The following is a 543,610-nucleotide window of genomic DNA, read 5'->3' on the forward strand; positions in this document are numbered from 1 at the left end:
TTGAAACTGAGCACAGTTTGACAGCAAGGGCAGGAATGAGGGGAAGGTAAAGTGAGCCTTCTTGCATAAAAGCACTAATATGCTTCAGAAGTCACGGTGGAGACTTAAATTTCCAGTTCAATCCCAAATGACTTGGCTTTAATAGTCTGTCCAAACCCATTTGACATTCCTTTCATGTCTTTCAGAGCATTCAGATTCCTCAAGCATTTGTTGTGCTACCTAATTAATTTGAAAGACTGTGCTTAATCCCAAAAATAAGTTGATGAAGTTTTACAAAGTTTGATCTTTGATAACAAAGCTGAAGGTGCTTCAAAAACAGCAAATTTAGAAAGTCACAAATACATTACTTCGCTCTTGTTCATAATAGAAGTTGTTTTAGTTTATTAATTCTGAGTATAGTGCAGCCACTGGCCTCCTATTTTACTTTCTCAGGCAAATGTTCCAGAGGAGCAAGAGAGCTGTATTCCCTTTCCCATTTACTACTACCCCATGTAGCATGGGAAAGCTGCTTTGTCTCATCCAGCACATATGCAGTGAATACATTAGTGGACAAGGGAAGACCTATGGATGTCATCTATGTGGACTTCTGTAAGGCTTTGACACTGTCCCCCACAACATCTTTTTTTCTAAATTAGAAAGAGATGGATTTGATGGGTGGATTTGATAAGGAATTGGCTGGATGGTCACATCCAGGGGGTAATGGTCAACAGCTCAATGTCCAGATGGAGATCAATGATGAGTGGTGTCCCTCAGGGGTCTGTATTGGGACCAGTACTGTTTAGTGTCTTCATCAGTGACATAGTGGGATCAAGTGCAGCTTCAGCAAGTTTGCAGATGACACCAAGCTGAGTGGTGCAGCTGGCACATCTGAGGGAAGGGATGCCATCTAGAGGGACCTGGACAAGCTCAAGAAGTGGGCCCATGTGAAGTTCATGAGGCTCAACAAGGGCAAGTGCAATGTCCTGCATAAGGGTCGGGGCAGTCCCCAGTATCAATACAGGCTGGGGGATGAAGGGACTGAGAGCAACCCTCTGGAGAAGGACTTGGGGATTCTGGTGGATGAAGAACTGAGCTGGACATGAGCTGGTAATGTGCACTTGCAGCCCAGAAAGCCAACTGTATCCTGGGATGCGTAAAGAACAGCGTGACTAGTAGGTTAAGGGAGGTGATTCTGCCCCCTCTACTCTGGTGAGACTCTGCCTGGAGTACTGTGTCCATCTCTGGACTCCTCAGCACAGGAAAGACATGGACTTGTTGGAGTGGGTTGAGAGGAGGGCCACAGAGATGATCAGAGGGATGGAACATCTCTCCTATGAAGACAGGCTGGCAGAGTTGGGGTTGTTCAGCCTGGAGAAGAGATGGCTCCAGGGAGACCTTTTTGGAGCCTTTCAGCACTTGAAGGGGGCTTTTTAAAAAAATGGGGACAAACTTTTTAGTAGGGCCTGTAGGATTAGGACAAGGAGTAATGGTTTTAAACTAAAAGAAAATAGATTCAGACTTGATATTAGGAAGAAATTTTTGACAGGTTGGTGAAACACTGGAACAGGCTGCCTGGGGAGGTGGTAGATGCCCCATCCCAGGAAACATTCCAGGTCAGGTTGGACGGGGCTCTGAGCAGCCTGGTCTGGCTGAAGATGTCCCTACTCATTACAGGGAGGGTGGCCTAGATGACTGTAGAGGAATGAAGGCAGTGGGTTGATTAGCATTGATAATATGCAGCTGTGGCCTTGCTGCAACATCAGTGGGTTGATTGACATGGATGATGTGCAGCTGTTGCTCGTTCTTGCTAAGTGGTTCAATAGCCCTAAGGACTGTGGGAGAGGTGGCTGGGTGGAGGAGGGGTAGTGTGGTCTAACCTCTGGAGGAAGGAGAAGCAGCATGGACAGTAGAGTCTGACTGACAGGAAAAGCCTTGTTGCAGCTTGATAGTTTGTTTGTGCTGCAACAGGTGACCTCTAAAGGTCACTTCTAGACCAAACTGTTCTATGATTGCTATGATTCTATTCCATATTTTAACTTCAACTACATCTGGAGCCTTTCCTCTAGGTAGCTCTTTGGCCATTTTAATAACTGAATTAGCTTTGAGCATTCACAGTGAGTTGTCTCAGTGGTCATACATCAGCTGTGGAGCACTGTATTTGCTGAGGTGCTGTTCTGCTTGCCACATGGATGAGACACATGGTGGAGTGCATCACACAGCTCCTTTTACCCATCTGCCTCTATAAAATCATGAATGCAGAAAGGGAAAGGGGTTATGGTGCCCACTTGGGTCTCATCCCACATAGGGCCAAGGCCTACTTGAATCCTGAAGATGAGAAGCATGGCCATGCTCTGAAATTTAGCCATAATCTGTGAGAGTGATGTATTTTCTAGTGCAACACTCACCAGGTCCCGCAGCACAATGCCTATGGCACTTATTGGGAAACTTAGTGCAACAGCCAAGAATTGAGCTGCTCCCAGGATATGGTCCTGATAGACTGAGGTTCCTGCTCGTGAGCAGGAATGAGTCCCTGGGACAGCAGGGGATAATCCTTTTTCCATAAGGGAGAAAGAGATGGGAGTGAGCACAACGGCAAGGCAGGTGGGGGCAGGAGCCCTGAGGTGGGGGCGGGCAGAGCCTGTGCTGAAAGTCCTTGCAGCTGTACTCCGAGGCTCACCAAGGCTTCTCAAACAGTGCTCTCAGAAAGCAGGCATTAAGTGTAGGAACCTCAACTCCCAGAATGAGCAAGATGTGTGCTCTGGATACAACGCTGCGCAAGCAGATGTTCACAACCTCAGACTGAACTAGTATTGCCACCCTGAGGGACTACTAACTGTAACTGCTCTGAACAGATTTGCTGAAGGTACACCTTGTTTGATTATTTAAGTTGTTGAGAAAGATAGAGTACTAGCAACAGGAATAACCTGATACTGAACCTTTGACTATGGCTGGGATGTGAGGGCACTAATAGTCTTTAATGTCCCTGATCAGCCTCACCTGGGGCCTCCACCCACGCCTTCTGCCCGTGATCCCAGGAGGTCCATTTAAACTCAGGCTGGGGCTTTCAGTCCTGGCCTGAGCTATGTAACAGGTATACCTGTCTCTGGTCTTCCTTCCTTGCGGGATCCTGGGCCTGTATTTTAGGTAGCTTGTTCCTAGTCCTTTCTCTTGGACAGATATTGGACCCATGTTGCAGCATTATCTCCAGCTCTGTCTCTGCCCTCGTCTCCTGTGGGGGTCCCCAGATTGGACCCTGGATCTGGTTCATTACCTTGCCTTGTTTGGGACTGTCAGTGGACCCTGTTACTACCACCAGGCTGCCTGCCACCTTCAAACCCCCTGGGAGTCTGCTCTGGTGAGCAAGGGCGCTTCTAGTGTTGTCGTCACCTTTGGTTCCTGGCTTGTTATACCTTGTGGAGCTGCTCTGCTTTTGCTGCTCTCCTACAGGTAAAGTGAAACTGGAGGGCTCTCAGTCTTATTCTCTCTTCTTTTCATGAGTACAAAGATCACACAAATTAGGATGTCCTTGTGTGTAAAAAGGACAAGAAAAGCTACAGTGAATCTAAATGAAGAATAAAGGATAGTATTAAAGGAGAGGAATAAACAATTCTAGTTGTTTGGCACTTCCCACTCTGAATCTGATCTAGCTTTTACATGTCAGTGCAAATTCTTTGGCAGTAAGTTTGTGACAGCACTGTGTACTCCAGCAATCCCTTTCAAATGCTGCATTCTGTTGTTTTCCTCAGCTGTGAAGATTCCCACAAGGAGCATTTCTGAAAAAGTCTGTAGCTGTGGTGAGGACTTCAGAAGGAAAGAGCCCTGCAAGAGTAAAACAAGTGGTGAAATACCTCAGTCTACTTCCGTGAAAGGTAATGACATTTATGCTAAAAAGAAATTGTACTGTACTGGAGGAGGTTTTTATTTTTAATTATCATTAAAAAAAAAAGAAGACTAAAGCTGGTGATTCCTGCAAGGTAAAGAGGATGATTCTGCGGCATATGGTCGCAAGGAAGGCTTAGCTCACAGTAGATCATACTGTCAACACACAATACGTTCCTTATGTTTTTTGGTTGTATGGTTGGATTGTTTTTTCATGTCCCAGTGATGGCAAATTTGTTGTGATTTTTCAAATGGTTTCCTACAGTGCAAAACTTGCCTGTTTCTCAAGTGTTTCAAACCCACAGCCTGCTCGGCTGCATGCCCCGTTTGTGCCTTCAGTTTTGCTTTACTGACCATAACTTGTGATGGACAGAATAATGGTAGTAGCAAAAGCATATTTCTGAAGTAACCTCTAGCCTTCAAGTGTTGAAAGGGAAGGATGGTTATAGCAAAGAATCTTGGCTGCTGTTTTTGATACTAAACTTGAGCACAGTTAACTGAAGAAGGAAAACGGTCACACTCTACACAAGAATATGCCCAGAAGGGCAGGTGTTTTGTACCAAAAACTGAACTGAGAGGTTTGCAAAGATAATTGGCATTAACCTAATTGCCCCCATTGAAGTCAAGGGAGAAGGCAGAGTTTGGCTACGTACAGTGCATGGCATTTATAGTGATAAATACTGTTATTTCCTACTAGCAAAAGGCTTTTACTGGATTCTGAGCTTCTGACAATGACTGTATTATGTATCAATATAGCAAAAGCTCTACAACCCAATCACTGTGATTTTTGCTGGTAAAACTGACATTGTGTGAGGAAATTCTGTAGCTCGTCATGTCTCTAGACTGATGTCTATGTTGGCTTCTCTACTGCAAATTTTCAGGGAGTTTTGGTGAGCAACAGATTAGCTTGATGGAAAAGGGGGAAGTTTAAGAGACAGTGAAGAACCCAGGTGTCTTCTATGCATTTGCTTTAGCAACCTCGGAGATGCTTTAACTCTCCAAATAGAGAAGCAAGAGCTGGGGGAGCTACAGAAAGCATATACTTTAAGTCGTCGTTCTGATAGGAAATTCTTGGTGAGGCTGAGTATGAAGTCTCCTAATGGGCAGAAGAAGGTAACACCTTGTATGGAGTGCAAGGGAAAAGGACAGCCGTGGAACGGATATAAAGAATAGCAGAGCAAAGCTGGGTTTGGGGAATACTGGGTGGCATTGATGTGAGAAGCTCATAAAGTTATGGGAGTGTCAGCTGTATGTGGGAAGGATTTAGAGGGTTGCTGAGAAAGACTTAGGGGCATCACTAGGCGAAGGGGAGAGGCTGGTCTACAGCAAACAGGATCCCACGTGGGCATCCCTCCACAAGAGGCAGGAACTGGAAGGGAAGGGGACCTTAATGGGGAGAGATATAAAAAAAGCTTGTTATAGGAGAGGACTGGGGCGCGAATAGTGCTCTTTCTGGGAAGGTTAGTGGGAACAAGTTCCCTCTGTAGCATGAGGGACAAAACCCCAAATGGTGATGTGGAGTACATAAGCACAGGGACTCTTGATTTGGGAAACTGGATTTTGAAACTGGAGTGTGGGTAAATGAGAATGATAGAGCACTGGTGTAAGGGTAAACATTGCAGTGAGTCTGAGACATGAGATAGTTAAAAGGAAGGTGTGGTAGATGAGGTGTGGAAAAAGTGGGAAGCAGCCCCTGTATGCATGTACAAGCACAAGGCAGGGTGTGAACCCTGGTTAGGTAAACGTGTTGAGGGGTATATGAATGTTTTGACAGTGATGGACTGCAGTTCTGCTTCTGGTAACACTGTGTGATTGGGAGGTTGTCAGTTCTGGTCACTTGCATAAATGCTCCAGTGTCAGATTCTCTCCACTGTTCTATGTTGAAGTTCTTAGTGGATGTGATTTCCCAAAGTCCCTGACAATTGTGGAAATCAGTTGTAAATAATGTCCTCCTGGATCTATTGAGACAGAAAAGATTGTTGGTAGTGTACTTAATAGTAAAAAGAAGACTTTGGGAAGAAAAAAAGTATTTAACTTTGTTTTAAACTGTCATCATTTGTCTTCACACTGTTTTCTGTCTTACAGGTTAATAATTACCTTAAATACTATTTCAGACATGCCTAGGTGGCAGTTTCAGAACTATGAATGCAACAATCCAGATCTGTCTTATTTTTTGAGCAATTAGAAACACATTTATTCACTGTGAAGCTAGCAAAGAAACATGTGTGAGTTGACTTTTCCAGAGCACTTAGGAACCAAAGTCCTGTGGTTTTGAAATATTCTGTAAGACTGAAACTGTTCTATGAAATAAATGTTTTGGGATTACTGTAGTATTTGGGGGAAGGGGTCATGGGAAAAAGTGAGCTGCTAGTAATGGTTTTGGCTGGAGAGCTCACAAGACTATTTCTAGGGCTCTGAATTCATAGCTAAAGTTGCTCCAAGATTCAGTTATGGGATCTGTGGCTGGATAGAGCAATATTAACTTTCTGTAGGGAGTGGCCAAAAATAGAGGAACGCAAGCATCTGGCACAGTATATTCTGTAAATTAAATATCCTCATTGTTAGACATCTGTATTTTCTATTCTGTTCTCCATTTAAACATCTGTTGGAGAAAATTTCATGCTGCTGTATTTCTGTTTGCATTGGTTCCTAGTTCCAGATGTTCCCAATGGAATGGGAATAAGTCTGGATAACCAAACAGCTCTGCTGGTGGTATTGTGACAGTTCTTTCACATCTATGGTGATTTGAGTATTAAAATACACTGCAGTGGATCATCCACATAGTACACTGAAGCATCTAGGAAACATTGGTTTCCTAAAACTGAAGCAAATAAGGATGAATGTTCATTTTCCCCTGACCTTGCTATTGTATTCTCTGTACGTTTCCCTTGTTGCTTTCTGGATAAGGACTCTTATCTGTGAAACTAATTTGGGGGCAAGGAGGGGAGTAAGTCCTAGGAATTATTGTTCCAGGAAAATATGTTCATCTATCAATGGATCTTTAGCTGATAGAACTAGATATGCCTGTTTTATTAGCACCAGCTACTCAGCCTAGTGCATGAACTTGCCATGTAAACATTACCATGCAGATACACTTATAACCATATAGAGGGCCTTACTGCTTCACGTGACAATTAACTGTATAATAAAAATTACTCTTGTATTGTTTTGTTCTTGTAACTGTAGCTATACTAGACTTTTTAAAAGCATCTTCACTGACTTAGTTCACATTCAAGTTTTTAGCCACTTTGAGGTTAAAGAGTGCTACAGGTAACGCAGGTCATGAACAGATAAGACGTTTATTGGTGCTTGCATTTTAAGACAGAAATTTGGAATATGAAATCAGAAGAAAATGTGATGGTGAAAAGGACTGAGGTGGGCCTCCTGGTGGGCAACAAGCCAGAAATGCACCCTTACAGCTAGAATGCCAACAACATCCTGGGCTGCATTAGAAATGGAGTTGCAAGGCTGAGAGAGATGATCCTTATTTAGTCAGCGCTGGTGAGGCCACATCTGGAGCGCTATGCCCCAGTCCTGGGTTCTGTGTTCCAAGAGAAAAATGGCCATATTGGAGCAAATCCAGTGAAGGACCATGAAGATGAGTAAGGGCTTGGAGCATCTGTTATACAAGGAAAGGCTGAGAGCTGGGACCATTTAGCCTGGAAAAGAGAAGGCTCAAGGGTAACTTATCAAGGTGTATAAATATCTGATGGGAGAAAAAAAAAGATAGAGCCAGATTCTCCCCAGTAGTTCCCAGGACAAGAGAACAAGACAAGAGGAAATGGCTGCAAACTGAAGTACAGGAAATTACAGAAAATTCCATTTAAACATAAGAACAGTCTGCTTTGCTTTTGAATTGTGGTCAAACACTGGACTAGGTTGCTCAAAGGTTGTGGAGTCTCCATTCTTAGAGATCCTCAAAACCTGAGCAACTTGCTGTAGTCCACCCTGCTCTGAGTAGGGTGGTGGGACCTGGTGGTCTTCCAGCCTCAATCATGCTCTGACTCTGCAGGTCTGTTCTCTAAATTTGAAAATTGTAAGCCTTTTGGTAAGTACATAGTTAACATACAATGAACAGGAACACAAACTCAAAGCTTATAAAAATGAATGGGAGCTTTCCTGCTGAATGAGTAGACTGATTTCCTACATTAATAAAATCATACTTAAATTATAGATAAAAAAAAAGATTACATTCAGCCCTGATAGGGAATCAAAAATTATTCAGGTAATTGAGACTACCCTGTTATTGTGAATCCTTTATTCACCTAAGTGACTTCTTGAACCTTAGTCCCAGTTAACTGCTTATGAGTAAATTTGATACAGTTAAGTCAGTGCCTGCAGAATATGGATCTTAGTAGACACATTCCTGTCTTTGATTTGTTCATCAGCCTGCCTTGGGCTTTAGAAAAGGTGTCATTTCAGTCATGATTTTCTGACCAGTAGTACAGTTTAAGGGATACACTGAACAAATTGATGATATCAAACAGAAGTAATCCAAAGGAGGATGGATACTCAGTTCTTTGTTGGGTGGTAGGACTGACTGCACAAAAAATACAGCTTCTGACTTGAAATTCAAGCTTGGCTATTAGTGATTTCAGGAAACCAAGAAACATTTATTTTTTTTCTTTCCAAAAAATAAGTGCCTAAATTAATATAAGGGGGGATGTTGCTACGTTCCTTAAATTTTCAGGCTAAGGACTAGAAATGGGCTTATAAGAAAGATGGGGACAAACTTTTTTAGTAGGGCCTGTAGCGATAGGACAAGGAGTAATGGTTTTAAACTAAAGGAAAGCAGATTCAGACTAGATATTAGGAAGAAATTTTTGACAGTGTAGTTGGTGAAACACTGGAACAGGCTGCCCAGGGAGGTGGTAGATGCCCCATCCCAGGAAACATTCCAGGTCAGGTTGGACGGGGCTCTGAGCAGCCTGGTCTGGCTGAAGATGTCCCTACTCATTGCATGATGATGGGCTAGATGACTTTTAAAGGTTCCTTCCAACACAGATTATTCTATGATTCTATACACAGCAAAGTCCACTCACACTATTCTTCATGCTTAGAATTCCTGATGACTATTAGCACTTTCATTTCATCCACCTCTTACTGCTCCAGTCTTGCATCTCACTTGGGACAGGATACCTATGGGTGGGGTGCCCATGGCAAAAAAGTCATCTTTCCTGTTAAAGGCATCACATGATACTCAAATATAGCCCAATTATTGCAGCAGCAGTGGTGCTGAGGACTGTCTAGTAGCTTGGTACCTTGCTGTATGGCCAGGTTGCTCTGCTTCTGGTACCCCACCCAGGCAGCCTCTCTCTCAGGCCTCTTGTGTTTTCACCAATATGTTATTAAGTGTAAGGAGACCACCTCTTGTGGTACAGCCTCACGAACAGTCTCCTTCTCTGTGTAGGTGGCACTTGACTCTGTCATAGAAACATTCTGCTGTTTTTGTGGAACATAAACCTGATGTTCCTCTTGATCGGTTTCATGTGTAACTATCTGCTCCCCTGCACTCTCCCCTGCCCCAAAACAACAACAACGGCCACTACTTCCCAAAATGGGAAGATCACAGGGAAGGATGAAAACTCCAAGTTGATTCTGATTTCTTTCTTGCCTCGTCTATAAAGAGGTTCATACTGCTAAATGCTGAACACTTTGAGGTATACTAGAGCTAGTCTCTAAAATGCTACACTGTCTTCTGGCTCCATATGGCATTTAAGGCCTTTGTCAGCCTGGCTGTGACACAGTGAACTCCAAAGACTGACTTTATGGTGCTTTTGCTCACTCTTGCTTTGGTGGAACGGTTGATTCAGGGTGTGAAAGAATGAGCAGGAGAAATTTAACATGGTGCCAATTTCCGTTGCCTTCTTTGGGAGGCTCCCTATGTGGAGGGCAGGATGCTACAGAATTTGACCACTTTTGGCCAAACTTTTCCACCTCCACTGGCAAATTTCCAGTGGCAGCAGTAGATTTGTTCAGTTGAATATTTATGTTCACTAAGGAATCAATGCTGGACTCTGATAAATAAGGAGGATTCAATTTTTTTGTGTGGAAGAAGGATGAAAATTTCCTGTTAAGGAACTGATCTGTACCACATCTATGAACATCAAGGAATTGCTGAAAATACAGGTGCCATGGTGGATTAGACTATAGGTGAGGCCTTTCAGTGGGACGGCTTAGATGAGAGTATCACTGACAAAAGGGAAAACTTATGCAAATTATATATAAGTCCATTATACTCTGGGCCCTAAAGTTTGTGTAATTGATTTGAGCAGAGTCTACTTGCTTGAGGTTTTTGTAGTTTCTTCTTTAACTGTTCACCGATCTATGGGTCCTACTTTAATATTTTACAACTAAAGTGCACACAGCATGAATAAAATGAGTTCTGATTTACAAAGTTTGTATGTCTGTTGTTTCTTATGAATCCTGATGAGCTGTAGCAAGCCAGCTTTAGATGGATGTAAAAAAAGTGTTGTGAAAAAGAACTGAATAGCAAGATAGAGAAATTCTTTATCAACATTAGTGGCAGTTAAAATTTACCTCCAGCAGGGATCTTTAGGTTTGTTTCTTTATATGAACACATAAAAAAGTAAGTTTCTTTGGCAAATATTACAGTGGAGTTATTTCTGATTAACTCCAGGGACTTCTTTTCTTGATATAATTTGCAAGCTTTCTATAATGATTATCAAAACTCCTGAAAAATCCAACAGAATTTTTTTAAAATGCCAATTTTCTCAGTTCTGACATTTTTCTATCCAGTAACAAAAAGGGACTTGTGGTTTAAAAATATGTATTTTTAGATTAAATAGAGCTGCAAGAAATGCTGAAGCTGTTTTTTTTCCCAGAAGGTACAAAGCACATCGACTTTGACTATGGGTACAGCTATGCTGAGAATGCAAATGCTTGTAAAATATTGCTTAGTGATATTTTTAAAAAAATCAAGTGCCAATAGATAGAGTACAAAATTGTCGGAGAGCTGTGCACCCCAGATGGTAAATATGGCAGTTTAGAATTGACAACTAAGACTTACCCTTTGAATGTGAACAACTTTTAATGAGGTTCACTGTAAGTAACGTTCCTGTGGAATTATGGTCTCCTGGACAAGCTCTGTACCAAGTTTCTTACCAGTGTCTCATTCAGTGTGAATGTGCTAGCAAGCTCTTCTTCAGTACTGTCAATTACATGGGTTGCTCCTATTTTAAAGTTGATTATGAGAATTCAAACCCTGTAATATTTTTATGCCTGTGCACAAAGTGGTTGCATGAGTAAGTTGGACGTATTAAAAAGTATTTATTGGTTCCTGTAATTCTGCAAGTTAATGCTGAGTTTGAAACAATGAATTCTGCACATTTTTAGATCCCTCAGAACTGATCTACCCTGCATAAAAGCAAAAAATCATATTCATGTGCACAAAGTAGTTTCTTCTAAACAAAAATTATCTATCATCTATCTGTCTCTCTCCCCTTGGCATCCCCCTGCCCCTGGTTAAGCTGTGCACAGCTAACTGCGCAGTGCAGCAAAACCAGACAGCTCTGCATTCAGGAGTACTGGTTCTGCTCTCATCTGCCAGCTACGTGTGTCTCTTCTTTGTGCCATAAACTGGTTATGGCGACCCACAGTGTATGAAGTGCTTCTGGATCTAGAATAATGAATCTATTGATATCATCACAATTACTACTACATCAGGTTGGAAGTAAAGATTACTAGAAGCTAAAAACATGTGAGAGAGAAATGCTTGGCATATCTTTATGCTTTTCCCTAAGCATCCTGTTGTAGCTACTGACAATGACAAGTTGTTGGATTATACTACTCCAGTATATGACTCCAGTACAGCTGTTCTTCAGAAAGACTGGGTTCAGGAAACAATCTGGAAAAGCTGCATGCCAAGTTCCTCAACCAGGATGTCAAATGAGCAGACTTAGATCATGATGTGTGTTTGGTTCCTGGCCCTTTTGCTGTTGTGAGTAGTGATTTTGATTTCCATAGCAAGTATCGTGGAGAGGCTGAAGAGGGATCGCTTATTCACTACCACCTCCAGTAAAAGAACTAGAGAAGCATCACTTGAAACTAGCAGTTGCTAGGTTCAAAGTGAAAGGAGATTCTTTATCCAATGTGAAGCTAAGCTGTGAAACTGGGAGACTGGAGAAGTCCCTTGAGCAAGAAAACGGATAGCAGCTCAATATTTGAAAAACATCTCTGGCTCAGGAAGCATTCAAGCTACAGACTGTGAGACCTGGGGAAATCATTCTGAAGAGAAGTACAGTGGTGTACTTGCCCTGTTCTTACATTCTTTAGGCATCAAATTTTGTCCACTGTCAGGACACTAACAAGATACTGAACTAGTTTTGGCTGGAGCAGTTCTTATGACTGTGAGTAAAATCTCTGGCAATATATATGAGAGTCTCTCAATGGTAAATGTGTCCATAATACCAAGCTCACTTAAAAAAACCCCACAAACAAAAACCCAAATAAAAATAAACATAGGGAAATGAATGTGTGTTTATATACGTTTATATCATACATGGTTTATATCATACGTTATTGCTACATATAAACCTTTAAAAATGTGCATTGCCAGTAACATATCCAGTATATAACACTTTCCCATAAGATTCCCAAATACTCAGTTTACATGAACATCACCCAAACATAAGAATGGCAGATACGAAGTCCTGCCAGTATTTCCAGAGATGGGCATCTGTTAAAGCTCCAATGTTTTTCCATTAACACCTACCTAACTTTGATGTACCAACTTATGAATCAATGATTCCATGCTTCACAGATGTGCATTCATAAAATCTCTGTTTAGCCTCTGTATCAGTGACAACTTGTGGCGTGATGTCAGAGTTGCTGAATTTTCAGGACTCTCTAATTCCCAACATATGGCAGACAGATTTGACAGAGGTGATTGTGAACACTGAGCACACAGTGCAAAGGTCTAGAGCAAGGGGAATTTATGTCTTTCCAAACATCCATCTGGGTGAAGACACTTCAATAATTACCTTCTGCTTTCATACCGCTCTTGGGCTATTTCACTAAAGAAACTTTTAGGGAGAGAAGTCTGATACTTCTGACCTTGAGAGGTAATGTCTTCACACACAGTTACAAGTGTGACAAAATCTCTGTAGGGTGTTCAAATTGTTCAAATCTTACACAATCTTTAGTCACAGTGTCTGTCCTAATGTTAAGCTATGAGTTTTGAAAGAGTGAATCTGTTATCTCCCATAGGACCTCAATCTTCAAGCATTTTAATGTTACTCTAATATTGATCTAATTTTGCTGCTGTGTGAATGAGATGCAAAAATGTGCTACAAGAAGGTAGAAGTGACTTTTTAAAAATAAGGCTTCATTACTATATTAGTGTTTTCTGTGGTTGACTTGCTGTCCCAATTACTTTTGTTCTGCCTAAAGATTGATATGAGCATGGAGCCGGTATCTTACCTGCATTCTAACCTGCAAATACTCAGCATCTCACAAAGATCAAGAAACTTTCAAAGCCATGCATTAAGGAATTACAGTGAAGGCTGAAAATCAACAGTTGTTTAATCAGACTTGTGGAGGAGCTCTGTAAGAATAACCAGAGACAATAATCCCCAGATATTTAAAGTGACTGAACAAGAACATGAATATATTTTTCATTTGATTTCCAATAGAATTCTTTCATTTTGATATTTTGGGGTATTTCTGTTTCCTCTGTGCCATCTCTCAATATTATTTTTTTTAACATCAGAGAAAGGGATACAAATTATTATTAAAATAATTTAAGAAATAAATTTGTGCCTTTTTCCTCCACACTTTTTTTACCTAGGAGGTGGGAAACTGAGGGATATTAAAGCAGAAAAGGAAAAAAATGAACTTTGAATCTCAAAAGTATCTCAAGAACAAATTTTGGTTTTGACATTCTTGTATGTGACACTATGCTATAGTTAAATGGCAAGTCTGATAGCCCCAGTCATGTTTAGTCATGGATGTTTTGAACCATCTGTGAACAGTTAGATGTGGTAGATGGGCTCTATTTTGCTGTTCTGTGCTCCTTCAGGCAGTGTGTATGTGATGTGTGTTTTACTTGTGTGTGTATATATGCACAGCCGTATGAAGCAATGCCTTCTTTGTACTACTTTTGTATATTTCTTTATAATACTTTTAACTGAGTAGCTTGCCTTACAGGTAGTATTCTAGCAATGGGAAAAGGGAACTCAAACGAGCCCGAAGTTATTTTTTTATTTAATGTAAGTTTGAGGCTTAAAATTGCTTTTATAAGGAAAGCGATTATACTTGTGGCAAGAAAGAAAAAGATCAATGTTCTAAACACCTCACGGAAGATGGTCAGTGGGCAATTACAGGCTTACTGAACCATCAGTGCCTCTGATTTGTCTGAGCAGCCTTAAAGATCATTCTAAGGAAAACCTGGCACCTTTGCAAGTTAAACTGTGGCTCAGTAGGCGATCCCAAGGCTAAGTGCTTGTCAGCCATTGTATTAGTGTAAAAAGAAATATCTTTGATATACTGGCTTGTTTAATCGACAATAGGGAGTGATTATTTGTCTGTTTTCTGTATGTATAACTGCCAGGAAAACATTCTCTTAATCTAATGTGTGTTTTCAGTTGTTACTGTGCTCTAAATGGTAGGAAATCTTCTGTTTACCCATAAAAGGCTTTAATAGGGTCCGTGACTGTATATTCAACTCTGTTTCAAGGACTTCAGAAATGTGGCTTTTGGAAAATTTGCACAGCACCGTCACTGAAATTTGGCTACCCAGACTGAGTCCTTAGGTTTCAGTGCTGCACACTGTGCATCTTTCAGAGTTGTGAGGGGCGTTTAGCACCTCACAGCATGGAACTCTAGGAGCGTGGAGACACAGTGTGTGACTATACAGAGCTCCTGAAGCGGGAGATGCTGTGTTTGGTTTGTAAAAGCACAACCCTCAGAAGGCAAAATGCAGCAGTGTCACAGTTTGCTGCAGACTTTTTCATGACTTTTGAAGGGTGTTTTCCTGCCTTGAGCCCAAATGTCCTCTTCCATTAGTGAGAAGCTCACGGGTCCTTGTGACTGTCCTCATCTAGTCTTGCATGAGAGAGGAAGAAGGTTGGAACATTTTTCTCCCTTTTTGTCCTTTTGCTTATTGCAAGAGACAGGCAGCTTCTTCCTTTACCAGATTAAGATTTACCACAGCAATGAGGAGTTAGAGATGGGGCTATATATATCCCTGTATAAGCAAATAAGGGTGTGACAATCTTATCCATTGGTATTTTAATCTTTGTAACATTCTTCTTGCTGTAAAGAAGAATGTGAAGAATTCAAGGTGAGATGGGACCATTAGATTATTTATTCTAATCTCTTGAGTATATTAGTCCATAAATCATCATCATTTGAATTGTTGAAGAATTTAGCAATAGTGTATTCTCCAAACAGTATCTAGTTTTTGTCAAAATGACTTCTGAAATATAGAGTCCAACTTCATTATTTTATTCCAGGTGTTAATACTCTTCACAGATGTAAATTTGGGCCTTAGGCTTCATTTTGTACTCACTAGTTTCTGTCAGAGCCAACCACAGTATAGTAAACAAAATGCATACCATAGGTATTTCACTACAAGGCATTTCCCTCAATTTATGAATTAATTTTTGAGATTATTCTATGATTTTATTATCCCATGTCCTAAAAAACATATGAGAATAATGCAATACTTCAGGGCTAATCACCTAGTCGATACTGTACACAAAAATAAAACAGTTGCTTGGACCCCAGAGTGACCCTCAATGGTCACATAAGCCCTCTTTGCCCCAGCCATGATAAGAGCTCTGCTCAGCTGCTTGTCTGAGTCTCTTCACAATACAGTCCCCACCGCTTTACAGAACTCTGTTAGTCTTTGTCATCTACACAATTTTAGCAGATGTGTTTTTTAGATCTGAAGTAAAGACTCAGTCTGATCCTCACAAAATCCTGTCAGACAGTACCACCGTTGGGGGCTGGCTTCCCACTCATTTCTACTTTTTATGTTTCTCCATTAACCTGTTCACTCCTCATACAACATGGGCTTTGTATTGCTGTTTTTTGTAAAAACTAAGCAGTTGTACAATACTACAAATGCTTCACAGTGGCTATTATTAGTTGTGTAGCAGCTTTTATAATCTAGTCTTGTGATTTATGAGTGTGTTTAACTAATAGAGGTGAAACTTGACCAAAATCCCAGATCAAAGTGTCAGTATTACCTTCTTTCTGCGACGAGGAAGTTAACGGGACTAAACTTATGGCTATCATAAAAAATTCAGAATTGCCAACTGTTTTAGCTTGTGCATGAACATTAGTTTCCTGGTGGGAACGGTGTCTGCACATGCACTGTCAGAATTAATCTCCTGTTTAAGGGTAGCATTGTATGGCAACAGATGATGGTGCTCTAAGGACAGGGCTTTTACTTTGTTACGGGTTTCTACATGCGTAAAAGTGATAAGGAACAGTCTGAGCAGGAAACAATACAAGTCTCTCTCTGAATGGTCTTTAAGATTTTTCAGGAAAGAAAATGAGTAAATTCTTGCTGAAAACCAAAATGCTGCACTGACAAACACTCTTCCCTAAGTAGGGCGTGAGAGAGAGTGTGTGAAGGCAGTAAGAGGCATGAAATGGTAGGACTTTGATACCAGTATAATAAAGATGTGGTGAAGGAACATCTATAGAGTAGAACTGGTTCTAGGTTTTAATATTATATTCATGTTTGATTTCTAAATGCTTTACCAATGACAAATAAACAAATAATAGATGTTACAAACCTGAGCAGTGTACATTGTATTTGTTGTAGGTATAGCATAACAAATCTAAAACAAACCTATAGAATTTCTGGACTTCAAAAAATCTAAAAACTGATTAATCCTTAAATTGTGTATTAAACGTTTATTAATACTTTTAAAGTATTTATAATTAGGACATTATATGTGAGGAGTTTCCTCTCTGCTGTACTGCAGCACCGCATGGCTGTGGTAGAAGGCATATTGATTTAATGAATTATTTTTTCAATACATTCAGTGAACCTGATACAATGGACTTTCTGAAATGGCAGCATACTAGTATATGATGTTGAATCACCGATCTAAAGTTCCTTTAAATCTGGGCATGTGCAAGTCTAGAGTCAGATACAGATAAGCCTTTGGCAAGCACAGGTGGAACAAAAATGAGTTTTGACATGGCATCAATGCTGGCAGTTAAGCCAATTCTTTCCCACGGTGAATCTGAGAGGTTGGAAAATTGTTCTGTATACATGTTCCTGGTGCTATATATGACTTTTCAGACTCTTTAACCAGGAATGAAATTATGTGGTCCACAGGCAGACACTAACTTCAGCATAGATGGAAAAGGAGACATATACGCAGCAGCAGTAGTATTTGGTGATGGCAAGGCTCCAGTGTACCCCATTACTGTAAATTTCTGTTGAATGAACATAATCACTACCATTAAAATACAAATAACACCTGTCATCAAGTCTGAAACACCTCATTAGAAATTTCAAGCATAAATGCTGCTTACTGACAAGAGTTCAAATGCAGAGACAAATCCTAAAAAGCAGAGGACCTGCCATATTTTGAAGTGCAGGGATCTTGTTTGCATAGCTTTACCAAAGTAAAAAGAAAGTTAAAACCAAAAGGTTTAGACTGTAGCTAATTTAATGGTGGGGCAGATGCTTTGTACTTTAGCAATTGCTCTGTAATGCAGAGGAGACAGGCATTATCATTAGACTATGGTAGTTTTCTAAAATAGAAAATAGCACCAGTAATGACCCTCAGCACCAACCCAACTAATGTGGCACACTGGAATCACATGCCTGTTTGCTCTATCATCTTTATTATCCTCTTTATCTGAAATATCTGTGGGTATTCTGGAGAATATCGCAGTCTGTCCTTCCCTGCTGTTTTGACTGGTTTCCTGTCCCGTTTAGCCAATTTGATAATGGAAAGAGGATGCTGCTATGTTCCAAGACCAGTGGTCCCTAATAAACAGAGTGGGAGAAGCAGCTGCAGCAGGCAGGCTTCTTGACCACAAAAAAAAAAAGGAGATGTCTAAGAGATGTTTTTATAATTTTTGGTCCCTGTAGAGGCTAATGAAGTCCTGATGCCCTGACCTTTTGTAGAGCAGACTGTCCTATGAAACAACTGGTCAAAATGAAACTTGCCAGAAGAATGCAACTAAGGGATTTTTGTGCTGTGGATATCATAACGTGCTCCCTCCTGGTCCTAGAAATGCAAGAGTTGAGAGACTGAAACATCTCGCCTTGCAACTGAAAGGAGCAGCAGGAGGGCAGGAGGCACCTTTGCCCTGCCAGGTTGCCAGGGCCAACCTTCTTTTGTAGGTCTGACTGTGTGCAAAGTAGGTTGACAGTGATATTACCTAAAGGGAAACACAGTACATGCTGCAGAACCTTTTCTTAATCAAAAGGGACGATTTCCCAGGGTGATATTTTGTAGAATCTCTTTATAAAGTTGCACATGAATGAACACTATTGAATGTCTTTAACACTCCTGGTTTTTCTGTTTGAATTTGCACAAGAAGAGACTAAAATCTCTCCTATTGAAAGATAAGAAAAAACCTGCAGGAAGACATTTGCTGCTGCTGTAATAAACATTCATTATTAACACTACTTTGTGAACTAAGAAGGAAGCTATTTTGCTGGTAGGACAGACCTGCTGTGTGTAGCTCTGGAACACATTAGTGACATGCTGCAGCAAGTATTGATAGGCAAGAAAGCCTTTGCTGCTCCTTCAAATTTACCCTTGTTGGGAACAGAAATAATAACTTTTTATATTATTTGTTTGAAGATGCTGAGTGAGTTATTTGGCCTAGTATGAGGACTACAAACAATATTTTATTGCCTGTCCAGTTCAGATCACCTTATGGCCCCAAGGTTTCTTTAGTGTCTTTGTAGCAGCCCAGTAAGAATACTCATATACTTAATGGAACTGCTCAATAGCTAACATATTTGCGGCAAGGGCATCATGAACAATCAAGCCTATTTATAAAGGACTTCATCTATGTATGTGGATCCTTTTACTGCTATGTGAGTTCACATGAGCTTGCGTTAGTCCCCACTGAGCTCTTCCTGTAGGTCTGTAAAGTGTGTTTGATGCTGGAAACTCAGGAGGTGACAGTATGCTCTCTGAGTCTCTGTTGGCAGTTAACACCAGGTTCTTCTGTAATTTACCTGGAAAATGTCAACAAAATAGCCCTCTTACTGGAACTTACATTGCAGCAATATTGACTATGTAATGGATAAATCAAGTACTGGGTTGTATTTAATCACCAAATCAGACAAGCGATTTTGTGAGCAGGGGAATAAAGGAAACCAGGTTTCTTGTGGATGTGTTATCTGTGCAGGGGTGCAGGCTATGTATCTGAGGTTAGATACGAAAAAGGGAACCCATACTAGCTGCTTTCTCACGGTGGGGACTCTAATGATTTTTTTCCTTTGGCTGCCCCTCCTCATGAGGTGATGAACATAGAAGTTTGCAGTACCCTGTCAATTTTGGCCAGAACTGGTCTACAAAATGAGGGCAGGGAGGGAAAGGGGCACACACATTAGGCTTATGGAAATAAGCAATGTGAATATTGGTTACCTGTAAATTAATTTAGCTCTTAGAGAATCTCTGTATCATTCAGCTAAAAAAGTAATGCCATGAGAGAATGCAGGTTACTGGCTGTGTTCCAGTCTTTCAGAAATAAAGCCTATTGGATACTATCTGTTCAATTAAACCACTGAGTTCTTTAATGAAGCTGGAATTCTTATCTGAGAAGGGACCTCTCCTGTTTCTGTTGCTTGAGATGTCTAATGTACCTTTCTCGGTCTCCTTCCGAGAAACAGAGAAGCATAGGTTTCTATGTGCTTTTTAATCTACACTGACAAGAGCCACTCTTGTTTTATATGGGATGTGCTTGTTCATGTGGGATTTCACTTTCTTGGTCCCAGTTCCTAGGTATAAAACATCACAAGATCTGGTTAGGAATTAGGTGATTTTTCTTCTCTCCATGCCTAACATTTTTTGATGTAAATGTCCATCACATTTCTTATTCAGCCAGTCGTGGATTGGGTCTGGCTTCATAGTCACTGTACGACATTGGCAGTAAGCTTTATCAATTACACATCTGAAAAATAAGACACACGATCTCATTTTCATTTCTCTGGGTGACACATACTGACTCTATCACATGTGTGGGCCTAGCAAAATACGGATTTTTGTTTGGGATGCCTGGAATCTACCTCACAACTTCTTATATCTAGAGGAATGCCTTTTGTGACCTTATCTTGCTGTTTCACTGACCTGAAATGCAGTTTCCTCCTCAGTGTTTTTATCAACACTACCTATCTTTTTCTCAGACTTCTGTTGCCAACAGAAATTGGTGTGACAGAACAGTAAGAATGTTGATAGAGTTCAGCTTTTTTTGAAATAATTCTAGCGAATTGCTGTAGGAAGAGTAATCAATAAGTTCACTTTACTTTCATGAACCAGCCCTTGACAGAGAAGATGAAAACTTATCTTGAAAATCACGTTACATTTCAAGTCTGATTATGTGAAAGAGTCATTTTATTAAAGTCTTTCATTAAAAAGACCCTCAGTTTAATGGTACACAATGATAATCATTTGACTGTAAAAATACTTACGGTACATCGTTTATATTGTTCGAAGTTAATAAGATAATATGTCAGTTTAGTGCAAAATGAAGTAATTTATCTTAACTCTTAAATAATGAGTGGAAAAAAAGCATATAGTCTCTTCTATGGGGTATATGATGAATTATTAAGACAAAAAGATGAAGCTGTATCATACGTGCATACATAAGGACATCAGGAAACTTGCCTGGAGGATCAGCTTGCATATATACAAAAGGTGCTGAGGCAGAGGCCTATGCAACGTGTTGCCTTCTCCCTGCCCAGGCTGGCTACATGCCTTTAGGAAGCCTGTGAGGAGAGGAGGTAAGAATGAGCTACTGCCCAAATCTTGTGACTGTTTGCAAGTGGTGTTTATAGACAAGCATTGTCATCCCATCAGAGATAACAAAAACATTTCCACTGATTGGGAAGCCAGGTCCTATTTGTTTTCACAGTTCTGTATAAAATACAGCTTTGATCTGGGTTCTGAAGTTGAATTTTTTCCTTGGCTTCACTGTCAGCAGGTTCTAAAAAGGTGTTGGTGTGGGAAGTTTTGCTGCATTTGCATATTTTCTTTCTAGAAGATATAAGATGACGCTACATTCTTTGCAATGTGTTTGATTTCTACTTTTTACATCTACCTCAAGATTTTAAGTCAGGAGCTGCATAACCTTGGTGCTCTGGAGTTGGTTTTAGTAGTTTCTAGCTGACAACTCAAGAAAAAAGGGCTGTGATATTCCATTGCCACTCAGCAGAAATGTATTCATGCTATCACATAACTTGTGTTCTGAATAGATTAAAATCTCATTATTTGACTTCAGTGTGAGCTTGTTTCTATACTGGTAACACTGGGTTTGTTTTGTCATGATACAGGGCTACTGACTTCTCTAAAGTTACTCCTGATCTTAGTCTTCCAGCAGTACGCTGTTCTGGCCTTCACCTTGAACAGCCTTCCAGCAGGGCTTTTAAGTTCCATATGAGGTGTAACAGTCTTCTTGGATCTTGGTGAAAGTGAATCAGAATGCAATCTCAGGAAAAATATGCCCAGATTACCAGTAGCATAGCACACACAGATATATAAGCTTTTCTGTACTGTCCTGCTTGTCTCTGCCAGCTGTGGGCAGTCCTGTTCAGCCTCATCCCTTTCAGAAAAGCATATATGTATATTGCAGGCATAAGTAGATGGATGGCAGTTAGAATGAGCAGTTCTGCTTCCTGGATATCCAATCATACCACCTAGCAACACTGAAATGAATGCATCTCACATGGTGCTCTCTAAACTATATTTAAACTTAACTGTGTTAACAAGAATAATCTGAAATTTAATATGTATGCAGAACTGCCAGAACTGTACTGAAACTTGTTTCTATGGTGTACTCCTTTGTGGTTTCATGTATGACTTGGCTAAAAGGCATGTCAACATGGCACAAACCATGCAAGAAGCTGGTCTTGCAGAGCTTGCTTCTGTTGTGACTAAAATTTCATTAACTTCTGAGATAGCTAATTTTAAAGCTAGATGCATATTTAAACTTAAAGCAGCTACTCACCAATAGCCATTGCAATATAGACAACTCACTCAGATATGAGGGATGCTGTGACTGTTAAACACAGAAGTACTTGTTGATGAGTGACAGCAAGTAATAGTGAAATAAAATTGAAATCCTAAAATCTCAGACCTTTTTCTGTCCAACATCTGTTGAGTTTGTTTATGGTTGCCTTTTGCACTCATTTGTAGTTCAATGAGTGCTGTTTTATGGAAAAAATCAAAGAAGTTGCTATTTCTAGTTCTGTTTATTTTCAGTTCTCTCTTCTGATCTGCAGTTATTAGTAGGGGAGTATTCTACAGGAATTGTAATGGAGAGAACATTCTTCTTCTCATCAACAAACATTTCCTCTGACCCATATCCTTAAATGTATCTGTCTATTAGAACAGAAGGAAGAGTCTGGGGATTATATTTACTAGAAATGCCTTTGTGTCATTCTGGCTTATGAGGTTTTCACTCTATCTTTCTATACCTCTGCATGGACAATGTCACAAACCAGCCCTGTACAAAGCCTAAACATTGTGGGAGAGTTGCTGTGAGGTTTGGCTTTAAAAAAATGTTCTTGTGAATATATATTTCTGGTTTTGCACCTTTCCAAGTAACTAAAATATGCTGCAGATAATGAAAACGAGGAGTTCTTATGGCAAAAATGAAATGTTGCTGTTAAAACAAAAAAATCCTGTGGCACTGTTAGATATCAGGACCAATCTGGTAACTTTCTATGATGAGATGGGTAATTAGATTGGTGGATGAGGGGAGAGCAATGGATGTTCTTTGTCTCAATTTTAGTAATGTTTTCAACATTGTCTCCCATAACATCCTCACACACAAGTTGATGAAATATGGACTAGGTAAGTGGACGGCAAGATGGATTGGAAAAAGGGTGAACTGCCTGGCAGAGAAGGTTGTGATCCGAGGCACAAAGTCTAATGAGAGGCTGGTTACTAGTGGAGTACCCCAAGGGTCAGTACTGGGTCCAGTAGTGTTTAACCTCTTCATTGATGACCTGGGCAGACTGCACCCTCATCAGGTTTGCTCATGATACAGAACTGGGAGAAGTGGCCAGTATAGCAAATGGTCACATTGCCATTCAGAGGGAGCTTGACAGGCTGGAGCAGTGGGCTGACATAGGCTTTGTGAAGTTCAACAAAGGGATTGCAAAGTCCTGCATCTGGAGAGGAATCATCCCATGCACCACTACAGGCTGGGGGCCAACTGGCTGGAAATCGGCGTTACAAAGAAGGACCTACAGGTCTCAAATTGAACATAAGCCAGCAATGTGCACTTGTAGCAAAGAAAGCCAACAGTGTCTTGGGATGCGTTAGGAATGGAGTTGCCAGCAGGCTGAGGGAGGTGATCCTTCCCCTCTACTCGGCACTGCTGAGGTCACATTTGGAGTACTGCATCCAGTTCTGTGCTCCCCAGTGTAAGAAGGACATGGAGTTATTGGAGTGAGTCCAGTGTAGGGCCACAAGGATGATCAAAGGACTGGCTTGTTTCATATGGTAAGAGACTGATAGAGCTGGGATTATTTAGCTCGGAGAAGACAAGACTTGGGGCAGGGAAATTTTATCACTACTTACAAATGTCTGATGGAAAGTTGTAATGAAGACAGGGCATGACTCTTCTCAGTGGTGCCCAGAAACAGGACAAGATGCAGCAAACCCAGGCTGAAACACAGGACATTCTTTCAGAATGTAAGAAAAAACTGCTGTGAGGGTGGTTGAACACTGGCCCAAGTTGCATGGAAAGGTTGTGAAGTCTCCATCCTTTGATGTATTCAGGACCTAGCTGGACACAGTTCCAGGGATACCTGCTGTAGGTGGTCTTGCTTTGAACAGGGGGTTGGACTAGGTGATTTCCAGAGGTGCCTTCCAACCTGAACCATTCTGCAACTCTGTGTGCACCAAGTCCCTGAAGTAAGGTGATATTGGCCACTCACCTTGTAAGGCAATGTTTTCCTTCCAGCTAGTTGCAGCTTGCACGCATCAGTTTTATAAATGGAGGTGTTAGCACCCATTATTTGTAGAGGTTTTGAACATTTTCCATTATCAGATCCTGCCTTCAGCTTCTCGTGGTTTGCTAAACTTTACCTCACACCTGCTGCCCTACTGCATAAAAAGAGTAGTTAATGTTCTATGAATACAAGTTCAGTATTGCTTGTTGATCTTATGGGGCTCTCCAGACTCTCAACTGAGGTCTTGAGAATGAGACTGCCTCTTTCATCTCATCTAGCAGGACTGAATAATGATGGGGTTTCAAAAGGTAGAGGGAGAAATTTTAGGAAGACATTTGCCTTCTAAGGTGACATGGTCCTGTCGGTCTTTCCCTTCTTTCCCTTACCTCAGCTCTGGACTCTCATCCTTCTACTTTCCTCTTTTATTTTCTACCAGACATACAACATTCCTGACTGATGAATAACAGAAAACAGCCTACAATGCTTGTGAATAGCTCGTAAGTGAGAAGATTTAATTATGACTGAAACAGTAAAATTGCATGCAAGGAAATCAATATATTCTGTTAATTTATATTTTTATTCCAGACATTATGAATCAGGATATCTACTTGAGAAACCTTAATTTAGTACCTTATTACATACCTTAAGGTCAGGCTGGTAATGGTTCCAGTGCTCAGTACGTTGTCTGAAAAAACAGGCTACAGGAAAGAAACCGGACTGACAGTTCCTTGTAATTGTCTTATATTTTACAGTGGTGTTCTGAAGAATCACGGACTTTTATCTGGCTTTATTCTGCAGCAAAAGAGAGACGATACCTGAAATAGTTTTAATGAAATCAAACAAGCTTGGATTTCACTTAGTATCTGCCTAAACTGATAGGCAATGTAAAGCACCTTATATATGAATGTACTACAGATTATTCAGGATGAAATGTGATTTACTCTTATTAGGCTCCAATAAGTAGTTCTTTAGTACAAAGACAACATTGTTGGTGCTCATAAAAGAGTAAGTATCTGTCTCATAATTAGCACTGTAACTGGCTTCTACAACTTAACTACAAAATGCAACAAAGGTGTCTTTTCCCTTTAATTAAAGTTTGAACAGAAGGATAGGCTGGCTGGCAGGGCCTGTTCTTGTCCCAGTTTAACTGAAGTATCCTATTAGGTGCTGTTGAAGAGTTCAGCAACTAAAAAGGACACTGAGATATTTTTCTAACTTTCTGAAGGAATGTTCTAAAAATAAGAATGTATTCAGTGTCTTTCTGCCTATTTCATTTCAAATGCATCAAAGAGTTGGGAGTTCATATCTGCATCTGTTGGCTTCAAAGGCAAAGTTTTGGTACCGGACACAGATGATGAACAGAATAGAGAACTGGTTTCTCCTTGAAAGACTCTGTAGTCCACCAGTCCACCTTCCCACCAGGCTTAATTCTCCCCGTACTTTTTAACACATTGCTTGTTGTGGGAATATTTGTTCCAAGAGAGGATAGAACAGGATAACCTCAGTAGCTGACCACCATGCATGAGACATCACATAAATCTTTTCTACCTTTGTCTGTGCTGATCAATACGGCAAGAGTTCCTCTGGTTAGAGTTTGGTCATGAAAGAGTCTTTGTTTTGAGTACCTGAGAGCTGAGCAAATCTGTAACTGTGTACGTGTTTCAGGAAACCACATTTGAGTATCTGACAGACTGTCTTGCTTCAGTGCATTGAGTTGCAGTTGGCTTTGCTTTTTATTGATCAAGGCCAGCATCTTGCTCAAAATGCCAAGGGCCAATTTTCCCCTGGGATTTATCATTGCCATTCACACTCCCTTCTACAGAGACTCCCATTTGCACTGTCTTCTAATCAGAGTCCTCTATCCCTGTGGTCCCTGAACAGCTAACATTAAAGTCTGTGTTAGAAACAACGGAAGAGCACCCATTGAAGGTACAATCATGCCCTGTTCTGAACAGAGAGACAACTTACCGAGGCATAGACATACATTCACACAGCAGATGCTTCTGGTGGTAAAGATGTAATCCTCATCAAAATTTGCAGTTGTCCCTTTATTGGAATTTATCACCTCTTTTGTCCTGTCAGCAGAAGGGAATATCCAAGTCCTCCTTGTGTGATTCAGTGCAAATTTCACCAGCTTAATTTAAACTGTTGGGAGAGATGATTTGAGTTAGGCTGTGATACTTGTGTGGCTTAAGTTGCTGCAACCATTTGCTGATCAAATGCCTGCCTGCATCTAAACTGAGTGATGCTTAAGAAGAAGAGTTGCACCAATCACAACCCCTTCTAAGGTACTCTGCGTTTAAATAACAAAGTCAGCCCTCAAACCATCCTGAAAATGTATTTACCCTGCAAGAAACTTCAGCTCGAACTCTTTGTTCATTTTTAATCTTAAATGTAGCGGTCCCTTCCAGAATGCTGAAAAATTGCTTTCTTAGATGTAGTTTGGATGAGAGCAAAATGTAATGTAGGAAACAGACTGAGAGGAGAAAGGGAGGTTTTATTCCACATGGTCTCTTTAAAATGAAAAAGAATTTTTTAAGAAGCTGTTTGAGGAAGTTTGGAGACATTTGGTGCTTCAAGCACTGTAAGTAGAGAAAGGATAATTATCTGTAATTGAAGGTATTTTTTCCTGCATCCAAACAAATTTCTGCACAGTATTATTATTATCATGATACTGAAATTGAAACCTCTCTAAATTAAGAGCTTATAGAACAGTGTTTGGCTAGCCGAATTTCTGTTATAATAGTTAAGCCAATAATTGTCAAAAATAGGAGCATGTAGTTGGATAAATTCTTTCAGTGTTGAACATTCAGTAGCTTCCGTGGAAGAAAATGGAAGCAGGCACATGCTCATACTTTTGAAAATCACATATGTATATGTCTCTGAGCTGGGAGCAAGCATTGCATAAAGATGTCATGCTTTAGAAAATATTGACCTAAATGTTGAAGTTCTGTTCTTGCCCCTTATTTTGTGGATGTCTCCACAAACTGCCTCTAGCTTTTCCCAGCAAATATATCTCCTCAAAGATATAATCTGTATTGGTCTTACCTAATCACTAGTAACCCATGTAAATATGTGCATAAAGTCCAACTGAAGCATAATAAAACCTATCTGTATTCAAAATGTAAGCATACATGACAGAAGGAAACCAACACAATAACATATTGTTGGCTGTTGATTCTAACACTCTTCCCACACAATGATTTAGTGAGAAGAGCTGCCTTGTAAGACTGTCACTATCAATCTTGCTATGCTGTGGAAAAGCAAGTAGCCAGTCCTAAAGGGTCTAAAGCAAGTAGCCAGTCCTAAATGGTCTAAGGCAGAGTAATTTATCATCTCTAAAGCAAATAAATCTCATGACAAGAGGTGTAGGACTTCCTAGTAAATTAAAAAGAACAAACATGCATCTTGGTATACAATATAGGGCAAACCCCAACAGAGGGAGGAATCATTCTCACCAGTGCTGACAGGGCTTGGAAAGATAAACAAGGAAGATTTTGAAACTTTGATTGTAGCCATTCTTGTGGATGGGCATCACAGCTACTAACTTCCCATCAGCTGGGACCTTCCTGGATAGCCAGGACTGCTGATAGATGATTGGAAGTGGCTCAGTGAGCACTTTGGCAGCTCCCTCAGTACCTTTTGGTGGATCCCATCCCACACAGTTGTATGACTTGCAGTCTTTGGAAAATAGGGATAGCTAGAAAAAGCAGTTCAGTTCCATGGAAATGGAGAAATCCACACTTTTTTTTCCCATCCTACTATAGAATGAAATTAAAACTTGTCAAAACATTTCTCTCTCCTGTGTTTTTCTGATACTCCACATACGCAGTAGTCCTAGTGATTTGGGCAGATGTCTGTGTGTGGACGATCCATGTTCTCCCAGGTTCTGCAAGGGCTCTGCGAACAAGACTACCTTGGCTGTCCTCCTTTCTTAGCAAAGTGGAGGGAAAGTTGAGGCTGCTTAGAAGTTATTCAACCAAATTCCTCAAGCCTGCTGTATGCCATATGTGGTACAGTGGTCAGAGGTCCTGTGTTGTGGGAGGAGGGATGCTGTTGAACAGAAATTCTACCATGGACCAGAGATACCATCTTAACACCACTGTCAGTGGCGCTAGCACACCTCTCTAAAGCATTTTATTTCAAAAGGTTAATTTGTCAGGGGCATTTTTGGGTTTTGACTTGATGGAGAATTATGTTGTAGCTTAGATTTTTTTCTCACTTACATGTCTTGGTGGTCCTGAATGATAAAAAATGGAAATTAGATATAGCACCTTGTCCTTGCTTGTGCCTTCCATATGCGGAAGAAGTTACAATTGCTTCTGATACTGTGTTTACAAAGAAAAGGTTTAGAGGATGATTTTTGCAGCTCCAGAATGCAAATTTCTAAGTGTAGATGCATCACCAAAGTGTCTTTGCAAGGATGAGGTCAATGCTGGTTAGGACACTGATAAAACACCTCTGTTAAGGACTTCATTTATTCTAGTGCTATAACATATTCCTGTCGCTTTTTTTGTCACAGTCACCTTCAAAAGCAAAGTGTAATGCAACTGTTTATGTTATTGGATGCAACTTTCTTTCACAAAGGAGCATCTTGAATAAGACAGACAAAACTACTGAAGGCAAAATGTAAGCCTATGGAATAACAATCACTGTGTCTTCAGTGAAACCAGCATTAGACACAGGTTTCAACAGGTGACGGCTCTGCCAGCTCTTTAGGTATGGGTCAATCTGGCTTTCCCTGTGTAAGACAATATCTGCAACTTGTCATAGTGATAGCATCATGCTCTCTTCTGTATGAAATACCTATGTTTTCAGTAATAGAACTATACAAATTGGGTCAAACTGCTTTTATTTTCTTTACCCTGCCTGCCTCGTGCTCCCTTGACAAACAGTGTAAACCACCTGCTTTTAGTGGTGTGGATATAGTGACATGAAAAGAGTTGTTTAGAGTTGGCAGTGGAAACAGATGTAAAATTGAGTTGTCAGTGGTTAATCCATTTCTTACGATGATTAAACTGCTGGTGACACTGAAACCAAGACTGAAGGGTGTGATACTGAGAAGTGGCATATCCTTCACTATCTCTGTTAGTGATCTAAATCCCGATCTGATATCACACTTGATTTAGGAAATGCTTAGCAGAAATCTCACACTACGTATAACTGAATCACAGGATGGCTGAGAACAAAAGGGGCTTCTAGAGGTCATCTGGTCCAGCCCCACTGCTCGAGTAGGGCCACTGAGAGCCAGTTGCTGAGGACCATGTCCAGACTGGCTTATAAATGCCTCTAAGGAGGAAGATTCTACCATCTTTCTGGGCAACCTGTGCTAGTGCTCAGTCACCCTCACAGTGAAAAAGCGTTTCCTGGCATTCAGAGGGAATGTCCTGTGTTTCAGTTTGCGCTCATTGCCTCTTGTATTGTCACTGTGCCTCACTGAGCACCCCACTGACAAAGCCTGGTTCTGTCTTCTTTGCACCCTCCCTTCATGTATTTATACACACTGATAAGATCCTCTTGATCCTTCTCTTCTCCAGCCTGAACAGTCTCAGCGCTCTCAGCCTTTCTTCATAGGAGAGATGCTCCATTTCCCCTTAGTCTTTAATCTCCCTTAATAACAGTGGCCTTTTGCTGGACTCCCTCCAGTATGTCCATCTCTGTTTTGTACTGAGGAACCCATAACTGGACCCAGCACTCCCAGGTGTGGTCTAACCAGTGCTGAGTAGAGAGGAAGGATCACCTCTTTAGACCTGCTGACAATACTTTGCCTAATGCAGCCCAGAATGCTATTTGCCACCTTTGCAGCAAGGACATATTGCTGGGGGTCCACCAGGACCCCCAAATCCTTTTCTGCAAAGCTGCATCTGAAAGAAGAAAAAGGCCATCTCTGTGAATTGTGTTTTGCTAATTTTCTGTTTTGTTGCTTTGATGTGAGGCTTTCAGGTATAATTTCTGGGGCCTCGTTTTGATTAGTAAAGAAGAGAGTTTCTTTTTTACTTCTTAGTTATTACGTGAGCTACCCCAAAAGATTAAGCCTTTTTGTAGCCATTGGCCTGCATGCTCACAGTCCTGCTGGAATAAATGTTTTTCTTTAGTAACTGGCATGGCATGAGGTTAATAGCAGCACTTTATGTCATGGTAACGTATTAAAGACACAGCAATTAAAAAAAAAAAAATCATAATTGGTTTCAGAAATGGTTCGGGTTGTCTTATAAATAAAAGCCTGCCTTAAAATTAAAAATGAAAACTCTGTGAGAGCAATTGTACATTGTGATTTTTCTGTGTTGCAGTGTGTGGTTCTTTAGCATTTCTATTGAGTCAGGATAGTGAAAGACCTATAAAGCACTATAAAACAAACAGTTAATATGCCCTTCTTCAGAGTAGCTACCTTATATTTTGAAATGCTTCAACAGGGGCAAGGTCTTACCAGGGCAAGAACACTATGTGAATAAATGTTGAGAAACCCTCATGTCATTTGCTAGCCCCAGGAAGTCTTTAAGAAGAACAAAACCAAAATGCTGAGCAGAAGCATACCAACCCCACTTTTTGGGATCATCAGCCCTCACCTGATTTCTCTTAGTAATGCTTTTGCTATTAATGAAAAAAATGTTGTCTCTGTGTCTTATTAGTCTACTGGCTCTGGGAAAAAAAGCTCATGGAATCGTCTCAGTTCAAAGATGGAGTCCAATCTCAGACAGGAAGGAAAGAATTAAGATGTGGGGAAATTAAATTTTTATGTTTCAACTTTGGGAAATAAGTTGTAAATAATGCTTATGGAGTGCTGAGGAAATGTCTGAATCTGGTTTATTTTTAGTGTGAGTGCTGCAGGACTATGCAGTGGCTAGGTAGAAATAGGGAAATTAGTAGAAACTGGTTGAACAATTAAAAAGGTAGCTGTCATGGGCATCTGATGAGCTGATGACAGGGAAATGCCTATAGGATGGATCTGGGAGACAGAGCATGCAGAGAAAATGGAAAAAAAAGCCCACTGGATTTATTGTCATAGATAAGGCACTAATTTGAGGCTACAGGGATTTCTGTGCATGTTCAGCTATAACATGTACAGGAGTTCAGAAGAGCTTGACACGCAGAAAGTTGATGTATTCCTAGTGAGGGTTGAGAGGTCAATTACACACAGAAAAAGTGCTTAATTCTGAGTGAAAATAAACTGGTGAAGTGCTACTCATAACTTGACATAGTCCTGTGTGGTGTTGCATGTGAAAGGGTCTATTTTAATCCAATTTGCTGAGGTTATTTGTGTCGAAGGTAATTGCTTTATTTACGCTACTGAAGCGTTTATAGAACCAGCTGCTTGGATGTTTAATGCTAAGTGGGAAGTATGAAGACTACTATTTACAAGGTTTATAGTCTATTAAGGCCAACATAATTGCAGTGACCTTAGGTGTTCTCAGGTTTGGGTGTTTATCCATTAGAATCAAACAGTCAGCATATTTGCTTAAATTCTGCCTCAATGCAGGTGCTTGTACTAGATCATACTTAAACGTTGTTCCAGTGCAACATTTCTGTGAAAACTTATAATTCCTAAAGGACTGAATTGGATAAAAGGGACAGGCTGAGTCACATCCTTCCATAGAATGTCCTTCCCTAAAATCTGCAGAAAGAGAAAGAAAAAAAGAGGAGAGTAGAAATAAAATAATTGTCCTAGGGGACATACTAAAAATGTTACAGTCACTTCTGGTGTAAGCACAGTAAAAGAATCATGGCTTGTTGCCAATACTGATTCACTCTAGGATTAAATCAGAGCAAGTGTGAAGTTATTCTAATATAAGCATGCGGTCAGAATCCATTCCTTTATTTTTTGTTTTTAAATTTCAGTATACAATAAAATATAGCTCAAACTAAACACTTCTAGTTCCCTATCCTTTGCAAGACAACAGACATGTCAGGCAGGGTTCTAAGTGTCTTATTTATTTTCTGTATCGTTAGTAGAGAGATTGACAAAGTAGATGCCCTCAACTGGCTATGAAGTGTCAGCCAAGTTTCTACAGCTACCCTGCGTTACCTGACCTCCATATTGCTGTCATTCTGGGCCACACAAGTTGTGCAACTTCCCTGTTTTATCTGTGTTGATACTATTTTCTTTAGAGTCCAAGTAATCTCAAAGTTATGTCACTCTTTTGCATGGCAGTGATATAGCTTGTAAATGAGTTGGGTTTCTTTAAGTGCTGAAAAGCTGTATTACTAAGTGTTGTGATTGTTAAAATATTAGAAATTAATACTTATGCCCCAGAGGACTATCAGAGCATCACATCAGCCAGTCGAAAGTTTCCGCTCATCAGAGCCAATTGTTTGACTGTAAGTGTGAGAAGAGTAGTTAGACCTCTGATGTCTCTTAGTTGTAATTTTCAGTTAAGGATTTTATATAGTTTCATATATACTGAAAAGCTTGTATCCTAAATAGTTAAAGTATTCTTTATGTTTGCTCTTGCAATGTATTTCCTTGTACTTTAAGACTGAATCAAAATGAAAAGAACTTGGCCTAAAAATGCTGCACTGTGATTCTGCAGGTTCCACTGTGTTAAGACCCAGCAACAGCAAAATTAAAATCAAAGACTGTCTTGTGCTGCGGCAGCCATGGCATACACTTGTAAAGAAAACTTAACACTGAAAAGATTTGCATCAGTTACTTTATGTCAAATCTATTTATTTATCATGTCATTTAGCATCGGAAATCTCTTGATTTACATGCCTGTCTGCTGTTCAGTGCAAGATACTACGTCCTTTGAATGGTGAGCAGAGAGAAGATCCATGGGGGCCTTAGAGATGACACTACTTGTTTCACAGACGGTGTCTGAGCAGAGGATAACCTACAAATCACATGTGCATGTCCACTTTGGAACAGTGGACATCCACACCTTGCAATCCATGCCATTTTATGCCAGTATCCAAAACTGAGGTGAGATCTGCTTTTCAGTGTTTGGTTTTATTTTTAAACAGTATTTGCCTAAAGACCTTTGAACTCATGACAAAAAAACAGTAATGCACAGCCCTGAAGTAAGTCAAGTAATCTTTAGCTTATTCCTGGAGTTTCTTTTTCAGCAAGCTTTCTGGGAAGTATTTACCTTTTAAATTCTATGTGATTTCATTTATTGGTAAAAAATTTCAAACCTTGTAGGAAGTTTGTAGGATCAAACTCCAGGCTCTATGTGTGTAGAGAGAAAAGATAATATTGGATAGAATTGGCCCAATTCTCGTTATTGCAAAGAAAGAAGCCTCAGGGTAGAAATAAGGCCAATTTACATTGCTTTAAGCCTTCAGAGTGGAGTGAAATGATAATGGTGAGCAGTGTGAAGCTGACTGATAGAGTAAATGATTACTTTTTTTTTTTTTTAACTCCTGGCCATGGCACCAGGAGGTTTGACCTTATAAAAGGACACTCTTTTAGCTAACAGAAGTGACATGCATGGCTGTCCAGGTAAATGTATGAGTAGATTAAGCTTTGGTAAATCAGTTTTGGAATGGGTTGAAATTAATTTATTTTTAGAAACAGGAGAGAAGCCGTATAACATACATATATAGACCTTGAAGAAATGTGAAATAGTGTTGTGCTATCCCAGTGTTTAACTAGAAAGACATTACTGACTGCATATGAAATAGCGTGAGAGTCACAATAGGACAGCTTTGAAGAAGGTTAAAACTTTTTGGGAGGGGTTGTGGGTCAGTCTGCACAAACTTCATGCTCCTAGCATTATGCATCACTTTATGAGAATCCTTGCTAAAGTCCTCATGGACTGAGGTACTGCCTATAGCAGTAGGCAACTGTATCGGTGTAGTTATTTGTCTATAGCAATAGAAACAGCACACATAACAAGAGAAAACATATTGTGTGTAGCAAAGAAAAATTCAGCTCAGCTTGTAGCCCCAGGAGTCAGAATTTGGAAATGTCATGCACAGAACCTTCATCTTATGTACCATCTTGTGATTATTGCACAGGGGTGAATGTTGTTTGATGGATTACTGATGCTTATGCCAGCCAAATAATCATCAGGGAGGTATTGAAATTTACTCTGGGTAAGAGCTTTTGGCTGATTTTCATTAGATTCCATACTTTCCTGTTTTGTTAAACATAAATACTAGAGCAGTCAAATTCCTAATATTTCTCTTGAAAAAACTATAATACACTGCACATAAGTGAAAAATCTACTTTTATATTTGCTTTTTATAAGGTTGCTATCCTGTATTCATATGTATTCATACTACTGTTGAGAAACATTCAGCACAGAAATTATGCACTACCTCAGAGAGAATGTTGTGCTATAGCCGTATCGTATATTTGTGTATACTGCTTAGGCTTCCTGTAAAGTAATGTTGCTTCCTGTGAATGAGCAGTACAAATGCTAATCTGATGTAATGACAAAAGAGGTACCTGCAATGTTATGATATGACCTGTAATGCACGTGAAGGGTTCCTAGCACTGGCAGTGTCGGTGGACTTCAAAGTCAGCTTAAACTATTTGAGAACAGACATTAATCTAAAGTTTTAGTCATTTATATCTCAAAGCCAGGCTATTATCTTCTGTGGTTTGCTCTACTGGTGCCATCAGAAAACCCAATCCTATTGAAATCAGCAGGAGTTTGCAATTAACTTGGTCAGAGTCAGAGGACAGGCAGCACACTGAATCTTTTCAGTTCTTATTTTCCCTGAATTTCAAACTGTGATCAAGACACATTTTGGTATGTCCTGTTGTATTTCATCTGCTTTCCTTATCTCTTTAGCTATAAAATCTAAAACTCCTTTGAATACTGTGCATGATATGGATAACAATGGAGCAAGCAAATGGTTCATCCCCCACGTAGCCTACTTGTTTCTGGACAGTCCCAGCTTGCAGGGCTTTTACTGGCTTAATATGATGTTTTTCTAGTAATAGCCCATACACATAATAAGGAAACATTGAGGGTTTCTTAAACCTGTATGAGGTGGATGTACTGTGATTCACTCATCTAGGTCCTCACTGACTGTAACATGGGTTTATCCGAGCACAGTACAAACTATAATTGGCTGGCTTGTTTTAATGTGACATAATTCATTGTTCATTTGCTTGGAATATGTATTTGAAATGCACATACACACACAGAGAGACATGAAATTGCTCGTTGGCCAAAGTGATCTTTGTCTCAAGCAGTTTGAAGACTAAGACAGAGGCAAAGTTCTGTAAAGTATCAGTAAAGACCTGCCTCAGTTCTCCTGGTAAAAGTGAGCTGTCAGAGCAAAAAAACAGTGAAGAAAAACAGCTGACTGCTTTCACCTTCTCATTCACTGTCAATGGGCTTTGTGTCACAAAAGGATTAAAGGCTTTTTGGTAATGATGTACTGATAAGCTTAAGAAGGAAGCAGAGCAAATAGTTTTGACAGCTGATCAATAGTGCTGACTGGAAGCTACTGAGCAAATGCATGGAGCAGGCACGTCATGGATAATTGGCACATCATCATATACAAATTTGTCTTTGCAATTTAAAAAACATGAGTAACTTAAGATGTCTTTGTTTTGACATGAAGTGAGATTACTTTTGACCTGATTGTCTATTTTGACCTAATTTGTCTGTTCATTGTGCAGGAAAGCTGGCAATTTTTCATCTCAGTCTGAAAAAGGTTTTGGTAGAAACACATTCAAAAGCTAAAACTTGCCAATGGTATGTTGCCAGAGGCAAAGAAAGTGTCACATTTCCTTTCCAACCCTTCTCCTAAAGACCAAAGCTGGCCAGAAGTTTTGATAATGTTTAACTGGAATCTGAACAGTGAAGTAACCAAGAAAAGCTGCATAAGACAGTCCCTATAGAATACTCCTTAGATGTTGCACACATCCAGCCAGGTCCCCAGGAACCAGCTGTGTGAAAGCCACTTGTCAGATTTAAGGTGAATACACCCACTTACTAAAAACTGAGATCACCTCTACTTGAATAGCTTATATGGTAATATCAAATATAAAGAAAACACATAAAGACTCTTGCTGTTTGCACAGCAAAATGTGTGTTTATGTCTTTGCTTGTTAATGGAAAGCTATAATTAGAGCCGTTTTCTCGTAAGTGTTTTACATAAAGCCCTCATGCTGGCTCTGTAAGGCTTGCGCAACATGTTTGCCAATAAACAGCATGAGCAAATGTAACTGTAATATGTTTTTTTTTCCAGCGGACAGTATTTAAATTATTGATTAGAGAGCAAGTGATAAGTTAAAAGGCAAAGGCACTTTATAGCAGATGAAATTTAAACGTAAGACTAACCGTATCTAGGAAATTACTTTCATGTCCCCTTTAGATGGCAGGGATACCACTAGTGTGTTTGTGCACTTCAAAATCTTTTAATATTGAAAGAAGAGCTAGTTGATATTTGGTAGTAGTAAGAAATCTGAATTTCCATATGTTTATCTCATTTGTCAGAGTTTTGTTGTTTTCAGATTCAAGACACTGATAACTTCGGCAACATTTGCCCTGTGTTTATGTTCATGTGTCTAATGTCTGTGAAGAAATTTAATCTTCACCTTGCCTACTGCTGGCGATCGTGATGCAACAGAATTCATTTAATGTATCATGACCTTGTAAGCATAATTGTCTAGATTATACCCTTGCCTCAAACCAAATAAGAAATTTATTGTGTTTTATCAGAAGTACCCACACAACCATTTGCTAGGAGTCTCTATGTTTACCTCTACTCCTGGAGTTACCCAGTAACAGTAGAAGTTTGTCATCTCCGGCAAGGGATGAAGTATACATTTCCTTTATGCAGGAGAGGATTACTGAAACTGAGGGATCTTGTATCCTTTTCTGCCTGAGAAGTGTGTGCCCTGATGGCCTCAAACCTTGTTGTTAATTGGCCATTCCTTGATCTGCTTCTCCCTTGTCCTCTCCTAGTGTGGTCTGTCCCCTACGCCTGTCTCCTAGTTCCATCCTCTTTGCTTAGGTAGTTCAGACTGTTCACTGAACTTTCTATACTAGATTGACTCTCATAGTCCGATCACTTAACTTTTTCCTCTCAGAGGACTTCAGAGATCAGTTCCCACCACCCTGTTTTCAACTAACTTGTTCAGATCGTTGTGGTCTGCTTCTTCACTTTTGTTCCTCATCCCATTTTTTTACTTTCTTTGATCTCATAGTTTCTTGCAAGGACTTGTAGTGCTATTGTCTCCAACCGGCCTCTCATTTGTTCTCAATCTCCCCTCCTCTGAAGCCCGATGCAGGGCCTTTTGACCATATAGTCCAGGATCAACATTCCTTCTGCTTCTGTTTCTCATGCCTTCTCTCTCCCTGTTATTTCTGCTCTCTTTTTCTACAGGTCTGTTTTCAGGCATTCCTCCTCACCTGTTCCTTCCCCATTTCCCTCCTTCCTTGTTCTCTTAGATCACTGAAAAGGGAGAGGAGTTTGCTAGAACAAAAAGACCTCAGGGTCTTGAAGATAGAGGGAGAGGAAGAGAGAGAAGAAGGGTTCAAGAAGAGGGACCAACAGTGGACTCACTTGTTTGACTTCAGATACCATCTGTATATGTCCTAAGCACGTTTACTGCACTGTTACTATTTACTAAACAGTCTGAACTAAAACTCTTTTACTTCTGGAATTTGGAGGTTCTTATAGGGTGCATCACTGATGAAACTTGAGATCAGCCAGGCAGAGATTGTGGCAGCATGTGTTGATTGAGGTGGGAGATCTGTTTTGCAGTTCCTCAGGGAAAAAAGGAGGTGACTGCTGTGATTCTTCGCAAAGACATGATTTGCATTTGTATCCATGCTGTAGATTCTGTTTTCTTTAAGGAACTGTAGCTATAATGCTTGGGGGATGGAGGGCTGAACAGCAAGGGCATAGCAATGAAAAATGGGACAGAAGTGTCCATAGCTGCTGGGAACATACTAGGAGTACATGCAGATTGTGACAAATGTTAAAGGAAAAATGAGAGACAGAGGCCTGGAAATTTACCTCCCTTTTTGGTTTTCACAGTGGAAATCCAGTCTCAGTCAGAAGCTCATGGCTGCAGGCTAATCATTACTAATGCTTATGGCTTTCCAGAACAGTACTGCCCATTGGCAACTGCTGCTTCTCTTCAGTTGGGGCTGCTCCCTCTGTGCCATTTCCTCTGCTCCTTGCAGTTCCAGCTTACTCCAGCCTTTCCTTTGTCCTTGAAATCTGTGGGAGTGTCAAATGGTTTGGGATGAAATCCAGGATGGAAAGAATAAAGGAGATAGTAGTGACAGTAGGATCTTTGATGTTATGGAACTGTTTGCCCATAAAAGAAGGGAATTCTGTTCACGAGAGCATGAGAAAACATTGTAAAAGAAAATACTACAGAGAATAGTACTGAACCACCATCAGAATAGGTTAGATCAGGGTCAGCAGTGACAGTGATTTCAGATATTAGCTTTCTTTCCCATACTAGAAGTGTGGACACCAGTATAGTATCATCAAGAGATGTTGCTTAGCAGAGGCGCAAGATGCAGCTTGCTAGCTGGGAACTTCTGTTTCTCCCAAGTGCCTCTTAAAGGTTGATGTGGCACTCAGCACAGAGGTTTGTTGCTTAGGTTGACACAAAGGAACACTCAACTCACACAGGTGCTGAGAGTTTACTTCTCCCATATACTCACTATTTATGAGGCCCACAAAATTCCAAGGAACTATCAGGAATTTGGTTGATTGCTGGGTGCCATTACACCCAACGCTTTCCCCCTAATTAGCTCAGCCATTACTACACAATTGCTTTTTATCCGCTCTTAGGAGGATAGCATTCCTAAGAGCCCTAACGTGAGGTGATGTACCTGCAGCAGCAGCTCTAGCTCAAGTTTATTGTTTCCTTTATGATATGGTGCTGCACTTGTTGGCTTGTTCTTAAGGGACTTCCAGAAGTAGTAAAAGAGAATTCTTTACATCTCCATTACTAAAGGGGTTATTCACTGAATAGTCTCTCCGGGTTTTCCTTCAGCTTATTTGACCGTTCAACAGCCAGTGATGTTTCTCTTTTGGATGATAATCTTTGAATGAGCCTGGTGGGAAAGAGAAAAGTGTTCTCCAAAACAAACAGTTCAATGGCCCAAAGGACTGCAAACAACTATATTTAAATCTATATACATTGATTACAGACAGTTCCAAAACTCTTTAAAAAGAAAAAAAGTGATGTCTAGCATGATGGGCTCCAATTGATGCTCATACTTGGGATTGAATCAAGGGACTTCAAAAGTTGAAAAGGACTTGTTGCTGCCATTTGAGCTAAAAGGCTGTTGTTTCATAGTGGGAATGTATTATTTCACATTCTCTGTGGCCCTTGATAAGGGAAAATTATAAAAAAGCAGACTGTGCTTTGTAAAAGAAAGTATTGGTATCTAATGTATAATACATAGCGTGTGGGGAAAAGTATTCACTTGTATTATTTCAATGTTGCTGTCATTGTTTCATATTTCATTCAAAGACTGCCAAAACCTCTTCATAGGAGAGAATAGCGCAATATTACCTGATTTTAAAGTAGGGATAAGAAGTGTCTTTGGAGAATCTAAGGAGAATCTCCATCCTTTATTGGATGCAGGGGAAACATAGTGGCAAAGCATGAGGAAAAGGCTGAGGTATTTAATACCTTCTTTACTTCGGTTTTTAATAGTAAGACTGGTTGTTCTCTGGGTACCCAGACCCTTGAGCTGGAAGACAGGGATGGGGAACAGAATGAGGCCCCCATAATCCAAGAGAAAATGGTCAGTGGCCTGCTACACTACGTAGACACACACAAGTGTATGGGGCTGTATGGGATCCACCCAAGGGTACTGAGGGAGCCGATAAAGTACTCGGTGAGCCACTTTGTCATCTGTCAGCAGTCCTGGCTGTCCTTAACCGAGGATGTCCCAGTTGACTGGAAGTTAGCAAATATGATGTCCATCTACAAGAAGGGTTGGAAGGAGGATCTGGGGAACTACAGGTCTGTCAGCCTGACCTCGGTACCAGGGAAGATTATGGAGCAGATGATCTTGAGTGCCATCACGTGGCATGTATAGGGCACTAGGCAATCAGACCCAGTCAACATGGGTTTATGAAGGGTTTATGACAAGGTGACCTGCTTAGTGGATGAGGGAAAGGCTGTGGATGTTGTCTGTGTAGACGCCATTTCCTATAGCATTCTCCTTGAGAAACTGGCTGCTCTTTGGCTTGGACGGGCTGGACAGTCGAGGCCAAAGCGTGGTGGTGAACAGAGTTAAATGCAGTTGGCGACTAGTCACAAGTGGTATTCCCCAGGGCTCAGCACTGGGGCCAGTCCTGTTTAATATCTTTATTGATGATCTGGATGAGGGGATTGAGTGCACCCTCAGTAAGTTTACAGATAACACCAAGGGATGATCTACCTGAGGGTAGGAATGCTCTAGAGAGGGATCTGGACAGGCTGGCTTGATGGGCCGAGGCCAATTACATGAGGTTCCACAAGGCTCAGTGCCGGGTCCTGCACTTGGGGCACAACAACCCCACACAACACTACAGGCTGGGGGCAGAGTGGCTGGAAAGTTGCTCAGCAGAAAAGGGCCTGGGGGTGCTGGCTGAACATGAGCCAGCAGTGTGCCCAGGTGGCCAAGAAGGCCGATAGCATCCTGGCTTGTATCTGAAACAGTGTGGCCAGCAGGACTTGGGAAGTGAGTGTCCCCCTGTACTCGGCACTGGTGAGGCTGCAGCTTGAATATTGTGTTCAGTCTTGGGCTCCTCACTATAAGAAACACTTTGAGGTGCTGGAGCGTGTCCAGAGACGGGCAACAGAGCTGGTGAAGGGTCTGGAGCACGAGTCTTATGAGAAGCAGCTGAGGGAACTGGGGTTGTTTAGCCTGGAGAGGCTCAGGGGACCTTATTGCTCTCTACAACTACCTGGAAGGAGCCTATAGGCAGCTGGGGTTGGTCTCTTCTCCCAGATAACTAGGAACAGGATGAGAGGAAATGGCCTGAAGTTACACCAGGTGAGGTTTAGGTTGGATATTAGGAAAAACTTCTTCACCAAAAGCTTTGTCAAGTGTTGGAACAGGCTGCCCAGGGAAGTGGTTGAGTCACCATCCCCGGAGGTAATTTAAAAGATCTGTAGATCTAACAGTTAGGGACATAGTTTGGTGGTGGACTTGGCAGTCTTCAGTTAGTGGTTGGACTTGATGATCTTAAAGGTATTTTCCAACCTAAACAATTCTATGATTTGCCCAGTTTTGTCTGCTTTTTTTTTTTTTTTTTTATGAAGTGAAGGGAAGTTCTGGCTTGCTTCAAGCAAAGGAGGTAATTCTTCAGCAAGAGCTCTGTTCACTAGAGTATAAAGCATCTATCCCATTCTCGGATGCAGTCTGGGCATGATTTGCATAAGGAACTTGGGCACCTGATAATTACTTCTTGAAAATACATAACTAAAAGCCTGGCTAAGTGCTGAATGTTGCCATCTGTGGAAGTGAGCCATAGTTTATATTTTCTTAAATAAAAGATAGTTTTAATATTAAAAACTGACTGTAGGGAGTTATGGTTGCCTCCTTCTGCTCACACCCTTCCACCTCCACGAACAAACACTTATTCTTTTCCTGTCAGCTCTATTAGTGATGTGTATGTCTTCTCCTTGCAGCTACCCAGTGGGTGCCTGGCTTGAATCCTGACTTCTACCCAAAATTTTCTTGAGGATATTTGTTTGATCCGTAGGCAAATGTTAGAGAGCAACATGAAGAATTTTATTCTCCGCTGCACAGAACAGAAAGATTCAAGTTTTCGCTCCTCTTTGATATTCTCCACTGGTCTGCAGATGAGTGATTAAATGAGAAAATTGGAAGATTTCTTCTTTGAAAACTCAGTGGCCCAAATTAATGTAGGATCTATGGAAGCTCTACAGGTGTCCTCTGCATTCCTTATATTATCTGTGTGTCCTGTTGTATGAGACCATACTATAATATAGGATTGATCTTTGAAGAATTGCCACCTCTTATGAAAAACAAGGTCTTTCATGGTTACCAGATCGTACATTTTGATTATATGGGGAGTAATAGTCTTTGAGGCTGAGTCTACTGCAAAGACAGTATTTCTTGAATTATATTTAATTAGTGTTTCTGATTTAAATTAACTTGCTTTTCTGATTTAAATGCTATGTTTTAAATCAGATTCTGGGGCTGGTATACTCACTGGAGATTGAATTCTCTGTTAACTCAATCACTCTTATGGCCAGAGGATAAGTTTGAAAGAAGAAGTAGCAAATGACAATGTTATGAAGTACTTGCCCTGTGAGAGCACCTAGAAAAGATGTTCTCAAATTCAAGGTCACAAAACCAGAATTGTAAGTGATGTCATGACACCATGCATTAGGGGAAGATAGCCCTTCCCTCAACTTTGCAAGATTTTCAAACTAGTCAAAAAAGACAGCGGCAGACTAATGCAGAAACTGCTGGGAATGATCTCACATATTTGTCTGGTTCTTTTGTTTCTCACTGGATGTTCAAAGTTGGCCATTGTTGGAGACAGCATGTTAGGCTCAGGCTTTCAACAAATCCAAAGTGGCTGTTCTTGCATGCTTTTCTTCTGGGCAATTATTTTGCTGTGTGGTCAATCAGTTAGGTTACTTATAAAGTTCCCTTTGGCCTTTAAGTCTCTGAGTCCTACAGTGCTGACGCACATGTCATCCCTGGTGAAGAGAGCAATTCTATCAACTGTCATGTTACTGTTTGGACGTTTATGACTAAGAGCTTGTATATAGAAGGTGAAGAAGTGCTGAAGCTAGCCGAGTAAGATGTCAGAGAGACAGTCAGCAAGAAATGACAATTTGCAATGTGAGACAGATAAAAATGTCAATAATCCAAATGTAAATGAGGTTTTTTACATTATGACACATTCATGAAGGAGGCTGAAGGCAGATGCCCACAACTTGGAGTTTGCAAATATGGCAGCAAAGGTGGTAACCCACTATAGAATATCAGGCACAGAGGAGTGGTGATGTTCAAGAGGTACGAACACATGAAGACTCAACTGCTTTCAGTAGAAATTATTCCATGAATTGCAAAAGATGGAAAAGACAAAATGATATCTTCCGCAGATCTATTTAACGTCTCTTTTAAAATATAAAATAGTTAGTGTTCTGCAACTGTGAAAAAACTTAGGTAGGAGGATTTTTTTAAGGAGAGATACAGAAATGATCCAAGAGGTTGTACAGTGAGGAAGTTAGCTGTATGGTTGGCAAAATAGTAATGACTGAAATGAGGCATAGATTTTGGAGATTTAAAAATGGTGATTCTTTTAAACTTCCGGACTCAGGCATGAATATCTGACAACTTAAAGGCTTCACTCTCTCTACTTTCAAACCAGCAGGATTATCTAAGCTCTTGTCTTCCATCAATCACCCATCGGGGCAACATGAAACAGTGGCAGAGTCCAGGCCTGTGGTGGCCATCTGATGCTGTGAATCAACCCTGTGGTTGTATTATTAATGGAAGAGTGAAAGTATCTCGTAAGTTTTCTGCAATCCTGGGTCTCAGGCTAGCTCCTTGTAAGGCTTGCTTCCCTCATCCGTATGTCTGGCAGTTTGGACATCACCTGTAGCGTGGGAAACTGACCTTTTCTTTCTCATTCTTCCCTCTTCTTCCTGATCTATAAAACCACTGTACCCAGTAGCTAAATACATTCTTTGCTTGGCCTGCCTGGAGGCAAATCTTATGATGACAGTGGTAAACACACATACTTCTTAACAGATGCATAACTCCATAACTTTTATTGTTTTGTGAGAGCCACTTAGATTTTAAGTATGGCAAGCACAAGCAAGAAGAGACCTGAGGCTTGGAGGATGCCTTAACTGTGTAATAGTACGTTATACTTCAGTTTAGGGGAGTCCTTCAGGAGATACTATTGCAACCATAAAACAAATTTCCTTCGTGATCTCCCTTGCTGCTTTTTCTTTGATCAGAATGTCAGCTTCCCCATGAGATTACAGTAGTCTCCTAGAGCAATAGTGCTTTGAGTTATTTTCTATTTAAAATTACTTGCTTCTTCATTTATCTAATTCTTTTCAGAGTGACCCTGATTGGTTTTATTTGTTTAAAATTCATGTTTTTGAATGGGAAATATTAATTTTGGCTTCTGTGATGCTCAGGTCATTCATTTAGGAAAACCATTTGTTCCCCTCCTTCGTTGACTTGTTTCATTAACACAAATAGTTCACTTAATCTCATGACCTGCTGATCTGGAGGATACCATCAAACTGAAAGGTTACTCTCTTAGTAATGATCTAGCTGACCCTTTTAATACTGCATTATGGATAGTGTAAGTGATTATTCCATTTGATTAGCAGTGCAGGGATCTGCTTCATCGCCACAGGAATCACCTTTATTTTTCCTAAGGGCATCGAGGCAAAGCAGGCAGAAGAAAGTGACAAGAAAAACTTAAAAGAAATATACAACATTTAGATGGAATTCTCCTGCCTGAATTAAGTTAATTTCTGAATAAGAATTTTTGTAATCAGTGGCAATTAAAACCAATGACTCAGTACTTGCCTTGATGTTTAGTAGAGTATGGTAATTCAGCTGCAACCCACTTGGATGGTAACAGGAAGGGAGGAGAGAAGGAGTTGAGAAAACACAGCAGTATTTTGCTGCTACTGGCACAGAAAGGCTAAAAAGCAGAGTTGCGATTGCTTTGGAAATAGAAGTTAGAAGAATTCCTGAAAAACTTTCCTAAGTGAAATGTCATTAAATGATACCACATATGGCAAGTGAAAGAAAAAGCCCAGCAGGAAAATTATATAAAGGAGGAGTGAAAAGAACCTGATTTCTAAGGTAGCTTCTCAGCTTATAAAACAAGAATGCATTACAGATTACATTCTTTCTTCTTGCTTTGTGCAATACCTAATACCAACAAGTGTTTTACAGCTCAGTCAAGAGGAAAGAATCCTAAAATGAGCTTATTTTGTGGGATTGCAGGCTCTGAGCATTTTGAGTGCAGGTGACTCAGAGCTATCGAATTGGAAGAATACTTTTTGTTAAATTACAGGGAAGTGATAAAATAAAGGGGCTATATTTTTAAAACTTAAAAAATATTGAACATACTTTATAGGAAAAAGTCAAATAGTTATGTTTACTCATCTTGTTTATTTCTGAATTTCTCTTGTACACATTTCACACAAGTATCCATTACAACAAGATAGTTGTATCAACATTACTGGGAACTCTGTGGAAGTTTTTGGACATGAACTTAAAACCTGTCTTCTGCAGGGTTTTATGCTGTGCATATTCCACTGGGGCTATGCAATTCCACTTCATGTATCACATCAGGACAGTGAAAAGTAGAGTAGCTCTGTGGCTGTTTGGAGAAGTTTGAGCTGATAAGTCTTACTACCACTTAGTTGAAATCCAGTGTGATTCAAATAAATTCAATATTCTTTAAGCTGGTGTTTCTTGGTGAGGCGGAAGTAAATACACATCTTCACCACCTTTAAATGTGACTCTAGCTTGTCTCTGTAGAAAGGGGAGCATGTCTGTTGATTTTACTAAGAGCTAAATCAGGCCTTGCAGCAAGACTGCTGAACTTGGCAAAACCTGAGAGTAAAGAATCATTTGCAAAATGGCTTCTCCTTCCCCCTGCTTCTGGAAGAGAAGAAACTTACTTGTAACCAGGCAAAATCATAATAAAAATAGCAGCAAACTGAACTGTGATTTTTGCAGACACTTTTAGAAAGACAAGATGGTAAGCTCTCTGTCATGATGCTGTCAATGTGGAATGCAAATCAAAATTCAGTGCCCCTTATGGCAGGGCAGTGTGACCTGACAAACCATTAGGCTGGTATTCAATTTGCAGTAAGATACAGATGAGGAAAAAAAGAAAGGAAGCACTATTTCAGGTAGGCATCTAGCCAGTATGTTTCAGTTAGCATCTTCAAGGCCTACAAAACTACTTCCAAGTTGGTGAAAACCAGGCAATTTATTGATGCTGTTAATCATAGTTGTGTTAAATATAACATGACCCAAAAAGAAAATTTTCAACTGCCAGTGTCATTAAGTGGTGTAACTTCCTCTGGATACACTTTTTAAAGTGTAATGAAAAGAAACTGGACTTCTGCCACAATTGCAGCTCCTTCTTATGGACCTATGTGCTCATGCACATCGCTTCTTGATAGGACTGCTGGTGGGGGAAAGGCAGCCTGTGTTTCTAATTTTGCAACAGGGGAACTGTGCTCAGCTGTGGAGTCTCCATGCTGTCTTTCTACTCGCTCTCTAACAAGCTGCTACTTAGTGCATCACTGGAACAGTAGCATAATGTGGGTACGAGATAGACACTGTAGGCAAAGAATACCCAAAGGGAGACACAGGTAAGGATATATGTGTCTCTTTTCGTAAGGCCATCTGCATGTTCTGCCTGGTTTGTTCATTCTTCAGATTGACCAAGGTAACTTCACAAATTGGTTTGGGATGGAGGGTAAGTTGCTAACAACAACAAATGAAACAGTAAAGGCAAACATCATTAAAGTGTCCTGAGGATTGTTGGATGTGAGTAAGAAAATGTTTTTGTCTCCTTCCTTTAGAAATATTAGAAAATACCTCTACAGATTTGTTCAGTCAGGTAAGCAACAGGTTATATAATCTAGTAAAATTAGTTCTGGTACTTCCAGGGTTCTCTGGTGTATCTACCAACAGTGATGTAGCTGCTAGGATGAAATGCAAGTTGAAATGGAAACCGTTGTTTTGTGTTTTGTTTTGGTTTTCTACTTCAAGCTTTACTTTATGGCTATTTCAAATGTTTCTGTTCCTTCATAGAAGTGACTCAAAAGGTAATTGTTAGTGGTCAAGTGATTTAGAGAGAGCACGAATATGTGCTTTCAAATGGTTGAAATAGTCTTGGTTCTCCACCAGAGTAGTTGTACAGGCTGGGAGGGAGTCAGCACACTACAGTATGGTGTGATACCAAACATAACAAAGAGCTTTGTAAGGTGTAGCACTGATTGAGACTTAATATATTAAAAGAGCTGTCCATTGCTTATCTTCAAGCCTTTTCCTTCACCCTTATGTCTTCTGTAATTAAATCTTCTTATTCTATTGACAGAGAAAAACAGAGAGGGCTACAGGTGGAGGGAACAGCAAGCAATTTTTATGCTGTTTGCCTTCTCATAGAGATTCTGCTTGGAGAAGGTGGCTTCATGTTCTGCTGGAGACTGTCTTAGTATGAACATTGCTGAGCATAGCTAGTAAGAGTGCCTATGGTGAAGCTGCAAAAGGGCCTGGACTTCAGTTTTCAGATTTAGTACGGAGCCAAGAATGAAGCCTGTGAATGAAAAATTACTGCATCCCCAGTCACTCTCCCGGTGATTGTGTCCTTGGCTTGGGCAGCAATACCCACTGTGCCAGTGCTCTGTATGGCCTGCTACACAGGGAATATTGTGAGTTGATAATGCTGCGTTTGTGTCCGGAGTTTCCAACATTTGAACACTTTTGAATTTTCTGCAGTGTTTTATAAGTAGCCATCTACCAAAATAAATTCAGCTTTTGCTGACTTAGCTGAAAGAAATTGCAGATATTTTGGCCTTTTCCTTCTCAGACTCGTCACCATGACAGATCTTCATTACCAGAGGGATCAGAGTTGTATTATTGTCTGCAGTAGATGCCTGGATGGTTAGTGAGATTTCTGTTATATTTTTTAGAATTTTACAGTTTCTGCTGGTGTCAACAGGTGAAGGACCATCCCCTTATAGCAGCCATGTTTGGAGTAAGTATTTTACAGGCAAGGCAGTGCTTAGTAGTTCTGTTCACAAAGGTTTATATGCTAGTGAGCTCTGAAAGTGGGTTGTTTAGAAAACTGCATCAAAATTGTGTCTCTCCCTCTGAAAGACAACTGAGAAAATTCTGTTAAATCTATTTATGCAGTCGCTGTGCTTTATCAAAACTAATTTTTAATTAATTTCATTGGGAATTGTATATCTATAGGCTAGAACCCATGGGGAAAGGCTCGTAAGAGGCACTTACTTGGAGTAATAAAATCATACATATGATGATGATTCTGAGACTTTACCTATGAATTAATGACCAAAGAGGAAAAGACTCCTCTGTTTTTCATAATCAAGGAGGAGAGATGAACAGCCCAGTTGCCTGCACTATCGAATATGTTGATTCTTATACCCACTTCTCTTTGACACCTAATATTCCAGGTTCAGTTGGGAGGCATGCCTTTGTGTACCATACAGGCAAGTGAGGGGTGCAAGGTCCCTTTTCTGACTCTCCCTCCACTGTTCAATTGCAGGGCAATAAGGCAGGGGATACTTTTTTCCAGATGGGTGACTGTAGTAGTCTGTCTATCCCTCTGCTCGCCAGTAGTGAACTGAAGGGCCTCTTAGGAAAGTACACTTAAATACGTGAATAAACATTTGCAGAACTGAGACTTTCCTGACTTCTCCCTCCCCGAAGAGGATCTTTCCTTAAGCTGGAGTCACCCTTTAACAACTTTTTTGATCTAGCTGTTCAGCTGGCTGCTCTGTGCCTCCTCTAGCTGTGCTTCAGGTCAAGTGATGATGTGAGAGAACAGCCTGTTAGCATCTCAGTGAACACTGCTCTTTCTCCTGCCTCTGAACCCTGCCTGCTTCTATTGTGCTTCTGCCAGAGGAATTTGTCTTTGCCTTTCAGTGGTAGGAAGAAATAGATGTTTTTACAGTGGGAATGGGATTTGGAAACTCAGGCACAGACTTTGGAAAGCTGCCTGCTAGCAGCTCCTGGGGTTTTTAGACCTGAAACTGGGCAGATCTTTCCTTTCCAGTGCCCTTAAGTAAGCTGTGGAGAAGATGCCTTGGAGGTTAGACATTAGTAGAGCTATCTGACAATGCAAGATGAGGTGCAGAGGTGCTAAATGATCAGTTTTGTGTGTTTAGTGATGATATGATGGTACTTCTCCCTTGGCTTGTGCAGTGATTAGGCTTTTATTAGCAAGCTGTGGAAGAATTTTCTATTTCAATTTTCTAGCAGCCAGACCTCTCTCCCCCCACTTTTGGTGCAGTGTGGATGCTGTGGTGCCTAGCTGCCTACTCGCAACACTTCTGCAACAAGATCTGACTGGTGTCAGGCCTGAGGCATCCTCAGAAGAGGGTTGGTGGGATTGAGTCCCTTTGCCAAGGTGGGCATTGTCCTCTCCCACCCTTGACTACTTCAGAATCTTGATTTGAGGGCTCTGAAGGTTCACTTTGCCTCAGGGTTTCTAGGACTTCAGCCAGAGCTGCTGGCTTTGGAGCAATTAATTAGTTATAGAGTGGCAACATTTATTAGGCTTGTAATATCAGTGGTGTCTGTGTTTGTGAACTTGGCCACCTAGCTGTGCTTAGATAGCTTTGAAAGCTAAACTTTCACCCCCCCTTTTTTTTTTTTTTTCTTTAAACAGGATTGGAATTCCAAATTCATTTACTTTTTTTTTTGTGAAAAAATCAGTGATAGTTTTACAGATGATTTACCAAAATCCATCTGTCCGTCTGCTTATTAGGCCACCCATCACACCTGTTAAATGTAATTCCCAGATGACCTGCAAGCGGGGGACTTCTGCTCCAGACAACTGTTTTTTGTACAAAATTGCTGGGAAATTAATGATCCATGTTCCTGTATCAGTATTAAAAATAGCATGTAGGTGAGTGATCTAAAATTTTAATAGACCCCAAGATTTTTCTCTGTCAGTAATTTGAGGAATGAGTAGAGGCTGGGCCGATGTAAAAGTCTTGATTAGACAATGTTAGCAGCCTTCTAGAACTATAGAAATAATATATATAAAATAATAATGTAAATGCATGTAAATAAATTTATAATATAAATAAAATAATTATGTAAATAGCTATAATGTAAATAAAAAGCAATAAAATAAATGAGAAGTAAGCCTTTATATTACTACTACTACTACTACCGCTGCTTCTTACCTAAGTAAACATGAGGAAAAAGCTGTAAATTGTTCCAAATGGAGCCCCAACTGCTTCATTAACACTTCTGGGATACATGAAAGCACAGTGCTTCAGGAGAATGTGCTAGGAGGGAATCTAATCTTCATAATAGAAAATGCAAGGAGTGAACGGAAAATAGAGAACAGCCATCAGATTTCTACGTTTGGCAGGCTCCTCAGAGGAAAGTGACGCGTTTACTGTGTAGGCCATATCTTTGTTGGCTCCCAAGGCAATTAAAAGAATCTCAAAGTCCAAAATATTAGCCTGCCTGATTAAGGCAGCATCATTAAATCAGTGTGTGTATTCTGATTTGCTGTAGCTGGGAGTCTGGGCCTGTGTGTTGTTTTGCATGCCGTAACCAGGCCTTGGTTTCCTTTATGGAAGCAGGGAGATGGTGACTCGGGAGCAACGCTCAGCCAGGGTGCAGCTGTGCTGTTCCTGTTGTGGCCTCAGGGAGCCTTTCATATGAAATGACAGGTCATTTTCCCTTGGGAATTGCATTGGTTTTAACTGATTTCTTATAAAAAATCAGATTCCTAGATATGAATACTCCTCAATTTTAAATTGCAGTATCACCTAATATGTGTTTATTTTTAAATAATCTTTCTTTTGCACTCATTTCACAGATCTCCCAGACCCAACTTTCCAGCCAAAGAATGTATATTTAATATTAAAAAAAAGTTTCACAGGAAAAAAAACCAACCCATATATTGAAGCTTGACTCAAGTCTCTCTTGTGGTAGTTAATACAGAGGTGGTAAGGGGGCCTTCAGCACTGCTCGTTCTGCACTTCCTCATGCACAGTTCCAATGTCAGGATTTTCCTATATAGCAGACGTGAAAAAAAAAAAAAAACCACCAGGGAGGCGGGAAGGGGAGTAAGCTCACCTTGAGCAAAAGTATTATTAAATCAATTCAATCTGTATTCTTGTTCTTAATTTCTTATTTCGTGTTTCATCATTTTTTATTCACAAATACTGAAGTGGAAAAATAATTCTAGCAGCACCTTTCTGATCTGTTGTTCATCTGTCGAGCTAAAAATTAAATGTGACAGTATTTTCACTTTATAATTACCCAAAAGACAGCTATGAGGCAACATCTCTGGGCACATAGAGTGAGTCAGTGGCAGAGAAAGAAAAAAAAATAAATCCCACAGCATCTAATTCTGAGGTGGCTGGCCTAGATTGAATCATGTCATTTCACAGCCTGGTTTGTCATGGGTATGAGGCATCATGAGCTCATTGGAATGTAAATTAAAAGGTTTCATTATTTTCATTTTTCTTTTCTCTTACTGCAGCACCCAAACCCACCATCCTGAGTAAGCACCTATTATACAAGAGACTGCCTAAGTCATTAATAGAAAGGCAGTTTTTACTTAGAACTTGCAAGTCAGCAGTTTCTTACCCTGCATCAGGTGATATGGTCTTTCAGAAATAATATGGAGTAAAAAAGGTCTGTGGAATTTTTGTCACATTTTGCACATGAGGCCAAAACTCAGCTTCACAGAACAGCTGTTCTCAATTTTTTTTATTCTCATTTTGTACGGTAGTTTTGGATTTGTTTGCCTGGGTGTAAAAGAAAAAATTGTCTGCTTTTAACATTCTTTGGCCTCAGGTTCATCATTTAGCAGAAAGACTGTATGAAAACACTGAATTGCTCTCCTCAATGAGCTGTTGCCTCAGAGAGCAAGACAGGTCAGCTGCCCAGGGTGATGTTATGACTGAAAGGATTGCTGTAGAGCTAACTGTTAGCAGCCCTTCTACTTTCCTTCATAACCCTTGTTTCTGTAGTATTTTTAGCTCATCTAATTTGTGTATTTAGATGTGCTTGTGAAAATGGAGATTTAATGTGATAAACCTTAAAAACTCAGTCTCTACTGTCATCTGGCTGGTATACATCGATCGCTAGGGAATATCAAATATGTTACTGACCTTCAGTCTAATTGCAGCTGTCAGGCTTCCAATCCAACCATGCTTGGAGGAGGATTTTAACTGTTTTTTCCTTACCTGTGCTCAGTTTTGTCTTTTCTTGGAGCTCTCCAAAATGCTATGAAAGTGGAGATGGGGACCTGATTGCAATGGTTTTGGATATCATGAGAGCCAATAGTGTTGAAGAAACCCAGTATCTTTTCTCTGTGATTTCTTGAATCTCCGGTGACTAGGCTTTTTGAGCAAGCAAAAACCTTACCTACTCTTAAAGAGGCACCTGAAAACTAGACAGTGCAGCTTTGGGAATTGAGCAGTGTGACCTGCTAGTTAGACTGGAAAGCTTTGTTCGTCAACGCTTACACAGAGAGAGCAGGTGACCCCCTCCCACCCTTTCCTAGCTTTAAGGATTGCATGAAGCGTTAGGACCAATGACCTCTAAGTCTGAAACTTGTGCAAGGTCAAGAATGTCAACAATACTTTCTGAACTCAGTCACCAGCTCCTCTTCAGTCTGTAGTACATCTGTTAGACATCTGGACACAGCTTAAGGAAATCCCTAGATCCCAAAATAAATTGATCCAATGGATAATTACCATCACAGCTTGTAATTACTAATTCGCTTATACTCTGATGTGTCATTGATTTGCAACCAGTAGATCTTGTTATATGTTTTTTATTCTGACACTGTTCTACATTCAAAAATATCTTCTACGTGTAGGTAGCTTACTGTGGTAGCATCATCTTTTTATGTTCCATTTGAGATTCTAAAACTTTATCTATTTTTCTGTACTTTTTAATTGCCAATCCCTTAATTTTCCACCACCTGCACAGCTACTGTTGAACCTTTGGAAATATTAATACTAATGATATTTCACACTTATTAATTAAAGAAGTGCATAAAACCCACTTAAGACTATACTTAGCTGACTGCTTTTCAACTGTCTCTAAGCCAGCAACTTGCAAAAAGATTGAGAAAGAAAAATGTCTACTACATCTTGGTTCTGTTCCCAGATCTTTCAAGTAAAAGTAAGATTCCTAGGAAGGTGCCTTACTAAAAATTATACAAGATATCCTTCATGCTGCACTGTCTACTTCTAATTCTGCTGCTTGCCTCCTGAGTTTTCTTTGCCTGACTCCATACTTGTATGGTGCCACTATGAAACAGAAATTCAGTTACTTGCCTTAGACTTTCACAGATCACCGTGAATTCTTCACAAGCTAGGGAAATTACAAGAAGCATAAATTTGACCCAGGAATAAAAATTGTAATCTGATTCCTCTTTTTTCCCCCTCTTGATTTTAGGTATGGTTCAAAGTCTTTCACTTTACAGATGCAAAAAATCCTGTTCCTTATTTATACCACAGTAAAAGATAATTCAGTTAATGCACTGAGTTAGCAAACCTTTATTTCTTTTGGTTTTAAGTGTACGGTATGCAGGACCCTTGAGAACGGTACATGCATACTCTGCAGTGATGGCAGAACGAGGCAGCAATGGGAGACTCGGAGATGAAGAAGCTTAAAGTTTTCCCAGGCTAATCACATGCCTGTCGCAAACACAGCAAGACAGGAGACAGTTGGGCTCGTGGGTGCAGGTGGTCAGTGGTGACTCTGTCGCAGATGAGGGAGACGTGGAGTGCACTGCATGAATGGGTTGTGCAGAATACTTAGGGACACGCACTTAAAAAGAAGTAACAGTACAGAACTAGGCAAAGGTGGTGCTCTGAAATGGCAGGAAATGGTAGCTGGAAGATCAGCTGTGTGGCTATGATTCACATTACTGTTTTCACTTACCTCAGCTCTAGCTGTTTTCAAGGATGAAGGACATGATTTCTGTCTTTTTTTCAGATAGATCCCAGCTTAACAATAAAAGATGATTGATTTCTCTATGCAGTCTGGGGTTAAAATGTGTCAGAATAACAGGAATTGATCATAACTAGAAAATATAAGTTCAAAGATTAGCATTAGCTGCTAATAGATGTAAGCAATTTAGGAATGTATTATACTGTGACAGTGAGGGAGGCTGGCTGGTCAGCTGGCATAGTTTCATTCAGGGACTCTGCATTTATACCACCATGAAGACTTCACTCAAGATGCTGAAATTGTCAGTAAAAGCACCCAGCTTGCTAACATGTCTGATTTATCAGTGTAAGAGCTGTAGCAAATTAGTTTTTTTAAAAATGCTTTTGAAGCTATCTGCTCATAGTCAAACGAGAAGGCTGCTTCTCTTGACCAGAACTTTACAGAAATGCCCATCATCTGGTCTTAGAAATCAAGAGGCATAGTAACTGAGAGGAAAATAGTAAAAGTATATAATAATGTGTATGAGGGAAAGGTAGAATCCACATAAGACTGAGTCTTGCTAATAGCCTAACATCCACAGAGACACACAGGTGAGGTCACGCTGGATGTGGTTGTTTTACAGCAAGCTTCAGGCACAGTGTGTGGAGGGTGCTCTTCTATTATAGCTTACCAGAAGGGTTCTGGCTACAGCAGTGTCAAACATGACTATCTGGAAAAGGCAATGTTGTATTCCTGTTCAGTGAAGACATACTCTCTTCAATTATGTGCATTAAAGGAAGGGCAAAACCGAGTGACACATCTAATGCACAGCCTTTTGCACCCATATTGTTTATGGTTTTGTTGTCCTGCAGCTGACATTGTTGATGGTAGATGGTGTTAGAGATTTAAATGTTGTCCTCTGGACCATGTTAAAAAGGATCCAACAGTCCTTTCCACCACAGATTGTATAGCCACAAGAGTATATGGTGATGGTGAATGTTTCCCAGGGCCTTAGATGAGTAACCTGAAAGCAAGCATTGAAGCTTTCTCTGCCTCTTCTCACACTCCCTGCCCCCAAGCACTTTTAAGAACGACCAGACAACCAGAAGGGTAAAAAAATGGCTAGATAATTGAGCTGAAACAGTAGTAGTTAATGAGTCATGTGCTACCTGGTGGCTGGGAGCAAGTGAAGTATCAGAGATGTCAGTATTGGGATGTTTCCCCTTTAACGTTAGTGACCCAAAGAAGGCAAGCCAAGTTTTGTGTATGACACCAAACTAGGGGGACCAATCATACTGTTGCCAACCAGGCTGCCATCTGTAGGGTCCTAAACAGGCTTGGGAAACTTTATGAAATTCACCAAGTTAAAACACAAAATCTGGCATCTGGGTAGGAATAATCCCTTGCAGCAATACAAGCAAGGAACTGACTGGCTGGGGAGCAGCTCTGCTGAAAAGGCTGTGGGGTCTGGTTAGGCAGTGAGCTGAGCATGAGCCCACCACGTGTCCTGGCAGGAAAGGGGGCCAGCAGCACCCTGGGCTTATGAATAGCAACACAGTCAGTAGGTCATCAGAAGGGATTATCCTGTTCTACATGTAACTTGTAGCCCACATCTAGAATATTGTTTTGGACCCCCCAGTGCAATGATAAACTGGAGCAAGTTCAGTGAAGGGCCACCAAAGTGGCTGGGGGTGAGAGCACAGGCCGTGTGAGAACAGGCTGAGGCAACCACATTTTTTCAGCCTGTATAAGAGATGGCTTTGGGGGAACCTGACAGCAGCTTGCTGCTACTGATGAGTTTATCCAGAAGATGGAGTTAGGCCCTTCTTAGTGGGTGCGTGGTGGGAGATAAAGGACATAAAATGAGAGGTTAGGGCCATATATGAGGCAAAACTTTCAGTGTAAGGACAGAGGCTGTGCACTCTCTCAATCTCTGGCAATTTTCAAGATCCACTGGACAAAGCAGTAAGTAACCTGGCCTGACCTAATGGCTGACCCTACTTTGAGCAGGAGGTTGAACTAGATGACCTGCTGAGGTCCTTTCTTGTCCCTTCAGCATCTCAAAGGACTTTGGATAATCAGACAGTTGGAATATCATTTCCATCCTTGTCTGTTCCTTTGCTATTTGACCAGTGCCGTATGGTCTAGAAATAGACAAACCTACTGACCTTACAAGCTATGTACCAAAAACCTTCATGAATCTGACAACCCCAGAGACATTCCATAAGAATTGGACAAGACTACCTGGAATAGTTCACAGGTAAAGGAACACAGTGATCCCTGAGGATTATCCAGGAGCCTCTGTGTCAACATATAGCATAAGTCTGCTCCAAATCCTTTGCATGTGATTCAGAATGGCAGATGATGGACAAAGTGACCACACACAAACTAAATAATTATTGAAACTACTGAGAGCTCCATGTGGTGTGGTCACAGGAAGAAGCTGTATGTGAAAGAGGCAAATGGATAAATTCCCTATGTTGGGTACAAGCAGTGAAGAAACGAAGTCCTGGACTTTCAAATGCTTTGAAGAGGGTCAAGAACTGCATTATGCTTGTACAACATAGTGCAGAGCCATCTTAAATGCTTCCAAATGACCAAATGAAGGCACTGTAGCTGTACCGATACAGCTTTGCAGTTTCCAGTGCCCAAACGGTCATCTCTGCATAACAAGGTATTTTGCAGTGTTCACACCCCAGTTTCTTTGGAGCTGGTTTAGAGCTCTCTCACATAATGCTCTGTTGTTCTGTAAGGACATGCTTTTGGGGAAAAGACTGGGACTTTGAAAAACATGTTTATTCAATGTATGGTGACAACATGTCTTTTAAAATAAAGAGTCTCAAAAGGACCAGCTGCCATATAACGTGTAATAGGCCTTTGGACACTGTTCAGACTATTGCCAATTTATCCTTATATTTGGTCTACTCAGATTCTGAGTACTTAGAAAATATAGTTTATGTAGATGGCGGTCCTTCAGAAAAAGGACTATTTTCTTCAGGTGACCAGTGTAATGGACCCTCCATCACAGATGGCCATAGTAAATAACAATAGTAGTAGTACTACTACTAATACCACTTCCTAGTGCCATTAGGATATTTACCTAATCTAATTTCCATCATGTTTTTTGTTTTTAGCCTAACTCACCATGATGTTTGTAGATTTAAGGATTAATTGGCAGAGCTGAAGATTCCTAATAACAAAAATTAGGTGCAGAGGTCTCACTTGAGTTCACTGGGAGCTAGGTTCCTAATCGTCTGCATGTTCTTCAACATTTGTGATCCTTCTTGACAGCTCTGTGCAAGTAATGAGCGTACCATGCGAACATGTATTCCATAACACTCTTTCACATTCTCCTTGGAATTGAAATGGTAGAAATTAAGGTGCAGGATATATACTTTGAGCAACTGGAATGCTCCTAGGGGACTGCATCCTTGTGTCACAAGGAGTGTTCTCAGCATGTGGCACAGTCAGCAAGGGAAAGACAGAAGGATTAAACTCTTAGCCTCTCTCCCACTAACACAATAACCACTCTTTTTGTCCCTGGTGTAACCGATGCATAAATACTCTAATATATTCTTTAGTTGCCAGGGGTGCCCTGAAAATTGTACCGTACCTGGGGATTGCTGAAATAGAAACCCTGGGGCTCAGCATATTCCCATCAGGATTTTGCTCACAAGTGGGTAACAAAAGGAAGATCTTCATCCCTTTTTTACTCTCGTAGTATCTCAGAGAGAAAAAAAGGCTGACCATTTATTCAGAGTGCTAGAAAAAGAGTTATGATTGCTGATGGGGAGGATAAGCTCTTCTCTGTCTCAATAACTTCCAAATCTAATTGGTGGGAATTTAGTAGTATGGCTTATGGCACACAGGAAAAAATATAATCATAACAATTGTGATAGTAATAAAACTGATCCTAAGATGTAGACAGTGGGAACAAGCAGTTATTAAACCATTCTCAAGGACTGTTGATTTATGTGCTGCAATGCTGTTTATAAAGAATGCAGAGCAGATGAGCCAGTTGCCCGAAACACGTGTGCATTTGCTCAACAGCTTCATGAAAAATAGCACTCACTTGAGCCTCCTTGTAACCTGTTTGAATGAATGCAAGTAGCAAAAGCAGGACTGTGGCATCTAAGTGAACTTGCGAAGGAACATTGGGAACACTGTTTTGATTTTCTCCTCAGGCAGAGAATGCGTGGGTTTGAACATTTTCTGTTGTGTGATCTCACATTAAAAATAGTAAGAGGTGGGGTGATTCTTACTGTATTGGTGGGCACTGCACACAGTACACAGGCTTAGGGTAGAAAGTTGATCAAAAATGTGGTATCTAATTGCCTGGAGATCTCTGTCCCAGTTATCAGGGAAAGTTACTTACTATCTGAGTCCTCCTAGCATATTCCTGCTGTCGCTGCCTTCCTGGAGGTGAGTGACAGCATGAGGTACCAGCATTTTAGCTATAAACACATATCTGGTGAGGATTTTTGTGATGGGAAAATCCTTCCCTGGCAGAAGTTCCTTCCTATGACATTTCCAACAGAAAAGGACCACCAACCAGCCTTTAACGTACTTCCCAGTTGCATTGCTTTGTTTTGAAGAGACCATCCACTGGCATACCTGAACTGCATGAGTCTAAGATGGTAAAGATGAAAAATCAAAGAACAGCAGCTGTAGAAAAGCTCTGAATAAGCAGTTGTGAAAAAAAAACAACAAACAAACAACAACCCATGCCCCAACCAAGAAACACCAAACCCCTTGTAATCTCAGAGTGTTTGAAGGCTGTGGTGGGCTGGTCCTGGCTGACAGCCAAACTCCCACCCAGCCACTCACTCACCCCTCGTCACTCCCAGCAGGACAAGGGAGAAGACAAGAGAATAAAGTTCCGCTGGAAGGGACCTACAAGGACCATCTAGTACAACTGTCTGAGCAATTAAGCGCTGACCAAAAGTTAAAGCATATTATAAGGGCATTGTCCAAATGCCTCTTAAACACTGACAGGGTTGGGGCATTGACGACCTCTCTAGGAAGCCTGTTACAGTGTTTGACCATCCTCTCTGTAAATAAATGTTTCCTAATGTCAAGCCTGAACCTTCCCTGACGCAGCTTTGAGCCATTCCCATGCATGCTGTCACTGGATACAAGGAAGAAGAGGCCAGCAGCTCCCTCTCCACCTCCCCTCTTCAGGCAGCTGTAGAGAGCAATGCGGTTGCCTCTCAGCCTCCTTCTCTCTAAACTAGACAAACCCGGAGTCCTCTGCTGCTCTTCATAGGGGATGCCTTCCAGCCTTTAGCTACCAAGATGCACTCAAGATAAAGACGGGGGACCACTTAGCCGTTACTGTTGTGGGCAAAACAGACTCAGCTGGGGAAATCAAAATTTATTTATGATTAAAAGAAATATTTAATTACTGAGTTAGGTAGTGGGAAACAAAAAGACAAACATTTTAACACATTGGGAAAACACCTTACCTCTGCCCTCTCGCAGGCTCAGCTTCATTCCAGGCTCCTTTCTTCTCTCTTCATTGCTGCTGCAGATTATGCTCAGTTCCTTCAGCCAGGCCATGGGCCAGGAAAGTTGGACTGTTGGTTACAGTCAGTACATAGCAGTTCCCCTCTGCGTTTGTTTCTTCTCAGACTTTTCCTCTCCTCTAGCATGGGCTCTCCACAGGACAAAGTTCCTTCAGGAAGATCTACCTACTCTGGTACAAGGGTGCTATGGCCTGCATGGCAAAACCTGCTCCACCATAGAACTCCTTCTCCTCTGATCTTGGTGTTCTCTCTGCTGTTACTCACTTTTCTCCCTCCTCTTCTGCCTGTCCTTAAATATGTTTTCATGGAGATGCTGGTAGTTTCAGTGACAGGCTCAGCTGTGTCCTGTAATGTGTCTGTTTGAGCTGGCTGGAAATGGCATGGCTGTGTCTGGCATATAGCAGACCCTGATCTCTTCTCAAAGAAGCCACCCTTACAGTCCCTTGCTGCCAGCACCTGGCCATCTACACCCAACGCATAGGCAAAAAAAAAAGAAAAAAAAGTCAACAGGACCTCAAAGTCCAGTGCCTGAATAGATAATTGTCAAGCCTCATTGTGATAGCAGGTTCACGGTGCAAAAGTCACCTTGATGTCACTTGATCTTCTCATGGTAGTAAACAGCACATAGTTCTGTTTGTAGCTTTGGGCCCTGGGTTATTCTAATTTGTGCACCCTCTCAGCCAAGACAGCAGAGTGCTAAAACAAAAAGATCTCTAAACGTAAAGCATACTGTTAATCATTGTCTTGTATTCTCCAGTTGCAGTATAAACTTCTAATTGTGCATCTGTTCTGTTGCCCCAAGACAGAATTTATTTGTGATACAAAAAACATGCATGCAAGTATAGGTAATGTAGGAAGCTCCATCCTCAAGCTGGCTGTTGGCTAGAGAGGCTACTTTTGGCATTTTGTTCTGCAGGATCTGGTGGAAGAGTGCATGGGGAGAAAGGAAAGATCAGTTGTGATGTATCAGGCTACTTTGCCAGAGTGTTTGGCAGTGTATTTAGCAAAGAAGCATTTACCATCTGTTTAGCTTTGGAAGGTGGAGAAAAATAATCTCCTGAAGGTTTTGCCCTTGTAAATATTTTAAAGAGCCCTTCAAAAACTCTTCACACCCAGCCGTATTCTAAGTATCTAGCTGATACCAGCTACCCAACATTATCAGGGATAGATTGTAAGCACTTTGTGTCCTCTCAGGTCTTGTCGCAGTTTGGATGCTTTATTAAGCTTGCCATACATACCCTTCTGAAGTGTCATTCTGGAACAGGGTTGATGTCGGTTTTGTCAATGAGAACTGCTTTGCCAAATGGTCGTCTTTTAGGGTCCAGTCGTCTACAAGAGAACGCTTCATTGGAGCTAAGAGCAGTGCAGCCTCTTCTAAGGGATTCAGTGTCTCGTGAGTTTTGATTCTTCTTCTTTTTCCAAATTTTCTCCAATTTCAGTTCTGTATAAAGGATTAAAATGCAGAAGCTTTCTTGTATCTTCCATAGTTATTACTATCTGGGTGAGTTAACTGAATATCCCAAATATAGCTGTTGCTAAAAATGTGCCTAAATTCCAGTTTTTGTCAGTTTAGGTGTTTTCTCCTTGATTACAGATAGAAATGAAATGCAGTTTACACCTTTTGCAGTTGTATTTATTTTGGGGAATTTTAAACTGACCCATCTGTCATCTTCCATTTTACTGCTATTACTGTGTAATGCTCGGCAATCAATCAGCTGTCAGCAAAAGAACTGCTTCAGTCTCTTTTTTTCCTTAGAGCTATGCAAAGCAACAAGAGCTTCTCAGTGTCAAACTTGGGCAGCTTGAGAATTCATCTCGGCTATATTTACTCACAGATTAGACAGTAGTAGTAGCATTGTGCAGAAGGCAATTCATTAGATGTCTTTTTCGTGATGGGAGAAATCACTCATTAGAGGTGCTCATTTCTCTTCTATGGATGAGAAATGGATTTCTAAAAGTATTATCAGCTACAGGTTCAGCTCTTCAGTACCTGAGGTTGGGTGAAATGAATCCCATGCTTGGAAACTTCTCTCTTCTCACCTTTGAGAAGCTGAATCCAAAACGGCACAAGCTACAATTGCACAGCAGGTTGTATAGCAGAATCTGAAGAGAGAAACAGTGAAGGCAGGAATGATGAAAGAGAAGCAGAATGGGGGAAAAGAAATGAAAAGACATAATGGGAGCATGGGGAGAAAGAAAACAAATGGAAATGGAAGGTGATTTTGTGCTATATTTAGGAAAATAGAAAAAAGGGAAAGATTTTTAAGAACAGAAGTGAATAGTTCATTTGTTCTAGAAACTTCTGAGATGCAGTAATTATTTCCAAAATAAAATGCTTAGAGGGAAAAAGTTTAAAACCATAAAGCCTTTAGAATCTTGGGTCTTAATTCTTAGCTTGCAGAGTGGCTGCTTTACAGGAACTTGTTCTTTAATATAATTCAAGCTAATGAGATTGCACCAAGTGTAACTTGAAGTAGGATTTAGTTTATTACTTCCCTAGTTATTGGCTAAGAAAATTGAATGTGGGGAAAGAATCACATCTATAATTATTCTTGTGACTTATATCACAAATTGCCAATTAAAAGCGTGGCAGGGGAACAAAACACGTTTCCTTTCATTCCCAAACATGCCCATTCTACTTATGTTCAGAGACTCAAACAATACAAAGCAATTTCTTCCTGTTGGTGGCACTGCATAGGATGTAAATCAAGATGGAATTTGGCGTTTACTGATCTTCAGCTTCTGTCACAGGCTATAGTTAGTGTGGATACGCACAGCATGGCTTATAAATAGCTGTCTGGGTGCAGACAGCTGTGGAGTTGTGACAGTATGAAGTTCTGCACAGTCTAACCATGAGTATTTACTCATCTTCTCTCATGACTTTAGCAGTCTGTGAGCTCTGTGCTGCTGCTATTGCAGTGCTAACGATACTCCAATAAAAAACTAATTCATGTGTAAGATGAAGCCACAGCAATGACAAATCACTGCTGACATCCACCAGGGCAAGGCAGAAAAAGGCTATTGTTTAAAAAAGCAGTGGAGAAACAAATGGTAATTTCACTTTAAAGCCTCACTTATAAAGTTCAGTAACACTACTACTTCTAAGACCAAGTGTACTGTTTAATCAGCTAAAATCCAGACTGGTTGTATATTTACCTCCTTAGTATAGCATCTGCCCCCTCACAGTCATGAATAATTATTTTTTTCCTATATTTCTCTGTAAAGTTAGCTTAGTACTAGTATTCCTGTAGTAAGTATGGGAAAAAGGGGCAGAGAAAAGACTGCTTCCAAGGCCATATGAAGAAAGATAATACATGATTTAATTCAACTATCCCCAGCGAGTAACCAAGGTCAGAAATCTGCATTCTTGTGGTGGTTGATAGAAATGTGAAAGTCAGCATAGAGTTTCTCAACAAGAGTGTAAGTCAGAAAACTTTTTTTTTTTGATCACCTGGGCTCAATGTAGAGCTAATCTGAGTAACTTAATTGTGAACAGTATAAATAACCTTAGTGACTCCAATCACCAGACAGTTTTTCTGCATTAGAGTAGCCTGAGTTGAGTCCTTTAATCTGGTTGTCATGTTGCCTTTATACTGAGAAGCCATTTTCCATTTTCTTTTTTATGCAAACCACTATTTTATTTTGAAAGAGACAATAGCTGTTTAACTAGGATTCTCCCACTCTTACAGACAGATGGTGGGACCCAGTTCCCACAGGTCCAAGGGCATCCCCTGTTCCAGCAGACCTTTTCTGTGCAATAATGATATATATATCTTAGTTTACCATAGGGCTCCCCTCTTCTCAAGACCTCTTGATAAGGCATCTTCAGCCCTGCAGAGATAGGGGAAGTAGTAGATAAAGGTGGTTGTTATCCTTGTTTTCTCTCAGGACTATCCTGTTTGCCAAATAGTCGGTTTACAGGTTGCAACATTAACACTGAAGATATGAAAGTCCCTCTTTTGTACATACCGGAAGACATACAGCTTGGAGTCTATCAGGTTCAGCCTTAGTTTACAACAGGAACATTTACTCCTCTACCCCACAACAAAAATCTTTTCTTCCTCAAATGCCTGCAGAAACCAGCAAAATGGGATCTGTACCTGTCAGTTCTTTCTTTCTACCCAGACTTGAGTGACATCAAAACTTGACCAATATTCTCTGTGTTATAATGTGTCTGCACTGGTAGTATTTAAAAGCTGTAGTTTGGATTTTGCTCTACTACCTGTCCATCTGCTCTGGAATCAGTGCTATGTTCTCTACTATATTCAGTTAATATCTAATAGTTGTTTACAGATATTGTATTGCTAGCTTTGTGAGTTGTGCAATGGTTTCCGTGCATAAGCATGGGCATAGTTTATTTATGGGCAGTGGCTGATTTCTAAATCAGTACATTATCAATGGTGGGGAATTTATGGTTTTCTGCAGGTGAAGGTTGTTATTAACTAGGTATACAGTGTAAGACATTTTACACCTGCTGTACGTCTGGGGACATACTTTGGACAGTCTGAATTCACTCTGAACAAGCCTCACCACTATTGACTGCACTGATTTTTTTCTTCTGTAAACTGAATAACTTATGTAGGGTTATGAAATCTGCTAATGCCATTTTTCAATATATGCTACCTGAACCATGGCTGCTATCTGTGATCTATAGCCTCTAGAGGCTTCTGGACAACTTCTAAATTATGACTATTACTCCTTTAGATTGTGGACTAATCCACACCAATTTCAAGGCCTTTTTCTGAGACCGTATAGCCAGTTTAGTGTCCATCATTGCATACTTGCCACTGAGGTTTCTTTTAAAATGGTTTTAATTTGCCAAGGGGTCACCAGCCACTCAGCATCATGAGCTACCTTTCTGCAGTCAGTTTCACTGGATAATTTTGTCTCGGTACTAAATGATCCTGTCTCACTTTTACTCCAGGACGGCTTGATAGTATGTTGAACATCACAGATTAAAGCATGGGTGCCATTGATGACCTCCTGCATTTTTAAAACTAACCATGTATTTCTATCCTTTCTCAAAGATTAGGATTATCATTTAATAAACTCTTAATCTAGGAAGGACTGTTATCCCATAAAAACATAGTGTCTTTAAGAGCACTCAGTGAGGGACCTTCTCAAGGCATTGTAGGGAGTGCTTATAAACCATGCTAATCAAACCATCTTTATTTAGATGCGTGCTGACTCCTTCATAGAACTCTAGTTTTTTCTTATATAATGCTACCTTCTGTAAAGGATTTTGCTTTTCCCCAGTGCATTGTCTTTGGGTCTACTGAACTGATTCTTCATTATAATTTCCATCAACTTGCCTAATGTTCAAGTCAGACTTCCTGGATGAACTGGTTTTCCAGATTACACACCAAGCTCTTTTTCAAGATGGGTGTCCATCTGTGAATGGCTCCTTCCCTTTCGGTTAATTAAACTGGTTCATGGTTAACAAAGTGTGGTTAATCTTATCCACACATCAGTTTATCTTGTTTACTATTGAGCAGTGTACAGGGAAATGAGCTCAGAAGGCTCATTAGCATTAAAGGAGGAACTTAAAATTATAATATATTCTGGTTCAGTTCTGTAGTCTTGTCATATTTCCCCTTGGAATAAATCAGAAGTGTATGCAGCCACTTTTGCCCAGATGCTGCCCTTTGTTATTAATTTATTTTGCAATCTGTTTTTCATTATTTTGGCAGAGATAACATGCTATTCTCAGCTGCCTGTTTAGGAATTCTTTGTGCAAACTCTAACAAGTCTTTGGTGCGTTTTTCTCTACCTCCTTATTGATCCCTTAGCTTTTCCACTGTTTCAGTGGATCATGCTTTTTTGTGTCTGTATTCCCAGAGATGGGAAAGTGCAGGTAATGCCTGAGAATATAAGTAATCCCCTTTATTGTCTTCTCTGTTCTTGTTTGTTTAGACTGAGGAACAGCTTGAAAATGAATACATTTGAGAGTCACTACCAGTTTCTAAGATTCAAACCTGACTACTAAAATGGACCCAAAGCAAAAATTCAGGCTAGAACTTCCAAGTTGTTTGTCGTTGGGCCAAAATACAGCTGCAACCTAAATCTAAAACAGATATGACGAAGTTAAGCTAGAGATTTTCATGTTTAGGATTTATACCCGCAAGTTGAAAGCAAGGTGCAGTGTGTTACTGTGCTTTTTCATATGGCTAGCATCTCAGTCATTGCTTTCCTCCCAGATTCTCCTGTACCTGAGGAAGGAAGCTTTGCGTGTTCCATCCCACCAGCTGAACTATGGGAGTGAAAACACTCAGCTGGGAATGCTGAGTGGGGCTAAGCACCTGCAAAATGGCATCGGCTGGATCAAGGGGATGTCTAGCTCTATCCCAAAATACACTCTGTTCAAAGCTGAAGGCTTGTCTTTGCTCTCACTTGCACCAGTCTGTACTGGCAGAGCTTTCACTGAAGCTATATGGGGAGCTATATGACAGCCAGGACCTGAGAAATTATGTGCTGTACACAGCAGCTGCCAAAGACAGCTAAGCCTCTCTAGTCTGTTTCAGTCCAACAACAGCAAACTCAATAAGCAGAAAAAAAAAATCCGTATTAAATGTTAACAAGAAAAATAACTGTTATTGTAAAGCCTAAAGTTTTGCATTGCTTTAAAAACAGGATGCACAGGTGTAAAAACCTGTTTTCCTCTATGCATTAGCGCCATTTTATGTATGTAAAAATACAGCTTTCATGACAGCAGTTCATTTATTTCATGCAATAAACTATCCTCCTGATATGATGCAACCAGAAGTAATTACTTTTCCATGGGATACAATCAATATTTGCAAGTCAGTACTGCTAAATCTTTCCTCCCAGAAATGGTAATGTGGAAGCAGATCATAAAACACACAGAGAATCTTTCCTCAAGAGAAAATAAAGCTTTGTGAAAAACAGAACATTTTTTTCTGGTCTGTGGTGAATGATAGTCTTTAGGTGAAAATAAATTGCAGGCTGGGCCACTTCAGGCTTCAGATACTACATTCCTGGAGAACTGATGCATTTCAAGTACATCTTGTTTCCAGAAGGCAAAACATGGTAAACTATTTGAAACAGGCCAGCACCTTTGAAAATCATGTATCACTTCTGAAAACATATTAGCCTTGGTTTTAAACTTTGGAAAAAAAACCAACAACAGGAGAATCTGCCGAGTTGTCTCACAGAAAGATTGTTCAGAGTCTAATGCACACAGAACATCATTAGTCACTGGACAGCCTTTTGCCAGAAAAAGGCAAAAAAGCTTCTAGACCTCTAAGAAGTGATGATTCTGCCTACTGTGTTGTAGCGAGCCTCTCCTGCACCCCTGCAGGTGCATCTATGCACAGAACATCAGACACAATGAAAATCTTTCCTGACATTTATCTTCCCAGGAAACAACTAGAGGCGCGCTGTGAAGAGAAGGCCATAGGAGCACTGATTTTTAGTAATGTCTGCAAGTAAAATGGAAGCATGTAATACAGCTTATGATTGGTGTAGTGGAGATATTGTTGCCCATCATTTGAAAGACTGAAACCTGCTTCTGTATGGGCAGCACATTACACTCTGTACCTTCTGTCTCACAGAGAATGAGGCCTTACTTTGTAACAGCTAAGACAGTCTCTCGTCTAGGTTCAGGGAACAGATGCCGTAGTCACTTGACTCTAATACGAAGAGCTCTGTTGCCAGTGAAAAAAATAAATGGAATCAATAAAGGATCCTTAGTTCTTTCTAATGTTATGAAGGGCTATAGGAAGATTATAAGGCATTGCTACATACAGCACAGTTGCATCATCTCTTCATTTCCCTTTTGAAAAAGAGATGCTTTTCTCTAGCAACCTTTCAATTCAATCAATGAATTGTTTCAAATAGTGTATCTTAATCCTGCAGTGGATATAATCAATCAGAAAGTATAGAGAAAGCAAAGTCGTGCCAGCCTATTTAAAAAAATGTACCAGCAACAATATTGAAAAAAGTATTTAATTGAATCCTGAATTTCCTGTATCAATAGAGACAGCTACAATGCAGTACCATTGATCAACCTGTAATCCAGAATGAGGAAGAAATTTACTACATGGCCTTCTCTTCCCGGCCCATTAATTTCACAAACTATCATCAACTGTTTATGGCAGCCTAATGTCAACAGGCATCTTGTACAAGACAACAAAGCAAATGGTCAAATATCAATGAAGATTAGGGCAAGGACATGCATGGCTTAGTGTTTACAAACATCTCATCAAGGTATATTTAAAAAAAAAAAAAGCTAACCTCCACATTTTCAAAGAATACACCAATAAAGACGTACACAACATCGTGGCTCTTGATGTCAGTGATCCCTTCCCAAGATAAAACCTCAGCTTTAAACACCTCATTAAAAACAGTGTCATTTAGAGGAGTTGGAAAAGGTTGAGCCAAATGGACCAAAGCCATTAAGCAGTAAATGCTGGCCTATATTGTCTTTCCTTTTCAGATGCTGAGATCTGCATGCCAAATCATATTATTTTGGCATTAGATTTTAGCTTTTGTATCTTCAAATCTACCTGTGTAAAAAGGGACTGGATTTTCTAGTCTTCTACGTGGTCCTGACTATCTTAGATCAAGATGTTTAGAAATAAGCCAGAAAAATCCCAACAGACTTCTCTGCAGAACAGATCTTTATGTGTATTATAATGACAAAGAGGTTTGCTGTAAGTCTGGGCACTCACCTTGCTACGGTGTGTCTGAGTGTGAGTTGGTGTGCAAGTGTGCACAAAATGGCATTGTTATACAGAGCTTACTGTAAAACTGAGGCCTAAGGTCCAAGTTCTCCTGTCTGATAAGTCATACATTAGTACTCAATTAATGAGCACGCGTAGGCATAAATAAGAAGTCAGGGTACTATTATTGTATTTAAAATTAAAAACGTTAAAAAGAGGGACAGTACTTATTTCAGTAGAGAAAAATATTGGAGAATTCTAAAACATTCACAGTAGCAAGCTATCCCCAAGGAACAAAGTTGCTTAACAAATTCTGTAGCAGTTCTTTTTCACCTTTCTACCTTGTGGTCCTCTAAACACTTTACAGAAGTGATGTGGAATTGTTTACGTTTCCTATGTGTAGTTTACTTCAGAAAACCTAGGGGTTTGCTTTCCTTTTCTCTTTGTGACTTAACCTTTGGTCATCATTGTCTGCCATACCTGTAATTCTCTATTTTTCTACTGAATCTTTTTGGGGAGTGAAGTAATCAAAACTAAATACTGCATTAAAATATGGGGACAACACAGATTTATACTGTGGTATGTAACGCTGTTTTCTATTTTCTTCGTTCCTTTCTAAATAATTCCTCATATGCTGCTTGCTTTTTAAACACCAAAGAGAGTTTTTAAGAAGTTTAGTGTTTTCCACCACTTCTTCAAAATATCTAGAGTTCATCCGGTGGAATTATAAAAGTAACAAATGTAAACCAGCTTAGAGCAAGAAGTTTTTAATATATCAAGTAGTTAGCACTGTTTGACTCGATGTTCCGAGATATAGAGAAGCTATAAATATGAACAGATTCTCATAGAGCACAGAACTTTGGTGACTATTGAAGAATATAGGATGCAAATTTGTCTCAGAACATTCCTGAACTTCTGCTTGTTGGAATTTGGGAGGGTGTTACGGTGAAAGATTTGTACTTATTCCCAAGCAGCTGCTACCAGCCACAATCAGAGAAAGAATATGAAACTCACCAGATCTGTGGAGCAATCTAGTGTACCTGTTCTTATAGACAGCACATTGGACAATTTTCAAGAGCTGGGATTTTTTTTGGTGGTTGTTTATTTTATGGGGTTTTTTTTGTCATTCAGAATTTGAGAGAACTAAAGGAGGCAATGGAAATGGAGGAGACAATGCCCTTAACTGTGCAGCATGGTATAAAACTTCTAGGGGCGTGTACAAAGGTAATTGAAAACTCAATTGGTTTGGATAGAGTTTCCAGCAACTAGAGAATGGAACCTGCATTTGCTTACAGGTAAAAGGCCATATGATATTCCCAAGGGAGGACGTGCTGGCACTGTGACCTTTTTTTCTATTCATGAGGGAGGGGAAGCTGCAGTCCTGACTGAAAAATTGATGGTGTTGTCCACAACGTGCTTAAAGTAACTGAGGACACAGTCAATACATCACTTTCCTTCAGCAGCCCCCACCACCTGTAGGGTCACCAGAATTCACCTGTAAGTTGTAACAGTTGTCTCTGGTAGGATTCCAAATGGAAACATGGCAGTTGTGACATAAAATATCCTCAAGGAGAGAAGGGTTCAAACCAGGACAAAGCACTTCTTTCTTCAAAGTTTAAGCTAGGATAATTTTTACCTTTTTGATTGGGTCATTATTCAAAGAGCAGAAAGATAATATCTAAGTAAGAAATAATTTTAATGAAAAAAAAAAAAAATAAGGAGGGGGGAATGCCAAGCATGAATGTTACAATGAAATTTCCCCCAGAAGGGGAATTCCCCCAAAGTCTCAGTACCCTATGAGTTCTTATGTTCCACTGAATAAGATCACTTCTATTTCTGCCAGCCAGATTCCAGATTTTCTGAAATTAAGGGTTATTTTTGTGTCAGCTGGGGTGTCACTGGAGGAGTGATGTAGAAAAGCAAAGTGTGAATGTTGATAAGCTTTTTGCATTTCATTCCCTTTCAGTAGAAAACTCCTGTGAAATCTGGAGGTCAAGTCAAAATAACAAGTTTCTGAAAGAAGCACGAGGGGTTATGTGCAGCAAACCCTGACAATCTGTGCTATAATCCAACGTATCATGAGCAAGTAGTGCAAATAGAGAAAATACATTACAGATGATACAATAGAGTTCATACAGCAACTCCACAGCCATTATACAGCTCTGTATTTTAAAGTCTGCATAACTTACAAAAAGATCTTTCTCAAGGACAAGACTTTCTGTGGTCTGGGGGCTTAATTTTGTGTGGAATGTGTGAACTAGAACCTACACCCATAAGGAAGCTGTGTTTTCTCCCATGAGAGCCCTTGGATAGTTCTCAGCAGAGTCACTGAGAACTGAATTGAGCCATAAGCCTCTAAACAGGCACTGGAGATTTACTTGTGTTAAGGCACTAAGTAAAAGACATTGTTTTCTTCCAGCTGACAAAATGTCCCTGCGGCAGGGAATGAGGAGAGGGTGCTGGCAGGGGATCAGCAGGGAAACTGTAAGCAGTGCAGGATCATCTCATCCCTGCAGTTTTACCCACTGTTGCAGTGGGTTTTTCTGTCAACAGCATGAGTTCCTGCCTAGAAAAACCCAGGACACTAACACCTACACAGGTTTTTGGTGGGCTTGTTGATTTCCTGAGGTGACCATCTTGCTCACTGAGTATGGAGTGTCTATCAAGTTACTCATCCATTCTCTCAGCTGCCTCAGTCACCTGCTCCTCTGGAGACGAGATGAATCTAGCTGTACAGAGCCATGCTTTCAGAATGCTTACAGATCAGAATGAATGATCAAAACCAGCAGCAAAATAAATGGATTGTAGTAAAAGTACATAGGCCTTGCAGGTTGTTTGCAGCTTGGAAATTGCTTCTATTTCAAAGCATATTCTCAACCCATTCATTTTTATTATATGTTCCCACCTGCTTGGTTTGTTCAGCTTAAAATAAAATAAAAAAGGAGTAGAAATAAATAATGTTAGCAACATGTAGATATTTCTGCTGGGTAAGTCTAATAGGAATCACGTTTGCAGCTTTCCCCAAAACCAAAGCAATCTATTTGACAGTGGTGTTAGCAGCAGTTAGGGGGAGTGATACCTCTGCCAAATGCCTGTGGGTTTTTTTAAATATTTAAACAGACTGTGGATTCCAAAGAAATGAAAATGAACTGTATCTGGACCCAGGGTACATACACAGGTACTGGGACTGGCACTTAACCTGTGTGGAGTGTCTGCATTTCCGTAAGGATTTGGACTTGGCCATGAGAGTTGCTTGCCAAGCACATGAGTGTAAGTGAAAAGAAAGCAGTTCTTTGATCTGTTTCAAGGGCCAGCACAGGATCTGCTGCCTGAAAGTGCTTTTTTTATTTCTCAGGCTGGTTATTTTTGTGGAAGTTTGGAAACTTGTAGTGTTTCAGGAGTGTCTGTTTCCTGCTGAGAGACCGCTAACAAACTACCCAAAGTAGAAATGATTGGAATTCCTGAGGTGTTTCTGTTTTTCTGGACGAATACTGAAGTGGGCCTAATCCTGCATGCATTGTTGGTACAAGCAGACCCGTTGATGCAAACAGAGTAAGTGCAGGAGCAGGGGTGAGCAGAGGTTGGAGCCTGTGGTACATGTCTGAGACTTCAAGTCAGAGAAGGAAAGCAGAAATTTCAGGGGTATGAGAATATATAAAAGCATGTGGGAATGGCAAGAACACAGTCATGTGTCAAAGACTCTGGCTTAGAATATCCTCCCTCTTCCCTGTCCCTGGACTTGGCATCATGCCTTTAAGGAATCTGGTTTAGTAAAGATTTAAACAAAGTTGTTGCATGTTTGATGATAATCCCTGGAATTAACACCAACAGAATTTGCTGGAGTCAGACTATCTTTATAAATATTTCTATGCTTTCTTAAAGAATTCTGGAGGGGAGCTGTCACAACCCTACTGAGTCCCAGCATCACCTAAAATTCCAGAGTGAAAGTATTCTTGTGACATAGAGTTTTCCTCAATGGATTATTTGCCTCCCTTTTTTTATTCTTGCTTTGCTATTTTTCCAGACTGTCAGATTCAGATTTGAGGACATTCTCTTTTCCCATCATGTCCTACTTCCCTTGAAGAGTGCTTTTTGTCACTATTTATTCCAACCAGCAACAAAACCAAAAATCTGCATGGGTTACATCACCTGAGTGGGAACTTCTAAATCTTTCCTGTGATCTCCATTGTGTAGACCAAGCAACACACTCTGCTAGGGCCTCTGAAATTCCCTCATATTGAAGCAGAAGCTCTGTCCTGAGAAATTCGGGCTTACAGAAGAATGCTAGCGTCTATCCTGCCAGATAAAAAGCTAGTGATTGAAACTGTGGAGTTTTGGGGTTGTAAGCTCTTTTCTTGCCAACTTTGTTTTCTTTATTCAGCTTGTTTGACAGAAGAACAAACACACCGACTGTTTCTGGTGACAGTCCAAAACCACAAGACAGGTCGCAGAGGGAGTTTTTGTTCTTCCAAAATGTCTACTGAAGGTATGGGCAATCCTTCAGCAAGGTGATTTCATCAGTAATTAGTTACTGTTATTAATCTCCGTTAAGATCATAATTTCCAAAGAGATCCATTGGTGATAAATCTCCACTGACTGCAAAGAGAGTAGAGTGCTAGTTCTCTTGAAAAGCTTGACCTAATCTAGGAGATTAAAAATGGTCAAATTAGCAATTTGATGCTGTCTTCTGAAAAGCTAATTTCAATAAGATTAAAATATTGCTGCAGAAGAGACCTCCGTTATGACAGGACATATGTTCACATACAGATACACGTGTGCTCTGCATTCCCAAGCTGCAGTTGCCTACAAAACAGGAATGGCTCTAGTGCGAGTGCAGTCCAGGCAGTGACTTAGGGAGGAATGGGACTATGTTCTCATATGGAAAAGGCAACCAGAGATGTAGGATAAGAGTAGCTATGGGATGAGAAACACGGAGAAAAAATGTGGTAGTAAGCATCTCGGAGAAACTGCAAAGGCAGTAGGGAACAGATGGTTAATACAAGGTCTCAAAGCTGGAAGTCAAGGCAGAAATTGTCCTAGATATTCCCCCCTTTGAGTCTCTTTTTCTGGAGAAAAAAAGGACTGAAATCTTGTAAGTTTTAGATTAAAGAACATCCCAAGACTCAACTTGTAGGTTCTGAGAAGGACCTAGAGAAGGAGGTTTCCTTCACTGTATAATTATAGCTGGTAGGTGGCCTGCTGTACTGTCTGGCCGTGCAGGCACCACAGGCATTGCATACTGCTGAATGTTCTGATCAGGGTCTCTTGTGCACTGTGTTGAGTACATGTGTACTCAGGGGGAAAGGGCCTTCTCCACATCGTGCCAGACGTGAGCTAGAAATTGGTCACAGACTCACAGAATGTCTGAGGTTGGCAAGAGACCTCTGGAAGTCATCTAGTCCAACACTGCTGCTCAAACCAGGGTCAGCTAGAGCCATAGCCAGTCAGGTTTTGAATATCCCAAAGGATGGAGACTCCACAACCTCTATGGGCAACCTGTGACATGGTTTGATGATTCACAGCAAAAAAGTTTTTTCTTATGTTTAAGTTGAATTTCCTGTCTGTGTCAATGAGATAGGAGGCTCACTGGACTGATTTGTTTCTAAGTTAAACAGGTCCCTGCCCAGTGTAAAAGGCCAAGGTAATAATACCTGCCTATCAAATGACAAATTCTGTCTGAGATGGTGTAGCAAAGGGAAAAGCCATTTTTCCTCAAGGGTGCATGCTGTCATGATGGGCTTGACAAATATAAATCTTTTATAATAAATGAGATGTCCATACCCATTCCATTGAATGCTATGTGGCACTTGTGAATTTAATCATTTTCACCTGCTATTTAGTGATTTTCACCTTGTGGAAGATCTAATTTTGCTGTGCTGTTGTTGAAATCATGATGTAAACAAAGCCAATTAGTCACTATACAATAACTGTTCTGCTCTACGATGGACATAGATCTCTAAATGGCATGTGAATTGAAAGATTTACAGTCAGATTATTTTTCAGTGGTTTGAAAACAACTAAGGTAGGATTAAGTCAGTTCTCTGAGTATATGGATACTGTTTTTGTGAATTAATTGTCATATCCTTAATACAAACTGATCAACATTTGACTTCTCGGTGATCAGTTTCACTTAACATCTTCCTAAATAGTACTGTTTTACACAGAAGGAGATGAAAGTCTAGCTGTCATTTCTGGTAACAGCTGTAAAGAAAGATTTAAAACATCATTAGTAACTGGATTTTTTTCCTTAGTCATTTTTTTTTTTTTTGAGCTGCCAGCTTTATAGCTTATGATTTGGGGTTTGGAGTTTTTTTCTGTTTGCTTCTCTGCCTTGTTAAATCTAATTTCTTAAACTACAGCATCTGTGTTTTCTGTGGTCTAGAGCTGAGTTAATCAAATTGCAATATTTTGACCTTTTTTTAATTTTTATTTCTTTTCAGACTGGAAAGGGAAAAAAATGGTTATAAAACTACTAGTAAACACTAGTTTAAGATGGCCCAGCTGATCAAATATGTTGTTAAACCACTGAGACTGAATTAACTGGATGAGCAGCTGCTTTCTCTTAACAGGTGGAAAATGTCAGTTTCTATTAGGGAAAAGAGCAGGTATTTGCTTTCCATGGTGTGATGAATCTGGGAATCTCCAGGGTATAGAAATTGATGTAAATATTGTCCAAACTTCCTGTAGTCTTAGAAGTAGGATCTGAGATGTGACTGGGGACCATGTTCCAGTGCTGGCACTTCTTATGGCACCTTACCACAAACCTTACAAGAGTTCATCTTTTGTCTTAACTGAGAATTAAATCAGCATTCATTTAAAATGCTTTAAAGGTCTGGGACAGTGGATGAGAACTAAAGAAATGTGGTGGCTTAAGGACCTCTTGAAAGCTTAGGAGCACAATGCAAAAAAACTTCATAACAGCATAAATGTGTATGTGCTGGTTTGGGTTTCAGTTATGTCATTATTTTGTCTCAGGGCTGATACGCATTTTTTTTAATGACTGCATTGTCAATAGCACTCTCTCTTGCAATGTTTCTAGCATTTTTTCATACCACATGGGTCCAGCTTTGGGCTTGCTTTCTGTTACCATTTTAGACTTCCCGCAGACCTCAGTGGGCACTGAATTAAATCCTTTCCTTCCAAATCCAGAAAGGGGGAGGAGGGAAGAGTCCAGGCCTGTAAGCACATAATAGATAACCTCCAACTGATGTCAATGGGAACTGCATGTAGACATATCACAATTTGTATCAACAGACACATCATTGAAGGAAGAAAGATAATTCTGTCTCAGTTTCATTTTCTCTCATGGAGCAATTCAGGGTGCACATTAATTTACTCAACTATTTTTCTGGTTCTTACAGTTCAGAGTTTAGAATTGGCCTTGCCATGAAAAATGTTGGAGTTGCATTGTCCCACGGAAGCAGGAGTAATTGTGCTGCCTCTGGTCTCCTGTGTGTGCAGAGAAGGCAGACAGTATTCCCTCATTGTCCGAGCCTATGGCCGCAAGGCTGCAAGTACTCTTCTTTCTTAAGATTTTAAGGCACTCTTAAGAAAGCCTTTCTTAAATTCTCATACAGAACTGGTGCACATTGCTTAAAGGAAGACTGCATGTGGCTATCTAGTGTGTACACGTAAGACCTTACTGCAATTTTTAATCCTAAATATCTTTGAACAACCCAGCTGTTACAAGTAAAATATGCTAATTACATTTTACATATCTACCTCAATGTTTTTTGCTAGGTTATTAAGCTAAATAACTCTGAGCTAGAGTAAAATCTACTCAGTTCTGTTTGGTAATAGTAAAAAGGGATTGTGTTCAATTAAAAATATCAGCAATTCCAGCTAGGAACAGGTCTTGTGAATTTATATAGCTTATGCTGCCATCCATAAATGATTCCAGATCAGTCCTGGAAATGTGGTAGCTCTTAGTTTTAAATGTAACTGTTTGCTATGACAGAGTCTATTTGCTTTATTGTGTCTGTGGTACATCAGCTCCGGAATTCCACTCACAGACATCTGTGAGACTGCTCACATTGCCAATTCCCATTTAAAGGTGAGTGCGTGCAGCAGACATTGGGCATCAAGGACCAAACGGGAAACCAGGACGACTCGTTTGCAATCTCTGACTGCTGTCAGTCATAGCGTGTGGAAGGCCACAAGACTGATTGCATGGGGCAAAAGCACTATATCCACACAGCCACTTCGCTGGTGAGAATAGTGTAAGACAGAATGAAGGAAGGAAAACAAAGCAAGCTGTTGTAAAGCTGCACCCTTTGGTCATTTATAGAGTGACTGTATGCCCTGAGCACTATCTTGCTGCACAGCACTGAGCAATCGTTTGCCCTTTGAATGTATTGAGTAACTGTCCATGTTTTGTAATGCTGTTAGGGTAATTGCCTGCCTGTGTAACAGTTTATTGAACATCTGCCTAGTGATATTTTATTGAATAATTGCTTGACGGATGTATTGTTTCACTCAATAGTTTGTTATTTTGCTTGTATTTTCTGGAACTATTTGTAGGTCTGAATAGGGCGAGCTTTCTCAGGAGTGGGCAGTCTCCTGAGCCAGATTTCTTTAAGTTTGCTTATTTGTTCTTCCAGAGACTTCTTTATCCCAAAGCAACCTTCACAACCTTCATGGCCCTGCTTCTGACTCCACTGCTGTGTTGTATTTTTCTTCTTTTGAAAACATTTGGTTTGAATATTTTTCATGATTCTTCCCCCATTCACTCAAACATGCTGCACCTTCTTTTTCAATGAAGTCTGTGGTTGCAAAGAAATTGCACTCATCAGGACACAGTTCGTTATTCTTCTTCTCTACTGTCTTAGCACCTGGACTCCTGTCTTTTCGGTCCAGTGCTTTATGGTGTAGAGCACTGACCACATGTACAGCTGATGTATTTCGTCACTGGTACTGAGGGAAATTCAGAGCTTTTTCCATCATGTTTCAGGTGTGTGGCAGGTAGCATAACATGAAGCTTAGCAAGTGTTGCTGTTTCTGCTCCTGGGGTAGGGGCATCAGTCATCACTTCCCATTGATTTAAAGCAGGGAGCATTTCAAAAGGTGAATTGTGTTATAGAAAATATGCTTTTCAACATTACCTTTTGACAAAGCATAGTGTTTTCTGAAATATGCCAACTTTCACCTATGCAGCCCTGCATTGCTTCTTACTGTTCTTTTCTTTTCTTAGCATATCAGACAGAGAACCTGATTCATCAGCATGCCAGGACTTACTCTGCAAGACCAGAATGCAAAGGAACAATATAAGGCTATTTATTGAGAGTTGTTAAAACCAGCTAGATACGATACAAGGCGACAGTGAACTGGGCCGACAATTTTGTGTTTGGGATCAGCAGTTCAGAGAGAGGTTTTGCTTGTTCTTTGAGCACTGAACAAGAGACATGGAGTAAAGGCAAGAGCTGTCATCCAGTGAAGTCATGTGCTGGGTGTTTAAGAAGTCTGTTATACTCACTGCTCTAAGTAAAGCAGTTTATGTGTTTGTGTTATTTGCCTAGAAAAATGCCCTTTTCAGTTTCAGTTGTATATGTTCCTCTTTGTGGCTCCCTCTCCTTTCTGTTCCCTTTTAGCTGGTTGTGATGATTCAGTTCAGGGATAGTTCTGTTCAAGTGGCAAGAAATATACAGAGATGTTTACATACTTCTGGCAAAATAAGATCTGTAATAAACAGTACCATACTAAAGAGAAAATGGCCAATAATACATGGAGTATTGATGACGATAGGCAGGCTGTCTGCTGTCTGAAAGGTTATGTGCAGAAGTGTCCTGTGTTAAACTTCTTCTAAAGTGGGAGCACATTCTGTTCCAAACCTGAATGGATATATGGAGCAGAAAGAACAGAATCCCTGCCTTCCTTGGGATTTTTGTTTATTTTCCACTCTTCATCTGATGCTGTCTCTTGTGCAGATGGTCTAAACAGGACCAGTTTCACCTCCGTGAATCTTGTTAAGAGCTATAGGTCCACTGTTGCTATGGTAACACAGCAAATATTTCACTTGGCCCAAGTCTTAGTGGCCCTGGGTATGATGATAAAAAAGAGCTGAGGCAAGCACTCCAAGGCTGTCTGGACAGGGCTGTCTGTACCTCTTGCCTTGCTTAAGTGCAGTCGTAGTATGCACTGCTTTGTCTGTGTCCTGCTCTAATGAGAATGGATGTAACCATCAAAAATGAAACAAGCTCCCTTTGTGGCAGAAAGTAGCAGAACACCTATAAAAAAATTTATAGATACATACACCTATAGCAGCCAGGTAACATAAAGGAACCTGATATACTGTGAGACAGATACATTGATTTATCCCAAGAATAGCATAGCTAAAGGCAGGGGTCAGTTCTTTTGTGAATGGAAGTGGTTTATCTCTAGTGGAATCAAGAAATCTAACAGGCTTGGCATGGGCAGACCAGTCCAAAGGTTGCTGAAGGCCAGAAGGCAGAAAAAGAGATGAAGCACAAGTTGTGTACATTTCCTGGGAGACACTCCCAAACTATTCTCTTTCATTCTCACCTGGAAAAACCTTTCCAATTAATGTTTTAAAAGTCCCACTGAAATGCTACTGAATATTTTAGCAGGTGAGGTGATTCTCTTTTATGTTTTCCTGATAAATAATTTATTTTGCTCACATGGATTCATCAAGTGAGAGAGAATCCTGTATTTCTTGCACCTGTCTTAGTGCTTATGTAAGCTGCCCCAGCTTTAGCTGTTTTGTCAGCAGTGTGAAGGAGTAAATTCCCCAGAGCTCCTCTTCAGTACCATTGAAGTAAGAGCTGGGAAACTCCAATAGACCACTAAGTCTTGTTCTTCCAGATAGCAGCTTTAGAAACATCTGTGTTCATGGGACTTCAGCGACTGCCCATGGAATATGCCAGCATAGCCTAGTCTTATTCTGACCTTATCAGGAAGTAAAGGAATCAACAGAGTACCAGAAAGTCCCTCTGACAAAATCCCACCATGTTTTTTCAGGTGAAATCCAACTTGTTTCTCCCGGAAAGTTTCAATTAACTTATATAGGTTCTATTTAAGATATTTAAACTGGATCTCCAATGAGAAGCTCTGGACACAAGCTGAAGAGACTAATGCTGGTGATGTCTTCTGGTCATGTTTTCCTGTGCTGCCTGCCAGTTCTCACTTTGGGAGAGCTTTGATGCAGTTACTAGTTGCCACGTGGAGGCTGCTCTGATCTTGACCATGCATGTCCATACAGTGCTTTGCTTCTGCATCCTTCCTTTTTTGTGTTGATAGATTTTCCCCAGTAACAGCTAGCCCTATGAAATGGTGGAAGTATTGCAATGCTTAATGTTTAAATATTAGGTGACTGCTGCCTACAGGAATCCACAGACTCAAGTCAGTCCTTTGAGTGCTTCTATTTTACGCAGGGAAGAGTAGACACAAAAAAGGGTACTGTGCTTGAGCTACTAAATGTGCAGTCTGACCTGCCCAGTGGTGAGAGGAGTATGACTTAAGGCTCACCTTTTTGAGCAAAATAATCACCATTCCAGGGACCTGGTGGAAACAAGAAACCAAGAGAGGTGCCAGAGGACTTCAGGCAGTTATCAGATTTCAGAATGGGATTCTAAACAGGCAGCTGGGGAGCAAAAGAGGAGCAAAACCAAGCATAAACATCCTATTTATCTCCTCTAAACCTCTGTTCTAGCCTTTAGGGGAACCTGTTCAGCCACTCTGGATACCTGTCTCTAAACCCTCTGCTGTAGCTGGGACGATACAGTACTCATGCAGGAGAGGACCCAGCTGAGTTTCTTAGGACTCAAGCCCATATTTCTCATAATCAGGGGTCTGCCTTCCCCAAGTGACCCTTGGCACATATTCAGGTCTTTCTGCATAGTCTGTGCCATCCCAGCAAAAAATGCCTCAAAACTCAAGAAAACAAAAGCAAAAAAAGAACTAGAAATTTGCTAGAACACAAAACAAGATTCTTTTGACCTAAGACCTGCTATTATCTAGCAACTGCTTCATGTTAAAAAACTGGTCTTGTTATAAAAGGAGGCAGGGACTTCTTTTACTTCATTTGAGTATAGATTGACGCTTCCTCTTGTGCTGTCTGGCCAACTCATTGTCTTGAAATGTGGCCTTGAATCCCCTCAGGCAGGAGAAGGAATTAAATCTGTGTTTCCCAGGCTAGGGGAGAGTATAAGCTCTTCCAAAAAAGAATTCTTCTTCATGTCCTCCCCACTCCCAGTATCTTAATAGGAAGTGGTGAGGTATGTCTTGTAGAAAGGGGCTGCCTAACTGTGCGTTGGACATGCTCCAAAGCTTTCTGCCCCTTCTGCCCCACCAGGGTATTTAGGCAGGAACATATCCAGTTTTTTCCTGAGTGACTTAGGTATGGGACTGTTCAGGCCTGGTAGAACCAAGGTTTCCCCACACATGGGCAGGAGCAGGTCACGTTGCTGCCCGTTCTAGGAAATCCCAGTGGAGCATATGGACTTGTGTAGCTTGGCTAGCAACAAGATGGGAGAGGGGATCTCTGCTACGCTGCAGGAATTAAGTTAAACGTGATGTTCAGGCAGGATTTGGGGCTGTATTTTACAAGGGACAGGACAGTAGACTTGCAGGTTTTAGTTACCTGTATGTTTGTGTGTGTGTGTGTGTAAATGTTAAAGTCAAGAAAAAAAAGGGGAAATTAATATTTTGACACATTCCTCTGCCTAATACTCCAGCATCATCAGACACAGAGCACACAGTACACAGAGCACTGTTGGGGAGGCAGCTGCAAGGAAGCCTGATAAATGCTGTGATATATACAGTTTGTCGAAGTCTGATGCCCAGTTCTCTTTTAATGACATGAGCTAAGTTTCTCTCTCAGGCCGAGAAATCCCAAATGAAGAAAAAATTGGTTTAGAGTTTATGGATTTTAAAAATGGTTTGGTTTTGAAAATATTTTCATTTTCACAACAAATGCAATTTTGGACGATTTTTTAATACTTATTTTTTAGTCAGAACTACAGAAAAAAATGAAATCCTGATGTTGTTTCCCCCTGCCCAGGTCCCTGGAGGAAAATAATCTTATATCAAGAATGTCAAGTTTAGTCTAATGATTATGTTACATTGTAGTGTTAAATTTCATCTAGCGGAAGGTGAAAAAAACCCCTTCTGCTATTTGCTACTTATCTCTATTAAAAGTTTCACTACATTCATTTTTTACTTCATTTATTCAGAAAATGCAAATCTAGTTAAATAAAATTTAAAAATAGTTATGTACAGAATATATGAAAAATGAGCCCAAGTGTATTGTACTAGAGACGTTTCCCATTTTCACAGCAGAATCAATCAATAGAAATTATTCCAATTTCTGCTTCATTGGCCGAGCTCTGCACAGTAAATGCTACAGTGCAAAAAGCCAGCTAATTCCTCCAAGTTCTGGTAAGAACAACGCTAGCAGATTCGTTTTCTTCTATTTTTAAAACAAGGATTAAAGTAAACAATCGGTGCGTCATCTTAGACCCTCTTATGCATTTTCTGCTTTTCTTTCCTTACCTCATACTTTCTGACGGTCTCTGATTGATAAATGTGCAGCGTTTCAGATCCGTTTGTTCACAGCTTTCCTAGCAGTGCGTTTCAAGTCTTACCTTAATTTTTAGAAGCCACATGCCATGTAATGTCCTAAACGGAGCTTGTGAGAAAGAAACTGTCCAATCCAACAACATATGGTTTTTATGGTGGTGTTGGGCTAAGGGATCATTTTTGTGTCACTTGTAAAGGTACCTTCCTCTAGGTTCCCATCTTCATATATCCTGATTGTGAAAGTTATGGTGCCGGTGAAGGTTTAGTGAAGAATGATTCAGAAGCAGAGCATGGTGAGAAATAGCTCAGCAACATTTACATCCTTCATTTAGGAAATAAAAGTATTGGAAGCATTAAGTAAAAATTAAAGCTTTAGTGTAAAAAGGTGTTAGAAAACAACAAAAAGAAATTTTCTGGTGCTCCTGAAGCCAATATGAAGTGCTGAAATATTTCATCCCTTTGATATCTCAGGTCTGTTGCACAAAACTGTACAGAGAGGAGCTAGCAGAGCCATAGTGTTGCATATAAAGTTACTGTTTAAAAAACTAATCTAAAAATGTGCGTGAATGCAAGTCCCTTTATCTATATGAAAATAGATGGAAATATATTCAGTGCATTTATGGCATATGAAAGGCTATATTTAATGTTATCTGGTCTTGACCTTTAGACTGAAATTTGCATTTGATTTTCAATGCCTCTGTGAATGTTTTATTTCCTGCGCAAAACCCTTTCTAAACTGTGAAGACTGCACACCCTATTGCAATATCGATCATTTTACACTGATGCTGGTAACTTCTCATGGCTTTATAAAGTTAACTATTGTTTTGAAGTAAAATTCTGAATTTTCGTTCCAATGGCGTTACATTAGGAATAGACTTGTTCAAAGCTGTGACAACCCTTTTGCTCTAATCTGCCTGCAGAGAGTGTGAATGCTCTTTGAGAAGGTTTATCGTTATGTCCTGGCTTTGCTTGAGTTCATACCAAGACATAGCCTAAAAAATGAAGGCTTACACTAAGACATAGCCTTAGACTATGATAGGATGCTTGAAGTTTCATTTTATAATACCTTTTATTAACTCAGTCACTTAGTACTGTTATTCATTTTATGTAACACTGCATTCCCCTATGCCATGAATGCCTGAGTACAATTTCATATTTCACAGGTAATCATTCATTCATTAATTTTCTCTCTTTTTCCTTTTTTTTTTAATTGTCTCTGTCCTCTCTCTCTTTCTTCTGTAGAGCATAATAAACTTATTACAACCTTCATCTTAACACCACCACCACCTCACTCAACTGGTCTAACATATTCAGATTCAGAACAATCATTCTCCACAATTATTTAGCATTAAACCCTGGAAACTCTGCTTCAGATCTGAAGAAAGGCTTGCACTTCTTAAAGCTTGTCTGCTTTTTTTCCCTAGTCATATCAGTAGCAGTATCTTTTATAAAAGATATTGTTTCAGTTATTAATTGTTGGCATTAAAAAGTGGCACTTCAGGATCAGGACCTCACGACGAGACAAGGTGGTGCATTTGCTCACACACAAAATTACTATTCTGTATAACTTGATATTCTCAGGTCTTTTCCTACATTTTTGACCGATTTGTATATTTGTGTAGGATAGTGTCCTCAAGGCACACAGACATGTACTTGTGAACACACTGCACAGTAGTCCCAGCACATCTCTCCCAGGACTGATCCACTTCCTCATCATTATTCCATATTTTATGCCTTCTTCATGTTTGTGTCAGAGCAAATCAAAAGATCCAACCCTTAAAAACCAAGGGCTGAATTATCTCCCAAAGGAAGGAGTGATGCGTCATTCTGCAGCAGTAGTTTCAAGAATTATGAGATGCACATTTTTTAAAGCATTTTGAGGTATCTTTTTCTATTCAGCTGTGAGCAGGTACACCACTCCAATAACAATCCTCTGTCCACTTGAGAATCAGCAATTTGATGACCAGCATCATTAGCACAATGAGGTTAGCAGTCTGCTGCATTAGACAATAGACTGTATCACCTACATTACACTAGGATTCACTTGCAGCTCATGAAAGGAAGAGGGATGTTCTCAGAGGCTTCTGTGGAAGTGTTAGTTCAGATCAGGTCTTGGTTCACTACGCATAGAAATTTAAAAAATAATGCTATATCAAAACATTAGAAATGAAATATTGTGCTGATAAGCTCAACAAAGTAGTGTCCAGAAAATTGCATTATGACTAATGCAGGTCAAGCCACAAGGGGAAATGACCTGTATTTAATAAATGTAATTTATGATTACACAATATCGATAACCCTCATCTAATAATGTATTCAATATGTATTCCTGGTACTCATCAGTTTTATTCTTTCAGGAATGCTAGCAGTATAAAGCTTATATATTAAATCCAGAAAAGCGATTTACAATATGTATTACTTGTCAGGGCACTCATATTTTCTGGGTAATGTAACTATGATATAACATAATAATATCACTATCCCAAGCAGGAAAAAGCAATCTGGCTGAAAAAATTACACCACCTTTATGCAGAGACATAGTAACATGCAGACTTGCCGTTAATGTCATCAACAGAAACTTGGCTGAGAAGTCAGTCAGATTTAAATTGAGATGTTTAAGGCTTCCCCATTGCCACTGCGCCGTTCCAAGACTGCCCCATGGAAGGGTGATATAATGCAGTGCTAGTTACAAAACAAGACCCATATTTTTTCTCTCCTACCCTGTCTTTAACTTAGAATAACTTTATAGGACATGACCGTGAAAGATGTTACAGTGATCAGCACTGCAGTGACCAGGAGACAGTTGTCAGTGTTAGGGGTAGCATGTACAAAGCTGAGCTAGATGTTGAAGTTCTCTGCCTGGGGAAGATGCTGGTGTTGGGATGTTCTTTATAAGACATGATGCACAAATATGCTGGGGTGGCCACACAAATTGGAAAATAACAAGGAGAAGGTGTGTCGTATGGTGGGACACCTGCTTTATTCATTCTCCCCCTCCAGGTTAGAGCACTTTCCCAGGAGGCAAGGAGGATGCGTTCCCATCCTGCTTTGGCCAGAGAGGTTTTGGCTGCACAGTCTCTTACCCAAGGAAGTGTCCAGCCTACCTGGCTATAGGTACTGAGCTGGAACTGGGCTAACAGGGTCAAAGGAGGAGGGGTGGCAGTGTCATGGCAGTGTCCCTCAAATGGATGGGAGGAGATGGTGGGAGTGCTGTCCCTGCATGGTTTTTGGATCGTATCCTATGTCTGTCTCATGCAGAAACAGCTTGGGGAACTGGAACAGACCCCAGAGCATCTCCCTTCTAGTAGGTATTTCATTGTTCCGCCCATGCTTACTGGTTTGCTCCTGTCTAACATATGAGAATATGGGGTGGCTCCTCACATTGTGTGTCGCATTTATGTTTTACTTCCAGTTGAGCCAGCCTCCTTTGAGGCTTTCCTTTCCCTGGGCAGTCCTTTTTATAGTAAGTGCAGCCATAATGAACTCCCCAAAAGTCTTCAGCACTGCACCAGTTTGAAAGGAACTTGTACTTTCCTTATCTCAAGATTTTTGTTGTCCTCTGAAAAAACTCCACAACCCAACACAATCACAAGTCCTTGCCAAATCCCCAAACATTGCTGCTTTTTCTCTGAGCCCTTCAGCACCCCACTTCGCTTTTGATTGTTCCAGTGCAGCATCTTCTGCACTCAGATGTGGGATTATCAGCTGTTATCTTCCCTCCTCCCTCATGCTTTGGTGTTTTCCATCCCTCCTCCTGGCAGGCAGTGCTATATTCTGGGCCCCACATTCTCTGCGACAATTGACCTGGGCACAGTTATTTCTTTTTTTGTTTAGTTTTATTTTTGCTTATTCTCTTCTTGGTACTATCAAGCTACTTTCAGCTGTGTTGCTTTCAAATCTCCTCCACAGTCTCTGCAATCTCTGTTATCACTTCTCTTCTTTGGATCTCTGCTGCTTAGCTGCAACATCTTTTTCTTTGTTGCTTTTGTGCTACAGAGAAACAAACCAAACCAAAACAACTAAAAAAATCCAAATGAATAGAAAAAACCCAAGCAACCCCCCATGAAAATTCCTACTTGCAGCCATCTATTCACTGCCTTCCTTTCACTGAACTTCAGCTTATAGACTTGACCGACATGACTTTTTACTGCAGATAACTGAACGCTTGCCTGACTGTGTGTCTTGTCTCTGACATGCTCCTCCTTGCCCACATGTGCTACAGGCTCTGTAACATCAAACATAAATTAGCAGAGGGAAAGTGTTATTGCTTCAATATCTACTGTTCCTTTTTATACTGTTCAGTATATGGCAAAGTAGCACCACCTGAAGAATAGCCTGCTGCTGGTGTTGGTTACCAACCTGGAAAATAGCTCATTTTAATTATCTTCTGCTGTTTGACAAGCAGCAATGTTACTGTTGGATGTGACTGTGCAATGCTTTGTCGAGGTTTGGCTAGATTAGAACCAGACCCACTGTAGCTTGGAGCTGTGAGGAAAAATTGCATTATATGAATTAAACACTCCAAACAATCCCTGCTCCACAAACTAGCACGTTTTTTTCCTGTTAAAGCTCAGAAAAGCTCTTCTAGTCATGACACTATTTCACAAAATAAGGTGGCCTTCTTAATGAATAACCTGACTGTTTAACGGGGATAAGCAGATGATTGCAACCCAGTACTAATGTTTAGTTCCCGTGTGTTGGGTTGACCCCGGCTGGACACCAGGTGCCCATCAAAGCTGCTCTATCGCTCCCCTCCTCAACTGGACAGGGGAGAGGAAACATAATGAAAGGCTTGTGGGTTGAGATAAGGACAGGGAGATCACTCACCAATTACTGTCATGGACAAAACAGACTTGACTTGGAGAAATTAATTTATTACCAATCAAATCAGAGTAGGATAATAAGAAATAAAACCAAATCTTAAAAACACCTTCTCCCCTCACATAGTCTCACTTCTCTCTCTGGCTGCAATTGTGCTGGGTTTTTTTTCCTCCTTCTTAAATATGTTGTCACAGAGATGCTACCACTGTCACCGATGGGCTTGGCCTTGGGCAGTGGTGGGTCTATCTTGAAGCCAGCTGGCGTTGGCTCTATCAGGCATAGGGGAAGCTTCTAGCAGCTTCTCACAGAAGCCACCTGTGCAGCCTCCCCCACTACCAAAACCTTGCCATGCAAACCAAATACATCCCCAAAGGGAATGGCAGCTATTTTGTAAGTACCAAGCATATGCATCCTTCCAAAAATCAGTGAATTGTAGTACCCATCTTGGACAGTAGGAGACATTTTCACAAGCTGAAAGTTCTTACAAGAAAAAGAGCTGGAGACATTCCATACATGTGACAATAAGAGACAGGATACTATTAAAAACGTGTGCCTCATTCACTCTGCATTCAGTTGTCCCTCATTTAGAGTCACTGCAGAATAGTCAACTGGCTAGTGATTCATTTGCAGGGGCAAGTGTGGTAGTTCGCCTAACATTTTGTTCAGGAAAGGATGATTGAATCAGTCATGTAAATTATTTTCACTTGCTCATTTGATCTCTTCTCAACTTTTCTCTCCCTCAGGAATCTGACTGCTACAAATACTTGAAAATCATATGGATGTTTTTCTAATTTCAACATAGTGTAGGCTTTGCCATAGCTGATCCACACATTGTAGCAGAGCATGACTTACAGACAGGAAAACCACAGCAGTAATAAAAGACCAATTTAATTGTCATCAAACTTTATTAGTTTATTTTTCTCTTTTCTCTGTTTCATTTGTTCCTCATTTCTTTTTGTGTTGGTATAGCATGTTGATAAAGAAGTACTTCACAGCCAAAATGAATCCAAAGATGAATGGATCTTAGTCACCAAAGATGGGCTTTTCTACAGCCCTTCAGTTTTTTATCCTAAAGAGGTCATTGTTAGGACTGCCTGGCTCTTTTCCCCTGTTATATCAGCAAAAGCACACAACCTCTTGAAACTTCTTTTTGCAGGCTGTTTGTCTCTTTACCTTTCCTTTGTGCTACTTCTTTCTCCCTCTATCCCACTTCAGTTATCTTTCTTGCTCCCTACACTCTTGGTAGGCTTTTTTCCTGACAGCACATTCTGGAACCTTTATCTGCCAGAAGGTTCATGAGGTGGATGTGACTGTGTACCATAAAAAGCAATGTAAGACGCTGGGCCTGCAGTCAGTATTTCAGATTGGCCAGGAGGTGACCAAGAAAGAGTTGCAGAAGGAGATGGTCATTATCTGCTATACTGACTACTAGAGAGAAAGCAGGAAACGTGTTTTCTGGATCCTGCTGAATGGAGTGAAGCCCATTGTCTAGGATAAGAAAAAGCAGAGCCACCCAGGGTGGTGTGTGGAGCAGAGTGGTGAATGTCCTCCAGGGGACCTGGGCTTTCCATAATAATCTCTACTATGAAGGGGGTGGTCTGTGTCTTACTTGTTTTGCCAATCAGCATGGCTGTTAATCAAGAAATCCACCATCCTTTCACTGGCAATGGCGCTGAGGTAAATTCCTGCTTCCTCACATGTTCTGCCGCTTTCACAAGTTTTCAGTCAGGATGTGGTAAAAATATATTCACCCTTGTACAGGAAAACTCACCGTGAAAAATGTACTTATGGCATTGCCTGCACGGCATGGGATAGTGTTTGTGGGATCAGTGTTCCTCATTTTGCTGTTGCATGGGAGTCTGAATGCTGCCATCCCACTTTCAAAAGTGTCTGCATTAGTCAGGACTGTAACACCTAAAAAGAATCACGAGTCTTTATCACAAGGTCCATTTTTGCTGCAACCTGTTAACGTCTGCGGTACCGCACCGTTGCTGCTTTGTCAAGGGGTGAGTTTATGCAGGCACTTTATTGTGTGAGAATGGTGGTCCTTTTTTCTAAGCTCTGAAAAGCAGAGCCAGGGTTGCCTATGAGCAAATTCACCTTCCTTCATCTCACTGCCTCTCTGAACTAATATCCCTGCTTCTGGGAAAAACACTTGCTGGAGAGCCTCCTTCTTTCCAACCGTAGCAAAGTGGGTGGCAACATCTGGGTCTTGCTCAGAGGCAGATGGAAGCTAATGCCTGGCTGGAGGGGGCCCAGGGAGCGGAGGCTGCTGGCGGCATGACCAGAACCGTGTTTGTGCTGGCGGCAGTTGTGGTGCCATTTGCTGGTGCCTGGTGTCTCTGGCTGATTCCCAACACAAATGTAACAACAGTTCATCCTCATATGCGAGCCAAGCCCGTTTGAACAGGGCTTCCCTGCTTTTCGCCTTCACCTGCTGTGGATTCACTTTGAAGAACCTGTGTGATTGTGGCAGTTTTAAAAGTTTTGAAAGGCCTCCTTAAAAGCATGTGGCCTGTAGGAGCCATAATTATTGCCCTGAATGAGGACATATTAGAAATGGGGATATATCAATGGGCAACTGCTCGAGTCAGCTGAAGTAGGTGCAACCATTCCTTTCTGTCTTTACCCTGCATCTGGCATTACTGTTTGATTCTGCCCTGAAGTGTTGCTGAAGTCCCTCTGTGTCATATATACTTACAAACTCTCCCTTCATGGTGGCTTGTAAACATACAGAATAGTGAGGGATTCTGGCTGTGTAGTTTGAATGTTGCATCTTGCATTACTGTGATTTTGCCAGTTGGCTTATATAGCTGCAATGGCTAGCAGCTGCACCTGAACTCCCAGATTCCCCAGGGCTCTTGCCGTTGCTGGTTCTTGTTGCAGAATTTGGAAGATTTCCTTCTTTCCGGCCCTGGTGGGGATTGAGACCTACAATACTTGGAGTATGTTGTCAAGGGTTTCCTCTTACTAAACAGACCACAAACCCATCTGTCAAGGCCTTTTCAATTGCTAATTTAAAGAACAGACGGATGACCACTAAAATAGCTCCAGCTAATTGAACTTGTCAAACAAAACTGCCCAAACCCTACCAGGCCTTGCTTGAAAATATGCTTTAAACAAGTCCTGAAAAAAATAGTCTTTGAAATAGCTAGGGTGGTTAAAAACAAATAAAAGCTATCTCATGTGAAAACAGAGAATGCAAGACCTCTCTTCACAAAACTCAGGTAAAACTACTGTGTTGGTCTAGGAGCCTTCACAAACTTCACAAAGGAACTCTTGTGAATCTTAACTGATGATGCTTTGCTCATATCCTGGCACTCGGGAAGGGATTGGTTTTTTATATCCAAATGAGATGTTTCTTGCAGAGTCAAAGCACTCTGTGATGGAAATGGGAAATAGGTATTGAAGCCCACAAGAGCAATAGCTGTATGTGAAAGTTAGTCATGCAGTTGCTGTGAGAATTGTTTACTTATTAGTTTTTAAAATATGACCTTAGCATTACTGTTACCATCATCTTGCAAATATTTAACAAAACTTCATTTGTTGTCAATTGCGTTAATTCAGTTAGTTGGTGTGGAACAAAAGTGATTTATACATGCATAAGTATGCATATACCTTTATCACTATCTGTGTGTCACTTCATGGTCAGGTGTACCTAGGGATGTATCAGAGGTTCTTTTTTGTCAGTCTGCCTGGTTTACAAATAATATAATGGATACTGAATCAAAAGAATTATGGGAATCAATTACTCATGAGAGTAGAAGTACTTCAAGTACTGCTCTTTTAAATAGATCACTTCCTACTTTGTCATCTTTGACCACTAATTGCACAGGGCAGTTCTGAGTTAAATAACCTGCAGGGCAAGAATTATTTATAAAAGATTACACACATAGGACTTTGATACATTTTTTAATGCTGCATAGACAAAAGCAGTAAGCCCTGGAGGAGACTGCTGCATTTGTAATCACAGCTTGAAATGCATTTACTGTAACAGGTGATACTGTGTATCACAAATATCAAATGTGTGCTATTCTTTTGGTACTTGGCTGAAACTAATGAAATCTTTGAAAATGCTACAAGGCATATCCATGCAGAAATACATTTGCCCTGAAACTGCAAATCTGTAGAGCTTTCATACGCATGTATCATGTGAAGTACTTCTGTTATGAAAAGCAGGTACCAGTGTCTGTGCGTAAGCATAAGCGTCTGTCTGTGTGCTTATGCTGGAGGGAAACGTCAGTTCAGACTTTTTCTTAGTTCTTGTATGACTGAGATAAACTCTCGTGATCTCCTGCTGTTTCCTGTGAGTAGACTGTCAGAGGAAAGGTATTTATTCAATGCCAAATATAATTTCATTTTTTATGTCTTAAGGATGTATTTGTTGTTAAATTTAAGGAATTCTATCATCCAATAGAGCTAGAATTTTAGCTAGTATGAATTAGTTTAGAGCTTCTGAGATCTGTGGAGATGCAGTGCAACAGATCCTCAGCTCTTTTTTGTGTGGATGCCATGATGCAAGACTTAACACTACATGGTAAAAAAAGAGAAAGAGCAAGAGAGAGGGAGAGAGAAGAGTTTTTTTTCCTAAGAGGCAAAAATTAATTTCTCCAGTGTTCAAGATTTTGGGGAATAAGGAAATATTTGCATAATACTTCCTACCTGATTAAAAAAAAAATAGTTGAGGGAGCCCATCCTCATTCAGTAACTGGCTGAGAAGAGCAGAGGTGCAGCATCTGGAGCTGATAACTGAGAGGGCTGTTCTGGGAAGCTTCCCTTCAGATTAGCTAGAGTGAAAACATAGCCCAGTCTCCAGCCATACCACCAGCTGTGCAGCTTGCTAGGAACGTTCTTACATTGAAAAACCTGTTCAAAACTCAGAAACCAGAAAAAGTCAAGTTTTGTTACAGAGAGCAGAGGCAGGCCCCACGTGTCTGCTTCACTGAAGTTCAGTATTCTCGTTTACCTGAAATCCAATTTTTAGGTGAATCTAAACAAGTTTAGATTTTTTAGAAGAGTTATCCAAAACTCAGAGTTTACTGTTGATTCCTCTTAAAAGTAGGCACTTGTGATGAATTCTGTTTTGAGATTATAAGTAGAGCTGAGAAAGGTTTTATGATACTCTATTTGGAAGGGCCAGTCTGTGGTAACCAAAACCTACTATAAGGAGGCATCAACTGAAACAAATTTCCCGTTGAAGTTTCAAAAATGAATGAGATTCAACACCCTTTAATATTTCATTGTATCATTGCTAAAATGTAAAAATTGGTGGGCTTCCAATTTTCATCTTGAAAGGTAGGGTACTTCAAAAAGTTACTAGAAATTGAAACTTGCAAAATTAATATTTTTTCAGTTGCCCTATACTGTCGTTTTATTTGGGTTTTAAGTTCAGTAAAAACTTCTAAGAGTTTGTTTCACCTGATTTTTGTCAGAAGTATTTTTGTTCACCTAGAAGCTCGTGTAGAATGGGCTTACTTCTTCCTCTGTTGCTGTGAGGATTAGCTCATCTGTTCAAGTGAAACTCGAGGCTTGCCTCATCAATTGGAAATTTATGACTTGACAAAGCTCTCCTAATACTTCTTAGGCATCTATCTTCCAGTGAATTAGAGAAAAGGGAGGGAGAAGGCTCCATTAAAAACACAACCAACATGTCTCCTAAAGCATTAAAGGCAGGCAGCAAAATTCAGAATTGTTGGGCTGGTTTCAGTCCTAGCTTACCGCCTGAGCTGTGTCTATTGGCAGGTCCTCTGAGCAGCAGGTGGCACTGGTGAAATGTTCTCCCCATGTATTTTCCTGTAAACTGGACCCAGCAGAGTGACAGCTACATTTCTGAGCATTTAGCCTCGACCTGTCCCACATCCATTCCCAGTTATATAATTTCATAAGTAATTGCAAGGGGGTGGTATTTAGCCTTGAGTTCATTTTTGATGGAGCAGCCTTCCTGTTCCTGTGATGATGTTTCCACATTTATGTGGCCAGTATTCGTACCATTGGTTTGAAGCAATTGCCTTGTTACCATGCCCTGATGAGCCTTTCCTGTTGCCATTGTAGCCTTGAAAGCTGGAAATTGCAAGTGCTGCAGGTGGTGAGCTGCAGGGTTTGATTAATCCAAATTCCATTTTCGCATTATTGAAAAAGGATGGGGCAAAAGGGATGCTCTGCAGCTGAGTGTCAACATAGCTAGAAATAATGCAGCTATAGGGATGACGATTTGGGTCATGCAGTAATTATTTTGAGCCAGGAGGACATAGTGAGACAATATCAGAAATTTGTCAGAGGGCATTGCTTTAACATGTGGTTATGTAAGAGCTCAGTAAGAAGGCCAGTCTGCAAGACAAGTGGCTTTTTGTCCATTGTTATATTAAAAATGTGATTTTCACCAAAACTATGCTGAGCTACAGGATGTTAACACAATACATAGGACTGACATGAATTTGGTGCACAGTCCTGTATCGGATCATGCAGTCTTCACAGAAACAGAAAAACACTCAGCTGCTGGCCATGAAGTACAGCCTTGGAATTAAAGTAAGTAAAATACCCAGAAATAATGATGAACTTCAGAAATAACTGTGGCAGCTTCATAGAATCGTAGAATGATTTAGGTTGGAAAAGACCTTTGAGATCATCAAGTCCAACTGGTAGCCTAGGACTGCCAAGTCCACCACTAAACCATGCTTCTAAGCACCAGGTTTATGGGTTTCTTAAACACTTTCAGGGATAGTGATTCCACCACCACCCTGAGCCTTCTCCTCTCCAGGCTAAACAACCCCAGTTCCCTCAGCTCCTTCTCCTAAGGCTTGTGCTCCAGACCCTTCACCAGCTTCATTGCCCGTCTCTGGACACGCTCCAGCACCTCAATGTCTTTCTTGCAGTGAGGGGCTCAAAACTGAACACAATATTCCAGGTGCGGCCTCACCAGTGCCGAGTACAGGGGGACAATCACTGCCCTAGTCCTGCTGGCCACACTGTTTCAGATACAAGCCAGGATGCTATCGGCCTTCTTGGCCACCTGGGCACACTGCTGGCTCATGTTCAGCCAGCACCCCCAGGCCCTTTTCTGCTGAGCGACTTTCCAGCCACCCTGCCCCCAGCCTGTAGTGTTGTGTGGGGTTGTTGTGCCCCAAGTGCAGGACCCAGCACTGAGCCTTGTGGAACCTCATGTAATTGGCCTCGGCCCATCAAGCCAGCCTGTCCAGATCCCTCTAAAAAGCATTACTAACCTCAAGGAGATCAACACTCCCGCCCAACTTGGTGTCGTCTGCAAACTTAGTGAGAGTGCACTCAATCCCCTCATCCAGATCATTGATAATGATACTAAACAGGACTGGCCCCAGGGCTGAGCCCTGGGGAACACTACTTGTGACTGGCCACCAGCTGGATCTGTCTCCATTCACCACCATGCTTTGGGCCCAGCCATCCAGCCAGCTTTTTATGCAGCAAAGAGTACACCCATCCAAGTCATGAGCAGCCAGTTTCTCCAGGAGAATGCTGTGGGAGATGGTGTCAAAGGCTTTAGTAAGATCCAGGCAGAAAATATCCACACACCTTTCCCTCATCCACTAGCCAGGTCATCCTGTCGTAGAAGATCAGGTTCGTCAGGCAGGACTTGCCTCTCATAACCCCATGCTGGCTGGGCCTGATCCCCCGGTTGTCCTTCACATGCTGTGTGACGGTGCTCAGGATGATCTGCTCCATAACCTTCCCCAACACTGAGGTCAGGCTTCATCCTTTTCTTTATTTCCATTTACCACAGGTTCACTGGTGTGTGGTTTTTTTTGGTTTGTGTTTCTTTGCTACATCAGTTTAATCATGGATTTCATCTTTTTCTAGGTCTTTCTGTGTTGCCAGTATGTAGCCTCAAGCTTCCTTGCTGTGCTTATAAGAAGCCATTTCGCAGGTGTCGGTGAGGCGTGTGTGCTGCTATTTCAAGAGGAAGCAAGATATTAAATGCATATGTGAAACAGAGAACAAGATTTTATTTCTCTGATGTATAAATTCCATGAATCTCCTCATTTCCATAGGTAGGAAGAAAATGGTAGAAATAAACGCCAAATGACAAAGTTCATTTCTGCGCTGTTCTGTCCAGAAATTAATGGGACTGAAATCCTGTTACCAAAACACTTCGGTTTAAAAACTCACATATTTGCTGTGAACAGCTGTATATTTGGGACCTGTAGCATGGGCCAGAACTTTGTCTAATTGTTGGAACCTGAAAATGGTTTTAAAATATAAAAAAAAACATTTTATAACCCTTTTTCCATTTACCATCCACAGCTGTGTTGGTTTTGGCTGAGATAGAGTTAATTTTCTTCATAGTAGCTGGTATGGGGCTGTTTTGGATCTGTGCTGGAAACAGTGTTGGTAACACAGGGATGTTTTGGTTACTGCTGAGCAGTGCTCACACGGAGTCAAGGCCTTTCCTGCTCCTCACACCGCTCCACCAGCAATTAGGCTGGGGGTGCACAAGAAGTTGGGAGGGGACACAGCCAGGGCAGCTGGGGTTACAACCAAACAACTGACCAAACCATACCATGTAACACCATGCTCAGCAGTATAAAGCTGGGGGAAGAAGGAAGCAGAAGACCTTCGGGGTGATGGTGTTTGTCTTCCAAGTAACCATTATGCATGATGGAGCCCCGCTTTCCTGGAGACGGCTGAACACCTGCCTGCTGATGGGAAGTGGTGAGTAAACTCCTTCTTTTGATTTTGCTTGCGTGTGCGAGTTTTGCTTTACCTATTAAACTGACTTTATCCCAAGCCACACAAGTTTTCCCACTTTTACCCTTCTGATTCTCTCCCCCATCTCACACGGTGGGAGTGAGCAAGCATCTGGGGGAGGGCTAGTTGTCAGCTGGCGTTTAACGACGATAGTCCTTTTTGGCACCCAACATGGAGCTCAAAGGGTTAATGATAGCAACAGATTTGATTGGAAAGTGCTAGATGGAATTTATAGCTGTTATTTCTGTTAAGCTATTAATCGGCAGGCTCCTGTGCTTGCCCTAGGGCTTGCTTGCCTTACTGTATATTAGAGTCTAGTGCTCGTTAGTGGCTGCTTTTTGCTTTTGCTGCTTGCTGTGCTGCTGCACTGCTTATCATCTTACTCTGCTGTGCCTGGGAACATTTTGGTAACAGCAATGGGGATGCGCCGGGGCTGGCAGATGGCCAGGGCATGGCTGCTGTTTCTGTGCTGCTGTACTAGACAGGCTGGAGCTCCCGTGTGAACTGGAGTCAAAGCGACTGACTTGTGGATGAGTCCACATGGGAGCAAGACACCCCAAAGTGCCTGTGGCCATGGATAAGCCCATGCCAGAGCAGGTGTACCTCGAAGCATCTGTGGCCGTGGTTGTCTGTGCTGCAGTAGGTATACCTCTGAGGAGATTGTGGCCTAAGGATAAGTCTGTGCTGGAGAAGGTATACCTTAAAGCGTCTTTGGTGGTGGGTAAGTCCATGCTGCAGCAAGTACAGCTTGAAGCATCAGTGGCTGTCCATGAGGCCACGCTGGAGCACCTCAGAGCATGTGGCCATGGATACACCCACAACAGCAGGGTAATTCTCTGAGCATAAACAGACCAAGATGTAATTCTTCTTGCAAACAAGGCATGCAAACAAGCATCCCGCAAAGCGTCCTACACTGGCAGAGATTTGGAGATTTGGAGAGATTCCCATTTGATATAGTACTTACAAGTGCTGCTGAAGGTAAGCACAAGCCAGGTTAGTGTAACCTGTTGCCAAGGCTGCGTGCCCTGGACGTGAGTTTTGGCCTCTACCACACAGGATGTCATAGAAAACGGGACTGTGAGGGACAGGGCATGATGTGTTTGAGGGGCTGTTCCCAGAGATCTGCCTGGAGCAGGGCACCTTATTTCGGGGTGAGGACAGGGCTGGTGTCACAGATGTGAGCCCTGCTGTGCCTCAGGGCCAGAAGACAGGCCAGGTCTTGTTTTGCACACTGGGTGGGACCCAGACGATGCCATCTTACCCTCATGGTCAGTGCTGTGTTTCTTCATGTGGCATTTTTCTTATGATGAAGAAGTAGATCAAACAAGTAAATTGTGTACGTGAATGTGAAGAGGCTTGGGAATGCTGGGCAGCTTTGGGCTTCATCACAGCAGTGGAGAGAGTGGAAGAAGCTGTTTTTCAGGGATGTTTTCTCTGGGCTGGCCTGGGTCTCCTTGTATGCCCTGGCATTATGCTTGGCAAAGGCACCACATACTACTAATCAGCTCCTCTTCTCGCAGCTGCCCAGCTTCCAATAACAGATTCCCCTTGGGCCCATGCATCATTATGCTACCATCTGCATTGGCCAGGGCATGGAATGGTGTTGGTTGAGTACAGTTATATCCTTTAGGGTTTATGTTCAGTTGCAGCTGCCCATCACCTAAGTCAGACATCAGCTCGTGTACTTATGAGTAATCACAGCACAGAGCAGCAGCCAGCTTGTGTCTCTTTTACAGTATGATTTTTAAGCAGCTTATTTTCGTGTTGTTGGTAGCTTCTTTTACCATTAATTGATCTTACAGACACAGGCTTTGCTTGGATCTGTACTGCAAGAAGAATGAAGAAGCTTTTAATAGGCAGTGCTGTGCTTACTGTGTAAGGTATTTTATGGACTTGCAGTCCCTTCCTCTTAGTCTTCAGCCTAGATTCAGTATTAAAGCAGTGGCTTATGTAGGGCAGGAATCCTGCAGAGTGATTGCCAGCAATATGAACATTCCAACTCACATTGTCGCGCATGTCACACTTCTGCAGACTAACATAATGCCAGTATTTCTAGTAGTTTATATATACATTTCATCAGCCTTAATGTTCCTCTGACACAGGATTAATTTGCTGCCTTTTCTCTCCTTAGCTGTGGAACTTTCTGGAATCCTTGAAACAAAAATGAAAGCAGTCAGCTATGTGGGGACAGCAAGCACACACCTGCATCTGTGAGTGTTCAAGAGCGCTCAACTTCTCTGTGGCTGGGCCAGTAGGACAAGATGCCTGCCCCTCCTGGCTGCTAGCTGCTCCGCATCACCATCACTGCCACAGTACATCAGGCATTTGCTGAGTCTGAGCTGCTCCCTTTCCAGCCAAACAGCTCATTTTTGTCTGTCAGTGTTTGGTCGCTTACAGTGACCCCATGAGTCAGGGTGTGATTATATGAATTGTTACTGGCAGGGAGGATGGGATAAGCACGCTAAGGAGGGTTGGGGGTGATCTTTTACTGATTACAGTTGTAACTAACTGACAGAGTAAGTTAAATCAGACCTTGGACAGTAGGTGTCAAGGAATAAACCAGGCTTCTTAATTCATAAAGATGGACATATATCAAATAGGAGTCCTGCCTGCCTTCACACGCAGCTTTCCCACAGAATATGGAAGGAGGGCAGGAATCGGTGAATGATGAGTGCGCTCCACAAGCTACACACCTGCTGCATTAAAAGTGAGTATCTTTACTCCCCTGTCTTGTAGAAGCTGATATAAGCCTGGAAGAGTACTGAGAGAGCTCTCATTCAGTGGAATTTTCCACTCGGTTTATATACATATGCATGCTGTGTGCTGCTGGGGTGCTGGCAGAATGGATGCAGGTACTACAGAAAAAGTGGCTTCCTTGATGCTTTAAAATACAGGGGAAAAAATAAGAGGACAATGAGAAGAAATTGCTTATAAAACCTGGCTATTGAAAATGCTGTAAAATAATATTTAGTCTGAGAGTGAATGGCAGGGTTTCACAAAAGACTATTTATCTGAGACCCTATATGTCAAGTTGAAATGGTGATTTTTGTATTTCTATTTATTTCAAATTTTGCAGTCACTAGAATTGATATAACAACATTTAAAAACCCCAACATTTCTGGCACTGTCAGCAAAGAATGGCACTTGAATCTTTCATTTTTCTCTATGTCAAACCTCTGCAGATCTTTAACCTTGGGAAAACAAGGCACCTGTAGCTATCTGAATATATTGGGGCATGATGTGCACTGGAGGGGGAACTGATCCCAGGTTCCCCACTGACCTAGCTGAACAGTGTCTCTTGAAACTCAGAGCTGCTAAAGAAAAAATGGTCACTGCAGCTACTCCTTACTGTTTTGGTTGCATTTTATGAATGAGAACTGGGTTTAAGTTCCTGTCACGATGGAGGTGTTAAGAGCTGTGAAACCCAGGTAGTCAAGTGTCTTCTTGCAGATTAACGCACATGTACACCAGACAGGGGAAGACAAACAGGACAATCCCTATCCTTGCTTCTTGCCTGAAAAAATTGCTCCCTGATTAACATGCAGGCTCTGATAATCTCAATTTATCTTTTTTTAGGCATTGTACGGCCTGCAACCTGGAACATAAATTTCATTGGACAGGCACTGCAGCAGATGTATCATTTCTCCAGGCCCAGCACCTACAGGATAAGAAGGTAAGCTGGAATGAATGGAAGAAACTATTTTTATGAACATACGGTGCGTGTACCTCTTTGCATATTTTTTTCCAGGGCCATGCAAGGGTACTCACACATTTGCTGTACCATTAGGGCCTCACACACAGAGCTGCATCATTACACAGCTGGATATCTATTTAGTAGGAGCATTCAGGCTCCTCTAGGACTCTGCTTACATCCTGCTCTGTGAAAGGGTCCAGTTTGACTCCAGTCATATCCTAGCTTGCTAATATGAGAAGCAGTATAACAAAAAAAGTGATACTTATGAAATGGTGCATCTGCTTTCTTGTGTCCAAACTTTGGCACAGGAAGGCAATTTAAAACTTGAGTTTCTTAAGAGAAGCCTCAAAAGCTACCTTGCACACAGGAAAGAAAGCTGACAGAAAGGAGCTCAGCTGACTTGATGTCAACTTCATGTCTGAAGAAAGCTTTACCTTCTTTCCAAAGGTCAAATTAACTAGGAAAAGTCAAGTTTTAGTTTCTTAAATGATGTTTCCTCACAGGGTGCTTCAGACAGTATATTTTTCTGTTCTAGTCTGTGTCTCTGAGCCCCAGCTCCCCCTTGCACTTTGTTATAGATAAAAAAACCTGTTGTGTTTTTTCCTTACTGTTACCCTTATAAGCATTATAATGCTTACTTTGAGTTCATTTTTCTTGAATTCCTTGCTAAAAGCTGAAAAGATGATGCATTGTAAACAAATCTCTGCTGCTGAGAGCCAGTTTTGCATGTGCAAAGACTTAAAAAAATGTGAGATTGTTCTACAGATTATGAGATACAAAAAGGAAAAGAAGAAAAATTTATTCTTTTATTTGAATTCTGTTTCCCCTATTTTATTTTTTGGTGAACAGGGCAAGAGTATCTGTGTTCTTTTACGGACCTCAGGGGTCAGGAATATTTTTAATAAGGAAAATGAAATGTTCATGCAATTCTTGGACACTTAAGTAGGGCTTTAATATCTGTATCTACACATTTTTGTGGAATTTTTATATAACATATGATATAGAGATAGATATTTTGTTATGCATCTGTCTGTATATGCATGTCATAAGACAGGCTGTGAAAATGTTATGAATTGGCAATGCTTGATATTTATGCTGTGCTTAGAAATGTTAAAAAAAAACACCAACAGATATTGTTCTGGTCTACCAGAATTAGTCTGTTATTGTTAATGCGGGACTCTCTAAACTCAATCATTTTGAAGAGGCTTTTAAAAACCATTTCATTCAGCAGTTAGTTCTTTAATTAATCCCTTTTTATAATGAATGGTAATAGAGCCTTCACCCCCTTTACAAAGGGCCTATAATTCTAGTTCCACTTTCAAGGTCTACAGCATGCACAGCTAGTATATTAGACAAGTATAATATATAATAGTACAGATATGCAAGTAATGCTGCAGGTATTTTAGAAGCACAGATGAGCCAAAGGAAGATTAATGAAATTTGACAACATGACAGAAATGCTGCTGCACAAGGACATCCATCTCTAGGCTTTTTGTTATTTTTTGCTGTAACAGAACAATCAGTGGAGTAAAATACCCTTTTGATGAGTGTAATTTGGTAACAATTTGCAAACATGATAATGTGCCTTCTTAATTCAAAGACATTTCACAGAGATATCTTGACATTTTCATTACAGGAGCTGTCAGGAATAATCTGGAAGAGCAAAAGAACCTTATTGAAAAGTGCCTACTTCTATTTGGTAATCTAATAATCTGTAGTAGTAGGGTCAAGTCATTTTTTATGATACAGCCTTTAATCATCTATCAATTACGACTTTTAATTACAGCTGAGCTGCTGAGATGTACAGAGATCTTCCTGGTGACAAAACGAACAGCTGTAGCTCCGAATAGTGCACTACTGCTAAAGAGAGCAGTTCCCTTTCTCCACCACCACCTTCCTATCAATGAACTGGCTACAAAAAAAGAACGTGCTGAGCGCATTACACATAATGCCAAAAATCTGGGTATGTCATAACACATATCCATGACAAACTGAATGAAGATTACAAGAGAAGTTTTTGTGGCTTTTTCTAATTTACAGCTACTTGACTTTGCCCTTCAAAGTTTCTAACTAGCAAGCTACACTAACAGCTGCAGATATACTTTCTAGGTAATTGTGAACATCTTTATGAGCCAGGACTTTTTTTAATAGCAATCACTCTGACACTGTTTGAGTCTCTGCCCCAGGGAGAAGGGAAACACTTTGCCTGGGAGCCACAAAGGCCGGCTCAGAGCAGGGTGATCTCAGTGCTGAGCATTACCTCCCTCAGCAGCACAGTCCAGGCTGTCATATGCATATTGATCACTTGAACTGTTTTGGGTAGAAAAATAAAAATACATAATGTTAATAGCCCCAAAGTAAAAATTTCAGGTCTCCTGCAGATCTCTGCTGATATCATAGAACAAATTTTTCTGTGTTCCCTGAAGGCCACTGTGTCTTGCTGCTCCTTGGTGGCTCTGCTTTTCTGTGGGTGGGGTAGCTTCAGAGGGCTTGTCTGTTAATAGCACAGTGATAGCTTTCCTGATTCTGCAGGCTAGTACTGTAAGAGTCCAGCTGTTTATAAAAAGCAAGTAAATCAAAACTCAGTCTACTTCACACCAAATGAAAATTCCTTTTTTTTTTTTTTTTTTACTCCTTTCTCTGTGTGCAGGACTCTTCAGTCTAAAACAAAGCGGCATCAAATGACCCTGCAAATAAGATCAGTGTAATTCAGAGAATGAAATTAATCCGTCAAGCCCTGGCTTTGTTTGTCAGTTACCATCACTGTAGTTTCTTTTCATCTTCAATTTTTGCTCCCCTTCATTATTTTCTATAAAGAATTTTATTTGGAGGAAGAAATAGAAAGAGGATTTTATGCATCCATTATTTAATGATGGACCTTTATCCTGGGGGAAAATGAGCAAGAAGGATTCTGATGATAGAATGAAGTGAATTAAAGATCAAAAAATTTCCTAAATTTGGCTGAGAGTTTATGACTAAATTTGCATATCTCTGGTTTTAATGTCAGTGACTTCTTTCTTGCTCCATTGTTGGGTTTGTTTTTATTTTTCTAATTTAATTGCTTGTGTATTAATTTTCACAGTTCTGGAGCCAGCATCCCTGAGAGATCTAATTTAGGGACTGTATTTCCTCTTTGGAAAATAAGAGACTATTTCACAAAGAAGGAAAAATCAAGAACAATGGGATCTTTGAAATAACTTACCTTATTTATTTTCAGAACAGCATTTCTTTTCTATAGCTTCTTAGGAGGGAGTGTTGTCTTCACAGGAGATTTGCCTGAATGCAGTTTTCAGACTCTCACCAGGCAGCACAAAAAACTGGAAGAGGCACCATAGCATTGCTCAAACTTGCATCAGCGGACCTGATGCACGAGGGGTACGTACCACTGTGCTTAGGCTGGGCAGAGGGAATTTTATGTTGTACCTCCTCAGTGGCTGATGTTTCATGGAAAGAGTGGGACAGCCTGCACATAGCTCTACTGTAGTACCAGCTACATTATACCTAAAGAGAGAGGTCTTAATATGTCACATATACAATGTATATATAGAACTTTACGTTCCAAACAAAAATCACTTTAGGCATGAGTCGGGTGCCAGGAGTTTTCTAACCTGCTTTGGCAGCGTACTCTGTGTGCTCTGCATTGCTGTGCTGATGCACAAGAGCTGTATGGCTGGCATATCCGGCTACCTGCGCTGGTGGCAAAGCTGCTGAGCGCCACGTGAATGTGAGCCTTGGGGACACAGGATTATAGCCACATGAGGGAGCTGCTTTAATTCTCCTCTCAAGCAACACAGGCATCAACTACCAGTGAGCAGCAGGGTTTGGGGCAAACCACAGGGCTGCTGTACTTGCTGCCAAGCCTTTGCCTCCCCACTGCAGGATGGCAAGTAGGGAGATTTGACATCACTTCCAAGATATGTCTCAACAATGCCCTTTCTATCATCCTCCTTAGTTCTCCCCATTTTTACTAATAACATCATGCCAAACTTCCCTCCTAAATTACTCCTATGTATCTCTATCTTCATTTTCTTGCCTTCTTTCCAATCGTTACTGCTTCCAGCTTTCCTTCTCTCATCTGGGGGGGGGGGGGGGAAGGCAGCAAAAATCTTCCAAACCGGAGTATTTAAAAAACCTTATTACTATTAAATGAAGCACAGATTAGGATAAAGTATTGTACGAAGTGCACAATGCTGCCTAAAGACACCTTTAATGAAAAGATGGGGAAGCTTATGGATGCTGGAGTACTGGACCCTTGTGATTGCCTAGGACATGCCAGAAAGCACACACAGGTGCTTGAAAACACAGCAGGACTTTTGTGTGATGAAGAGCCTCCAAGGAGTTGCAACCACAGCAGAGCTGTTAAAACAATCTGGTCTCTTATGGTTTCCAGCTAAGCTGGTTAAGAGCACAGTGTCTGCATGTAAACAGAGCTCTTAACCCTACTGGATTACAGGCACAACAGGAGTGATTATCTCCCCCACCTCTTTTCCTAAGGCTGCTTTGTTCTTGGTTCCTTATTTCTTTAGTGGTGCAGAATAACCTGGCTCCATCACAGTATTTTTTGGAAGGGGACACTTGCCTCCTTCCCCAGCACTACAGGTAGCCATGAAGTGCTGCACATCCTAAGTACAAGGTGTCTGCACCACAGGAAAGCCTGCAGTACATGAAGAGAAGAACAGGCCCCAAGACCTGAAGGCATAAAATACGTTGCACCGGAGTCAAAGCAGCAAAAAACCGCTCATGACTCACAGTCCTAATCCCGACTAGTGAGGCGTCTTCTGCTCTGCTGAGAAGCCTCTGGAAAGCTCTCCTCTGTACCATCTGAAATTAAATTAATGAACAAATGTATGTTTCTGCTATGTGAAAATACTACATCTCTGGAAAGAGAATGAAAGCAAATGACCTTTCAATCATTCAGCCTCTGTGGGACTTGGAGGCGCTCCTGTTCTACCCTGTAAAAATGTCTCTGGGTAATTCTGGATTAAGGCTACTACTTAATCCAGAAAAGAAAATACTTTTTCAGAATACTAGAGAAACTCTTTCCAGAGTCAGATATAAGGTCCTTTCTGGCAAGCAACAAAGCCACTAACGAAAGCTCTTCTGAGCTTCACGGACACATTAGACTTCAGATGCTGATGCTTCCATTTTCAACTCTATTTAGTCCTGCTGGCTGGCCTAAGAGCCCCAGCTCTGCTGTGTCACAGCTCTCCTTGCAGTATCATAAACCCCAGCAAGATGTAGGAGACTGCAAAACCATATGTGTGCATGGGGATAGGTTGAGCAATTACTTATTTTAAGGCCGATGCATTATTTTCCAACAGTGACAGAGGAGATTCACACTCAAAAGTTATTCTCGAAAGGATGTTTTCTGCAAAGCTGAGAACACTGACTCACTGCTGCCATCCTCCCAGTCTCCAGAGCGTGATGCAGAGGTGAGGTAGGAGAAGGAAGCAAGTGATGTCTTGCTTTTGCCGTGAGAAATAAGGGCTGGTTTGTAACTTGGCTCTTTTCCTGAAGATTTCCAGCATGAGATGGGAGACTACAAATAGCAAATCACAGATAGCTGGCTTCTGGTGTATAGAACAGATAGGCAAAGTTTTCAACCCTCTGCTGCAGACAATTGCCTAAAATACATTGAGACCATACAGCTCAAGGAAGAGAAAGAAAGACCAGATTAGTTGACTTACCTGTGGTCTTCTCATACTGAATCTAGCATAGGTAGAGTTACAAACATTGCCATGAGGTGAGTTGACACATATATAAAGATACACCTACTCCAAAGGAGAGTGCTTTTTCTCTCTTTAACTTTCCTGTAAATACCACATTTCAGCTCTGCTGCCAAATGAATGCATTTTCTAGTGGAAACGCACTGTGGAACATGAGGAAAAAATTGGGAGCAAGTGCTGTCCCATCATTGGTTTGCACCACATCAAAGTAGGGCAGCTGAAATGAATGCAGTTACACTGGGGTGCAGCTGTGTTTACAGCAATGAAACTGTGAAGAACTGCATTATTCAGGCACTGGAGGAGTGAAAAGTGATTTAAAAGAGCTGTTTGAAACAGTTGATGCTTTTCTTTTACTTAGGTAAATTATTATTGTTACATCTACATAGCAAAAAGGCAATTTTAATCTGTCTATGACTACAGAAATACAATTTTCAGGTGATATTTGGAAAAGCTTTAGATAATGCTGGACACAGAGAAAGAGACTCTTAACGCAAATGGAAAAGGTGTCAAACCCGTAATGGTAATGAATTTCTCATAAATACCCTCACCGATCCCTTGCAAATGAAAACTGGGTCATTGGAAAAGTTCAGTTTAAAGTACAACCCAGTTATTCACAAAGGTTATTATGTTGTGCAAAGTTTTCATAAAAACTTTGTGTCTTCTGCCAAAATTTACAATTCCTCATTGAAAATCAAAATTCAGCTGAAATACAGTTTTGCGTGTTTTTCTGAATAAGATGATGTTGCATTTGGAAACATGATGCCTGGTAGCTGTACATTTATGGCCACAAATTCCATTTTTGTGTTCTGAGTCGGGTTAGATCACCAGACTAAACCTTATGTTTAGACTCGTCCAAGAGAGAAGCTGGGAATGCTGGAAGCTTAAAAAACCTGCCCCAGATAAAAACAAGAACGATGTTTCAAGGTTGTCTGTCTTTTTGTTAGAAATTAAATGAGTCACAAGCATGTAAACAGTAAGTAAATGAAGAACAGAGCAACACAAGAGATGATCCACAAAGACAAGTAATTGTGTCTTCCAGTACTTCACATTATAAACTCAACACAAGGCTAACTCAGCCTTTACAACAGAGTCACTAGCCTAGCTAGACTTCTAAATTTCAAAAGGCAAGCTTCAAAGAAGATTTGGGTGCACCTCTGGATGGGAACCTCAGCGTAAACAAGCAGTTGTTTCTCCAATGCTTGGAGCGAAGGCAACACAGAGGGGCCTGTTACAGCAGTGTTGCATCTAGGCACTAAAACATGCTCTAACAGGCCCCTTCGTGTTGCCTTCGCTCCAAGCAAAATACAAGTCAGTATATTACAGGGGGGGAAATGCCAGCTATATTCCAATGGGAGGGAAGAACACTAACAGCAAGTGATACTATAAATAAATCAGGTGTAAACTGTGTGGTTGTAGACTTCAGGAGAGGAAAATAACACACATGAGGAATTCAGTTTTTCTGCTGCTGTAAGGAGACAACTCCTAGGTTTTTAGGACATTTCACTAGTTTCAGCTGTTAAACCCTAGCTTGGAGTGGCTGACAAAGATTACAAAGGACTGACAATGATGATTAGAAAGAAGAAGTCAGAAGAAATGAGGGCTGAACTCTTATTGGAGAAATTGTAAAAAGCTAACAAAAAAACCCTCAGAACAAAACAATCAATGGCAGACCTGTGACAAAAACAATTATATCCTCAGGATTTCTCCTTCACCAGCAAATACCTCCAAGCAGGCAATGGTCTCCAACTTCTTTACAGTGCTAGTAAATTATCTCAGCCCCACAAGCCGCAGGCGTCCTGGGCAGCTGGTGCAAGGGCTGCTCTGGCCTTAGCAGCTGGACTCTAGAACGGACCTTTGTTGCCTCCTGAAAAAAAAAAAAAAAAAAAAAAAGAATTGTTTTTTTAATGGCAATACAACACCTTTGCCTTCACATCACACATTCTTGTGCTCAGCTCAACCATAACCTGACTATGTCTCATTTGTCCAAGGAGTATTTAAAGAGACGTTTCAAAATGCCAACAGAATTTAATAAATTCTAATATCACAGTAGTGAAAGGAAGCTCTTGAAAGGCATTTCAATGGTGTTGAAAAGAGGTTGAATGAGGGGCAAACCCCAGTCAGTGAGGAAATACTGGGAAAATACAATCTCCATTATGTATTTAATATTAGATGTTGATAATGTACTGTATGAAACAGTCCTGCGTGAGAAAAGAAATGAGAGCCTTCACTCTCTTACAGTGCCAAGCTGTCCACTGACATAGTAGAATAAAAGTAAGAAAAAGATACAAACATGGAGAAAAAGCATTCAGGCAGCTTTCCTGTCGATGCTGTACAGTCTTTCCAAAAATCTGAGCAAGTGGCCTGAATGAAATTAATAATCAGCTTTGATTAGAGGACCTTGCTGTATTAGCTATTTATTTATTTATTTATGTACCCGCACACACCCACGGGCAGCAATGAGGTAATAGTCAATGTCTTTATTTCTAATGATGTGGCATATTTTTCCCAGGTTATGAAAGGCAGGTTAATATTTTATCTTACATCAATAAGTCTCTCTGTACTAAATACATAAAGGTTATTGAAAACATACTCTGGCATGGCCCTGAACTTACTGTAATAGTTTGTAGGAGGAAGAGTTCACTAGGTGTCTGAAGAATTTCACTGCAACTACGTGAATATACTGATCTCGATCCCCGTTACACATATTATTGCACGTGATGTTACGGGCCGGTATTTGAAATACATGACTTACGAATTTAATATCATCTCTTATAGACTCTGTTTCACCAGCATAGTCACTGGATGACATTGATTTCTTTTCTTTCGCCCTGCTTATCTCAAGCTCTTCCATTTTGCTTGTCGTACTGATTTTTCATGTTCACTTCACACGTTATCTCACCGGAAGCTGGTAATGAATCAATGTGGCCTCCTAAATATATGTTCTGTTACAACCCTTCGGAAAGAGCCACTTGCAGCTATCTATATCAAAATGCACTCAGTAGCTATTGCACACGTCTAAACAAGAGAAGACATAGTTGTCTCAACCTGACTCACAGAAGGCCTGTACAGTCTTTCTGGGTGCATGTATTTTTAAACACCTGCCATGATAATACGAATTTGAAAGGAAAACACCGGAACAAGCTAGACTGAAGTCCTTAATTTCAGTTAGTTAAATTTTTAGTGGCTCACCTCACAACCTTCTGCCGGGAAGCTGTGTGCCTTCCTCTCAACCCCTTCTTGTCCTATATCCAATATTACTGGAAGGCCTTCAGGGCAGGGACTAGCTCTTATTCTCTGCTTACGGTGCCATAACACACCGTTGTTCTCAGAAAGAGACCCGTTGGCACAAAAGGGACACCTGAAGCGTAGATAACAGTAATACTAATTACGCGAAATAATGCCAGGACAGCTATGATGACAAATTGTTGCTATTTTTACTCCCTGCTGGTCTTACATCTTTAGGTAACATTAAAATGTAATGGTTAGTTCATTCCCATAGAAGTACTCTATTTATTCTAGCTGGCCTGCTGCAGTACATAAAGATCCTGATACAGCTTTCTGCTATACAGAGACAGGTCTAGCTGAGAAAGGAACACTTGTACTCCAAACTGCTGCTTGAAACTAGTCAAGAGTAATAACACAGGAAACTAATTTACACTTGAAGATGTTATAAATGGGTACTTGAGGGAAACACAGTAACATCACAAACACCCTAAATTAACCAGCACCTCACTGAGAGAAAACAGGATGTTAAATTCAGGGATTTCTCCTAAGAGATTTCACGTGAGTTAAAAATCTGCTCAGCTGAACAAAAGTAGAAGATGCATATGTTCATTTTGGAGCTCTCCAACACAAAAAAAGCCAACACTGAATTTTTAACATCCGTCTATGCAATGCAGTGATGACTGACAATATTTGTGTGCCTTATTTATTTGCAGGCTCACACAAACCTCATCCTATCCCGCACTAAAATGGGGTTTGAACAGAGACTTGTCACAGAGGCCACCAGGGCCCTACAGTAAAGGTCAGTGGAGCCTGCATGTCCCTGGCTTGCATCAAACACCTGTGCTTCCCAAGTGACACTGCGCTGGCTGTGTCACAGCTGGTTCCAGTCACCCACTACAGGACTTCCCGGCAGGATTAAAAGTGGGTTTCCATGACTGCATTGTCTGAGCAGCCTCCTGTGAAAATCCAGGCTCAGCGTATTTGGAAAGACTTCATGGCTTGATTTGCAATGGATGAGAGCTCTCTCATTCCCATCTAACTCACTAAAGTCCAGACAGCTAAAGACTTTTCTCAACCCTGAACAAATCGTGAATGCGTTGGTAACAAACTTGAAGGGCTTGCTTTGCTAGAAAACAGCATCTTGGTGTTCCACTTGTTTCTGCTTGTGCTCTTTACCAGCAAATGCTGTCCTAAACATGGACAGACAAATCAAAATTCATGCTGAAGTATACAGAAAACAAATCGCCAGAGCTGAGTGAACACCAAAACCAGTGTGCAAACCCTCTGGGAAAAAGGAACTGTGTAACTCTTCTGCCAGGGGGTGGTTTTGGCAGTGAAAAGGGTTCAGTCGTATGAGGTGTCTCTAAACTTCCCAATCCCGACAACAAACCTTAAATTAGGCTGCCTTTTGCCATCAGGCATGTGGGAGACTAGATTACATTGTCTGGGCTGAGCAACACCTCCCCATTCACAACCATCATCTGGAAGCCCTTGCCCAACTGGGTCTTTTACATGGGCTCTGCTGCACTCCTGGGCAAGGAATTTAAATTCATTCATTCAAGCAGAAGGACTAAAACACTTATTTCAAAGCAACAACAAGTAAACAAAAGAATCAAAATCTCCTACACTCATTTACTTTTACAAGCTGTTTCGACTTTAAAACCAAACCAAAAACCCCAAGAGGCACCACAAAGGCTTACCAGCATTGCAATTAAACTGTGAGATGACATTTGTGTTTGTTAGCTCTGCTGTGGCTAAATGAACAAACGGCTTATATGATATTAAAAGATTATTTTCTTATCTTCTCAGAAGCCCTTCCCCATTTACAAGGCAGAGCATGTGATGCATTTGCCCTCCTCTTCTTTGTTGCTGTTTTTCAAAGTCTCAGTAAAGCTTCAACCAGCGGGCCCTACGTGATGTCTCAGGACCAGCTGTCATCATGCTTCACAGCTATGAGAGTAATTCAGTTAGCATCTCTTTTATACAGTGCTTGCTACAGGGAGATTTCAAAGCCCCCGCAGCTCCAGAGGTGCCTACATCAGGAACACTGCCGCGTGAAGTCTGAGGACATTTCATGAGCTACACCTTGCTTCTGCAGCAAATTGCCAGTGGTAGTCAGCAACTGCTTTACAATATCCTCGCAGTTCTACCAGATCTATTTATGAGAGGCCTTGTTAAAATGAACGTGGTTGAGCCAATTAGACTGTAAAGGTCTTTTAGGTAATTGCTTTGGTGTGCTTAAAATTTCCAGTTGTACAGGGTGCTTCACAGTGACCTCTGAGCTCTGGCAGGTCCGGGAGATCCTACCTAAAGAGATCCCCCTGCCACGTCCTGGCTTAATCCCATTTCTACCTATATGGGCTCCTGAAAAGCACAGGTTTTACTGCCATCTAATGTCAACCCAGACTGCATAATCTCCTGCTGCTATAGTATTAGACTAATGCCATTAGATCGTTGATTCTCCTGAACCTACTTACCTGCAGCAGGATGCAGGGGTCATCACAAGTTGACTCCCCCGTTGCAGGAACTTCCCAGCTAAATCCTGCTCAGCGCTTTGCAGCGTCACCCTGCAGCCTGTGAGTCCTGTGAGTCATTTTTAGTACTGTCTGGAACCAGCAGCTGGCATCCGTCATGGTACTGAGAAGCATCCAGGAGAGGGGCTGGGAGAGGCTCGGTTCTCAGGTGGGTGGCTGTTGCGGGGAGTCCAGCCGGTGGTAGCACGTCACTCGCCCTGCTGCCCTGTCCCAGCCCGTGGTGGAGGTCTCGTGCCTGAAGATCCCATGGGAGAAGGCTGAGGAGTACCACCATGGCCGTGTGGCACCCACCCCTTGCTGACCTGGGCTGTCCAGTGGGCTGCGGGTTGCTCCACAGGGTGACTCCAGCGAGAGAGCCCGGCCTCCTCTCACCAGCCAGATTTGGAGGAGCAGAAGAAAATGTCACCCGGTACAGCCACGAAAGACAGCGTACTGCAAAAAAAGGAGAAATGGGCTCAGGTGCCGCGCACACCCTGGCAAAAGGCAGGAAGGCACATGCCTGTTTCTCGCACATGCTGAATTTGAACTGCCTGGATGGGACTGCAGAGGCACAGCAGTGTCCTTTAACTAGAGACTCCAAGTGCTTATTTCAGCATCGCTTCCTACCATAACAGATTTACACAGCACTTAATCTCATTCTAATTGGCCAGAACTGCTGATTGTGTTACAATTAAATTGCAGTCTAATTTTACTTAGCTATAACTGATAGGACACACAGCTATAGAAATTAAACCACATTGAAAGGAATCTGCACTGAACACTGGTGTGAATATTAGGCTGGAATTAAGCTGAAGAAATGTGGCAACAGGCTACCATCACGGCCACCACTATTCAAAGAAATTAATATTTAGGGACCAAGGGAATCTAAAATAGTTTTCCAATGTGTTTTTTCTACATCCAGCACTCTAAAATAGAATTCAGATTTCCGTTAAAAGGACAAAAGCTGAGACTGTCAGATGACAGTCATTGCAGGTTCAGCTTTTTCAGGGGTGTTGACTGGATACTTACTGTTGGGCTGAAGCCCGTGCTTCTAATGCCTGTTTTTCTACTGTCCTATTTCTTCCCTCTTGCCAGACCAACTATTTTATTTAGTGCCTTGTAGAAAAGTCAGCTCATCCTACAGATAAAAGATCAAAGATATTCATTGTGCAAGCCCTAGAACTAGGTCATTCAGCTCCCCTTCCCGATTTTATCTTCTCTCTTTTGTATTAACGAACCTGCAATGGAGGTGGCTTTTTACATGCCTTGGGCATTGAAATGAAAGCTGCCAGCACTTCAGCCCCTGCAAAAACATGAGAAAGCCCTCTGTAATGCTGGAGAGCAAGTACCTGGAGGTCCCAGCTGCCATGCCATGCTCTCTGTAGACCATAAGCTTTACTAAAACAATTGTACATACACATTTCCAAAAGCTTTTTTTTTTTTCTTTTTTTTTTTTTGGGGGGGGGGGGAGGGGGGAGGGGAGGGGAGACAACGACAACAGGCAGTGCTGAAAAATTTATCAACCTCTCTCCATACATAACAGGGACCACAGACTGCACCAGCAGTGTTAACATCAGGGAATACTCCCTCCCAACAGGCCAGTAAACCCAAATCTATGTAAGGGTATATACTTTTATACATACCAGTGTTTGATACTGCTTTCCTTTTGGCACTGCAGTGGTGACAGGGCACCCACAGATTTTACCAGGAAATAACCCCATAATGGCAAATTCATCAGCTTCAGCCACTGCCGGGTTTACCTGGCAGCAAAATGTACACCTCTGGTCTCCTCCAGGATTTCATTTTTAAGGGCAGGATAGCTCACAGGCATTTGTTTTTCCATTGATAAAACATACTATTTTCAACAATGGAGTTAAAATCCCAGGTATGCAGTGGCTCATGTGGCTAGGCCTTCTCAAGAGAGCTAAACAATACAGTGAGGCTTTGTTGCTCAGGCAGAAAAACCACCTAGAAGAAACGTGCTTTGGTCACTAGCCTGCCAGACCTAGGTGACGTTCCTCTGAAAGCTAGGCCACGGCAGGACTTTCAGCCCGAGAGCTGCAGACTGAAAGCTGCAGAGCCATACCATAAGATATTTTCTGGTTTCACTAACCACATGAGGTTAATGTGCAGAGAGCTATTAATCCTCCTACAAACAGATCATTTTTCAGTTCATTAAACATTATTGCTAAAGCACCAGTAGCTCTTCCTCAATTACTCACCTCTGAGAAAAGTGGCTCACAACTAAGTAAAAGGAGAAATAGATATTAAACTGTTTATTCCCGTGAAATCTCACGCCATGCAGGATAATTTCTGTCATTTCATTAGGGCAGGTGGACAGAGAGACTGGGTTTGTCTGCACTTAATTATTTTGTTAACGCTGAAGAGATACGTATTTATTCGGCCAAGCAAGCATTCATTTTATGCTTCCAGAATTTGTACGATGGGCAGAGCTGACCAACCTTTTCCCTCCAATCCCTTCCGTCACACTGCTTGACTCTGTCCCTCCAGCAATATAGAAAGCCAGCCCTGTGCCTTTTCACCCGGCTCCATGGTTCCTTAGCAGAGGGCTCCTACAGACATGTGGGGCCATCCCTTTGCTGAGTGTACATCTGGATTCCAGACCCTGGCACAGCACCGGGCACTAGCAGGAGGTCACTGCTTTTGTTGCTGGAGACAGGCTGAGGGGACAGAATCAAGGTTTGAAGGAGGCAGCAAGGAAGAATGTGACCAGGAGAATACTGTATTTAAGCAGATCCTTTCTAAGCTTGCCTCTAAAGGAAGGAGAAAAAATACCCAGTAAGTGTGTGGTAGGAGGACAGGACACTGGGAACAGACTGGGGAGGATGCCTGGTGCTGAGTGAGAAGGGAATCTTAGAAATCTTAAAAAATGCAAAGCTACCTTTGAAATCATTGTAGGCTGCGCCAATCTGGGTTATTAAAAGCATCCAGTTTTACTTGTAAACGGAATTTGCTCAAAAAATCTGATCAATTTATGACTTTCAGATCCAGCCCATGGATACAACCCCCAGCAGAACTCCATTTCATGCCTCCAGAACAGCTGTCAGCATCGTGAAACCTCAGTTTTTCATCCAAACCAACAACCAGCAGACCTAACTGCTTTACTTACAAAAGAACTGATCAAGGTATTAATTTCCATCCAGGTCTTAATCATCCACTCTTATTTAAAAGCAGTGTCATGGTCCTCAGAATAATCCTATTACGCAATACAAATTGGTCCACTTCTTCAGCTGGGAGCAAAGTGCTTTAGTGCTACTTTTTCCCCAGCTGTCAAAGTTGTTGTGCGACTGCCAATTTGGGGAAAGAAGTAACATTTAGATTTGTGTTCCCAACCCTGGACTCAATTTTGAAACCTTTACCCTGTACTCTGCATTCAAAAGCAGTGACGTATAGATGGCAACTTCCTGAATTCAATGGATAGACTCCAAAAAAACAATTGATCCCAGATTCTATGCTTTCCAGTATTATAGCTTGTCCTAAAGGACAGACTCCTTTTCAGAGTACCTGTTCAGCAGGTCTGTTGGTCTCAAAGTCAGCCACAGACTGGGGCTCCGTCATGCAACAGTAAACTCTTGACCTCAGGAGAGCTGCAGAGCCCAAATTGCAGCTGGTCTGTTCGGTGGGAATTTCTGTTAACCAAGTTGAAAAGAGTGAGATCTTCCCAGATCATCAACAGGTAGGAGATCCACACTTAAAGTGAGGACCAAGCTTGCTCGTTACAGGAAGCATTAATGTATCTACCTGTCTTCAGCAATGAGCGAGAGAGCTCACACAAAATGTTCAGACTGCTAAATTAGCTGAAATTGAGCCCACTGAACATGTGAAATGGGAGTACTTCCATTAAACTGGCCCAAGCTAACCTAAATAAATGTAATTCCGAATGGTTTTCTTACGGATATCTAGACTTACGGGCTCGGTCCCTAAGTCTCATGAGATGTCTGCTTGCAGGAGTGTGCAATGCTTGAGTTATATTTACGGTTTTAATCTAGACCAGGAATGACATTGGTAAGGATTACACCCTAATCAATCTGACCTACAAACTATTTATCTTGGGATTCTGTATCTCATGATCAATAAATTCCAGAATTAAGTGACATGTCTGCATGCCCTTGCTTCCTAGGGAACCTTTATGCTTCCCAAACAAACAAGCCAGTGCCACTCGTTTGATTTCATGAAAGGGAAGGCAAGGAGAGGCTTAGGAGAGCTTTGGGTCAAATAGACAAGTGTATTTAGGTGCCTACAGCCCCCCAGCAATCAATAGGCACTCGGGCACCTAAGAGACTCACTGGTGCCTGTCCTTAGGTAGTATTGGCAGTTTCCAAAAGGTAGTCTAGCAGCAGCTGGCTGGCCATATGGGCTGCATCCATTTCTGGGTGTGCTCAGCCGCCAGTGAGGTCAGTGGGAGTAGGCTGACTCCTGAATCAGAGTTTTGCCTGCGCTCACTTTGCCACCTCCTAATTCACATTTGGAGGCAGCCAGGGACCATTCAAGGCCAATGCCATGAAGCATTCTGAAATTCTGTTCCTAAACCCACATCCGATGCCTACTTGCAAGCTATTTGGACAGGCGCAGGCACTATCCTGTGATGTTGCACAGCGTCTGGTACCACGTGCTCCTGCTCTGGGAGGCAACTCCTAGTATTGTAACTAGTGTGTTCACCCTCAGTAAAATTGACCCAGTTTTATTTCAGTGGCACTGTATCATTAATAGATCTGTCACAAACCCATAGCTTCAGTTTCCTGGCTTTATCAATAGGCTATCTTTTTTCTCTCTGAGGTAGTGCAACCGCACACTAAGTCTTTGTGGGGAACAGCTGCATCTCAAGCTTTTGCTTCATGTGTTTTCTGACATGACATTAACCCTTTAGGTTAACCTTTAGGTAAACCCTTTAGGCTTCCTCCAGGCTCTGCACAAGCAAGAGTAGCCTCAGCAGTGGATCACTTTGTAGCACTTAGATACATTTACATGACCCGAGTTAGCCTGCCATGCCTATACAGGAAGGTATGTGGACAATCGAAGATCACATAAGACCATCTGACTCTTCAATCTCTATTAAGCATGACACACTTCAAATAATGTATATGAATGTTAAATCTTACCATAAAGCCACTCACCTGAAGTTACTGCTGTTTCTCAAGACCACCTTGAATGCAGCCAGGATCAGTGCTGGAGTTACCGATGTGAGCTCAGTGCCAGTTTTCTGCTGTTGGTTGCTTTTCTCGCCTTTTTCTCTTTTCAAGTTTCCATTTTTAGCACCTTGTGCCAAATAAATCAGTGTTCCGGCCCCAGGAACAATTAGCTGCTGCCTGCTGGCCATGTCGAGGCAGCTCTCATTGTTCAGCAGAACTAAGTGTCCATAGCATCTCAGCGTGCAGTAGGCTACGCCTGCCACATCAGACTGATGCTACCCAGAATGACCTGAACCACGGTATGAGCTCAGCAGCCCCAACAGGAAGAGGCAGTAAAACATCCCAGCCAGAAGAGTAAGTTCCCTTTCTTCAGGGCTAACATCTTTCTTCAGGGCTATCATTTCCAGCAGCAGCCAAAACTTTGTACACAGTTAACCTTAATGGAATTAATACACTCACAATACCAGGGGAAAAAAAAAAAATGCCTTCAGTACCTTTCTTACATTGCGGGAAATGCTGTTGATTTTTTTATTTGAAATACATCTTTTTTTATTTATTAGGAAAATACCTACAGGGTATCAGAAGTCCCTCCATGTACATGTTGAGGATGTTAGGCTTTAGGCTACGTTTTGGATTAGAGCTTGTTCTGCAATACAGCTGGATGGATCGCACCAGGGAGGCAGTCGGACACAAGCTGTTACGCCTGCTGGCTGTGGTTTGAGATCTTGCCAATGGTGAGATCAGCCAGGGCCTTCGGCAGGAAAGAGCCCTTACGGCTGTAAGGTAGGACATGATTCTCATGGAGCGCACTCTCAGGTCTATGGGCGCTGAACCAACCTGGCAGGTGCTGGCAAAGGGCTAATTAATTTTCTCTCCTCGCTGAGCCTGGCTTACACTTCTGTATACCAGCCTCAGCAAGGAGACGCAACACAACTGTGCCTCCTCAGGATCTCGCTTGGAGTGCCTCGGCCCAAAGCAGGTGCCAAGTCAGAGAAGGTGATCAGGAAAAGAGGTGCAATGAACTTCACATTGAGCTGGTTTGAGATGGCTGGCAGCGCCAGCCGTGGCTGCTCACCCAAGTGAGGAACAGGCAGTGAACAACCTAGTCCCTTCCTGCATGTCATGGACCCCACAATACAGGCAGGGTCTCTGTACCAGCCCAGAGGGGCTAACCTCTCCTCACGGTCCCAAACCTGGTCTCCCACTGTTGTTATTTTAGCTGTATCTGGTTTTGTTAAACAGTGAGGCTGGTTGAAAGAAGCTACAAAACCACGGTGCACCACACCACCAGCCCTAAAAGCATCAAACACTGACACCAACTGTGTCTGCTGAGAGAGTCCACAAACACCAAAACTCCCAAGTGGAGAGGTCAGCATCCCTGCTTTGACCAGAAACACATACATACATTATTTTAGGAAAGTATGTTTTAAATTACCGACAGATTTCTCTGGAGCCATGTCTTGGCACCACACAACACTGACTGCAAATACATGCCCGCGACCTAGGGTCTCACTTGATGCACATCATCTATCCATTGGATATAACTGGCTCCATAGTTTCAGAAACTGATCTCACGCACACTGTGTACTTTCTAATCATGTAATCTTGTCAGTCATTGTACTGCAGCTCTTGCGGGGCGGGCGGGGGGGGGGAAGAAAAAAGGGAAGGTTAACATACAAAAGGAAGGTTTCTGTTTTACAAAGCTCCCTTTATTCACCTGAATCCTGCTAAGGTCAAGAGAGAGTCTGCTACTGACTCATAACAGCATTTGGATTGAGTGCTGAATTAGAAATCACGCTTTGTACAGTTTCAGTTCAGGAAAGAACTAGCTTCCGAAAAGATCACATGGTGCCAACTTTTGTCTTTTCTTAGCTAAAGTCCTAGGAGTACTTTCCAACACTTACTCACCAAATGAGAGCATTTTTCACTTCTATAACAGTTTTAATAGAAGTGTGGTGTTTAAAGAGCCCATTTCTAATGGGCTGCTTCCAACTCTTACAGCCTTGGGAGAGGAACAGGTCCCCAGGCACCATCCATAGCCAGATCCACCCAAATACCCTTATGAGCCCAACCACCCTGGGGTGGCACTGCAGAGGACTGTCATCTGTACAAACTTTTGATCCCTAAAGGTGCCTGCTCTGACTTTTGCAGTGTTTCTGAATGGCATTTTCATTGCTGGTTCCTTACAACCCCTTCCTATAGGCAGCTGGGTCTGGTGTGCAGTCACTCCCATTGCCACCACACACACACACCGAGCTCCTCTCCTCTACCTCGTTCCAGCAGACCCACCACCTCTCCTCTGAGCCTGCAGAGAACTAAGTGGACAAGAAGTGACTCCTTAACCCCCAAAAGTAAATAATTTCCTGCCGAGTCACCTCTCAGAACTGGCTTGCTGTCACAGGAGTTGCAGCACTAGCTGGTGGAAACTGTGGAGGTGTACAAAGGCAGGTCTGCCTCTTTCCGTGGTATCTTGCCATGAGCTGACTTTTGCCTGTTAGAAGCCATAGCTGTCATCTCCTGCGTCTCCCAGTAATTTTCTTTCTTCTCTCTGAAGTGATGCCCTGGGACTCTTTCCTCACACCTCTTGCACCAGGGCTCAGTGGTAAGCATGAACGGAGCTATGAGTTGTCGACGTGTGGCTGGCTGTAGGGAAAGGGTACATCTAAGGACAGATTTTAGATCCTCTCCCTCTCAGGCAGAGGCAATTTGGGGTACAGTTTCACATGGGTTGTGCTTGCAGCCACCCAGGAATGTTACCAAATTTTTCCCTCTGAATTTCCCCCATCTAAGCTTTACAGTCATTTTTCCTGGCTCAGTGGCGCTATTTTCAGCGTGTGCTGTCTTCCAGTGACATCTAGGGATACCGACTGGAAACAGCAAGCTGGCTATTAAGATAAGCATTGTTTAAAACCTATTTCAAGCTGAAAACCCCCATTCATTTGATAGAGACCAATTAGTTAATTGCTTTAAAAAAAAAAGGTCAGGAGACCCCTATCTCTCCCCAGAAACGTAAAAAAAACCCCAATTTGTCATGGCAGAATTTGTATTTTTAAAAATCTTTTGTTGTAATCTCCTGATAACTGTTTGTAAAACTTCAATTGCACAATAGACACAAACCTGTAGATCTTAAATAAGCCAATGGCTGAAGAAACAACTGCAATTAAGATCAGGGGAAAAGCATCCTGCCATGTTTTGCAGGATTGACGCATCATACTCCCCAAGGCCCACTCCTCATCTCATGTTTCATTAGCATTAATTTCATAAAGTGGCAACACAAGACATGGCACCGACTGGCATAACATTTCACTCTGGTACAAAGAATACCAGATAATAGCATTTCATTACTACAAAGCACATGGAAACGGAAAAAGTCAACAGGAAGACAGAAACACTTTGAGGTCAAAAAAGCAAGTTGCTTCCTGTAGCTGGATCTACTATTTACTCGTTACATTTATGGCAGTCCTCCAGTCACAAATCAGAGAGTCACCATATTTGGTGTTTCACCTACACAGGACAATGATATAGGCCATATAGGCCAGGTCCCATAGCTCTTACCTGCAGGGTGAGGCACAACCGACGGGATGGAAGCAGTAGAGCAGAGGGAATGGTGCCGCCATCTAGACTGCTCTGTAGCCTAGCTTGATGTCAGACTTGAGTCTGCGGTGTTGAAGAGTTTATTCCTGTAGGAACAAAGCAGCAGCAGCAGCAAGGCTTCCCACCGTGCCTTCATTTCGTTACTGAAGGAGCAGGCAGGCTTCCTCCAGCGCACAGCCAGGGACAGCCAAGCAGGATTACTACCTGCCTGTGCAATATATCACATCAAGGGTGCGGAACCGCCTACGCTAGCTCTTTCAAAATCGACTTTGCCTGACTGTACAATCCACATCTGCTCTGGATTTCCTCCTGTAAATTCCTAATTCTTCACAACGCAGGAGAGCAAAAGAATCCTGCACTAATTCATGCTTGGACCTTTGGAGAACCCAAGAAAATAAGTCTCTTTGATGGCAGGAGGAAACATGGAGCATATTCTCAAAAGGAGAAGACATCAAGAGAAGTGCTCATACATGTAACAGGGGCTTTTATGTCCAAACCTGACGTATTTAAATCTGCTTGCACGTAACAACAGTGTGGAGAGGGTGGGGACAGAGGCAAGCCGGTGATTTCTCAGGACCTTTTTGTCCAATGAGATAGAGCCGTGCCAGCCGAGGCCCAAATTCCAGCAAACAGGAAAAACTCTATCCAAAAGTAAAGGTCAAGTAAACTTTTGAAAAATAAGTCAGTGGATACTTCACCAGTATCAGCCCTGCAAGATGTGATCCTGCAAATATGGTCTGTCCAATTCTATTAACTGGAGGGCAATTTCTCTTGATACATATCTGCGAAGGAACTAGAAAAAAAACCTGACCCCTTTGCTCTCAGCAGCCACTTTGCTAGATCACTTAACTACTACAGAAAGTGGCAATCGCAAGCCACACCTTTTGCTTGTTTCTGCCACCTCTGCTGTTCCCATCACACAGCAGCCTACCTGAGGGCAGCGACATGCAACTTGCGCATTCCGGATGCTCACAAGAGCAGCACCCGTTGCAGCAGGCTCTCCAAAGGCTGTGCCTTCCACACGTAGACCTGAGAGAAAGCACTGCTTCAGGACTGATTTAAGGCACTGAAATAAGTACAGCAAGAACTCTTCGGGCAGCAGATGCCTCTCAAGGTAATGTAAGACGGGCTTCAATTTTAATAGCTTCTTTGCAGAAATAGAACACCTAAATATGCACTTGGAAGATTCTCACATTGTCTCCTTATATTTAATTGGTTCAGCTAATCTTTCCTTTTTTAAGCAATCCCTAATGCCTTCCTCCTGAAAACATACCTTAACAATGTGAGTATAAGTAGCCTGAAATCAAATTGAGACAGGTAGTAAGATACTAGAAAGTAACAGAAGATTAGAGATGATCTCCGGAGGGGGCACAGGCAGGTGGTGTACACTGCGTAAACAGAGCAAAGATTACAGCCTAGACAAGAATCTGGCAAGCAACACATCACCACCTTTGCGTAACAGCCTGTAGAGCCTCCAGACAGCTATAGAAGGGGTATTACCATTTTAAGCACGTTTCCTTTGCATTCCTCCTGCCTGTAGCCTCATCCAGCAATATGCAGCTGCTAGCAACAGGGTGTTCTTTCTTTCATACACAGAATTATGTTCTCAGATGCTCATTTTTTGTCTTCCAAATGTTGGGCTTGATGATTTCTAGAACATTACAGGCTTGTTTGGTCCCACCCCGCAGTACAATTCCACAGCAGACAACTGTCAATCCTCCCTACTCAGAGGGTACTGCCCTGGAGTTGTTAGGATACTACTTTTATCACACAGACAAAAAGTAATTAAAGGACTGTAGAGACAGACCAACAGTAGATGCCCATTTCTGTGTGGCCAAATCACTTCTCGTGACCCGAGTGCTCTGGTACTTTGCATTTATTGCCAGAGACCAGCTGTGTATCAGCCTGCACTGCTGTGAGAACCAGCCCACACCTTGAAATCGTGCAGCTGCTTCTGTGCAGTGCAAACTGCCAAGGCAGCAGAAGCTACCGTGTTCAGACTGGCTTCAGGGGCAGGCAACCTGAAGGGCTCTGCATTGCTGTACTTGGAAGCAAGATGCAGACACCCCCTTCCCTCTCACCCTCTGTAAAACCCTTTCTATCTTCCACAGCATTACTGAACGATGATTTGTTATCACCGTGACTTACGCCAGTACTGGAATTCACTTCTACCACCAGGAGAAATGAAACAATTTCATGACCCCAAGAGATGTCCCTCCCCTCAGTGCCCTTTAAAAACAGCTTAGCAAGCAAGGCAAGTGAGACAGGGATGGATGAGGACTCCAGGCCCAGCTACGTTCAAAACATAGCACCATTCACAGTATTTTTAATGAAGTAAAGATACTACTAGACAATCAGAAAGTTTCTCCATGCAACTGCAAAGTCTTTCCTAAAGGAAAGGTAAGGTAAGGTAGTAAAACACTCTTCTTGCAATATACTCTATAAGGACCTTTTTCATATAAATTCTCACTCTTATAAATTATCTTGAATTATGTATGGATCAATTTACAGGTTATTATTCACTAAAGGAACCTGGACAGTGTTTTTGTTCTGTATCGTCAAGTCCTAATCTAGATCTGGGCTTTGAGTTACAGGTGTAACTCAAAGATACTGACAGTATCAGATACTGACAAGTATCGGTTTGCAGGGCCATCCTTCTCACCAGTGTTACCAAGCACAGATGTGCTGATACTACCAATATCTGTTCAGTCTGTTTATTGAGGTGTAACGCATTGCTCACCAGGAGGTACCACTGTCACGTTAAGTATCTAACGTCTTCTGTTGGAGAGTAGCTAAAGGCCGTTTCCTCCACACCAGGGGCTGCCCTTTGGTAGATTTTGCCAGCAGGACTCTTGGGAATATCTAACTTTTAACCTTTCTTAGCCCAGAAACATCCTCTGATTACACATTAATGCATTGTGTCATTTTCTGGGTCTACCTAAAAGAGCAACCTTCTAATTCATCTGTGGGACAGCTACTGAAACACCTGCAGTGCCACCTCTCCCATGGGGTTAACAGTCCCATCATGATGCCCAAGGATTGTCTACCTGTACTGCAGGAACAGCAGTTTCCCTGTCCAATTGTGAGAGGAACTAGGAAGACAGCTGACAGCTAAATCCTGTCTTCGAGGAACATGACCATTCTACTTGCAACCACATCTGAATTCATCTACTTGTAACTTGGAGAACTGAGCCTGGATCATGGGGTTTTTTTGCTGCACATTCATAGCAAAGAAGGCTTAAAATGGAAAAAAGCATTTATTATATACACAAGTGCTTTTAATCAGACCCCAAACGAATTTCAGAAATGTGCTGCCACACTTCACAGATGCAAGACATTCTAAAATGGCCGAGACCAGACTTGAGCATGTTACTGGCTTCATCTTAAAACACTGTGAATTTTGCTTATTCAAGCAGTTAAAAGATCCTCTTCTACCCAAAATTTTTGATCTCATGCCAATACAATCATCTTCTTTTAGAGCTGTGATATCCCAGTACAAGTCACAATATTTTTTAAGTTGGTCAGTACAGATTATGGTAGAAATTTAGAAGAGGAAATGCAACATTTCTTGAAGAAATCAAACTGATTACAAGATCACATACATCGCTTAAATTACACTACTTCTACCTTCCACCAAAAAAAAAAAAAAAAGAAAAAGAAAAAGAAAAAATAATCCTCCTTAAAAAGAGCACAGAATTCCATTTCTTAGAAAAGCATACATAAAACAACACTGGTACATTTTATTTCAAAAGACTTTGTCGTCTCAACTCTCCAGCAATACTCCAATACAGGTTAAGCCTTGTTCATAGAGATCAATCACAGGCATGTAGCAAACATTAAAAAGGCATGCCGAGTACAAATCCTCTTTTGAGATTTATTTTTTTTAAATGTAAACTGGAAACAGTAGGCATGAAGCATCTGTACAGCAAACATAAAACAACTATTTTTTTTCCCTTATTCATCTCAAGATTTTTTGATCTGGCAACTAGAAAATAAACCTCATGTTGCTATCCACGGGGGACACATTCCCAACTAAACTGAATATAAATGTACGAAGAGTCTTAGGAGGAAGGCAGATTCTTAGTACCTAAATACACATGACCCTTTAAGACCACTTCTATTTCCCTAGTGGCAGTAGCACACTAATTAGAGGGACACTCAGTGACACTAATCAACACTGAACACACCAAAAGTGACAGCAGCCCCTACTGCATCCCAAAGTAATTATAAAAATGCTGGCCTCCCCCGTTCTTTAACTGGCTAAATACCAGTCCTGTACGTACTTCCACACAGTAAGAGGAACTACTGAGCCACTTCAAAGAAGGGTGTAACATATGGATCCTGTACACTACAGCCTTCCAGGAAGATTAAGGAAAAGATAACTGCTGACCACAACTCAAGGTACACCTTGCCTATACTGTAAAATCAAGAGTAGTACAGCCTGTAACAGTGCAGCACAGCGGATAAGATCTTACAAAAACTACAAACAGGCTACTGCACTACAGCAGGGTATCTGCTTACCGACAGGTCTGTAAATACCTGTATATGCATCTTCAGGACAACTACAAACTGATTATAAGCAGGACAGCAGTATAGGGCAAAATGCAGAGCTCCACTTAATTTTTTTCTTCCAAATATTTAAAACTTAACACTTCAATAACTCCTCAAAAAAAGTTTTATAATGGCTTCAGATATGTTTATAACCTTAAATGCCAAACCCTCAAGGAAGTTTAATTAGGATTTTTAAAGATACAAACCCAGAAATTACAATATTACACAGATCTTGCAGTCCAGGAGAATCTAAGTTAATGAAAACAGGCAAGATACAAACTTATTTCCTAAGGTGGTTTTTTGTGGGATTCCCTCCTCCCTCTCCAGAACAACATGCTTTTCATTTAGGCTGTGCGAGAACGTAGCGCAGGACGTAAGTTTTAAACAAAGCCACTGAACCAATGAACAGCACACACACACAATCTAGGCACTATTCTTTTCAAAGGTTCTTTCACTTGAGAGGATTATTGCTCATCTGCCCATAGTTGTGCTCTTCACACTCATCTCTGAAACACACGGTCAGATTTAGTACACCACAGGTGAAGTAAAGGGCCTGATAATTCACCCAAAAGGAGGAAGTAGGCAGTCTACACGCTTAAATTACTAAATCTCATCTTCTACAAATAAGGACTGCTACCACCATTTGGGAAGTGATGGTTTCATTGTTCGCAATTTCATTATGTAGATGGAGGCTCTGAACACACAATTCAATGAATTTATTTATCCAACACCTTATTCCTGTGTATCAGCTAAAAGAGCCACCTACAACAGCCCAATGTAACCATGCACAGCAAGGCTGTGAATTTCAAACAGTTCCTACATCCAACTGCAGCTTGTGGTTAAGCCTAGATATCACCAAGGCGGCAAACAATTTGGAGATCTCAAGGACACAGATTTCACAATATTCCAACAAAAACAAGCACCACTCTTTGCAGTCTGAGCTTGCCCTGTCTCAAGTCCTACTAGCGGGTTTTAAAAGTGTTTCCTATTATTAGTTCCCTTTTACTGCCTTGACAATTACGCACCACATCCTTTACATTTTTTACCCTGTTTTGGAATAGATGGAAAGAGTGAAACCTGCTTTCCCTGTGAAAACAGGTTCTCACGGCAGTAATTTAAGCAGTTCTTTCCCACGGTCTTCCATATTTCTCATCATTCTTGAACATGGATATATATTCCACATAGGCAGAGCTTTGACAAAGAAGTTTTAGCGTAAGATGATAAAACATGAAATTGCTGAAGCCTTTCCTCCAGAACATGAAGAGGCTTGGGCATGTTAACAAGAGACACTCTTCTAGTTTAAAGCACTTCAAGGATGAAAATTTCTGCTTTTCTTCTAGGAAGATTAAATTGTTTGTTGCTACAACAAATCTCATCTATTTAAACTTCAAATGTGTTACTTCTTATTCCCTCCCCTTTTAATTTTGACCTTCAAAGGGCAAAACACAAGTAGCTCCACTAGAGCATAAGAACCAAGCCACTTACCACCTGCAAGGTTCCTCCTACCAGCAAGGACTTTTAAATGAGGAAGAAATCAAAGTTTTTTCTCATTTATTCCAAACAGAATAACTATGGAGAAATGACTCAAGCTTAGGCAGTAAAAGTTAATGGAATGCCATCTGAAATGAAGACTGACTCAGTAACACATGAGACTTGCTAATCCTTTGTTAATCTCCAATTCAAAACCTACTAGAAGTACACACATAATACCAGTAAAATAGGAGAAGATACTGCTTGCTCTTCCGCTTGGGCAGCAGAAATAGCTTTAAATGAGAATGTCATTTTTTCCCTGGCATTTGATAAAATGAAAATCACTAAGTGCTATGTAACCCCAAAGGATTAATTACTTTAGCATCTATGAATAAGGACCAGGTAAAAATTTACGGTACAATGATTTTATTCTGCTAAAGTGTAAGACTTGCATAAGACTTACGCTTTAGATTTTCATTCCATGTGCTGGTATTTCGAGTTTTGCAACAGGCATTGCCTCCGCCTCCTCTTGAACACACTACACCTTAACAGTATACAATCTTCTGGAACATCTTTTTCTCTGGAACTGTTAAAATCTGCAACACCAGGCAAAATTTGTGGAGACTGAGAGACTGGACACTGGATACTTACAGGTGCAATTGCCTAGACCAGACAGAGAAAGAAGGTGCCATATGTATGCTTTAAAATGTTCCTCTAATTCTTGCTAGTGCCATAAAGGTTCATATCTGAATTCAGAAATCTAAAACCAAGTTCAAGCGAGTTGAAATTGAGCATTTCTGTTTAGAAAGGCAACTCTGAACAGGAAACAAAGCACAGGCACAGGTGATATTAAATAATACAGTTTTGCCTATTCTTGATGTTTACTTAGGTAGTCATCAATTTTTTTTTCTGAATAAGTTTTATTGATAAATCTTAGCAGTAAAGAAATGTCTCTTTCTTCCTTTCCAGAGAACACATGATATTACAGGAAGCGTTAACATTTCCCACTACTGTTACGGTTTCCCAGCTCAGCATGTTTTGAATTGTTTCAGAGACAATTTCCATGTCTATCTCACAACGAAGGTAAGACCTGCTCACAAAATAATTTCATTCTGTAAAGAGACATGTCTTAAAAGCAGAATAACAAATGCCTAAAGCTAACCAAAACTAGATGAAAAGCATGGTTGAACCTATCATAACTTTAGATAACACAGAATGAACTGCCTGCTAGAAAAGGAGACTAAATCAGCTTTCTGTAGCAACACCCCAACCCCACTACAAACCCCTCCATATTAACTGTTAATCACAGCAAAACTTCTCACACTAAGACAAAAAAAGGTTAGTGCAGAGCCTGTTCCCTTCGTTACTTCTGCAAGTAATACTAGCTGCTAATTAAAGCACTCTGCTTGCCCACATTAAACGTACAGTCATGGCAGAAGCCAACTCAATGTCTTTCCCCTTTACTCAGTAACAGAAGAGATACAAAATCCCATGCACCTCCTTCAAATGTTTTGGGAGTCCTACGTAAGACCTAGATGTTTAGCATGTTCTCAGGAATAGCAGCCTTAAGGAGTTCAGCTTATTTTAGCCTACTATAGTTAACACCAGTACATCATAATCACTGCAGTAGATTTTAGAGAAGATCCAGTTGCTTACTCAGCAAACAATTTATGTCTTATCGTGCTGCTACTAAGATACACCTACACAAAAGACTTTAAAGCTCTAGTCTTACAGCTACAGGACCACATCATGCTAAAATACTGATTTAACTAGCTAATACTTCATCACACGGATTTTCCAATTTATTCAACCATCAGTGAGCTACACTTGCCACAAAACAGTTTAGCCATTCTTTAGTAAGGCTGCTGTGCTAGTTTAAAACTTAAGCTAAAGCATTTCAGATATCCCAGAAAATATATGAATAAACTTTTATTTTTAAGCAACACCACACACTATTTTAATACAACCCACACATTTAAGTCAGGTGGAGAGTACTAAACTGAACAATCATCGCTAAAACATTTCCATTGGAAATGTGGTAAAGTTCACAAGTGTCTTCATTACCACCTTACTGAAGTTTTCTTATGTGTTTCTAGTCTACACAGCCCATGTTTCACACAGTCATGCAAATCTGAAACAAATTTGAAGTGTTTAGGTAACAGGGAAGTCCATTCACTGCAAAGGTTCATTTTTCACAGAAGAGCCAGGCTCAGGCTAGGTAAGGCCAAATACTTCAGGGTTCTTCATTGGAGTACAGGTATTTTAGAAACCATGTACTTTCAGTTGTTCTTCCTTGACAATGCCAATCTAAGGGAGAAAAGCAACATATTTCAGTAAAGCTTACATGCTAAGGATATTACAGTGATATCAAGTTACCACAATCTTACATACTTTGATTAAAAGAAACTGAAGTATATACTCAGTAAAGCAGTTTTCTGGGAATGTTTCTGAGCCAGGCAGAACAACTGACTACACAAAAAAGAAAATCTTATCAAACATCTGACTTATTCTGTAGTCCTAGTGTAACATCTCTGCATCATGATTTGCATCGGTAAGCCTCTTTCCTCTATAGTGTTTTCAGTCTCAACATTATGGTTTGCATCAAAGACTTGATTTCACAAATGAAGAACTCAAGCTGTACTGCCAGAGAACAAGTGGTATGTTGAAGCAGGGTAAATGCATTCTACAGTGCTTTCATTCTTACTGGAGGGTTTGCTCTCATTCTGCAAGTGTCATTTTACTTTTTGGCTGAAAATACAAAGGAACTATAGTGGACATCTTTAGCTTGTTAATTAACATCAGTGCCACCTGTCACTCTAATGCTTCCAGAGAGGTTTAGATATTTATCTGCAGTCCCTCACCTCCAAGAGGAATTGGCAAATGTTCTTCCTCTGGTCACCCTGAAGCTGGATAACTTCACCGTATTCAGGATGTTCAATCACAGTACCATTACAAGCAAATTTCTAGAGAGAAACATTCATATTGTTAGGACATCTGATGTACATTATGATTTCGCTTAGTAAGTCTTTTCAGCAGAATTTTGTCACAGAAGCTGCTTACTAAATTCTGATGACAAGCAAGGCAAAGGCTAGATCTATTTTACACTGGTTTTGAGAGCAAATAGAATCTATCTGCTGATACACATAGACACAAACTAGGCTGCTGATAGTAAATTCAGGCAAGGACAGGATTAAGGGTTGTGCAGAAGGAACTGGCCAACATGCATTACAAGAACGGGGAAAAAAAGTCATGACACAGCCTTTCAACTCCATGCTATTTTAAAATAAGTACTTTCATCCTGGAGAAACAAGACCTATTTTCAACAGCAACCCAGCTATGACAGAAGCAGGAATGCAAAAGAAGTTCTACTTTAAACTGATTTTATTCTTCATATCAACAAAGCCAGGTATCTTTGAAATTTTCTTGAAACATTAAGAACATATTTTACTTCTTTATAGGAAAGAAACATTTAACTTTTAAACAAAAATCAAGTGCCACTAGACACTGATAGAAGTTTTGAGAAAAACAGGGAAAGGGATCAATCTGAATATTAAAGTGATGCACACTGGAAAGAATGAAATAAAACAAATATTCTGTTACTTAGTATTAAAAGCTATCATAGTCCTTTATTATTGTCAAATCAGCAACTTCACCTTTTTGAAAGCTTTCACAAGTTTCTTCTTGTCATAATCATCTGCAATTCCCTGGACAGTTGTTAGTGTCTTTCTTCCGTTTCGTTGCTGGATCCTTATGTGAATATAATCCTCAGTCCCCGCCGGGAGTAAATCGTCACCCTTGGTTGCATCAGCAAAGGGGTCTGCAGGAGGAAAAAGATTCGTGTAATTCCCACAAGGAAAACACTCAACCTCAAAAACTAACAGTGAAGTTTCTCACTTCACAAAGAGATTCAGGGGACAATCTTGCTGTTTTCTCCCTGTTTAAAAGCATGCTGTTAAAATCACGAGTACTTTTTTCAACAGTTGTATTAAGGCTCACCAACCTAACTCAGCATAGCACCCTCAACTGTCATGCATCCATCTTCAAGGCCTTTCTGGATATAAACAATTTTCAGCTACAGTATCAATTTAGCTCACTGCTCCTTGCAAACTGCAAATCCTGAAGCTCTGCACCTGAAAACAGGATGTTGCAAGAGAACATCAAGTGCACCTAAGTTTTAGACAGACACGTGCATAATAAGTGAAATATGGAAGTTGTACCTGTTATCAGATCAACTGCTAAGTACATGCAAATAAAAAAAGCTCTTGTGCACACACTCCTTTACAGGTCCAAAAGAGAAGTCATGTACTCTGTGACAACTACCACACTTCCAGCATATTAAGGCATGGATGTAATTTTTGGCTACGAATGTAAACAAAACATGGCAACAGACACCAACAGATGTCAGAGGGTCTTGTAAACCAGCACCCTTCTGCCAGTCAGTAGTTTTAGGCAAGAACTGTGACAACATTCATTTAGGCTTTGACTACAAAAAGGTCAGTTTTCAAATCCTTCCAAGTTTAAAATGAGACTAGCACAGGTGAAACAAGAATGCATTTAGGAAGAAAGGTTTCAGGGTTATACTTCTTATTCTCAGTTGCCCACAAAAAGATATTTAACACTCACTCTATCATGAAATTTCATAGCCCTGCAAGTTTCCTAATCAGTAGCTCCAAATAAATCTTGAAGCATGAACTACTTCAAGTATTTTTTTAAGACAAATCACAAGTAATTTTTTGATACTGGTCAGAATCATATTGAAGAGTCTGATCTTTAGAAATTGTAGGTTCAACAGCCACGCAAGCTACAATTTCCCAAACTTCCATCCAAAACTTAAACCTAAAAACACTGATCAAGTTTTGTCATTCACTCAAAAAAAAATATGTCCCGAAAGAGTAAAACTTCAGCAGAAATAGGAACAGAAGTAGTCTAGCTGCAGACAGACTGACCCTTGCAGAAACAAGAATGACAAGAGCATTAAAGCCATTGAAAGCAGGATGACAATGCAAGCACCACAGGAAAAAAAGTAACAGCACTGCGAAGCTTGACTGGCTTAATTTCTAAGACATTTGTTAAGGTATGCTGAATTTCACTGTGCACCACAGTTTGTGGGGCAAACAAAAAAAAAAAAAGGGAAAAAAAGAAAATTCCAGTCAAAGAAAAAGTCAAACAAAAAGGGGTCTCGGGCATGAAGATCACTTGGCAGAGTTTAGGATTCTAGGTGGGAGATAAGACAGCGCTGTAGCTGTTAACATCGAAGCACTTAAAAAAAGAAAATCCTTTCGGCAGCACCTTCCTAAGCACAGGGTCAACTCCAGAACCGTGATGAACGCAACCTTCTCGTATTGCTTGTATATGCAAGAGATCAATGACAAAACTGAGACCAAAAGCCTGGCAACATTATTACATAGTGTGAACTTGCTCACTTCTGTTGCCTATAGATAAGGAAGGTGGAGGAGAACCACGGCCCAGCACAGTAAACTTCCTTGCCACTACAAGAAAAACGCCCTACCATCTGTATAGCTCAAGCTACACAAACACCACTCTTTGCAGGGCATGGATCGGGTTTTGGGACATTGGTACGTGTACGATGAGGCAGCAAATCAACAAGCAGTTGGAAGCATGGAAATTATTCCCTTCCTTAGCAGAGAATATGCTCCGGCCTCCCTATAGAGGCCATATAACATAAAGATTGGAACTTTGGGACTGCGGAGCTGACAGAAAAGCCCCATTTGGGGTGCTACCAGACATGCGGGCAAACAGCGCAGTCCGGGCCGCCCGAGCACGGTACACGGCAGCACCTCCTAGGGCCGCGGAGGGAGCGCTGAGCCTCCCGCCCGGTGCCCGCCCGGCGCCCGCCCTGAGGCCGGCGCCCCGGCAGGACAAGGACGAGCAGCCGGAGCTGCCGCTGCGGAGTAACGGGGCAGCGCCGGGGACGGCAACCCCCGCCCAGCGGCGGCTCCAGTGTCACGGCGGGGGCCGGGGGCACCGGCGCGCACGAGCCCCGGGCTCTCGGGAGAGCGGGGGCAGGGCAACACCGGGGGCCGGGGCGGCAGCACAGGCGGCGGGCCGGGGCCGGGGCCTGGCCGGCGGAGGCAGCCGCAGCCCCGGGCTGGGTGTGCCGAGGGGGTGACCGCGGGGCTCCCCTGCGGTACGGTGGGGTGGCGGCGGCTCTTACCGAAGGATTGGAGGTTCTGGATAGATGACATGCGATTCTGCGGCGAGAGGCTGGAGCAGCGGGGAAAAGGCCGCGGCTGGCTCCGCTCGGGTCACGTCTCCGGCTCCGCAGTGCCGGCGGGGAGGGAGCGGGGCGGGAGGGGAGGGAGCGAGGGGAGGGATGACAACAGCCGAGGGAGGGGCGGCGAGAGAGAGAGAAAGGAGTAAAAGGAGAAGAGAGCGCAAAGGCGAACAGACCGGGGTGCGAGCCCGCCGCCCCTCCCCGCGGCACACCGCCCCACACACCGCTAACGGGCAGCGGCCGCCGCTTCCCCTCAGAAAATGGCGGCTGGCCCGCGCGCGCCAGGCACGTGACGGCCGCCCCGCCCCGCCCCACGGAAAGGGGTGCGCCCCCGCCCCCGCCCGGCCCGCAGCGCGGGGAGCCCGGCCAGGGCGGCGGGTCAGGGCTGCCCTCAGCCCCGCCGCCCCCGGGGGGTCACCTGCTCGCCCCCTGCGCGGAGCGCCGGCGCGGGGTTGAAGCCCCTGGTTCCCCACGCTGCCTGCCCGCAGGGACAGCGCGGGCCCTGGCGGGGTGACCCCCAGTGAGGGTCCCCTCCGTGCTGGCGGTGCCGTTCATCACCTCTCCGTGTCTCCGAGCTAGCTCCTGCCGGCCGCTGGGCTGACTTTCCAAGCTGGTAGGGAATGGGGGGAGTGCTTTCCCTGTCCCCTTACCCACCCAAACGTATGGGGACCTTCCCCCCGGCCTGCCTCGCTGGGTGACGCGCTGCTCGACGGGCGCCGATGTGCTGAGGGAGCCGCTTTGCGCCTCCAGGCCGCCCGTGCCCCTTCGGCTGGGTGCGCGGGTGCTGCCATGGCCGCTGGCCCCGCGGGGCTCCCCTGCCCTGCCGCTGCCCGCCTGGCACCGCTGGCCTCCGGGTGTGGGGGGACGGGGGGCTCCCCTGCCCCGCCGCTGCCCGCCTGGCACCGCTGGCCTCCCGCTGTGGGGGGACGGGGGTGCGGGGGCTGCAGGGGGAAGGCGTGCCTTTGGCAGGGCCTGCTGGCATTGCGGAGCCTGCCAGGCCTCAGGAGGTGACAAATGGCTTTGCAGATGTACAATAACTTGGTTGCATTGGCACGACTGCCAGAACCTGTTTCTCCTTTTTTTTTTTTCTTCTTCCCTTTTTGGTTTTTTTTTTTTTTTTTTTTTTTTTGGCTTTTGTGCTAACCTTCAGTCCTCTTAAATCACAGGGATATTTCTTTCCTGTTATCCAAGGCCTGGATCAGCACTGCAGTATTATGAATATCAGCATACATTACGAAAGTTTCTGGTCCTGGCACTTTGCAAGGAAGCTTCTCTTTTTTACCTTGGGGCAAGCAAGGCCACTTGCCATGGTACAAAACTTCTGCTCACCCTTTGCTACCATCCCTGATAAAGCCTTACGGTGCAATATGGGCCGTGGAGAGGGTTGTCTTAACTCCTTCCCAAGCAGCTGCAAAGTGCACTGCTGGACAGGAATGGGGAGATGCTCATTACAGAGCCCAAAGGGCCTGTCTCAGTCACAGGCTTGCCAGGATTTGAACAATGTCCATGGATTAAGGATGCTGAGCTAGATGCTCAGAGACCTTCTGGGCAGGTTGTACAAGCTCAGGACACCCACCCTCAGGGACATGTTCCTGGTATGTCTCCAGCAGTTCTCTCAGAGAACTTACATTACTACTAATGTGGGGAATTTTTGGCCCTGATGCATTTTTGAAAATTCTACATCTCTGTACAAAATTTTATCGTCTCTTTTGCTCTCCCATCATCATCCCATGAAACTTCCCCAGCAGCCATGCAGGTCTGTCATCCCGTTTTTCCCCCAGCCACTGGTTCTTGTTACGTTGGCTGGGCCAGTACCACTGTGGGGCACTGTGGTGAGCCAGATGAGCAAACTGATTTGAGTTAAAAAGTAAAGGTTAAAACTTCGTATCTACTCCACTTGCACAATCCTGCAACAGTTGTGCTGGGACAACCAAAGAGAACAGAAGCTGGGGACAGCCCTGGCCGTGATGAGAGGACAGTGGGCCTTCAGATGCAAAACCCAAGTCCAAGCCTGCAGGTTTAGGCTGCTCACTGTGGTTGTTCTTTTGCTTACTTTGAATCCTCATGCCTTTAAAATAGTTTCGTACTTCTCACTGCAGGATTAACCCAGGCCTATGGGCTCATTGGATATTTGTGGGATTTGTTGTACAGTTTATAGACAAATGAGAAAGAACAAGGCTTCTTTATAAGCCAAGAAGATGTGACTTTGTCATCCTTAAAAAAACCCACAGTGAGCAGTTCTTAAGTGCAAACTTTGACAACTGCAGAGGGAATGGAAACAAACCCTAATTGCACAGCTTGGCATGCGCTGGGCACCAATTAAAATAAAGGCAGCAGACAGCACACTTACTGTTCCTTTGGCAGCCTGCTGCAATGGCCACATGCATTGGCATGGGGTCTCTGTGACGCTGCGTCAATGCAAAAATCTCTCCCTCTTCTGTCATCCTCAGAGGGAGCTGCAGGTCTCCGTGTCATGTCTGTCACTTAGTTCTGACACAAACATGGTCTGTGCCAGAGCCTTGCACCAAACTTTGGTCACAGTGGGCAGAGACAGGGAGCATCCTGCTGGAGATGTGCTGCTTCTGCTTTTGCCCCTTGACAGCTGTCCTGAGGTGCTTTGTCCTGACTGAGTCCTTCCCATGTCTCCTGAGCGGCCACTCATGACAATAGATCTGTGGAAGTCCTGGTTATGGGGGCTTCCAGCCACACCAGACTGCAGAAAGGTGGGCCAAGCAGACATGGCACCGCAGCAAACAAAAAAGGTAGAAACAATTAAAATAGTTTTAAAACCTAAGTGGAAACAAGAGGTGTTGTCACTTAGGCTGTTAAATTTCAGATTACGGCTAATCATCCTAGAGCTCAGGCTGGAGTTAATCTCACCTGCTAGTATCTGTCAGACATCAGAGTTTAAGCAATGGATGGGAATGAGACTCTTGCCTTTCCATGACTAGTGTATAACCTGGCAACTATTGCGGCAGAAAAGAAGAGCATCATCTCTAATTATCTTGATCATGGCTTCACGATATGTAATAGCTGCAAGACCTGGTTATGAATAGCAATCCCCTTGCTTGACTTTTACTGTATTCCTGTTCATCTGCCAAGCTGAATCATTAGAGGTTATTTATGACTGGATAAACTGCAGGCACTAAAACCAGGGACTCACTGGCATGCAGATGAAAAATATGATATACTAAAGCCATAAAGTACACTTTTGTAAAAGTTGTCGCCCTAGTGCAGAACTGCACCTTCACTGGATATTCTCAGAAGTACTTCGGCTGCCCTTTAGGATCAACAAGTAACCCAGACCAGTGGGAGAAACTTTGTTCTTCCAGAGAATTGCTGTGTTGGAAATACAGGCTGGGAATGCCATGAGAAAGCATCACATCAGGAAAAAAACAAGTCACCCACATGGTAGGGACTAGCTCTGCTTTAATTTAGGACTCTGTACAATGTCTGTCTTTGCATGTGTGTACATGTGAGGCTGCCATTACCTTCAGCTGTTTTCAATGTCCTCTGTTATAACTGGATCATTTTTTTTCATTTCCTACAGACATAGTTCTAATATATACTACTATTATTTTCATGTGCAGCACCCTAATATTGAAAGTTTTATTCCTTAGGAGCTTTTACAAAGTCAAAATTTAATTTAATTAAGGATTGCTCCTGTAGGCAGATCCCCCATACCTGTCCCTGCAGTTTGCCTTACCAGAAAAGAGCAAACTGGAATGCTGACCTGTCCTCTGCAACAGCCTGGAGACCCGGACAATTACTGCTTGAAGCACACAGTGTTCAAAGAGCAGTTTAAGATGCCTGACAAAATGATTGTACATGAAATGTGGAAATGGCATGTAGTGGCACTAACTTCTGTCCTGTATTCCACCAATGCAACTACTTTATATACAAATTCTGCTCCACTCCAGTGCCAGAAGCGTGACTCTGCTGGCCTAACGGTGGCCTCCTGAAAATAGCGTCAAAGCACTGGATGCTTGAGATAGGCAAAAGTACTTCCATCCTTGATTTTTTTTTCTTGAACTTTAATCTTCCCTGCTCCTCCTACACTACCCAGCTCCGTTTGCAAGCTGCACCTCCCAAACCTGTGTGCAGAAGGCTGTACGGTGGCTTTCTAGCAGGGAGGAAGAATAGCAAAAGTGTCAGAAGAAAACATCCTCTATCTTTACTGTCAGCAGAATAGTTTTGAAGGTGGCTGTAACCATGCCAAGCCTGACTTGTGTTTTTCCATCTGAGCTCTAACGCTGGTGCAAAGCCTCCACAGTGTGCAGAGGAGGGCTTGGGGAGACTGGCTTATGTCCAGAGCTGTAGCCTATGCTTGAGCTGCCCAGCTGCTAACAAGTTGTTCCGGTAAACACATGCTAACTGGGAGAACTGGGCAAATTGGGAATTGTGCTCATGGTATATACCTGTATATCCAGTCTAACTTATCAGAATCTGGGTTATATGCAGTTTGGTTCAGTCTCATTACATGGACAGATACCAAAATACACGTTTTCATTTGAAACGTGTGGGGGTTAATTCCTTGTTCAATGATTGAAAGCAAGACGATAATTTCTGTTTTAACCACTAGATGGTCCTCTTTCTCAAACAAAAATATAGCTTCAAAATAAAGCCAGTCCTGGCTTTTCTCTGAACCTGAATGTTAGTAGAGAATGGCTTCAGTGTAAAGCTATACATGATTAACAGTCTCATCTAGTTGCTTGAATTGACATGGTTTTCTGAATAGATTTGAATATAACTTTTCATGAATCCTCCAAACTCAATTAGTGCAACCAGGCCTCTTATCAATCATCAAGTTCTTCCAAGTTAATGTCAGATAAGAATTTTCAGCTCCAGCCAGCGCAAGTGTCATTGTTCTCCCTCCTTCTCATTCAAGACTAAGCAAAATCAGACCAGCAACGTTTTAATATTTCACACTCAGAAGTCATGCTCTACGCCGGCATAGAAGGCTGGGCAGATTCATAGATTCATGGATCAGGCAGTAGTTCATGGCATTTGCAAAGTATTTGCCTACTGATACGTGAAACAATGAAAGTGGTGATCTGGGGGAAAAAAAAGTGTATCTTTCTCCACCCAGCTGCATCAAATGTCTTTGCTTTGGTGGTTTTCACCTTCTGTTTGTGGAAGGCTCCTACCAGCAAAAGAAGTACAGAAAAAAAGAAATTCTGGATTAGCTCTTTGGGCAGACTAGGTGGTAGAGTTTGGCACCAAACCTGTAGTTCACTGTTGGCCTCTGGAGCTGTCTTCCCAAGGAATATTCCTCTGTGGCAGGCACCCTGGACCTCATCCTCTTGGGTCACTCCAGCCTTCAGGTGATACATTCCACCATTGCTGACATTTATGCTCCTCATCATTTCCTGTCCAGGAGCCCAACCTCTCCTTAGCCTTGGGAAGTCGCTGTCCTTACCACAGCCCGTCACAGCTGTGTTTCTGCTGCCTTTCTAAGAGGTTGCACCCCACAGTGTCTCCGCAGCCAGCTAGCCCACTGAGACACTGCAACACTCCAGCTAACAGTGGGCACAGTCATGCTTCTGGGTCCCATAACCTACACAAGAATTTTACATGCAGGAGTCCTGGGTCTTGTGTGGGGCAGGGAAATGATGGAGGCCTGAGCCCTTCTGGGGGATCATCTTACAAAGAAGAGAGCACGTGCCCAGCCTCACTCAAAAACAGAAAAAGGATGAAGGTTTTAACACTCAAACCTCTGTGCCTTCACTGCAGACCAAGCTGTCCTCTAGATGATCTTGGTTCAGTCTTTCACGACCCTCTTTCCCCAACAGCTCTTTTTCAGTTCCTTCCAGATCTGAGTGGCTTTCATGTTTCTGTGCTGCCTGAGCTGACTTGCTTTCCTTGGCCAAACCATATGCCCTGCTCTGAATGGGGTAACAAAATGAAATAAAATAACAACTGCCTGAAAAGACCCTGAGAAGTCAGGACAATTTCTCTGAAGCTTCTGGGTACTATATATAGCACTCTGGTAGTTCAGTCGTGGTCTGGTGGAGAGAATTGATAACTTACAGTCAATGAGGATGGAGTAAAGTAGCACTGTGGTAAGAGAAATGCCTGATGAGGCTCATCTAAACAGACTGTCACAGTTTATTAGTCTTCATGAAGGCAGAATGAAAGCAAAAATGAAAAAATAAGTACTTGAAACTCACAAGTGGCATGCCCAGAACAGGTGCACGGTCGTGATCCTTCTTGTAGCGGGGAGAATGCTGTGAAGTTCTTGGCTCATGATTTTGTGGGTGCTGAGAATTTACATGGGTTCAAGAAGCAGCTGTGAAAGAAAAGAAGTCCATTAAGGGCTACCTGCCACAAACATTTGGCTTGGGAAGCCTCTAGACCGCAAGGCTCAGGGGCCTGGGAGAATAGTCTGGTGGGGAATGTCAAAATGTGCTGCCCTGTATTTAGACTCTTCCCAAAGATGTTCTCTGCTGGGCACCGTCAAAACCAGAATACTGCAGTAGATGGACCTTGGGCCAGAACAAACGCAGCTGATCATGTTAGAGCATTTTAAATGCTGGCTCTCCTAATATTTTTTTTTTTTTTGTATGGCATATTATTTTGCAGGCAACATTTACCAATAAGCAAACCATGTTACCATGAACACATTGCACAGTTTTACCTTACCTGGTAATTTCCATGTAGGTGCCAATCGGTGAAAATGATCTGTGCTATTGAAGGGCTCACATTGCAGTGCCAGCAAGTCTAGGAAGAGTGAATGGGATGAAAAAGGCTTTTACTTTTGTGTTAAGATGATAGGATCACTTAGCAAAACAGGAAAACAAGACAGAGTCCTACATAATCCTGGAGAGAAAAAGCCCTCACTCCACCAATTGCCCACTAGAGATCAAGAAAGGATACCCACATTTTCTGGTCAAAACCAATGTGAAGACCAGTAAGGGAAAAGATCTATGATGCAAAACCATGAAGGGTTTTACTTACTAAGCAGATACCCTTGCCACGCACGCACGCAAAATTAGCACAGCAGAAGCAGAGCCACCACCTGGTTCTTGGACACAGATTGATTTTTAGGTAGGGAGCGTTTGCAAGGTTCAAAGGGAACATGCTAAAAGGAGGTTGCTGAAGAAAGCGTGTATATATATTATTGATTGTGTTAGCTGTAGAAAGACCTTTTGTGCTATCATGGACTTGAAGTGCTCTTCATATTTTGTAGTTTAATCCTGAGTAGTCTGAGTAAACTCTTGAAAACTTGGATGAGGAAGGCACTTCTTTTAGCTGTTGCTAGGTGGAAATTGGGGAATGGAAGAGTATTTCTCAGGTTTCTTTACCATTTGTGTTCATGCACATGCCCAGAGAGCAAACTATTACACATAAATGAGAAATTTATTTTAATCCCTACAACTAGTGACCATACCCTCATTGGTGGTGGTGGGGCCATCTATTTGATACCTGGACACTGAGTAGGGACAGGGCCAGGCAAAATTTCAGTCAGGCTTCCTTCTAGAAGTACCCCACAAATTGCCCCTAGGAAAAAGAATGGTCTAATTTATTTTGGAAGGTGGCTGCAGTGGAAGAGTGTCATTTGTACTTTGAAGTTTTCCCAGCTGGAAACATCTCTGTAGAAAAACTAGATTTGCTACTGAACTTCCTTGCACTTTATATTAATGGAATTCCAGCATTTCTTATCCAGTCTCAGCTTATGGACTGGGTCATGCCTCAGAGCCCCCTCTTCTAAGCACAGCTTTAAAAATTGTTTTTCAGGGAGTCAGTCTCACCAGGAGCAGAGCACAACCCTGTGTCTGTGAAAATCTCTGCGGGAGAGCCTCGGTCCCCAGGCAGCCCAGTAACGCTACACATCTCAGCCTCTTTGCAGTATGGTGCCGAAGGAGTGAAACGCCTGGCAGTTCGGCTGCTGCTCTGCTACAAACCTTCGTGGTAAACACAGTCTGAGCTATTAAAGCAGCGAGATCTGTAACAGCAAGATTGCAATGACACATTAGTCAAGAGACAGAGTTAAAAATAGCTGTCCATAAGAGATGCCTATTGCAGAAATACAATATTGCTCCAGATATTAGCCTCATGCAGATGAAATTTCCTGTGCCACAAAACTGGTAAGCCCCTGCTTAAGCACTGAACCACAACTGATTTCCTCAGCTACTTGGGTGCTGTGTTGCAGTATGGCCTAAACCTGAGGAATGGGTCAGTTGACGCCAGCCGTGGGTTAGGGGATTAATGGGACAAGAGATGCCATCAAGTAAGATCCCAAGCAAAAAAGCAGAGGCGGGACAACAGCAAGGGGAACAAGGGCTGGGAAGGGGTGTGTGGACTGACTGCTCCAGTTTGCTGGCCCTGAGAGCTTCCCACTGTCCGTCTCCTCTTTCTCAGCACCTCATCCCCAGCCACGAGTGGCTTTCCCCTGCAGATGCACGCTTCAGACAGAGCATCTCAGCCAGGCAGCACAGAGACCGTGGCTCTTCAGTGCACAGAGGTGCTACTCTGTTCTGCCCGTGTCCCCTCACCCACAGGGACATGGCAGCAGCCCCCTCCCCTCCACTTTCCTCTTGGTGGGCTCGGGGGGCCTCAGCCTGGTGTCCTGCCAGCCCCCGGCCCCGCTATCCCTTGACGCCGCCCTCAGCTCCTGCTTCCTGCCCTGATCAATGGCTTTCTAATAGAGCCAGTTCTCTACCCCTCCTTCTTTAAATTTAAATTTTGCTCACTAGTACTGCTGACGTCCTCCTGGCCCACCTCTTGACTCCCCCCACCCCGCCTCCCCTCCCTTCAAGCCCATTTCCCTCCAGTATAAAAGGCACAAGCCCCCAGCAGCTGCCTTGCTTCTGCTTGGAGCAGCGGCTACCTGAGGAGCAGCTTGGGTGCAAACAGGTGAGTGCCTCCCTCTATCTGCTTCAGCACTCGTCCTGGCTCTTGTTTTCTTGCTGGATTTCCTTGTGGGGTTTTTTGGGGTTTTGTGTGTGTGTGTGTGTGTTAGCTTTTCTGCACTAATGTGCTCAGCTGTGCTCTGGCCTCAGTAACTTCTGTCCAGTTTTTGCAGTGAAGGAGACCATGCTGAGGCACCACGGCTGACCCCCCAGGCAGTGGTGTGCCCCTGCAGAGAGAGCACAGGCAGGAGCCTGCAGCGCAGCAGCACACCTTCCGTGCCGCTCAGCCCTGAAATGAGCCATGGTCCCAGGCCTGGATCCACCCAGCATTTCGTCTCTTGCGGGGATTTCCAATACTGCTTTCAAGCATGAAAGCTATTTGTGTTTGTGTTGGAGGGGGTGTAACAGCCACTGATCTTGAGTAAGATGCTATTTTAGGGTTTAAAGAGTTAGTAGCACCTTGTCTTCTGAGGATCTCCACTGTAGGTTTATGATGAATCTGCAGCAGAACTTGAGTTTGATGTGTGGAAGCCTGTCACTGCTCATGTGTGGCAGACCCATGGCAAGCTGTGATACTGCAACTTTACTAGTGGCTTTAACTTCCCCCTTTCATGTCAACAGAAATTGTCAGACCGCTGTCACAGATGTTGCTCAGCCAAAATTTAAAGGCTCTTTCTGCTTAGGGACCACGCAGAAGTGGCAAGTTGACCAGATAGCGGTGGTGCTGACTTCTGCTGAGCTCCAGGAGAAAAATTATTCCTGAAACTTCTAATTGCATCAAGTTTTATTGAAACTAGTAAGCTTTAAAAGTTTTTTGTGATCATGTAATGGTTGGAAATGGAAGGCATACACAGACTGACTGTACAAATTCTTGTTCTTCAATTTCTCCTTTGGAAGAAAGCTGCAGGTCTGTGAGGTAAGCATTTTGTGCTTATCCTTAAAGCCTAGTGACAAGGTAGAGATGGGGGTAGAAATGCTCAGCATCATGCAAGGTCAAGTTTGTGGCATTATCTCTGCCTTGGTTTCTCCCCGTACAAACAGGGGTGTGACAATTAGGAGGAGGAAAAATCGGGGAGTATTGGAGTTGCTGAGCCCCCTGATTATTTAGGTGTGGCATGTTACTGAGGAGCAGTGGGAGCCATGCTTCACAAAAGTTCTAGCCAGGTCAAGGGTATGAGCAAAAAGTTCAATAAATAACAGCACTTTAGAAAGTGGCCAGAATGGTTGATTCTGGCACAGGACCAGCTGCTGGAGACTGAAGACACAGCATTGCTTAGGAAAAAGCTTGGGCTAAAAGCTTTTCCCTGCATTTTTGTCTTTCATCAACAATGAGCTCAAGACAAGCTCTTCCTTCCTGTCACTCACTTCCCAGAAAAACAAGACACAAAACCAGACAGCAAGTAACCTGGAAAACCTGTCAGCAGCCCTGTAAGCACACCAGTGAGATTCCTCAAAACATCTTTCTGTCTCACAGAACTTAAAGCTTTTCTAAATATAGAGCAACAAGAGATGTACACCAGCTGAAAGTGAAAGCAGAATTTATCCCATGTGGTGTTACATGCCAAGATCATTTAGTCCTGATTGTCATGAGGTTGTCATGACGTAAGTTAGAAAAAGTTAATTCACAGTTCTGTGGAACTGTGGGTTGAAATCACTTTCCTCTAAGCTGCCTGCTAAGTAACTGTCAGTGTGGGAAAAATCCCCAACAGACCTTCACTGAATTCTAGGGGTTAAGGAGCTTTTGCCTTTGCATTTTAGTGAAAGACACAACCAGATTCTCCAGGTGCTTTTGTTGTGTTGCTGTGCAGTGTGCTTGGGAGCATCTTGCATCAAAATATTTTAATTCCTGCTCTGCCTGTACTGACAGCAGGCTAAGATTTTGGCAGCAACAGGGGAAAAATCCTACCCGTACACAAGGAGAACTCTGTGTTGGCGTAGCCGAGAGGATTTCCTATAGCTCTGTACCTGTACACCTACTGTAAATGACGCTTAAGCAGACAGGGCTCCTGCTGACTTCTGTAGGCAGAGGCTCCAGGCTGTCAAATATATCGGCAGACCTTGCATGTTACAAGGCAGACTGTCCTAGCATGACAGCTCGGGGAGCTGCTGCGAGGAAGCTTGTACAAAATGCCGCAGACAGTGGCAACCTGAGCCTGGGATCCTTCACCCCCTGGATGCCATTTTCCCAGCTCAGCACCTTCTGTCCTGCACAACTCTTCTCGGGGAGGGGCGTGGGTGGGATTTCCCATCCATTTGCATCTGGATGCATTTACAGGATTGGGACGTCTACCAGTGGAAACCATAACTGGAAATAGTACTTTAGCATGCTGGCTGTGAAAGGGAGCGATGACACAGGAGGAGCGTTCCCTTTCATACTGAAATGCATGTCACTGTACAAAGAGCATGTACAATGCAAATGTTAGACATATTTTACAAGTGAGGAAAGGATGGTGGAGGTAGTGGCCAATGCCCATGGTCACAGAGGGCCACACACTAAGTCAGCAGCGAGCTCAGGGCCAGGACTCAAGCGTCCTGTGAAGCCGTGACAGGGGCTTTCACTGATGGCGAGAAAAAACCTCCAGCTGCAGACTTACCTTGGTAGATGGCTCACTGCAGAGCCTGTGCCTTCGAATTGGAATACCCAGGACATCCTCAGCATCAGCATTTCACAGAACTTGGTTGTGAAATGGCTGTGATGGATGAGAACACACAGTTAATGGTTGACACTTTCCCTCACCTTCAGAGCTTTAACTTTTTAGCTTTCACTTTTCTCCTCACAGCCTTCCAACCGCTGCTCCATCATGTGGCATCTGATCTCATGGTCACCATGTGCCCAGTGGTCACCAAAGCACTTAAAGCTGGTCACTGTCTACATGCTGGTGCTCTTGGTATTGCTCAGCTTTGCTTCAGGACAGAGCAGGCCATTTAAACATCAGATAGACAACAGAAGTAAGTATGAGTCTCACCTGGTGCAATGTGATGGACTTCCGTGTGGTGACCCTGTGGTCTCTGGTGCATCGAGGGATCAGGGCCGGGCTGTCAGGCAAAGTTCAGCAGCAAATCCATGTGGGTGTTTCTATGGTGAAATGGTGGTGTGGGGTCCCGTACTTCCATTTACACTTGTAAGTGCATATACAGAACCTAGTTCTCGCAGTCCTTCATTATCCTAGAGAAATAGTGTAATTTTTTATAAATACCAGAGGAGACACTAATGTACAGAAGATGACAAAGAAAATGTAAGACAGTATACATCCAATATTTAAGCATCAAATTTTCAGCTGTGTTCTGTAGTCCTGGGGTAGTTCACAACTGCTTCTGTACAATAGCAAGAAAGCAAGAGCCAGAAGCTTAGGTTCGCTTAATGGACATCTTCATTTCTGTCTGGAACCATGAGTTGTCTGAAAGTCAAAATACAAGTGGTTGAAGTGTCTTCATTCAGAGATGCTGTGAGGAACTCAGCTGGCCAGGTGACAGGCAATATCATCTACCCCAAGCAAAAGCTAGCACACAGTCCAAAAGATTTTTGAGAAAATCTTTATCAGGAATTCTCATGTTCCCCCAAAGAGTCAAGGCTGATACCTGTATGTAGAGGGGGAGAGAGGGGGTGTGGGGAGTAAGGCACATGGGGTGTCAGTGGCACACCTTTCCCCATGAAAGAGGACTAGAGGTGTTGGGAGCCTCATTTTTTAGCTACCCAGGTGAAAAAAATGAAGTTACTTAGGTTTGGTGGGCAGGTGGGGTGTTGAACACCATGTGGAAAGACTTCAAAGATGTCTTTATGAAGAAATTTACAGCCAAACTGGATTTTTTATTTTCTGTTCAAGCATCAAAATGCACAGGGGAGAATCCTGCTGCCTTGCCTGAGACTTTCGTATGACTTGGATGATATATAATGCACTTAAATTGAAATTTATTCTTGTTCCTGACAGTCCTCCAGCTTTGAAATGATTTGGCATTTCCTTGGGGTGGCATCATCTCCAGCACTTTGTAGATCTTCCCTGTTGCTGTATCTTAGTCTTTTAATACAAATTACCCCTTTCCACACCTGCTCTAAAACTAGAGTATAAAAATAAAGTCAAATATAAGCATGCTTCAGATGCTTTAAAAGAAGAAAAGTCATCCATGAAAACAACTTCCTAAGCGAACAAGAATTAGCTTTTTATGTTTACCTCTCACATAGGAATCCCCTCTGCAATCCAGTGGAATTGTCAGACTATAGAGATAGCACAGCTGGTGCGCACAGCAGAAACGGAGGCTGGACAGCAGGATCTTCAGAACTTTAGCTAAGAGAGGAGAGTTTGAAAGTGGTGGTACAAGGAGCTACTATGGTCTTTCTGGATATAGACCGCACTGTAACCTCTTCCAGGGTTCAGATGTTTTAAACCACGCTGTGACCTACCTCCTGAATTTGATGGGTACTTTGGCTTATGTTAGAATTGCTGGTGGCAACCCAGGTAGACGAAAATTCACATCTGAATCCTCTTCCTTTGAGTTCTACACATGGAAAACAACCCTCAAAGGCACCAGAAAGTGTGTGTCTGGCTGCAGCCCTTCCCCTTTTTCTCCCTGCGCTACAAATAAGCCACCTAGCACCCTCGAGATGTTTAGGAAATGCTGCCTTTGAGTAAAGTGGTAGGTGCTTCACTGACTGCTTTCAATTCCAGGTCCCGAGATCGATCCTTTTTGGTATGTGGGCCGTGGTGTTCGCCCCATCGGTCGGTTTGGGAAGAGGCAGCTGAGAAGCAGCCACAGCAGCCCAGGGCCTGTGAGCAGGCACCTAGATTTCATCTTGAACGCTTTGTGGGAACAAAAGGTGTCGGACACAGAAGACAATGACTGGTGATCTCTGTTCCCTGCAGTTGTGACCCAACCTCTCTTCTTTCAATTGTGCCCTCCCCTGCACCTCAGACCTCCAGTCCTGCTTTTGCCACGCAATCTCACGCTGCTCTTCTTTCTACTCCTTGTGCCAGTTCCTTTGAAAAGAAACACATTCAGGGTGCAGGTACAAGACAATGCATGGACACCAGTACCGAGTGCCACCATAGCTTATAAAAATGGTTCTTCATCTTACATCCCCACCAGTCTCCTGATGCTGTTCCTTGTAACATTAGGTTTATCCACATCCCACACAGATTTTGTGCTGGGATTTAAACTCTGTGGTGTTAAGTATATAATGAAACCTTCCTGTCACATTTTGAAGTCAATGGCTGTTGATATGTAAAAATAAAAAGCAATGGTTCGAAGAAAGAAAAAAGGCTCTCCCTAATTTTTAATGTACCTGCATTAATGGCATGGAAGCTGGTGCTCTGTGCGTAGTCTTTATGTAGATTGTTAACATCGACTTGTAGGAATGTAGCCCTGAACTACTCACTGACCCTTCACGATCCTTCCTGTACTGCTGGAGAGATATATTAATGAACAAAAAGGAGCTCCTATCAGAGATAAGCATTTTCTTCTTGCTGAAGAAAATAAATAAATAGGCTAACTAAACTCTTCAGAGCAGTTTTGTGCCTACTGCATGTAACCATGCACCATTATCCAAAAGGCGTAAGGGGCCTAAACTAGCTCGTTCCCTTTAAAACAGTGTGGGTGTTTGTAAGCGCAGTATCTGATCAAGCTAAAGTCACTCTTTGAGGATCACAAGCCAGGTACCATCTCCTACATTAGTCCACATCAATAAGCCTGGGGTTGTGGCTCAATACTCATGCTTCCCCTATTAGTTAGCTTTGTTGTAGTAATTTTATAACTGTTACTTACAATATGTTTAATCTCTATTAATAACTATTACCAGCAATAATATTCAAATGCAGTTTAATCTATGGTTTATATCCAAAAGAGAGAGTTTACAATTTAGCTAATGACTGACAGTTAAATCCAGGCCATGACTTATTCTGCTAAAGACAAATTAAAAATTGCGTTTCTAGTTATGCTTTCTTAGAATTACTACTAAAAATTGATAGGAGCTGAATTAATCATTGCAGATAATCTATCCCTTTTTTTCCTCTTTTTGCAAATGGTCTGTCAGCAAGGAGTGGAGTTTTACTACAATAAGGAAGTTACTACTATTTATAATACAACAATGTGTCTGCTGACCCAAAGTGTTACTTAAAACATGCCAGTTTAAATGAACGCTGTCATGGTGGAGAAAATACACCGATAAAGAAAAGTTTTGATCAGTATTCATTGCATGGGACTTTGGAAATGCTAGACTAAGATTATTGGCAGGGTTCTTGCTCAGTTTGTCATTTTGCACCAATCCAAGCGAAAATTACAGAAATCCTGCCTGAGAAATTCTGTCTGAGATGGTATTTTGCCCAACAGACTTGACAGTTTGGGGAAGACTAACCGTCAAATGTTCATAACAGGGTTCCCCCCATCCCAGCCCCAGTGAAAAAAATCTGAGCCAAGCGTGCGAACGTGCATTCCTCCCCTCGGCTCACAGGAATTCTGCAGCGCTGCCCATCTCCTGGGTTTAATGGGGTTGCGTGGGGACAGGCAGCACCCGAGCGCTGCCCGCAGCAGTGTGTTCTGCGTGCTTCCTGGCCCAAGTGCACATAAATCCACACAACAGAGAAGAACTTTCGGTTTTTCTTTATGAATCAAGTCCTTGAAAAGGCATTCTTTTCATAAATTGGTTTTACTCTTTTGTAATTTCTCTTGACAATAATTCTTGGTGAGTATGCAGATAACAACAACAAGGCAAGCTTAATATTCACTCAGACTTAATCAAATAGATCATATAGTCTTCATTTTACCCATTAAAATATTTTCATTTATAAAAATTAATCTAAATATAAATATTAACACTAAAGATTGAAATCACTTGATGACAAAATAATTCTTTGTGTGCTATAACATACGCTTTTATGATTTTTTAAAACAGTAAATTATATTTTTGCACATATTTGGCACAATAAACATTTGTAAAAATCCAAATGCCTTAGCAGGTGGGAATTTTTTTTTCTTTTTTTTTTGTTTTTTTTTGCAATGCCTACACAGTACACATTTTTCTGTCAAAGAAGACTGAATATTTTAACATTGTAACACGATAACAGTTGCTTTTCATGCCTCTTAAGGAAAACAACCTATTCCAAACCTTGTTGGCTTGTTTAAATCACACTAATAGAACAAAAGCTGAAGAGTTATTCTATTAAAATTAGTCATTTCTGTACTGATATTACATACACAATATTAGTTATTATTTATTAGACGAATATGTAGACCAACCACCATTAATGACATTTCATAACACGCATACCTGCATAAACCAGAACCTGGGAATGTATTGTATACATACATGAGAACAGTCAAGGAAGTAGGAGGAGACTGGATAACAAAAAAATTACTAGGCGTCCTACTCTGTTTAATCTCCTTTACCGGATTGCATATATAGATAAAATCTGTTTGTTTTATATATATATATATATTAAACAGAGTGGGCCAAATTCTGCCCTCATATCTGTGCAAACCAATTTCAGAGAACTAGTATTGTGTGAGAGTAAAAGAAGGCATAATTTTACCCAGAAAAAAACACGTTGGGTCAGATCTCGAGCAAATGGAAATTCCTTGAAGGGATGGAGTGACACTTACGTACTGTAGGTGGGACGATGGTTGTATTTATTCCGAGGGTTCCTTACATGCAGCTCGGCATCAGAGTACTGACAAGCTAGATGTCAAATGTGGGTGGCAGATCTGCAGCTGGCGCTGTTTTTCCAGCCGTCCCATCCAGCCTCACCTTCCTCACCCGCCCCTCTAAATCCAGCCTAGCCAGGCAATTTGCCCAGTTCTGCTCACACTTGCCCAACAATAGCCATTTCATGGCCCGGTGTCCTGGGGGACTGTGTTCCCGCTGCACAGCAGGTAACGTGGCACTCTGCTAGTGGGTGTTTGCTGGGAGCCCAGGGAAGGGAGCAGGTCCCTTTGCTGCACCCCCTGCTCTCAGGAGAGCTCACCATTCCTGGGTACTGCGGGGAGCTTGCCAGCCCGTACCCTCCTTCACAGCACGTTTCACTTCAACCCAGTCTGCATTTGGGTACCAGCTTTGCACTTTGTGTGGAAGATAAGGGATTCACTGGCTTATCACCTCCTCTAACTACCTCCTTTGTTTTGTTCGGAACAAGAAGTACCACAAATTGGCAAGGTCCTCCCCAAAAAGGGTGAGGGGGACACCATGTAAGAAGCATCTTCCCTCCTAAGGCATCTGCTCAAGGCCTTTCCAGTTTGGCTCACCTTTCGAAGGTGTCAAGAAAGAAGAAATTTTCCTATTCACAGTCCAATTCAGAGTGGTCCAACGTTGGTGGGGTGCACATGGCCCCAGTGAGAGGCCCCAAATACTCTGCAGTGGCTACAGGCTAGTCAAGGCAGAGACGTCTGGGCTACATTTGCCACCTCCTCAGAAAAGCCGGGAGGCCGCAGCCAGCCTACAACCACCAGAGCCAGTCAGCAGATATCTCATCCACAATGCTTTGACTTTCTTTTTCCAGTCTTGAAGATTTGGTCATAATTTATTCTGAACTACAGTGTGGCTGGACACCACCAAGCGGACTACGCTACCAAGAAGAGCGAGACATACAAAGGTGTTGGTTTCACAACAGTGTTCAGATGTTTCCAGACGCCAGGACTGTAACTCAACAGACGCCTGGTCCACATGTGCTGCCGCCAATTCACGGCTCAACGTGACATCCATGTTCCCCCTGCTGCCAAGAGCAAAATACCTGGCTCTGGAGCTAGAACACCAAGTCTGCCAAACATACCCTCAGTGAACAGAGAAGTCCTTGCATATTGCATCTCCTCCTACAAACCCTGTCAAAACTTCCACTGACTCCCTGGGAGCAGAGCTAGGTACACTGATTCTCCACTCCTACCACGCAGCTGAAAAGCAGCGTACACTGCACAGAGTTGTTCTTATTGCTCAACAAGACACGTGGCCTATGTGAATAGTAAGAGGCCAGCAAATATGGATCACAGGTCTGCTCTGGCAGATTAATTGGCCTATCATTATGATTGACTAAGCGTACAAAAACATACTGCGGTTTAAAGACAACATACTTTAGTACAATCAATAGGGAGAAAAAGTGCATCTTAAAATGTGGAGCCTTGCTTTTGAAACTCAGCATCCTGTCTAGAGTCTCGTGAGAACTTTAAGGCAGAGTTTCCTTTAGCAGACCATAATGCTGAAGACTTGGACAGCTTTCTCAGTGAGGTATCCAAACGAAGCCCTATAACCGAGGCTTTGTGGGTTCTTGAGGGTCCATTTTCAGCTGGACATACACAATGGCTGTTAAGTAAAGGCACTGTAGTGTACAGCCTTAGGCAGTGTGTTATTGGCAGTAGGGAAGTCTAAGTTTAGTACATCACAGCAGATCCTATCGCAGGTTCCTAGAACAGAGAGAGACAGGAAAGAAAAACAACCCATGAGTGACACACAACACTACCTTACTGAAGCTTCTACAGACCCAGGTCCTTTTCCTTCTCACCTCCCTGCCTATTTTCCACATTATCTAGTGGCAGACTGCTTCGGGACAGTCAGCTTTTTTCCTTATCCTCTGTGGCTACTGTAGGAGAAATGGCTGACAGCTGTCCAGCAAAGCCTATTTGTTCAAACCCTGCAGAGCCAATGCGTGGCCTATCCACCCCTTAAATTCCACTTCGGTAACCTTTGAACACTTCTCAAAAATTAGTGAGGTTCAGCATGACTCTCACCTGCTGAGTTAAAGCATGCAGCTGGTTCTCTGAGGGTTTGGTTCAGAAGCCCGAATTGCAGGGGACCACTAGTTTACTTATTTTTTAAAAAAGTAAGTGTAGCACATTCCTGGACACCTGGCAGCCATGGTACATTCACTCAGGCTGATACTCAGGAGCTGTTATACTATGACATATAGTCAGACACCTTCCAGGACACTGGTCATACTTTTTCAGAGCTGCCTCAGTGGTCTCTATTCTTTCCTCAAACTATTAAGAGAAGTTTTATGAAGATACTGAACTATAGCTGCCTACACAGATACCACTATCTTCTATTTACTGCTTTTAACAGTATTTTTAAAAACATTTGAGTTTACCATTAAGTCCTTGGCAGTGCTTTTCCTCTCTTTAGCTCTTTGTGTTAGAGATCCTTGAAGCATGAAGTTTCTGTTAAATGTTCGGACAGTGGTAACTGGAGGACCATCTACTTTTTCACCTGGGAAAAATACAAAAAGGGAGATTTTATTCACATAACAGATCGAAGCAGATGTAGCAATACTCCTGAAGAGTCACAGCTTCTAGAGATAAAGCTTCTCCTAAGATGCATAAAGAAACCTGGATTTAATTTAAAAGAAAAAGAGCAGGCTGTGATACCCCAAATTTACTGAAGTTTGAGGCCATGTCAACCAGTGGAATTACACAAGAATAAAACAAGAATAATGCAAGGTGAAGCAGGCCCTAGAATTATCAGAGATAACACACTGTGGGGTTTGAAAAAAAAAAAGGAGAAAATATGAAAGAAGAAAGCACTTTATTTTATAAAGCCAATTCACCTACTCAACCATACCCTAACATACCAGGAACATTGCTGAGCCACATCATATGGACTGAAATCAGCGTACACAGGCTTTAAGTAACGGTGGTTGTGGAGGGTGGCAACTGGCTTTTGGTAATTAAACACTGCAACTGCACAAACTAACCCCAGGCACGCTGGAGCATCATCATCTGTGCTGCAGGGCAAGTACTCAGCATTGCTTATTGGCTTTTCCCAGCCTTCTGCTTCTGCTGCTGTTAATTTGCCACTGTCACAACTTCCACTGAAGAGGAAGTGGTGATGCTTTTTAACATGACTAATGGGTATTTTATGTAACACAAGTAAAATGGGAAATGAGGAGGGCGGACATATTTAGGCTTTCTTTGTTGATTTTGTCACTTAATCTTTCCCCTACTTTGCTGAACTGTACATTATATTGAACCCTACAAAGAGAGACTCTCTATATAACATATGTAACAACTTAAGTGCACCTTTTACTGGTGGAGCTGGAAGTTTTCTCCTCTGCTGTCTTGACGTGTCTATTGTATGCATCTGTAAACAACAAATACACATTAATCAACTCCATTGCAGAAAGAGAGGCAAAATTTCCCCAATGTATTTTTGAATACTACATAATGTTCTGGCACCTGGTTTGTTTGCCTTTGATCCCGTTTTCTTGTCAGGCGAACACATGGAGCCACGTTCAAGCCTGCAACAGTGAGAGCTGATATTCTGCTCTCAATATCTGAAATCTTCAAAGAAAATAAAAGAGACAGACAGACAGATGGGGAGGGGGAAAAAGAAGTTTTAACATTACTGTGGATGCCACTACCAAAATATATCCCTCCCCCAGTCAAATCCTCTTTAATCAAAAAATATAATCAGATGGCTAACTTCTTCAGCAATTCTGACACCTTCCTGTATTCTTTAGTCCTGATGTTAAAAAGGGGCTTAGTTTGTGAGTAAAGATGGAGTGACAGAACAATCCAACCTACCTTGTGACTCCAAGGAGGAGGCATTTTACTCCTTTTGAGGGAAAAAAAGAAAGGAGGAGAGAAAACCTGCATCTGTTATCTACCAGTTACCTTTAGTTGCATAATCCTGAGTTCACTCAAGCTGTATTTTTCAAAGGTTACATTCAAAGAATAACTTTGCGCGACACATTTCCTAACCCAGAATTAATTTCATGAACATGCAAAGTACATCCTCTGTCACAAAATCTACACATCTGATCTGAAATATTTATAATTTAAGTGTATATGTATGTTAAACACAGGCACGCATAAATGCAGGTACACACTATATAACAATGCTCAAGGGAAAACAAATTGCTAGGAAAGCCAAAAGTCCCAGGAAGTAAACATCGGGGGGAAAGCAGGCTGGTGTTGAGACGAGTGGAAACAAACGCTGCCAAAAAGGGAAAGAAGCGTCAGAGAAGTCAGACGTGTAACTCAACTCCTGATTCACGAGGACACCTGAAGCTGTTCACCCTGCAGAAGACCTTCTGTTGGCCTCTTTGTGATCCTCCTCACATAGCTCAGGCCTCTCTCCTCCTCTCACCCCCATTAACATATTTACCATAAAATCATGATCAAAACCAAAAAACCGTCACCGTTTGCTGCCTAGTGTAGGAATGCACTTCTGACATCTGGGACACGCCAGACTCTCAGATCTTTGCTCAGTCCTGCACCGAGCGTGCTCCTGCTGAGTGCAGTGAGCAGGTAGTTCCCACGCAGCCCGGCACAGGCAGGTCACAGCACCTCACCTAGCACAGGCTGCAGGGAGCTGCCAGCTGTGTGAGTCCCTTGATGTCTGGCAGCGTCACCTCATTCCATTCCGCTTTCAGCACCAGATCATCTGGAGCTCACTAGAGAGCTGCTAGATCACAGCCCACAAGAGCAATTGCCTTTTGGCTGGGGTATGTGCTGCTTAGCGGCTAAATCCCAAGGCAGGCTGGCACGTGCTAGGCTCTGCACTTAGCGGCTGTCGGCCTTTCTGGTCAAATGGTACCAATACTGGCTTCTCTCGGGAAGTGCTTTACAATCTGCCCATCAGATAAACTGCCTCAGACTGTCTCTGCCGTCTGACCACAGCCACGTGTGTGACAGAGCGCAACAAGTGAGCTGCCTGGCAGCAAGGAGCAGGGTCAGCATTAGTGTTGCAGCATCAGGCTGTTGCACTCCTGTGTCTGAAAACAAGCTGAGGGGGAGAGAAACAAGCAAACACAGTACTCTTGGCTGGGCTGAGCTACACATCCCAGTTACACTTTGCTCAGCTCCTGTGATGCAGTCAGCATCCTTGGATCACCAGCCCACTGCAGTACAAAAGAACATTGAAAGTAAGCGTGCGCAGACAGCAGGTGAGTGCTAGGCAAGGCGGTGTGAAACCTGCAGATAGGGAGGAGCGGGCGTCCTCACCTGAAGCTCCGCGTGATGAACCTGAGCAGCCGCTGTGGCCACCTGATCCTCCAGATCGGCCAGCTCAGACTCTGCAGTAACGCTGTTGATCTTGCGTGCGGCATCTTCCAGGTTGGTCAGCTGCTCCTCCAGCCCGTACACGGTGCTGGCTGTCAGGTACACCTGCAGGGCCAAGGCAGGGAGAGGTGTCAGTGTTTTCTGTTTTGTGGGCATCGAGGTCTGAGCAGGCTGCATCTTCCGTTGTAACTTTGAGCTTTGCTCCTTGCTAACCCTCTACAGGGAGACTTACCTGGCAGAGGAAAGGCATAGGGGAATAATCTCAAAACACATCCACAAAAAGAAGGGAGGCATGAGGTGGCTGCACTCCAGATTTCATAGTATTCTACAATGGTATTCTAAAAGATTTGCTCCAGATTCACCATCAAACAAACAAACAAAAATAGCTCAAATGCTTGCTTAGTATTGTCAATACTCAATTGCATAACAAAACTCCTAAGTCTGCAAGGGGAAGCCAACAGGCCACACCTCGTATAAAGCTCTTATTAAACACACCTAATGCCTTCTAGCAGTCAAAACTCTTTAAGAGTTTTCAGCAGTAGTTATTCAGCAGCATATGATTATTAACGTCTTAAAGAGCAACAAAGTTGCTTACATGCACAACACAGTTTCCCATTCCATCCTGCTCTCACACAAATATACAGCAGTCAAAACCTTCTAGCCTCCTAGCCCTTTGGAGTGAATCGGTGGAGGTTCAACAGACTTATCTGGGCCACGTAAGAGAGAATAACAGACTTTATTATTAGGACATCCTCCCTAAAACCAAAAAACTTTTAATATTTAGACCCATCTACGACACCTCTGATAACTGCAGGTAAAGGGTTCATTTCCATTCATCTCCTTGGAGTAATAATTGATGATACACTCTGTTTTACGTGTTTCTTTTATTTCACACAGAAATCAAAGGTATACAGCCAGATGGAGGTCTCCGTATTATAGAAAAGGGTCGTTTTCAAGCATTAGTATTTGACATGCGTGCTTAAAATTGTTCAGACCCGTGTGAAAATACTGCACCTTCTGCCTCTTTACTAGATAGCTGAGACTGTTTCCATGAAGCTGGTAACAGCACAGTGGAAATGAAATGCATACTCTCATTTTCCCTATTGGCAGCCTCACTCACTAATAGCAGTAAACACCGTGTTGCTACAGAACTAGCACAAATTGAACATGTTCTGTGGCTGACTTCATGGTCCAAGGGGCAAGCAAACAGGATCTGCACTAGGTCCTTGAGCAGATACCTTCATTTCATACATGTTTTCCACTCAAGTCATTAGATCTGCATACAACTTTTAGATCATGCAGTCCTTTGACATAACAGGTATCCAAATAATTTCTGGCCATGCTGTGACTTTATGGATCAAAAGTGGTGCACAATAACTAGATTAGGATTTAAGTAAGTGTTTACTTTTTATTACTTTTTATTTTATTATTGTTTCTTAATTGCTTGCAATAGTGGTTTTTTTCCGTTGTATCAGCTGTTTCAAGGCATAAACACAGATATATTTTTTTCATGTATGTGACACTGCTAAGAAGCAAATTCACTGCATCTTGTAAGACCACAGTCTAACTGCAGGCATGAAATCTTTGAAAAATGTACCTAGAACAAATAAGTGATCTGTTTTAACATCTTTGCTGAAGTACTTGGAGACACAGGTGGGCCATAAAGTTAACAGGCTGATTTAAATAGAAATGCTCCTGCTTTTGTGGGTTTTAATTATCCTTTCCATTAATTTAAATTATACATCTTTGTGATGCAACATACCACAGTTGCTTCAGATTAAAAGGTGATTTTTTACATATCCCTGTCATGTCTTTCAGACGTGAGATTGAGAAAGAAGAAAAAGGAACGTTATGAACAGAAACATCTTTAGAAAGTTAAAGAAAAGATGTATTTAAATGCTGTGCCAAAATTCTCTGCACAGTAAGTTGTACTTGCAAAGAAGTATGGTGGTGGTGAATTTAAAGAAAATAGAACTCACAGAAAAATGTGGGAAGGGAAGGTCATCAATGTTTTTGTAACTCAATCATCCCCTAAACTGGTCAATTTTTAATTTTACTGAACATTTTTCCAGCTAGATATAAATATTTTTTTCCCTAAAGAATATTTTCTTTACCTGGAAAATCATTGCACTTCCAAACAGCAATTCTGTACTTGTAGGTCTCCACTAAATTATGCCCTCATGCATACATTCCCATTCAGATTGTGGAGACTTATTTTACTGTCATTTAGGTATGTACAGCTTCCACTAAAACCCACCTGACCTTGTGCTGGTACAGGTGGCCCTACGTTCTCCACACTGATGTGTGTATAGTCCCCAAAATGCTAGAGAGAGAAAAATGAACAAATTGTCTATATACACCCAGATCCTCTGCAAAGAGGATATGCTGCACTCAGATATGCCCCCAGCTGTGCTGGGAAAAGTTATGGATTCCTCGATTTCTAAAGGCTCCTCAGAAATCTTTCATGGAGTGTGGTGGTGAAATCTTGAAACAAAGTTTTGCCATCTACTGCATATCCCGTGTAGGGCAGAGACATGTAGTGTGGGTTCGCAGCAAGGCCGAGCGGGATGCCTTATGCGTTGTGCAAGGCACTGGGAGAAGGTAAACCAGAGATAAGCTGCAGAGGGCAATGCCAAGGCAAGAAATGCTCTGCCTCAGTGCCCAGTCTCTGCTCAGCGAGAAATCTCGGCCCAAATGAATGACTAGGGGCCACAGCACCACAGATGCCAAAGCTCCACAAGGGTGGGAGGGATTGTTGGAGTGCGATTTAGGAAAAAAAATGCACCTCCGATAGTTTACAACACAGTTCTCCCCAGGAAAAATGTGGGAACAACTCTCCCCAAATTGCTTTCTGTCCTCCTGCGGAATTTCTTAGTTTTTCTAAAGATGTGATCCAGCCTGGACATGGATTTTCATTATGTATTCACTCTCCTGCCAGATGCATTCTGTGCGTTTGGAGCTAGGATGTGTTAGCATTTCATGGGGAGAGGAACATCTCCATCTACTTACCTACTTCTATTATTCTGAAAAAAGATTAACCAAACCCAACTAGAAGTTGTGGGGCTGCATCTGTTGTGTAACAATGAAATGAGTATCATGGTAGGTAGCATGAGGAAGCCACTTTGCTCACCACAAGCCCAAGGTATACCCTTCTCCAGGCATTAGAGCAGCAACTGCTATGGGAAGCCTTTACCATTCTGCAGAGGGCCAGATCTGATGCGCCACACATCCAGCATCTCCTGGACACATCCTCCTCTCCTGCCCTTCCAGCCCCACTGTGTTTGACTCCCAAGCTTATTTTCCTTGTTCATTTTGAATTCCCCTCCCAGAGAGGAGCCAGGAGCATGGCCACCGTGTGGAAAACCCTGTGGTGGGGCAGGTTCAAGTGGCTGTGGTGCCCCATGGGGGAGGGCAGGAGAGGCCAGCAATCAGGACAGTGTGTGGGAGCAGGGAAGAGCAGGAGTACCTCAGCTGGCACAGCAGGATGCCTTGGAAGGATGAGCAGAGGTGGGAAGGGGAAATTTGGAGGTCAGGTTAGGATCAGGAGCTTGCTGGGGAGGAGTGAAGGTGCTCAGGGGTAGGCTGGAGGGCATCCTGTTGGTGTGGACAGGGGGAAAGGTCTGACGTGGAAATGGTTTTGGAGCGGCTGAGGTTAGGAGGGGTAGGATCAAGTATGGGAACCTCTGAACTGAAGCAGGGCTGGGAGATTTGAGCTCAGAAAAGGTGTGGTGAGAGGACTGGGGAGTTGTGGGACTGCTGAGAGGGCTGTGGAGTAGGACAAGCCCAGTGCCAGGACTGGCTGCTATTGCCATGGATTATCTCCTACTCAGCCCTTAGCCTGGGGCTGTTGTGGAAGTGTGCTTCTGTGGAGGAAACTGATTTTATGCCCCAAGAGATTCTGTCTGAAAATTTTCTGGGGCTAAAGAAAACCAGGATCTATTTTCTTGAATTAATCAGAATCTTATAATGGGACAACACAGATTTTTACAAGGTCTTTAAGAGCTCCTAATGAAGGGGGGGGAAAAATCACTGAAATGTAACCAGTTAAATGTGGGAAGAAGAGAAAATCGAAAGTTACATGTGTACCAACTCCATTAAGCGGATGCATAACATTTTCCAGCGAGTAGTGACTCCCCTCTCTGACTCAGCGTTTCACTTTTTCCTGCAGATGACAAGTACTCATGAAAAAGGACAGACGACTCAGATGTGGCCAAATGAATGTTTGTTTAATTCAGCTTTTCCAGCCTGCTCTTTTTAACAGTGCAGCAGGCAGCTCTGGCTCCTTGGGTGCTCAGTGCAGTATGCTGGGGGTGCCTGGGGGGAGGAAGACTCCTCCATTTCTTCTCTGTGTGACTGGGGACATGCTTTCCCTACCTGTCCTTACAGTAATGAGGCTATGCTGGGGCTGGGAGACATGTGGCTTCAGCCAGGCATGGTGCAGCTGCACAGCCACAGAGGTTCAGAAGGCTTACGTTAACTTTTGAGATAGGGATTCTAAAATTAGTTGCAAACCCCAAACCATCCAACTCTCCTCTTCCCCCATATATTTTGAAGTACCCCCCCAAAACCAAAACAAAACAGCAGCACAGCTGAGCACCCCTTTGAAATGTAATATTTTTGTTCTGTTTGTCTATTTGTTTAACAACCTCAGATTAATTCTGCACATCCACTGATGCTGTCTACGTGCTTTCCCTTTGCAGCTGGCACACACACACAGGTACACTCAGTCACGCACATGACACTTTCACAAACTGATTCATGTTCTTACATTTTCTTCCAGTGTGGTGAGCTGCTCATCAAGTCTGATGGGGTCTGTTCCCAGCGGGAAGGTCCCTCTTCCTCTGTCCTGAATGTCAGCTGGGAAATCACAGGGACCAGTGGATTCTGCTATCAGTTCTTCAGTAGCATTGATGACTTTCAGGACTTCTGTAGATATGTTGCAGAGAGAGACAGCAGAGTACTTCTGTTTTGTTACAAGAGAAAACAACAGCATTATATTAGCATAGAGATGTAACAGGTAAAATCACCTTGCTAATAGCTGCAGCTTTAACCAAGCTAAACCAAGACAATATACCTGGCTAACTGCCGTGAACACACACAAGAGCTAGCTGTGTGGTGAAATTGGAATCAACTTCTCTTCCCCCCCCCGCCCTCTTTCACATAGGCACACTGCTACAGCATGCAACATAACGTACACATGCATCTCTTCTGCAACACAATTTCTACTGGAGGGATGGTCCAAATCTTATCCTAAAGGAGCACACAAATAGCCAGCTTTGCAATCCAAGTGAGATAGATGAGGCTGTTTTTGCAATAGTGTTTTAAACTGTTTTAAAACACAGTCTTCCTTTCTGAGTACTGGCAAACAGATGTGAAATCATCTGTCTCCATATCCGCAGCAGCTATTGCATAGCAGCCCAAACAGGGGAGAACAATCTTAAGCAGCCCTATGAGGACAGTATTTTACAAAGATGTTTGTTATGAATTATATGATAGGAACATATATATACCAAGGATACACCAAGGAAAAGCATGTAGTTTTATTCGTTCTTCTTTTTTAAACAACCATAAGCCTTTTTATGAGTGTTCCTCATTTGTAATTTTTAATTAACTGTTCTGATTCTGATGATTCTCACAGACCTTTAGGTTTCAGGACAACTCCTCCGATTGCAATTAAATTTCACCTGATGTACCTTTGAGCACCAAGCTCCACATCCGGACTAGACAGCTTGGAGACTCAGCCAAAGCTTGTTGAAGCCAATACAAATGCTGTCACTGAATTTATGTGCAACACCTTTAGTGTTGCTTTGCCTAAAAGAAAGCGTGGGAAATCTAGACCTACATTTAATTCCTCCTCAAAGCTGCGAATACTAAATGCATGTGGACTAGGGGCCTACTCATCTGTACATTTTCCCACAAACAAAATATCTGAGGATCAAACCCAAGGAAACAGACAGTCTTTGTATCCTATATAGTAAATTCTATAGTAAAGGAAAACATAACTGAATAAAAATGTTTTTGTGTTATGTAAACATTGTGTTAATGTCAGCTGGCCTCCTAGGCAGGATGCAAGAGAAATAGCGTGCCTTTGCTTTGCACAAACTCTGGTGGGTTTAACTGGAAAACTTCTTTTATTGTCTCTTTCCTTTAATCAGCTGTTCATTTTTACATTAGATAAAACTTTTACTGAAAAATTGAGCAGTGTGTGCTCTGTTGCTGTGTATCAATACATTAAGGCATCTTTAGCACTGTTACTTCTCTGAATTACAAGAAATAATTAGATACATGAGATTAAAGAGAAGGAGAACAAAGCAAATACAGTATGCTACAGCACTCAGATCTTTAGCTTGTTAGGACAGCCAACACAGCCCTGAACAAGCAGGCCTAGGACTCTCGTACTGAGAACAAATACTTGAACCCCATAAATAGCCTACTGCTTTTTCCATTTATTTTCACAAGTGCCAATTAGGTTAGAAACAGATCAATAATTTTATAGGACAGAAGAGGAAATCAATGTTACTTTGTTTTAGTATTGGCTTTTACAAGTACCTAATTCTTATTCTATTCTATGAGTAGTGAGCAAAAAAGGATAAAGGCCAGACGCTACACTTTCTTCATTGTCTTCACTGATGTATGTTCTCCATTTCAAGAACCGTAGCCCCACTTTAATGTTCATTATGTCTTAATTTTTTTATTATCCTTTGTAGTTAATGATGGATTTCCAAAAAGGATTAAATTAAATGCAGAAAAGGTGTTCTTATGGCAGAATATGAAAATCCATATTGGCATTTATTACAGATCAATTACTACAAAACAGGTTTTTTGGTTTTTGTTTTCCTGGTGAGGTGTTCTGTAATAGGAAGCTTCATGAAATCAAGATTTTGAGTAAAAGACCCTACCTTCTCAACAGGTCATGGATAGGGGAAGACAAGTTAAGTGAGAAATATCGGATAGGATAGGATTGGACAGGACAGGACAGTTTTTCAGTTGGAAGGGAACAGTGATCATCTCGTCCACCTGCCTGACCATTTCAGGGCTGACCAAAAGTTAAAGCATGCTGTTAAGGGCATTGTCCAAATGCCTCTTAAACACTGACCAGTTCAGGGCATCTATCACCTCTCTAGGAAGCCTGTTCCAGTGTTTGACTACTCTCCCAGTGAAGAAATTTTTCCTAATGCCCAGTCTAAACTTCCCCTAGTGCAGAAATGTGATTTTTAGCTTTTTTAGAATTTTTACGTAAGTTCTTAGTGGCAGATCCTGTTTGACCTCTAAAACCAAAGATTTGCTTCCCATTAAATGTTGCACAAGGCAGCTAGATGAACGTTCTTGAAGTGTGTATCGCTGAATGTATCTTGATCCTAGCCTGCAGGTATCTAGACACAGCAGTCACAACATTAAAGATTTTATTTAAGCTTGTGAAACATCTGCTTTTATAGTATAACACGGATATAGCACTAAAATTTAAACATCGTAAAGAAATACATGGCAAGCAAAAGTAATATTCCTTAGAGTATGCATGAAGAACTCCCAAAACTTAAAAGCACAAGCAATATTTCAGTGTATTTAAATCTAAACTTTGTGAAAGTTTTCTGCCAAAGGATATTTAAAGCTCAGCTTTACCCTGTTGTTTTTTTTGAGCACTGTCAAAAGCTGCTAACTCATGTTCCAAAATGGTCAGTCTGCAAAGCTAGTGGGGTACTCTACACAGAATTATTGAACATGTATAAGGAGGAAAAAACCAAACCAAAACCTAACAAGTATCCTGGACTTTTAATGCTTCACAACCCTCTCCCCTCCCCAACCACCCACATCAAACTTAAGATTTACAAGGTTCTGTAAAAATCACCTAAAATTCACAGACACATGCACACCAGATCACCCCGGTAGGTGGACATTTCAAATTGCTATAAAGACCTTTTGGCTGTCTCATTTATCTTGCCCTTGCAGGAAAGGTCATTATTACCACCTACAAGTGATTCAAAGAGACAGCTATCACGCCATGATGAAGTCTCTCCCATCTGTCTTGTCAAGCAAGTCAAAGAACTAAAATGTACGTGATAGACACAGAAAGCAATCTCTGTTACAAATACCTAGCACAGAAAAGCTAAGCGCAACGATTCTTGTTGAAACACCCAGATGCATTCTGATTTTAGCTGTGCTACCCTACTTCTAGAGTAACACCACCCCACTACAGATCAAACTGATGCAGCTGATCCAAATTTTAATGTTTCTAACTGGTTATGAGAATCTCATTTTTTACTGAATTTGAGATTAAGAATTTAATGGAATGAGGAAAACATGCATTTATCCTTTTTATGATGATTAATGCTCACACTCATAAATACATTAAAGACACAGTCAAAAGGAATTGCTCATTTTTCCCGAGTTCTTCATTGGAGACACTTAAAGTCGATGAAATACTCAAAAACTGTGTGGATGCAAGCACATATATGTACATGCGTGCATTGAATATTACAAACAGCATCTTGTAAAATTTCTTTACTGTTATTTCTATGTGTGCTTGGACAGATGGAAAGGATTCCTGTTTTGCTGAAGATTATGTCCCAGTGGTCTTAGCTAGCTCTTGCTGACTGTTAGCCATTTCTCTACCCTTCTGCTGTCTCTCCTTCCTTTCCCTGCTGACATTGCCAGTATTTCCCTTGTTGTTTTACCTTAAGGATGCTACACTGGAAGGTGCTTCATAAAACAGTATTTGCATCCTTGCACAAAGGATGATGAGTAACAGAAGGGAAGCAGGATGATAAATCTGAAGCAATGTAAGTGCCGAAACTGCTGAGAGTAGGTGGGCATTAAGCCCTCAGCACCTATGTGCACCTCAGCAGCCTATGACACCTCCACATCCAAGCTTCCTTTGCGTGAACAATATTGCTTTTATTTTTAATGCTCTTAAAGTAGTTGAGCTCTCTGTCACTTGCACTAATTTCTTCTGCTTGTTGTACTCTGCCATTAGCATTTTCTTTCTTGCTACTATAATGTCATGCCATCATTAGGTTCTATTAAACTGGCATGGGAGGCAGTGACTTGCAGTTCAATAGAGAACAGTTGACACCAACAGTTAGATCAAGCAGCCGAACAAGAAAAACTTTCCATCGCTAGTGGCCCTGTCAGTATTGACCACGTCCTTGATGACTTGTAGTGCAATCATTTTTAGCTCCAGTCTCAAGCCGTTCTATCACACTCTAGTCGCGTACCTGTTTAGCAGTCAATATCCCTCATTTTTTTTGTACGGAGTTGAGGGGAGCTGGGGAAAAGATGAGTTTTGCTTTGCCACTAGTTGATAATCTTTTCAGAGTAACCTGACCGAATCTAAACTTGATGAAAACAAAACCTAAACCCAGATGTGCCCTTCTCATCTCCCCATCCTGTAGGAGTTCACTGTACAGCTTTGAGAAGGCCCTGAAAAGGCCACCAGAAGTCCATCTCTTTCACAGGCAAGCAAGATCTGGGACACTGGCTGAGTGACAGCGTGGGAGAAACAAGAGCCATCAGTGCCCAGCTATCAATGGCACCACTCAACCCTGACATTCCAAAGACCTTTGGCCTAAAAGTGAGCCCAGACCACTCATTACCACAAAGACTGGGGAAAAAAAGCTATAACTTGTCTTGGTATTTGATGAAAGACAAGTAAACCACAATAAACTGTGTTGTTAAGGAATTACTATTCCGTGCCTTAACATCAATAGCTTAATTTATGGGTGCTTGTTTAGAAAAAAAAAAAAAAAAAAAAGAAAAGAAAAAGCTAAATTTCCTTAGAGTGAGCTTTTATTCTACTGACATTCTCCAATTTACCACACAGAGAAATACAGCCTCTCTTTTCAATTGTGCTAGGTAATTCAGAATATCAGATTTTTACTAACAAATTCAATCCACTGTCCTAATGTAGTTACAGATGTTATTCCTAATAATTTGTAATGCCTCATTTCTAGAGACAACTTGCCTGTAATCATGAGAAAGGAAGTTATTTTTCAAGGGTGAAATATTGTGGTCCAAATTGGAAATGGAAATACTTAAACCTTAAAATCCACACAAGATTCTGTAACAGTATCTATAACGGACGCAAACTGATGACACTGCACAAATGGAAAAGTATTTTTTCTTTAAAATCATCCTTGATATTTTTACTACAGAAAACCAAGATGATTAAAAGCTGATTAAAATTCATAGTACAAAATTTAACTCTGAAAGTAAGGAGAAAAAAAAGTTGAGGGGCGGAGTGTTTTGCTTAATTAAGCATCAAACTTGACACAAAAACAGTGATTCTTGTGTTATGACTGACAGAATGCTACAGATTTAATTTGCTTACCATATATTTGACATACTAAAAATAGCACATATTTTAAAATATAAGATAAGCACATATTTGCTCAAGGAATAAAATGAAAATCTGTTTTAATATCTGATTCTCATAAGGTGAGACTCAAATAGCACAGAATATGAAACCTCTTCCCACCTACACGAATGATAAGCAACAGACACTAGCAGCAAAGTGAGAAAGTGCCTACTCTCTATGTACAATCTCTACAATGAATTAAGGGTTTTTTTATTTTTAAAATTCAGAGCTTAGAAAGATTTTTGAAGACCACTGTAGTAAAAAAATGCTAAAAATCTTATTGCTGAAATAACATTTTGATTTTTTTCCTTCCAAATTTTTTAACATAGATGAGTACACGAGAATAGGAAGATCATATACTTTATCTTTGTCTTCTGTTCTTCTTTACTGATAAAACCAAATTCTCATTACAAAGCCAAATAAGAGAGCCAGTCTGCTCCGCATGTCTACTTCATGCTCGTCACTCCCATCATGACACAAGGCTAACTGTGATTATAAAATAATTTTCTGCAATGACTATTGATTGTGGCCAAAAGGTATGATTTTTCAGGCCTGAAATTTGCAGAAAAACATTTTGAGACTGATAATTTTGCTTGGGAAATGTGGAAACCCTCAATATCACTTTATAGCATCTCTTACTATGTAAGAGATGTAAGACGACACAGACAAAACAAAGCAGTCTCACCTGCTGCAATACAGTGGATAAAAACTGCAGCTTTAAATGAAGATCAAAAGCCTTTTGTTTTTCCTAGATAGTGGGAAAGCAGTTAAATAAAAAGGCAGAAAAGTTATATTAACAGCTACAGAGGTTAACATTTCTATAGGTTCAGACTTACAGAGAACTTCAGGATGAACAGCAAGGATAAAGAAACTAGCAAATATAAAATATAATAAAAATTAATTTAACATCTATTGCTAGAATATTTTAAAGAAAGCAATGCCTGATTTATTTCATTTGTGGGATTTAGAATAACAGATCTTATTAGGACAGATACTGCAAATGACACACCATTCTTAATAAAATGGAATAGGTGGGAAATACTGATTTCCACCATCACAAACCAAGCGGCACTAGCAATAGAAAAATATTTTTGCAGCAGTGTTAAGAAAAAGAAAAGCCAGCTATCTTCATTTTTTGGGTCTACACTTCCAGTTTGGACACTGTGCATGTTTCTCGTTACAAAAGGGTCTGTACCTCACTTACGCCCCAGTCAGATGCTCATGTCCAAAACACCTGGGCTGAGTTCAGTAAGATGTCTTGTGCCAAATCACTTCCTACTGTTGCTGCTGTCTCTCTCCTGGACTTCACTGTCCCAAAACGAACAAGTAAATCCCCTCAAGTTCTCATCAAGTTCTCCAGTGAGAAGTCAGTAGGCTTACCTTAATCCCCCTAATTTACTTAGGTCTATTTAAACAAAACCTTTTGCCTTGAAGTTATGACACAACCAGTTACCCTGTTGGCTGTGCTGTGACAGAAGTATCCACCCGCTGAGGAGCAGTGTTTTCTTGAAACTGTTACAGATAGATCTGAAAGAGCCCATCTGCCAACTCTGCGCTGCTTACAGAAGAGGACAAGAAAATAGTAATTTTCTTGTTGCAGTCTAACCTGTAACACACACCCACACACCCTTTCTGTTACAGCAGCTTACACTAATCTTCACTCATTTTCTGTATCTGTATCTGTAAAATGGCTTTTACGTTTTCTTCCTAAGTAAATAAATCTTTGGTGATCAGACAACTGAAAGATTCCCATTGCACGCATGCTGGACAGAGCGGCTTGGGCATGCATGCACATCAAATCTGAGACTATGAGAATCTTGTTTACAAAGATGCTGCATTCCCCACGTGAAGCCAGCCGTAATCTCACCTATTCTGCACTTCTCCAGGTAGATTCAACAGGGCTTTGATTCTGTTGCTTAAACACAGGCAGAAAAGGTGCAACCAGAAACAGCTTGAAGTATCTGAGGATTTTCAAAGCTGTCAGGTATCCCATGGACCCGAGAGATGCATGTTTCCTCTGGACTAGCATACTAAGGACCTGTGGAATACCCTAGGGCATCTCAGATGGACTGTCTACATCCATACTAAGGCAACTGTATCGAGCCCAGAAAGTATCAGAACTGGAGGAACATAAACACCACTGCCTACACTTCTTAAAACTTGTTAAAAATAAATATTTATGGTCTTGAAGCAGCTATTTTTCTTGAAACTGAAGACTCAGATTTTCACAAAATAAACTTAGGATCAACTTAATTTTCCATACTAAAGACCAATAAATAATAGTAAAAACATGTGAGAAATCTCCTGAATGGGACTTTTGTCCAGTGAACTACTTAATCCTCAGTTTAAAACTGAACATATGCTTGACTGCTTTCTTGAATCGAGAACTTCAAACTTTGGATCCATTAGCCCAATGTGAAGATTAAAGTCTCCTACCTCTTTTGGAAGAAAAAGCCTCTATTTCACCTTCTTACCCATAATCTTTTTTCTCTGCTGTCATTCAAAATTCTGTGCCTAGATTATCTGCAGTTCATGCTGCCCACATTCAGTTTTCAATCCCGGACTTTGGAAGACTGCCCAGATAATTAACATCGTAATAAAAATCATGATCCACCAAACCACAGGAATTATTCTGAGCATCTTGAATACAAAAATGTGAAACAACAGACACAAATATCTTGTGAGTTGTTAACCCAGGAAGATGTAATTGTATTACACTGTTCAGCTTTATTAGCATAGTAGCTTTACTACATTGCTAATACTATACTTACACTATTACGTTTTCTTTTTTAAGTCAGCCATAGGGTTCTGACTCCTTTAGGAACTTTTTCACTCAGTTGTTTCTAAAACTTTCAGACGTATGAGGCTGGATGGCCATTTCCTATTAACCCCTGCCTGGACCAACACACCACAAAATTTTCCAGGAGTTCAGGGAGTTGCAAGATAATTATCACAAAAACTACTACATCATGTTCTGTGAGGATGGTGCACGCACCAGCACAAATGATTCCTGAAAGCCCAGCCACCAGGAGACACGGGCTCTCTCGTTATTGTAGCACTGCTGTTACAACATTGCAGCCATCCCTACCATGATGCTTTAATGGGTCCATGATACACGGGACAGATTCACTGCCATGTGCACATCTAATGCCATTCTTCACCTCCATCAAGGCTGTGAGCATATTTCTCTCCAGTGACCATGTCCTGTGAGTCCTTGCTCACTGGACCTCCTTTACTGAGCCCTGGCCACCCAATCCAAGGCCAGCCCCAGGCACAACCACCAGCAGATGCCACAGCAGGGAGCTGGCTGTCTCTGCTGCTGCAGTAATGTGCACACACATGCACAGCTGCTGGCGATTCCTCTTGATGAAGAGAGCTGCCAGGTAGATTTCTTAACAAGCGTCAATCTATCTCATTATACTGGTAGTTGAAAAGTGCTAATTTACTTGCTGAAAAATGTAAGATGTACTCTCAAAACAAAGATTATAGGCCTCTGGCACAAGTACACATGAAGATGATGCTTGTAGTACAGACTTTCCCCAAAATAAAGCTTTACAAACCCCAAGATGAATGTTTCCAGAGAATGAAGGCATAAATATTTTATGGAAAGAATATTTATGCTGTTATTCATAGTGTCAAGGGACTTGGGAGGTTTCACTTAGGGAACAGGATCCCACTGTGCTACTTACCAAACTTACTCACAGGTTGCCATTCAGAAAGGAGCTGTTGTGTGCCTAGTCATGTAACAACGTCAACAGAAAACAGCAGGATTTAAACAAATTACTAAGCTTTGGTTGTAAGAGTCTCTGAGCAGAAGTAAATGCACAAAGGGATTAAAAGAAGTTCCTCAAGTACACAGCACCTTGCATCAAGCTAACGCAAAGAGCAGAAAAACTCAATGTTACTACTGAAGTTTAACTCACTTATTTGCATATCTTAAGCAAGGAAGAGTACAAAGTAAAAGGCGAGAAGAATAAAAACACATGTAAGGTTTTAACAACTGTTTCAGTTTTTATGCTATGTGGGGCAATTTGCAAAAATGGCAGAGGCTATTCTGTTTTTTAAACAGTATCTCGCTGGTTTCTGATAAAGCCGTCACAGTGACAGACTGCACTCAAAACACAGTCTGCATTAGACAGTGCTGAAACTGCCTTCCAGGATGTAATTCTGGGGTATACCGTGAAACATATACCCAGCCCATTCAACTTCATGAAAGCACTAAAAGAGAAAGAGAGAGGACAGAGGAAAGCAATAACTAAATACATCCCATTTATTATGCTTGCCACTCTCAGGATCATTGTCATTAAGATACTCAAAGAGGATTTACTTTTTTCTTTAGGTTATTTAGTTAGGGCTAGGGTCTTGGGGGGTGAAGCACTCCCCTCCCTCCAAAAATAACCACAACCACAAACACCAAGGCAGAAAGAACTGTACAAATCACTGTGCTAGTACGAGATGCTTCACTAACCCAACATTTGCACAATGCAATTTTTGGTCTGTTTACATCTGAAGTTTAAAGGGGCCAAAGGCTAAATCTACCCTGAGCACAGTGGACTCCATGGCCTTTCATTGCACAGCTGAGACAAGCAGGCTTTTCAGGGGTCTGCATACTGCTGAAAAACCTGAACTACTTCTGTAGCTTAATAAGCACAAAATGTTATCTATAAAAACAAGTCAGCTGTGGGATTATATTTTAGAGAGCTGTGAATCATTAGGCAATCACAAACTTAGATATGTTAAAAGTTATTGTGCTGCAGCAGATTCAAGTCTAAGGTATAAAATTAACTTGCGTTGAGTAATACCTGCCTAAATCCTCAGGTATCTCACACGAACAAAATAATTAACTCAAAGATCAGCATTTTCAACCTTGTATCTTAAAGGCTCAAAAGCTCAGTTTGAAGTGAGAACAGAGAACACATAAAAGCCCAGCTTCAGCCAACTCCCCAGTCAAGATGTGCCAATACCTGCCATTGCTTCAGATCTTAATATACTAAATACCCTTTTTAAAGCATCAGCTCAACATGTGATTATGTCATGTTCCCAGATTCCATTAAACACAGAAGTCCAGATTTGTAAAGGTGCAGGCACGTGAAAGTCAGATTTTCATGAGCACTAGGTACATAATTTTCACTGATTCAATAAAAAATATATGCTTTTTAAAGTCTTATTCTATGGTCAGTGGTACTATAACTAGAAATTCCCTGTGACTTAAGGTTGCTAATGCGTTCCAAAATGAGCTTGTGAGAATAGAAGACTAAGAGCTAATAAAGACAAGCAGCATGACTAGAATATAAGCAAGATGGCTAAAGTACAGAATTTAATTTGTGTTCAGGAGCTCAAAGCAGATTGTAGGCACTTGAGCTCTCATTTTAATGGCCGAGAATTGTGCTTCTGTATACCTAATATGAAACTTGATGCCCAGGTCAGAAGTCTAGGTGGTCTGGCTGAGAATGTTAAGTGCCAGTCTGAAAGATCTGTAATTCCCTACATATGCATTCTCCAAAATTCAGGCTTCTTAAAGAGACAGCATATTGGGACATCTGGCTTTTAAGGCATCTAAAATTACTGGTTCCTTGAAAATTTTTTTATATGCTTGTCTGCATTGAGACATGCCATCTGTTCATCTTAATTTTATTCCATATTTTGAGTTCAGCTATGTCTTTATATTTTAAGTCACCATAGCCACAACTGGTATTATATACACTGTCATCTTCAGTATTTCACTGTAAGGTGTTGGTCAGCCACCTTTCCAAAGAGAAAGAACACATCGGATTTTAAATCACCTTTAAGGACAACTGTCAAGAATAAGAATGAAAGCAGCCTGCTTGTTTCTCTACAGCTGAAGCAAGTTCCACTATCAATTCTAGTGAAGTCATGACCATGAATAGTATTGGGATATTTTGGTTTCTTTATTATAGACAGAAAGATTATATACTGCGACTGTGAATGACTAAGACTTTTTTTTTCATCCAAAACCAATAGCAAATTAGGGAATCCAAGCATTCCCTTTTTGCTGAACAAATATATGTCTTTTATTTTTTTACACTTAAGGAAATTTTACTGAGAAAAAAATTAATCTTTATTTTAAATAAGTGACATGCAAATGTTAAAGAAATAATAAAATTAGAGGAGGAAAACCCAAGTAATATACTTTGTAGATGCATGCAGATGAGTAAGTACACCACAGAACACACATCTGCCATTTTCTGTGCTCAGTTCACCATACAGGAGCGTGTCAGAAAGGCCTATTCACAGCCTTTAATTCTAATTTAATTGCATCATGTTAGACCCAAGCTAGCCTATATATCCTGTTGAATAATTTGATATTGCTGGTTTGCCTTTATAAACCAAAGGCAAGCTGAACTGAATGCTGCTAGCAAGCACTGCCAATAAAGCTTTTATTTGATTTCCTCACAAAGGTGTGTACATCACAGGGGTATCTGCATACGTGATGACAAAGGTACTTACACGGCTGTGTAGTCCATGGCTAAATAACTCAGAATCAGAGAGTCAGAGGATACTTAAGTTTGGAAAGGACCTCTGGAGATCATCTAGTCCAAGCCTTCTGCTCAAAGCAGGGTCAACTAGATCAGGTTGCCCAGTGTCCTGTGTCCAGTGAAAGTTAGATTATCTCCCAAGGATACAGACTCTACAATCTCTCTGGGAAACCTATTCCAGCGTTTGACCACCCTAACAACGTAAAGGCTTTTTATGTTTAGATAGAATTTCTTTTATTTCAGTTTGTGCCCACTGCTTGGAGTCCTGTCACTAGGCATGGGTGAGAAGAGTCTGATTCCCACTTCTTTATTTCCCACCTCAGACACCTTCCCCCTCCATCAGGTATTTACAAACACCGAAGAGATCCTCCCTGAGCCTTCTCTGCCCTAGGCTAGACAACTCCAGCTCTCAGCCTCTCCTTATACAACAGATGCCCCAATCTTTCAGTCATCTCTGTGGCCCCTTCATTGAACTCACTTCAGTATATTCATGTGTCCCTTGTACCGGGAAGCCCTGAACAGGACACAGCACTCCAGAAGTGGCCTCACCACTGTTGAACAGAGGGGAATAATCACCTCCCTCAGTCTGCTGGATGCTGGTGACCTTCTTTTCTGCAAGTGCACATTGCTGGCTTATGTTTAACCTGGTGCCTACCAGGACCCCTATGTCCTTTTCTGCCAAGCTGTGTCCCAGCCAGGTGGCCTCCAGCCAAGTATGGGTGATTGGGGCAATTGCTTCCCAGGTGCAGGATTTTGCATTTCCCTTTGTTGAACTTCATGAGGTTCTGTTGGCCCGTCTCTCCAGCCTGTCAAGATCCTCTGAATAACAACAGAACATGTATCAACCGCTCCTCCAGATTTAGGGTACACTCTGTCTTATTGTCTCTGTCAATAGTGAAGCCATTAGCAGTACCGGGCGCAGTATTGACCACTGGGGTACACCACTAGTGAATGGCCTCCAGCTGGATTTCAAGCCTCTGATCACAACCCTTTTGGCCCAGCAATTCAGGCAATTTTCAGTCCACCTCACTGACTACTTATCCAGCCCTTACTTGCTCAGTTTGTCTCTGAGGATGTTATGCGAGACAGTGTTGAAAGCCTTGTTAAAGTCAAAATAAACAATATTCAGTGCTTTGAATGCCTTAGATTACCACGAACGTTCAAAGGTGAACAGTGGCCTCAATGACATGGGCCGGTTCCCTCAGCTCTTCTGAGCATATCCCCACTGGGTGCCATGTACACGTGTACGTCCCATTTGTTGAAATATTGGCTAACCTGATCCTCCTCTACCAAGGGTAAGTCTTCACTGCTCCAGACTTTCCAATAGGTCTCAGGGCCTGGGATGCTTGAGGGCAAATCTTAACTGTAAACTGAGGTGAAAACAATGTCGTCTAACAGCCTTTTCCATGTCCTGTGTCACCAGGTCACTGCAGTAGTGAGCCCCGCTTTCCCTCACCCGCCTTTTGCTGCTGATACAGCTGTAGAAGCCTGTCTTACCTCTCTTCATGTCCCTCACCAGATTCAATTCCAGGCGGGCACGGGTTTTCCCCCACACTTGGACAGCACCTCTATTGTCCACCTGAGTCACCTGATACTGCTTCCACCTCCTGGTGCATCAGTTCTTTACGTAATTTGAGCAAAAAGAACAGATTTCCTTTAGAGAGTTGTCCACACCTCGTGTGAAAGCTCAGCTGCTGTGCAGACAAGACACCAAGAGGCCAGTCAAGACACACAGCAGACAAGAACGAGCCTAAGTGGATCGAAGGGTGTGTTTGACTGGCAAGGGCAGTGCTGGGCTTCTACAGCACCAAATTCAAGCATACCACATGATCTGAAGAGAAATTCAGAGGTAGAAAGGGAAGAGAGCAGGTGCTAAGTCCTGTGGAGTCACACTGAAATCAGGTATTTTATTGTAAGGGTGAAACGGCACAAACGGAGGTTCTCATGCATCATCAGAACTGGCACTGGATTTCAGTTTCATTGGAATATGTTACTTCTCACAGAGGCCTATCAGCTGACAGAGTAACCGGGTTGGAGAGCTTTAAAGAAGCACAAAATACTCAAATAGAGGAGCAAAAGAAGAATCTATGACACCAGAACGAACTACATGATACTAAGAAGAGAGATGTAAGTAGAAGGACTGAAAAACCACTTAAACCAGCTGGTTAGCAAGGACAAAAAAGGGAACTGGAACTTTTAAAATAAAAATGTACAAGTTGATTCTCCGTCAGCATAAAATGACATAATTCCATTATTATCAGTCACTTAACAGGTTTGTTACGCAGGCCGAGTTCACTGTTTTGAATTGATGCCGTAAGCTCAGAATACACACCTTAATTGAAGTTCTACCTGCACAAGGGTTGCAGGCTCAGACCCAGTGTAAAGGACCTTGGATTCTTTTAAGCAAATATGTTTAATTTTCTAACCACATGTTTCTCTTTCTAGATTCTAACTTCTACAAGACTGTCCCCACTTCTCTACAATGACCACTTACCTTCTTTAATTCTTCCTGAATGCTTCTGCCATTCTCCTCTGAGGACACACTCTCCTTCTGGTTTTCAGGGTCTGTTCTAGGTTCTGATTCTTGTTCTTCACCAGAAGATGTTTCCTTGTCACTCATTTTAGCAGCAAGCTGAAATAACCTGGATTTAACGTCCTCCTCCCGAAGATCAGGCTTGATGTTATGACACTGATCCTCGCAGCTTATATCAGTTTCTGATAAATCATCAAAATCCTACAAAGAAATTAGAAGAATGGTATAATTACTGTATAGGCACAGAAAGAAAAACAAACAGCCTCCTAGAAAAGTATAGGTATGATCACTCTGCATGGAAGCTAGAAAGAAAGCATGCTAAGCGTGCCAATAAAAAAACCCACCATATCTTTTATAGAGGAAAGCCAACCAACCCACACTTGCTGGATTATATTTATCATTCCTGCTTACTTTTATATTACATAAAAAGGAACTATCAAAATCATTATGTATCTGTGTGCAACCAATAAAATATGCCTACGTGGCACTTCCCATTCTCAGCACTGCACTACCATCATTCTCAGGCATGGTACAGATAAAGAAAGTGAAGTGTGGGAATGAAAAGTTGTGACCTAGCAGTTGTGTCCAGTTTTCAGTCAGAAGCCGTGCTCCAGTTCCCTGACTGCTTGGTCTTGAGCATTATCTGTGTTCTTCTTAAAGACTACTGGAAACAAGTTTTGAAAAATCTGCACATGATGGTGCTCAAGATTTTCAGCTTTCCCAGCGATTGTTTACATAGGTGGATCCTCTACAGTGATGACTGTTTTCCAAAGGTCAATCTCCTTGGAACAAGTTCCATCTCTAGGAGCACCTTCTTTTCTTACTCTTGGATCACTGAAGGTGGGAAGTACTCAGAGGCTCAGTTAAGTGCAGTGGGTGCTCCAGGCTCTACCACAAGTCCCTTACTTTGGAGGCTGAACAGAAGAAAAGCAAAATCTGTTTGCAAGTCTGTTTAGCAGGATGCCTGCCCAACATTTAATGATGTGAAAGGGGGGATATTTTTGTCAGACGTTGCTGGAAACACGAAAATACCTCACGGTTGTTCCAAAAACTAATGTCCAGATACATACCAACTCATTTTCTGGATCTGTGCTATCTGATTAGGACCTAATTTCCCCTGATTTCCACTACAGTCCACTGGGACAGACAGACATCTCCCAGAACAACCTGCTCCAGCTAGAGCATTAACTGCATTCTGGAAACATTCTTCTCTCCCTGCTGACTGCTAAGAGAAAGAATCATTAGATGGTTTGTTTAGTGCTTCAATCAAGCCCGTAAAGCAGGGTAGGAATTAGGTGGTTTTAGAAGTGATGAATTCTTTGAAGTGGAGCATAATTGTTACAAAACCACCCAGAAGGATGCTATGAAGAAGGCAGCCTGGGACCAGAAGCGGTAGGCACATCTCAGCAGGTCTAAGAGGATGATTTGGAGCAATTCTCAGATAGGACATTATTCCTATTACACCCTCCTACCGTGACAGGACCAGACACTGCTGGAGAGACTAAAAGCTGTGCTCTCTCTGCCATTCATTTGAAAGTACACAAACAGGAGATTTGCTCTGCACAGCTCTCTGCAGCTGCAGCAGCAGTATACATGTACAGACCAATCATCTCCAGTTCTCAGAGGAAATGTTAACTCTGACAACTCCCTCACAAATCCCACCCACCAAACCACTCTTAATGGACTGACACATCGTGTTTGTAATGCCAGTACTGCATCTCTCATACGGAAAACTGTACTGTAGTATCTAGCACTTTCACAGCTTTCTGGACAATTTTTGTCTGCAGTTACCTGTGAATCGACTACACAACTGAATTACTGCTTTTTAGCTCACCTTAAGAATGCAGAAGGCCCTTTTAGAAAAACAGGATCTGAAAGTACATGACTAGCTATAATAGAAGGGAAAACATGGGCTTATGCTGAAATGTATTCTTTTCCCAAACAATCAGCTTCTGCAGAATAAAAAGCCTTTTCTGCCAAATGAAATTCAAGGCTGTTCTGAATAAGATCAAGTTTTCAAGTTAGTGTGGTTCCACTTTAGTTTTGTAATAGGTTATGATATGCTTTTATATACATGTGGAAGACTGCTGTCATTTCCCTGTGATGATGGTGCTTCCTCAAATTGTAAGAAGATATTTTTTTTCCAGACATATCTTACATGTCATTCAACAGCTCATTACAACGTCTGCCCAACAATCTGCTAATGAAAACTACTCACATTCTCCTAAACTACTATAAAAAAAATCTGAAAGTTGTACTGAGTCAATATGTTCATCAATTTGTACCCAGAAGAGAAAGAATCATAATGTATGGGATAAACATATCATATTTATAGGATAGAAAGCACACCAAAACCATGCGCTTGTAATTTAGGAGAATACAGTTTAGTGGAGATAATGTCTCATTAAACCAGCTATTTACAGTTAGGTATCTAGTCTAAGCTAATTACTAGATTCCTTCTTTACTTGAGTTACCTCCATTTATTTTAATAGGTACCTCCAAAAACCTAATCTCATCTATCAAAAAATGTGGTTTAGGATTACAAGACTTGCTAGTGAGCTCTGACAGCTCTGCACCTGGGGCGTGGGCTTCCTTGAGCAGTGTCTAGGCAGGAAGAGTACGGCTTACCTTGGGGTCAGGTCTGCAAGGAAGAGAAGAAAACCCCATTCTATGCAGACATTTGAGCAGATCAAGCTTGTAAAGACAAGTTTGCTATTGTTTCAATAAGCTGACGAGTAGGGGTACAAAATCTAGTGGAGCAGTGAGTGGGGCTGGCAGTCCGGAGGGGCAGGTTTTCTCATGTTTCCATCTCACTGCCGTGCCACGGAATACCGACAGACTTTACTGTGCAGCAAGACATGCGTGATGCCTCTGAGGGCTTCTTACAAGTACCTGCTCAGCTTTCAACTGCTTAGCAGCGATATTGGAGTTGCAATACACACATACCCCCACAGAAAGGACCGCAGGCTAATTTAATGAATCTATACTGACAACAGCAGAGTCACGATTCCTCTTAATCCTGAAAAAAATACCAGTCTACCTAGGATCACACATGGCAGCACCTTTTAGGCTGATCTCTACTGCCTCTACCCAAAGCTCAGTGAAATCCTGTAAAGCCCTGCAGCTGACTTCCCATGTATTCTGGAAGAAGACATGGCAGGGCAATATTGCTAAGTTGCCCAGATTCAGCAGGACAAGAAATCTAGAGTGTAGTTTTATGAAACAAGGTGAGCTAATGTAACAGCCTAGTGCTGCTGAAAGAGGTCACCCTCCACCTTCCTCTCTTTACTCGGTTGTAACGAGTTGTGTAGGCTTGGCAAAGGGGTCCAAATGGGGCTAGCGCTGACAAAGGAGAGATACTGGACCATGCTGGAAGCAGGTGGAGGGAAGGCACAAAGGCAGAGAGGAAGGAGGTATCCCTCCCTCAGCAGCAGCAAGTGCTGTGTTACCTTAGCCACACGTCACACCATTGCTGAAACACTCCCAATTCAAGCCTATGCTTTACACATACAAAAGACTTTTCCTAGCTGGGAAACTTAAACAGCTTTTTGCTACATTTGTCAGCACAGGTGAAAGTCAAGAGCTGCCTTGGCATCCCTAGGGTTTCATACCACATTAGCTACATTTGTGTTACGAATACACATAATTTCTTGGGGGAGGACTCACCTTGAGGGTATTGATTTTATTACAGCTGGATTCAGGTATGTTTATTATCCACCTTTCTGCTTTCCAATCTCCTTACAATAAGCAGGTGGAGTATTTACTTTGGCAAGAATTATTAGTTCCTGCTCACACACAGAGATAATGATACCCTATAATACTACACTTTGTGGTTTCCGTTCCTAGTAGCTTGGCTTGTGTGTTGAGCTTTTCCGATGGTGGTAGTGAACTGTTTGTGAGGAGATCGTGCCTCTTCCATGGATTAACAAATTAAAAAAAAAAAGTATCAGATGCCATGACAACAATAAAAAATAATAAATACATTGAAAGGTCCTATTATTATTTATTTAATAGATACTATCTTAAATGTCATTATTCTTTACTGTTCACACTTTGGCTCCATCTAGTAAGTTTAATGACATCTTTGTGTTCGTATAAAACACTGTATAAATTCCCATTTGCATCTGCCAGCAACACATAATACTAACATCTGCAATCAAGAATATAGGGCTACCACTTTATCTGAAAAGAGCTTCAGTGAGGGCCTGGCAGACTAACACAACCACAAACCCAGTCCCACTAAAAGAAAGCCAAATGTTTCTATGCAAGCAAAAGTCCTTTAGCAGACAGTGAACTAGGAAATACACCTTTCCTCATACACACTGTTCAACTCCTTGCAGGCAAATGGCCGATAACTCAATGTAAGCCTAGCAAACAAAACAAACAAACAAACAAACAAAACAACAACAACAAAGCCCCAAAATACAGCAAGGAAGCAAAGTACTGGCTTGGAGGCTCCAGAACCAAACCCATGTTATACTATAAACTCTTGAGAGGAAGCTCCATTCATACAGAAAACCAAAAATCAGAAACTACATTTTTTAGAAGACACAAATGGTGAGGTTTGCAGGCAGTTTCGCAGGCAGTTTCTCAGCCAGAGCGGGTGCAATTTCAGAGCAGCTATTTTCAGTAAATACATCCCAAGCGCCATCCCGTGGGGACCGGCAGTCTGACAGCACTCCCCCCTTACCTGGCCGCCGGGCAGGGGGCTCTCATTAACAGGTGGGGTCTCCTGATCAAAAAAGCAAACCCACAATGAGGGCACTTCCTTCACTTGAAGCAATTAAGCCACTCCGCTTTCCATCAGAAATGTAAGAACTGCAGCTACACTAAGCAACATCTCCTCCTCTCAAAGAGATAATGAAAGCCAATATATTGGTATTATTATTAGTCGTAAGATAAATTATTAAAATATTATTAATAATGAAAGCAGAGAGAGATTGGTGGTTTGAGCACCAATTTCTTGTAAAAAGTTACAATTTAAAAAATAATCATCATCAAGAGTAAGGTTGCACTTCCCAGTTAATTTTCCAAAGGAATATACATGTGGTACATAAGTAATCAGGTTATCAGAAATTCATTACAGTAGAACGATGGTTTTATCAGGCAGTTTTCATGTCTTGCTTCATGTACTTCCTTTATGACTGTGTTTACAGCATGTCTACAGGCAACCCAGTAAAGCAGGTTGGTTTTTTACCTATGATTAAGTGGCAAAAAACTCTCCCCAAATACAGTACATCTGGATATCTGTTCTGAGGTTTCCCTTTTTAAATCACTCCAGACTTTGAGTTCTCTCTCAGCCACAAAGTCAGCATTCCAGGGTTGACTTTAAAATACATTTAAAAAAGAATGCCACAGCATTATCCTAATCTAGGTACATGATCTAGATTAAAAAAATACCTAATTTTAAATAGAAATTCAGTTGTGAGTTATGAAATGACCACAGTTGTTCCACAATGTAATTGCTTATAATTCTCTAGACTTGGAGCAGGGAGAGAGGAAAGGGCCTATTTTCATTTCACTGTGAGTCTTGGAGAGCAGAAAACAAAAAACCCAGCCTTCACTATTAGAAAATTTAAAAAGAACCCCCAACTTTTAGACTGCTAAACTGAAATCCTGTTCTACAATGTTGATGAAAACATCATGGTTAACAAATTATCATCTTATCATTACAATGCAGTAAAATAAGGTCATTGCAATGCAGTAAAGTACAGAAAAAGTATGTTTCTTCACCACAATTTACATACAATCAGTTGTTCAGTGTCTAATGTCTAGATGCAACATGGTTGCATCTTCTAAAGAGCATTTGGTATGGTTTCTGCAAATTCTCTATAATCTTAGCACATGAAAATCTATACCTGGTTTAAGACCCCACAATGAAGCTTTGTTAAGTTTATGCAGTTCTTCACACACCTACACTATTGGTTTTGTACAAACTGTTTACACGTAGGGCTCTCTGTCGCAGCCTCAATCATTTTACCAAGATTAGTATGTTACTCTGGGGATCATACAAAACACTGACATCCTTTTCATCTTATTTTCCTAAGCAATATAAATTATGTCTGGCTAATTTATTTTCATACCTCAAATCACATTCCTTATGCTCACGATCATTTTAATTGCTTCCTAGAATTATTCACCCGTGCAACATCCTTGCTATAAACTGTAGTAGCCAGTCCATTCCTGCTCCCCAGCAGTGCTTCTGTACCGGAGGCTGGAGGAACAATTCTCCAAATGTGGGCACCAGCTGTCAAACCAGCCACTGGGGCGCACGTGTGTGTGTTCAAACAAAAACCAAATGTATACAAACCCACCCATACATAAACTTCCTAGCGAGAATTTAATTGCTTTGAAAACAGTAGTGGGATCTGGAGGCAGCATGCCCCTGCCTGCCCCACCGTGACTGTGAGAGTAGAGAGCAGGAACAGTCTCTTTTAGCCTAAAGGGTGAAAAGAAGGGGAGAGTAGGTGAGAATCCCAAACATTGCATTTTGTGCACAACAGAGAGGTACAAACAACACTTAAGAGACAAAGCAACTCACAAGAAAGTTGGAAAGAGCAATCATTCTCCACAACAGCTTGCAGTTTGAAGCACACACGAAGCTGCTGAAGGAGGATGCAGTTATGTATATCTGGAAGCACCCTGCCTTTCTGACCTCCGCTGGATGAAAGTGGGGGAGGTTTAGAATGGGTATTAGGGAAAATTTCTTCACTGAAAGGTTTATCAAGCACTGGAACAGGCTGCCAGGGAAGTAGTTGAGTCACCATCCCTGGAGGTATTTGAAAGACCTGCAGATGTGGTGCTTAGGGACATGGCTTAGTGGTGGACTTGGCAGAGTTAGGCTTATGGTTGGGCTTGATGATCTTAAAGATCTTTTCCAACCTAAATGATTCTATGATTCTATAACGTATCCAGGACCTTCCCCGTAAAGTCTGATCTTCTATACTCTGCAGAGCAGTAGTAACTTGAAAGGTACAATATGAACACAGACACACACTTAGAACAAACACACAAAGCCAGACAGGGAAATGCAGAAGTCTACAGTAAAAAATATGGTCTTCGTACAGTCCCTAGAAAGTCCTGTAATTCTGCCTGATGTTCTAAGAAGTCATTAGTTGTCACTGATGTATTGTTAGAGCACATTATCACATATAACTCCCCTTCAACAACTGTAGATTATAAATATATGAAGATAAGAGTATAAATGAGTCAGTACAAAACACCCGAAACACCTGTCTCCTGAAAGAGACGGAATAGATACAGATAAGCAATAGTTTACCCAGCATTAAAAACCTGCTGAAATCCTAGAGTCCTAATCTTGATTTATGATCAGTTGTACCGATTTCTGAAGGAAATACAGGCTAGCAGCATAAGTGAAGAAAAACAATTCCAAGCATCCTACAATTGCTCAGATGGCTTTGAAGACCGGGTCAGGTTGCTTGTAGTCAGAGGCATGGCGAGAAGACAGCACTTAGCTCCTTGCTTCAGGCTTACTGCTACTCTGCTGCAGCAATGATGCAGCTCCAGGATTAACAGGGATAGGGCGTGGGAAATGGAACTGGGCAAGGGGTCAGTATTCTCATCCAGCTGGGTAATTAGAGTTAGCAGAAGTGTTCTTTTACTGCAAAAAATATCTGGGGGGACAACTGGATCCCTTACATAACACAGTTCCAGACAGAGAAGACTTGGCTTTCTGGTTATTCCACACTTTTTGTTTTAAAGAAAAGTTTGAGGAGTACATAGCTGGTTTGGTTTTTTTTTTTCCTTTTTAGTCAATTGACAAATTATTTAAATGGAAGTAGTTTGCAAACACTTACCCTAACACATCAGAACTCATAATTAAGTGACCAATTAAGAGCAATATCACTTGGACTGTATTTAAAAAAAAAACCCTTTCTGAATTTCTGCTGCTCTGTTGTAGTCGGAGTCCAACTCAGTCAGCCTCACACGGGGCACCAATTGTTGCAGCACAATCAAACTAGTAGGCTGCAACAAGGCTTTACCGTTGGTCAGATTGAACTCTCTGCGCTGTATCTCCTTCCTCCAGGGGTCAGACCACACTGTTCCTCCTACGGCTGACCCCTGGAGGAAGGAGATACAGCACAGACAGTAGAACCTGACCAACGGTAAAGCCTTGTTGCAGCCTACTAGTTTGATTGCGCTGCAACACTGCTCATTATCTTTACCCCTTAGCAGGACATTTGCAAACAGCACACAGAAGATTCCCAGGCATATGAGCTATTTCTTATTCCAAGAATTCCGAGAGTTAAACACCCTCCCAATGCAACAAACAGGTGATTAGTGAATAATCGTTAGTGTTGGCAAATCCTGACTTTTTTTTTTTTTTTTTTTTTAAAGCACTATATTTTACAGTATTAACAATGTCGTTGACGAGATGGAAGTGGCATATTTGAGAAAGAGGCAAAGCCTTTTCGTGGTATATGTAACACTTTACCTCTGCTTCTTCTCAGTTGGGAGGCATGAGGAAGATAAAGCTTGCAAGAACACTCCACCTCCCACTCATGATTCACACGTTATTGCCACCATAGCTTAATTAGTTTTGCCCAGCTCTTTTTGAAAATGCATTTAGTAAGCTCAAGCACAATTACCTGACTTAAATTCATCTTGTTGACTTTTGTGCGATTTTTTTCTTCATGTAATTCTTCAGAGATTGCTTTGCTCTTCCTCCACCTTCTTGATCTTTTTTCTAAATCATAATGGACTTCTTCAGTCTCACTGCTGTCTGAATACTCCAAGCTGGTTGCCTGTGGATTGAAATTTACATCCAGTTCCCCATGAAAATGTTTTTCTTCCATTCTGGGCACATCACTTTGAGTTCTGCTTTGTAACCAGAGAAGTTTGGTAGGTCCTTTAGCTTCCTGGGAAGAATTTACCGAAGATGTCTCTGAATCAGAGAACAGTGTCTCAGTATTGGTGTATAAGCCAGAGGAAGGGGAAGTCACTGCCTGGTAGTGATCATTGCCATAAACCCATTCAGTACCACATTGGGAATTGGTATAATAGAAATCATCTGGTAATTGCCGAGGTCTCCGACGCAGCTTGTTCAAGGCCACATTCCAGTCATAGTCATCCTCGCTGTCTGAGCCCATCTCGTCATAGGCAGACACAATGCTGGATTCATTCTCCAAAGCTCTGAATACTTGACTCTTTGGTTTGGCGAGCATTCGGGGACGAGGCAAAGTGACATTCTGCAAAGCTACCCAGTTTCCATCAGTGCTTTGAAAAACAGAAGGCGGATCTATGAAAACAAATCAAGAACAATTGTTTTTACAGTGTGAAAGGCTCATTTCACTTCCCAGTTTGTGATCAACTGGCCACAAATTGGAGGATTCCACAAAAATAACAAATGCAAGTGTTCCTTCCACTAATTAAAATGCGAGAGTATTTGGACCAAAGCTTTTTTCTAAAAGAATTATTTGGAAAAGCTGAGGAACAACAGTACACAGACATGTATAAATCCTGTGGGTTTGCATACGTCTCTAATTCTGTGTGCAGTTCTGGTCCCCCATCGTGAAAAGGAAAGACGGAAAAAGGATCAGAGAAGAGCAACAAAGGTTGCACCAGCATCTGAAACAGCTTTCATTCAAGGAATGATTAAATAAGCCAGAGCTCTGCCGTCTGGAAGAGAGAAGACTGAGAGGATACACGCTAAAAGAGATGGGAGGGGACCCCCTTCAACCTAACTACTAGAGGACACCAAGTGAAACTAGGGAAATCAAGGTTCAAAACAAACAAAAGAAGTGGGATGCAATGGGTACCAGACCTATGGAGCTTCTTCCCTCCTTAGACATGGTGTTATGGATGTAGAAATTAATCTGGGATAAAAAAGATGTGGCTATGGAGATGGAAGAGAAATACACTGACATTTACCAAACACAAAAAGACACTTCTAGGTGAGACATTCATTAAGCTGAAAGTTCTGGAGGTTCAGAGGCAGCATGAGAAACACTTGCTTTCTCCTGATTTTTCCTAGGCTCTTGCTTATGGTTACTGTTGCTGCTGTTATTGCATCCTAGACTAAATGAGCTTTTTGTCTGACCCAAGCACTGATGCTCTCACATTCTTACACTTTTTCAGAGTATGTTTCACAATTCCAACAGGGAAAAAAAGACAAAGCCACAAATATGGTCAAGTGCTGTGTAACTCAGAGAACAGCATTTTGTCTAAATTTAAATTCCATTTTCAATCAAACTCAAAAAGTCCCTTCATGGGAAATGTGAACGTGTGATGACTCTACCTTCCACAGCAGTTGAATAAACAAATAATGCCATGGATTTAACACAGTAATCTCAGCCTAATGAACAAACTTTCCAGCCTTACAGATTCCTTCCACAGGTTCAAATTTGCCATTTACAGAAAACTGTAGAAATACTTATCATAAATTTTAGTTTTCTAAAACTGTAAACAGAACATCACTATCTAAAAATGGATGAAGTAAAATCTGGATTGTGTTGTAGACGATACTGAAGCATCTTGCACTACATGACTATAAATACTTGGAGCTCAAGATTACTTTTTCCCTGGAATTGAACATAAGCATGCGGTAAGAAGGCATGCTTAGTTAAAAAAAATAAATAAAAAAGCCTGTGGTGCACTACTACCAAAAACACTCCCACCCAGAATGAAACTAATTAAATGGCAATGAAACTTACGAGCTATGCAAGATTTTGAACATTTTTTGTTATCTTTCACTTGTTTTAGTCCTTTTGGCTTGTTTACACTTCCTAAATTTCCTGCCAATTCAGGTAACTTCAGAAAAATACAGCAGTGAAGTCACTCTTACTCCTGCTTCAAAAGAAATCAAAATAGTGCTATTTTTCTTGTAGCAGTGACCAGCTGAGGATATAACTGATGTCAGGGTTATAGGGAGAACTAATAACTCTATTATAACATTTGATTTTGGAGAAAAAAAAAGTATACAATTATCAAGCAAAAGGAACTCCTGCTTGTTCACTTTTTTCAACTATGCTCACTAATCTAAGTATAGGATTCTCCTGAAAGAAAGATGACCTTTCCTTAAAAACACTGTTCCTTCAAAAAAAGCAAACAGCTCTGCAAGATACAAATCTCCAACAGGAACTGAATTCAGCTGCAACACATTACACAAACAGAATGCAGTCCAGTGACACATACTTTTTCTCTCCCAAACGACATCCCCTTTTTTTGTTTAGCAACAACATGTGAGGATTGGTCAAACATCCTTGGTTAACTGAAGAAAGGACAGCATAGCAGTTGATTACATCTTCAAGGGTAAGTGGGCTGGAAAGGAAATACACTGAGAAGCTTGCATTCAGAAAGCTGACTCAGTTTTATCCCAGTTTCAAGTAATGTCAATTTTTTCCCCTTTCTGATTTTGCAAAACAAAGTCACTTGGAAGAATGGATGAAGCACGCAATTCTTTAGGTATACACTATAATTCACCCATATGAAAATGAAAATAGATTTAAGAAGTCTCATTGTGAAACTATTGGTAAAGGGGAAAAAAGCAAAAATTCATTGTTGGGCTCTTCACTCATAATTCGAAACAGTGCAAAGCGTAATCAAAAAGATTTACGAACTGCTTTTTGGCTACATGTCTATAAAACCCACTGACGTTACCACTCCAGACTCTTGGTCGAGACATCTTTCATTTTCTGTATCCTAACACAGAGCTGCTGACCAGTGCATAGGTGAGAGAGCTGGGCAGAGAGGAACCTGATGGAGCCCAACAGAGGCCAGTGCGGCGTCCTGCACCAGGGAGGCACAGCCCCACGCACCACTGGGGCTGGCCTGCTGGGGGGCAACCCCGCGGAGAAGGACCTGCGAGTGCTGGGGGGCAGCAAGTTGCCCATGGGCCAGCAGTGTGCCCTGTGGCCAAGAAGTCCAATGGGGTCCTGGGGTGCATCAGGAGCACGGCCAGCAGGTCGAGGGAGGGGATCCTCCCCCTCTGCTCTGCCCTGGTGAGGCACATCTGGGGTGCTGGGCTCCCCAGTTTGAGAAGAAGGGAACTACTGAGTAGGGTCCAGTGGAGGGCTACGAAGATGATGAGGGGACTGGAGCATCTCCCTGATGAAGGAAGGCTGAGAGCACTGGGGCTGTTCAGTCTGGAGAAGAGAAGGGTGAGAGGGGATCTTATCAGTGTCTGCAAATATCTGAAGGGCGAGTGTCAAGAGGACGGGGCCGGGCTCTTTTCAGTGCTGCCCAGCGACAGGACAAGGGGCAACGGGCGCAAACTGCAGCACAGGCAGTTCCACCTGAATATGAGGGAAAACTTCTTTACCTTGAGGGTGATGGAGCACTGGAACAGGCTGCTCAAAGAGGTTGTGGAGTCTCCTTTGCTGGAGACATTCAGAACCCGCCTGGACGTGACTCTGTGCAGCCTGCTCTAGGAGAACCTGCTTTAGCTTGGTTCTGGCTTGGACTAGATGGTCTCCAGAGATCCCTTCCAGCCCTGACCACTCTGTGAGTCTGTGATCACATTTATACATATTAGCACAACCAGCTATTTACTGTAAGCTCAACAGGCACCACAGTTTCATCACAAATGTTGTTCTTAGATGAAAGGAGCAGAACAAATCCTCTGAGTAGAGCACTTGAAAGGAAACCGGGTCAATACGTCATTCTGTTGTGGTTAAGCAATTGTTAAGTACTAAATTGCTCAATAGTTGAATTCAATGGGATTGAAGTGGGTTCTTAAATTTAAGTATCCAATTAACTGCTTTACTGAAAATAGGCTTTCCACAAAAATGCCCAGGAGAACACCACTTCTGACAGGGGGTTCACAAAGTAATGCAGACTTAGTTAAGTCAGATTTTAACACTACTTTACTATCACTTTCTTTTTTGGGGGAGGAGGGGTACTGACACCGTCTAATTTTCAGTCTCCCAGGTTACCAACTGGCATTATAGATAAACAAATAGAACCGACAGGCATCGCCCATGCCTGGTCCCCACTACACCCAAACACTGTTTTGGCTGCTTCTGCCTGCCAGTGCCTAGCGAGCCAGCTGTGGCAATTACAGCACTAGTAAACTCACCCTACAGAAGAGAAGTTTTCTGCTTGTTTAGCTTCATAAACCAATTTGCTATGGTGGTCATATGGGCTCTACAGCTGTTCCAAGGGAAGGAGAAGGAAGCAGCAGACTGTCATGGGAGGACAACAGTAGCAGATACGTTAGCTTTGCTGTTCCCTGTCTCCTGGAGCCAGGGGGAGTGAGCAGTTCATCCCTTCCCCTTGTGCAGCTGTGGGGGTGAAAACTAATCAGCTCTTCTGTGCAGCAGTTGCCTGGTGCTACGCTCTTGTGGCCTCATGAACACTACAGCCAGAAGAAGACAGGCAGTGGAAATGGGACCCCTCAAGAGAAGGAACCTCCTTCTTCAATGACAGCCTGTATTTATGCCATCCTGAAGTAAGCAGGGAACTGCACTCTATTCCAGGGTGCTGATTCAGGAATGGGGCTGACTTAGGAAGCTGTCACCTTCCATCATCTGTATTCACATCCATAACTCATGCATGGAAAGACAAGACAGGTCTGGGGAAACTGCTGGTCAGTGAAGTTCCTACTCATACAGCTTTCTCAAACTTGTGTGGAAGCAGCAGTTAGTGGGGCTGCACAGGACACTGCATTGGTGTTTCATTGGGGTTGAAAATTAAGGTGCAAGGGGGAATCCCAAATGTGAATTATTTCACTGTTTGGTTCACCACGTAACCTCAATGAACAGTCAACTTGTGCAACAGAAGGGATACTAGGGGCAGCTGCAAACTCTTTCAACTGGAGGACAGATAATCAGGTGACAAACCAAGGCCCTTGGGCTCTTGTGTCTTAGAAGGTCTGAAATGTATCTAAATCAGATGCCTAAAGTTTCCTAACAGTCTATAAATCAACCCTCCAAAGGCCCAAATTTTGAACCTTTCCTTGGGACAAAAAAAAAAAAAAAAAAAAAAAAGGTAAGATAAGCAATGACACAGCCAACGAAATCATGGCATCACCAAACAGACCCCTACAAGCACAGAGGTCAGCAGAAATTTCCTGGAGAAGGTCCTTGCTTTAAGTCATATTTATTCCACATGTGAGTGAGAACCAAAAAAAGAATCATATTCGTACTAGAAATATTTACTTGTTTCATTTAGCCTGTCCACACTCTTCCAGCTGGGTAATGCAGAGAGCTTCCGTTCCTTCTGTGTCCTGAATTGTCCTTTTTGCTGCCTCCAAAAAGCTTCAGTCATAGATGATGCAAGGTCTAGTCCTTTACTGGGCATATCTTCACTAGCCAGGGAGAATGCAGACTGAGACCTCTGTGGGAATAAAAATCAAAAAGCATAATTTAAAAATAGAAATACTTAATTATCAACCTCTGTACTGTAATTAGAATGAATATTCAGTTACCCATGGAAGCGTGAGATCTGCTAGCATCCAGAAATGGAATTTAATGTGTTCAAAAGAATTGTTTCAGCACCAGGTTGCTTATTTATGTGCATTTCTGATGCTATGCAAAGAGGCAGGAAGTTGTTTATACTACCATGGACCAGATGGAAAGAAATAATTAATGTGAAGTTGTTAGGCATATGCTTGGTGAGGACTGACATCTAACTGCTTTGACTCAAGCTAGCCAGAAAGAGATCCCATTGTGGTGAGACACGATGATCTATTGTTGGCTCAACAGGCCATCTGGTGTAACAATCTGCAGAAGTTAAAAATTAGAAAAAACAAACAAACAGCCTGTTCCCCAGAAATAGATGTGTAACTCAACTGGTTTTAATGCAGAATTCTCTTGTCTGCTAGGACATACATATCACACAATATGGTGGGCAGTTTTATGCAGTCTTGCTAAGGAAGTCAACATAACCTACAGTTGCACATCTATTGAGGGTCACATTTCAAGTAAAAATGACCTAAAATACTGTTGTGCTTGTTAATGAGCCCTGACTACTACTGAGGGGAAGGTGCTTTCCTTTGGATCTACATAAATAGATCAGACAGTTTTGACTTAGGCACTGGGGTCAGTTACAGAAGTCACATCTAAATTTGGCCAGTTTTAAAAAACTGTGAAAGCTGGCAGTGTTTGATTTCAGGAGAACTCACTCTTACATATGAAAGCACGTATGTAATTCTAGAAACAAGGCTACAGCAGCTCAAGTCAAGTTTTAATCTCTGGCTGACAATATTTTGCTGCAGTCCATTTTTTTTTTTTTAATTAATAACTTTGCTTTTGATGACAATATGTGCTTAGGCAGCTTGAATGGCAAGAGAGATCACTTTTTCAAATGACAATTAGCTTTTTCCCAGTAACTTTTTACCACTGAAAACCTCTGTCTTGGCCTTCATAACAGAGTCAGTAAAAGACTGCCTGTGTATGCCAGGGCTTCATTAAGAAGCACGCTTTCAGGTGGCTCAGCTTCTTTATGCAAGCCAAGTTGGCACTCAAATCTTTGTACATTTTTACTGATGTTCAGATTACAAATAATTAACTAAAACTCTTAATCTCAAAAGGGCCAGTCTTTGCCTGCATCAGAGCTCTGCTTTGCCCTGGTGCAGAAGAGGAAAATGATAATGTGACTTTCAGCTGTTTTCAAGTCCCTTCAGTTCCCAGGACAGCACAAGCATTGCTGGGAGTCCTCCTGGCTTGAAAGCAATACTTACACCACTTTTCTGGCTGCACCTCCTCCCACCTGAAATGCTCCTGTGTGGGACCTGCGTACCATGCCAGAAGATTTAATTAACTGCAAATCCTCCTGTATCCTTGGCTCAGCAGTATGATTTCATAACAGATTCAGTAAAAAGAAACACAGCTAAGCAGCAGGGTTTAATTTGGCTTCTGAACTCTGGAGGAAAAGCCAGAATTATTGCCCTAGAATCAAATATTTTCTGTAACTGCAATGACTGTGTAACTTGGTTAGTCTTGTCCATGCAAAGACACAGGTCCTAACGTGATATATCGGGAGTGTTTCCTTCCAAATTCAGTGACATGAACTACTGACAGTAAGCTCATAGTATTGTATAATTTTATTATAAGGAACATTTCAGATGAGTCACTTTCACAGACCAGCTATATTCAAGTGTATATTTAGGCTTTCTCAGACCTCAGACTAGATACTCAACTGATCAAGATCATCTAAATCCTCCTTAACCCTGTAAAAGGGTTAATAATCTAACACAATACAGACAAGGACACAAATTGTTTTGCCATAGGAATTTGCTCATTTACTTTGATTTCATCCTGCCAGGATATATGGACAATATAAACAATTCTGCCACAAATTTGCAGCCTAACTATGACAAGTTTTAATCGTGCTGTGTCTCACCTCACTGTAAAGCAAGAACCACTGAACTTCCCATTCTTAAAATAAATTAGGTCCAGTTCATGTCTGCTATGTCCTCTTGATATCTTTGTGCTAAAGGTGTTACATATTGAAACCAGCAAGTTGTTGTGGCTGTCACTATTTTCACAGTACCAAGAATATTCTCTCAGGGCACATTCCTTTTCCACATATATGGCAAAGAGATAAGAGATGCTGAAAAACCCAGAAGAATGAATATCCTACAGTTTAATCACTAGCATCTGTTTTCCCTTATTACTTAAAGAACGAAATTGTAAGGAGAAGAAAAAAAATCAAGAAAAACTTGAGTAGTCTGTATAATGATAACTCTGGGCTCAGATAATTAATGTAACATGTTTGTTCTTATGTAAAATCTGTAGGCTTGACAACTTTTCTGGGTTTTGTTTAAATAGCAGCTTCTTGCCTGCCTATTCACTGTTTTATAAACATCACAGTGAAGGCTGCATTGCAGCGATGGCCATGTCCATACATAGCTCTCAGCTAACCCGAGACCCACCAGAACTTGGCATGGGCTGCAAAATCCAGTGAAGGAGCTCAGCCATCACACCCTTAGACCCTTGCTTCTGCAGCAGTGCTGCTACCAGTACTGCCTGAGCAATTCAAAGCTAGCTCAAGTGGGTCTACACTATAGGGCAGATACATCTTTCTGAAGGACTAGAAGACGCACAACAGCTTGAAAGATTTAGAAAGGAGATGAGTGTGAAGGGCCTGATGGACAAAAGGCACTGAAAAATAAGGAAGCACAGAAAAGAAAGCAGATATAGTCCCATGTGGTATAGCAGTCTAGGATCTCAAATAAGCTTATTCAAACAAGCTTACCTAAACCAAGCTGATTCTTTTAAATTGTGTGCTGAAACTTTTGGGTCAGGTCAGAGGGAAACTCCTCTCCACAGTGTCTGCCAGCTCTCTGTGGGAAATAGGTATTATGCAGGAACTACTGCTAATTCCCAGGAAAACCCCTCCAAATGCAGCAAGGGGAAAAAGCTTTTGGTACCTCCAAAGCTCGGCTTGAAGCCATACTCACAAATTTTCTACACTTTATGTGAATTCTGGATGAAATCTGTCTTGGACTGCTCTGCTAGAAGTACCACCTCTTCTTACTGAAGGTGGTTCTGACATAAGAATTATTTACTTTAAAAAAGAAAAAGGGAAAACCAAAAAAGTAAATATCTATAGTGAAAAACAAGAAATAATTTGAAAAATAGAGGATGTTAGTTAAATCCTTACAGTTAACAAAACATGGCCTTGGGAAAAGGAACAGACACCATAAATATGTCAAGTTGGAGCACAACAAGATAAGCTCCAGAACCAAACAGTTAATGAGACTAAACAGAAAATTATTGGAACTGTGTGTGAACTATCCTAATTACCATACTAAAAGATCCACCCTCAAGCAAAGAGAGCCCTCTACTAACAAAGCCCCCTCCCCGGTGAAAAAAAACCCACTGCCTTTAAATGGAGATGAGATTTGTAAGAACCAATGAAAATTAAGTGTGACAACATAATTGTAAACAATTTCTCAAAGCATATAAAAATTTTTACTATGTGTGAAAAGGTGTGCTAGCTTTGTGGATTACCACCTAGCACCCATCGATGTGCAGACATGCAATAAACAAGTATCTCCACTCTGCGTGTGGATCAGCTCTTGCATGCTGGGTAAAGAACCCAGATCTGCAATAATACTTTGATGTCACAGAAGACTCAAGGAGGTAAAAGCACTGCATTCATATCCTGACAAAGGATGAAATGATGCTACTGGAAGAGGCTCTTGAACTAGCACTCTTCACTACTATTATTGTAGTTCTCTGTATTTCTTGTATCTGGAGAGATGTAAATGATCAAGAAGTGACAGTGTTCTAATAAGCTTCGACTCAGAAGAATAAATAGTAGAGGGTTCGGTTATTTCTTGTTCTGAAAATCAGTTTTAGACAGGGATGGAAGTAGAACTGTGTTTTACTCAGACAAGTATGGGTGGAAAAAACCTGTAATTATTCATTCCCAATAGCAGCTCAAATCACTGGTAACATCAATAATGACACAAAAAAGAAGTGTCAATAGCCAAATCTGTTGTAGGAATAGGACAGAAGCATATCCTGGCATGAGAACAAATCCAGCTACATTGGCATAAACTGGCCGTTTTTTTTCAGAGCACAAAAGCAAATGTTTGTCCACAAGTTTATCTCCAATCAATTACCTGCCGGCCTGATGACTCTATCTGAAAAGCAAATGATCCAAGACCTCTTTTTGTTGCTTTTGCAACTAAAACCAAACGAGAAAGTTAGTTATTTGGTGTGAGGTTACACAGAAAAAGCTCTAATCTTGGTTGGCACATTTGCATCAACTTAAGTCAGCTGGCATCAGTACCTTAACAGCCTTACAGCTGGAGCATGGGCTCCAAACCTATGTACGTGCCGCCCCTGCTATTGACATCACTGCCACACTTACCTGTGCGGGCAGCATAACACCTGGGCCTCCCTTTCTCACAGATGACAGCCCATCTGCAGATACAGGGGATGTTTTTCCCTTGTGGACTTCTACATAGGAAGATATATGCTGAACAAAAGGGAACAGGATTGAGAAACCTATTTGGAGGCTGGTGCTCTACGTAGCTTCCCTGCGCATGGATGCAGGGAAGTCCTGGAGGTCAGGCCAGCTACCCCAATAGGCTCTTGGATTGGTTCACATTCCAGCAAGGGATATTTTACTGACCAAATGGAAGAGCCATGGCCCTGAATCTTTACCAATTAATTGCCTACAAACTTGGACAGCAACAAGACCTCAGCGCAGAACCACCAATCTGGTCCATTTTCCAGAAGTATCTAAATAATACAGCAGCCTAAATACAATTTTCAAAAGGAGGCAGGAGTGTAGGAGCCTTGGTCCTGATTTATAAAGACATGAGGTGTCAAGAAGATCCTTCCCTCCCAGCTAAAGCTACAGGCACCTTTCCTAACCAGAAGTTCTGCTTCCTCAGCAAAACACACCTGTCAGCCAAGTGTTATTTTAGATGTATTTATTTGTGATGAATTACAAGGCTGCCCTGTATGTCTGCAGTCAGACACTACGGTTCTGCTACTGTTGGTTTCTGCAATAAATTAGGACATCAGCAGATGGCATTGCAACCCAGCAGGTGATTCGCTATGTTCACTGCACACACTCCTCAGAGGCATGTGCTGCATACGGGATTGCTGTGCTGTACAGTACAGCTTGCAAAATATAGTTACAGTATTGACAGGCATTTCCAAACACTTTAGTTAGAAGAGTTCCCAACCAAATCCTGCCTACTGGCATCTGCTATGTTTGTTTCAAAAAGAAATTCCAGACACATTATTATTATTATTTTATTTTAATCCCTCTTCAGGGGATTTCTGCTGCATAGTTATAATGTCTGGACGGAGAGAACTCAGCCTTCATTTTGTACTGGGCTAGCACTAAAAGGAATCTATTTTTGCATGTACAGTCCTGTTTCATTGCTGGCCTTCAAAAAACGAGAAGAAAAAAGACAATGTGGTTTCTGAAGATTAAAGAAGGAAGGAGTGAGTAAAAATAACCACATACGTCTCCTATTACTTAATACATATTCCATCTTCTGTCTATATAATTTACAAGCTTATGCTTCTGAACACTGAACAGAAACAAAACAAGTAACCAAAAGCAAGAACCACTTTTTTATAAAACATGCCTGTGAATACTAAGTCTAATGTTGATAATATATGGATTCTTTACCTTGAATACCTCTCTTAGATGTATGCATATTGTTTAGAAGACAATAGAAAGATCTTGCTCTACATTCTTCCTCAAAAGATGAAAGAGTATGGGTAAATCCTCTTTCTTCTGAAGAGAAACCAAAGTGGTAATTCAAAGAAGATTCCGAAAGCAACTGACCAAACTCTACAAGGGATATTCTGGATCACGCCTGTTTTTCTCCTCACTTCCCTCCTATTTCACCCTATTTCTGTGGTCTGGCTTAACTAGTAAAACTGTAATTTATTCTGCACATATTTAGAGCAGATCAAGGACTCTCCCAGTTTCAGGAGGGACCGAGAACCTGTCCTGGTTTTGGCTGGGACAGAGTTAATTTTCTTCTCAGTAGCTGGTGCAGTGCTGTGTTTTGGATTTGGTATGAGAATGATGTTGGTAACATACTGATGTTTTCAGTTGTTGCTAAGTAATTTTTATATTAAGTCAGGGTCCTTTAACTTAAACCACAACATAGCCCCAGGTGTGACAAGGGTAAGGAAGCTGCAGGGTCACCACGGTAGGAGCCCTCACAGGCACTGGGAGCTCAGCACCGGGGCTGAGGGCAGGGAGGGTGGCTCTCGATCTGGGCAGCAGAGTTCTGTGCTGTGCAAGCACTGACCTGTGGGGCAGCTGCTATTCTGGTTTTTGAGGACAACCTTATTCATGGAAGCAGCCTAAAATTGACAGCACAAACACAGATGACTTACATTCAACCTCATCCATTCCCTCTCCTCACCCGCAAATTCTATGGCTATGCCTGCTAGAGGTGCAGCAAGAACAGCCTCTTGTGCTCTATGAATACCATCAGAGCACAGACAGAACTAGCAGGTCCCACGCACCTGAGCCAAGACAGCATCAACCCCTGAGCATCAGCAGCTAATGCATCCTTTGGTAAGTAAACGCCCACACCAGGAAGGAGACAGCATGAGCTTGCGAATGATGCCACCCTGCAACAGCCTATTTATCCCTGGAAGTGATTTTCACCCTGCTCAAATGTATACCAGTCCAGACATTTCGCAGTGCGAGCGGAATACCAAGGGTATCAAGCATCTGTTCCTTAGTTAATCTTGTATGTGGCAAAGATTCTGGTATCAACCCTATGGCTTCTGAAAAAGGGCAAGAACAGGCAGATGAATGGGAAATTTTCACACTCTGTTGAAAGGAAACTCCCTTCTTCACGCCCTGACCTAAACCCTGGTTAGGATATCCCAGCCGTCAGGACAAAAACTTGACGGGTTGGGAGAAAGCAAAGATGACTGCTCCCTCGCCTGCAAAATCCTTAGAGCATCTGTCTTTCCAGGGTCTGCCCAAGCTGGCTTGTTGTTCATTAGTGACACAGACACAGCCTGGCTGCACTGGATGGTTTGCCATCCTTCTACTGGCCTCTCAGGCAGCTGATCCCCTTAGAAGCATTGTTTCTTTAAAAGGAGTACAAAAATAATGCTCAGTGATCAGGAATGGGTCCGTCAGCAGTATGAATTGCACAGTTGTGTAATAATATGTAGAGCCACATTGGGGTGTGCATTTATCTTGGTTGAGTTTGGATTAGCTGACCTTGAGGATCCAGCCAAGGGTTGCAAGGGGGAGAGGCAGGAGGTTATTCCCCAACAAACCCATTGCTGCTGAGTGTGCAAGTGGCATTACACATCACCACATAGAAGTATAATTCATAGTTTGAGGGGCTTTGCCCCCTAATAACAAGTAGGGCCCACATGTGAAAACACTATTGCTTTGGTTGCAAGGGATTTGTAAGCTAGTAATAAGGGACATTTAAATAGGTGTTCCAGAATATGAGTATAAACATCCCTTCATTGTAATTATGGGGCTAGCAATTTAGGAAAGTGCTAGGAGCATAAAATATCACAGTTCAAGCAATGTAATGGATTTACGCAAACAAGTCTATAGAAGTTTGCGGTAAACCAGTTGTTGGGTGCTTTGACAGGAATAGAGGGTAGACGTAACAATGCAACTGTAACCTAAGCGGTGCCTCTACAGGTACCCTTGTTCGTTTAGCTGTTACTGTTCCTGACATATTCCCCTGTGGCCCATCCTTCTTCCCTCCTCCCAAGCGCAGAACACCGTATTACAGCTCTTCAAAAAACCCAACAAAAACAATCAGGGCAGATGTTTCCCAGTTGCGCAATACCTTTCATTTGAAGATACCGAGAGCTCAGTTAGTATCCTGTGATGGCAGTATTACCACACTACTTACAAACGAGAAAGCTGAGCAACTGCAAAGGCCAGATCCCTGGTTCTGGTGTAGGACAGTGTAATTCTAAGTTGCTACTAGTGTACCCCACTAGGAGAATGCATGTGTATAAATGGGTCAGGGCAGGAGGTAAGCTGGCATTTTCATCTCAAGTCTAATTGCAGCCTCACATAAACTTACCTTTTTTTTTTTTTTTCCAAGGGAATATTCTTTACTGAACATGATTATTCTTTTTTTCTTTAATTTCTAGGTTGCTCGGTGCCCTGCACAACCTTTCACATCCTGTTCTGACCCTCATCTACAAAGTTGTTCTCAGCAGAGCACTCACCCATCGGAGAGAATCACTGTATCTCCTACTCAAACACCCACTTGACAGAGGAAGCCTTAAGTGTTCTGTGTTTATTTGCTTCTTGCTGTGACAATATACACCCTGATTTCATCTAAAAATAAAGCAAGATTTGTCAGGCAGCCTAGCTCTGAGCATCACAGGTTTTAAGTTAGACATTAAAGCTTCGCGATACCCAGCAGTGTATTAGGATAGCATCTTTAAAATAAAGCTGAAAGAACAACATATGACCTAAATTATTTGGAAAATGACATTATAGAACAACCACCCTTCTCTGTCCTCTCTCCTACTCCCTTCTCATGCCTTGAAACCTAGCTTTGTTTGCTGGCAGTAAGTGCAATTCAGCTGAATTTAGGCCTGCATGGGCTTGATGATACACCTAGCATCCCAAACTGTCTTCTTAGATGTTTGTCAAGTGCATGAATAGTACTATAAACCCCAAAATTAGTAAACTTCTGCTAGAGATACATCTCAAACAAACTCAAAACCATGCAAACAACTTTAAAAGGAAAATGCTGTCACATTTAGCCTTGCACCAATTATTTAGCGAGCTGGAGCCTTAAATAGTGGTACTACGCTAAGTTAGAATTGCAAAAGCAGTTGTATCCTGTCCTGCTGCTGCAGTGGAAGGAGGAATATCAGCCAGATTACTGTGGACAGGGCTGCCTGGATCTGAAATCCACATCACTTTTGCAGTGAGACTACAAAGTTACACCTGCAGAATCAGCAGATGACAGTAAAATCTGTAACCTGGGAAGTACTTAGAGAAAGTTGGATCTTCTCATAATAAATATTAATAAAGAAAGACTCGTTTTCTAAAGTACCAAGCACTTTTCCATCTCAAAGTGTACTGTTCTTTCACACTCTGTACAGAGAAGATGGTGCTGCAGCTGGCTTTTCTGCAAGGAAACAAGACAGTAAATAACCCATCTGGTCCAGCTGATGGGCTTCTGGATAAATGCACACCTGCCTCATTGGAAGTAGGTCCCAGCAATACACTCTACGCAACCTCCTGATCCCAGGTCATGTATGAAAGCTAAAAGCTCCATCTTCCCTGTGACATGACACATTTTTAATTAGACATAAATACCATGTTTCTGATACTGAGTTGTTCACAGGTAAGGCCTGATGTCAGCTGTCATCATCTTCCTACAGTGTTATGCCTCCCTCATCTGAAACAGCTCTCCCGCTGCGTCCTTACAACTGCTAAAGAGGATTCCTCCTTATGAAGATTTTCTTCAAATATTTGTTTCAGACAAACCTACAAAGGCATAGGGCACCTGCAAAACCTCCAGGGACTTCCAAAGCAGTATTGGACCTCAGGCTTGTGGAACCTTTCTTCTTCTCTTTATGAGAAATCAAAAGGAAAAAAAGAAAAATAAACAGCTGTCAGTACACTGTGGACCTTATAATTAGCGTAACCAGTAAATTTCTGCTTCCCTTGAGGTGCATCATAATGTGTATTTAATGTAATTTTCCCTATATCCTTTTCCCTACATCCCTAGCTGTTTTATATACTATAAATTATGGATGAGCTTCTGTTTATATATGCAATCTTTTAGCTGTAAAATAAAGATCACTAATACAGCACTTAGAACACACCAGGATGCCTGCACTCCATCAATGTTTAAATGGGATACAATATGCCAACTGGTCGTTTGCTCTCACTGGCAGTGATATACCGGGGGGAAATGGACTAAGACAGTGGAGGAGCACCCACCCATTGCTCTAAGCTCCTCCTATCCCAACATTTTACAGACTTCGCTTACTGGTAATGAGAAACAGATGGTGCCATCCATCTCTTTTTATGAGATGGGGAAATAAAATACTCAGCCTTGTATCACTATTTTTAGCAAAAAAATCTAAGGAAAAAACCTGGAAAAGACAGTATCTATAGCTATTACCACACTACAGCACTGCCCTTAACAATCAATAATAATATTTTTCAGGGAGATACTCTGTGTGTGTGTATTGCTCCTCAATATGAAGATCAATAGATTTTTCTCCAGTCAAGCAGGTCTCATACAGTTGGTCTCTTGGCATTGTGCTGTCTCCAGCTTACACAGCTCGTGATCCCTGCATACAGCATTTACTTCATACGACAAAGAGGCAGTTTAATTTATTCAATTATGATTTCAAAGCAAGTGATTTTGAATGAGCAGGGAGGTAATGCAGGGCTTCCAGAGCCCACTGGAAGTTTCTGGCTGATATGGATGAACTGCACACAAACAGCTGTGATTAAAAGAAAAATTGCTTGGCAGGTACAACCACACAGTTATATCTGGGTTTAGTACTGCTCTCCTCGCTTTCCCCTCCTCCACTGTAAAGCAAGTGACTTTGGTAATAAAATGCAATGCAATAATAAACATAGGTATCTAAAGGCCAGTGTTATAGCATACAACTGCCCTAAGTAACTGTATGTTACTAGATTTATTGTGCTGGCAAAACTGCATGGATTGTCTTCTATACAGAAGACAAACAAAAATATTTGCTGTAAGATAAATTTCCAGTTTTAAACTTTGAAATTCTAACTTCCTTAAGATTTGCTACCCCTACCTCCCTTTCCTCTGCATGTCTGTCTTTCTGTTGATCAGTTTCCTCCCTTTTATTTCATCTATCCTGCTTCTGTTTGCTTCAAGTACTAATTTGTTTGCCAGCTAACAAAGAAAGTCTTAAACAGAGGAAGTCCTACTTCAATCGTCTCTATGGGGAAACATGTTCACATACATAACTCTAACCCAGTAACAGGCAACTTGGGTAGCAGACAAAAAAGCACTCTTTTTGTTTGCTTCCCTTAGGGTTGCTGTGGCCACATTGTCTGCAAAAACCTTGGTTATACTAGGAACACCTGTCCTAATAAATCTGTTGCAAAACCCCCCTTGTTAGCTGTGGCATGTACTAATACAAAAGGTTTTTTATTGTTACAGGTAGATCTCTGCTCAAACTCAGCCAACACAGAGGTCAATGGTAGGATGTGTACACAAACCAAGAGTCTGGGGTTCTTTGGTCAATATAATGTCATCAGTTAGGAAATAATAGAACTTCATGTACTGCAGTGGAGCCCATGAAGATTTGCTGTTACAGGCTTAGACTCAAGAGTTCCAAAATCCACCTGGGAGGGAAGAAGAAGCTTTGCCTGCAAAGAGCATGTGGCCATAGGGCCTCTCTACCAGCTTCCATAAAAGCTAGGTTTTGTTTTGGAAAGAAAAAAAAATGCAATTCTTTTGGCAGAAAAAGTAACTTTCTCAAGTGATATACAGAGGCGAAACTGATGCAGTGTAGTCCTGCAAGTCTGCCAACAGATGCATACTTACCGTTCCTAGCTGAACAAAAGCAAAGTTGACTGGAAAGAAAGCTCAGGAAAAGGTATTTAAGTTGTTTCACTGCTGTTGATAAGAATCAGGCTGGCTGTAACTGCCCTATGTTTGCTCTGCACAAATTGCCTTTCAGTACGCTTTCCAGTAGACCCTTTGTTACGGCTTCAATGACTTGACTTCTGCTAGCCTAACAGGCTAACGTAACTGCAATGATGTTAGCTACGGGAGCAAATGGAGCTACAGTACCTTTCCAAGGGTGTCTGATTATACTAAGAAAATTCTCCTCTATTCAAAGCAAAGCAAAAATAAACACATGCACACTTCAAAGGCAAAAGAAAACAATAAAACAATGCTAGCAAAGAAAAAGGCAGAAACTGGATTTATGGGAGGGACGAGAGAATCCAGAGCAAATGGCCAAATTCATTCATGTTCCTCCACACACTGTGGGAAGACAACTGGACCAAATGGTGACAAACACGGTGAAAGACCCTGTAAAAAGGCAGAAAGTCCTTATAAAGCACTGTACACATCTGGACGTCTAGTACTGACTGATGGCTGCAGAAATTTTGAAGCTGTTCATTGTGGCTTTTCTCACCTTAGCGTGATTATTTCTGCTACTCCAGTATTTTCCACAAAGTACTATTTCTCAAACCAATGAGCCACCCTCTGGCAAAAATTTGAGCTCATACTTGTCACTTCAGAACAGAATTTCAACATGTGCTGAGTTCCAGCTTAACTCTCCAGATGCAGACAAACAACAAGCTACTGTTGTAGTAACTGAGGATTTGAGCAGCATTCTCCTAGGTCCTGTCCTTAAACTCCAGAAAGAAAACTCAGTTGAGTCAGACACCAAATTAACTCTCCATCTCCTGGCTCTTACATCCCATAAACAAGTTGGCTAGGAGCTACAGAACAAAGTGCTTAAACATGCTCACCCTGACTTGTGGTCACTTGGTTAACAGCAGCAGCTTGAAGGCATTGCTCCTTCAATTTGGAAATAGATGGAGGGTGAGAATGTGAGTCTGTATCTCTGCAATTTTCACTGGCAGTGTAAGCCGGCAAACTTAGCTGGGAACTAAGGCATGACACATCCAATTTCCGTGGCTCTGCTCAGTGACAGAGAGGTGGTTACTGGTGAAGTAGCAGGACACTTGGGAGCAGCAGCTTAAAAAATACTGTATCAAAATGCACTGGAACTCATCTCTCACTGTCCTCCCTCTCCAATTGTGGAACAGCCTATCCAAGCCTATAGCTTATTTTCACTTCTTTTCTCTTGCTGCTCTTCTTAAAATGTTACTATTACAGCTTGTCAGATTTCCTTCAGCTTTACAGCAGGAGCTAAAGGCATTGTGCTGAGAAATATGTGAAAGGAGGAAATATTCTTTAATGTGAGACATAAATGGTACTCTGCAGTTGGGTTTACTTTGTTGTTGGCTGTTTTCTTTAAGATGGGCAAGGAGAAAAGAGAAATATTACAGAAATCTAACACTGTACAAGAGAAAATATAACACTCAGTAAAAATCCAAATAAAAGCTAAGTGAGCATAAAAACTGTTTTAAGGAATAAACATCGAGGCATTGAGTTCTATTAAAATCAAGCAGCGAGGTTGCTCATATCACAAACTGAACCCTCCCCAACACACTCACCAATACAACATCTGTGATGCACTTCCATGACCCATGATGGGATAGGAAAGCATGCAACTGAGCGACAGTTTGTCCAGACACAGGCTTAATGCTCATCCTCTACAAGTCTCTACTTACCGTTCCAGGCAGTTAAGTGTACTTATCCATGATGTCAATCTTCCAGTTTTGTGCACCAGAAAACATCAATAGTTGTGCTAAGTCACTCACCCATAACGTGTAAGACCCCCTACGGCTCCCTGGAAAAGTCAGCATACTCTGATCTGAGACAGCAACCGATGCCAGGCCACTGCTCCTGGATGGTGGCCATTCAAAGTCAGCCTCGGCCTGCTCAGTTTTGCTTTTCTGCTTCTTTATAATCTGTAAGGTAGGGGGACAAGGGGTGGGAGGGGAAGGAAAAAAAAAGAAGGATCTTTGAAAATAGTGTCTGAGCTGTATGGAGAAAAACTACATTAACCCTGTCTTAAGGTAAACTGCCTAGGAAGAACGTGTGAGAGTCTCCCTCTGCTTTTGCTCCAGTTCATGTCAGGATGATTCTGACAACTTGCATGCATTTCTCCTCATCTGAAGTCATACTGCCTGCAAATGCATAAGCATCGACACAGTAAATCATAATCAATGGCTGTAGGAACATCAGAGATGAATTAAATAAACATGGAAACCTGTTCCTACAGTAACACTTTAAACATTAGCAGCATCTAAGTGTCAAATACTTTCTCAAAAAGAATTTTTGCAAAGAAACACAAAATACTAGGTGTGAGGGGAATTTCAAAGGCCCTCGTGGCATCTATACACATTTCTACTGAAAACAAAGAGGCACTGTTTTTGTTTTTGAAAATCTACACATCTTAAGAGTGAGAGAAGATCATATAGACTACCTGTCTCTCTACACTGACAGACTATATCCTGCCACACTTCATTTCCACAACTTTTCTGACTCCAGTTTAAAATAGCTACAGAATATTAGTCTATGGCATAAAAGACTTGGCAGCTTTTGACAAGAGTGGTAGTAATTCAAGCCTGGCTGAGGTAGGCTCCAGACTATCAAAGATCTGATAAGCAGAACTCATCTCCTAACATTCCTAGCAAAGAAGGTGGCAGATTATTTTTCATTGAGTTGCTGCTTTTCTGGCTTTTCTTGATAGCTTTATGGACAACATGTTCCTCCTCTGGTGTGTGATCCATACATTGTTAAATGCCACATCCCATACACAGATGTGGCAATCGGATTAGTTCACATGGAGGGAGACTAAGCGGAGTGGTTATTTTACTGATCATGGGAGCTCAGCAGCACTCTTCACGCTCACATTGCCTTGCTCCCAACTGTCCAGGCAAACCCACGGGGTATTTGTTCCCACAAGCCCTCCATTCCTGTGCTGCGTCAGAGCTTTGCAGGGAAAACGAGCTTTCTGGAAAAATCCACACAGAGGGTTCTGTGATGTTTTGGGTGTCCACCTTACAGCATCATTAACAGAATTCTATTTTAATGACAGATATTTTCTTTGTATGTGTTGCAGATGCAGGACTCAGTAGAAGGTATGGTCAAGAACCACACTTGTTTACATTTGAAAACTTTGTGCCTTTTGGGAAGTGCAGAACAGATGTAAAACTCAACTGAGCAGCTGCCTCCTTTTCCAAGAAAGGGTAATGCAGACCTGAGGGAGTGGTACTTCTCAGCTCTGAGGGTGTAGGCCATCAGTTTAGGCATCGGATAAAGCTTATTTATAAATTGATTTTTATGTCAAATGTATCTGATTAAGCCTATACCGTGACAGTTGAAGTTGAAACTTGTCATTTACTCTACTTTCTACGTGGGTGTCATCCTTTTTGCTGTTAGCAGGGTTGAAGCTCACCAGGCTAAAGGATTGTGTTTTGGCTATTAAACAAACTAGGGAAAAAAACACATGCAATACCTTCTGCACGATGGTTGTGGCCAGCTCTTCTATGAGGTCCTCCTTGTGTTCCTGCAAGTAACAAGCCTCATTCTGCTTGTCCTGCATGAAAATGGATATCTGTAGTTGCTAAAATCACATAAACCCAGCCTTTCCACAGAAACGGTACAGATCAGGAAATGGGTGATATGCCCTATTGGCACTGTGGGAAGAAATTACAGGTACTTATATTGCATGTCACCTTCTGAAATGCAACATGCACCTTGGATACAAGTTCACAAAACCCACACCCAGCTCCTCAGGTATGGCATGAGACAGTCACTACTTCTTCATGTTTTCTTTTTTGTCTGCTTGGTTTTGTACCAGTACCCAAATTAAAAGAAACATAACTGTTCTATTAAAATTACTGGTGGTTTGGTTTTTTTTTTTGAAAATGTTACCAGGCTGTCACTGTAGGTCTCTGCCTTAGAAATAGCTTCTTCCACTGCTTCCTCTGCAACACGTAAGGCCACAGCAAGGGTATCCATCATGCTGTGTCCTAGGTGAAGAATAAGATAAAACCACCATGTTCTTTATATATGTACATTTTGCATAATGAGTTCCAAAATTCACTCATATTCCAGACATATATTCAAATCTTAAATTGTTCATTACAAAGTTCATTTTCTCAATCCATAATTACACGCAGTAAAATAAACACCTTAAAGACAGAGAAATTTGTCTCAACCTCTATGTTACTTCTTAAACATAAATATTAAATACAATAAACCATAGTATTTTTATGTTGTTTATTTTAGAATCCAGCAATATAGTTAGCAGGAAATCATAGGAAGAAAATTTGTAAACCTCCTACAAACACCAATAAAATATAAGAAAGAATGAAAAAACATACAAACATAGGAAATGGAAGAGAAGTAACAAAAACTGAACATGAAGAAATTCGCACTAGAATAATACTGAAGCAAGATATTCCAGCATGGTACACAAAGGATTTTTATTATCTGGCTAAATGTTTCAGCTAAAAGATCGCTGGAGCTGTGAACAAGACTTATCAGCACTCTAGGCTATTTGTCCAGTAATTCAAAATGTAAGGACTGTGTTTTAATCAAACTGGGTTTTAGCAGCATACCTTCTGTCTGTTGGTAGAATGTAGAATCACTCCCACAAATGCTTCCTTCATTTTCAAAGCTTCCTTCAAAAAATCCTCCTTCTGCTTAAAAGAGACAGTACTGTGCATTAGTATAAGAAGTACCCATCAACAGCAGAGGCATGATTAGATTAGAATATTCACTCCAGATACGGTGACACTGCACACAGAGAGTGATAACCAGAAAATTCCTCCTACCTTTTGTATAAACCATGACTGCAGCAGCTTTTGTATAAAACTTGACTGCTTTTACACAAAACAACTCTCATTCATTTTCGATGGAGAAAACTATTTGCACGGTAAAAGAGAGAGAGAGAGAGAGAGAGAGAGAGAGAGAAGGAAGCTACTAGGTATAAAGCTTACATGGCAGAAGTGCAGGGAAGTTGCCTTTAATATGACATTTGAGGTTGAAATAGATTTTACATTTTAAAGGGCAATGCTGTATAAATAAGCTCAAACCCAGACACGTATACTAGTATTTATCTTCAAAGGGAACAAAAGGTTTACCTAATAGTCACATACATGGAGAGCAGAAGAAAGTTAGCAATGACATTTAGACTCAAAGGCCTTCCTTAGAAAGGTCTCACAGAGAGTGCACATGCCACTGCCACTCATCATTGCATTCTTCACACTTCCATTCAAGGACAAATTCAGTTAGACTACAGCTTAAAGGTAACACGTATTCAAGTTTGGAAGGATCCCTCCCCAGTTTTTAATTCCATTGTCCCACTGCTGTCCTCACTGATACGGATTTTCTTCATACATACTTGTTCTCAACTGTTAAGGAATCTTCTTGAGAAAATGAATTTGATAGAGAGAAAGCAAAAAGACTAATAAATCAGAATTTAATTTACAGATTGTTTCTCCCTAGAAGCTTTATGCCAATTTTTGTAAGAAACACCTGAAATTTTCACTCAGGATCAGAGAGTCCACTTACCTTCCTACATAATTTCAGAAAAAAGACAAAGTAAAGCGTATAGAAAAACTATAATCTCTGTACAAATTTTAAAAGAAGTTCTTTAGGAGATCATCTGGTCCAATAAATCCAATGGAATCTCAAACATTCAGCTAGCTGTGTTTTGAGTGTTTGCTAAAGTTACCAGTGTGACACCAAACATTGTTCTAATCCATTTTATACGTCCAATTACTCTTCTCATGGGGTGAGGCATTGTAACACCATAGGTAAGGGAGAACTATCTCTCTTCATTTAAAAGGGTGAAACCAACATTTAATCAGCACTGTTTAACCATTTACAAACATCCATACAAAAGTAAGGTGTGGCCAGTTTCAGATGCTTAAGCATGCAAAACTCTTAAGAGAGGACAATCTAAGTTTTGGTAAACTTGCATAGCGAATGTATCCCATGTTAACCAAATTTTGCTTCAAACACCATGGAAATGTGCTTTAAGGCCAAATGTTGAATGCAAAACTGTTTTCTCATTCATTGACTACGCAGAAGCATGATAAATTTTGGAACACAGGCTAGAATACAAGCTGCAATTTACTTTACAGACTGAAGATAACAGTTCCTCTGTATCAGTGGCATAATTAAGATTAAACCTTCTTTGGATTCTTAAACAGCTGTCTAGACACTCACTCCACTCTTTTTTCTCTCCACTAAGCTATTTATTTTAAAAAATAGCCTTAAAAAAAAATCTCTTTTGAAATAAGCTCAGAATTTCCATTGTCAGCTCTTGTGTTAAAGTAGATGAGCTAGTACAGAATCAACACAGTCATTCTTACCTATTACATCAGGACAAACTCCGCTCTCCAGTCTATGCTTCTTGTATAAGTTCTTCAGGACTTTGGCACTTCCAAAACACTTAAAGCGGGTTTTGACATTATTATAGTACCAATCCAGAGACTGGGTCCTCAAAAGCCTAAAACAGAAAAATAAACTACATATTTGGAACGATTCTACAACAAATAAACAGTCTACTATCCTTTTATGTAAAAAAAGGATCATTTAGAGCTCAGAGCACAAACATACTACTTTCTGAATACTTCTTTACTGTTTTTACTTCGTAAGTGTCTGGTATACTGAGGCAACAGCCCCACTCCCCCCACCCTAACTGTAACTCACGAGCAAGTACCTGCTTCACATGACTCAAGCTTTTACTTGGTTTTGCTACTATCAGAAGAGATGCTCTCCCCTTTTACATTATAATGCCGACACTACAGCCTTTTGAAAAATGTGAACAAGCCTTGGAACAGCACAGGAGGGTTTTGAAAAATAGCCTTTATTTACAGAGATTTACAGGTAATGTAAAAAATTAGCTCATTAATGTACTGCAAAAAATAACATTTTCATAAAAATATATAACTGCTTTTATTTGCGGAAACCAATAGAGTAGACAAAGCCTTGTGTGAGGACCTCAAAGCAGAGTAAGCACAGAATTGTAGACAGACAACCTTTCTGGGGGGAAAGGACTCACAACTGTAGTTTGGTTTCTTACTTTCAATAGTAAGCATCACTGACATCAGTGATTCATCCTAATAAATTTTTCCCCAGAGCTCCTATACTTCTATAAAGCTGTGAGATACTGTCAAGTTCTGTATTCTTTTCCACGTGCCAATGGGCTCTTGCTTCACCTGCTACTTCAGCAGCGGGTGGAGAACCTGCACCACAGACCCAGGCAACACAGCCAAAGGTGACTGCAGGGCGACCCAGGGCAGACCCACACGTTTCCTACCAAGAGCACCTATCGCTGGAGAGAGGGATCCTAGGGTTCTACCTATAAATTAAAGCTTATTTACCCAAAAGCCTCTAGAAAGGAGAATTAAGCCTGAGCCAGTGAACATGAGCTAATTCTGAGTGCTTCCTTCTCTGTTTGAGCCCATTTGTTCCTCTGCATATTGCCACAGTAGTTTATTTACTGCACTTACATTGCAGGAGCCAAGGTATTTTTATAGGACATGATACAAAACAGTATTTAGTACAGGCTGCAAAGGTAATTTCCCTTTTGCAATAATTACAAAAATCAAGGTCTTGGAACTGTAAGCCCTGTGGAGCTTGTTACATAGCTAAGCAAAGAGAAGATTCTTAACACCAAGAGTTTAGAGAACGAAAGGTTACAGTTAGTGTCCAGTATCAATATATGAATCCCTAAAGAAATGATATTGCTATCAGGAGTGCTCAGCACTTCCAAACTTGAACACATTCAGATGATTTAATTCCATTTTTTAAACCTGGGGTTGTATGTGAAAAACACTAACCTTTACAGTTTCCTTCAGGGACTCTGAACTTTTCTTTATGAAGTGCAAAGCAAGTGACAATCCACAATTTTTGTTTAACATACACCATTTCATAAGCAAATAAAATCTTGCTAGCAAGATAAAGTTCTTACTTGCCACTGAACCTCAGGAGATACTCGCTAACAAACAAATATGCTGAGCCTGGGGTTTTTCCACTAAATGCATTCAGTCCGACTCTGGATTTTTTGTTTCACTATACTGCTTGAAAGGAACATCCACTTCACGTAAAGTAGAACACCATGATATAGTCCACTTCTCTGTTACCACTAGAAAGTATTTAGTAGCAGACATCAGCAGCGGGAAATTAAAAATAAAAATCAATGAAGCCTATCATATTCAAACTGTGAACTCTTCTTAAAGTTACATTAGTTGCTCTATTGAAGACAACTGAAGAAAAAGCACATAATGGAAGAGGCATATTTTTCCTGTATGCTGTGTCAGCAAGTAGATGCAGGAGAGATGTTCATAGATAATGTAAGAATATTAGCCCTTTACTATCTATTTGCACAGTAATATCCCAAAGGTAGCTATGGTTCCCAGGAGGCTCATTAGTTCCAATATTCACCATTTTACAAGTATCACTAACATGTGACAGGGACAAAAATCCTTTTTTTCTGGAAAATGTCCTTACACACAGCGCAGGGATGACAAACACCTGATGAAGCGCAAGTGGCTGCAGGAGCACAGGGAAGCATGCCTAGGTCTGTCTGTGAAGCACAGGATTTCTGAATCCCTGTAGTGCTGCCACCGAGAAATCTGTTACGATGCCTGTCCAAGTCCTGACCCACTGAACAGGGTTGGCTGCTGGCACAGTGATGAATCTGTGAATGGAGGCAAATTTCTCTCCTAAACCTGCAATTCTCTGGAATTTTGAGAACCTGCATTCTTTGCGGGGACCACTTGCTCTCAGAGAAGCTGCATCAGAGAGGTACAAATGCTATGTTGTCTGCTTGCTGAATTCGATTCACTTTTGCCACTGAGTTTGTACAGGTGCTGGGAGTGTAAGATTGCAGTCAACAGCACAAAGTCACAACCATTAAGATGGTTTAAACTCAGTCTGCATGACTGGGTGGGAAGTGGCTTAGGAGGAGGAATTGGCCAGGAAGGACACTGGGTATCTGCCCAGTGAACACAGGGCTCTCCATGCTGTCCACAAAATAGTATCACAGTACTATCACCGCTGGTGGACTCACAGCACTGTGAGTCCTCAAATACATTTGCTTTAGATCTTTCAAGACCCCTACCAAATACCTTAAGCATGTTTACCAAGCAAACTCAGCTCCACTAGCTCAAAATGCTGATCTTGTTATCTTCTTGGAAGCCAAGTAGACCCAACTGCTAATATCCAGACGTAGTGGCAAGGTAGAAGAGTTTACAAAATGACCAACAACCAAAATCAGAAAATCACTCACCTCCTTGTACACACTGTATGAATTAAGATAGTTATGGACGTTGACCTGGCAACTTGGGGAAAAAGGAGAGATGGGACCCACTGCAAGCCTGCTTCAACATCTTCTCCCCCATGCTACCATGTTTTTCTGGGTCTGATCAATAATGTTTCTGTAAAAACAGAAAGCTAACAGCACTGATTTCTTAATGAAGTGAGAGTGTTTTGCAACTACCACAATTTTAGAGACAGGTTTTGTATTTGTAATAACATTTCCTGCATGTGAACTTTGGGAGAGTCAAAAGGATAAGAGATTAGACATATCAAAGCAACAATGAAAGAAGAGATGTTTTCTTCTTTGTACTGGTTAATCTGGTGTAAACACAAGGAGTGGGATTTTTTTAAAAAAAATCCATCGTTGCTGCAGGATTAACACTTTGTGAGTGATCTAATCATCTCATGCTTTTCTCCTGTGTGTTGGAGAGCTACCAACTCCAAATCCATGCCTTTGTCCTGCACACATTTTACAGCAGATTACAATGCCTCCTCTAAAGCTTTTTAGCCTCTTAACTTTCAAGTAAGTCACAGTGTCCCTGCCGATTTGTCCTGGGGAGAAAAGATTTGGAGAAGACAGCAGGTTTTTTTAGAAACACTAAAATAAAGGACCCACTCAAAAGAGAAATAAGAGCATTTTCGCCTTATTTTAAAATACTTTAATGTATTGACCTGCATTTGAAAGCTGTATTCTGCAAAAGCAGTCCATGAGCCCAGACTAATGAAAGACTATGACAGCACTAGCATTAAATTGTTAAAATGAAACACTTCCCTTATTACCTCTAAAAGAAAGCCTGCCTGAAATGAAACTTCACACTTAAAGGATATTAGTTGTATACATTTTAAAGAAGCAGGAATGGCTGAGGCCATTCCTCTCTTTCTGTGCCATAAAGACCGCTGTGTCCTTATTGCTAAATAGCCTTAAATGCTAAGGACATTATTTATGTTCTATAACATTGCCATGGAGTTGAGTTGCATTTTGATGTGCTTTTGGCAGAGGGGAATACTGTGATTTTAAAATTCTGCCTTACTAGAAAGTGTGAAAGCTAGACAGACACTCTTGGTTTAATAGCGTTAAAATTTGAATGAGTACGATAAAGCCCCCGTCTTTTTTTTAGCGCAGCAGTGTGTTTGCCTTAATCAAGTAGCACCATAAGAGCAACAGATAGACCCATTAAAATGTTTACAAGTGGTTTTCAGTACACTACTTCTCACCTGCAGCCCCAAATAATCATTTTTTAGCCTTGTCCTGAGAAAAAAAAGTACACCAGCTGTGCTGGGGAGTGGGGACATGAACCACCTCTCATTTTTCGTGATGATCGAAAAAGATCACGTGAAAGATGCCACTCACGCATGATGACTAGTATTCACTACTCAGTACAGAGGAGGCTGTTTAGTGACTGATTTACCACTTTATAATTTTTTTTTTCTCCTAAAAAGTTGTGAGGTTTTACTTGGTCTAAAAGGCAATATAAAGCTTCTGCAATAAATTTCCTCTAAAAGGTAGTATCAACTTCATGTTCATGAGCTTAACCTCTACTCATAATGCAAGAACTTCAAGGAAGCATTTTATAGTGTTTTTTCATTTTTCCATGAACTTCCTGAGTTTTCTCCCACAAGAAGAACTTGTAACTTACTGAGTTACAGACTAGTTTCTGTAAGTCAGGAGGTGCTTCTGGAAATCTGAAGTTACATTTTTTTAAATGTCAGAGTGAATACACAGTCACTTAAGGTTTCCTTGCTGTTGTCTTGCATAGAAAGCTGAAGACTCCTTTTCAGCTTTCCACTCCTATTTTACCACATCTTCCATAGCTTTGTGCCGATAGCCAGGACAGTAAATTCTTCGAGGCCCTCAATATGACTCCAAAATCAGAGCCACAAACCTCCATGTACATATCGCAAAATGTTAGACAAGTTTCATGCCACCCTGCTAAAGCCTCTTACATTCACTCAAGGTGGAGGTGTTCCCTGGAGCTCTGGCTGGCAGCTAAGCCTCGAGGCCAATTCCGCACCCCTTGTGCATAACCTTTTCCATCTTTCTACCAGAACAATGGGAATCATGCTGTAGGTTAAATGACACTATCTATCAGCTCCTGCAACACCACTGATTCTGTCGATGCTCCATAACATGTTAAGATACAGGAAATCTGACTTTATGACCCTTAGGTACACAATGACAGCAAAATAATCGCAGAGCAATATCTTTAAATATAAATTCTATACTTCCTTTTGACAGGAAAAGGTGCTCCTTCAAAAACTCATTTATAACTCATTACCATATCCCCAGCTTTACCACTGTATTTACTAGTAGCAGATTCATGGATGGCTGCAATTTTCATTACAAACTCCAGGGTTTCCAGACTTAGTTGAGATGTTCCCCATGGTTCTTACTTTGTAAAACATGGAATAATAAAAAGGATCTAGTAGCAGACCACTGAAGTAATGTCCATCGTAAAAAAGGTCTCATTAAACAGCTGCTTAATATTCTTGAATGGGCATCAGCACTACTCAGCCCTTTAGTGCAGACATTCAACAGCAATTTCTCAGACAACTGATCATCAGCTAACAACCGATCAAACTCAGTAGAAACCAAATAAAAGAGTTGCTGAAAATAACTTCTACTGGGGGGCGGGGGGGGGGGGGGAAGGCTTCGAAATTTTTTGCCCGCTGCTGTGTGAATGCCCTAGTGTGTGACATCCAACCTCAGGCCACCTGAAATCTGCACTCAGCAATTGGCTAGATTCACTCAGGAAGGGAGCTGCTTTACAATTCCTGGACCTTTTTACTTTTGTGGATGTGACAATTTCTTTAAATTAAGTAATGAAAATTTAAAAAGCCAAAGAAATCCATCTCTGAAATACAGGACTATCCACAGATCAGAACTGCTGCTCTGTGGGAGACTCTAAAATGCAATGTAACCACATCAAACTGAAGAAATATTAGAAGTGTAAATTTTCAGTGGAAAAGCAACATCAATGCTAAGTTTTCATAGTTTCGAAGCACTCTCAAGGCTCCTTGAACTGCTTGGAGGCTCAGCAATGAGTGAAGAGATGGAGAGACTGGGAGCCAGAAGAGTGCCTGCTGAGCTACGGCAGAGCTAAGACACTAGTAGACAGGTCCTCTCCAAAGCAGACGTGCTTAGCCACGCTGCTGGGCTGGAGGCAAAGACATGCTGCAGTTAAATATTCTTGTCCTTAACCGTGATGTTCCCTGGCAGGCAGGTGACCGGTGCTGCAGGACCAACATCCTTGGAGCCCTGCTCCTCCTGGGGAGCTGCACGTCCATCACCCTCCAGCTGCACTGGCACCCTGTTACGCATCAGTGGCTGGGAAACGCCAGCTAATCCAGATTATGCTGTCTCAGGCACACCGGCTGTCATAGCCCCCCTGACAAGGGCTCTCTCCCTGTCCCAGCCTCACACAAATACAAAGCTCAGGGCCCTTCCTCCTTTTCCCAGGCACTGAGTGGCCTCAGCCAGGCGCCCAGAGAAACTAGGACGATTTAGCCTGCCACTTCTTATTTACTTATTTTGGAGTAAAACTGCTTCAAACTCAGCATCCTGAAATACTCTTTCTCTGCCAACAGCAATATGTGCTTTTTCCTCTGGGCTGATGTTTTAGAGCTTGTAATGTACTGCTTGTTATAAATTGCTGAATTAAAGTATTTCAGTTCCTTTCAGTTTCAGTGAAATCAAACATACTACCAGGTTCAAGAACGCAACTTCACCTTCATTCCCTTCAGGATGAATATTTACTATAGCACATGAGCACCGCTCACATGAATGTTGTGCCAATGCTCAGTTCCCTAAAAATCAGATTTAAAGAAAAATATATATCCTGAGATAGTTCGGCCCCCTGAAGCCCTGAACAGGAACTTAGGCCAAGCCCATGTCATCCTAAGAGGGGACTTATATTTCCCTGATTGTTTTGCATATATCCCCTGCCTGGGAAAGGCAGTTGTTCACACCCCAAGAACAGCTCCTAATCATTTAGCCTAGCAGGCCACTGTTAACTCTTTGTGACACTTCCTTCCCAAGCTTCAAGTTGAATTCCTATTTATTTTTTTCTTAATGCCATTCTGCAGATCACCCATCACTTAAGAAGCGCTGCTCCAGAAAATTTCTTCCTCCAATTAGAGCAGAGGGCTGCACCCGTATTACACCGTGACACGTGAAAGCACGGCTCATTACGGGAAAGGCTGCAGCAGTGCGCGATGCATGCTATGCTCGGTGGGCAGCAAAATCCAAGGAACAGCAGGGGAGAGGCCCTCTCAAGCTAAAGCACCTACCCTAAAATGAAAACTGTCCAACCCAGTGAAAACACCATCTGTCTTTCCCGCAAGTGCAACAAAACAACTGTCCATGTCCCTCAGAGCGAAATTGTGACTTTCCTGCGCCAGCAGAAATGAACCCAGCTCGGTAATTGCATTGCAGTCTACAGTATGTTAATTATTCAGAGAGCTCAACCACCAGTATCGTACTATATAAGGCATTTCCTAAAAATACACATCCTCCCGACCATTCACTGAGAAATTCACTGCCCCAGTTTGGGCTTTTAAATTCCAACACAGAACATAACAAGAAATAACAACTTAAGGTTAGCACAGAGAAAAAGAAGATTTTTGATTTGTTTACAGAAGACAGCTGTATGTGCAAACCCTCAAATTTGCTTACTCTGTCTCCTTTACCTTTGAAATCAGCAGTCAGGAAGTTAGATGTGGGAGGGAGAGAGAACAGGTTTTATACAGAGAACCTAGATATACTTTCTGAATGGAAGAAAGATCAAAACTTGTAACAAGTTCCCCTAATCCTGATGATTAAGGGAAGTACTAACGGGTCTGCCATCTGGGCCCTTTAAACCAAGCCTCAGTGACTTTCCAAAGGGAGATGACAAGGATTGCTCACTGCATCGTGCGCCAACGTGCAAGAATCACTCACTGCATTATGCAGCAGGCCACGGTAAGTGATTGCTGGCTCACAAAAATAAGATCATGAGCCATACTAGTTCAAATAAAACATTCACCTAGCCTCTTACTCTGTCTCCGTCTATCAGCAGATGCGAAGGAAGAGATGACAGGAAAGATGCAAGTGTGGAGGGACCCTGCCTTTGGCACTCTCTGCACCTGCCAGCTCAGGACACCATGTTTGACATTACAACTGACCACCCTCAAAAGACACTCATTGATGGACTAATCTTCCACAAATTTGGCTATACCTTACCTAAATAGAGGCATACTTTTGGCCTCCTCCAAGCTCTCTGATGATAGTCTGCAGCTACATGCCACACAGAGATGCATCACCTTTCTTCATTTTGATGTCTAACTCCTATTCCTCTGGATGCCTTACGCATGCCCTGACATGGGATGCTGCAGTAGAGGAATGTATCACTGCCATGCAAAACTGGAAAAAAAGCTTTAGTGAAAATACAGGCATCATAGAATGGCTGAGGAAAACAAGTAGGTTTCAAAATGAAGTCAAAGTCCACACAGAATCACATTTCCCTCTACTGGGCAACTTTTCAAAGCCTGCTAACAAACAAAAAATGTCTTAGATATATAATATGCAGAATCCACTAAAACCCCTCTCTCCAATTCACACACATTTCTCTGTGCCATGGGTTTGTGACCCTTACTTGCAGTGGTAGCTTGATCATCAAATCTACACTAAAATAAAACATGACATGGCTCATCTTTAAACATGTAATTGAATTATTGGTCAGTAATCAGCATGTAAAAATCAGGAGTAAAACATCTGCCTTTAACAGTCTTTTTGAAAACAAGAATGGAAAAGATACAGGTACCCCTGTCAAGAAAACACCAGATCTAACCCATGCTTTATTAAAAAAAAAAGTCGTAATTTGTAATCCTTATACTAGTAAAGCAACACTCCTTGGAGATCACATCTAGCCTGCAGACAGTAGTTTGCGTATATTTGCTGACAGACATTACATGCAAAGATTAAATGCTGGCCACATGCCGTGACAAAAACTTGTTGGGTATGGATTGTGTTTGCTCAATGGTATATTGTGATTTTCCAGAACTGATGAGTTCAGCTGAAGTCAAGTCCATGAGATACAGGAGGTCTAGACCTGAGGTGAACACACCTGTAAACTCCACTACGTACCTTTGATGGTTCCCGAAACCCAGTCAGAGCATTTATGTCCTCAAACTCTCCCTGAGAAATGCCAGACCTGACATATCACCTTCAGCTCTGATTTACAGCCTTTTGGCATTTATACCTACCCATGCTACCACCTAAGAACAGATTTTCACCCACCCAGCACCATGTGTGCACTCCTCCACCACTACACCCTCCTCCCTCCTCTTCGGCAGTCATCTGCATAACTAACACCCTTTTCCTATGAAGCTATTTGAGTCTTCCAATTACGTTTCCCCAGAATGAAAGAGGTTCCTTCCACAGAGGCTTACTGCAACAAGACACCTGCTTTTAATTTAAGATTTCTGCAAAGAATAAGACTTGAACAAATGGTGGCTGAACGTAGGTCAGGTTCAGTGGTTTTTGCACATCGTCCCAAGTTAATCTTCTCACATGAAAATGGTCAGGCTAAAAACATCTTCTGGCTTAACCTGGGCACAAGAGTCATCACTCTGGTTTGTGAATGAAGGCTGTGAGTGCGACTTTGGTGAGGGTCATTTTCAGGTCTGTTCCCCACAGTGGATAAGTGTTCTGCAGCAGGTGAGGAAAACACTGAAACAGTACCAGGTATACCTGGAGATACGGTTTGATTCTCCAGTAGGAATATGGTTTGATTCTCCAGTAGAAAAACACATCTAAAAGTAGAACATGTCAGCATTTAACTGAGCTATACTGCCTTGTATTTCTACCGTGAGACCGTATGTCAGGAACCCCTGGCTCACAAATGAATGCGTATTTGGCATATTAACCTGACCTGCTTCCCCCAGGATGCATGTTGTGTTTTGGGATAACTCAAGTGAAAACAGGGGTTTTGCAGCAGTTATGAAAGTTAATTTTTAAAAAGAAAAGGGTTTTCAAACCCAGTGCTCCACTGTAATTTAGCTGACTATAAACACCAGACATGAAATCATGATCGTGGAGAGTTAATGGCAGTTAAAGCCACGACATAAGAGGGGCAAGACCTCTCTTCAGGCATGTACCAGCAGTAAAAAATGTGAGAAGCTGTATCCAACACAGCTCCTGATGTCTCTCAGCAAGAGCTAATAAGCTTTTGCCAGAACAACATGTTTATAGGGATGTTTGCATGTCTTACAGCCGTTAGTGAATATTCTTTATCTTCTCTTTTTAAAGTAAGCATCAGTTGACTGATGCTTATTTATTCAGAGCTGACTTCTGAACCTAAAAGTTCAAAAGGCTGCATTGCAGGGGAGCTTGCAGAGAGCTTGCAGTACAAGTTACTGCTGCTTTCAAGCCACTTTGGCAGAGCCTTAGTCCACGAAAGAAAAGGGATCACACAGGTGTTCCCCTTGCCACCACACATGATGAGCAATACCTAGATCACTCCCAGCAGATACACAGCTAGCCTGTTCTTACTGACTGCTGATGCTGCAGAGCTCTCCCAGCCACCCCCTTTCCACTTCAGTATTTTCTTATCCTAATGCTGAAAGTTTTTAACATTTAAGCCATATCTTCCTTGTTTCTATTTAAACTAGATAGTTTAAGATGTTTGCTTTTTTTTTCTTTTTTTTTTTTTTAAAGGCTGAAGAATCCTGTTTCATCCCAGATCATCTTTTTTAGCCATCTGATCATTCCCACTGTTTTTTTGCTGGGACAAGGTGCAAAAGACCCAAATGGTCTGTAGCATTGCTTAAATACAGATCCCAGAACTGGTAATTTGAGGCTTTCCCAGTACTCTTTCAAGAAAAGTCAAATGTAACTGTCGGGATACGACTTAGCACAGTGCAGACCCTATGGATGAGATCCCAATGACAGCACCAGATACGCCATACCGATACTGAATCTGGGCTACGCAATGCTGTGAGCCACCCATCTGTCAAAGTCGTGGTTAGACTCGCAGTGTAGAAACTGCCAACTCTTTAAAAAGAAAGATCCTGTTGAACAAAGTGAAGGGTATTTTTACTCCACCTTTTCTTTTAAACTGACAATTTCATGGATGCCACTTTCAGAAATGAGTTTTAAAGTGTATCTCCTCACTAGCCGGCAGATACACTAATGGGTTAAAACGCCACTTTTGTGGGAGAAATCCAGGCACTCAGCTGTTACACCTTCTTATCAATCAGCAAATAATGCTCCCAGATAAGAAACCCAGGAAACCTATCATTCACAAGATGCCTTAGGTCCTATCTGTACCACTGCCACTCCACTTGCACAAAAACCCGACCTCTCTTCATTTTACTCCCGCTTTCATTTCTAGGTCGGTGTGTAACAAGCCCCAGATGCTACTGCAGCCACTGTGGATTATTAAGTGCATAAAACCAGTCTGTAGTCATCACCAGTAGTGTAAATGGAGGCCAAGAACTTGTGCCCTTCTTTTCTCAGCCCTGCTAGGTGTTTCATTCAGTGCCTGGAAATCACTTCCCCACCACACTGTCATGTATTTTCCTCTTAAATATTTCATGAAAATACATATCTTTACGCAGCTGATTAATACTACCTGTTAAGACAGACAAAAATTAAATGAGCAGCCACTGGATATTTGAAACCAAAAGGAAAAGAGTCCAAATGCCTCTGTAAAAGCTGCAACACTCAGGTATTGCTGAAATAGAACATTCTACATGTTCACTTCAAAGTGCTTTTTATGAGGATATTTTAAATTACAGGACACATTCATGACATTTGTATATGATCTATAGGATTTACTTTGTGACATGAAAATCATAAATATACAAATAAAAATATTACCACTGAAACAAACTGTTTGCTCTTAAGAAAAAGGAAATACTTCATCTAAATCTCTTCTTCCCCAGAAATGTAATTTCATGTAAAATTTTGCATTTTTTTTCTTCTGTCTTAATTTGCAGTAAAATACATTTTCAGTATCTCAGTATTTTTCAAAGGAAAGACATTCCATATCCTGGTCATCTGGTACTAGACAGTTTTTCAGGCAAATCATAAGAATTAATCGATACTGCATCATTAGTAAATTTATGACACTCATATGCACACAACATGCTGAAGCAAAATACAAATAAACATGAATCAAAGCAAGTTATTATAGCTACACTGAACACGAATACATTGTCTTTTACTGTCATATTTGTTTTGCTTGCTACAATACATCAATGCAATTTTTATTTCAGATTTCTGAAGGAAGACAGGCAAAAAGAACAAAAATCCACACTGACAGTGCCTCAAAATGAATACATCCTGCTGCTTTTCTTAAGAAACAACAGAAAGAGATATTCATAAATTCTCAATTGGAGAGGCATTTATTTCCTGCTGTGCTGTTACTACGAATTTATCCTTTGCAGCTACCCACCAAAGTGAAGGAAAATTCATACAGAAACCTCATGTAAATAAACTTCAGAAGGCAGAAAGCAACACCAAAACACTCTCACGAACGTTTGGTCATTGACCTTTGTGTTCATGTTAATGAAAAGAAAGTATTTACAGTCAAAATACAACAGAACATAAAGGGCTACAAATAAATGCATCGTTCACCCACGAAACATGTTTTCCGTTACTGCAGCAGGTATCAAATGAAACAACAGAACATAAGCCACTTTGATTAGTTATTCAAATTACCTAAGTGAAGGCTTTTCTTTCTGCAAACTTCATTTTTAATCCACAGATTCTTGAAAAACAGCTGAACAACAAAAAAAAGTAAGGTCGATGAAGCATAAAAATTTTCACAAAAGAGATAAAAACGCCGCTCCATCAGAAAAAAATACCAGAGGATAAACCATGCAAATTAATTCTGTAATCCTGATTAGAAAAATACGCAGAGCTTTTAATATAGAGTTCAAGAACACCAAAAAGACAACAATCCTTTGCTTTAAGATCTGTTTCTGTTCTTATATTGCGAGAAAAATGTGAGCAAACAGCTGTGAAATGCCAGAAAAGATGAGAAGATTCATCACCACGTACAATCAGAGAGAAAACTGGGCTCATTTCAAGATTATTTAAAAAAGAAAGGAGGAAAAAATTTTCAAAAAAGCCAAAAACCTTAGAACCTTGCTGGGGAGCAAAGATACATGATTTCAGTTCCTGTCTTTTGTACTAATTATCTCCCTCTGCAAACCCAACTTCTGCTGAAGTAGGCTGCGCAGTTTTCTTCTGGGAGCTGTGCACACAGTGACCCCACCACCCCTTTCTGAGATGACACGTATTTGTAGCTTTGCAACTCCACCAGCCACAGAACAGCTTAAGAAACACATTGTTCAGCTGGAGGCATGACAACTCCAAAACCAAGTCCCATGCAAGTCCCTAGCTGGGAGGTGTAAGGAACGGATTTCCTTGCCACCCACCCACCCGCCGCGGTAGAAGGAGGAGCGAGGCAGGGTGATGATGTGCTCCCCAGATAGCAAACCACCCGGACACAGTTCAGATGTTGATCCAGCAGTTTATGCAAGATTTCCTTGAATTACAGTGGAAAATGGGCTAGATGGGGACAGTTCGCCAGACCCAGAAGGTGGGCTCAGTCAACCACTGCACCTCAGCAGCTCTTCCCAGCACAGACCAAGGGCACATAAGGACTGCGTGAGGGTATCTGATGCTGTGCAACAGTACTCTGTTGCTGCTGTGTGCAAGTGAGCATCCCAAGCATACCACGCCTGTCTCCTAAAGTTCCTTACCATTCTATTTCTGCTTTTGCAGAAAATGCGCCTTCTGTATGTTGTGCTACTTATGAACGGAGCTCTCTTTGATTAAGGGCACATTTTCCTTTGTTTTCTTCTTTTTTTAATAATTTATAATAATAAGCAACTTCATAGCTGCTGCATTTAAAATGGTGGGGTTTTCCCTGTTGCACAGGAAATATTTTTAGCTGGAAGCTTTATTGTGCAAGCTGTCCAGCAGTCTGACAAAAGCTAAATTCCAGCTTATGGCTGAAAACCGTAGGAAAAATTCCAAAGCCTTTACAAATTATACAAATGAGACTTTAATCCCAGCTGGCCTCACTAACAGGGGCTCTACATCTGGGCACACATACAAATGTACTTTTCATATGGATTTTCAGCTATTTGAATAATGAAAAATGGAAAAAAAGCACCCTCTATTTTTGTAAATACTTGTATCACAATAATAAAGCCAAACAGTCCTGCAAGCACAGATTAGCCAGACTGTCAAGAGAAATACAGCTGTTCCTCAAAACCGGTCCTGCTCAGAGCTTTTGGGTAAAACTGATCTGATGTCCAGAGAAGGATTCAGTTCTTTAACAAGCAGAAAGCTTCAAAGCCATGCAATCCTTCTGCCTTGTCCAGGGCAAGCTTATTCTCATCTGCACAAGGCAGGGGGTATCCTCACAGGGCTACCCAGTTGTGATAAGATGCGTGTTTGCGTGATACCATTAAGTTTGAACAAGAGCAATCAAAGAAAATATGGAAGGAACTAGAGGAAACAGTCTATGAATGTGAGGGGTGACAACAGGAAGAACTGCAAAGCTACCTGGTCATGCACATGGAGATGATAGTGTGCAATGGGTCTTCGAGTCCCTTAGTGCTGGCTGGCAACTGCTGGCAGTGAGCAGAGTGCAAACATCACAGCTCTTCTCAGATACATCCACAACGCTCATTTGAGAAGAGCTCCTACCTCTCTCAGAAAAGAAATGCATGCCAAGGATTTTTGAATTCCTGTTAAACTGGGAGGAAAATATGGTAGCCAAATGATGGATGTTACTTGCCTGAGATGTCTCCTCCTGCCCTGCTTTAATTACACGAGGTATCACTACCACAGCTTTTTATGTTTAGTTAAGCAAACCCACAGAGGCAATTGTCTAAGAATAAGGAAATCAAGTTCTATCTAAAGTTTTTCCAACTGTGCTCCTTAGGCCCTCGGTCAATAAAGGGATTTAATGCAGATCCACTGCATACAAACACTCTTGTAATTTCACTTGACAGTGGCAGAGAAGGTCCCATTGCAAGAACAGGAGGCATCTTTACTCAGGTACTCAGGCATCCCTCCCGTGTGTCGAGACCACAGTGAGACAGGGCCAACAGAAGCTATTTGTCATTTCTGAGACATTGCTTACTCTCACCTCTCATCAAAGGGCAGGGAATTAAGGTCTCCTCTCAAGCATAACTCCTCCCATAAAGAGAAACTGGATGGCATTTTGGGGAAGCAATCCTAGCTGCTAGGATTTCCAGCTGAGCAGGCTGGTTGTACCATGAACTGCTGGCTGCTAATATGGCTCATGGTGCAGGCTGCCAAACGGCTGCTGAGTCCCAGTGGATTGGAGACAGAGTGGGGGATGTGTATCTGCCGGCCCTTCTGTGCATCTGATGTGGATGCCTTAAAGAACAAATTAAAATTTCTTTCTCTCTGCACATACACAGTACTTTTGTCAGAGGGGTGTAACTAACTCTCATGCTGCTCCTGCCCCTTTTTCTTGCTGTTTTTTTCTCTCTATTCTTAATTTTCCTTTGGCAAACATGGAGATGGGGTAAATGATTCTCTTGCATTGTTGAAGACAAATTTGGGGAGTACTGGGACAGGCAGGCAGAAGGCAGTGCATCAAGAACATCTTCACTGTTTGTGCTGCTCCATCAATATACTGACCTCCTTTCAGGTGGTCAAACTACAACGAATCACCAGTCCTTGTCCAGCAGATACAGGGATATGAAAAAGCCTATTATATATAATGGTAAAATGATGAAATTTCATTTAAAAATGCTCTCATTTTCTTCAGAAGTTCGTTTTTGAAAAGGAGTAGAGACCCCAGGGGTAGAAACAGCAGGGAAGGAGAGAAACCAGAAAAAAAGTATCAGACACCCCCTCCCCGACTTGAGTTTCAACATGGAAAAAAAATAATAAAATAATTCTTCACTCCCAGTCCCCAAAAGCAAGAGGTTGTACCAATATAAATCATTAAGAGTATCTACTTACTTTCAGCATAGTAAGGAAAACAATAAAAGGATCTATGTTCATGGACATGACTCCTAGGATGAATCATACCCTGAATAATGACAGGTTAGTACTGCTGCTTTGAAGTATTTGGGTTTTATACATGTAATCCATCTACAATATTAGTTAAATAAGACAACCTGAGATGATAGTATTAAAGACTCCACAACTGCAACAATGGGATTACTTACTGAGAGTACCTAAAATAAAATCACAGGTAGTGAAAAGAGATTTTCCAGAAAAAGTCCAGAAACAGAGTTAAAAGTAAGAATTTCTTTAATGAATAGTAACAGAAGTAATTTTCAGATCAGAGTCAACTTCCAAATCCTGTGATACAACCTATGATCCAACCCCTAATTTTTTGAGAGATTAACTCTTCAAGGGGCAAAGTGCCATAACTCTTTAGTAAGTGAAGCAGCTAATAAAACTATTTTACATATATCCTATTTCATGCTTCATTATTATACAGACTTTTAATACTCTTTACAGTCAGTAAGTATACGACATATATCACAGTTATTTAAAACTTTCTAGGTCATTGACAATAATGCCATTATCTTAAAGCATTTAAGGTCTTTGAAAGGAAGCTGACTAAAATCTCAGCAAGTAAATAAAAGAAATGGCCAAATAGCCTTTAAATCCATTTTATGAGGGAAAAACTGAGGCACCAAAATACTTGCTTCCATGTGCTTTGGAAATCTAGCATGTTGAGAAAGGAATTCCGTTATTTGACTCTAAAGCCTTTGTTTTCAACTCAAGTTGACCCCTCTCCCCTTCTGAGGCATTAAACATTTGTCTTAAAGCTCTGTTTTTATATCTGCAATTTTTTCAAATTAAATATTTTACATTAAATACTTGTGTTGAAAAGAAAAGGAAGCCAACACACTCAAAATCTTCATGCATGAAGAACTGTGAGCAAGATCAAAGGGTTGAATAAGGCGGTGTGACAATGCATGCAATCCTCTTCCAAATCCACTAAACAAGCAGCATATCTGAACTTGGAAACAGCCTACAAGCCAAGGATTTTGCAGATTGTTTTGGTAAGATATACAGGAAGAATCATAAATGGCTGAATACATGACGACAGATGCAAATCTTGAAAAGTGATCATCTGCATTAAGCCTATTGAGCACCGCTTCCACTACAACAGCTAAGGTGCTTTGCTCAGAAATGCGCCACAGAAATAAGACATTCACATTTCACAACCAACGAGCCACAAACACACACCATGTATCTCAGCCAGCTTCTGCCATACAAATCCCTTTGTGCAAGCCTCCACTCTCTATGGCCCAAACACTGCCTTTATTCTCAGAGGATCTGGGATGACACAGGAACCTACATGCCCATACCTACAGGCTTCTTCAGTTTCTCATGCTGCCTCATTGAGAAAGACCATCATTGCTCAAGAGTGCAATTATCAACAGGGCAACATCTGTTAGAAATATTTTTGGCCAGTTTGATAAAAAATGCTCCATATTTACTGAGACATCACAGTAGCAGGAGTCAGGTTAGCCTAGCTGAATGCTTTTAGTTATATTGCCCGTGTTTTAGAAACAAGATCGTCACTCCAAGTTTGGGTTTACTGAAAGTGACTGAAACCTAGGCTAATTGACAGGTCCATACAGTAGGAGACTGCAGAAGAAAAGGGAATTGCTTCCTCCCCTGATATCACCCCTCAGATCCACTGTCACCTCCGAATCCATCTGTAGCATGTTATTTTGGGTAAAAGCTTTCATAACAGTCTTCAATCTTGTTAGAGAACAAAACATGCAAAATTGCTGTATATCCTTGTCAGCCAGATACATCTGCCACTGTGCCAGTAAAAACTCACTTAGAAAATTGACATCAGGGCTCTGATTTAACTTTCACATTAACACACAAGTTCAGGACAAATCAGCCACTGTATGCCATTCATCAATACACAGGGCTATGAGAATAGCAAGACCACCAAGAAAAAGCAGGTGATGGCGCAAGCACTATTATATCGAGCCGTACAGCACAGAAAGGGACTGGAATATCCACCTGCACTCCAGTCAAACTCCTTCAGATGCCCGTATGTATGCCACAAGGCACAGGGAGGGAGCACACAGCCACACATCACAACACACGTGCATTTGTTGTGCAGTACCATAGGATTGCAGTAGGTCTACATATGCTGCTTTGGAGCTATAGAAGTCTCGCATTCAAGACTCCTCTGCTTGCCAAGTCAAACTACTACAATCATGACCATTCAGTTGGGTTATGTCCAAATTACCCATCACTCAGGGTCTGCACTTACTGGTTACTTTGCACAATGATGAAGCTTAATTGGTAGAGGACCATGTTTCTTCATGGGGACCATCATTTCTGTTCACCAAACCTCTGACAGCAAGGGAGCAATATGTTGCTGCCTTTGGAATTGAGTCACTTCAGTAGGAGGACAGAGAGGATGAAGAGAATATTGAAAGCTTTTTTCAAAATTAAGTCTTCAAACACATCATAGCCCAATTTGTAAGGATGCCAGCCACTCCTTTTGGCAGACTGCATGATGTCTTGTATTCTGCAGCCAATTTGTTGACTCTAATTAGTAATTTGGGAAGAGAGTAAGAAGAAAAGAGGAATAAAAAAATAAAGAGTGCACCATGCCAGTTACTACAGTGGGACACACACTCTTTCATTATTATTACTATGTTTTTTTAATGTAGCTGAACACAGGTTGCATCCAGCTGTTTCTTCAAACCAGCCATAGGTGTGAGTAGCTCCATATGACATTCGACTCTGGCTGGGTAAATACCTGGTCTCTTTTCTGTGTAAATGTCACTCGTGACTTCCTGGGTGGGCTCCAATGGGCAACCTAGTACGTGAAACCAGGTGTCAAGGACCACCTTCCCCCCCCTCCCTTCTTTTTTATTTACTATCTCTGACACTTCATGTTTCAACTTAATAGCAAAAACCTGGGCCTCTCAAAATTATTCAGTTGCAAAAAGCACTAGGAGAGCGCTACCATGCATAAGCCAGCTATTCATTGTGGCTTAAAACACATATCAAATCCAAGTTTAGCAAGTTTCGCGGTATTTGGTTTGCTCCTCTAAAAAATCCTTATACTGTAGGACTTTCCAGCTTTTTTCTAGCAACAAATGAAACAAACTGTTGATGTTAACACACTACATAACCATGAAAGATACTCACACAGCCATGATATTTTCTCACATGAACCACCAGATTCATGTCACTATGTCCTCTGACATGAACCACCAAAGTATTTACACCAAATAGCTCCAGGATCCCATGGATTTTGCCAAAACGATCTTTTAAAGTAAAAAATTAAAAGGCAAAAGAGAAAAGACTGTGATGATCAAGCAAAGAAAACACAAGAAGTGCATCTATATATTTTTTTCCATTGTACCCAGGCCTCCTTCAGGTATCTTCAGGCAAAAAGTCCCAGCAGTAGGTGTAATCTTTCCTGGGGTTTGCTACACACTAGCCATAAGCCCTTCCTTTGCAAACAGATCTTTTGGGCTTTTTTGACAAATTTCTCCTACTTGGAGAAATTATTTTTTCTCACAGCTGGAAAACTGATAGTTCATCACCTCTCTTCAGCTAGATGCATGGACTTGCACTGCCTGCAGACGCCCTGTTTTGGCTGAAAGGGAAGAAGCCAAAGTCATGTAAGGTCCTCAGATGGCTTTTACTTCAATGAAACGAACTTTCAGTTTGCGGCTATGACTCTCCCCTGATGCTTTCCCCAAGCCCTGTTCACTTGGGCTCAGGCATTTCACTGCAGGAGCGGCAGCCAGCTCCCTGCTCTCTCACAGTTCCATGGATGCTCCTGCCTCTCTTTGAGTCTTCAGATGCAAGCTCTGGGTACCACTTCCCATCATTGGCTATGGCTACGAGCCATGGTATCAAGGAAAAGCAGCCTCTCTTCTCCTGTATGGATCACAGGTAGCACGTGCCTCATGAGATAATGCAAAAGGAAGTCTTCTTTCTGATGTTTTTTCAAAGACATTTTCCAACCTCTGTTCCCTTTACAGATGATGGGGGTGTGGGGTGACAATCACAAAAGTATGAATCAGTGCACCTAAGACACTTTGGTACGAATATTGCTTCCAAAAGAGTTTCTGATCCACTTTACCATGGTCAATACTGACATCTACACTTTCCCCAATGTCCTTCAAACCCTTCTTCTTTGCTCTCTTCACTTTCTAATGCCACACTACCCTGACACATGCAAAAATACAAATGGAATAACTCTCCCTTCTTCCACCACTGCCTTTCCTCTTTTGTCAAAACTCACGGGTTTTATTTTTGGGAAAGACCACTGCTATCACAGCTTTTGTTGGTGGGTGAGTACAGAGCACTTCAGTGGCACAAGTGGCTATAAGACGCACACCCGTGCTGAAGCAATTTTACAGAATTTCTTTCTCAACAAAATCAAGTATATCTTAAATAGCTGCCTTTAACAGAAAAGGAGAACAAGCTGAAAAATTGCAATGGCTTTGGTGAAAATTGCCATTATAATGTCACAAAGAGCCATAAGAGTGCTCACACGGCACTGATGAGCATGTTAAAAACCACAGAGAATGGAAAAGTAATAAGAAGTTTAATTACACTCTTTATAGTAACATTTCAAATTAGTATTTTGAAAATATTGTACATTCCTAGTGAGAGATAACATTTGATTTTGAAACACTAACTCAGGACAGTTAGCCATGAATATCTGGCTGCTAAGTCATTTGTATCTCTTCCAAGAAGAAAGAGTTCCCAAGGGGCACAATATTTATATCAAAACATTCAAATTTACATGAACACAGTAGGATTAGATACAGAACACTCACAAATCTCGAGCAATTAAAAAGACTATAAAATCAGTGTGCAGAGTTTCTCTCTTTTCTCCTAAACTTTACCTTCACTCTTTCCTCATAATTCTGTTAGGGCAACAGCTCACTGGCATGTGGTGGCACTTCTGCTAGGCACAGGCTAGCACATCCACTGGCCACGGCAGCTGCACCCCTTGGGCCAGCTCACAGATTTTTGGCATGCCCAGCAGGTGTTTGGCAGTGGCTGACTGGCGTACAGCAACTAGGCAGCGATCAGACGGTCTCTCTAAACAGGCAGACTCCTCATTTTGGCCATCAAGTCTAGAGTCGAGTCCAATATGTGCAACAGCTCTCACTAAGCCTGCCAGCCAAACAGGTTACGAACACTGCAAGAGCTGTGGTCTGGTGGCGGGTAGAAGATAGGGAGCACAAGGCAGTATTGGAGGTATAAACATAGGGAAGAGTGATAGATGCAACCCAAACTGGCTTGGTTTTCCTTGTTGTGCATTCCTGCTCTAAAAGATTTATGGCAAACCAAGCTGTACGTTTTTACTATTTGTCAGTGTCACCACAAGCTACTGCAATGTATCAGAGCTATTGCAATAGACAGGTATATAGCAAGAATCCCTTCCCCTAGGGAGAAAGCACAGCGAGTGCCACTAATAATCACCTAGGTCTTGGAAATTTTGCATGCCTCTATGTGCGTGTTCTAAAAGCTCTGGTGCTATGTAAAAAACCTTAGCTTTACTTTGGAGACAACAAAGAAAATGGGTTCACTGTGGAAACAAATCTAAAAGTTTTCACTTGATGGGTAAAGAAATCCACTTTGAGAGATCTGCATTATTTTCTGCACATTCTGGGATTTCCTTAAAGGCCTGACTCATGTTAATGCTTCCACGTGGACCTAGTTCCAGTCCTGACAGCAAGACTAACATGCTGTCACTGATGGGCAGGTGTTATGGTAAAACTGTAATACAGCTTCTGGAGATGAAGTGTCAGAGGAGTGAGAAAAGTGGTTTGGATTCACCTGTGCTCCATTTCCTCCATCCCCTCACCATCCTTGTTCTAGTTATTTTGCAGTCCAGCTCAGAAAGGGGTGCCAAAACCCCCCAAATCCTCCCTCAAAACAAAATGCCCATTGGAAGTCTTATTTCTGTGCATTACACCCACTATGCCAAATTCACATCAACACTTTAGCCCACCAACACCCCAAGCCTACCAAACCCTAGTATAATTAAATGCCGCCTCCCACCTTGGCTTCAACAGCTGATCCTTCTGTGTCTGCCTGGCTCTTACTTTGCATTTACTGATACTCTCCTTACCTATCAAATTTCAAAGAAAATTAAAAAATGCAAAGATTACCTGATTACACAAAGTCTTCTCCACTTAAGGACCCACTTACATATTTCCAACTAAGACTTAAGGTCTCGGACACTCGTCAGCAGCTTGCTGTTGACACTTGGTATGCTGGCATGAGAGTTAACTGAGGGCAGCCAAGAAAACCAGCCACCTACTGCCCACATCAGACTGCCTAAAGCGCCTGCTGGAACAGAATGCCCCCCCACTGTCAGTATGTTGGTAGCGATCTTGAGAAATGCAGGGAAAAAAAATATCATCTAGTCCATGTAGCAAAGAACAAAATAAATTTTATTTAAGTGTAGTTCAGCAGTGTTCCAAGTGGTCAGGAAAGCTGAAAGGGTAAAAAGCCACTGAAACTTCTTCCTCATTCTTTTGAGAGAAAAGGGGATTGACTGCACTTGGTATAGCACTGAATTGGCCAACTGTTAACATATCTGAGACATTATGCAATTTGCACATTTATGTGGATTAAGGTATTTCAGTAGAATCAGTGTCTTTGCAAAGCTCTTTACATATATGAAAGTTACATATAGGTTTGTCCTCTTCATTCTATATTAACATCTTTGTTAGCGCTGACACTTTCAAATTTGTCTTGGTGTTATTATGATCAGAACTGGATTCCTGGAACTGCACAATATTCGCTGCAAGAAGATGCTGCCGTAGGTGTAAAATTTGCTTAGACTTTTATTGGAGTCTTTGATGAGTAATAATGCACAGAAAGCTGTTGCGTAGGAAGGGGAAAATGACCACCAAATCACAAATTCCAAAGGCTGCCAGTAATGCAAGTCCCAGAGAGGGGCTTTCTCCAGAAAACATGTTGAAATCTATGTTGGGTGGCAGCAACTACTCAGAAAGGCAATGGAGGTACATGGCTATTATTACTTGTTATAGTAGTATCAGTAACTCAGAAAAAAGGTTGATGGCTATCCTTAGCTTTCAGTACAAGATCTAATGAATTCTTTATCATTTAGCACATCACTTTATTTTTACTATGAGAAACATCCATTTACAAAGTCTCCACTAACAGTAACGCTATTCTTAACCTTGGAAGATAGGTGACATGAACACTGGTGTTTGATGATGACTTCTCTATTTCAAATGAAGTTGCCTTTGTACCAAAGTGATGATGCTTACTTATATTCTTTCTTAGTCTCAGGTGCACCAATTCTCCTCCCTTTTAGCCTCAGGTTTGCCCATTCTTCTCTTTTGCTCCCCCTTTCTTTTTTACAACCACTAGACCTGAGTTCCTCTGAGGACTGTAGTTACCTGCCATCCCAATATGGAACGAGCTGCCACCTGAGTACCTGGACTCCTCACTGCATGAAACAAATCAGCCCAGGGCCTGCAGAAGCCGTGACATCTCTGACTTCAGGAAAACACACCCACTAGGCACGGTTGATGCAAAGCCCCTGGAAGCTCAGGATCACTGATGCTCAGGCACCCTCAGTGCTGCTGATGGACCAGCCATCCCAAACCAAGGCAAAACACCATCAGGTTTGCAAATTCCACCAGGAAAAAAACAGAAGTGCCCCAGTGGATATTTTCTGCCCCTTAACAAACACTCCCCAGACCTGGAGCACCACACAGAGACAACACAAACAACAGGTTCTTCCTTTTTACTTTGCTCATGCTGTCCATTGAGCAGGCATAACTTAAGTGAGTGTTATTTCAGATATAAAATCTGGTGGCTCAGCATGGCCAGCAGGCTTTCAGCTATAGTACTTAAACATTGATACTGTTGTTTGTGCAGGACTTCCTGCAGAAACAAAAAATATGAACATATTCATGCACAGAGCATAGAGGTAAATTTTGCAATACAGGACAGCAGGCAGAAGCTGAATTCTCCAAGAGCCAGAGTTCCTATAAAGTAATGAGAGGAGGAATTCTAAGCTACAAATGCTGCTGCACTGAGCACGGTGTAGTACAGCACGGGTACAGTGCCTAATTTCTAGGCAAAGCATCAGATAAATCAACTGCATGCTTTCTTGAGCCTCCAGGACATACAGAGTCCTTCAGTAGCATCAACAGAACCAGTCCCAAATGGCCTGGTTGTTTAGGACCCACACTTAAATCCTACAGAAATACTTAAAGGACAGAGATCTTAATAGGTAAAAAAATATTTGGGTTTAAATTCACCAGTGTCCTCAAGCCATGACGCACAAAAAGGGCCAAATTTTGGGGAAATGGACCCCAACTCTTCTGTAACTCTACTGACCAGAACCAGGGGGAAAAGGGTTTTCCCTGAGATTAGAAACATCAGCAAATGTGGGAAACCCACCCTGACAGGGCCACTCTCATCTCAGTTTCTTAACTTGTGCATTGACATGCACAAGTACATTTGTTCTAATGTTGCTGATGTAATAGATTTGTAAGTGTGCGGTCATGAAGCTGAAAGGGGAATGGAGATATTGCTCACATACACACACCTGTGCCAAACAGGACAACACATCATTAACTACAGCAGAATCGCAGGTTGTTATTACACAGGGAGAAGGAAATCCACGTTCCTTCCATCTATTACTCCTTCCTCCATCTATTACAGGGTAGTCCAGCACTTGCCAAAGAAAGTGTCCCAGCAGGTGCTAACAGAGGGAAGCAGCAGAGAAGCTTGTACCCATGTGTGACCCTCTGGCTTGCAAACATTGTGTCACCTCCATGGGAACCTGGCCAAGTCATTCACCAGCTCTGTATTACTGCTGGCGTGGCAGGGGAAGGAAGGGGTAGACAAGCAAATCCACTAAAAATGAGTCAAACAGAGTCTTTATCAAATGACTCAGAATAACAAGGTGAGTAACAGGGATTATGCAAGTACAGACACTGTTGCATGAGGCCATTCGTATGACTTGTGTTCCCCAGTGACGCAAGAAGCAAATGAACTGAGGACTATTGACAATGTATGATACTTATCTTGCTGCCTGCAATACAATTTAGAGGATGCTTCCAGAGGTAAGCTGAACCAGAGATAAAAAGTGACATGAGACAGCTGGGAAAGAAAGAGAAACAGACCAAGTTGATTATTTTTTTTTTGCACTTTCCCCCCCCAGAGAAATGGAAACAAACTGATTGCTAAAGGCTTATCAAATGGGGCTCATCCTTCTAGTGCCAGTGCTTATTCCCCTGGAGAAGCAGAGACGTTTTCTGCATGACTAAGGCTGTCTGGAAGCATAGCTCCTCAAAGCCACACATGCATCATCCAACACTATGGAGCATTTTTCTCCACTGGCCACACATGGGCTGCCATCAGCATCAACTGAAACCCAGGCCAGTACTTTGCACAGACCCCAAGGTAACTACAGAAGCCTGAACTGCTATTATTCTCCTCACAGTCCAGCAGCTAAATGGGATGAAGTCCTAGGCTCTGTCACCAGGATTTAGGGGCTGTTTGACATCCCAGAACATCACTCAGTCTCTATGCCAGGAGAACACTAACACTGACAATGCCCAAGGCTTTTGCAGCGCTTTTTGATTTGCTGATCCAGCAGCTTGCTGTGCAAGTGTCCAAATCTTACCTCCATTTTACAGATGGGATAAAAGTGTGTTAAGCACAGAGAGGAGTGCTTCAGTGGTACTTAAAAATCTCTTGTGCATGGGGCACACAAGTGAAACAGTCATTCACTGGTCACGTTAAAAGAGTGAAGTCACCACAAACCCTCAGGATTTCAGTATGTCAGCTGTCTGTCCACTTGCCTTGCCTTTCTCATGTCTGACAAAACCAGGTTCCTTCAAATTCAAAATCATTTATAGTCAAGTGACATGCACACTGAGTGACAAGAGATAAGGAACAAATGATAAACAGTTCAGATTAAAAGATGACCCACGTGACAGAGAGGCAATGTTGTCATCTTCCAACATGGAAAAGAACAAGCCCTATGAAGAAGCATCCATCAGCATGCATCACTGGCATACCTAAAACCTGTGGTACCTGCTTGACCTCTAGATAGAAACCTCTTCAGGAATGCATGGTGCTACTGTCACTGACCTCAATTCTCCACCAGATGCCAGAAAGGAAGTGAGGGTTTTAAGTGCACACATTCTCCCAGCTTTGCACAAACTCCTCTGTGGGACAATCCCAGGAAAAACTATGCTTTGACTGTAAGAATTCCAATGAACTCCATGTTACACTGGTAAAATACTGGTAGATTTAGTATTTTATAGTACAAGACAATATTAAAGGAATGCCTTAACCTTCCCCCCAAAGGTAACTTTTTTGATAAAGTTCATGAACACTTCTAGCCATTAGGGATCTCCTGGTCATTGTTAAAAGCCTACTTAAATAACTGCATTTTGTCTAGCTAAGCACCTCCTGTAACTTAAGCATTCTCAATCTCTTCATTGTACTCCAGGTAGCAGAAAGGAAACCTAAGATCCAATACACTATTTACTAAAACATTCTTCTCACCTGGCTTCATATATTTTGATTTAAATCCTTTTTCATAAAATGTTTGTGATTAATTTATTATTTCATGAGTCTAAACAGAGGACATATTGATTCCCTAAGCCACTCTTCCCCCAAAGAGATGTTACTTTTCATTAAGAAATTATGACAGCCAAAGTAGAGCAAAAGCTATAGCAGCAGCTTGACTGATACTGAAAAGGCAACAAGTACACCAAGCTCATTAGAAGCATTATTGTAAGAAAGTAAAAAATAACTCTTTCTCTGGCCTAATGACAGAATCACATTTGCTTATAAGCTGCAAATCTTAGCGGCCATCCCTGACATGATCTTAAAAACAGCAACACTTCTCCCTCTCAAAAAACACCCACAGACTTACCAGACTGACTCAGCAGATGGAGTCTCTAGACTTTACCTTCTCTTTTAACTGGGGCTAATTAACACATCATCATCACTGCTTCTTTCTTCTTACATTAATTACATAAAAGGTTATGAAATACTGTGATACAAAGGCCACACAAATATCTGAAATGGAATCTGTATTCAATCCCACTTCTCTTTAAAAATCTTCTTACTGTGATTTGCTTTTGTAGCTAGTATGATTAGTAGCATGAAAATCTCAGCCTCAGCTTTCTCCCTAAAACTGCTTGTTTGCTACAGAATTTGCCTGAGATCTGTTCTACTGCTACCATAATGCTTCCAGTCTGGTTGATTTACTAAGCTACCATAACTCTGTGGATCAAGTAGGATCATTAGCTGTGCAATTTCCGAAGAATGCTAAATCTTGGAAACCAGGCAGGAGAACAGCAGAAATACCTCACCAGTTCCCGTGCATGTCTTAAAGTCAATCAACATGTTACAGGTTTCCCACACTGGATCTATTTAGGAGTTACCAATGGGTCTCCTGAACTCACAAGCCCTACATCGCAGGTCAGGGTTTCTTATGAATTACTGCACACCTAACAGCACTGTGAAACACCACAAGGATCTGTTCAAAAGCTCTTCCAAACTTCATGCAACTTCAGTGCATTTGAAGCAAGGTTCCAGATACAAAAGTACAGGACTAGCTTTAAGCTCATTTGCTTCGCTTCATGTTTCCTTCATTCCTCACATTTAATCACTTCTGTGTCTCTTTAGAAAGATTTATTCTTAGGCATATTTAAAGGGTATTAACCTATGCTTCCAGAAAGCAAATGTGCTCATAAATTGTTTCACAGAACAAACGTCAGCTACCGAGTTTTCCTTCTCTGAATTACACTGTAGAGTTCAGTGACCCCTGCAAGCATCCAGCAAAATTGGAAGCTGTTACTAGAGCAATTTTTGCAATCACTTCCTCTACCAAAGTGTTACCGAAAAAACCCCAACTACCAACCACCAAAAGCCCCAAGTTTCTCCTGAGCTATCACCAAGTAAAAGCACTGAAATCACACCACATTGACACAATACTACACAAAATCACAGAATACAAACATGTGTAGTAGACCCTTTCTCTTACCAACACTGGTGTATTGGTTCTTCTCCAACTCAAGAAAAAAGATTGCGATTCCACAAACCATATCCCAGAGCCTTTCAGAGTAAGGCATCAGATCACACTCACTCATCTTTGTCAGTATGATGAGCTCATATTCTGAGCTGAAATACCTATAGGCATTAATAATGAGAAAATCTATAGAAAAGCATATACTGGCATAGGAAATGTAGAAACAACCTTTACATAAGCTTTCCTTTGGACAAATTCTACTTTGTATTTGAAAGTATTGTTATATCATTCCCAGACTTCTGAAATGGTCACTTTACTTTTCAATTCAATTAGGATGAGTTTTTTAGGTAATACTTTTCAAAATGCAAAAAACCCAAAATATTCAGGTATTGAAAAAGAGTAATTTATCAGTACTGTCAAGTGCTTTGGGGTTTCTGTTTGTTCAGTTTTTTTCTTACTGAACCTTTCCTCTTCTACCAATTCTTCTGATGCCCTATTTTTACCATGTTACTTCTATGCTATCAGAAAAGTGAGGAAGAGAAGATTTAAAATAAAATTGTTCACGAAAGGGCAAATGCCTTTCCAAATTTCCTTACCCTCAGAAATCTTTGTTGCACAGTTTTCTGCAGTTAGGTTCTTGCTTTAAAAGCACAACTGCGATACCTTCTTCATAAAAGGTGTATACTGTTCAGTTGTTTTCACAACCATGTTTTGGAGGTAGGTGAAATAACATCACCATTTCCTACTATAGCTTCTCAGGTGTAACTTTGCTGTTGAAGATCTGCATTTAACCTTTCCAAACTTTTGTTTTCTCTCTCTCCTTTTTTGTTTTTAAAAACCTTTGAGCAGAAGGTAAGTAAACTATAAGCCCTGATCAAATACTGTCACGAAAAATTCCTTGTGTTTTTTTTTCAGGGAAACAAAGGCCTTTCCAGTAGCCAACGACTGTTCAGAGACCTGTAACATTCGGCTGTCAGACACACTTCCCATCATGTGCTCCAGACTGGCTTCCTAGGAGACTAATGGACTTTAGCTGCTGTAGCCTTCCCTTTGAAACTCAAGCCCTACTCACAAGCCCTAGCTATTTCAGACATACTGTTTTCAAACTCTTCTCAGGACCCACCAGAATCACACATTTTTCTAGTCTCTGGATGAAGAGTTTGGTAAATTTGCTAAAAATACAACTTTAGGAGGACTCAAACTCAACTGTTTCACACAGTCAGTTGCCCTTCTAGTGCATTTTGCTCCCATTGAGACTCCACTATTTTTCAAATACCTCAGTAGCTTGCATCAACATGATCGGGATCACCTTAACTATGTGCCCTTAGCAGGAACTAGATGGGACCCCAATGATAGACAGCAGCAGCAAATGGTGCATTAACCATTCAGGAGGCAACTGGAGACTTTGTCAGGTGCAGTGTAACTCAGTGACAGGCAGCACTGAGAAACATGAGTCTCTTGTCTTCCTGTACAATGTCATTTCTGAGCAGCTCCATTCAAGTATTGGCCAGACCAGACTGTATTTTGCAGGGTGACCGATCAGAACCAATGGGGCAGTGTGATGGGACCTGGGGTTTATGGCTGCAAAGGGAAAGATGAGATACTGAAAGGAATAATCTTAAATGCTCAGACAGATCACCAAGCTCTGAATTAATTCTGTCCAAATAATAATAATAATAAAAAAACCAAAACACCCCCACCTTCCTCCTCCAAAAACAAACAAACAAAAAAACCCCAAAAACCCAAACAAAACCAACCCCCCAGAAAGCATTATAATCAATATTCTATGGAAAAACTCTGGCAATGGGTAATAGAATCACAAAAAAGTTAAAGAAAACAAATGGGAATATAAAATTAATCCCACATAGAGTCGGTATGCCTTCATTTAGAACACACAGTTCTGTTTTCATAGCTCCGGAGAAAGGAATCAGAATAGATAAATATGCATTGCCAATGTTATGAAAAGATCAAGATACATTTATGTGAATGTAATAAAATGTGCATATACACGTGCACAAAGAATACCTTCATACATACACTTGATACAGATCAGAAACATTTAGAAACTGAAGAGATCTTAACTGGGTGTCTACAGCGATCCAAGTCACAGCAGGCCTATATAAAAGGGACAGTAAGAAGTGGACTAGCTCTTACTTTGCACTGAGGGATAATGAGAATTACTAAAGAGGAGAGTTATAGTATAGAGACAGTAGAATGAGCAAACTTTATCCTCTGAAAAAGCTAGGTAAATCCACTGAGATTATCTGTGAAACAGAATGGTAAACAAACATGTGTCAGACTGAAGAATTTTTTTGATGAAAAACACGATTAACACATGGAAGGATTTTTTTTTTTTTCTGCAAAGCATAAGCTGCAGCCAGAAGCTCATAAAAAGAGCTTCAGAGGTAACAAGAAGAACCATGCTTACATGAGATACTTGGACTCCAACAAGCCCACAGTCTAGAAACTATAGTGTTTCACAACCTGAAGACCATTAGCTGGCAACAGTACCGTAGGTTGAGTTTATTGATGTGGTGGTGCTTGGTCCTGGTCTCCTGGAGAGGAGGGGATCCCAGGAAGCCTGGCTGGGGGCAGCAAGCTCCGCAGGGCAGTGCTGAACACCAGCAAGAGGGAGCAAGATGCCCTGTCAGAAGGCAGCAACCACTTGCCAGGATGTGGCTGGCTGCCTTTTACATCTCAAGCAAAGCAAGGGAATAGGAGATTTTTAGATAAGGCTAAAAAGCATTAAAAAAATGGATCCATTGCAGAGGTTAGTTTGTTCCTGACAGTGTGCACTGGCCCGAGGGCAGGGTAAGAACTGAGCACCACAGCTAAGAAGCAGCAGCAGGATTTAGTTTGCTTAAAAAAAAAAAAGCATTTTTAAATTGGTTCTTTTTAGTTTTCTGCAGAGCTGGCACATTGACCAAATCCAAGCACTATAATAATATCAACTATCAGGTCTCAAGGGGAAACTTTTCATTTAGTTAAGTTGTAGACGATTAACAAATGACAGACTTCAAGGACATTTATTCTTTTCTGAGAGAATAATAATTTGTCATTAGAGTATTTAATACTTTGTAGGTCAAAGTGGAGGTTGGAAAATTCAATAATTGTAGTTAGACACATGTAGCTTCTTTCATTAAAAGGATAAATCTAATAAACCACAGTAAACATTTTTTTTTTCCTCATTAAAACAATTCATACAAATGCAAAGGCAAAATTGCTGTGTTGATAAACCTGAGGTTGGGGAGGGGGCAGAAAAACACAGGCTGCATTTAAAGTAGGATGAAGCAGTATTATTTGACACTTTAGATGTTACCAACCAGAACCTCAGCAGGAATAAGCTAGGGTCAATTCAGCAAGTTTGATGAAACTTGCATCAGGAAAGTAGCCTGAATTACAGGCAGGCGGCATCAGGCATGAAAAGGCAGCATCACCTCTAATTCTGAATACGATTTCTTCCAGAGAAGCCCAACTTACACTGCAATGGTGGGAAATACTATTACCCACTTTTACCAAAGGGAAAACATGACACACGCATGCAAGATTTTCAAGTCACAACATTAACAATCCCTCTCTAGCAGCCTGCTATCAGCTCAATCAAGTTGCTTCCTAATAATTTTCATGTTTTATTTTAACTGTGATTTTAATCTAGCTGGGTTCTTTTAATTAAAAAACTAAACCTGAATATCCACAAATCTTTATAATTGGAAAGAGAGAATTTTTCCTTGAACAGAACATCTACTGCTTTACGCACATTTCGTGGTCAAAGGATAACGGAAAAATTCAAGACTGATGACAATTATTACCATATTTTGTCCAGATTTTTTTTATTCTGCCTTGGTGGCTGGATTAATTTTACATTTTCGTTGTATGGGAACCTTATTTTTCTTAATACTTGGGACACTGGACATGCAATTTTATGGTACTTGTTTCCTGTTCAGGAGCCTTGTATGGCAACAAAGACTTCTGAGCTATGCTTGTGATAAAAATAATTAATTCTCGCAGAATTCATTTTTCCTGCGTCCAAAGGAAATTAGCAGCTCATTGTTATTTCCTGCTCATCCCAAAACTGCCTGGAAAAAACAAACAAACAAAATCAAACCCCCTCAGTTTACCAAAGGAAAGCTCTTTAGAGGGATCGGAGTGACTGAAAACATAGTGCCTAAAAATATTCAGCCCAGTTATTCTGCCAAAGCGAAGGAAATGTCAGAAGGGTCACTGAGACTGCAAAATGAAAATCCATTTTCATGTCATTCTTTTATGTATTTCTTACCTTTGCATCTACGTAGCCACATGTTGCAGCTGGAATACAGCTGTCAACATGCACTTTATGGTGCAAACGGTAATCACTTGCACTTCTGAATGCAGTGGGAGTTTTGCTGTGGATGGTAACACTGTAAAATGAGGTCATTAATAGCAATGTCAGATACAATGGCACATTTCTGGCTGTCATCAACCTCATCCTAACAGTAACGAACAAAATGACTGAAATGCTTTTGACTGTTAGTTTTATGATTAACTTTTCTTGCATTGTGAAACAGTCTACTGCAAATACATCAAGGCACTATCAAAATGCGTTTGTGACTAATCAGTAAGTTATATTGCACCTGAGCTCTGTGCAGGAGGGACCTTTGTGCTCTGTATCATTCCTAAACTTAACTGGAACAATGTACCAAAGCTAATTGTATTCTTGGCATCATTATTCAGTGAGTGCTAGGAAAGTGCTTATTCTCCATTTCTTTAAATTTATTATCCAGCTCTTATAAATGAAATTAACTAACGGGATTTCATCTTGTCAACTATCGGGAAATGGCTATAATGCTTGAAATGAGATTTCATATCTAGCCAGCTGGATGGGTTGCTCTCCTACATTTTACACGGTCAGAATGACTGCTCTTCCATGTCTTTTTCTCATTCATATTTTTTATATATCAGAGGTAAAAGTAGGCATTAATTGTATTTTACTGTATGAACACACACAAAATAGTCTGCTGTATGAATGGACAATGAGCAGCTTCTACTATACATAAAAAATTATTCTTGTATTTTTTTACTTGTTTGTATATAGTGAAAAGACTGTTTTATCTGTTGGAGACATACTGCAGAACCGCACTGAAAGTAGAACAGAAAATGTGCTCTAAGTCTGCCATCCTATAAACATTTTGTCCTCGACAAGAATTCGCCACTTTACAAAGGTACACAATGGGATATGGCCCTCTATGATTTTATCTATCAGGGCTTGTTGTTTTTCAGTTCTTCTGTGAATGGGTATTCCCTGATAATATGATGATATTAACTGAATAAAAGAGGCTGTTAGTGGGGAACTAATCACAACAAGTAACTTTTGAGAGCAACAGGTCATGCAATCACAGGCTTCACTTTCCTAATATTGAAACAAGGGCAGGATCAGGGCCAGAGGTCCTGCTCCCCTCCGTGGGGAAATGTCAGTACTTGGCACTGAAGACCCTGTAGTCTCTCCCCCTCCTCACTAAGCCTGCCATGATCTTTAAGGTTCCCCAAGAGTGAAGGCTCAGCAAGGAAAGCTTTATATAGGAAACAGAGGCTAGCTCCAACCACTGCTTAGAAGATGGTGGGGAATGGGACAGCAACAGACATCTGACGAACCGGGCTACAGAGCATGGGGCTGTTACGCTTTCCACCCAGCCAAATGCAAAGGGCAAGCTCCTAAAAGTCACTCGGTGAGAAAGAAAGAAAGGAGTGCGTGGGAAGAAATGCTCATCATGTGTCAGAGCTGAGCCCCAAAGACACCTGCGCATACCCTGCACCACCGGGAACTTCCAAGGCATTGCCAGGGTAAATTCATGCTCATAACCTCCCAGAAACTGATTATGTCCCATTTGTTTTCCGTATTACACTGCTTTTTCTTTGTCTCCTCCCCATAGCACCGTGCAACCCATTTTGTTCTTTACTGCATCACACATTCCCCTGACAACTCGGACATTCAGAAAGTGTGCCAATGCATGCAATTAGAATATCTGAAATCTGGCACATGTGTTACCTTGCATCTGCAGAGCTGCTTGTAAAAGCGCAACAAAGACAACATTTTCAGTTGTACCTGCTGCAACATCCTTGTACTTAAGACTCTTCCTTGAGAGAGAGACTGAATGCCTAACCACACATATACTGTGTGGAGCTACAAAAAACAGAGAAATACTCTGGTGGGCATACTAAGTATTATTTTACTAAAAACTTGGGGAGGAGTGTGAGGCAGGAGTCCCTGGCCAGCAGGTTGTTCCAAACTCCCATACCTTGCCTGTGGCTCCCACCCAGTACACCCAAAAATTCATATGGATGAACAAGCAGTCCTTGTGTTCCTTTAGGAAGTCCCTCTGCTGCTAACCCCAGTCCTTGTGTTCCTTTAGGAAGTCCCTCTGCTGCTAACCCAGGGAACACAAAGATACGGTGGGCTCCTTGGTCTCTCCCTTTTCCCCTCTTGCTGTGCATTCTCCAGCAGTTCACGTATATCTTTTCATTACAGAGGCCTTGCCTTCTAACTGCAGAAGCATTAGCAAGGGTTGGAGAAATTTCTCATTAGCATCCTTGCCAAGAAGGGAGTCTGGTCAGAACTGTTTTCCCAAACTGGGTATCAAGGGAGGAAACTCCTGTGAAAATTTTATTGTTGTAAAAGCTGGGATCCCAGGGCTAGGGTCTCTTTAATACCAAGAAATCTTTGCTGCTACTCTTTCTACTGACAGGGAGAGCTATGCTGTCTGTTGCCTCCAGAATTACAAATAACTAGCAGTTATTCACAGCCTTATTTTCTATGAGCAGTACAGAGAGAGACTGATGGGCACAGAGAGTAGATAATCTCCGTAAGCACAGGCAGCAGAGATGGGAACAGCTCAGCAGCAACAATGAACTCAAGGTACAGTCTCTAATGGCATGCCCTGTACCAGTTTTAATGGATTATACATGCGAGGCAGACATAATATCCTTTAAAGCTGTGTTTACAGAAGACCAGGAATATGTTTCACAGTGACCCAAAACAGTTTGTTACTTGAATATGCCTAACTTCTTTTCTTGCTGTCCACCCTACAACAAAAATAAATATCGAATATTTTGAAACTGCTGTGGCTGGCAAGACAGAACATAGAAGAGAGAACTATCCTCCTGTTACCCATGCTTAAGTATATGCAGCGTAATAATGTTTCAGCTTCTGCTCACTTCAGAAGTTGTGATTCCCCCCCACCCAGGTTAGTGGGTAACATAACACTGCTCTATCACCACAACACAGATGCTGTGATGCATCTGGTAAGACTTCATGTTGATGCTTGTAAACCCCATGTTATGACTGCAGCAGTAGAAAACAGTGTTTAATGTTAATGCTGCTTTCCCGGAATACAGTTAAAAGGCATTAAGAGAGAACATCTCTAGGAGCACTACAGAATATTTGTCAAAACACTGTCAAGACAAAAAAATGTATGTAATGCTGAAGGAAATGTGTCCTACCTCGGTTACAGAGTACACTATGGATCATCAAAGCAGATCGATAAATTAACCTTGCATCAGTGAGCTCTCAGCATATCTATCTGTCCAAGGAAACTACTGCTATCATTGTGTCCACTTCCTTACGTGGCTCCACAGCACTGCATCGTTTAGTCAATGTTTACTGGCACTGCTGAAATCCCAAACATTTGTATTCACTCACAAATTTAAGAAGTAATACTATTTTATTCATGTAAGCTTCTCCATTGCCAAACTTGTTTTTTTTAAGTCTGCATTTTGGGACTAAGCTGTTTGAAAGCATCTTTTAAAGTAATTATAAATGTAAAGATAAATCAAAACATATTTAGGAAAAACAAAACTCCCCCTAGCTAATCCAGCTAACTACTGTGCAGAGATACATTTGTCACAAGTTCAAAAACCTGAAACTTAAAATTTTTGTCATGTTCACTACATCTCAGCATCCAATATTGAAAGGCACTCCCAATCCTATGGTTAAATCACACACTAATGTTATGAACTGAAAGAACTGCATCGCAAGAACAGCGATGCACAACACAAGGAATGAAGTCATCTTATTGTATTATCATGCATGACAAAGATATGGGTATCATCATTACAAATGATAAGAAATAAAGCAATAAGCAGATTTACCTGGAGTAGTTACTGTGTTCTATTCCTGATCTGTATCATACTCCTTTCAGGATAAACACCCCTAAAGTATAACTCCCACTTTGCACTAATATTTTATTCACGACATACATGTTCTTCATTATTAAGTGGAGAACTGTAAGGTTTTCAGATGGAAGGCAGAGAATGGGGGGAACAGAAATCCCCCCATTCCCAGCTCTCACAACTGAACTCTTATGATGCAGGTGGACAGAAGGATTCTGCTGAAGGGAAGGCGCAGTGTATGCAGCTCCTCTCAGCAGTGCTTCTCTCCCCAGAAAATGCAGCTCGCTCACGGTGGAACAGCCTGCAGTAGAATAACAAGAGAATTTCTCAAGTGCTAGTGTAAGCGAAGGAGGGGGTGTGAAGGAAAGCAAGGAAAGAAAATGCTCAGGAAGCTGCTTCTCGCTTCAGCTAAGGCACACTGTATGTCCATTTTCCACTGGGGTCTTGTGAGGATAGGCACACCACAGATTTCAAGACTCAGAGATACTATGTGAGAGCTAACACAGACAGTTGGCTAAAATAAACAAGGTTAGCGCATGCAAAATATTAAGTTTCCAATAGCAACATCAACACCTCCCTGTTGTAGCTCCCATAATGTGATGTACATTTTGAGACAAACAGCAATATTGTGTGAGATAACATCTTTGACCTGAAGTGCGGCTGCAAAACCAGTCTTGCTTTACTACCCCTCCTCAAGACTCATTTGCCACTTTTTAAATGTTGTTTGAATTTACAGATACCATTTTCCCCACTGTATTCTTTAATATTTTCTCTCCTTTGATGGTGAACAACCAACCAAGACATTAACACTTCCAGGTGCTCAGATATCTCAGTTACAGCCCATTCCTTGATGCCAACTTAAGTGACCATACAGATCAGCAAATCTACACAGCAGATGTACTAGAAATAAAAAGAAAATCAGACTTTTTTTCAGATGTGTACAAGGCTTATCCAGCCATCATGTAACCAGAGTGACCTGCTGAGCCTCACATTGTGCACGAAGGCTACTGATCTGGCATCCCCTCCTGTAGCCCCCTGGCAGCTCCCGTGGCTGAGCTGATGAGCAGTGCACACCGCTTCCCTGGGGCTGGATCCTAGGCACCCCCGGCATGTAATCTCACAGTTAGCCCCAGCATGTGACTTGGAACGGCACCTTTTGCATTAAACAACAGGAGCCGAAATGTTTGCTCTCATACAGGTATTGCTAACAGATGGCAGATTTTTTAAGGAACTCTAACTCTTGAATTACTACAGCCTCTCGTCCTTGCTGACTTACCAGCTCTAAGCAATATGAACCCGGTTCTCTCTTACCCACCATTTTAAAACATTATTTACAATTAGGTGTTTTAAAAAAGCATTGTTCTGTTAATAGTATTCATGACGATATTGTAATGACTACACTTTGTAATCTAGTAATAATAGCTCAGAGAAGTTTCTCTTGGGGAGAATTTTCATTCCCATATGGTTTATATATGCTAATTCCTATGCAAATTAAGAACCCACTGACATATCCTATTATAATACGTGTCCATTTTGTACATGTATTTGGTGAAATCATTGCACTCATATTATGCTTTAGAAGAAGAACACATCCCAGTCTGTACTGTTACTACAATAAGAGATGAGATACGGATCCGTCAGGGGAGTGTATCCTCCACTCTGGGAGGCAAGTCTTCACCTATCACTAAAATGGCATGGACAGTGGGTGGCAGCAGGTTATATTTTCTTTCCTGTCTTATGTAATTAGCACTGTCAATCCCAGCCTCTCAAAATCTCAGTTTAAGAAATAGAACAAACTGATGAATTTTTATTTATTGTTTCAATATTCTAGCCCTTAAGATTTGTATTTTCTGTTCTAAAGAGCCAAGCATCACAACTATATTTAAAAGGGAAGCCTGAGCTTTCCCATCACTGTGGAAACTGAAGCTTTAAGGGAAATCACAAGACCCATAATAAAATCATGACTGCCAGCAGCCTCACACAGCATGTAAAGAAGAAACCCCTTAACAACATGATGTTGTCAACTAAACATAAACTGCTGGCAAATGAGGAGAAAGAACCATTAAGTAATGCAAGGTAGATCTTGAGTGATATGTTAGTGTACAACCGAGTGCAGCTAGCACACTTCTGGATGGGAAGGGGATTGTGCTTGCGAGGCGAGGGAGACACAAATGTCAGCCCAGTAGGCAGTGCCATCCATATTGCACCGACAGTGCCTGCTCAGGTGAGAGCTGTGTCAAAAAGGCAACTGCAATTGCTGAAAAGCTTTCAAAAGAAGCGTACTCCCTGGAGGCTGAACGCAGAGGCATCTAGCAAGTCAGGACTGGGAAAGCCAGGAGCTCATGGAATTTACATGCCGCTTACCTTTAACAGCTAGTTTACAGTGGGTATCCTGCTTTGCTTTTACATGCAAACCCAGTACCTGGCTCCAACCAGCCCTGCATGAGGACAATGCTGACTATTCTCTTACCTCATGTAGATTGGGATCCCCAACAAAGCGCAAGATCTTTGGCTATTCCAGACTCCAAACAGCAATGCAAACAGACCAGCCAGGGACACAGCGACTCAACCACCCCAAAACCTGCTATGAGGCTGCAGGCCGGAGCACGAGCTTACCTTACAGATATGCAGGGCTGGCTGGTAGACAGACCATGTGCTGGCTGAGCACATCGCACTCCTGGGCCACCCACACAAGAACAGGTTGTGCCATACTCCTGTGTGTGTGACACCAGTGTCACAGAGCAGAAACAACACTTGTATGAGACCTGATCTAAGCCCTGGAGATGCAATGGGTCTGACATTAAAAAAGCCTTGTTATTATAGCTCCCTGTTGTACATTATTAACACAAGGGCCAGGATCTGCCTGTCCTTTTGTGCAGATTAGGCTCCTCAGATCTGTGTATCTGAGATAAGTGGTAAAACTGATGTGAATCACTATTGTTACAGGCTGGAGACCCCAAGGCCTCCAACAAAACCCAGGGAACTGTACAAACAAGAGGCATTCCTTGCCTAGGGGAGCTAATAATCTAAACAAGAAAGACAGGCAGGGAGTTGGAGGGGAAGCAGAAGCGGGGAGAGGTGAAAGCAATTTGCCCAAGGCCACACAGCCAGTCGGCAAGCAAACCAAAAATAGAGGCTGACCGCCTTGATTGTCAGCCCATTGTTCTCTCCACTAGACTGAATCTCCCATGGTGGATGTGACATTAAATTGGTATTTCTGTTTTGCTGCTGTCATTTTTAAAAATAAAGCATGACGGCAATGTCTCTGTACTGAGCTGCTGTAATCGAGGCCACACAAGCACTTTCAGAAATGATTCCGTGGAGAACTTTTGCTAAGAAAAGCAAGCAATGCCCCTGGGCACAGGGTCTGGAGAGCACACCCTGCTTACCAGCTACTCCTCTGCCACTGAAGACAAGGGCTACTGCAGTTTTGAAGGCTCTCAGCATTAATGGCTTTACCAGAGCAAACCCTGGACAAGAAGCGCAACCAAAGAATGCAGCTAAGGGCAGATGCCAACAGGAATCAAGAAAGGATCTGGCCCTCCAGAAGGGTTAATAGCACACGAGGATTTAGGATCATAAGCGTCTCTGCAGTAGCTTTCAACCTGGCAGAGTAAATTCTCCTGTGCAGAACTTGGCACTGCCAAACACGGACTGATGAGGGATCAAGATCCTGGCTCCTCTGTACAGCACTCCAAGCTGCAGAGCACTTGTCCTTTTAAAGCACAGGCTTTCATATCCCTTAAATGTCACTTTAAAATGCAGTAACGATTTCCAAAAGACCTGTATCTATGTCTATAAAGCCTGCACCAGTGTTACTTCAGGCATCAGAAATGCAAAACAAGACTTCCACCAGTGTGTACCCAAAGCAGTTTTTCAGAAAACCCTAATGAGCATACGACATAGTGCTTGGAGGCTTCTACCGGAGGAACAGCCACACACATGCTGTCCTCATGGAACAGGAGGAGGAATTCAATTACCTGCATTCCAATACAAGGACAACTTATTCTGAGTGCATCGATATTTTATTCCATTCATTCCAGAACAAAACCATGCAGAATTATTCCAGTTATGTTTTTAAAGACAGGTCCTTGGTAGTATATACACAGCCTTGGTCCCCCAAACTGGAAGACAGCAAATGTCGCTCTGATCATCAAGAAGGGCAAGAAGGCAGATCCAGGGAACTACAGGCTGGTCAGCCTCACCTCAATCTCTGGGAGCATGGCGGAGAAAATCTTCCTGGAAAGCACTTCCAAACACATGAAAGACAAAAAGGTACTGGGAACAGTTAGCATGGAGTTACAAAGGGGTAATCATGCTTGACCAACCTCATTGCCTTCTGCAATGAGATGACTGGCTTGGTGGACAAGCAGAGACCAGCAGATGTTGTTTTCCTTAACTTCAGTGAAGTTTTGATGCTGTCTCCCATAACGCCATTGTAATGAAGCTGACAAAGCATGGGTCAGTTAAGCGGACAGTGAGGTAGATTAAAAACTGGCTGAATGGCTGGGCACAAAGTCCAGCTGGAGGTAAGTCACTAGTGGTGTACCCCAGGGTTCAATACTGGGGCCATTACTGTTCAATATTTCACTGATAACCTGAACAACGGGATGGACTGCACCCCTCAGTAAATTCGCAGATGACGCAAAACTGGGAGGAGTGGCTGATATACCGGATTGATGTGTTGCCATTCAGAGGGTCTTCGACAGGCTGGAGAACTGTGCAGAGAGGAACCTCATGAAATTCAGCAAGGTAAAATGCAAAGTCCCACACCTGGGGAGGAGTAACTGCTATCACCAGTAAAGACTGAGAGCTAACTGGCTGGAAAGCAGCTTTGCCAAGAAGGACCTTGGGGATTCTGGAGGAAAAGAAGCTGGCCATGAGCCTGCAACATACTCTTGCAGCAAAAATGTCAAATAGCATCCTGGGCTGCATTAGGAAAAGCATCACCAGCAGGTCAAAGAAGGTGATCCATCCTCTCTACTCAACACTGATGCAGATGTATCTGGACTGCTGTATCCAGTCCTGAGTTCCCCAGTACAAGAAACATATGAACTTACTGGAGCAAGTACAGGACAAGGCCACGAAGATGATTAAAGGACTGGTACATCCATGCAAGATGAGATGTGGAGAGGCTAGGAGAGCTGGGACTCTTTATACTGGAGAAAAACGATTTGTGGGGGGATCTTATCAACATATATAAACATTTTATAGGAGGGAATGAAACAGAGGGAACCAGACTCCTCTCAGTAATGCCCAGTGGTAAGACAAGAGACAATGGACACAAATGAAAACACACAAAATTCTATCTCATCGCAGGATAACACTTTTTTTCCCCCCACTTTGAGGGTGGTGAAACAGTAGAACACGTTGCTTAGAGAGATTATGGAGTCTCCATCCTTGAAGATATTAAAAATTTGACTGGGTAAGTTCCTGGAAAACCTGCTCTAGCTGACCCTGCTTGAGCACTGGGGCTGGACAAGATGATCCCAGCAGGTTCCTTCCAATCTCAATGATTCTGTGATTTGCTGGTGCTTCAGTACATAAACAGCACAGTTTGCTTGCAATGACCAAGCTACAATCAGTGCAGGCGTATGCAACTACCTCACCACTGTTTCATGGTGTGCTTTCTCTCTTTCTGCCCCCAGCAGATCTCATCAAATTAAAGAATTTAATGCTAGTCTTAAGACTTAAGAGTGACAAGTTATTAATTCCTTAATAAACAGTGCTAATTCACCTTTGTATCTTGTGTCCTTTTGACAGCTGCTGTGCATATTCCACTACTTCCAACCTTTTGGCATGTGAACTGGACCTCATTCCCACTAAAAGTCAAAATGCAGAAATTATATTGAAGGAATGTATGTAACTGTTACTTCATTATAGAAAGCAGAGGATTCCACTTTAACAGATGTAATCATATCTGGCACAAAAGCCAGTGAAATTTGTGAAACGAGAGTGAAAAAATGCAATTGATAAATATATTTCAATCTACTATTAATACAGATACAGGCTCACATTCAGACACCAAAATGTGTCAGAATACTATAAGTGAAAGAAGGAAAATACCTTAAATACTTCATTTATCAACATTAAGGCACTGTAACTTTCTTAAGCAATAAGTTGACAGATTTCAACACATTCTTATATAAAGATATTTAGTACTTGCTCATCTCTCAGGGAAAAAAAAGGGGAAGAAAACTATTTTTCTGAAGTAGTATTCCTAGATTGACTTGGTTGAGAAGCTGTAAATTCTACATGTCTGTAATATGGATTTCTCTCCATCTCCCTCTAGGACATCCAAATACAAAACATTTGAAAGAGACAGCAGAAGCAGTTTCATAATACCTCATATCCACATTTCCAATACTAATTCCTCTTCAATAATAAAGAATAATGTCAGAAGTTCAATTATACAAAACAATTACGCATACAACTGACTATAATATTTTAAATGAAATGAGCTACAGATAAAGTTTTTACAGAATTGTATGCATAGGCTGTTCTTTATTTTGAGGAAGAACAGCATCCTTTTGTACCTTTGGGTAATATATGAGTTCATGGGTGCTATTAGAAAATAGTAAGAGCATAAGCATTGCCAGTTGCAACTTCTTCCGTGAATATCCTCTTCTCAATTAAATCAGGAAGAGGATTAAAATATTCACTTTATTGGAAAGAATAAATTTCCTCTACGTGTAGCTACTCACTGCATACACAGTATTTTTGAACACAAGTTCTGCAGCTGTGCTTGACTGTACTTCTTAAATTTCTTATAACATATACAAAGGACTTGATAAGGTTTTAGAGAAATTAGTTGTACTAACTTAAAAGCAGTACTTACAAAATTACTTAGGACCTCTGTACTTCTGAAACAGTTCTGCAAATCCAAAAGATTCATACCTGAACTTTGACAGCAGAAAGAACTTCCCTCACTTGAAGGTTTGACTCCCCCTCCGCCAAAGAATCTGCCTATATTTTAAAATAATGCATCTTACAAGCTAAAATAGTGACTTCTGTATTGTGATGACAGTGTTGGTATAGGACCTGGTCTTAAGGTCCAACAGTCAACACACTAAAACCTGTGCTTATGGCAACCCAGGCTTCCTTTTGTAATCCTCACAGCACAGGGATACTTCAGAACACAACACTGTCAAAGCAGAGTTAAAAAAATCAAGCTCAGTAAATTTATGTATTGTAATTCCCTGGGACAAAAAAATTAAAATGCCCTAGTAAGGACACAAAGTTTAAAAAAATGAGGTTTTTCTGAAAAAGCTTAAGTTCATACCACAGATCAGTAGTAAAGTATGAAAACTGAAGTTGTTTCCCTTCTGTATGCTCTGAAGCTCACCACATTCTTAAGTTGTACATAGATTTTAGTTTAGTTCAAATCCCGAAAATTTCCCACTTTCAAGTCAATACTGTTGTGTAACCAAAGAAAGCAGCAAGAGACTTACCACAAAAACACCCCCAAACCGTACATTTTATTCTCTTACGTTACAAAGCAGACTACTGGGGCTAGTCTATTGCAAGAGCTAGCATAGAACAGGCATACTTGTTTACATGAAAATATATTTCTTCAGTATCTCTGGATATGTAGCACTGTTTATGTAGTAGTTTCAGGCAAAACAAAAATGCAGTTACTCTATGCACAAACCCAATTTGCCACCAAGATACGAGAAATTTAAATTAAGATTTATAGTACTATTTCCAACAGGTTTTTAACAGCACTAAGTATACTCTTTTCTACCTGTAGGTGAACTGTTTTACCCAGTATCATAGGAAATGATAAAAAATATTGTCAGTACTGTATATTTTTCTACTAGAAGAAGAGAGCACATGCATGAAGCTGTAAATTTTCACACTTCCCTCTACAAAGTCTTGTGCAAGAACTACCCATAGCCATTCTGTGGTATGCTTCCAATAAAACTAAGTGCAACAGCCTTGAGGACAGCAGACTGTAAAGCCTTTCATAGGAAATAAGAACCACAGATAGGAAACTTGCTCATGCAAACAAAAGGCTCTTACATAAGACAACTTGTCCTAAGCAGGATAAAGAACCATCTAATTTGTAAACTCAGCACAGGAAGGCAATTTTCTAACTTGCTGTTAGAATCAGAGCAACCAAAGCGGAAGACAGTGAAGGACATGTATATGGTAAATAAATGCACATGGTTTACAGGTCATTGAAATGAAGTTTTTCTTTCCCCCAATAACCTGCAGATTTTACAAACTGGTATTTAAAAAAAAAACAAAAATCAACGGTTTACTGCAGTTTCTTCTCCTAAGTATCAGATGTAAAGGAATGGTGAAACTCAAACCAGATTTTAAGTGTTGCGGTTCCCAACTGTGTGTGTTCTGATAGAACAATGCAAGGCACACAAGCACAATCACTTGTTCTTCTAGATGCAATATTTAAAAAGGCCTTTGAGAAACTGAATTAAAAGCTTTTCTTTATACATCTCTAAAACTGCAGCCCTCCTTTGAAATTAAATTATTAAATCTAATGACTCCAAAATAATCAACAAATGTGCCTGCAAGATGAAGTAGCACATCTCAGACATCATGTCTGATCATTATTTAAAATGCTCATATGCTGTACATATATTGCATCAAAATCACTCCCTTGGGCGTGGAAACAGTATAAATATGCATTTATGCAGGACATGTTTCACGAGGTAATGCTGACATGAAGCTTCCATGTTAGCTCCCATAATTTATGAAAAGGATTTTGGAATGTGTATGCAACGAATTTTGTAAAGAAACTACATTTCATATATATAAAATATATGTACAAAAATATTTATTATTTTAAATTATTACACAATGGTATTATAAACATGAAAAAATAAAAAATATATACTGTTAATATTATATGTTAGCATGTTTTCACATTACGGTATTATCAATCTGGTGGTCTTTGATTAAACTTCCTTAGAAAAAGATGATTACAACTGATAACCTAGACAGTAAAATTTAAAGAGAAGTTGGCCATACTTTTAATTAGAACTTCAATATGGTCCACTATTTGCAATGTCACCTTTAAAGTCAGAAAAGGCAATTTCTCCCACTACTAAATTTTCCCTTTCATGGTTAACACTTCATTGATCATCAGGAGCAGTAAAAGGATCCTGAATTCAGCCTGGCTTGCAATGACAAGAAAAGCCACGCTCACATTGTCAAATAATCCATGCTGGAATGACTCCCAGCTCTGTGTTAATTAAGGTTGTAACTTGATTTTCAGGCTCTAAAGGAAACTTCCACAGAGAGCTAGGAGGAAGGACGCAAGCCGCCCTCCAGACCTGAAGGAAACCAGCTCTAGAATTTGCTATTACATATCACACACTATTTCTGCCGCAAGTCCACCCCAATATGAAAGCCCTACCATGCCTGACAACAGAAAAAAAAAACCCAAGTACAAGGAGATACCCCCTGCACAGAAAACTGCAGTCTGGCAACATGGGGAACAATCTGTGAGACAGAAATTAAACTTAATGATCTACAAAGTCTTGATGGATGTTCCTGACCAGAGTATGTGGGTGGCTCCACTGCAGCAACACACTCCAAGCTTTAGAGCAGGCTGTGGCCAAACAAGCAGCACCAAGTCTTCTGGCCTCACAGACCAGTACTGCAGATAGGGAATTGTATTTTACACCTGGATATAAATTCACCTCTAACAGGAATGAAAACCTTCACACCAGCATAAAAAAAACCCCAAAAACGCAAACTTATTTTGACCCATTCCTTTACAAATGAGAAACAGATGCTTTCACAGAGCACATCTTAACAACACCGAATAAATCCCTGATTGCCACTATGTGAATGGAAACGAGGAAAAAAGTGCTCGTAACTGAAACAAAGTTCTTGCTTCCCGGTGATTCCCAGCAACTGCTGGTGTCTTAATACTTTTTTCAGAAAATCAAACTGTATCACAAAAACTGGCAGACTTAAAATAGCAAATAATATGGCTCTGAGGCAGTATGACACCCTTCTACAGTGGCTCCCTTGCTGAAATGAGCCACTCAAGCATAGGAAAAGATAAACATACCCTGTAATGCAACTAGCTTCTAGGTACAAAAGCGGTACAATGATCTGAAAAAGATTTATTAGCATCAGCTATGAAAATACACAGTAAGAAATGAAAATACTAATTAGTGGTAGGAAGTGTGTTCCTATTAAGTTCGCTAATTACGTGGTTGTTGGGAGGTAGTCAGATAAGGTCTGAAGCATACTGTAAACTGGCTTATAAGTACTGTAAACTGATTTATAATTTAATGTTACTCTTAAGATTACCTGACACATCTCCACCTGTTGTTCATTACTTTGGTAAAACTTGAACTCCCTTGTGTTAAGTGTGTTGTGCTAGGGATTTGCCTTACATTAAGTATTTTGAAGAAAACGTCAAAGTTGTTCCACAGTTTCTAAGGATGAGGCTAAAGAACAACATGCTTTTCACATATTTGGCAACATTTATCTTGTAATCTTTTCTTCGAGATGCGTTGCTCTTGAATGCAGCGGAGGACAACTTCTGAAACAGACAATAGGAAGTCTGTGCATCTCCATGAAAAAACACAAAATCTGGCAAAAATGTGTTTTTGAGAAACCACAGTGAAGGTTACAGAGACTGAGCAGAGTAGTATAATTTTGCTAACACACTCTATATCAAAAAAAATCTGCTCATTAAGGCGCACGCTCTTACAAAGGCAGGAGCAGAGCCTGAGTCACCTGCTACTGCCAGATCTCTGAGAAACAAACTGACAAAGCATCCCATTTTCCTTTCACGTTGCCTCCCAAGAAGTAATAACCTGCTACCCTTGCCACAAGTGCCAAAGACCTGCAAGGTCTGCTGAAACATGCTGACCTTGCTAAAGATGCACGTAGGTCTCAGTCTAGTAGCAGACAGGGAAAACTGGTTTTGGTTTGTATTTTTCTTTGGAGAAGGAATACAGGAGCTGTGACTTTTGTGCAGAAATGTAAGCTGTGCCTCCAGGGCAATTTTTGCCTTATTGGCCACATCACTCCCAGCTTCCGAAACAAATGAAGCAAGCGCTTCAGCCTCTAGATGGTCCTTTTTAACTTCTGCAGCAGGACAACAATAAGGCAGATGTGCTGTGGACAGACCAGTAAGAAATCACAGACTGAAAAAAATTTGTAATGCACGCCTGAATTATCCCTTCACAGTCTTCTTAATCATCGCAATACATACCTTTCATGTGCTCACTATTGCAGCTTAAATGCTCTTTAAATATCTTTGTGTGTCACTGACTTACTTAAAGCATTAGGCCGTCTATAACCAATCTCAGTGATTTTCTTTTTGCAGCCCTCAAGCTTCTACAGCATGTTAAAAATATTTCTAGAAAGCTGAGAAGCAAAAGAGTCTAGATCACTGTTGATGCAAAGAATAAATTACTACAGTAGCTGATAAAACAATGTCAGTAAATATATTAAAGTCCATTACGATGGACTTTAACTGTATCTTTTCTCAGTAATAGTCAACTCTTATATTTCAAGATAAAACTACCAAAAGGGAAAACAGAAAAGTGAAATGTTACCATGGAACTGTTTGACACCAAAGACAAATGGAAGGACTCTAGGAAAACAGCTCAAGTTTTAAATAGCAGGTATCCACTGCAAGCACAAAAGCATAAAGAAAGCAATCACTCAAGAGAGTACATGTTACGTTTTTCTTTGCATACAGTTACTTGCCTGTTCATTTGCCTTGAGTTTTCTCAGTACCTGGGCTACTATTTGCAAGCTGAATTTCCTAGTATTTTTACTGGGAAACGAGCTGCCAAAATTGTCTCAAAAATTGTAGGATTTTTTTATCCCCGTTATAATTTCAACAGTTGGTTTTAGATTTTAAGTCTATTTCAATCTAGCATTGAAGCTGACAGTCTGTAGCAGTAAACTTATGTTACAAAACAAAACCCAAACCTAAGAATTTGTACCAGCTGTCCCAAACCAAGAAAACTAAAAAGTCAACTTCCATCTCAAACAGATTAAGGCATGTAACTGTACAGCAGAATTACTCAAACAACTAAAAGCAGTAACAATTACAGCCAGTAATTCTACCCGGTTCACAATCCCAGGTTAGATTTTAAAGATTTTTAATGAACATTTTTTATTCCCACTCACACCGTACTGTGACACAGCAAAAGTTGTGGTTCATTTAGGAATGCAACATAAATAAGCCGATACCGAACACAGCAGGGATAGTTTAAAGTGACTGTCTTCTCCACAAGGGGCTTAGATTTAGCCCCTTTAAGAGATCAGGGAGTAACGTGTCATTTTGAGACAGCAAAGGGAATTTAAGAGTTTGTGACAGTGAAACTACGTTTTAGCTCCTTGCTGAGAAAGAAACTTTCAATTATAGAGAACTGCAGAAAAGTCATGACCTAGGAGTGCCCAAATATACCAAACATATACCATATGCCAAATATACCAAGGGTTTCAGTGTTCTAACAAAATGGGAAGCCTGAACAGCCTGGGCGTTCTGTCATATGCTGTATTATGGCCAGAAATTATTTTGAAATTAGATTCAAATCAATCAAGGTAGTGATAAAATGTTCTGACTATTTACTTCAGCCTCCTAAATATATTTGTTACTCCTAGCAGTAATATGAAGTATATCTCTTGTGAAGCTCTGCTTCAAATATTAAACTCATTTTAACATCAGTTATGGAAGCGCAAACAGTACTGGCCTAACAACATCAAGCAACATTTCACAGATGATGTTAGTAAATATTTCTTTATATAGGCTAAACCAGGACCATGTGACCCCATTAGACATATACATGCTGACTCTGAAAGGCAGATCTTTCAGATCTGGTTTCAGGGTAGTTTCTCCTCTGTGGATTTTTAAATATTGCACGTTACATTTCTCATGTCCTTCTTTTAATGATGCCAAACAAGTTGTAAATACACAGAAAAGCCATTTAGACATGGTGCTTTTACACACAACTAAATTTTTGGCATCAAATGAAAGAAAGAACCTGAAATGACCTCTTGCTGGCTTTGTCTAAATCTGTTAAAAGGCTGTAAGTATTTTGTGATCCTTCCATGTAACTTATGAGAACAGAAGTAAGTAGAGGGAAATAACCCAGAACTGTGATAATGTTATAATAGTAGAAAGTTAGGCAACTCTACCTCATGGGAAGTGCTGATTATCTCTCAGAAAAAAATATTTTTCTATCGCAAAACCACACAGACTAACTTAAAAAAAAAAAAAGGCAAAAAACCCCCAACTCCTGCAGGACAGTACAGCTCCCTGTCAAAGAAGGTTAAAAAAAGCTCATTTAAATCTTGATGTCAGCTTGAATTAATTTAATTTAGACCCATGACAATATCTCATGACATCGCAGGTTTTTAAATTATTAGGCATAAAAGCAACGGTCTTAATAAATCCCAATAGTAAGGATAACGGCAGAACATTGTTACTTTCTGCAGACTCTCAGAGGCTGTAACTGCTACATTTATTCTGAGGGCAGTGTTCAGATTGGAGATGAATCTGTAGAAGCATCTGGAGACAATTATTCAGCAAGAATTAAAAGCAGAACAGACCTCTGAGATTTGTGTCTGAAAGGAGGAAGCCCTTCTGCACCAGAAACGGCACTCTGCCAGTGCAGAGGCTTTGAAGATTCGCTATATGGGTTTTGGTACCACAGAGCACTGTACTCCATCTAGGAAGATGGCATGCTAGCAAAAGCTAGTAATTTTATATGAGGGAAAGAGAGGCTTTTTCTGCTCTTCATGTATATGTCAAATAGGGAAAAAAGCCAAGCAACCAATATGTTGCAGTTCTAATGGGCTTAGGAAAAGTCACATTACAGAGAAGCAATAAAGCTATTTAGCACCTGGTTCCCCATCCCAAGTCTCTTTGGATTTGCCAGAATCTTTGCTACCACAGGGAAAAGACATTTTTAGCTAGAGGAAACCTTCACAAAAGCATGGTAGGGCAGTTATGCTTTCTGGCTTGGCTTAACAGAACCTTCCAACTACTAACTAATGCAGACTCCTAGTTAAAAGCATTCTTGTAAGAATTCTTAATTCTTTCCCATCAGATTTTTTTTTTTCCTTGCAAAACATAAATAACAGAATTTGGGAGGTTTCATCTATACTGCTTAAATTACAATTCCCTCAGCACTCAGAGCACCTCTGCAGAATGATCCAGATAAATGAAAAGCATCATGCAGTTCGTTACATGCTGATTTTATCTTCTGTAGGTTATAACAATGGAAGTTGTAACACACAGGACAAAACACTTAGGATATATGTTTGCTCACTATATTTCTATGACCCTTACTAAAAGGAAGGGACTCACAGAATCCCAATTCTCACTTATATTAAGCTCTTATTCCTGCTCCTGCTCCTCCAGATGCATCTTCTCTGTAAACTTCATCTGCTAGTCCACAGACAAGGGACAGGAGGTGCTGCTGTTTATATTAGTACACCATAGCTAATTGGATGTACAGGATGATGGACAGGATTTGCTGATTTAAGAAATCCCATCGCAATGGACCAAGTTACCTGTGAAAAATCTCATTAGAAGAAAACTTTTATCAGCTGTCTGACTTCACCCAAATCAGCTAGCCTCAGACACAGATCTTAACCAGTCTGTTAATTAGGACACGATAATCCCGATCTATGAGGTAACTAGGAGAAGCACCATTTTTAGATTTTTGTCTCATTAAAAAAAATTATTAAACCCATGAAATCTAGTATCTAAAAGCAGCTACTATGGAGGAGGTGTTTCCCTTCACTAAATGCAAGGTTTTATTCTTGTTTTGGTTCTTTTTCTGATGAAGATTTCCCATCTGCTATGTTATCAACTAAAAAAGTTTCCAGAGGAGACTCTTCAGACTTCACTTGACAATCATGTGGACAGGAAAGGCCACTTTTCCCACAGGTGTGTCTCAGGTTCAGTTGTACTGCCCTGACCACAGAAAACCCACCCCGCTGCAGGAACAGTGGTAATTACAGACTTTTAAAAGCCTACATGGTTTTTTTTTTTTGATCTTACAGCAGAAACCTCAGCTCTGTGTCCTCACCATCCTGCTGTTACTCCATGTTATTGCAAACAGGGAAGGAAATTCTGAGCCATTTGGATGCTTTTCTGACTGTGGACCTACCTGTGGAGTTACCCCATCCTCCAGCAAAACAGAGTAAGTTATGCTCTCCTGACTTGGAAAGTCCTTTAAACTCATATTGTGGTCAAGGCAGGCTGCAGAGCACATGTGGACACACAGTAAGGCTAACAGAGAAAAGTAGACTGGTGATATCGTGCTTCTGACAGATGAGATGAGACTCTCGACTGATCCTTACAGAGGATTCAGAAGGAGAGAAGCTTTGAAATGTCTCACCTACTTAACTGGATGGCATATTGCTCCTTATTAAGACACAGTAAGTTTATCAGAGCCTGCAGCCCTCCAAAACCCTGACTTCCCATATGGAGCCTGTCACATCCATATTTTTTATTCAGACATTCCGGGTCTGTATGACCTCAAGTGAAAAAAACACAACAAAACAAAACAACCAAAAACGCAGAAAGCTCAAATGAACACACTTTATCAAGGTAGAGATTATGTCTCTATCATAATAGAGCAAAAAAGGGAAAGGCAGGGTGACCTCAACACCAGATGGTAAGCAAGTTATGAGCAGGAAGCAGAATCCAAGCCCACCTCCTACTTCTTCACCTGATGAATTCTGTCACCCACAGAGTAATAAAAAATTTTACTCCATTCATGTACTGTAAAAAAAGAAACTATTTACAAGGCCTGACACATATGTCTGTTACATAAGATACAGAGACACGAAGAAAACACTTTTCCTCTGTAGCAGGATCCATGTATTAATTTCCTACCTTTAAATATACACTAAACCTATGTTTTGATTTGAAGTTATTCTGCCCTTCATAAACCATCCAAAGACATTTGGAATGCACAGAATCAGCAACAGCAATCATCCAGGAAAATGGAAGTGTCCAAATAATTTTGGAAACCATGATGACGCCTTCATAATCTAAATGAAAAGTGTTCAAATATTAGACAGCTCATGAGATTCAGCACAATTCATCAGCCATTGTCTGGCCATGAGATTGCATAGATCCACTTTCTATTTTAAAAAGTACTTCTGACAACTAACACTTTTCAGCTTTAGTAGTGCCGGGACAGCAACTTTTTAATGTGCCTTTTAAAAACTGGAGCAGTACATTCGAACTGAGAGAAGGAGAATCTTTGTGTGACAAGAGTTAACAAAGCCCACACAAAAGCTAAACCGCATACTGCAAGGCACCTAGTTATACAAAATGAGAGAGTTCAGAAGCAGTGGTGATCTGTATTTGCATTCTGGTAGCACCCACCAGCTGCACTATACCTGAGATACAAGCAGAATTGGGAGGTGGTCCTTCCCTGAGAGGCTCTACGACTAAATTAGAACATAAAGGAATTGCCAACACCATTGTCTGTTCTGTTCCACCAAGAAGGAACGGCAGCATGCCAAGTTTAACTCAGCTGCTAAATCCTGACTTTTGGAATTCTGAGGCAGTAATTTCCTCACATGACTCTTTGATATCAGTAACTGGTGCATCTGAGTAACTGCAGCTGTGGGATGGACACTGCCAAACTTGGCACAAGCCTTGAAGAGTTGGCATATACGCTCATTTGTCATGATGCTCAGTATCCATTTGAAAGTCAGCAGGTTTAAATAAAGCACTCAAAAGAGTCTGCAGGGCTTGAGTCCTGGCTATCTCATATCAAAGAGGATTTCTGTCCTGGAACTCCTTCCTTACCTTTTTTCACATCCATGTTACTCTAGATGCTATTACTGTAGCTAGTCCATGCTGATCACCCGAGAAGTTTATTTGGCATCCATTAATTCTACTATTGTATATGTCTACTAAAGTCTGCTGTTGCTAAAAAGAAGCATCACAAAAGTGATACCACTACAGTGAGCTCAAAGTGCATGGGTTTGAGTTTACTTCTGTGTTTTTCTCAGGCTATTTTTCTATTTATTTCCTATTCTCTGTATTTCATATTTGCAAAGGAAAAACGTGAAAAAAATGGAGTAGTCAACTTTTAGGTATCTACAATCACCTAAATTACACAGTGTATGGCAATGACCTCATGAGAGGATTTAGGCAAGGAAGCACCAGGCTCTCCTCAGAGATGCCCAGGGAGTGACAAGTGGCTGTGGATGCAAGCGAGGACACAGGAAATCCGGATTAGATATATGGAAACACCTTTTCACCATGAAGGTGGTCAGACACGGGGACAGGGGCCCTGAAAGGCTGCAGGATTTGCATTCTCGAAGACCTTCAAAACCTGACTTGAAAAGACCCTGAAAACCCTTGTTCCTCCTGGTCCTGCTTGGAGAAGGGGACTGGGCTGGAGATCTCCAGAGGTCATTTCCAGCCTGAAATATTCTGTGATCTCACTGCCAGGGACCATCCTAAGGAGCAGGCTGACATGCAAGCGTAGCGGTGTCCCACAACTGCTAACAACCTGCAAGCTGGTTCGGCTTCCAGCAGTGCTGCCTTTGTAAGCCCTGCACAACCTGCCGCAAATCACTTGCAAAATCACTGCAAAACAATCGGACCTCTTGTACCACCAGAGATGTGCCCGCTGCCCTGGGGGAGACCCAGCCAATAATATTTGGTTTTCATAGAATTATTTAGGTTGGAAAAGACCTTTGAGCTCATTATATTAAGTATTGGAGTATGTTACTATATGGTGCATGTGAGGCGGGTATCTGTCAAACAATTTGCAAATTATATACTGGAAGTGTTGTTCAAGATCCTGAACATTACCCTCCAGTGCTACTAATCCTTTATGCAGATATGTGTTGCTTAATTGCCAGTTGAGAATTATGATGACACGTTACATGACTAATTTTTCAAACCATAATCATGCTATTCCCCCCCTCCTTCTACTTTTCCTGTCAATCTCCTGTCACTCTATTTTGTTGCTGTTTTTCTTGCCAGAACCACCTTCTTTGGTAGCAACTGGAAAACTCTGGAAGTGGAAAATAAGGTACAGAACGGACTCTGAGAACTATGCTTTCGCAGGTCTCAAAACCCATCCTCTCTACCCAAATTCTATGTAAGACTGCTTTGAAAGCTGGTGTTTCCCAAGAATATTAAATCTCTATAATCTCCCTGGCAAGAAAAATAACCACTACTGCCACACAATGTTCAGGAGTAACAGAGACACTTAAGTATGTTTCCTGTGTGAGTCTAGTTTCTGTACTCGGGGAAACAGTTTCAGGGAGCAATGTTGATGCAGACATGTTCTAAAATAATAACCTCACATTCCCATACATCCAATACCCCTTTGAACCTAGAAGCAAAACACAAGAAAGCATTTTGACATAGGCCATGGAGCCTAAGGATAAGGCACCAGTTGCAACGTTGTTTGGTTTGATGGGGTTTTTGTTTGTTTTGGTTTTGTTTTGTGGGTTCTTTTTTCTAAACATATAACAGAATTACTTCCCCAAGAAAATGAATGGCTCAGGATTTCCAAAGCATGGGAGATAAAGGAATTCAAAACGTACTTCATAGTGGGCACTTCTTTGTAGTACAACACTCTACGCCCCATCCTATCCTGCTCCCCCCACCCCCTCCCAGGACAGTTTCCAAAAAAGCATTTTTGATCAGAAGTATGCACTGCCATGAGACAGAGGCCTGGCTACTGGTGAGTTTGCAGGATTGGGACAAGTCATCACAAATTTCTTCCTTGCCTCTAACAGATATTAATTCACTTCTTATCTTGCCAGAGACTGAAAGTGCTTTTGACAATCGCAGCTACCTGAGATACAGAGAACCCAAGAAGTCCCCTAGGTTACAAAGCCCTGCAAACACATCAGTGAGACAAAATCACAACTGTACTACTGATGCGATTTCTACTATCCTTTACATAGATCTCCTCTATCGCACAAGCACTCATTCAAGTTTCCACACTCCAGGCACCAATCTACAAGCCACTACGTTGACCAGACAGCAAAAACACGAATACAAAGCAAATCTGTCATCAGCAAATTGAAGGCAATGCAAACCACAACGTCTTCATCACCTTATTAACCTCACATTCAACCTCAGACTGTGACAGATAGTGGAAAATAATATAAACTCTTCCATTCACCACTAATTATCTCTTGGAAGCTTCATGAGAAAAGAAGGCGGCACTCTCAAGCTGGGGCCTGGAGAAGCACCCAGCAGTCTTCACATCAACATACCAAAACACAGATGAAACCTAAAAGAACCCGTATGGATATCTGACTCCCACATATTGCCAAGAGGTATCACTCACTGAATTAGAAGTTATACAGCATATTAAATTTCAAATCAAAACCATCAGGGCAGGAAGTATTAAAGATCCAGCAGCAAAGTCCAACAAAGATTGCTTCTCCAAAGTGAAAGCATTCAGCCAAGGAAGCAAGACCACTTGGTCACAGAACAGCCCCTGAACAACAGGACTAACAAAACCACTTCAGAAAAGCATTAGCAACTCCCTGCTGGCATCCAACAATCGAGAGACAAAAGCCATATTGTAAGACCATACCGTACTTGATCCCAGAAACATATAGGAGTTTTAGGTTTCTGGGGTTTTGTGGGTTTGTTTGTTAGTTTGTTTTGGGGTTTTGTTGTTGGTTTGGGGTTTTTTTTTGGTTTTTTTGTTTTGGTTTTGGTTTTTGGTTTTTTTTTGGGGGGGTGGGGGTGGGGTGGGTGGGGTGGGGGAGAGCAAAAGACATATTTGGTATGATTCCAAGGAAAGATTTCACCTTCAGCTCCCATGTTTCAGGCAACTGAACTGTGATCTCTCACAGGCTCCTTTTCAGAATTTCCATGTTGGGCCTTATCATTTTCCAGTCAAAGCAAGTATGTGTTTGTAAAGAATTTCCATTTTGACTACAGCAGCTTTCTGATTAAAACATTTTATCAAAATAACTCCCAAGCACACTATAAATCCAATACTAATCTGAAAATGAACAGGAAACTTTCTTTTTCTATGATCATACAGCATTTTCGAGAAGTTCACAACTTCTGCAACCAGAAGTGTTCTGGTTTTAGGCAGCTTTTATTTAGGCACTATGTCAAAATTTGATCTTCATTTCTGAAGCTGTTTCTGCAAAAAAAGATACAACAACCTGAAATGAATGGAGATGCAAACTGAACGACAACTTCAGGTCACAGATGGTTTCCCCCCCTATGTTAACATGATTTTATTTGTGGATACAAAATAAATACAAGAATGCCTATTAACTCCTAAGCTAAAATGAACAATATGTTTGCCTGCATAGCTACAGCTATGTATGCAGGTGTGATGTAGGACAGGAAAGTACATGAAAAGTACTTCCAGTACAGGTAACTCTGTCAGCGATTACCACTTATTTCATGATGCACAAGTGTAGATAAGAGTCTTATTTTGAAAGCTGAGGGGCTGAAAGACATATGAAGAGTAGCTAACTCTCTAGCCAGACTCCAGCAGTGCTTATCTGGAGTAAGACCACAAAAATCTAGGTGCAGAAAAGACATGCTACTACAAAAAAGTACAAAGAAAACATACACTTAATTCTGCACAAAAATTTAGAAAACTTTGTCTTTAGCAGAAGGACAGGACAATTGCTTTTTCCTCCTTCCTTTTCCCCAAGGTCACAGAAGCAGGATGAGTTACTGCCTGATGGAATATCTAAATGTATGATCTCATAGATTCTTATTGAAGATACTAAGCAGTAAGAGCTTTACTAGCTATTTCATGTGAGAGATGGGTCTGAAGAACAAGAGTATAGAGTCTTATTGATGTGGTTAAGCTTTTTAAAAATGACAAATTAAATTCTCAATTTAACTTCTTTGGTAACACAAGCACCTTTTAAGAGAGTACTATTCCTGATTGCAAAGTGCATTACCTAAAGGAAAGATACATTTGTTATTGCCATTCACAGCTAGTGGCTGCAAGTCTGGAGGATTTCCAATTTTATCACCAAGAAAAAAACCCTGTGCTAACCATAGCATTTATAATGCTTCTAAGGGTACCCACACATAATTGGGCAGCTGTTCACAGTTAGCAGCATAAATCTTTTGGAGAAAAAATGCACTGAGTATGCACAGATGGTTTTTGACCCATAGGGAGTGGGATAAAAATAATACAACTTGGCAAAAAAATCTCAATTGTTTGTGAACTGTGGGAATAGTCTTCATATATAGCTTAGAATGACTGAGACAGAGGGACACACAATACAGGTATAAATAGTTTTCCCTCCTTGTGAGGAGTGTATGGGAGCTAAACCCATGCAGTTCTGAGGTGGCAGAAGACTCTTCCTCCACTGCACAGACCTCCCCTCTTGATGCCCAGTTCCTCAAATTCACAGTGGGCCCCCACCAAACATTATGAACCCAGCACCTTTCAGGTCAGACTTCCCAACTAGAAAAAACAAAGAGCATGCACATGGGGTGTGTGAGACTGGCAGAGTACAGGCCAGAAGGTGACTTCACTCTCGGAGGTCGCAATGTCAGCATTGGCTGGAGCAAGTGACTGATTTCTGTACTTTGTCAAAGCTTGATGGTTGCACAAATACAGCAGGATAAAACCTGAAGGCTCAGCAAACGCAGAAACAAATATGTATCAAGCCAAGCAGCAATCTTTCATTATTGATAATTAAAAAAAGTTCAAAGGTCCGCCTTTGTGAAAGTGCACTGTGCTCTGTTTAAAGGCTATCTTAAAGCAAAAAGTCACACTGTGGTTAAGACTTATGTGCATTTTATGATGGGGGGAAAAAAGTAATAGGGCACAATAAGACTTACCAAGTGAAATGTGATTTCCCCTGTAATTCAGTATTGTTACCATTTAATAGAGACCAGAAAAAGAAATTCTAATGTAATGCTGAACAAAGATAGTCTGACTTAATCCAAAAATTTAACACTTAACCAAGATGAGAAGTTGTGAAAAAACTTTTGCTTACACAAGTTTTTTCCATTAAAAATAAAAATCAGTACATTTAGTTTTAAAATTTCACTTTTTTCCAAAGGGACTTTCACAGGTACTAATTCAATGTTGTTTATACTGAAGTTTAACAACCTTTTCAGATGAACATGTTTTCAAAAACATTTCCCAAACAACATTATGCTAAAAGGATTTTAGAAACCCAACCCAGAGGGGGAAAAAATGAATCAGAAATCAGTCTCTGCTGTGTAAGTAAACATACAGTGGTCCTGAAGAGGATGGAGAAGGAAAGGCTGATGCTTGGAGGAGCTAAGGGATGTCCCAGCACGTTCCAAGGTCAGTAGAGAGTTCAATGCTGTGACATGAGCTTGGGAGGGAGATGGCAGGGGCTGAAATGCCTGAGCAGCAGACATCTCCTGAATGTTACAGTTCAGCCGGATCAGAAAGCTCCTGCTCTGAAGCACAGTGTTTTGCATTTCAGCTAATGTTAACATAGAACAAAGCCAAAATCCTCTCCCTTCTCAGAAAACCAAGAAGGGCTAGTTTGTGATCTTCTGCAGGGGATCAGAGAAACACTCTAAGGGTCACCCAAAAGCAAGCAGCAGCACCAGCTGGAAAGAAAAAAAGAGGCCCAAGCATGGGATAATCAGAGAGGCTTATTAGATTCCAGAACTGCCCAGACACATTGGGTTTATTATAATCATCATTCCTAATGGTTGCCTCAGTTTACTCCTAAGCCTGCTGCAGAAGTGTTGCGGGAAAGGCAAACCTCATTCCATCTGTCAACCAAGAAAACTCTATCACAACACACAGGAATGATCACCCTACTTAGACTATACAGGTCCAGGAACAACTTTCTCAATTTGCAAGTATGTGAAAATGTCAAAACGTTGGCAAGGCAGTATGAAAGGAAAAAATCACTTTCTTCTCCAGGAAAAAAAGACAGCAGATTAAACATCTGAGACATTTTAAAAATAAAAATAGTATACTACTGAGACCAAGAATTAGTTGGAGTGGACTTGCTTTAGGCAGAATCGCTATATTAATAAAAGGGTTGCATAAATTTGAAATTATACTGAAAAATGAAGAGTAGTACATGCATTATTGAGTCAACCATCCAGGAGTCATAATGACAGGCTGGTTTTTGACATGATGTGACCTTTTCCTTCCTCAGTCATGGAGGAAAATCTTGGCTTGCAATCCTTTACTACCTCACATATTCATAAATTTGAGCCCTCTAATTACATATTGCCATCTTGCTCTCCCTTGTTTGACCACCACAAACCCTACATCTTTGCTGACTGCCACCAACCCAACGCAGGGGCTGTGATGGCCCACAGCCCTCCAAAGTCTGCTCCTGCAACAGTAGTCAGTAACAGGGTACAGAGCACGTGAAGTTCCAGTTACAGATTTGATGCAAGGGAAATTCTTCCCTAAACTCTGCTCAATGCCTAAGATTTCCTATCTCAGCTACAAGGGATGATGTTCTCACCTGCCACTTAAGTGCCCACACTTGAATAATCTTGTATATTTTTTATTAGCTTTCAATTCGTCACCTTCACTGAAAGTTCCTTGGCTTTTGCAAAACTGAAAGGCTAAGTAAGTACAATCTACAATTTGTATGCTGCTTATTATGTGGAAAAAATGTTACATCCTTTCATATCCCCCTCCTTCCAGTTCAGGAGTCCCAGTATTTTTGCACACTATTTACATAATATTTATTCCTACTAGGGGACAACATTTGATAACTTCTCTTACTATGACTTGCCAAAGGTAGGTGGGGCCAAACACTGGCAAGCATTTACACATTAACATTGAAAATAAAGCTGTGATATTCGGTCCTCATTCATTCCCTACAAGAATCCAAGCACTTTTCTGTGCTACTGCAACACACAAAGCAAAGGTTTTAACCATGCTGACTGCAGCAAAATTTCTATAATAACAGTACATTAATACTACTTAGCACTTTACAGCCATAGCATTTAACTTTTCAACCACTGACCTCCAAGAGCTCAGCATCATTAAATCCATTCTGCACATGGGGAAACCTGAGACTTGGAAACTTCCCCAAGGTCACTTGACAATTGGGTGAACAGCTAAAACTGGAATCCAGAGCTCCTAAAACACAGATTAGTCCTTCAGGTACTCATCCATACACTCACTTCCGAGGCTACTAGATCTAGAAAAGATCACCTAATTAGCATTTATATTTAGCTGTTTTAATAGACCTCTTTCCTACTCTCCTGTTCAACTCCATTTTTAGATACTTAAAGTTGAGTGCAGCATTGCAGTCTGCTGTATGTTATGCAAGTACAGCTTTATTCTGCCTAGCAGAATTGAAATTCTTCACAGTGCATACTTCAGAAATAATTAAGACAGATCAGGATAGCAAAAAACCCAACAGAGATCAACCTGCCAAAGCAACCAGTTTGCATATTTCTCTCTCTCCTTCTCCAGCCAGGGAACAACTGAATAAACCAAAGACTGTTCCTGGCTCTTGTACAAAATTCAAGCCATTGCCCTTGCTTTTCATGGGTACTGTAAGCAAAAGGATATGGTGTCTGTGATCCACTGTGATTCTAAAGCATGGTAAGGAGAGGCAGATCAAGAAACAGGATACAAAACGGAGACAGTGGTGGGAGGAGGGGGAAGGACTGGAATAGAGCAGTAGCCATTTTTGGAAGGAATTGCATCAATTTCTAAAAGTACATACAGCCGAGAAAGACATTTTTCACTGTTATTTACTTAAAATTAATAAATCCCTTAAGTGCAGTATGAATGAGATCGTCCAGGGTTTTTTTTTAAAGCAGAACAAGACCCATGTGGGTCTAGTACAACAACATGCACATGGGCAGAGCTAAAACATCATCCTTTCTGCTACGCCACACAGCAAGTGAACATTCCTATACAATTCTGTCTCAGAAGGAAAAAACACATTTCCTGGCATTTCCATGACAAAATCACAGCTTCCAAGCTCTGTAGTTCTCTCAAATGTGAGACAAGGACCTCTGGCAGCAGAAATACACAACTCTCACGAAAGTATTCACAAAAGTCCAAGCTATGGCTGAGACAGACTACCTAAAAGATATTTCAGCTTCGTTTTACCAGACGCTTTACCTGCTTGAAAGCAAAACAAGATTGCTAAGCAGCACTGTGTCTTCATTAGCTTTCCACAACCAAGTCCTTAAACCAACTCTTTTGCTATGGCTGAATGCATCAACAAATGCTAGGTTCAATTAATTAGCAGTACTTCTTTTTCACAAGTACCATCCCAAGGTTTTGCTAGATTTTGGTGTTGGGGTTTTTTCCCCCATGAAGATTGTAAAGAGTTTTACACTAAAACTTGCATCAGCTAAGCAGAAGTGATGTAACCTTGGGCAGGCTAAAATCACACCTATCATCAACTTCACCATTGTTTCCACAAAAATATGCTTTGTTCTGCTAATGTTAAAGCACATTACAAGGAATGGGCCCTCCAAACAAAACCATCTGAAATATAAAGATTTTATTTAGGGCTGTTCCTGGGGCTTGCAAAGCTCCAGTCTGAAGGGTGTTCTGCCTGCCCACTGAGCCTAGATTTTTATTTTCTGTTGCAATTTTCATGTTGTCAGAGCACTACTCCATTTTTACGTTAGCACTAACCCAAATACATGTTAGCCAGAGACAAATGTATTTGGCTCTGCAGGTAGAGTAGACCTTAATAAACCTTCTCCAAGTCTCACTGTAATGTACATTTAAAAAAAAACCCTAATGCATATCTAATTAATCTAATTCTAATTAATTTTCAAGTTCCAGTAAGACAATTACATTTGCTACTGATGCAAATTGTTAGTCTAATTAGAAGCCCACCTTTCAACTGGGCACCACAATAAACTCAAAAGAAAATGTAAAAACATTCACAAATAACTCTGGATTAAGAGTCTATAAAGATAAATTATATGCTCTTTCTTTCTGTTTTTTAAAGCAGCAGTCAAACTAGGAGTATGGAAACAAACAAACAAAAAGAGCAGCTCTCAAACATTCAAATAAATCTGTGCTGCAAACAACCAGTGGGAGAATTTTTGGGAGCCATTTCGAGTGACTCAGAACACTACTCTGACCACACGAAGTCACAGTGTATGCAGCCTGGCTGTGTTTTTTATTAGTTAACATTGTTAAGGAGAAAAGGAGAAGTGCCTGGGTGTCTGTCTCTTAATAACTATCATTAGCAATGAACCATCAACAACCAAGCAGCTCTTACCAAACAGAACAAGGTCTTCCTGCAGACCAGGCAGTGCCCCCATACTCACAGCCTGGCTCAAGGGGAGCTCTGCAAGAGGCCACTGGTGATGAACCGTCGTCATCTGAGCAAGGGTTTTGAGAACATTGAGAGAATCACATAGCAGATGGATGTGAAGGCAAGAAAGAATTAGGTCTCCATGCTCCCACTCAGAGACAGAAATCTTTTGATCTGCAGACAGCGAGACCATTCCCAAGAAGAGAACCAGGCATGCAGGGGTATTCACAACCCACAGTCATGAAAAGCTGAGGTGGACAAACAGATACTTGTGTGCCTTATCTTGGATGGGACTCTACATACTCCTCCTAAATAGTAGTAAAATGTGATTGGTTTCGAAAACCTGCAAAAATACACATTTTTAATGGCTGACACTAGGTGGATTTTTTAGTACAAGTGTTGAACTGGAAAGCAGCGTATCACTAGCCTGGTGTCCTGGGATATGGCTTCTTTGGGACTGGAAAAAGAAAGCGGTCTCAGCCAAATGGAAAGCATGTCCTTTTTCTAATAAATGAGCAAAACTACCCCAATCTCACACCCACCCCCATCTGGCATCAAAAGCGTTAATCCAGAGGGCAAAGAACTGTGCCTGGAATCTACTTAGTCAAGAGGACTTCAGAGTTACAGACCTCAGCAAGCTGCCTAAACACATTGTCTGATGGATGTCTAACAAGGAGACACTGCACAAAGCTTTGGAAGAGCCAATGCACTATACAGAAATTAAAAACTTGGAATTAATAATATACAATTTTTAAGCGTGTTATGATAAAACTAAGAAGATTCATATATGAGAGGAAACCCCCCCTAGAACATTAATCACAGCATCCAGAGAGAAATCTAAACTAAAATGCATTAGGAGAATGTGTGCTAAATCTGGAAAATTGGGAAACTGCAGGAAGGTTCTCCAGTTCCTCACAAGATCTATACAGACATTACTGTAAATACATTTCTCAGTACTGAGATTCTATACTGAGATGACTCTTCTAACTTTTAAAAGATGCATTGTAACAGGAGATGTGCTTTAAAGGAGTTCAAACACCAAAATGTTCACTAGCTTATTGGTGAGTTTTCTGCTTTTGGAAGAAGCAAAGACTAACTTTTTGGCCCAATTTTCTATAAATGTTCTATATTTCAAACGCTGACCTGCATATTTGCTCCCTGCTAAACGTTAATGTAATTCTCTGCCTTGAAAGATGAAAACCGACTTCCACAGAACAGGTATCTCCACTAGGGTCATGGCCTTGATAGACTTAAACAGTCTAATTTTCTTCAGTGTTGAGAGCACCTCTGTGCAGGAATCTAACAGGAGACTATTTACAACCTGCCAAAGCTGGCATCACTCTTTTGGAGGAAGATAATTGGAAATAGTATAGTCTAATGAAAAGGGTACAGCTCCCAGAAGGATTTTACATCCAAACCCAAAGGATGTTTTATACAATGTATTGCTTAAAAAAAAATATAAATATTTAACTATCCCCAAGTCATTGGTTCTGATTCCCACATCATACATAAACTTTTCAGAATTTTCACATGTGCAGATAAATAAAATGTGTCTTCCAAGTAATTCACCTAACTAGAGTCTCAAGCACCAATATCTAAGGTGAGCCATCTTTACAAAAACAATTTGTGCTCAGAATGCTTTATAGCCTTTTGTACAGAAAGAAACTACTTCTCACATCAGAGGACTGGTTGACATATTCTAAACACATACTAGAAATAAAACTCGGGTTTATTCAAGCACTGCTCTAGAGCAGAGCTGAACAGCACAAACAAATCATTATAGGAAGCCTGAACTATATATACTCGTACTTTTCCAGTTTGTCCAAGCTTTTTCAGTGCAGCAGAGAACTACAACATTAACTCTTGTAGAATTAAGCAAAAACAGAGAGAGAGGGAGAAAAAACCCAGGATAACCTGAAAATGCAGTCCTCAGATATTTCTAGCTCACTATCTATTGTGCAGTAAGATGTGCAGACAAGCAGCAGTTAAACTGAGAACCACCTCCACTACTTGTGCTATTTTATTAAAGGAAAAAAAAAAAAAAGAAGAGGATCTGGGGAGGGACAGGAGAGCACAGTCCATGCTCCATCTGAGGGATAAACCACTGACAAAGCGACAGGAACTCATAACACACTGTAGTATTTCCCCCTGGAAGAAATACTGATGGGTAGTTAAAAAAAAAAAAAAAAAAAAAAAAAAAACAAACCAAAAACTCAGCACCCCACAAAATGCAAAAAAGCTCCCCCCAAACCAGAACACCTCAGCAGTCCCTGGGGAACGCCAGCCCCTGCTTCCCCTACAGGTATCTGTAAGTTGCACAGTCCAATCAATAAACCAGATCATAAAAAGATTAGCAGCAGTGATAATTCATTTATTCACTGAAAAATAACTCAAGCTGTCTGTCAGGTCTCATAAATAAAGAAAATGTTTATAACTGCGTTACAGGTGGGTGACTGTGGGGGCTGTGCAGGCTTATGGGAAAACCACTGACTTCAAAGGTCAAAAATAGCATTTTTATAATAGAGCTGCAGATTTTTCTTCTGAAATTAAACTCTTCCGAGACATTTTTTGTGGAGTCAGCAAAAACTATTTTAAGTGCAGTTCATCAGCATCCACAAACCTAGCTGCCTGTTCTGCTACCCGTACGGGTGAGCTCAGGAGAAGTGGAAGAAAGAGGTGTAATATGAAACGGTTGAATGACTAAAGCAGAAACAAGCACTGGCTCCACAGTGTTCTGTTGCTGGAGAAGGTTCCTCTGCCTCCTCGCTAGGGGAAAGGGGATGTGCATAGCTTTTCCAAGATAAAAGGCAGAGCAGGAGCCGTGGAGAATACAACCTCCTTCGGGTTCCAAGGCTGGCATGTGGAAACACAGTGTCATCTGTCTGGGATCCCTACGGCTTTAAAGCCCTGTGTCAAAGGGTGCACACTTCATTCACAGATACTACGTGAAAGCTTAAACTTCAAGTGGGTGTTGATGGGAAACAAGTGGGAGCAATGAGTCTTTGGTGAGCACAGGAGTATCATGCAGCACTGGAAAGGGCCTCAGCTCACCTTCATCCTGTGCTCTCCACTAATGGGAAAGATGAAGAATAAACTGCCATCCTTGTCACATTTGCTCAGCTACTACTTCAGTCACCAATGTTCAAAACTAAACTATGAGGAATCAAATTACTTCATTCACCCTTCTTGTCTGAGTAAAAGGGCCTTGGTCAGTGCTATGCCACCACAGCCAAGGCTACTTTTGGAACCTGGCCTGCATTGCAGACAAAAGAAGGACTACGACAGCCACCATCCAAGAAATGGCCCTTTTGCTGCTGTTACATGTTTGCTCGAATTTGCTTTTTTTTCTCTGGTGCTGTCTTTAAATGTTATGGCTCTGTTAGCCTCAAAAGGGTGAGACAGTAAATCCCTGATACTCTCTGAAAACAGAAGCCTGGCAGCATATTCTTAACAGATGTTAAGAATTATAACAGGTTGCACTGCTATCTTCTCTGGTTATTTGCCAAAGTAAGCACAAAGCATCGCCACCAATAAGCTGGCAATTAGAAAAGCACTCCAAAACACAGTCACAGCTGGATGATCTATTCACCAATATTCTTTCTTCCACTCCCCACCCATCAGTGGGATTTGCTGCAAAATGATTAACTGCCTTACCACCATCTGCACTCAGGTTCCATTAGCAACCCAGGCATTTCAGGAGATCCCAGCCCTGCTCAGGCTAAGTACAATTAATGCTTGCTGGTTCATCAGTCCAGCTAAGCAAGCCTGGAAAATGGAACAGATAATCAAACACTCTCGGAACAAATTAACCTCTACAAAACCCAGGCACGTCACACCTCAGGAACAAATCAACCCTTACATAAACAGGTGCTATCCCACCAGTGTTACCTACTGACAAACACAAGGAAAAGGTCAAGTCAGGCCACAGCTGCTTTACACAGGTTGCTGAACAATAGGCCTTTACCTTGTTTGCTGGCAGACACTGCAGATCCAAGCCTTCTCCTTTTTCTGGTAAGAACTGCAGCTCTTGCAGATGTTGTACTTGCAGTCTTGGCACTGTCGCTTGCTGTTGATAAGAAATGTGAAAGGGGAACAGCAGCGAATACAGCAGTGCTCGTTGAACTTCTGCTGCTTGGAAAGGATGCTGCACTTGTTACCCTCTTCATCCAACCTCTGCTTCATTTCACTGGAACAAAAAGCAAAAGAGCAAAAATGTAACCACAATTTCAATGGGAAATACCCCCTTTGCCTTCCTCCTCTTTCCACATCTTCATGTTATACTCTTTACACAACTTTTGCAGGTGTGAAGTGGGTGTCAGAAGTGCATATTCCAAATCCAGAACTGGGAAGGAAAAATTCCTGTATTCCTGGAGTCACTCATGGCTGATCCACTTAAACTCTTTAAGTCACAAGCCAGGGCAAACAGTCTCTCCTTCACTCAGCTCCACTGAGACAACCCTCAGGAGAGCCAGGCTGCTGCTCCAGGTACTCCAGCTGTGCAAAGCCATAGCATCATTTGAGAATTCTGGGCTACTTTCAGAACACTTTATGAATAAAAAAGTCAAGTCTATGAAAGTCAAAAGGTTTGGTGCACAGTAATAAAAATTCTACTGATCAACAGTTTTGAAAACAAAAGTGTTAAGTTTGCTTTGCTCTGACCATTGGGATCATAGTATGCATAATAGCTCCGATTTGTCAAGTAAGGTTAATCACATACTTCATTTCAGAGAGATCTGGGTGTTTTACCAGTTAGGGCCAATACCAAGCCACCTGTCAGCTGTTCATGAAAGTGTTTGCAACCCCCCTACGGTTTTCTGTGTTCCAGCAGAAGAGGCTCACGTATTAAAAATAAGTTAAAATAAAATAAAACAAAACATAAAATAAAATAAATCATGTGTGCAGTATTCAGTAATGTGCTATCTCCTATTTTACAGTGCTTTTGATATTTTAAAGATTAGGTAATATATTCCATGATAGGTGTAATAAAAAACATCCAGAAGGAACAGTTGTGTAAGTAGACGAGCCTGCAAACTCATCACACAGTTTCTGGCATGTACAACTAGCATCTATGTTAAGAGAAAAAAAAATTAGGATTCATGAAAAACATGTTAAATGAAAGCTTACAGAACAGTGTGCATGTACAGATATTAATTCTTTCTATTTCTCATAATTAGTGGTGGCCACCTTACTATTTCCAATTGCTGATAAGAACCACTTAAAACACTAGAGTAACACAAAAGTCTAAACAAAATTTAAAGGTACCAGAAGAGATAGACTAAGCTGCAGGAAGACAGAGTCATGACACACCTAAATTCATGCATTAGTATCTTGCTACCTGAAAAAAAGAATACATTTATTGCATGTTCAGGAATTCAAATAAGATCATCTATAAGCATCATTATGAGCCAAGCCTGGAATGTTATAAAGACTCATATTACTAGCCTATAGAACTCCTTTGCCATTTCTGCCTCAGATTTATAAGTCAAAATAAAACCAGTCTGTTTCATGGAAGTCCGACAGATCAATTCTAAACCTCAAGTCAAAAAGGCAATTAAGGCAGTGATCTAAAGCACATAATTTCTGAACTTGCACATACATCATATTTAGCCATATTCTGATATATACCTTTTATAAAGGTAAGACTTCAAAACAATGTTATGTTTCTGCTGTTTTCCCCTGTACAAAGGTTTGGCTGTCTTAGACCAGCTGCTTAAACCCAAGTAAACACTTTTTGGAGTTTCATGTAAATAATCTTTATGATTTTTGTTCAGATGGTAAAATTTACTGGGTTTTCCACATTTTTACAGAATGTTGATGGTGAAAAAGGTAAGAGATTATAATGTAAGAGAGGAAATGTCTGAATTACGCAAGTCAAACTGCCTTCTTCATGTAAACCAACAGAACTATCCCACAGATTAAACAGGATGGTTAGACCAGTTTGTCTTATCTTCACTACTCCCGCCTACTACAATACCACATGAACAACCTTTCTAGGGGAATGGGAAAGGAAACAAGCTGTTCCCCATGTCACTCCCCCATCCACAGCACATAGCCTGTGCAGCAACGGAGCGAAACAGAGCAATGCTGCTGCACAGGAGGTCAGGCAGGATCCCCAGGTCCCAGAAGAGAGGCTGCCGAAGGTAAGAGCTATGTGATCCAAGGAGGGTTTCTGGCACAGAGAAGTGTCAGCAGCCCAAGATGTGGCAATCTTTGCTTCAGGCTGGAGACCCCAAGCAGCAGATGCTGGCCTCCCTGTAAGATGAGAACTGCTAAGGAGCCAAGGTCAGGAGGAGCAGTAAAAGAAGAGGTTTTTGTCCTCGTGCAGCTGTATTATCCCCCAGAATTAGTAACACCAATATTTGGTAGTATCAGCCTGCACACTCAACATTGGCATGCTCAATGGCATTTTGAACCCTCATTAGGGCTCTTATGCATGATCGCAAGATAAACCACAGAAGCAAAGCCACCTATTCAAGCCCTACAATAAAGCTCACACAATACGAAAACAGGCAGTTTCATTCACAACAGAGCTAATAAAGCCTGATACCTAGGAAAAGCTGAGCACACACTGAAGCCTTTTCATCAGTACAGGCATTAATTACATCTCTCTCCTGTATCTGGCTGCCAACATTCATTACAGTGGTAGAACCTTAATATCATTAAGGCATCTGTCTCACTGTTAAATAGGATTAAAATTGGCTAACGGATTCAGGAGGTCAATGGGATAGGGTTGGACTGGCTGGCAGAGAGTGCGAGCACGAAGTCTCATTTCCACAGGAAACCAGGCAGAACAGAAGCGAAAGCAATGCACATCCTTCCCTAACAAATTAATGCCCTCGTGCACTACCTGCCAAAGGCTATTCTAGCTTCCATCAGAAGTCAAATGGCAAAAAGGACTGTCAACAGTACCTGACAGCTGAAGCCAAAAGGCTACTCTGCACACCCCTTCCTTGCAAGTATAAAAAAGAGTTTCATATGAAGGCAAAGTAGTGCACAACACTAGTAAGCAACTCTATCTGCATGGTTTGAGGAAAACTACATAGTCAAAGGGAAAAGCTGGCTCTGGTTTACTCCTGCCATCACTGAGAAAACTTCACTTGCACATGATTTCAGCGAGATGATTACCAGCAGCAAGATGATTAATCTGAGCTCCAATCTCAATACACTGGGAAAGTTCGTTGCACTGCAGTTTAAGAGGTACAAGTCCCAGTTCAAGGCCTCCTTAGTTTGCAAGCTTCAGACTTTACCTTCAAAATGTTGCAACAGCTTGGTGCGAAAACATTGCAGCAATGGTCTAAGGAAAAGGGAGCAGGCAACACCACTGATCCTCTCACGGGGTGAAACTTGCTTCCAAAAGGATGACACCCACCTGTGCAGGAGCAGACGTTTTCTAAGAGGCAGGTCGAACCACACAACCATAGCAAACCCCCTCCTCCCCATGCAACACTGTTTACCTCAACAAAACACATACGAGAGGGATAGGACAAAGAAAAGAGGGAGAACGCGTGTGCACTCATGGATGCTTTCTTTCCCCAGCATTACCTCCCCAAGGAGGGAATGCAATGCATTTATAGGTGGATATATATATAATCAGTATACAAATAAAGCAAGCAACAAAAAAAGCCTGCACAAAAAATTTCCCTTTTGGGGAAAGGACAGAAGAGCAGGGACCACAAATGACAGAATTTATTTACATCACTTAAGTCACAACTGACTGTGCTCAGCTATTATGGTTATGTGTAACATAGTAATGAGGATCTCTGGCAAAGAGAACCCCTGCTGTTTGAATGAATCTCAGATTGGATTTAATTTTCTTTTTCAAGTGGCTGCATTTCACTGATTGCCTATAAATACAAAAGCAGCAAAGAATACTCCACAGATATCCAGCATGTCTGTCACCAAAACTAATCCTGTCAAAGAACGTTTTATTGGACTGTAAGTTCCAAAATATATAGATGCATATTTAGATTTTTCCAGAGGCTTGTATTAATTAACCTACAACAGTTTGCATAATAAATATATAATTAATTTAAGTCAATGTTTTGGGTGATAGACTCCTGGCACATAATCCTACAGAAAGTCAGGTTAGGAATACTTTCCAGCACACTGTTTTGAATGCAGGTTTTGCTATTATATTCTGAGGGTAAACAGTCATCTGCCCCTCTTCACCGACTATGTTTTTACTGTCTTTTTTTTTTTAAAAAAAAAAAATTAAGTAGCTTTAAATAGCTTTCATTGTCATGGTTTGGATTTTTGGTTTTTTTAGTGTCTTAGAGGACTTTAACCAAAGTACAACATTCTGCTTTGCTAGTTTGTACAGTGGTTTACAAACAATACGGTAGGTCAGGCATCATGTTATGCTGAAGACAGGTACTGCACAGCACACTGCAAGGGAAGACACCACTGAAACGTGGCTGGTGGGTTGTGCAGGCATGCAGCATGCCTTGCTGCATGACTGCTCTGCAACAGCTGGGCAACAGCCTCTCTGAAATACTCTGACAAGTCATCTTTGGACTCTGTGAATTGGCAGCCCCTTTTGTTTCTCCACATAACACTGCTTCGGACTTGTAAGTGCAGGATGAAAACTGGCAAACTGAAGCAACAGGATTGTTTTCCTTGCTCTTCACTGCCAATGATTTACAGTCCAAAGTCACCAGTTTTTCACATGCTTCAGTTTATCTGCCATACAATAGCAATAACAGTAAAAGTTATAATGGCAATAGTAAACTTGTCTGATCTAAATATATAAATATAAATGCATACAGAACACCTCTACAGCATCTTTCATTTAGTGACCATATAGTCCTCTCCACTGCTGTTATTGCAAGCAACATATTTACAACTCATGCTCACAGCAAATGACCCTCAAACTTTTTTTTACCACAAGTCCTGATTGCCTTATCTAGATCAAATTCTGTTTCAAGCCACTTGTACAGTATAGAGCTAAGTGAGTTCCTACTTATTAGCAAGCAGGATAAGATGTATTTGGTGCAGGACTGTAATACTGACTGCTCTATGCTTTGGATAGGCCTATTCTGGTGGGATACAAGAGGACTGAGGCATTTTCCCTGTATCATTGCAATGGCCTCAGCTTCAAAAACAGGCTAGCAGGTTCAAACACAGTTCTTCAACATTTGCCTGCACAATGCCTTCTCCCCTAATACATTTCTTCAAAACTGGTTATCATATATAATTGCACCTCCTGAATACAGAAATACAAGCTTTTTTTGAGAAAAGCCTTTCTGCTTTTTTTCCAAACTGTTTTGTTAAAGTTAGCTTTTTTTTTTTAAACTGGCAGTGCAATAAAGATGGTCGTTTATCTGAGCTACACTTTGATATTCACAAAGCTCAATGGCTGTAATTATCCTATATCTTAATAACCGAAACAAATCCTAGATGGCCCTGCACACTTCCCTGCAAAAGGCCTTACTGTGATTACATACTCAAGGGCTGGGAGCAGGTGGAGCTATAACCTTCAAACTGTGAAGTCAACAGCAAAACACGCTGGCAACTTGCCATAGTACGATAATACCGTGAGGTTTAAAATAAAGCTGGAAAGAAGTCTATGATGTGTGTTTGACAAACTGGTTAAAAAAAGTCATTGCTACATGTGTAAGGCTAGGATGGTCAAACTCCAAACCTCTCCATCGGGGGCAGCAGTGGAAGGGAATTCAGAGAAACAACAGGACTGAGGACCATGGTTCATATTACAATATAAAGCTAACAAAACCCACCTGTTTTCCATACAGAAAGGAACACGGCTCCTGGTGGAAACCTGAAAGTTGGCTTGATTCACCCAGTTACTTGTGTAGCAGAGCTACCATGACTTTTTTTTTTTGCCAACAGATCAGCAGTTGAAACATTTTCCTGGGATGTGGAAGCTTTATTGAGGTCTCCGCTCTTGTCAAAAGAGACTTAACATCCTGACCACCAATTTAGTCATCAGGTTGAATGGCCGCCTCAGGCATTGTTCCTCAACCTTGATAAGATTACCATAAGGTTATTTACAAATATTCACTGGAGCAAGCGATACTCAGAGCAAGATGGAAGCATAACCAAGCAGTCAAGGCACTCACAAGGCCAGGACACCTTTCTTTAGTCTTGCCTTAGGAAACATTTAGGTATTCCACAGACAGCAGTACCTCACTAAAAATCTGCCACCCCTCTGGGAGGTGGCAGATGAGGTGAGGATGTGCCCAGGTGGTTCAAGAGTCCAGGTTGGGGAAGATTCCCCAGCTGACCTGTGAAAGTAGCCTTACACAGAGGCATTTGTGAGATAACAACGGGACCACTACCTCTGGCAGCAGCAGAGACAGTCCTTTGGAAAGGATGCAACATGTATCAGTCAGCTCCAATGCAGCACACCATGCTCCAAGACAGAGTCTGTATAAGCAAGTCTGTCTGCCAGGCTCCCCAAAACTCAGCACTGCTCTCCTCTGAGGAAACATGTCGAACTATCAGGCTGTAGCCATCTTACTCTCGCCTCACACCAGTCTCCATTTCAGGCTGGCACCTGCCAGTTTAAAGCCAGAGTTCACTGGTGAAGTTCCCATTTGCTCTGTTGCTTTCTTGGGTGATGGACAAATACATTTTTTCCTACTGTATTTTGGTTTTACTGTTTCCACCTTTTATCTTCTCCAACAGAGAGTAGAGGTTAAAACTATTTTAGTGCCTGCACAGGAAAGGAAGAAAACGAAGAAGAAAACGGAGGGACAATGTTCCTAGGAGTTAAAAAAAAATAAATCTCATTTCATTCACATCACTCCTTCCTGCAGAAAAGTTATCAAAGACAGGTAGAACTTTCTCCTTCTACTACAGATGAGAGCTTCTGCTTCCCGCCCTCTTAAATCAAACTATTTTCATAAAATAAGCTACCTTTTGTCCACCTGGCATTAGAGCCTTTTGTCCTTCAAATACTAGTGACCAGGCAGCATACACATACAAAGTGCTTTTCTTAGGGGACCAGTGTTCTGCTCAGCTGTGTAACTGGTTGTCTCTTCTCCACATTTGTTCGCACTATCTCACCTCTCAGACTAGATTCAGATCAATTCATGAAGATCACCAATTTGTCTTAAAACTGGTTTTAATCTTAGTCTGACCACTGTTAATAGCCTTAAAACATTTTTTCCCTCCACAGAAGAGAATGCCTTCAGTCGCTCTTCTGGACAGGCACTCTTCATACTCACTGACACAAACAAGCTACTGAGACATTTTGCTTAGCTCAAGATCTGGTTTTCTACACAGTCTGGGGAGCGGGTGAACAAGTTCTGCTGTGCCTGTTCCCAGCCTTTCAGAGCAGTCATTTTCATCAGCTGCACCTCATGTTTTTCCACTCCCACAGTCAGTCCAAGCCTAGTCTGTTAGGGTGGGAGTTTCCTTAGGATACAGAGATCAGCTGAAAACACAAGTTCCACCAATACCCTCTAAGCCATCATGTTGGAGGAAAAAGGGCTTTTCCTATTCAGAGGCTGCAGTGTACACAGTATTCCTGTCTCTGCTCTCCTTAGACCTCCCAGATGTGCACCAGACACTGGAGTGCGGGTAAAGCTCCTTCAATGTGTGCAGAACTTGTCAATCTTACTCCTTGGCTACTAACACAATGAAGAGTCACAGGCTGAGCGTGACTGAAACTTCCCTCCCATTCACTTGTTTTGAATTTGAAGTTCAAGGCCCCAAACTGTGATTACTAGAAGTGGTTCCCACCTCCCGATCCTCCTGACTCCCAGAAGCAGACCAACCAGGTTAGTACAATGCTGCTAAATTTAGGGAAAAACCCTCAGTGGAAGGTTTATAGCCCCTCTCCAATCCATGTGCAGGAGTCAACTACCCAGAACTGTAAAGGAGAGCTGCTCACCATCTTATCCCTTCCATGGCCTCTATGCCTCAAAGTGTAGGACGGTGCAAACAGTGACAAAGCTACAGGCCAACAAGGTCATATATCGTTTACCCCTGTTATGCACAGTATGAACCAAATCCTCCCAGCAGGCATATGCCTCCATTGTTACTTACTCTCTAGGGGTTCAGTGCTCATTTCTTTTTAAGCTGCCTCTTCTTCTCAGGCAGTTTATTCTTCTCCATTGGGATGGGCACCTAACACAACTCTAGTCCCAGGCCGTGCTTCACCATCAGCACACATACCTTTTGTTTCTCTTATGTCTTTGCTAAATTGTCCCTGGTGAAACTCTAATTGTTCCCTTTTAAAAAAGTAGAGCACAGTATAGTACTATGTTCTTTTACAGCAAATGCCAAATTAACTCATTATCTTCAAATGATGGCCTTTTCTCTAGGCTCCTATCAACAGTCACAACTGTGCCTCATGCCAGATTTAACACTCGGTACATCTATTAGTATTCTACACGTTGCTGGTGCTGTCAAAAAGCCATGGTAGCACACATGCAAACACACTGCTTGCAGTTGGGGAGCCTTCGAGGAACACACATCACTTTAATCTCTGCAGAGGGATATCGATACAGCAGCCATAGCGGACTTTCAGGGAGGATTAGACAGCAGGGAGTGCACCATAAGTGAGCAGGGGGAAAGTAACATAAAAAACAACCCAAAGCAAAACACAAAGTCTTCTGGGGGATACAGAGGGATGGGACACCTCAGCATTCAAGCATTAAGAGGCTCATAAATAGTCATGAGTAAGTCGCTTGTGTCAAAAATCAGGAAGATTAATATTTCACAGTACAATTACTCCAACAGCAATTGCATTCTTTTAAGATCTTACTAGCATCTCTTAAGGGTTTTTTCTCCTCAGCTTTTTATTTCTACAAAATTAGATTTCTATAAAATTAGCAGCTAATCCTATCAAATCTCATTTTTAAATTTTTCTTTCCTTCTCTTTTCAAAACTAGGAGCAAATACTGATGGTACTGCATATATGCTGACTAACGATCTGGTCCCATTAAATTCTTTACAACAGTTGTCATAGTCTTGCCCTTTTGTTGCTTAACTCAGAAGGCCTACAATGTCATCCTGTTGACCTTAAAAATCAATGCTAAGAATTCAGCGACTGCTGTGCATTCACCCAAACACTACGTCCAACAGCACATACCATGTGGGTACCAACGGTAAGAACCCTGGCAGGGAAACAGAAATGGACATACGAACGGTGAACTGAGTGGCATGCAGCTTCAATGCCATCAGAGGTCTCACAGGACAGCAAAGCATTTAGGAGCTCAGGATAACTTACTTTTATGTTTAGTTAAGGTTAAGTGAGGTAAAACAATAAAACCCTATTTCAATACATTTTTAAATAAGCCTTTGCAACAACAATGTGGCAATTAAACGGACTCAGTATTACCCTACTGACATATGCCATCTACCTCAAATGATGTTTCTTGGGGCTAAATAAATGAACACTAGAAGACAGATGTATACCTTCCCTTTAAAAATTATAATCGTCCTTCTAAAATATCAGACAGCACTATAAAAAAAATTTACCAGTTACCTGCACAAAAAAGTATCACAGATTCTGGGGACAATCACTTTCTAAAAATAAAGAAATCCAGCACAGTAGAAACACTGTTGCTGGTCTGGGTTTGTTATTTTGGATTTTTTTCTTAGTTAGTTAGTTAGTTTTACATTTGCAAGCACTTCTGATACCGGGGAAAAAATTGCATTGACATCTTCATATTTTTTATTAAATACCATAAAATACATGTTGTGAAGACCAGTTGTGGAAGCTTTGCGCTAACCACAGTTGAGCCAGTTAAACTGCTGACAGAACCAGAAAAAAGCCAACATACTCAACACTTACCTCTGTCTAAAATATGCGTATGAGGCACTGCATTCGCTAGAGAGAGGAGAGATTCAGCCAGCATCAAGATAGTTGTGGTTCACTTGCCCCAGACCAATGCTTGATGTACCAGGCTCTATCCTAATCTGTTAACAATTTCATGCTCAGGTGAAGCAGTTCCCCAAAATGAATGACTGCTGCTGTATTACTCCATAGACACCGTGCTAGTGGCTCTTAAGGGAAGTTTCCTTTTCTGTTGCTGGCACAAGTACTGTCAATCAGCGTCCATCTTCAGTTGGAACTGACTGGCATGTCAGAGTGTAGATAAATGAAATAAATAATATGCTGGTATTATTTTAAATTCCTCCTTCTCACTTTGTAAACCTGCAAATTTTCAAGAGACTTATATTCAACCCCATTTTGTTTTGTCATGTTGGGTATCACAGGAGCAGACTGTGCACCACATTTAACTGATCAGCTTTGAAATCTCCTGCATGCAAGTGGAGCAGCGAGGGAGAAGCAGGCCTTGAACTATAGAGCAGATATTCTGGGGACATCAGAAATCTCCACATGAAAGCTGAAGTGATCTCTTCCAAGAAGCAGTGCTGTATGGACTCCTTTGCCCTCCCATTCTAACACTGCCACATGGTACATGTGAAAATAAGTCTGGGTTTTAACACACTTTGTTTCCTCACTCGTTTATCTTGTCTGCCCTCCTATCTCAGGTTAGAGACTGCTCTACAGCCAGGCATGGTGTTCTGAGGTGAAATACTTCATCGGTATTGAGAACAAGCACTTCTGCTGCAGGTGCAGAACCTTCTGGTTAAATCCCGGGTTTAACTGATCCATTGAGAAGGGCCAAAAGGTGTTCTTCCATGTTGGACATCAACTGCAAGTAATGAGAAGCTATAAGGTTTTCTCCCTTTCTATTACATCCATACTGAACCACTGACCATTACTATCACTATCTGAGCCTACGCGTCCAACCAGTTTTCACTCATTTTATAATTTCACCTGTACGTGTCACAGCCCCACAAAGTGGCTACAAAATGGTTAACTTCAATTATTATTTACATTAGCATTTTGTGACACCTTCTTCTTAGATTACAAACATGTAATACTTTAACAGATGGTTTGAGAGCATCAAAGGAACCTGAAGGTGCACAAGTCCATGGGACCTGATGAGATGCATCCACGGGTCCTGAGGGAACTGGCAGATGAAGTGGCTAAGTCACTGTCCATCGTACCTGAGTAGTTGTGGCAGTCCACTGAAGTTCCCACTGACTGGACAAGGGGACATGTAACCTCATTTTTAAAAAAGAGAAATAAGGAAGACCTGGGAAACTACAGGCAGGTCAGTCTCACCTTGGTGCCCGCCAAGATCGTGGAGTAGGTCCTCCTGGAAACTATGCTAAGGCACATGGAAAATAAGTAGATGATGGATGACAACCAACATAGCTTCACTAAGGGCAAGTCATACCAGAAAAATCTGGTGTCCTTCTATGACAGGGTTACAGTTTTGACAGATCAGGGAAGAGCAAGTGACGTCATCTACTGGACTTGTGCAAAGCTTTTGACACTGTCCCACATAACATCGTTGTCTCTAAACTAGAGAGACATGGATTTGATGGGTGGACCACTCAGGGGATTAAGGAACTGGTGAAATGCTCAAAGACTTGTTTGTGGTCAACAGCTCCATATCCAAGTAGAGACCCGTGACAAGTGGTGTTCCTCAGGGGTCCGTACTGGATCCGGTGCTATTCAACATCTTTGTTGGCAACATGGAAAGTGGGATCAAGTGCACCCTCAGCAAGTTTGACAATGACACCAAAGCTGTGTGGTGCAGTTGACATGTCAGAGGGATGGAATGCTGTCCAGAGGGACTGTGACAAGCGTGGGAGGCGGGACCAAGTGAACTTCAACAAGGCCAAGTACAAGGTCCTACACCTGGCTTGGGGCAATCCCCAGTATCAATACAGGCTGGGCAGAGAGTGGATTGACAGAAGTCCTGATGAGAAAGACCTGTGGGTGCTGGTGGACAAAAACCCCAATATGGCCCACCAATGTGTGCTTGCAGCCCAGAAAGCCCGTATTCTGGGCTGCATCTAAAGAAGCGTGGCCAGCAGTGTGGGGAAGGTGATTCCCCTCCAATGCTCTGCTCTCGTGGGACCCCACCTGGAGTACTGCATTCAGCTTTGGAGGCCCCAACTTAAAAAGGACATGGACTGGTTGGAGCCAACCCAGAGGAGGGCCACAAAGATGATCAGAGGGCTGGAGCACCTCTCCTGTGAAGATGGGCCGAGAGAGTTGGGGATGTTCAGCCTGGAGGAGAGAAGGCTCTGGGGAGACCTTCTAGCAGCCTTCCGGCACCTAAAGCGGGCCTACAAGAACACTGGAGAGGGACTTGTTACAGAGGCATGTAGGGACAGGAGAAGGGGTAATGGTTTTAAGCTGAAAGAGGATAGGTTTAGGTTAGGTATGAGGAAGAAACTCTTCTCTGTGAGGGTGGCCTGGAAACGGAACAGGTTGCCCAGAGCAGCTGTGGATGCCCCACCCCTGGAAGCATTTCAAGGCCAGGCTGGATGGGGCTTTGAGCAACCTGGGCTAGTGGAAGGTGTCCCTGCCCACGGCAGGGAGGCTGGAACTAGATGGTCTTGAAGGCCACTTCCAACCAAACCATTCTATGATTCTGTGTTGTACTGCCCTACTAAACATCCTAACAATCTATCAAACCATCATTACAGTTTTCTTATATGCCTTCCCTGACTTTTTCCCTCCTGCATTTGATAGCGATTTATAGTTATATAAACATTTGCTACATTCCCCTCTATCTCATTTCCTCTCAATAAATGTCACTTTGGTCTCTGCAAAGTGTATTTCTCACTGCCTGTCTGGTATCTTTCTATAACTAATACGTAAATGTTTCTTGCCTCTTTTTTTAGCTAATTACAGTATAATTTTATCTTTCAATGTTCTTTCCAAATAATTTCCAGAAATATCAAGAAGTCTGTAGAATTGCACTAAATTAACAGCATCGATAACTACTTACCACAGTTTACTTGACCTAAAAAATACCACAGCCTGACAGATTTCTCTTCCCTACCATCTAAAGTTACCTACCTACTAAGCAGCCAAAGCATAGTTCTGTAAGTCTAATGCCTTATTTCTGTATCAGTCAGTCTCTATTTACCACTCTGCAGCTCAGAATAGTGCATTTTGTCACATATTTAATCCTGTCTTTTTTCTCCTCATTGTACCAAGTGGAAAAAAAACCCAACAGTTTAACAGAACTATCAGATGCATCTAATTTTAAAGTGTTGAAAACTGAACTGGCCATATTGACCAACTTCCTCTGATATTTCATTGTGTATTCAGGATCAGTAAAGAAAAGTATTCATCAAATGATGGTACTCCTGTGGCATTTATCTCCACTCGCCCCCTCCCATTTGTCACACACAGTTCCTCTCCTCATGCATCTCTCTCTGAAGAATTTCACATTTCCCTTACCAGGTCCTGATTTTCAGTGCAAGGCCATCCAAAGCTAATGACCTTTTTTATCCCTTTTGGTCATACCTGACGAATGATAAACACAGAGAAGCATTTTTAAGAATAAAGTATTGTTCAATTCAGACCAAAAGTACTTAGTGAAAATATTTTTTTAATGTACATGCTCTTCCATCATACTTATTTGCAATACATTCTTTGCATCATTGGTAGCATCTGTGCATCTACCTTTCTTAGGAATGCAATCTTATGCCTGTATCAACTTGAAGAAATTTCTTTTAAGAACAGAAGCACTCCTACTACGTTAAACAGTTCTTCTCTCAGTGCCCCTTTCACAGTGCCATATGCCTTGACCTTATAAAACACAATTCATAGGCTGACTAGCGCACAGCAGGAGAGTAACTCAGGCACTGGCTCTGAAAATCTCTGAAGTACTCACTATGAGTCATTCTTCCCTCTTGCTGGCTGGACTTCCAGCAGACCTACAAAGATTCACACTAGAATCAGTGTTGTTACTTGACCCTTCCCCACAGAATACGCAGCAGAATAAACAAGAGTAGGCAGCAGAATAAACAGTAGAGCTCGCTAAGGAAGCAGGTTTCACAGCCTGACAAGTCACAGCATCAGAGGATGGTGTGTGTGAACAGCACAAAGACATTCATCCCACTTTGCACCCAGACAAGATGAGTAATGCTTCACACACGAGGGCCTTCTGTCTGATGAGGATGGCTTTGAAATTTGCCTATCCTGACCACTGCCTTCCCAGGAGAACAGCTGCCACTCCAGAACCTAGGAGGGACAGGAACATTGGGAAAGCCATGCCCTCCACTAGCATAGGGAATGCAACACAAATTTGCACTGTGTCCTCCCACATGAACATCCACCGAGTATTTTGCCACTTCCTGCAACAACCATGGGAACCCTAATGTGCTGCAAGAAGAAAGCAGAAGGCACTACCAAATGCTCTAGTAGGCAATGCTGGTAAGGGGGTTGTTTCAGGTGAAACTCCTATGCAATGCTAGGAAGCACACCATGCTTATATTGTCCAAGGTGACAAAAGAAAGAGAAAAGAAAAGCTTCAAAGCAAGAGGTTCCCCCTAACTTGATCTCAGAGTGAATTACATGTAACTGCAGCACTTAAGTCTCTATTTTCAACAAGTCTGCATATGCATAGCTCCTAAAGCCCACTTCCCTAGTCCAGCTCCTCTTCATGTTGCCCATGCTCCTAACACATAGTAGATTGTTCTTAGAGATTCCACATAGACTCTGTAATTCAACTAGCTTAAAAACTGCAAGCCCTGCAATTCCAAACAACCAACGTGTCAAGAAATAGCAGCTTGGTATTTTTAGCAAATTTAAGCCTATAAATAATTTTAAGTACAGAAGTTATTTGCAATACCCATGCAAGTTTTGTTTATTTTAAAGACAAAGACTTACAGGCTTAAAATTACTACATACTTCTACTGTAGACAAGAAAGTATTCTGGCAGACAAAAGAATCTGTTCTCACAGAATGCGCTTTATATTTAACATGTTATGTTACCCTGGTGTGTTTCGTATCAACAGTATTAACACCTTCTGGAAGCAGCATCATATCCCTTCTTGCAAACCAAAAAATCTCTGCAGAGGGGCAGGAAAATAATACCACCACCTCCACCTGCCCATTCAAACACACATACTTAAAAGTAGTCCTTTATAAGGTGTTGGCAACGCTAGTGCTATAGTAACACCAGTATTTAATACAGACACAATTTTCATTTAACACTGTTACAATACTTCTGTTATATCACAGTTAACGTTCTTAACTTAATCCAGAAGCTTTTTATTATGGGAATGTTTCAGCAAATTTAACAACATACTGATTTTTTAACATATAAAGGAATATACAGTAATGGAGTGAAAGGAAATCACAGTAAGCAACCACAAAAAAATATAAAAAGTGTAGAGAGCTTTATGGCAGGTACTGGAGACCGCGATGCCTGTGAAGGACCCTGAAGGCTAAAGAAGAAACAAAGTAAGATAAGGTTGGCTGAATGCCTGGAAGAAAAACAGGATATGAAGTGAGGCTGGAGTGGATGTGTGATGCCACGTCGGCAGCTGGCTGAGAACATGAAACTCACAGAGGTAAGAAAAAACAGAGAAAAAAAAAATGCAAGAAGTTCAATGTGTTTGTAGCTTTGTAATTAACCAATTATATGTAGCCAAGAAGTGTCTGAACTGTATTGATTAACCAATGATATTTTAGTATGTTATGTGTGAACAGCAAACGAGGATATATAAGCGTGGGGTTTGGACTAATAAAGGGTCTTCTGGTCAAATTCAGGAGTCCGTACCTCAGTCTCCTCAAAAAAGCTAATAATTTGTTTTTAATTTTGTAGCTGTGACTACAACTGTAGCTATTCAGCTTTACTCTGCATATGTGTGTGAGCATGCATGCATACACATATAGATAAACCTCATTACTCAATATCCCTTCCAAGTGAAAGCTGGGAATCTCACCCACATAGTACTCTCCATAGCCCATCCCCATGGAAACATTGTACTAAGTAAAGACTGTCCTTGAAAAGGCAGTTCAGCTATAGAAGAGAAAACACAGCCAGGTTACCAGACTGGTGGGATATTATGGAACTAGTGATAAATTAACAGGCAGATATTCTTGCAGCTCTGTGTATCCCAGTAATTCTTCCTCAGCCCTTAACAGAATGCCTCACCCAGGGCACAGAAGGCTATATACAGTCAGCTTTCCCAGAGGGGAGAAAGGATGCAGGGGAACATCAGAAACCTGCCTTTTTCATTCCTCCTCTTAGTCCATGTGCACTCTGTCTGCTTCTTCCTAATTAAGTACCTAGCAATCTGAAGTACAGTGAATGTACAGGATGTTTTTGGTGAATGGTAAAACAATTGCAATAACGCAGAAGCTTTTGAAAAGTGGAAATTCACCTGACTGAACAACTAGATTTCAGAAAGATGGTTAGGTGGTGAATACTGGGAAAAGACAATGGTTCTTCAATGTTCTTTACCATTCTTAGAATGATGCATTTTGAATTTGTAAAATGTCAAGGTTTTTTTCCTGACTTCTTCCTAATAAAAGGGTTGCAGATACTATTATTTGGTTCTTCTGTGCATAGTGCCATTCATATATCCGATTCTTTTCTTCTCTCCCGCATGCATTTTCTCTCTTTAAAAGCAGCAGACCGAAAAGATCTCCCTTGCAGGGAGCTCATGGTACAGTCAGACCCCAGACTTGGTTCATGTACTTTGTGCAGACCCTCTGGCTACGTCTGAATTTGCAGATAATTCATCACACCAAGAGCAGATCAGTAGACTGAACTAGATAGCGCTGAAGGCCTACACTCACACAGTATGCGGTTCAACAGCTTTGCTTCTGAGAAGACAGTTTGATTCCCTGGATCAAATATTCCCGCACTGCACACAGTTTGAATCTGTCTCAATGTGCGATTCATCAGTTCAGAGACACTGGTTTAGTTTCTTCTAGAAGGAATCTAGCTTGTGCACAGCAAAACCAACCTGTGACATAAACCACAGAGTAATAAATGAGGATGAGTAGCTTTGATCTAAAACTGTACCACCACCCTGAACTGGAACGCTAACAAAAATGCAGTGATAGACAACTAGAGGTGCCTCTCTCGGCACAGGTACCTGGAGCAGGTCATTTTTCCATTAACAGGTCCATAACAGCTTTGTCTACTGAGTTTAGAAAACCATTCTAATACCTGAACATACGTAGCCATGGCTTGCATCCAGCTAAGTTTTATACATTTCTACATGTACCTTGCTGGCAGTTAACAGAGATGTACAATGCTGATTTATAAAGATATGTAAGAAGCAAGAAGTAGTTTCTGATTAGTAATTCTTTTTCTTTTAAAAGAATTCACTGGGGCATAAGACTTGTACATGGGCTTTTGAAAATTTTCCTTGGAAAAGCACTAGAAGTTCAATGTATCATACACCTACTTCACTTCAAGACATAATTCTGGATTGGTATACCTAAAATATAGTTTTATAAAGCACTGCCAATAGGATCCAAATTTGCACCACTTAGTTTGGAATACCTTTGAACATAACTAAGCTAATTTTCCACAGCACTGCATTGCTTCAACCTGTTGTCACTCCGCGAATTCCATCAATGCTGCAGTACAGTGAAATGGATAGGGTAATAGAATCAGGAGCCAAAAGCTCCACCTTTTGTAGCTACAGACTGAAATGCTACCAAAACATGGTCAGCCTGTCAGCTTTTATTCAGTAGCAGAAAATGTTTACAGAGTAATCTAGGGATTCTCTCACAAAACCACACAGTTATTTTCTCAGACTTTACTGCTGCCTTACAGATGTCTGCTTCAGTCAAATCCTTCTTCCCTCACCATGCTTCCAAATGAAGCCAAAGCAATCTGCCTTCCTCATAGATAAAGGTAGCTTGGTTTTACCTTTCAGGCTCAGCTGCTGGGCTGCCAGTCTGAGCAGAGGACTGCCGGCAGATAGTCCACTCCTAAACCCCTCTCTGTAGAGTTGCACTGATGTACTGTCACCTGAATTACAGCTCAACTGCTTCTGATGCGTGACTGTCAGCGATTTAAATACATCAAAAGGAAAATTGTTGTTTTAAAAGCAACAATTTGTTCTCAAAACCAAACATCTATTCTCAAGAAAAAAAAGAAAGAAAAGGAATATGAAACACTAATCTTTCAATATAATCAGAATATAAAAGCATTGGCATGTCCATAAAAGCAGGACTACAAAACCCAAATAAGTGGTCACAAGGGAATATCTCTGAAATATCTGTTGATTTATAACAAATAATGAAATCCATTTAATTAAACTTCAAGTGGAGGAAGCTCCTCCAATAGGAACCAAAAATTAATAGGAAGGATATTAAAAATTCTAGTGCTGATAAATATTTTTTTAAAAATAAATTAATTGCTCCATTTGGTTTTATATATTTAGTTGCAAGTATGTGAGAAGACTAAGGAGTGACCAACTTGATGCTTAAAGGGTAGGAGAAATGCAAGTATAGATCTCCTTCGAAACAGTCCTAAAAATGCATATTTAACCAAGATTTTACTACTTAGAAAAGGGAAAAAAGCGTAACTACGTTTTCTATAAATATTCCCTAACTGTAGCGATGCATTCTGCCTGAAATGTATCTATTATCTCTCACAACAGTACACTTCGGGTGCAGGAGGGTCAAAGCACAAATACATTTTCCTGCACAATCTTCTGTTAAATAAAGGGAGAGAAAGGAAGCCTCTTACTAAAAAGTTATGCTTATGGCAGGTAGTGCAACACCCAATGACACAATATAGATTCCTTTAGTGATGCAGATGCCACAAACAAGCAAGAGGGTTGCTGAAGGACAGGCACTTGCACTTTGGTTCCAAGTTGGATGCATACAAGGATGTTGTCTTGATGCTCCCTTACATTAGAACAGAGTAAGTACTCTTGCCTCCAGCCCTGTAAACACTGTTTTCTTCCCTTCTTTCCTTTCCACAGAAAGCAAAGCCATCACAACTCACTTCTTGTTCATTCACTTCTGTAGCATGCCACACTTCTCACAGCTTTTACAGTTTTATGTATTTTCTGGCTATAGCACAACCATCCTGGAACTGGTGCAAGTAAAGTCAGTTTACAAAATACGACATAGAGGGTCAAAGGTAGGCCACAAGAACCAAAAGTTAAGTAGTTATCCCCACAAGCAGGGGTGAAAGAAGCATGTAATCAAGAGTTAGCTGTTGGCAAATCAACTGCCACTTATATTCAGTCAAGAATAAGAAAAATACTGGCAAAGACTGAAATAGCAAGATGATTGTTTTCTTCGCATATGGGGCTATATAATTTTTTGCCCAATTCTGTACTATTCTCCTAGACACCTTTCAAACCATGTCCTAGGCCAAGGGTGAAAATATCAGTTACTATGGCAGTACGTGTAAGTCGGACCAAAAAAAAGTAGTATTTTAGCATTTACAGCAAAAACCCAAAAATCCCCTAAAAATCTTGACTGACAGCCAATTGTTTTTACTGAGAAAAAAAGACCACACAAATTCTTGCCTAAAGCAAAAGACTAATTATATGTTAACATTTTTGAGAGCTTTAACACACAAACTGGAATGCACCAATACTTACAGTCAAGGACTCTCCCTTTGAGCAAAAAAACCAAAAAAGCTTTGGAGGAACTCAGTACGCTGCTTATACCTATGTAACTGCAAAAGCAAAGAAAAAACTTTACATCAAAAACAGAAGCAGAAACTTGAAGAGCTGCTGATTTATAAAAACCATTATTTGAAATCAGCAAGCAATTAAAGCAAAGCATTTCTCATTCTGCTATACAGGCATAGCATACACAACCTGTAACACACAATCACTGATGGAGAAAGCTATTTTATCTGAAACATTTGCCCCTTGCAGGAAATACTGAAGATTCCCTTGGTTGCAGTTCAGTTCATTTTCTGAACAGGGCAACCACAGAGTTTGTATCCAAGCAGCACTTAAACCTCCCTACTCATATGGTTCTTTTCAGCTCACTTAAAAAGCTGAATCTACCTCTAACTTTGCAGAAACACCAGCTCAGACCTCAAGGTTTATATTCTGACATGGGAAGTTACAAAGACCAGACATGTTCATAGAACTATATGGTTTGGGTTGGAAGTGGCCTTCAAGACCATCTAGTTCCAGCCTCCCTGCCGTGGGCAGGGACACCTTCCACTAGCCCAGGTTGCTCAAAGCCCCATCCAGCCTGGCCTTGAAATGCTTCCAGGGGTGGGGCATCCACAGCTGCTCTGGGCAACCTGTTCCGTTTCCAGGCCACCCTCACAGAGAAGAGTTTCTTCCTCATACCTAACCTAAACCTATCCTCTTTCAGCTTAAAACCATTACCCCTTCTCCTGTCCCTACATGCCTCTGTAACAAGTCCCTCTCCAGTGTTCTTGTAGGCCCGCTTTAGGTGCCGGAAGGCTGCTAGAAGGTCTCCCCAGAGCCTTCTCTCCTCCAGGCTGAACATCCCCAACTCTCTCGGCCCATCTTCACAGGAGAGGTGCTCCAGCCCTCTGATCATCTTTGTGGCCCTCCTCTGGGTTGGCTCCAACCAGTCCATGTCCTTTTTAAGTTGGGGCCTCCAAAGCTGAATGCAGTACTCCAGGTGGGATCCCACGAGAGCAGAGCATTGGAGGGGAATCACCTCCCCCACACTGCTGGCCACGCTTCTTTAGATGCGGCCCAGAATACGGTTGGCTTTCTGGGCTGCACATGTTGCCAGGCCATGTCATGTCATCAACTCCAGCACCTAAACTTATGTGAAGAAGTTACACACCAAAGAAGCTACTCCACCAAGCTTTCTGCTCTTCTACCTCCCACCCTTGTGCAGAATTATTTTCAGAGCCCTCCTAATTTCTCTTCATGTACCATTTCATTGGTGCTGGAGAAACTATCTTCTGCCAACTGAAAACCTCCATGAGGACCACAGAAGGCCTTAAAAAAACAGAGATCATTATTCATGCTCCTCAGTCCTGTTTATCTGCTGAGAGATACCAAGGAAGACTGATATCTGCTAGAAAGGCTTTACAGAAATTCATAGGCCTAGTCTTTATCAGTGACTCCCGATCTTACTAGTTCTGGAGTAGCATTTGGATGGCAAACTCCGAGATACACTGCTGAGCTTACTGGAGTTGAAAGAAGGGACCAATGCCTGATTTCTAACAGAGGTATGAAGTCAAGATGAATTAAGAAACTGAAAAAAGGTTAACTATGGCCATATTCAGAGCTCTTCTTCCTCAAATATAAGTAAAATCATCTATCCAGAAATTTTCATACCCAGAATCACCAGAAATTCTGACCCAAATCAGTAACAGCTGCTTAAAATGAGAAAAGTGCCTAACTTTCCATTGAAACATGAATCTGAGTAAAGAATATGGTATCTCTACTACAATGGTACACACCAAAGGCCAGAGAGACCAAAAAACCTGGGGCTTCACGGAGCTCTATTTTACACGATGCTGTATAACAGGGAAGCAGCTCAATGAAGCTTGGTTTTGTCAGTCCCTAGTTAGGACACAATTAGATTCCAGCCACTGCTGCACTTGTCTCGCCTGTAGACATAAACCACGTTGACTTGGGGCAACATGACCTGACATACAAGCAATTGGGCATTGCAGGTGAAACTGGCCCTGAGGACCCAGAAACACAGTTGGCCGACTTGCTCAAGTTGAGCACTGTGACACTGCATTACCTTACTATCAGCACCCAAGTCAGCCAGCCAAAACTAAGCCAGATCCCTGAGCTAAACAGATTCTTGAACACTGCAAGCAGTGAGACATTCAACAGAAAAAAAGCATGCACAGGTGGAGGGAAGTTTTTAAACTTGTAAGAGATGTCAAGGAAACAAATTACAGAGTCTAAAGGTGTGAGGTAAACTGTGGAGATGCAAGTCGAGATGGACTAAAAAACACTGTATCAGCATGGCTGGATTCAGACAAAATGGCCAAGATGGCGCTTTGTTGTTTTTACATATTGCTTATATATATTAGATAGTACATGCCAGATGCTGATAGGCTTTCTGTCTTCTTCTTGCTTGCTATTTGCTGTTGCTGTATCTGCCTGTATGCTGTGGTTTTAAGTTCCAGGTTTTCACATCCTGTTTACATGCTTGACATTTTTGTGGCTGTCTTTAAGGTACACGACTAAGTCTTCAAGGTCAACTAACCCGCCTGCAGACCCCTACAATAAACCATGGTCCTTCACCTAGACAAGCTTGGCTAGAAAGTACAACAGACTGGTGTTTTGCATCATGCATGTGCCACAAGCTAACTAACGGAAAAATCTCCAACACCAGCAGGCTTACTGACTGACTTTGGCTTTGCTTCTGCAACCAGTCACCAGACTATTGCGATTGTCAAAAGGTATCTTGCAGGTCCTATCCTGAGAAAACCAATGTTCTTGATGACAAACAAATGCTTTGCAAGCTGAATTCATACTCCAGGATGGATGTATACTAGGCTGGCTGAGTGCCTTGGAGCAGCCTTGTAAACAAACTCAGATTAAGCAGAGACACTTCAAAAGAAAAGGATGATGACTCATTGATCTCACCATTACCATTCCTACATGAATCTGAAGGCTCATATGGGACAGGTCACCATCAGTTACAACCAGTAGCTAGAAAATAAACAGACCAAGCTCCAGTAACAATAATAATTATAGTGATGCTGTAAAAGCAAGCAGCAGTTTCAGAGATTTGTTAGCTGTACAGTGTCCAGCTAAACCACAGAGCACAAACCAATCTCAGCATTAGATTTAGTGATCTGCACCCTCTGTTCAGGACAAGTTTTTCAAAATTACATTCTGAATGTTTTCAGTCTGGGTAGAGACTAAAAGAAAAAGCTCACTAAATAAAACACAAATGCTCAACTCTCACTGGAGTGTTATTTTCTTCATTAATATTAAAATAACTGATTCTTATTCAAATCCTTGTTATTTACTCTTTACCATATCTACGTGTCAAGATGAACACAGGTGTACAAATATGCATGAATATTAAATCATACCTTCTATGCACTGCATATACCTTGAGCTGGATGATTAAGATCAGATTTTTGGCTCTGCAGTTATAGAATGTAGAATGACAGGTGCTTTAAAGAAGCTTGGTTTTTAGTGGTATTTTAGCCCTTCTTGAAAATAAAATTCCTTTAATTTCTTTCTCTCTCTCTTCTCTCTTTTCATACCTCAAATCTGAGAGATCCAAAAGCAGAGATCAAGTAGAAAGTTCTACTTTCTATCCTCTATTACTAATCAGTAAAATATCAGCTTTTGTCACACCCCATTAAAATGGATTATATTCACCACACTACACTTTACCCAGAATATTTGCACTATTTTTCTATCTTAGAAGTACACTCAAATATCCAAGTAAAAGAAAATGCTGTACTAAAGTAAACAATTTTCTTTAAACTGCCTTTATTCTGCAGAGCTGAGAAATTTCTTCAGAATATTTTCAAAAGTCTTCTATGACTTCAACTTCTTCAAAATCCTTAATGATAAAATATTTATTTACAACAGGGTAGAAATCCCCAGTTTTATTATTTAATCAGAAGAACATAAAGGGAAGTTTGCAAAAGATCAAAGAAACAGAGATGCAGTAAGAAAAACAGTAAACTACATAAATGGGATAAACATTTTAAAATATACATTATATGCCTGCTACATTCGTGTGTATCCAATTACAACAACCAAAATCCCAACCAAACCCCTGAGAACATGCAAGTATTTTATTTAAGGAGGTCTTATGATCTGTTCAATAGAGCACAGATGACTCAATATTTTTGACTTGCTGTTTTACCCTACTTAAGAAACAAACAAATCAATAAAACCAAACCCAAGCAATCTAAATTTAATTAGGGCCCTGCTTCTCATGTCCAAGATTGATGGGGGCTTTGCCCTTCCCTGAAATAAGAGCACAATTCAAGCCATTTAACATAACCCACAAGTCTTCGGTGTGAAACCAGGTGACCTAATATGAACAGTGTCAGGCCAAGATTCACCTATTACACCTATAGTACACAGCATGATAGAGCAAGCATAACAGAATCTGCTACTTGGAAGGAACAAAAGAAGGTAAGAGTAATGGTGTTTATTTTAATTAGCTGACTGGGTATTTCTAAGATGTCTCTGGCATCTCAGTGTCAATTATCCAGGTACGTACTATTTTATCAAGTCATTGAAAGTGTATCTTTAAGGGTAATCACATAATTCAGAAGCTCCAGTTATGTAAGTTCCCTTCAAGTCACTGAAAAAAATTACCCTCTAGCACAGGGAAGTATCTTTCTCTAGCTTGGACACGTGTTCATTTTAAAACACACTATTTAGGATTCAACATCTTACTCGGGATACTCTTCCCAGAGTGCCAACAATTTATACTTAATCAATTAACAACTGCTCTGCAGCTTCTTCTACTTTCTTTCATCGCTCTGTGTGTTTGCAGGCCATCAGCTAACAGTATATATGCCGTAACACTGCTCAAAGTAGCAACTTCACACCCTACACACACTCTGATCCCATTGTCCAAACTCTCAAATCGCCAAACTCTGATTTAGCTTTTAACAATACGTTAAACAAATCTGTGCACAAAGTTTAGGCCAAGCTGACTCTCTAAAGTTATTAAAAGTGACAAATGAAGGGACTCATAATCAAGGGAGTCAGCCTTGGGAAGGATGGGAAACAAAGAACGGATGGTGAAAAGAACATCGTTATCTTATGCTATGCAGAAAGAAGCCTTCAAGCCAAGAAGTTCTGGCTGCAAGAGGAGAAAAGTTGATAGTGTTGCAGAAAAATGGTTAAAAGTAGGACAGAGGCAATTGTGCAGTGGGAGATCGCAACCTCAGACTCAAATAGGCCCCTCCAAGAGGGGCAAACCCCCGCTTGGGAGGCACGCATAGCTGGTAAAAGCTTTGGCAGCGCTACCTGAGGATGTGTACCAGTTTGCATTAGAAGCGAGATACTTGTAACCAATTCTGTGCATAAATGAAAACGAATATGTAATAGACTGTGAATGCGCAAGTACTCTACTGTATATAATGCGTACCCTTGAGTAACTTGCTGTGCACATTGGGCAGAGCAATCCCCAGTGCACCCTGCGCTGTAAATAAAGAGTGACTGCTTCTCAACGCTGCGCTGGTGTTAACAGGTTTACTCCCAAGTTTGGTGACATCTCCCCCCCAGCCCACCCCCCCAAACAATGAAACCAAAACACCAACCCTACTACTAATTGTAACAGTACAAAAGCAAGTGTCCAAACCAAGCTTCATTCTTTGTTTCAGCAACAGGGACAAATCATAACAAAGGTTCAAATCTGCCTTTAAAATTAAGTATTTGACTAAACTGACTTAATCCCCTATTACTTTGCATTACAGAACTTTGTTTTAACAAGGAGAGGCAGGAGCAAGGCATTGGTTCTCACTCAAAAGAATGATCCTTCCACCACATTTGATGTGAGAAATATTCCTTGTCTCAAAAATATTCTTCTGAGAGATCAAGGGGATGCTGTGCCTTCCCAATGGCCGAGGCATGCAGCCTTCCTCCTGGCCCTCCACTCACGTGAGCAAGCAGAAGCTGAAGGGAGAAGCTGCTTTAGCTGTTTATTTCTCTGTATTATGGCTACTTGCTATTACTCCTCTTCCTTCCGTTTCCCCCTTCTGTTTTTCTTTCGGCTAATGCAGCAATCCATCCCATAATGGATGCAAGCAATGACTACACACACAACTGTTCTCATGTGGACCTTTGTGCCGGTGCATCCAGAAAGGAAGTCATGGCAACTGATGCATTTCTGAGAGCATCAATATCGCTTCAAAGACATGTGCCCCGTAACATTTACCTCATCTTAAACTAGGCCAGATTATGTAGCAACAATTCCCATTCCATTTTGCATTTCCAGGTGTTTCCAACAGAAAAGGAACCATGAAGGTGTCATTACAATATTGCCCTCTGGAAATAAATTTCACCATTGAAAAATGCTTATTTATTCAAATACTGCTCAACACACACTGTCTGTTACATTTTTCACCCACAGGAGTTTTAAACCTGATTTCTAACAATTATTCCACATTTCACTTTATTAAGTAGCAGCAAAATTCTAGCTTGCCTTTTTTTTTAGGACAAATTAATTTTGGATTCCCCAGAATTGTTATTTAATCTTTATTTAGATTTCCAATGATCTTTTCCAGCAAAATTCACAACCTGAGTTAATTAAAAATCACCTGCCTCCCTTAAGGCTTTCCATCAGTCTTCTGAGTATCAGAGCACTGAATACATTGGTTTTTAATGACTCTAGAGCACCTGGTATTGTTACTTGCCTGCTAGAGACCAAAGAATTCATCATGTTGCAAAGATGTCAGATCCCCTAGCATAGCAATTTATTGTGTATATTAAAAAACCCAAACCCAACAATATGCTTCTGCGATAAACCGTACCTCTTCTATGCCAGCCCAAACCCATTCATCTAAAGCAGGTGACATACTGTACGTTGTCCTCTTGCTGCTGCGCTGTATTCACTAATGTTATTTTCTCCCTTCCTCTGGTTGTCTAAATGGCTCTCAGAATTAGGATTTTCACAAGTATCAAGCTTGGAAGACTTAAACTTCTTAAAACTGAATTCTTCTTATTTTTAGCAAACTGTTTAAACAACAGCTAGCAATTTATCTCAGCAGCTTCTTCATCCAGCCTTCACTTAAAACCCCGATGTCAAAATTAAATTTCATCCATCTTTTCCTTTTGAAGCACACATAATCAAAACCGATCATCAGCATTACAATAGTTTGTCAAGGCTGCATCCCAGGCTGTCTGTAGCAGACTTTGAAGCATACACATACCTTCATTCTCCTTTACTCTGATCAGAGTACCTCCCCGCCTATTCTTTGCATTGCTGTTTTGTTTTTTTTCCTAATTATTCCAAGATGCACTATGGTGCAGGTAACAGCTGGGTTAGATGTCTGACTAGATGGGCAGGCGTTACTGGAACAAAGACAGTTTATTTGTAACTCCCTTCCCTGCTCCTGTCTATAGAAATAGTCTTAATCTTCAAAGACTGAAAGATGCTATTGTACTGAGTAACTGTAATGTGTGATTTTGTTGCTTGTCTGTTTGTTCAAAAATCCTGTTAAATCTGAACTTTGGTATATGGAACATGAATTCCCTAGCCTAATCATGGAAAAAAAATTATTGGATTTATTTAGTGTAAATTTGATGACGGCACATTTGTTATCAAAAGGAACTGCAAGAGCACTTAATTCTATACCACATAATACCTTCTGTATTTATGTTGTGTTCTCTCTTGTCTGTTTGGTAAGGCAAACTCTTTCACTCTTACATTTCTTTTAACAAGAAAGCTGTTAATGAAGGCTCTCATAATGATTTATTAGCTCCTTTCCTGACCAGAGGAAATGACTGTTTTAGGCAAGGAGGCACCTTCAATTTGCACAGTGGAATTATGAGACCATCAGCATTCCATCATAATTCTTGCATCCTCCAGTATTTTCTTCACACAGGCAGTTTTTTCTGAGGTATCTTCCTACCCAACTGTGTACCACAAGTTCTCAAACTCAGTATCACACACCCATCTAGGTTCCTCTATCCAGGTGGCATTGCCCAGCATTTGTCAAAAAGGCAAAAAGAATTTAAGAAAAAAAGGAAAACAATCCCAATCCAGTCAGAGCTTGAAACAAAACCTTTACCTGCATCCTTGCAGACATCTTTGACTTCGCTTAATCTAAATCCTTCTGTTGCTTCTGAGCATCTTGCTGTTCATTTCGTTTAATAAGCTAAAGACATCCTTTAACATGAAGCCCCGCATGTCTCTAGCCAAAGCCGAAAATTCACCATTTGTTCCTGCTCAATTTCAGCTGCAGTTTCTAATCTGTAACAACTCTTTATTTCTAACCTCCTGATAACATCATGACCTTTTCTTCATATTTTTTAATGGGATTTTTTTCAAAAGCTTTTGGAAATCTAAAGAAAGTAATCCTATGGAGTTAGGCAGAGCAAACAGAAAAATGGGTCAAAACTAGAAACTTTCTCTAGTACCTGGAATTTGATACAAACTATATAAGTTAAAATACTTAAAAAACAGTATGAATAACAAACATTGATATATTAATGGAACCAGAACACAATTTGCTTTTCCTTAATAGTACATTCTTCCAGAGCACTGGTTTTGTTCTTTCTTCATTTCTAAATGTAGATGACAACATTTACCCAACTCCTTTGTAGAACATCATCACACCTACAAGTGAAAAGTGCTATATGAGATATACGTAATGGAGGAATGAATGCCTTTTAATTTATTATTTGCTGCTAGAGATAATGCTAGGCATTACAAATTTGAAAACATACTGTAATTTAAATGTAAGGCCAGATGACTCCAAATCTACTATAATTTCTCATTTTGTTAATTAATTACTAATATAACAAATAGCTAAAACCATTTTTTTCTTACATTAACAAAACAGCAGCATTCAAATACTCTTCAAAACAAAAAATATACATTAAATACTGCAGCCTGTAGAAAATCAGCTAAATTCCAAAACACATCAAAATGTTTTGCTGGAAACGATGGCAAGATTATCTTCTGAACCATGAACAACCTCATCATATGTTCTTTTATTCAAATTACTCAGACATGCCCGAGAAAATTCTATCTCCCTCAAAAAAATCAAAGATAAACTTTTCCCACGCACATTTAAGCTTCCCAAGGAGAAAATGTTGCCGTCAAAACTACTTTTAAAACTTAAACTACTGAAGCTTCATTTTGTGGCTCAGTGTAGCCCTAAATATATAATTTTGACTTATATAAACTCATATTTGTGAGTCACAAACCCTTTCAATCTTTAGTAAGCAAGAATACCTATCAACATTTGAATAAAGCACCAGGATAAAAAAGCTTTAATAGCCTTCAGGAACAGTTGAGATTACCTTCCCAAATGTAAGAATGACATGAATCGCAAACTGGGCCCCAAATTTTTCAAGTAGGTGCACCGTAAGATGAATTTTATGCCTTTGCAAAACCTTGAAGTCAGTGAAAGGTTCCAGCAGAATCCAAAAATCTTTTAGGTGAGGCTGAGTCTGACACACAAAGGCTCCTACTAAAATGTAACTGCTTAAGGTACACTGGTTTTATTAACACGTTTCCTATGATGGATTGGATTCTCCCCACCAAAACCTTTACAAGGGCTTTCAGGCTGGTAGGTATGTTTGTTGCTTTTCTTAAAATTAAGAAAACAAATTTCTTCTTAGAAAAAAGGTCTCTCAGATTATTTGATCAAAATGTGGTTTTAACACCCAGCGCAGCAACCTCTCTCTAAATGTTGAGAAGAGGACAATCACCTCTTAGACTACAGCAATACAGACATTAGGCACGTAGCTTTGGAAGCAAAATGGTTTAAGCACAACTTTGTTTTTCTACTAGTAATAAAGACCATTCAAAAATAGAAGTCACTAACTCTGGGCAACACCTAAATTTGAATCATCTCAAACTGATGATGATCACCTCAACCTTGATAAAAATTAAAATAGTAATAGCCTTGATGGAAACATTACTTCCCCAAACTGGAAATGCTTCTTTTTGTCCCTTAAATGGGCATCCATCTGCAGTGTACACTACTGAAGACTACAACTGAAACAAAAGAAAAAAGCACAAGCAAAACTCACTACTGTGCTGAAGAAAACAAGTATCTCCTAATTGTACAGCATACCAGAGATGCTTTTTGTGCTATTTCACTAATATCAATTAAATCACTTACCACATACATGTGTGCAGCACAGGGGACAAGAGTTGCCCGCAACTTCAGACAACTTACAAGCCATCTGGCAAACGTGGAATGAAATTCCAGACTTAACAAGACAAATATACCTATTGCATGTGGCAGAACGTTTCACACTACACTTCAGAAAGACTTAGTTGCATTTTCATTGGCATAGCAAAGCAGCTTCACCTCACACATTTAGCACCAATTCCTGCCACAGTTCGAAGTTGCTTAGCAGTGCCAGCAAAGCTGAATTACACCCCAGCAGCAAGCATAAACACTAGAGGATGTTCTGGAGCACTGAAGGCAGTCAAGAAAGGTCTTGCTTGTATCAGCTAGCCACTGCTGCACCAGCCTGCCCTGTCTGCACTGAAATACACGTAGGCTACCAAAAAAACTGGTTTATTTAATAAAACCACTCAAATGTGTGCAATCAGAAATATCTTGCTAATAGTGTAGTAAAAGACCAGGGTGGAATTCAGAGTCCAACCCAGTAGTCAGGAACAACAAGAAAGCTTGATAGCAGTATGTGACCCTTGCTTCATAGGCAGAAAGAAAAAGATTAAGCAGTAAGAGATACTAGTTGCTGTCTAACTTGCAATTGAGTGGGGTTACCATTTATATTGGAGCTAAAGCCCAGAGAGAGGAGTAGAAAGATGGATGGGGGAAGGAAGTATTTCATAAGAGCAGGAGTTTAGAAAGTTACTTGCTTTGGTAACGCTGACTACATGCCCTAAAAGCATTGGCATTAACAACCAAGCCTGTGGTGTTCTGGTGAAGAGGTGTAGCAATGGCATAGCAACTGAATCACGAGTTAATTATCAAGGTAAGACATGATGGAAAGAGGTTTTCCAAGCAGCATAAACCAGAACAGTTTCATTAGCTTCACATTTAATTAGATGTCCAAATGATGAAGACTGAGAAGTCTTTTTCATGCTTAAATGGAGGTTAAAATAATCAACCAACCCTTACCTAACCATGAGCTGATGGGACATTAGCACCATTACACATGAGTTACCAGTTATGAATTCAGCATAGAAACAACAGAGCAACATTAAGGCAGGGCTTATTGGCACACATTGCTTAGTGTGCTGCGTTGCCAAATTACAATGAAAAATCCCGAAATTCCTCTGCGAGGCATAATTCACATGACTATACCAAGTAAGTTAAATGAAAAGACAATTCAAACCAAACACAAAGATCGGGATACTTCCATCCATTCTCCTTGTACCACAAACAATTTAGGACATAGTTTACATATGAGTCTCCAACAATTTTGAGTTCCTGTGGGATCTGTGAGCAATTGCCACCTGGCCCCAGAGACTATATTCTCTTCTTTTTACTGATTTAGTGTAAAACTCACTCTTGACACTTGCAATTAGGGCAGGCCCTCACACAGTGAGGCACCGATGGGAAAAATCCCCTAAATTGTTCAAAAAAAAAAAAAAAGCCAAAGCAAAAAAAATATCTTGTAGTCATTACATGACATTAACTTCCAACAAAGCTGGTGAAGGGTCTGGATCACAAACCTTATGAGGAGCAGCTAAGGGAGCTGGGGGTGGTTTAGCCTGGAGAGGAGGCGGCTCAGGTGACCTTATTGCTCTCTACAGCTACCTGGAAGGCGCCTGTAGGCAGCTGGGGTCGGTCTCTTCTCCCAGATAACTAGGAACAGGATGAGAGGAAATGGCCTGAAGTTGTGCCAGGGGAGGTTTAGGTTGGATATTTGGAACAATTTCTTCACTGAAAGAGTGGTGAAACATTGAAGAAGGCTGCCCAGGGAGGTGGTGGAATCACCGTTGCTGGAAGTGTTTAAAAAAATGTGTAGATAGGATGCTTAAGGACATGATTTAATGGTGGACTTGGCAGTCCTGGTTTATCAGCTGGACTTGATGATGTCAAAGGTCTTTTCCAGCTTAAATAATTCTATGACTTTATATTCCTGGAGTGCTCCTTTTCCATCCTCCTCCTTTAGATAGCACATTCACTCAAAGACACTCCAGAAAACTTCTTCCTCCTGCTACCTCTGCACAAAATTTTGTTTTTATTAATTACTCTCCCCTCATCTTTAATGGGCACTTTAGCTGTCCTAATTCACTGGCAATTCAGTCACCCATGTCACAGAAAACCAAAGGAAGTGATCAAAACTGAATTGCTAGGCATTGCATAAGGAAACTTAATGTTCGTTTCAAATCCTAGTAAAAAGCTACTTCCTCCACTTCCCTTCACATCTTGATGACCAAACAACCAGTTAAAATGAACAACATCCTTACTGCCATCTGAATTGATACAAATAGGATAGTTTATACCTTACAAATAGGATAGTTTATACCTTCAAAGGATCATTTCAGCTTTTCTGCAAATTCAGCAAACATGACTGAATTTGTTTGGTTCTAATGACATTTTCCAAAGCTTTTTCCATAAAGCAGCTTGATTTGTTTCCCTCATAAAAGTATGAGCTACTGAATCTGTGGCCAAATGTTTTGCTAAGATTTTCAAAATCAAAGGGGATATGCCTGCTGGAAATTATTCTTATACGAAAATACTCACATTCCAATAAAATGCCAAAAGCATTTCAGAAATAAGCAATCTGCTATCACTGACTTACAGAGGGCACCATCCCCTCCCTACACAGGAGCTTTCAAATGACTGGAATAAAATTCGACTCTGTATTCACGGATGTCCTGGTTTCAGCTGGGATAGAGTTAGTTTTCTTCTTAGTAGCTAGTACAGTGCTGCGTTTTGGATTTGGTGTGAGAACAAGTTTGATAATGCACTGATGTTTTCAGTTGTTGCTAGGTAATGCTTAATACTAAAGTCAAGGACTGTTCAGTTCCTTGGGCCCTGCCAGTGAGAAGGCTGGAGGGGCACGGGAAACTGGGAGGGGACACAGCCAGCACCCAAACTGGTCAAAGGGGTATTCCAGACCATCTGAACATCATGCTGAGTATATAAACTGAGGGAAGGAGAAGGAAGGGGGTACATCCAGCATTATGGTGTTTGTCTTCCTGAGTAACCGTTACACATGATGGAGCCCTCTGGAGATGGCTGAACACCTGCCTAGTGAAACAGTGAGTGAATTCCTTGTTTTGCTTTGCTTGCATGTGCGGCTTTTGCTTTACCTGTTAAATTGTTCTTATCTTAACCCTCTAGTTTCACATTCCTTCCTGATCCTCCTCCCCATCCCTTTGGGTGAGGGGGAGTGAGCAAGTAGCTGCGTGATGCTTGGTTGCTGGCCAGGGTTAAACCATGACAATGGAACATCCTGAAGTCTTCCAGAGCTGATGATAAGATAAATAATAGCAATAATGAATGATGTACTGCTATTTTTTCATTACTGAGTAATTCACTTTAGAAGTCATTAGGCAATTTCAAATTCTTTAAAATGAGATGCTGGGCTGCTGCTGCTGGTTTTGTTTTTTTTTTTTTTTTTTTTTTTTTTAAGCCTCAGATTCCTGACTTCAGCCTGTAGTTATGCAAGACTGTAAAAGCAGATCCCTCTGGTTTCCAAGAACAGTTTTACTGAGTATACAATTAACTATGCAAAGACCAAGGGGTTCTGCAAATGACACACTGCTGTTTATTATTTCTCCTGTAAACCTGATTATTTCTCCAATAAACCTTATTAACTGAAATCCTGTACAAAATGAATAAAAACTGCAAGTAATGCTTTGCTTGTGCTCTTGATTGTGTACCATAATGTTTTGCTACATTACCTGCTGCAGAAAATTAAATTATATGCTTACTTTATGAATTTTTTCACCTGCCAATGCTGGAAAGAAGGTTGTTATATGAAAGAAGTTCACTTATATCAAAGGTTATCATTAAGCAGATTGGCGAAAGATACTGCAATCATCCTTTTACTGGCTTCCACTAGCAAAAGAAAACAGCGAAAATATATATATATATATATATATATAACTAAGTATTCTATGACTTAATTCAGTAATGTTTAGTCTGCTTTTTGAGCTTGTAAACAGGCAAAAAAAGTGTTTAATTTAACTGTCAAGCTATTCAATGTAAATTCAGTTACAATATCAGCTTCTATTAAACCAATCCATTACATCTTGGACAGAGTTACTGTAACGCTATAGGAGATGTCGCCACAAGAAGAGATTAAGAAAGCTCTCCTAGAAAACCTCCATCAGGCCTACAGTGCACACAGTAGCACATCAAACAGAGAAAGAGACAGAGGCTTTGCAAATGACTCGAGTTCTCAAAGAAAACTCTCAGACCATGATCCATAACAGTATTATCTCCTTGGACCTACCTGATCTTTGTTCTGACAAAGAAATGAAAAGCAAGATTAAAACACAAACAGGTCTATCCTTACTGAACCTAAGCTCCTCCATCTCATGTCAATCGAACTCAGCCCCTATATGCCAAGGAACACTTGGCAAGACAGCCTAAAGGTATTTTTGTTGTCACTTGGATCTCTGTTCTGTGCAGGAAATACCACTTTCCGATGCTTTTGCAAAATGGAGGTAATGAGAAGAATGTTGATTTCTGTATCTTCCTCAAAAGGACTCTGTTTAAAAATTCATTTATAATGCAAACAAAACAGGTAAATTAACAACCTTACCACTGTGTCATAACCAATATTAATTTTGTTATCAAAGAAGAATTTTATCATATTAGAAATATAAATACTTTAATTGCAAACATTTGTGTAATCTTAGAAAAAGGTGGCAGAAAACCAGAGAGTCACATGCAGCACAGAACTGCTCCATCTACTCATTACGGAAAATTACATGAATGCCAGAATGAAGACTGGACAGATGAAGCAGCATCCAAGAATTTGTAGCATTTTTACAAACCCAGTTTACTCACATCTTTCTAAACCGATAGATCTTTAAGGAATTAACATCTCCGGGATTCTGGAACATGGCATTCCATTAGTGCAAATGAACTGTTTCTCAACCACATTTCTGAACTTTTCCTTTTTAAAGCAGGTTTCAAGTGTCTAATAAACAGCTCCACCTACTGTCCCAGAATCAAGGAAAGCATTTCCCCAAAAATTTCCAGGCTGCAGAATGTACAACAGATCTCTTATAACCCCCTTCCATCCCAACCCATTTGTAACGAAGAGCTACGTCTGAAAAACCTTAATATCAAAGCAAAAAAGAAGAAAAGAACCAGTCATGTAATATCCCACTCTGAAGTTCTTCAGATGTCCTTTAGGCAGCTGAAGGTCCCCATCCTAGCCAGAAAAAGCGTAAGAAACCCACTGATACACAGACCCTCCTGCTCAACTACTGATACGGAGCCCTAGAAAACAAGGGATAGATGCTCTCCAGCAGGTCCTAATTTCCTGATGTCTTACAAGAATAGCTGCCTCTCACTGCCAGTGTCTGTGTCTCAAGGAGAAAAACACATCTGACTGAAAAAAACCCTGGAGTGCTACATAGGCCAAATCAAAGCTTGCTATAGTCTCTTGTGGATTTCTTCCAAATTTTGAGCGTGCAGGCCTCTTCAGTACAAGAGGGAGTGTGTCCAGAAACAGGAAGAAACAGTCAGCTTGAGCTTGGATTTTCTGCCTGACATGAGGAGCAGCACTACCAACACTTACCAAATCATGGCGCAAAATTCACTTGGTCAGTTCCTACAGTCTCACAGCAGCTCAGCTGTTTTGATGCATTGGTCAGACTTTTACTCAGCTTTTTTGAGTGGAACTCTCCTCAAACAAATCAGTTATAGATGGAGAACGAGGGAAGACTGTACAGACCCTTTCCTTTCAAGCATGAGAAAAATCTTCAAATGCTATAGCGATGTGATACTCAAAACCACAACTTGCAATCTTTGAGACCATGCCCCAAACCATGGTTTGTAACTCACAAGATTCTTCAAAGGATCACTAAGTGGGGAAAAATAAGTTTAACTTAATTGTTTTAAAACCTGAGATACTACTTATATACTCTATATGACAGTCAGATTTCTTATGGTCCAAATTAAAAAATCATAGGCCACTCATAACTCCTACTCTAGTCAGCAGTCTTCAAAGCACCTTTGAAAAAACAGAGCTAATAACCAGCTTGTGAAAAAAGCAGAGCACAACTTGTCTGGCCAGCTATTTGGGAAACATCATGAGACTGCTCTGCTTCAGTATCCCTGCAGCACTCATCACAAACTATCACCCAAGGGTGGGATGATACCACTAGATTTGTAATGACAACCAGCTGTTTGAAATTATTATTACTTAAAAAAAATACCCTTCACACAGAAAAGAAAAATATTCGGGAAGTTTCTGTGGATTTTTTGTTTGGGTTTTTTTTTGAGTTTGGGTGTTGTTGTTTGTTTTTGTTAATAATGCAAGACTAAGATGATTCAAATAAATTACACTGAAGTTAACTTTGCTGAGAGTAACTTTTGCTCACATGACAGCCAACTGGCATGAGGAGTCGTATTAACTCATCATAATAAACCTACTAAAGGGAAGAGTTGTGCTGGACAATTGAGAATAACTCAGCTTAATTTGCTTTCTTCAGGCAACACTGAAGTAATGATGTTACAGAAGAGAGCTGTGCAGAGCGGCAGCCACAGTACCAGCACACGGCTTCGCTTTCAATCAGTCCTAACAGTCCTGCCACCTTCCACCATGCCTCAGGTTGGATCATGAGTCACACTGCTTCGCCTGATGTTCACCACTTCTATAAATGTCATCTGCCAAATCTGAAGCCATCGAATGCAAGGCTTACAGCCCACAACACAAACCTGCAACGAATATGCCAAGATCCCTATCCCAGCAATCTTTCTGTCTCTCTCTGACTAGAGCCTGCTTTAGCTCCTAAATTTAGGCTCTGTCACTGTATCAAGTAGATGGCACTATGAGCTTTGGCTGAGTAACAGTGGGGTGCACACTCTGTAAGAGCATACTCCCAAATAGCAGCACAGCTCAGAAGGATGCATAAACTAAAAGAACACAACCTAACTTACAAAAAAAGCAGCAACACCTTCTTACCCTTTGCAAGGGAAACCAGCCAGATGGTTAAGTGCAGTTACTGGCAGTACACTTGCTGCCAAAACTTTCAGAACCAGAAGCTCCAAGTTTAAGACTTTCATTTTTCGTAATTACAGATCTATTCAATAAATATGAAAACTTGTTCTATGGGGAGGCATTTATAATAAGTACCTGGTGTTAGACCTTTGCCCTTAATAATTAGTATAGCATGTGGGAATGTGTCCATTCCAAGGAAGTTATGACTTTTCCCATTTCCCAGGAGTGAAAATATGGCTGGCTGAAGCCTGGCTTCACCTCAGGTGCCCACAAGGACTGCTCTGCCTTAAGCTATACTTTCTCATGGCAGCACTCCCCTTGCCTGCTATTATCTAGCCTCTCTCAAGCACACTATGACACACAAGAACTGAGCATGTTGATCCGTGGAGCCCGCACACCTTGCTTTGTATTCATCAACACTACACTGAGGAGTTCAAGCTGACTTTAACAGGGTAGACAGTACCCATCAGTGCAAGCAGGGCAGGAGAGACTCCTGCCCCACACCCACAAAGTAATACCAATAAATGCTTTGTGTGTTGACACTAAATTCCATGCAATTTCTGCTGCTTTGCCAACAAGGATACCTGAATTAGCTGTAACATCCCGCACTACCTGAGCGGATGTAACTGCAGTGAAAATGCAGTTTTCCTGCTCCATCTTGTTTTGATTTCCACATCCAATAAGACCACAAAAATTAAATCTACAGCTATTCATTCACACATGCCACTAAGTATTGGTGTTACTGACCACTGCAACACAAAAGCTCAGCAAACTCAGCAGCAAAACCCAATCAATTTAACAACTCAGCTCTAGGGAAGCTGAGCAGGATTCGGACATTTGCTATTTGGACTGAGACTTTTACAGAGATCTCCAAGTCACTGCACGTATGACCAAGTTTCCCTAAAGTGGGCCAGGAATCTATAAAGCACCATCTCTGCTGCAGCAGAATAAACAAATGGACTGTCCTCTTTTAGAAAAGCACAGCCAGAAAACACACAAGACCCATAAAGCATGCTGTATCTCTGTCCAGCAAGAAAGTTCACACAACCTGTCTCTTACAGTCCTTTGAACCTTGTGATAAATACATCCCCAGGCAAAGCTTTAGCATTGCTGTAGTAAAAGTATCCACTGCAATTAAACCCAGCGTTAGTAATCTTATGCTCTGCATGTATCTCAGTTTGAATATATTGGGTTAATCCTCATTTTGTTCTTTCTTATAAACTAGGTAAATCTTGTCATTTCTTTAGATGGATAAAGTGTGAAATACTGTGAAATCCTGGCAAACTCTGTGTCTAAAAGTTAGTGAAACATACAGCCTGACTCACACAATATACTAAAACAAAATTTAATGTATCATTTCCTCTATTTTCTGTAATGTTCTCTTTTATATATATACAGACTTTTATTCTCATATATTGTAAGGATTCACTGTAATTTTAACATTCTTATAAAAAATGTACAAATATATCATAAGGAAAAAAACACAGGAGAAGAAAAAATACATACACAGCACCAAGAACAATGTGCGTAAAATAATTGGGTTTGCTATTGGCATCTTTATTTATGAAAAGAAACAATGAAAGCTCTGTTGTACTGAAAAAAGTAGCAGTAGCTGTTCAGATGACAAGTCTTAAGGGCTCCACATCTTAGCACCTAAACCCCCTGAGTTTATTAAATTCCAGAGGCGAAAAAAAAGTTTATAGCAGAAATCAGGCATGCCTTTGTAGTCTTTTCAAAACAAAAACAAACAACAAAAAAAACCCACCCCAAGAACAAAAACACCTGCACATGGGAAGACCAGTATGGGTGCATCTAAGATGGATCCTAAGAAGGGCTAGAGTACAGGCTAACCACATGTCCAGATTAGGTCCATTAGAGTATGAAAGTGAGTTTCTCTACGTTTTCTCAATACAAGAATCACTCCTGATTCAGAGAACACACAACTCCTCTCTCCCTCAGTTCCTTACATACGCAATGGGGATATTTTAGAACATGTTAAGGAAATTAAATGCACTTAAACCAATATACACGCACAATGGGGATTTGGGCCATTAGAAATTTATTTATTTTTTTTTTTTTACAAAAAATTGCAAATACTTTAAATAACAGAACAATTCTGAACTTCCAAAAAAGTCTGTATTGCGATACAGTGGATATACTTGGCCGGTATGCACTGCTGTAAGCTTATGTAAAGTGCCAGTTGGCAACAAACCATCATTAGTTCTTGGCCTGGACTAGCTAGATAGACTAACTGCCTAGAAAGGTCACTCCGCAGATAACTAAAAGTCTTCATGCCTAATGATCACTGGTATTTTGAAGTTATATCATGATACAACCATGATTTACAACTTACCAATGTGTTTCAGAATACAGTGAAATACTGCTTGTATTTCACAGGTTAAAGAAAAGTCCATGCACGATTCTGTTTCTCGCAGTGGGTGGATGAGAAAACATTATCATTCCTTTGGATACCTTAAAACATCATCTGGCTAATTTTCAGTACCAAGAAAGTGTTGTGGTTTAACCCCACGCAGAAATGCAAGTACCACACAGCCACGCTTGCTCACTCTGTAGGGAGGGGGAAGAGAATCAGAAAGGAATGTAAAACTCAAAGGCTGATAAAAGAACAATTTAATAATTAAAATAAAATGGGAGGGAAAAAAAACCAAACCAGACAATAACAGTAATAACAATTATAGTGAGAAGGAGGGAGAAGGGAAGAGGAATAAAATCCAAATGGGAGGAAAAAACGAAGCGATGCACAGTACAGTAACTCACCCCCCACCGACTGATGCTCAGCCAGTCCCAGAGCAAGACTGGCAGCTCCCAGTTGACCCTCCCGGTTTATATACTAATGATGTTCTGTGGTCTGGAATACCCCTTTGGCTAGTTCAGGTCACCTGTCCTGGCGGTGTCCCCTCCCAATTTCCCGTGCCCCTCCAGCCTTCTTGCTGGCGGAGCCTGAGAAGCTGAAAAGTCCTTGACTTAGCATAAACATTACCTAGCAACAACTGAAAAACAGCAGCATGTTATCAACATTATTCTCACACCAAATCCAAACCCCAGCACTGTGCTAGCTACTAAGAAGAAAACTAACTTTATCCCAGCAGAAACCAGGACGCAAGACATTTTACTACCTGGGGCCTCGGCTGCAATTACTTGCAACCTTGGTTGCTGCAGATGCATTAAGAACAAAAAGATGAAGTGAAACAAAAGAGGCTAAATGAAATGCTTCCTTAAGTGTTCTTATCTCTTTGTATTTCATTAAACTAAACTCTAAGCTTTTGTGGCTGACAGACAGGAAGATACTTAGTATAAAACGTATGTAGTTACAGTCAAAATTCGGTACTTTTTTCCCCCCCAAGTAATATATATGGCCATACAGTATCTGGGCCCCTTGTATTCACTCATATTTTTCTTATTTTTTTAATTAAAAGATTTTATTAAAGATTTAATTAAAAGATTTTACTCAAAATTCCAAACACTGAATTTCAAACAACTTTTTAATACTGATTCTCTCTGTTATCTTCAGTGTCCTACCTCCTGTCTTTTGTCCTACTAAAAACAGATGACTAAGAAGTCCTTTGAGCAACAAAGATCAAGGCAGCTGAAATAACTGTCTCTGTGCTTCACGTTACACACTGGAACAGAGAAATTTCTACTTTTTGAGGATGTGTGTGTCAGGTGGCCAGTCACCCTAGGTTGTACATAAATAGTTATGGCAAATTGGGCAGGGAAGGGTCTACATGAGTTCATTTAGTTCATAGCTCCACCTAAAGCAGAATCACTTACATCTATACAGCTCTTAGTGAGTATTTCCTTATTCTTCAACACTTTTAGAAGCAGAGGATCCTGCAGACTTTGTGGATAAGCATGACAAGGTCTCATTACCTTTAGTGTTTAAGGGTGGTTCCCAGTGTGTACTCTCAATTTAAACCAACTAATTCATATTGTATCACCAACCATTTAGCACCTCTCTTATTGAAGAATCCTTTTATTTATTAGGTCTATGCAGTATGTGTCAGCGTGTAGGACCTTGAAAGTATAATATCTACAAAATATTTCAGGCTCATTCTTTGGTGCATAGTATATTTATTTCACCTAAGTAAGGTTTGTCTGTGTCACAGAGCTGCTGTTCAGCTGCAGGAGTTGTAAACCTACTGAAGGACAGCTGCCACATCTTTCACAAACAGGGAGGATGCAAGAGGATACTGGAAGATGACATGTGCTCATGCTTGCTAATTCAATACTTTGCCTTCCTTCTTTTGATGTGACAGGAATCATTCACCCTTTTCTGAGGAGCTCATGCAACTGCCTTTCACACCTTATTGTTAGCCAAGACTTGCTTTGTATTTAAGAAACTGTAAAACAGTAGCTTGCATGACACATCTTAAGAGATTCAGTGAATTAAGTTTGACTGGGGAACCATCTGCTCTCTCCAAGTGCTACAATCAGGTCCACAACATGCAAACTTTACCCCATGCAACCCTCTTTCTCTCCAACCCCACGTGAAGTCCACAATGGAAAGGGAAATGCACAATAGTTTGAGTCTACTTATTGTCCATCCAAAGGCTAGTAGTACATGACAAACATTTTAATGAGGTTGAAATTAGGACAGTTTAACCTCTTTGAGTCAAGTATACATTATATGCACATCCACCAGCTTAACAACTAGGCTAATCCTCACCAAGGAAGACAGGCACAAACAAGAGAAGGCCTACAAAAAATTTACATCATACTTTTTTTCAAAATGAAGAACTACATAAAATATTTTGAAATCCAACAAATCTTTCTAACTAAAATTCATTACTTCAGCTATTCTACTACACCAACCATGAAATTAGCCTTCATCCTGTTTTTAGGTACTCTAAGGATATTGCTTTCTATTTTGTACTATGAACCTCACTGACTGACTCATTTGATCTTTTGAGCACAGAACAGAAACATTCCCTGAGCAGATCATACAAACAGGGTTATTCTGAAGCAATTTCATCCAAGCTGAAAGCACAAGACACAGATGTGTAAGAGAAGAGGTCACAGAATGCTCTTCTGAAGGCACATGCAAAAGCCTTCCTCTAAATAGAAAGCAGTTAGGGTTAATGAAATGGGTAAGACCACCCACAAGGCACTGACGTATGCTGCAGAAAAAATTGCCATGTGAAAATGGGTAACAATGAAACACTACAATGTAAATTCAGTGATGTGGTATCCACCTTGCAGTGATGGAGTCCTCACAGATTGAACTACCTTCAGTCTTGAATAGTCAGAAATAATAGCTCAAGATCTCTCTAAAGCCTTGAGTTCCTACTCGTTCAAGTTGATAAGATACTACAGTCTTTCCTGAAAGATCTGAACTAATTAAAACCAGCAATGAAGATGCATCCACATCATGTTACTATATTCATGCAAGACCTCAAAATTTCTTTAGGGGAGGGATCATCTTCTGGTCTCTCCTGACCAGGGATTTATGAGTAAATGAATAAACAAAGGCATAATTTTCACCTAAGGTGTTTAGAACATAGCCTATTCTGAAAGTAGCGGCACAATTACAGTACCTCACAAATTATAATTTAAAACAAAAACAAAGAGCCTTGCAATATTAGGATGTACATGGACTGAAGCGACATGTTTCTACTCCCACAGTTCTGGCAAAAAATGAATTGAAATTTCTTATTAAAAAAATTAAAATACAGAATGGTATAATATCAGAAATAGAGGAGATCTACGAATAGGAAGTTGCAATCTATTTACACTTTGTTTTGTAAGACATTACCTCAGCTGACTGACTTCAGGCTACTCTTATTTCATGTGCACCAAAATTTCCCAAGAGAGATTCTTATTTTCATCCTAGTCTGACATTGCAACAAAAAGCACAGCTTTGGCAGGATTTCTTGTATCACACCAGCATGAAATCAGACTTTTAACGTTTGGGTGGATGAAGAAAGCCTGTCTGATTCTCTGGAATTCAGGCTTCAACATCTTCTCTCTTGCCTCCAGAGCTTGAGTAAAACTTGCTTGAATAGTCTTAATGCTGCCTTAATTTTTATTATACAGCAAATTACATAACCTAAATAAATAAAAAAAGTATCTTTTTGCTTTTGATAGAGGTAAAACATCCAAAAATAAAGTGGCAAGATAAAATGCTTCTCCTTCAGGTCTTAGGTACCTACATCTGTAATTACTTATGACAGCTTCAGTTAACTCAATTTCAATGAAGAAGGTCAAATCATAAAGGCCTAATTAATTTTACAAATACTCAGCAGGATAAACTAAAATTTCTCTAAGGGGTTCAAGAACCTGAAAGGATTAATTAAGAACAAGACTAAGACGTGGTAGCTTAAATTTATGTAAATTTTGCACGCAATTCCAATCTAATCCAGACTGGCTGGAACCCACTTCAGGTATTTCATTGAGTTCTAGTTACAAAGTAAACCAAGGGTGCTGAAAGATTACAAAGCAATTATTATTTTCCCCACCTAATTTATCTGCTTCTCCGTGCCTCCTTCCGAGTCAACGGAAACTAAATGTTTCAGGGTTATACTAGAAAGCCACAGATTCATTTAACTTTTATTCTGAAAAATAATCTGGCTGATTTAAAGACCCTTTTTTTCTGCTTTCACCCAAAACTGATTAAAGAAAAAAAACGTATCTGTAGCATACATTGGCATTGTATGTTCTAAAGCACACACCAGTACATATAAAATTCTAGCTATACTGAACAGAGAAAAGCTTTGGGGAAACACAAATCTTATCAGAAATCTAAAGTGATAAAAACCTCAAGGCAAGTTACAGAAGTGCTCAGATTTATATTTTACTTCAGAATAGCATGGTTCATGATGTTCAACATTTCAGGCCAGCTACATCCAAGTGTGTCTTTTGATATCATCTGCCAGTGAATAAAGTGGCATAAAACCACAAGATCCAGTCATCAGTCACCTGTTACACAGTGAGAGTGAATAGGATTACACAATATATGTAGTTTTACTTTGTATGTAGAGCACGCGATACTCTGTGGACCCCAACTCTTCTGCCAGAGGCAGACAGAACAATAATTATAGTTAACTGCATTTTTTGTCCACTGGATGCATTTCTACATACATCATGTTCCATCCCAACAAAAGAAAACCTGATTTTACCATCTCTTAGACACTGGGTAAAATATTACTTTAATAACAGAAATTAGAACCTATTGTGGAGATTTTGTTGGGGGTTTTTTGTTTGTTTGTTTGTTTTGGTGGTGGTTTTTGTTTTGTTTTTTTGCTTTAGAACAACCCTATATTACTTTTCATATCCAAAAACTATGTAACTCAGCTCAAAGATATATATGTCTACACTCCACACCACCACAGATAATAAGTGTATGTATGTTAAATAATCATAGTGTCAGTAAAAAAAAAAACCAGCATGCCATCATTTGATAAACATGCACAGTTTTCATCGTTTTTAAAGCAGTGTAAGCTCTAGCAAATCACTCGCAAGTGCAGATTACTCATAAAATCCACATATACCAGTACACAAATTTACTTTTGAAATTATACATTGCTTTTGCAACTCAAACTTGCAGTTGTTTGCTGAATGACCTCACACCACTTAAGGTGACAAATGTGGTCACACCATTATGAAACAAACATACTCAAATACTCTATGAACTCTGGACATGAACATACTCCATGAATTCTGAACACACGGATGTTGTTGTCATACAAGACTAAACAAATTCTCTCAAATTCTATGACATAAAACGCTCTGGTGAGCTTCAAACTTCTTTAGTTTCAAATTGCTCCAACAAAAAGCAAGCTTCATTTTATTGCCAACAACCACTTTGTTGATAGTCTCCCCACCACCACCACCATGACAGAATAATACATTTTCAAGAAATTCTGGTTTACTTTTAACATATAGAAATAAGCTTTAGGGCTTTCATTAATCATCTCCCAGACACAGCTCCACAGCGTTCTTTCATTAAATATCTCACAAGTATACATCAAGCATCATTTTTTTCTGAAAAAAATGTATTTTGTTAAAGGTATTCTCTTTTAATAAAAATATGTTCTAACCCTTGTTCTCTGGCTATTTGGGGCTGAAACACAAACAGAGCTTGTCACTTCCATGCAAATCAGTAAAGAATCAACAGCATCTGGGCAAAGAATATAAATCTCTTGCAGAAAGAAACCCCTAGCTATTGCTTATTTGAAGGACCATTAAAATGATTATATTTATATAATCAGTCAGTGAATCAAAAAAATATCTTATGCTACATTTATGAAGACATGGAGTGTCTTTCCATACTGTATTTCCACATAGAAGCGTGGAAATGTATCTGACTTAACAGCAAAATGTAAGGCTTTCCTGACAACCCCCTTAAATTCACATACTAGAATGCTGCTTAGAGAAGTAGAAGTGCATTTAATCATCTTTAATGATGGCATGCATTTTTTTCTCCAGTATCAAGTAGGACAGCAATCAGTTTAGAGACCCAAAACAGACAAAAGTTAGAGAAGGGGCCCAACCGGAGTAGTGCTCAAAGTGGTACCTACAACAGTGTCAAGCCTGAGATGCCTCAGTGCAGGATATTTAACCCTCCTCCCACAGGGTGTCTAGGCTAGCTTTTCTAATGGCTGTTACTTCCAGATGTGCAACCTCAGAGACCTCTTGCACAACAGCTTATCTTTTTTCACTGTTAAACAGGTCACCCAGTCATCTTCAGAAAGTCCTTCCTGAATATATTTGGGCTTCATTCACATCACCTTTCTTATCCTTAGTCTCCATGAAATAGGGATGGAAGTACTTTCCTACCTCACCTTAGCCATTAAGGGAATAAACATTAAAAGGTTGCTTGGGTCCTCCCAAGGCTACAGTGACACAGACTGTGTTTTTCATAAGCGAGGCAGGAGACACTCCACTCACATACATCTCACTGAGATTAAGAACTACATCAGAGGCAAGACAGAACCTAAAATGACTTTAAAGGCAAACACAAACTGATAGAATCAATCATAAAATAGAAAACCTAATTAAGCTATTCTGGGACAAAAGTAAGGTTGCAAAATTCCCTAATATCTAAATAGTAAAGACAGTGAAATTTTGAATTTCCTGAGGTTTTTTTTGTGTGTGTGTTTAGTGGTAGTTCATATGCTTTTTGCTCCACCACATTCTATTAACACGGAAAAGGTGATTCTGCATTGACATGTTTAGTAGTAGAGCTCTGGGCAGTCAAAATAAAGTACTGTTGCTGTGTTTTGCTTTATCACTGACCACTTCAGGGTTTTGATTCCTTTGAACACATTATGTATGTGCACATAAACTGGAAGCAATGCTTAACAGTTTGACACAGAACACCATTCACTGGCAACCACATTATCAAGCAGCTTTGATTTTTCATCAAAATCTTTCATCCCTTGCATCATGAATAACTGAACTTTTCAACATGCAGTATTAACCTGCTTACCTTTACTAACCAATGTAGTAGAAAAAAAGATCAGAGTCATCATATTGATTACTACTTTATATACTTGGTACCCTTATACTCCACAGGAACTATGAAGCATTATCATTGTCATTAGTCCATTTAAATATTACTGAAAGTGTGCTGAACTTCATGCAAGTGTTATCTTAGTAAGGCAAACAAGATAACTTGAGTTTGGGATGTCGCATGTCGAGTCCTCCTTTGTAGGGCAGGAATGGGAGTCTCCATTACGTTCAATAATATATGCGCACATATTTTAGGTTATGATTAGACCTCAGCCTTTTTGTTGTGTTTAGACAGCATAGTCTGCAATGAAAACTTAGTCCTATGTTGCCATTCTTTTAATAACTGTGGAAACAGAGCTGTCTGGGAAGATGTAACACTTACATACAGGTAATGTAAGTATCAAAGATACATGAGTGACGTCATATGGACTCTTCCATATGACTAGGTCCAAATTTCTATGTGTGATTAATCTTAGATTGTTTTCCTATGTTTATGTAACATCTGCTCAGCCTGGGAGAGCTCCCTTTGAATAGTCCCAAAATATCTACCAACAGTGCCGACCACTCTGGAAAGGGGAAAACAACAGACAAGATAATGTACAGGTCCTAGATAATATAAGAATTAATTCTGCTGTAAAAAAAGCAGCCAGAACACTTCTAGGACTCCAGTTTAATTTCTCCCTTTGCCACTAACAAATCTTTCGCTTCCTTCAACAGAAAATATCCAAAATAATTATTGAGAAGTTATTAACATCCTGAACTCACCGAAAAAAGCTATGGAAATATAATTATGTATATTCAACAGTGCTGGCCTGTTAAGCAAAATTAAAAAAATACATATTATGTACTTAACTATAACTCCATTCTTCCAGGTAATCAAAAAAACCCATGAAAAACACACATCTAAAATATTTACCTGAGAGAATTAGAATCTTTAACCACAGAAAATGTTGCACATTCTTTACATTTGTTTAGTTATCCCATTGCTCCTCTCCACTACAGTTAAGCATCATAACCTTTGTCATTTGGAGAGCAAGTCAAAACATCACAGTTTTAAAACTGACATTTAATCCGGTTTTTTTAATACATTAATTATTGATTTTCTGATACACAAAGCTGTGCTACACTCCAATCTGTCCAGAAAGGCCTGTTTGAAACTGCCTACTAGCCCATACAATATTCATACTTGTTATTAAATAATGTACATTCTGTTGGCTTTTAAAACTTGCTCAATATGGGGAGTCTAGTATATATATTTTTTTTTTATTAGACTGTGATACATCCTCAACTACTGTTTCTGCCTTGTTTTCTCAGCCCTAAGCATACAACTACAGGCTGTAGTTCAACCTTCAAACCAAAGCTGAACTCCATTCTTGCCTTCAAGTACTTATCAGGAATACTCATAAGAAAAGGAAGAGCAATTGTCATAGTGATAGATGAGAACTCCCCAAACTGGTCCCAGGCAGGGAAGGCAAGGAAGCAGGCGCAGAGCAGCTGGGCAATGCCCAAGGCTGAGCAGGTTCTGGGACAGACAGAAAAAGGAGAAAGTGGTGCAACTACTGGCCAAGAGTTTCTGCTTATGGCATGCAGAGATACTCTGTGCTCCCCAGCACATCAGCCACTGCTCAGCAACTGTCCTGAAGCCTTGGCCTGTCGGAGTGATGGATCACTAGGCTGTAAAAGCAGCTTAAGTAGTCTTTGTGTTTTGGCTGTTTCAGCTGACTAGATCTAAGGGGGTGGGGATGGTGGTTGTGTGTTAGACACGAGCTGGTTTGCCTCAGCAAGTGCCATGCCCACAGTCTCTCCTGTAAAAAAAGGGGAGTACACAAACTGGGTTGGGGGCTGACAGCTTAAATTCTGCCTAAATCCCAAACAAGAGGCTCAGCGAGCAATGAGGCAGTCTAAGCAAGCAGCCCCACCAGAGTTACTGCTGTGGCAGCCCAAGCAAAAGCCCTGTACTCAGAGCCAAGCTCCTTGGCCAATGCTGCAGCAGCTGCTGGGCTCGGACCCCTTTCTCAGGTCGGAGGTGACACTCTGCTGGACTCTGGACCAAACACACAGCGCTCTGCTCCTTACCAAGGTCTGCCAGCAAACCATCCCCACGGCATGTTGGGCATTACTGCTACCCAGATAGCCAAGACTGTAACAAGAAGCAGAACCAAGACCTGACCAAGCATCCATAGCCTCATACCCAGAAACAGAAAAGATAGAGTAAGCCCTCATCCCCATTCTGATGCAGACTTTTACTAAGGCAGCATAGCAAGTATTACCTACTAACTAGCCAACAGCAATGAGATCTCACCAAATGAGACACGGCCTTCAAATGTAGACCACTCAATACTGTTGCTTGACGAAGATATCTGGTGGGCTAACACAGTCTGATACTGGTTTTCCTTAGAATTTTCAGCACCCAGCATGTTTTCCACAGCTTACAACATGCGTTATCTCTGGCCCTTTTACAACTAGGGATATGTATGTACCAGGCACTACACAAATACACAGTAAGAAATGTTAACTGTGCCAGTAACTGGTCCTGCCTGCTCTGCCTAGTTAGGCAGAGCACTCAAAAACAAGGAGGAGAATTAACTTGCCAAGAATTACACAACTACTTGGTCACGATGTTCTCCCAGCTCTCCCAAGACCAGAGCTGCCTTGTTTCTGGGTCACACTGTCCCCTTCTCACAGAGATTATCTTCCCCAAGAAAGGCACATTGTGAATTAACTCGGTGCACAGAACACAAGCCCTACGAACACTTTAAAGTCTAGCAGTACTAGGTGAGCAGTTGGGATCCTCTGGCCCCGAAAAATTTTATCCCTAGTAAAAAAAGTTTATTTCAACTTCTGCCTGTGCCCTTATCTCTAAATTTAATGAGGAAGCAGCTCCTTCTCTGCTGTTTTCCAAGTCTCTTTGATCTCATGATTATGTATGTGCCAGTTGCTAGCCATTATATAGTCTGAATAATGTATATTGATACTAGATAGCTCCAAGTACAGTATGTACTCAGAAATAAAGAACTGCTACTCTTTCTGTAACAGGAATCTTAGAAGCAGTTCAAAAAGCTTGGGAAGGAGAAGGGCACATAAAGCCTGGCCCATGGTGATTCCATGCTTGCTCCATGCCTGCACAGCCCTAAACCACATGGGGATGCAGCACAGGCAACAAGCAAACAAGAAATAAGACAAAAAAGTGAACACTGCTGCCCTGGAGCCCATCTCCTTTTGCATCATTTGCAGTTTGGAGGTACCCCCCAAACATGAGATATATTCTTATCATTGTGATACCTCTCTGAAATATTATGATAGCTGGAAAATAAACCAGAAAAGTAGAAAGGATGGTGGCATTTGGTTGTTTGGTTTAAGCTTTCCGCATTATCTGTTTTGGACTCTATTCTGCAAATAGTCCAGGACCCAGCTTAAGTACTTGCACTAACTGTAGGAAAAGGCAGGAAGCCACAAGAAATCAGTAAGGTCATGTCACTCTCACAGCAGTTTATACTTTTCTAAGCCTAAGAATGAAATACCTACAGCTTCACAAGCTACATACACAGCCTTACAGAAATCACTCCAGGGAAAAAAAAAATAAAATTGCATTTGTATTTAAAATACTGAAGTGGCTGGGTATCAACTATGCCTTGATCAATCATGGTGCTTAATTCTTCAACGCCAGTGACCACAAGCACCTTGTAGATATCTACACTTGGGCTACCACATTGTCATTGCTATAGCAAAACAAGCCTTACGTGGCCACCAGCTGCAGTGTCCTAACTAGCACCACGCCTGCAACAAGTCCAAACTGGAATAATTATTTACATAATATATGCATATATATACAAATCCATGCATGCAAGCAACCTAAAGATCACCAAATTAGAAGTACACTGCTCTCAATTTTAAGGAGCTGCTGTGGACGGTTCAGACTAAGGCAAAGTTAATGGGGCTTACCAAACACAGACCTCATTCTCTTGGTCTTCTTCTCTGCAGCTCACAGGGAAGGATGCTGAGGGAGGATGGAGGGCCCGGCCATTCACAGGCCTGAACTACCCTCCCACCCACCCACGCAGATTACCACTGCACTTCAGTGCAAGACATTTTCAACCTTAACGAACAAAACCATATCCTCTCTGTCTGTCTTTACCTCTGCACCCATAACAAAAGCAAAATGTCCTGATGTCTCTTCTAGGAAATTCTGCCCATTTTGGCTTTACCATATTCATTTACTAGCTCACCTTCTCCTTTGTATCACATGCTTTTGAAGAGATGACTTGCCAAATATACTGGTTTGAATAAAAGCTAGTCAATATTTCTTACTACTTTTCCGTATGTCCTGGTATATAGATATATTCAGTGAGAGTTATCTACCCTACATTTACTTCAGAATTTAATGTCATTAGTTTTTCTTTATATAGAGCTGATTGTACTCCCACCCTCACTGATTTAGTCCTATGCGCTTTAAGGGAAAGCTACTATACAGCAGAGTGATAAATTCCCCTTTATTAGCATTGCAACTATTGATCTCAGAATTAAGTTAAATCCCCAATAAAACTACACTTTCTAGTAACATCAAAAATCAGATTCTTCTTACTATCAACATCAATACAAATACTTTGTACAGTTCCATGTGGCTTTGACCCAGACAATGCTTAATTACCCAGACTTATAAAAAATCTGAAAAGGAAAATGTCTACTTATTTTAAGAGAAAGAAAAAAGTGTAAAAAAAAGAAAAAAAAGATTTGCAACTAAACCAGGCTCTAAAAGGAAGCAATTTTGGAATTCTTTCAGCTTTAATAATCTTTACACCACTATGTTCCTTTTTATGTTTCATAGCTCACAAATAAGTTCATAACACAGAACAAATTGAAATTTTAGATATTAATTTTCAAAATACCCATTATCCTACTAATACTGTACAGTTAGATTAAAATACTGTACAGGATTAAAATACCGTATATGATAATATAAAGGCAAAAATGCTTTGAGACAAAAATCCAAAGGAAAATTAGCTTTTATTTCTTGGTATATAAGCACCAAGCATTACATCACAAACTCTTACATTCTAAGCTTGGCTGTATCACTTGCTTTTAGATCCATAATGTGTCAGGTCTCTAAAGGACGCTTATTTGTGCTGCTTTCATCAGGAATGCTACAAATTCAGATAAACTAGAAATCTAAGATTCAGGATATGCACAATTCCATAAACAAGTAGAGCTATTCAGGACCTTGAAAAGAAAGCAGTACATAAAAATAGATCTCAAACACAGACAGGCAAAACAGGCTGCTTTGAACATGTGCTGTAACTTCTCTGTACACACCATACAAGTTTAAAGCGCTTGAAAAATATTTTGGCCTGTTTCAACCAGTTACTGAAAGAATTTATTATTAATACTCCTGAAGACCAAAGGACGGCATCATTATTGTAACAACACATCCCTCAGCTGCATATTTTGTACTCGATTCCACACCGTGGAAAACACAATAACTTGAAAATGGATGTTTCAGAATGATTATGCAGAGAAAGGACAACCTGCCAGCATGGGCAGTTCACACATGCTCAGACACCAGAGGTAGTGACCCACACTGTGGAAAACTCCCGTGTGACAGCTGACAAGTCACTTCTTGGCTTCTGGCTTCTAGGCCCCACCTGTACCCCCAATTTTACCTGGCTGCTATCTCATAATCTCAGGGATGCATAAAAAGTTACACAGACTAAAGATCTGAGTACCTATATGCCACTGTAATTATGGATTAAGTAAATGCTAAAGTGAAAAAGATACATAAAAAAATCCTACTGTTTATCAGAGACTATAAAGCCTTAACAGAAAACCAGAAAATGGCAGACAGGGGCACAGCTGCTAAAACAGAGAGGAGCTAAATTCTGCACAAACAGCATGCAGCCAGCTCTTGGCACTCAAAAAAAAGCATCCCGGCATTACCAGACTGGGGTTATATATATTGATTCAAACTGTTTTGCTTACACCCATAGCAGTCTCCAGCAAAACACCTATCATCTTCAGCAAGAGGAGGAAAATGTTTCTGACCTTCGCAAAAAGCAAGCCTGCTGAAAACACAGAAAAAACACTCTTATCTCCTGAGGCTATCAAGTGTTAAAATGTCAGTTGTAAGAAGTCATTTAAGACAAAAGTGGTTGCATAATGGCATTATGTAGGGATCCTGATATGATTAACTATTAATTAAACCATACAGATGAGTAGCATTGTGCTTGCAAGCAAGCTAGCTTTTCCCAAATTATAATTAACTAAAATATTGAATAAACACTGCAGAAACAAAATTATCTATGTTTGCTGCTGCTGCGTTTTCTTAGTCATAAAGGTGATACTTCAAAATTGCATCATATTAATTAGGAGTATGAAGGAGTACTAATTAGAAGAAATCACCTCTTGCAAAGGCAACCTTATTGGCTTGCAGTAAAGTTACAAACTATACTGGATCCAGTTAAGACACAAACATCTGAAAACTTGGTAGACACAGAACTTTGTTTTCTAAACCCGAGTTAAAGGACTACACAGACATCATCCAGGTCTTCAACCTTTTTCATAGTGGAATACACAGAGCTCTAATTCACAGCAGGAAGCAAATGCAGCTTCAGAAGAAAGCTGCCTCTATAGGACCTCCCAAGAGATTTGAAATAGTTTGAAACAAATGCAAACTTCATAAATTATGCAAGGACACAACTCAAGCACACTCATTCTTTACATGATGAAGGTACCAATCAACACAACTCAGTGGGAAAAGGATGGAAGGATTTTGTGCTTTTTTGCTACCAACATCGTGAAGGAAGGCAATGTGGAGGAACACTGTTCAAGCTAGTATTACAAGGCATCTACTATTACACAAACTTGCCTATCACCCCCAGAAAAAACATTTTGAAGGCTAGTGGTAGACTGAGGCAAGGTAACTCCTTCTCTATCCAAAAATCCCTTAAGAGTTTTTTTTTGAAAGAAAAAAAAGGCACAAATAATTCTGTGGGAAGGATTAACTTCACCCTTTGTGAGCAAATCTTATCTTTAACAATGTAAAGAGAATAGACAGGTATACTGGATATCCCTGAGGAGGTATTAAAAAAAAAAAAGTTAAAAAAAAAACCAAAACAAAACAGTGGCTGGAATTTGATGAAACCATTTAAGAAACAAAGTCTATAGTACCTTTAAAAACAGCATGTCTTTTAACGTTCTATATATTAAAAAACCTTGCTCCCTGCCTTTTGTATCTTTCTTCTTAATAATTTTGGTGTTTGAGGATTAGATAGCCTATAAGATCTGGGCTTCCATCTTCTTTAATGTATTCAGAGGTCCTGTGAAGATGAGGAGACCTTTGAATGCTAATTCTGTTTTGGAACATCAGATTTGAGATAGATAAACATGGTGACATGATCACTATTAATCATTGTCAGCAATGGCTGGGACTCCCACATCAGCAGAGCACAGCCTTACATCAACTTCAACTAGCCAAACTGTTCTGTCAGGCTTGGCCCTTTCAAGGTGCCTAAAAATTTAATTCAAGGAAATCAATGGAAGTAAGGAATTAAAATACTTCTAAAGGGTGTGGGACCAATGGATTTCCCCAAGGTCACTCAGTGAAGCTTACACAGAAAAATCCCAATTCAACTCAGTCACAGCATTTTCCACCTTTTCTGAGACCATTGGTGCAAACTAGAATGGATAAAGCCGCCACAGGGACTGATGAGTTTTTGTCAGTGAGGAATATGGGGGCAAAATTACTTTAGTGCATAGGGCCTCTGATACTACCTCACTAAATTCAGCCTCTCACCCACTTGAGTCATTTGGGTGATGTAGTCACTTTAAAGAATAAACTTAAGTAGCAGGCAATGCCACTTTAACATAAAAAAAGAAGTTGTGGCAACAGTTTCATTCTTTTACTATGTCCCATTTAAGTTCAATCAACCTACAGCAAAATCTAACCTAATCAGCTTCCCTTGTGTAATTTAAAGTAACTGCATCCACCAGAAAAAGCAGGTTTTAGATTTTATTACAGCAAGAAACAACTCTAAGCTTTCCAGTGATCTACAAAAAAAGCTGCTCATTTACGTTTTAATGAAAACCCTTCAAGCTAGGTATTTAAATGTCCTTTATAAAAACCTTAAAAATAAAGATGAATTAATCTTTTCTGCATGGTCACATAGCAAATATAGATGTAGAACTGACTGGCTAGCTATAGATGAAGAGGAGCCATCAATGGACCACTCAAAATGCAGACATATCAAGTGGCACTGCAAGCTGTTCCACTCAGTCTTAATTAATGAGTCAAAGAAAGAGTATGTTTATTTGCAGATGACAAAGGCAGCCAGAAGAAACTCAAAATGATCAAGATTATTGGTAAGTTGCCTGCAAGGAAACCTCTGTGAAATTCAGTAAGAGACAAATCCAAGGTTGAAGACTTAGAATTATCTGTACAAACACAGGACGAAGACAGTGGTGAGACAGTAGTTCTTTAAGGATGAATTCTCCCAGGCAAGTATCAAAAGCTGACTATGAGGCAACAGTGTTTTCCATACTATTGCAAAAACAAAGCACTGACCACGTAACAGTCTGAAAAACACCTGAAACCATCCCTCCAACTTGCTTTATGTGGGTAAGGTCTTAGCTGGGTTCATTAGAGCAAGGTTAGGTACTGTTTATAGGCTAAAGTCAGCAGCAGCAATGAGAATGATCTGAGATCTAGAAACAAAGATTGTAAGAAAGAAAATCTACTGAATAAAAATTAAGTCTACAAAAACAAAGGCTGACTTCCTAAGATCCCTTCTGTGTCTTTTCATCTTTTTTTAAAATGAAAGGCTCACAACATGTATTTGGGATGGTATTAAAAGGCTGAAAATGATAGGCAGAGGAGAGAACAAAGAAGAAATAAGCAGGGGGGTGGGGGGTGGGGGGTGGAGGAATGTCAGTGCAGAACACGAAAACCAAACCAGACTGAGGAAATTAAGGAGCATCTCGAGTCAAGGAGACTATCACGTCAATAACCTTTTCCTATTAAAAAATGGGAATGTTTTCACATTAGCTCCTTTCATAACAGCTGTGGTAGCCGCAGCATATAGACAAAGATGAGGTCTTCTAGCCCCCAACTCTCAAAAGGTATTGCAAGATAAGCATGGTTATTCCTTAATAACAGGTCCATTGCTTTAGAATGCATTACTCTTTTGAATTAAAACGGCACATCCAAACACAACAATTTCTTTTTTCTCAGGTACATCCTGAAAGTTTATCATTTTTCAAGGTGAAGAAAATGGAATTGTGGAACAAATGTAACTACTCCCTCTCCTCCTGTTGTATTGGGCCTAGCTCAGCCCCACAGCAGCCCTCCCAGTGCTGTGCTTGTACCAGTACCTACAAAGGTGTTTTGGCCACTGCTGAGCAGTGCTCGCACAGCATCAAGCCTGTCCCTCCAACCCCAACCCCCTCCCCAGCAGGCAGGGGGTCAGCAGGGAGTGGGAGGGGACACAGCCAGGACAGCTGACCCAAATCAACAAGTGGGATATTCCATACCATATGACATCTGCTCAGATATAAAAGCTATGAGAAAGAAGGAGAAGGGGGGGGGGGAGAGAGAGGGAGCATTTTTCATTTATGATGTTTGTCTTCTAGAGCAACTGCTACGAAGCCCTGCTTCCAAAGAAGTGACTGAACATCGCCTGCTGATGGGAAGTAGTAGAGAGTAACATCTTTTGGTTTCCTTTGCTTCCACACGTGACTTTTGCTATTGCTTTCATTAAAACTCTCTTTATCTTGACCCACAAGTTTTATTTTCTTATTTTCATCCCACACCACCACCACAGTTCTGCTGAACTGGGCAGTGATAAGAGCAGTTTGGCAGGCCCCTGGCATCCAGCCAAGGTCAGCCCACTGCACCCGTCTTTCCAAGGCAAGGAAGAAATCAAGCAGCACTCATAAGGCATCTGAAGCATTTTCCCCCTAACAACACATCAGCCATATGCCAATGCCTACACCTGGATGGTTTTCTATCTTGTAAACCTAGCCACCCAAGTAAAGCCTTCAGCTCTCTTCGTGGTATTAGGACTCTGTGTGTCTTGTGAGGAAAAAGACTGAGCAGATATGAAAAATAAATTGTCTTGCTACTACAGGCAGTATTTCACACTGAGGTAAACTGAGAAATGTTTGGTAAATTTTGTCCAATTTGCTCTCTGTGAATGGCAATGTCAACCCTTCAGAGCCCTTCACACAACACAGTAAAAATGGAATTTGCATTTACATTTGAAAAGTAACTGCTATTTTTTAAAAGGTGACATAAAACTTACATTTCGCGATACTTTAAATGCATAGACATTGCAAACTAAGAAGAATACAGTCTTCCTTACACCGGCCACAAGATTTTCCCCTGTTTTTCAGATGTCACACTGTATAACTTCAACGAATGCAAAAGCTCTGAAATGAAAGAAAAATTCAATAGTCTCAAATGGCACAAGGTACAGCTGACCAGCTTCAGATAACACTCCTGGTCAGTCTAATTCAGAGTATTTTAATGGCTGTATTCTGAACCCCTTAGAATACAACCAGACTCCAATACACATGACTTCTAGTATGACTGGACTCATCGGTAAGGATTCTTTCATGGTAGTTAGTAAATGCTTATAATATCTTCTTCAGTTCACTTAATAATCATGTGTTTGCAGATGGATGAAAAATCAGATTTGTTCACATGTACTTTTTCCAACTTGTTCACTGTTCTCTTTGTAGTAATAAAAGCTACTCCTTTTAATCCAGACAAATGAAGCATAATTTACTACTAGAGTATATTAAAGGCATGAGAAAACAAATAGAAAACATCTCATTACATAATAAAAAGCCAAATAAAAGGTGAATTCAAATTGTCAGACTAGTCTTTAAACAGAATAGCTGTATTTGGAAATTTGTATTTTGGTGCATTTAGTCTTTGTTGTCTGCAAAGATCAAATACCTTCATATAAATAACCTAGTTAATGTAATGAAACTATTGTATTTAAGTAGAAGGATTCAGCTGAGCCACAGCAACTTAGACTTACCTTGGGAGGCACATTTTGGAAACTGTCTATGCTCAGCTCTGATGAACCAAATCATGAAAACTCAGCACACTATAGTAAGTCTCTGCTATTTAATCTATCTCTCTCACACTATTCTCTAACGTGCAACACAAAGTCCCCTTGAAAATATCAGACATTAAAGCATATCCATTTGGAAGCTACTGCTTTTGGGCACAGTAAGGAGTTTCTTCATGGAATAAACTATTTCACTTGAACTTCTTTATTCCAACATGCCTTTTCCTTAACATATTGATCCCCTACTCACACATAATTTCTAGTCATAGCTTTCAGTGTTTTGAAACCATGATGGCACAAGCAAAACCAACCTCCATGCTCTTAACTTCTACCTAATTTTGTCCCCTTATCTCTTTTTCTCCAGCTCCAACACAACTGCCAAGCACTTCATCAACACAAAAGCATGTACATCTCTTTCTGCACGGATAAAGCCCAAAACCCAATGAAGACTGCAGTCTGCTGGAGCCTCTAGAATCAGCAACAATAATAAAGATACTGATGTCTATATTATTTTCAGAGTGTTAGAAAGACACACTTCTCTCCAGGATCTGTGCATTCACATTTGTAATATAAGAGTATACTGCCAATGGCTGCTTAAAGGAGAGGGGAAAAAAAGGGAAAAAAAGGAAAAAACAGGGTAGGCGATTGTCCTCAAACCCAGCACTTTTACATTTGTTTATGCAAAAGGAACATTAATTTTACAGTTTATAAGATCTAATCAATGAAAAAATTAACTTTTTCAGTAAATTAATAGCAAGATTTTAAAGAAGTAGAAATACTACTGTGTTGACAGATATTGCAAGGGGATAATGGTGTTTTATGGGCACATAAGTGCCATAATCACCAAATTATAAGCAGACATGAAACAGATTTAGCTCAAGCCAAAAATATACCCACAGCACGGATGAAAAGCTACACATAACAAAAGCACCAACCCTCCAGACCTTCATCAGTAAGCACAGAAAATGGGACAGGGAGGCCGCACAAAGAATACAGAAGCAACCAGCATATTAGACAAATATTTATCACAGGAAACTTGTCATAGAAAATTCCTATCCAATACTGGGAGTCAGACACCCAGTGGGCAGTCAGCAAAGTGATAAATTCATAATAGGCCAGTGAAGCCAAATGAAAACACACTCCTGACAAGTCTGGCACATCCTGACAAGTCAGCACAACCCTGAACTGGACAAATGGTAGCCATGCCTGTCAGCCCTGAGAGAAAGGATGACCCTCAAGCTGCTTCCCATGTGCTCCTCAAACACCCATCTGAGCATCGGAAAGAAAAAACAAGTAAGACAAGGCAAGGGAAGCAAGACTTGATCTGGAGATGACCAAAATAAGGAGATTAGTACAACAGATATGAAATGCAGTAAATGAATGTTTTGCAAATTTCAAGCCCTTTTAGGAACACAAACAAATCAAAATACCCAGCGCTCCTGATTCAGTGTAGTAGGCCAGGCTGCATTGGAAGGAAAGGAGAAGTACATTCCTACAGAATAGCAAAGGTTTAAGAAATTAAGTCTGGCATAACTGGCAGAGTTACAACAGGAATTAAGTTAATCATAAGGGGCACTATTGCAGGGGACTTTGAAAATGAAGGACAGGGAACAACTCTGGGCAACTCTGAAAAAAGCAAGCTGATGAAGGAAGTGACAAGCCAAGTGAGCAGCTGAAAGCTTGAAGCATGTGAGGCAACCACCATGGAGACCAGAAATAAGATCATAATATACGCAGTCATTGTGGCAGGGTCTACAGTTCTGAAAGCAGACAGAAAAGAAAGACTACGTGTGGCAACTCAACCAGCTGATACCACAATGTCTGTATCTTTTGATGCAGCCCAGAGACCAGGACCTACAAGTACCAGTCAAGGATGACACTCAGGTTACAGGTTCAAAGTGATGGGCTGGATGATGAGTTAATCCTCTGCAATGAAAAAAAGGTAGTAGAAGAGGCAGGGCAAGCAGAGTTTAGAAGGACTATTTTAGCTGTAAATAGAGCTCCACCATTTTTTTGGTTGTTTTTTAGATAGAGATAAGCTGGAGGTTGAGTTTGATCCAAAAAGGAGAGGGGTACAGGCAGATCAACCCATTGCCAGTAAAAAGACAGCAGTCCTACAGTAAAACACAGCATGAAAAAGAGTAATAATTTAAAAGAATCAAGAAACAGATCTTGCACAATGTGCAAGAAAAGATGGAACCAGCACTGGAAAAAGAGAAATCCTCCAAAGCAAGTGCTAGAACAATAAATACGGAAAGAAAGTTAAAGGCAGTTCCTCTCAACTTTGCTAAGATTTCAAGAAAAGAAGAAATTTATCTGGTTCTGAAGACTACTGTGATGGCAAAGAAGTAGTTTAATTAGGTTGGGGGCAGGGGGGGTGGGGGGGGTGGCTAATAGTTCAGAATGGTAGCCCTGTAGTTCTGCTATTTAAATTCTGTTTTCCACATTTTACTGCATTTTTAATATATAGTAGACTTCTAGAGTCAACATTCGCCACTGTAACTGAATGCTATTAGGGTGGAAGAACAGGGTAAAAGGACACTTTTTTGGTAACTAGACAAAGCTGAGGGATAGCTGGAGCTTTTTACAGTAGTGAGATGTAGGAAGCACTATGAAGCCAAAGAATGAATACAATTAATAAACCCAAATCTATCAAATGATGAAAAAGCTAAAAGACTCGACAATAATCCATCAACTTCTCAAGTGAAGACTTGCATAGGTAATGTAGGTAACAACCATACAACAATACTTTTAACTTATAATAATAAAAAGAAGAAAAGCACATGAGGGTTCTCAATGTACTAGAAGCTCCGCATTTTAACCTTTCTACTTTTTAAAACAACAAAACCAAAACTCAAAAAAGTTTTAAATACAAGCAAGAGGCACAAAAAGGATCACATTAAAAAGCTTTCTATTTTTTCGAGATTTTAGTGGTAGCACTAAGAGCCAATTTTAACCCCAAATTTTTCCTGTGTGCCTCAATCATGTCAATTAATATTTTTATCATATTAAAAGGTGCGTAAGAGGCATTTACAGCAATAAATTTTGGTCACAATGTATTAGTTACCAGAAAAGGTTGGCAAAAGCAAAAGACTTCATTAATAGTTAAAAGGAAAAAAAGGCCATCTCCCATCCAAACAACTCATCTTTTTTGAGGTTATGAATAATAACAAACAGGACATTATTTATGAATAGTAGGAGGCAAGATAGCTTTACAATTGACATTACTGGAGAAACTCTGTTCAAGTAAACCACGTGAAAAATTAATCCTCCCTAAACATATCTCTTTTAATACATCCATTTATACATTACATTAAAGAAGCATACACAGATGTCTGAGCTTGTGCTCATATTGTATCTCAGCTTCAGAAAGACACAGGACAAAGAAAATGCTCAGAGGCAATCCGATTGGGTTTGACTGCTGTCTGACCACATATTTGCAAAATAAACATACTTTGTAGGAGTCAGAGAATAATTAAGTGTCCAGATGCCCATTCAATTCTTACCCCTTGGCAAGCTTGATCACCCCCCATGCCATGTGCTACACGGACACATTTCCGCAGAGCTTGAGGCTAGGACCAACAACTCACTGGCAAGACAGGCTGCTGAGCACAGGGCAACTACTTGGTCATTGCCAATTACATTTAAATTTCAACTTGTGATCTCCAGGTGAAAAGCTTCATATCCTGTCATCAGTGTATTAAAATTATTTAGTTTTTAAACCTAAGAATGCTAATGTAAATGGCAAAGACTGGTGAAAAAAAAACTGGAAGGAGGCGGCTGTAAAGTCATTGTCACAAAATATGATGCACTGTAATGTACCTTTAGTTATCCTGTTCCACGGCTGCAAGATATTCTTGTGATATCTGCTGCTCTCACCGCAGGTAATGCGGATGATGTACACATCCTGTCATTTTCAGTTCAAAAGATTAAAAAGCAAATATGCCTTGTATTTTAGTAATTATCACAAAGTACAATCTTGCCCAATTAAAATGAGGGGGTTTTTAACCACTGTACAGCTCTATTACTAGCAATTTAATTATTTGTCACTAATTTCATTCTTAAAGAGTGACAAATTTATATGATATTCTGAACTTCTATCTTTTGCAATTAAATTTAATCAGTGTTTCTATGAAATGTTTTATGTAATTAAATCCCCAAAATGAGCAAACATCACACACACATACACACACACCCGTGTGTTACTGTCCTCTATAGTACCACACTACATGTAACAGTATCACAATAGGGTGTTAACTTCTAATTTCATGCTTTTATGTTATACTCATCTGCAGTATAACACCATGTAGCTAACTTACCATTGCTGCTTGGCTTTTACTACAGTGGCTCTCAAATACAAAACACAGTTTTTTTTCACACTGGGTTGCAAATTCCTCCTGTACTCTATTTATTGCTTGCTTACTGCTTTAGCAATACAGCAGCAATAAGTGCTACTGCCTTTAGACACTACCACAGGCACAAGCATTACAGGAACATCTACATATCACAGAATCACAGCACGGTTGAGATTCAGTAGGACCTCTGGAGTTCACCTGGTCGAACCCCCCTTGCTCAAGCAGGGCCACCTACAATCCATTGCCCAGGATCATATCCAGACAGCTTTTGAATAACTTCGAGGCTGGAGACTCCACAAACCTCTCTGGGCAACATATGCCAGTGCTCAGCCACCCCCATAGTGAAAAAGTGTATATTGATGTTCAGGGGGAGCCTCCTCTTTTCAGTTTGTGCTCGTCACCTCTGGGCCTGTCACCGGGCACCACTGGAAAGCGCCTGATTCTATCTCCTGTGTGCCCTCCCTGCAGGTATTTACATAAAATTAAGATTCTCCCTGAGCCTGCTCTTCTCCAGGCTGAACAGTCCCAGCTCTCTCAGTTTTTCTCATGGGAGAGGTGCTTATAACAGTCTTAGTGGCCCCTCACCGGACTCCTCCAGTACGTCCATCTCTCTCATACTGGGAAGCCCTGAACTGGACCCAGCACTCCACCTGTGGCCTCACATGTGGCTGAGTAGAGGGGAAGGATCACCTCCCTCAAACTGCTGGCAATATTTTGCCTAACACAGCCCAGGATACCATTAGCTTTCTTCATGGCAAGGGCACATTGTTGGCTCACATTCAACTTTGTGTCCACCAGGTCCTTTTCTGCCAGGCTACTTTCCAGCTGGGCAGCCCCCAACATATATTGTGCATGGGGTTGTTCCTCCCCAGGTGCAGCACTTCACACTTTCCTACTACAAGAAAGTATGAACTAAGAACATGGAGTCTATTATTTTGTTTTGAAGTCCTACAAAGCCATCTTGATCATGCACAGAAATTTAATAAGCGACTTTCAACATGAAAATTTAACAGTAGCCTCTTAGTTAAGTAAAACTGCAGAATAAACAGAATGATTTAATACCATACTTAATTAACTTTCTTTTATCTCATTAAAACCTCAGAATGCTTTATGGAACAGTCATACATAAACTATTACTTTGTAATACAAGATTGTGCATTTCTCTAGATAGATAAACACAAAAAATACACTGTTTGTCTGGTATGTCTAAAAAGTAAATAAGAAAAAAGAATGTCACTGCTTCTACTTCAAAAAACAACATGACATAGTGTAACTATAAATTATGCCTATACATATAAATTTTGTTCTGTATATACACAAAAAACTTCATTCATTCTGAATGAAACACCAAAATTAGCCTCTTCATTCCTAATGAATTTTAAAATATATAAAGTTTCTTTGTCTAAGCAAAATCAGGAGAACACTCAGAAACCAGCAAATTTCTGCCAACAGAATCGATGAGGAACCACAGGATGTGAAGGATAAGTTCATTCCCATTTGCACAAGTTTAACAGCATCACTGTGTGCTGAAGAGGCACTTCTCAGGCAGCATAATCCCAAGACTGGCTGTGTCTAAGAGCATCTGAATTCTCTTATCTATGCGAAACAGTCTGGATCTTCTTGCATTTACTAGATTATTACAAGACTGTTTTCTCAGATTGCAGTACTTTTAACGTGGCTTGAGCCTGTCAGAAAGTTTCAAGCAAATGTAAGAAAGAAGTAAAGTCTCACGATTGTAGAGTCCTGCAATTAGGTGACCAGAAGGGTTAGACTCCAACAGGAGGGCATTAGTTTTGTTCAGCCAAAAGAGAAAGCTCAGCTATTCTGCAGCTGGTTCAGTGATGGCTGGCAGGCCCAGCAGCAGCAACACCCAAACACCCAGACCAGCTCCTCCAGCACTGTTTGTGCCCAGGAGCCACAGGGAGATAGGTGGGGACCTAGAGTTACTGGGGTGGAGAGGGTACAAAGCAGGCTGTCACTGTTCACAGCGCAGTCTTGGTACCCACTGGTGTGATTTTAGGAGAGATTGTTTTGATGCTATTTCAACTGTGCATTCAAAATAGCTCTGAATGAACTGGGGTCAACGGAAGCAAAAACCAGGGCAGTCAGCCTCAGGAGACATTCACCTTGGCCTTCTATTACAGTAGGCAGTACTGTGCTTCTGCTCTCCCAACCACATGTTGGTCCCAACCACAAGGCAAAGAAGGGTTATTGCTGCTCATAGCAACACAAAATTTGTTGTATCACAAGTCATACTACCTATATACGCACACACTCCCTTCCCAAGCACAACAGTCAAAGACTTGAGTAATCAGCCAGGCACTGAACAGCTCAGATAAGCTCATTTTCCCCATGCATGAGCCCACATGCAGAAAAATGCATGTTCTCTTTGAAGAAGTATTCATCCCAAGGAAAACAGCAAGCTTGCAAATCTCCAAAAAGGACTAATAAAAGACTAGTTACTGTTAGCAACCTCCCACAAACTCTGTAGGCTGCAAAGTCACATCTCACAAACACACACAGCCCTGGCTCCAGCACAGGAAGTACCATGGTGGCTTTTTGAGGTGAATGAGACATAGCTGCATGAACATCACGTCCTCACACAGTCTCATTTGACACTAAATGCAGTAAAAATTGCAGCCTTTGGGGAAAAAAAGGGAAAAAAAAGAAAAAAACCCCTGTTCATTACAGTCCACACTGCATAGTAAAGCAAACAAGCAAAAAAAAAACACCCTGAAAAATAAGAAAAACCCCCAAAACAAACCCAAACCACATATTTTGAGTCAGCAGCAGTCCAGAGTCACTGACTCAAGGAAGTAATAAGAAACAAACCAGAAGCTTTGATTTTCATAAGGACCACAGAAGATAGCAGAACATTCCAGAAAACAAGTAATTTATGTTCATTAAGTATCAAAATATTAATGAATTAGCTACTGTAAATCTGGGATATATGTTTCCTGTTAACTTTCAAAACAAATAGAACCCAGTGGAGAATTTGCCAAGCAAAAAATACCCACTCTTCAGAATTTACACTAATGAATTTCCACAGTTACTGTGGAAATAGCTTTCTTTTTTTATAAACATCATTTTGCATGCTGCAGTTGTTAAACCATTTTACAAGAATAGTCTTATTTAAAGGGGCTTTTCATTATATGCTCTATTATTCACATCTGTATTTTGTCATCGCAAAACTCCTAGGTATTTCACAACCTTGCAGGACATATTCTTAAAACACATCCTAAAAATACACCCCTCTTTGTGCTTTTTCCCTTTTTGCAATTTTCTTCAATTTCCATAATTTAGGCTGCTCTAATTTATGTCATCTGCTAAGAGTCAAAGACTACTTCCTATCCCAGCTGCAAGAGCACCACCTAATTGTCTGAATACTGTCACCATAGGAAGACCATGCATTAACTGCTGGGCCAACTAAACTGGGCCAGCAGGGTACTGGAAGGCCCGTTTAGCACAGGCCACTACATAACCCAACACATCAAGAGTTAAACCAGCCGACTCGTTTGTTTTATGTGTATTTCCAGTAAATTTGTGCAATAGAAGCCACAAGTATTTGCCTGGAGAATGCTGGTTACCAGAGGTAAACTCATTGCTTACATTTCAGTGACCTTGGGGAAAATCTCAACCTTATCAGAGAGCATCTATTTGTGACACCTCAAAGTCAAGTCACAAGATCTTTATTTATTTATTTTCCTTTCCTTCAAGGGTGAGGGCATCTATAGCTACCAGAATCAGCTAAATCCTGAAAGAGGAGATTTCTCATTTTGGAATGGAGACTTATTTTGGAGTGGGGCCCACTCCTACCCTCTTTATGACTTCCGTTTAAAGAAACATAAGCTAGCTAACCAAGAGTTTCTTTTGCACAAGACTGCTGCAAGTCAGCAACTCAAGGCACTACTGAAATCAGTTTCTTAAGCAGCCCACTGGTGAAAAATCTTGGCAAGCAGAAGTTAAGGAGGGAACATGCTGCCCACTTGCCTTTAACACTGAGCATTGGCTGCAGAAATAGATGCTCTTTCTCCTCTTTGTCCTTCCTTTCCTTATGTTCCTTTTGTGGATTGTCCAAGAGCTGGACTGTGCTCCAACAGCAGCATGAGCCACCCCCCCCAGGCCACTAATTTATCCTCCTTTCCTCTAAAAGCATTAGTTACTATGCCTCCAATATATTAACAGAAAAAAATTAATGATATGACATAGAAATAACTAGATGTCATTATAACAACAAGAAACAACTTCTGTGATCAACTGTATTAAAGCCTCAGTACCACATCTTGCAGCACTATGAAATAGTGTTAAATACCTTTCCTTTTTGTATCCAGTTTGTTCCACTTAAACTCAGCACAACATAATGCCACCTAGTCCCAAAGGTGAAGTCTTTGAAGTCTTGTAGAATGGGCATTGAGTGAACTTACTGGAAAATCGTTAAAAATCTTGGCCTCGCAGTGCGCAAAAACAATGCTTTCTAACATCCAAAACTAGATCACTACAACCAGTACAACAGTAAACCCAACTCAGGAGAACCTAAAATTCATATTTCAGCTCAGGCAAGCAAATACCTAAATGCAATTATTTTACTCATGTGTAAACATGTATTAAAGCTGGGCAAGGAAAGGCATTTCCACATTGGAGAAAATTCCCAAATCTGTTCTGGCGCTAGTATGAAACCAAAATCAAAAATTGCAGCTTATCCACTGAAGAGAGGGAGACAGTATGTCTAAGGGACAGTTCTACTGTTGGTGGCCCTAGGAGAAAAAAAAAAAAAAAAAAAAAGAAAAAAAATCACACTTGGCAGTACTCTGATGGTTAAATCGCTGAGAAGAGACAGAAAGGTTCTCTCTCTGGAGACAGGGAGATAGAAAGGAACACTGCCCCATATCATCAGACCTGTCAATACATAACAATTTTGAAGCTTTATGGAATTCCAGCTAAAGACCACCAGAATTTACCTACCAGGTCTAGCCAAGTCATATTGATTCTGAAATAAAGGATGATAAAGAGTAAAAAAATATGTTGTCCTAGTAGTGACAGTGTCTTTTCAAACTAAAATGAGTCAAGCATTATTACATTGTTTTTTCTCCTTTAGAAAAAGGAGACAAAGTTGCTCCACTATTTTTATTTAATCACTTAAAGACACTCATTGTGTCTATTTATAATTTCAGTGCTTAAATATAGTGCACTGATTGCTTCTTGTTTTTTTCAAGTACCACAGAGTAACATCTGAGAGTTCATTTCTGAAAAAAATATTAAAAATTAATAGAATCTATAAACTCAGAACTCAAGTGGCTCTTAATTGAGGATGGTGACCCTGCCTGGTAGTTAACAGGACTTCTAGTTTTTGTTTGTGTCCCCTGGGGTCTGACCCCTCCAGTGGTCTCCAAGTACAGCACAGTGCATGAGAGCACAGGGGAAGCCCCCATGGAACATGGAAAGATGGGGAGGAAAACAAAGAATAACCAGGGATAGATTGTAATATTGTGTTTGTAGCCAGCTGATGCCAGCTGTTTCCTTCTCTTGCCATTCCCTCAGTTTTAACAGTACTTCTACCTTCCGCCTGTTTGGGGAAGGGTATTTCCTCTCAGCTATACTATCAGAAAAGGGATGCCTACCATCCCACCTCTGTAAGAAAGGCAGCAGAAACTGTTCCAAATTTCCAGGAAGATTTTTGAAGAAAATGCTGCCTCTAGATCTCCTACTTATAACTAGGATACTACTGCCACAAAAGGGAACAGCTAATAACAAATTATGCAGAAGCAAGTTTTCTGCTGAATAAAACTGCTGCAAGGCTGTCTCTAGCTGCTGATAGGTCAGCACGCCGCTCCTCAGCCCACCAGAGCCTCCTCTTCATGGTCTCTGCCCCTGAGCCTTCCACACAGCTCTAGAGGAGCCTGCGAAGGTACTGGGAACTCACTTCTCCGGGGGCAGGAGAAAGCAGGTTCACCTTTCTGACAACACTGCGCACAGCTCTGGCACAGCTGCCATGCCCCCTCCAAACACATAGGCACCCAGTCATTCCATCAGTACCAGTTCTAGCTGCTACCTGTTCCTTTCCATACCTTCGTAAGAACAACTCCCACACTAATTAAAAGGCATGGAGTGATTTATTATTCCCACACTTCACATATAAGCTCAGCAACTTCCTCATGGGTTCATCAGAGTAAAAAGTGAACACCGCCCAGTCCGTGCAGTTTGACATGTAACACGCACACACACACATAACCCTGGCAACCTGAATGCATTAACTACTGAAAGAAACAAACATACCAATGGTGGGGGCAAGGGGAGAACATCCCAGTTAAGATAACTTTTGCAAACTCCTCAAGACCTGACCCCACTCTAAAAATCTGTTAAAGCTACAGCAGTGACCAGGAACTTTTAAACAGCCCCACCGTTCACTTGCTCTACTCTCCAAATAAGAACCAGATATAGCGAAGTGAAAACACCACATAGCTCCATGTCTCAGTTGAAAGTATCAGCTTAAATAAGCCCACCTTTTGTAATTGAGCCATTACTTTAAGGGGACGGCTAGATTCCATTTTGGCCTTAGTCAAAGCATCCCCATATCCAGGGAATGATCTCCACAGAGCATCTCTGGCCATCTGCACCCTGAGATCATGAAATAGGAGCTCAACTGGATGTTGGGCACATAAAAGCATAACTGATCTCCTGACATCTTAATAGGATATAAAGGCTTCTGTTAGATTAAAGCAGGTTTAGTAACTAGATACCGAGTTGATGCTGTACATGACACGCACAAGGAAAATGAAGATGCTGGGTACACTGTATGACTGCTTGGCAGTTCTGCACATCCAGCATGACAGTACCCATCTCACAGAGGAATCTACCCTTCTTCCTGACAGGTGATAGAAGACAAAACTCCTTTATAATGGGAAAATGCCCATCCAATTTATTTGGGAGGATGGATTTCAAACCACAAGGTCACCAAACAGTTGCTCTCAACACAGTGGCTGTGTACCAAAACACTGCTTCAGCATCCCCTATTCTCATCCTTGTCTTTCAGACCTGCTGAAGCAGTCTATGTTATTTGTTGTATCCTCCTGAGTTGCCCTCCCAAATGACAAGAACCCCATCAGTATCTGCAGCAATAACTGCCACCCTAGCAGCTCCTACCACAAGGCACAGTCCATGCAGTGCTCAAGGTGGGAGTAGAGCACAACAGAGAACATCTAGCACTACAAGAAATGGACACTAAAACAGTGGTCACACTTGAGGGAGGATGGGGGGGGGGGGGGGGGGGGCGTGTCAAGGATAGAACACCTTAAATCCATAAATTTCTTCTCTCAAACTATGAGTTTGCTTATTTGACTTAATATCTGATGTATTTTTCTAAACAGAACAGTACTATTGTTAACTGCTTATAACTTCATAAGGTTTTTGTAAACTAAGAATTACTGCTGGTACAATTTTTCAACTTGAGAAATACAGATAACTATGATGATTTGTGACCAAGTGAAAAGGTCAAGTAATTTACTAGTTGAGGTTTTCTTTATTTCTCAGTGAGGTAAGCAACAATTGGAGGAAGGAAATGCTTAGGCACAACAATTTCAGAAGTCAGAAGCTGTTCTTGTAAGGCAGACTAACAGTACAATTCAAACCCAGGAAAACCACATATAATTACAGGTCAAAAAGCTGAAAACATTAATGGGAGGGGAGGAACCAAAACATTAACAGCCTAAAAGACCAACAAAATACCAGAAACAATTAGAACATACTTACATATATAAGCAGAAAACATAGAAAAATTAACTAATTGAAATCTGACAGGGCATCAAAACACAAGGATAAAGGGTGAATTGAGTATTGAATGGTCTGGGTTTTATTTCTTTTAGGAAATAAGTCTGTCAGATTTTAACTTAAAAAGGAGAAACAAAAGACAGTTGCAGGTTTGGGTTTGTTTTTTTTTTTAAATAGCATTCATGTTTAATGAATATACTTTGGCAATCCAGTGGGCCATGAAAATTTAAGTCAGTGGTTCATTAAACAAGACTACTTTAATTGTTCTTAAAATACCACTGCTGCATTTACATATTAAAAATATTTATCAGTGGAGAGGGTTATTATTTCCAGACTATTTGAAAGATTACGGGTTTACAGGAGTACAGATATACTGAAGGTTTCAGGAACAGCAGAATGAAAATAAATATGAACTAGTTCAGTCTTATTTACAAGAAAAAAGGTTTAACTGCAAGATGTTCACATATATTAAGGAGAATGCAAATCCTTCTACTGTTTGAAATGGAAAGGGGTTTTATCTCTGGTACAAAGGCTAGATGATTTACACACACACACACTGCCTACTACAAGGTCTCCTTTAATTCTCTTTCAAAATAGACCCTTCATATTCTCTAATGGGCATGTCAACTAGGCTGTCCTTCAGTTTTCTTCTCTTCTTTAGCTCTCCAGCAACTAATTAATATAACAATGTTGTAGGAAGTATCAACCACGACACTTAAAACTGAAGTGACCACTTAGAACTATACTGAAGTCATGCTATGCAAAAACCAAAACAATATCAAATGGAGACAGTCTAGACTTCAGACTAGACTGTGGCTTTTCTCAAGGAAAAGGTGCAAACAAAGCAAAAGGTGTCTGAGCTTTTACCAACACTACAGCTAGCCATAAATATGGATCTGGTAATTTGGTAATGCTGTACAAAGCTGTACAACATTTACAATTATGTATATTAAGAACACACGGACTTCATCAATAGCTAGGCCACATACTTGGAAATAGGGTTAATCAGTTTAAATCTTTATAAAACTGAAGAGGTGAAGTCTACCGAAAGTGAGATTATAGTAAAATACATTACTGATACAAGGGCTGCCACAAAGATTAAACAATGGGGAAACAACTGGGCCTCTGATACACACACACCAATCTGTAATGCCTAGACTACCCTGGAGAGCAAGGAATGAATTAAAAGAACTAGGTACAGATGCATGAAAACCTGCATTCACAAGAAATGCTTTTCTTTTGTTTAAACTACACGGTTATACACAATTTATTTGATTATTTAACCCACGGTCATTTCCACAACGTGGTTATTTGAGCAGCCAATGCAGCAGAGAAGGTGAAGAGGGAAGACATGTTTTTGGACACACAAGGCTTTTTCTTCAGACTACCCTGCTTTTATTAACTGTGTCATTTGGTGTAATAAAGAATATTCCCTCCTGCTACAAACCTGATCTTTTTTCTGTAGACAATCTTGACTACAGTGCCAGTACAAACAGGTTAAGAACTTTGAAGGAAGAGAATCATTGGTTTGTGGTCCTAGTTTCCAGCCCGCTCCTGCAGGTTTGTTCATTCATTTGCTCTTTCTAAACAGCCTGTTTCCTCCCTATTCAACTGTCTACTCTAACATCGCTAATGTGAAACTGTGAGAACAAGAGTCTGTATTTGCATTCTTTGCTCCACTCAGGGTTTTAAAAACCTATTTGATCTACCCCCATACAGCTGGGTTTTCTTCTAAGCTGAAAAGTTTTAGTCCTCAGACAGAAAACATCCCATACCTTTGATCAAACACAACAACTTCTGCTGTACATTTACTATTGCCATAATACTTTACAAATAACTATAACATTAGGGAAGTATCTATAGTATTGACAAATAGATATGGTACAGATTCATACATTCGCACAACTCATGTTTTCCAATTTGTTCTCTGTTCCTTTACTAGTATATTGCAACATTCTGTCAAATACTTCAATGAAGGAAACAATCTTGATTCCTTCAGACATGAACACCAATGAAAAAAATACTTAACTTTGCTGTGCTTCCATCACATTATCCACCGGTAATGCCTCCTTTTCATCCTAATAATTATCAGCTTTGCTGCCTCCCTGGCAAACTTCTTCCTTCCTTATTATGTATTTATTATTATTAGCTGTTATGCACTTAAAAAAAATATCAAAGCCAGGTTTGGCTTTCATGGGTTTACCTTTAAAATGTTAGGAGTTTACATTTTTTTCTATTTTCTTCAGTGGACACCAGTCTCAGTTTTTGAAGGACGTCTTTTTATTTCAAACTTCTTGGATTCTGCTTTTTGATTACTTTTTTTTTTTTGGTCTTCTCAGATTTTTTCATTTAACTGGTGGAACACATTTACTTGAGCCTCTACCTTTCAACATTATTAATCCTGACTCCAAGCACCCTCTCTTTTAGCTCTTCGTTTTATTTTTCATTGAATTAAAATCCTTTTCATAACTCAAAATGCTAGACAAGTATTCTTTAGCTAGAAATGCTAGAAAAGTATAACCAGGGAGGTACAGTAGTGTGCCACCACCACCACCTCTGTTGAAATTACTATGCAAATAAGAAAAGGCCTTTAGCCATTCAGCAGCCATCATTATTCAAGTCTCAGGCAAAAGATGCCTAAGGCGTAGTCCAAAAAATTACAAGTTTTAAAAACTCAGAGACATTGTTCAGCTAGTGACATAACCATGATGATAAGACTTGTTAGTCTTAACACTGAATGCAAGTTAAACATAATCATGTGCTTGTAACACAGCAGTTACAGCATTACATAATGGAGTTGACAACTTGCAAAGCATTTCTCTGCTTAATTAAGAAAGACTACTGGACATTTCCAGCATTCTTAAAACTTTTTTTCCCAAAAAACTTACTTTGTTGTGTTCCTTTACAGTTAAATTTGCTAAATCATGCCCTCTGAAGACCAGAATAAACAAATTACTACAAAATGGGATTCATTAGGTGAAAAAAACAAATGAGCCAGCCAAACATATGTAGACTTCGTATTGTTTTGCTAAATTAGGTAAAACATATAAGACCATTTTCTATGTCCCAATAGTTCACTTATTTATTAAATAAACCATATACATTTTGCTATTACTTAATTCTCCATTTTAAAACAACTATGGAATTTGCATTTGGAAACTGGAATTTGAAACAGAATTTGAAAAGTTTCTAGCTTTGAAATTGAAAATGGAATTTGACCATTTCTAGCTTATTCACCCTTCTTACTACTACTTCTTCAGTGACCTCTAGGGCTCAGCCTTGCCACAAACTCTATCCTGATATTTGCCTGGCACAGATAGTTGTGCTAAATCATAAAAGACTGAGCTCACGAAAGACAGTTCCTCTAACACTCAGTGGAACACAACTGCTTTTCTGTCACAAAACGATAAATCACATAAGTTAAAAAAATAATCAGTAGCTTCACTATATAAACACAGCTGGTTAGCATGAAATAATCAAACCAACATAAACAACTCTATCCAATCCAAACTCAGGGAATGCATTTTCATTTTCTTCCAATAATGGCTTTTGCGGTAGGTCTTTCAGACACTATGCATTAGTATTTCAGGATGACTTACTGCAAGTCAGCCTTCTGTAAATGATCATTTACATTTTGTGAAAATTGATTATGTGCAGTTGAAGCAAGCTGCTTGAGCTAAAAATCTGGGATTCAATAAATGAAAAAAGCCAGTATAAATTGACTTGCCAATGTTTGAGTAACATATGCCTACACCTTTACAACAGCTCTTAAACTTCTGTTCTCTATAAATAAAAATGTAATAACTAACAACAATTAATTAGGCCTAGACCCAACTCACATCAATGTTCTGAATCATGTTAATATTTTTCACCATTGGTTGCTGTGAAGAGAACTGTGTAGTCATATGCAGAGGATCAGTATGTCATGTTGGAAGTGATCAGGAGTGGATGAATTTATAAGATATTGCTTTTACGGGAAGGACATGAGCATATTTTTCCATACACTTTCCAGAATGAAGTAGCAGGAATCTTTTATAGTAAATACTTAATTGTTGATTCCTTTTAAATAAAAACTTTTAAACGTAAAGCACACAACCCAAATAGATGGTACCAAGGATATACCATTACTGAAAAGCTCAGAGTAGCTCAGAAAGCCAGACTTACTGAAGCCTGCTTCCGCCATCAGCTGACCACAAGCCCACACGAGGCTATGCTGTGCCTACAAAGATAAGCCTTGATTTAACCCTCATGTCACAGTATGCAGTATACCAGAGCAATCTGAAGCAGTGCAAGAAATCTTCCACACCTATTCTTACCTATGCAAGTCAAAAGAAACATGCATTCACCTGAATCAAAAGCACACTCGTACCTCTCTGCCTAAACCAAAACTAGTCTCTAAGAAACTGCAAACTTCAAGTTTCCAGTTTAGAGGGCCAAGTAGCTTAGATCAATCAGCTTTGCTTCATCTTGCCCTCTCAAAGCTACTGCTGAGCTTGTCACTAGGGGCACTCTCAGAAATGGACTGCCCTTTTCTCTGTCTTTACAATATGAAAACTTAAATATAAAAACCTTTGGAGACTAGCGATATGCTGGAAAATACTGAGGCCTGCTTGCCCTGTCCCACACTCTTCTCTTACCCGCTCCCTTACTTAGTACATTTTTCGTTGAAATCAAGTCCTCAGTAAAAGGAAAAGGTGGCAGCTTTCCTTCTCCCTTGTTTTCCTTTATAATGTCATTACTCACTACATAAAGTAGAATCTTTCCTCAAGGACCACTTCCCCGTATCACCCATCATTCCTCAACAGTCAGGAGCTGCATCATGTCAGTGCGACTGGCTTTCCAGAGGTGCACAACACAGGTCACTCCTCTGAACCTAGACGGGGCAGCAGCTCTCTCTTCTGAAGGGAAGAAAACAAAGCCCTACAGGAGACTGAGGCATTGCTATAGGTAAATTATGTCACCCATTAGCTATCATGTACAAAAAGTGGACATTGGACCTTAAAACAAGTGGGGTGCTCACAACACCTATAAGAAATCGCCAGAGAGATGGACATACTGAAAAGAGGTCCTCTGAAGGGCCAATAAGACTATATGGACCAGAGCACCTCTCCTATGAGGGAAGCTGAGAGAGCTGGGACTGTGCAGCCTGAAGAAAAGGCTCAGGGGAGATCTTGGGAATTTTATATAAATACCTGCAGGGAGGGCACACAGGGGATAGAACCAGGCTCTTTCCAGTGGTGTCCAGTGATGGGCCCAGAGGTGATGAGCACAAACTGAAACACAGGAGGCTCCCCCTGAACATCAGGGAACATCTCTTTGCCATGGGGATGACTGAGCACTGGCATGGGTTGCCCAGGGAGGTTGCAGAGTTTCCTTCCTTGGAGATACTCAAAAGCTGTCTGGGTATGTTCCTGGGCAATGGATTGTAGGTGGCCCTGCTTGAGCAGGTGGGGGTTAGACAAGATGAATTCTGCAGCTCCCTTCCAACCCTTCAACCATGCTATGATTCTGTGAACATCAACTGAGTAAGAAAGTGCCACTGCAAATTATCTTTTCCAGAATAAACTGCACTCTAAATTGCACATGCTATTCAAACTTCAGCAATCTTATTAAATGCTGAGCTGTAGTTCTCATCAATACAGCACTCTTTAGAACCTGGCTCAGATGGGAAAATTCTGAAGTAGTATCACTATTGGATCAATACTTTAATTAAAATGGATGAACTTACATTTCAGAATTACCTCTAGCAGCAATAAGGCCACAAATCTCCACTTTCTTACTATGCTTTGGTATTAAATATAAATCACAGCAGTTCATAAGCCTCTAGCAAGGTTAATTAATAAGGTAATATCAATGTAATATGAAATTCTCATGGGACAATTGTTACCCATAGCAAAAATAAAGAACAAGAAGATATGTCCATAAAAAAAAACAAAGGGCAGGGAAAGACCGGGTTGTTTTCAAAATGAGACCCTGGATTTGACAAGCACAGCACAAAGGCAAAGCTTTAATACAGTACTCTAATGCATCACCTAACACAGTAACTCTAACACATTGATTTTCGCGTTAAGCTGTATCCAAATGGAATTATCCATCTGAAGTGTGCAGTTTTGGGTTTTCCCCATTGTAAATTTAAAGTCACCAATTATTAACCTTTTAAGGAATAAAAATCTGGAAACAAACATATGAAAGAATATTCCCTGATACGCCTAGGCATTCAATCAACATTTTTGGGACAGCCCCACAGCAGTTCTAGTGGACGGCTTCACATGAAATAAATTGCTAATTCATTTTGACTACCCAAAACATGTAGCTTGGGCTCAAACCCACCAGCTCTGTTAAACAGCTCAATCTGTACAGGATACACTATTCTACAAGTGCTCTCTGATTATAATACACAAAAAAAACCCAAAAACAACCAACAAAAAACCTACAAACCCTAAACGTTTCTGAAACATCAGATTATATGCAACTCTTCCAGTTTTGCACCCCTCCTAAACAAGACAGCATGACAGTCTCTTCACTGAGCTGGTGTCATACATCTCATCTGCTGCACAGACACTGTGTCCTTTCAACTCTGAGTGACAGAATTAAGAGCTAGGAGTACTGAGTACTTCTCTGAATCAGTCTGTTAATGAGACAGAACTAGGTTGCATCCCTGGCTTCATTTACTGAGCATAGAGTATAAAAAGGATGATGATGAGAAAATTCTTCCCAACTATGAGATTTATTTTTACTTCCAATTAAAAACAAATGAGAACTTCATTGAAATGAGTAGCACCACAGGATGGCATGCTCACACAGTTAAACAAATGTCAGAAAATACATGAGTTCATACAGAATGTGTCATAAATTAATTCTACATCAGGAGTCAGCTTTTAATTACATTATCTTATGCTACAACTTCAAGATGCTCTTGAGAACTCCTACTGATCTACAGAGTCTTGAGGACCTTTAGGGTTTTTTTGACTCCTGAATCAGATACTTCCCATTTGAAGCTTTCCTTACTTTCCATGCTGTTGTCATACGCCGTTGCTATCAGAAGCCTGATGGAACTCTACTATAGAGCAGAGCAATACATGTATTTCATCATAAAGATTGCTCTACTATAGAGCAGAACAATATACATATTTCATGCACCAAGATATCAGCTTTGCTTACAAGAGACGTGTTCCCAACGCTCGTTAGTTTAAAAAGGTAGTCTGAGCCAGAACTAGAGGTCTCCTGAAAAGACCTTAGAAAGAAACTCAGACATCTCAAGCTGGCTAGCCACCTCATGCTACCTTCATTTAACTTTCTGGATGTTTGCTAATATAAGTAAGGAATAAGGACAAAAGCCATTTATTTTTTTTATTTATTATGGAAGGGCTCTAGTTAAAAAAATATATCCAAACCATTTAACCTAACACAAAGAGAAAACATACAATATCAGAGTTGTTATTGTGCAAGACCGGTGCCCCAGGGAGGCAAACAACCTGAACCTAATAAACGAGTGTTTTTTCCATGTTATCTGAAGAGAATTATCTTTATATAAAACCAATCTAGACTTTATGAATAATACATACCAGCTTCAGACAGACCAAAAGAACAGTTACTGCAAAATTACTTCTAGGAGGGGGAAAAAAGGCACGTTCTTACTCAACAGATCTGCTTCCTGATACTTTCAGTCAGAAAGATATCCATTCACCCTCACACGTTAAAAAAAACCCACCCAACAAGAAAAAAAATCACTTATTCTTTTATAGCCAGCCTTGCTAAGGAGTATAAGCCACCATGATGTGCTTCTGCTGCCAGAGCTACTCTTCACACACTGGGAATGGTACGGTTATCATCACCCCAGCTAGCCCAGCACACAAGGAAAGAGTTTTGCAGGACATCAAATGGACCACATAAGGTACCACATAAGCAAGAGACCAAGGATACTGTGAAACTAGACACAGAGATCACAGGCAACACACAGTTATACTTGACTTCAAATCTAGAAACAGATTTATCCACAGCCAAGCAGGTAAGAGGTTCAATACCTGAAAACAATAGGAAATGAAACGCACTCAGTGCACAGGTGGTGGGCAGCTGTACCCAAAGCAACTGCCTTGGAAACTATACCACCAATTTTGCTGTTGTTGCATCTTCACAAAGGGCTTCACAACCTGACAAAAAAAAAAAGTTGAGGAAACTCAGATAAGCAAAATGTTCGTAATTCCTGTGGCCTTCATGTAACCAGGCTGAAGTTTTAAGAAAGGTCAGATAACAGCGATACTGTATGTGTACAAGGTTAAATGCCCATCAGACAAATTGCTTCACCTCTGCCTGCTGTGAATTACTTGCAGCACTCACTTCAGTTTACTAGAAAGATCGCAAATTCTTTTGACAGTCTTTGCTATGCTTTAAAGCATTTCCCAAACGTTAAAAAACTTAAAGGTTCAAAATTTAGTGGAAGTCTACAAACAAAATCCTAGTTTCATGTCTTCCATCTACTGTTCTGCAATAGCAACTATTCCAGCTCTGGATTCTAACTATGTTTTATAGAGATACTCATTGGATTCTAACTATGTGTTATGGAAGTACTCATATCAAGGCCAGCAGCTTTGCAGAGAATCTGTCCCAAGCAGATCATAAAGGAACAACATATATACTTATGGACAACCTGTCACTTCTAATATATCTGTTCTGAAAGCAGGATCTGGATGCTTCAGGTTCACAGACATCAGTCAAGCGCTACACGTCAAACACAGAGCACATTGTACTCGAAAGCTATTTGCTGAAGGTGGAAGCTGTCAAACACAGAAGATAAGGCCCCTCTGGACCTGTTAAGATTTTATTAATATTTTTGAGCAAACAATGCTGGGAACCAGTTAGAAGTGAACCTTTGGGTATGTGCCAGCAATTAACTTCAACTCTTAGTAACAAGATGAGACACGTAATAACAACATACTAAACAGAAGCACAAATACCATGTAGTTTGAATATATTTCCTTTACATGCACATACCGCTTCCTTTTGGAATGAACACCACAATTGACAGTAAAGAGCAAGTTCAATGCGATGACCAAATCCAGCTGGGAAAAGTCTGATAAAAATCTCATTCAGATTAGAAATATCTGGCATAAAAATGCTCCTCAGAAGATACAGCATCTTAGAAATTTAGACTTCTCTGTAACACACTGTAAAGGACATGATTTTAAGACTGCCTTTTAGCATTTTCACATCATTTAGAAAATAAAACAGCATGTTGATGGAAGAAAAGTTAAAAGCAAACAACGTATTATCAAATACGCAAATTCTTAAATGATATGATTTAAGAAGTCATCATGATAGCAAAATAAAACCAGAGGGTAGCAAAATAGACACCACAAAATTATATTCAGTTTGGTCTTACTACCCCTCCCACATCCCTCGCCAAATCCCCTCAGAAGACCTTCACACCTTTGTATGATTATTACCCTAATTTTTTATCTCCAGCTTTTCTAGCTGTTAGCACCAATATTAAGTGTGTCAAAGTTAGACACACAGGATGTTCCAGAGGGATAATTCTGTATACAACACTAATCTGACTTGCCCTGTTTTCTCAAGTGCAGCCTAACACAGGAAAACTTACTTGTCTTGCTTTGCCCATTATCTCAACAAATCCGTTCTTGCTTGACAAGCTCTCTCCTTCCGCCACGAGCCTCCATTCCAGTATTTATTTTCTTAACTGAGTATTATTAATTTGGAGGGTAGCAATGCAAACAAAATACTCGCTTACATATTATGTCATTAAAATAAAAACAGAGCTGATAGCTTACGGACATAATTCTTTAAAAAAAAACAAAAAAACCACACCTCAAGTTTAAGTCACTGGACCCATTGTTATAATGTGTAAACAGCACCAGCCAAGGCAGCAACAATAGTCCTCATGCTCTGCTGAGAAGGTCGCACACAGGATTAAAGCTGACAAATCACCATGGGTGCATGGTTCCAGAGAGCCTTTTGCATCTTCAAGATTAAACTTCTGGCTTTTATTAATACTACAACGAGTAAGAACAAACCAGACACACAAACTCATTTCAAGAAATGCCAAAGTTCTAACTCAAATTCATAAAGCTGAAAAAAAAAACCCAAAACCAAAACAACAAACCCCAACACACTCAGGAAGGCTGAGGCTGGAACCCAGGTCACTGTACCCAGTTAATCGCTTGCTAAGTAAAGGTCTCTGCCCAGCTAGTCTTTGTACCCATAGAACCATGCTGGTTTCCTCAGGTCGAGTATGTGCTCAGCTAAGCTTGCAAGTCTATTAGAAAAGGATCAGCTTTATTTCCCAGGGTGGTTAAACTGGCTCCCAGCTTCTCCTCTATCTATGGCAATCTGTCCAGTTTCCAATTCCTGTACGAAGGGTCAGTAACCAGACCGGAGACCTCCAAGAAGCAGCACTGTTCAGAACCAGACAGGGCTGCCAGTTTCAGAGTAGAATACAAGAACACAACAGCAGGCTGTTTCCTCTGCCCCACACTCCCCCTGAGGCGGAACAAGGTTAAAACCAGTTCTACACTGGTGCAAGAAATATGGAAGCTAATAGCACAGCCAACCTCAAATGAAATGCAATGCTACTTATGCTGTGCTAGAGCTGCCCTTCAGCTAGTGAGGAAAGTACACCTAGCTCCTGGGCAGGCTTGACCCTCTCCTGCTTCTTGACTCATGCCAAAAGGCACAGGAAAGAAAAGCTGCAAGCCTGCAAGTGGTACAGAGGCAGGCCTACAGTACATGCAGATTAATCAGAACCAGGTAAGAATTAGACATATAGTGTGAACATGACTTTCCAGAACTTTGCAGTGAGATTAGCTGACAGAGATGAAGACAAAGCAGCCCTGCTGCAACAGAAATCACATTCCATGGAACTAAGAGCAATTACACCAACATTTCAGAAGTGTGAAGTTTGCATTTATCCTGTGAAACTACAATACTACAACTACTACAGTAGTTCCAGTAACTACAAAACTCTCCCAAAATGCTTTTTACAGGAAAAGGCACTATCGGAAATCTGGTTTAAAAGTCCATTGCAGGGGATAGGGAAAACAAACAGCACACTCAACTTATTCTAAGCCTATTTCCCCAAAACAAAGAAACCTTGCTGAACTCCCTCTGACCAATGCCTCTGTTACCTATGGTCCCTTGAGTACTATTAAATCCATTGCAGGGGATTTTATAGAACTTAAATAACTCCTGTATTTATCCCTGCCAGGTATGCGTGACTCACATTTCCAAAAAAGGCCATTGTAACACATTTGGCAGCTCAGTATGTTGGAACCAATCACTGCACTGCTTCAGTTCTGATAAGTTCACCAAATTCAAAGACTTTCCTGTAAAGGTCTGTCCTTCCAGCTGAATAAGTAACTTACAGCTGTCAAAGTTAATTACATTAGAGCAATCAAGAATATTTCTTACAACAATAAACATTTTTTTAAAACATCAAACATGCTTTGGTGTTTATATTCAGAAGAGCCAAGTTCACTTTTAGTAGATCAGGAATAGATTGTTTAAAAATGGGACACATTTCAAGTTCTACGAGAACAAGAGAAGACAAACACAAGATGGAAACTTACCTTAATTTTCTTATTTTCCCCAAGTTTTTCTGAAAGATGACAGAAAGATTCCTAAAAAGCAAAGTCCTACTTGTCTAAAGACAAGTCCAGTAATGTATGGCTCCAAATACTCCAAAGGACAGAAAACAGGTTGAGGTTGTCTTGTTTTCATTTTTGTAGTTTTTTTTTTTTTCCCCCTACACACACGGTAGAAAACGCTATTCTAGGACTTAAAAAGGAAAATCAGTAACTCTTGCCTTTGAGAAAACAAATAAAAGGAATTTTGCATCATTATTTTAACCAGAGGTCTTTAGAGAAATTATTTACTGGAAGGTGGGTTGTATTCTTAATACCTCAGTTGGCAGTACTGAATGATTTAATTTCTCCCTTACATACAATTGCAGTGAAACACCATTTACAAAAAAGTGGTTGGTTCCCTGTTGCAAGGCCCTTTCTTGTAGGCACTTTGCACACATTTTTGTTAGAACTGCATCTATGCTGGAGCACAGTAAGACACACAACAGACCTGTTTGATACCAGGAACAATCTAGTCCTGTTTGTACTGCCTGGATGCTAACAAGCCCTGCAAGAACGTATATGCCCCTTTCAGCCATGAGACCATAGGCAGGCTTCGTAGGTAGGTAGTACTTGGTAGGTACTGCTGCATGGCCTTACTGATGGCAATTTCTGCTAGCTTTACTGCCCAGAGCAGGTATTCCCTAAACAAGAGCTACAAAGAAAAGCATGCCGCCACATCTTCTAGTGAATGCAACTAATGCATTGGTCTGTAGGGAAAAAGAAAAGCTTTGGAAAGAGATCACAGCATCTGGCAGTCAGTGCAAGAAAGACCTCTCTTCTACAAGTGTTCTCAGCCTCCCACCAGTAGAGGCAGAGACAGGTGGGAGACAAGCAGACTCTCCCACCTCTTCATTATTGGGAATCATTTACCCAAATCATCTACGATCTTCCACTCTCTTCAGTTGAGAGTTAATGAAACAATAACAGACCAGCTGGCAAGAAGTACAGGGAGATGCAATTGAATGAATGGAGCTGTGATTTGTCCCTGGAAGAGTGTCTTGGCCCAGGAGGTTGGTCCCTCTCCTCTTTCTGCCAAGCTAGAAAACTGGCCATGGCAATGCTTCAAGAACATTCAAGTGGATGCCTGCCCCCTGTCAAAGCAGCAAGGGAATTTTAGCTACTACCTACTCAGTTTTAAACAGTTTCTTTTATATAAGCAGACAAACGTATTCAAACATTCATTTGCTAGCAAGGATAAAGAATTCAGCCATCTAAAGCCCCCTTCAGAAGAGCAATAAAGCTCTTACAGTATTATGCCTAGATAGGTGAGTACCCTTACAGATGTATTTAGCAGGGGACAACAGCTTCACAGAATGCTGAACTACCAAAGTGTCAGATACTAATACAATGACTATACCGCATTGCTATGTTCAGTAAATAACTAACAAACAACTTTGTTATCAACTTTGTGAGAAAAGAGGTATAGTGGACTGGAGATACAAACATTACGTTTGCCCAAAGCATGAAAGAGGAGAATGCAGCAGCAGCATCCTTACACACACCAGGGAAAGAGGGAGGAGAAAAAGGAAGGGAGGAGCACATTCTCCTTTGGTCTACAAAAATAGGAAAAAGGGGGAGAGGGGGAGAATTGTGCTTCCCCCGCCTACTGCTGTTACTTCACAAACCCAAATATAGGATAATTAATTTTTATCGCCTATATTTAATCAAACTAAAAATTATTGTATGATCAAATGAGAAATTGCTACAGAATATAAATCTGAGACTTTCAACTGTAAGTCACCACTTGTGACTTTCTCTACAGCAATTTACTGCACAATGTACAGAAATATTTTATTATGAATTGAAATTAATAGCAATCACAGTATAAATCAGTGTTCAAAAAAACCCATGAAAAACAAAACCTAAATTTTACATATTTGCTTACCAAATCCTTGTGATGAGTCCAGAAATAAATAATAAAAAAAACATCACAAGTATTTACAGTACAATCTGCAATGCCACAACAGTCTTGTCTATTTTGTTTGTTTCTTGCACAAGACAAACATTAGCAGGCAAAGTCCTTCAAGACCTCCTTCACTGTTACCATTTTAATAACAAATTCACCTTTTGAACAAAAGCTAATGGCAGATTATCTATCCAGATAGTGGAAATCAGCTGAAATAGCAGAAATCTGAGTACTGTCCACTATATGCATGTCTGCGATCAACTAAAATCTGCCTTTCAAGGGACAATTTAGTTCTTTAATATTTAAGTGACAATTGTAAATGGATGGTCAAAAGACAAAAGAGCCATAATCCCAATTCCCTATTAAAGATGTAGGTCTGTAATGAAAGCTAGAGACTTTCATATGAAAGGTTCCTTTTAGCTAATGCACGCAAAAATGGTATTTTATTTGCCTCTAACCTATGGAAACTAAAAACACAAAGACAACTGTAATTAACAGGGCTTAAATGAAAGGCTCTGCATGCCTAAAATTTTAATTTTTGAAGTGTTAGTACCTCAGGGGTGGGTTTGCGGGATAATGATTCCAGAAACATTAACTTGAATTGAAAACCAACTGGTTTTTTTAAGCTGCAGACACTCTCCCAGCAAGTACTCAGTCATACTTGTTTGATGAAAATCAGTATATGACTTCTTATTCCTCAGCAGCTCTGAAGACACAACACTGCTACATTGAAACACAGATGATTTTATTACTTCTTGTGCAGTATTTTACAAAAAATCTAATTACTCACTCATGCAACCCTGCCAGTGCTGAAAAGGCTGCACAAGAAATACTTTCCATCTTACCAATGCTGCAGGGACTTTAAAAGGACAGCAACACATGAAATGGAAAGAACTCAGCTCAACTTTTGCAGCAGTGGTCAAGTTTGCAGAGTTAGTATACTAAGTGGATAGAGAATGAAAATGCATTAATGCAGATAAGAGAATACCAAGAAACAGCAAATATGGGACTTCAAATAAGCATTTTTACATTCAAGGCTTTTGAACTAGGTGTATGTTAAAGGGTCTCATTCAGCCAAATATGGTAACACCCCACCGCACCTTGCTAAACTGCAGTCAAAGGCCATAAAGCTACCACTCTCTCATTAGAAACACAGTGTGAATAACATGGACCCTTCATAAACAGCTTTCCAGATTACTAAACAGTTTCTGATCTATGCCTAAGGAGCTCTACTGGCCAACTATTAAAAGATGCAAATAGACAAAATGCTGTTTACTCAGCCTCTTCATCAAATTCCATGTGTTTTCAGGGAAGACTAGACTCTTCACCAGCAATCAAGAACCTGAATTTATCTGTCCAAAAATTGTGCAATTTGAAAGAGAGATAGATCTGGGAAGCTATTTATATCCTCGAACTTTCCTTCTGCATTCCCAAATACAAAAGTCCTAAGTTGGTTTCACACATTCAAACGTAAGGTATCTGTTGATGTTTTACTCACAACATGACAACATTCAAATGTAACTGCTCCTAACCCATGATATATTTCCTAACCACAAAATATCTGTGGAGGATGTTTGTTTTTCCAAGACTGGCAACATATAAAAAGATACAGTGTTTGTGACTTCTGTCACCTAATTTCTGAGTGCTTCATGAAAGCTAATATCCATTAGCATCTCTATGGCAAGCTGTTTCAGTCTCAAGTTTTGCACCTACAACTTTAGGTCGGAGATAGGACCAGATTCCCAAAACGCAAAGACTTAGATACTTACGTATCTTGGAGTTGTAGTGCCTCACTGTTTGGTTTTAACTATTCAGAAAGACACAGAGTATGTCTTGACTTTACATCCTCCATTCTAACTACTGTTACCTAAAACAAAAGCTTTTTTTGTGAGTGAAGAAATCCATAATACTAAAGAGGAGTTTTATCTATGCAAAGCCAACTGAGCCAGATTTATAAGCCATATTACAGGCAGCCAAATCATGAGAACATAAGCAGGATAAAGGGAATATCAGCCTTTGATTTCACAAGATAAGTTACTTCTGCAATCATCTTTCTTCTTCCCCCTCTTTCCCCAGCGTCCCTTGTCTGAAATAACCCCAATCACCATTACAAAGTGGTGTAAAACACTGAAGCAAACTAATCAAAGGAAAATACTACCATGCTAAGCAAGTTAAATGTAGAGACATGAAAGATATGCCTGAAATGCTCTGCCAAATTTCTGAGATTACTCTTCTGCAGCAAACATCGGTATTAGAAGAGTTTTCACTGACTGAAAAAAGCATCATAGCTCTTTCCAAAATACCTGCCTGTTCGCATACACTACAATTATGGACCGCTGCTTTACTCATCACATTAATGGTAATTAATGCTAACGTTAATATTTGATGCTAAAGCAACAATGCCTGCAATACCCAGATCACATATACATTTAAGATAATTATTTCTGCTCAAAGGGGTGACAGCAGACAGTCACGTTCTCTTTTGCAACATTATCCTCTCCACTATCCAAGTAGGTGTTGTCAGGCTGGGACTGTGTGTATAGAAGAACATTTCTGTGTAGACACCTGTTGTTCAGAATGCCCTGCTCAACAGTCTCCAAGACTGCTTAACTGCTGACTCTCTCAACAGTTCCAACTGCCATTCCCAGCAGGAGTCACTACTGTGTCTGAGGCATACCTTAACACAGCTATTACAAACCTGGGACTGGGGGGAATTTTAAAAACAACCCACATTACCATAAAAAGTGCCAATGCTATCAACTTAACCAGGGAAATGTAGGTCAAAACTGAGTACTCCTGAAAAGTGCACAAAAGTGAGTTTCTGTTTTCAGGTGATGATGGATTTGCTCTCCTTTCTTTTATGAAACTGAGTCCTAAGTTGATTAAATCAGATGCTGCATCTTTTTACATTACCCAAGGGCAGAAAGGGCTTTGCTCTAGAGTGCCTGGAACTGTTTCCTTAACTGATTAAAGACAAATTAAATTTGAGAGAACTGCTGGCCAGGAGAACACTTTTGGTCATCACAGACTGTGCTAAGGACTACAATAATATTTGGTTTGATTATTCCCTTTTGTGCTACTAATACTTATTTTCTGTTCTCATTTTCATTCAGAATGCAACAAGATAAGAATACCAGCCTAGAACTAAATTACAAGTTTGACAAATATAAAGAATGTAAAGGCTATTCCTCCTTAGACCCACTACAAAACATTAAAAACACCTTCCAGCAGGTACTTATCGGCACCTGATGTAATCTACACCTGGAAAACCTGTTACAGCTAGCTGACAACTGCCATCCAAAAGGCTCTGTATGTTACGCTATTCCAAACACATGGATGTTAATCCAATCTAAGTGTCCAGCCTCTCTAAAACTGGGCCACTTGAAGGTTCTAAGCTAATTTTTTCAAATCTCAAGTTTGCGTCTTTGGAGAGCTGCAAGTCTAGTCCATATTAATGGCAAACACGAAGGTACATGTTTGACTTTCTATAAACCTCTTATTCTTATTCCTCTAATTTCTCACGTGTCCCGGCACTCTGAAAGCACACTTTGCCCGTGTGGTTGTGCTGATTAGTATTCTATCATATAACATACTATTAGTATATTACAATCTACTGCAATATGCTAGTATACTATTAGTATTACATATAACTTCAGCTAATGCTAATAAATAAAAATTTACACAGAAAAAAAAATGAAAATCCAGATGGAAAAAAGAAAAAACAATGATCAGGCTATGGTACTTTGCCTGCCTAAGACACAGACAATTCACCAGTACTGGACTGATACATAAAATGCTTAAGAGCTCCTTTTTGAACTTCAAGCCACTTATACAGATTCACGACCTACCACAGAACAAAACTGTCAGTTCACAGATTGTACTGGCTAACTAGGTTTTATGCCAGCATGAAAGAACTGTTCTCCAGAACCAAAGTGTGTAAAATACGAAAGGGAAAAATTAATAAAAATTACTGTGAATTTGTAATTTACAGTAAAATTATTTTTTTCTTTCTAGATGACCAGTTAGCTACACATGAAACACAAATCCACATTCCATTCTTCCACACTACATGCCACTACCTGTAACAGTTATAAATCAACAGGCAATATATCTAAGGCACACAGAAACTTCAAAGGGTATATTATGGCATGGAAGAGATTTCTTTACTATTGATACTATTTTGATTACTGTCTCCTATCTAACAGGAGATATTCCATAGCTGTCATACAAGTATTTGACTGTTTTTGATTTGTTTAATCCATTCAAATAAAGCTTTCAAAAGACAGAAACATAGGTGACATTTTGCCATCAACTGAAGCAACATCAATTGAAAAGACTGGAAGATGGCCACAGGATTACTTCCAGGATGACTGACAGCCTAGATGCAGTTACAACAAAGCGTCTAAATTTAATCATATTTTCAACATTCCTACTAGAAGCACACAAGTATATTTTATTTTCTTAAACAGGGAAGTAAAAAAAAAAAACAACAAAAACACAACAAAACAACCAAAGTCAAAACAGAAGCAAGAAACTCATCACTTCCTGAAGGTTCAAGAATTATATAAAAAGCATAGGACCACAGCGGCAAAACTAATGAACCTCCCTCCTCTTAATGACAGGTCTTCTATCACAATACACTGGTCTCCTCCCTCCTAGTGTTATGCTGGGAACAAAACTGGGAAGTCCATCATGCATTGATGAAAACTGAGGGGGGGAAAAAGGAGGAGATACCACCAGTACATAATTAGCCACCCTCACTGACAAATGCTACAGTGGCCAAGAGAGATATTGGAGACTCTCTTGTTAAGTCTCAAAGTGTTCCTGAAATACAGAAAAATTTTATTCAATCCCTGCCACCTCAAACAGGCTCAAATTTTAATTGCTTCTTTGTTAAAAGTTCTTTTGATTGAGATGCAAGCATTTGAGTTCTGCGCTGTTTCCAAATTATTCCATTTACAATGTGCTTGACAAATCCAAGATTATTTCAGGATATCCTTTCAAGCTGAAAGTGCTGCAGAAACACTACAGCATTTGCAGCCTATATACTCCAATATTTACTAGCCAAATTATAATCCAAAGTGTATCTAGAACCACACCCAATTTGCCATAGGCTGCATTAGTTTTGCCTCTTTGTAATATACTGAAGAGCTGTATTAATGAAGACTTACTATGGAACTCCAAGATATTAATCCTATTGTAAACCAGCTTTATAGAGGGATTTGTGTTTTCCTTCATGGAGTTTGGATAGCAGTCAACAATACTAGTTACCATTTCTCCTGCTTTCAGTTTGGATAGAGCTAATTTTTTTCTTAATAGCTGGTACAGTGCTGCGTTTTGGATTTAGAGTGAGAATAATGTTGATAACACACTGATGGTTTAGTTGTTGCTAAGTAGTGCTGACTCTAAATTAGGGAGTTTTCAAGTTTCCCACGCTCTGCCAGCGAGCAGGTGTGCAAGAAGCTGGAAGGCAGCATAACTAGGACAGCTGACCTGAACAGGCCGAAGGCGTATCCCATACCACAGAATGTCATGCTCTGTATATCAAGCTGAGGAAAGAAAGAGGAAGGGGGGGGATGTTCGGAGTGATGGCATTTGCCTTCCCGAGTAACCATTACATGTGATGGTTCCCTGCTTTCCTGGAGATGGCGGAACACCTGCCTGCCAGTGGGAAGTGGTGAATAAATTCCTTGTTTTGCTTTGCTGGCATGCACGGGTTTTGCTTTACCCATTAAACTGTCTTTATCACAACCCACAAGTTTTCTCACTTCTACTCTTCTGATTCTCTCCCCCATCGCACTGGGGCAGAGTGAGTGAGCAGCTGTGTAGTGCTTTGTTTCCATCTGGGATTAAACCATGACACCATTCCAATTTTTAGTAAGTACCATAGAGTAAAAAGTATGTTTGAGTTCAACTGCTTTCAGGAGAACTTTAAGTCATAACTAGAAGGAGAATCAAAGGATTAAAGCAATAAAGGAAGAGAGGCATAAGTAAATATATTGACCAATTATAATTCATTCCAATAAAAAAAATGATAAAGGAACATGCTGTTATACAGTCTCCTCTGGTGTAAAGTTCAAAGACTTGTTTCAACCTCAGGCACAGAGCCAAGTATACTGCAAATAAAGACAACAGTAGATTAATAATTTACTCCAAGTTCAATTACAGTGCAAATTATGACACTGTAGTAACTGCCCATATGTTAGTTCCTTCCCCTAAGCAAACATGAAGCTCCTTACCATACCCCCCAAGGGTAAATTATAATTAGCTTGTATTTATCATAGGGTAGAGTCATGTACTTAGATAGCACCCATTACAACAATACTTTGTGGTATATTAACTTGTATACTACCCTCAGCTGAGATACAGCTGACAGTTTTTGCATGCAACAACTACTACAAATGCAAAATTTAACATGTTAAAATGGATTTGCTTTTGTTACCTTTGTGAAAATATTTTTTTTTAAAAAGAATAGTAGTGTAAATTATTTCACATATGCAACCAACAAATGTTAGAAAGTGTTACAGTCAGAAAGTATACTGAAACAACACTTTGGAAGTGTTGACAAAGCATTTTGACATTTTCAGATTTCTCCTATACATGCATACCCCTTTTTTCTTTAGCTGAAAATGTTCACCAATTTCATTTAGAAAGAAAAATGCTGAGAATTTTGCCATTTGTGAAACAAAGATCAGCTATCTCTAACATATACCTCTTAACTCAGTCAGCTCCTTCCAAAAGTTGTCTGGCAGTCCTTTGAACTCACCATAAACACAGAACATGCCTATATACACTAAAAATCCAACTCCCCTCTAATTACACATTGTGACATTTCTGGAAAGCAAGGCGATCATAGTTTGCAATGGTTCATTTTGGAATGAGGTAGAACAGTGAAGAGACTGGCAAAAGTTTTATTAAACCTTAACTTGGAAAGCAGCTATCTTTCCATGAACTGCTCATGACACAGGTTCATAGACTTGAAGGATTTCTAAGAACTGTTATCCCATTTAGCACAGCTCATTCCTCCCACACAGCATTGAGTGGGAAGCTGTGTATGACAATTAATAGTTCTAGAGAACCGGAACGACGAGGTGTTATGTGAATACAAACCACAGCTATTTGTTAAGATGCACTTTTACCTCTGCTGATTCAATAGTTTGATGAGATCCTGTGATACACTCCCTAAGCTTCACCACAGCTAACAAAACACTCATTTTGCCCCAGTACAGTGGCCTTAACTTCTCTAAGTGCTCCTTCCACATGATGAAATTTACTTGCCCTGTGGATTCTGACAAGCTTTCAGTTCTTCATAGGCTTCAGATAGGAAATATTAGCAAGTATTCAAAACGCACCTTTTCATAATAAAAAACATGGACAGCAGGAGACGGCTCCACACTCATTTCAGTGCACAAAGGCAACTAAACTTCACAGCAGCCCTCTTCCACCTTCCTGTGCTGCTACTTAACAGCAGTTCTTGGTTCTACTCTCTCCTGTGCCTGAGGGTACAGGAACTGGCCACAGATAAGACCAGAGAGACTTTGTTGTCCATGAAGAACACAGAGAATGGAAATTCTTTAAGTAAGCAAAGGCAAAAACTACCCCTTGATTGACCAACAATACTTGAAATAAAAATATAAGCAAATCCAGTTTCCAGTCAATACTATTTTCCTTAAATCAAGTATCTCTGAAATATTACAATACCTTTTAAGAATGGTAAAGCAGTAATGCTTTATAGGTAGAAGAAGCCGCCTCTTCCTTTCACAGACATTCATGTTTCTTAAATGTCTACTCTTAAACTTCCATACATGTATGTTTTTGAAAAAAAGTATTAACAAGTCAATTTTCAAATCTAAATCATAAGTCATATTTCAGATTGACAAACTTCATAATGTTGAGCAGTATCTCTTATTTTCTTGAAAACCAAAACCAAGTTTAACATTTAAGATGGGAAGCTGTATAGCTTCAGACAGATCCATCCAGATTGATGTAGCCAAGGAAAGGTCTACAGTATGTTTCTATGAAACTCACAGTAAAACCATTCCTTTCTGGCATAAACACATAAACAGACTTTAAATACAACACTTTTCCAAAACTGTAAGACTTGGCCCATACTGCTTACAACTTAGTGAAGTAAGTAAGAAGAGCTTAGTGAATGTTGTATGGCAACACATTTAGAGTATCCCTGTACTCTAACACTAAGAGTAAACCCTGAATAAATTACATTATGCAGCCATTCCTTTCATGTGTATTTACATGTTTTACCATAACTTGAGAAAGTACTACTAATTGTACTACTACATTAACACCTGAACTACTACTACAGCAAAATCAACACTTAAGGCAGACTTAAGCTTGCACAGATAACAACTGTAAGTTGGTACAAGATCTTGACCTCTAAAATTAGCTAAGCTGGATAAAAACACACTCTTCCAATAAAGCCATACATTTCATCCACAGATCTTTTCAATCAGTTCTGTAATTACAGCAATCACTAACCAACTTGAAGCACTAAAGCAACAAGCAATAGTTATTGTAAAAACAAGCCCACAAACTTAAAGAGTATCCACGAGGTAGGTGTCCCACCATAGTGTACATTTTCCATTCTGAGCTTTGGATTTAAACCCTATTTCCAGTGTGCAGATAACTTGTCCAGACCTTTCTCCTCTGAAGCAAGATGCTGAAATTCAGCTGTTCTGGACCTGACACTTGTGCTCTTTTACATTCTTCCCAGCAACTGAAACTGGTTCCTGGGAAGCAGTAGTGCCTACAGAGGTGACTTTCATTTTCATCTTTAGAAGCATCAGATTCTGAATCACTTATAATTCCCCTTTCAAAAAAGCTTAATTTTTACTTTAGATAGCACAATACATGCACTGACCTATCCATTTCACACATCTCTCAAATGCCTTGGTTGCTCAAAAAAAAAGTCTAAGCAACTCATAAGAAAATTTCTTCTCCTGCTCTCCAGCACCCCATTTCATTTAATGGGCATGAGGGTGTCCAAACTCTCCATCTTCCTACTAATAAAACAAGTTTTCTTTACCAATAGGCTGAACATTTCAGTGATGACCTGCTAAATGATGGGGTTTTTCTCTCTTAGGCTAATTTTCACCCAGTAGTGCTTACATGAGACTACAAAATGATCATTTTTTGTTCATATATTTGCATTTTGGTCCAGTACAGCAATAAAAAGATGACAGACACGCAGTAGATGAGCCCAACTTTCAATGTGGTGTTTGCCCAGATCCAGATAACCTCTACAGAATCAATAGTTCTGAATTCACAGGGCAGTGGGGACAGAACTCAAGAGGTCCACATGGTACATCTTCATACCCAAGGCAAGATCCAGAAACTGATGGCATTCAGATAAAACCTTGAATACCCTGTTCTTGAAACCTGTAACTATTTCTCTGGTAACCTCTTCCCTCAGTAGATTCCCTCTATCAACCCATGAACATCTATCTGCTTTTGCCATGAACACTGAGCTTTGAGGCATAAGATTTCTGATAAACTGAGTGACATATTTAACAAGATTAGGTTTGAGGGGTTTTTTTCCAGAAAAAACTTTCTCTGAAAAACACACTTAAGATTTAACATTTTCAGCAACTATTTTCAGTGTGACTAAATTGTACAGACAGGAGTCCATGCTCAAGACAACATCCCTTCTCCACACTGCAGGGCTAGTCAGGTGAGAGATTACTCCTCCAAATCATGTTTAACAGCTTAGACCCTTCATACACAAGATATCAGAGATTAAATATTGATTTTACATTACAGATATTCATTATCACTAGACATACTCACTCCTTGTAGCTCAACTATGGCTGTTAATTTGATTAGTCATAACCCATGACAAAAGACCAAATTACTACAAAAAAGCCTGGGGTTTTGTATAACATTTTTTTTTTATAACATCTCCTCAACATACTGCTTCTGTTAAATACTTACCCACAGGTCATGCAAGTTTGGCACAGTGTATATGGGCTGTACTTCAGCTAAATCTTCCATGGCCTGTCCAGTTTTGAAAACGTTAACTGTAGACATTTCTTTCTACGCAAATTTCTCTGATACTCCCTATAGTTAGGTGCCTTTTTTTTTTTTTTTTTTTTTTTTTTGCACTTTTTCATAAGCCTCATCTCTCATGTTTCTTCATGCTTGGTTCACCAGCATTTCCTCTGAGTTGAAACTGCATTTGGAAATACATTTTTAAAAAGCCAAAACTCACATCTGGAATTGCCTGTATTAAAATTAGAGAATGACAGTTTGAGGAATGAGGTCCTGCTTTTGCCAAAGAACTTACTGAAAAGTTCCATCTAGGTTTCCCTTAAAGCATCTATATGGCATTCAAATGACAGGGACAGTCAGAGTGGGTTCCCATTATAGTCAATAGTCAAAAGTATGCACAACCAAGATGCACAGAACTGTTTTTAGAGGCACCTAAGCATAAGCTACTCTTCAGAAGTAGCCTAGCATTTTTCCCTCTATTAGGCAGAAAAAATTTGGACCCAAACCTTTAACTTAAACAGCTGAAAGTTCTTTGCTTCTAATGCCAGACTTTTTCCAGTGCCCCAATTTCTTTCTTGTAAGACATCAACTAAATCCCACCTTCTTGTCCACTGTTCTCGCCTTCTCTGCTTATAGGTGGAACAGCGACCAACACAGACAGCAGAACCTACACACTAATTTTGCACCAGGACCCTGTGGCGTTAGAGCAGAGAGTTTTGTGCAAATCACAGAACGACAGACTAAATGCTGTTGCACTGCACATGATGTGGCATGTTGTATCACTGCTAAGATACTACTTCCTTGTCCAACCCCAACACAGCATTATTGGATAGCACACAGCATACCTAGATCAATGATTCTTGAAATTAGTGATGAGTAACAGTTTCTAATTGGTTTTAAAGGGCATCCTTACTGACTCTGCAGCAAACCCAACCATTAGCTGTCTGGCTTTCACGCAGAATTCATCCAGGTCACTACTTTTTGATAAGCAATTTATCCTGACCTGAGAATACAGCTAAGGTCTATCTGTTAAAATATTAAACACTGCTGTTGAGAGAGGACTACACAGTAACAGTGTAAAGCACCTAGTACAGAAATGAAGTTACTGACAACTCTTTATCCTGACAGCCTGCACGAGCCAGGAAACAAGTTCTTTGCATCTTGAAACAGTATATAACAAAATTGGTGATAATCTATAAATAAAGATGTCTTGGCCTTAATTATGTTAATGAACCCTTAATTCCAGGAGACAGCTGTACTGCCCTAGATATATTTTAATCTTGTTTTATAAGCCAAAGCAGCAGAAAAATAACATAGTAAGTTGCAATTATGATTCTGATGAATCATTCATTGCACTCAAAAATAAGTTTAGACACAAGTGCTAAATTTATGATGGCTCAGCAGAGCTTTACACTGGAAAAGTACGTTGCTGTGTTAACGTGGGAATCACAAAGAGCACTTTTCTCAGAGAAGGAATAAACCGTTCTAAGACCTTTTATCACAGGGAGAGAATACATGTGCCAGGACAGCCCATAAAGAAATGCTACCTATTCTCCTTAGCACAGCATGGCCTTACTCTCAAGCCTCACGGGTAAAAGCAGGGATATGTAGTGGTATGTTACAGCCTCCTCCAGATCCCTTGAGGAGTTAACGAGCAGACACAGGAACTAGAATGCTGGCTACTTGCTGCAAAAAAAAAATAATCAGAGTAATGGACAGGAATGCTCCTTGTGCTCTCCCCACACTGTCCATCAGTGAAGAGCAAGCAGGATGACCTTATGAAATCACTTGGAGCAACAAGGTATTCATCAGAGAAGTTCATCTGCTGGAACTCTGCAGCCTGTGGAGATGAGAACAATCTCCCATTCCTTCCCTACCAGGAAAACAGCTTTAAAATAGTTCCGTTTGGAAGCAAGGAAAAGAGGGAAGACAATTGGTTTGGGTTGGTTTTTTGCATCAAATACCTTAAAACAAACAAGCCTGCCACAGGAAGGAAGAACAAGATATGCAGAATCAACAGATAGCTATCCAAATGTCGGACTTGGCGTCTGCCAGTTTGATATGACTCACACAGACAATATTTCAATTAACAGAGGTTGGAAGGAGTTTAATATTTTAGCCACTACAAGACCCATGCCACATACTGTAAATACACTTAAGTCTACTACAGTCTGACGTGCAAAAGCATCAAACTGAATTCTGGGTTATGTCAGGTATGAGAATTTGTTTCTTAAGAAGCCTCTTCAGGAGTCTACTCATGCCACAATGGGCTACAACTCAAAATGAGCAGAAAGGAAAAAAAAAAACAACACAGGGAAAAGCAACTCTCAATTTAAAACATCTAATCACCTTCTACACAAGGCCCTATCCTAGTCCCTTACCAATTCTTTGGCTAAAAGAAAATCAGACCAACCAGAGTGAAGAGGGCCCTCCACAGTGAGGATACATATCTCATTTTTTTCTGCAAATAAAGCACTTCTGAAGATTTGCTCAATCACTGCAGTTTGTCTTTATCACAACTCAAAACACGACTGCATAAAGACAACAAAGTTGATATTCAGCAACCCAGCTATGAAAGACACATCAGGCAAGACGTGGTGATGTTTTTGCCTGTGGGTGGCAGTCAACTCTCAACACTTCCCTGGTGCTGTTTCAGTGACCCCATGTAACCATATTAATCAATTAACACGTTGTGATCACACGTCCACGTGGCAGCAGAAGGTCAGTAATTTTCCCTTGTAAATAGATTTTTTCCCCGGTGATTACAGCAGTTCTATTAAACAAAAGAGAATCATGTCCCCTGCAAAGAAACATATTTCATCCCTGCCCGATACAAGTTTCTCAGGTTTATCACTAGAATACCACCACACAAATGGCTAATTCAGCATTCAATATGGTGATGGAAACATTGGTTTGCCAGTGGTTATAGGAAGATGGCTTAAATTGCTTAGGCCATGGCGTCCTAAAGTAAAGTAGCTGCTGACAGGTAAAGCATCTGTTCTCTTGGCAGCTGATCAGCACTGAGGTCCCTTCTGTCAAACCCCTTTCCCAGCCTTCTAACTTTTCTTCCTTTGCAGTCCTTCTGAATGTTAAAGTAAGTGTCAGGACAGCCATCTTTTAACCTGTCTACATGGCTAAAACTTAACAGGTTGGGAACATCTACCACAGTAACATGATCCATCAGGGCTTTTTTCTATAAAATGGTGATTTCATTTATTTAAAACACCCTGACTTCTCAGCATTCCTGACCCAAAACAAACGGACAAGCATGTTTATAGATACAGGGGTATCTGTAAAAACACAACCAAAGGGGGAACTGATTTTGCCAACAGCAGAGGAGAATAAATAATGACACATTTAGACAGCCAGGAAAATGGAATGCACAGGTAGTAAACGGAAAAAATATAAAAGGCAGCAGTCTCATTACATAAACAGATGTGTAAATGAGACTTATCTCAAACGCACATTTGGCCTTGTAAGCTCTCCTGCCATTTCTTTCTAAAAAAAAATAAAAACCCCCAAAACTCACAAACTGCAGATAAAAGGTGTTATACATAGCAAAATGTTAGAAGTTCAATCCTCAAAGCAGTCCAGTCTTCCCCATTGCTGACATTCTGCAGCTAAGTCTGAAATTCAAGATTAAGAAAATAAATTTGTCCATGAGAACACAAACCATTAGTGTGTCCAGTCAACTTGCTCAAGAAGCCAGCTACGATTGCTAGTGTCCCAGTAGCCCAGAGACAGCCTGCAGAGCTTCTGTGGTGACTTACACAAGGCTGTACTACCACAGCCTAGTCCTGAGCACCCATGCCACTCAATCACCTTCCTAATTATGCCAGACCTGCCTGGTTTGCCTGCTTCAACTGCTTCACAGAAAACCAAGCCCATCTATTTACAAGTCTGTGTTAAAATTTTAGCATCAAAGACTCTGGATGATTACACTAACATTGGACTAAATAATAACATAATACTACTGCCAAAGAACAAAACCAACACATAATTAAAATATAAAGATTATGGGTGAATAAGCAACAAAGAACAGTAAATATTATTAATCTGATAACAGGCTAAGAGCCATAGCAAAAAAGAAACTGAACCAATATGAAGCAGTAAGACATAATAAATCAACCACACTAATTGCTAACTATTTACATACAGTTATCTTATTGTTATCTTACCATTTTTAGTCAACTAATTTTTTCACAAGACATACAAGAGCAGCCTGTCTGATAACACTAGCATAAAGTTGGGAGAAAGATTTTAATTAGAGAACCACTGCTAAAAATTCTCACTGCAGAGAGATTCAAAACAGCTTTGCAGCAGAAAATGCAGATGATCAGTATGGCTTTTCTCCACACATTATGTCATTTTGTGTACAGAATATGGAAAAACCAATTAACAAGGCATTGGTGTATTAGCTCTAAAACAGTTGCCATTTTAATTTACTACCTTAAAAACATTTATTAGGAGTGAAGATAAACTTAATTTCTTTAGTGTGTTCATTAAGTCTTCAGCTTCTGCTAGCAAAGCAAAATTGAAGCCATCAGCCACTTACAGTTTTCTTAGCTTTCACTGTTCTCCTGATATAGTGGAAATCTGTCATATGTTCCCTTAAGTAGTTCTTGATCTTTAGAAATAATTGCTATCAATGGGAATAATCCCAGAGAGAGATCTGGGAAACAGCTTCTTACAGCTTTGTGGGGAGTAACACCCAAAAATAAAACTATTTATGGTATGAAGAATTATACAGAAACCCTATTTTAAGAAGGTATCACACACAGAAGTTCCAACAGTTCCATCCAAAGACTAATGTTACTACCTGGAATTAATTACAAGGAGGAAGGAATTACCCTCAGATATAACCTGGTTCTGAATTCATTAGCAGCAGTCTAATATATAAACAATATATGCCAGTTTCTTGTATTAAACAAGACTGCTTGACAATATGTCTGAAGTGAAACTATATTGTAGACTTTGCCAGTTGGTAACTTTCTAAATACAAATGCAATAGGCCATCAAAGCAGACACAGGAACTAATCTACTTTCTTACAGGCTGCAAATCTAATCTATAGCAAGGTCTACGTTTCTTATATAATTACATTTTCTATTACATCGTAAGACAAAAAGATATGCTGCTACATCCTTCCTTGTAACTCTGCCATTTGAAAAAAAAAAAAAAGGTCATAGCTTTTAAGCTTTGAACTTCACTAGCAATATTTAAGGCCATTAAAATTACTTACATTCCTATCATAAATATCAGCCTAAATTTCAGAACTTTGACTTTGTCAGTACAGATCATTATTTGCAGCAGTTCAACATACTTTGATACTTGCAGAAGGCATGAACTACAAGAGAAAAAAATGTACCTACTCATATATAAGCTGAGTTTAGCACATGTGTTTTTCCTATCTTTCCAGTGTTTTATCCCCCTCCTCACAACAGTTTTCCAGTTACCAAGTCTCATGGACAACTTCAGCAGCAAAACAGTAAAACACAAACACCAGAAAAAAAATCTATCTATCCAGGCTTTCCAATCAATTTTCTGCAGGCATGCTTTACATCCTTCCCCCTCCTTCTCTCATTAGATGCCCTAGCACTTCCCAACTGTGACATGCTTGCTCCAGTAAGATATAACCCGTCACGTAAAAAAGTAAGAGAAAGCACCCACACTCACTCTCCTTAAATTGTTTCTAGAATCAATTGGTTGTGAATCTCTTGGTTCTAGAATCTCTTTTGTTGTGAAAGATTACCAACAGCAACCAGTACAACCCATGGCAAAACACACACAGACACAAAAATAATCTACATGCCATCCTCATCCAGTCTTTTCTCCCTGCAGCAAGCTTGCGCTACCAAGCCATGCAAGAGCTTGTACAGCATGCTGAAACTGAATTAAGCCAATGCCACAAGCCTTCTTTCTTGTTCCTAATGTTCCAAGTAGTTTCAGAAAATAGTAACAGAAAATTGACAGAGACAGGATGCTTCTCAGTTCCAACTGCACATAAAATATATGCCTAGTTTTGTGTTTATTTCAGTCATCTTCCTGCCCTGTTGACTTCAGCTTGATATTAAATGATAAAAAAAACAGATGATGCTTGTGATACTAGTAGTACGGTAAGAGAAAGTGTGTTTGTCAGTTATAGATAGAGACTTCACACTATTCTGGAGAATAAAGATGTGTCCAAAGAAGGTAATAAAAAAATCAGACATAATAATTCAAGAAAATATTGTTGAAACTACAAGAAACACATTGCATCTACCAATTCAGGTGTCTGTCAGTAGTTCCCTTGTCACATAGCAAAGTTCCTGGGCTGAGAAAGTTACCTTGCAACAAATTCCATTTGTTTTCTTCCAGGTTGTTTCTGCTTGCAATCATTTTGTACAACAGAATACTGAAAGCAAAGATAACTTCTCAATACAAAGGATAATATGTCCCATTGATTATTTCAGGGGAGGGAGATGGGCTTAATTTCTTCACCTTCACATGTCTGCATATAGACAAGGTTTCTGAATAAAAGAAAAGGAACAGACTACAGAAAGCAAAAAATTCTCCCAGGATAATCTTAGTCTCTACCCAGGTGATATACACAGATTATTTAGAGGCCACTGTTGTGGTTTAGGCCAGGATAGACTAAACACAGAAGTGAATTACTATGCAATAACTGAATTCATGTGGAAGAGTCTGGATCTTTATTGCCTCTGGGATAGGAATGATTATTAATGCATAGAACACCACAACAAGAGCTGTGTTCTCCAGCTTACCCCACAGACAGTTTATAACAATCCAAAGAGACCAACATTTTTAATCATTATTTTAGACTTACCTCAGCCTTTCTTCTTCTTTCTTACGAAGGCTGAAATCTCGTTGAACCACCTGGAGCACATGCTCTGCTTCTTCATCAGTCAAGCCAGAAAGATCCAGTTTTCTCCCCATTGTATACTCTGTCCTGGATATAACTAACTATGAGGAATATCTGAAAGCAGAAACAATAAAAAAAAAGTAACATAAATTTAAAGCACTGACACTTCTCCCAAGTGTGTTGAAATGACAGGCACATCTGCCCAACAATTAGAAAGTTGCTGCCATAAACATCAGAGAAGAAAATCACAGAATCATTTAGGTTGGAAAAAACCCCTTAAGATCATTGAATCCAATGATTAACCTAGCACTGCTGAGTCTACCACTAAACCATGTCCCTAATCACCACCATCTACAGGTTTTTTTAATAACTCCAGGGACTGTGACTCAACCATTGCCCTGGGCAGCCTGTTCCAATGCTTGTCAACCCTTTCAGTGAAGAAATTTTTTCTAATATCCAATCTAAATCGCCCCTGGCACAACTTGAATGATTCATTTTAGGATTATTTTTCAAGTTCCATGCACTGAAAGCAAACACGCCCAATTTAAAAATAAATGCAAAAGATAAATTATCTAGGATATTAAATAATATTGCGGGAAGATCTCAGTGTTGTCCTCCACAAGAAAAAACACACTAACTCAGGTGAAATCGGGTTTAGGCATTTCTTATGATTTTATGCCATGAGTTTACAAAACTTTGCAAAACACAATCCCTGCGACTGTGTATGAACCAAAAACATACTCTCCTGTAACACTCAAAAATATTTTGTACTACCAACTAAGAAACCTGGAACTATTTTAAGGGACCATAAAAAAAAAAAAAAAAGTAAGCATATACCTTTCAAACATTTCCCAGACTGACTGGAAAAAGATTTAGATGTCACCACAATATCATTATTCCCCCTTTCTGTGAAGAACAACGGAGGCGAAAAAGTAGTAGTCAGCCTTATGAAGAAGGTTATAAAGTTTGAACTAGAGCTTGGTCCACTTATTAATGAATTATCATAAATTTGTTCCAGTTTATTTTCATGTGACTTATTAATTTTGTTGAATTCCACTAAATTTAGCTCTTAATTTCTGTAATTTGATTTATGTAATTATTTGGGCAATCATAAAGATGTCCATCTCCACATTGAGTTACAGTTCCCAAAATATCACACAGTTTTTTCAGCTCTCTTATGAGCTCCTAGAAATGTACATAATAATTACGAACACACAGAAGTTATCACATTATACCAAAGAGGCATCTATTACTGCCTCTTCATCCATGTTAAGTGTCAACTGAATGATACTATGTGAAATACAAACTGGTTCTGTCTCAGAAAAACACCTCTAAGCAATACTGCTATGGCATACAATTAAGTGCTCCAAATAGAAGGGGGGGGGGGGGGGAGGGGGCAGGAAACTAACACTATTTTCTAAACTTAACAATTAATTTGCTACTTAGATGATGATGGGGGATGTGGTTGGTTATTTTTTGTTGCATTTGTTTGGGGGTTTGGGTGAGGTTTATTATACAATATTTACCTTCCTCCAACCATCTGGTTACAGGTCCTCAAACAAACAAAAAAAAAAAGCAACACCACATGGAACTAGGGTGTTGCTCTTTTTTTTTTTTTCTTTTGGTTAGACTATCAAAGTTTAGAACATACTCTTCATTCAAAGAAACAACACTTCAACAAAAACAAGCCAACAAAACCAAGCAGATGGGATAGAAGCTTAGGTGAAATAAAGATGGCAAGATTCCCCCAGTGAGACACCTGCTTATCACACAGCTAACAAAGGACACAATGGAACAGCATGTTCTGGTTTGACTCTACAGGTCTGCTAAGGAAGTTGAAAAGGAGTATCAACAATGAGTTAATAAAGGCTATAAAAATGTACTTCTAAATAAAATTACCCCCATTTTTGTAGAAAGATGTGTCACAAAACCAAAACTATACATAGTCTTCACTAATCCCACTTGCAAGGCCCAGAACATACGTTAAAATTGAAGGCTGGCTAAAATATAGTGAGGAACGACTGGCAAGACTTTCTTCCATCCCACATGCACATGTAAGTCTTTCTGACATTTTCACCAGAATGTTAAGAATTTCCCCTGTACTTTCATCTACAGTCCTTGTACCAAAGCCTTGCTGGGCACAAGCAAGCACAAGAAATGGCGAGGCAGGGCTTACTGAGGGTATGCTTATACATTGCAGCTCAGAGACAGAGTAAGCAGTGCCCTGGGACATGTTCTTCTGTTCAGGCTTTGGGATACCTGTCCAGCTCTTCCCTCCCAAAGCACTTCAAGTGCAAAGGCCTCTCTGACTTTCTAAAAGCACAGAAGGGCTTCACTTCAGGAAAGGCACACCCACAGGGAAATAAGTAGAACTTTTCCAATTAACTTTTTTCACACCCATACACTTCACGGGAGAACACACAGGATATAAACTAAAAGGAAATAAAACTATTTTAAGCAATTGCTGGAGCCAGTAGACATGCCTCCATGGTAGGGCCACAGTGGTTCAAGACACAAAATGATGAAGATACTAGGAGATCAGAGATGCCATTCCAGTTGTTCTCAAGCATCAAATTAACAACTGTAATTAACAATGTCATAATAAGTTCTCTCTTCAAGTCTTCATCAAAATGCTTTTGGAAACGTTGTCAACATTAGCACTGTTTTTCATACATACAATCTGTGGTTCCCTGGTAAAGAACACTATCCCTTTGATTCAGCCACCACTGCTGACTGTGAGCATATATTCAAAGGGGGAAATTTACCCCTAAATCTGGGGTTAACTGGACCCCCATCCAGTTACCAGAGGTAATGTCACTACCTCTGATTTTTTGGGCGTTGGCAAAGGCTTAATTTCAAATATACATATATTTTAAAATCAGCATTGACTTTAATTTTTGTTTTTCATGTGGTTTATTTACCTATAAGACTCTCAGTCTGCATTCTAATATTACATTAACCTCTAAGGAACTTGTGTGGTTTTTCCCAGGAAATAATTTTTCATCACATTACTAAATCACCTCTGATCTGGGAGTATCACAGCAGTTTATAAATATTTATAAACAATGCTCAAATGTCCTTTTTTCAGTAGATCTCGATTACACATTTTGGAAAGACACAAAGGCAAATCCTCTAGAGGAAGTGTAACAAGCTACATTTGGGGGGGCAAGGGGAGACAACAAAATAGTTTTGCAGCCTAAAATAACTTCTGGCCTCAACTGAAATAACTTAAATGAGGATGTTCAGGTGTTTGCCTTAATGAGTAAACACTTCTTTGCTAAATCTCAAACCCAATACAAAATCTAAGCTTTCAGAGATGTTACAAGGAATAATATGGTTCCCTAAACTCCTGCTCAACAAATTAACACACTTAACAGGAAAGCCTAGGCTTACAATACATGATTAAGCATTGTTTGAGTAATACTCTAATCTTAATACTTCTTACAGTCTGTTTTAAATCCAATTAAAACTTCGACATTTAATTTTTTTTTTACTTTAACCTTTACAAAACAAAACTCCAAAAAAACAACCACAAACACCCCCCACAGAAGAACAAGCAAATAAAATGTTTTTCAAGAAACGTAAGCAATGCTTCTGAATTTTAAAATGAACAAGAGCACCAACACCAGAAATGAGGGCAAGTAGTGTATTTCCTAGTCACTCACATGATAGCTAAGCTCCTTGTACCTGCAGTCTCAGCAGAAGATTAGCATTACAGACAGGAAGGTGGGGAGAAAACTCACAAACTTTTTAATTTTTTAAATTACCAACTAACATTTAAAACAGATTCTCTCCTTGACAAAGAGCCACATTATAAAGCTAATTATGCAAGTGCTCATACCAAGTATAGTACAACACAGACATCTTAGCTTTATGCTGTAGCAAAGAAAACACAAGCAAGGCTGCATCTGGAGTGCTGCATCCAATTTGCACTCCCCAGTGCAAGAAAGATACAGACTTATGGGAGTAAGTCCAGCTCAAGGCCATGAAAATGATTAAGGGACTGGAGCATCTTTCACAAGAGGAGATGCTGGGAACACTAGGACAGCTCAGCCTGGAGAAGAGAAGGCTCAGGGGTGATGAGCTTTACAGTGTGTATCTGGAAGAGATCCCTCCAATAACCTGGCACTATAAACAAGAATATCCTAAAATTCTTTCAATTTCTGAGTGAAATTTTTGATCAAGATTTCACCTGTTTGCACAACACAGAATTATTTTTGCTTTAAAATGCTACTCCTGTGCACTGATGAAACCAATATCAAAGACTCCAACCCCGCTATTTGCAACTGAAATATTTCTATAGAATACCTTTTCCTCAAATGCTCTCAGCTTTAGAGTCACCAAACTAAACACCAAAGCTTTTATACTCTGTTCTGCTAGTCTACCACTTCTAGTATTTTCCAAGTAGGAAATCAAGAAAAAAAATCCTAGTAATTGTATCCTTGCTCTGTCACCAACAAACTCATCTTTACTTCTTTCAGTAGTCTGTCAAGACCTAAATAATACTGTTCAATCCATCTTGTCATTATACTTCGGCATTTGACCAACTTTTGCAGAAGTCTTTAGTACCTTAAGAAATCCTTTCTATAATCTTATTGGTGAATATTTTGCCCTTTTAAATCATACAAGATAGTCACCTTTCTATGCCAAAAAGGAAGACAAGCACTTAGTCCACAACAGAGCTCCTCCACCACAGTTCATAATTTAATAAGTTTTGTTCATTGAACCTCCAAAAGAAGGGATTGCACTGTCAGCACAAGTTAATTATGCTGAGTTTTTTAATGTAAATGTCACAATACCTATCATATATTCATTATATAATGTCACATTAGTGACAAAAATGAGGTCTGAGTGTTGAAAGCGTAAAGGGGATTCCTGTGTTTTGAATTGTCAACACACTTGAACAGAACAGACTTTAGCCAAAAGACAACATTTAGAGAACACTACTGTCTAAAGTAATTTCTACTACAGCTAGCACATCACTAAGTCTAAAATCAGGCAAAATTAACATTGTTTACAAATTCCTTAATGTTTTTTAACCTCCAAGAAAGTCTAGAAGCTGCATTAAACAACACTGTGGATATTCTTCCCTTTTCACTGGAAATAAACTTAAGTCCCAAAATAACAAGAGGGAAAATACAGTCATCAGAAACACAAAGCCACCTATTTGGGTGAAAAATTAAGCATGGCTCAACTGACTTCAACACAAGGACTTGTATTTGGTGTGCCACATTTTAAATGAGATGCAAAACAAGATCTCAAAGAGGATGCTATTCTTTGCACCCACACCAATTTCAGCTGAGATTTACTACACGTATTTCCTGGTCTATAGCCAAAGCAGAAAATTATCTTTCTTTCAGCCTAGTACTGATTTTATGTGAGATTTGTTTAGAAAACCAAACAGATTGCAAGTTTCTGAGCAAAGTTAAGTTGATTTCACTGGAAGGGTGCATGGGAGGGGGGTGAAGCAGCAGGTTTTTAGAAGAGCCATGAAGTTTACTTGGTTCTTTCTAGGAGAAATCTTCCCTATTAATGCAAATTACTGCAATAACTGTGTGCACTTCTTGTCTAGAAGACTGCCAGATATACTATAATGGGGGACACTGTAGATCTTAAAGGTCAAAGGTTAATACTGTATGGTTTTAAATGTAAATCTATTTAGGAAATAAATAATTTTGCAGACTTCTTGCTTCTATATTTTACATCATTTTAAGTACTGAATATGAAATAGCAGAAGTAGAAAAGCCCCACTAAAGTCACATTTTATTTCAAAATGGCACATCTCACCTAAAAATGGCTCTCCCCCAGAAGCAGAACACAGCATATTAAATTGTTTCTAAAAAGCAGAAGCAATTTTATTTAAATAGCAAAAAAGCTCTTTTTACAGAAAAGACTAAAGAATATACCAAAGGACTTTATTTCTGTCATCTACCTTTCACAGATTAAAGTAAAAAGTCAATCCTAACAATAAGTCATGACCACTTTATACCTATGTATCAAGCCTACAACAGATACACAAGTATAAATCCCATTGGGAATTAAAACTGAGATAAAACCCCCAAATTCGTTGACTAGAATAATCTTTTCACTGGTTACAGCGAACTCTTACAGAAAGGCTTACCCAGAATTTGGCCCTTACAGCTGCTAAAGATCGTAGGTCACCTGGCACACACTATTAGCATGCATTTCACTCCGCTGGCTTTCTAGTTACCGTACACTCTCATTTTACTTCAGTCTCATTTTCCATTGTTTATGCTGAACTTAGGCAAATCATGTTCAGCTCTATTTTCTCTATTTAGTAGCAACTGCCTTTTGGAAGAATGCGTAGTCAAGATGATGGGTCTGACAGTATTCTGATTGTGTGAGACTGACTGTTTTCCTTCCTGAAACGAGAAAGACAGCTTGGAGAAAAAGACAAAACAGGAGCAGTAACACACTGACACGCAATCGTACCTTGGATGAACGAAGGCACATGGAAAAGCAGCTACTCTAAAGCATGAAACACAGCTCATGACTGTAATGGACTGTCAACCAACCCCAAGGTGAACCATCACAGGTCAGAAAGAAAGCGAGCACATGCACATAGAGCTTGCAACTGATGCAATCTGAAATCTTGCACATCTTGTGTGTACAGACCGCAAGGGCTTCCCTTTGGATGCCCAACTTAGCAAAGCAGGGCTCAGAGATTACCGCTGTGTACTCAGGCTCCCTGCACAGAGAAAACAGCAGCCGCTGAACAGTTATGCCCCTTCTTCCACCTTTCCATCAAAAGCCAAACCAGAACGCAGCTGGCAAATCAGACTTCACACTGTATAAGCATGAGCCTGTATGAAGAAAATACTAAACAAAAAGCTCATTTGTATTCCTACCTCTCTCCTCAGCCTTAGCTCAAGAGTGAAGACTGCAAAAAGACATTCACCCACCTGTCTTGCACTACACAGGCCACTTCTTTCTCCCAAGACATCTGTCAGTCTCACCATTTCACAATCAGTGGCCCTCAAATGAGCTACACACATTGAAAGGAGATGAAAGAAATAGCAAATCCTTCTCTGTTCCTTGAAAGAATTGATGGCAGTTTCTGTCTCATTTTAAGAGGCAGGCAGAGAAGGGAGTACTCACTTTACCTGTGTAACAGCAATATGTGCACCCAGGAAAAGGCTCGGGTTCAATGCTATGTTAAGCCTAGGAAGCTCCAGCATTTATCTCCCTCCTTGTGGAAGAGCATGTGAGAGAAAACAACTCAGGATATTCCTGTGCTCAGATGTCAACGTCCTGTTTTCCCACACAGATCAAAGAAACTGAAGGATACAGAAGGTCCACTACCATATGAAAGCTGCAGAGCAGCATGTGACAAGTAAGCTTTCTAAAGCTAAACATCTTCTCGAGTACCACAGCAGTCACTATTTAGAAGACTAGCTAGAGAGGCATATCCTACAGCTAAAATCAACAAACTAACCCAGAAAACATCAGTTCACCAAGATAACTCTTGCAAGTTCAAGATGCCAAAGCATCACTACTATGTAAAGTGGTGGCAATGTTTCTCATGAGTTATTCATACCTTTAATGTGGGGAAGAACACACCGAGAGAAAAAGTGAAGTTTTTATAGAACCTCAAACAGCTCCAAAAGCACTACACATTTTAATCTGCATATAAATTTTATTTTCAATCTCAATAATACAGGCAAAAGTGTTATGATAAATTAAGAATCTTATCATAACTTGAATGCCATATTGGATCAACCCATGCAAACTACAGCGGTAAACAGTTAAGTGGACTGCTTGACTGCTACCAAAATATCCATAATATAGAATCCAATATGCAAACATACTACAAGCATACTTAAAATATACTACACAATAAAAAGATTTTTTCCCCCACAACATGTTGCACTAATTGATACCCTGTATCCTTCTTACTAAATATCACTCATCACCATATCCTTATGTTTGATCCAAGAACTAACCTTTGATTGAGAGACTATTTCTGCAAGACTGGGACAGAGACAGAAATTATATTTTGAGAGATAAGAAAATGCTTCCAACAGCAGTTGCCACAAAGAGGCAGTATTCTGCAGTGCTGCCAGATGTGAAAAAAATTAATACAGTAAAACACTGTTAATTCAAACCGCTGACAGGAACCCTCACTGCAAATTACTGGATTTTACAGATTACCAAGTAAATGAAAAAAAAAAATCAAAACAAAAAAAAAATAATTTCATAAGACTGTGCCTTCCACATTCACTCTGACATCTGCAAAGCGCTTCTAACCCTGATTTATGCTGGAACAAGCAAGAATCGTAAGAGATACAATAATGGCATCTGTAAATCCACATGTCCCATTTTACTGAGACTTTGTGATGAGCTGTAGTTGGCTGACACACAACTTACACCCCATGCACGGAAAAAAGGGTTTCAGAAGCAAGTTGCCTTTGAATTGTTTAGATAAGCATTTGTTAAGAGACATAAAACAAGACTAAAATAGAGCCAGAGCTGTAGAAAGCCTCTGAAAACCCTAGTAGTTGGGTTAATCTGTCAGGTGGGGGAGTTAATGGATTAGTTTGTTGACACTGGGACCTACTCTATGCTTAAAAGAGGCTCTGTTTTGGACCTGAGCTTGACTACTTTTTCTGTGTTGACACTGCACAACATGGATATGATCTGAGCTCTGGCCAACTAACACAAACCTGAAGTTCTGGATCCCAAGTTTATACAAACAAGGAACATTTACATTCAAGCACAAGACACAGTCAGGCACTTTCTGGAGTTCAAAGGCCAGCCTCACTGTCAGGTTTTGTCTGCTGGTTCACTTATAGCTGGTTCCAAACTGGTGCAGCCTCAGAGCTCCTTTAGTTTAAACTAGGGAAGCAAAGCAGTTCATCCTCTTACAGGTTTAGAGGATCATCCAACCAGCAGAGATACTTTTTTGAGTCCCACAGAACCTACTATTTGATCAACTTAAGGTAAGCTACATCTTTAGGAACTAGCTAGGACTCCTCTGTACCTTAAAAACTTTTTTTTAAATAAAAAAAAAAAGCATTTCCCTTTATCAGGGCTCACTCTTGAAGACTGAAGTAGCATTAGCAGTACACTGAAATAACATGCTCCTTTGATAAGTCTACATGAAGAACATCAGCTTCACCAAGAAAAATTCCTATTTCTAGTCCTCTACATTAGCTTCTCCCAATTTTTAGATTCCCAGTATCCTTTATAATAGGCCTCTGGACCTTGATACAACATTGACACCATCTTCCCCTCCAGCTGAAAGCACAATCTCAGGTATTCTTCACCTACCACAACTACACAGCTGACATATTTCCACGGCGAAGGTGCAGTTCACTTAATCATGTGTGGAACCTGAGTCCACAGTATCTCATCCATTGATTCCCCTCTTTTTGACCTGCAACATTACCTTGGAGCACAAATCTGAAGCCTGCTTATTAAACATTAGAAGTGTGGGGAGTGTGTGTGTGTGTGGAATAATCTATCTGATCTTGCTCTAGATGTGAACGGCTTTCCTCTCACTTGGGATTCAACCCACAGGTTTTGTGCTTGAGGTGATTAACATACATGCAATTTTTGGCACTGCCTTTTGGCACAAGCCCCACTGAGATTGTAAAAACCAAATCACCAGATTATACTTTTTAGAATCCTCTCCGAAGCTCTTTCAAAAAACCTGCTGTTACTCCAATTCATGCACTATGGTTTAACTTAAATCCAATTCATGGTCTGTCAAACAAATGTCAAAGCACTTATGACAGCTGGATGCAAGCACTGAGATAACTTCCAGAAAGGGACATTCAAGCACTCTGGGGATGGCCACTGAGGGGCAGAGGAATCAGTTTTCTCAATAGGAAAAGCAGGAGTCACCCCCTTGCAAGATTAACAATGGTTAAAAAATAGCTACACTCAGCAGCTTGAGGTATTTGAGGACAGTTAGCTGCATCTCTGTCAGCAGCACTTAAATCATGCGCTGAACATCCATGCTGTAGCAATTCACAGTAATGGTACAAATCAGCACTTTTCTATTTGGATTGCCCTGTGACACAACATCCTGTTCATACAGCCCAAAAGGGACAGAAGAAACCCACATTAAATGACCTTCTGTATCAGAAGTAATACCTAATAAGCAAAGAAGCTCTTCTTGTATTAGTTTCAGAAGAGACAAAAACTCCTCACCACAACAGCAGAACAGAAAATTTACTCTTCAAGTTGTAAACACGCTTTGCTTGCTTTCCTTTCCAGAAGGAAAACAACAGATTATGCACTGCCTTCCTCCAAGAACAGAAAGTTGGTTTACAACGGCAGAGCCACGTATTATTCTGCATGGAGCCACATGGAAGGTGTGGGGGAAGGAATTGTTTAGTTATTAAAAAAACCCAAAGATTTCAGGCTGTTTCCTGGCTTCAAGACTCATTAAAGCCAGTGGGAATGCCATGGATTTTAATAGCATTTGAATGAGGCTCTATACTTCAGACTGCTATCACAAGACAAGACTACATCTCATTTCCTACTGTAAATAATCTTAGCACCCTTCAAACAGATTTGATCCAAAAAATATGGCTGCATTAATCCGTTTTATTCTTCTCCATCAGTAAGCAGCATATGTTGCAAGGAAGAATCCAGAAAAAAAGGTTTTTGCAACTGCTGCACAGCAGAATTTGAGCTTAGGTCTTCAGCAGTAGGACAGGCTAGTTTCCTTCCCGCCTGCCAGCCAGTGCCAGAAAAACTCCGGAAGTCTACTTAATTGATTACCGTGAGTCAACTTGAGAGAATGCCATAGAAAGTGTCTCATCTTCAAGATTAATCTCCAGAGTAGTTAGCTCCTCCACTTCAATAGGTAGTATTTCATTTAGAGATGTACTTTGCCTTGAAGAATGCAAAATTAATTTCCTATGGTAATGCTTTATATCTTAAAACAATCAGTAGATAGTAATGACTGCAGTAATCTAAATACCAAACACCATATTCATTTTTCTTTTATGATCATCAATTGATCAATAGGTAATAGGAAGTAACAAGAGGTCTTGTTTCCTCTACTCAGCTCAGGAACTAATGGGTCAGTAAAAATTTGCAAGATAAAGGTTCTAACCCTTTAGATAAAGGATAAAGATTTAGATAAAGATAAAGGATAACGTTCTCAAAAAAAGAAAAAAGTGCTCTGCTGTTGAAGTTCAACACTTATTGGACTGGAAGTCTAATGTGTTCCTATTCCCAGAATATTCTTCATAAGATCTAAAAACTTGCCATTATTGCAATAATGCCAATATTAGCTTTTGACCAGTCAAACCACTGCGTCCTTATACTCTGTTCATATACGCTAAAGCTGCGAGGCAATTCATTAAACTGCTTTCCACTACAGCGTGCTTTATTTATTTATTTTCAGGACATAAAACGTCAAATGTGATGTTTACTTTCTGAAAATGCATTTTTTTAAAAACGTAGCACAGCATTTTTCTATAAGATTGTTAAAATAATAATAATAAAAGAGGATAACACATTTCAACTTGAAAGTTAAATAGCAAACAGGTCACAATCACTAGTCTTTACCATATGAATGACAGAACCTACTAGTGTGCCAGCCACATGCAAGAGGTCTTCCTCTTGGGTTTCTGTAAATTCACGTAAAGTTTGGAGACAGGCATCTTTGCCCAGTCTCACAAAGAGATACACAAAACTAGACCATGGCTTGAAAACTTACCAAATTACACTGTATTTAGCCCTTCTACAAAGTTCCCTGTTAATGCTATAAATAAAGGCCAAGTTTCTTTGGTAACTTGAGCAACAGTATGGCGTGCTTTGCTCCACGCTGAAATACAGTGGCTATCTTCCTCCTCCCTTAAATCCAATAACCTTCTTTTGAAACTAAGCTGCTATAAATCTCTGAATAAAAGAAATATGGACCTGGTTTATTTTCTGTCTGTCAGTGGTTCACAGGTAAGCCAGAAGCCTTTACTATCTCTAAGAATTTATCTAGTAAATTACCTACCTGGTTCCAAAAGGAAGGTGAATAAAGCATTCCACAGAAAGGCTGAATTAGTCCACTCAAACAAATGAAAGGGTTTTCTCAAAGAGAAAAATTGTCCCGATGGCTTTCATGGAACTATATGCAACTAGTTTCCTTCAGCTTGTCCAACTCTGCAAGGGCAAGTTAAGATGGTTTACATTGCCAAACAGCAGTTTCCAGTCTGATAACAGTAGGGCATACTAATGTTGGCAGCAATAGAAAGGAGTCACATTTTCATACAGGGGTACTGTTTATGAACAATAATGCATTTTGTATATATATCTCCTCTTCAGCATCACTCATGCACAGGGATTTTTTTCCTTTGTTTAAGTACGAGCTGATCAAGTGTTCTGTTAACTGCAACTTTAAGCAGGAAAGGTGAATTCCTACTGTGCTCGTGCACTTGGGTATACCCCATATAATCCAAAAACCTGGTTTAGTAGTCAGGCGTAGCACACTCAGCTGTATTCATCAAGTTGGGGTGAAAGCAGGAAACAAACCCAGGAAAAAAACTTAAAAGTTTTAGCTTAGCTTTCTTGATCTTGTATGACTCCTAGACAGTGCTGGTTCAGATGAAGACAGTCTGTTAGAAAGCATTAACCTGTATCAAAGGGCAATATTGCATCTTCAGCCTGCTGCTGATTCAAGTGATGCAAGTCCTGGCACTGGGGCAGTGCTCTGTAAGTATCCCTCACCCTGTTAGAGGCTACTGGCATGGAATTCTCACTAGCAATTAATGTATCACAGCTGCTGAAAATTATACTCTCCTGTTTGTAATTGCTATACACGTTTTACTAAGTTACCTGACAAATTCCACAGGAAGGCTACAGAATTGCTGAGTACATTTTTGGATGCTTGGGCATAATGCATCAGTAAATATGGTCCGATACAATCTGGTACCTGAGTAACGACGGGTAAGGCAATAGCCTGAGGGACTGCATACAAGGTACAGCACCTTCTGCTTTTGACACAGCTCTGTTCATTTTTTTAAGCTAGAAATAAACAGCAAACATCACCATTTGACACTTAACTGCAGGGACAGAGTCAGTGATCCCAGTATAGTTCACAGGGAACCGCTATCACCATTAATAAGCAACTATAAAAACCTGTCTGTCCAGCTTGATGACAGGTCCCTCAAAGTTAGAAAAATGTCTGGTGAAGTGAGAACTAAACCAACTTTTCCTCCTTTCTCTCTCGCCTTCCAGAAAAGGGTTATCAGAAGAATGCATAAAAGCTTTTATTGCCAAAATCCATGCTGTGCCTATTCTAACAAACTCCAGGCTCCATAGCAAGACAGCTACCAGCATTTTCAGAAATGGTAGGGAAGGTAAAAATTTTAGTAAAATGGTAGGTATAAGGCCAAAAGAATAAGCACCATTTGTCAAAAATAGATCACTAGATACAGTTAACAGCACTGCAAACATGCTTGAGGGGGGACGCACACGTGCCCTATGGCATTTTGCGATCTAATTTGGTTACATTCGCATAAAACACAACACAAACCCCAGCACAACACACGCTCCTACTTAATTAGATTCTCTAAGAAAAGTCAGCCCGAGCCATATGGTATTTTCCTCAGCAGTTACGATAAACTGACCTTGATACTAGGAAAACGCACGCTGCTTCTGTCTGAAGCACAAATTACAGGCACGGAGCGGCGGGATGCTCCCGCGGAACGGGGGCAGCGGCAGTGCCACGCCGAAACCCTCCGTGCTCCCGGGGAAGTTGCTCTGGAGTAACACGCTCCAGTCATAACCGTAATAATGGGAATAATTAATAATGCACAGCAGTGACAGTGCTCGAATAACCACGCTGTCAGCAGAACACTGCGAAGCTAACCAGGCATCGGTCCGGTAACTAAAAGAAGCCTCGTATCGCGCCGTCGCCCCCGCCCCCCATCTCAGCACACGAGGTCGCCGGGGGGGGCGGCCCGCCTCGGCCCCTAAGGGCCCTGAGGCGGCCCCTCAGCCACCACCGGCCGCAGGACCCGGCGCCCGGCCCCGCCCGCAGCCCCTCACGGGGGGCAGGGGGCAGCCCGCGGCGGCCCGAGCGCCGGCCGCCCCCCGACGGGGCGCTGCGGCGGGCGGCCCCGCAACCACAGCCCTGCCGCAGGCCCCCTCACGGCGCCGGGCCCCGCGGCGGCGCTGCGGAAGCCCCCCCCGCCCCAGCCCCAGCCCCTGCCCGCGGGGGACGGCGGCCGCACCCCCGGCCGTACTCACCCTCGCCCAAACGCGAGGGCTGCACCAAAATGGAGGCGGACAGGACCTTCCCCGCGCGAGGGCACGGCCAGAACCACCGCCGGCGGCTGCGCCCCGTCACTCATGCAGGGAAGGGGCTGCGGCCGCCCCGCGCCGGCTCCCGGCCAGCCACCTGCGCCGAGCCGCCGGGCACAGGTGCCCCGCTCCCGCTCGCCGCTCCGCACCGGCCAGCGCAAGACGAGAGCCTGCAGTCGCCGTCTCCTCCTACCGCCGCCTCCTCCTCCCCTACCGCCGGACGCGCCACCGGGTGCTGCTGCGGTGCCGACGGCGGCAGCTCCCGCCGCGCCCCCGCCGCGCACCGGCACCTGCCCGGGCGCCGCCGGCCAATCGGCGCGGAGGGGCCGGGCGAGGGGCGGGGGGGGGGGTGCCGGTGCGCGGGCCGGCGGCGGCACGGAGGCGGGGGCGCGCTCCCTCGTTCCCGCGCACCCGCGGCTTGCTGCTCGCCCCTGAGGCGGCGCGCGGTGCTGCGGGGACGGGGCTCTGGCGGGTGCCTCAGGGGCGGCCCTCAGCGCCCGGCCCTCAGCGCACAGCCGAGGAGCGGCGCGGGGGCTGCCGGGCGGCTCTTGCCGCGGCGGCCGTGGGCGCGGGCCGGGGGCGGGAGGTCCTCTTGAGGGGGGTGGCGGGAATGAGACCGGCTGGTGCCAACTGTAGTCGCGTCCGTGGGGCCGCAGCGCGCCGGGCGGTCACTCGGGAGGCGCGGCCTGTTCAGGCAGGCACATCGCCGGGGAGGCACCGCTGTCTTTGCCCGTGCTTTCTGATGTCCTGTGTCGCTGCGGATCGCACTGTGGCAGGCTAATTACTTTTCCCGTGGTGGTTGTTTTTATCCCCGGTTTTTCATGCTTGTTTAACTTCTTTTTAAAATAGCTGCTGCTGTCCGCTGCAAGGTACGGTTTCATTTGATCTCAGTTGAAGGGCTTTGTCAAGACAGATGTACTCGGTAAATCTTGGCGGGTTTTCAAGGAAAATATTTTCAAGGAGCATATATTTGTTTACATCAATTTCACAGTATCACAAATAAACTGATTTATCAAACTTTTACCTCTATGCTAACCTACGCTTGCCTGTATTGGCAAAGCGGGTGCCACTCTGGGAGGCAGCCACGGCCTTCATTTCAGAAGTGTGCGTGGAAACAAAAACCAAAACAACTTTAGGAAGTATTCTGGGTGAAATATTATTTTGTATTTCCCAAATACACCTCCAGGTAAATACATGCCCAAGTAATTCCCAAACAGAAGAAACTTGTTACTTCTTTAAATAAGAACAAGAGACTGAACCAGCTGCTTTCAGCAGTATCGTGTTTCAAGAGCAATATGACATGGCAACAGATCAGGGACTGACTTGAACAAAAGGTTCATTGCCTGTACAAGGAGAGTAATTGATGGCACACACCAAGCATTTTTATTAATTTTAAAAATATCTGGGTAGAAATCCCTCTCCAATCTTAAACTTCTAGCTGAAACCCTGAAAGAATATGTTTTAAAATCAGCCATCAATAACAATTAGCTGTAATGCTTATGATTACACAACCACAAGATCAAACAGGTAAAACAGCAGGCTCCTCACACTCTAGCTAATAAGCTGATGTTGAGTTCAAGAGTAATGTTGTGCCCTTGCCTCAACGTTGTACAGTTTGGTTCACAGAGAGTTTGTACCATTCTCTGTAATATTCCACATTCCTCTCCACTGGAGACATAGCACTGGACTCAAAGCTCTTTTGTTCCATACCCATGCGGTAATCAGTACATTTTTACTCTCCAACAGTACTCTGCAGGGAAGGCATTAACATGGCACACTTAAGCCAGCCATTAACAACTTGACAGAGTGCAACTAAGAGAGGGGAAAGAGAAGAACAATGCATAAGTGAAGAAATACTGTAATAGCCTTATGGATAGTATGCTGGACTTCTCTATTTGTCTGCATCCCCTCTCTAATCGTTGGATGCCCAGTTTGTCTATCTACAGCTTTTGGTGTCTCCCTTGGAAGGAAATCAATTTATCTTTGTATTCGTAGCAAGTGTTTACTGATGGGTGCCATTCACAGTAAAAAACAACTGCTGACTAAAATCTCTTTTTCACCGCCATAGGCAAAATCATAAAGTATAGATGGGTGAAACAGATATGCCAGGCTTTCTCCGGAATCACATATGATACAGCTATTGAATGAATAAAATAAGTGTCTAAACAAGGATGCAGAATAAACAGAAGTCTAAAGAAGAGAAACTCTGCAGCCAAAGATGAGACCCAAGTGGTAGCATGGGAATTTCTGCCCCATGAACAAAAAGTATCCAAACACCTTCCCAACGCAGTGCCTGGGGATTGCGGAGAGGTGGAAGGCAGCAAGGGGTGTGAGGGATACTGGCAACAGTGGGATGGTCATCAGGGAAAGGGGCATGCCCCATATGTTCATCTCACTTCCCAAAGCTCTGAAATTCCTAGTCCTTATGTTTACAACAGAGTTAGGTTAAACTGCAGGCCAAGCAATCTTTCAGCGAGAATAGCCTCAGAACGGAAAGAATGAAAAAAGAAGTCAGACCCCTAGTACGCATCTGTAGTACAACAACCATTTGCCGTGTGGGCCTTATTTAGCTGTAGCAGGGGAAAAATCTTGCAAAAAAATAGATAGCAGATCTAGTAATAATGGGGTACAGGACAAGAAAATATGTGTTTTCTCGGTGCTGATTTTCTCATGTCACAATACAGCCTTTTTTTCATAAAGAAAAAAGTCATCCAACTGTAGACTGAAATAAGCAGGTGGGTTTTGCTTGGAAAGCTTGGCGCTGAATCCAGCAGTGTCATAGGCTACACGGGGCTATGGGGCTGCGGTGGCCAACGAGTGACTCCTCAGCCTGTCCCCAGGCTGCAACCAGCTGGCTATACTTGAGCAAGGAGGCTGAGCATCAGCACCCATGGGACCCTGCCTTAACCTGGCAGCAGGTGATATGGGTAGGAGGTCCCACTCTGCAGAGAACTTCCCTCTGCCCTCAGCATTCATGGAATGGGGCTCATGGCCATAGGGAAGATTTTAGGAGTGTAGTTCACATGATCAGGAGTTTTGGCCATCTTTTGTGTGCTATATGGTTGTTGTAAAACCTGCAAATAAATTGGTTTGGGGGAAAACAAAATTTGCACTGGTTTGGTATCCCTCCAAGCATATACAGGGGGATGCAGAAAGAGGGTGTTAGCCAATGCACTCCGTCATGCTGGATTATTTGTTGACAATTACAGACCACTCCAGGAGGACTTCATGAAGTTTACTTTCCAAGTGTCCCAACCTTCTCGATAAAGGTAGGGCATTTTAGTAAGGAAATTGGAAATGTAAATATGGACAGTACCTGCTAGAAAGCCACAAGCCACTCTGTTAGCCACAGGGACCAATTATGAATTTATTCCAGCCTATTCTTATCTCAGGGCAGAAAATAAAGACAGTAGTAAGTAATTAAGTCTCTCTTGCTTTCAACTGATCTGTTAAGACCTCAGAGCATTTTCACAAAATGTAGTGAACAATAATTTGATGGTGATAACTTGGAAGTCATTGTAACCTTTTACCCTAGGGTCTCAAAGAACTTCATGAATACATATTATTTTATAAAATGTGTATGCAAAACATGGAGTATTATGATAATTCAGGTAAACCAGTGAAGTAATTCATAGCCCATAAGCAAATGAGAAAGAAGCTGAGAAGAATGGACAAATTTTTAGCAGCATTTAATATGTACGGCACACAATGTGTTATGGCACTTTCTTCTGTTCTTTCTGACTGTTCTTCAGAGATTTCAACAGTCAGGTTCCCTGCCCCGCAAGCCTCACAATGTAAGGAGAAACTCTGGCAAACATTAAGTGTGAAGAGAAAAAGGAAAACGGAGAAGACAGAACTGGGATTATATACATATGTTAGTAAAGGAGACAGCTTGAAGAAGTTTTGCTGTTTAACTAGCAGCAGAACTTAGGCAAGCTAACACTTTGAAAAGAAACAAAAATAGCAAACTCAAAACTGGGATGGAAACACCAGCAGATAAACTGTAACCGACGCAGTGAAAAGATTTGTTCTGACCAGTGGCGGGGTGGGGAGGGGGGTGGGCAGTGCGGGGGGAAGGCAAAAAACCCAGCGTGGTGGTAAGTAGTAAGAGCTACACATGTTTACTGGGAAGAATAATCAGAATGGGAATACATTTCAGAAGAGAATGTGCTGCTGACCGTACCGCTGCTCCTGCAGGTTTCCTCATTCATACAAGGTGCGTAAATGCAAGCCTGAAGGTGCCTGCAGCAGATGCTGCACTCAGAGAAATAAAGGCACTTTCAGTGCTCTTCCCTTATGCCTGCAACCAAATGTGTATGGGTGAGGACAAGATTCAACTCTTACGTTTCTGTGAGTAAAAAGAAAATAGTTTAAAAGGTGCGGTAAGGTCTTCAATTTCTTTGAAGAATGAACTTAATTTTGTGACAGTGGCTGAAACACGCAAGGCAAGTGTCCTCCATTCCCTGGGGTTGGTTTTTTTGTATCAGTCTTTTTCTCCACTTAGCCCCAGCTTTCATGCAGTAACTCCCTCTTGCTCATCAGTCTGAGGACAAGCAGCAGCAGGAGGGACGTGGTCCACTGAAGCTTTTCTTTAGAGCTTCATTTGTGTCCTGTGCAAAGCAGGGTGAGGGTGAGGTAGCATCTTTTGCACAGTTCAGCACTGCTCTCTTCTTTACAAATCTAAAAAAAATGGGGGGAAAAGCTGCATGGTGCCCAGGGAACGAGTAAGAAAAATGGTGTGCGTCCCCAGCTAAACAGGAAAATGTTCATGTTAAGTCAAATTTGACTTCACAAATTGAAGCGCTGAAAAAACATGAGCGAGTGTTTGTTTAGCTCTTGTTCTCTTGTGTTCAGTGGGAATTTCTTTCAGCCTCATTTGGTTTCTTTGCATCAGAATCAACAGGCGGCTGTGAAATTTTGGGATTGAAACAACCCCATCTAAAACCACTTCACCTGCAGTTGCTTCTAGAGCTACTCTCCTTTGCTTTTACTGGTTCAGTTCTCCAGCACTGTCAGAAATTCTTCATTTGCTTTTAAACATAACTTTTACTTAACGCCTTTAATACCTAGAGACAGACTGCAGTCAACTGGGTTGTTTTTCATAGGAAGACCTATTAAATGCTTTTCTTACTCAGATCAATTGAGCTTTTTCATTATTTGAAATTATTAAAAATTAAATTTTAGAAGCTGTCATTGACCCAATGCCTTGGGCTAAAGCTGACAAATGAAGGTGATGGTGTTAAGAGCTTTTCCCTCCGTTATTATAATTCCATACAGACAAAAACTCCTCAGATGCAGAGAGTATATGTTCTATAATTCTCTGATTATATTTTACAAACAAAATCACAGCAATAATGTAACAAATCCTCATGAACAGTCTTAAAAATCCTAGGCAGTATGAAACCAGTGAATTCCTTTAAGCAAGTTTCGTGAAAATTCAAATACTTTATATTAACTTTTTATATTTTAGTACATGCTGAATAAAGTAGTTTTCAGAAATTCTTTCTTTCTTTCTTTTTTTTAAAGAAACCCTAATCCTGGCAGTAATTTCTGCATGGAAATGAGGTCGACAAAACCCCATTTTGTTAAGGCTGTGCAGAGTTTTCCAACCTTTTATTTAGGAGATATAGGATTTAGCCACTTCTGAGGCACAGAGAAAAGATGAGCTTGCTCACTTCTTTTCCCTTCCCATTAGAACATTGGATGGAAATAGGTACAATTTCATCCACACAAGTGTTTACATCTTTACAAAGCTCTTATGCAGCCATCTTAGATATAAGTCCCTGCTTCTGTGGTATTCATCTTTTCAGAATCAGTACCACATGGCTGGGGGAAAAAAAGGATGTCGTGAGCAGCAAAAACACCTGGTGACAGTGAGGGTAAGCTCTTTGCGAAGGACACAGGCTACTTCATGAATGTTTCTGAGCCAGGGAAGCAGACTATATTAATTAGATGCAGTGACTGGTAAGATTTACCCAGGCGTAGCAGTAACAGATATTCTGAGAAACTTGTCTCCACAGTGCTTCTAGCAGAGATGGGCATTAAAATAAAAATTATCAAGCAAAAATTATTTCCATGATGACTCTTTTCATCAAGGTAGTTTCTCTGTTTCCAAACCCAAAGCTCAGAGACAAACACATAGCAACAAAAGTTATTGCAATTAAAAGAGGGTTGCCTGCCAGCACCTCTTTCCAGAAAAGAACTGAGCCAAAGTATTATGAAAGTAGATGTGTCAGATGCTGGCACATCTAATCACGTTGTTTGACATATTCTTGCACAACCTCTCACATGCCTTGATTATGCTCAGTACCCTTTGAGCTGTGCTCTGCACAAGCCCATAGAAAATACATTGTGCTTGTTTCAAAGAGCTTAAAGCCCATGAATGCTCTAATTCCCCTCTCTGGATTTTCTATAATTAGTTTGTTCCTTGGTGCTTTCTTACACACAAAGTAAAATTCTTCTTACTTAACTTACCCCCAAAAGAGCATGGGACGTACTGGAGCAGGATTATTCGTGTCACAAGCTGCCAAAATGACTGTGTGGTTTTATGCAAATCAAATCCTCCAGGGATTGTCCCAAATCCACACAAGTTTCTTTTTGGCATATCCGCCTTGGGACCTCGCATCAGCCATTTTACTTTTCCGTCTTGTTTTAAAGGTATTGTGTCTGACAGAACCGTGACACTTACTTCACCTTGGCTTATCCTGGCTGAGGGCTGCTGGCACTGCAGGGATGCACTCTTCTGCAGGACCAGGATCAGCCCTGCAATGCCTATTCCTCACCTCCTTATGCTCTGCCAAAATTAACAGCATCTTATTGCAAACCAGACTTCAAGAATTTCTCATTTTTATAACACCTAGGAAAACCACCTTTCTGGTCTGGAAGCTGGAGTATACCAGACCTCCATCTGACCCAGGACCAGGTGACATTCATCCTCTTTCTCTGCTCAGCTCTGAAACTCTCACCTCTCAGACCAACAGGGTGTGCCACTCCAGACAAATATTTATATACCGAACTTCATTTCCTTATGCAAGTTCCTGGTGAATGTATAAAGATACAGTCACAGCGATTTAAAAATCTAAAATACCCACATTTATTAATTAAGAATTTAAGGGGAGAGAATGGTCTTTAATTGCACAGCTCAAACTTCTCATTTTCCTATGGGTGCCAATTATTATTGTTCTCCTCAGCGGCATCTCCGCTGTAGGCCGTGAGGTAATGAAGAAAGCTGAGTAAATAACACATATAAGATATATGTGAATCATTAACAAAGTCATTAAAATAATTGTAGTTGATTTGTACTGAAACAGGGTCTAGCACAGAGAACGTTAGTCTTCTTGTGCTCAAGCAGCTTGTGGTACCAGGAAGAGAAAGCTCTGCAGCCAAGTCTTAATCCAATGGTCTTGCTGATAAAATGACCATTTGACATCCACTGTGGAAGCCCTCAGCTGTTTGCTTGTGGTCATTCTTATGCGGCATTATTCTGATACACTGGCTGTTTGCTAGCAAGCAGCTCTGTGACAGGAAAGATGCCCATGACCCCAGCAGCAGGGCTCGGCAGGGCTGGCAGCCTGATTGCCCAGGAGGGCAAGCATTGGACCTAATTGCAAAACAAATATAAAGGTGCAGACCAATGTTTATTTACTTTAAATAAACTTAGGTATGATTGTGGCCATCAATGGCCTTCCTGGGCAGGTGAGTTTTCCACGTGTTGGTACCAGTGTGCTGCACATGTGCTATCATGTCCTCTGTACAAGCTGCTGTTGTCTGGATCCTCACTGTATGCAAACCCATCTAGATCAGACCTCCATCAACGTACATTTAAAGATGTTACAGCCTTTACTGCTCAATGGCTTGATTTCTGGGACAGCAGGTGGCCCACAGGTCTTACTAGAAACTTCAGCTCTTTTTTCTCTAAGCGCTCCTGGTTCTGTAACTTCATGTCCTCATGCCTGAAGAGAAAAGCTGGAGTGGTCCTGTGGTGACATCTGAAATGCAGCCCCACTCCTATTCCCACGCAGAAAAGTGAGGAATTTACTCTCCTTTAATTAAACTGCCTTCAGTGACAGTCATTAATTTTTCTTTTTCTTTGAAAGTACTATGGACCATAATCCTTGAAAAAACAAACCCACTATGATTATGTACTGCTGTGGTAGAAAAGAAAAGACAATAAGGTTTCCACAGCAATCACCAGTGGTGACACAGTGTACACCATAAGTATTATGTGACTTAGTTACTTCTAAACAATTTAGTGGTCTATATTAAACAACATTAACAGGAACAGACTCAGTTACAGTTTTAATACCAAATCCCAGTTGATGTACTTGATGTAAATAGCTTTACTGCAAGATACAATTATTACCAAACCTGCCCCTCACAAACAGAATGGCAAATAAATCCTCAGGCCAATGTTGCTGTAAGGCTTTAGCTTTTATATCTGAAGTTTATTCGTTTCACTTGTAGCTGTATTGCCCTTTCTTGCAATTTAATCTTACCTCTGCTGGATGCATAAATACATATAAAACCCCTCCATATTAAGTACAAAACAAGTAAAAAATGTTCAATCCTTGAAGGCATTATTAAAGCTCTTCACTTCATGGAAGGGGATATTTTGCCAATGGAGAAGTGAAAGGGGAAGTAAGGGGATAAGCTGAGAAGATTCAGGATTCTTGTGGCCCCCAGACACAGCTTTATCTGTGAAGTGAGATTCTCTGGATGAAAGGTGGTGAGGATAAGGATGAATTCTCAATGAAGAGCGAGACAGAAATACATAGGGTTTTGCCAGCTGCATGAATAATAGAATTCCTTCAGTGTGTTGAGCAAGTCTAGATGAGGAGCAGGACATTTGCACCAGCTTCTGTGGTCAGCTCTAGGACCTGAACATCCTTTCCTACTTACAGAGAAAATTATAGAGGACCAGGTACACACACTCGCTGAAGCTGGTAACTCAAATCTCAGGGGCTCAGGGAAAGGCAAAAGAGAAATGTCAGATTGAGTATATTGGTGAACTGTGTTCAATTGTTAATGGAGGGATCCATTCTCCTAATCTTCCCTGGAGCATTCAGCACTCTAATCCATAAAATCCTTCTGCCCAGATGAAGAAAGGTCTGTGTATTTCAGGGGAATCTCCTAAAACTTTAAAAATCTTTTTCCAGATAGGTTGTGGCTAATACAGCACCTTAACCAAGATATCCCTCATGTGTGGAGACACACACCAGTAAGTTGTCTTTCCAGACCCATTCAGTATCTCTTTAAAGTCACTACATGAACAACCACATAATCTCCAATTTAATTTTCCCATCTCTGTTTATACTGTACCAATACATTACGAGAGATGGTACTGTAATAATAAGTGAAGGCAGAGAATACAGTCAGCGATTCCCATAGGCAGAAAATAAACTCATGCCTTTCCAACTCCCTTTTGGGTGACTATGTGTGTTACTTTGCAGGGCTACTACTCACATATAGGATTGCTTAAATTTATTATTTAAAGTAAAAGTTATGTGAATGGTTGATTTCAGCAATACAAGAACAAAGGAAGCAACAGTGAAATGGATCAGGTACTGGCTGAGATCAGCTCATCTAGCAGAAGCTAAATCCAGGAAACAAAAAATGGTAAAGATGTATGGGGGAAAAAAAACCACAACAACTTCCAAGAGCTTTCAGCAACAGTAAACTCATTTCACAGGAGTCACACATCATTTTTTGAGAGATCATACCATTGTTTAGGAGCAATCTCTGAATTCCTCCCTGCTATTCAACTCCAGCATCCCAGGATCTCCTTTTGGCTAAGAGACTCCATCCCAACACAGCGAACAATATTCTGGTCTTGTTACAGAAACTGCAACAGCAGCAGGCACTGCAGTGCAGCTCTGCAGCCCAACATAGCCCTGGTACGACTGCGTTGCGTAGGCTGGAGTGAGAAGTTCAGTGTCTCAGTCTCTTCTTCCAGGCTGGTAATGACCCAGGCTCAGCATATAAAAGGGCCTCTGAGAGGCTGTGGGGTAGATGGCAAGGCTGACTATTGCTCTGAAGCTCCCTGTCATGGCAGAGAGCTTCCTAAAAGTATTGCTTATGTGTGGAGCCAATGCTGAGAGGAGCCACACAGTAAAAAAATACCTGCATTCTGCTATAAAAGCACGCTGCTGTGCTTCAACTTTTTCTTAGTTGGGTATGATTTGCGTCTTGAAGTAAATGGAATCAGACTCAGGCATTTTGCAGTGCATCCTACAGATACCATGGGAAGGAGAGAATAAATTCTAAGTTGGAAATGGCAGTCACATCCTTTTCTGCAAGAAAATGCAAAGAGACTGCTCAATGAGAATGCTCTCTGAATCTGTATCAGGGAGACTGCATTTGAAACAGTGGCACCAACAAGTCTGAGTCCCAGACAACCTTACTACTCTCTGGGTGTAATTACTTCAGTACTTCTTCTCCTAAATGCCCATTCCTTGCTTTACAGGGTCTGAATGTGCAAATAATAATTTCAAGGCAGAAATAATTTCTTCAGGAAATACAGGCCAACCACTTTCCAAATTTTTTATGTGACTGTTTATTATTTTGCTTATTATTGTGTTTTATTACTTTGAAGGTTTTTGAATGGTCACTTTACACACTCATTCAGAAGATTAACTTGATCGAGTTGCAGCAAGCATTTCATATGCCCATGTTGTTTCTTCAAACTATTGTTTCTTTTTATTTTTCCAAATATTCAAGTGTATTTTTCAGCTACTGATTACTAAAACTTTGCTTCTCAAATTAAATTGTCTTTTTTTTTCCTGTCAGGACAAGAAAATACAATATATACCTACTATTCATTAGCTTTTTAATAAATGGAATAATAAGGGGCATCAGCAAAGAACCCAGCAGCAAACCAAACAACTGTTCTTGTATTCTGACTATGGAGATAAATCGGACTTTTTTTCCCCAATAAATCTTCATGAAAACCACTAATTTATGTCTTTGGCCTGCTTTCTCCCTCTGCTGGTCTGGAAGAGAATTTCCTATAGGAAATTTCAAGACCTTCCATATTAAAATCTGAATTTTGTGTTTGTAATATAGCGAAGAAAACATGATGGCCCTGGAGCTCATTCTTTGCAGTACTAATGAATCACATGCCACTGTAGATCATGGACAAGGACAATAGATTTATGCAATGATCTGGGCATATTTATGCTGTTTCTTCGTAAAACACCTCTTCTCTTTAGGGATTTGAGCTTGAATAGTCATGGGATAGCATTAGAGTTGATCACAAATCCATGATTAATACATCATGCTGAACCTCATTCAAGCAATAAGCATGAGTTACTGACTGTTGGAAGTTTGCTCCCTGCTAAGCAAAAAGGAACACGAGTAGGAAGAAGGTGGGGGACAATTACCATTTTAAAAACATCACAATGGCAAGAACATCACAAAGTCTCTGAGGCTGGGAGTTTCTCACTCATGAGAAGCCAGCCTGGATGGAGGCTGCATTCAAATGACATTGCCACCATGTTCCTCCTTAGTCATGCTTCTGTCTCCTTGGGCAGCCACACAGTGAGCTAGCTCAAGGAACTGCTATGGACAAAAAAATGCCTTTTGATATACCTTTGAAAAAGTTAATTTTTTAGTCAACAACTTGCACTTCAGTCAGCTTAAAATGAGAATGAATCGCAGCCTGATCACAGTTCTGACTTCTCCAGGTTCTCCATTTTTCCTTAATACAGCCTTAATTTGACTTACCACATTTCCCATGCTCTCCTTCCAGAAGGAGCTGATCACTCCGTCCCTGGTTGACCTTTGCTTTGTGCCAAAGAGGTTTCCTTGAGCCTACAGCACCAACACACTGATAAGCATGCCAACACTGAAGCCCACCTGCATGCTTTGCTGGATCAGGCAAACATGTATTCCCATGGGACACAAGGGAACGGGCCAGTACAGATCATGCTCAGATCAACATAACTTCGACATCCATCTTCCCTGTGATCCCTTCCTCTAACCTACAGAGGAAATATCGATTTTCAGCATGACTCATTGACAAATTTTACCTCACTGTTTGCCATTGATGAAGGTTTGAGTTACCGTCTTCCTCTGTCCGCAACAAGAAAACGAGATGATCTTCTTCAGGGCTGAACTCCCCAGAGACAGGAGTAGGTGTCTGCTGCACCCCAGCGAGTAGCCGCTCCATGGCACCTGGATGCTAAGGTTTGTATTCCTGGAGCAGGAGTCGATTGCATTTGCACAAGCAGCTGATCAGGGAGAACAGAGCCACAGGGGAAGTTTCCCAAGTCCAGGCACATCATCAAGCTGTTTGCATGGAGAGCCCAGGCTTATTTCTGCACTGCAAGTTACTTTGCTTTTACTGGTGCAAGCCCAGTTATTCAGGGCCTATAAAACTGATGGCTTTTTTTCCACCCCTCCCACCACAGCTTGGCAGCCTGCAGCTTTGAGTGTAGAAGAAGGTGGGAAAAAAAAGAAAAAAGAAAAAAAGAAAGAAAAGAGAGAGGAGATTACCAAAAGTAAATGTAAAAAAACCCAGCTTGTAAGCACCATTAGGCTTGATGGCAATGTGAAATGTTTGCTGAGGAGCTCAGAGAAGAGGAGCAGGTACTTGACAGTGTGAGGAAGTATATAACCTTCCTGTCAAAAGAGGAAAGACTGTTAAGAAAGAAAAAAAAAGCTCAGAGACAAGGATGGCTGAGCAAGTGCTTAAAGCTAATCTCAATTTGGAAAGGTAGCCAGAAGTTGTAAGGAAGGGTGGTGGGGGTGGTGGGAGATGGAGCGAAACACCACAAAAAAACAGGTAAGGCCAAACCTATGTGAGTAAGGAAAGGAGAGAAGTACTCTGGAAGCAACCTACAAGCAGCAGAATTAGGCAGTAAAAGAGCACGTTTTAATGGCAGTAGTGCACTCACTCTCATTTGTGGGGCTTTCTGGCTTCTAAATAGACATGAGCAAGCAGAGGGTGCCATATGCCACTGGTGCTGAGGCATGCGTGAGAGGGGCCAGCCCATGACACCACACTCCAGAGCACTGCAGCCACCCAGCCTTGTCTCCCCTCCCCAACCAGCTCAGGCTGCTCCCACCCCAGGGAAAGCTGCCCAGGACCATCACAACCTGCAGACACTGCTATTTTTCCCTTTAGCTGAGATACCTGAAGCGCAGCAGGGGCACGGAACGCCCCTCCAGGAGAGCAGAGGAGGCAGGCACAGGCTAAGACTACACAAAGGAGCTGGAGGATTTTATAGTCCAGGTCTTGCACTCCTAAACGTAAATTTCTATTGCTGCATTAAAGATAATTAATTAAACCTGAAGGGCAGTCACCACACCCTCCTGGCCTCAGCTGGGTCAGAATCTCACCTCCTAGCTATAAAATGGAATGTAACCAGGCTGCTTGGGTTGAGTTAAAAATCAGTGTACAAGAGTTTCTTTGAAAACTATTACAAGCTTCTGCATTCTTTCTCACTGCTTGGTTTGATGAAGGCGGTGATACATCCTAACAAAGTTCCTGTGCTGTATGAGGAGGCATTCCTGTTCTCTCTAGTGCATTTGATCTCACATTGTCCATCCCGGCATGCTGGGATGAAATGTGTGGGCAAGATGAGTGGGCTCTGCCTCCTCCCAGCGTCCCCCCAGATGGGGCAGTTTCTCAGAAAGGGAAACGGTCTCCTGCAGGGAATGGACGTGGCTTTGCCATGACACAGGGTAAGAGAGAAGAGAACCGCAGTGGGTGCCAAATCCTTCTCTATCCACCCAGACAGCCAGGACAAGGCTTTGATTTCTCAGTCAAGCGCCGGCTGTGTGAAAGCCACCGGTTGCTCATTAAAAAAACTTCTAAGCTCCCTGCAGTGCTTAAACAGAGCAACTAGTGTCTGGCTGCACAGAGAGTATGAGCAGAAACCACCCCCTGCCCCAGGTGGGTGTGCACACAGTGGGTCTGGTTGGCGGCCAGCGGGGAGAGGAGAATGGAAATGCCACCAGAGCTGGCTGTGCCCAGGGAAGGGACGTGCTATGACCAGGAAGGGACATGCTCAGGGTCTGTGGGACAGAGCAGCCACGTGTTGCTAAGCCAGGGGAGTGGGAACTGTGAGCATAGCTCAGACGGGTCCCAAAAACCAGCTCTGGCACGCAATGAAATTTACCCAGAGCTTCCTGCCTGGCTGCCGTTTACTCGTGTCTCTTCATCAAATTAGAGATTTTTAATCTCGCCAGTTTAATACCCTTTTTGATTTCCAATGGCTGGAAGGACCCACGTTCTCTCACCAACTTAACTTGTAATCATTCTTTGGTAGCTCACCCCGGACAAACTCCTGTTTGTGCTGCACACCTTAGACCAGGGGCAGCTCCCTCAGGTGATACTCCCGCTCAGCTGTGGGTTTCAATGGCATTTGCACAGATGTCAAATGAGTAACAGAGCAGTGGATCAACTCCGTCATTCCCCCCTGTGTGATCATGCTGCCTTTCTCCAGCCCATCTTGCTTTTGGAATTTTCCCTAACACAATGCTAAGCAGAATTTTAAAGTCTGAAAAAAGAAAATATATAAAAAGGCAAGCTGGGGGAGGAGGAAACAAAAGCAATCCTGTTTCTGAGCATGGCTTAAAGCTGCTTGCCATCAGACCCTGACAGTGCTCATGTCATGTCTGCTGTCTGCTTACTTCTTGAATTCCCTCTACAAGGTACTCTAGTCAGAAGAAAATAAAAGTGACAAGCAGCACTGATGTGTACGTGCTCTGAAGAGGACAGGGGCAAAGTCCTCCGTGAGGTTTTAAAAATACTTATGCTGCAAAAGGTAGAGAAAGTTAAACTAAGAGTTTTCTTTCCCCCACATGCAGCTTCTGTGGGCACTTTGAATGCTGGTAGCGTCACCACACTATTCACTGTATGTATTTAACTAGGATGGCAAAGTGCACTGCTAGGCGACTGTCAGAATGCAAGGATTTCATGGTTTGGGATCATTATCTAATCGGCTCCTTTGACGTAGCAAAAAAAAAAAAAAAAAAAAAAAAAATCATACAGCTTTTCCCTTAATCGCTTACACAGTTTCCTGACATATTTGCAGTAAAAAAATTAACACATCATCAGTTACTGCAGATCAATTTGATGCATGACAGATTAAGAACTGGAAACACAGCATGGATGTGTCAGTGTTTGGCTGGGCATTTTCCCCTTTCAAAACATTCTTCTAAGCTTCCTGGAAACCACCATAAGGTACACAAGTCTCCTGTTTTTTTGTCTCCCTCCTTAAAATAAGAGGAACAGGGCACAGTATCACAAACCCTTCAACCAATCAAGCACACAATTAATGAACAATTTATGTGTTTTGTCTGCAATTTTCCACAGCAGCAGCTTTAGTGGAGACTATTGCACAGTCTTGGCTTGGTTAGAAAGATCAGATTTGCCAAGACAGTCACAATTAATTGAAAGTTGTTCCTGTTACCTTTAAAGGTTGCTGAAAAGAAATTATATACTCAACTGCCTACCAAGAAAAAGGCATTCACAATTATAAGCAGATGATATCCAATCCATTTAAATAAGTTTTTATCATGGGTTAGTAGAAGGCTGTACAAGGCCAATTAAATTTCTTATTGGCATTAAGACAGAGACAACTGTTGTAATAGGAATTCAATGGCATTATATTTAGATGCTTATTTTGCAATGTAAATACATCAGTGGGGAATGGAAAATACTCCTGTTACCAAATACTCAACTAATGCATACTAAAATTGAGAAATAAACCCAGGAAATTTACTTTAAAAATACACCCTGGACTCAGTCATTCTTCACAGTCACCAGTGGATTTTACTGTAAAGGGAATTTTGATTTCAGTGCCTTAATCCTAGGCTACAGAATAAGAGCTAGCTTACTGAGAAACTCCAACCAGCATGGGCACTGCCGAGACCAGCAGCACTATTCCTCCTGGGACTTTGGCAGTCCTGCAGCAATTTACCCAGCACTGATGCTGGCTTACCTGCACAGCACAGCCAGCCCTGGATCTGGGTTTGTTTTAACAGATTTCTGATGTTTATGTAACTTTTGTAAAGTAGCAGACATAGCAGGCCTGATTCCTCTCCTTGGATAGGTCCAAGGTATCAGTGGAGTTGACCTGGCTTAAATAGGAAGAGATGTCTTCTACTTTGATGCACCACACAGTCTCAGAAGCAGCAAAGGAAGTTCCCTTATCTGCCTCAAGTTACAAAGGAATGATTCTTGGGGTGCTGGAGAGAAGCAGATGACATCTAGTATTCCTCTACTAATTATTCCTGTTATTGCTGTGCAGAAAAGTTAGTATTTCTGTAGATCTTTGCAGGACATGAACAAAGACACTTAAGATGTGTTTGCACTAACAGAAAAAACGTCCCCTCACCCCCAACTACCAAAAATTAAATGACAATTCCAACAAAATATTCAGAGGAATGCAATTATCACCTGGAGGGGGTGGGGATGGTCGTAGAAAATTATTAGTCTCCAAATTCTGTTGTAAAAGTACAGAGATTCCTTTCAACTCTGGAAATTTTAAACATCAGGTGGGAGCAAAGCAAATGAATGCAGTGACCGCAACCCAGTCATCTTCTATTTACAGGATGAAACACTTGACATTATTTTTTGCTCAGAGCCATTTACTATCCACGAGAAACAGCAGCATTATACACCACAAGCCAGTACCATAATGAATCTGGAAAAGGAAAATAAAATTACCCTGGCTGAAGCCACTGCTATTTATCTATTTTACATAAGTACTAAGAACAGAAGCCCTTTCTAGCAACAATTCCTAGCTGAACTGCCTTCAACGTCATGCTTTTTCCTAGCTACATATGACTTCTCCTTGACAAACTTCTTATTACTCACAGGCATTTTAATAACCAAATATTACTGAACATACTTTCCCTAAAACTGTGACAATCTATTCCCAGTTTAGTCTATTATGCAGTTTATTTTTGCTGCAGGAACATACATCCCTTTTATCCCTCTCCCAAGTCACACCTTCATAAATCTCCCTTTCTCTCCTTCACTCCTTCAGAGGAGCTTAACCACCCACAGGTTATATTTTTCCTGCAGGAACACCAGTCTGCTGCTTGTTCAGTTGTGATTGATTCAATCCAAGCAGAGACCTTTTTCTTGTAAGGAGATTTTCAGTCCCTACAAAACTAACAAGGTGCAGGATCTCTCTCTCTCACCGCGCTGCCACCTGCACCCTTCCCCTCCACTCCTCTTAAGAGAGGATGGCCTTTGTGTTGAGGTATTGTGTGGGTGGGTTTGCATAGTTTTTCCCCCACAAATGTCACCTTCTGGGCCCTCCATCAGAGACCTCGTTGGCCCCAAAGCAGGACTTGCTTCTCACCTACTTTTTCTGTCCCTGTAGAGCAACCAGTCATTTCCCAGCACTTAAATTTTTCAGCTAAAATGTCCCAAGGAATGATAACCTCAGAGTCAGGCAAACAGCCCCTCCTCTGGGACCTTCACCTCTGCATTTCTCCTGGAGCAACATTTATAATGATGTACTGGCAAAGTTCGTCGAAGAGATGTTACTTTGCTGCTAGGGTACATGAGGCTACGCATGTTCTTGGTAATGCAACCTGTCAGTCTTAAATCATCCAGATTAAATAGATGTGTTTGCCCTCTCTGAAACACACATGCAAAAAAAGCTCCAGGGGGAAAAAAACCCAGCAGCAGCCTTGTGCCAATGCTTGAGGGGGCAGGGAGCATCTTTCTCACCTGGGATCGCTCCAGGCACACAGAAGCTCAAAGGAAGCCCCTTTGAAAACCATCCTGTTGCTGCGGCCCTAAGTGACTAGCAAGTCAGGGTGAGAACGGAGGAGGGTGCTTCATCTTGGGGATCAGGAGGCATTTTCTCAGCCTCTTGCTCTCTGCTTTCCCTGTTTCTCCAGAAGTGATGAATGGGGAGAGCAGAGGCCCAGGGCACAGGTGGTGCTCCCTGCTCAGGTGATGTTCCCAAACCCACGTATCTTTTCCCTGGCATTGGGAAAACCACTACTACTGCTAGATGGGTCTATGCATTAAGTTTTACTTCAGTTATTGATGGGCATTTAACTTTGTGTATCCCCAAATTATAGGTTCTTTTATTGGAAGGATGCTACAATGCAATAAACCTTTTTCTGTGTGTCTAGTGGTCATAAAAAGTACTTTGCTACCAATCCTGGCTGCCCTATGTGGAGCAGACACATGGCACAGGTGGCAGCGGTGAAAGCTTGCTCGTCCTGCCTGGCCACGTGCCGACCTCCATGGGGACACCTCTGGCTTCAGCAGGGGTATTTCAGCTCCAGTGTCCATTTCGAAGTGGCAGACGCCAAACTGAAAGGTAAAGCTGAGGGTTTGCTCTTACCTGTAAAATCTGTGTATATGAGAGACAGATTTCCAGTTTGCGTGACACAAGGTTGTTCTTCAGAGCTCCTGGGGGCTTCAGGGCTCTGCAGGACCTGCAGACCTCTGATTTTGTTTGCACATGCCTTTTGCCAAGGTGATGTGCTTGCTGACCACACAGCCTATCTATAGATGCCTGTGTTAAATGCTCCTTTATGCCATGTTTCATGTCTATATCCTTGTAGACAGAGGAAACATCACAGGAAAAAGCTAGGGGTGAGGGTAAGCAAGGTTGTATTATTTAGCTTTGAAGCAGACATCAGAAACCCATCAGACCCTGTCTGGCACATATGGAGATGCGGTTTTTCTTGTAACAGCAATTACCTAATGGCCAGATAAGTAACTGTTACTTATCTACTTAGCATTGTAAGATTGTGTGATCTAACACCTATTCTATTGATTTTGCAACTGATAGTGATAATATATAGTTATTGCTTATATAATGAACAGTCCATGAATTTAGAATAAAACACAACATTGGGAAGTACAGGCACAGGATGGTATCAGAGGTCCCAAGGCTATAAATAACTCATTATTGGTCCTTCACTGGACATCAGAGAAATGCAGCCCTGGGAGTTGGGTATAACCAGCTCAGAGGATAACAAAGAGAGTAAAGACCATGTATCCAGCATACATGAAAAACACCACAGACAGTAAATCTGAGACCAGCAAAGAAAGGGAAAGGGAGAGGTGCATTAGCAAATGTATAAAATCACCCCAACACAACAATCCTAAAGGGAGAAGGAAGAAACCATCATCAAGAAGATACTCCTCCATAGGACCTAGGATGCTGAGATCTCACCATACATCTCTCCAGATAGAAACTGTTGATGCTGACATCCACACGGGCAGTGGGAAGATGCACATAACACCAGAGAGAAGAGCAGAAAGCTGGCGTGCATACAATTTTGACAAATCTTTCCATAACTGAGTGCGGCAAATTGGGAACTATTACCTGGTTTTATGGGTGGGGAAAACAGATGCATGAAGCATTTTGAAATACTTGCTTGAAGTTGCAGGGAAAAGCCAGCTGTAGTAGAGTCAGGAAACATTTTCTTTTGAATGTCAATCTGGTTCTTCAACACACATCTTTTTTCAGCCAAAGTTTTGTCCCTCTGTTTCTAATAGCTTGAATTTTTCAACCTTTCTTCCTCCAAACATATCCTGTCAACCTAAATTCCATGGAAGACCAGATATAGACTGAGATTTGGATCTGAGACGCTCTTTCTGCACTGGCTCATGTGGAAACCCTGAATCCAAATAGCCCATCTGTAAGTGAATTCAGATTTAGGTCAGACGACTGGAACAAGTAGTCTTCTGTTACGATGTACTTGAGAACATTTCCGTCACCTTGCTTCAAGAGCAACCAGCATGCAAAGCAATGCCTAGGAGTCAAGTAAACAGACTGTGAAGAAGCAGGGACAGCAAATGATGTTCAGTATAAAAGCATTCCAACATGAAATTAGTGCTCCATATTCAAATGTTGCAGCAGATGCATATGGCCCTCTATATTTTAACTGACTGCTCACATGTGATAGCTCTAACCACAGCTTCTGTCTTGGAGGACTTGTAGTTCCTCGTATCCCCTGAATGGTCAGGTGCCCACATAAGCCACTACACTGAAGTCGTTAGAAGTAATGCCAGGGGCTGCTGCCAACGTGCTCCAAAACTGTATCCATACTTTGGGCTGATGGAGCGGCACAGCTGTGCACAGTCGGGTGGGAGGTGTCAGGGGGAAGCCTTCCTGTGTACCTTCTCAAGGACTGCACACAGAAACCATCGAAAGCACAAGCTATTTGCTCTTCTTCCACTGACAGAAAAAGGTGGCTCTGAAAGGTCAGAGAAAATCCCAAACCATGTCCTAGTTTGCCCATGCATCAACCTCACAGCTGGAGGAGGTGTGGGCAGTGCTCGTCACCTGCCTGGCAGGAGTTGCTGCACCCAGCAGAGCACCTTCCTTCATCCCTCCCTGCCCCAGGCTGTTTAGGGACGGGGGGGTATCTGGAGATGGAGAGATGTTTGGCCCCCATATCTGGAGTTTTTTACCTAGATTGAGATTTGCTGGATCACAAAGCATCCTCAAATGCATCACACTATTACGTGTGTGCATGAAACACATTATTGTCATTGTCTCAGCTTTTGCACTGGGTCTGCCTGGAACAGCCACCCTGTTCCTTCTGGAGGAGGAATTTAGTAACTTGTGGTCAGGACTGGCCTTTTGGGGATCAAGGCGTATTCTCATTTGCATTCTGTTGCACAAGCATGAAGTATTTTTACAAAAGAAGTGTGTGCTTAACAGCTCTGTTGCACTGGGAATGGAGGGTCACTACAAGTGTCACAATGCAAAGGCAGCCGGTTGTAATTATCTGCCTCTCACGCTCCAAGCTCACTGTCCAGAAGGGCCATTCATGTCCTTACTTAATGGGGAACTAGAAAGAAGAGCTCAGTGGAAACAAATTGTTTATGTAGCCCCAGTGGAACCAAGTCTGTTCTAGACCCTAGAACCTAAAAGTATCAGGGCAACCACCATTTTTCCTTTGATTTAATGGACACAACATTCTCCACCTGTGCCAGAGCCTTAGATCTTAGCCTTAGCAACATAATTTCTCATATTATTTTTCTCAAATGAAAGACATGATTTGTGCTCTCTCATGCAGAGAAAGAGGAGCTGATCCTAAAGACATCTGTACACTTCTGTAAAGTTACCCTCCATCATCACCTGAAGGGATTTATTTGGATGTTGTGCAGTGACGAGCACAAAATACAGTGGGAGTGGCTGGCATCTCTCCCCAGACTGTGTAAAATTATTCTTTCACTCTTCGATCCTTTCCCCTACCTCCTCTTCAAAATACTCCCCATTCCTGCAGATGGATCTGTCCATGGAAAAAAAATACCTCCTCACCCTTTTTTTTCCCCCTTTATTCACATTCACAACAGTATAGAGAGCTCAATTAATAATGCCACGCTGCTTTGCCCACCCTGGCTTCTCACACCTTTAAGGTGATATGAGACACCCTTGGTGAAGCTAAAAATTCGTAATGGACAAACTTCTATCCAAGTGTGGCAGTCTCAGTGTGAATAAACATCCAGAAGCTTGAATGCTAATCCAGGCTCTGGTAGTCAATACAGTTAAACTGCAGATGTAGCATAGTGCATATGCAACATTTCTCATACAATGCTGCCTTCTAGTAAACACTTCTCATAATATCTGGATGTCGCGCTGCCATTTCTGCTTGGAAGAAAACTGCATATCAAAATTAAGTAGCAGACTGGGTTGGGGAAAGCTAACCAAAGGGCTTGGGTAAAAAATGGCTCGTTTTACAGTAGATTTTTCCTAGGTTATATTTCAAATCAGTTTTTACTTTAAGATAAATGGAAGACTTAATTTCCCATTTTACCAGTATAGGTTTTCAAGAATGAGCTTCACTATTTTCAAGTGATAAATGAAGCTGTTTCACTTTAAAAAAATTTAGCAAAATTTGCAAAACCTAAATACCCATGCTGCTTTGAACTTCAAATATCATATTTGCTTTACAAAAAAAGCAGAACAGGTGATCCTGGACCAGCCAGAGCTCTGACAAGCGCAGGGTCCTGTCTGACAGTGGCTGCAAACATCTGGTGAGCCAAAAGAGCTCAAGTCATCTGTTTAAAAGAACCAGTCATTAGTTTTAAATATTTAAGTTTCTAAAGGGTAATAAAGAAAGGGAGGATATCAAACACGGTATTGTAATACAACAGAGGGTGCAGATTCGTCATTCTGGGGGATATATAGAGAGTTATATATAGATGTATAACAATAATAGTGTTACTTGGAAAAATCTGCTCCTTGTAGAACTAGCAGATGCTCTAAAATTAAGCCTAGACTTAGGTTCAGCTGGAGTTATGACACATTTACAGACTGCTTGCCAAATAAATATAAAGTTACGTAGATGTTTCAGGTCAATCTTAAATGCCCTTCTTCATTGTCCTTCAGGACCATTTTAGGATTAAAGAATGCACCTGTCTGTTCCTCTAAACAGGTATCCCCCTGCCATGCTACAGACTCCGACTCAATGGGCCTGCTCACAGGCTTGAAATGACAAGTGTCGCTAAGTGACAGAGATGCTCAGCATGGGTTGACTTGGATTTCATGTCATTTTTTCCCTCCTGCTGTCTCTCAGGTCACTAATGCTCTCATGTTCAATGGTTATGGATGCACAGCATGTTACAGTTGATTAGAGAAACTAGTCCCATTTATAGAAAGCTTTCTTTCCATAGCAGCTCCAAAAGCACCGCGTGGTACCAGCAGTACAAGGCCCCAGTGTCTCAGGCTGGTCCTCATGAAGAGATCATGGTGTCCAAAAGTTCCCTCCATCTCCCCCAAGTTATTTCAATGGGAGTGACAGGAAAGCAGAAAGGAGCCCTCTCTGGTCAGTGCAAATATCCCCCATTCCCCGCAACGGGCCTCTACACATTGAGGGTCTCCTGGTATTTGTACAGGAGGAATGGATTTTGGTCACTTAACAACATTTGCTGCAGAAAGTTGCACTTTCGGTTTGCAATGGCAGAAAGAAGAATTAAACATTGTTTTGCATTTCTAATTTCTATGATTTAGTAGAAATGTTGTATGACTTCAAATTCTAAAACTAGTTGTGGAAAGCCTGAAATTATATTCCAGTTAAGCAAAATGGTCCGACTTGTTTTCTACCCAGAAGCTTTAATGAAGGAATAATAAAATCGCTGTTCGCAGACCCTCAAGTCTCACATTAATATAAGCTTACACATAGTGGCTGATGATATTAAAACACTCAAGAGGAGACAGAAAAAAGAAAGCCTTACAGTTTGGGAAAGAGCAGCACAGTAAAGACTGACCCATTCATGTCATTCTTTTTTCTAGTTTATTCTAACAATTCATAGAATTTAAAAAGATGTGAAAAGTCTTTATTCAAAGCTGAGATAAAAAGCCAAAAGCTTTTCTGAAGCTGACTTTCCTCAGATGGGCAAATTAGAAGTTTTGAGATGTTCAGTCTTTAAAGAAGGATGTTCCCACTTCTTTTTGTATCATGGACCTAACTTACACCTCCCTACAGATTTGATACAGTTCTTCAGTAATGACTGCCTGTATAGTTCTAAAAAAATCCTTGGACGAAGCCTTTAAAATAAAAACTGTCCCTAGACAATTGCTATAATACTCTTCACAAACAGGCAATTATTTTTTAGAAAATTAAATTTCAGCTCATGGATTTATATAAAATACCACCATTTGTTCCAACCTGAATTTCCACACTGCATAACAAAATGTGTTCCTGGGTTAGGCTGATAAATATATGTCAGCCTAGAGAAAATTTTAATGTGGCAAAAAGTAAACACTACAGATTCGCTTAATTATCTAGACAATATTCAGAACATATATTTTACCTATGTAAGGACTTTTTAGGTCTTTCTGACCCCACTGATATCTGACAACCTTTAATAATATAATACTTTAAGAAAAAAATATTCTCAGTTCCTTTTAGGTAGCAGTGAAGGCAGAGTGGGTGGCTGACCCTATAAACTTTGGATTGTTTTTCACACAGCAGCAGAAGTGGAAAGTTGTGAGGCTTTTCCGGGTCCTGAAAAGGCTGTTTACTCCCCAGATACTTCCCTAATGATCTGTGAACATAAATCAACTGGGACTCACAGCAATACTGCTGAAGAGCAGATCTTTTTCTAATGACTTGGCAAGGCTGGTTTAAACACCAGATGGATCAAAAATAATAATTGGAAGAAAAGCAGTATCTTCTTCCACTGGTCCCCCACAATCTTTTTTCTGTCTCACACACACCTACGCTTTTTCAGTCACATGCTGAATGCTGTTCTCAGGAGGGCTCTGGAGCACCAAGTGCTTCCCATGAAACGTACTCAGTAATCTGCTCTGTTGTGATCCTTCCGTCACCAGCTGTAGTTAAGAGAGGGTGGTTTTATTTAACCAGGTTACAGGGAGCCACCTGACCTCTCCAGTGAGTCTCTAAGTGTTACTGGCACAACATGGGATGGGATGGGATGGAATGCAAACCAGCGGTAGAAACCCTTATGACACTGGGAATGTGGACTGGCTCTGCTGTGCCCAGGCTCACTGTCCCCACATCCGCTTTCCTAGCTCCCCCAGCAAAGTCATGCTTGCTTGAGCCTGGAGGGGCAAGGCTACTTTAATTGTGTGTATTAAATAGCAAATCCTCTTCCAACCTGTCTATTTTTATAAATGTTACATTTTCTGTATGGCTGACCTTTTCCTTTCCAGAGTTTTCTGTCTGACTTGGCATGGGGAGAAATGAAGTCCAGGACTTGCGGGACAGCGATGCAGTAGCTCTGGGATGACATATGCTGTGGCAATGCAGCACTGCCACTCATTTCAGGCTCCTGATTATAGGGCTGGATCGTGAGCACGTCTGGCAGAACAATATGAGTGGATGGCACAATCAAAGGCTGAGAGAAACTGGTTCAAACTGGCACATTAAATTAAGTAACCTTTACAAAAGCTCACAGATCAGCTTATTGCAGGACTAGCCTGCTGACTAACAGAAATTTATCAAAACAGTGATTAAACACCCACAAATAAAACAAGCTATGTGACTTTTTTTTTTTTTTCTTAATGGAAAAATCTCTAAGCATCTACAGGCTTCAGTGTCACTTGAATGTTTCCTACAAGGATTTAAACTGACAGAGCTGCTCGAAGCCTGTGGATCACTGTATAGAGAACTCATTGCACCTACATCTCCTGCGAGTCCTCCAGCATGTCCATGACCAAAAAGAGAGCATCCTTGCATGGCACTAGTGTAAAGAGAGTGCATCCAGTTTCAGAAAGTATCTGCAGTGAAGAGAGCTAGATTACAGACACCCCAAGGTCCCAACAGGGCAGGCTCTGTAGGGCAGTAATTCAGCATGTGGGTACATGGCTGGTGTTCATTTTGTCAACTAACCATGTTGCTACCTGGCTGGTCCGTGTGCTGGCTGCCCCTGCGAGGCTATAGAGGAGGTGATTACAGGAAAACAGCAGCGTTAGTGCCCTTTTGGTTCACTGAAGGCCATTTCCCCTCCAGTCAGAGAGCAGAAGTAGAGCAGAGGTTTTTATTACTTGAGCCCAGAGATGATAAACATACTGGCTAGCCTTCAAAACTTTTAAGTGCTTTGTGTTTTTTTTAATTTAACGGAAATGACTCTTAAGTTCCTCTCTGTCCCCGCTAGAGCAGCAATCTTCTCCCAGCATTGCATGAAATATGCCATTTCTCAAGCTGTGCTAAAACAGTTAAAATATCATCACTGCTTAGGTAGTGATTTTGGACAATACCATTCTGGTATTTCCCTTGAGGATCAAGATAAACACGTTTTCTAACGATTCCCCTAAGAAACTTCAAGTAGTGAAGCTGTTCCTTAGTGAGTATGTCTGCTTATCAAGTAGCCCTGCGGCTTTTGCGCAGGAAATTAAGACACATGAAAACTCTGTTTTTAATTGGGTCTTTGCAACAGAAGTCGTGGTGCTGGGATCTTGGACCATTCTTTCTATGCTTTCAGGTTCCACCATCACTGAAAGGTGATCCCTGTTTCCACCTTCCCATTGTCATTTTCAAAGATATCATTTTAATTTGGTTTTCCAAACCAGAGGGTACCAGGAGAATAACAGCTTGTTTAACTTTCATAGTGGCCCACAGTGCAAGTGACAGATTAGAGAGGAACAAATATATCCAAAGGCATTTTTTCTGAAAAGTCGGTGCTGTAAGTTTAACAGATTCTGAGGTCTTTTTTCTGTAAGGCACCAATGGGAGTTAAATGTTGATTTCCAACGCCCTTGGATGCATGCCCAAAGCCCTGGGCTGTTCGTATACCAGCAGTTCTGCAAATCAAGTATTTTACTTCCTTTGCCTTGATGTCAAGTGCCTGAAAACAAACAGCTTCTTTCTGGGAAGAACAGCGTGTTTTGCTGGACACAGAGCCATGCATTTTTTTTCCACTTCCATTTCAGTGAAACCCTCTCAGTTGCATCCAAGTTTCAGAGTTGGGTTTGATCCAGGTGGAATTTCCTATTGGTTTTGTTTCATCTTTAACAAGGTAACACTCCCCTCCCCGCCATCCCTGCCCTTGGTATTTAGGTACCTTGTTGTCCCTCCTATCACTTTTTCCTTTCCTTGGACCTGCTCAGCACTGCAACCAGCCACAAAGCTGCCAGAACAAGGCTTGGAGGAGGCTAAAGGAGATAGAGAAAAGTGTCTTTTTCTTACATTGAAAGGCTGTGCCATCAGAAAAGGGCTTTTCTAAACTAGCCGCTTTTCTAAACAGTCACTCTGAACTAAAGGGAAAACCCCTGCGTCTGAGTTTTCTTTGCGTGCGCTGCAGCCAAGAGAGGCGAGGGCAGCCCCTGGCAGCCTTGGCAGCCAGAGCAGCCGGCTCCGAGCCAGCGTGGCGTGGCTGGGGACAGCCCGGTTGCCCTGACAGTCCCAGGGCTCCTGTCCAGCAGGTTGCTGCAACTGCCCCTGCTGCACGAACGCAGGAGGCTCAGCTCTCCCACAGCCTGCAAAAAAACTAGAGAGGTATCCGAGAGACCTCCAAGACCAGCCTTCTTACCCACAGCAATACAGGAGGGACAAATCCTTCTTGCTGGAATATTTGCAAACACTCTCCTTCAGGCTACACTAGACATAAACAAGCATGGGAATAACCTCCTGGTTCTGCATAAGGCTGAAACCAGGCAGACATCAAAATGGCAACACACATTTCTATAAAGAGGTTTAAGAATACCCCATATTTAGGTTTCCAAAATCCCAATTACGTTTTTCTTGCTTGAAAATAGCCACACATAAATAATTTGTAACTTGTCTAAAGAAGATGTGAAAGGTAAAACATAATTACCATCAGGAAGATGCCATCAGTATGCCACCATTTCCTATTACACCCCAAGCATCAATCTGCCTGTCATCTGAACTCAGCCTGCATCAACCAGTCCTGAAGTCTGGCAGACAGAGATTGAGCCTAATGTTTAGTACAGGTAGGTAAGGGATTCAGTCTGTAACGCCTGTTCAAACATCTTGACAATTTCCTTTAAAATACTTTTTAAAAAAAAAAAAAAAAGTGAAAATTTCAACCATTCTGGCTAGAATTTTGAAGATAGCTCACCTGCAGGAAAGCAGAGAAGGTTCTAGCTGAAATTTCTCATCCGTTCCCCTGAGTGATGCTAGGAGGAAATATTTTTGTTCGCCTGTTACACTAAAAGATTTAGTATTTCTTGCTTTGGAGTAATGAAATTGTGAGAGGGGAGGTGCCCTCCTCTGTAAATAGTTTGTACTGTCATTTTCCAGTGAAAATGGATAGATAATTAATTTTGCCATGATAAGTATTTCTGGTTGCTTATCTTTTCTGTATATCAGAACTTATACACATTTATATTAAAAAGACATACCAGAGAAAATGAGGGCCTCACAGAGGCGCTCAGGGGTAAGACAGTAAAAACAGTCCTTGCAGAGGGTGCATTGGCAGGCTGATGGGTGTCTTTTGCGATGCTCCCTGATTGTGCAATCCCATTTTATAATAAAATACAATGTCATGCAGTTTATTAACAAATCTGAGCAGAAAAGTATATCCTGTAATTACATTTCAGACTCTGTGCATATATTACTTTCCTCTCCTGACAGCCCAGAGCTGTTCTCATTTTTTAATGCAAATGCTTTACGCTGCTGGCCAGTGACACATTCTCTTACCCTGTTTTTCCTAAGGAAAGGAGATATGAAATGGTCTTATCTGTCTGTGACTGCCCACACAATTACTTTTAATCCAAAGGACAAATTCAGCCACATCTAAGGGAGGAAGAGATGCCTCAAAGCCAGCAAAAACCTGTGTGGATGGGTGGAAGGCAGAAAGGCAGCAGAGCATGTCCAAGCAAAGGGTAGAGGGGAGCCATCCCTCTCTCAGCCAGCGCAGCCCACTGCCCCACCGACGCTTGCACAACCCTGCCGAGACAAGCAGGGGAAAGCTCAGGAGTCAACAGATCCAAATCTATAGGAAAGCAGTCTTCCTTGGATCTGTTACCAACAGAACAGCTTAAATTGCTGCAGGGTAATCATCATGCTGCTGTAAAAAAAATGAATCAAAAGGGCATGCAAAGCTTTTTGAAGCCTTTGGTTCTTACAGCTGTTTAAATCTAAGTGAATCACTCCTGTTTTCCATAAGTTATGTATTTCAATACATATGGTCTCTTCCCTGGGCTTCAGTGAGATCTGGCTACTCCTCAGCTAGCAGTCACCGATTATATATTTCTTTTTAACTTTCTCTCTAGAGGTAGATGTCGTCGCAGGAAAAATATACGTGGACCTTAGAATATTGAAAAATGTCCAGCAGAAATACAGCATTTGAAAAACTTGCTAGATGAAGGAGAAAAAAAAAATCCCGAACCCATAATAAGCTTATTTTCAAGTCCTTGCTTTCTTTTTCCTTTCAGATGCCAGTAGTGAAAAAATCCTTTCTAGGAGAGGTAAGAGCTTGAGAAAATTAACAAGGAGTGAGAGGATAAGAGGTAGTGAAAATATTTCTTGTTTTCTCAAGAATGAATAAAAAGCAAGGCAGGGGTGAAGTTAAGAGATCTAGAATGAAAAACCCCTGCTTACAGCCACCCACCAAAGACAGAACTGCTCAGTGTTAGCCCAGTGTGTACCCTCCTGCGCCTGCTCCAACCTCGTTTGGCTCCAGGGATGGACGTGTACAGAAAAATATTAAGTCAGGACCCACATTACGCCTGCTGGTAGGAACCAGAGGGTCACAAGACTGGAGGGTCACTGGCTCCAGCCCTCTGCAAGTACTGGCAATCCTGTACAGGGTGCTGGGCGCAGCCAGTCCCACAGCACTCCCAGCTACCACCTGCACATCTCTGAAGCACATCCTCACAGCCGATAAGTAATTTAATTATAAAAGCTTAAAAATGACACAAGGCTGGGTGGGTGTGTGAGGCTGTTCTCAGCTTCATCTAGCTGTTGGCTGTGTCAAAGCATGGAGGGAGCAGCTAACTGGGACTTCTGAAACTCCAGTGCACTGTGTCCTGTAACTCGCCTTTACCTCCAAGACTGGTGACAAAGGACGTTTCCTGCTTGCCCTGCATGGGCAACTCATACCACAGGTCTGGATTAGGTGCAAATCAACATCTCAGAGTAGATAAAATACGAACACATTTCCATTTTTGTTATGCTATATAATCCTTGAGCTCCTAAACCAAAAAATCATAATAAGTGTGCCTAAGATGTCCCCTCCCTCGCCATGCTGGTACTTGGTTGTCACAGAACTTTCCTAAGCAAGAAAAACATTCAAATGATTGAAGAAATAACTCAAAAAGATTGTTTCAGGGTTGGGATATGGGTTATGTTGCAAATTATTCCATATCAGGTGCAGATTAATAATCTGTGCCATCCCAAACTGCAGCATTACTGTGGAGAGAGATGGTTAATTTTTTAATTCCTGTTTCAATTAAATTGATACAAGGAATGGCTTTCGCTCAAGTACTGGAACATTATTTTTTGAGGCATTTCTGGAGAGTATCAAGTGAATTTTCTGTTGCTAAACACTGACAACAATAAAGAAGTTGAAAATACTGAATTGACAAAATGTCTTTATGTTTTTTTGTTTAGTCATTTCCCCCCTCCCCCCCCCCCAGTGTTGCCCCTCCTGTTTCTACTGTCAATCTGCTCCTTTGAAAATTTAAGATATGACACCTGCATCTGTGTTGAAAATATGTATTTTGTTTCTTTTTTCTTTCTTTCTGTACCTGCAGTGGAAATAGCTTTAGGAAAATGTGAGGAAAATCAGGAGTAATCACAGAAAATTGGCAAGTATTTCATCCCATATATGTAAGACTGGCAAAGTAGATGAAGTACAATTACACCACACCTTTGCTGGCTGAGCTGGGGAAGGACATGTTGTCTGTAGCTCAGACAGCACAACAAGTGTTGCCTGTTCAGCTCACAGCATCGTGGGATCCTGAGAGCCTGGAAGGGACCACAGGAGGTCACCCAGTCCAGCCTCCTGCCCAACCATGGGATCACGCCAGGTGGCTCAGGGCTTTAGCTGGTCAGGTCCTGAAAGCCCAAGGATGGAGATGGCATAGCCTCTCTGGATAACCTGCTCCAGTGTTCGGGTGGCAATTTCTGCCACTGCAGGATTTGTGTCAGTGGCCTGCAGCTCCCCCTCAGCTGTTCCCCACTTCATCACCCATGAAGCAGGGAGGGTTCCTGCATCTGACTCACAATTTCTTGGCAGCCCACCTTCAGCCTAGCTGCCAACAACTTCTGGGGCCTGTGCTGGGTATCTGCTGAGAGGAGGCAGGAGCCAGTAACCTGACCAGCACCCTACCACCCTCAGCCACTCTTTCCTAGCGAGGTCCAAAAATAGGTCTGCCATCACAGAGAGATATGTACCCTGTCTCCCCCAGATAACTCAAATTCCAGGTCTGGCGTTACAATGGGTATTTTCTGTTCCTCCCTATCTGTCTCACCTACTTTGAGGTGCTCCTCCTAATTTCTCAGTTCATACTTAACAGTCACCAGGCTTGAGTTCATGGTTAAATCCATCCTTGCTACAAATAAAAGTGCATCCAGGCAGTCTGGTAACTGGGAAAGTGAGTTTAATTACATAAAATCTCTGCCCTCATGATGCTAGGTGAGCTGGGATCTGTCTCCTCTCCTCTTGCTGAGCTGTGGTCTTTCCTGTGACACCCATGGGGTAGCAGAGCTCATTCCCGTAATGACAAGCCTGCTATGACATGGCCATACTCTGAAATCCTTGCATACAAGCAAAGCCTTATGGGCTCATGAGAGGTTTTGATGGCTTTCCCCACGCTGGCCTGCTGGGCCTTGCCCGCTGAGCAGAAGGCCCAGGATTTCTCCCAGCCCGTGCTGTGACTCTGTTAACAACGTGTGTTTATGCCATGCCGCAAGGCAAGCACTCTGCTGCCCTGAAGGCCAGCAGGACGGCAGCTGCCCGACACCTTGACAGAAGAAGAGCCCTCCCACACGGCCACTTCCCAGACACATTACCGAAGCCTTCCCACGCTCTTAGCTGGTAAGCCAACTTTCATCCCTGCACCCATTATCTCAGAGCGGAAAAGTGACATTGCCCTGTAACATGACATGAAATAGCTGAAGCAGAGCCTTTGTCTCAGTTGCCTACATCTATTGAGATGGTAGCTAAATTACAGAAACCACAAAATGCATTTTCAGTGTTAAACCAGAATGCTGAATCAGAGCGGCAAAGTCAGCCTCTCACAGCTCAGAAGTGGATATGCTTACCTCCCTACATTCCCCTCTGGGGCCAAACCAGGTGTTTCTTGCTAATGAAATTGCTGAGATTTAACATAATTTAATATAGACAGACACATACGCACAGAACTGATCAGGGCGAAAAAGCACTGAAAAAAAAGTGACGGCTCAAGAAAGAACTGTGATTTTTGAGACAATTGTTTCTAGGGCCCCTGTTCTGGTTTGGCTTTTCTCCTCTGCCTCTCTAGAAAGACCTGACCTCCTTCGTTAAATAACACCAGATACCTTGAATTAGTTAATCAAAATCTTAAACATCACCAGTCTCTGGTGCACTTTGAAATTCTTGGTGTTCACATAAAGAGCATTTGTTGGGTGGTACTGTCTGGTCCCATTTAGATTTCAGCACCCTCCAGCCAGTTCGTATCATCCTGGGAAGAGATGAGAGCATGCAGGCATGAGAAACGGGCCAGCCACCCTGCCAGCTTTCCTTCCTGTGAAACACAGGGACCTTTCTACCAACAGATCTCTGCAGGAACTCATTGAGACATGAGGTTTTGCTGCCACCTTCTATGGCCCAGAAGAAAACCAGGATATTCCTGACCGGTCCATGAAAGTACATGAGTATGGCATCAACACACATGGAAAAAATGACATGTTTAACTGCCAATCCCAACCCTTCATAATTCCAGAGCTGATTTAATCATCTGAGCCAATGGTTTCAGGGCCAAACTAAATGACAAAGTTAACAGAAGGCCCATCACTGCTTCCCGAAATAGCACAAGTTGTTCTGACTTGTCACATCAGATCAGGATGAAGGCATCAGGCTACCAAGATAACCATAAAGATCAAATGGGGATGAGGGTAGGGGAGAACTAACATGTATTTCATCCCAGACACTCTCCTGTGTCAAGATCTTTAAAGTTTGATTCTTAAAGCTATTTGAGGTGGGTTTTAGGGGTGAAATGAGGGAGTAGTGATCAGACTCACGTGGTTCCATCACCTCGCCCAGAGTCCTACACCAGCCCCCCAGTGGCCAGAGCAGGAGCCAGACAAGGACCACAAGACTGGCAACTGTTCCCTCTCTGCCTCATCTTGGCTGGCAGGAAGGTCCCTGGAGGGGGAGGATGACAGTGTGGTCCCAGGGCACTGCTGATGTGGGAGGGGACAGAAGGATAACATCATGGCAGGCCCGTGGACAACACGTGTCACTCCTTCCACCTGTCATCTCACCAGAGATGCTGAGGAAATCTGGAAACTGAACAGGAATGTGCAAGCCTAAAAAAAATCAAGAAGAAATTGGTGCAGGAAATGCTGTTTCCCTTATTGGTGCAATATTCAGGACACAGATTAAGGCTGTGTGGGTGCCAAGTTCAGGATTACGGCTGTTTTCTCTTGCCTCCCCAAGGCTGCCTTGCCCAGGGCACACATGGGCTGGACATCTCAGATCTTCCTGACAGATCTTTTACAAACCACTTTTCTTCTCTGACTCCAGCCGGTGCATCTTAATGTTTGGAGGAGGTTAACAAATAGCAATAAAAAGACTAATGTCAGTGTTTGGAAAACCATTCCTGTCCCCACAGACAGTAGCCTCAGCAGGTCACTGAACAGGAGCTTTGTAACTGTTCTCCAAACAAGAAAAATCGAAATCGAAGGCGCAAGCTCAAATCCTCAGTGTCTAATATTTCTGTAAATACCCAAATAAATAACTATCAGCACTATTCTGAGAGGCAAGGAGGAGTGGGATGGCTGGAGGCAGAGTATTGGCAAGACATCTAGAAACCTCACAATTAGAGGCAGCAACTATCAAAGTGCCATGAGGAGGATGGATTTGGGATTCTCCAATTGCTTCGTGTTTCATGGAACATGTCATTTGTGCTTTAAAGTTTTCAAGTAGTAAAGGCAAAGTTCTCCCTGGGCTAAAGGTTAAAGGAACCAATGGCTGGAAATTTCTGTTGCTGAGGGACAGAACTTCTGAGATAGATGCTGGGACTGCCCAAAGCCCAGCGGTCTGGACAAGAGGCAGAACACGGAATTAAGGCTTTCTGGAGCACTTGTCAACCCAGATATTTAAATGAGCAAGCCTTTGGAGCTTTCTCCTGTTCATTTTTCCCCACTCCTCTTGCATGCAGCTTCTGCAATATCATCTTTTAGGGTTGGTGGTTGGTTTTTTTGTTGTTTCCCCACTCCCATGGAGTTTCCTTACTGGGGTTCCAACACATCGTTCCACAGGGGGGGAACTGAATGGACACAATTCAAATGCTTCAGGTCCACCTTTACCTAGGGAGGGTTACCACAGCCTCCTTTCCGCCTTAGCAAAAGGTTTGAGCAGAAACTCACCCTTGTTTTTTGTCATTAAAGAAAAGATATGGGACACTCTTTTCTGTGCAAGCAAAGTTAATCAATACCAGTTTTCTGGAGTTACAGTTATGTGAGCAGAATATAGCTCTGGAAGTCAGACATGCCAACCTCGCCCCATGGAGGCTGTCTAAGAAGTCAGTTCAGTCACATCTTGCTGCCTGGGAACACTGCTAATTCTGCCATTTCTGAGTCCCACTACAGAATTAACCACATTGACCCATGTGAAAACATGTGGTAATGCAATTCAGTTCTGGAAACTCTGTGGCCAATTTACACATTTTCAAAATGAAGTTACCATCATTTAGCATCTAGTTATTTATGTCCCTGAAGGAAAGGTTTTATTAGTATAGGGTGAACGTATTCATATTTTAAAGGCAAAACAATAAATGATCCAACTAATAGTTCATAAAATGATCTTCCCAGCTTGCCTTGAATGGGACTGCAAAAATAATATAATGAAAAAAGCATTAAAGGACTTTGATCAAACGTGATCCTTCAGGGCTAAGGAACCTAATTTTCCTGCATACAGACACGGTTCACTCAGTCCTGCAGGATTTCATATCACATGAAGACATCAATATTTTCTCCAGAATTAAGCAGAGCAATTAAATAGCTACTGTACTGCTGTGCCATGGAAAAATAGAGTTGGAAAGGGTCATTTCATAGGGATATCTAGTCCATCCCTAAACAAGGATCAGCTAGACTTACAGTACACCTGCTATGGATGAATGCTTCCCTCTGTGACAGCCCAGGTTGCTACAGGGGCACTGCCACACCTGGATCAGGCTTAAAATTCCTTTACAAGTGGTTTCTCTCTTCACAGGAATGTGAATTAATGAAGACCTAACCACTTCCCTTGTCAACCATTTCTTAAGGAACAGCAACAACAAAGTGGTTTAACAAAACAAGAGCAGCCAAATTCACTCACGGACAGTTTAAAGGAGCAGGTTTGCTTACTTTTGAGGTCCCGATACTAAGCAAGCTGCTCTCCAGCCAGTCAACTGGTGCTGCCCACAGACTTCAGAGGAATGCCTGTGCAGTCTCTCCATATGCTGCAAACTGAGACATACGGTGCCATGGGGAAGAGGTAATAAAGCAGGCAGAGAATGTGAGCAGATCTTCCAGAAGAGTTCCTACCTGCTGTGGCTAATACTGGTCTTTCAAAGCACACACACATGGTGTGCTGCAAAAGAGGCAGTGATGGACACACATAAATGTGTCGCTGTATGGATGTGGTACAGAGCAAGTCAACCCTAATGAGTTGCCAGTGGTTTTTGACCAGGCCTGGTGAACAGACCCTCGTGCAGAAGCCTGTTGGTAGTGGGATGCCCTGTGGACAGAGGCAGCAGAAGCAGGCTTGGTCTGCTGTGTGTGGTGCAGGGTGAATGCAAATAACCTAAACACATATGAGGTTCAGAGAAAGAAATTTGCTCTTTATGAGTAGCGACCCTTTCTACAGCATAAAGCCTGGATAGAATTTTATAAAGTCTGATAGGTCAGTCATTTTCCACCTATTTAGGTGGACTGAGCTGCTTAAAAATAATAATAAAAAAAATTATGACGCTGAAAAGCCAATGCCCAGTACCTCTAAAGACTTACTTGGTACTCCTATCACTGCTAGGTGCTGACATGATGAGACTTTTACCCACTTGCGTCTTATGCACTGAGGTTATTGCATCTTCACAGTTCACAGACTAGTTAAATTACTTCCCCAGGGTGACATAACTCATGTTTGTAAGAATGGAGATGAGAAGTCAGGTGCTTTCATTGCCACCCCAGACTCCAGGTTCTAATAGTTAGATTTTGTGTTTCCCTCTGCTTTACTAGCTTCTGCTAGAAGAAATGTATGAGCACTTCATCCTGCATTATATGCAGGAAAGGAAGCAGAAATCTGAATAGTTGCCATCTGCTGGAATTGCTTTGATTTATTGCTTTCCAGTCTCAGCTGAAGATCAAACATGCTCTAGAGAGAAACATTTCCTTAGGTTGCTGTACTGTGCCTGTCTCTGCTCAGTGCCAAACTAAGTCACAAGGACATGAGCAGAGAACATTCCCTTTCTTCACCAGAATTATTTATACTTCTAATTCAGTGGTTATAACCAACCACCCAAAAGGTAGTGTCGCCTCCATCCACTAGCAGCAATTTTTTGTTCAACTAGCACCAAATTAGAAATTGAATAAAACAGTTACGCTTTGTACTTCGCTGTCTGACAATGTATTTTCTCAGAAAGGAACTCTCTATCCATTAGAAGCATACCCCTATCTTTCTTCAAAACGTCACACAGACAACAGTAATTTTATGGCATTTCACCCCATCTGTCCGCATTTTTAGAAACAGGTTTTGCACTTCCTATATTTTCATTTCCTATCCAAGTCCAAAGCTATATAATTCTTCAGATAATTACTGCTACTGTTTCCTTCAGATTATAGAACTATTTTACATGTCTATCTAGCTGCCTCTTCATTTGTAGGTTTCATGTTGATTAAACACAGAGTACTGTGCCACTGATAATTTTACTTCAAAGAGGGATTTTCACACTAGGGCAAATAACAAAACCAGCATCAATATCTATGTATAAGGTAATTTACTTTTCCATTAATTTTCTGTACTCCCTCAGCCTCTTTGGTATTACTGGAGATCTTTGGTGTTTGAATTAACTGCTCCTTCGCATCCGGATTTGTCTTTGGCTCAGGTTCCAAGTACTGGTAATAGCTGAGAGAGGTAAACACGGACCTAAAGGACAGTTTCTGGCAGAGTCCTACCCAGAAGGGTAGTGTACGTCCTACTAAACAGGGAAAACAATGGCAGTGGTTGGATCAGGAAATACTAAAAGATTATGCAGTTTATGTGTGTGAATCTAAATGAAAAGGAAAAAAAAATCATTGCTTCCAAAACAAATAATATGAGATAGCAATAATAATAAAACTGACAAGAAGAAGCTGTAAAAAGCCCTAAAGCTATCAGCATAATGCTTTGCCAGCTACCGTCCATGACCCCACTTTATTTATTTTTTTTTTGGTCACATGAAAAAGGCAACGCGAGGCTGTATATCACTTCTGTGAGTGGTCAGTGTTTTCACTAGCCTGAAACAGAGCCCTCAGCCTTAGCTCCTCAAGGCACCTCTCAGCTTTCAGGCTTTGGGAGAGATTAACACTGCCCTGCCTCTCTCAGCCTGGGTCATCGCCTAAGACCAAGGCAACTCAAAACAACCATCCCAAAGGGAAGTGCCACGTGATCCCGATACTGCAGATGAGTACACCAGAAAAAGAAAAGACTTAACCTCCACCTGGAAGTTCCCTATGTACTTATCTGGCAGCTCTTTATCCTTTAGAAGAGACTTCAGGTGAGTCGGGGATCCCAGGCACCATAGCACCGCCCACCCTGCAGGCAAACCTGGCTGCCAGTCCCTGCCACCAGCCCCTCTCACCGCCTCCTCGGCAGGATCCCTCCATGCTCTTGTAGGCTGTCACTCCCCTACCTTCCGAAGCAGGGTGAGTAACCCAGCCAGCTTTCATGCTAGCCTCCAAGATACCAACGAGGATCATGACAAAGAGAGGGCTGGCTTTTCTTGCCTCTGTGCAGGCAGCCATGCCTTGAAAGGCAACCCATTTTTCCTTACATTAAACATCTTCACAGCAATGAGCCAAATAGGCAGAGCATGGATCCAGCATTCCTTCCCATGGCACTGAGGAGAGCCATGCCAGATGGCCGATCCACCAGGAACTGTGCCAATGCAGAGTGCAAAGAGACTTCCTCTCCTCAAATATGTCAAGAAATAGGACTGAGATGAAAGGATGTCGGTCCAGACAATAACAAATAATCTTGGCACTCCGGCAGATTAACTGTTGGCAGTTTCAGTTATGTTAGGCACTTGTAGGCAGTACAGAAGGGAGATGATCTTGCGTGGGGATTTGAAAGATGATGCTGTTCAACAGCTTTTAGGTGGTATACAGACAAAGCAGTGCAGGCAACACCAAAAATTGCTTCATGCTTGTCATCCTTCAGCCAGGACAGCTAGGAAAATTCAGGTCTTGGTGCCTGACATGGAGCTAATGGAGATCTTTGAAATCAACAGTGAGTTCCAGTTGAAACTCAGTGGACCTGAAAGAAAGGACTAACAGCACACCACCTAACCCAAAAGGTGAACCCACCAATCTCTGGGTCCAACCACAGCTTCTGTCTTTTTCTCTTGGCTCCAAAATCTCACCACATTTCATTGTCTTTGGAGTAAAAATAGCCACATCATTTGTGACAATCCTTACATCCCCTGTACTCTTAGGAAAGCTGATTTATTGCATTAAATATATTAATGAAATTTGAAACACAGTGCTTCTCACCACCAAAATCCTGCTTTTTCATTCAAAAAGAATGGAACAACTGCAGAGGGATCCTCAGGACAAAAATATTCAACCCAATCTTTTTAAAAAATAACCCTACACATTCCATTCTTACCTCCAAAATAATTTCAAAGCAGCAACGCCATCATACTGTGTTCAATCAAACACAGCAGTGACAAACCTATCTGGGTAGGAAATAAGCATAAGAATACAAGGCAAATTCTAGAATATGTTCTTTCTTAGTCCTTGCCTTAGATTTCCATTTTCCCTGGCAGATTTAAAATTACTGTGAATGACTACAACCACTCAGAGGGATTCAGTTGCTTCCTCAGTATTAAATTCCCAGGACAAAATATGGCAGAACGACAGCAAGGATGACGGTATTGTGTGGATGACCAGCAGTGAGCTGTCCACATCCCACATGTACATGCTAATTTAAAATTCTGAAGAAAATTCTGATCAAAGCATTAATTGTTGGTGTTTAAAATGTTATAATAAGTCACTGCTTTTCATCGTCTATGAAGTGGGAAAGTGTCACTTCAAATCTCCCTTGTTTTGTTCCAGAGATTTCTAGTAGACATGGATCCAGGATGTTAATGTTTGCATTTGTATTCTCTCTGCAGACAGCTAAACATTCACCTCCTATGAATATTCAGTCTATAAAAATTCAGAACGCATTTTTCTCTTGCAGGCCAATAATTGCAATAATTTATTCACCAGATGAGCTGAAATACACAGAGTTGAGCAAATATCTATCTATCCATCTAACTACTTGGACAACTTCTTTAAATGCAAATAAAAGTCATGAAAAACATCTTAAAGCATTTAATCTAGTGTGAACTTCTATCAAGACTGGTCAAGGTGAAATACGGCAGAAGACAGCAGATAGGAGACACGCAAGCTATTAGAGACTCCACTTTCCATTGGAAAGGAACCCAGAAATGCTATGTTTGTGCTTTAAATTTTACAAAAACAAGGAAGTTTGTGGCTAGAGATTTAAACAACAGAAAAGTGGTGGCAAATCACAGAGGAGAGCTGGGTAACCTTGCAGTGGTACACAACAGGGAACAGCAAGTGTCTCTAGCATGGGGTTATGGCAAGCTGCTGGTGCCATACAGGGCTTTGCTTCCAAGGAAGGACCAAGCTGTATTTCCAAAACCTCTGTAGGCACTAAAGGAGAGTACCTTTCATTGCAGGAGGGAGCTTCATCCCAGCTTTGCTACTATTGCTGCTGTAAGTATGTTATCATCAGCTTAACCTTTCTCTGAGTACCGCTACCTGTGCTATCAGATTCTGGGGTCAGCCCTAATGCTTCCTGCAGTTAGGAAGTCCTAACCTGCTCCCACTGCCCAGCTCTGCAGCTGAACTGCCAGTATAACTTTAGTCAATGGTAACAATCAGCAAAATGCATGAATTACACATCCTAAGATACCACCATTCACTCTAATTTGACAAGGTGGATTTTTCCTCAGCACAGCAGGCTGTCCAAAGCTTCCTGGAGGTCACCTGGAGCACTGGGACCTGGTGTCCCCTGGGTGGAGTAAAAGGCAGAAGTACATGCTGATAAAGGAGCTGACAAAGCAGAAGCCAAATGCAATTAATATGCATCAGAAAAGGCCTTTCTTGGAGAAATAGGAAACTATTACTGTTACTGAACAAGCAATTGCTGCTGCCTCATCTAGGGTACAGTCCACATCCCTGGGCACTTTGAAATGTCTAAGAGAATTCAAACCAAGTTGAAATAAAACCTATGAGGGCAACAAGTGGAGACATTTTTATTGGGAATCTGAAAGATCTGGACTAAACTGTCCTAGAAAAATGAGAACTGGGGAAAAACATGCTAGCTGCTTTTCATGTTGAGTTTGCCCTGAAAGAACAGTCTGGCACAGCTGCCTGTCATACCAGGGGGCACAACGCTGTGGTCCCAGGAAATGCCTTCCAGCCCTGTATTCAAAGCATCGTGGTCCTGGAGTGTCCATCTGAGGCAGTAACTTAGTGACAGAAATAATCAACTCTTAAGAACAAGAAGATGAATGCCAACACTGAAGCATGTTGGAAACAATGCTTTCTTTTCAGAACCTCAATCTTCTGCATGTGAAAGTCAGAGATTTCCAGAATGGTACAAAAGGTGCTGGCAGGAAAGGACTCCCCCGTTCCCCTCTCCCTGCCTGAGCAGAGAGAAGTCCTACAGAATAATGCATTATTCAAATACAAAATGCAGATCCACTAATAAACTTTTTAACATCAAAGGCCAATGTTACCAGTAGACTGCAAGCAAACTGCCAAGATTACAGAGCAATTTCTTGTGAGGCAATCAACTTAAAAAAAAATAACAAAAAAAATGTAAAGCTGTTTTCCAGGGTGGGTGAGTTTGTTCCCTTTTTGCAAATCCTGTGGTGAATTCTAGCAGGACAGATGAAGACCAAACAACAAGAGAAGGCATGCTTCATAATTACCAGCAACAACATGATCCCTCCATCTGCAAAGCAGCTGTAGCAGAGCATTAGGCCATGTTCCTCAACTAGCAGAGGCATCCACAGATACCTGATTCTGCCATGTGTGAGCACAATCTGGCAACATGCTGATGGGATGGACCTACTCTGATCATATGCATGAGGCTTTCATGAGCATACAGTTGTGAAGTGCTACCTGAAGCAGCTGGGACAGAAGACATAATTGGCATATCCCTCTAGGTAAGATTTTTAGAGCTAGTGCGTTGGGATGAATTCATATTCACTATTTCTGTGAAGGGCTGCAATGAGTTGAGGGGACCAGCCCTCCTGAGCTAAACCAAATGCTCATTTCCCACAACTCAGGATCTGTACTCTGATATATGGGAGTGCTGCCACGGGTTAAGTCTTTTTATATGAAGATGTAAATGAGGTAACAAGAGAAATAAATCTGTCACAGCTACTGAGGAATACTAGAGGAAAAAAAAAAAAAAAAAAAGAGTCCTTAGGGAACCAGGGACAGAGGAACTTCCATTGGTTTCCTTCCAGTGACTAACTCCTTCACAACTCTGAGCTCTGACTTTATGTCAGTGACAATAACTGCAGTGAGTTCTTCAGCTGCTCTCTGATCCAGCCTTTGAACATCTCCATGCTTATTTGGACTCTGCTATGTTCAACCTGCATAGCATCATATGCTGTGTATAATCACATTTATTAATTTATCTGGAAAAAGTTGTCTTCAAAATCAGAGTTAGTGACAGATTCTTTCCCCAGTGACCAGCAGTGACATTTTTCCATGATATTGCAACTTCTTTCCCTGTTAGCTAGATCCCCAAAATTCACAATGATTAGTTTTCTTCAAGAGAGGTGAATGTGCCACTGTAGGCCAATTTTATGAATATTTCTAGAAGCAAAGTAAACAAATGAATATTTAAAGAGAAGCTTTGATGTATTGTTATTTCCCTAATGCTGTTGTAAGCAGAAATGTCTGGACTTATTTTTGTCAATACACTACCCTCTTGGTTCCAGTACAGAGGGCAGACACCACAGGTAGGCCTGAGATACAATTTAAGTACTTTACACATCAAATGACATACTACTTGAAATATCAAATGAGACAATAGCTGCTCAAAAGATCTTCCCACATGAATCAAGAAAAGTAAACAAATGGGGCCCAGAGAACCTGACATACGTGTAGCCCATTTACTGCCTTAAGATTCTTTTCTGCTGCAGTACTTTGCTTTTGAACAACCCATCTTTTGCTGAAAGACCGTGATCTTCAGAGTCTGCTGCAATAGATCCCAAAAGAGCAGAATGGCAGGTGCCTCCTCAAACCCCTCCAGGGAAACATGGCAAGTGCTTGGTAACTGTGGATCAAAGTCTGAGAACAGTGTGAAATCCCAAGAAGAGTAAATTTCAGATTTCTGAGGGGAAGCATTTGACTGGTCCAAGAGGGCCAGAGGTGCACAGTCACTGAGATATCTCTGACTGCCAGGAGATACTGCACTCTACTGGCTTTCCAGATTGTTTTAAACATCACTTGCTTCATCTGTGCCTTTCTGTATTATCATAATATCATAATGGACACTCGTTAAAAGAGAGCTTTTTCTGTCTTCGTTCAATGATGGAAATGTTTATTCTGCAAGCCTTCTTGTTGATGCTCTTTCCTTATCCTTTCTATCTTCTGTTATACCCAGGCTGAGAGACTGATGGGATAAGATGGTGGGGTTCCTTGCAAAGTTTACAATATTTGAACATCAAAGGTTTCAACAACTAAGCTTGAAGACTAAGATGTTTTTGATACTTGTTAGACAAGTGTAGGTGGGTGCTTATCTGTCTAGCCTTTTGCAACCATTTAATGCAGGGGTCCTCAAACTACGGCCCCCCAGGGTCCTCAATCTGGCCCCTGGTGTTTACAGAACCCCCTGTCCCGCCCCCGCCGGGGGCTGGGGGGGGGGGGAAACAAGAGCCGCAGATGACTGCCTGCCACCTCATCCGTGCGCCGGCCCCCTGGTTAAAAAGTTTGAGGACCCCTGATTTAATGACACAGGAAAGAACTTTTATTTTGCTTTTTGGCTGTGCATGTTACTGTGTCTGTGAGATTCTTGCTTGTGTCTTGTTTCGTCCCTAATTAATATGGAATTAAAATCAGTCCATTCAATGCTCACAAAAGCTTCTCCACGGACAACAAGGGAGAATGATGTGGTAGACTCTTCTGTAAATTGGGCTTGCTAATGTGTTTCAACACTTCTCGAGGATGCTTTTCATGGTGGGAGGGAAGGAAGGAAGGGAGAGCAGATATTCCAAACATTGGCCCGTCTGCTTAATCTGCCAACAAATCAAGATTTACTGCTGACCTTGTTCACTAAGACAGACCATTGGAGTTGCCAGTGATGATCATGGGCATGAAGGAGCTCTCATCACAAAGTGCAGAAAGCTTTTGTGTGAATCTACTTCTCCCACTGAACTAGCTCACATGCCAACACCACATCAAGGATGCAAATCCAAATAGAGCCCTGAAGACATCCCAACACAGTTCTGCTAACACCATTGGTACACATTGCTGGTTACAGGAAAACAAGCCCAGCTGGAAACTCACCAGAATGCTGGTTCTCACTCCTCAGCCCAACCTGGTGTTCCAAAGCTGGAATTTCCATTTTAATATTCATCTTTAATGTTTGGCAGACAAGTCAGCTAGCCCTTCATCAGAAGATCCAGTGGCTTCCTTCTTGTCTTCTTAAGAAACTTTCTACTCTGCCTTGACCACTGAGAAGCTGTCACTAAGATGTTGTCATTCTTCCAAGTCACCTCACCAAAACACCAAGATGAGGAACTCTGGGAACTTTCAAACTGGTTTTCTGCCTGTTCAGTTCAGTTTCATTTAATGACTTCTAACAAGTGAAAGTAATAATAGTAATGAAAAAAATGTATCCCGTTTAAATGAAATTGTGCCCTTCAACTCTAACTGCAATCCTCAGTGAGGGACACAGGGTGCTGAGGAAGGCTGTGTAGCTTCAGTTTTGCTCTCTGGCTGGACTGCAGAGAACACAGACACTGCAAAATTTGTGTTAAGATCAGTTTTCCCCAAAATGCAATAGTTTCAAATATACAGCTCCTGGCTTTAGGAAGGCTGCATAGTGACTGGTAGGAAAAAAACAACAGCTAGTTTTCCAGGTCCCCCAGAGCATGTTCCAGTCAGATGTAGGACACCAGTGTAAGAAACAACCCACAGAACAGAACAGAAGGTGGTGGGGGTTCTGTATGCTTCCTGTTTTATGTACTCTTTGCCTATCTATCAGCAGATCATGGGTTGAATCTTTAGTATGGACTTGGTATGGCCACGCCTATGTTCTGGGTTTTGGCAACCACCAGAGATGCAAAACTCATGACTGTGCATGATGTTTCCAAAAAGCCTTTTCTAGAACATTCTGCCTTGGAGACAATCTCGTGCCTCCTTGCACCTCTACTCACATTTATTCCTTTTAGATACACCTTGAACAAAGAACAAGCTGAAAACACACATTCAGTAATAAGATCATTATTTTTTATGCCCAGTTTCAGGATATGGATAAGTCATTAATGGGACAGAGAATAAAGAAATCTACATCAGCAATAGTACAACCAAAATGGAAGTGTTTCAACAACGGATTCATCTAGTGTAGTAAAGTCTTAAAACACCTAGTCCCTTCTTTCAAAAAACTGGTTTGTGAAGACTTAAGCAATGTGAGAACATTCATTTATGCAGCCTGTCCTATGAAAGTACAGCTGGACTGCAGAATTCAGAGAAATCCTTCTAATGCAATCAGAAGCTGATGAGTTAGGATTTCACTGAAGCCCAAAAAAGCTGCCAGATGAAGTTTATGACTCAGGCCGAAACAAAGTTAATCTCTATTTTTAGACCTAGTGCTAGCAGGCATTTCTAGATTTAGAGCAAAATTTCAGCTGCAGTTGGGGGTTAAAGATTAGGTGAGGCAGTCTAACATTAGCTCTATCCTTTTAGACCCCTGTCATCTCCATCCTGCAAACTCATAGGTGCTTACTGGAGTGAGCTCTAAACCTGTAGCACATATATCTGCCACACCTGCCCCTTCTAGTCAGAGCCTCACACTTAATTCTTCTTTTAATGTGCCATTCCCAAGTTAAAACTAGAAACACAACCACTAACATACTCAGCCCAGTTACACACCACTCTTCTGCCATCCTTCTGGTATGGATTCCAGCCTGAACCCCAACATTATTTTGGGACATGGTCAAACCAAACTTTAGGGAGAAAGCATTTACAGGCACCAGTACCAAATATGTTTCCCCTTTGCCCCGGTCCAATGTCTAATCTCAAACGCTGTTGTTATTAGAACTTAAAACCAGTTTACAAACCTAGGTTTAATGGTAACACTGGTTTTTAAAGATACTGTCTTCATTGGAGCTAGGGGCTAGTGTGGGATCAGGAGGTGCTCCTGGGCTGAATCTCAGGTTTGGAATGAGCAAAGGCTACACCAAAGCGAGCTGGGTCTGAAAGCAGGTGAGGATCATGCCTGTGGCTGGGTGAAGGCTTGGGCCGAGAGCTTTAACGGCTTCCATGCAGTGGTGCTGGGTGGGCACCTGGGGAGGCAGCAGCAGCAGCATTTTCCTGCATTATCTTGGCATGTTGCCCCTGCTATACCCAGCAAGATCTGACCAGTGTTTGCCCTGTACATGCTTCACCTGTCCTCTGGCACTAATGCCCACATTTCTGAGCTACAGTAAGTGCACAGGCATGCTTTCCCCTCCACGAGTCTCTAAACCGATCGAAAAGGACATCAACTAAAAATTCATTTAAAGGAACAGTAAGGAAGTGTTTGACTCACAGGTAGGCTGACAAGCATTGGGAAGGTTTTCTCTTGAGAACTGAAATTCCTAGTTTAGTTTCTTGCCAATTGAAATTAATGCCAGCTATAATTGCCCTTGAGTCATTGATCCAGCTCTGCGCTGTGGCCGCTTGGGTGTATTTGGCCTGTTTGAGCCATTGCCGTTTTCTTTTGTTAAGTATCAAATGGCTTTTATATTGTCTAGCAATGCGCTGCGTATCACTGGAAAAGGCTCTGGTACCTAGCGTCAGTAAGTGCCTGCAATCATGTCTTTTTTTTTTTTTTTTTTTTAACATCCGAGCTATTTTTGAGCTGAACGGAGGGCTGAATGCTATAGCGTCTTCCTTCCTGTGAATACACCACTTATCTGATTAGTGAATATTGCAATAAATTATGCCCCCTACAATAATTGTACATAACCTGCTGGAGATACAGTGTAGAAAAGGGACTGTGATTACAATAGGATGATTACAACCAGAATAGTTTACTTACAAGGTATTTTCAAGTCTTTTTGTGCAAGCTTTTATATAAGTGGAACATTATCCTTACTCTAGTTTCATTATTCACTTTTCAGAGATAAAATATACATATATATATATATATATACACACTAGGCACAAGCCTCTTCAGTTGACTGTATATTGTACCTCATGCTATGGCTGGAATGAAGCGGGACAGAAAGTGAAATCAACTCAATCTGATCGAACCTCAGCTAAAATTTGGTCTCAGATTGGGCAGAACTTGGGGTAGTTCAGCTGAACGCCTCTTGCACTTCTCTGCTTTGATCTCAGATGATACTGAAATACCTTTTCCTCTTGCTGCCTCCTAAAGTGGGATTAAGATTATTTATGATGAGATAAGACAATATGCTTTATTCACATGTATTGCAATCCAGAATCTTTGATGCAAAAATGCCTCTAGGACCTGGGTCAACCACTTACCCTTCCCTTAAGGAAATCCTCCTAGTAAGACAGCAAGCAGTTCTGTCCCCTGGTCTCTGCTCCTCCTACACTCATGCAACCCTCATCAGTGCTGCTCTGATTTAGGGCAGCATATTTTTAGCAATACTGTGGCTTTGGAGTTGTGGTGAAAAGGACTTACAGACTGTGGAGTCCCTGGTAATTCAGGGAGACAAAGCCGGAAATCCAACTGGTTTTGTCTCCGTTGGCTTGTGGTTGTATCTGCTTTCTTTAACATACAATTACTGTTTATGACAGATTGCAAATACATACAGTATGGGATTTATATGGTAGGTGCAAGGTCCTGAAGTTATTGCTGTAATTTTCCATTGAAAATAGCATTTAAAACAGAAAGCAAGCTTTCAGAAATGGATTAAATCCAGATGGTACCAGAAAGTTGATACAGTCTTGAAGTTTCCACAGCTGAGGGTGTCTGGTCTGCTGAAGTTAGAAAGGACCAGCATTTGTCTTAGGCCTGCATATGAAATAATCCCCTTTTTGGTCTCTAAAAGTCATACATTCAGATGCATGGGGTGCACCACTCACAAGTGCGGAGCTGTTCTGCCCTTAAGGGCACCCCAGTCTGAGGGGTGGGATGACACCAAAGAGGACCTGGGGGACCCCCATGTCAAAAGCACATCACTATACAATGTGCTACCATGTGCGCTTTGCATGAAGCATGTCTGACAGCAATTCAGCTACGCTTGTGCAACGTTACACAGACCTGCCATGGAGTTAAAATTTCCCGTGAGTACAGCCACGTGGCTGCTGTGCCAGAGCTGGTACCTCTGCATCATTTGGTGTTGCACTGTGTGGCATTACCGTGGAGGGATGAAGCAGCCTGAGGGATCACTACACAAGAGCAGTTAACTCCAAAGACCCTGCACATGGCAGTCTCCTGCCTGATCTGGGACCAACAGTACTACCACAAGAGGGGCAGAAGAGCAGCACAGCTGTGAAGTTCAGATCTGTTCACCTTAAACATGAGTCAGAAGTCACGATTAAAAAAACCCAACACTTAAAACCCTCAAACAGAGAAAAGGTCAACTTCAGTGGATAAATGGCTCCTACAAACATTTCATCCATTATCACTGTGGGAATCCTTCCTTAGACTTTTAAGTGGTACTTGTAAACTTTGCCTTGTTCTGTGATGTGAAAATACTTTATGTGTCTCTCTTACTAATTACTGAACATCTGAGAGAGCAGAAAAGACCAGTCAAAAAAAACCCCAGGTGCTTGGAAAGTCAAACACTGAAGAGCAATAAAGAAATTAGATGAGTTCTGCCATTTATGATTTTAATTACCGTGAGCTAATTCAGCTATGGGATAAACATAGAATTCAGATAAACGGGAATTGCCTTGCCTTATTCGAGCAAGACATAAGCTTGCCCACCACCAGACTACTGAGAACAGACAGAATGCAGGAGTATGAATTTGATACTTGGTTTAAGGCAACTGGAGAAAAATTGTCATAAACCTGATTCTCACAACTACGTATTTCATGGAGAGTCTGGGCATTTCTACCCCTTACACAAAGTCATGTGCCCATAGCAAGATTTCAAAGCTTCACTGGCATGTTACAGGATGAGAAGCAGCCAAGAGAATTATGTAAAAAAGAGTCATGTCCATATAAATTACAAACTAAAGCCCACAGCAGTATCTTTTTCATAATAGCATGATGATCCTGTCTGCCAGAAACCAACATCATTGGTAATGCTTATCTCTCAAAGCAGTTCTATGTATCAATTTATATTTCAGGCACTATCTTGCAATTAAATTTCGAGGCTTAAAATGCCTGTTTTCCATTCCCTCTGTCCTTCCAATTCTGTGTTGTCCAAGATTAACAAATCCTCCTCTGTGGCAGCAAATTAATCAAGTTACAAAACAAAACTGTTCATTAGAGCTGCAGCACACCACAACTGCCATTAAAACCTCAATATTGCTATTTTTTGTCTTTAATTTTATGGTGCTGTTTGCAGCAGTCTCTCCTCTAAGTATACACAACACCACAATAAATAGAGTGATACGCCCTCAACTGCAATGGGTATTGATGTGCCACGAGCTTGCCATGTGTTACGACACCGGAGCCCTTGTCTATGGGGTTTTTGATGTTTACAGTCTGCAAATTCTCACACACGTGGGCTTGTGCAGGATTTGCCAACACTTGACCTGAAGCATCCTGTTAGCCCATGTTCACTGATGCTTTGCTGCAGAGGATAAGCAGAGATGCAGCTGCACTTCTGGCTTTAGCAGTGACCTTGCCAGTGCTCTCTCTCACTGTCCAACCACCCTTTTCTGGCCTTTTCTGCACCACCCCATACCGCCCCCCCCCCCCCCCCCCCCCCCCCCGCAAAATCATTAGTCTTCTTCCTTCCTGATCCTTCACCTCTTTGGAGAGAACAGGCTGACCTAGCAAACAGTGACAAGTTATGCAGGAACTCCTCTGTCCTCTACACCAGGGTTTTGTAAGCTGGCTCAGGCATGGACGGGCTACCTTTCCTACCCTCATAGCCTTAGGGAATGTCCTCTGGAAATTCATAACCTCAGCTCCTCAGGAGATTTAATTTCTAATTTAAAATTTTTACATTTTTTGTTTGTTGGTAGGAATACATGGAATTTTAAACTCATTCTGCAAAGGTAATACTGTAAAGCAAGAGACAACCTTGCATTTTATATAGAAGCAAGATGGTGTCTTTTGCTTATATAGAAAGTAATGACAAAATTCCATAGTTTTGGACAATTGGTATAAAAATACAAATTGTGTCTTACCTGCCTCCCTCTGTTCAAGCAAAAGCTGAGCTACTTCGCTCTAATGTGGAAGCTGAAACATATACCATGGTAGCCTGCTCCTAGACATCTCATTTCACATTCAGCAAAGAAACAAAACAAGAAAGCAAAACTGCAGCCCTAAAACAAAATATGGACATTGGCCCTCCCAAGGAGTGGCTAGGTCCCCTGGGAGTCTACTGGACAATGCAGCAACCCCATCAAGAAATCTCCTCAAACCCTGCAGTTTGCCTGAGTCAGCTGTTGCATGAAGCACGGGAAGAAGCCCTTGGGTTATGCACCTCTGACTTGCAACTGAATTATGCATAACTTTAAACATGCAAAATGAACCTTGGCCTCCAAGTCTTGCTGTATTAAGAAGCCCTTTATATAGCTTAAGCTTAAGCAATAAGGTCTTAATCTGAGGGCAGCAGAGCTTTGAATTTAGCCCCTATGAAAGGCACCTGGGCTGGTGTAGGCTTCCATCCTGACTTGATCAAGACAAAGAAACCAGAGCTTTGCTGCAGGGCTTTCCACCACGTCCCGCTCCCACTCTGAGGCACACAGCTCAAAAAACCACAGTCCTCAGAAATGCTGGGAAATCATCACGACTCAGGCAAACTCACCTGTCCTCCAGGAAAAGCCTCTGCAGTGTTATTTAAAAGCACCTTCTTGCCTTCCGCCACGCCTTACTTAACTGTGCAAAGGGGAACACAAGGAAACTGCCCATGAAACTTTCTTTTCTATAGCACACAGATCCCCAACTCTTGCTTATAAAATAACTGTGATAATCTTGTAGCTTCCTTGCTTAAGTAGTACAGAAGAGCAATTCGGTTCAAGCTTTCAGATCTGAAATAGTCTCCAGCACTCAGCTGCTCTGGTTAAATATACATCAGCAGTACTCATGCATTACTAGCAACCTGAACGGCTAAACAAAACACTTCCTTACATAGTCCTGGTGTGTATTTTGTAAGTTGTAACAGTACGTGGCCTATTCAGTCGTGTAATGTCCTAGCTCTGTCAATGAACCATAGTCATCCACTTGGCTTGCTCATAATATTCCAGATTAAAATGTACCCAGAACCACGGGGGCATTTTTTGTGATGCCCATAGGAACAGCAGCATACCTTGTCTTTGGTCTTGTGTACACACCAGCTTTTTCAGCTTTACCAAACACTTCAGGTCCTGAACTGGAGGACTCAAGGACTGATCAAAGAGTTTTCCTTGCAGTTACCAGCAAGACTGTAACAGCCTTCTGCTGAAAACCAGAAGCACTGGCACTACGCAACTGCACGCTGCAGCCCTGCTCTCCCCACTGCCCTCCTTGTGTCTCCATCTCCTGCTGCCCACCCACATGCTCGCAGCCTGCCGGGAACCCTGCACTGAGGCCATGCCAAGCAAATAGCTTCTCCCCAGGCATGCTGCGGGATCTGCTGGAAAGCTGGAGCGGTGTTTAGCTCCCCACATAGTGTCAGGAACCGGGACCTCCAGGGTCCTGCTCCCCTGCCTGTGCAAACACTTGGAGCTGGAAGCCAGAGCCAAGCAGGGAGGATGCCGAGAGGGTACACATGCAGGTGATAAAAAACAGAAGTTAAAATTAAACTGATTCTGTATGAGAGCCTGCAAATGTAAATTAGTCCTGTCTGATGGGAGAAGCATTACAAAGGGAAAACAGTGATCTTCATCCCAGCGCTGGGGTGTGAGAAGGAGCTGAAACACTCACTTAGATGCTGTGGCTCTGTCCCTGATGGAGAACCTGAACAGCGCATCAAGGGTATGGTGGTGGGATGGCTGGAGACATCTCTACCGGCTTATCCAGCTGCAGCTTTCCCATCCTCTGCATTTCTTTTCTCAGGGGACCGCTCTGTTTCCTTTGGAGATACTTGTGATGCTGTGATTATTTTTTTTTCCCAGTGTTTATCAAAAAGATCATCAAAGTAACAGTTTTGCCTTAGACTTTTCCTGCTCATTTGTGTGTGTGTTTGTATACTTGGGTGTATCTACAGTAAAGAATACAGAAGCAAATTAGTTGACTGTTCCCTTCATTCCTGGTGCACATGCATGCATTTTTATGTAATGACCTCCTTCAAACTGGCACCACACAGAAACAAGATCTGGACCCAAAACGTCCTTCTGTTAGCACTGGCAGACTAGCTATGCAAAGGAGCCAACAGCTGCATACTACATTTCTTCAAAATTTATAGGTTGCTATTAAACCAGCTCTGTCACGGTGTAAGTGGCTAAAAGTTTAGGGCTTTCCTTATTTATTTTCATTGCTTAAAACTTTGCAGATTCATTTTCATTCTTCCTTAGGGAACCACATTTTAAACCTCTCTCAAGGTGTGACGCAGCACTGGAATCATTCTTCTTTAGCTAGGCAGTAACTTTTCCTTGACCTGCTCTTACTTCCTTCTCCTCAGCACATGCCCCTGCCTCCCTTTCCCTGCCTACACAAGGAACTTCAGGGTTGCTTTGATGCACTTGCTCTAGATGTGGGGAAACAGAGGCTCAGGCATCACAGCTTGCAATCTGAAGCTGTTTGGTGACCATGGCAGGGATAGCAAATGTTTCGGCTTCTTCAGAGCTCAGGTCCTCACTCCTTGCTCCCCTCCCACCCCTTGCAGGGCAGAAGAGGGCACACCAGTTCTACCATGCCCCATACCCACTCTCCTCTCAGGCACCCAGTACTCCCTCTTCCCCTGGGATTTTGAGAAGCCAGGCTACTTTGGCAAAACAAGGGCCACATCTCTTCTCCATGGCTCTAACAAGGTGGCATAGGGTCAAGTCATAACCTTATCTCTAAATCTTCTCTAAATGAGATTCAGTTCAGTTTCGTTTAAAAGCCAGATGTGGCCAGGAGGAAATATTATTATTATTTTGTCCTTTAAATAATTTAAGGAGAATCCCAAAAAAAAGTTGCTGGTCAAGCATTTTCCAGGCTGGCTTACGGCTTTGGGAATCCAACTTAGAGCAGTTTTAAAGGGGCTGATTTTCCAAATGTGCTTAGTACCCACTTTCTGCTGAAAGTCCTACTTTTTACAAGTGCCTGTTAAAGGGGAAGGTATAAAAACACCCAACCTGACCAGTGTACTAAGAATCCAATCTTGGTTTCTATTTTGTCTCCAGCCAAGACACTCAGAGACACAAAAAATTTCTATGAGCCAACAAAAGTCTCCATGACAGAATATACTACTGCAGAAAATACTGGGTTCAGAGCCCTGGAGATTAGGAGCCATTACTTAGTGACAGCTCAGCTTTCACAGTGGAAGCAGGAAAAAGATGTTTCACAAAATAGGTATATTATAAATACATTTCCTTCCAATCACTGTGAAATCAGTCCATAAGTGGATGAGGAGATCTTCAGACACAGCTCCACTGATCAGCTGTGGTCCACTGCTTTGCTTCTGATCTCCTAGCAGATATGTAGCTCTCAGACATGAAAAATTCCTGAATATTCCTGATTAGCATGGCTTTTTCCATGAGCAAGATTATTTATTTCTTAGCAGGTCATATGTTTGCTTGCTTCAGCACTGTCTTCCATGCATCTTCCAGTCAGAGTACCAATCAAGTGGAAATTGCTTGAGATAAAATCTTCAACGCAAAAGCAGAAACCTATTTCCACCCGATCGGCAAATTCCCGTTTTTTGGTTATAAACTCTTTGGTGACTTCTGGTCTGTATTTGAACCAGCCCATTGACTACAGTGAACAGAACATTTTATCATCATTATCTGGAGTTTGTTCTTTCTGCGCCCCAAAGGAATTGCACCTGAGCTTTCAATATGTTTCAAAGTTCAGCTGAGCTAAAAACGGCAAAGATCAACACTGAGACTTTAGAGAAATCACTGAAAGCCTTCTTGGAGCAGCAAAAAATATTAAAGGCTGTTATCCTTGTTTAAATGCTGTTGATGAACATGACTCAGCCCTTTCCCTGAGGCCAGTTCAGAGTTTTGCATCTTGTCAGTGTTGAGTGACTATCTGGCCTGCTTTGTTTATGGATGGGCTGTTTGGGTTGATGTTGGAAAGAAGAGAGCTGCATGAATAACTGCGTGGAAAAACATGAGTCTGTGCTCTGTCCAAGCTCTGTGGCAGCCAGAAATACCAGCCAAACCAGTGCCAAACTGGAGACTGTGCGGCTGTATCAGCATGGCACCAAGCTTGAATGCTCTTTTCATGAGGGTTTGACTTCCATAGCCTGTGATTAGGCAACTGGATATTGCATATTTTGAACTTAGCAAGGCCTTTGGCTTTGACTCCCACAGTCTCCTTATAAACAGACTGGTGTGGTATCAACTGGATAACTGGAATATAAAGGGGATGGAAACCTGGATGCTCAAAGGCTTGAGACCAGCAGAATAAAATCCATCCGGCAGCCCGCTGATACTCGGGCCAATGTTGCTTAGCACCTTTGTTAGCACCAGAACAGGGGAATGGAGTAAGTTCTCAGCAAGGTCACGAAACAACACCAACCTGGGGGAGCAGCTGGCACGCTGCTAGGTCAGGCTGCTATTCAGAGAGCTGGGCAGGCAGGAGAGAGGGTAGATGGGAACATCACAAAGTTCAACAAAGGCAAATGCAAAGTCCCGTGGTGGGGATGCGATAACCACCTGCAGCACCACAGGCTAGGGCTGGCTGGCAAGCATGGATGAGGCTAGATCTGGCCTCCCAGCCCACACGCACTGAATGTTGCGGGTGGAGTGCAGCCAGGTCCTGCAGCAGCCATCTCAGGGCACCAGCCCTGTGAGCTGCCATCTGCAGCAGAGCTCATCAGGAGGTGAAACACCATGCAAGAAGCGGGGCTTCCCCCATGCAGGCAAAGCTGATGTAGCGAGCACTGCTCCATATTAGCCAAGTGAAGTAAATACAGACCTGACTTCCTCTATTCCACCGTGAGAAAAACAAAGATACACAGGAGAAAAGGAATGGAGGTGCTGTGGTGCTGCTGTGTCCCTCGCACAGCCCTTGGCAGCTTCCCTGGATCAAAGGACAGTTCCCTTCCCTGTCTGGGGCAAGTCCACTGCCACCTGCCCCAGCCAAAGTCCCCAATGGGGATCAGTCTGCTCCAGCAGCACAAAGAGATGCCTGTACCTGCATCTGTGAAGGCTCAAGTCTTCCAGTATTTCTTACCCAGCCTGAGGGCTGTGTCCTGCACCCTTTCAGCTCACAGAGAAAGGCAGAAGGCTTCTGTTGGAATTTTGAGAAGACCAAGGCTCAGTGCAGAGCCTTGCAGAGTGTGAGCTCAGCAAGTAACATGCTGGCAGAGACTCACATCTGAGGATACACCAGCAGAATAATGAACGTGTACGTGCTAGCTCATGGCACATGCAGTTAGCTCAGGCATCGACAACACCCTTAAGTCCACAACTCAACTAATATCCCATTTCTCATCCAAAAGAGTTTGAGGTCACTGAAAACGTTCAGTCTTTAAATTTCTTGACTACATAATTTGCTTTCCTCTTTCAACCTTGGGATAAAACATTTACTGATAGCTTCGGTATAGCTATTGCTTTGTGACTCCTCTCAAAATGAAGGAAGTTGAGCAATGGTATATCCCTCTGTTATGTACTGCTATCAATTTAAAATGTTTCTGTGATATTTCAGAAAACTCTTCTTTCACAACCTCTTCCTCTATCTGAATAGCAATTTGTTTGGCTCATTACTTAGGAAAACACTTGCCATGTAAAATCTACTACTTCAAAGCAGGGTTAATATGTACTCAAGGTTACATTGCTCTGTTATTAGTAACACTAACATATATAGGGAGAAAATTACATTACTCTGTTATTACTAACACTAATATATTTTGAGAGCTATACTTACATAAGCAGATGGATAAGGCTTAACCCCACATGCTTTTGTGCAGAAATCAGACTCCAGTACAGAAAAATGCTCTATTTTGCATTTAGAAGAACTGAATATTTGGCTGTAGAGGAAATGTGGGTTTGCTTTGTAAGCAGAGGTTAGTAATTATCAGACTTGCCCATGGCTGTTTCACTGGAGGTAGGAATATGAATACATTCATATTTACTGGTGCTTTATAGGGAATTACAGGTCATGCTAACACACGTAAATTCAGTTTCTGTTTGAATTAATTGCTATAAATGCAGACAACCCAATTCAAAATTTTCAGTTAAATTGTCAGACATAGAGATGGAAATACATAGAAATGCCTTCCCTGAAAAAAAAAATTAAATTATTTCAAAATAAGACAGACCTATTTTCATTTTCTGTCATCATATAACACTGCTTTGCCTTCTGTCCTCCTCCTCCTCCTCCTCCATTTGTGCCTTCCCTCTCTCTGCCCCCCTTTACCTTTCAGAGCTGCAGCATCTGCAGCATTACCCACAGCTGAGCTTCCCCATAACTGGCTCGAGGAGAGCTGATAGCAGCTCACCCTTAAATCTAGAGCGTACAGCAGCTGCGTCTGTGCTGGTGTTTCAAAGCAGGCAGCGCACAGAAAGGTTCAGGAGACATAAAAAGCTACTGAAATGCCAAGGTAGGAGGAGTAAAAATAACTCCTGTGAGTGTGATTGATCCTCGGCACACCAGGAATGCTGAGAAAACCAGCGCCATGGGGTCTTGCCTTGCCACATCCAGAGCGGCTGAAACCTCTCCATGGAGGCAAAGGTCCCTGCCTGTAATTTATAATTAACATCTATGCTGCTGCAACACCTATGGGCTCTCATGAGGAGCCACAGCCTCCCTGTGGAGCAGAAAGCCCATGCCTGCCCCAAGGACCTCGTTACAGTGCCTGCTTGGGAGGCAGATGTCCACAGGGCAGCCTGGGGGGTAAAGCAGGGAAGGGGAGGTAGTGCTGCCCCGCACGATGCACGCCAGCCCCCTCCCCAGCCAGCTCAGGGTTATCTAGATCTGTGCAAAGGGCAGAGGGCGACCTGCTGGAATAGTTTTTCTGAATCTAGCTTTACCATCATTATCAGGGTTTGGGTTTTTTTTTTTTTAGTTTTTTCTCCTCTCTTCTTAACTACAAAGAGCAGCATAGAGGAAAGCAGGAAAGAATTTCTTTGAAGATTTAGCAAAGAAGTGACAGCAGATGATGCTCTCAGATGAGAGGAAGCAGGGGGACACAGCTTCCAAGTGTTGAGGGATGGGGAGGGAAATAGGATACAAGTCGTCCTTGGGTTACAGCAACCCCATATCTGGTCCCACTGGCAGAGCCCCCTCATCTGCAGCCAACCCCTGTAGTGGGGATGAAAGACAGATCAGTGCTTCGGGAGGAGAGATTTCTTCCTGCACAAGTTGGGGGATACTTTCCCTTCTCAGAAAGTAAGTGGGAGGCTGCCTTCTCCTGGGAGTTTGGGCTGCATTTCTTTCCTCTGGACAAGTAAATAAAATAAGATTCACGTATAATCATTGCAGTCCTTGATGTCCACTGAAAGCTTTAGGGACTTCATATGGGCATTATCATGTATCTCATTATCACACTAAATCTCAACAACTCCCAAAGAAGTCAATATTCGGTTAATATTTATTACATCTGCATCTTTGCTAGGGAAATGCAGATGAGATTTTCTCTGCAGATCTAACTATCAGAAAAAGAGTTCCGTGTTCTCTACACAAGAAAATACGGCAATGATACCCAGAGAGGTTTTAATTTTATTTTAATAATAACTTTTTTTTTCCTCCCTGTCTTTCCTTCTGCTGATTTTCAACCCTTCCTCTCAGATCAGGACCTCAGTCAAAGCAGAACTAAACTGTCCTATAATTTCTTTTGCTGGCTCCAAAGTTAAAAAAGCTTCAGAAAGTCAAAGAGAAAAACATGAAAGTGAAAAGTGAGGGGGAAAAAAAACACCAAGCTGCTTGTGTCCCTTTTATTTCACATTTAATGACACAAAGGGAAAGAAAGGGGCACATGGGAGCTCCTGTCTCGGTGAAAAATCTACAGGTAAAAAGAAGAAGTTGCTCATTTTGAAATACTTCTGAAGGGAAATTGTTGACTGCTGCTACAGAAACATGCCTGTACTTCTCGTTTCTTAGTAGCAGATGTGGTGCGCTGGCTCTAGCTGCATGGGATCAATGTGACCAGAGCTGCTGGGGACTGCGAGAATCCTCTGCTCTGAAGTGGCAGTGCCACAAACCGCTTCTGTGCTTCCAAAGAATAAAGAAAAAAACCCTGAAAGCAGCAGCATATGGGACATATGCCTGGTGTATGGTACTTTCACAACCAGAGAAGCAATTTCTGCTTGAGCATTAAATCTGCAGTCTTTTGCTGGTAGTGGGGAAGGGGTCAGGGTGAGGAGCCAGTCCAATACAAGCTGTTTGGTGTATTCACGCTGACAGTCCCTCCCAGGCTCTTTATCCTCCTGTTCTTCTCACTCCTGAGACCTCCACACTCCCTTAACTCGCCTCCTCCCACTGGCAGATGGTTTGAGGTCTGGGAGCCTCTCACGCTGACAGCACTGCAGCCGCTGGGAGGAAATGTATCTGGGGAATTAACGGGGACCTTGCTGTAAAAGAACAAACTGACACCAAAATCATCTCACCCGAGGTAAGGAACCCCCAAATGATGATCATCTCCCAGCTACCGTGAGCTGGAATGTGAGGGAAGGTGGCTGTCCATAAGCGTGTTGTCTTTGCAAAGCTGTGCTAATGTTCACATTCAGAAAGATGTCCCTGAGGGTAAAGACAGGGAAATCACCTCTTGTCTTCCAGCAGGGAAGAGCTGGAAAGTATCTTTAAAGCCAGAAGGAAACAGAGTAGAGAACTGCTGCTGCAGATGAGAACAACGTTAGGTGTGTGCAGATGATCAGTAAATTCCCTGCTCAGCAGAAAGGGGAAGGCGGTAGCTCTGGGCAGATCCAGTAAGGGGAGAATCGGGTCTCTGTCACTGCAGAGCAGCTGCAGCTGGCCAAACAAGCACACAGGACCCTGGCTGCAGAGCTGGCGGCAGCCCTGGGTATATGGCTCTTGTCATTGGGTGGGCAATTGCCTTTCCCAACGTGGATCTGTCTTGGCCGAGAGTCACAGACTCTGCCTAAGTGGGAAGGGCCCCCACGGGACATGAGCCCAGCCCTGTTCCTGTGTCTGGCCACCCTGGGTTAAAAGATTTTTACCCTATGAAAAAGGCTGCTCTTTACAGCTAATCAAAGTCCCTCTTTTTCCAGCTTGCGTCTGCTGAAGAATATTAGGTTGAAATGTCCAAATTCTCTAAAATGACAGGAGTCCACTCTTTGAGAAGGCTGTACCATGTCCATTTTTTACTTTGATTTCTAGCGCAATCACTTGAGAGGACAGAATGGGAAGTAGAATAATTTAGATACACAGAGTAGGAAGATGTAGAAGGAAAAAAAAAATAATTACAAGCTACCTAACAAAAGAGGATTAAATCAATCACCAGAGGACAACTGGTTCTCTTGGGAACCCCAGCAATGAAATCCACAAATTTAGGACAGGCTAAGAAAGACTGGATGTGAGACCAGAGATAAAGGTCTGGAGATTACAACAGAAGCAAAATTAGTAAAATGGTAAGCTCTGATTCAAATGATACAATCCATGAATGTCCTAAAGATCCTGTAAAAATGATACTGAGGAAAGTTATTCAGAAACACTTAGTAGCCTGAAAAGTCTGGTCTTCCTCACAGCCCCCCAAAGGCAGACAATGAGCCATTCAGAGGTGGTTTATACATACAAATAAATCACCTCTCTGTATTATTTCATAACTATCTTCACACGACCGGGAAATCATGATGTGTTACAGAAAAACAAGTCTAAAACTTTTAAATGTATCAGCTCAAAAAATGGACTTTTACCATAAATATTAAATGAAAACCTGCAGCTGAGTGAACATCCTTTGTCATTTCTCATCATAATCACATTTCCATAACTGGAGTAACTATTTCATAGATATAAAGCTAAGTTCTTGTTCTTAAAAACTGACTTCTCAGATTCAGAGAGGAAAATCTATTTCCAAAATCAGAACAGGCATGCTGCCCTTCAATTCACAAGTTCAACTGTGGAATAAAAAAAAAAAAAAATTGAGAGAAATGCTTTCACAGCAAGCCCTCGACAGAGTCCCAGCTGTTGCAGTTGCTCTGCCTCCATTGCAGGAACCTCACCCAAACCTCTTCTCCAGACCCTATAACCCAAGAGCTACAGCTTTTTTATCGACAATAACAAATAGCACAGCATCTCTCAACTGCTTCAGATCAAGGTAGGGTGAAAAAAAGGCACATCTAAGTGAAACCCAAAGGTTTCCAGGCAAAATCTTTACCTTCAACAAACCTTGACAAAAGCACCGCAACTAACATCCAGGCTTTTGTTAAAAGGCAGCAGTTTACTAACTACAGACAGAAGAAGGTCCTCAGATATTTTTTTTTTCTCAGAAGAATATGCCGATACACATAGCTAGAGAAAAGAGTGTCACCAAGTGGTGATCAACAGCCCTCTGACACGGTCCTCTGGGTTTGCTTTCCAACTGGGTACTGAAAGAGCCCAAACTTCAACTTCTACCTGCCACGGTAGGGATCGATCATCCTCATTTGTGTACCCATGTGGCTTTCTTCTGTTGCTCATCCCTGAAATCAGCTCTGAATACTACAGGTCTGTCTCACTGGGTACCAATGAGACCAGAGCCCAGGCTCTGATGGCTGTCCCCCATAGAAGTCAACAGCATAATTTGCAGCCAGCTTCCCACTAGTGTGCAGTAGTTTATTACCTGCAAACAGGTAACAAACTATCAGAAGCAAAATCAGAAGCAGAAACCTGAAAGAAGGACCCAGTCATTCATCCTTGCAGGAAAACTTCTGAAAAATGGCAGCCTTTACTCTAGAAAAAGAGCATCTGACAGATGATATGGGAGAACTACTGTAAATATGTAATGAGATGTCAGGAAGAAGCTGGGAGTCAATGACATCAAATATTCAAAGAGGAAAAAAAGATAATAATGGGCTTACAAGAAGAACATGGGGGAAAAGGAGGCCCTGAGTGCAGATCGACAGTAGGAGTCGATTCACAAATCAGTCAATCAACAGTGAACCAACATAAAAAGCATAAAATACCTGTTTGGGATCCCATGCACCCCTCATCCCAAATGCTCCTTGCCAGGCTGACACTCAATAAAGTTGCTTGTACTAAGCAAGAAACTCTGAAAGATGGAGTATGATGGTAGTCCTGTAGTGAGGCAACATTCCCAGTCTCATTTCTTACCAAGATGTGCACATTCAGATGTAACTGGTTCATTTATAGTAATGCAGTTGTAAAGATTTTAATTCCACTTCAGTGGAAAGTCCTGAATTAGAATCTGGCTGCAAGTAATCCTTGGAAATTCCAGGGTGCCTGCAGTTAATTATTTCTGTTTCTGATTAAAGGGTGGTTTCCACATGCATTTTCATGAGAAATTTTCATTACTCATTTGGGGATACCTGGTTGAAGTCCACACCAAAACCAGAATCCTGCCATTTCCATAATTTTTGTGTGTGTGAATAACAGTTTAGACTTCTGCAGTATTTGAAGGGGCCGTACAGTCTGTGCATGCAGGGGAGCTGTGGTATTGGAAATGCTTTGCCATTGCTTAGGGGTTCTGGAGGTAGTTCCAACTCTGCAGGTGTGTGATTGGAAAAGCCAGCCTACAGATACTGCCACACTTCCACTGTATCTACAGTTTTTCATGTCCTTCCAGGCATATTAAACCAGAAGTCAACTGGCTACCCAAATACACTTTATATTTTCTTAATATGAGCACCCATGGGAAGACTGAGATTACATTACCCACAGTAGCATCACTTGACAATGTTGCTAATAAAAGCAATCGATTCTCTTTGCCCACCATTCTTTTTATCCTTAAAGAGTAATATTCAATGTATCTCCACTGCATGAATTATTTTTATAAGGAAATGGGTAAGAAGCAGATACCGTTATTAAAATCTAATGGCACAACTGTTGCATTTAGCAGCAGTTCACAATAAAGCTGCAGCTGTCAGGGTATTACGCCCTGTCTGAGGACCATGTCATCCACTTCTCCAGAATGCATATGAGTAAGGAAAGCCAGGATTATGGACAATACAATAAAATTACTAGGCAGAGTCTTCTCTGATCTGGAAATATCGGAGTCTCCGAGAGCCCACTGAAATGGGGGTGTTTTAAACCTCACAGCTGCCAAGTGACCCAGTTTCAGTTTGCCCATCGTTGACTCATACCCTCATGCCACCCCAAATTTTTCATTTTTCCCCCCTTAAGCTGCATGTCCCTATGCATGCTGTGCTACCGCAGCCATTTCAGACAAAGCTGTAATTAGGTACGCTACTCATCAGCATTTCAGTATGTCACCTTCAGTGTAGGCAGATGATGAACATTGATGAATTTTACTGTATCCCTACTCATTACTCAGCCAAGGCTGCCTGTACCTCCCAAAAATAAAATGCATAATGGCATCTTGTCATCTGCTGCAGCACAAACTACTTTAAGAGATGACAACCCCTTTTTTAATAGGAAGACAGCACAACTTTTCATTTATCATCAGCAACAGTAATATTAACAACTACTGACCTGTGACCACAAATGTGCTGTTTCAAAAACTCAGAGAAAGGCAATTAAAATCCGAGATGGCCAAATATCACAAACAAGCTAGAAAAATGTGCAAATTGTGGTAAGGGAGTCTTTTGAAAGAGCAGAAGAAAGAGCACCAAGGGAAGAGACGAGTAAATACACAATTCTGTACATTACACTGAATTATGTGAACAGGTTTCATAGCCCCACCTTGTTACACCAATTCCAATATTATCCTATCCTTCTCAAAGCTGTAAACCCACAGGTTTTAAAAAGCAGGCCTTGAAATACCGGTAGATATATATCAGAGGAGGAGAAATTACACATAAAGCCAAGACTTTTTGAAAGTCTGCTTTTGAAAAGGTTTTGATGACAGCACATGGTGTTGTGCAAGTCTGTGCTCTGGTGCAGATCTCTGGACCCCTATGGACTCTGCTTCTGGGTTTTGATGTCCCCTGCTTTCAAGAGCAGAGCCATGTCAAGGCAGCTGTCAGAGCAGCATTAGATACAACATTTGAGCACAACATTGTGTTTTTTCATGGCAAAAACATCTCATTGTTGCTCATTCTTAATTTCAGTCCCTTGAAGCTGATTTTCCCAGCCGGTGGCACAGCCTGAATTCAAGCATCTGCAGGTGAAGCTCCAGACTCCTGAAACCTGGCAGCCAGTCTCTCTCCTCCAAAAACCTGCCTTCCTCTCCAACTCAATCAGCCAAAACCTAATGGAAAGGGGAGACAACTGTGTTTCCAGACTCCTTAAATGACCTAGTATCCCGACAGTTTTGCCGTGCCCAAGAGCAGTCGATAGCCAGTGATGCTGTTGGCCACAGCCGTTCCTTTGATAACCATCAGCTACTGTTGCTTAAAACCATTACTTCTAGTCTTTCTGCTATGTCATATACCACTGTGTTACCACCCAACAGGGCCAAACAGAAATTAAAAAAAAAAATAATCCTGATGAACAATAGAAGACCCCTTCTCCCAGTAAAATTTTTCAGCCAAGTAACCTGTTGCCACAAAACCAGGTGCCGCAGGAGCCTGGCAGGGGTTGTACAGTGAGCACTGAGCTTGTAGCCCCCATACAAAGCCTTGCACAGCCTCCTCCAGCTCCCCTACTCAAACAGAGGGTCTGAGAGGCGTTCGGGTGGGCAGGGACACCATGCATGGCAAGAGGGGGTACAGGGCTGCACAGACTGCTCCCTGGCTTGCAGGTCCCACAGCAGGTCTCCTCCTGGCAGATCTAAAAACAGCAGCCGAGTACCTGCTATAGGATACCCGCCCTGGGGGTCTGCCTCATATCCTCAGCTTCAGCTTGCATGGTGTCAACATCCAAATCTGAAAGCCAAAAGCTCCCTGGCTCTACTGCAGCCCCATCCTCTCCGACATCCCCCTCTCATTGCTTTTTTCCTCTTAACATCTTGGCAGGCCTCCTGCATGCTAATAAGACAGCGTTGGGCACTCGCCCAACCAGTCACCGTCTCGGTGTTAATTCAGCAGCAGCTCTGGCTGTTTGCTGGATGGCCGACTTGCCAGACTCACAAAATCTGGGGGCTGGGGGGAAAAAAAGCACACAATACAGCCCTGGTGTAAGAAAGCACTGCCTCTGTAAGACTAGATTTCATCCCTTTGCTACCTCTAGTCTGAAGAAAAAGCAGGCAGACATTTTAGATTCTAATCTCTGCCATAATAGAAGTAGTAATAATAATAATAGCAAAATAACTGTTTTCAGGCGGAAGAAAGCAAATAGCAAAATTGCTTACACTGTGTTAGATAAGAATGAAACAAGTGGATTTTATGATCTTTAAACGTCACTGTAGTGGACTGAGTATAAGTAATAAAAAGGTTTCATGCCTCTTGTGGCAAGATTGAGGCTACAAATGTGTATAAATAAAAGTATTCCCAGTTTCCTAATAACAGGCAAAACTGTTTTATGTAAATAAGTTAAAGAGTGACAATCTACGTGGATTTCAGAAAGTTCTCTGTCTTCTCTTTGAACTATTATCAAATAAATGCAACTTTGTCCCTTTGGAGCTCTAATGAATATCCCATCAAAATTCAATTTACAGAATGCTGAGACATAGTGCAAGCTAGGAGTGTTAAATGAATTGATGTGCTTTAAACAATTATTGAGACCAGCTTCGTCAGTTACATTTGCATATGGAAGTCTGCCATATTTCAGTAGTAAGATGCTCCTGTTGTCACAGCACTGCAGGCTAATAGTTGTCTTTGGAAACCTCCCCACATGCCCCTGGATGAGCTGAAGACACCATCACACAATTTTGCAGCCTGACTGTGGGGTGCTCACCCTGCAGCAAACTTCCCATCACTTGCCCACCAGCTCTGGCACCTGCTGCTGGGATGGCTGGGGCTGACATTCTGCCTGCTCCTACCCTGGAAAAGGCAGTTCCAGAGAAGGATTGGCAGTGTGTGTAAAACCAGCTGTGGTATGTGGGTCCCAAGCCAGGAGACAAGCAGAATCAAGCCCACAAGGTGCCTCTGACTCCCCTCCCCTCCCCACCTAACACAGTTCTGGGAGATGGAACTTTTTCCCTCTCCTGTTTTCCACCTGGGATGCAAGATAACTGTTTCTCTAGTTACAACTGAGCTTCAACTCTAAATAAAAAACAAGATTTAACCAAAAATGTGCAATAAAATTTTGCAAATAATGTATTTGCCTAAAAAAAATATTAGTCAAGAATTAGAAACTATCTACTTTTTTCTGTCATATTCAACAGAGTTGGAAATAAGAATTGCTAGGGAAACTACAGCCAAAACGTGGGGAAGAGTCATTACCAGCTTGTTGTGTATCTCTAAGACTAAAGGGGTTAAACAAATGCAAACTGGAATTAAAAAATGTTGCTTGAGCATCAAAGTGCACGCTTCATTCAACTAAAAGAAAATATAAATATTACTGATATTATTGTTTATTGAATTATAATAGTGCTGGAATGAAGACAGACCAACTTAAACCAGATTTGAGCTGAAAGCGAGAGGGTGTATTCAGTGCAAGGAGCACACATGATGATAGACGCAGTTTTGTAGTCACCATCCTTCTCTGGATCTGTGTTCAACCCTTTGCTGCTTCCCCTGAGATTTTGTAGCCAACATGTTCTGCACAGACTCTCCTGTGGATCGGAACCCTTTCTCCCACACCCCTGCCACTGTCATCTCTCTAGATGGCAATTTGTGTTTTTAAAGGTGGAAAGACCTCTCGTGGCATCACGAGGATGTTTTTAAGGTATGCAACACCGAGCATGACCACTTTTTGGCTTTACATGGAGGCTTGGAGAACTAAAAAAAAAAAAAAAAAAAAAAAAAAAATTAAGAAAGAAAGGAAAAAAAAGGGATGTTTTAAATGCATCTTTTACAACCAGAAACCCCTGCCTCCAGGAACTGCACCAGGTTTGCCAGGGATGCCAGAGGATGCTGCCTGGAGTGCTGCGAGCACAGCTCACTGGGAGATGCAATGCCTGTTTCTGGGCTTCCCTCAGTTTTCCTCTGATGCTTGCCTCTCACCTTTACACATGTCTTTGGGCCACGTGGTGGGAGCTGCAGGGAAGCTCCTTTCCCTCCACCACTGGTTTGATAAAATTTTAATACTGGCTATGTGGCTCTTCCTCAGCCAGTAACGCGATTCTTTCTCTTGCTCATAACAAGGTTAAAACAGAAATTAATAGTGGTTTGACAAGGTGCAGAAACGCTTAGAAAATTATATGTCTTTATGGCACTGAATGTGAACACCAAGATATGTACATACATGTACCAAGAAGTTGGCATCTCTGAATGTGAATGCTGAATTGACCACTGGTTTCTGATATGACAGCTTTTTGTCTGCCAAGGAAGGCTAGCAGGGAACTGATGCTTCACACAGGGAATACATCAATTGTAAGCATTTCACAATACCTCTCAGGCACCCTATTTTTGGTAACTGGTTCTTTTAAATATCACTTTTCAGATAACTTCTGGATGAGAATCTAATTATCTTTCTCAACCCATTGGGAGGGAGAAAGGGGTTAATTATTTTTCAGTTTTATTTAGAAAGAGAATTACAACAAGCAACATGAAACCAAAACATAACAGCCATAGTAGGAAATAGTATATAATATAGAATTTCAAAAAACAATCTACCTTCTTTAATGCAAAAAGCATTAAGTGATGCAAACTCTTAAAACAGGCAGATTTCCTTTTAGTTTTATTTAAGCCTGTCTTCTAAGCATCTGTGTGCTGATGTGAGATGAATATCTAAACCAGTAATAACTGCGGCTAGATATTACATAAAAAGATTCATACCTATCATTACACAGTGCTTTTCACCCCAAAAAGGATCACATGGAATTTACAAACTGAGGCTGAGACACAGTACATAAAAATGCAATGTTGCATCCATCACTGCTGCAGAACTGGTTCAGGCATGAAACATGATAGTAGTTTAACTGCAACAATGCACCAGCATTAGAGACAAGAAGCTGTTAAACCCTGTTATTGATATTTGGGTAGGCAGAATGTCATTGAAGAGAAACTTTTCTATTTTCTTCTGTTCTCAAATGGTAAATAAACTACTGAGAGCGGCACAAATGGTCAAGAGCTCAATTTAAATTTTAACCTGAGCATTTAAACTTTTAAGAATGAAGCTGAATCATGTTGAAAGCTCTAACCATAATAGCTGCAATGCTTAACGGACCTGCATTGAGCTTGTTTTTCAGCACTTCTGACCATTTCCCATTTTTCTTACAGAGGGTGTTACCTGAGCTTGGGACATGGGGACAGCTTGGTCCCAAAATACTTAGGAAAGCAACAAATTTTTCCCAAGCCAGAAGCATTTCAAAACTGGGCTTGAGAAGCTATCACATAGTATACCTGTGTCCTATGAGCTGAACACCTGCTTTTCAGCAAAGGTGGGACTGAGTATGCACCAAAAGGAAATAAAAACTAAGCAGCTTTAAATGTATTTTCTGGACATGAGAACATCCTTATGTATATTGTTACCTGCAATACACTGGTTTTTGTGTTGCAATCTTGGCAATCACCAACAACATCCACATGGCAGGGCACCTACTGAACCTTCAACAAGTAGTAGAGGCAACAAGCATCTGGTTTCTACCCACTCTAACTTATTTGCATGAACATGCTTCTAAATCAACTTTCACATGACTTAAGCTTGGTTAGGAGATGCTGCAGCTGAAAACCCGAGTTTAGCTGCTCTTTTCAGCCTTGGTGGGATTGTATGGAGTGTCAAAGCTGTGGGTTTAGCTAATCTCAACCTCACACACACCCCCCACACCCCAAATCAGGTTTAAAATATTTTTCCATGTAATATAAAGGTATTCTAGGGATTCTGAGCACAGGTTAAACTATCTGATCCTATGCAGCCTGTATGCACACAGCAACAATTCCAAACATGCACATGGACCAGTACCAGTCCCACACTAGAATCATCAAACATTTGACCAATGAAAACACTTCTTACCTGGACGCTGATCAGAGCCAGCCTTGGTCCTAACACCAGCATGCTTTTGATTGAAGAAGAGATGTTTGAAGGACCACATCTAAAACCATAATCTCAGACTGCTTTCACTGTGCCTTTAGTCACAGTCCATTTTTCTTTTCTCCTGGTCTGTCTCTTGGGTATAATCTGACAGACATTCCAGTGTCTAGTTTGAGCTCAGTAGTAAGTAGCAGCATGACCATGGTTAATCAGTTAAAGAGAGGCTGTGGCCATGTACCCCACACTTGCTGAAGCTGTTGTGAGAGAAGAGGATACTACCCACATCCCGTTTTCCTCAGCCTTCCCTTCTTGTTCACTAGCCTAAGTGCTGGCATAATTGTTACCTTTAACTCTTCTGCCAAGCTCATCCACGTTAACCCATCCTATGAAATCACTGCTTGTCACCCAGGCTGCTGTAACCCACCTGTGAATGTTTCCAGCCTTGACCAGGAATGCAGCTCGTGAGAATACATGAGCTTCTGCTCTCCTGGGAGGGTGAGGTAGCCCGTGAGGCTAGTTCCTACAGCACAGCTGCACCTCCTCAGGTAAGGCCATCTGGTCTCTTAGGAGTTTCTGGATGTGTCTGTGGGCTGAGTGCAAACAGGCTTCAGGTGAATCCAACCTCATATTTGTTTAGCTCAGTCGACCTCACTGGGCATGCAGCAGGTCCATGTGAAACACAGCTGGTTTAATTCAAGTGGTAATTGATTTGGTTTTAAATTGATGAGCTGCCCCTGCATATACATATATACCCTCTTAAGTCTATTTGTATCTAGACTGTGATTTTTAATTCACAGTTTAGCAGTCTGTTTTGTAGAGATATGGAAGTAATGGCATGTTTTAAGCTAACCACACAGATAGCAGTCATAAACACCTCAAACCTCTCTAAGGGTTGGGGACAAATTCCTAAGAAGTAGAGGTTACAGGCATGACTGACATGCCAGTCAATCACCTTCCTGACCAAAAGAGGAAAAATATCGGTTCTTATTGAAGTTTGCTTCCTTTATCATTACATATCAGCATTTTGCAGGCTTCTGTTGGCTTCAACAAAATTTTGATCAGGTTTATAAAGCTTCTTTTTTCCAAATGAAAGAATACAGATTAAAAGGAAAACCTTTCTGAATCTGGATTGCATGGGCTATTTATTTTGCAGTCAGATCCTCTAGCCGCTGGTCCCCTTCTCCACTGTGATACAGCCAGAGGACTCTGAATTTTTCCCCATCTCCCTCACATAACTGGGAATGGGATCCTGACCGTTTGTGCAAAGATCTTTGATTTAAAAGACCATTTCAAATTATCTTTGACCTGGCCAGGGTTTGTCATTTTCAGGTAAGAAATAAAAGAATTTTTCAGCTGCCTGGCAGATGCCTCTCTTCCTCCCTTTAAACTTTTTAAATACCAGCAGTGCAATGCAAGACATACGCAAAGTAAAAATAAAGAACTTGCCTGTGACTTTAACTGTTAAAATAACCATCTCTTTCCTTTGCATGAGGAAGATATGGGAATTTACACATAAAATTAACATGTATTTGAAAAATAGGCCAAGAGAGCAAGCCATCTGGCATCCAAAAAATATTGTGACAAATCTGACACTCTTTCCAGATTTTTAGGAATTGCTTCTCACAATTCAAACAAACAGATTAAAGGTCTCTGAAAAGGGAAAATGTGTATTTGTGCCTGGTTTGCTTTCTTACATGTTATGTTGGCTTGAGAATGTGAGATATTTTACTTTCACATTTTGGGGAGGAGGGCGAAGAGGAGTAGGCTGTAGGACAATGGAGGGGCCTTTGCCTTAGAAATTGAAGACAGATCATTCAATTTTCCTGGAGACCTTGGCTAATCAGGGAACCAGCAGAAGCCACTAATATGAAACCTGGCTCTCTGAGAGAAGACTTGATTTTAATTCAGGCTATTATTTATTTTTGTTAGTGTCTGTTTAACTTCAACACTTTTTTTCTTTTTTTTAAAGAGTCTCCCTTCCCTGTCGAGACCTCAGTGCCATCCCCAGAAGAATCAATAGTGCTGCCAGCATAAAGGAATTTTTTAAAAATAAAAGGCTGGGCTTTGTGTAACTGCAGCAGAAAAGACCACCTTTCCTCCTTATTTCAAGGAGATAAAAGTAAAGGCACAAATATTTTTAGGTGCCTTAAGGACCTTTTCCTGAGGAAGCCACCTTCTTCACAGAGGAGATGTTGGTGATCATCCATACAAAGGTTGATCACTGTCAGGTGGAATGCGAGTCTGGCAATGAGGGTACGGCCTTAAGCCTACAGCTCCCAAAGTTTTCTCAGACACTCCTAACCACAACAGTATTTGTCGAAGAAATAATCCAAAATCTCTTGTATATCACTGTGTCTTTCCATAGGTTAATGACTGTGTTGACACAGACTTCAGTGATCGAACTCAGACCCTGAGATCAAGCACTGTCCAGTTGGATTTTGAGCCCTGTCTTGTGTTAAACCAGCCTGTACAACAGGGAATAGCCTCACATTATCCACCACTTTCTCCACACCTTTCCACCTCCACAGAAACTTTCTTACCAGTTTAGCTTTAAGAGTTTCACCAGTTGCATGTAGTAAAAGGGATTTCCAAATCAAAGACTCTTGAGGTGTAAAACCCATAAACACCAGCCTTACGTCCTGACCCTGTAGAGTTTTTTGGCTGAGTTCTCATGGATGATGATAGAAGCAAGGTTTTATTCATGTCAGTACACACAATTATTTATATCACCGTAGGCTACATCACCACATTTGTGAACTCATTTACTTTTACTCAGAAACACAGACACTGATGCGCTTTCTCAATTACTTGCTCAAAAATATCAGCTGCGAGTTTACAACTTCTCTTGCAAAAGCTTCATCGGGAAATATAATTGTTTTTAAATGCACTTTGCTGTAGCAGAATCAAACAATAATCCTTGAAAATGGCTAAATTAACTAGAGTATAATTGCTTCAGTCATTTCCTATCTTTGCTTGAGGCATTTCCTAACTCCACTACTCAGAGGGCAGCTGAAGGTGTGGGAACCCAGGATATTTTTAACTAATGTTTCCTGGGTTCCATGTACAAGTTTGTTGATCTGTTTAGGCTTTTAAAATCCCTGGATTTTCCATTAAAAAATTCAACTTCCAAATGTTGAGGGAAACAACTAAGTGGTACTTACTCAATCGCCAAGTATAGAAGCAACTACTCCCATCTGAGCTAGCTCTTCAGAAATGGCAATTTGTGACAAATCCTCCCTGTCAGCAAGGATATGGAGCTCCTGGTAGCAAAGTCATTCAGAAATATGAATAGCTGCACTCTTGGCTGAATTTAGGGAAAAACTAGATTTCCATGATCTGCTATCTACTGTCTTCTATAAGAAAAAAACCAAAACCAAACCAAACCATATTCCTTTCAAACCTGTAGCCTCTCTCCCATTCAAATGTAAGTGAATTGGTTATCTGGACCAAGAGGTTTGGGAAAAAGAGGCTTGCTACAGGCCAAATGAAAGCCTTTAGGTTAATGCTATATTAAAACTCCCTAAATGTAAAAAACAACGACATCTTTAGAAGCTACAGACCACACTGGAGGCAAAACAGTCTCACAGGACTGAATCTGATCTACATCCCATCTGACACAGCTTGTTGTTGTGCTCTGCCTCCCTCCGATGCTTCAGGATTCAGTCATTCTTATATTGTGGGTATGTTTTATAGTCACATTATGCCAACGAGACATTTTAAACATAAACGTGACTTTGAGAAGTGCTACCTTGGGCTAACCGTTCCTCCATTTCAGCCAGCAAATGAGAGGAGTCTGGCACAGCAATGGGTTCCTGTCAAAACATGAAGAGTTACACGATTAGATCTAATGACAGGGCCAAACCCATTGCTCCTCACAGGCTGATTTTAAGCATGACCAAAGCACAGTCGATTTAAACGCTTGTCTTTAGGCACGGCTCCAGGCAGCCTGCTCATTACCAGAGAAAACAAAAGGGATAACAAGCAAGTGTCGGCTCCCTAGCTGGAGCGGGCAGCCTCCAGATACCCTGGTAAGAGCTCCCCACCCCAGACCCTCACTCACACGTGTGGGTGAGCAGGAAAGATTAGGTCTCCATTCCTTGACATTACAGAGGCAGAGCAACTTTGAGCACCGTGACAAAAGTTAGAGACTGCCTGAAGCCCTGGTGCTAAGCCCAGCTCTGTTACTAACTCGTGCTCTTTGGAAAGGTGGTGTTTCCACTTAGACCCTTGTCCACTCAGGCTGCAGACTTGTTGGGGAAAGGGATGCCTTCTCCTCCACAGCGAGTGCTGTCCAACCTCAGCATGCCCCAGGCCCATGCTGACCATAGCCTCCTTGCCACAACGGCATCGAAGAAACCCTCCTTCAGGCTGACCTTCTGCAATGAATGCAGATCTTGGTTAAATGCACTGCAATACACAGCGTGTAGAGTGAAAGGGGCTTTCATGCACAAAGATGCATTTATTCTTAGATTTTATTATGTTTATGCTGGTACCGTCTAATGTGTGTTAAAGATGGCGTAATCAGAAGAGTGAACTGGTCAACATGTGTCCTTCATGAGCATCTTGCTTGAACGCAGCCACTGTTCCTGCTGCAGTTGCAGGCACTTGTTTTTCTGGCTTTGGGAAGCCTTCACTAACATCTCATTTTTTCAGCAAGGCCAGGAACACTCAGAGAATGGTGGTTATCTCAGGAATTTCTCTGCTGAGCAAATGGCTCACTGAGGTTTTAGCCCTCAACGCTGAACTAAAATCTAATAAGAAAAGCTTGGAGGGAGAAAAAAGTTCATTTCACTGCAGAGATGGACTTCTGGTTGCAAATGAAATGAATGAAATAGTCTGTTTAGCTTGAACTATCTGTGGAGATGTCATTCATCAATAGATAATGCAATTTATTCCTCTGACATTTGCCAGTGACTCTCAAGAGCTTTGATAACAAGCTGTACAGCCAGCCTCTGATTCCATTTAAAGTTTAGTTGAAGTGTTTAGAACAAGAGGAGTTTGGCTCATATTTCTGATTTGGGAAACTTTGTTAAACATTGCCAACAAAATAGTGAAATCGTTGATGTTGGATCTAGAAGGGTGGAATGGTCACAAAGAGAATTTGCTTCTCATTTTTTTAATTTTTCCCCTCCCAAAGAGTTGTATCAATAAATTTCTATGACAATTTTATCTTCTGTACGCACCCTGAAAAAAACACCATACATACTCCATTGATGATGAGCTTATATTTGTGGACAATAGAAAACATATTTTAGTAGCATGCACATATAGAGGGACGGAGCTAACAAGTTGCTAAGGGTGAAGACTCTGGCTGCCTCTGCTTCTTTGCTTGTGCACATGCCCTCTTTAGAGCAACCAACAAAAGTGACCATGTGGGAGCCACCCTGACCACCCATTCATGAGAAGAACAGCAAAGATGAGTATAAAGGAGAAAATTGAATGAGAGCTCTCATTCTGGAGAGAAATATAATTTACTGTGCAATAAAGAGGTGAGAAAAAGAAGGGTTTGGTACTGCTTGCTGAATTTAATCAAATCCACAAGAAGGTCAAGCTGTCAACTAATTAATCCACATTTATATCTCAGCTTCAAAATCTAAGACCTAAACAGCACAACTAGATTTTACTAAGAGTCAATCCAAAGTACCTCAAATCGCAGATTTTTCAGACTGAGCACAGCCTTTATTTGTTTGACTCAAACAGAAATTAGGACAGGAATGCAGACCTCGCTAAGCCACACACTAAGTTAAGAAGCAAAAATCCCAAAGTGCTTGTCAATGTTATTTCCCCCCTGGATATACTTGGATCTGGCATGCCACGCCAAAGTCTACTCTGTTACCCAAGTCCATGATTGGCGGTTGATCTGGTCCCTTTGATGAGTGAATCACTAGGGCAATTAAAATAATGAGTGGAGGAAAAATATGTACTGCTATTAAAGCAGTACTGCTATAAAAACACATTATACATTAACAGTGTAATCTAACTAGTGTCAGTTTCTTTTCTATGAATTATAAATTTCTATAAAACACACACACTCTTGATTTGTAAGGTTGGGTGTTAAGAGTTTTTTCATTCCCTTTCCATTGCTATATAAGAGCATGCCATTGTCTAGCAGATCAAAAGCATGGCTAACAGAAACATTTGACGGGACCAGTGGATGATTGTTTTGGGAGACAGCCAAGTCAATGACCCAATAAAACGCAATTTCATTTGTTGTGGCTATGAAACTTACAGTGTTGGTCCAGTACAAGGATTTTCAAACTCACTCTGAAAAACTCAACAAAGCTTTCAAAAAGCAGTTGCTGAAAAATGGTCAGCAGTGGAGGGAAGAAAGAGGGAACAGCCGCTGTCTCCATCCTGCTGCTGAATTTCTGAAAGAGCCATGCAGCAAAATACTTCTGCTTCAGGCCAAATAGAAATGTTTCCAAGTTTACACAGGGCACATAGCACAGCTTGGCTGATACTTCAGCAGAGATGATCACAAAAATATGAGAATGGAAATGAGCCCTCAATGAAGTCTGTGTTTGAAGAAGTATTTTGCAGCTGTTTGAATTGGGAGGTGCTGGAAGAGTCCTTGTCTGACATCTCTTCCCTATCAGAGTGAAACTCCAGAAAAAAAGTTTTCCACACAGTGCATCACCAATGTGAAGCTCTCCAGCTGTATTCATTGCACTGTATGGTGTCACTTGATAAGCATGGAAAGGACATTTTAAATATCTCGAAACCAAACTGGATTTTGTTGAGGGAAGAAAAGGAATAGAGGATTTGGAATCTCAATGTTTAAATGAGATTCCTTCTGGACACTTTTATTAGATAAATGTACAGTCCTGTACTTTGGAAATGTCTTCATTTTACTTTAAAGAGCATTTTGATCCATTGCATCAGAGATGGTGGATGGTGAGACTATTGTACTTCAGGGAGTCAAACCCAGGTCAGTTGAATCCTGTTTTGTAATACTTCACTCAGAGGGCTGCAGTTCCTGTGGCTTTTACAACCAGTCCTTTTGTTAATTATTTGCATTGCAGTGATGAGAGACCAAGAGAAGAAACTGGGGCACACTGACCCAGCTAATGTATTTTCTAAACCTAAAAGAGAAAATATTTCCTGCCCCAAAAACCTTGGGCTCTTCAAACCTATGCAGAGGGTCTCTTGGAAAAGTGTGTTAAGTAGAAGAAAAGGTGGTTCCCACAGCAGTGTCATCACGCAACTTTAATCAGTCCATGCAAAACCAGCAAGGGAGCAGCTCAGTAGCTGGCAGGGGTTTTACCCCCTTCCCGAGGAGCAGTTCTCCAGCACAGAGCTCTGCTCAGCTCCCTTCTCTGTGCTGCAACTCTGCATTACCTCAGAGGATGCAGAAACCTGTGGTAAATCTGCTCCTGTAGGAAAGGATGTCAGTTGTCCCCCCATGCTGCATTTTGCACCAAGAGTGGAGTGTCATCCGTTCAGCCCATCACAGGCATCCAGCAGTGCAGTGAATTTCTTCCAAGTCCTTTAATCTGTTTCAAAGGATAAAACCACTCTTACAAGGAGCCAATTCAGCTGTGATAATGATTCCTGCATGGTACAGTTTAGTATTTAATAGACATATCACCATCTGTTCTAGCTTTGAACAATAAAATTGGAGACAATGGAACCAGCAGCTGCAATCATCTAAAAAAAAAAACGAGAGAAAGAGGAAGGTGAGTGAATACATGCAGTACATGCAAAGAAAATTATGGCAGGGGAAACTTTCTTGAGGTACTCTGCAAGAGACAGTTTATTGCTACGTTCTGTATTCTGCACAGCATGTATCCATCATATTTTTTCTTATGTTTTAGACATAAACCAGTGGGGGAGAGGAGGGAATATTGCTCTGCAAGGGAAAAGTGAATCCACGTCAATGCTGATTTCTTCACAGCAAACAGGGATTCACAGCAAGACCTTTATCTGATACTGGAGAGATGATAACGTTAAATGCAGTGGGGAAGACAGCATTTTTCTCTATGGGCTGCAAATGGGTCTGAGTTGGAGCTGGCGTTTATTTCCTGCTAAATCAAAGATCTGCCTTTTCCACAAGGCATACCTTTGCCAGCAATGCAGCACTGAGGGGCAGCGATGTTTCTGGAATCAAAAGTAATTCACTGAACAGGTGTGAGTTACACTCAAAGCAAAGTCGTAGGCAGACTGTGTTCTTTCTCTGCGTCTTTCTCTAGACAGCTTCTCTGCCAGTGAGCTAAAGCAATAATTTAACTGTTTTCACCAACCCTCATATGGAGCATCTCTACTCAAACAATTATAGCCTGGACTAGAAATTTAGTTGTGTTTGAAAAGGTAAAATTACGTTTCACAATATTTTTCTAAGAAAAATTTTGAAGCTGAATAAAAATCAACCAAATAGACGATGAATCTTTTTGAGTGTCTATAAGAACATGACTGTACAAAAGTCCGTAAGGATATGTAACAGAAGAACTAATATTTTGGATCTGATTTTAAGCTTATGTTATCTTTATATCTTACTCCACTGGTATCTGTCAAAATCAAGAATAATAGCTACGTCAGCAGAGTTAAACCCATGTTAAAAAACCACAGCTGGAGTCAGGCTCAGTGTCTTAATGTCTCACACATTCAGTACTCCTATTTAAAAACCAAAAAATCCTACTGTGAACCAAAAGCTTTGCCAAGGGCTTCAGAGGAGTACCATGAGGGTAATGCTAGCACAAGGGGTAACAAGATCAGCTTGTGTCTTTAAGAGCAGCTGTGAACAGAATTCAGTAAAATAGCTGGTAAATCAAAATCAATCAGCCACCTGAACTAAATGCCAAAACAATTCCCCCTTGTATGTACTACACCAAGAAATGCACTGCAAATAAATGGAGTTACCTGACAGCCCTCAATACAGTACAGAGACCTCGAAATAAAGCCTTATCTCCATATAAATCAGTGTAACAACACTGAAGGCCCTGCAGCCGGCCCTGTGTGTGCTACTTTAAGAACAGCTGAATGTCAACCTTGATTTTATGAACAACCCAATCTAAAAGACTAGTGAAACATCAGTTGAAGATTCTCCCAGCTTGGCGCTCTCAAACATCTGTCTTTAGGATTTTCTTTTTCCTGAGTCCCCCTGCACTTTGTCCTGGCAGGTCTCCCTGCCTTCTTGCTTGTAACCAAATTTAGCAAAGGGTGGCTTAGGTCACCCCACCTGCCTATAAGAGATGATCATAAATCGTACTGTATGACCACATCACATAAAAACGTAATGATCAAAAAAGGTGCATGGCTATTTGCCCTGTCCTGTCGCTAAAATCTATCTACTGCAAAGACAGAAACCCAGATCGGATTCTGACAAGGCAGTCTGGACATGTATTGTACTTGCATGTTAGACACTTTCTCAGAATGGGTTGCATTTTTTTCACCATGTCTCTTATCTCAAAGCTTTTTCAAAACTCTCTGTTCACTGAACTTTGGAAACCTGGAAGGCAAGCCTCCAGCTGCAGTCAGCTTCGATGAGACATACCGGGGGACTGTAACTGATAGGGTCATGGGGAAAGAGCTGAGCTACAACATGAATTAGAAGATGAGAAAAGTTGTGTTAAAAATTATGCAAGATGAACTAATGTACTAGGAATCTACTTTTAAGGGTGATAAACTGTGCAAGAATTAGTACAAAGTTAGAGCAGCAGAATCCAAGGTGGCAAAATCTGAGCTGGTCAGATTTATTTCACTGTTTTAACACAGGTTATGTAGATGCAATAACCTTTCCCTGTGAAGAGCTTGTCTAAGACAAGTGCAAAATTGAAACCTGGATAGCACAGTACTGGTTTTGTTTGGACATCTGCTGTCTCTGCTCTTATTTACATGTTGCTGGTGAATGTTTGACTTGTTTGCAGTAAACATGATTGTTACCAAAGATTTGAAGCATATGTGTCACATCTGTGGAACTAAGCAGTGAAGAACACAGAGCTTGCTGGATGCACTTTGAAGCAAGCAGTGAAACCAGCTATTTCGATTCTGGATATTGCCAAAAACTTTGGTCTTGGTGAAATAAGATGCAGCCTTTTCAGGCCTGAGGCATGAAAGAAGAATCAGTATACATAAACCAGTTTCATTTGCTTGCTTCCTTTACGCAGTGTTAACAGGACAGCCAGAAGGCTTACGCTGATCAGCCAAGATAAAGCAATTGATAATGCTCCTGAAGGGACTTGTTATTCTGACATAGGAAAAAGAAAACAGGCCGCTGAAGCACATTTTCTTGCCATGTGGTGTGTAATCATTAATAAAGCCTAGTCATTAATACTGACTAGACTGAGACAGCGTGTATCTTAGTGTGGTATTTAAAAAATAAAATAAAATAAAATTTTAAAATCTCTCCTTTGAGCTGTACCCTGGCTTGGGACAGTGCTGACAGACATGTGAGGACCATGAGCAGTAAAGGTGAGATGTCCTACCATGTGAATGGGAAAGCCTGCGGAGCCCCAGCCACTAAAGAGCTACCACCCCACCAAGAACTGAGTACAGCCAGCTTCCCAGTTCAACAGGTACCAGTATCAGCTCTTCTGTACCGCAGCTGACTCCTGCCAACCTCCCACCAGCAGAAGCCACCTACCAGGACACAGGGAAGTGACAGGGAAGCATTGCTGCTGTGGTGAAGGAGCAGTGCCTCCCTCGGGACTGTCCCCCCTCATCCAGGCTCCCATGTCTGGCACACACAACCAGAAGAAAACCTGCTGCCTAGCTATGCTTGTCTTAGCTAAACAGTGAGTAAATGTAGTAAGAGGTATTCTGTCTGCCTGGGGATATTCACAAACATTAGTAAGGCTAATAATAACCCTGGACTCCTTCCCTTTCACAGTCCGTGAAGGAAGAGGAGCTTCTTTCTGGACCATGCCACATCAGAACAGGGTCAGTTCCTTCTGCTGACCTTCATGCACAATTTCAAGACATTTTCAAGGAACACACCCCCTAGCAGGAGAGAAACACCTTTCCGCAACCTTAAAAAGAAAAAAGGCAAACACCTAGTATACTTGATTCAAGATCTTAACTACACTTCATAATGTGTCAATAAAAAATACATACAATATGTGTAATGCACAATGAGTGGATACAAGTTACATCAATGCTGAAAGAGAAATTAAACGCAATGAACTCAGAAGCCCCACTAAACCTCTTTGTGGAGACCTGGGGTTGTCTACAAAAGAGAACCCGTGCATGCACCAATGCAGAAATAGGAAAGTTTCACCCTGGAGTGGGATTGTTCTTTTATTATCTGTGCTACTAAAATAAAGCTATTCTACCACATATAAAGCAAACATATCTGTTTCTTTATTTGCAATCAGTCTCATTCAGCTGTCCATGCTTCTGGGAAATATCTGGCTCAATTTGTTGCTTCTATGTGGTTCTTATTATATTTTCCTATGACCTTGGTTTGGCTCTCTAATGTCAAGGTAAGGCCAATATGGTCTGTATGTTCATCACTAAGATAAATACTTCTCTCAAAAAAGCGTAACTGTATTTGAACTCTGCTGCTACATAAAAGGGCTAGAGTTTTACCCTCTGAAGAAGCCTTTTTTACTATCTTGACTCTATCAAGGCCCAGAGAGGCTAAATTAACCTTTTGTAGATAATCCCATTATCAGCTAAGAGTGTGAGGAACACATGAAGTCATCCAGTGCCTGAAGAGGTGCTGCCAAGTCCCCCTTAGCCAAGTCAATAAGCACCTGTGTGTCAGTAACAGGAGATTGTGTGAGGAACAGCTCTACATTAACTTACTAACCAGTGGAGACCATGATGCTGTCTGGGAGAGTTTCATAAAAATTTAGAGAAGTCTTACAATGCTACTTTAAAGATACATTGCGGGTAGGATTTGTCTCAGTTACTAACACTTTCATTTGATGGATGCCTACATCTGATCAAGCATCTAACTATGCACCTTCCAGTCAGCATGGAAAGCAAGAGAATTCAGTTCCCCAAGCCCTGGCACGTCTGAGATGTCTGCATGGTGGAGAGCTTGAATCCTCTGAAGTGCCTATCTCTCTCCATTGACTAGAAATGGAGACAAAGACGACTAGTCCAGACATAAATATCAACACTGTAGGTAGTTAAACTCACAGGAGACAAACCCTATCAATAATGTCTTGCAATTGCCTTACAATACCTATCATATGTGGAATTAAATTGTGTCACCTGCTTACGATTCATTTAGTTATTGAAGGGGTGGATTAACTAACTCCTAGTATGTAGGGATTCTTTTTGACCAGAAATACGTCAGTATTCCAGTATCATATCAAAAATACATGTATCATCAACTAGAAAGGTTTGTCATTAAGAGCGTAGTGACTTTTTCTAAGCTATTCTCAATAAAGGTTACATAGCTAAACAAATTCCACAGATACAGAAGCCTTCAAGAAGCATCGTTAGATTCTGCCAAGTAAAGTGGTGTCAGTAACTGCAATTTCGAAGTATAAATTTGACAAGCAGGAGAAAAAACAGAGAAGTCGGCTCACAGATTCAATAAAGCATTGTGTCTACAGGCAAGAATATGAAGTAGAGAACTGAAAATCAAGAGGATCTGGAAAGCAGGGAGGAAAATAATTTGAAACTAATAACTCCATGATGAATAGCCTGATCAAAAACTGCAAAGCAGATAAAGACTGACTCTCCAAGACTAGCTTGGAGATACGTCAAAAAGTGATGCTGGATAACCTCCAGAACGCTTGTTCGCTCTCATAAGGCATAATATCAGGAGAAAGAAACAAACCAAAATTAAATCTGTAAGCATGGAAAAAATTTTCAGGAACCTGGGAAGAAAAAGTCAGCTATCTGTGAGGAGATGCAAGAAGTGCAAAGTAAGGGTGACCAGGCTTTACAGCAAAGCACAACAGAGAGCTGGTAAGAGGTTTCCTTGTTGGTTAATGTATGTCTGCATAGGTATTAAGGTGAGACTGAAACACTTCCACAACACAAACATCCAATACCTTAACAGAATAAGCACCTGACTCTTAGTGACTCCTTCTGGAGGGAGATAAAAAGTAATAATATGTGATACCAGAGAAGAGCTCACCATACACCTTTCAGAGTACAGAAAAGCCTGGGGAAGCCTGAAGCAATCCCTGCTGAAGAAATGTGGTCAAGAGAATGTTGCCCAGGGGCACAGCCGTAGGAGGGGAGCTGCTGGGGAATGGTGCACTTCAAAATGGTTTTTGCTTCTCTAATAGTCACTTAAATACAGCCATATAAAATGTGGGCACTGGAGCAAGTCAAGGGCAAACAGTGCTGCCAGCATCTCTGCCAGAAGAGAGGAGGAGTGTGTGGTCTCAAGTCAGATACACCCAGGTCCTTCTCCCATCCCCAGGGAAGGGGTCAGGGGGGATGCCAGGGCAGTGGAGGAGCTGAAGCCGTATGCTGCCACCCTACCCAAGCATCACAGTAATTTCACAGCAGAGGGGCCCGTGCCTGCTTGCCCACAGTGCTGGATCCCCATCACCTGCACTCCAGGTGAGAGCTGCTCTCCAGGAGGCAGAACAACATCTGCTTAAATCACCAGCGTTTTACTGAATGTCTAATGCACCAGGCAGGAGTGCAAGAGGACACGACATTTTAATCAAGAGATTTGCCTATTGCTGGGACACGGCCAGGCAGGGAGCACATGTAGCTGCCCAGGGAAGGGGCAGGGGCAGGAAGGACATGCCTGTGGGCACCAGGCTCTTCTGTTCCAGGGCTACATGGCAAAATCATTTTGCTACAGAGGGGCACATCTGGCAGATATCAGATGCAGACTTGAAATACTCTTAAACTAGGATTTAGAGCTATTTGATCTGCCTTTCCAGTAAGAACTTTTTTTTTTTTTGTATGAGTATAAAAATACTCCTAAAAGAAATTGCAACCCAGAGGCATCGATTTAGATCTGAATCATTCAGTGCAATTTTCACATCAGGTTGAAATGAGCCCTGATTTTAAGTGTCCATTATAGAATTCTCATCTTTTTTTTTTTCCCTAAATGACTTCTGTGCAGTAAATTTCATCCTATGAAAAAAGGCAAAGGGGACACAGAACAGAATGCCAGAAGTAATTAATGATTTTTCATGCCTCCAATTTTCACATACCAAAGTCTGAAATACCTTAAAAGGTAACTGAATGATTTTGAAAACCAGATATTTGTATGTCCTTTCTAGGATTCAGATTTCTTTACAGGGTTTGAAATTAAGAATCAAAAAACCCCAAAGTTCTTTAAAGTAAGACTCCTAGGTTTAATGTAATCACTATGAAGAATGGTCAAAAGATCTCAATTAGCAGCTCTAAAATGGCAGCTTCGGTCAAAGTAAACCCCAGAGCTAAAGTAAATTTTGGTTCACACTCCCGAATATTCAGTTATGTCAATGGCAGACAAACTCTGTTCTGCAGACAAAAGGACTAGATCTAGGGCTGCAACCCTGGTTACACGCAGATTCCAGCGGGTATGTGCATGACTTCCCCGTGACTGAACTTAACAACAAACTCTACCCACACAGGTGGAAGTGAGAGTTCCCCGAGCCAAACCCACAGATGTTAGGGATCAACAGGTGGCAAAAACATGGAGGTTTTGGCTGAAGACTGCATGCAGCTTTGAGCAACTGCTGTCACTACATGGAAAACAAAGATTAGACTCGGTGTGGTGGAAAAGCAGACTTAAAGCAATTACAAGAGTTTTCTGAATTGGGAGAGTTCTAAAAAGCATCCCAGCTGGCATGTAATGCAAGCTGCCTTTGTGCAAAATTTTATTTCAAGGGAACCTGATGCTTTAGCTTTATAGCACCCTGCAGTCATACACACTTTCAAGCCAAGGGGCATTGGCTTTTATTTCAGGAGGCTTGGGCAGGGGAGGGGTGGGGGGTGGGTGGGGGAACTTTTAAGCCTAATTTCACATTACCCACTCTCCTTTGTGCATGGCATTTCCCCTTGACAAGCCTCTCTGATGGTGAAGGACCAGCCCTCACTCTTGCTGCTCACTGCGTGCCCAGTCCTCTGCACCAGCACCATGACTCCGCCACTCAGGAGAGGACAGTAAAGTCTCCATGATATCCCTCCCTCCCTCCCTCCCAATGGCCTGCAGCTCTGAAATCAAGAACCATCTGTTTCCCAAAAGGTAGCTACAGCTGGTGTGAGATAAGGACACTTTGCTTGGACTGAAGCGGATCTATCTCTGTGTGCGTCATAATGCAAATGGCACCAAAGCTGCCCATTGTCAAGAGTAACCCAAAAATGGTACCACCAAAAGTGAAGTGAGAATGAAAAGTGAGGCAGGAGCCCCTCTAGACATGGCAGCACGACCCATCCAAACCTCAAGCGATCCAGGCTCAGCAGCCCCAGAAGATCGCTGTCACGTCAGCAGTTTACCCGCAGGTGTAGGCCCAGCAGTGCACACGTGGGCATGCCCCGGGCACAGATGACAGTGGTGTTTCTGGAGCTGACCACAGGGCCAGGCATTTGACAGGTATTAATGTCACTGAGAGTAGCACAGAGGATTTTTCAGGATTCTCAGCAATCACCCACCCAGTAAAAATCCTGCGAGTAGAACTTTTTGTATTTGATCATGAAAACACTTAGGAAAATGCAGCCAGCATGTCTAAAATTCCAAATCAGATGTGAAAATCATAGCTTCTTTCTTCCAAAGGCCTACGAATCTAGGCTAGGTTTATGCAATATAAGAGATTCAATTGCAATACAGAATCAAATAAATTCATGAAATTTAATGTTCCAAGCCAAAATTATAATGAATCAAAATATAATCACATCAGCAAATTGCCCTAATCTGACAAACTCAAGAAGTCATCCTAGACTTCAGTTAATGTTATTGCCGCTCCAAAATTAGCATAATGATATTTCACAACTCCAGCAGCCTCAAGTGAGTTTAACCACTAGTGTTACATAGCTCCAGGAGTCTTGCCAGGGAGCTGTGACATCTTATTTACTCACCACTACTGACACGGTTGATGTCATCGCTGAACTTGCCTTACTTCCTGTCCTCAACCTGAGACACTTGGCTCTGGACTATACCCTCTGACACCTGGTATGGAAACAATCAGCTACATGCAATGCTTTAGGATAATTTCAGCTGACATGATTGCCAGGTCATTAGAGTGACACCATTCTGCCAAGGAACCAGAGTGCCTGCAAAGATCAAGCCTCGCTGTTGGGCTGGGTGTAACGGTGAAGCGTGCTTCATCTCAGAGATGGGTGTCTAGATGAGAGAGCTGACAGACAGCAGCTGAGCCAACAAGAGTTGGCACTATTTTAAAGTTGGGTTTGGCACCTAATGAAAGGACTACAAAAAAGTCTGCTTGTAGAAAATAGTCTGGAATGGAAAAATCCTGAGCTGATTCTCTTTAAAGAATCAAAGAGACAAATGGGAGTCTCTTACAACGGCACATACAGAGAAATAAGGAGAACTTCTAGAAATATAAGTCTGCTGGACTGAAAAGCTCAGTCACTGAAATGCAAAACACTTTGTATTTCCATACATCCAAGAAAAAAAAGAAGTCCTCTTTGGAGCTTTCACCTGAAGCCAGTGGAGAAGCATGTGGGAAAGGGAAGGAAGACAGAGCATTTGGCCTGCTAAAAGCAAGGATGGGGCTTAGACGCTAGGTATCATAGAAACGTTGAATTATAGAATGGTCTGGGTTGGAAGGGACCTTAAGGATCATTTAGTTCCAACCCCTGTGCCATGGGCAGAGACACCTTCCACTAAAAGCCCCATCCAGCCTGGCCTTGAACATTTCCAGGGAAGGGGCACCCACAGCTTCGCTGGGCAACCTGTTCCAGTATCTCACCACCCTCACAATAAAGAATTTCTTCCTAATATCTAATCTAAATCTATCCTTTTTTAGTTTGAAAAGATTAAGAAAAATCTAGAAGCCATCCAAAATCTAAGTTGAGATGGTTTTGCCCATTTCCATCCAGGACAATCACGTTGGAGAGGCAAAGGTAGCATATGTGACCACCATCGTAGGGGGTTGTGCAGCACTGCATGGAAGAAGAGCAAACACAGTTACTTAAGAAAGAGAGGAAAAGAGCTTTGAGAACAACCTTGAGATTTAACAGCCCAGCCTCACCAGCATGCAAATGTTCAGAACAAAGCTGGGAATAAAAAGAGTCATTAAAGAGATAAAAGGGGACAACATTTAGCATATATTTACCCAATGCCAGTTATGTCAGACTAGACTTTCGTCTGATTACTTTGATGAAAAACTGGTTTTCTAGACAAAGGAAAATGTGGTAAATTATATCTATTAGAACTTTGTTAAACTACTGTGGAGGATTATTACATAAACTGAGAATTAATACAGGAAATTTCAAGTGCTTAAAGTGACTGCAACCAGCTGGGCTGAAGAAAATTTTCATCAGGCCAGAGGAAGATTATAAACAGAATTCATTACAGATCAATCTTTTCAAATTTTCTGTTCATATTCGTTAGCGTTTTCATTAATTACATTGTGTCATCAGCACACTTCCTACTAAGATTTCAAAGTGGGAACTCACTGTCAGCAAAGAGGGCAATATGAAAATTGTCTAAGAAAAACTAGACAACCCTGAAGAGAGGAACAATGGAAATGTAATTATAGTCAGTGCCAGATCGTACACGTACAAGCTATAGTGAATCAGATATTTCTCAGCTGGATCCTAGGAAGAGCGAGGAAGAGGGAGCCGTTTTATGATTGCCAGCTAAGAGCTTAGCTCGCTCTAGCTGTGAGACAGGACCGAGGGGGAACACAGGTCCCTCTGTAAAGAGATGGGCAATAAACAAGGGGTCAGAAGCACCGAGCTGCCTTTAGTAGAAGAACACAGGAGTATAACCTGGCCAGGAATAAATCCAGCTTGGGAGCTAGAATGCTCAGGTTTTGAAGCAGCATCCAAACTAAATAAGAGAGGCCCAATAATTTGAACTATCACATTTTCAAATTTACAGCCTTTATATGATCTATAAATATTCTATAAATCAGCAACAGCGAGGGCTGCAACGCACAGTTCATCAGAGATAAAGTATACTGCAGACCCCTCCAGCCTCCGGTTCCCCCTTGCCTCCGAGTTGTTGAAGTTTTCCTCTACATGTACTGTACCTTTGCACATATAAACCAAACTGCCTGAAAAATACTAATACTCTAAATTAGGTCTGGATTCATTGATAGTGGGAATTATTCAATGTGGTGGCGCACAGCAGTAGAGGCTTAGACCTGCAGTTGCATAAAGCCCTGCTTGACATGCCAACTCAGACTGTAAGCAGTTGTCCCCACATCTCTAGGTCAGGGGATGAAAGGGAAGACATAGGAAGGGCTGTACTGTGCGGGACCAAAGGTGACCCAGCTCCGAAGGGTGTTTTCTCCAACTAGTGCCCAAGACAGAGTGCAAGAACAGGGCAAGTCCGTAGAAATGCTTCACTGCACGCTCTCCCAGGGAGCAGGAGCTGAGGCACTCTATAAAAGCGATAAGAGATGAAAGATTATCACTTTATAGAAGGTGATAATATCCTACCCTCACTGGAGTCACTGCCTTGTCTATCAAGTAAGCTGAAAAATGCCACTGAGCACAGTCTATGTATTAGAGAAGAGCAAATTTAGTTTGGACTTAGAGTCAGAGGACACCACACTCTGACTTCCCACATAATTTATTTCTCCTGTCCCAAAAGCTTTTTCTCACAGATGCTGCTAGTAGAAATTAGGGAAACTCCTACCCTTAAACTGTGCTACTGCATGGCATATAATCACTAAACCTCCTCTGTATTATTTCTGCAAATAAAAATATAAGTGAAAACAAGCTGACCTTCTTGATAAGATACTGTCAGCTTTGCCTGAACCCTGATTTTGCTATACATGTAAAGGCATGTCAGGGTTCAGACAGTCCTAAATATATGGCTGTATTGGGTTTGTGTGGCCAGGTTTTGGTAGCAGGGGGCTGCAGGGTGGCTTCTGCGAGAAGCTGCCAGAAGCGTCCCCTACGTCCAATAGAGCCAACACCACCTGGCTCCAAGATGGACTCACCACTACCCTTATCTCAGCCTGTCCTTATTTCGACCCACGAGCCTTTCATTGTGCTTTCTCTGCCCTGTCCAGTTGAGTATGGCAGCGGCAGAGTGGCTTTGGTGGGCACCTGGCATCCAGCCAGGGTCAGCCCAACGCAGAAACAAATTCATGTCATCATGCATTAAGACTCCATGCAGATATGAAGTAATTGGCCCTCAGCAGCACCGAGCTCTTTTCAGTTTCCCACTGTAAGACTGCAGTGGAGCAAATTACTGAAGACTATTCTGAAAATGGGTAATTCCATTTCTGTACTGATAAATGCAGCAATATGCAAATCTGAAGCAAAATCAAGAAAAATGTTATTATTCTACCAGGTATTGATATAGTTTGTTGGTGCTGTTCTATAATAAAGGGAAATATTCAAACCCCTGACTTCCTAAGCCAACACATCTCTGATTTTCTTGACTGTCCTGCCCAGTTCTCTTATTATCTTAGCTCCATTCCCTGCAGAAATTTACATAGGAATTTCTCTAATTTACAGCAGTGTACTGTGGCAAGCTTGGTAGCGACTTCTCTCAGTAGCAGGGATAGTAATCATCTTGATCTAGAGGCTTTAACAGAGCTTTCCTGTGTGTGGGCACTGGGAATGCAGCATGCAAGAGGAAAAATCAAAGCCCCCAGAAGGAAGCCTGCTCCAGCCACTGGCTTTTTGCCAAGCACCAAGACAAGGGAGAGGGGAGATCTTCGGTAAAATAAAGTATAAGAGAAACTGCAAAAATGTTTTAGAGCCAGCCAGGCCCATATTCATCATCTACACAGTAAACAGGCTCAATAACAGGAATTCCTATGAATTTCAAGTAGGCGCAAAGGTTCAGCAGCGAATGACTGGAGTAACAGAGTTCATCCATCAAAGCCTCAATTACTCCCAGTTATCCAGGAGGGGGTATGGTTTAAGTACAGACTATTGCTTGCTTCTCGTCAGCTTTACACCTTTTGTGTCAGAGGGTTTGTTTTTCCAGCAAATTTGACAGCTTCTGTAACAGCAAAAAAGGTACTCTCCAAAGAGTGTGGATGGAGGGACATGCCAGCAAGCCTCTGCCATGGCCCAGGCTGAGGTCAGCACACTAGAAATCCCCTGGGAAGGCTCCCAGGAAGCTGGAAACAAGCACGTGTCTGTAAGTAACCGAAAAAGGAAAGCTATTCTTGCTGGGAAAGTGGAGAAAGAAATCAGAAAAGGAATATTCTTTGCTCTGTCTTTCAAAACGGGTGAGGGAGGAACTTTTAAACCTTTCCATCCTGCCTCTTTCCCCTTTGGCGCACAGGCAGACATCTGTGCCCGTGCTGCTGAGGGATGCCCATGCCCTGGAGGGGGATGTGCAAGGAAACAGCTTGGTACACAGAGATCCCAGTCAGCTGTTAGACAGGATCAGACCAAGTCTTGGGATCTGCTATGATGTTTTTAATGTGTTTTTTGACTTTGTCCTTCCTTCCAGAAAAAGGACCCAAGATCTCCTGGCTCCAGGAGGTTCTGGGTCCAGGCAGGCATAGGGAACTGGAGGAAGATGCAGATCTGCACTGGTGGAGTGCCAGCTTCTTCCAGACCAGTGATGCTGTCTTTCTTATAGTAACGATTATCATGACTCATGGTTTGCATGGCTAGTGCATCCTAATCACAAATGCCTGTTTATTTTCATAGACTCATAATATCAGAGAATGCTTTGGGTTGGAAGCAACCCTAAAGATCACCTAGTTCCAGCCCTGCTGCCACTAACCACTAGATCAGGTTACTCAAAGCCTCATCCAACCTGGCCTTGAACACTGCCAGGGATGGGGCATCCACAGCTTCTCTGGGCAACCTGTTCCAGTGTCTCACCACCCTCACAGTAAACAATTTCTTCCTCATATCTAATCTAAATCTATCCTCTTTTAGTTTAAAGCCACTACCCCTTGTCCATTTTGTGTGTGCATTACACTGAATTACATCTTAGATGGAGTTACACCTTTTTATTCTCCTAAAAAATATAAGGAAAAAAAAATCAACAAGGTTTCTACACATTTGAGACTCCTTAACATTCACTTTCTGGGAACTTAAGCAGTCTTTGAAACACAGCCCAAGTCACTAAAATCAACAGGAAATGTTTCAGCTGGCAGCACTGTTAGACAACGGGAAACAATGAATGCAGACTCCTGAGTATGAAGCCAGACATTGGAGGGGGCACTGGAGGACCCCTGCTGCTACCAGAAGGAAACTGGGGACAGGATATAACATCTTCATTGAGTGGGGCTGGAAGAACAAATCAATGGATATACCCAAATTCTTTCTGAAATAATCCTGTGAATAAGTGCAGTAAGCAAAATACCCAAAAACAAAAACCAAAAAAACCCAAAACAACCAAACAACCAAAAAACCAGCCCCTCAGAAAAGGGCTCATGCTTCTATTGACTCATCTGGAAAAAGCAGATTCCTTGACTAGTTTTATTAACCTCTAATAAGACAGATCATTTAAAGTCGTTGCTGACTTTATAAGGCTTTTAAAGATTCTTCTGACAGTTTTATGCCAACTCAGGTCTTTGCTGGCTCATGCGATGTGAAGGTTTGTCTCACACAGTTTGACCAGCCTTCAGCAGGTTGTGCACCAGATCAGGACCCAGCTTTCTTTGAGTCATGAGTGCATCAACACCCTATGTTACCTAAAACTATGACTAACTAGCCTGCTTGAAGTTAAACTCCAATTTACAAGCTTTGCCAGTTCATGAACCTAATGAATACCCCCTTAACACTGTGCAAGACTGGAGTATTTTGATGCTATACTCAATACCACTATTACCTGCTCAGTCCAAAGCTTTTACCTTGATTTACAGTTTTTTTCTGACCTTAACACTTTGCAGATAACAAACTTCAAATGTACAAAACTGGCTGAGCTTCACACATTTAAGAAGTTGGAAACAAACTCCTGATCTATTCACTAGCAGCATCCTACAATTGTAGATGCCAAACAAATGGTCAGACCAAACTGTACTACATTTGTAAGGGCAAAACGGGGACTGGCATGCACCAAGACATTGGGCAATGGCTCATACCAGGTGGTTGCATGCCCAAGCCATATTTTGGGAAAACAACCAATTGGAAAATGTGTGATGATTCTATTTGCTGCCATTTTTAGTGGTCTCCTTATCTTAACACCTACATCTGCACTGGTACAGTGATCACATTGTGTCTACTGGCTCTAATGGGATGGCAGGCCTTGCCACCTGCCTTCCTCAAACTCCCTGTGGATAAAATAATATATAATCAAGAAAATCTGTTCTCCCTTGGGAAAAAAAAAGTTATTTTGAGAACGTTAATGGCCCCTGTATGAGATATTGCAGTCCAACAAAACTTAAAAAACCCCGGTGTAAACAATTTGGTTACAATGGAAGGGAGAGAAACCAAGTTCTCTTCCAAGTATTTTTCTTGTTTATTCTCAGGTTGTTGATATATTTTGTAAACTGCAGAGATTAAAAAGATCCCTGGGGCTCGCAGGTGTGAAAGATCAGCACTACTGAAGGTAACTGAGGGAGGGAATGTTCACAAAGTATATCCTGTCATTAAATCGTTTTGCTGAATACATCAAATTGCTTAACACAAATATTTACATATAAATTAATTCATCCATCTATTCTTGTTGCTAGCACAGATACAGAAAACACATGCAGAAATTCAAGGGATCCCTTTAAGGCTTCCCCCCAAACAAGAATCAAAAAGGAAATTCATTATGAGAAAAAGCTAACTCAAAACCTGGGATGTAACTGAGCAGTTACATCAGCAGCTTGAGTTTGTAAACAAGTGAGCCCAGCAGTCTGAAGCAGCATGAATCACCTCTGTTCATCTCAGTGGGGTGTTAGCTTCGTTCCCAGCAATGAGCCTCTAATGCATTAACACTGTGAATTATTTCTCTACTGTCCAAAGCATGGAACGGGTGGAAGAAAAAAAGACAAATGCACAACATACTTGAAGCAGTACCCTATGTTGGCACCACGTTGGCTGAGCAATGCTAGCTCCCATGTGGTCCCCAGGACATGAGGGAGTCATGCCCATGGCTCCAGGGATCTGTGCCAGGGAAGAGCCTGGCTCACTGGTTCCCAGAGATTCCTCCATAGGGAGGGATTTGAAATTGTAGGTAGTTACCATGACCACCTGGGTCAAACTCAGCAGCCCCTATGCTCCTCTCATCTTTACTGATGCCATTGATCTTGACCAGTGCTGGTAGCCCTGCTGGTATTTTGGTTACCATTTCTAGGAGGATGGGCTTTGCTCCCCTGAAATAAAGGCAAGGGTTACAGGATTAGGCCTTCAGCGTGGCAGGATAAAGATGCCATCTATTTAAATTAAGGTATGGCATTAATATATCACCTTGCAGGGCCCAAGACAAGCAGGGAACAGAGCACAGCATCCACAGAGATTTTGTTTTCTTGCAGAATCCATCATATCCCCTCTCACAAAACTCCCATGACAAAAAGGTCCAAACTCCAAAGACACAGTAGAGGTTTCAGGTAATTAAAGATTTTGCTATTCAAGTAGAAAGAGTAGTTCCCATGGCAACGAGCCCATCACTCCCTACCTATGGTATTGCTTGTTCTCCAAACACAAGCGCTTTATTTAAAGAAATATGTATGTCCATATAGCTGCGCTCTCAGGGACTGATTTCCTTTCATTTCACCCTCACATAAGTGACGACCTGCTCTGTGTCTGACTGCTTTAAAACACACTGAAGGCTTTCCCCACCTCCCGCAGTATCCAAGGGGACAGCAATGGTTGCAGTGCAGGGGGCACCCACATGCCTGCCCCAAGGGGTGGCTGTGCTGGGGCCGACGCTGCCCTGAAACACTTCCAGATGAAGCGTGCAAGGGAGCATCCCATGGTGCTGCTGCTGGCTGGGTCCCCAGTGAAACCCCACTCCTTTTGCATCAATACTATACAAGGATGGAGATGCCCCCCAATTTTTCTTAATTGTGCCATGTTAAACCTGGCATTGGTGGGAAATAATTTCACCTTCAGCATTCACAGTATTGGGTTTTTTTCTGTCTAACACTAATTAGGGCAAATAGCCCTCAAACATAACCAAATAAATCAGTAAATAAATAAATATATTAAAAGAGATGACATATCACTACAGAACATGATAGCAACTCTGAGGAGAAAAAGTCAACCACTTTAGATATTTTCATCACTTAGATACCATGCCAGCAGGACAGGCTGGCTCCTTAGGAGGTGTAAATCAGCACGGCTCCCCACTGTTCTAATAGCAGGCCACTTGCGTGGGCTAAAGAGCAGGCTCCATGCCTTGGGAAGAGAAACACCGCTCAGAAAAACGGGGAGACAGCGGGTTGTCTCAGGGTGTCTGGCAGGGCAGCAGGCAGGGAAACCAGGGGCACAGCACAACCCCTGTCACAGGCTGGCCCCTGGCTCGCAACACGGCTTTATCTCCACGGAGGGACCCTCTCCATACGGGAGAAGGGAGGGAAGGGCTGTGGCATCGCTGGCTAGCAGCATCCCTGGGCTGCAGCCCCGCGCGGCTGCTGGGGAAAGGACTCATGCTCAGACAAGAAATGTTAGAAGCAGCAGCAATGCTGGTTTGACTCACAAGTTAAAAGCAAGATCTAGTCCAGATCCAAGACTTTCCTTCTAGAAATCAGCCACTGAAAGTAAGAAAGTGAGGTCGGTGTGGCAGAGCTGAGAAAAGGTGCAGCTGGGTTGCAGAGGCAGCTCGCTTTGCTTCTGGCTACACACAGGAGGAAAGCACACATACAGACATGGAAACTTTCCCTCATGAGCAGGACCCTTCAGATTACTTCTGTCCCCTGGTAAAATTTTATGAGGCATTAGCTGCCCCTAAGCCCTTTTCTCATGTGGCTCCAGACCCCTTAAACACAGCCTGGTGCGTCCCGGCTGGGGCTGCCCGCGTGAGCAGGACGCAGGATCCACTTGTATTTCCAGGTTGTGGTACCCAAGGGATGTGCAAACCAGACGCTTGGGTGGCTCTGGAGATCAGAGAGAAGCATGATACGCACAGCCCTGACTGTCCATCTGTACTACCGGCAGCAGGGCAGTACTGCAAGAGATGCTGGGAGCCTGGCAGGGTTCCTCAAACCAGGCACGGGGGAAGGAGGTGAAGGTACATTTTTTGGAAGGTGATAGAGGAAATCACGGAGATAATTACAGAGAGGGAGATCAGACAAGCTTTGTCTTAGAGGAAGTAAAGGTGTTAAAGCTGAAAAGCAGTGGCTAGGCTGAGGGGAGGAATAAATATTAGAAGAAACAGCAGGAGGAAACAGATCAATTGGAATAGCTGGAAGAGAAAAGATGTGAGGACATCAGAGACATTACAGCACAGAGCCTGGAGAGATGCAACAAAGATTGAGTAGACGATAATGAATTTAAAAGAAATTAAAAAATAGAAGTATTGGAGAGATGCCAGATGTGGGAAAGGAAGATGTGAAGAGTCAAGTCTGGTTACAGGGCTGGGAGGCGAGGGGTAGACAGCTCAGTGCAGGACTGGAGGGTAAGGACAGTAAGGCAGAGCTCGCAGGCACCTGGAGGGAGGGAGCTATGGCAGGAGCAGGCTGCTTTGCTGGGTCCGAAGTGTTGGCAGTGCACATGGTAAGGGCTCTCTGTCAGCCTGAGCTCGTGCTGTCCCACACTGCAGGGAGAGGAGGGGTTCCAGTGGGGTGTCGGTGAAGCTGGGGTGGTGTAGCTTTAGGGACAGTGTGCCCCAAAACAAACCCAATCCCAATAACTCATCCAGAGGTTACTACACAGGTTTGCATCAGTTACTGTGGAAGTGCATTTTGTTGAGGAGCTGGGTGGATGGCAAGCCTGTTTGTATGTACAGAGAGGTGAGGCAGAAAACAACATATGCAGAAAAAAGGGAAGAGAAGCATGTGAAAGCTTCACCCTACTTGCTTAACATGCATTTGCCAAGACATCACGGATCAGGTGAAAGCTGGAGGGACCGGTTTTTAACAAGTATCATGTTTTCTGAGTACATTCAAAACTGAACCTAGATGCTCTCAAGTAAGAGTTTTCTTCAGCTCACTTCCTGCTCATTTTTAGCTTTCAGGATGGAAAACCAATATTTGGGTATATCTTCCTGCCTCCAGAATTTTACCTGGGTGAACCTGGTTTCTGAAAAATCCTTTCTTCAGCTTATTTTTGTTATTGTGTCAGTTTGTCCTTGACTGCTTTTAAAAACAAGAAAGAGATAATTAAAAAAAAAAAAATAAAGAAAGTTCGACTTGCCAAAAATTTTAATCTACAGGAGTTTTCTGGCTTCTTTGCTTTCCCGTACTAGTGCCCAGGTCTGTGCATTCCCACTCAATACAAGGGAACACCTATTTCACAGAGATATAATATTTTAATACAGATTAAGAGCTGACTAAAGACCTCAAACACTATATACGGAGATTCACTATGGATGTTAAAGAAAACACCAGCACTAGCACCACAAGCCTGCATACCTGTCTTCCTGGCTCTCAGAAAAGGTCACTGCCGTGGTGTAGGACCTCGCTCATCACAGTACAAGAGCATTAGCAAGTGGGAAGCAAACCAAGGGGTGACAGAGGGTAGGACCTGTAGCTTCTTAGTCAGCTTCACTAATTCAGCAAACGAAGACAAAACTGGTTTGCCACTGTTAACCTGCATTTCAGTCAGCTCACACAGCTGAACACACAGTCCTTCTAGGGCATGATAGAATTATTAAAAATAAGACATGAAAGTCACTTGATGTATCGTGTGCTGCTTATCTGATACTGATGATTACTAGCAAAACTGCTTATTTGTTCCCAAGGCATAGAAACTTCAGGTTTTTGCTGTTTTGCTTCCTTTCATCTTTCCAATTTTTCACTTATTTCCATGGTATTGAAGGCTCTGTGTCATGTCTAAGGATCAGCCTACAGAGAGGCATTGAAAAGGGATGAGAAAATTATTTTCTTGTTCTTTCTTATAGCAGGATGCTTCTATAGGAACAAACAAATTTTTTCAGTATTAATTTTAGGATCTGAACAACTAATATTTTTTTTTTTAAAAAAAAAAGGGCTAATAATTGGGAATCTGAAAGAAATTCTCTGGAAATAACTGTGGGAATCAAGGTGCTCCATATGGAAAGGCTACCTTACTATCCCCATCACAGCACAGTCATCTGTTGGCTACTGTCATAGAAACAGAGCTGTGCAAGACAGATATCCATTTACAAGAGTGTTGTCATTGATTTGATGCAGCCAATGTATGAACAACAGAAGCCTTCTCCCTGCAAATATGATTGCTGCACTGTTTACAGGAGAAAAAGCTGTGGCATTAATTTTTTTTTGCTTCATTGCTGAACAAGGCTGGGATGCAAAAAACCAATGCCCTTGGCATCTCATACAAGGCCACATAAACAACAGTAACCCTCTTCTTGAAGTTCATTGCCTTATTCGTGCCTTTATAGTGCAGAATTGAGAAAGACACTTTTACATAAAAAAAAATAATCCATGTTTCATGATCACATCCATTAGGACAGAAAGGAGGAGGAAAAAAATAATATGTAGACTTTCCTTCTATTTAAGGATGGAAGGTGGGGATGGATGGCTCTTTTCCTGTCAACGTTTTATCATTCTATGAATTAGTCATGATGGTCCAATTATCTTCAAATATGTAAAGCACAACCTTTTAAGTAGACTAATTTGCAAGCTTGCTTCATGGCCCTCTGCACCAATTTACCACTTAGTCCTAGATTAAAGGACTGAGTTTGCCTTGGTGAGGTGGCACTGAGGACATGACAGCAAAGGGGTGTGAAAGCAGCATTTGCCGCTGTCCTCTTGCAAGAGCAGGGTGCTCTTTCTCTGTGTCACGGGGGTAGCCGTAGCACAGGCTCAAAAAGAAAATTATTATCTCCTCTATTAAGTCAGAGAATAACAAAGAAGGATGAGAGAGCATGTGAGGACAGCAGGGGGTTAAAATTTTAATGTTTTCATCTCCTTCAAAGCTGCTCTGGGTTTAACCCGTTGTTTAACAGCAGAATTTGGCCCAAAGCATCGTTGTTCTGTGGGGATGTTACAAGATTCATACAGTGGGTAGTTTGGCCACTTAGCAGTACCCTCTTAAACGAGGTTGCAATTAGCAGACCCACAGAGATTATGTTAAAAAGCAAACCCACAACTCCATGCCCAGATGCTTGCAAGGACCAGGGAGCCACGCAGTGCACTCATGTGATACCTTCCCCAGGCTGCTTCACTGCCTCAAAGGCACCTACCTTGGGCTGCCAGCACCATGGGTAACACTCTTGCTCCTCCACACTGCTCTTTGTGCAGGGGAAGAGTCTCACTCTTTGCCATCACAGAGCACCCGGCTCAGAGGGGCCAGTAAAGCTGTGAGGAAAGGTGGGAAATGATGCTTTATTAAAAGACAGCAAAGGCAGGTCTGGGGCAGGTGAGAAGGAACACCCTATGTCAAAATAAGCTGCAAACATTTCAATTATGCACCAGCGAAGGAACTGTGAAACAGGACGTTTACTGCCTTCACCCTCATTTTGAAGAATTTTTATTAATTGGCAAAAGTTCAGAAAATAATAATTTGTAATCTAGCAAATCTACCTTATAGGTTTAGACAGATGCAGTTCAATCTACAAACTGTATTCAGAATGTTATCTAGACCCGATTTGGTAATCTAGGCCTAGAAGGGAAAACACATACATATTTACAGATGAACCAAATCTATCAGGTAAAGGTTTAAAAAAAAAAAAAATCAGTGACAGCCAGATTAATCAAGCCAAATTCAGGCTAAACAGAAGGAGGAAGTTTCTTTCTACATTGATCAACAGAACAAGGCGGCTCACAATGTGCTGGATCTTAACTATGCAAAGTCCTTAGCTTTGCAGAAGAGAAATTAATACTTGAGTTCAGTCAAAAAATTAGTCCTTAATTAGTAAGTAAAATGAAATTACATGACCCGTGTGACAGAGAAAGTCAGATTCAAGGATCATAATGATTTGTCCAACATTTAATTGGACTGATCTCTGCCTGTCTGGAGGTCACTATTAGGACCTCTACCAGGAGAAGTTCTTCAGGGATGGGAGGTGCTCAGCCTCTGGCTGCATGGGAAGCTCTCTGTGAATAAGTCCAATAGGATTTTTGCTCGTTTAGCATCTCCCCATTCGTAAGTATTAGTTTACAGCATTCCAACCATGAAAAACCTGTTGTCCCTTAATGACCTGGGAACTGCACAGAATCGGGATTTCTGTTATTCTCATAGAGACTATTTCTAAAAATTACCCTATGCTACCCTTATGCAGGTTTCTACAAAAATATTCAGCTTTTTTCATAGTCCATAGATAAGTCTTCTTTCTGGAGTATGTAACTAGACACTTAGGTATTAACCATTTCTAAGAGAAACAATGTGAAACTGAAGCCAGGTGTCTTGCTAGTGAATGCCCCAAGAAATAAACTTTTAACCATTAAACAGGGAAAAAAAAATAATTTCTGACACTTGCTCTGGAACCGGAGGTCAAATTACAAGAAGCAACACTCACAGTCCAAGACTGAAGAGTGGTTTCTGACATGAACCACAAAAGGAAGAGAACAGTGGGGATGGACACATCTCTCTGGGCTCCATGGTCCCCACACAGTGTGCAGGATATTATATTGCATTTCATAATTAAGAAACAGATTGCCATAAAGGTACAGCCCAAGACAAATGAACAGATGCTTCCTCTGCTTTTTCTGAGTCTCCTGGGGCAGGCAACTTTGGATTTAGCTGCTGAAAAAGCAGTTAACCATAATCTGATGCCAGATGTTTAAGAATTGAGTGGGATTCCCAGGAAAGGGTTCCCATGGAGGAGGATCAGCACGCAGCTTCAGGAATGACGTGCCAGCGCCAGCAGGGTAGCAGTCTCCTCCCAGGACACAGAAATTGAAAGCAGTGGGGCAAAAAGGTAGAGGCTTCTGGACTGCTAACTGCAGTCAAGAACACGGATTAAAAAAATTAAAAAAAAACACAAACAAAAAGCCAGCCCACTATAGGTAAAAGCATTGTTTCCTTCACACTATAAAACAGCGCAGAGTACTGGTAAGAGGGACAAAACCAATCCTATGTAATTGTAAGTCGGGAGACCAGCCAAAAATGTGCTTTGTGTTTTCAGAATTTGTTTAAATCCATGAGTCTTCTCATAATTCAAATCCATGGGGATTTTACCTTCCCAGGAAGCTAATTAAACTACACAGCATGATTACTTAGCTAACAAGGAGCTTACATCCTTTATGGGTGTACAAAAAAACCCACAAAAGCTAGGCTATCACAAGCAAGTGCTGTACGTACAGTGCTGACGTGACCAGTACACACTGCTGTGTAATATCAAACACACCAGTGCTTCTCAAATGTATTTCTAGGATTTCATAGTTTTTTTCTGTTTGTTTGTTTTTTTTTTTTAATTTTCAGTTTCCATCCATTTCCACCTGATGCAGATGTTACTTCCCACTCAGATGGCCAGTTGCGGGCACAGCTGACACCACTCCATACACAGGGACATTGCCACTCCATGAGTATTTATACAATAGCCAAGAGAATGACTCTGGATTCACTTTAATACAGGCAGAACCCGAGGAGGCAGGTCTGTAGGCACCTGAGTTTGGGAGGGGAAAAAAAGCAGAGGGAGTAACTTCCATGCTGCCCCCTTTCCCCTGGGAAGAGCCCCCAGTCCTGTGCTGGCAGCATCGTGTGCGCAACCCCCTGAGCTGTGAGAGCTCCCTGCAGGCAATCGCTCTCCGACATCAGGAGCTAACACTTAATTCACTCTATTGTTTTTTTCGATGATATTTGTCCCCACACATGATGAGCCTCATGTCTCAAAATCTGCACCGCTTGCTTTCGCTGTGCATGATCTTGGATGTTGAATCACAAGCAGCCTGTAGCTTAGCCTTGAGCTCTGCATCTAGACAAAAGCCAGGATGCAGTTAGTGCTCAGGAAATCTGCACACTGCAGAAAAGCAGCCTTCAATCCTTCTCCTGCACCCCTGCAGGTACGGGGCAGGTCCTGCCCTAGTGCAGCTCAGTTTCAGCTGCTGCTGGTGGTGGAAATATGCCTCTGTCCGGGGTTTGCAGACCAGTTTAGATCAGACCATACCGTCTGTATGGCTGGGATAAGAAGGGTGAGGTGGAATTTTAAAGAAATCTAGTCTTCTAAAGGTGTAGTGATGGACTAAGATGCATGCTACAGGAAAACAGTTGGTGGCTGAAAGAAGTCTCGACTTCAGTTAGTTTCGTTTTTCAGGAAATCTCGCCTCTCATTTTGACTAGTTTTTCTAGCTTAGATCAGTGGTCCTGACCATTAACCATGATGCTAATTTTCATGTCTTAGCTACTGTGAGATTATTGTCACCTTCCCTGCAGGTCCCAAACCATCTACTCCTTGCCCAGCACGTCAAAAATAACAACCCCATCCTGCTTTTTGCATCAAAAGCAGCTGCCCAGGCTGAGCTCATCTCGCCGCTGACAGCAGCCCTCCTTCCTTGCGAGCAGGAATGTCTCCCAGCAAAACCTGGAAAATGCCAGCTGGGTTTTTCAAGCGTGCAGGACACATTAGAAGATGACTTGAAACTCTTTGGGGCAGAGACTTTCTGTTCTGCTCCTGGAACAAACACACTTCCAGCCAGCCTGGTTTCTCAGTATCATAATGATAGAAAAGTATTGATAATACTAGTACTACTACAAAGTGTAAAAAGTCTGTGCATTAAGGTCCATACCTCACCATGCCATTTGCACCTTTTTTTTAAAGCAGCATGCACAGATATGACCATGGGTACTTTTATGCAATATGTTATATTTCAGTGGCCTAATGTGGAAGAACCTACAGACAACAGAAAATAACTTGTGCATCTTTTCACCTCATAAATTCTTTTCAAACATTTGGGGAGGAAAAGAAAGAAAACCAGTTCATAGCAGGAGTCTTTCCAATAATTTCCTCTTTTCTCTCTCTAACCTGAAAATGCCACGTGGAAGCTTTTCCTGAGAAAGAGACGTGCCTGCACTAGATGCACTCAACTGTGATCAGAGGTTCCGTTTCTCTCTACTGAGAATAAGGAGGCGCCTCACAGGGCATGCTAGACAGCATGTATTTTGAAATATGGGATACTGTAATTATTTCTATTCCATTTTAAGAGTAAAACGTCAATAGTCAAGCAGCAGATACTCACTCCACGGTAAACTGGAGGAAAAGCCAGAGAGCTTGTTTAAAATTCAACCCATCAGCTAGAAAAAATGCAGCCAGAGAGAAAAGGCTGTACGTTTCTGCTAACTGTCTTAAAAGAAGACAGAAGCCAGGCACAGGCCACATCAGAGGTGACAGCAATGATCCGCAGTGCATCCTGCCCAGCCAGCTTGCAGAAACCCACACCCTGGGTGCTGGGGCCAAGGCAGCCCACGCCACCCCGCACCCAAACACCACTAGGACAGCAAACCTGTCTTCAGCTTCCCTTCCTTCTGGGGAATAAAGTGACTTCCCTGCTTCGTACAGGGCTGGGAAGTGAATTTATCGATATCTATAAATGTGTATTGTGTCATTGGCTGTCGAGGGGAGGGCTTCGTCAACTCATTGTTCTCATGGCTTAGCATATAGCAGCATGTTTCTGCTTCAGTCTTACATGTACTGAAACTTCGGCTTGTTAGTCAATACAGAAATATGCCAGTTACCTTTGTATTAAAAGGTGATGGTTTACAAATTTTGAAAGTCAAGTATCCAGTGTCCTCAAGGCAATCTTCTTTTCATCCTGACCTGTACCTTTCACAAAGCTGACATTTAGAAAAAGATTATTTTCAAAATTTCCTTTTACAGATCATCTGGGAGAGTTGCCTGATTTCACACAGGATTTTTATTGTGCTTTCCACTTCTGCTACTGGTTTTTACTCTCGCAATTTTTGTTTGTGAAATCACTCTGCTAAAACCATGCACAAACAAAAATATGAAAAAGAAGGTGTTTTTTAATGTTCTTTGAAATAGATGTCTGTCTTTCCCTGTGTTCCTCAAAACTGCAAGAAGTGGTAATAAAAATGGATCCAGCTGAGTCAGGCTAGTGAGGAACTCAAGGGAGTGAAGAACAGCCTGAACTCCATCCTGGAAGCTGCTGGTGGTGATAAACCCAGCAGTGAAGTTTGCTGTGTGAAGAAGAGGATGGACTTTATCAGTAGGGACCTGGGAGGGCCCCTCTGACAGGCAGACAGAGATGCTTTTAAAAGATGTAAATCTGTCCAAGCAACTTTGGAGGGGCCTGAAGTTTTGAACATAAGCATCCTCCTTTTAGCTGGTAAATATCGCAGTTTATCTTCCGTTTATCTTGTCTGAAAACTTACTCTCCTGTAAATGATATCCTGATTCTCCTTTAAAAATGCCTTGGCAGTTTGATTTTTATAGATTGATAACTACACAAATCTACTGCTGTAATCATTCCGTCTCCTCTGCATTTATAGCCTTGCATCCATTAGGTCTGCATATATATATTCAAATAGGCACTTTAATCTCTGAGTTTCTTGACAGAGCAATCTAGTTTTTATAATTTATATTTTTTTATAGTAGCGACATTTCATTCCCAGTAAATTACCAATTTGTTGTTATCAGTGAGTGCAGTAATACAGCTCAACACTATATTCACTTCAAAGCAGCAAGAATCCTCCTTTTACTTGACAGTGTAATGAAACCCATGTGATGTCAAGAAGTCATATATAAATTCTTGAGGCAGCTCTGATTTGCAGCATCTGGGGAGGGCAGGGGTCAAAAGTAAAAGCCCACTGGAATGGTGCAGTGCCATCAGTGTCAAATATTAAATGATCTATGGTAAATGCTTCTCGGTTTCATACATTGTAGTTAATATCATAATAATTACAACATAATAATTTGGCTCAAGTAAGCACATAGAATTAGGTTTTGTTGTGTGATTAATGTAATGATTATTACACTTAGTCTTTGTGGAATGATTATTACATTCTGTAAAACCATAAGGAGATTTAATACTAAAATCTGGAGGCATGCTTCTCTTCGTTATTCCCTAAAATTTTAGAGGAGTGAAAGAAACAGTTACATTGAACTGAAAGTTTTTGAGGTGAGTGCAACAAGTTTAAATTTAACTGAAAGACAATTTTTTGGTTTTATTTTGTCCAAAGAAAAAAAAAAATGAGACAGGAAATTCTCATGAAAAAAACTTTGTGTTAAAAAAATATTGAATTAAAAGACTGTGGGTTTGTGGCTGGGTTTTTTTTTAACTATATCCTTCTCCCTGCCTGTTTTTTTTTTTCTATCTAAAGCTACTTGCCAAATTAATACATTAGTAATTTTGCTCTAACTACAATTCCAAAAGTGGCCTTTAGCAAAGCTGTTTTGCCTCAGTTAAATGCCACTCCTCCATCTCTGTGAACAAGCAGAAAGGTGCTGCTGGATGGGGCTATGGGGACCCAGCTTCAGGTGTGTCCTTGTCCTGATGGACCACCAAGATCTCTGGGTTTGTGCGGATGCTTTTGCCTTCAAATGCTCCACCATGCCCAGTGGTGTGCAGACGCTGCACTGACATAGGTGGTGCATCCCAGGTCTAACCTCATCTTCAGAGTCAGGTGCCTCACCACTGAGGTGAAGGGTTTCTGCATCCCAGTGTGCCCCAAAAGCTGATGCATACAACCTGGCTGACACTATTCTAAAGTGCAAAGTGCTCACAAAATCTGCTGCTACAAAAAGGTGGCCAAGAAAGCTGCCACCTCATGGGTGCTTGCTGTGGTATCCAGGAAGGGGAACAAGTGATGAAAGCAATGATTTGGGACTCGCCTCGCCTCGCCTCCTCTGGAGGAAGGTGAAACAGAATGTGACTGACTGTAAAGCCTTGTTGCAGTCTGATAGCTTGCTTGCGCTGCAACAGGACATGGCCGGGGGGCAGTGGGGCCATGTATGGGGCCATGTCCAGGAGAGCATAAGGGCAGGGACATGAAGGTCCTGGGGGGCCTGTGAGGTGGTACTGGTGGCACCTGTGGAGCTGCCAGCAGAGGCAGTGGTGCCTCGCCTCGCCTCAGGCAGTTTATAGCCATCACATGGTAACAGCTCTCAAAAGTGCAGCAATGGCTTCTTGCAGAAAGTGAGCAAGGAGCAGCTTCCTGAACTGTCTCTTAGCCTTTCTGAATGACAGCCTGGTCGACTCCGTCTGTGTCAGGAGCCACTCCCTTCTCAGGGACTCTTTCCATATATCAACAGCCTGTGCCCTTCTCAAACGCTGACGCTACCAGCAGATGCCAATCAATGCAGTTCAATCAGCCCTAGAATTATATTTGATATGGGTTTTGCTATAACAAGCAAAACATACCTTTCAGTTACCACTTCTTAGTACTTTGCAAGTCACAATTCCATTTACAGAAAAACATTACACTTATAGCTCTGTTAGCCAAAGATTCGTTTTGAGGAAAACAGAGTTTAAAAAAAAACAAAAAACAAACCACACCACCAAACCAAAACCAAACCAAATCTGACTTGTTCCAGTCTATCTGCAATGATTGCCCTAACAGATTTCCCATCACTGGAAGATTTCATGTTTGCATTTAAACTCTAACATAGGTTAAATCAAATTTTTGACATTTTGAAGTCTCTCAGGAAACTTAATTTCCCTTCTCCAGGTAGCTTCCTAGACTAAACAAAATTAGGTCCAATGGCCTAAAAGCAACAGCTCTGTTTCACAACCAACAGCCCAAGTTATCTGATGCTTCAACTGGCCACACTGCTCTGAAGACTCTCCAAAAGCCCTCACAGACCTGATACTATTTTCCTTCATAACTTCACACACTTTCACAAACCTCAATTGCAATCCTTGTCTTCAAAAGACATACTACAAAAATGCATTTGTTTTCATTTGCTTATACCTTGCAGCTCCAGCTTCCCCTGCAATGTGAACTGGAGCCAATGGGTGGTGGCAATGTCACCTGTGATCTCCTGGGAGCACAGAGAAGTATGAGCACAAAGGACCATTTCACACATGCTTGGCAAAATGATGGCCTGAATCTTTAGGCAGCATAAATCAGCATGTCTCCAATTTCAGAGGTGTTTTCCTGAGACTAACTAACAATGCACAAATCAACACATGTTTATAAAAACCAACAAAACAAAACCACCCACATCACCTTGCTGTCTGCTGAAACATTAGATCTAGATATTCTTTAAGCAAATCCACTTAAACGATACTTTGAATTCAATGTGGATATGGAGGCAAGAGAGGAATAAGTGATTTTTACAACATAGCTAAGCCACTGAATTCCTATGCTCAGGTCACAGCAGGTCCTTGATTTTGCCAGCATCCAGGTCCCTCCCTCATCCCTGAGCCCAACCGTTGAGACACAGACTTTTAGAACAGATAGGAAATTATTACAACAAAAAAAAAAATCTCTTCTCCTTACACAGACACTAGAAATTGCAATAAAACTGGTACTATACAAATTTCTTATCTCTCGCTGACCACAAGAGCAGCTGACACGCTCCAGCCACCCAGGCTTATGTCTGTCTACATTGGGCAACTTCCCAAGGGTCTGTGCCTAATTCCATTCACATTCACTTAACAGAAGCAGAGCAGCCACACCACAAGACTGAAGGACCAAAACTCTCAGGCAAGAGGTTAGGGCATGCGCCTAGGAGAGGTGGAAGTGTCTGTAAGCTCCAGATCTACATGATTCAGAGCAGATCCCTCAGCCTGGATTTCTCAAACCCGAGGCAAGTGTCCTAGCTACTGAAATACTGACCACCTTAGAAATGGAAAAAATCTTCAAAACAAAAATTTCAAAAGTGTTTGTTTTCATTGCAACATATTTAAAAACAAGCTCCCAATGTCAGCTTTAAAAAAAAAAAAAAAAAAAAAAAAAAAGAGGAAAAACGGGGGGGGAAGGGAAAAAAGGGGGTGGGGAGGGGAAGAAAGAAAGAAAAAAAAAACCCAACAAAAACCAGAAGAAGGGGATTCTCCTTTACCAGCCCTCCTTGCTCTGGTGGTTCCGGCACTGCAAGCCTAACCACAGGCTCTGTATCTGTGCGCCCACTGCCTGCTGTGTCCCCATCCACGCCCCTGCCTACCTCCCCAGCTGCTCATGGAGGAGCTTTGGACTCTCTCTGTGCTCTTGGCTGTTGGCTCCAGCTGTAAGGTGCACACTCAGACCGCAGGGGCACAAGGGCTTGCAAAGTCCCTGGGCAGGTCCCACCCCAGGGACAGGCTCAGGACTGCTTAAAGTGCCAGACACATCCTCAGGGGTCCCCTTTCAAGAGCCGGTCTTTTTCAAGAAGGTAGGAGCTCGCCCTCCTGGATCACTGAGCTGCAGCCATCTTCAGACACCTCATCTGCCCAAAGACAACAAGGGATCCATCAGCTGTTACTCATCACCCCCTGCACTTGATCCACCCAGGATACAGCCAAGAGCTACAACATGCCTGAGGCGCTTGTATTTTTAGCTCACTCTATCAAAATACTTACTTTGGTCAGCACTGCTGTCACAGAAGATGCTGGCCCCAAAAAAGGCACTGGGAGCAGAGGTAGGAACAGACAGTACTGTTCCTGGCCCTGGCATGAGATGATGCTTCTCCAGATACTTCTCTGGCTACAGGCAGAGGCTGTTAATACTGCTGTTTCCAAAAGAAGTTTTGGCTGTACCCAGTTTGCATTCTCACCCCAGCCTATTCAGCAGGGAAATGACTTAACAGTGGTGTTAGGAATTTCTGGGTTAAGAGATTGCAATTTAATAAAACCAGGAATTTGGACCTGCTTAGAAACCTGTCAGGAGGAACACATTCTCATGCAACCCATGGCATCAAAAGGAATAGACAATGTCACTGGTGAAATGCTGTGTAAAGGCAATGTGTTGCTGATAGTCTCAAGCATGCCACAGCATGCAAATCTTTACAGAAAAGTCCATGAAACCAATGGCGGGAGGTAAAAACTGCAAAGAAACATGGGTAAAGCACAAATCTGGGAATGAGAAGAGCAAAGCTGCAGACCTTCATTGACCTTCTTGAGCTCATAGTTTAACACCCTTCAGACTCGGTTTCCCTGTACCAAAACAAGAATAAAGCCAGGTTTCTCCAGGGGTACAATTCACTTATAGCTCCCTACAGAAATACAAAATAGATGAGCAGCAGTATTCTGCTAACTTAAAATACCACACATTGGAAACTATTTTAGCATAACTTAACAAGATAAAAGCTTGAGTCTTAGGCAAACCCCAGAGGGACTCTTAAGTTTAGCAGGTCAAAAGCAAGGCTTTTCAAATCCCTTTCATATGCATAAAGGCATAAGGTTTAGAGAAAAATCTTTAAAATTCCATAAAGCCAAAGCAAACAAACAGCCTGGTGTTCGGGGAAGACTGGGATAGGGCTCAGGCTGGAAACAGCAGGTGCACTCAGCATTTCTCTCTGTCACACAGAGACACTGACATCCTTTTTGCAAAGGAAAGGAGGGATTCAGAGCTCCAGCCCAAACTAAAGTCTTAGACTATATAATCTAGATTAAATAGTCTAAACAGCCCCTCCTTCGTGCCCTAGAGAACAGTTCCCATTAGCTCACAAGTGTGTGATATTTTTCAGTTATAAGATTGTTCAGGCAGAAGGAAGACCTCAGGATGTCTCTAGTGCAACCCCCTGCTCAGAATGGGGTCCAAGCTGAGTTCAGACTAGGCTGCATAGGATTTTGTCCATTTGGTCTTAGTAAATACAAACAGATTGCTCATTCTTTCTCTTGAATGGCTAAAACAACTTAATATTAGTTTTGACAAGAGTTCTGCAGTCATAGCAAGCAACTACAAACCAGAAGGCACATTATTAAGCCAAAAGTGTGACTGTAGTGGCACTGTAAAATGAACACTTGTTAGCAAATTGCCCCAGGAACAGGCCAATACAGTTAGAGGAAAAAGCAACAACAAAAAACAAGATCCGTTCTGTGCTCCACAAAACTAGTATCTTGTCTTCCTATCTTACTATCATTTGCATTTAGATCTTTGTGGCAATGACCTCAAACTCACTCAACAGTGATTTAACAAATGAAGCTGCTGTAAAAGTCTCCCATCAGAGAAGCATCCAACGAAGTGGGCCAGTGTTATGTACTTAATAAAATTTAAAGCATCAGGCTAATTTTCACCTTGTTACACTACCAGGAGTCAAGTTTAAGAACAGGGGCTCAGCAGTATCATTAGGCTAATCTGCCCAGTGAACATCATAATGTTTCTTAGGTATTTGCCAGAAACAGTTTTGCTAGCCTAAACCTACCTTCTTCAGCTGCTGGAAGATCATAATTTGTCCCAGGTGGTAACGCAGCCCAGAATGATGGAAAAGTTGCTTGGACACACCTGCATTCAGTTTTTATTTTAAAGTTTCATTAAAAAAACAGTTTCATTGTGATACTGAAAACCTCATCCATAGTAGCACGTTCATATTCTTTTCAGATTACAAATATTTATGTTGACTTCATCTTCTAGAGGATTCAATTTTCAAGTTGGGTAAATCCAGTTTTAAAAGTAAAACTGAGCTGGTAAGGATGAGGTTTACAGTATCCTGGCCATACAGTAGAAGGGGCATGCAGGTATATTTTACATTACGCACTTGATGTTGGAGGTGAAGTTTCAGAGCCCCCAGCCCTACCAGAATTTACTGCCTCTGTGATAATTTGATCAAAAGAAGATATATACACATATGTGTATAAACACACATATATGGTCACATATATGTATGTGTATGTCTGTACACACACATATTAACAATATGACAAATTACCCTGTTCTTAAATGTCTAAACAGAAGGAGCTTTCTTACAAATCATCTAAAGAGAACAAATGCACTAGAAGATACTTGGTGACTTTAAATAAAGCCCAGATAAAAGCAGTAACTTTTCATAAGCCAATTATATCAGCAACACACTCTGGACTGGTAAGGAATAGGCTTTTAGCTATTATTACGTTTTTCTCAGTCACTATTTAATAATACACAGTCATTTTTAATAATAAGCATGGAAATAACTAACACTTCAAAAGCATATAACTTGTTGGGGATTTTCTTCCTTTGCCACTTATTAGGCATTTAATTTGTTTATGAGACAAAACGACAAGTTTCCACTGAACTGAGTGTTCTGCTATGAATGAGAACCTAACAAGATTTTCTCAAGACATGCTGGCCTGGTGCCTTGAGATTTGATACTAAAGTGCATTGCTAGTACAATTCAGGAAAGAAACATCATGAAAAAAAATGAAAACAATTTAGAGAGACAACCCGGCATTTTTTCCTCAGGCCAACAAGGGCTCCAGGTACTTCTAAAACAATGTTTCCAGCATCAGCAGAATTACACCAGAAACCAACAGGGTATCATTTTGTGCCTTGGGTAAGAAGACACCCAGGCTCACCAAATTTCTGAAACTGCCTAACATAAAGCATTTACATGGCATGGCTGAAGTCAGTTGGATTACTTAGCTGCTTGAAAAGAAATCCTTACACATTTGCATAACTTTAGCTCCATATCTAAATACTTTTCTATTATTATTTTGAATTGCTGACCTCAGATCACAGCCCTTCTGTGCAGACTGCCTGACTTGCTGAGCTCAAATGAATACCTCATCATCTTGCCCTCTTGGGAAATAACTTTCTTTTTTTCCAGACCCTCTCCCAGTAGTTTGGGGCTTTTCCTAAAGATATTTGTGATAACCAATTATAAAATTCCTCAGGCTAATACTTCTAAGAGATTTTTTCCAATCTGCTTTCATTAGCAAGTGGGAATTCCAACGCCACTCCTGTTCTGTTAAATACAGGAAACAGAAATTAAAAAAAAAAAGCCAAGAAGAAAAAAAACCCATATCCATCACTAGCAAGATGTTTAGCAGTAGTCCTTAAAAAAGAGACAGAACATAGAAAGTGTTGTATTAAGGACTTACACGATATGAAACTAATATTACAAAAGTCCTGGCATGTCAGCATGCAGGTAATTTAGGGTATGATGGACGTTCAAGCCCACAAAGCCCTCTCTTTCTTTCTTCACTTCTGTTCTGCTTCTTTGAGGCTGTAGCTCCAGTTCTACCTAAGAAAGCAGAAGATAAAGATTTCAGATTTTAATACAGATGAGGCTGATGTGACAAATCCTTTGGCTGTTGGATATTAGCCTGCGAGGAAATGTTTAGCATCCGTGTCCCCTGGGCATCTCTCTCCCACCATCATCATTAGCACCCAGAGAAGCAGAAGAGAGGAGGGCTTTGGGGCCAAGGGACTGCACCGTGATATTTTGTAGAGGCTGAAAACCTAGAAGGTTTGAATCCAGATGCAATCAGAGACACCATAAATCTGCTCTGATTAGTCCTCTCCCTTGATACTTTTGGAAAACATTCCCATTGTTGTCTTCAATTTCCCCAGTTTTTCCACAAGCACTCCCACCTCCTATGGAAAGTCACTCAGCTTGAAGAGAATCTACTGAGACAGGCCCCTTTGCAGAGTGTTGTGCATGTGAGAATTAGAGCCTTGAAAAGATTCAGGCAGAAGACAAAATCACACTTGGCTCTTGTAAAAGAAACTCGTGGCTGACCCAGGGAGTTATAAGAGCAGGGCATCACCCAGTGGGAGGGATGCGCCTCTCCATCACCCTCACTTCTGCCAGTTTGGTCCTTCACTTCTCAACAGGACATAATTTTAATTGGGTGATATTTCATACAGAAAAAAACCTCACAAGCACCCAAACCTTGGTTTGGGATTTTAGTGTTTTGTTTGCATTTGGGTTTGGGGTTTTTTTTCGTTGTTTTTTTGGGGTTTTTTTAAGTCTTACCAAGAAAAATGCAGATTGTGTTTAGTCAAAATGGCCTTTTTCCCGTTCAGTTTTTCAGTTTGGCAGCCACCTTAAAGAGCCAGAGTTATAGCTCCAGCCCCAGGAGACCCATGGAGCCCAGGGATGAGCACAATGAGCATCTTCTCTTAGTATAACATGTATGGCACCACCAGAGTCACTGGGGTGTGACATGTAGTGATGCTTTACAAACACGGAGACTGCTCCCTAGAAACACCCATGGGGGTTATGACAAGCTCAAAATTGGCTTTTGTTAAATGTAATACTTAACTCAGTACCACCTCTGCTCTGCCATGCCGGATTTCTTTCTGAATCAGATGCTCATGAAACCTCTGCTGTCTCAGTAATGAGAGAGAAAGCAGACGCAGCGTGAAGGAAAAAAAAATATCTCAGTTTCACACAGGGCAAGCCCCCATTCCTTTATCGAGTGTGCCGCTTCTGCCAGAAAAGATGGCAAACCTGCTGAAATGGAGCAATTTGCTATGCAAAGTGGCTGCCACCAGAGGGAGGTCCCACTGTACCGCAGCTGGGCTCGCTCCCCTCAGCTGCATGGAGCATCACCCACCCCTTCCATCTCCCTGCCGCGAGAGCCCGGCAACCATCCGCTTCTCATGCCCTCCTGTTTCTCCAGCTCATCTGGCACATGAAGGATGCTATTCCCCTAAAACACTCTCCCTCCCCCTACCACCTCACCGCATCCCTGCCTGCCTGTGAGGAAACCATCCATGGGCTAAACGACATTTTGATCGTACATCACTCCTGACCTGGGGCAGATCTCAGCTAGCTAGGAGTACGCTAGGAGCATGTTACACACAAGCAACACTGCTTTCTTAGGATAAGATGGGTACAACTCCTGTGAGTAGTACCTGTTCATCACTCAGGGAGTAACGGACACTGAGGCAAAGGAGGAAGCAGGTTCGTGTGGTATGATATAACTGTACTAAAAGAATCCCTTAAAGATGCCAAATCATGGTATTTTTCTTCCCCAAACAAATTGCTTCTGTTCTGTCTTAGCTCGCTCCCACGCTGCATGAGCTTTGTGCACTATTGTGAAATTGGGTTTATGCTGCATTTTATTCTTTTTGAAAACTTTAATTGGAAAACCTAAGAAAAAAATAATTCAAAACATTTCATTAGTATGGTTTTACAATTCTAACAATGGCACAAAAGCATGTTGTTTGGGTTTTTTTTTTCCCCAATATAAATCAACTGTTTGTAGGTCCTTGAGATAATTTTAAACCAAGATTCTAGCCCTGACTTCCAGTCAACCTCTCACCTCTTCCTACACAGACAGGGACCTTCAGAGGGGCCTTCTGACTCTGCCAGTGCTTTTTGGGGAGACCCCACAAAGTCCTGTGCATCACTGAGCCCAAAATCTAGCAGAAGCTTTAGGGTTATTTGGCACAACCCGTGGCTAGTGTAACTTGCCAGAGTCTTGTGGAAGTCACTAAAGCTCTAAGAGCTCGTAGCAGCAGAGGGTCGGGCTTGCACAGATGCAGGCAGAGCTCCTCCGGGAGCTTTGCACGTTTTAGGAAGAGGGTAAAAGCATACAAGATCTTCCTGCCATGATTGGATTGTCAGGCAGCTTTCCCTCTGTCTTTCTATATTTAAAAAACATCTTGTTTATCAGGCAAAGAGATGCTAGACAAAAGTGAAAGAAATTTTTCCCACAGAAGTCCTTTCAGACCCAGAACAAAAGGAGAAATCCAGCGGCAGCACCCCCGGTGTGTCTGGAGGGGCTGGAGAGGAGGCAGCAAAAAGGGCTCAAAAAAAGGCCTAACTCCAGTGAAGGACATTCTTCTCCTGACCTTCTTGTCCTGTGCTGTTCATCACTGCCCTTTTGGGCACCTCCTACAAAGCTGAGGGGACCAGACTGGAATCTTTCCTCCAGAACAGGGCCAAGCAGGTGTGTATGGTAGGAAGGGAGCCCAGCAAAAATGTTCCTCCTCAAGAAACCTCCTACTCTAGAATCTGTGCAAAAACCCTGCCCTCTTCTTGGTTTTCCACATACATTCTCTAAACCAGAAGTTTCTTCATATAAATCCTTCACGAAAAAAAAACATTCTTCACTTCAGTACTGCAAGAGTGTGTTGACTAGTTTCATGGTTTAGATCAGTCCGGAAGTTTCTGTTATTTTAATAATTCCCCTATTTACTCTTCTTGTCCTTGGAAACATCACAATGACCTTTATATTTGGACTTCATTAAGTCTTCAGAAAGGGAATGGTTGGTTGGAAAAAATGTTGTGCAGCCTCCATTCCCCAACAGAAGCATGGGAGATGGGCAGGGATTTCCATCTCTGGTTAGAAATTTATATTTTTTTTCCAATGCCACTTACTTAGGCAGTGCCAGAACCACAGGACTGTGATAGACACCGATTTCTGAATGAACAAGAACCTCCTGCCCTCAAAGCCTGTCCCCAGCCAAGCCAGCAATGGGGAGGGATGATGCAGGACCAACATATACCATCTGACTGGCATCACTGCCAAACACATGTTTGGAGAGCACTGACAGGCTCACATGGATCCAGAATGATTCCAAGCATGTGCTTAGCCTGAGACATGGAGTCAGCGAAGATGGCAGTGAGCTGGCAGACACAGGTTTGTGTCTGCCAGGTTTAGGCTGGGGTGGTAACAACTGCAGTGTTTCCCACAAGGCTGCTGCTAAAGGGGTGCTCTATTCTCACACAGCTGGGCAATATAAGCAGCTTTTAAAAAATATAATTATTACTGGCTTCTACATGATAGGAAGTGGTGGAAGTGATATGGAGAAATAGTGTGAAATGGGGACGCTTAACACCGACTGTGATTGTATATGTCTGCTCAGGAATGTGGGTATGGTGACTAGTCATGGGTGCGGTGTCTGGTGACATAGGCACACAGCTCTGAGGAGACAACTACAGTTTTTGAGGAGACCTGCCCCTCTTCCTCTAACAAAGGGGAGACGGGGAGATGCCTGCCCTTCTTTCTCTAACAAAGGGGCTATTTAAAAGAGAATGAGAAAAGATGAGAGACATTCAAATGCTATCTAGAAGGAGGGAGTGCTAAGTCTCCTTGCTGGAGAAGATTGGATGGTCACAAGAACATGAATCACCTACAAACCTGCAAGACCACCACATTCCAGGAAACGGACTGATAAGCTAATTAACATAGGAAGCGGGGTTTAGGTAACGAATATGTATAGGCGTTAATTGAATATTCATTTGTTTCGTTGTATAAATGTAGGATGGTTCCTCACTTCGGGTATGCACGCTTGTGGAGGAGCGATCCCCCGTGCATCTGCGCGCAATAAACATACCTACTTTATAACTTTCGAGTTATAGAGTCTAATTCCGCACGTCAGAAGACTGAGGGGCTGTGTCCTATGGTTGATGTGATGTTCAGAGATATCTCTCCGAGCTGGCACACCTCCAAGACCTGCCAGTGCACATCCTCGCCCTGTTTTGGTTTAATTCTTCCTGACAGGCCACCTGAATTAGCAGCCCGCTGGCAGTAATTGTTCTTCAGCTAAAACACAGACTAACAGCATGTACAGAGCTTGTTGCGCTCTGTCCTGGGAAACCCCCAGCTGCGCCTTGAGGCATGAGGCGAGGGAAAGCCAAGGAGAGAACACTATGAAATAACAACAGGAAAGAAATAAAAAAGCAATAGCTCTACCTCGAGGGCCTTGTGCTCCCCAGCCTTGGGTTGGGATTATTCAGATAAAGCTTATTTCCATGGGCAAAGCATGAGCTGGCAAGGCATTGAGTTGCGCATCCCAAAACCCACAAGATTAGTCTCATGCCATTGTTCCCAGTGGGGCTGCATTGGCCTTACTTACGAGTAACTAATGCCCACACTGCACAAACAACATAGGACATGTATTTGGCACTGGTTTACTGCCTCCAGCCACAGTCCAGACCCACCAATCTGCATGGGAGCTAGAGGGTTATTTTCAGAGACTGCAAAAAGCTTAACAATTTCTTTTCCAGATTATGTTAATGTAATGAGACTACCTCCCCATGTGTCTGCAATGGACACTGCTCACGAGCCCTTCCTTTCTGACTGTTTCCAGGCTGCTCTGTCAGACATCGCTCCAGACCCTTGTGCAGAAGTACAGAGAAACACTGCAACATTGCAGAGATTACATCAGGGCCAGGATGATCCCTGCATACATATATGCTCAGGTCAATATGTAGCCCATGCTGGATTTCCATGGCTTAGCCAGAAATATTTTTTTTTGCAAAGTTAAACCCTGATTTTGGTGAAAAGCCAGGCTGGATCACAGCTGAGCCAAATCCAGTTTTATGAAGCATGCCTGAGAGACCCTGGAAAACATGATTACATTGTTTTAAAAAAATAAAAATACTTTCTTTAACAGTCAGTCCTACAGAGTCAGTGCTGGGAAGTGATCTCTAACTTTTAAATGTCTGTCTCAGATACATCCTTAAAGTTGGCTCTGACAATTTGCAAGTTTTAGGCCCTCATCAAAATATTCACACATAGGTCAGGTATTACTGTTATTACTCAAAACCCTTCTCAAGTAAAGATTACTTATAGATGAGATGAATATTGAATAAATGTAATCCATGGATTAATTAGCTAAAGCCCTACGTTAATCAGAAAGCAAGAAAGGTAGAAACACTAGCTCATTAAGCATTTAGAAGCATGTTGTATGTGCTTGCAGGATTCAGTTACCCTCTCTCCATAACACAACTGCTTTTTATTTAACACTTGGAGGTGTGTGAGACGTCCAATGTCCTTGCATGTTAAAACTCAAAACTGTCCAATTGTATAGCATTAATCACCAACAGGAGGAGAAACAAACTAAAAGAGTATAGGACAAAAAAAGTGCTACACCTCCATAAATTTCTCACACTCTGCATATGAAGCCTGACATTTACATAAGTAATAGTTGAACTCATGGTTGTGCATTATTTATTCATACCTTGTGTGGAATAACTCAGAAGTAAAATACTAATCCCTTAATCCCCCTGATCCATAATCCTGAGAAATCATAAACCCTGCAAGACACTTTATCCTCCTAGGAAAATCAGGCTCATAAGCTGAGGACTGCAGCGTGCTTGGTGCTGAAGATTGGCAGCATTTCCCCATTGTATGGCTACACGAGTTCATGTCAGCCCTACACGGAGCGATTTCAGGACCTGTCATCTGTTTGGTGCACACACATAGGCAAAGGAAGTCCCCACATGCGACCTCTCTCATGGCTCACGAGACACCTTGTCGCTCTCCCAGGCCTGCCATGCTTGGGGATTGTTGCAATGTTTTTGTATATATTTCCTTTAATTAAGCACCTTCTACCATCAAGGAAAGACGTGTGTCAAAAGGACATGAAAAGGAGTACATTTTTCTTACTTCAGATACAGCATTTTGTAGAATATCCCACCTTAAGGTTTTTTAGCCATGAATAATTCAATGGTGCGTATGAGCAACTCTATCTTCTTTTCTTTAAACTTTCTTTTTTTGACCAATACTCTTCAGTGTCCATGAACTAAAAGCTCAGTATCACACGGGCTAAAGCAGCAGAGAGGTACAGCAAGATCTCCACCAGTTTGATTCAGGAGGGAATTACAGCTCTCTAGGCACTTACCAAAAAACAAGGCAAACAAGGCTGGCAAATCTGAGCTTTAGCCCAACCATGCTGCACTTTTTCTTGCTTTTCTCAGCTTGAATGACACCACTTTGTTGCACTGAGCCCTGCTCCTGGAGGATCCCCAGGCTCACCTGCACAGCCTGCCTTCTGCATCACACCTTCTGGTACTGCCTGGCCCACCTGAAAAGTGACGATGGCTCTGCCTCTCCCTCCAAGGACATGTGCCACGAGGGACAAAGACTGCAAGGTTTCTCACTGTGTTTGTATAGCTGCACATCAGCTACAAGTGGACCTTTGCTTCGGGAGGAGGAAGACAGCATCACCTGGACGGGTTATTTATTTTTCTTGGGGCTTTAAGGCAAAGGGAGCAGCAGATCATATGCAAAGGGTCTGTTGTACTATAGGCTGAGTCTGAAAGGTAACGTAGGGACTTCTCCTTAAGGGTAAGTACTTGTAAGTTCTTGGGCAACCACTTTAATAACCTTCTTGATTACAAAATAGTTATCAGACATTGTGCATCTCCCTCCCCTCCATGGGATGGAGTCCAATGAAGTTGGAAGTGTGAAGGATAACGATCCCTGCTTCTGCAAGGGTAGAATACTGCCACCCAGCCTGTAAGAATGCAGTTTGTCATGGGCAATCTTACTACTACTGACAGTGTAGGTATGGAGCAGGTGGGGAGCAGTGAAGCAACATCCATGCAGAGCTTACTGCAAACATGTTCAGCCACTAAACAGCCATACTGATGAGTTGCCTCATGAGCACTGAACAGCTACCATCCCTGCTCTGTCCTCTGTGCTGGGATCCCTCAGCTGTCACCCTCTTCTACAGTGCAGGGTGATCTCATCACCTTGTGTGGCAAGGGGTGCCCAGGACCCCTGTGACTGCCATGAAAACATCATACCTTGCTACCACTGCGAACAGATTATAAAATCAAAGGACAGAAGGGAGGTAATTACCTACCTGACCACACATTTTGTTATTGAAATGAATTTGCAGCCCCCATCATTTTTCAAAATCACATACTCAGTACCTATGGGTATGCCAAGTGGCGCAAGCAGGTCTGGAGCCTGCAGCTACCCCAGTTTCAGTGCAGATGATAGATGAATGACTGACCGTGTGACAGGGTAGAAACCAGGACACTCAGCTCTGGCAATGAGATGCCCGCATGAGTATACCCTGAGCATGCAAAAAGCATCTGAGTATGCCTTGGTGAAAAAGAAGGGTGCAGTGAGGCAGAGACAGTGCAGCATGGAGCATGATATTCTGAGAGTGTGACAGGCATCTGCACCCCTTTTGCCTCTTACCACCTGATTATCCAGAAACCTGGCTTTCATTTAACAAGGAAAATGAAGTCCCTAGATCCTCTGTTTGGGAAAGAGATGCTTAGGGCTGAGGCTTGAGGCAACCGAAGTAGCCTGCAAAAAATCTGCTGGCAGCTGCAAATTTCTCTTTTTTGCCTGGAGCAGTATTAATGCAATGGCCTAGTGATCATATTTGGAGCAAATTTTCAAACTACCACACTGATGCACAAGGTTATAGGGGAAACTTGTTTCCTGGGAAGAACTTCCAAAACTGCTACTGCTCCTTTCAGCCCCAGTCAGACCCACTGGCGAGGCAAACACACAGCGAAAACACCCTGTGTAATGAACTTGCAGGGCTAGAGTTGTTAATAATGTATGGGCATATACCACACATTTTGTATGGTATTTAGTTCAAATGTATTTAGTTCAGGCAAGCTGAGCTAAAGTCAAAGGCAGATCAAACAATCCATTGGACTGGACTTAAAATACCTGAAAGGTGCCTTTGGACCAAAATCCAGCAAGCAAAAGGCAGCATTAAGTCTCTCGTTCGAGTTGGTGGGTGCTGCACCTGACCCACAGCAGGGGTCACCTGCAAGAGTGGCTGGTGGCAGCAGCCTCAAGCCGATCCCCACAACATTCCTCTGTTTTGGGAGGGAAGGGGAGGATTAACACTCTCCCTGCCGACACCTGGAAGAAAGTCTTTGTGTACTGTCACCACACCAGGTCCCCCAAGGGACACCTGCGCAAGCCAGGGGTCCACAGCAGATTCCAGAGCCAGTGTAGGGGTAAGCTTTTTTCTTGGGAGACCCTTCCTGAGCAGTCTGTATGCTGTAGGAGAAACCTTGTGCTGGGGATGCACTGCCCCTCCCAGGAAGCTACAGCTGGGGCAGATGCTGCAGGTTTTACACCGGAGATTGCTCAGACAAACCTATTCTTGGCCTACTGAAAGACTGCAAGTTGCAGCGTGCAATCCAATACTTTGTGGTACTAAAGGACCTTCCGAATGAGGGTCTCACATTAATTAATTAAGCCTCAGAGCACCTAGAAGGAAAATCTATCCTATTTTACCAGTAAGTGCAATGAGTATGCAAAGGTCACACAGAACAGAGGAGCAAAGGAAAGAGAGATCCCAGTGTCTGACTCCTTGCTGCATCTATTAGCTTAGGAGTCCCCTACAAAGGACAGTTATGGAGGACAAAAAGCGACCCACAGCTGTGTCCCAAGGGGCACCAACTGAGAGGTTTAATAAGGCACAGGAGAATGAGTAACAGGGTTACACAGATTGACGCAGGTCAGTAAAGAATATGGCATTAAGAAAATTGATCCTTTCAAAACCTCCAGCCACATGCTTATGTCAGAACCAGACGTGACTTGTGTCTGTGTTTCATATGATACCACCAAGTATCCACCAAAGGGCTTTCCTTCATGTTTAAATAATGAAATGCAATGTAATGCCGACAGGTGCTTTTTTCATGGGGAGAAGGGAGCAAAAGGGAAAGCGTTTGGGTGGGCTGAGGCAGAGCCCGAGCCTTCCCTGCCTCTCCCACCCCTCTCTGCCCTCCCCTGCCCACATGGCTCACAAGCAAGAGGTCACCGGCAGCTGGATGTGCCCATCTGTCTGCAATGCCAAGGAGACAAGCACATGGGCACTGGAAGAGAGAGTAACCTGTGTATGACTGGGGCGTGCATGTGCAGCATAGCAGCTACAGTGTCTGTGCAAAAGACGGGAGGCTGTCATGGGGAAGAAAAAGAAATGTGCTTTACAGGTCATCATGGAAGATGGTTGGTATCACTATGAGATCCTTCCAGTTTGGATGCTGCCAAATACTTGACAAAATATCTTGGACTTCCCAAGCACACCATTTTGCATCTCTCAAGGATCATGCAATTTCAGTTTGCTCATGCAGGGAAATTTTGTCCGTCTGCCGAACTAAAGTAAATAGTAAGAGCATTGCTGTAGGAAAAGAATATAACGTATGATCAATAAGCGATGTTCTGCCAAGCTCAGCTGGCACTTAAGGGCTAGCTGTGTAAAGCATCACATGTGTAAATCCCAGCAACAAATGCAATTACTCTTTGTTCTTTGTCTTGCAGCTGGAATAGAGATTGATGGACAAGTCGAAAGTGACGCAGAGAGTGAAGGTAATGTAGAGATTAAAAAATGTGGTCTTGTTTGAAATACAAGAGGTGATGCCTTTTCTTTTTTCTCTCTGGCTTGTGACTTGCTCTGCAACAGGAACCGTTACCTGAGATACTCTTAAGCAAATGGATTTTTCCCTTGAGGTTTGACTTACAATAGTGATATATAAACAACCATTCTTAAGCAGTCTGTCCCCTTTCATCCACGCTTCAAGAGTAGGAGGCTGTCAGAGCCCACGTCCCTTGGCACTCATCTCTAGTAAACCGGGCACTGCAGTAAAACACCACCCTATGTGGGGCTGAGACCGCTATGGACCACGCCGAGGTCCTGCTTGCCCTCGCTGTAATGCTTAGACCATAACACACTGGTATCTTGACTAATCATGGCCATGAGAAGATAAAAATGAAAATTGATTGGAGGCAGACTGATGGCTTTGAGGAAAATCAGGAAGAACCAGTGACGGGATTAAAAACAGCTTTAACCCTGTATGCATAATAAACAAGATAATTAACTGGTAGTAGAATTGTAACACTAAATAAATAAAGATAAGATCATATGATATGAATGTAGATGCTACTGCAAAAATTATGCACAACTGTGTCTGTATGATCCATCAAATGTGAAAAAGTAATTAGAAAATGACAGGGATTTTTTTTTTTTAAATCATATCCACCTTTTCCATGCAGGCAAACAAGGCAATAAGATAAAAGTAACAAATGAATGCTCCACATTTAACCTAACATTTGATAGCTTACAAATGAAAACCATGATAGCTGGCTGCCCAAAATGAACATTTTCCCAAAGAGGGTAGGCGGTACTTTGACCTAGATCACTAACTGAAATTCAGCTGAGTAGGACCATTAAATAGTAACTGAAACCTACCTAATGCCTCCTGAGAAATGAGTTGAAAGCTCCTTCTCATTCCCAGTGACAAGTGTGACAACCACCACCCACTATTTTTTTACCACTAGCAAGCAAAAACTATTTGCTTGTTACTGATTTCTAACTTTTCACCAAAAGAAAAATACAGATACTCAAATTCTTTTTCTTCTATTTTCCTCACCTTTTAGGCTGCTCATTTTTCACTCTGGATCCCATTCTAGTAAAATGTCCTTCTTCCATTGCAATTTCTCCAACCCTGGGGGAAAAAAAATCAATGCCAAAGTTATACATTTTTTGTTTGAACACTTTATTTTCATCAGCCACAAATTTTGGATAATTGGAAGCCGAAAGACTCTGGAAAACTTACTTTCGATTTTAATGTACTTAGTCATAAATGGGATGGAGACGCTTGGGGTTTTTTGAATGTTTTTTTCCCCTTTCCATAATATTCTGCAACTAAATCACGCTTCATTTCAATCCTTCAAACTGGAAGCAGTTCTGACTTCTGAACAAAAGATTTTTTTGGATTGCAATGCCAGTAAGAATGAAACATGAATCAGAGACTATCTGGGTTTTGTCTCCTCTGCATACAGACTTTACCACATAAAAGAAAAATCAGAGAAACAAAACCGGGTGCTGCCTAAGCTGTACCTCTATATCTCTATATAAATAAATATATATCTATATTTATTATATTATATTATATTATATTATATTATATTATATTATATTATATTATATTATATTATATTATATTTTATATTAAATAAATATATATCTATATAAATAAATATATCTCTATAAAATAAATATATAAATAAATATTATATCTCTATATAAATAAAGGACCTCCATTCCCAGCCTTGAAAATGAAACATCTTTCAAGGACATTGCACCAACAAGTAAACTACATGCTGTATAACCAACTGCAATTTCTGTTTCCATTGCTCTGGTGTGGTTACAGGTTGGCAAGGTATCTGTCTGTGCTCTGTGATGGATAGACTTTTGCATTTGTAACTAATTTCCAGTTTTCTTATGGTCACATAGAGGTCACTGATGTGCTAAAACCAGGCATACTATATTAAATTGGAGTTGCAGAACTGAAGAGTTGGATGCGGTTCTTGGACAGGGCATAACACAAAGCCCCCCCAGGTTAACAAACATCTGCTCAGTGACATCGCTAGGGTTTGTATCAGGCATCCTGGCTGCCTGCACTTCTCTGATGAATCCTTATTTTGCTGCCATGGATTTCCCAAAGTACTTGTTTTTTATCCCTTACAGAAGATGAAGTAAAGGACAAGACACCTAAGAAACGGCCCCCCAGGAAAACTGGCAGAGCAAGCAGACTTGAAAGGAAAAAGCAAGAGAATGACAAAGAAGAAGATGAGAGCAAAGAGGAAGACAGTTGTAGTGAACAAAACAGAGCCTCTAGGAGAAAAAACTACGAAAGAAATAATAGTGACGGAAAAAAGGTGGGAGAGAAAGGAATTCAGCCAAGAGAGACAGGCAAAAAGGCTCCTACCAAAGATCAAAAGGAGTCAGCAAACAAAGTAAAGAAAACAAACAAGAAAGGAAAGGGGGGGGAGAACAAACAGAAGACAGACGGGAAAAACAGGTAATTAAACAATCCCTGAGTGTGGTGCCTTATGTCAGACTGGCAGGGGTAGCAGATGTGCCAGTGGTGTATGAGTCAGAACTACAAAACCAATAGACTGTGAATAAACTATTGCTCTCCCAAAAGAGATACAACAGTAGGAAACAGTAGTGTAAAATGCCACACAACCAAACTGCTTCCGAAGTCTTCTGTCATTACCTTTTCTCAACCAGGATCAGATCCGTGAATGCAGTGGAGTCCTAAAACCTACAGCCAGGGGCAGAAAAGCACTCTTAAACAAGACGGCTTGAGCGACTTAGATCTGGGCACATTTGTTTAGTTGGTCTATGGAAACATTTAGGTTAATATGGATCTCTTATGTTTTCAAGTCTCTTCCTCTTCCAAATCTTGTTTGTCCCAGCCCCCTGCTTCTCTCCATATCTTCCATTTCCTTCTGAAGGTGTGAAAAACATTTCTCCAGAGCCAGCTGTACCCCTAAGCGATGCTACTGTAGCTGAAGCATGGTCCAAAGCACAGTGCTGGGCAAGTTATGGTGGAGTGCAATTGCCTCTTCATTATCCTGGCTGGAAGCAGCCTTGCCCTGAGTGCAAAGGGGCCGTGCTGGCATCACACCAAGCCGGGGGGTAGTGAGGCACTATGTTCACATCAGTGTGGGATCCCTGGGGCCCACCAGCACTGTGCCCACTCCAAGCAAGACCTTCCCTCTAACTCTTGCCAGTTTTTCTATTTTGTGCCCTTCATTTTGTGTCTCTCCCAGTACTTCTTCTGCTTCTTCCAACTCATCTGACGAGGAGTCGCTGTCAGAGGAAGAGCTTGCAATGCTGATGGAGCAGGTGGAGCAAAAGAAAAAACTGATTTCCACCATGAGGAACAAGCCCTGGAGAATGGTGAAGAAGCTCTCGGTGCTCAGGTAACCCATGACACCAGGAACCCACACCCCTGGGTCCTCTCTGATGGCCGGATACACACTACCTTTCCTAGAAATTGCATGTCTGCTGCTGCTACTGTAACACCCCAGTCCCATCATAAGTGACCGGCAGAGCCTGGTCAGCCTGTCTGGGTTTAAATTATCAGAGTTAAAATGAGGAATTTGATTTTCAGCCTCTGTAACCAAAGAACGGACAAAGTGCAAATCTGTTCAACTGATATCCATGGCCAGGTCATCCTACCCTTGTATTTAAAACCAAATGACTCGCTACTGTCAGGCTACTTGTTAAAGCAAACTCTGTGCCTGGTTTGCTTATTAATGCCCATTGTCAAACAGAAATCAGAGCAGCAAAGTGCCATGTTACTTTGCACTCCTGACATGGGGCTGCTTGGAAAAAATGCTGTATTATTTGCAGAGGTTTATGGAGCAAAGATAATACTGCCACCCAGCCCATGCTGAATGTGGGAAGAACTCAGGCGGCTGCAGAGACCCCTTAGTGCAGAACAATGGGGGCAGCAGGGCAGGGCAGACCAAGGAAATCAAAATCCACAGGTCAGCAGGGAATGGCTCATAACAAACTATTCCCATGTTGAGGCAATGATTCAGATCCTGGCTCTATCGGTTAAAAATCCCCTGAAACTCCCTTCTACCAGGAAAGCTTTCAAAATAGCATTGCAAGGCATGTACAGCCCCTGGGGGAGGTGTGACGCCCCTCTCCATGTTTGCTAAGGGGCTTCTCAGAGTTGCAGTGACCAGGCTGTGAAGGCCTGTGTGTTTCATCTTCTCTCTTTTACACCTTGAAGGCCAAGACCTGCTCCATTGTCCATTAAAATCAGGAGCCTTGAACACTGCCAATTATTTCTAAAAAAGTCTGGGTAAAGATCTACACAGGGAAACTGTATTAGAGCAGCTTTTCTATCTCACAGGCATGCTACGAACCTGAGCTCATTACAAATAAAATCTTATGACCCTAAAAGTCCAAAGTTCTGCAAGAAAAGAAAAGGGAAGAAACAACAAAAAAAAAAGCAAAGCAGTATTATTTCTGACATATTTTCCCTTTGGTGTAGGATCCTGGCTAAAATTCTGCCTAGGATCATGTTCGATAACATACCTCCACCCTTTAATCTTATTCCTGAACTATGGCAAACATTACCACCTGCTAATGAACCTAAACAAAATTGTTGCATTCTTGTTCAGGGGTCTCTGGAAAGGCTCCAAGTGCTGTACATTCATTAGTTAATCTGGCTGCACAAGCTCAGCCCTGAGAGAAGAAATGATTAGCCCCACCGAGCAGATGAGAAATGTGAAACACAAAGAGAGTGAATAGTATGTTCAGGACTTAGAAATCTCACTTCAGGTTTGCAAATAAACTCACAGGTGATTTCCCCACAGTTACAGGCTGAACTAGCCAACTATTTCTACCAAGTCAAGTCCATCTTTCCCACAGGTTTAGGATTGCAAAAGACTTCCCAACTCCTAAAATTTAATCTTTTCTCACAATGTATTAGCAACACCAATATACGATGAAATTTTATTCACAAACTCAACATACTCTAACAGCATCTACCTAGGTTCTTTTCTCTGTATTCCATTAGAAATTCTGTTCTAAAACTAATTTGAATTTGTGGCTTGATTGTACTCCTGCCTAGTGTACACTCCTTTCTCTGGCACTGAGATTATCCTGTTGGGCCAATTGCACATCTCTGATATTTATCCTAGGAGGTGTTTATGGAGGGAAATTCTGCATCCTTTTGGAGTTTGCTTCACTAGACAATGTCATTTCTCCTTGGCCGATGCACTAGGAGAGAGAAATTATAGCAGGCATGCCGGGGTGGGAGGGCTCTGGAGTGAGAGGAACAGGCTGGGTCTTGGTCACACCCAGGAAGAAGTGTGGAACAAGTTGTGGGGCACATCTCTGCATGAACATGAGTGCTTGGGGACCTGTTACTAGCCCCAGGTGGGCACATAAGCTCTACATGGCACAGCAACACCAGTACCCAGAACCCCAGGTGCAGCACAGGGTGTGGAGAGAGACCAAGCCCCCACTTCCACATGAGCACAGCTGCTTTCCCACTGGTGCAGGCAGAGGTGAAAAGCTAGACCTCTTTGCTGTTTCAATAACCTGCTTGTTTATTTTCCAATTAGGGAGGCACAAGCTTTTGTAGAGAAGTTTGAAGGAGCTCTGGGAAAAGGGAAGGGCAAGAAGTTGTACGCATATAAGATGATGATGGCAAAGGTAAGTGCTACAATGATGCCAGGGGAAAGCTTGGGTGCCTGGTTATGTATTCAGCACATCTTTGGTAGAGTTTATTAACCTGTATTTGGCAAAAGAGACACCAGGAAATCAGAATAAAACTTCCTGTCCACATTCCAAAAAATACTAGCCAGCTTCAAACCTATGAATATTACAGAAAGGACAGGAGAAAATTCCCCCCTCCCACCTTGAATCTTACTGTGACCATCCCTGAAGCAAGGGAGGGTTTGCAGGAGCAGGGAAAACCACGTTTTTCTGGTTGCAACCTCCAAAACCTTGATCAGCGAGACAAGGTACCCCTCAAGGGGAGAGGGGCCATGCTGAACCTTTGCACTGCCCCATGGACTCCTGTGAAATGTCATCTTTCCCAGTAATGAGGAGATAACAGGGAGAATGATGACTGCGTTTAAGACTGAAGTTGGTAGCCAAGTTGCATGTTGTCATGGAGATTATATTGAGAAGTGAAAAAGGGAGCCAGGCCTGAGAGCATGAAATCAATGGGAAATTAGGCACCGATTTGGTGAGGAAGGATTCAAGCTCAGTATTTTATCAAAGCCTTTTTTTGTTTTAAATAGAGTTGGTTACACATCAATTCTTTCAATCCAGAGTTAGGTCTGAATTTTCCACCCTTATATAATACGGTAAACCCCTAGCACAACTGCACCTTTCCAAAAGCCTGGGAAGGTTAAAACTCAGATAATAAAGGTGAACAATTTGGGGAGGAGGGATTTTGGATTGGAGGCAGTTTCTGAAATAGTCCAAAAGATCAGACCAGAGTTTCTGCTTGGGACTTTACACCCCCTCATAGCAATGCCACGAAGCCCTGGTGTTAGAAACTGTGCAGGTGAAACAATCTTTTTGCACCTCTCTGCTCACTGCCATGTTGTCTTGTTTCAGAAATGGGTGAAGTTTAAGAGGGACTTTGACAATTTTAAAACCCAGTGCATACCCTGGGAGATGAAGATAAAAGAAGTGGAGAGTAAGTGGAAGTTGCTGTACAGTGGCAACTTGTGTATAAGACAGCTTTGCCTTCATCCAAAAAACGCTCCAGCCCCCTGGTCCCCAGTCCCCACTCACCCCTGGCACCAGAGCCAAACGAGGAGCACGCACGCTGGGCAGCTCTGGGCTTTGCTGTCTACATCAGCGGTGGGGACTCTTGGGAAGCTCTGGGGCAACACGCTGGGAAGTCCTGAGGGTAAAGGGGTGCAGATCTTGCTGGGAACAGTTTAACCTTTCTAAACTCCTAACAATGAAGTGTCTTCTGGTTTAAGGTCACTTTGGCTCCTCAGTCGCTTCCTACTTCATATTTCTGCGGTGGATGTATGGAGTGAATCTTGTCCTTTTTGGGTTAATATTTGGACTAGTTATAATTCCAGAGGTAAATGCTTAAGTCTCCTTTCTGTAATATCTCACCCGTTGCTTTACATGGACATGGAATTGATAGCACAAACAGTGCTTTAGAAAAATGAAATGTATAAGGACAATAATTTACAAAGAACAACTTACAAGACTGTTACTGACACAGGAGCAAAAGTCAGATTGAAATCAGGATACCTAAAATGCTATCAAAGCTCCTGCCAACCCAGCAGCTAAAACAGGAGTTCAAAAAGCTAATTTAAGGCTAGTTTTACATTTTGACTGAAGTGAAAAACATGGCCTATGAATCCTAGGTACAAGCTCAGGTCCGTAAAAGCCATAAGAGAAAGGGTGTGCTCAGCAGGTGATTAAGGACTCCCTGCTCCTGAGCCCTCTGAGGGGCACGGCCCCCCAGGAGGAGCTGTCGAGGGAAAGAATGATTTCCGAGCACTTTGCCAACTAACATTTGTTTGGGAAATATCTCTTTTCTGTACCGCTAATTCCGATGATTCACAAGGAACAGTTTTATTTTTAGTTTTTCTATTTCTCGCTGTTCTTGGAGAATGGAAAGGATCTCATAGCCAACTTTATATGAATGTTTATTGAAGAATTTTTTAATGTAGCCATTACAGCCCCAGCTAAATTACTCAGTGCAGTCTTTAAAGGCTGTGCAATCTGCAGACAGTGGCATCTGTTCTGTTCAATGCAGATTTTTATGGAGCAAAAATGCAGCACAGAGTCTCTCCTGAGGACTATGCTTTTGTTCTCCTTAATGTGGTTGCTCATACTATGGAAAGTGAAAGCTCTGTTTCCTCCCAGGGTGAAGAGACATAACCATTAGCACTGAACAATACAAATGTATTTTGTATGGAACTATGCATATGGTAGAAGACTAAACAGCTTTCGTCTTTAAAGTATGCATACTGTTACTCATTGCCTACTGAGCTGTTACAATATGGAGAATAGCGAGGCAATAAACATTTAGTTCATAAATGATTTTGAAATTAATTAGATAGCCCTAAAAAATAAGTAATAGATTATATGCTAGGACCTTTGTAGGCTATGAATACTAATAAGATATTTTGGTATAGGCACCAGTCAGACTCTGCTTGTAAATATATTATTAACTCTCCATAGCCCTGGACATTCTTTGGACTTCAATAGCCATTGGACTTGCTGCAAGACCTGCTTTGGGTGGTGCTATCAGGAGAGGCTGTGCCATGAAAACTGGTCTTTGCATCATCTTGCCATATGTTTTTTGCTCAAACCTAACTGCTCTTCACCTCACCTTGAGATCATTCTTCAATTCAAGACTATATAATACAAAATATACTGCAAGATCAACCCAGTGCTCTTGAATTCTCTCGAAGGAGGAGTCCTGCATAAATAGATAAAACTAATCCCTTTATTGCATTAGACCCATGAAGTTCAAGCAAAGAACTTCTTGCTAAACTAAGGACATTTAAACTGGAGCTGTTCATTGAGGGATACAGTTCCTTGGCAAAATATTTCCTGTGCAATGGATGTTACCAGGGAAAGAGAAATCCTCTGGTTATCTGGGTGAAGTTAATTCTAAATATTTTAAACTGCTGGTCTGGTATTGAGGAATAAAATATATATTAAAATCAAGAAAAAGGAAAACCAACCAAAAGCAAACCAAAAGGGACTCATTAAGAAAAAAACAAACTGCAAAACACTGTAAAATGTGTTATACTATATATGCATCACTGTTATTAATGTTCACCAGGTCCTGATGGGAATGCCATATGGGAGCATGCCAAGGAAAACTGTACCCCGGGCTGAACAAGCAACAGCTATGGATTTTTCAGTTCTTTGGGATTTTGAGGTAAGCACAGGAGCATTTATCATAAGAGATCAGTTGAATACCTCCTAAAACCCTTCAGAATTTAGTGGCACTACAGGGATGAATTCGTTCCAAGATAAACCAGCAATGCACCTATTTCTTCCAGAAGATGATGACACCTGCTGCCACAAAATCTTTGTGGATCTCCAGAGATTTATGGCCAAAATAGCGTGTGCTCATGCAGGCACCTGCATATGGATTTGAACCACTTACATATATAAATGTGCTGGATGGTCTGTCACATGTGCGTACACACAAACACATACAGACATATATTTCTCAGGTGTGCAGGATCAAAGGAGATGCACTTTTATTCCAAAGGGGACAGATCACATCCCAACACAGCTGGCTAACACCACCTGAAACAGGTCTGTATACAGTCACTGAGGTGGAACAGGGCAAAGTAAAATCCACTAAGGCCAGTGGAATTATACAGTTCCACACTGCAGAAAGTTAAAGCCGATTTAGGAGCCCCATGTCCTTTCACGTACACAGTATTTTTATTCATGAAGCGCAAGAAGCCGACATTATTTTTTTCTACGAGCATTAGTAGAAGCACGTGACTATGTAAACTGCCCACCAATGTCACTTAAATGACATTCACATAGCTGCCTCATGAAGTCAGGCAAAAAAAGCTCCTTTTTCAGAGGAAAAAACACCCAATAAATACATTTCTGCTGTATTTTAAATGTATCTAGAACAATCTATAGAAATTTAGGTCATCATCTCGCATTCATAATACAGAATTTTATTCTGGAAAAAAACCAAAGTATTGTTTATGCACAAGAGCCATTTTACTCCCAACCAGAACAGCAGCCAGCACACAGGTCAAGCGTGGGAGCTGCTCCTGACCAGGCAGCCAGAAGGTGACTTCGAGCTGTAGGTCCCCTCATGGGCAGGGAGCACCTGCCGTACCACTGAAGTTGCTCATAAACTTGGGAAGGGGACTGCTCCCCGCATCCCCGGTGCCCTGAAATACCAGTATGAGCCTGAAGCTGGAACCAAAGTTTAGGACTTGCACCCAAAGGGAAAGCCCAGGTTTCCAGCAGCCTGCCAGTGCCTGGCTGCAGCCCCAGCTCACACCCCACCCCAGTTACTCTTTGCCTTTGAAGATTTAGGCCAAAGCAATTAAGCGTTCTTAGGGGATGACACAAAAAAGAAAAATATATGTGCAGGGGGTGGTGAGATTCTGCTGTGGCTAATACCTTGGGATCTGAAAATGTTTTTTAAATGTTTGTTGATGCTGGGCCACATATTACAAGCATGGGACCCCATCCTTCTGTAATAAATACCATCATCATTTCCTTAACTAACCCCCTCCTCCCAGTAACTAATGTAAGCCAGACTATTTAAATTAATTTATTAAGTTTCAAATACTGGTGTGTCCAGGAACTTGACAGGGCCAGACATTCATCCACTACCCATTTTCTGCCAAGGATCCTTTCAGCTGTTGCTCTTCCAGCACTTTTACCCACTTGCCAGAACCCAAAATTCAGAGGTGAATTAGTAACATTTTGAATAACGTTGCACTGAATGAAAAGCTCATTTGAGCAGCATGCTGTAAAACATGAGCAGCAGCATTTAAACTCATTCATCCAGAAAAACAAACAAACAAAAACAACCAAAAATAACCCCCACAACCAAATAAGACCCAAAACAAACAAAAAATAACCCTGCAGGACTGTTGCTGAACTGCAGCTGCTGATTTTATCTGGGACACCATAAACTATACACATATTAGTAAGGAAATACGCTCTGGAATAAGGCTGTACCATTGCATGAAAGGCTGGCTACCATGGCCTGCCAGTGTCCTGCCTGTGGCTTGGTACATGCATCTGCATTCCCCTGCTGTCACCAAGGCCTTGATCCTCTGAACCCCTCTGCCACACAGGTCCCCATCCCACACCTACTCCCTGGCTGCTTGACACCAGGGAGCAATCACGCAAGCTTGAGGAGCAATCTGTAGCTGTAGGGCATTCATGTACACCTATATGACCTGCAGCCAGAAGATGTCAAATGAAGCCCTTCCCAGAGGCTTGCCCTTTGGAAATGAATAGACACTTATTTCAGCGTGCTCCACAGGAGAGGTGCAACAGGGAAACATATTTCAGAGTGGGCATAAAACGCAGTCAGTACTGTGATCCTGAAAAATACATCGCAAGAAAGAGAAGCTGGGGAAATGTATGCTTTGACAGCAAGGAGGTCACATCATAGATTTCTAGAGGAGTAGAAAGGAATAAATCTCACCTGGACACCAGACGCCACATCTCACAAAAGGAGTTTAAAGAACATACTGGATGATGTGAGCAGAGGAACTCATTTTTCAGCCCCCACCATTTGATGAATCAAGACAAAGGTTTGGGATTACAACCTAAGGAAAAAAAAAAAAAAAACTTCACTGGTGCCTTCCGGGAACACTATATTTTACGTGGCTCTTTTCATCACACCTGCCCAGCACACATTAGACATAACTGTCTATGAGCCCCCGCAGCCGTGCTGTGGTGTGCTGGTCCCGGGCTTGCTGCCTCTCCGCGAGTGGCTCAGCAGCACTGCCAGAAACACCCCCACAGCTGTCCTGTGCCTGCAGTACTGCGCTCTATGCAGGTAAACGTGCAGCTCATGTGGCACCAAGGGATGCTGAAGCTTTATGTTAGGTTAGGAATGAAAGACCTAGTGCTTTGGGGGAGCTTAGTCTAATTGATTAAATGAAGGTGGTCAAACACTGGAAGAGAGGCCTAGAAAGGCTGTGGGATCTTCATCCTTGGAGATCTTCAAAAGTCAGATGGATGTGGCCCTGAGCCACAGCACTTAATTTTGAAATTGGCTCTACTTTGAGAAGCGGGTTTGACTAGGTGACCTCCAGAGGTCCTTCCCATGTAAATTATTCAATGACTGTACACAAGATCCATTACACAGCCTCTGATATGAGCTCCAAGTTATGTCTCAATATGGGTCTTCCCAAAGGCTTGATCAGAGGGGAGCTTGCTCAACTATCATGGCCAGACTGTTTAACTGCTCTTTAACTTATGGGCTGAAAGATGACAGGCAAAAAAATAGAGAAGAACGATACGCACTGACACACATCAACTTGAACAAGATAAAATAGTAAAACAGGGAGAAATTGATAATGTGGATTAGGAGATCTGCACACTCATTGGATGTCCAACAGTTTGTACAGCAAAAAAATAAATCTCCTTGAGACAACATGGTTGATACTGCATCGAAGCTCTGCTTTCCACAGGAAAGTAAAATGCTTTGATTTTAGTCTTTAGTTATATTTGCTCTGCTGGTGGTAGCCAGTAAAAGGAAATAATCTGCAGGGTACCGAGCATCAGCTGCCTCCTAGCTGAAAGGAAAAGTTTTGTATCATGGTGGGAAACTCCTTTGCTACAGCATTTGTACAAGATCTGAGTGTTTGATACTGGCTTAGAGAAGCAGGTGGGCTACAGTCACAAAGAGCAATGAGGGTTTTTTTCTGGGAGGAATGAAACAGTGATGGATAAAAACTACATTTCAGTTTTGAGCCAGTATCCTCTGACGTGCTGTCCCTCTTCTCCCCTCTCCTCAGAGTATAACATCTTAGGAGGATGGATCTCAAAGGTGACAGGGCATCAGGCAGATGAAAATAAGACACTAAAAATTCCTCTAACTTTTTTTTCCTTGTTATAAATCTCCAGTTTTGACCAGAAACTTCTTTCCTGCAGAAGAAAAGCTGCACAGCTTACGCAAAGGTTTGCTTTTGCTTTTCCTCCAGGGCTATATCAAATACTCAGCACTCTTTTATGGCTACTACAACAACCAGCGAACAATTGGCTGGTTAAAATACAGGCTACCGATGGCATATTTCATGGTTGGGATCAGCGTGTTTGGCTACAGCCTGATGGTTGTTATAAGATCGTAAGTACAGCTGGCATTGCTCTGTCTGCAAAATCTACCCAGCTGTGCCTTGCAGCTGGGTTCCCCTCCAAGCGCATGGCTCAGGGCTCTGTCCAGCTTTGGCTAGATGGCGGGGGGAGCATGAGGTGAGAGGGGCTGCGTGCCTGCTGTGTTCATGCATGTGGCTTCAGCACCCACCACCCCTGGCTCTGGCCGGCTGGGGGACCTGGGCAGCCCCCTGCCTTAGCCATCTGCTCACAAGCATTATTTTGAACCCTCCCATCTCCTTCTCCAGCCCTCTTCTTCCTCCTCCTCCTCTCCGGATTGCTTTAACCTTTCCACCAACATTACTAGAGTGCCGTGAAACAGGTGGATTTTGTACACGACAGAGGAGTTTACTTACAGTAAACTTCAAAGGCTCCTTTCATTGCAAAAAAAAAAACAGTCCTGAAAACCAATGTGAGTCACACAGATTGTGCGAGGGGTATGGAAAAGAGCCAGATGCCACCAGACTGGTTTTGATGTGTCCCTAAACCAATCAGTGGAGTTTTAAAGCGGGGCCCCAGCCTCTGTGCTCCTGGTGCACTGTCCCCAAGCACTGGTGAGGCCCCTGCAGCAGCCCCAGGGCACCGAGGATGCAGCAGAGGCACTTCTTGCTGCTGAGACAGTCTCTGCAAAGCCAAAAATAAAAGAAAAATAAAACCACCTGTCTCTGCCTGGAGGGCATACCATGCAAAGGTTCTCCTTCCTTTACAAGAAAGGATAAGCCCATGGATTTGTATCACTGCTGAAACAGGCCCTATTGGTGTGCAGCAGAAAGAGCCTTTTGAGCCTTTGGCTGGGGTGGGATATGGGGATTTGCTGTATATTTGCCATGAAATTGCAGCATCTGTTGTCTTGCTTTCCTTGAGGGACTGGTACTAGGTACTCAAGTGGGAGTTACAGAAGGATTTCAGGGATCAAATAGTAGAGAGGCAACAGCAGAAGCCATATCTGCTCCCATGCTGATTAACAAGAATAATCCTCTTTCTCTCCCTGCATGACTTGCTGCAAGCTCTTTGGCTCCAGCATTGTGCATCTACCAAAGTCTCACTAAAACTTTGTGTTGCAGCAGGTGTATTGGACAGCACCAGTGGTTTCTGAATAAATTTAACCAACTAAAGGTAGCCATAACCATATACTGTAGCCTAGGATACAGAAGTACTGTAAATAGACTTTCTTCATGGATTGGCTGGTGGAACCAATCCTTAACCTCTTTAATCACATATGCTAGGTTTTTTCTACATTACGGTTTTTAATACAAGACCTGTATATCCCTGAAGACCCCATTTAACAGTTCAGTTCTCCTTAAACGTGAAGCCCAATGGCACATGTTAGACAGTTACACCCAAACCCTAAGAACGGTCACCCCGCTCCTTCCTTACCTGCCAGCAATCCCAAGCCACTGGTGCTGCTTTGCAAAGCTGGAGGAAACGTGGTGGCTCAGTGAAACACTGTCTGACCCTGTCACCGCACACATCCTTACGCAGGATGGCACGCAACGCCAATGAAAGTACAGCAGATGGGGACGATGAGAACTTCATTTTCAGCTGGAAGATGTTCACCAGCTGGGACTACCTCATAGGCAACCCAGAGACAGCGGACAACAAGTTTGCATCCATCACCACCAGCTTCAAGGTAACCCTAACAGGCATGTCTCTCTCTGCTTCTGGGGATGCTCCCAGGGCCTGCCATGGCAGAGGTTTAAGGGGAAACCTGGGTACCTGTACAGCATCTCTCCATACAAACAGGGCATGGCACTGATCCATGGCAGCTCCAGCTCCCATGCCCTGGGTCATCCTAACCTCCTTTTAGGATTTGAAAAACGTTTGTTTCATTTCAGAGTGTGATTCCCCACCACATTCCCTGGGGACGTGGCAAGCTGTTTGCCACTTGATGTCTTTCAGTCAAACTGGGATGCCTGTATGAAGCTTAGTTTGAACTTAACACAAATTACCGAGCTCAATATAGCCAGAACAGCATGGGATTGCATTTCATAGGATGGAAAACCATCAGATGTTGCCTTAGGCTCCATGCTGTGAGATACTCACTCCAGTTCTGGGAGCACCCCTGTTTTTTCAGGAGTCTATCGTGGATGAGCAAGAAAGCAACAAGGATGAGAACATCCACCTGAGGAGGTTCCTGCGGGTTTTGGCCAACGTCCTCATCATATGTTGCTTGTGTGGGAGCGGCTACCTCATTTATTTCGTGGTGAAACGCTCCCAGACGTTTTCCAAAATGCAAAATGTTGGGTGGTATGAAAGAAATGAGGTAAGGGAACTTTGCTTCCAATTTTCTGCTGTGATAATTTGCTTTGGAGATCAGCTAATTGTTGCCACAGCTTGAGTACAGCACCCAAGGCAGCAGGATCCCCTACCAGAGCCCAGAAGTCCCCCTTAAGTACCTTTGTACTTGTTTTAGCTGGGAAGCACATTGGTCTTATTGAGAGCTTTCAGGGCAAATTAACCGTTCCTGCAGAAGGGGGAAAACAGTCTTATAATAAATCACCATATAAGTCAATGGGTCTTCAGCACTTACAACACTGACCATTTTCTAAAGAATCTACCTCGAGTAGCATATTAACACTTACAAGCTCTGTTGTGTGAGGACGCTCTCTGGGTGTTAGAAATGTCCGTGAACAGACATAACGCTAAACTCAGAATTTTATCTTCTATCTTGAGTTAGGGGAAAAAGACTTTAGAATCCGCAGAAAAATTTCAGTTGTCAAAATTTTTCTGTGTCTGATTTTGGAATGAGAAGTTCAAATCTTGAAAGATCTTCACCAAAAAAAAAAAAAAAAAAAATTGTTGCAACCTGTGGAAAGGTTTAATTATAATGTATAATACATTATCATTTATTTATATATCAAAGCCAAATTAAATTCAAAACCATGCATTTTCATAATTCCCTCAGAAAACATTAGCAAGATGGCACTGTCTCACAATCCTTTGATTTATTTCAGTGAACTTTTCCCAAAGAAAAAAAATCCTATTTACAAAAAAAAGTTTAATGTCTGAGACTTCTCTGGCGGTATCTTGAGATCTGAATATACACAGTTCTGGGTACCGTTTCCTCTCCTGGAAAGAAAAGCACACCAAAAAGAGACCTGTGAGTCAGACGCTGCCAGCAGCTGTACAGACACAGCTCCCTTCAGGCCAACAGGCACTGCAGAGCTGTAAAAAGCCGTAGAGCCTGCAAGTCACGCCTGAGCAAACACTGACTTGCCAACAACCTCATTGACCACAGTACAACTTAGCATCTCGCACCATCAAGAGGAACAAAAATATTACTAAGACTTATTTTCTTGAGCTGCAAAACTAAGTCGTTGATGTACTTCCATTCAAATCCTTCACTGCCTATTGCAAAAGCAAAGGTGCTGAACGTGGAAAATAAACATTAGCATCGACTAATTATCTTTATGCGCACAAGCTTCCAAAACTAAAATAAGAACCTCAGAGCTGATGTAAGCAGTATTAGGAGGGTCCTGAAGAACCTAAATATTCATGAGTCTGTACTGACAGGGAACAAATTCTTCAGAGCTCATCCCTTTGAGATAACAGCAAAAGTGCTCCTGCAAGAGCAAGCTGTGCAGCCCGGCCCTGAAGTCTGATGCGGTGCTGCCTGCACACTAAGCAAAACCAGAAGCTGAGCTCGCTTTGGCTCCCTCCCCTTTATAAATGCTTCAGAAATCTCCAACCAGTTGCTGGCAGCCCCTGCTCTGCTCAAAGTAAGATAGTGGCTGTTGTTACTGTTAGCAGTAATCTCGTTTTCCTTACGTGGCAGGTTGAAATTGTGATGTCCTTGCTGGGGATGTTTTGCCCTCCGTTGTTCGAAACCATTGCTGCACTAGAAAACTACCATCCCCGCATTGGGCTGAAATGGCAGCTGGGGCGGATCTTCGCACTCTTCCTTGGGAACCTCTATACATTTTTGTTGGCCTTGATGGATGACGTCAAGGAAAAAGTAAGAGCTGAGCCCAAAAGCCCCATTTACTAGCATTTTGCAGAGCCAAGGGTGAGCACAGCCTGTCCCCACAGCCAGAAGGGACAATAACCCCCTTTGCAGCAGGCGCTCCCCCGTCCCCAGTCCTCTAGAGCATCAGCTGCAGCGCCCCTGGGAGACTCACTGACCAGAGGGGTTTCCAAGGAGTGTCCGGCTTCTCTTTACAGTCCTGAAAAAAGAGTGGTTATTGTCTCCTATAATCATGGCACATTAGGGTAATTCGATTTTTTTCTCCATCTGACACCATTTTCAATTTCTATTAACACAGCCCTCGAGGATATAGTTTATAATCCTCTTCTCCTGCCCTCCCCTCTTTAACATTATCCTGGTAGCGTGTTGCAGGCAGATAACTGCAGGAAAGGATAAATGTCTAACTGATCCTCAGAAAAAATGACTCCGTTTTAAGCTGAGGAGAATTGGAAGAATTGGGGTGGCTTGCTCTGCCCTGAAAAATTACGAAGTGAGGAAGGAGGAGCGGGTGGAGGCTCCCTCTGCACACAGCAGTCTTGGAGGATCTCGGGCTGCTCCACGTGCAGGGAGCCGGCTGCTAGCTCCCCAAAACACATAGTGCCCCTATCTGCTTTTGGTCTGGAAGGGTTGCTGCTCTCCTGCTCCTGGCGAAATGGAAGGAGCTTCTGTGCTGTTGCCAGCAGATGTTTATATGATGGGTGGCAACTGGTAGGGAAGAGAGGGGAATCCACCACCTTGGGTTTCTCCAAACACGTCCTCTGAAAACCCTGTTTCCTGATGTTTTCAGCTGGGGGTGTGGGTCTCTTTGTTTCAGCTGGCTGAAGAGGATGTGGTGAGGAACATCACACACTGGACGCTGCTTGGCCACCACAACTCGTCCATGGGGAACGGCAGCACTGCCGCCCCACCTCTCCTTGATCCCGCAGATGTGCCCAGGGGACCCTGCTGGGAGACAACCGTTGGCATCGTAAGGAACTCATTATGTAGTCAATCTCTCAGCTGGTTTGGGGTGGGTGTTTCTGTTGATGTTTTTAGCATTTCCAGGATTAATTTTTTTCCTCACAAGTGACATCTCCTTTCCCAACTCTCACATAGCAGCACCAAGGCAGTGTAAGTTTTTGAGCACAGTTCTCAAGCCATGGTGGTGAGAACTCCAGCTGGAAATGCCCAGGGCATGCACAGCTCCGTGCCACTTGCCATGAAGAGCACAAAGGGCCAGGCAAGCTGCAGCCATGCCTGCATCGTGGTTTCGTTCAGATCACAGTTGTACCTTTGAAGCAAACCTGTCTTCTCCACTTATTGCTGCACTTCTGCTTGCATTGCAGAGCAGCTTTGGAGCATGAGAAAAACCCAGACAGAGAACATACTTCAAGGGAATTCCTGACACATCCCAACCTCTAAAGTATCATGAGGCCAGGGGACCAAGAGCAAAATTAGGCAAAGATAACCCCTCTGAAATGCATGCAGGGTGACCTTCAAGTCCTCAGAGTTTCACCTCACAAATCCACCCTGCAACCTTCACATTGCACCAAGAAGTTCTGCATTCAGATTATGCACAACTTAAAAAGTAAAAGCAATTATTTATTGGCTGATATAAATAGCCAGGTTTTACCACACTACGAGGCTATGCATCGCTGTGTACACCCAATGGGTCTTCACTAGACAAATAGTCTTCTGCCAAGTGGGGAAAGACCAGCCACCATCGCTCCTTGGAAGGGGTTGATCCTCAGTGCAGCTGAGCTGTCATCCTCCAGATCCTTGGGTTTTCCCCTCAGACTTCTAAACATTTTCTTGTGGCTTTTCTTTTGAACCCTTAAGGCACCAGCTATCTCTGTCCTACAAATCTCACTGCTGCTTGCCATTTTACCCTTCTTGTCTTACACATCTGCCCTCTCTACACTTCCTCACAGCTCTGGTTTAAAACTGAGCAATTTCCTCAGAAGTCCAGGTGAAGTTTACGTAACTGAGCCCTATAGCAGGCCTATGCACAGTCAAAATAACCCTCGGTGTACATGTTTCACAACCAGCACTATGGCAGCATTAACATTCTGCTCCTGTTTTATGTGCTGCCACAATGTACAGTGCAGTCAATAACACTAGCAGCAGCTATCAAGGCTAATGGCTGCAACAGAGCTCGTGGCTCCCAAGCACAGAGTAAGGCTTAGGCACCGCCGAACGTTTGAAAACAGGCAGGGAGTTTGCTCATGGCATGCTTTTCTGAAGTAGATTACTGTCATATGAAGACGAATGGCTTTACAAAAAATACAGTCCTGAATGCTCTAATGAAATTGTAGGAGCTAATTTTTTTTTCCTTGTTTTAAATTGCAGGAGTTCGTAAGGCTTACTGTGTCTGATATCCTGGTGACCTACATAACCATCCTGGTGGGCGATTTCATTCGAGCTTGCTTCGTCAGATTTGTGAATTACTGTTGGTGCTGGGACCTAGAGGCTGGATTTGTAAGTCAGCGTCTTATAGCTGAGCAGATAGAAGTAATTTATGGCCATTTGGTCAATGTTATAAATTGGTTTTGAATGCTTCCAGTGGTCCTCCAATCTTATCTAATTATTTAATTGGTGTAGGTAGTCTCTGCATTACTTCTCTGGATCAATCTGTTCCATCTCAGAACGAAACCCACAAAAAAAGTAGTTCTCTCTCCCACCTTAGGATTTTAAAATATGAAGTTGAGTTAAAAAAATTAATCTGATGTTCATCCAGTTGTTATAACCCCAAAACTTTGGGCCGCTCTGTACCTCTTCTCAAAGCCCCAGACCTTCCTGTTCCTTGCCCACTGCACAGGCAGCAGCCTGTGTTACTCACAGCACTGTCCTCTGATCAATGCTAGAAGCTGGTGTTACTCCTGCTGCAGTGGAGCAAGGAGCAGTTCCTTCCCCTCTCGTGTACGCCTAACACAGAACAGCGCCGGGCTCTCTGCTGTTCATTAAGGCTATATTACCAAAACAGCCAGTACTGGAGCTGCACGAATCCAGAAGAAAATAATGAAAAAAGTCTATTGTTCCATGTAAGAAGTGACAAAAACAGGTGGATTCAGACAGAGCCATATGGAAATATCTTGCAAGATTACAATCAATAGCAGTGCACGAGCTGCCTAGCTGTCATACTGGGGTTTCCAGGAGCGGTCTGGAGAAGAGCAAAGAGGAAGCTTTGCAGGTATCTACAGGGGCCTGGCCAAGCACAGGGAGTTGGAGCACAACAGGCATTTTGCTGCTTGTGGAACTCTCAATTTCTTCTGGGGGAGGCAAAGGATGTTTCCCAGTGTGGCTGAGGGATTTCGGAGCTCAGAGGACCCACCTGGCAGCCAAGCGGCGTGAATTTGCTCCCATTGCATGTGCTCACAATCATGGTCTTGTTGAAGCTTCTGGTTTCATTCTCCTGGCCATGTCCTCCTCTCACTTTGTTAGTCATCTTTGATTTATTTATTTTTTTAAGATGCTTTCCTCAAATCAACCTTTAGAAATATCATATGGGGTTTTCTTCATTCTTAATATCTCCATTGTACAAATAACTGGAAGACTCTTCTGTCCTGCAGACACTCCTCAGTGTATTAAAAAAAAAACAAACACCAACAAACCAAAACCAAAAAAAAAACCACTCAACAAAAAACCCCAAAATATTTCCTGTACATCCATCCAGCCATCCTCCACCTCTCAGTGACATTCTTAAAAAGCCGCTTTAGGGCTTATTCTGCACTTCTCTCTCTCCTTTTCCCTGGCATATGCCGTCAGCCCAAGCAGGCTGTGAGGCAATTTTGCACTGAGAAACAAACCCCATTCAGCATCTGTCAAGGGATGACCAGACTAACATGCTCCAGCCGGTCGGCCTTTGCTAACAGTCCAACCCAGGGAGCTCAGAGGGAGCAAAGCGAGGCACTTATTTATTAGGGCTAAGTAGTAGTGTTGATTTGCAGCCCATAATATGGGCAGCACTAGAAGATTGGCACTCTGTGATCTGGCAGAGGCAAAACTCTCCATTCATGCCAAGTGACTCCCATGGTACACACAGAAAGAAGCAGCACCATGGGCTTCCCTCCTCTTTTTCTCCTACATCTTTGGGAGAGTTCTGTATTATTCCTGGTGCTATGTGTATTGCTCCACTGGTGCTCAAGTAGGGTTTGGGGTTTTTTCCCCCTGGCCCAGGAATGGAAAATAAGTGAAATATGGTTTGATAATGGCCATCTAACCCAGCCTAGCCACAGGTACCAGCACAATCGTGCATGTGTTTTTCTAATGTACATAGTGAATAAGTCTCTTGTTTAATCCAGCATTCTCACACAGAAGTACTCAAGGCGGAGGATAGCAAATTGAGAGTTGTTTTTATTTTCGTGGGGAAAAGGAGCCAATGTTAACCCCTTGTTAAAGGTTTGAAGTAGAAATGGACCGGAATCAAAAGAACAAAGAAAACAATACTTGCACTCATCCCTTCCCAAAACTGTGAGCAGCCAGCTAAGCAAGACTGACTGAGGTTCTTTTGAGTTTTCATCATGAAAGACAAACATCTTAAACCTCAACTTTATGAGCTGATGACAGTATTAAGTACACACAAATTGTGCGGAAACCAGACATACTGCACAGGACATTTCAATCATTCAAGACCATCACCCATCATTTCTTAGAACCACGTTTTCTGCATTGCAGTAAAAAAAAATAAATTTCAGAACATGTAGAAGAAAAAATTTACACACAGTTTAATCTGCCAAACGTCACCTGAGTTTTGTGTCCACAAAAGCAGATATACGTAGAAGAAACAGTAGCTTCATCATAGGCAAATCTGACAGAATAATAATTTATAAAACAGCAAATACTGTCAATAGATTAGACCAGCCTGTTCTGGATTTACCACCATTAGCACCTACACCAGAGAGGTTGCTCCACATAAAGCAGTATTTTCACTACTGGCTAGCACTGAGCCAAATGCCATGAGATACCTACGAGGCCATACATCCCGCCATATTTCTCTCCCTTTGCCCTCTGTTTCCATTCTTCAGCAGCCTGCTGCTGCAAGACCTGGGGACACCTGACATACACCTGACATAGCATTCACTCTCCAGCTCATTATTATCACTGTTTAAAAATTTAATATTTCACCAGGCTGTAACTGTAAGTCCACAGCCAGATACACCAGCTGGAGTGTAAAATCTAGTCCCGTGCCACAGCTCCTTTGCTCACAGCTGGCTTTATATTAGCAGGGAGAGATAAACACAGAGCAACTCTAAGCACCTCCATATATCTTTCCAATTTTCAGCAAGCCAAGAGAGAAGCAGCAGTCCAAAGCACAGTAGCTCCGATTTTGCATTCACCACACTGCTGCTGGTCATTCAAGCAGTATGCATGCAGCGGGAGCCCTCCCAGGAACCCCTTCCCACCAGCTGTAAATAAGTATCCCTACACCCAGCAGCAAACTGCAGGTACCTCTAGCAACAACACACTCTCCTTTCTTTCCCCATGCAGCCATCCTATGCAGAGTTTGACATTAGCGGCAATGTTTTGGGTTTGGTCTTCAACCAGGGAATGATTTGGTAAGGTATTTCCTTTTTTCTTTGTTTGCTTTTTGCATTATTTAGAAAACCTGCCAGTGGAGTTAGAAAGCTTCCAAGCCAGCTAGAATAACCTTTGGATTTTGGTTTCTCATTGTTTGGCTTTCTGTGCTTGACTGTAAAAGTGGAAATGTAGAAGTGCCAGCTTACTTGTCCAAGAGGAGTAGCAATGGCATGACTGAAACAGGAACCAGTCGTGTAAACCCTGCAGCACCCTCACTTCTATAAGGTTATTTTTTTTCCAGTGATAAAAATGTATTAAAATGATCCATGTACTGGGGAAAAAAATCAGAAAGGGTTCTGGGGGCACCACGAGCTTACACATCAATGCAAGGGTGGGCACGAAGCCAGCTAGAGGCAGCTGGGCAGGAGAGACACCTCCCAAAACCACCCCAAGGGAGGGCAAACAGGAGCTGCTCTGCCCTGCTGTGCAGCACCAGGGACAATGGGCAACAGCACAAAGCACCCTCATCTCCTCTGGGAGCAAGGCTTCTCTTGCCGTGGTTTGAAAATTTCTGCCTGTTCCCATACTACTACTCCACAGATTTAAGGGGATCTCTCCCTGCTGGTTACATTCACCTGAAATTTTCCAAGCTATCTCCAAGCAATTATTGTAACAAACTGAAAATCTTTCTTTGCAACCGCTGAGGGGCCTGAGACCTCACTGGTCCTCAGCACATGGTTATTGTGCCTTAACACGGATGCAGGCAGCTTCTCCTCTGGGAGCACGTGGGCAGCACAAGCCAGCCCACTAAGACTTCATTTGAGAGCAAACTTGACACCACGTGAACACTTGTTTTCCTTGTTCTGAAAATAAAAAAAACTTCCAGCCTGTCAAAAAATAGCACCTGTCCTTCTCTTTTCCTTTTCAGGATGGGATCCTTCTACGCACCAGGGCTCGTGGGTATAAACGTTCTGCGCTTATTAACCTCCATGTATTTTCAGTGCTGGGCTGTAATGAGTAGCAATGTCCCTCATGAGCGCGTCTTCAAAGCATCCAAATCTAATAATTTTTACATGGGACTTTTGCTGTTGATCCTGTTCCTCAGCCTCCTGCCTGTGGCTTACACCATCATGTCCCTGCCGCCCTCCTTTGACTGCGGACCATTCAGGTACTAGCAAAACACCGAAAAGGCCATTTTTCTGCTCTGGTACATGAAGTTAGGAGGCCTGGACTCCAGCAGAGATGGTGAAATGCTTTCATTGCCAGTCTGGTTAAATCCTCAGCAATGTGAGGCAATGGGCCATGCCCGGCTGTGGGGTGCAGCCAGCTGGGAGCACTGAACCTGCTCTGAGCTCCTGCTTACTGTTCCCCCCGGGCTCTCACTGCTTTGCGTCCTCTGGTACATGATACCTGGTGTCTCCCCAACACACGCCAATAAAAGCACCAGAGGACAGCAGGGGTGGGACAGCAGAGTGCAGCCCACAGTAGGAAAAGCAACAGGAGCACCCCTAAGGCTCTCTGGAACATTGCAGGAGCAAAACGGGTCCAAAGGCTCCTTCTAAGACCTTCCACAGAGCCAAGAACTTCCACAGCATAAGATGTATGTTATGTGTTGAATTTTTTTGGAAAATAGCAGGAAATTGATAGGTCTGAGCCTGAAGAGCTGCAACTTTCTTTTTTTTAAAAAAGCCATTTTTGTTTTTTAATTAGGACAGAATCAGCCTTGCATAGAGTATTCACTGGACTGGATTAACATGCTAATAAAGTCTAATTTGATTGAATAACGCCATTTCCTGGGCCTGCTGAGTCTGACTCAGCAAGAAGCCAGCTTGGAACAGATTGTTCCTGTAGATGTGCTGTTTTAGGTTATCCTAATGGAGAACAACAACAGAAAGCTACGAGAAGACGAGAGATCAACATTGCCTCAGTTCTGTAACAAGGACAGGTGTCAACGAGCGATGTCAGAACATCTGACAAGAGACTTGTTGCGTGCATGCTGTCATTTGGAGATGACTAATCCGCAATGTGAAAGAGCTATTTCAATTCCCAATCAACCCTTCAAAAGTCACTCAGCCTGATTCAAACCCTTGGCACACCTCTCAGCTCGACTGAAAGCTCAGCTCTCCTGAGCTTACAGCAGTTGGTGAAGTTGGGGTACCGTTTGGCCAAGTTTGATTTTTTTGACTCTCATCATCAGGACAGAGTCCAACACCTTCCTGAATAGAATCCTGCAAGATCTCTAGAGGCAGCAAGCCTAAATACGAAGAATAGCTTTGTAGGGTTGGATTCCCCAACCCAGAGATGTTGGGGAGAGAAGATCAATGATGTAATCCAGCCTTTTACAGATCTGTTCTCCTTTCATACTGAACACTCTCATCTGCTTTATCAATTCGGTTTGAAATTACTCTTTCACTGACTTTCCTATTAAGCAATAATCACAGCTTGCTATTTTTGTCATTACTTAGCAGCTCTTCAAGTTGGCTCATTATTTCAGAAAGCTGGAATTTGCATATGGAAAGTCATCACTACCATGAAAAGGCCATATTTAACAAGATAATAATCAGAAATATATGGTTACTGCAATCTGTAGGCTTTTATATATTTCAAAGGGGTAAATAGTCAGAACTCATAAAAAGCCACATGTCGAAATAAATGTATTAATTCCAGAAGCAAGCTGGCCTAGCAAAGATTGTTCTTATAATCGGTGGGGGATGGGGGGAAATGGATGGGCCAACAGATAATTTAAAATGAAGGCATTTTAAAATCCTTGGTGGCCAACAGTAAGCTGGTGCTTACTGAAAGGAGGAGGAAACATGCGACTTAACATCCTTAAATTAGGAGCCACTTTGTCCCTGCAGGAAACATCTACACCCCTTAACTGGCTGTTTGTCTTTCCAGTGGAAAGAAAAGGATGTATGAAGTCATTCAAGAGACCATCGAGCTCGATTTCCCACTCTTTGTTGCCAAGATCTTCAGCTATGTGGCAAATCCAGGACTGATCATACCTGCAATTCTGCTCATGGTGTAAGTTTTCCTTGCAATATTACATGCCCAGCTGGGGGGAGGAGGTTGGAAAAAAAATATGCTGGGATGCTATTGAGGTCTAAATACAGCTTCTGCTGAGATAACAGCCCAGATTAGGGCAGACACGTGGTCCCTACCCCCCTCACCTTCACCCAACCAATTTCCCAAAATTTAATTACCTGACCCAATTAGACACAACTTTGTAGACGAAATACATTGCTGACAGAGGCCTCATGGATATCAAAGCTGTCATAGCTTCCATACAAAAAAATTTCAGTAGCCAGCAGGATATGAATGGACAGTGTCAGCTTAGTGTCTTTTGGAGAAGCAATTTCTGTCACAGCTGGTGGTATTTACAGCACTGCCAAGCCAGTGCATTCAAAAATTACACATTCCAAAAATATGAAGAGGTGTGGGTTTTGTTTGGGTTATTGGGGGTTTGGGAGTTGTATTTTTTTTCTTTTTCCAAATAATACATCTGGAAATTTTTTCATTGCTGCCTGATCATTTCAGCTTTTAATCCACACTTAAATCCCTAGCACCTTCAGCAGCACCAAGACCAGGGCAGTTCTCTTTTTTCTTTTTAAAAAAAAAAAATTTGGCATTGTTCTCGAGGTTTCTGTAGCTATCGAAATGAGTGGGAGAGCTGTGGCCTAATTTTGTGGGCAGTTCTGAACACTCCAGACTAAACAGCAGGAGACAGGGAGAGGGTTAGGGGGTGTATTACATATATTTGCCTGCTCTGATTCTTCCTTGGGCATCTCCACACACTGGAGATGGGCCTCTGGGCTGATCCAGTACAGCCACTCTCGCACACTGTGATCCTTCATTCTGAATAGGTTACACTAAAGATAATGCCATTAAATTAAATAAAATACAAGCGCCCATGTTACAAAAGTTTCTTATAAAAATAGCATGAGAAAAATCCCAATTAAACTGAAAATGACCGGTCATCCCTCTACCTGTCTCGAACTACTTACCCATTTTAACCTACAGAGGATCACTGTAACTCATGCAGAGTGACCCTAACTTGAAGAATCAAATCAGATACACGCAGGAGACAAGTCTCATGCTACATTCATAGCATGACCAAGCATATTATTGAGTTATTAGCTCTATTCCTGCAGGCTTGGCACTAGCACTAGCAGATGCTACCGCAAACACGAGATGAAGACTGCAGAACTAATACATTCCAAATGGATGACCTTTACAAAAGGGCTGCAGGTCAGGTTTCTGAGGCTTTGATGCAACCCTCCCCCCCCCCCCCCCCCGCAAAAAAAAAAAAAAAAAAAAAAAAAAAAAGTGGTGGGAGAGCAGTAGACCTTTGAAAATAATGTTTTGTTCAGTGACAATGTCCTTCCCTTTCCTCCACTGACAGCCAGGACAGGGAACAGCACAAACCCAGTTTATCTGCTGAAGAGACACCTCTTATCACCCCTTCCCAGTCTGAGCTATTCCCACACCACAGCCTTCCCATCAGTCCATCTCTCCTTGAAACACCATTTGGTCTCTGCCCCGATGCTCTCTGCAAACTGAGAGATACCCTCTGTCCACATCACCTAAAATATCCTCATTTCCCACCCAGATACACCACCTGTGAGGCCTTTGGGTATACTAGATACTTGTGATTTCCAGTCATTCAGCTCCCGAGAAAGTCACAGACCTTAAAAAGTGGCTGCTCCCACAGTGCCTGGACAAGTCAGACCTACAGCGCCTTGGCCAGTAGCTCTCACATACCCCACGAGCAACAGGGGTCTTGCAGAAGCGCTGCTTCCTATGTGCATACAAACTTTTCCTGGCATAATCCCAGACAAAATCATAGCTACCATACAAGGATGTTTCCTAAGGCTTGAATCCTTTTCTCAGAAACTTTTCAGTCGAGGGAATCACATTCAGCAAGTCCCCAGTTTCCTGCCTTCTCCCTGAAAATCTTCAGCTTCTGCTGCTACCTCTGCTGTAGTGCAGACAGGTAGACAGGGTCAAGCTGGAGCTAGTCCTGACACTGATCCCCATCCAGCTTGCCAAAAGATTAAAACCATGAAGTGCAAAAGCTTCATTTGGTCCTGATGAGCAAAGAGACAGCAGTTCTCAAAGTAGCAAGCCAAGGCAACCTACAGCGCAGCCTAAATAAAAAAGCCTCTACAAAAAGTGACAGCTGGATTACAAATGGACAGTCAATTGACTTTGATGGCAGACACTTAGAAAAATGTGTTTTCTGCTCAGAATTAAGACATTTTCTCTAGCCATGATAAGCCCTTCTCCTTTCCCCCCATGCAATCCAAAATGCCTCTTCTGCTTATTTCTGTCCTTGGCTTCTGGTCCCAAACAATGACAGGGTTCAGTAGGTGACGTGGGTGTCAAACTTACTGTCCTGTTTCCAGCTGCCTGAGGACAAGGGGGAAAGGAAATAAAGAGCAAGAAGAAGCAGAGATATTGTGCACACAAGCACATAACCTAATCCCACCTGGGTTTGGAGCAGGATTTCAACCCATGGCTTGCAGAGCCTCCTGGCAGAAACTAGAAGCACCTTACTTCATCAAGGAGAAGGAGAAAAAGACTGAAAACTACTGCGTAGGCTAGAGAAGGACAGTGACCCACACTTTCTCCCCAGCTCTGGGGGAGCAGTAAATCAGAAGAGGGGTGTCAGTGCCATGCAGCATCCATGCTAAACAGCTCAAGCATGAGGGTGCATCACCAGGCTCACTTTAGAGGCATCCCACTGGAAGTGGATAAACTCCATTTGCTAATGCTTACTCGATTTCCCAGCAAAGTTTACAGCTTCTCAGGCTGCTGCTCAGTCAGACCAGGACCTGACTTTGCTCTGCCTTTTCTGGGAACCAGCACTAGCAGCATGAATCAGGAATTCAACAGCAAACCCAGCACACCTGTAGGACCTGGCCAGGACACCAGCACACACCTTGGAGGAACACCCAAGCTACTTCAGCATTGCTGGGGCTTGGCCTGAACAACCCAGTGCAAATCTGCCTGCTTTGGACTGCAGCAAAAGCACCCCCCCAAACCCCTTCGTGTGGCACTGCCCCTTTCCCCTCTCCCTCCCACGACCCCTTAAGGGGCAGTTCCATCCTGGACAAACTCAACCTCCCTTGAGCAAGAAACCTGCAATAAACCAAGGACAGAGCAAACTCAGGCTTAGCCTGGAGACAGAGTGGGTCTGTATCTCACGATGTTTGGGAGAGGAGCCTGGCGAGTTGACACCCTTCCCATCAATGCCCCGTCAAGCACCGGAGCCATCAGGGGAGGAAGCTGCAGTGGTTGGAGAGGATGCTGGCTGCTAACGCAGAGGGTGAAAAAGGACTGAAAATGGAATGGAAGTGGATTTGCTCAGTTACTCAATGAACTTGAGAAGGCAGCTCAGAAACAGAGTGCATGGCATCCCAGATGTCTCTGGATAGGCAGACCTCGTTACCTTTATGAAAACAGGGCTGCTCTAGGCACTTACATCCTGGCTGGTCACAACAAAAATAGCGGAGCAGCCCAAAAGCCCTGGTTACAAAGTAATATTTCCTAGGCAATGAGTTTGATAACATAGAAGAAATACAACTATCACATCCTTGCAGAAGAACAAAAATAACAGTTTCCAAGGGGTGTTTGCAGGGCAGAGAGCTGAGATAACCAAGAATGAGTTTTGGGTTAATTCTAGGCAAAAGAAAGAAAATGCGTTTCCTCTAGACAGACCCCTGAAAAATGCCTCAAGAAAGGCTACCCTGAGACCCCTCCCTGATCTCCGACCTGGAAACCAGCTGCTGGTACACGGTGCCTTGCTGGGCTTAGAGTCAGGCACTCTGCTGACAAAACCTTTGAGCCTGTTTTGAGGATACCAAATCTGGGCCACACTCAAACAGGTGTTTTTTTGTTTTTTTCCTTTTACAAGAGAATTTTCTTATACTTTTTTTTTTTAAAAAAAAAGAACAGCTACAGTGGTGAACTGATTTTCCCTGTTTTCCTCGTGTTTTCCCTGGGAACGGCTTGGAGTCACCAAGCAGATGATGTTTATAATTTAAATTTATATTTAATATATGTTTTTATGATATTTATATATTATATATAAAATATACATTTATATTTATATATTATACTCATTTATATTTATATATTATACTTATTTATATTTATTTAATATATAAAAATATAAATATATATGTATTATATTTAAAAATAAAAATAAAGAATAAAGAATAAAAGCACTCTACAAAAGCAGGAGGAGACATTTTTGACAACCAAAACATTACTGGCTGGCAGGTAGCAGCGGTGGCAAGACAGCCCCTGACTCCTGGGCATGGTTTAAAACACATCCCTCCCCGCACACCAAAGGCTGGCTGCCAGCACGCCTTCTCCCATCCCACTCACCTTGCAGTTCCCTCCAGTTTGGCTCCATTTTCCCCTGGTTTTGGCGTGCCCTTTCTGCAGAAGAAGGGATCGAAACGAAAGCCAGTGGCTCTCCTCCGACCTGGCTTCTGCTTGCCCTCAGCTCCTGTCTCTGCTCGTTCCCAACAGCCCCTTCCCGCGACGCAGGAGGCAGCCGGTCCTGAAGTGGGAACCAAGACTGTGCCTTGAGCAGCGTGCTTTTCAGGAGAGGGTCCAGGGCCCTGCTTGGCCACCACTTTCCTGGTTTCCTAGTTTTTTCTAAGGCCCCTGTGCAAGCTGGTGCCTGTTTTGTCTCCCAGGCATGTTCTTCCTTTGAGCCATGGCAGAAAGCCATATGATTTATCAACTGAGCTTGTGGTTTTCAAGGCTGTCACCTAGTTTCACCAGGGCTAGTGAAAATGAAGCAGAGGGAGCCCATGGCCAGCCAAGATGGAGGCAGGTGGCCAGGACGGTCATTTTTTTTTCTGTTTGAGCGGAACTGAGCTACTGGATTGGCTCAACCCACCTTAGCTGACCATGCCATGAGGCAACCTGAATTTTTCCTAAGCCTTGAGCCTGTAAAGGCAGTTTGGAGACAGCTGGTGGGAAAACTAGGTATTAGAAGGTAGGCAAAATTAAATGTTCTCCTCATTTAACTTTCACTCTTCCCTGATACTATTACTACAGCAATACATTTGTTTTTGTAGCCTTGCCATCTATTACCTCAATGCTGTGGCTGAAGCTTACCAGCGCGCCAATGCAGAGCTGAAGAAGAAAATGCAAATGGTAAGTACTGATCTGGCAAAGCCATCTTTGAAATACCACGCACGTCTGACGTGCAACATATGCTTTCAAATTGGTCTTCACTTCTGAACACATTAGCGACACAAGGGGAAGATGCATTTTATGCTTTTTCACTCCTCTCTGACGGTACCTAATGGCTAACTGCAAAGAGTGGTCACATCCCGTAATAGGTCACATCCCATAACAGGCTGCTATTTCATACAGTAAGCTTTCCCATAAACTGCACTTTCCACCTACAAAAGTAAGTTCCCTCAAGTAACGTTTTGGAGCCTGAGATTTCCCAGGGACAATAAGCCTACCAAAACCACAGCCAGATTTTGTACGAGCTGAAGAGCAAAGAGCCATAAATAACAACATGGCAACAACATTTCTTACTGGTAATCAAAAAGCACTTTACAAAGGAGGCTGGTGTCTGTCTCTGCCATGCAGATGGGAAAAGCAAGATGCCGGCAGATGCAAGGACTCAGATTAGCAGGGTAGGATTTGGACCTCACAATATCCAAAACTGGTTGAGGTTGTAACATGTAGAGGACAATAATGCAGACATCCCTGAACTTATATGGATTAGCCCTGGCAGCAGCATACCTGCAAAAGCACAGCTCTGCTCAGTTAAGGAGTCTCAATGAGAAACAGCAAAGGTGTCCTGCTATCAGGGCCTGTGCTGGTCTGGAAGCACCAGTTTCCCCCAGAGCTTTCCTGGTGGGCGTCTAACCGTGTGCCATCTTGTACTACATAGATGTGTCCAAAGTATCAAGCCTTGCATCAGGAGAGAACATGATGCCATCAGAGGACTGGTATCAGCCATTTTACTAGCACAGGGCAGGATCCAAGCCAAGGAAGCAATGCCACATGAAGCAATGTATTGCATAAATCAGAGACTGGTGCAGCATTAAAAGTGAGGATGTGAGCACTGAAAAATTAGACTCCATAAATTACATCTGAATGCTTAAATTCAGAACTGATCACTCATGCACGTGGCTTAACATAAGGGTCTTCCTGCATAGGGCAACCTCAAGTATTGCAAGAGCTGAACACATGCTACAGCACACTCGGACTTAGGGGCACGTGGTCTATTTCATGCTGCACAAACTGGTTGTGATCAGCGTTTAAGAGAGCACAAACCCCCATGGAGGGGTCACGAGGCAAGGGCTGGCACTACCCAAAGGAACAAACACATCTTCAGACAAGCACATGCCTTTGCACCGACATTATGTATGTTTGTCCCACAGGCACCTGTAGGATTGCTGAGGCAGCCAAGCCTGGCAAAAGGAGGGGCATGCAGCAGGGCAGGGGGAAAGGGAGGGCATCAGCACAGCCCCACTGCTTAGGGAGTGAGGGATGGGAGCTGCCTGGTCATAGCAGGGGTGGTTAGCAGTTGGGGTCCCCCAGAGACCCCCATGTGGTGACCTGCTGAGCTCACAGAGATCTGCCATGGCTGCCTGCTGCTCTGTGGGCTGGGACCTCTCAGCTGTAGCAAGGACATGAGCCGCCTCACATCCCATGGCTCCAGCACACGACTCCCTCCACTGGCAGATCACCCTTTTGGGAGCAGGGATGGAGCTGGAGTGGATGCCACCCAAGCTTTCTCACTGCATGAGAGGGCAGCTTCCCCCTTTCCACGTCCAGCATGCTTGTCCTGAGCATAAACAGCCCTTGGGTATTTTCTTCCTCCTGCCATCCAGAAGGAAATCTTTTGAAGACCTAAGTGCATGCAAGTAAAACCAAAGACAGCCCTACATCCCATCCGCACGCTGCCATGCCTTCCTCCTGTTCCTCTGGCATTTATCACCGACACCCTCCCTTCCAAGAGGTCCACATTTAAAACAAACCAAAATCCCAGGGAGGGTGGACTAGCAGCTGCAGAAACACACAGACAGCCTGGTAGACCTATAAACCATGTCATCAGCAAGTGCTTTGCCCTAACAGGAGCAGAGCTGTTGCTTCCCAGGCTCTCAGACCTGCGTGGGATGTACTTTCTTTCTGTAAACCCTTGGGTCACTGAACCAAGATGCTGCACCTTGAACATGGAAAGAGATTGCATTCATACCAATGAACACTTAGCTGGGCCAGCATTTCATGGATTACATCTGCATTTTCAAACTAAACCTGATGGGTTTTTTTTATTGATGCAGCAACGTGAAGAGGAGAAAAACAAGAGAAACAACAAAGCCAGCACTAACCCCATGCTGCAAGATCTGGAGGATTTACTTACACCAAGTACGAAGAGTGAAAGTCACCCCAAACAACCAGAAGGTAAAAACTAAACAACCTCCCCTCAACCCTCCTGAAAAAGATCCTTTTGCCACTAAACTGAGAGGGAAGGATTGAGAAACCGGAGCGATACACATTTGCAAGGGATCCGATGAGTATAACTAGCACAGATTTTGCCTGCTTACAGAAGTCCACCTGCCAATGGATGAGCAGAAAGGGCAAGTTTCTAGACTAGATTATGTCTCACACAAGCTTATCACAGTGTGGGAACTGTAATCCAAAGTTATGATTCGTATCCCAGCTATTAATCGTGCCAGCCATGAAACCATCAATTTATTCTGGGAACAATGCTGAAACTCCTGCGTTGTTTCTGGGCTGATGAGTTAGGCCAGGCACAGGCTTTCCTCCAAGTTGAGATTTTCATTGGAAAATTTGTTATGAATGAGACAGAAGTTTTTTACGGGACTGCGTTGGTCTTAGGGCAAATAAATGCATGCTGTCAGCTCTGCTGAGGGCATCTATAGCTGAGCAGAAAGATGCGGGAGGAGGCTTTGGCACCCAGGTCTCTCAAGGCAAGACAGATCTCTCAGGCACTCTCAAGGAAGACAGATCCTCCAGGCTTGGTCTGAACCAGCCATTTCCTGACTGGCAGAGCATCCTCCTCTCAGTTGTCAGAAGCAGTGCAACACGTGAAAGATTCTCATTCCATCTCGATGCGGACAAGAGCAGCAGACTAGTGCCACCATAACCCTCTCCCATTTAAATGGGCTGTTTCTTGGAAAGGCTGAGACAAGCTGGTAAGTTCAGATCAGCTCAACGCAGATTTCCCCTCAGAGCAGGCTCAGGGCGCTCATTTAAATGGAAATAGTGCTGGCAGCATTATGGGTGCATTGATTATAAATACTGAAAACAGCAACTAGCCATGGCCACCATGTGGCTGGTAGGGCTGCCGTGTCCTACAAACGCATCAGTAAGAACCTGCAAAGAGAGCTCGGGCAGCAGAGGCAGGCACTGGCTGTTGGCCAGCCTTATTTATGATTTCTACACTCAGATGCTCAAACACAAACCCCCAGACAGTCGGGTTATTGCATGTAGAAGAAACAGCAGCCACTGGGGAGAGGAAGACAGACAGCATTTGCTCTCAAAAAAATAACGTTCATAATCTTTGCTCTAGACAAGAAAATAGAGTCTCCTAATAGAACCAGCCCTGCCGGGACACAAAGCAGAGCAGCAGCCCTGGACGGCAGCACCATGAGCGGTGGCAGAGGAGCAGCACTCACCCTGCCGCCACGCACATTCGTGACACAGCCACTGACACCGGGCGTCTGGGCACCTTACCCTGGCCAGCCCAGGGCAAGGGGGTACCCACTGGGACCAGTCCCTGGAAGGGGGAGAGGGCAGCCACGCTACTCACATGCTGCTCGATAAGCTCCGCAACGTTTCTCCCATTTGACATTAAAATAGAGGTGCTGCATGAACTATCGTAGTTTTAGCAGGAAACGATTGCCGTATGTTGGTCATCCACTCCTGATGATCTGTATCTATCCAACACGGAGTATCTAAACCAGCTTTGTTTAGAAGCTTAGTAGTACTTTGGCATAGTAACCCCCAGTGGCTGTGCTGATGTTGATCGTGAAGGAAAAGGGAGGTGGTCAGGGTGAAGATCAGCCGTGGCATTGCTAAACCACTGCATACAGAATGCAACCCTGTGGCCACTAACAACAGCACAGTGAGCTAGCTTGTCAGTCCTTTCAAAGGCTTCTTCAGTTAATAAAAGTAGTGTGAGTTTACCTGTAATTTCAACAAAGGGATTTCTTTTTTTTTTTTTTCCTGTCCCTCTACCTGAAGAATTAAGCGTTCTTTAAAAAAGGCCAGCGTCCCTGTCCAACTGTACAGCAGCTGCTACTAAGAGTAGTCCAGCACAGGAGGAGTTTTTTTCAGCTGCATTTTGTCCTTAGTGATAGCTTTCCTCCAGTCTACCGCCTCCAGACTTACACCTTTTTGCTTCATCCCTGCCGTGTATCCCGCCAGCGCTTTCTCTGGTTTCCCGCTCTGTTCCTCTTTTCATAGTTTGTTGACAGTACCTTGCACCATTATTTCATCCCTAGATATGACTCCTAATGTAGAACACCACCCAGCACAACTGAGAGACTAGAAGTCCTTTGGCCTCGTTTCTGATTATAACCAGTTAGAAATTTCTGGTGCAGTTTAAGGATCGTATCTTCCAGATCTACTGAACTTCCCAGGACTCCGTGGCAGGCCTTCTCTGGGCTGACCTGCTCTTTTACAGCTACAGTTTCTTCCTGTTGTTGACACAAACCCATCCCAGCCAGCTTAGATCTGGTGTTCACATATGTGTTGTTCTTCATAAAAAAAATCTGTAAAAAATAAACTCATGGTCTTCAGTAAAAACAAATCCATAGATATAGCTAGTAACAATTCCACTACATCTGGGATATTTGAGATTAAAGATTGTCACCTTGAGTTTTTCCACTAAATGTCACAAATTTTGTCATAGAATATGTTCAGGACAGGAAACTCCTGTTCTCCTCTATGACTTGGCAGACCACAGAGCATTTGACCCTCAGTCTGGGAATGTCCACCTTTGAGGAGCTAGGCAAAGGAATCCAGTTAGGTCAGACATGAGGCAGATTGGAAAAAGGATTCAATTTTTCAGGTCCAAGCCAATTTAGGCATCCGATTCCTCATAGCAATTAAGGACTTAAATATTGCACTGTGCTTACTTGTAGACAGAGACCTAGCTCATTGTTGGATGTCTGTGGTTTATAAAAGAGACCAGAGCCCTAAAGAAGTACTCTTCCAGGAGATACAAGTGAGAGTCAGATAAAAGGAGAATTCAGAATTTCTTCTAAATCCTTGCACTTTGCTTTCAAATACAGAAAAGTCAATGGGTTGTTTGTAGAAATAGCTGTCCCTGGTGCGCGGCTCAAAGTCGGTTTGGCTGTTCCCAGGCACACTGCGATCATTGGGGTTGCTCATTCTCCCAGGGGGCCTTCACATGGGAAGCTGCTCATTAAATTTATTTCCTGGTCTTGGAAAGACATTTCTCTGAGCTGGGTCTCACAGATAAGGTCTTGTCTTGCCTCTTTGCCATGAGAGTTGCTGGTGCAAGACGGCTGTGGTTGCCTTTCCAACCACCTCTGTCTGCAGAGGTTCCCAGTCATTGAATTGACGAAGAGTCAGACAAGAGAAGCTCTTTTTCAAGAGACAGAAGCTGTTTGTCACCCATCCTTCTCTGCAAGTGTCTGTAGAAAATATTGATCATAAAGTGCTGGGGAAGGTGCTGCCAGCCTGCTAATCCAGCATGGCACAGAAACAACACAGTGCCCTGATTTCAGCCCAGCCAGTCTGCCCTGCAGGCTCTGGTACCTACGGAATGGTTGCATAATGAGGAATAGGATTTCTCTCCTCTTAGCTCCTCATTTCACATTAAAACATGATTTGGAAATAGGAGACGTGGCTTCAGATCTCACTTCTGCTAGAAAACAGAAAGGGGCTGGAAACCTGTGTGTGCATACATGGGGTGGGCACATGTGGAAGAAAAGTAGAGAATATTTATTTGCCCAGGGAATATCAGGGCAATAAGAAACATTATGAAGAAGCCATAGAGAACCCCAGACAGGTTTTGAAAACCTGAGAAGCAGAAGCATACTTAGACCAGATAAGTAACTATTCCAGGATTTGAATGGTCTCTGAATCAGGCCCCCGAGACCTGCAATAATACTGAGCATTACAAAGCACTGTGTCATCTCTGGAGCACACAACTGCCCATTAGCTAATTAATCTTTCAATGTTTGCTCATCTCTAATCATAGTACATTAGGTTAACCCATTGATCAATGTCTTTTGCAAGCTCAGAGGCTTCAGGGTACGTACGAGGGCAACTGTATCAGCTAGACAACGATTTCTGCAGACCGGTGGCAACTCTTCCCTGACTCCAATTCACAATAGGGTCCTCTGTTAGAGCACAACGGTTGTGAAGAGTGTAAAAATGCCAACCCTCAGTCCTCACAGTGACTGAAATGATTTTATGGCTCCCTGAGTTTTGAGCCTGTTTACCAGTTACTCAGTGCAACCGTAGGTTAAACTCCACAGACTCATAGGAGTATTCAGTGGTGTTCAGTTTCATCCCTGTTTTTCTATCATTAGGAACAGCAATAAATACTTGTCTGAGAATTCAGCATTGATTTGCACCCCCTCCCCTGACATTTGTTAAAAGACTACATCCATCCCAAGCTTCCTGTGGGGCTCAGGCTAACATCAAGCAGAAAGGAAGGAAAAGTAAAAAGCTCAGCGCTGGTAGTGGGAGCCTCTTACACAGCACACAGTTTGCATTCATATATGACTAGAAAAGCGCCCTGCATTGCAAATTTTTCACATCATCTGTGGCCACTAGCTCAAATGCTGCATCCAAAAGGTTTTGGTAAAAAACCAAGGAAATATCTAAGCTTAATTATTTTGTTATTCTTCTTACCAAAGGCTTGTTTTTAAACAGGCAGCTCTCATGGACATCAGTTTTTAGTTTGCGTGGCCAGGCAGAGCATGGAAAGATGCTGATGAACGTTACTGATGAACGGAAATCTCATCAAAATAAAAAATAAATCTTAAAAAGGCAATTTATCAAAACATATGCGGCTAAACATGAGTTGTGAAAGAGATGCCAATGCGCACACTTCTCTTAGGGTCAAAAAAAGCCATTCAGCCATTTCTTTCACACTGTGTTTGGCCACAGTATGAGACAAACCGCTTTCTGTACTCACAATGAACAGAAAATAGTAGATGCCACTAAACAGGTTTGCTCATAAAGCCAGAAAAGTGGTCCAAATATCTCACATACATCCAAAGAATACGTTGATTTTGCATTCAGTACCATAATACTGGGACCTTGGCTTCTCTAATGCAGAAAAATTCGCTTTTCACTCCAGAAGGAAGGTTCTTCCAAAAGAGAACTTTCAAACATCTGAGCTTTCAGTTTCAGCTAGTTTATATGAAGCTTTCCAGGGAGAGAAAGGGGAACAAGCATTGCATGCCACCACCATTGACAGCATTTTTTCCCTGACAGCCTCACTCCCAAGAAGCAGTCAAGATCATCTTGTTGAGCTCCCTTTTATCCTCTGCTCCTATAACTGACCCTGCACTAAGACAAAGCCATTATCACACATTTTGAACCCTCACAGCTGTAGCACTGTCACCTTGCTTGACACTCTGAGCTACAGCGATGTCACGTGTAACCCACCTCCTTTCTTCTTCGGGATTGTCACTGTCTTTTGCTGCACAGCACTGCTCAAGGCAGGGGCAGAAAGGTTTCCTCATACCAGCTAAAAAAACAGTTTGGGGGAGGGATTTTTGGTTCCTTTCAAAGTGCCAAGGAGTGGTGTCATCTGCAGATCTAAGCTAAAGAAACCTCTCAACTACAAAGAGGCTCCACACACCACAAGAGCCATCACAGGGACAGGGACCACAAGCTGCACTGCCTCCAGCACCTGCTGACACCTACCCTGAGAAACTTTCACCAGTGAAACCAGGTGAGGAAGACAACTGATGGCCATTTCGCCACACCTAGAGAAAATTCCTGGTGGTGGAGACTGGTATTTTTACAGCTTATCCCACCCCACGAGGCACGCTGCTCAGTATGCCTAGCCGAGCAGGGGCTCTGCCAGTGCCAGAAGCACCACAGTGGCCTCCATGCTGGTGAAGATGCACTAAGACTCGATCTAATGTCCTGTGGGCCCCTGGCTGGGCCCCGGCAGGATGTGGGTGCAGCAGGTTGCCCACATCTCTGCACCCCAGCATGGTCAGACCCCTCTCCATGACCATACATCATGTGCTTTTGCTGTCACTGGAGCAAGTCAGACAGGGACCTCTGAAGCCTGACCCCACTGCATCTCTAAACCACGTCTCTTCAAAGCAGTGATGTCTTGACAAAAAAAAAAAAAAAAAGAAAGGTGCTCACCAAAAGGCTTTAAAGAGTGATCCGTCCCATTCTGATCCATGCTGCATGCAACGTTATCAGCTCTCCAGCCTGACAGCCACGGGACGGGAGGGGGGTTCTCCCTGTCACACTTCTCTTACCGCTTGCCTAAGCCCTGAGGCAGCAGCTTGTCCTTTGGCAGGTGGCTGCCTGGTTTCATCTGCAGCCAAGACTTTATCGCTCACAAATGCTCAGACACAGTTTTTCCCTAGGGAAAAAGGCAACTCTGGAAACTGATGATTTCTAGGTCCCAGCCCATTTCTCACACAACACAGCCGTCATTGCTAAACCAGAATCCAGCATCGTGTGCTAAATGGACTATTCCAACACAACACTACGCCGTGACGAGCTCACGCGGGAAGGCTTGGCCTTGCTGCAATCATTCTTTTCCAATCACAGGACCCAGATCCCTGGGTCCCCTTCAATTCAGCTATCTATAGACAGGCAAAACCAGCTGTGAACATTGTCTCTAAATCTTAAACTGGTACCACGTGGTGCTACCCAGGAATACCCCGCTTCTCCTCCATGCACTCAGCAAACAGAGGCCGCTAAGCTCCCACATGCTGGGAGACGGTCTGTGTATGTGCGTATCCACACAGGCACTGAGGTGAAGATGAGTGGATTTTAAAATGTTTCAGGATCAATATTATTTTCTGCACCACTCTTTCATGATTGACAGCAAAACGGGAAAGCACTGAGGTGAGGTGATGCATTTGCAGCTGGTGCACCGAGCATCCTCCCAGGGCAGCATGCCGGCGGAGGGAGGAGAGCCCACAGGCACCCAGGGATGGACAGACAGACGCCATTCACCAGCAGGCAAAAGCTTTGTGTGTATCAGCATCAAACCCCCATGAAAAGGCTAGACAGGCAGAAGCTCCCTGGAGGTGTCAGAGCAGCCCAGGGGAGGAGAAGGGCAACCACAGAGGGTCTCCCCCACCTTCCGGGAGCCAGACCCAGGCAGGAGAGCCCCCATCTGTGCTGCCCATAAACTCACGCCCAAGGGAACCGGAGCAGGATTTAGCATCATTTAACATTTAACCCAGCTCACAGAGCTGGGAAATCAGGAGGGTACCAGGTGTAGCAAGTGGGTGGGTTAGCAATTCAGCAGCCCTGCTCCCCCCTCAGGGCCAGCACGGGGGTAAGGACACACCGTCCCCCCTCTGCTGCTGCATTCAAGCAATGAAAAAGTTTTGCAAGGAAACAGCTGCAGGATATTAAAGCAGGAACAGAGGCAAGGAGAGCTTCTCCGGTGGGAACTGAGCAATGCTTGCAGAAGCTGCCAATGCCATCTTTCTCCAGGCAATGTGGAAGGGAGAAAAAATAACTTCAGCTCAGCTGAAGATAAAATAAAAAAACCAAACATAGCAGCATATTGCATTGCAAACTGGACTGCTTCAGGACAGGCAAACCATCACAGTGATGAAGTGTGCAAATCAGGCTAGTAGTAGGTGGAACATTATTAAAAATGAATTAGTAACCCTGTTTTGCTGGGGAACAGCAGTTGCAGAAACACCCGAAGAGCTGTGTCCTCCCCCTTTCTCCATTCTCCTTCCCTCAAAGCAAAGTTGTTTAGATGAACCAAGGCTTCTCCCGCACAAGACTGCAGATCCAAACCTTCCTCTAATTAAGGAAGATTTCATCACATATGGGACTTTTGGATTTTGTGGATAGAAGCAGCAGTAAATAATTCGGTGCCTAAGCAGATGTTTAGGATCTTCAAAAAACAAAGGTTATTATCAGATTTATTTACATCAGTTACTGGGAAAGCTCAGGGCCAAGTAGAGAACAAAAAAAAAACCAACATAATAAAAAAACATGCTTTCTTCATTAGCTGGAGCACTTTGCTACAGTAGCTTGGGCACAGTGGTACAAACACCTCCTGAACACCAAGCAGAGCTTCACTGCCATCACAGCAGCATCCCTGCAGCTTGTGGGTCCCCCAGCTCCATCAGCAGCTGATGCAGTGGGGAAGCAGCCTCAAGGCCAGGGCTGCAGAGCTTTTGCAGAGGCCCCAGCAAACTGAGCTTCTGCTCCTCAGG

At 41.7% G+C, this 543,610-nt stretch overlaps 3 protein-coding genes and 1 long non-coding RNA gene across 12 annotated transcripts; 1 reads left to right on the top strand and 3 right to left on the bottom strand.

Moving 5' to 3' along the window:
• Positions 1 to 90,704: 90,704 nt before the first annotated feature.
• LOC308061928 lies at positions 90,705 to 111,012 on the bottom strand. The gene is made up of 2 exons (XR_013927391.1): positions 109,954 to 111,012; positions 90,705 to 106,115 (listed from the first exon to the last, which is right to left on the bottom strand). It is a non-coding gene; the product is annotated as an uncharacterized lncRNA (long non-coding RNA).
• An 11,437-nt stretch (positions 111,013 to 122,449) lies between these two features.
• EIF1B (eukaryotic translation initiation factor 1B) lies at positions 122,450 to 131,226 on the bottom strand. The gene is made up of 4 exons (XM_080382649.1): positions 130,930 to 131,226; positions 128,408 to 128,571; positions 127,616 to 127,717; positions 122,450 to 127,061 (listed from the first exon to the last, which is right to left on the bottom strand). Exons 1-4 carry the CDS (start codon positions 130,958 to 130,960, stop codon positions 127,017 to 127,019), a joined length of 342 nt encoding a protein of 113 aa, XP_080238775.1. The 5' UTR covers positions 130,961 to 131,226; the 3' UTR covers positions 122,450 to 127,016.
• A 15,191-nt stretch (positions 131,227 to 146,417) lies between these two features.
• Positions 146,418 to 487,048, bottom strand: MYRIP (myosin VIIA and Rab interacting protein). Of its 8 annotated transcripts, none has more exons than XM_080382636.1 (17): positions 419,698 to 427,406; positions 370,465 to 370,614; positions 270,875 to 271,096; positions 204,568 to 204,704; positions 202,807 to 202,890; positions 202,118 to 202,215; positions 201,699 to 201,779; positions 199,996 to 200,145; positions 186,309 to 186,486; positions 180,801 to 181,450; positions 172,153 to 172,392; positions 157,579 to 157,773; positions 152,754 to 152,915; positions 150,984 to 151,088; positions 150,828 to 150,888; positions 149,900 to 150,018; positions 146,418 to 149,219 (listed from the first exon to the last, which is right to left on the bottom strand). In XM_080382636.1, exons 2-17 carry the CDS (start codon positions 370,572 to 370,574, stop codon positions 149,187 to 149,189), a joined length of 2,625 nt encoding a protein of 874 aa, XP_080238762.1. In that variant the 5' UTR covers positions 370,575 to 370,614; positions 419,698 to 427,406; the 3' UTR covers positions 146,418 to 149,186. The 8 variants fall into 8 exon arrangements, with proteins under 8 accessions (XP_080238762.1, XP_080238764.1, XP_080238761.1 ...); XM_080382638.1 differs by lacking the exon at positions 419,698 to 427,406 and adding an exon at positions 384,724 to 414,354 and having other exon boundaries at positions 202,807 to 202,887; XM_080382635.1 differs by lacking the exon at positions 419,698 to 427,406 and adding an exon at positions 384,724 to 414,354.
• Positions 487,049 to 498,959: 11,911 nt separating this feature from the next.
• On the top strand, positions 498,960 to 543,604 carry TMC2 (transmembrane channel like 2). Of its 2 annotated transcripts, XM_080384393.1 has the most exons (20): positions 498,960 to 502,536; positions 502,849 to 502,896; positions 505,058 to 505,391; positions 506,149 to 506,301; positions 508,465 to 508,555; positions 509,471 to 509,552; positions 509,845 to 509,951; positions 511,677 to 511,775; positions 515,548 to 515,690; positions 517,199 to 517,346; positions 517,791 to 517,979; positions 519,492 to 519,671; positions 520,495 to 520,647; positions 522,009 to 522,137; positions 525,147 to 525,214; positions 526,105 to 526,344; positions 528,075 to 528,200; positions 533,273 to 533,351; positions 535,502 to 535,622; positions 536,755 to 543,604. In XM_080384393.1, exons 1-20 carry the CDS (start codon positions 502,491 to 502,493, stop codon positions 537,006 to 537,008), a joined length of 2,790 nt encoding a protein of 929 aa, XP_080240519.1. In that variant the 5' UTR covers positions 498,960 to 502,490; the 3' UTR covers positions 537,009 to 543,604. The 2 variants fall into 2 exon arrangements, with proteins under 2 accessions (XP_080240519.1, XP_080240518.1); XM_080384392.1 differs by having other exon boundaries at positions 498,960 to 502,896.
• Positions 543,605 to 543,610: the final 6 nt, after the last annotated feature.

Source organism: Falco punctatus (assembly GCF_963210335.1).
Source record: "Falco punctatus genome assembly, chromosome: 4".
Classification (NCBI taxonomy): domain Eukaryota; kingdom Metazoa; phylum Chordata; class Aves; order Falconiformes; family Falconidae; genus Falco; species Falco punctatus.

What these genes read in the sequence shown, in the direction of transcription:
- EIF1B (XM_080382649.1), bottom strand. Translation starts at nt 130,960, where the DNA reads ATGTCATCTATCCAGAACCTCCAATCCTTCG. An exon ending in TTGTGAAAGCTTTCAAAAAG is followed by an intron (nt 127,718 to 128,407) that starts GTGAAGTTGCTG and finishes GTTTCTCTCTAG; the next exon opens with AAATTTGCTTGTAATGGTAC. An exon ending in TTTGCCAATTCCTCTTGGAG is followed by an intron (nt 127,062 to 127,615) that starts GTGAGGGACTGC and finishes TTTCTCCCTTAG; the next exon opens with ATTGGCATTGTCAAGGAAGA.
- MYRIP (XM_080382636.1), bottom strand. Translation starts at nt 370,574, where the DNA reads ATGGGGAGAAAACTGGATCTTTCTGGCTTGACTGATGAAGAAGCAGAG. An exon ending in AGTTTGTCCTGATGTAATAG is followed by an intron (nt 202,891 to 204,567) that starts GTAAGAATGACT and finishes GTCTCTTTTAAG; the next exon opens with CAGAAGGAGGATTTTTTGAA. An exon ending in TCCAGCTCCACCAGTAAAAG is followed by an intron (nt 150,019 to 150,827) that starts GTGCACTTAAGT and finishes TATTTTTCCCAG; the next exon opens with GTGAAAAAGTAGATGGTCCT.
- TMC2 (XM_080384392.1), top strand. Translation starts at nt 502,731, where the DNA reads ATGATCAATAAGCGATGTTCTGCCAAGCTCAGCTGGCACTTAAGGGCT. An exon ending in AAGAAGCTCTCGGTGCTCAG is followed by an intron (nt 506,302 to 508,464) that starts GTAACCCATGAC and finishes TTTTCCAATTAG; the next exon opens with GGAGGCACAAGCTTTTGTAG. An exon ending in CAGTTCTTTGGGATTTTGAG is followed by an intron (nt 511,776 to 515,547) that starts GTAAGCACAGGA and finishes CTTTTCCTCCAG; the next exon opens with GGCTATATCAAATACTCAGC.